Source organism: Corythoichthys intestinalis, chromosome 4 (assembly GCF_030265065.1).
Source record: "Corythoichthys intestinalis isolate RoL2023-P3 chromosome 4, ASM3026506v1, whole genome shotgun sequence".
Lineage (NCBI taxonomy): Eukaryota > Metazoa > Chordata > Actinopteri > Syngnathiformes > Syngnathidae > Corythoichthys > Corythoichthys intestinalis.
Genome location: NC_080398.1, coordinates 34,211,367 through 34,788,082, shown reverse-complemented (window position 1 = coordinate 34,788,082; position 576,716 = coordinate 34,211,367). Strand labels below are relative to the sequence as shown.

General features: G+C 39.0%; 15 protein-coding genes and 1 long non-coding RNA gene across 25 annotated transcripts; 9 read left to right on the top strand and 7 right to left on the bottom strand.

The window, feature by feature from the left end:
* Positions 1–67,450: 67,450 nt before the first annotated feature.
* Positions 67,451–84,602, bottom strand: rragca (Ras-related GTP binding Ca). Its single transcript, XM_057834208.1, has 7 exons — positions 84,180–84,602; positions 79,158–79,361; positions 78,874–79,073; positions 72,042–72,156; positions 71,831–71,973; positions 71,612–71,760; positions 67,451–68,952 (listed from the first exon to the last, which is right to left on the bottom strand). Exons 1-7 carry the CDS (start codon positions 84,363–84,365, stop codon positions 68,792–68,794), a joined length of 1,158 nt encoding a protein of 385 aa, XP_057690191.1. The 5' UTR covers positions 84,366–84,602; the 3' UTR covers positions 67,451–68,791.
* A 496-nt stretch (positions 84,603–85,098) lies between these two features.
* Positions 85,099–112,991, bottom strand: mgat1a (alpha-1,3-mannosyl-glycoprotein 2-beta-N-acetylglucosaminyltransferase a). Of its 4 annotated transcripts, XM_057834205.1 has the most exons (5): positions 112,360–112,991; positions 107,989–108,314; positions 101,489–101,527; positions 91,591–92,231; positions 85,099–86,762 (listed from the first exon to the last, which is right to left on the bottom strand). In XM_057834205.1, the coding sequence occupies exons 4-5, from the start codon at positions 92,185–92,187 to the stop codon at positions 86,064–86,066; spliced, it is 1,296 nt and encodes a 431-aa protein (XP_057690188.1). In that variant the 5' UTR covers positions 92,188–92,231; positions 101,489–101,527; positions 107,989–108,314; positions 112,360–112,991; the 3' UTR covers positions 85,099–86,063. The 4 variants fall into 4 exon arrangements, with proteins under 4 accessions (XP_057690188.1, XP_057690189.1, XP_057690187.1 ...); XM_057834206.1 differs by lacking the exon at positions 101,489–101,527; XM_057834204.1 differs by lacking the exons at positions 107,989–108,314; positions 112,360–112,991 and adding an exon at positions 104,806–105,273.
* A 7,845-nt stretch (positions 112,992–120,836) lies between these two features.
* On the bottom strand, positions 120,837–134,924 carry rnf183 (ring finger protein 183). Its single transcript, XM_057833262.1, has 2 exons — positions 134,336–134,924; positions 120,837–126,481 (listed from the first exon to the last, which is right to left on the bottom strand). The coding sequence occupies exon 2, from the start codon at positions 126,461–126,463 to the stop codon at positions 125,552–125,554; it is 912 nt and encodes a 303-aa protein (XP_057689245.1). The 5' UTR covers positions 126,464–126,481; positions 134,336–134,924; the 3' UTR covers positions 120,837–125,551.
* A 10,964-nt stretch (positions 134,925–145,888) lies between these two features.
* dhx16 (DEAH (Asp-Glu-Ala-His) box polypeptide 16) lies at positions 145,889–174,694 on the bottom strand. Its single transcript, XM_057835191.1, has 21 exons — positions 174,424–174,694; positions 173,847–174,049; positions 170,236–170,474; positions 164,254–164,437; positions 164,128–164,184; positions 162,714–162,968; positions 162,406–162,642; positions 162,140–162,328; positions 157,806–157,916; positions 157,607–157,722; positions 157,309–157,519; positions 157,110–157,208; positions 154,254–154,406; positions 154,031–154,171; positions 153,793–153,955; positions 153,465–153,583; positions 152,251–152,318; positions 152,026–152,188; positions 151,628–151,789; positions 151,389–151,562; positions 145,889–146,228 (listed from the first exon to the last, which is right to left on the bottom strand). Exons 2-21 carry the CDS (start codon positions 174,042–174,044, stop codon positions 146,100–146,102), a joined length of 3,168 nt encoding a protein of 1,055 aa, XP_057691174.1. The 5' UTR covers positions 174,045–174,049; positions 174,424–174,694; the 3' UTR covers positions 145,889–146,099.
* Positions 174,695–176,733: 2,039 nt separating this feature from the next.
* LOC130914973 (lysosomal thioesterase PPT2-A-like) lies at positions 176,734–192,921 on the top strand. Its single transcript, XM_057834590.1, has 8 exons — positions 176,734–176,911; positions 181,279–181,432; positions 181,605–181,700; positions 181,771–181,878; positions 184,430–184,513; positions 184,590–184,674; positions 186,930–186,984; positions 192,610–192,921. Exons 1-8 carry the CDS (start codon positions 176,777–176,779, stop codon positions 192,751–192,753), a joined length of 861 nt encoding a protein of 286 aa, XP_057690573.1. The 5' UTR covers positions 176,734–176,776; the 3' UTR covers positions 192,754–192,921.
* Positions 192,922–195,211: 2,290 nt separating this feature from the next.
* si:ch73-95l15.5 (E3 ubiquitin-protein ligase BRE1A) lies at positions 195,212–214,319 on the top strand. Its single transcript, XM_057835464.1, has 12 exons — positions 195,212–195,415; positions 196,217–196,389; positions 198,596–199,045; positions 200,797–201,311; positions 204,296–204,433; positions 206,148–206,225; positions 207,821–207,937; positions 208,157–208,306; positions 211,972–212,139; positions 212,316–212,507; positions 213,189–213,380; positions 213,495–214,319. The coding sequence occupies exons 2-12, from the start codon at positions 196,218–196,220 to the stop codon at positions 213,600–213,602; spliced, it is 2,280 nt and encodes a 759-aa protein (XP_057691447.1). The 5' UTR covers positions 195,212–195,415; position 196,217; the 3' UTR covers positions 213,603–214,319.
* A 170-nt stretch (positions 214,320–214,489) lies between these two features.
* On the top strand, positions 214,490–221,116 carry LOC130915445 (protein Bouncer-like). Its single transcript, XM_057835465.1, has 3 exons — positions 214,490–214,706; positions 220,399–220,518; positions 220,717–221,116. The coding sequence occupies exons 1-3, from the start codon at positions 214,652–214,654 to the stop codon at positions 220,932–220,934; spliced, it is 393 nt and encodes a 130-aa protein (XP_057691448.1). The 5' UTR covers positions 214,490–214,651; the 3' UTR covers positions 220,935–221,116.
* Positions 220,914–237,186, bottom strand: notchl (notch receptor, like). Of its 2 annotated transcripts, XM_057835462.1 has the most exons (12): positions 237,024–237,186; positions 230,893–231,040; positions 228,707–229,045; positions 226,345–226,583; positions 226,059–226,198; positions 225,865–225,992; positions 224,645–224,784; positions 224,497–224,558; positions 224,301–224,424; positions 223,830–223,927; positions 223,429–223,751; positions 220,914–222,993 (listed from the first exon to the last, which is right to left on the bottom strand). In XM_057835462.1, the coding sequence occupies exons 1-12, from the start codon at positions 237,079–237,081 to the stop codon at positions 222,486–222,488; spliced, it is 2,307 nt and encodes a 768-aa protein (XP_057691445.1). In that variant the 5' UTR covers positions 237,082–237,186; the 3' UTR covers positions 220,914–222,485. The 2 variants fall into 2 exon arrangements, with proteins under 2 accessions (XP_057691445.1, XP_057691444.1); XM_057835461.1 differs by having other exon boundaries at positions 225,865–226,198.
* Positions 237,187–241,920: 4,734 nt separating this feature from the next.
* On the top strand, positions 241,921–265,899 carry tap1 (transporter 1, ATP-binding cassette, sub-family B (MDR/TAP)). Its single transcript, XM_057835409.1, has 13 exons — positions 241,921–242,123; positions 246,924–247,258; positions 248,825–249,059; positions 251,971–252,085; positions 252,154–252,284; positions 252,428–252,633; positions 260,018–260,215; positions 260,300–260,428; positions 260,499–260,684; positions 260,896–261,069; positions 261,149–261,308; positions 261,389–261,525; positions 264,964–265,899. Exons 2-13 carry the CDS (start codon positions 246,926–246,928, stop codon positions 265,153–265,155), a joined length of 2,196 nt encoding a protein of 731 aa, XP_057691392.1. The 5' UTR covers positions 241,921–242,123; positions 246,924–246,925; the 3' UTR covers positions 265,156–265,899.
* A 1,343-nt stretch (positions 265,900–267,242) lies between these two features.
* Positions 267,243–299,240, top strand: LOC130915408 (bromodomain-containing protein 3-like). Of its 5 annotated transcripts, none has more exons than XM_057835404.1 (12): positions 267,243–268,103; positions 272,975–273,263; positions 275,210–275,347; positions 275,415–275,571; positions 275,636–275,799; positions 281,148–281,591; positions 283,623–283,751; positions 284,037–284,282; positions 287,233–287,483; positions 290,223–290,539; positions 290,721–290,846; positions 297,944–299,240. In XM_057835404.1, the coding sequence occupies exons 1-12, from the start codon at positions 268,072–268,074 to the stop codon at positions 298,078–298,080; spliced, it is 2,430 nt and encodes an 809-aa protein (XP_057691387.1). In that variant the 5' UTR covers positions 267,243–268,071; the 3' UTR covers positions 298,081–299,240. The 5 variants fall into 5 exon arrangements, with proteins under 5 accessions (XP_057691387.1, XP_057691389.1, XP_057691386.1 ...); XM_057835406.1 differs by having other exon boundaries at positions 267,244–268,103; positions 275,415–275,559; positions 297,944–299,239; XM_057835403.1 differs by having other exon boundaries at positions 267,245–268,103; positions 290,718–290,846; positions 297,944–299,238.
* A 1,944-nt stretch (positions 299,241–301,184) lies between these two features.
* Positions 301,185–323,484, top strand: ankmy2a (ankyrin repeat and MYND domain containing 2a). 2 transcript variants are annotated; one of them, XM_057835412.1, is made up of 11 exons: positions 301,185–301,398; positions 305,867–305,931; positions 306,001–306,139; positions 308,128–308,226; positions 308,299–308,459; positions 311,344–311,558; positions 311,626–311,761; positions 311,840–311,968; positions 316,328–316,436; positions 316,507–316,598; positions 316,782–323,484. In XM_057835412.1, exons 1-10 carry the CDS (start codon positions 301,332–301,334, stop codon positions 316,554–316,556), a joined length of 1,170 nt encoding a protein of 389 aa, XP_057691395.1. In that variant the 5' UTR covers positions 301,185–301,331; the 3' UTR covers positions 316,557–316,598; positions 316,782–323,484. The 2 variants fall into 2 exon arrangements, with proteins under 2 accessions (XP_057691395.1, XP_057691394.1); XM_057835411.1 differs by lacking the exon at positions 316,782–323,484 and having other exon boundaries at positions 301,186–301,398; positions 316,507–316,751.
* Positions 321,575–363,784, bottom strand: crppa (CDP-L-ribitol pyrophosphorylase A). Its single transcript, XM_057835410.1, has 10 exons — positions 363,384–363,784; positions 359,530–359,794; positions 359,306–359,455; positions 353,352–353,456; positions 353,230–353,275; positions 353,075–353,163; positions 345,360–345,437; positions 345,137–345,229; positions 344,930–345,052; positions 321,575–321,987 (listed from the first exon to the last, which is right to left on the bottom strand). The coding sequence occupies exons 1-10, from the start codon at positions 363,626–363,628 to the stop codon at positions 321,883–321,885; spliced, it is 1,299 nt and encodes a 432-aa protein (XP_057691393.1). The 5' UTR covers positions 363,629–363,784; the 3' UTR covers positions 321,575–321,882.
* On the top strand, positions 363,202–434,917 carry LOC130915415 (uncharacterized). Its single transcript, XR_009063089.1, has 3 exons — positions 363,202–363,665; positions 433,547–433,663; positions 433,724–434,917. It is a non-coding gene; the product is annotated as an uncharacterized LOC130915415 (long non-coding RNA).
* Positions 369,532–376,234, bottom strand: sostdc1a (sclerostin domain containing 1a). The gene is made up of 2 exons (XM_057835414.1): positions 375,944–376,234; positions 369,532–370,290 (listed from the first exon to the last, which is right to left on the bottom strand). Exons 1-2 carry the CDS (start codon positions 376,143–376,145, stop codon positions 369,836–369,838), a joined length of 657 nt encoding a protein of 218 aa, XP_057691397.1. The 5' UTR covers positions 376,146–376,234; the 3' UTR covers positions 369,532–369,835.
* A 225-nt stretch (positions 434,918–435,142) lies between the features above and the next one.
* Positions 435,143–451,901, top strand: meox2a (mesenchyme homeobox 2a). Its single transcript, XM_057835413.1, has 3 exons — positions 435,143–435,882; positions 445,174–445,352; positions 450,276–451,901. The coding sequence occupies exons 1-3, from the start codon at positions 435,369–435,371 to the stop codon at positions 450,492–450,494; spliced, it is 912 nt and encodes a 303-aa protein (XP_057691396.1). The 5' UTR covers positions 435,143–435,368; the 3' UTR covers positions 450,495–451,901.
* A 1,114-nt stretch (positions 451,902–453,015) lies between these two features.
* Positions 453,016–572,589, top strand: agmo (alkylglycerol monooxygenase). Its single transcript, XM_057833811.1, has 13 exons — positions 453,016–453,391; positions 472,694–472,824; positions 474,706–474,857; positions 503,575–503,678; positions 503,750–503,845; positions 505,929–505,995; positions 506,071–506,136; positions 506,207–506,286; positions 508,988–509,122; positions 520,509–520,625; positions 525,672–525,754; positions 527,754–527,859; positions 572,277–572,589. The coding sequence occupies exons 1-13, from the start codon at positions 453,272–453,274 to the stop codon at positions 572,352–572,354; spliced, it is 1,335 nt and encodes a 444-aa protein (XP_057689794.1). The 5' UTR covers positions 453,016–453,271; the 3' UTR covers positions 572,355–572,589.
* The last annotated feature ends 4,127 nt before the right edge of the window (positions 572,590–576,716 follow it).

Sequence of the window (576,716 nt, the reverse complement as noted above, 5' to 3'; positions counted from 1 at the left end):
CCTCCCTTTTTTTTTTTTTTTTTAGTGGAGAGCAAAGGAGAATGATCCAGAAAGAGCGATCGCGCAATGCCTGTCGTGATCAAACGGCGGACTCATTAAAAGGCGCCCCGGCGTGCAATAGGTGGACATTGACAGCGCCTTCATTAACACGCCGCTGACAAAAGGTGAGGCGCACCAAAGAGGCAGCCGGCGGGGCCAGGTGTGTTCCACAGACGCCGCGCCTTTCAACATGACAGCATGCGGGAGGAGGCGGCGGTGGCGGCCAACCGGGGGAAGATGCGCGGCAGGCCGTCAAGTGCTGACCAGGAGGGAGAAATAGAGCGAGGTTTTTTTTTTCACCTGCTATTTTTCTCTAGCGTGAAGAACTACATCCCACAAACTTCTGCCCCATCTGCTTCACAGTCAAGTTGGTGTCAGAGTTATTATTATACACTGGACTCTTCCAATAATACAAGTTGTGTAGAATTCTCCGGTACTGCACTCGTCATCCTTACTTTGTATTCCTACATTGTGCTAACCCTATGCCTCCATCTTTCGTCCTATTGTCCTTGGCCTAACCCAGGGCTCGGCAACCCGCAGCTGTTTGATGCCTCTGATGTGGCTCCGATTTAAAAAATTAATAAAATGAGTCATTAAAATTAGAGATGTCCCGATCGATCGGGTCCGATCACGTCATTTTCAAAGTATCGGAATCGGCAAAAAAATATCGGCCATGCATTTTTTATTTTTTTTAATTTATTTTTTAATTAAATCGTTTTCTAATGTATTTAACGTTACAGACATATGTTTCACTCTTCCAGAGTCTTTAGTTTAGGCTTAAGGTAGGGTTATCAAATTTATCCTACTAACGGCGGAAATTAATTTTTTAAAAAATGTATCATGTTAAAATATTTAACGCAATTAATGCATGCGCTGCACGACCCACTCACGCATTGTCGCGCTCAATCTGTAATGGCGTCGTTTTACCTATGTAGAGAGATAAAAGGCAGCGTAAAATGAGTAGAGTGAATTTTGGCAGCCTTTGGAGCCTTTTTTTAATTGGCTTTAACCTTACAATCCCTCTTCCCATGATTATAAATATCGTGGGAAGCAATGTAGGGAAGCAAGGTAGCAATTGATCCTTAGCTTAACACCTTATGTTATTTGCCAACGCAGAGAAGATATATCAATTGGTAGCACTACGCACAGTCATGGTTCCACTTCCCATCATGCATTTGGGCAGAACAGTTAAATGGCTACAAAATCATTTACTGAAAGCTCAACAAATACACTAGATGGCAATATTTAGTCACAATATACAAAGTTTAAGAATTACAAGTCTTTCTATCTGTGGATCCCTCTCACGGAAAGAATGTAAATAATGTAAATGCCATCTTGAGGATTTATTGTCATAATAAACAAATACAGTACTTATGTACTGTATGTTGAATGTATATATTCGTCCGAGTTTTATTCATTTTTTTTTTAATGCATTACCAAAATGTATATGATCGGGAAAAATTATCGGGAATGATTGGAATTGAATCGGGAGCAAAAAAAAAAAAAAGCAATCGGATCGGGATCGGCAGAAACTCAAACTAAAACGATCGGGATGGGATCGGGAGCAAAAAAACATGATCGGCACAACCCTAGTTCTTAACCTTGCTAAAGGTACTGAACCCCACAAGTTTTACATGTGGATTCACCGAACCCTTCGGAATTAGATAATAAAGCAATTTTTTTCCTACTCAAAACCAATCTAAGGTAGCAAGCTAATAATTTAGCAAATTCCCATTCAGAATTCTTTGTATATTAACAGCATGTTTTATAAAAAGGTCATAATATGAGACCACGCTGCCCATTGGTCTGTTGTATTCCCTCATATCAAGTGCGAGGCAACCTTCCACTGAGCAAACCGGTCAGATCAAGGACTAGTAATTAAAAGAAATGGATTAAGCCTGTAATTTGGCAGTAAACCATTCCAAAACCTGGTCTAAAGAGCCACTTTGCCCAGATTTAATTAGTGTACGAAAATAGGGATCTGCGTTTGTTAACCTTTGCCGAACTCCTTAGACGTACTCACCGAACCCCTGGGTTTCGATCGACCCTGGTTAAGAACCACTGATCTAGAGCGATAGGCCTAAGAAAAAAGTTTCGGACTAGTTGGATGAGAAAAGGAAAGCAATATTAGGGATGTAAGGATGAGGAATGCCCGATAGATTTATAATGTAAAAACTAGGAATTAGGCTTAAGGATAGAAAGTTAGAACTCAGAATTCCATACTGAATGGAAGGAGAGAAAAATTAGGAGGAGAAATGTAATACTATTGTAGGCATAGACAGTGTTGTCACAGATTACTTGAAAAAGTAATGTGATTACTTATTACGCCTCAAAAGAGAAATAGAGTTACTTTACTGATTATTTTTATCAAAGTAACTAAGTTACTTTGACAGTAATTTATCGGTTACTTTTTACCAGCTTTTCTCCCTTTGTTGCCCCAACATAAGAATGATAACGGAAAAATGACATTGCATGTAATTGGCTTTCCGATAATTGAATTCAAAGGGGAAGATTAGAATTTATTGGCCACAAAACGTTGCGGCAACTAAGCACTTTACACTCAGTCGAACTTACAACACATCCCAAAGATGCTAAAACGTGACCTCACGGCATACAGTTGTTGCAACAAAATTTCTAATTTAATGAAGACATAAAGGGCAAATTTTTCGTGAATGGGGAGAGTAGCTGAGATCTGTCATGACAGAACATTGCTTCAATGATATCTGGCCCCATCTAACGTCGTGAATGGGTATAACGTCTAGACCGCGAATATAAGACGACCCCCTCTTTTTCAATCTTATTTAAATGCAAAAAACACCGTCTTCTATTCAGGCCAATACGGTATTATAATTCCTGTATATTATAGTCAACTATTATTATTACTGTATCTTATAGTCAACAATTGCTCAAAATGTATGGTAGTCCTTTCCAGATGTTTTTTTTTTCAATGACTGTGTTAAAATTTTTGTTTCACAAAAAAAAAAAAAAAAACATCTCATTGAATGGCGTCAACTTTTCAAAGTTGACAAAATACCCACGAGAGCACACAAGCCAACACAAAGAAGAACAGGGGGACGTAGCGTTTGTGGTGGTTTTGTATTGATGTAATGTAGGTAGTCAAAGCTCGTGACCAAAGGCAACACATCGGCCCACGTCCGGGCCAATTCTAATCAATCACCGGAGCTGAAGTGAACTCCACTCCAGGCTAGTCCCACCGCTATTACACACATACACAAACAAACACGCACACACACACACCTCCAGCTTCTCTGGCCGTGAGTCAGGGGCCTTCCGGGAGCACACACACCCTGCACCTGCTGGGCCCCGCAGTTACCAGCTGTCAACTCCACGTGTACACCGAGCCGTCTATGCTGTGTGTGCGCTAAGAGGACTGCAGCAAAGTTATACACTTTAGTCGGGCCAGATGAAAATGAAGAGGGACCTTCAAGAAGAACATTCAACTTTCCTTTGAAGTACAGTGGGGCAAATAAGTATTTAGTCAACCACCAATTGTGCAAGTTCTCCTACTTGAAAAGATTAGGCCTGTAATTGTCAACATGGGTAAACTTCAACCATAACAGACAGAATGTGGAAAAAAACAGAAAATCACATTGTTTGGTTTTTAAAGAATTTATTTCCAAATTAGAGTGAAAAATAAGTATTTGGTCACCTACATACAAGCAAGATTTCTAGATGTCAAAGAGGTCTAACTTCTGACGAGGCTCCACTTGTTACCTGTATTAATGGCACCTGTTTTAACTCATCACCTGTCCACCACCTCAGTCAGTCACACTCCAAACTCCACTATGGCCAAGACCAAAGAGCTGTCGAAGGACACCAGAGACAAAACTGTAGACCTGCACCAGGCTGGGAAGACTGAATCTGCAATAGGTAAAACACTTGGTGTAAAGAAATCAACTGTGAGAGCAATTATTAGAAAATGGAAGACATACAAGACCACTGATAATCTCCCTTGATCTGGGGCTCCATGCAAGATCTCACCTTGTGGCGTCAAAATGATAACAAGAACGGTGAGCAAAAATCCCAGAACCACACGGGGGGACCTAGTGAATGACCTACAGAGAGCTGGGACCACAGTAACAAAGGCTACTGTCAGTAATACAATGCGCTGCCAGGGACTCAAATCCTGTACTGCCAGACGTGTCCCCCTGCTGAAGAAAGTACACGTCCAGGCCCGTCTATGGTTCGCTAGAGAACATTTGGATGATCCAGAAGAGGACTGAGAGAATGGTCAGATGAAACCAAAATAAAACTTTTTGGTAGAAACACAGGTTCTTGTGTTTGGAGGAGAAAGAATACTGAATTCCATTCGAAGAACACCATACCCACTGTGAAGCATGGGGGGGGGAAACATCATGCTTTGGGGCTGTTTTTCTGCAAAGGGACCAGGACGACTGATCTGTGTAAAGGAAAGAATGAATGGGGCCATGTATCATAAGATTTTGAGTAAAAATCTCCTTCCATCAGCAAGGGCAGTGAAGATGAGATGTGGCTGGGTCTTTCAGCATAACAGTGATCCCAAACACACAGCCAGGGCAACAAAGGAGTGGCTTCGTAAGAACCATTTCAAGATCCTGGAGTGGCCTAGCCAGTCTCCGGATCTCAACCCCATTGAAAATCTGTGAAGGGAGTTGAAAGTCCGTGTTGCCCAACGACAGCTCCAAAACATCACTGCTCTAGAGGAGATCTGCATGGAGGAATGGGCCAAAATGCCAGCAACAGTGTGTGAAAAGCTTATGAAGAGTTACAGAAAACGTTTGGCCTCCGTGGTTGCCAACAAGGGGTACATAAAAAAAGTATTGAGATGAACTTTTGGTATTGACCAAATACTTATTTTCCACCATAATTTGCAAATAAATTCTTTAAAAATCAAGCAATGTGATTTTCTGAGGGTTTTTTTTCCACATTCTGTCTCTCATGGTTGATGTTTACCCATGTTGACAATTACAGGCCTCTTTAATATTTTCAAGTAGGAGAACTTGCACAATTGGTGGTTGACTAAATACTTATTTGCCCCACTGTAAAAGCTAGGCTAAGTATGAACAATAAATTGCTTTTTAATACAGTTTCTTTTATAATTTAATCAAGTGTGTTAGATAGCTAGCTAGATAGCTTAGTTAAGGTTGTGGAACAGGATGCCTTACAGTGGTTAGCTCGAGGGTACGAACTTCATCCTGAACTTCTTAGCTACCTTTGTAGCGGACACTGCTTAGATAGGAAGCCAGTTTCAGGCAACAATGTCTCTTTGGGGTTAGAGAAGTGTATGTGTGTGTGTGGGGGGGGGGGGGGGGGTAGGGGGGGGAGGGGGGGGGTGTCAATAATATGTTGTCATGTGAAACGGCTCTCGAAGAGAGGCCCATTCTTTTTGTGGCCCCAAGGTACACCCTGTACTTTGTAGCAGAGTAAGCCTCAGAGACCCTCAGCACCGATTAAGCCATTACGGAGCACATTAGCGCCCTGCCTTCTTATGGATGGAGAATGGGGTGCAAAAAGGATGAAACTCAGGGGGTACACCTGAGGGGAGGACAGGGATGAGTACAAATTGAGATAGACAGAACCGGAATGGGCAAGGCTTCACCGAAGCTGGACAAGCCTCCGCACGTCTACCTTGTTGCAGTTAAGACAGTTAACGCTAGCTAAAAGCATAGGCGGAGTTTGACGTTTGGGGCAGGGTGGGCACAACCTGTTGATGACCCCAAAATGCAGTATTAGCAATAAAATTAACTTACAGGAATATTTATAATAATAAGTTGAAAATGAGCGTTTTTGTTTCCCATCATTCTTGAGGGGAATTCTAAATCAGGCTGCTTAGGACAGCTATACTTTTCGCCAAGATCGTCATCCATTGAATATAGTATGCCCGCCGGTGTCGTGCCATTGTAGTTAAACCAGTCAAAATTGTATCCCCTGGCCGTAGCCATATGGAGGTAGATTTGTGTCTTCATTATTCGATCCAAAAAAGAAGTTGCTTCAATTAAAATATATATTTTCAATTTAAAAAAGACACTTCAATTAAAAAAATGTGTTTGAATGCAAAAATAAATTTAAAACTAAAAAAAAAAAAAAAAAAAAAAAAATGCATTTGAAAGCTATTTTTCTTAGAATTTTTTTTTTTTTGATTGAAGTCAGTTTTTTTTTTTTTTAGGTAGATGCAACATTTTTGATTTAAGTAATTTGCAGGGCTGTCAAAATTATCGCGTTAACGGGCGGTAATTAATTTTTTAAATTAATCACGTTAAAATATTTGATGCAATTAACGCACATGCCCCGCTCAGACAGATTTAAATGACAGTACAGTAAAATGCCCACTTGTTAATTGTGTTGTAAGGCTGGCGCTTGGGTGCAACTGCTTTTATAGGCTTCAGCACCCATGAGAATTGTGTTAGTAATTATTGACATCAACAATGGCAGGCTACTAGTTTATTTTTTATTGAAACTTTTACAAATTTTATTAAAACAAAAACATTAAGAGGGGTTTTAATATAACATTTCTATAACTTGTACTAACATTTATCTTTTAAGAACTACGAGTCTTTCTATCCATGGATCCAGAGGTTGCACTAGACATTTTCGTTGTCTGTCATTTTGACTGACAGGGTCATAAAAATCCGGTCATAATCTATTTTTACCCGTCACTTAAATTTTTAAAATGATAATGATGACATATTCAATCGTATTTAGTTTTCATTCATTTTTAATTAATATTGTAACGCTTGCTTGGCGGCGAAAAATTAGACACGGAAGTCGTGGTATTTTTCTCCCTCTTTTTACTCTGCTTACCGCCAACAACACCAACAAAACAACAACTCCACCCCCAAAGAAAAAGAGGCAACTATACAGACCCCAATCACCAACGTCGCACAATGATCTTAATTGTGGTTGTCAGCCCAAAACCTTATAAATATATATTAAATGCATCTTACCAGATATAAAATGACTACTACATAGTCTGTGGTGATCGTTTGGTGCCCAGATTTCTTGTCGAATTACAGCAGTCCAGCTCGCTCTCCTCTTCGGGTCTCTCAGAATACGGTAGAACTTCAAGTCTCTCCATCTATCTTCTCTGTTACTGCAACCAACTGCCACACACGCCTTCACCATTTTGATTATTAATGTTAACGAGCAGAAAAACACGCCGTAATAGGAGGCATGTACGTCGCGGTAATGTGTAAACACGACGAGCTGACACACAATATGGCGACTTCAGTCGGGGGGCGGAGTTGTGACGTCATGTGATTGGGGTCTATACACAGGTGGCAATCTAGTCCACCAATTGGATGACGCGCTGGCACACCGGGTGCACCAATAAGAACCTCGCGTTGATGTGTCAATCACGGTGCCGCCGCCAGACCCCGGTGACGCTACAATATTCTGACAGAATAGCCAACGACATCATGCATTAAGAGAGACAATAGCTAATTAATATGCTCACTCGCCACCCTGTGGTCTGGGGTGTGAATTGCAACCTGTCAAAATGACGGACGGACTTCAGTTTTTTCCGTCACCGTTTTAAAAAACCGGTCAACGACCGAAAATATTCGGTTAACGCGACCCCTGCATGGATCGCTTTAACAGAATGTTAATAATGTTAATGCCATCTTGTTGATTTATTGTTATAATAAACAAATACAGTCCTTATGTACCGTATGTTGAATGTATATATCCGTCTTGTGTCTTAATTTACAGAAAAATATGGCATATTTTATAGATGGTTTGAATTATGATTAATTGCGATTAATTACGATTAATTAATTTCTAAGCTGTAATTAACTCAATTAAAACTTTTAATCGTTTGACAGCCCTAGTAATTTGTAATTTGGCTAGGACATTTGTGTCTTTATTATTCAATCAAAAAATAAGTTGCTTCAAACAAAAAAATATATTTTCCAAAGTAAAATCACTTCAATCAACAACAACAACAAAAATTCAGTCATAAAAAAAAAAGTATTTGAATGCGAAAAAAATATTTGAGACTCAAATATTTGCATTTGAACACTTAATTTTTCATTTAAAAAGTTTTCCTTGATTTTAGCAATCCTTTTTGCGTGACATTTGTATCCAAATCATTCAATTTCCCAAAAAAGTTGCTTCAATCAAAAAACATATTTTTAAACAAAAAAAAAATCATTTGAAAAATAAAATTGCACTCCCCTCATTTTTTTTTTTTTTTAAATAATATGCAAAGCAAACCATCTAAGGTGCTCGTCACATGATCTGGTCGAAAAATCATTTTGACCCATTATAAAAATATCTTATTTTGTTCATTTCATTCATTTTTGTTGTTTGTTTTATTGCTTTACAACTTATATATGGTGGAAAACACTCAGGTGACTTGAGGTTCCGCTCTGAGACCCCCAATTTGACCAGAACTCAAAATTGTCCGATATGCACATGTGATACATCATTGGAAAGCTTAAAATCTCAATTTTCTTGGGGAAGGAAAATTTTTGAACAGGAGGACATTTTTTTAAAAATATTTTTTAAACAGCAAAACCCTATCTGGTGGTGAGAACACGCGAGAGCAGAATTACAGACGCCATGACTTTAACGAGATATTATCGCGTACTTATCTTGTTTTGATCCGAAAACTCCATGCAGCATGTATCACCGAGTGTCAAGACACAGCTGTGAAAGGCCAAAGCTGGATTTTTGAGAGATTTTATGTGTGAAACATGGTAATATAACAAGGGTCGCGATGCAGAAATCGCAGACATCAAGGAGTAGTTGAGATGTTCTTTTTCATATATTTACCCTTTTAAATGTTGTTTTTCAATTTTTCTTTTTTTGGATATATTATTTATCATCTAACATATCGGAGAAAATGCAATAGTAACAATAAAAATACAGTTAAGCGATAGTTATGAGGAAGATATCCGTGACTTTTTTTAGAGACACCAATTTTTTCATTGTGACATAATCAGGGCCGGCCCAGCCTATACGCAGACTATGCAGCTGCTTAGGACCCCTGACCACTAGGGGGCCCCCAATCTGGCAATTGTTTAATTTATATTCTATTTTGTTTACTACAGTTTGCTTTATTTGACTTTTGTGAGTTTTGATACTTGATTCCAAGCTTAAAAAAATAAAAGTTCTTAACTTCTCTCTTTCCTCTTTTAGAAAATGTTTTGCGCTATCTACTGTAAATACTGACAATCATTTGGGGTGAGAAGTTTGAAGTATGCAGTGCAACAAAATGTGATTAATATACAAAATATGGACGTATGGGTTGGATTGCATGTATGGGTTTCACAGTACACTGTGACGAAATGATGGGCCAAAAATATGGGTCTCTTTGCATTATTTTGCTTAAGGCCCCCAAATGGCCTGGGCCAGCCCTGGACGTAATTTTGGTAAAAGTTTAAAATATGCGAGTGAATAATTTTTTTTAAGTCGTTTTTTTTTTTTTTTTTTTTTTAACGCAAGACATCAATTAATGATTTTAACCTAAAAATGACAGACATTTTGAATAATATACATGATTCCTTGTTTTCATGGCTGGGTTGAAACAAAAACGGTTGTGCGACGTCTGTAATCTGGTGTTTTCAGGGTAAAACGGGCAAATTAAAACTAGTTCAGGGGCTTAATGTGCCATGAATCTGTTATGGCAGCATATAGACATATTGTTCTATCAAACACAACAGTTGTTTTGGCTTAAAATACAGCAGTTTCTTTTAAAGAGGAGTGCAAGAGCAGAAACTGCTTTTTCAGTCTTGTCTGTGTTTTCCGCCATATATATTGGAAAGTCAGTTACATGCAATGACACTTTTCGGCCACCAGGGGGGCCTGCACCCCCTGCCCCCCCTTTAACTCCGCTTATGGCTAAAAGATGCCATTTCTGTAAATCCAATTCATAACGGACAAAATCACTGATGTTTTTGCTCCATTTTGGGGCTAAAGACCGCTTACTCCATCCCGGCGTGATGATGTCATTTGTGACGTGGGAGACAAGACAGCGCCAAAGGATGCTTTAAGAGGATGGAAGGACAGGACAGGAGAGGAGACAAGTGACAAATCCCCCGTTGATGGCTATCTACAGGCTATTTCCCCAACCTCTCGCTACAGAATAGCCCGGGCCTTAAGCCCCCTCTTTCTCATTTTCTCCTCTTTATTTATCCCTGCTCTTCTCTTCCCTCCTGTGGTCAATTTGTCACTTTTTGCATAATGGCGTGGCGTGGAGCGCCGGAAAATGGGATGGTGAGATGAGCAGTCCGAGGAGGCGTGATAGAAGTGGGGGGGTTTGGTAATGCAAGGGGAGGGGACTTAGAGGACCATCACCCCCTCCCTCCCTAAAAAATCTCCACTTGCCCACCCCGCCCTCCCTAGTCTCTCCAGGAGGCAGATGTCAATCATGTGAGTCTCCCACAATCCCTCTGGAGCTCATTGTGCCCGCGGTCGCTGGCGGAGGCCGGCGTGGCGAGGAGCCGCAGATGGAGGGAGCGCTGTCAATCATTGTCACTAATTATTAATTTCTGTCACTCAGGCCCCTGTGGCAGCCACGAGGAGGAGGCAGCGAGGGGGGCCTCCGACTCCGTCTCTCCCGCCGTCCCTCCCTTGCCATGCTCGCCGCCTATTAGGCTAGTGGGCCCGCGTCCTCCCCTTCCCTCTCCCTGGTCCCTCGTTAAAGTCTCTGCCTCTTCTCGAGTCATCCGGGTCGCCTCTTGTTTCCTTTCCCTCCCTTCCTCCTGGAAGGTGACTTGATTTGGTATGCCGACCCAGACGCCCAAAAGTTCAACCATTCATTATGTGGCGCACGTACCCCCCGCCTCTTCTCGCCCTCCAAACCTACTCAGTTCATATCACCAGGTCATCCCCCCTATACTCCCCGGTCCCTTTTAATTGTATGCAACCCTCCACCCCTCTCAACCTTTCCCTATACCTAACCATTCCCTTCCCCTCCCGTCACCCCCGCCCCAAAAAAGCCCACTTTTCTCCGTCACCAAGCAACTCCCACGCTTCTGATGGTTGCGTTGCGGCTCTAGCCAGCCTGTGATGGCGGGCTAATGAGGGAAAGGCCCGACCGGGACCCCGCTCGCGCTAAGGGTTCTGATCCACCTTCACCTCATTACCAGAGGTGGCGAGCTGGCGAGGCAGAGAGGTGAGCTAGGGAGAGAGCGGGTGATTAGGAGGGAGGGCAAAATCGCGCTATACCGTGTATACAGTGGAACCTTAAAGGCTAGTTTTACACTGTGGTTCAGGAAACAAAAGTTCTGGGTAAATTGGGCCATATAGAAAAAAATGCATGTAATCATCTATCTTTAGTTTAGAAATCAAACTTACTCCAAAGGTTCAGTAAAGTTGATAATTATCTGATCGATTGTACCGAAAATCCCAGCTTGAAATACTAGTGTATGTACAATCAAGACAGTTCTTGATTAAAGACCACATTCTGAAGGTCTTGGTCCACTTTCTCTCTTACTTGACACCAAAAAGATTTAGTTTAGATCTTTGTCTGGCTCTCAAAAACCTTGATTTCTAAATTATCTGGTCATAGTCTTGACTCGAAAAGTCTTGACCTGGACTTGGCCCCAGTGATTTCTGGTTTCAAGCAAATCTTTGTCTGGTCTCAGTATCGACACCAACAATTATTGATATTGATGTGGTCTTAGTGATTTCTGGTTTTGGACAAGTCTTAGTCTGAGCTTTGTCATGAACGCAACACTTCTTGATTCAAGACCACATTTTGAAGGTCTTGGTCCACTTGCTCTCTTACATGGCACCAAAAAGATTTAGTTTTGGTCTTTGTCTGGCTACCAGAAACCTTGATTTTACCCAATTTCTAAATTATCTGCTATCAGTCTGGACTCCAAAAGTCTTGACCTGGACTTGGTCGCAGTGATTTCTGGTTTCAAGCAAATCTTTATCTGGTCACAGTCTCGACTCCAACAAGTCTCGATCATGATGTGGTCATAGTGAATTCTGGTTTTTGATAAGTCTGATCTTGGTCGTGAACGCAACACTTCTTGAATCATGACCACATTTTGAAGGTCTTGGTCCACTTGCTCTCTTACTTGACATTAAAAAGATTTAGTTTTGGTCTTTGTCTGTAAAGTATCTTTACTTTAGAAATCAAACGTACTCCAAATGTTCAGTAAAGTTGATAATTATCTGATCGATTGTACCAAAAATCCCAGCTTGAAATACTAGTGTATGTACAATCAAGACAGTTCTTGATTAAAGACCACATTTTGAAGGTCTTGGTCCACTTGCTCTCTTACTTGACACCAAAAAAATTTTGTTTTGGTCTTGGTCTGGCTCTCAAAAACCTTGATTTTTACCCAATTTCTAAATTATCTGTTATCAGACTCCAAAAGTCTTGATCTGGACTTAGTCCCAGTGATTTCTGGTTTCAAGGAAATCTTTGTCTGGTCTCAGTTTTGACTGAGTCTTGATATTGATGTGGTCTTAGTGATTTCTGGTTTTTTACAAGTTCTAGTATGATCTTGGGTGAGAACAAAACACTTCTCGATTCAAGACAACATTTTGAAGGTCTTCGTCCACTTGCTCTCTTACTTGACACCAAAAATATTTAAGTTTTGGTCTTAGTCTGCCTTCCAAAAACCTTGATTTTTACCCCATTTCTAAATTATCTGGTCTCATTAATGACACTAAAGTCTTGATCTGGACTTGGTCCCAGTGATTTCTGGTTTGAAGCAAATCGTTCTCTGGTCTCAGTCTTGAGTCTATCAAATCTTGATCTTGATGTGGTCTTAGTGAATTCTGGTTTTTGATCAGTCTTAGTCTGATCTTTGGCGTGAACACAACACTTCTTGATTCATGACCACATTTTGAATGTCTTGGTCCACTTGGTCTCTTACTTGACACCAAAAAGATATAGTTTTGGTCTTTGTCTGGCTCTCAAAAACCTTGATTTTCACCCAATTTCTAAATTATCTGCTGTCTGACTCCAAAAGTCTTGATCTGGACTTGGTCCCAGTGATATCTGGTTTCAAGCAAATCTTGGTCCGGTCTCAGTCTTGACTCTATCAAGTCTTGATATTGATGTGGTCTTAGTGATTTCTGTTTTTTGACAAGTTCGAGTCTGATCTTGGGCATGAACACAACACTTTGTAATTCAATAAAACATTTTGAATGTCTTCGTCCACTTGCTTTCTTACTTGACACCAAAAAGATTTAGTTTTGGTTTGGCTCCCAAAAACCTCAATTTTTACCCAATTTCTAAATGATCTGGTCTCGGTCTTGACTCCAAAAGTCTTGATCTGGATTTGGTCCCAGTGATTTCTGGTTTCAAGCCAGTCTTTGTCTGGTCACAGTCTCGACTCCAACAAGTTTTGATATTTGATGTGGTCTAAGTGATTTCTGTTTTTTAACAATTCTTTGTCTGAAATTTGTCGCGAACGCAACACTTCTTGATTCAAGACAACATTTTGAAGGTCTTGGTCCACTTGCTCTCTGACTTGACAACAAAAAGCTTTAGTTTCGGTCTTGCTCTGGCTCCCAAAAACCTTGATTTTTACCCAATTTTTAAGTTATCTGTTCTCGGTCTTGACGCCAAAAGTCTTGAGCTGGACTTGGTCCCAGTGATTTCTGGTTTCAAGCGAATCTTAGTCTGGTCTCAGTCTTGACTCAATCAAGTCTTGATCTTGATTTGGTCTTAGTGAATTCTGGGTTTTGATAAGTCTTAGTCTTATCATGTTCGTGAACGCAACACTTCTTGATTCATGACCACATTTTGAAGGTGTTGGTGCGTTTGCTCTCTTACTTGACACCAAAAAGATTGTTTTGGCCTTGTTCTGGCACTCCAAAACCTTGCTTTTTACCCAATATCTTAAATTATCTTGTCACATCTTGACTCCAAAGTCTCGGTCTGGACTTGTTCTTAGTGATTTCTGGTTTGAAGCAAATCTTTATCTGGTCACAGTCTGGACTCCAACAAGAGTTGATATTGATGTTGTCTTAGTGATTTCTGGTTTGTAGTCTTAGTCTGAGCTTTGTCGTAAACGCAACACTTCTTGATTGAAGACCACATTTTGAAGGTTTAGTCGGGGTCTTGCTCCAAAAAAATCTTGATTTTTACCTGAGTTCTGGTTTTCAGACAACTTGATCTTTCTCGATCTTGACTCAAAATAGTCCTTACCTGGATTTGGTCCTAATGATTTCTAGTTTCCGAAAAGTCTTAGTCCGGTCTCAGTCTTGTCGCCTACAAATTTTGATCTTGATGTGGTCTTAGCGATTTCTGTTTTTTGACAGGTCTTAGTCTGATCTCGGTCATGAACACAACACAAACTCAGTAACTTAAGTAGACCAATCTGTGAGACATGCACACGTGTGGTTGTTTGCATGGTGTCTGTAGGTTAATAGGTGTTCTAAAATTGATAAAAAATTTACAACTATGCATTTCTCAAGATATGCCAACATTATGAAATCAGAGTTTCAATATTGTTTAGGTATTGATTAGGACAATAAAATGTTTCATTCTCATTTGATTTGTGTCAGTTTTACCGTAAAGTTCATACTTGAAGAAGTTTATCTAGTTTCCCTCACTTTCCTCTTTTTTTACAAGTAGAGATTGATTCCAAGTGCTAAGGAATACAGATATACAAGTTACTTTGCCAAAGTATTAATGAAACTACATCTTAAATCGAGAAGACAATATATGTAAAATAAGTGACTGAAAACAACTTATTTTGCTGGACAATATACAATCCACTCCATTTGAATTGAGAGGACTAGCAATGTATGATCATAGAAAGTTCCTAGCATTAGCAGAGCAGTGCTAGCTACTCTAATGAGACGGAGCTGGACATCCTTCGCCTCCCTCCATCACTCTCTCTTTACCTCCACACAATCATTAGCACACTGTGAAGCCCACTATCTATTACCTACCGCCTCTTGCCTCCCACTTCCTGTCCGTCTCCAATTCTTCCTGTCGCTCTTCAGCACCTGTCACTTTTCCTTCCACCCCGTGACTCCCCTCCAAAACCCCCACGTTCGCATCTCTGTTTATTTTCTTTCTTGTCCTCCATCTCCTCTTTCTCATCTCCTGTGGGCTGTCACTGTCTTTCTCTTTCCATTTGCTTGTCTCTTTACTCCCTTTATCTATCCATCGCTCTAGCCACTGGCAGCCTCTTTCTTCTTTTCTGTGTGTGCGCAACTGTGTGTGTGTGTCAGCATTCAGCACCTCAGTGGCGACAGGGTTTATTGGCGTAATGCATTTATCACTACGGAGAGCCAGCCAGGGCCTCACCTCCTCCTTTGAGGCGGTGAGTAATGAAAATGGGATCACTTGTGACAACACTCTGAAACACATACAAACACACAAAGTCCGACAAACGCACACAACCAACAAAAAAAGCGAAAGTGTTGGCCACGGGAAAGATTAGCGAGAGAACAATGCTTGTATCATCATCTCTTGCGCATTAGTTGGCGTTGTTTTATGGTGAGGCAGCTATTTGTTGTACTACTTTGTTTTCCCATAGGAAACAATGGAAATAGAATTAATCACTTCTGGGGTCAAACTGACATCATCATAAAAACTTTTAATAACTGTATGGGCAAGATTTAAATAACTTTTTTTCTTTTGTTTTTAACTGAATTTCTTGACTTTAATGACAACGAGGGATTGTTTCCGTGCTATTGCTACTAGTAAATTGTATATTTAACTGGTAAACAAGTGTAACTATCAAAGTTAATCAGTGTAGAATCCCGAAACCACTACTTTTGATTAACACTTGCTCCGTTAACTGCTTCATTACTGTGTAAGACAAGAAATTTCATGAGATAACTAGGGTAGCTTTCACACTAGCATTATTTGGTCCGTTTTAAACGGACCAGAGTTCTTTTTTTGTTTTGCAAATGTGAAGGCGCATCCGAAGTCTCGTTCGGACCAAACAACCGAACTCTGGTCCGCTAAAAAATCGTGGGTCTCGATCAGCTTTAAAGGGATCCTCGATCCTAAAGACATGTAGGCTCTAATAAACCACAATTTTCCTCTTGTACTAAAATACAGTGGGGCAAATAAGTATTTAGTCAACCACTAATTGTGCAAGTTCTCCCACTTGAAAATATTAGAGAGGCCTGTAATTGTCAACATAGGTAAACCTCAACCATGAGAGACAGAATGTGGAAGAATGCAGAATGCAGAATCACAATGATTTGATTTTTAAAGAATTTATTTGCAAATCATGGTGGAAAATAAGTACTTGGTTAATACCAAAAGTTCATCTCAATACTTTGTTATATACCCTTTATTGGCAATAAAGGAAGCCAAACGTTTTCTGTAACTCTTCACAAGCTTTTCACACACTGTTGCTGGTATTTTGGCCCATTCCTCCATGCAGATCTCCTCTAGCGCAGTGATGTTTTGGGGCAGTCGTTGGGCAACACGGACTTTCAACTCCCTCCACAGATTTTCTATAGGTTTGAGATCTGGAGACTGGCTAGGCCACTCCAGGACCTTGAAATGCTTCTTATGAAGCCACTCCTTTGTTGACCTGGCTCTGTGTTTGGGATCATTGTCATGCTGAAAGACCCAGCCACGTCTCATCTTCAATGCCCTTGCTGATGGAAGGAGATTTTTACTCAAAATCTCTCGATACATGGCCCCATTCAATCTTTCCTTTACACACAGATCAGTCGTCCTGGTCCCTTTGCAGAAAAACAGCCTCAAAGCATGATGTTTCAACCCCCATGCTTCACAGTGGGTATGGTGTATGGTGTTCGGATGCAATTCAGTATTCTTTCTCCTCCAAACGCGAGAAGCTGTGTTTCTACCAAAAAATTCTATTTTGGTTTCATCTGACCATAACACATTCTCCCAGTCCTCTTCTGGATCATCCAAATGCTCTCTAGAGAACCGCAGCCGGGCCTGGACGTGTACTGGCTTCAGCAGGGGGACACGTCTGGCAGTGCAGGATTTGAGTCCCTGGCGGCGCATTGTGTTACTGATAGGTAAGCCTTTCAGTAGCCTTTGTTACTGTGGTCCCAGCTCTTTGTAGGTCATTCACTATGTCCCCCCGTGTGGTTCCGGGATTTTTGCTCACCGTTCTTGTTATCATTTTGATGCCAAGATCTTGCATGAAGCCCCAGATCGAGGGAGATTATCAGTGGTCTTGTATGTTTTCCATTTTCTAATAATTGCTCCCACAGTTGATTTCTTTACACCAAGCATTTTACCTATTGCAGATTCAGTCTTCCCAGCCTGGTGCAGGTCTACAATTTTGTCTCTGGTGTCCTTCGACAGCTCTTTGGTATTGGCCATAGTGGAGTTTGGAGTGTGACTGACTGAGGTTGTGGACAGGTGTCTTTTATACCGATAATGAGTTAAAACAGGTGCCATTACTTCAGGTAATGAGTGGAGCCTCGTTAGACTTCGTTAGAAGACCTCTTTGACAGCCAGAAATCTTGCTTGTTTGTAGGTGACCAAATACTTATTTTCCACTCTAATTTGGAAATAAATTCTTTAAAAATCAAACAATGTGATTTTCTGTTTTTTTCCCACATTCTGTCTGTTATGGTTGAGGTTTACCCATGTTGACAATTACAGGCCTCTCTAATCTTTTCAAGTAGGAGAACTTGCACAATTGGTGGTTGACTAAATACATATTTGCCCCACTGTATGTTGTTAGAAACGCATAAAATGTTAAATCAATGGCAATGTTTTATAATATCTAGTGCATTTTGAATGAATGAATGAATGAAATATTTATTATCAGCATCTGTATCATTGACAGTTACAAAAATGTGGGACAGTTTGGCCACAGAAAGTGAATCATTGACAGTCACAAAACATGGATTTGTCCGAAAAGACCGATGACAGACAAAGGAAGACGGGAAAAAGCATATGCTTATCAGTACCCATCCCCCTACAGCCCGGGACGCACAGTCTATTTTGACCGATAGTCGGCGCCATGTTTTGCGGACTCGGAGTGATGACATAATTGGGATGTTTCCAATTGTGAACAACAATGGTGTATTGCTGCCTGAACTCGCTAAGTAAAATGCCACGATTTGCAGCTTTTGGATGAAGGGAATAGTTACCTTTCTCGCACACACCATATAATTGTTTGCATTAGTCTAACACATTCATCATAGTAAAGCATTTAACCATAGTTTAAAGAAATGAGCTCCATGCCCTTTGACACAGTAAAGTGGACTAGCTTATCAGCCCTCGCCTGATCGGCGAAGAAAAAAGCGTTACTCCGGTAGGAGTCAGGACGCTCCTGCCCTACCAATGACTTGATAGCGCAGGCGCCTTGGACGTCAAGACCTGCGTCGGTCGCCGTGGCAACCACGTCCCAGCCACGAAGGGTGACGCACGAACCTGACCGACCAAACGTGCCACAGATGGACGATCCCACGACAACACCCAGCCACGCCTTTGGCCCGGCCCACTCCACCGCAGCTTTCAAAAGCACTGAACATTTAGATAACAACTGTCGCTTCTCCGGAACATTTCTATGTGGCCGTTGTTTTGTCGACCCTGGATCCAGCATAGTCTCTCCATCGTCTGTTTTTGCCTTGTTTTTGACCATTGTCGACGAATAAATTGTACAGCTGAAACGAATACTCGAGCAACTCGAGTAACTCGAGTTTAAAAACTGATCCGAGTAATTTTATTCACCTCGAGGAATCGTTTAATTTTGCCAGTTCTAAGCATCACGTTTGCCCGTACTACATTTATTGCGGGACGACGCGCTGACGTCACGTGCGTAGAGGAAGAAGCAATAAAAAAAATAAAAAGTTTTAACCTTACCGCAACCAACAGCCGCTACAAAATACGCCGAAGTTGCTGAAAACTACGCACGCAGGATGCTAGTGTGGTAGCAGGTAGTGTCCGATGCGTCTCATAGATATCGCATGCATTTAGGACTAGATGCTAAATGACAGACTAGGCCGCGCATGGGCAGCGTTAGTAAACAGCCGCCATCTTTAAGCAGTAGACTTCTTATCGCTAATAAATATAACATTACTGTCACTCGCTAACGTAACGTTAGTCCTTCGGAGGGCTAGGTTTCTATTGATAATGACCACTGTCGATGCGTGGCTACCGTGTCTCACATACAGGCTTTATTTAATCTGTAAAAACACAGCGCTGTAGAGTGATGAGGGTGTAAAATTAAACATAATGAAGCTAACTGTCAGTTTAGCTCAGTAGTCATTGCTGAATAAAACGCCAAGTAGCACTGGTCCCTAATGTGCTCCAATACAGCAGGTATCATACATTTCTTTTGAACACTGCTAAAACTCAAAATCATATCAGTACTTACAATTTAGACTAACTTAAAACTTAACTAGAACTTAAAAATAGCTTGACACAAATGGAAATTAAATTAAATTTTTTATAAGATCTAGAAGTTTTTTTGAGTGAAAGCAGTGATTTTTTTTTTTTTCTAGTCACATCTTAGATGCAATTGTTGGCTGTTTTCAAAAATGTACATCGAAAATAAAGACATTGATTGACTGAAAATGGTTCAATATTGGAATAAATGTCTTTTTTTCTGAAGTATATTTATAATCGCTCTTTACCTAAAAAAAATGTTTTATCCGATTACTCGATTAATCGATAGAATTTTCAGTCGATTACTCGATTACTAAAATATTCCATAGCTGCAGCCCTAATAAATTGTCAACCTTGTTTTCGGTGAGCCTTCTTCAAACTTTTGGAACTTGGAGTCAGTGCAAAGGGTTAACACCAAAGTGACTGGCCGACTTGCGGGAGCGGTGCTAGCAGAACACCATTTTGGTTCGGCTGTCGCGGTCTCCGCGGCTGGGCCGGATGGGCTTAATTCATGCAGTATTTCCAGCTGCAGCTAATCAATATTGAACAAAAAATGATGTTTATACAAATGTTGAAATTTAGATGACACAGAAGACGTTTGCAAATATTTGAAAACGGCGGAGTTGTTGTGCTGAACCGGAAACAACGTTCTGAGAGGACCAATCACAGTCCTTCGAAGTTCACGTCACGCGTGTTGACGTGACGCGTAGTCAGGATTTTGTGGCGATGCACGTCATGCTACACCAAAGGGTCGTAAATCAGGTCTGCATTGACAGTGTAGATCCGCCATCACTGCTACGCTGACGCATAAATCAGCCTTAAAACCCCAACACTAGGGTTATTCCGATCATGTTTTTTTGCTCCCGATCCTATGCCGATCGTTTTAGTTTGAGTATCTGCCGATCCCGATATTTCCCGATCCGATTGCTTTTTTTTGCTCCCGATGCAATTCCAATCATTCCCGATAATTTTTCCCGATCATATACATTTTGGCAATGCATTAAGAAAAAATGAATAAAACTCGGACTAATATATACATTCAACATACAGTACATAAGTACTGTATTTGTTTATTATGACAATAAATCCTCAAGATGGCATTTACATTATTAACATTCTTTCTGTGAGAGGAATCCACAGATAGAAAGACTTGTGACTTTGTAAATTGTGACTAAATATTGCCATCTAGTGTATTTGTTGAGCTTTCAGTAAATGATACTGTAGGCATACCCAAATGCATGATGGGAAGTGGAACCATGACGGTGCGTAGTGCTACCAATTGATATATCTTCTATGCGTTGGGAAATAACTTAAGGTGATAAGAAAAAGATCAGTTGCTACCTTGCTTCCCCACATTGCTTCCCATGATATTTCTAATCATAGGGAGAGGGATTGTAAGGCTTTAGCTAATTAAAAAAAAGCTCCAAAGGCTGCCAAAATTCACTCTACTCATTTTACGCTGCCTTTTACCTCTCTATATAGGTAAAACGTCGCCATTACAGCTTGAGCGCGACAATGCGTAAGTGGGTCCTGCAGCGCATGCATTAATTGCATTAAATATTTTAACGTGATACATTTTTTAAAAAATTAATTACCGCCTTTATTGGGATAAATTTGATCACCCTACCTTAAGCCTAAACTAAAGACTCTGGATGAGTGTAACATATTATGTCTGTAACGTTAAATACAATTAGAAAACGATTTAATTAAAAAATATATATATATATTTAAAAAAGGCATGGCCGATATTTTTTTGCCGATTTCCATACTTTGAAAATGACGTGATCGGACCCGATTGGTCAGGACCCTACAACTCCTATTCCATAAACCTCTAATCCTAAACTCACCAAATCCCCTAAACACCCAAAACCTATACCTACTCTCTAACCAATCCAATGAGGAATTTGATTGTTTAACTTAGATCAATAACCTTAATCTAATTGTATCAGGACACCAAGTTGAGATCTAGCATGTCCAACAATTCCAGCAGTCGTGGCGTTTTTTTGTTTCTTTTTAATGGCCAGAGGTGCCTGTCTAATCCCATTTTGGTGAGTAGCGAGGGGGTCTTCACCAGTGTTAAAACAATACCGTCACCTCACGTACCCCTTCCCAACTCTGATTAGTCTTGACAGAACAAAAAACAACAGCACTCCCGCCCATCCCATTTGGTCCAACTTTAATAAGCGGCGACTCCCGAGTTAAATCTGATACCGTCAGCGTCGGGGGAGCGTCGCTAATACTTCCCTTTCCTCTTCCCCCGTCCGAGTCCAAAGACTGCTGACTAATGCAACGAAAACGCTGGAAATAGTCGCCCGCTATTTGTTATTCATGTGGCCCTTAAGGTGCATCCACGAGGCTGACGCTCAAGTGTGTGCGCGTATTTGTGTGTCGCGGATGCCATTAATGCTGGATGCTGATCGCCCTCGCACATTTAAATAACAATGGCGCAGTCAGAGGATTCAGCCGAGTGAATCCGACCCGCAAAACACCCAGGAGGGCTGCGGGCCCAACTCCTGCCGCGCGTGTGTGCGCGTGTGAGTAAGTATGAATACAAAACACATTCAGTCACACACCACCAAGTAAGAGCAGGGATGAAATGTAGATTATGCAAGAGGCTACAGAGGTATGATCAGCAACATGCAGTATGTCATGTTTTCACAATTTAAAACAGTTCCCAGGTGTGACAATAGAAAGTCTGACTTGCTTTTATCAAACCACCCCAAAGATTTCAAAAACGTTATGAAGGGGCGGATGGTTTCATGAGCAACTGGAGACTCCGCCCTATGTGATTCTGGCCCAATGGCGAGTCCCGAATTCATTACCATGACAACTGGCATGGATATACGGGCTTAACATCACGACAATCAAGTGGATTCAAGGCTAAGAAAGACAATACAGTTGCACCTCTACTTACGAAATGAATTGGTTCTGGAAGTAATCTTGTGAACTGAAAATTCCGTAACCAGAGACGAGTTTTCCATGTAAATGCCCTAATCCATTCCAAAAAACCCCAAATTCAGACGTGACTCTTTTATAAAGCATAAAAAAAGCATCAAAACATGTAAAAAATACATGTTACCAGTGGTGTTACCAGGATGCCAGGTTTGGGGTGGGCATTAGTCTTACCTGGGGGTAAGAAAATAAATAAATAAATAAAAAGCTACAATGCTCAAGTAAGTCGAAATCCAGCGTAGGGCTACTGCACCTTAAAACATGTTTTAGTTTCTCCTTGAGATGACTGTTGTTATGATTTTATGGTGTTAAAGTGCCTGTGACACGAAAAAGCATGTTTATTTCATAATACACGCGGTATTTTATGCCCCTGAATGATATGGACCGCTTGGATGTGTGTGGAAGCGATCGCTATATTTATTTAGTTTTTTGAATCCCGCGCCATGAAAATGAGTGACTTCCGGCTTCGGTCTTGCATTGAGGAGGAGGGCGCTGTGACGTGTACGGTAGAAGACGTTCTCTTCACTATACAGTGTACTGTTGTGTATGAGGACGAAGGATTCAGCTGATTTTGCGGATTAATATTTTATTTTTTGCATCACGCCAGCCAAACGGCTGCAGAAAAATCATTCTGTATGCGGGAGAGGCGTATGCGCCTTTTTAGAGTTTCAAAAGGTTCCCATTCACCGTGGATATTTACTGTGGGACCATTGGACTTACAAGGAAGTGAGTAAATATCTTGTTTTGTATTATGTCAAATACGAATACAGTGATTACAAAGTGAACACTATAAAATTCCTTTAAATAAAGGACTACTTACGTTTGATCATTGATAGGCATGTAAAAAGCTATCCTCATGCTCATTAGCAGTTAGCTGTTAGCGCGTTAGCTACACAACAACTCCAGCCACCCTCCTCCAGGGAACGAACTGTAAATTGCTCTCCGCCGGGCGGTTTGCCGATCCGCAAAGAAACTCGACAACCGGGTCGTCATGTCAAATAATCCAGGCTAGTTATGTGTGATTTTCCACTTCGAAGACTTTGAAACATCCCTCGGTTCGGGTTAGCATGTCGGCTAGCTGTCACTCCTTCTGGTCTGTTTACATTCTCCGAAGCCGGGGAAGGGAAATTACATATGTCCGATTTAGGTGTCATAAAATATCGTTCGGGAGGTGTGACAGTAAAGGTGAAGTCGACTGTTTTGACCATTATGGAGTAATTTTGCCTTTTCGTCTTGAATAAATGGATTTTTATTATTTTATATTCCATTTAGCACAAGATTGTTATTTGTCATGACCATGCCATTTATTTAGCAATTGGGGAAAGTACTTGGGTAAAAAGAATATCCTGTAAAAATATTGAAGTAAAGAGACAGAAACAATGACATTTTGCCGCTCTCTTCGTCGCGTTTTCCTCATTGTGAATAGTTCCCCCTCGACGGGCTGACTGGTCCTTCTCAAGCCATTTATATAGCTATTGGGGAAAAATACTTGGATAAAAAGAATATCCTGTAAAAATATTGGGAGTAGAGAGACTGAAACAATGACATTTTGCAGCTCTCTTCGTCTCGTTTTCCTCGTTCTGAACAATTCACCCTCAATGGGCTGAATAGTAAAACCGATGAGCCTAGTCTACCGCTGACGTCATCCACCTGTTGGGGACGCTAAAGCCCTATAATGGTAGGCGTGGCTAACCGGCAGATTAAAAGACTAATTTCTCGTCATCTGCGCTTTGCTAAATTGTTGTATATATTCGAATCGTCTCAAAATATGATTCTAATTCACATAATAATGCCATTTAAGACTTTTTTTCTGGTGTCATATGCTCTTTAAATCAAGGCCAAAAGAGGGACATTTTATTTTTTCCAGTTACAAAGTTGATATTTTCAGGTTCAAATATTTTTTTTTCACTTTCAGGTCTTTTTTTTTCAGTTTCAATTTTTTTTTTCACTTTCAGATCTTATTTTTCAGTTTCAATTTTTTTCTTCACATTCAAATTTTTTTTTCACCTTTGAATCTTTTTTTCGCTTTCAGATCTTTTTTTTTTCAGATTCAAAACTTTTGGCCGTGTTTTAACATGGGGGCGCGGCCTCGACGAGAGGCGTGTTGAGTTGTCAATCAAAAAGATTTGAAAGTGAAAAAAAAAATTGAAACTGAAAAAAAAAGACCTGAAAGTGGAAAAAAAAATCTTTGAACCTGAAGATATCAACTTTGTAACTGGAAAAAATAAAACATTTTTTTTTTCGCTTTTGAAAGATTCAAGGATAAAACTTAAACATTCAGTTTCAAACATTTTTTTTTTCAATCGTTTCTTTTTTTTTCAGATTACAAAACTTTTGGCCTTCATTTAACACCATATTATTTGGTCTAAACAAATAAAAGTTGATTTGATTTTATTGACTTGAACAGTATGGACATGCAGGTGACAGTGTTTTTTTTTGTTTAGGTAACCTATTGTTGTTCTTCGGTTTTATTATTATTATTATTCTTATTATAGTTATTCTTCGTTCCGCAGCCCCTTTGAGCTCAATTTGACCCCCTTAGAATGCTTCAAAATGCACCAAAATCGGCAGGCAGGTCAAGACAGGTGCAATCTTTGATAAAGTGTCAAGACAAATTCCAAATACACTACGCAGCGCCCCCTAGCAGTCATTCTTTGTCCCGCCGACGCTTTGAGCCCTACATTGACCCCCTCAGAATGCTCCAAAAACTTACCAAACTCAACAGTCAGGTGAACACTGAAGAAAACTTTGATAAAATGTAAATGTGTGGCGCGCCCCCTTAGGAACAAAACCAACATTTTTTTTTTTTTTTTTTTTTTTTGGTGAAAGAGGAGGTAACAACGCAAAGGTTAAAACTTAGAGCACATCAGTACTATATGAATGGGATACCATACGCGGTGCCCAGACTGCCGTCGGTACTATATCCAGTTTTCTTTGGGTGGGCAGAGCGTGTCCATGGGTGGGCACTTACCACCCCCCGGTAACGCCCCTGCATGTTACAATTAATTATTGCACAGGAAAAATAAAATGAGAGTTGTGCATAATGTAAAAAACAAAGCATAAAGAAAAAGGGCGCTTTCATACTGTTTTTTGTCAGATAGTCCACTTCATTTTATAAATGTCGATGCGCATCCGAACTCTAGTTCGGACCAAACAAACGAACTCTGCTCTGCTCAAAAATCGTGGGTCTCGGTCCGTTTTAAGCGCACCCTGCTTCGCTTGTGAATGCAACCGGAGTGGGTGCACTTTTGCTACTTTATGTGCAGCGTTAAAGCATGGAGCTGTGATGCTCCAAGCTGTGACGGTCCACGCAGGGCATCCTTGGAAGCAGAAGTTCAAAATCAACAATAGCAAGACGACAACGAACCATGGTCAAATGTTGTTGTGCTGCGCTAAGCAGTTGCATTTGATACACAGAATCGGCTTCTAATGGCTTCTGATGACACCACAGTGGTTGGACTGATCTCACAGGGAGATGAGGCAGCCTACAGAGAGGAAGTCCACAAACTCTCAGCCTGGTGTTCAGACAACAACCTGGCCCTGAACACCACCAAAAACAGAGGTCATCATGGACTTCAGGAGGAACAGAACCGATCCGCCGCCCCTGTACATCAACGGCAAGTGTGTGGGTAGGGTCCACACCTTCAGGTTCCTGGGAGTCCAGATCTCAGATGACCTCTGATGGACAGCAAACATAAGAGTTATCATAAAGAAGACTCCAAACTTCCTGCGAGTCCTCAGGATGAACAAGCTGGATAGGCCTTCGACCACTCATCCATTGAGAGCCTGCTAACATCATGTATTTCCGCCTGGTACGGGAGCTGCACTGCCGCATACAGTGAGAGGCTTCAGAGGACAGTCAATGCAGCACAGAGGATCAGTGGCTGTCCTCTCCCCTCCTTGATAGACATCTACTTCTCCCGGTGCCTCAGCAGAGCTCTAAACATCCTCAAGGACAGCTCACATCCTGGTTTATAGCTGTATGAACGGCTCCCCGCTGGGAGACGCTATAGGTGTTTAAAAGCAAGAACAGACTGAGCAACAGTTTCTTTGCTAAAGCCATCTCCACCCTGAACTGCCATATGTAACACCACATCACTCATTGTCCAATATTCAGTTACATGCAATATCATATGTGCAATACTTACTCACGTGCAATATTCAATGCATTCACTGTCAAACTGTTGCTACTTCACTTTGATGATTTGCACCGCCTGAACATAGGACCATCTCATACACATTTAAATCTACACTCATCGGCTACTTTGATAGGTACACCATGCTAGTAATGGGTTGGACCCCCTTTTGCCTTCAGAACTGCCTCAGTTCTTCGTGGCATAGATTCAACAAGGTGCTGGAAGCATTCCTCAGAGAGTTTGGTCCATATTGACATGATGGCATCACACAGTTGGTGCAGATTTGTCGGCTGCACATCCATGATGCGAATCTCCTGTTCCACCACATCCCACAGATGCTCTATTGGATTGAGATCTGGTAACTGTGGAGGCCATTTGAGTACAGTGAACTCATTGTTATGTTCAAGAAACCAGTCTGAGATGATTCCAGCTTTATGACATGGCGCATTATCCTGCTGAAAGTAGCCATCAGAAGTTGGGTACATTTTGGTCATAAAGGGATGAACATGGTCAGCAACAATACTCAGGTAGGCTGTGGCGTTCCAACGATGCTCAATTGGTACCAAGGAGCCCAAAGAGTGCCAAGAAAATATTCCCCACACCATTACACCACCACCACCAGCCTGAACCGTTGATACAAGGCAGGATGGATCCATGCTTTCATGTTGTTGACGTCAAATTCTGACCCCACCATCCGAATGTTGCAGCCGAAATCGAGACTCATCAGACCAGGCAACGTTTTTCCAATCTTCTATTTTCTAATTTCGATGAGCTTGTGCAAATTGTAGCCTCAGTTTCCTGTTCTTAGCTGAAAGGAGTGGCACCCGGCGTGGTCTTCTGCTGCTGTAGCCCATCTGCCTCAAAGTTCGATGGACTGTGCATTCAGAGATGCTCTTCTGCCTACCTTGGTTGTAACGAGTGGTTATTTGAGTCACTGTTGCCTTTCTATCAGCTCGAACCAGTCTGGTCATTCTCCTCTGACCTCTGGCATCAACAAGGCATTTCCGCCCACAGAACTGCCGCTCACTGGATATTTTTTCTTTTTTGGACCATTCTCTGTAAACCCTAGAGATGGTTGTGCGTGAAAATCCTAGTAGATCACCAGTTTTTGAAATACTCAGACCAGCCCTTCTGGCACCAACAACCATGCCACGTTCAAAGTCACTCAAATCACCTTTCTTCCCCATACTGATGCTCGGTTTGAACTTCAGGAGATTGTCTTAAACCATGTCTACATGCCTAAATGCACTGAGTTGCCGCCATGTGATTGGCTGATTAGAAATTAAGAGTTAACGAGCAGTTGGACAGGTGTACTTAATAAAGTGGCCGGTGAGTGTATATCTATTTAGATTTTATACTGTTATAGTTGCAAGTACCTTTTGAGATTTTAACTTATCCTGCACTGTAAAAGGAAATGCTCCACAATTTCATTGTACAAGTGTATAATGACAATAAAGGGCTATTCTGTTCTATTCTATTCTAATGTGGCAATTGTGTTTTGCATGATGTTGCTGAACATGGTGTAGAGTAACAGAAGCCAAGACAGACGGAGCCTCTCGGGGCGGCTGTTCGTGACTCTCGCGCTCCTGAAAGTAGCGAAAATTTGACAGTCCAAAAGTCACGAAACTGAGACCGATCGTGCCTGTGTGACTTGGGGTACCACATAGTTCCCTTTCATGGTTATAATTGTAAAATATACCATCATAAGAAAAAATAAACAGACATCGTAAGCAGTTACTCGCAATGTTACTCATGACCTAAGTATTCTTTTCAACAAATAATTTTTTACTTGTACTTGAGTAATTTTTGGGATGACTACTTTTACTAGAGTAGTATTATTTAGAAGTAACAATGGAAAGAATATTTTATTCATGCTTATAAAACACAATTAACTGCTGTGAAACTTTATGCTTGCATGTGAGACTGTATTCATGTTCGTGCGTTCCAAATATGTGTGCTTCATATATTCCTTTGAACTTCCACAATGACGCCTGTTGACTGCTTTATCAAGATATGACTACTAGCCAGAGCTAGTTTCCAAAGTCATAACTCAGGATGTTTTTCTGTGGAAAATCCCCAGGTTGGGCTGTAATAAGTTTCACTTCTGTTTCACAGTAAGCATCCAGTTTTGAGAAACAACACCAAATAAGGAGAAGCAGTTAGATCTGACTCACTTCCCAAACTGTTGCTATTCTGAACTAACCAATCATTGCGCACCACACACCCACTGTTATGAACTGTTTTGACTATTGCGACTAAATAAAAAGGCAACACAGGAACTCGCAGTTGGGAAATGAATCACGACACTACACAGCCGTGTGGAGCCTCGCAGCTGCCTACCCCGTGTGCACGTTAAACTTTGAAGCTGACTCGAGTGATTTCTGACTGCAAATGGTCTCATCCCCGATAGGTGGGAGGTTTCTCTTGCTGTGACTGTCGAATAGAATACTCGTGTGTTTTATTTCCTGACATAACACTACTCTTACTTGAGTAAAATCTTTGGCTACTTTACCAACTGCTGATCATGGATGAAAGAACTCGTTTCTTTCAACATCTCCAACCTTCTTCCTTTACCAATGTCCTTGTCTCCTGGTGGAATATTTGGTATGATGGGCTAGCATGCGAACAGCATACCTGTCAAGTTAGTTTCAGCGTAATTTGTACAAGTGAGCACTGATTTTTAAATGTGTACGCCGTACGTTCAAAATCTGTACGTTCTTCGTGCATTACGTTTTTTTTTTTCTCTGTTTGGATTTTGTCACCGTTTCGGCAACGAGACAATGTGCGTTACGATGCGTAACTACGTTGGTTGAATTAGGTGAGAAAAGTCAAGAGACACCGAGAGAGTGTTTTTTGTGACGCTGTAGCAAACGCGATGCTAGGCTAGGTGGCTACAATATTTCCTGACTGTAGCAAACAGCCTACAATGTACGCCTAGATATCACATACTTATAGAACTCCATGCGAAATGACAGACGGCGGGGTTAATAAACAGCCGCCATTTTGAAGCAGTGGACTCAGAAAGGCTCTGTTGTAGTGAACCTTCCTAGCGGACTTAAGTAACTTTTGATCTAAAATACTCCTAAATCAGCAAAATCTTGACTCTATCTTTAAAGGATGAAACAGTTTTAAAATTTTAACATGTTGAAAGAAGAAGTGAACTAATGCAAAAACGGTAGAAATTTTTACAACTTTAACAGTTGATTCACAACATTAAACGATTTCCCAAACATAGCAAAAGTTACTTTTTTTTTTTGTGTTTTTTTTTTGAAAAAAAAAACATGAAAGGTAACACCAGTTACTTTGCCAAGTAATTAATTACTCTTACTTACTCATTCAGGTAACTGAGTTAGTAACTCAATTACTCTTTGGAAGAAGTAATTTGTCAATGTAATTAATTACCGTATTTTTTGGACTATAATTCACAGGGGTTTTTTTTCATAGTTTGGCTGGGGTGCGGCTTATACTCTGGAGTGACTTATGTGCGAAATTATTAACACATTATTGTATCATTTCACATGTTATTTTGGTGTTTTGGAGTGACACTGATGTTTTGGAAAAGTTGTTAGCATGTTCTTTATGCTATCGTTATCTGAATAACTCTTAATAGCTGTGTTACGTTAACGTAACGGCCACGTTCGCATTTCGTTGTTCATGCATCATGAAACATTATCATACTGTACACTTATTCAGCATGTTGTTCTCTCTTAATATATATTTTTTAAATTGCCTTTCAAGATGACATATCTGTTCTATGTGTTGAATTATATGAAGTAAATTTCCCCCAAAAATGAATTATACTTCGGTGCGACTTTTTTTTTTTCCTCTTCGTTTTTTTTCTCTTCTCTGACCTTTTTAATTTATAATTGGACACACTAACGAACTACCTTCAAGTCAAACTGAATTGCGAGCTGAAGTGCAGCCATCAAAAGACATGATAGAAATTGCCAAAAGTGCTACATACAATGAAAACAAAAGTCACTGTTAAATTTTAATAATCATGATGTAGCTGAAGATATTGTTTGTTCTTTGATTGCACCAGGTTATATGTGACAATACCAATAATATCATATTATTCAAAAAATTGAGTTTTATTTTTGTTTCATGCTGCACGCTATATACAATGTTGTAAGATTAGTCACCAATTTGTAAGGGCGTACGTCACTATTTGTAAGATTGCCAACGGTCTCGGATTGGTGAACAGAAGAGTGAGGACTTATGAGATGAATCAGTAGAAAGCAGTATACTGTACCTATCAGGCTTCAATGGACCACACGATCAATCAGCTTTTAGTATTTTTGTGTTCATTTATAAAAACTTCAAAACATCAAGACCAGAGGCTCTAAAATATTGCATTGAGAACTCGCACAAGCAAACATGCATCCAAAAAGTTGCTTACCATTTTTTTAGATGGGCCATTTGGAACAAGCAGATCTTGACTGGATAGTACCAAGGAGGGGTGGGGGGGTATATTAATAGTTTCGTTTGTATTGTCCGCTAGGTGTTTTGTAAGAAGTTGCTAGTAAAATAAGTACACTTTTTTATGACATTCTTGGGGGATTTAAACAGGCTTACAACCTCGTGACTTTCTTATTATCTTTTCCCTAATGATTTAATTTGGCTTGTCTTTCAGTTCAGTGATGTAGAAACTACAGTACATAAAGGAAATGAATGAACATTACCTTATTTTACGGCTCAAACTCGTAGAAACGCTGCACCTGTTTTTAATTGGTCCAAACCATTTAAGAGAAGTACAGAGGGGAAATCTATCTTTAGATACTGTTTGATTGTTCATTTTTTTTGAGGGGCGTAAATATATAAAGATGAAAAAAATGTTTCTAAAAGGCATTTATCAAAATACCAAATGTTGCACAGAATGTATAAAATATTTATTCTTTGAAGTAGTTCTTATCAATGTTATGGAATTCCCTTTTTAAACACGGGCATTTAGAATGGTCCGAAAGGAAACTCACTAAAATGTAATTATATTTACTCGTTTGCACTCTTAAAAATTCTGGTGGAATTTTGTTCGGAAGGTCCAACTAAATTGTGGGGATCCTTTGTAAAAATTCATTTCCAAAGGCAAAAACACTTAAAGCAACACTAGGTAACTTTTCAACCTTTATAAAATATTTTCATAACATTTGTGATTACATGTCAACTGACAACTAGTTGAATGACACCTCTTTTATACCTTGAGGGGTTCTGCCCCTAAATCCAAAGGAAGTGACCTAGAAATGCTCTAAAATCAATACAACACTCCCTCTGTGAAAATCTTAACTCATTTGCTCCCAAAAACATAGAAATATGTTCTATTTTTAATTGTTTCAGTGTCCCAAAGACGTATTTATACGTCTTTTACGTTTTTTTTTTTTTTTTTTTTTTTTTTTTCAAAAAAGACATCTCTGGGTCGTGACTCAATTTAGCTCCAAAGCACAAAGCTGAATTTTGAAGCAATAAAACTGGCCACTGGAGGGCAGTAGCGCATTTGGTAAGACCCGCAACCCGATTCAACGGCAATGAACAGCCAAGCCACACGGCCGGGCGCCGGCGGAAGACAACCGAATGGATGCCAGGCGCTGGACCACCGAGCAGAACGACAGGGACACTAGTGCGGCTAACGTAGCCTCTGAGTCCGTGCTGCTCGCGAGCAGAGCCCTCAGAGACTCAAAAAAATTCATCTTTATGAGACAGACGGCGATGAGGGAAAAGTTTAACCGGCTGTCGCGGCCAGAATAGCGTCATCTTTCAGTTAGTTATGTGTAAATAAATTGTTACTTTGCTATCAAAAGCTCTATTTGTCGCTTTGTTTATCTTATTTTGTAAAAGGAAAACATTATTCAGATGTTTGGGATGTAACTAAAGGAAAAAATAGCTGTCTATAAGTCAAAGTTATGTTTGAAATGTATGCTTTCACAAAAAGCTCAATTTCTCCATTTTTTTTCATCAGAAATTGGAAAATTGCTCAAACTAATCTATTTTCTAATGGTTTTTTTTAAAGAATGGAAAAAGATATGAACTATTTTTCTGCTGAAAGAATAGAGTCTGCGCTTTCTTTTGGTGGGTTCCATGTTTATATAGCAAAACAACAGAAATTTCTGTGGGCCTTGCAAAATCAGTCAAAATCCAGGAAAACGGCCGGGAGCGAAGGGCCTTGCACCGGTGAAATGGCTGGAAGTGAATGAGTTAAGAGTAAAAAATTTTTAAAAAGCAAAAAAAAATTTTTTTTAAGTTTAAAAAATAAAAAGATAAAAATATGAAAAAAGTGAAAAACCACAACAGAAAATTCGGCCCAAACGGTGGAAAAAACATAAGAAACTGCAGGGGGAAAAAGTTGCAAAACTGTGAAATACTGCAAAATACAAAAACTGGAGGAAAAAAAACCCTGGAGAAAATACCCCAAAAAATCATTAAAAAAAAAAAAAAACAGGGCTGTCAAAGTTATCGCGTTAACGGGCAATAATTATTTTCTTTAATTAATCACGTTAAAATATTTGACGCAATTAACGCATGCACGGAATGACCCGTTCATGCGTTGCCTCAAACAGTTTTTAATGATGCCGTTTTAGCACATTGAGAGTGAAGAGGCAGAGAAATGTGACGCATTTTATTGGCTTAAGCTTTGGCAGCCACTAGTAAGTCATGGTTGCCCAATTTCCCATAATGCATTTGGGCAAAGCAAGAGACAATCTTTTTCTTAACACGCTTAATTGAACACAACACAGAACATATTGTATACCATTTGCAGCCACTAATGACAGTCATGGTTGCCCAACTTCCCATCATGCATTTTGGCGAAGCAGGAGACGATCTTTTTCTTAACATGCCTAATTGAACCCAACACAGAGCATATTGTATACCATTTGCAGCCACTACTGACAATCATGGTTGCTGTTCTTCCCATCATGCATTTTGGGCGAAGCAGGAGACGATCTTTTTCTTAACATGCCTAATTGAACACAACACAGAACATACTGTATACCATTTGCAGCCACCACTGACAGTTATGGTTGCCCAACTTCCCATCATGCATTTGGGCGGAGCAGGAGACGTTCTTTTTCTTAATATAAAATTACTATAACTTGTACTCAAATCTATCTTTTAAGAACTACAAGTCTTTCTATCCGTGGATCCCTTTAACAGAAAGAATGTTAATAATGCTAATACCATCTTATGGATTTATTGTTATAATAGACAAATACAGTACTTATATACAGTATGTTGAATGTTTATGTCCGTCTTGTGTCTTATCTTTCCATTACAACAATAATTTACAGAAAAATACGGCATATTTTAGAGATGGATTGAATTGCGATTAATTAATTTTTAAGCTGTGATTAACTCGATTAAAAATTTTAATCGTTTGACAGCCCTAAACAAACCATGAAAAACTTTTAGTTTTAGTTTTGTAGGACAGTCTTCCATTGACGGCGCTAGATGTCCAGTCCATTTTTATTGCTAATTAATGTTCATCAATTGCAGCCAATAATGTAACAATGAAGGGACCCGAAATACTTCCAAAAAAATTTTATTTTTTATTTTATAGTTAAGTAATACTATCTAAAACATTAGTTATGGACTTGTGTGCAACTTTTAAAGAGGAAAACAGTAAGAAAATTATGCAAACTCTAAAGCATATTGATTTTGTAGGCATTTTATTGATCATTCTAAATTGTAATGCATCATCTAAACATCAAATGTCTTTCCAAAATGCTTTTATGACAAAGTTTGAAGAATCTTGTCAACATTCACACTTTTGAGAAGCACAGTCAGCATTTTAGGCTCTAAAAACTGTCATATTGTTACCAAATGCATCTCAGCAGTTGACTTCTGTTTTAAAAACACAGTGAAACAAAATAAAAGGGGCTGGATTTTTTTCTTTTAGGCCTTAAAGCCTGCTATCCAGAAGGAAGTAGTAGAAAAAGAAAACACAGCAGGATACGACATCACAACAGCCTTTTAACACAAATCTCTCCCTAAGCTCCAAAAAAAAACTCAACAAACGGCTGCTGTCGATAACTGCGTGGTCGCGCAAAGCTGCCGTTTCATATGCTCCCTCTCCACATTCTTCAAATGACCAGAACATCCTCGGCTGAGCGGGGCCTATTTTAACGAGGGTGCATGTTCAAACACCCCCGGACTCCCAAAAAATTGGATCCTGAAAAAAAATTGCGATGTGCATGTTCAGGGAAACCGCGTGCATTCTAAGCCAAGAGACGGCTGACTGATCCGTCTGTCTCGGTGTAACAAGGCGAGGACATGTTGGCGATATGCATGACATGCACAAGCTCGAGAGACCTTTTTGGTCTTTCCTCGATAAGCCACCCCTCTCAAATGCACACTAGTAGGGCGCAGTGCTGAAATATAGAGTAAGTATTCCTGATATTGATACTTTTTAACTCACAATTTACATGTATAAATATACCATATTAAGGAGGCAGGCGTGTCTCAAGAGTGATTTCGTCGAGGATTCAAGGTTATTATTATATTAAATGCATGCACTTTGAAAAGTTCTGAAAAGAATTAATGGATAAAATTTGTGTAACTTTGGCTTGAAATATTTACATAAAATCAATGATAACAGCCCATTTTTTGCTTTTAAAGGGATCATCTATTTTTAAGACAAGTAATTCTTAAAAGATGAATGTTAATATGAGTTATAATAATTTGATATTAAAACCCCTCTTAATGTTTTTGTTTTAATAAAGTTTGTAAAATTATTTTAAGTGATAGGTCGGCATTCTTGTTACGTCGCAGTGCGTGACGTCACCGGTCCCGTTGCCGAAATTCCAGCGTGTCACTCGTTAGCTTTCCCAACATGTCGTCAGTTCTACCCTTCCTATTTGAACCAGATCTGAAAAGTGAAGAGCAAGACAGCACTGTCGGTCGTTAACAAGACGAGCTTCAGGGAAAAATGCGTGCAGCAAATACCTGATAAGACAAAAGTTGGGCAGAACTGGTGATGCGAGAGAGTGCTGTTAGGAACTCCGGTTGGGAGCGAGAGTGTATCCTGTTGGGAACTCCGGTTTTATTAGTAGATATTCAAGGTAAGCATATTGCATTTTCAAACTTATCCCAATATAATTATGTAGATTGTTAGCATCCAGAGCTGTCGTGTGGTTTACATACAGTACAAGCCAAAGAGCACACCTTGTGTAATCCATGTCTTGTACATTGTAACGCGTGGTAGCTAGGATACGTGAATAAAAGTACCAAAAAGGCGAGAAGCTTCCACTTATGCACATTTATTCACAAAAAATAATATTTCCACCTTGACCACTCTTCACTCGAGAGCTCAGCAGTACGCAAACACGCGTTCCCTGACGAACTCCAACATTGTTGTAAGGTCCACGTCACAGTCACTGTCGTCACTGTAGCGTGCCATAGTGCTTTAATTATTTAGTATGATTTGGGGAAAACTCCCACGAAGAATAGTCAACAAAAAAGATAGCAATAGTAATCCAAATCCGCGTTTTTACTCACTCGAAGATCAAGGAATTAGACCGATCCCATGGCAATGTCGCAGCCGCGATCAGGCTGTCGATTCCACAAAATAGACTGATCCGAAAAGCCGCCGTGGGACCGACGAATCAAAAAAATGGACAGATCCGAAACCAATATTGCAGACACGGTGGGACCGTCGGATCCAGAAAATAGACGGATCCCTTACTTGACTGAGGATCCAGGAAAAATGTTTGGGCGCCAGTTGTAATGTGTGGAGGGTAGGATACGGCTTAGGCAGCAATAAGCAATTGATGAACAATGAACACGCTACACATTTGGAAAGATCCCAATGACGTCATCACTGCGAGCCCGCAAACCATGGCGCCAACTAACGGTCAAAATATGGACTAAATATTATAAAATATTGCCATTGATTTAAGATTTTATGTGTTTCTAATAACATATTTTAGTACAAGAGAATAATAGTGTTTTATTAGAGCCTACATGTATTTAAGTTAGAGGATCACTTTAAGAAGAATCTAGAATGTTTACACGTTCATATCTATAGAAATTGCGCGTTTTAAGCATTTATTTACAATAATTTTCAACTTAAAAAGCTCCGTTTCGTGACGGCTGCCATGTTGGATTACACAATACCGTAACTTTGGCCTGAAATATTTACGTAAAATAAACGATAACTGCCCGTTTTTTGCTTTCAACCAAGAATCTAGACTGTTTTACGTTCATATCTATAGAAATTGTGCGTTTTAAGCATTTATTTACAAGAATTTTCAACTTAAAAAGCTCCGTTTCGTGACGGCTGCCATGTTTGATTACACAATACTGTAACTTTGGCTTGAAATATTTACGTAAAATGAACAATAACTGCCCGTTTTTTGCTTTCAACCAAGAATCTAGACTGTTTTACGTTCATATCTATAGAAATTGCGCGATTTAGGCATCTATTTACAAGAATTTTCAACTTAAGAAGCTCTTTGTTTCGTGACGCTACCATGTTAGATTACACAATACCGTAACTTTGGCTTGAAATATTTACGTGAAATAGTTACGTAAAATGAACGATAACTGCCCGTTTTTTGCTTTCAACCAAGAATCTAGACTGTTTTGCCTTCAGATCTATAGAAATTGCGCGATTTAAGCATTTATTTACATGAATTTTCATCTTAAAAAGCTCTTTGTTTCATGATGGCCGCCATGTTGGATTACACAATATCGTAACTTTGGCTAGAAATATATACGTAAAATGAACGATAATTGCCCATTTTTTTCTTTTAACCAAGAATCTAGACCAGGGGTGGGCAAACTATTCCACAAAGGGCCGCTGTGGGTGCGGGTTTTTGCTGCAACCCATCAAGAGGACACCTTTTCACCAATCTGGTGTGTTATAAGTGCAATCAGTTGATTGCAGTCAGGTGCTTCCTGTTTCCATTGAAACCTCATTGGTTAAAAGCTCGGTGCTGGATCAGTTGGAACAAAGACCAGGACCCACTGCGGCCCTCGAGGACCAGTTTGCCCACCCCGATCTAGACTGTCTTACGGTCATATGTATAGAAATTGCGCGTTTTAAACATTTATTTACAAGAATTTTCAACTTAAAAAGCTCTTTGTTTTGTGACGGCCGCCATGTTGGATTACACAATACCGTAACTTTGGCTTGAAATATTTACGTGAAATAGTTACGTAAAATGAACGATAACTGCCCGTTTTTTTGCTTTCAACCTAGAATCTAGACTGTTTCACCTTCAGATCTATAGAAATTGCGCATTTTAAGCATTTATTTACAAGAAATTTCAACTGAAAAAGCTTTTGTGACGGCCACAATGGCTTTTGTAAAACAAATTCAGTTGCTATTTCTGGCAAAAAAAAGTTGATATGTTAATCATATATATTTTCAGGATCAATAGCAATATTTATCTCTGCATTTTTGTGCATCTAGCATAAAATCTGATTGTATAATTATATAGTGTTTTTCTGAAAACATTCTGAAGTTGATTAATTCTGTGTTTTGGATTATTGTCTTGTTGCAGCATCCATCCTTTTTTTAGCTTCAACTGTCTGATACACGGCCTCAGCTTTTCCTGCAAAACACCCTGATACTTGAACTTGAATTAATTCTTCCATTAATAATTGCAAGTTGTACAGGCCCTGAGGCAGTAAAACAGCCCCAAATCATGATGCCCCCTCCACCATGCGTCACGGTGGGGATGATGTGTTCATGTTGGTGAGCTGTTCCATTTTTCCTCCACACATGACGTTGTGTGTTACTCCCAAACAAATCAACTTTGGTTTCATCAGTCCACAAACTATTTTGCCAAAACTTCTGTGCAGTGTCCAAGTGCCTTTTTGCGAACATTGAACGAACAACAATGTTTTTTTTTTTTTTTAGACAGCAGTGGCTTCCACCGTGGAGTCCTCCCACTCAACACAATTCTTGGCCATAGTTTACATATAGTCGATGTGTTCAGAGATATTGGACTGTGCCTGTGATTTCTGTAAGTGTTTAGCAGACATTCTTGGGTTCTTTTTTACCTCTCTGAGTATTCTGCGCTGAACTCATTGCGTCATCTTTGGTGGATGGCCACTCCTTGGGAGAGTAGCAACAGTGCCAAAATCTCTCCATTTGTTGACAACTTCTCTGATTGTCGATTGATGAACATCCAGACTTTTAGAGATTGTTTTGTATCCTTTCCCAGTTTTATACAAACCACCATTCTAGATCACAGCTCTTCAGAAAGCTCTTTTGACTGAGCCATGATGTACATCAGACAATGCTTCTCATAAAGACATTTTTTTCAGACTGATCTTCAACTACAGGAAGCGTCTGGTTGAAGTTATTGCTGCCGGGGGGCCGGGGGGGGGGGGGGGGGGGGAGTCAAATTTTACGCCAGGCGTCCTATGTTGAGACAGTACGGTATTTGTTTTCCTTTCATATTTTTAGCAACTATTTTAATATGAAAAGCAAATTTTTTGTAAAAAAAAAAATATATGTTTTTCATTTTTGGGGGGACTAATATTTTTATTATTCTAATTTTAAAATATATTTACTTTATAAAGGGTATAAACAGTAAATGTTCAGAAATGTTACTAGTTTTATTTTAGCAAGATTTACTTTCAATTACAATTTTGCAGAGGTGAAAGTGTGTGGAAGGGTGGGAAACTACACTGTGATTTTGAATCTTCGAAACAGATGCAATGCCATAAAACTGCATTGCTGCCATGGCAGCAATGCAATGCAATGAAATGATTTAAAATGCCGACATTTTGATCAAACTGACCATGCTCTATTGTTTCTTACTACAGGAGGGGAAAGGGTGACTTTCAGAATTTTATTGGTAAATCAACTCTTTCATTTGTTAAAGAATATGTATTTATGATTTGAAAGAAAAGCACACACACACACACACACAATAGTGTTAAAGTTTCAAAATCTGTCAAAATGCTCCAAAATGGATGACAATCTGAGATTTCTGTCCTGAAAAAGACTGCTTGCGAATGATTCAAAGTCTGGACATCTGTAATCTATCAATTTAGGACAAAACATTCGAACTTTCACGCTTTTGAACCCTGATTTCCCGACTTCGCGGCAGACATGCAGGCCACTGTGCTGACTACAGAAAAAAAATATTTCTTTTTAAAGGCCATTTGCTTGATGTTTGCAAAGTGTCAACACGGAGACGGCGTTGAATTAATGTCCTGGCCTGGTTACATCTAATGAACGTAATTTGCAAATAAGAACTGTGTCAAATACTTTTCATTCCAACACAAAAACACAAACAAAAGTGAATTCTCTCCCTCTGGTCACAGCCATAATAAACACATGGTTAAATAAATACCTCACTGAGTTTTTTTTTTTTTTTTTTTTTAATCAAAATGTATGTTTGACAGGGCGTGAGGTTCATTCAACGACTGCTAAAAAAAAAAAAAAACAGGGTATCTCAAACACAGAGGGAAAACACTTTTAATGAATTAACCCCCCCACCCACAAAAAAAAAGCAACGTTCCACAAGATGGCGACAAAGCAACGCTTGCTTTGACTTAAGCGCAAAAAGCATCAAATAACTGACATTTTCAGCACATAACTCCACAAAAATTCAGGGATTCACTCCATTTGTGAATAATTTGCCTGACAATTGAACAAATGAAGTCAATGGTTTCTGTAAAATTCATTTGACGGCTCTCATCCCTCAGCAGCGAATAAAAGATGGCAGATAACGGCGACGTTTTATTAAGATCCTAATGGTTGTAATGATAGTGAAGAGAGGGTGGACCATCATGTGAGAAATCAGTTGAAAGTAGGCTTTTTTTGCTTCAATTCATTACAACTGTGATATCTTCGTTTATTATTAGATATAGACTCGCTTTTATGATTAAAAAACATTTTATTAAACATCATTGTGGCTGCTGTTAGGACGGCGCTCTCTCATTTCTGTTAGAATTATATGTATGTTGTTCATGCTTTCTTGAAGTGAAAAAGAGAAGAAAACAGCCTCATCTAGTGGTTGGGTTTTGAACTGTATCACACCATGCGTTTTTAACGAAAGTTTATATCGTTACCTCATTGGACTTTATTGATCCTAGGTTGTCCCAAAATGGGACACCCATGGTAATTCTAGTGTTAAGACTCAAGGTCCAGATTACAACAGCACAGTATAAGGAAAAGATTAAAAGAAAAAGAAATTTAAAATAATAAAAAGTGAACTACAATTATATCGCAGTGATGCAGCAAATGACAATGCTTTTTCTGAATTTTGTCACGTTAGTTTTGCTACTTGTAAACATTAGTTGCATAGGCGAAGTTTCACTTTTGGGTCGGGGGGCGGGCACAACATGTTGATGACCCCGAAATGCAGTGTCAGCAATAAAATTAACTTACAAGAATATTTATAATAATATATTGTGAATCAGCGTTTTTTTGTTTCCCATCATTCTTGAGGGGAATTCTAAATCAGGCTGCTTAGGCAATACTTTTCGCCAAGATCGTCATCCATTGACGTGCCAATGTAGTTACCCTAGTCAAAAATTGTATCCCCTGGGCGGAGCCATATGGAGGTGGATTTGTGTCTATTATTTTTTTAAAAAGTTGCTTCAATTAAAATATATATTTTCAATAAAAAAAAGTTGCTTCAATCAAAAAAATATATAAATTTGAAACTAAAAAAAAAATGCATGCGAAAGCTAATTTTCCTTATTATTTTTTGTTTTTGTGTTTTTTGGACTTTTTTTTTTAATTACTTTTTTGATTGAATTAATGTTGAAATGTGTTTGGGCCACATTTTGGCTAGGACGTTTTTGTCTTTATTATTCAATCAAAAAATAAGTTGCTTCAAAAAATATATTTTTTTTTTCAAAAAGAAAAATAACTTCAATCAAAAAAAATGAAAAATTTCAATTATAGAAAGCGTTTTTGAATGTGAAAAAATATTTGAGATTGAAAAATTTGCATTTGAACACTTAATTTTTCATTGAAAAAGTTTTTTTTGATTGAAGCAATCCTTTTTGTGTTTGGGCCATATTATGCGTTGGACCATTTGTGTCTAAATCATTCAATCCCCCCAAAAAGTTGCTTCAATCAAAAAAATATATATTTTCAATCAAAGAAAAAATCATTTGAAAAATAAAATTGCCCGGGGGGGGGGGGGGGATCATATGCAAAGCAAATGACCGTCTAAGGTGCTAGTCACATGATCTGTTCGAAAAATAATTTTGACCCATTCTAAAAAAAATTTTTTGTTCATTTCATTCATTTTGGTTGCAGTTTTATTGCTTTACAACTTATATATATATATATATAGGAAAGTCAATTTCATGCAATGACATTTTTCGGCCATCAGGGGGGCCTGGCCGCCCCTTAAAATCCGCTTATGATTACTTGGATGTCTTTTAGGCTAGTTTCATTACTATGATATTCAAAAAAAAATATATATATATTTTTTTTTTTTTACTCTATTAAGCTCTATTTAGTTATCTTAAATATATATTTTAGTAGGAGTTTTATTTCTTTAGAAAATAGTTAATTCATGTAATTTCCCAATATTTTATTTTTATATACAGTGCCTTGCAAAAGTATTAGGCCCCCTTGAACCTTGCAACCTTTCGCCACATTTCAGGCTTCAAACATAAAGATATAAAATTTTAATTTTTTGTCAAGAATCAACAACAAGTGGGACATAATCGTGAAGTGGAACAAAATTTATTGGATAATTTAAACTTTTTTAACAAATAAAAAACTGAAAAGTGGGGCGTGCAATATTATTCGGCCCCCTTGCGTTAATACTTTGTAGCGCCACCTTTTGCTCCAATTACAGCTGCAAGTCGCTTGGGGTATGTTTCTATCAGTTTTGCACATCGAGAGACTGACATTCTTGCCCATTCTTCCTTGCAAAACAGCTCGAGCTCAGTGAGGTTGGATGGAGAGTGTTTGTGAACAGCAGTCTTCAGCTCTTCACAGATTCTCGTTTGGATTCAGGTCTGGACTTTGACTTGGCCATGCTAACACCTGGATACGTTTATTTTTTAACCATTCCATTGTAGATTTGGCTTTATGTTTTGGATCATTGTCCTGTTGGAAGATAAATCTCCGTCCCAGTCTCAGGTCTTGTGCAGATACCAACAGGTTTTCTTCCAGAATGTTCCTATATTTGGCTGCATCCATCTTCCCGTCAATTTTAACCATCTTCCCTGTCCCTGCTGAAGAAAAGCAGGCCCAAACCATGATGCTGCCACCACCATGTTTGACAGTGGGGATGGTGTGTTCAGGGTGATGAGCTGTGTTGCTTTTACGCCAAACATATCGTTTTGCATTGTGGCCAAAAAGTTCAATTTTGGTTTCATCTGACCAGAGCACCTTCTTCCACATGTTTGGTGTGTCTCCCAGGTGGCTTGTGGCAAACTTTAAACGAGACTTTTTATGGATATCTTTGAGAAATGGCTTTCTTCTTGCCACTCTTCCATAAAGGCTAGATTTGTGCAGTGTACGACTGATGTTGTCCTATGGACAGACTCTCCCACCTCAGCTGTAGATCTCTGCAGTTCATCCAGAGTGATCATGGGCCTCTTGGCTGCATCTCTGATCAGTTTTCTCCTTGTTTGAGAAGAAAGTTTGGAAGGACGGCCGGGTCTTGGTAGATTTGCAGTGGTCTGATGCTCCTTCCATTTCAATATGATGGCTTGCACAGTGCTCCTTGAGATGTTTCAAGCTTGGGAAATCTTTTTGTATCCAAATCCGGCTTTAAACTTCTCCACAACAGTATCTTGGACCTGCCTGGTGTGTTCCTTGGTTTTCATAATGCTCTCTGCACTTTAAACAGAACCCTGAGACTATCACAGAGCAGGTGCATTTATACGGAGACTTGATTACACACAGGTGGATTCTGTTTATCATCATTGGTCATTTAGGACAACATTGGATCATTCAGAGATCCTCACTGAACTTCTGGAGTGAGTTTGCTGCACTGAAAGTAAAGGGGCCGAATAATATTGCACGGCCCACTTTTCAGTTTTTTATTTGTTAAAAAAGTTTAAATTATCCAATAAATGTTGTTCCACTTCACGATTGTGTCCCACTTGTTGTTGATTCTTGACAACAAAATTAAATTTCATATCTTTATGTTTGAAGCCTGAAATGTGGCGAAAGGTTGCAAGATTCAAGGGGGCCGAATACTTTTGCAAGGCACTGTATTACATACAATGGTATGAAAAGTATCTGAACCTTTTGGAATTTCTCACATTTCTGCATAAAATCACCATCAAATGTGATCTTATCTTTGTCAGAATCACACAGATGAAAAAAACAGTGTCTGCTTGAACTAAAACCACCCAAACATTTATAGGTTTTTATATTTTAATGAGGATATTGTGCAAACAATGACAGATGGGGGAAAAATATGTAAGTGAACCATCACATTTAATATTTTGTGCCCCCCTCCCTTTGGCAGCAATAATTTCAACCAGAGGCTTCCTGTAGCTGCAGATCAGTCTGCTCATCGATCAGGACTAATCTTGGCCCATTCTTCTCTACAAAACTGCTGTAGTTCAGTCAGACTCCTGGGATATCCGGCATGAATCGCTGTCTTTAGGTCATGCCACAGCATCTCAATGGGGTTCAAGTCTGGACTTTGACTTTGGCCACTCCAGAACATGTATTCTGTTCTTCTGAAACCATTCTGAAGTTGATATTGGACGGTGCCAGTGATTTCTGTAAGTCTTTAGCAGACACTCTACGGTTCTTTTTTACCTCTCTGAGTATTCTGAGCTGAAGTCTTGGTGTCATCTTTGGTGGACGGCCACTCTTTGGGAGAGAAGCAACAGTTCCAAACTCTCTCCATTTGTGAACAACTTCTCTGACTATTGATTGATGAACATCTACACTTTTAGAGATTGTTTTGTATCCTTTTCCAGCTTTATACAAATCAACAATCCGTGATCGCAGGTCTTCAGATAGCTATTTTGACCGAGCAATGAGACATATCAGACAATGCTTCTCATCAAGACAGTTCTTACCCAAAATCACATCAGGACTCTTGGCACCACCCAAATATGCCCAAAAAGTTGACTTTTGGGAAAAGTCAATTTTTGACTTTTTTTGTAAGCGGGGGTGCTTACGCAATTTTTCAAAATTTCAAAAAAGGTCAAAAAATACTTTTGGGCCAAGGAGCGCCGGGAAAGGTTCCAAAAACACATCAGGATTCTCGGCACCACCCAAATATGCCAAAAAAAGTTGACTTTTGGGAAAAGTCAATTTTTGATTTTTGTATGGGGGGGTGCTTACGCATTTTTTCAAAATTTCAAAAACTGTCAAAAAATACTTTTGGGCCAAGGAGCGCCGGGAAACGTTTCAAAACCACATCAGGACTCTCGGCACCACCCAAATATGCCAAAACGTTGACTTTTGGGAAAAGTCAATTTTTGACTTTTTCGTAAGGGGGGGTGGTTACGGATTTTTTTTTTAATTTCCAAAACAGTCAAAAAGTACTTTTGGGCCAAGGAGCGCCGGGAAACGTTCCAAAACCACATCAGGACTCTCGGCACCACCAAAATGTGCCAAAAAGTTGACTTATGGAAAAAGTCAATTTTTGACTTTTTCGTAAGGAGGGGTGGTTACGCATTTTTTCAAAATTTCAAAAACGGTCATAAAATACTTTTGGGCCAAGGAGCGCCGGGAAACGTTCCAAAACCACATCAGGACTCTCGGCACCACCCAAATGTGCCAAAAAAGTTGACTTTTGGAAAAAGTCAATTTTTGACTTTTTCGTAAGGGGGGGTGGTTACGCATTTTTTCAAAATTTCAAAAACGGTCAAAATATACTTTTGGGGCAAGGAGCGCCGGGAAACGTTCCAAAACCAAATCAGGACTCTCGGCATCACCCAAAGATGCCAAAAAAGTTGACTTTTGGAAAAAGTCCATTTTTGACTTTTTCGTAAGGGGGGGTGGTTACGAATTTTTTCAAAATTTCAAAAACTGTCAAAAAATACTTTTGGGCCAAGGAGCGCCGGGAAACGTTTCAAAACCACATCAGGACTCTCGGCACCACCCAAATGTGTAAAAAAAGTTGACTTTTGGGAAAAGTCCATTTTTGACTTTTTCGTAAGGGGGGGTGGTTAAGCATTTTTTCAAAATTTCAAAAACGGTCAAAAAATACTTTTGGGCCAAGGAGCGCCGGGAAACCTTTCAAAACCACATCAGGACTCTCGGCACCACCCAAATGTGCCAAAAAAGTTGACTTTTGGGAAAAGTCCATTTTTTACTTTTTTGTAAGGGGGGGTGGTTACGCATTTTTTCAAAATTTCAAAAACGGTCAAAAAATACTTTTGGGCCAAGGAGCGCCGGGAAACGTTCCAAAACCACATCAGCACTCTCGGCACCACCCATAGATGCCAAATACGTTGACTTTTGGAAAAAGTCAATTTTTGACTTTTTCGTAAGGGGGGGTGGTTACGCATTTTTTCAAAATTTCAAAAACGGTCAAAAAATACTTTTGGGCCAAGGAGCGCCGGGAAACGTTCCAAAACCACATCAGGACTCTCGGCACCACCCAAATGTGCCAAAAAGTTGACTTTTGGAAAAAGTCAATTTTTGACTTTTTCGTAAGGGGGGGTGGTTACGCATTTTTTCAAAATTTCAAAAACGGTCAAAAAATACTTTTGGGCCAAAGAGCGCAGGGAAACGTTCCAAAACCACATCAGGACTCTCGGCGCCACCCAAATGTGACCAAAAATTTGACTTTTGGAAAAAGTCAATTTTTGACTTTTTCGTAAGGGGGGGTGGTTACGCATTTTTTCAAAATTTCAAAAACGGTCAAAAAACACTTTTGGGCCAAGGGGCGCCGGGAAACGTTCCAAAACCACTTCAGGTCTCTCGGCACCACCCAAATGTGCCAAAAAGTTGACTTTTGGAAAAAGTCAATTTTTGACTTTTTCGTAAGGGGGGGTGGTTACGCATTTTTTCAAAATTTCAAAAACGGTCAAAAAATACTTTTGGGCCAAAGAGCGCCGGGAAACGTTCCAAAACCACATCAGGACTCTCGGCACCACCCAAATGTGCCAAAAAAGTTGACTTTTGGAAAAAGTCCATTTTTGACTTTTTCGTAAGGGGGGGTGGTTACACGTTTTTTTTTTTTTTTTCAAAAACTGTCAAAAAATACTTATGGGTCAAGGAGCGCCGGGAAACGTTCCAAAATCACATCAGGACTCTCGGCACCACCCAAAGATGCCAAAAACGTTGATTTTTGCAAAAAGTCAATTTTTGACTTTTTCGTAAGGGGGGTGGTTACGCATTTTTTCAAAATTTCAAAAACGGTCAAAAAATACTTTTGAGCCAAGGAGCGCCGGGAAACGTTCCAAAACCACATCAGGACTCTCGGCACCTCCCAAGATGCCAAAAACGTTGACTTTTGGAAAAAGTCAATTTTTGACTTTTTCGTAAGGGGGGGTGGTTACGCATTTTTTCAAAATTTCAAAAACGGTCAAAAAATACTTTTGGGCCAAGGAGCGCCGGGACACGTTCCAAAATCACATCAGGACTCTCGGCACCACCCAAAGATGCCAAAAAAGTTGACTTTTGGGAAAAGTCCATTTTTGACTTTTTCGTAAGGGGGGGTGGTTACGCATTTTATCAAAATTTCAAAAACGGTCAAAAAATACTTTTGAGCCCAGGAGCGCCGGGAAACGTTCTAAAACCACATCAGGACTCTCTGCACCACCAAAATGTGCCAAAAAAGTTGACTTTTGGGAAAAGTCCATTTTTGACTTTTTCGTAAGGGGGGGTGGTTACGCATTTTTTCAAAATTTCAAAAACGGTCAAAAAATACTTTTGGGCCAAGGAGCGCCGGGAAACGTTCCAAAATCACATCAGGACTCTCGGCACCACCCAAATATGCCAAAAAAGTTTACTTTTGGAAAAAGTCCATTTTTGACTTTTTCGTAAGGGGGCGTGGTTACGCATTTTTTTAAAATTTCAAAAATGATCAAAAAATACTTTTGGGCCAAAGAGCGCCGGGAAACTTTCCAAAACCACATCAGGACTCTCGGCACCACCCAAATGTGCCAAAAAAGTTGACTTTTGGAAAAAGTCAATTTTTGACTTTTTCGTAAGGGGGGGTGGTTACGCATTTTTTCAAAATTTCAAAAATGATCAAAAAATACTTTTGGGCCAAAGAGCGCCGGGAAACTTTCCAAAACCACATCAGCACTCTCGGCACCACCCATAGATGCCAAAAACGTTGACTTTTGGAAAAAGTCAATTTTTGACTTTTTCGTAAGGGGGGGTGGTTACGCATTTTTTCAAAATTTCAAAAACGGTCAAAAAATACTTTTGGGCCAAGGAGCGCCGGGAAACGTTCCAAAACCACATCAGGACTCTCGGCACCACCCAAATGTGCCAAAAAAGTTGACTTTGGTTAAAAATCAAATTTTGACTTTTTCGTAAGGGGGTGTGGTTACGCATTTTTTTTTTAATTTCAAAAACGGTCAAAAAACACTTTTGGGCCAAGGGGCGCCGGGAAACGTTCCAAAACCATTTCAGGTCTCTCGGCACCACCCAAATGTGCCAAAAAGTTGACTTTTGGAAAAAGTCAATTTTTGACTTTTTCGTAAGGGGGGGTGGTTACGCATTTTTTCGAAATTTCAAAAACGGTCAAAAAATACTTTTGGGCCAAGGAGCGCCGGGAAACGTTTCAAAACCACATCAGGACTCTCGGCACCACCCAAAGATGCCAAAAACGTTGACTTTTGCAAAAAGTCCATTTTTGACTTTTTCGTAAGGGGGGGTGGTTACGCATTTTTTCAAAATTTCAAAAACGGTCAAAAAATACTTTTGGGCCAAGGGGCGCCGGGAAACGTTCCAAAACCACTTCAGGTCTCTCGGCACCACCCAAATGTGCCAAAAAGTTGACTTTTGGAAAAAGTCCATTTTTGACTTTTTCGTAAGGGGGGGTGGTTACGCGGTTTTTTTTTTTTTTTTCAAAAACTGTCAAAAAATACTTATGGGCCAAGGAGCGCCGGGAAACGTTCCAAAATCACATCAGGACTCTCGGCACCACCCAAAGATGCCAAAAACGTTGATTTTTGCAAAAAGTCAATTTTTGACTTTTTCGTAAGGGGGGGTGGTTACGCATTTTTTCAAAATTTCAAAAACGGTCAAAAAATACTTTTGAGCCAAGGAGCGCCGGGAAACGTTCCAAAACCACATCAGGACTCTCGGCACCTCCCAAGATGCCAAAAACGTTGACTTTTGGAAAAAGTCAATTTTTGACTTTTTCGTAAGGGGGGGTGGTTACGCATTTTTTCAAAATTTCAAAAACGGTCAAAAAATACTTTTGGGCCAAGGAGCGCCGGGACACGTTCCAAAATCACATCAGGACTCTCGGCACCACCCAAAGATGCCAAAAACGATGACTTTTGGAAAAAGTCCATTTTTGACTTTTTCGTAAGGGGGGGTGGTTACGCATTTTTTCGAAATTTCAAAAACGGTCAAAAAATACTTTTGGGCCAAGGAGCGCCGGGAAACCTTTCAAAACCACATAAGGACTCTCGGCACCACCCAAATGTGCCAAAAAAGTTGACTTTTGGGAAAAGTCCATTTTTGACTTTTTCGTAAGGGGGGGTGGTTACGCATTTTTTCAAAATTTCAAAAACGGTCAAAAAATACTTTTGGGCCAAGGAGCGCCGGGAAACGTTCCAAAATCACATCAGGACTCTCGGCACCACCCAAATATGCCAAAAAAGTTTACTTTTGGAAAAAGTCCATTTTTGACTTTTTCGTAAGGGGGCGTGGTTACGCATTTTTTCAAAATTTCAAAAACGGTCAAAAAATACTTTTGGGCCAAAGAGCGCCGGGAAACTTTCCTAAACCACATCAGGACTCTCGGCACCACCCAAATGTGCCAAAAAAGTTGACTTTTGGAAAAAGTCATTTTTCGACTTTTTCGTAAGGGGGGGTGGTTATGCATTTTTTCAAAATTTCAAAAACGGTCAAAAAATACTTTTGGGCCAAGGAGCGCCGGGAAACGTTCCAAAACCACATCAGCACTCTCGGCACCACCCATAGATGCCAAAAACGTTGACTTTTGGAAAAAGTCAATTTTTGACTTTTTCGTAAGGGGGGGTGGTTACGCATTTTTTCAAAATTTCAAAAACGGTCAAAAAATACTTTTGGGCCAAGGAGCGCCGGGAAACGTTCCAAAACCACATCAGGACTCTCGGCACCACCCAAATGTGCCAAAAATTTGACTTTTGGAAAAAGTCAATTTTTGACTTTTTCGTAAGGGGGGGTGGTTACGCATTTTTTCAAAATTTCAAAAACGGTCAAAAAATACTTTTGGGCCAAAGAGCGCAGGGAAACGTTCCAAAACCACATCAGGACTCTCGGCACCACCCAAATGTGCCAAAAAAGTTGACTTTGGTTAAAAGTCAAATTTTGACTTTTTCGTAAGGGGGTGTGGTTACGCATTTTTTTTTAAATTTCAAAAACGGTCAAAAAACACTTTTGGGCCAAGGGGCGCCGGGAAACGTTCCAAAACCACTTCAGGTCTCTCGGCACCACCCAAATGTGCCAAAAAGTTGACTTTTGGAAAAAGTCAATTTTTGACTTTTTCGTAAGGGGGGGTGGTTACGCATTTTTTCGAAATTTCAAAAACGGTCAAAAAATACTTTTGGGCCAAGGAGCGCCGGGAAACGTTTCAAAACCACATCAGGACTCTCGGCACCACCCAAAGATGCCAAAAACGTTGACTTTTGCAAAAAGTCCATTTTTGACTTTTTCGTAAGGGGGGGTGGTTACGCATTTTTTCAAAATTTCAAAAACGGTCAAAATATACTTTTGGGGCAAGGAGCGCCGGGAAACGTTCCAAAACCAAATCAGGACTCTCGGCATCACCCAAAGATGCCAAAAACGTTGACTTTTGGAAAAAGTCAATTTTTTACTTTTTCGTAAGGGGGGGTGGTTACGAATTTTTTCAAAATTTCAAAAACGGTCAAAAAATACTTTTGGGCCAAGGAGCGCCGGGAAACCTTTCAAAACCACATCAGGACTCTCGGCACCACCCAAATGTGCCAAAAAAGTTGACTTTTGGGAAAAGTCCATTTTTGACTTTTTCGTAAGGGGGGGTGGTTACGCATTTTTTCAAAATTTCAAAAACTGTCAAAAAATACTTTGGGGCCAAAGAGCGCCGGGAAACGTTTCAAAACCACATCAGGACTCTCGGCACCACCCAAATATGCCAAAAAGTTGACTTTTGGGAAAAGTCAAGTTTTGACTTTTTCGTAAGGGGGGGTGGTTACGCATTTTTTCAAAATTTCAAAAACGGTCAAAAAATACTTTTGGGCCAAAGAGCGCCGGGAAACGTTCCAAAACCACATCAGGACTCTCGGCACCACCCAAATGTGCCAAAAAAGTTGACTTTTGGAAAAAGTCCATTTTTGACTTTTTCGTAAGGGGGGGTGGTTACACGTTTTTTTTTTTTTTTCCAAAAACTGTCAAAAAATACTTATGGGTCAAGGAGCGCCGGGAAACGTTCCAAAATCACATCAGGACTCTCGGCACCACCCAAAGATGCCAAAAACGTTGATTTTTGCAAAAAGTCAATTTTTGACTTTTTCGTAAGGGGGGTGGTTACGCATTTTTTCAAAATTTCAAAAACGGTCAAAAAATACTTTTGAGCCAAGGAGCGCCGGGAAACGTTCCAAAACCACATCAGGACTCTCGGCACCTCCCAAGATGCCAAAAACGTTGACTTTTGGAAAAAGTCAATTTTTGACTTTTTCGTAAGGGGGGTGGTTACGCATTTTTTCAAAATTTCAAAAACGGTCAAAAAATACTTTTGGGCCAAGGAGCGCCGGGACACGTTCCAAAATCACATCAGGACTCTCGGCACCACCCAAAGATGCCAAAAAAGTTGACTTTTGGGAAAAGTCCATTTTTGACTTTTTCGTAAGGGGGGGTGGTTACGCATTTTATCAAAATTTCAAAAACGGTCAAAAAATACTTTTGAGCCCAGGAGCGCCGGGAAACGTTCTAAAACCACATCAGGACTCTCTGCACCACCAAAATGTGCCAAAAAAGTTGACTTTTGGGAAAAGTCCATTTTTGACTTTTTCGTAAGGGGGGGTGGTTACGCATTTTTTCAAAATTTCAAAAACGGTCAAAAAATACTTTTGGGCCAAGGAGCGCCGGGAAACGTTCCAAAATCACATCAGGACTCTCGGCACCACCCAAATATGCCAAAAAAGTTTACTTTTGGAAAAAGTCCATTTTTGACTTTTTCGTAAGGGGGCGTGGTTACGCATTTTTTTTAAATTTCAAAAATGATCAAAAAATACTTTTGGGCCAAAGAGCGCCGGGAAACTTTCCAAAACCACATCAGGACTCTCGGCACCACCCAAATGTGCCAAAAAAGTTGACTTTTGGAAAAAGTCATTTTTCGACTTTTTCGTAAGGGCGGGTGGTTACGCATTTTTTCAAAATTTCAAAAACGGTCAAAAAATACTTTTGGGCCAAGGAGCGCCGGGAAACGTTCCAAAACCACATCAGCACTCTCGGCACCACCCATAGATGCCAAAAACGTTGACTTTTGGAAAAAGTCAATTTTTGACTTTTTCGTAAGGGGGGGTGGTTACGCATTTTTTCAAAATTTCAAAAACGGTCAAAAAATACTTTTGGGCCAAGGAGCGCCGGGAAACGTTCCAAAACCACATCAGGACTCTCGGCACCACCCAAATGTGCCAAAAAAGTTGACTTTGGTTAAAAATCAAATTTTGACTTTTTCGTAAGGGGGTGTGGTTACGCATTTTTTTTTTAATTTCAAAAACGGTCAAAAAACACTTTTGGGCCAAGGGGCGCCGGGAAACGTTCCAAAACCACTTCAGGTCTCTCGGCACCACCCAAATGTGCCAAAAAGTTGACTTTTGGAAAAAGTCAATTTTTGACTTTTTCGTAAGGGGGGGTGGTTACGCATTTTTTCGAAATTTCAAAAACGGTCAAAAAATACTTTTGGGCCAAGGAGCGCCGGGAAACGTTTCAAAACCACATCAGGACTCTCGGCACCACCCAAAGATGCCAAAAACGTTGACTTTTGCAAAAAGTCCATTTTTGACTTTTTCGTAAGGGGGGGTGGTTACGCATTTTTTCAAAATTTCAAAAACGGTCAAAAAATACTTTTGGGCCAAGGGGCGCCGGGAAACGTTCCAAAACCACTTCAGGTCTCTCGGCACCACCCAAATGTGCCAAAAAGTTGACTTTTGGAAAAAGTCCATTTTTGACTTTTTCGTAAGGGGGGGTGGTTACGCGTTTTTTTTTTTTTTTTCAAAAACTGTCAAAAAATACTTATGGGCCAAGGAGCGCCGGGAAACGTTCCAAAATCACATCAGGACTCTCGGCACCACCCAAAGATGCCAAAAACGTTGATTTTTGCAAAAAGTCAATTTTTGACTTTTTCGTAAGGGGGGGTGGTTACGCATTTTTTCAAAATTTCAAAAACGGTCAAAAAATACTTTTGAGCCAAGGAGCGCCGGGAAACGTTCCAAAACCACATCAGGACTCTCGGCACCTCCCAAGATGCCAAAAACGTTGACTTTTGGAAAAAGTCAATTTTTGACTTTTTCGTAAGGGGGGGTGGTTACGCATTTTTTCAAAATTTCAAAAACGGTCAAAAAATACTTTTGGGCCAAGGAGCGCCGGGACACGTTCCAAAATCACATCAGGACTCTCGGCACCACCCAAAGATGCCAAAAACGATGACTTTTGGAAAAAGTCCATTTTTGACTTTTTCGTAAGGGGGGGTGGTTACGCATTTTTTCGAAATTTCAAAAACGGTCAAAAAATACTTTTGGGCCAAGGAGCGCCGGGAAACCTTTCAAAACCACATAAGGACTCTCGGCACCACCCAAATGTGCCAAAAAAGTTGACTTTTGGGAAAAGTCCATTTTTGACTTTTTCGTAAGGGGGGGTGGTTACGCATTTTTTCAAAATTTCAAAAACGGTCAAAAAATACTTTTGGGCCAAGGAGCGCCGGGAAACGTTCCAAAATCACATCAGGACTCTCGGCACCACCCAAATATGCCAAAAAAGTTTACTTTTGGAAAAAGTCCATTTTTGACTTTTTCGTAAGGGGGCGTGGTTACGCATTTTTTCAAAATTTCAAAAACGGTCAAAAAATACTTTTGGGCCAAAGAGCGCCGGGAAACTTTCCAAAACCACATCAGGACTCTCGGCACCACCCAAATGTGCCAAAAAAGTTGACTTTTGGAAAAAGTCATTTTTCGACTTTTTCGTAAGGGGGGGTGGTTATGCATTTTTTCAAAATTTCAAAAACGGTCAAAAAATACTTTTGGGCCAAGGAGCGCCGGGAAACGTTCCAAAACCACATCAGCACTCTCGGCACCACCCATAGATGCCAAAAACGTTGACTTTTGGAAAAAGTCAATTTTTGACTTTTTCGTAAGGGGGGGTGGTTACGCATTTTTTCAAAATTTCAAAAACGGTCAAAAAATACTTTTGGGCCAAGGAGCGCCGGGAAACGTTCCAAAACCACATCAGGACTCTCGGCACCACCCAAATGTGCCAAAAATTTGACTTTTGGAAAAAGTCAATTTTTGACTTTTTCGTAAGGGGGGGTGGTTACGCATTTTTTCAAAATTTCAAAAACGGTCAAAAAATACTTTTGGGCCAAAGAGCGCAGGGAAACGTTCCAAAACCACATCAGGACTCTCGGCACCACCCAAATGTGCCAAAAAAGTTGACTTTGGTTAAAAGTCAAATTTTGACTTTTTCGTAAGGGGGTGTGGTTACGCATTTTTTTTTAAATTTCAAAAACGGTCAAAAAACACTTTTGGGCCAAGGGGCGCCGGGAAACGTTCCAAAACCACTTCAGGTCTCTCGGCACCACCCAAATGTGCCAAAAAGTTGACTTTTGGAAAAAGTCAATTTTTGACTTTTTCGTAAGGGGGGGTGGTTACGCATTTTTTCGAAATTTCAAAAACGGTCAAAAAATACTTTTGGGCCAAGGAGCGCCGGGAAACGTTCCAAAATCACATCAGGACTCTCGGCACCACCCAAATATGCCAAAAAAGTTTACTTTTGGAAAAAGTCCATTTTTGACTTTTTCGTAAGGGGGCGTGGTTACGCATTTTTTCAAAATTTCAAAAACGGTCAAAAAATACTTTTGGGCCAAAGAGCGCCGGGAAACTTTCCAAAACCACATCAGGACTCTCGGCACCACCCAAATGTGCCAAAAAAGTTGACTTTTGGAAAAAGTCATTTTTCGACTTTTTCGTAAGGGGGGGTGGTTATGCATTTTTTCAAAATTTCAAAAACGGTCAAAAAATACTTTTGGGCCAAGGAGCGCCGGGAAACGTTCCAAAACCACATCAGCACTCTCGGCACCACCCATAGATGCCAAAAACGTTGACTTTTGGAAAAAGTCAATTTTTGACTTTTTCGTAAGGGGGGGTGGTTACGCATTTTTTCAAAATTTCAAAAACGGTCAAAAAATACTTTTGGGCCAAGGAGCGCCGGGAAACGTTCCAAAACCACATCAGGACTCTCGGCACCACCCAAATGTGCCAAAAATTTGACTTTTGGAAAAAGTCAATTTTTGACTTTTTCGTAAGGGGGGGTGGTTACGCATTTTTTCAAAATTTCAAAAACGGTCAAAAAATACTTTTGGGCCAAAGAGCGCAGGGAAACGTTCCAAAACCACATCAGGACTCTCGGCACCACCCAAATGTGCCAAAAAAGTTGACTTTGGTTAAAAGTCAAATTTTGACTTTTTCGTAAGGGGGTGTGGTTACGCATTTTTTTTTTAATTTCAAAAACGGTCAAAAAACACTTTGGGGCCAAGGGGCGCCGGGAAACGTTCCAAAACCACTTCAGGTCTCTCGGCACCACCCAAATGTGCCAAAAAGTTGACTTTTGGAAAAAGTCAATTTTTGACTTTTTCGTAAGGGGGGGTGGTTACGCATTTTTTCGAAATTTCAAAAACGGTCAAAAAATACTTTTGGGCCAAGGAGCGCCGGGAAACGTTTCAAAACCACATCAGGACTCTCGGCACCACCCAAAGATGCCAAAAACGTTGACTTTTGCAAAAAGTCCATTTTTGACTTTTTCGTAAGGGGGGGTGGTTACGCATTTTTTCAAAATTTCAAAAACGGTCAAAATATACTTTTGGGGCAAGGAGCGCCGGGAAACGTTCCAAAACCAAATCAGGACTCTCGGCATCACCCAAAGATGCCAAAAACGTTGACTTTTGGAAAAAGTCAATTTTTTACTTTTTCGTAAGGGGGGGTGGTTACGAATTTTTTCAAAATTTCAAAAACGGTCAAAAAATACTTTTGGGCCAAGGAGCGCCGGGAAACCTTTCAAAACCACATCAGGACTCTCGGCACCACCCAAATGTGCCAAAAAAGTTGACTTTTGGGAAAAGTCCATTTTTGACTTTTTCGTAAGGGGGGGTGGTTACGCATTTTTTCAAAATTTCAAAAACTGTCAAAAAATACTTTGGGGCCAAAGAGCGCCGGGAAACGTTTCAAAACCACATCAGGACTCTCGGCACCACCCAAATATGCAAAAAAGTTGACTTTTTGGAAAAGTCAAGTTTTGACTTTTTCGTAAGGGGTAGTGGTTACCGATTTTTTTTTAAATTTCCAAAACGGTCAAAAAGTACTTTTGGGCCAAGGAGCGCCGGGAAACGTTCCAAAACCACATCAGGACTCTCGGCACCACCAAAATGTGCCAAAAAGTTGACTTATGGAAAAAGTCAATTTTTGACTTTTTCGTAAGGAGGGGTGGTTACGCATTTTTTCAAAATTTCAAAAACGGTCATAAAATACTTTTGGGCCAAGGAGCGCCGGGAAACGTTCCAAAACCACATCAGGACTCTCTGCACCACCCAAATGTGCCCAAAAAGTTGACTTTTGGAAAAAGTCAATTTTTGACTTTTTCGTAAGGGGGGGTGGTTACGCATTTTTTCAAAATTTCAAAAACGGTCAAAATATACTTTTGGGGCAAGGAGCGCCGGGAAACGTTCCAAAACCACATCAGCACTCTCGGCACCACCCATAGATGCCAAAAACGATGACTTTTGGAAAAAGTCAATTTTTGACTTTTTCGTAAGGGGGGGTGGTTACGCATTTTTTCAAAATTTCAAAAACGGTCAAAAAATACTTTTGGGCCAAGGAGCGCCGGGAAACGTTCCAAAACCACATCAGGACTCTCGGCACCATCCAAATGTGCCAAAAATTTGACTTTTGGAAAAAGTCAATTTTTGACTTTTTCGTAAGGGGGGGTGGTTACGCATTTTTTCAAAATTTCAAAAACGGTCAAAAAATACTTTTGGGCCAAGGAGCGCCGGGAAACGTTCCAAAACCACATCAGGACTCTCGGCACCACCCAAATGTGCCAAAAAAGTTGACTTTTGGAAAAAGTCAATTTTTGACTTTTTCGTAAGGGGGGGTGGTTACGCATTTTTTCAAAATTTCAAAAACGGTCAAAATATACTTTTGGGGCAAGGAGCGCCGGGAAACGTTCCAAAACCAAATCAGGACTCTCGGCATCACCCAAAGATGCCAAAAAAGTTGACTTTTGGAAAAAGTCAATTTTTGACATTTTCGTAAGGGGGGGTGGTTACGCATTTTTTTCAAAATTTCAAAAACGGTCAAAAAATACTTTTGGGCCAAAGAGCGCCGTGAAACGTTCCAAAACCACATCAGGACTCTCGGCACCACCAAAATGTGCCAAAAAAGTTGACTTTTGGAAAAAGTCCATTTTTGACTTTTTCGTAAGGGGGGGTGGTTACGCGTTTTTTTTTTTTTTTTTCAAAAACTGTCAAAAAATACTTATGGGCCAAGGAGAGCCGGGAAACGTTCCAAAATCACATCAGGACTCTCGGCACCACCCAAAGATGCCAAAAACGCTGACTTTTGCAAAAAGTCCATTTTTGACTTTTTCGTAAGGGGGGGTGGTTACGCATTTTTTCAAAATTTCAAAAACGGTCAAAAAATACTTTTGAGCCAAGGAGCGCCGGGAAACGTTCCAAAACCACATCAGGACTCTCTGCACCACCAAAATGTGCCAAAAAAGTTGACTTTTGGGAAAAGTCCATTTTTGACTTTTTCGTAAGGGGGGGTGGTTACGCATTTTTTCAAAATTTCAAAAACGGTCAAAAAATACTTTTGGGCCAAGGAGCGCCGGGACACGTTCCAAAATCACATCAGGACTCTCGGCACCACCCAAAGATGCCAAAAAAGTTGACTTTTGGGAAAAGTCCATTTTTGACTTTTTCGTAAGGGGGGGTGGTTACGCATTTTATCAAAATTTCAAAAACGGTCAAAAAATACTTTTGAGCCCAGGAGCGCCGGGAAACGTTCCAAAACCACATCAGGACTCTCTGCACCACCAAAATGTGCCAAAAAAGTTGACTTTTGGAAAAAGTCCATTTTTGACTTTTTCGTAAGGGGGGGTGGTTACGCATTTTTTCGAAATTTCAAAAACGGTCAAAAAATACTTTTGGGCCAAGGAGCGCTGGGAAACCTTTCAAAACCACATAAGGACTCTCGGCACCACCCAAATGTGCCAAAAAAGTTGACTTTTGGGAAAAGTCCATTTTTGACTTTTTCGTAAGGGGGGGTGGTTACGCATTTTTTCAAAATTTCAAAAACGTTCAAAAAATACTTTTGGGCCAAGGAGCGCCGGGAAACGTTCCAAAATCACATCAGGACTCTCGGCACCACCCAAGATGCCAAAAACGTTGACTTTTGGAAAAAGTCAATTTTTGACTTTTTCGTAAGGGGGGGTGGTTACGCATTTTTTCAAAATTTCAAAAACGGTCAAAAAATACTTTTGGGCCAAGGAGCGCCGGGAAACCTTTCAAAACCACATCAGGACTCTCGGCACCACCCAAATATGCCAAAAAAGTTTACTTTTGGAAAAAGTCCATTTTTGACTTTTTCGTAAGGGGGGGTGGTTACGCATTTTTTCAAAATTTCAAAAACGCTCAAAAAATACTTTGGGGCCAAGGAGCGCCGGGAAACGTTCCAAAACAACATCAGGACTCTCGGCACCACCCAAATGTGCCAAAAAAGTTGACTTTGGGTAAAAGTCAAATTTTGACTTTTTCGTAAGGGGGTGTGGTTACGCATTTTTTTTTTAAAATTTCAAAAACGGTCAAAAAATACTTTTGGGCCAAGGGGCGCCGGGAAACGTTCCAAAACCACTTCAGGTCTCTCAGCACCACCCAAATGTGCCAAAAAGTTGACTTTTGGAAAAAGTCAATTTTTGACTTTTTCGTAAGGGGGGGTGGTTACGCATTTTTTCAAAATTTCAAAAACGGTCAGAAAATACTTTTGGGCCAAGGAGCGCCGGGAAACGTTCCAAAATCACATCAGGACTCTCGGCACCACCCAAAGATGCCAAAAAAGTTGACTTTTGGTAAAAGTCAATTTTTGACTTTTTCGTAAGGGGGGGTGGTTACGCATTTTTTTTTAAATTTCATAAACGGTCAAAAAATACTTATGGGCCAAAGAGCGCCGGGAAACATTCCAAAACCACATCAGGACTCTCGGCACCACCCAAATGTGCCAAAAAAGTTGACTTTTGGAAAAAGTCATTTTTCGACTTTTTCGTAAGGGGGGGTGGTTACGCATTTTTTCAAAATTTCAAAAACGGTCAAAAAATACTTTTGGGCCAAAGAGCGCCGGGAAACGTTCCAAAACCACATCAGGACTCTCGGCACCACCCAAATGTGCCAAAAAAGTTGACTTTTGGAAAAAGTCCATTTTTGACTTTTTCGTAAGGGGGGGTGGTTACGCATTTTTTCAAAATTTCAAAAACGGTCAAAAAATACTTTTGGGCCAAGGAGCGCCGGGAAACGTTCCAAAATCACATCAGGACTCTCGGCACCACCCAAAGATGCCAAAAACGTTGACTTTTGGAAAAAGTCCATTTTTGACTTTTTCGTAAGGGGGGGTGGTTACGCATTTTTTCAAAATTTCAAAAACGGTCAAAAAATACTTTTGGGCCAAGGAGCGCCGGGACACGTTCCAAAATCACATCAGGACTCTCGGCACCACCCAAAGATGCCAAAAAAGTTGACTTTTGGGAAAAGTCCATTTTTGACTTTTTTGTAAGGGGGGGTGGTTACGCATTTTTTCAAAATTTCAAAAACGGTCAAAAAATACTTTTGAGCCAAGGAGCGCCGGGAAACGTTCCAAAACCACATCAGGACTCTCTGCACCACCAAAATGTGCCAAAAAAGTTGACTTTTGGGAAAAGTCCATTTTTGACTTTTTCGTAAGGGGGGGTGGTTACGCATTTTTTCAAAATTTCAAAAACGGTCAAAAAATACTTTTGGGCCAAAGAGCGCCGGGAAACGTTCCAAAACCACATCAGGACTCTCGGCACCACCCAAATGTGCCAAAAAAGTTGACTTTTGGAAAAAGTCCATTTTTGACTTTTTCGTAAGGGGGGGTGGTTACGCATTTTTTCAAAATTTCAAAAACGGTCAAAAAATACTTTTGGGCCAAGGAGTGCCGGGAAACGTTCCAAAACCACATCAGGACTCTCGGCACCACCCAAATATGCCAAAAAGTTGACTTTTGGGAAAAGTCCATTTTTCACTTTTTTTTACTTTTTCGTAAGGGGGGGTGGTTACGCATTTTTTCAAAATTTCAAAAACGGTCAAAAAATACTTTTGGGCCAAGGAGTGCCGGGAAACGTTCCAAAACCACATCAGGACTCTCGGCACCACCCAAATATGCCAAAAAGTTGACTTTTGGGAAAAGTCCATTTTTCACTTTTTTTTACTTTTTTGTAAGGGGGGGTGGTTACGCATTTTTTCAAAATTTCAAAAACGGTCAAAAAATACTTTTGGGCCAAGGAGCGCCGGGAAACGTTGCAGCGTAGCTTTAAACCACTCATCGGTGATTGGGCACACACCTGGCTTAAATTGTTTGTTAAAAATTGGCTGGCTTCCAGTCTATTTTAGAATTGATTGACTTTTACTGTTTGTTTTTAATTTTATTAATGGCCAGACTCCATCTTATTAATCGGAAATTTTAACTTTTCGTAACTCTGGCAGGACTCTTCGCTTGACCGGCCAGCTTCTTTTAGATGTTCCGAGGTCGAAACTTAAACAGTGGGGAGACCGATCCTTTGCGGTTGCTGCCCCCAGGCTGTGGAATAGCCTTCCCCCCGAAATCCGCACCACCACGGATGTAGGTCTTTTTAAGTCTCGACTAAAAACACACCTTTTCAGACTCGCATTTTACAAAGATTAGGATAGCCTGGTTTTATTTGCTTAAGGGCTTTTTTAATGTTTTTGGATTTTATCGGTTTCATTGTTTTATTTAATATTTTCCTGCCTTTTATTTATCTTGAGCCATGTTTTGTTGTTAAGCACTTTGAGGGCCTTTCGGGTTTTGTAAAGGGCTATATAAATAAATTTGATTGATTAAAAATTGGTTTCAATTGCTCTTTAAGTCTCCTTAGGCAGTGGGTTCACTTACTTATTTCCCCCCTTCTGTCATTGTTTGCACGCTGTCCTAATTAAAATATGAAAACCTACAAATGTTTGGGTGGTTTTAGTTAAAGCAGACACAGTTTTTACATCTGTGTGATTATGACAAAGATCAGATCACATTTGATGGTGATTTTATGCAGAAATGTGAGAAATTCCAAAAGGCTCAGATACTTTTCATATGTATGTTCATATGTGTGTTGCACGTTTACAGCTAAATTTTTTAACTTTTATTTATTCAGTTCTTTTTTTTTGGGGGGGGGGGGTGAATTTGCCCAATTGCATGACACAAACCAGAAATCGTCAGTAAGACACTTGTACTCGTTTCGTGGCCCATATCAAGCTAAGAAAGGAAAAAATTTTAAAAAACAGACTCACCAAAAAATTTGTTACACCTCTCTGTATGCTAACGCTAGGCCATTCTAAACCTGATTTATCAGCTCATCAAAATTAGCCATTGTTAGCTTCCTGTACTGGAAATCATTTAACTCATCGGCTGCTATTGACGGCGATAGCCATCCAATCCATTTTGACAGGGACGAGTGTCTAACACAGTCAATAAACAATCATTCACTGTCAGTGCCAACTCTCCCAGTTAAAATGGATGGGACGCCCATCACCGTCAATGGAAGCCAATTAATGCATTAGAATGCATGACCTTGTGCGAATATGGTGTGATCTTACAGCAAATAATAGCAGTAAAATGGAAAACCATTATTATCATTCTCTCCATCCATGCTCGTGTTACTTTCCATCCATCCCCAGTATAGCCTGGCTGCATGCGGATGCATAATTGAGTTGAAATTGAGTGAGCATCCAAGTCAAGGAAAGTGGAGAATGTATAGAGGGATTAATGTAGGGGGTCTTTTTCCAAAGGAACGACCGTTTTAATGAAGTGGGTTGAAGGGGAAAAAAAGAAGCTGTCAATGTTTTATTGCAGTTAAATTGCGTGTGAAGTCACTTAATGGATACTGACTGGGAGGATTATTAGCTTGAACTGCTCCACTTGTTGCTTTTATGTGCGCTAAACAATCAAAGTCGGGTTTTGTTTCATCAACTCTCACGAATAATTGATTATTACATTCAAAATAACATCTGAATGTGAAGGAGTCATTCAATTATGGAGAATATGAACGGGTAGCCTTCATTACAAGAGTGTTACTTTTCAGCGTTGCAAAGATGTTATAAACAGTCTTGCAGCGCCATCTTGTGGTTTCAGACTTCTCAATGAAAATTCGAAAATTTGTGATATATATCATGGGCAGGGGTAAAAGTGGCTAGAACTCCCCGACGTGAAGGTCGCCATGGAGCCAGAAATTGTGTTCATTCATTCATTGTTTTGGCAGTTATTTCTATAACACATACAGAAACTGATTTTCATTCAAAATTGTATTTTTTCAATGATTTGCAAAATAAAAGTTAACAAAAACAGCAATAACCCCAGCCTCCACCTCCTAATATTTATTTTCCCTCATTTCCTCACATACTAAATGTCAAATCTAAATTTTAACTACTTAAGAATATAGGATTATATTAAAATTAAAGTTAATGTAAACTAGGGCTGTCAAACGATTAAAATTTTTAATCGAGTTAATTACGGCTTAAAAATAATTAATCGTAATTAATTGCAATTCAAACCATCTATAAAATATGCCAGATTTTTCAGTAAATTATTGTTGGAATGGAAATATAAGACACAAGATGGATATATACATTCAAAATGCGGTACATAAGTACTGTATTTGTTTATTATAACAATAAATCAACAAGATGGCATTAACATAATTAACATTCTGTTAAAGCGATCCATGGATAGAAAGCCTTGAAGTTCTTAAAAGATAAATCTTAGTACAAGTTATAAAAAATGTGTATTAAAACTCCTCTTATATTTTCGTTTTAATAAAATTTGTAAAATTTTCAATCAAAAAATAAACTAGTCGCTCGCCATTGTTGATGTCAATAATTACACAACGCTCACCCATAAAATCAGCCGCACCCAAGCGCCAGCAGAGGGCAACAAAACTCCAAAAAACACAAGTAACAAGTGGGCATTGCACTGTGCTGTCATTTTAATCTGTTTGAGCGGGACATGTGCGTTAATTCCATCAAATATTTTAACGTGATTAATTTTTAAAATTAATTACCGCCTGTTAAGGCGATAATTTTGACAGCCCTGATGTAAACATTTACTTTTGCTTTCTTTATAATAATAATAAAGATATAAGTTACATACATTCAGAAAAATAAGTAGAAATGACTTGTATTATACAGAGTGAAATAGAATATATTTTGAAGATTGCGCAAACATTGAAGTTTTTAATCATAAGGAAATGAATAAGTAGCCTAACATAAATGAACAAATATAAATCCAAAGTGCACAATGACAGCTAAGATGTTCTGAACTTCCCCATCAGAGCAAATAAAACTAAATATGATAAATACGCCTCCTTAACTCTATACCTGCTTTGAAAGATTTGATCCATTTTTGGTTGCATTGCCCTTTTTTGTCACATCAATTCAACTTTTTTTTTTTTTTTTTTTTTTTTTTTGCTGTTCCAGGAACCAATTGGAGCTAACTATCTCTGCTGATCAGATAAATGAGTCCAGGCGTTTTTCTTTGCTGAGTGCATTCGCACATTGACGTGACTCATCATCATCATCAGACTCAGATAACTGCAGCAGCTGGGGAAACCTCCATGCCGTCCGTGGAATAAAATAAATAATAAATATCATTGAAAACGGGTTACGCTATACAAGCACTTCATGATGCTTATGGTTAACACTTGAGTATGTAAATCTGATGTTGGTGGATTGTTTTCTTCTTGGAAATGAAACGCATGTGTGGCAGCTTAGCATTTTTTTGTTTGTTTACATAGCGTTTTGACAGTTGCTGTCATATTTTTGGAATCAAAGCACCATGTACCGGAATCTTGTGTACCCTGAATCTTATACCGGAACTGCGTTGCTGACCGTTATGGCCCACTTTCACCCCTGATCATGGGTTTGTGAAAAAAGTAGTCATTTCTCATTTTTATTTTATTATTTACTATTTATCTTTTATTTTATTAAGACATCAGATTGTCTGACATCCGCTTCAGCAAAACAAAACAATTTTAGACCTCTCTGACTACGTATTCCATACTCAAAACTCTGTTTTTGCTGTACCAATATTTAGAAAAATGAATTAAAGGTCCTACATGTATACTTTGATCAGGTTCCAGTTCTCATTTTTGTGGGAGTGTAAATCCACAATTTATAATAAGTTCTGGCCAGTGGTATGAAAAAGTATCTGAACCTTTTGGAGTTTCTCACATTTCTGCATAAAATCACTATCAAATGTGATCTGATCTTTATCAAAATCACACAGATGAAAAAAACTGCTTTAACTAAAACCACCCAAACATTTCTAGGTTTTCATATTTTAATGAGGATAGCATGCAAACAATGATAGAAGTGGGAAAAATAAGTAAGTGGACCCTGTGCCTAAGGAGACTTTAAGAGCAATTGAAACCATTTTTTACCAAACAATTTAAGTCAGGTGTGTGCCCAATCACTGATTAGTGGTTTAAAGTTGCCCCGCCCACTATAAAACACACACCTGGTAAGAATCGTCTTGATGGGAAGCATTGTCATCATGGCTCGGTCAAAAGAGCTGTCTGAAGACCTGCGATCAAGGATTGTTAATTTGTGCAAAGCTGGGAAAGGATACAAAACCATCTCTAAAAGTCTGGATGTTTATCAATCGACAGTCAGAGAAGTTGTCTACAAAATGGAGAGAGTTTGGCACTGTTGCCGTCCACCAAAGATGACGCCAAGAGTTCAGCGCAGAATACTCAGAGGGGTTAAAAAAAAAAAAAACAACCCTAGAGTGTCTGCTAAAGACTTACAGAAATCACTGGCACAGTCCAATATCCCTGTCCACACATCAACTATATGTAAAACTATGGAGAAGAATAGTGTTCATGGGAGGACTCCACGGAGGAAGCCACTGCTGTCTAGAAAAAAAAAAAAAAACATTGTCGCTCGTGTAATGTTTGCAAAAAGGCACTTGGATACTGCAGAGAAGTTTTGGCAAAAATATTTTGTGGACTGATGTAACCAAAGTTGAATTGTTTGAGAGTCACACACAACGTCATGTGTGGAGGAAAAATGGAACAGCTCACCAACATAAACACCTTATCCCCACCGTGAAGCATTGAAGAGGGAGTATCATGATTTGGGGCTGTTTTGCTACCTCGGGGCCTGGATAACTTGCAATCATGAATGGAAGAGTGAATTCAAAAGTTTATCAGGATGTTTTGCAGGAAAACCTGAGGCCATCTGTCAGACTGTTGAAGCTAAAAAGAGGATGGATGCTGCAACTAGACAATGATCCATAGCACAGAAGTAAATCAACTTCAGAATGGTTTCAGAAGAACGAAATACACGTTCTGGAGTGGCCAAGTCTAAGTCCAGACTTGAACCCCATTGAGATGCTGTGGCATGACCTAAAGACAGTGATTCATGCCAGACATCCCAGGAATCTGAACGTACAACAGTTTGTAGAGGAGAATGGGCCAACATTAGTACTGATCAATGTGCCAGACTGATCTGTAGCTACAGGAGGCATCTGGTAGTTATTGCTGCAAAAAGGGTGGGTGGGGATCACAATATATTAAATGTGATGGTTCACTTACCGTAATTTTTGCACTATAAGGCGCACCCGACTATAAGCCGCCACCCACCAAATGTGACACAAAAACGGCATTTGTTCATAGATAAGCCACACTGGACTATAAGCCGCAGCTGTCCTCACTGTTTTATTCAATTCAATTCAATTCTATTTGTATAGCCCTCAACCGGGATATTTACACCAAATATATTAACCGGTAACACTTTATTTGACAACGGCATCATACGACTGTAATAAAACCAAATGAACCACTGTGAAGCTTTAAAACAATTGGCTTCATTGCTTCAAGAAGCTTCATCGGGCCATCACTGCTCCCTTGGAGGAGACAGTCAACCTTTGCTGCCACCTTCTGTCAACACAGTTGTCGTCTAACATTCCTTCTAGCATGCACTGCAGCGCTACAGATGTAAATAACAATCATTTCATATTCATATTCTGTGCTATTTCTTCATTTACTTTTGCAGTTGTTTCATTAATTGCTAGTTATGGTATTTGGTAACCATGGCGCCATAAAACTGTCAAGAGAATCACAATTATGACATGACACTGTAATGAGCATTAATGAATGCTTATAACTGATGTCCTTTAGTGTTATCCGGCAAATTATCTCACTTTTGAATGGATGTAAAAGATCTGAGCTGGACATAAATGGAGTTAATGACAATTTGCCGGATGACACTTAATGACATCTGTCATGAGCATTGAGTAAAGCCCATGATAGTGTCATGTCATAATTATGACGGTCTTACGGCAGTCTTATGACGCCTCTGTCAAATAAAGTGTTACCAAATACCATAACTAGCAATTAATGACACAAATGGAACAGTAACTAAATTAATAATTAGCACCGAACATTAATTTTTATTGTTATTTACATCTGAAGCACTGCAATGCATGCTAGGACGCATGTGTTACCTATTAATAAGGGTGTAACTGTACATGTATTTGTATTGAACCGTTTCGGTACAGGGTGCTCGTTTCGGAACGGAGGCGTACCGAACGAGTTTCTGACGTAATGTAACCCTTACTTTTCGAGGCTGTGAGTCGATCGGTTTACAGTTTCTTTGTGTAGATTATATTTACTCAGTCTTCTCTACTATAATGAGGACCAACATGGTAGGACAGTATAACCCAGAAACGTCAACGGCGCAACAACGTGGCCACCGCGAGAAAACAGTGAAACACGGGTGTTAAAGTCAATCAGCCAATGCACACCAGTCGCAGTGCGGCCGCGTGTTAGACGCGTCCCAGAAGCGGCACAACATGACGCACGCGGGAAGAACAGCAGAGTTTATATTAGATGTGAGACGTGACCCTCCTGCGTCAATACTACTACCGGTAGCTAGGATCGGGAAGACCGGAAGTCACTCGTGTAAAAATACGGTGGATCCGGTCGATTTTCAAACTAATATGCAATCGTAACCCACATTTTGACTCCATTAGATCTTTTGAGTGGTAGATCGGGGCACAGTTGACTTGTCTTTCTTGATTTACTGCTGTCTTCTCTGCTATAATAATAACCAACACGGCCCATGTTCAATACAAAACCCTCCTACCACAACAAAACAAGTAGGAACTAATATTCACATAGGAACTAAAGTTATACAACATAAAATATACAATATAAATGAATACTACATCACATTTGGAAAATATAAACACATAATAAAATAAATAATAGCCCATTTAAATTAAATATATTGAAATGAGCTATAACACCTGTAATTAAATAATAAGAATAATACACAGATCTTGCTTACACAATTAATTGATTAATTTCTGTGTGGCACTTTAACTTGAGAAAATCCACCAATAAAGCTTTTGAAAACCGTTCATAGGAGAAAAAAATGATTCATTGAGGAATTTCATTTGTAAAATACATGTTAAAATCTTTGTCATCGGGATTGCTTTTCTCTTTAGCACATGACTTCTTTCTTTCAGAAAGAAAGCTGACCAATACGCGGGGTCTGAAAGGCAAATTGTTGTTGGACTTTGTTGTCTTTAAATACCCACTACTTTTTGAGCAGAATTCTAGCTTTGTATAGGCTAATGTTCCTATTGTTGAAAGCACAAAAGTGTGTACTAAACAACTAGCACATTTATATTTTGCATTTTGTTTTCTTACTGTACCGAAAATGAATCGAACCGTGACCTCAAAACCGAGGTACGTACCGAACTGAGATTTTTGTGTACCGCTACACCCCTACCTATTAACCAAAATCATTCAACAAATAAGCCGCACTGGACTATAAGCCGCAGGATTCAAAATAAAGTTAAACAAAATAGCGGCTTATCGTCCAGAAATTACGGTATTTATTTTTTCCCCCTTCTGTCATTGTTTGCATACTGTCCACATTAAAATATGAAAACCTATAAATGTTTGGGTGGTTTTAGTTAAAGCAAACAGTTTTTTTTAACTGTGCGACTTTGACAAAGATCAGATCACATTTGATGGGGAATTTATGCAGACATGCGAGAAATTCCAAAAGGTTCAGATACGTTTTCATACCACTGTCCAATCCAGCACCCTCAGGACCCTTATGAGGATAAGTGGTACGGAAAACGAATTAACGATTGTTATATCGAAAATTGTATTGTGGTGGTTTGATGTTTCGATTTTGCTCTCTTCACTAAATACAAAAAGTATTCTTGTTGGCGCTTTGTAAATGGTCACTCTACACTGAATTTGTATTTTTCGAGTGCTACCAAAAACTGGATTAATGTGACTTTCATTACATGATAAAAGACTGTCAGTCTGAATTGCGATAGTTTAATTAGTTGTCTTTATTGAGAAGAACACACAAAAGTCTCAGCAGTTCATCCTAACACACAAACACACATCCATACGTGCCCCTTCTCACACTCAAACACACACACACACACACATACAATCCCTTTCGAGTGGACTCCTTCGACGCGTGCGATCACAGGAAGTGACGTCCGGGTGGGCAGCATTAGGGGTGAGGTGCGATTCGGTGCTCGTGCTGCTTTGGTAAGGCCATCTTTCCAGTGTGCCTTACTTTCATTTCATTTTATCTTTTTTTTTTTTTTTTTTTTTTTTTTTTTTTTACAAGTGGTCCAGTGGATGCATCACAATCCTGCCAACCTGGTGACCATTGGTCCCTCCCATCGGTCGCCTCCTAATACCAAAGTAAGAGTCCTTCTCCGCTTCAGGTAGCCGCTCGGGGCCCGAACGCGTGGCTTTCGCCTCTTCCTTCGTCCGCTTTATTGACTGGTCCTTAACGTCTTTTCGGTAAGGTAACGAGTCTTACACGGTGCTGTTGAGCGGCGTGCCGTTCAGTGTCACCGCCTTGCCGCGTATCGGTGAGCCCACGGGCTGCGTCCCGAGCAGGCGCTGCGCCGACACGCCCACCTCGAATACTTCGTGGATGGCCTTACGGAAACAGTGGAAGTTGTAGTCGATCAAGCCTGATGAGGTGGGGGAAGGGGAGAATTGTGCAAGAGAAGAAAAAAAAAAAAAAAAAAAAAAAACGAGAAATTCAAGAAAGATGAAGAGTCTGGTTGTCTTGTTTCAACCTTTGCGGACGACCATAAAAATAGTTATATTTCAGACTAAATTAAATTAATTTTTTTTTTTTTTTTTTTTTTTTTTAGATATTCATTTTCAAGGTATGTGAAAAACATTTTTTTAGTTGCTTACACTTTTAACTAGGGCTGTCAAACGATTAAAATTTTTAATCGAGTTAATTACAGCTTAAAAATTAATTAATCGTAATCGATCCTTTTCACCCGATTTCGATTCTCTGAAAAATGGCCCCAGTGGCCCAATTTCCGATCAAGTGATTGGATCAGGAACATCCGTAATACTTATAGCTGCTCTGCCATTGGCTGTTGCCTAGCATCCTTCTGGCATCTAATTGTCTTAGAGAGCCCTCTACTGTATGTGTATGTGTGTATCCCAAAATCCTCTTTAATCGCCCTCAGGCCATGAGGTGTTCCTACAGCTTTACGTGAGTGTAATAACTAGGGATGCCCCGATTCAATCACGTGATCGGAAGTCAGACCGATCGCGCTATATTTCAGAGGATCAGAATCGGGTGAAAAGGATCTGTTTTTTAATTTTGATAATATATGTTTTTCTGCTTCACGCTCATAAAGCCTCTCACTCTCCCTCCTGCTGCTTTTCTTGGCCAGCAGTTCACTGGAGTTTGCAAGTTAACGATGATAGACAGGTTTGTAGCTGTGATCTTGCCAGAGAAGCTCGGTAGCTCTAACATCAAAGGTACAAATCTGTCAGCTTTAGCTTGTTACACACTAGCAGTGGTGTGCTGTGGTAACTCCGTGTAAGTGAGAGGCTGTTCTCAGCAACGTGAGCGGATTTGTGTGGACTCACTCAATGAAGCATCAACATGTTAACTAAAACATGTTTAAAACTTTTGTCAAAAAAAATAAATAAACATTTTTCAACATTTGTGCAAGTTCTCCCACTTGAAAATATTAGAGAGTCCTGTCATTGTCAACATGGGTAAACCTCAACAATGAGAGACATAATGTGGAAAAAAAAACCTGAAAATTACATTGTTTGATTTTTAAAGAATTTATTTGCAAATCATGATGGAAAATAAGTATTTGGTCAATACCAAAAGTTCATCTCAATACTTTGTTATGTACCCTTTGTTGGCAATAACAGAGGCCAAACATTTTCTGTAACTCTTCACAAGCTTTTCACACACTGTTGCTGGTATTTTGGCCCATTTCTCCATGCAGATCTCCTCTAGAGCAGTGATGTTTTGGGGCTTTCGTTGGGCAACACGGACTTTCAACTCCCTCCTCACCCCGTGGCGTCAAAATGATAACAAGAACGGTGAGCAAAAATCCCAGAACCACACGGGGGGACCTAGTGAATGACCTACAGAGAGCTGGGACCACAGTAACAAAGGCTACTATCAGTAACACAATGCGCCGCCAGGGACTCAAATCCTGCACTGCCAGACATGTCCCCCTGCTGAAGAAAGTACACGTCCGGCCCCATCTGCGTTTCGCTAGAGAGCATTTGGATTATCCACAAAAGGACTGGGAGAATGTGTTATGGTCAGATGAAACCAAAATCGAACTTTTTGGTAGAAACACAGGTTCTCGTGTTTGGAGGAAAAAGAATACTGAATTGCACCATACCCACTGTGAAGCATGGGGGTGGAAACATCATGCTTTGGGGCTGTTTTTTCTGCAAAGGGACCAGGACAACTGATCCTGTAAAGGAAAGAATGAATGGAGCAATGTATCGAGAGATTTTGAGTGAAAATCTCCTTCCATCAGCAAGGGCATTGAAGATGAGACGTGGCTGGGTCTTTCAGCATGACAATGATCCCAAACACACAGCCAGGGTAACAAAGGAGCGGCTTCGTAAGAAGCATTTCAAGGTCCTTGAGTGGCCTAGCCAGACTCCAGATCTTAACCCCATAGAAAATCTGTGGAGGGAGTTGAAAGTCCGTGTTGCCCAACGACAGCCCCAAAACATTACTGTTCTGGAGGACATCTGCATGGAGGAATGGGCCAAAATACCAGCAACAGTGTGTGAAAAGCTTGTGAAGAGTTACAGAAAACGTTTGGCCTTCGTTATTGCCAACAAAGGGTACATAACAAAGTATTGAGATGAACTTTTGGTATTGACCAAATACTTTTTTTCCCAACCTGATTTGCAAATAAATTCTTTAAAAATGAAACAATGTGATTTTCAGGGTTGTTTTTTTTTCCACACTCTGTCTCTCATGGTTGAGGCTTGCCCATGTTGACAATTACAGGCCTCTCTAATATTTTCAAGTGGGAGAACTTGCACAATTAGTGGTTGACTAAATACCTATTTGCCCAACTGTATTACACATGCATATTGGACAATATTGAAATTTGGCCAAATTGGGTGTCTAATGGCGGAACTTCAAGTCACCTGAGTGTTTTCGGCCCTATACATGTTTTTTTCCTTTTTTTTAAAAAAATAAATACTTTATCTGCATTTTACTGGAATTTAGATTCATGACAATTTTTTTCTGTCCTTGTGAACTCAACTAACAGCACCTTGTTCACCTTACAACTAACTTTGCCTGTGAGCACCACAAATTACTGGTTTTACCTTTGCGCTCAAAGCTTTCTTCTCTCAGGATGCAGACAAGCGCCAAGAACTTGGTGACTTCCTTCAGATAGAGCACAGTGGTGTTGTTGAGCTTGATGATGGCCATGGACTCCTTGTCGTAAGCGCTGCCGCTGCCGTCCTCCCTCAGACTGCAGGGGAAAAAAGTATCATGGATTAAAGTTTCAGGATAAAGTAAAATTCCTGACAAAAAACTCCCACCCATAGATGCAGGAAACGTCAATCACCACGTCGATCATATCGCAGCACAGCTCGTACGACTGCATGTCCACGGGCGAGCTGTCGGTGGCGATGTAGATCTTGCTCACCACGTCGAACAGGAAGGCCTTCTCGATCCCTGAATTCTAAAGACACCAGGAAATTCAAAAGGAAAGCTCCAAACCAGAAGTGACATCATCTACGTTTCCCTCACAGAAATGAAGATGTTGAGCAGGTTCTCCAGCGTGGGCAGCTGCGGGATGAGCTTCTGCACCACCTTGCTGAAGGCCTCGAAGATGGAGTGGTCGTAGATGCTCGTCAAGTAAAAGCTAAAACGCAAAAAGAGATTGAAAATGACACAAACAAGAAGTGAGGATGCGGCATGACGCTTACTTCCTGGAAATAAGAGATAAAATGACAGTCACATGGCAAATGTGACACCGATTCAAAAGGCTGCGAGCATTTTATTTTGGGTTGTCTTTAGAAGGTGAATGAGGAATTTAGCGCCTCAATGTAGGGAACTAATGAAAATCTACAACACATTATACCTTTCAAACATTTTGTTTTGTTTTTTGTACTGTTAAACAACAAAATTGTTTCTCCTGACGTTATCATGACATTATGCTAAAAAAAAAAAAAAATTGGTACTGAAGTTCAGATATAGCACAAAGACTCTGAAATAATTTCTCAGCCACTCTATGGCTGCCAATGACAACACTTGCAGGATGTTTGTAATATAAAATGGAAGAGGCAATTAAATTTTGGGTTTATGAGGTCTAAGAGGTCAGAAATGTTGCTGTACTGAGGTCAAAGGTCAAAAGGAATTTCACACTCGCAAATTCACTTTTATAACAAATTAAACCGTAGTAAATTTCTCTATATACACAGAGCAAAGTATATGAGATGCTGAAATGGACAGGAAAGGCATAGAAATCGGAGGAAGACACTGGTGCACTGATAACACTGCACTACATTACCGGATTCAAGGTATACCGTGGTACGAAAACGTCAAGAATTTTCCGTCATACTGACCCAAAGGTATTGTCTATTTTTTATGTCCCAAACATGCAGGGAGAAATCCCTCGCTTGCAGCTGTAAGTCTCAACCCTCCCCCACCGGTTGTTGCTCAGTGTCAGTGAGTCAACTGTGCTACAAGATGGCTGAAGGAGGTGCAACTCGAATTTTTTTCTATCTTCGAAGAAAATGAAAACGCTGGTATGACGATACTTCGGCAACAGAAAAGTTACAGACGGCCGCAGCTTAGAGGAGGAAGGCAAAACCACATGTAAAACACGTTTGCGGAGGGTGGCTGCCGAGGAAGCAATACCTCCAATATGATATTATACAAAATTAAAGGTTCGTAAACACGGTCATGAATGTTTCCCACCAGCTACGAGAGTTAACTCCAGCGTGTTTAGTGTGTCTAGCGGTGGTAAAACGTGATCTTTTCTTCTCTTCGGCAATTGTCCGTGTTGAGAAATAGTGTGCGTGTATAATGTTAACATGATACGAGTCATACACACTTGCTTTTTATGGAAAATAATTCAATTATTTTTGTTCTGATGGTCACAATGCTGAGCTGTGGCTGTGGATTTAGGCTCACCTAAAGGACTACATTTATTTTAATTTTATTTAGAATATATATATATATATTTTTTTTTTTTTAAACATTATACTTACAGCATGTTGCAATTTGCAAATATGTTTTGAAAAATAAAAATCCGCTCAATGGGGGAAAAAAAAGTTCCTTTGTTTTTATGTTTTTTTTAAACCCAGATATCTCAAAGTAACACATTTTCGAGCTGTAATTGCAATACTGTGGTACTGTGCAAGGGCGTAGGTTTGCATAGGGACGGTAGTGACATAACACAACCAACTTTTCAGGATGCTCAAATTGTCCCCACCAACCTTTTAAGCAACCTTATATATAAATATATATATATTTGAGTTATACAGGTAATTTAGAATTTCTTCCGATATGTTGTTAAGGATATAATTGACCTCACCATTATTAAGTGAATTATTTTCATTATGTTCAAACTTAAATTTACCCCTTTTCCCTTGCTGAATGCGGCGGTCCATTTTTTCCCCACTTTAATTGCACGTTTGATTGGCTGAGAACTTGACCCACCCCTGACATACACACACACACGCTCACACTCACACAGCCCCGACAGAAATACATGTCCACAAGATGCCGGCTCCTCCGCCCCCTTTGAAGACGAGGGATATTAGAAGGTTTTTTTTTTTGTTTTTCTTGTTTTTCTTCCGGCCAACAGCAGCCACTGTACAGTAAGTAATTTAAAAAGACACCAATGTTGTGGAGGTGGGAAACACACCACTAATTTTGCTCCTGAAAGTCCGACCAGCATCAGTGTTAGCATGGCATTAAACTGTGTGAACTTGCTAACCTGCAAAACTCAAGTAGGGAGCTGCTTAGAAGTGTCCTTCAGTTTGTGTTTTCTACTGCTAACATTAATTAAACTGCTGGAAACTATAGAACCCCGAAAAATGTGAGCAAGAAGCTACATAATCTCATATGTTGCTCACACAACATACACACAACATAATCATAATTAACTATGTACATTATTTAAAAAAAAAAAAAAAAAAAAGGGGGGGTTTTGGGGGGGTGCTGCGAGCTACCCACACTAGCGTTGCGATCGACTGCTCGATCGTGATCGACGTAATGAGCACCCCTGATTTAGCATATTAATTAATTAGGTTAATATTGGTGAGAAATGTAGCTCTGACCCCTGTTCACCCAATCTGTTTGGTCCTATTAATGTCCCATCCCGGGCAAAAAGTGTACATGCAGGTTATGCTGTTATATTGTCCCTACCAATCTTGAGACCAAACCTACGGCCTTGGTACTGTGAAACCGAGATATTTTGGCTTAAGTTTTATCATACTGTCAGAATATCATACTGGCACATGCCTATCTCAAAACAAAGAAGGACAAGACAAACACCTGCAGCTAAATGCTAAGAAAACAAACCACATGCACATTGGACAGCAACAAAACCAACAACTGATGGTCAACAGAGAACAACTAGAGACGGTTGCAGACTTTAAATACTTGGGTTCAATTAAAAGCTTCACAGCACAGCAGACTGCATGAAAGACATCAACAGTCAAATTGGAATCGCAAAAAAGTAAAATGATTGAACTGACTGAAACAAAATACTGAGAAGTTTCATTTTTACGTGATAACACACGAAGCAGAAAGATGGACCATCAAACAGAAAGAGGAAAAGAAAATAAATGCAGCAGAAATGTGGTTCTATCGAAGACTGAGAGTCAGCTGGAAAGAGAGAAGAACAAATTTAAGCATTCTCGAAGAACTAAACATTAAGCGACAACTGCTACCAGCAATAATTTAAAAGAAAATGTCTTACTTTGGACACATAAGTAGGAACAGAAAGTGCAGCATGACGAGAGACATACAGTGATATGAAAAAGTATCTGAAACTTTTGGAATTTCTCACATTTCTGCATAAAATCACCATCAAATGTGATCTGATATTTGTCAAATCACACAGATGAAAAAACAGTGTCTGGTTTAACTAAAACCACCCAAACGTTTACAGGTTTTCATATTTAAACGAGGATAGTGTGCAAACAATGACAGAAGGGGGAAAAATAAGTAAGTGAACCATCATATTTCAACTTTGCCCCCCGCCACCCTTTTGGCAGCAATAACTTCAACCAGATGATTCCTGTCGCTGCAGGTCAGCCTGGCACATCGATCAGGACTAATCTTGGCCCATTCTTCTCTCCAAAACTGCTGTAGTTCAGTCCGATTCCTGGGATGTCTGGCATGAATCGCTGTCTTTAGGTCAGGCCACAGCATCTCAATGGGGTTTAAGTTTGGCCTTTGACTTGGCCACTCCAGAACGTGTATTTTCTTCTTCTCAAAACATTCTGAAGTTGATTTACTTCTGTGTTTTGGATCGTTGTCTTGTTGCAGCATCCATCCTTTTTTTAAGCTTTAACTGTCGACAGACGGCCTCAGGTTTTCCTGCAAAACTTTGGAATTAATTCTTCCATTAATGATTGCAAGTTGTCCAGACCCTGAGGAAGCAAAACATCCCCAAATCATAACGCTCCATCCACCATGCTTCACGGTGGGGATGAGGTGTTGATGCTGGTGAGCTGTTCCATTTTCCCTCCACACATGACGTTGTGTGTTCAACTTTGGATTCATCAGTCCAAAAAATATTTTGCCAAAGCTTCTGTGGAGTTTCCAAGTGGCTTTTTGCGAACATTAATCAAGCAACAATGTTTTTTAGACAGCAGTGGCTTCCTCCGTGGAGTCCTTCCATCAACACCATTCTTGGCCGTAGTTTTACATATAGTTGATGTGTGCACACAGATATTGGACTGTGCCATTGATTTCTGTAAGTCTTTAGCAGACACGCTACGGTTCTTTTTTACCTCTGAATATTCTGCACTGAACTCGGCATCATCTTTGGTGGACGGCCACTCCTTGGGAGAGAAGCAACAGTGCCAAACTCTCTCAATTTGAAGACAACGTCTCTGACTATCGATTGATGAACATCCAGACGTTTAGAGATTGTTTTGTATCCTATCCCAGCTTCATACAAATCAACAATCCTTGATCGCAGGTCTTCAGACAGCTCTTTGACCGAGCCGTGATGCACATCATTCAATGTTTCTCATCAAGACCATTCTTACCAGGTGTGTGTTTTATAGTGGGCAGGGCAGCTTTAATTCACTCATCAGTGATTGAGCACACACCTGACTTAAATTGTTTGGTAAAAATTGGTTTCAATTGCTCTTTAGGTCTCCTTAGGTAGAGGGTTCACTTATTTATTAACCCCCCCTTCTGTCATTGTTTGCATGCTTTTTTCATCAAAATATGAAAACCTGTAAATGTTTGGGTGGTTTTAGTCAAAGCAGATGTTGTTTGTTCATCTGTGTGATTTTGACACAGATCACATTTGATGGTGATTTTATGCAGAAATGTGAGAAATTCCAAAAGGTTCAGATACTTTTTCATCCCACTGTAATCCAAGGAAAGGTAGAGAGTCGACGTACAAGGGGAAGACCAAGAGCGGCATACATGGACAACATCAAGAAATGGAGTAACAGCACAGTGCAGTAGGCTTTTAGAAAGGCAGAGGACAGAAAAACCTGGAGACAGTTTACCAACGAGGCAGCACGGTCAGCTAGCAAAAAAGTCGCGCTGAATAGTGAGTGTGAATTTGCAGAAAAATGAAATAACATTGTATATTAATAATTTTAAAACTAAATAAGACTGAAAAATCCAACACTATTGTTACATGGAAATAGAGGCATGCGAAATTTCCGACTCTTAGATTATTCGCGATTCGGCCGTGGAAGATTCGAGAACGATTAACAAATATCCAAATTCCGATTATTGAATTATACCATGGAAAGCGGAAGTAAAACACAGTCAGCGCGTCTTTGGGACGCAATGAGGAACGGACCGAGAGTAAATATCATGTTAAAACTCATGCCGCTAGATAAAAAAACAATCATACCTGACTGCGGCTGACAGCCGCTACAAACAACGCCCAGTTGCTAGTTGCTACAAACATACAGCTACAGTAGATATCATATAAATGTAGAACTAGATGCAAAATGACAGACGACGTCGGTGTTAGAACATGTATTATTGAACACAGATGCGAAATGACACATTCCGGCGTAAGTAAACAGCCGCCATCTTAAAGCAGTAGACCTCTCTAGAAGGCTCTGTTGTAGCGAACTTAACTAACTTTTTATCTAAAATACTCCTAAATCGGCAGAATCTTGTCTTGAATCCATCTTTAGATGATGAAATAGTGTTAAAACTTTGACAAAAGTAGACAGAAGGGAAATTATGGAATAACGGGAGCAATTTTAACAACTGTAACAGTTGATTCACAACATTAAATTAATTGAATGTAGTTTAAAGCTGCTGATACAGAATGGGGACTGGAGTTTTTTATTTACTGTTATTTTTGTATATTTGTTTACTGTTATATGTTAACTTGATACTGAAATAGTAGTTTGTTTAGCCTGAAAGGATTTTTGAACAATTTTGGAACTAATGTACAAAACATTACCAATTAAAAAAAAAAAAAAGGGGGGGGTGCATCAATAATCGTTTTATAATCGAATCGGAGCCTCTGAATCGTAATCGAATCGTTAGGTGCCCAAAGATTCCCAGCTCTACCTTGAATTATTTCGGCAGTCAACAGTTTATCGACTTGAAGGGGCTAATTTTTTTTTTTTTTTTTTAAATGTGCAGCGATAGCCTGTTTTATAGTCCAGTGTAGTTCCCTCGATACCAGGAAATTCTAAATCTTGCTCTAAACAATTAGGTCATTAGATTAAGTCGAAATGTCTTCACTTTAACTGTTTAATTGCCATTTTGACTAAGGCGATTGCTGCCAGCCAACCCATTAAAAATTGAATGGACGTCTATTACCGTCAATTGCGTTACAACATCATAATTAACCGCCATCCCATCACCCCCATCCTCCGTCAACTTCACTAGCTTCCCGTCAAACAAAGAATCAATTACAAGATTGTCATCATCACCTTCAAAACATTCCATGGCCTGGCCCCTCCCTACCTTTGCAATCTACTCCGTTTAAACAATCCAACCAGTCCACTTCGCTCTTCCACTATCCGCCCCCTCTCTGTCCCCAGTGTCCGCCTCTCCACCTTCCAGAGCTTTTAGTCAGTGTGCCCCCCAGCTCTGGAACTCCCTACCCCCTGATCTTCGCAGTATATCTACCCTATCACTTTTCAAATCCAGACTGAAAACACACCTGTTCACTCTTTCTTACCCACATAACCCCTAGCTCTGTTTTATCTTTACTTCTCCTTATTGTGCTTTTAACCTTTTATCCTTTTAATACCTATTTTGATCGTACTGTGATTCCATGTCTCTTGTGAAGCGTCTTTGTGCGGTTTGAAAAGCGCTCTAGAAATAAAATGTATTATTATTATTATCCCTCTCAGTTCAAATGAATTGGATTTCCATTGTTGTCAATGGCAGAGAGCATTACCTAAGATGGAGCTTCTCCAAACTAGCGTCGGCCAGATCGTCATTAGCCCGCTGATGGATGTCCCGTTGGGTCTCGATCTTGTGGTCGTCTGATAAACCGTCCACCTTGTGGATGAAGACTTCGAAGTTTATCTCCGGGTTGACCCGGTACGCTCGCGACACAGTCAGATGGAGTCGGCCCAGAGCCTCCACATAGTCGTCCTGAAAAGAAACGCAGACCCAAAGAATTGTGGGAAGTCTGTAATCCGGCCTTATCAGGAAACAGGTGACTTGTGTATGTGTAACCTGAGCATCGATGACAAATATGAGGGCTCCGGTTCCTCTGAAGATCATCTCGTAGTCGAAGGTGGGGTCGAAAAAGTCCACCTGGCCCGGGAAGTCCCAAATCTGGAAGTTGACGAAGGAGCTGCTGGAGATGTCGTCCTTGTAGATCTTGTTGGTGCTCTCCAAAAATAAAGTTTCGTTGGGCGACATTTTGTGGAACACAACCTGGAAACCACAAAAAGGATGCATTCGTATGAGCTTCTCTCATTTTTTTATGTTAGCAAACCATTCTTTTTTTTTTTAATGTTAGCAAACCATTAAATTCAGATTTATCTGCTTCATAAAAGTAATTTCATATTACAGGGCCATTTCAGAAGCACTATTATGACCTTAGACAGCTCTCACGAGCATAAAACACAGGAAGTGAGCTAGGAAAACAACCTGTAACTGCCCCTACAAACAGCATTGTCAGCTAACACTGGCAGCAGAGCGTGAGTTCGTCAAGTCACAGGAGCGGTGAAGCAGCAAAAAGCCACATCACATGTTTGCTGGGCCTACTCAAAGCTGATTACTAAGTAGAAACCATCTAGTATTAGTCTTGAGACCACATTTTGAAGTTTTTTCATCTTGTCTTGGTTTTGACTCCCCTAAAGTCTTAGTCTTGTCTTGGTCTCGGATGGCGTAGTTTTTAACACAACTAATGCCCTCAATTTGCCAAGTGTTAATAAATTCTACACCCCAGTTGCCTGAAATAGTCTTTACATTTTACAGAGACAAGGTGGCATTATTCATTCATTGCCAGGAACGTCCACTTTAATAAATGACCACTGCACCGGAATTTAATTAACGCTGCTGCTCGAAGCTATACTTTCTCACCACTTAGGAAAATTAAAACAACTAGTTCCAAATTACCTTTGAGATGACATTTAAGTGTTCAACACAACACACATACTAACTGTAATGCTAAAGTTTATGATACAATCATGCATGAACAAAGCTGCAATTCTAAGCAAGTAGAAAAGGAGACGTTTGTCAGATATTCTGCTACGTTATTTTAAGCGTAGTACGTGGATAGACACCCTCAAGCTGTATGCAAAATAATCATAGTACAGTGGTACCTCTAAATACTTGTTTGTAAGTCGAAATGGTCCTATGTCGATCAAGATTAGCTGATGGTTATTATAATTCCATTAATTCTGCCAGAAAACCTACAATAAAGTCCTATTGCAAATAGCATTTACAGAGTGCAAAACAAATAAAATACGAATAAAAATCGGAATATAATAATAGTACCGTATTGGCCCAAATATAAGACGGCCCTGATCATAAGACGATCCCCTCTTTTTCAAGACTCAAGTTTGAAAAAAAGACTTTTTGAACACCAAATTAATTTTTATACAGAAAATAATTACAGTCCATCCGAAACAAATAATTATAACAATATATTTGAGAGAAAAGGCATGTTATTTTGCCTCATTCAAATCTTAATATCTGAACATTTAAATATGTAAACTAGGGCTGTCAAACGATTAAAATTTTTAATCGAGTTAATCACAGCTTAAAAATTAATCATAATTAATCGCAATTCAAACCATCTATAAAATATGCCATATTTTTTTGTAAATTATTGTTGGAATGGAAAGATAAGACACAAGACTGATATTCAACATACTGTACATAAGTACTGTATTTGTTTATTATAACAATAAATCAACAAGATGGCATTAACATTCTGTTAAAGTGATCCATGGATAGAAAGACTTGTAGTTCTTAAAAGATAAATGTTAGTACAAATTATAGAAATTTTATATTAAAACCCCTTTTAATGTTTTCGTTTAATAGAATTTGTAAAATTTTCAATCAAAAAATAAACTAGTAGCTTGCCATTGTTGATGTCAATAATTACTCAATGCTAATGGTGCTTAAAACTATAAAATCAGTCGCACCAAAGCGCCAGCAGAAGGAGACAAAAAACACAAGTAACAAGTGGACATGACACTGTCCTGTCATTTTAATCTGAGCGGGGCACGTACGTTAATTGCGTCAAATATTTTAACGTGATTAATTTTAAAAAAATAATTACCGCCCGTTAAAGCGATAATTTTGACAGCCCTAATGTAAACTAAAGTGCAATCACATTCGTAAATGAAATGCTTCTGGTTTTTGAAATGTAAATAAACCAATCTATTGTGATAAAACAACAAAATTGCAAGAAATGCATTAACCATCAAAGTGAAGTCTAACTGTAACTGTAGTCTTGAAACAAATCTGTATAAGGAAAAAAATTGCAATAAAATAATGCAAACTGGTTAAACTTGAGAGTAGCTGAGATCTCTCATGACAGAATATTGCTTCAATGATATCTGGCGCCATCTAGCGTCGTGAATGGGTATAATGTCTAGACCTCGAATATAAAACGACCCCCACTTTTTCAGTCTCGTTTCAATGCAAAAAACACCGTCTTACTGTGCCCTCCATAATTATTGGATTTATAATAATTATGTGTTTTTTAGCTTCCAATATTTTTTTTTCTAAATAATATGGGACCTTAATGGAAAAAAAGAAAAATTCAAACTTCAATACAAGTGCATTTATTCAGTGAGGAAAAAATCCCACATAAAAAAATAATTATTTTACATCAAATAATGTGTGTCACAATTATTAGCACCGCTAGTGTTAATACTTTGTACGACCCCCTTTTGCCAACAAAACAGCACCTAATCTTCTCCTATAATGTTTCACAAGATGGGAAAAGACAGAAAGAGGGATCTTCAGCCATTCCTCTTTGCAGAATCTCTCTAAATCATCCAGAGACCTGGGTCCTCTCCTCTGTACTCTCCTCTTCAGCTCACCCCACAGGTTTTCAATGGGGTTGAGGTCTGGGGACTGAGATGGCCATGGGAAGAGCTTGATTTTGTGTCTGGTGAACCATTTCTGTGTAGATTTGGCCATATGTTTAGGGTCATTGTCTTGCTGAAAGACCCAGTGACGACCCATCTTCAGCTTTCGGGCCGAGGGCAACAGATTTTGATTTAAAATGTCCTGGTATTTCGAAGCATTCATGATGCCATGCACCCTAACAAGGTTCCCAGGGCCTTTGGAAGCGAAACAGACCCACAGCATCACTGACCCACCCCCATACTTCACAGTGGGTATGAGGTGCTGTCTACACGCCAACAAGCTGTTTGGAAGGCATGTACGGAGAAAACCTTTCCTCACTCACAATCATAAACGCAAACGTCTGGAGCTCGCCAAGCGGTATTGGGCTTCAACTGGGACCGTGTGCTTTGGTCAGATGAGACCAAGCTTGAGCTTTTTGGCAACAAACACTCTAAGTGGGTCTGGCGTGCCATGAAAGATGCGCATGCTGAAAAGCACCTCATACCCACTGTGAAGTATGGGGGTGCGTCAGTGATGCGGTGGGGCTGTTTCACTTTACAAAGTATTAACACCAGGGGTGCTAATAATTGTGACACACATTATTTGGTGTCAAATAATTATTTCTTTATGTGGGATTTTTTCCCCCACTGAATAAATGCACTTGTATTGAAGGTTGGATTTTTCTTTTTTTTCCATTAAGGTCCTATATTATTTGAATTTAAAAAATATATATATTAGAAGCTAAAAAACACCTCTTAACCAGGGGTGCCAATAATTATGGAGGGCACTGTATCCGATGATCGCAAGCATAATGAGTTCTTTTCCAATCGTGAAAGGTTTCTTAGCTTTAGTAATACAGATCGCCACGAGGTATGATGCTCTCAGTGCATTCACTTGTGTTGCCTCGTTTGCTAGCCTTTAGCCACATATTATGCAGAACGGACTTGGTTGTAGACTCAGTTGTTAGCCCTTTTCCCCGTAAAAAAAAAAAAAGCTGTCCAAAGACATCGCCGCCCGCAGCACACAACCAACAGAAGCTAAAGTTACTGTTTACATTGATTGGCGCTGGGCTGCTATAGGTGTGCAAACAGCCTAGTAATTGCAGCCAACCACTAGATGGCGACCTATACCAATCTTTACTCGGATTAGTGATATTGATGTGTCAAGAGCCACAGGCCAGATTGCAGTCGTTAATAAATTATTTCTCTGCGGCCCGGTAGCAAATGCGTACCGGTCCATGGCCCGGTGGTTGGGGACCACTGGTTTAATCCATCTGTAGGTGACCGGGAGATTGATTTTTGATTCATTGATTTTACGACACTGCGCGGGTGTGTGCTTGTCTTCATGGGAAACGCAGTCTTCCTTAAAACAAAACACTACCGTGTTTGTCCACCGGCGTCGCTAAAATCGACCAGAACTGAAAAGCTACCAAGTGTTGCTTTAATACGACATAATGTACACATTTAACACTATCAGATACACTTCGTGTATAGCAGTTGTGATGTTTTTGACAGTTGTGTTGCTTATTTCGAACGAAATTGCAACTCTAAAAAGATGGCAATGTTGATCCATGTTTTACATTTCGATCAATTTGATTTGGATCGTTGCTTAACCAATCAATGCATCGATTCAGATCTCTGTAGCGCTACACAAATTTTGCTCTTATCTCAAGACACAGAAGTTGTCAAGTAGCAGCTCAAATCTGAAATACATTCAAAATGAATAAATCATCGTAGAGTTGAGTTGTTTTCACATTTATATACAATCTATTATCGTTTAACCTTATGTTTTTAGAAACACTTACACCCTATATTACTCTATGTTCATATGCTTCTTAGTGGAGATACAACGAGTCGAAAAAAGCATTTTAGGGGGCGATACATGCTAGAAAAAGTTTGAAAAAGCACTATCTAAGAAAGGGCCAGGCTGTTTTGTTGTGCTCTACACACTGTTCGGTACCCCTTAAGTCACATGACGTTATGTCAACATAATCAGAGTGATGCACTGAGTGCCTCTGTTCGACTGGTTAATCATTTATAGCCTCACTTCCCCTAAGGAACAGAACTTAGCTTAGCATTGTGGCTAGCTTGCAGCTAATAATACTTGGTTATGTGATATTTGGAGCTCCGGGCTAAGCACGGAGCTAGCTGTCAGCTAGCACACCTTCTGTATGGATGACTTGCCACTTCGCCTCAGCCCCATGAGCAGAATCCTCGGCTTGCTGTCGGACGGCGCCGGGCTGTCCTCAATGTCCGCCTCCTCTTCTTCACCGTAGCCGAAGTCTTTGGGGAAGGAGTCGGCCACCCCGTAGCTGCCGGCCAGCTGCTCCACCTCGTACTGGATCGACATTTTAGACCAAAAGCGACGATCGCCTTATCCCCCGGGTGGTATCCCCTCTGGTATGCCCCCCGCCCTCTTCCCGGGCCCCGCGCCAACCTTCACTTGTCGGCCACCACGCCCGTGTTTGAACCCACGGGATAGAGCTCAAGCGTAGCCGAAAAAATGGTGCGACTGCCCGTCCATTAAAGCTCCATTTGGCTCGTGTAGGAGCCCACACGTTTCTTACGGATTTCCTCTCCCTTTAAAAAAAAAAAAAAAAAAAAACGGGGAAAAAAAAAAATGCATTCCATCCCGCCCTTGTCAATTCTGATTGGATAACTTCCCCTCAACGCGAAATAGGATTGGTCCATGGCAGGTGTCAATCTAAATCCGGCCCGTCACTATCACCTGACTTGTTTCGTGACTTACTGACTGCCAAGCAGCCCCCAAAGGAAGCATTCGTCCATACTATTTTTTCTTACCTTTAATCATAAACTTAATTTAATCGTCGTAAACACCAGTTGGTTTATTCTCAAACATAATACGCGTTAAAATAGGCAAAATGAGGCGTAACCAACAGATAGCATTGACTCGTGACACGTTTACGGATTCTGAAAAATATCGGAAATTGTGAGGACATTTTGCGCCAAGCACATTTCGCGGCACTGAACATCCGCTGATGCCGCGGCACGAATTACGTCACTTCCGTCATATGTAACGTGACGTCATACAGAGCTAAAGACAGTAAGGGGCAAACGCAACTTTGGAGGAAAGTTAACTGGAAAAAGTTTATTTCATTCTTCATTCATTCATAGATTCAATCTATCCAAACATTTTAATACTAATTTAAGGACATTAGTTGTTTTTTTTGCCGTTCATTTTGTTTTGGTCTCATATACAACTCTCATAAATTTAATACCAACTAGGAAAAGCACCATAGTGCTGTTAAGTGCACTTTTCAATCACAAAATACTTAACACATGCTTTTGGTTGGCATTCTATCACATTGCATTGTGAACAACAAAATTATTTGACATTGTAATATGAAACAGACCATTCAAGCAAAAGCACAATCCCCCACCATTAATGCTTAGGTTTCAAATTCGTACCAAACACACGAATAAGCCCAGCAGCAGTTTGAAAATAATTTAAAGTGGTACCCTTTGGTATTGCATACAAAAATAGATCTCTACATGAATTACAGCAGTCAAGTTGAGAAAAGACAACATCTTATGAAAAGATGACCAAGACCTGAGTTGCATTAAGTGATTTGAGCAGCCAATCCTAACTAGTGTATCATTCAAGATCATTAGGAGTGAGGCAAAGTATGTAACATCATTGGTCCCAAAAATATTTCAGTGCCATTGACGGCGATTAAAAAAAAATTAAATTGCTCATAGTTGCTACATATTAATGGCAGAGATGAAGATGGAAGCTCCTTAACAAATTTCAACATAGTTCCTTGGTACCATGATGGTAGCATTGCAATCATCGCCGTCAATGACATCCAATGAGTAAAAAAAACGATACATTTAGAAAAGCAAAGCAATCCTCATTGTAGGATTTTTTTCCTTAAATATACCGTATTATCGTCAAGCTGTGTAAGTATGTCAGGACGCCCTATGTTGAAGTGAGTAGGGACACTTCACTTGGACCAATGCACTGCTTTGGCGCCATTTTGTGCCACCTCCAACTATGAACCTTTGACATTTTCTATTTTGGCAGCATTCAATTCCAAGTGGGATCGTAGTGGGTCCACCCCGGGGGCGGCGCGATGTAGATTCTGCGTCCCCTGAAGAAGAGCGGCACCACCCCCTTGTAGCCGGTCCTTGGCACGCCGGACTTCAAGTCGTCCATGATACCTAGGTTTTTTGCCAACAGTTGGAAGCTCGCCATACTGGAGTACTGCAGGCGGAAGGGACCACCGCCCTGCAGCGACCCCCGCTGGACATCCTCCAAGGTGACGACGGGGGCGGCGTAAACCTGCTCCGTGAAACTCTTCTCGTACACGTCTCGCTTCAAGTACGTCAGGTCCAGTCGGGTGAAAGGCACAAAGTCAGAGTTGAGCTTGATGTAGCGCAGGTACTTGTCGAAGAACTGGCCCAGGCTGACGCCCTGTCGGCCGAACGTCAGCGTGCGGGAGATCTCAGGCCGCAAGCACTGGCGGTCGCGGCGTTGCTCGGGCTGACGCATCCAGTCGTCCCAGAATGCGGCAGGCCAACGGGGCTCCAGTTCCTCCCAAAGCTCTCGCAAAAGCATCCAGCCCAGACCGGGAAAGAAGTCAGTGCGGTACAGGAGGGCTGAGCCCGCAGGGTCCACCGAGCCGTCGCGCCCGTTGTCATTCCACGCCGACACACACCACAGGCTGGGGTCCGAGCGGAGCAGTGGCAGAGTCGCGCTGAAGTACTCGAAGAAGTCCGGCGCCACCTGGAGGAGAAGAGCCGAGAAGAATACTGGTCAAATTCATATGCGGTCATTAATGGCGATAGAGCTTTCACCATTAGGGGTGTGACAAAATATCGAAATGGTGATATACCGTGATACTTTGTATCACAAAAGGTTATCGATATGGTGGAAAACACAGACAAGACTGAAAAAGCAGTTTCTGCTCTTGCACCCCTCTTTAAAAGAAACTGCTGTATTTGAAGCCAAAACAACTGTTGTGTTTGATAGAACAACATGTCTATATGCTGCCATAGCAGATTCATGGCGCATTAAGCCCCCAAACTATTTTTAATTTGTCCGTTTTACCCTGAAAACCCCCGTTTACAGATGTCGCGCAACCGCTTTTGTTTCAACCCAGCCGTAAAACGAAGGTAATTAATTATATTTATTATTGAAAATGTCTGTCGTTTTTAGCTTAGAATCATTAATTGATGTCCCATATTTCGTTAAAAAAAAAAAAAAAAAACTTAAAAAAATTATTCAGTTAAACAAATTATGTCACAAAGAAGAAAATGGCGTCTGTAAAAAAGTCACGGATATCTACCGCATAACTATCGCTTAATTGTATTTTTTTTTGTTACTGTCGCATTTTCTCCGATATTTTAGATGATAAATAATCGACCCAGACAAAAAAAAATTGAAAAAAAAGTTTAAAAGGGTAAATATATGAAAAAGAAACTCTCGACCACTCCTTGATGTCTGCGATTTCTGCATCGGGACCCCTGTTAAATTACCATGTTTCACCCATAAAATCCCCCAAAAATCCAGCTGTGGCCATTCACAGCTGTGTCTTGACACTCAGTGATACATGCTATGTGGAGTTTTTGGATCAAAACAAGGTAAGCACTCGATAATATCTCGTTAAAGTCATTACGTCTGTAATTCTGCTCTCCCGTGCTCTCGCCTCCAGATGGGGTTTTGCTGTTTAAAAAACTTTTTTTTCTTTTTTTAAATGCCCTCCTGTTCAAAATGTTTATTCCTCCAGAAAATTGAGATTTTAAGCTTTCCAATGATGTATCACACATGCATGTCGGACAATTTTGAATGTTGGCTAAATTGGGGGTCTCAGAGCAGAACTTCAAGTCACCTGAGTGTTTTCCGCCATATGCTCCTGCCAAGAATTGAGATATGGTTTTAAAAAGGTGTCAATGTCTAAAAAAAATAAAAAGGAACCAACAAGTTGCTACCAAAATCTTCCACCATAATAGTGTCTCAGTTAACTCTAAGGCTGCATTGACGGTGCACGACGCCGAATCCATTTAGACTGGAAACGTTCGTTCTTTCGAAACCGGAGCATTCACAGTCATTCTGTCCGATTTTCAGGGCATTTACAGGTCATTTCCTGTTGAGTTTGAGTCCCTGCCTATTTATTTGGGTGATTCCCAGGTTACTTCCTGTTCTGTAACTCAAAATAAATAGGTAGTGACCTGTAAAATACCCCAAAATCAACAGGAAGTCCCTGAAAATCAACAGGTAAATGACCTTAAGTAGCCCAAAATCACCTCATTGCCTGGCATTGGCTGCCACTGACGGCCATAGACGTTCAATCCGTTTGAAGTTCAAATGGATTGGACGTCAACTAGTGATAAACTCATTCCAATTCACAGCAGGAGCTTGTTTTTCTGTTTATTAGTTGTTTGTCAAATATTCTAGAATGATTTCCTGACGAATGTTTCGATAATTGTTGTATCGCCATATCGTCAGATCATCGTTATCGTGAGCTTTGTTTCGCAAATCGTATCGAATCGTGAGGTACCAAGAGGTTCCCACTACTATTCACCATCACTGGCAGCCCATTACAGGTAGTCCCCGGATTATTGAACGAGTTCCATTCCTACGCTGGCGACGTAACCCGAATTTAAGTCGGAATTAAACCTTTAAGTAATTCATTCATTTAAACATTTATTTACTTCAATTTGTATGTATTACTTTAATATTTCATGTTTTCAACATGTAATTATTATGAATTTGATTTACCGTATTGGCCCGAATATAAGGCGTTTTTTTTTTGCATTGAAATAAGACTGAAAAAGAAGGGGTCGTCTTATATTCGCGGTCTAGACATTATACCCATTCACGACGCAAGACGGCGCCAGATATCATTGAAGCGATGTTCTGTCATGACAGATCTCAGCTACTCTCAAGTTTAACCAGTTTGCATTATTTTATTGCAATGTTTTTCCTTATTCAGATTTGTTTCAAGACTACAGTTACAGTTAGACTTCACTTTGATGGTTAATGCGGTTATTGCAATTTTGTTGTTTTATCACAATAGATTGATTTATTTACATTTCATTAACCAGAAGCCATTCATTTACAAATGTGGTTGCACTTTAGTTTACATATTTAAATGTTCAGATATTAAGATTTGAATGAGGCAAAATAACATGCTTTTTCTCTCAAGTATATTATTATAATCATTTGTTTCGGATGTACTATAATTATTTTCTGTATAAAAATTAATTTGGTGTTCAAAAAGTCTTTTTTCAAACTTGAGTCTTGAAAAAGAGGGGTCGTCTTATAATCAGGGCCGTCTTCCATTCGGGCCAATACGGTATTTAAATTTTGATTATTTATGTCCATTTTTACTTATTTAAACATTTACCATAATTTTCAGACAATAAGCCGCTACTTTTTTCCCTCATTTTGCATCCTGCAGTTTACAGTCCAGTACGGCTTATTTGTTGATTTATTTGGATTAATAGAAAACACTTAATTTGACAGCGGCATCAAAATACTGCCATAAGACCATCATAATTATGACATGACACTATCATGGGCATTAATGAATGCTTATGACAGATATCATTAAGTGCCATCTGGCAAATAATGTTACTAACTCTATTCATGTCCAGCTCGGATCATTTACATCCATTCAAAAGTGAAATAATTTGCCGGATGACACAAAATGACATCAGTCTTAAACATTCATTAATGCTCACAGCAGTGTCATATTATAATTATAATGGTGTTATGACACTCTTATAGAACCACTATCAAATAAAGTGTTACCAAACACCATAACTAGCAATTAATGAAACAACTGGAACATTAACATAAGAAATAATGGGCACAGAACATGAATTTTGATTGTTATTTACATCTGTAGCGCTGCAATGCAAGCCAGGAGACATGTCGGACGACAACAGTGTTGACAGCAGAGGTTGAATGTCTCCCATAAGGGAACAGTGATGGCCAAATGAAGCTTTTTGAACCAATGAAGCAGGCAGCCAATTGGGTCAAAGCCTCATGGTCATATCATCTTGTGACAGTTTTACGAAGCCGCTGTCAAATAAAGTGTTACCGGTTAATATCTTTTGGTGTAACTATTGCATAATACAGTGAGGACAGCTGTGGCTTATACGCCAGTGGATCTTGTCTATGAACAAATGCAGTTTTCGTGTCAAATTTGGTGGGTGCCGGCTCATAATCAGATGCACTTTATATAAGGGTGTAACAGTATTGTATTTGTATTGATCCGTTTCGGTACGTGGTGCTCGGTTTGTAACGGAGGCGTACCGAACGAGTTTCTGACGTAATGTAACCCTTACTTTTTGAGGCTGTGAGTCGATCAGGTTACAGTTTCTTAGTGTAGATTATATTTACTCCGTCTTCTCTACTATAATGAGGACCAACATGCTAGGACAGTATAACCTAGAAACGTCAACGGCACGAAAACGTGGCCGCCGCAAGAACGCAGTGAAACGCGGGCGTTAAAGTCAATCAGCCAATGCACACCAGTCGCAGTGTGGCCGCATGTTAGACGCGTCCCAGAAGCGGCTCAACACGACGCACGCGAAAAGAACAGCATAGTTTATTATTTGACACGAGACGCGACCCTCCTGCGTCAACACTACTACCGGTAGCTAGGATCGGGCAGACCGGAAGTCACTCGTGTAAAAATACGGTGGATCCGGTGGATTTTCAAACTAATATGCAATCGTGACCCACTTTTTGAGTCCATCAGATCTCTTGAGTGGTAGATCGGAGCACAGTTGACTTGTCTTTGTTGATTTACTGCTGTTTTCTCTGCTATAATAATAACCAACACGGCCCCGTGTTCAATACAAAACCCTCCTACCACAACAACAACAGGAACTAATATTCACATAGGAACTAAAGTTATACAACATAAAATATACAATATAAGTGAATACAACATCACATTTGTAAAATATAAACACATAATAAAATAAATAATAGCCCATTTAAATAAAATAGAAATGAGCGAAAACACCTGTAATTAAATAATAAGAATAATACACAGATCCTGCTTACACAATTGATTAATTTCTGTGTGGCGCTTTAACTTGAGAAAATCCACCAATAAAGCTTTTGAAAACCGTTCATAAGAAAACAAAATGATTCATTGAGGCATTTCATTTGTACAATACATGTTAAAATCTTTGTCATTGGGATTGCTTTTCTCTTTAGCACAGGACTTCTTTTTTTCTTCTTTCAGAAAGAAAGCTGACCAATACGCGGGGTCTGAAAGGCAAATTGTTACTGGATTATCTTTAAATACCCGCTACTTTTTGAGCAGAATTCTAGCTTTGTATAGGCTAATGTTCCTATTGTTGAAAGCACAAAGGTGTGTAATAAACAACTAGCACATTTATATTTTGCTTTTTTTTTCTTACTGCACCGAAAATGAACCGAACTGTGACCTCAAAACCGAGGTACGTACCGAACCGAGATTTTTGTGTACCGTTACACCCCTAACCTTATACTCGGAAAATTACGTTATTTCTTCATTTCAATTTGATTTATTTTTCTTGGAACTGCTGGTCTTGCATAATATGCCACATACCTCAAGGTCATCTTCCACGACGATGACAGCCGAGTACTTGCTGAAGACTTGCTTGAGAGCCCAGCGGTAGTGTCTGGCGATCTTGTAGTAGCCCTGAAACTTCTTGTGCGCTGGCGGCACGTTAATGTCGGCCAGGTCGGGCTGCGCCATGTAAGTCACGTCGCTCCCGTACGAGCGGATGACCTCGGCCGTATCGGCGTGGCCACAGTCCTGGCTCACAATGACGGGGAACCTCTCGGCCGAGGGCCGGTGGAGGAGCAACTTGTCCAGGCAACGCCGCACCGTCACACGGTTACAGGCCATCACCAGGACAGGTACGACAAAGTCCAGCGGCGTTGAAGGTGCCAGACTCGCCTTTTTCTTTCCCCGAGGACGCATGCTTCGGATCTGCGCCAGGATTTTGTTCTGCAACTCCAGCTCCGCCTCCAGCATCTCGGCCACTCGCATCACATGGCCCAACGCGTCCTCGTCTTCGGGGGACCCTTGATTCACATCTTGCTCCGGAATCTTGACCCGCAGGAGCAGAACCAGCAAGGCGTTCCAGGTGATGAACAGCAAGGCGCAGCACACCATCACAGAACCTCGCGTGCAACGCATGGTGATGACTGATCAAGCCACACACATGCACACAAAAATGGAGGCTGCAACAATATAGAAATTAGCAATATATATTAGGGGCGTAACGGTACATGTATTTGTATTGAACCGTTTCGGTACGTGGTGCTCGGTTTGGAACGGAGGCGTACCGAACGAGTTTCTGACGTAATGTAACCCTTACTTTTCGAGGCTGCGAGTCGATCGGGTTACAGTTTCTTAGTGTAGATTATATTTACTCCGTCTTCTCTACTATAATGAGGATCAACACTAGGAGTGGGAACCTCTTGGTACCTCACGATACGATACGGTTTGCGATACAAAGCTCACGATAACGATGATCTGACGATATGGCGATACAACGATTATCGATACATTGGTCAGGAAATCGTTCTAGGATATTCTAAAAACAACTAATACACAGGAAAACCTTCTGCTGTGAATTGGAATGAGTTTATCACTAGTAGATGTCCAACCCATTTGAATTGGGAGGGTGGCAGTGAATGAACATTCGTTCATCCCTCCTACTTTAAACAGAATGAACGTCTATGGCCGTCAGTAGCAGCCAATTCCAGGCAATGAGGTAATTTTGGGCCATTTAAGGTCATTTACCTGTTGATTTTCAGTTACTTCCTGTTGATTTTGGGGTATTTTATGGGTCACTTCCTGTTCATTTTGTTGTACAGACCTGGGAATCACCCAAATGAATAGGCGGTGACTCAAACTAAACAGGAAATGACCTGGCAATGCCCTAAAATGAACAGCAAGAGATCTATAAATGCCCTGAAAATCTGACAGAATTACTGTGAATGCTCTGGTTTCGAATGAATGAACATTCCCAGTCTAAATGGATTGGGTGTCGAGCACCATCAAGGCAGCTTTAGAGTTAACTGAGACACTATTATGGTTATTATGGTGGAAGATTATGGTAGCAACTTGTTGTTTCCTTTTTTATTTTTTTTAAAGACATTGACACCTTTTTAGAATGATATCTCGATTCTTGCATGAGCATACTGATAACATTTTGGGATACAAAGTATCACAATATATCACCATTTCGATATTTTGTCACACCCCTAATCAACACGGTAAGACAGTATAACCCAGAAACGTCAACGGCGTGACAACGTGGCCGCCGCGAGAACACAGTCAATCAGCCAATGCACACCAGTCGCAGTGCGGCCGTGTGTTAGACGCGTCACAGTCTCCAGAAGCGGCTCAATACAACGCACGCGAAAAGAACAGCAGAGTTTATTATTGGACGCGACACGTGACCCTCCTGCGTCAACACTACTACGGGTAGCTAGGATCGGGCAGACCGGAAGTCACTGGAGTAAAAATACGGTGGATCTGGTCGATTTTCAAACTAATATGCAATCGTAACTAGAGGTGTGCAAAATTTCCGAATCTTAGATTATTCGCGATTCGGCCGTGGAAGATTCGAGAACGATTCACAAACATCCAAATTCCGATTATTGAAATATGCCAAGTAAAGCGGAAGTACAACACACTCAGTACGCCGCTCGGTCTTCGGGACGCAATGAGGCATGGAGCGAGAGTAGCTAAACATCATGCTTCTCATTACCCGGCCCCTCGGGTAATGCCAATGCTCAACACACGGCTCTAGCTCAACTCACGCCACGAGATAAAAAAACACAACAACATACCTGACTGCTGCCGAAAAGCTGCTACAAAGTACATCCCGATAATGTTACGGTAGATATCATTTATATAGGACTAGATAGAATATAGATTCTGTAGCGTTAGCAGCACATCTACAGAAAGCTAGATTTGCCGTTAGTAAACGGCCGCCATCTTAAAGCAGTACACTTCCCTGCAAGGCTGTTGTAGCGAACCTTCCAAGCGGACCTAATTAACTTTTTATCTAAAATACTCCTAAATCGGTAAAATATTGACTTGAATCTATCTTCAAAATAGTTTTAAAACTTTCACATGTCGAAAGTAGACAAAAGGGAAATTATGGAATAACAGGAGCAATTTTAACAACTTTAACGGTTGATTCACAACATTAAATTAATTGAATGTAGTTTAAAGCTGCTGATACAGAATGAGGACTGGAGTTTTTTAATTACTGTTATTTTTGTATATTTGTTTACTGTTATATGTTAACTTGATACTGAAAGTGTAGTTTGGTTTAGCCTGAGAGTATTTTGAACAATTTGGGAACTGATGTACAAAACACTAAAAAAAAAAAAAAAAAAAAAAAGGAGGGGGATGCATCAATAATCGTTTTATAATCGAATCGGAGACTCTGAATCGTAATCGTAATCGAATCGTTAGGTGCCCAAAGATTCCCAGCTCTAATCGTAACCCAATTTTTGAGTCCATCAGATTCCTTGAGTGGTAGATCGGGGCACAGTTGACTTGTCTTTGTTGATTTACTGCTGTCTTCTCTGCTATAATAATAACCAACACGTCCCAATACAATACAAAACCCTCCTACCACAACAAAACAAGTAGGAACTAATATTCACATAGGAACTAAAGTTATACAACATAAAATATACAATATAAATGAATACTACATCACATTTGTAAAATATAAACACATAATAAAATAAATAATAGCCCATTTAAATAAAATAAATTGAAATGAGCTAAAACACCTGTAATTAAATAATAATAACAATAATACACAGATCCTGCTTACACAATTAAATTTATTAATTTCTGTGTGGCGCTTTACCTTGAGAAAATCCACCAATAAAGCTTTTGAAAACCGTTCATAAGAAAAAAAAAATGATTCATTGAGGCATTTCATTTGTAAAATACATGTTAAAATCTTTGTCATTGGGATTGCTTTTCTCTTTAGCACAGGACTTCTTTTTTCTTTCAGAAAGAAAGCTGACCAATACGCGGGGTCTGAAAGGCAAATTGTTGTTGGATTATCTTGAAATACCCGCTACTTTTTGAGCGGAATTCTAGCTTTGTATAGTCTAATGTTCCTATTTTTGAAAGCACAAAAGTGTGTAATAAACAACTAGCACATTTATATTTTGCATTTTGTTTTCTTACTGTACCAAAAATGAACCAAACCGTGACCTCAACCGAGGTACGTACCGAACCGAGATTTTTGTGTACCGTTACACCCCTTATATAAATATTGGGGCTGCCACAAACAATTATATTCATAGTCGATTGTTTGTACCGTATTGGCCCGAATATAAGACGGTGAATTTTGCATTGAAATAAGACTGAAAAAGTGGGGGTCGTCTTATATTCGTGGTCTAGACATTATATCCATTCATGACGCTAGATGGTGCCAGATATCATTGAAGCGATGTTCTGTCATGACAGATCTCAGCTACTCTCAAGTTTAACCAGTTTGCATTATTTTATTGCAATGTTTTTCCTAATTCAGATTTGTTTCAAGACTACAGTTACAGTTAGACTTCACTTTGATGGTTAATGCAGTTATTGCAATGTTGTTGTTTTATCACAATAGATTTGTTTATTTACACTAAAAAACCAGAAGCCATTCATTTACGAATGTGATTGTACATTAGTTTACATATTTAAATGTTCAAATATTAAGATTTGAATGAGGCAAAATGATGATGATTTCAGATGTACTGTAATTATTTTCTGTACAAAAATTAATTTGGTGTTCAAAAATTATTTTTTTCAAACTTGAGTCTTGATAAAGAGGGCGTCGTCTTATAATCAGGGCCGTCTTATATTCGGGCCAATACGTTATATTACAGGTAGTCCCCATGTTACGACGGACTCGACTTATAACACGTTGGTTTTTTTTTTTGTTTTTGTTTTTGTTTTTTGTTTTTTATGTCGACTTTTGTTTTGTGATGCATGCTTTTATTTTGGTGCAGGAAGCGTAGAACAGGAAGCAAGCGTATGACCAGACGCGCCAGCCCACCCCACACATGCAGAAACAGAGCACCCGTGACAGCCTGCGTGCACATTTGTTGCTTGTGAAACATCCAGAGGAGACGGCTGTATATAACCCCTTTAGTACTGTTTATTGTGCGTTTTCAATTGTGGTCGAATACTTGAGGCGAGTTTGTGTGATTGTTTCTGATGACGTGCGGACGCTAACTGATACATGCTAATCGTTTGTTATTGCCGTATCAGCAGCCACTTGTAAACGCAAATTTGAATTGCTGTAATTGAAGATGAGAATGATTTAATTCAATTTTAGTTTAGTTTCATTTTACAAGCGTTGAAATTAGAGGTGTGCAAAATTTCTGATTCTTAGATTATTCGCGATTCGGCCGTGGAAGATTCGAGAACGATTCACAAACATCCAAATTCCGATTATTGAAATATGCCAAGTAAAGCGGAAGTACAACACACTCAGCGCGCCGCGCGGTCAATGAGCAACGGAGCGAGAGTAGCTAAACATCATGCTTCTCATTACCCGGCCCCTCGGGTAATGCCAATGCTCAACTCACGGCTCTAGCTCAACTCATGCCACGAGATAAAAAAACACAACAACATACCTGAAGCTGCTACAAAAGTACGTCATCCACATAATGTTACGGTAGATATCATTTATATAAGACTAGATGCACTACGGTAGCGGTAGCGTTTGCAGCACATCTACAAAAAGCTAGATGCAGACGTAGTAAACGGCCGCCATCTTAAAGCAGTACACTTCTCTGCAAGGCTGTTGTAGCGAACCTTCCAAGCAAACCTAATTAACTTTTTATCTAAAATACTCCTAAATCGGTAAAATATTGACTTGAATCTATCTTTAAAATAGCTTTAAAACTTTCACATGTCGAAAGTTGACAAAAGGGAAATTATGGGTTAACGGGAGCAATTTTAACAACTTTAACGGTTGATTCACAACATTAAATTAATTGAATGTAGTTTAAAGCTGCTGATACAGAATGGGGACTGGAGTTTTTTATTTACTGTTATTTTTGTATATTTGTTTACTGCTATATGTTAACTTGATACTGAAATAGTAGTTTGGTTTATCCTGAGAGTATTTTTGAACAATTTTGGAACTAATGTACAAAACATTAAAAAAAAAAAAAAAAAAAAAAAAAGGGGGGGGGGGGGGGGGGGTGCATCAATAATCGTTTTAGAATCGAATTGGACCATCTGAATCGTAATCGTAATCGAATCGTTAGGTGCCCAAAGATTCCCAGCTCTAATATTTACACTAAAAAACCAGAAGCCATTCATTTACGAATGTGATTGCACATTAGTTTACATATTTAAATGTTCAAATATTAAGATTTGAATGAGGCAAAATGATGATGATTTCAGATGTACTGTAATTATTTTCTGTACAAAAATTAATTTGGTGTTCAGAAATTATTTTTTCAAACTTGAGTCTTGATAAAGAGGGCGTCGTCTTATAATCAGGGCCATCTTATATTCGGGCCAATACGTTATATTACAGGTAGTCCCCATGTTACGACGGACTCGACTTATAACACGTTGTTTTTTTTTTTTGTTTTTTTTTAATGTCGACTTTTGTTTTGTGATGCATGCTTTTATTTTGGTGCAGGAAGCGTAGAACAGGAAGCAAGCGTATGACCAGACGCGCCAGCCCACCCCACACATGCAGAAACAGAGCACCCGTGACAGCCTGCGTGCACATTTGTTGCTTGTGAAACATCCAGAGGAGACGGCTGTATATAACCCCTTTAGTACTGTTTATTGTGCGTTTTCAATTGTGGTCGAATACTTGAGGCGAGTTTGTGTGATTGTTTCTGATGACGTGCGGACGCTAACTGATACATGCTAATCGTTTGTTATTGCCGTATCAGCAGCCACTTGTAAACGCAAATTTGAATTGCTGTAATTGAAGATGAGAATGATTTAATTCAATTTTAGTTTAGTTTCATTTTACAAGCGTTGAAATTAGAGGTGTGCAAAATTTCTGATTCTTAGATTATTCGCGATTCGGCCATGGAAGATTCGAGAACGATTCACAAACATCCAAATTCCGATTATTGAAATATGCCAAGTAAAGCGGAAGTACAACACACTCAGCGCGCCGCGCGGTCAATGAGCAACGGAGCGAGAGTAGCTAAACATCATGCTTCTCATTACCCGGCCCCTCGGGTAATGCCAATGCTCAACTCACGGCTCTAGCTCAACTCATGCCACGAGATAAAAAAACACAACAACATACCTGAAGCTGCTACAAAAGTACGTCATCCACATAATGTTACGGTAGATATCATTTATATAAGACTAGATGCACTACGGTAGCGGTAGCGTTTGCAGCACATCTACAAAAAGCTAGATGCAGACGTAGTAAACGGCCGCCATCTTAAAGCAGTACACTTCTCTGCAAGGCTGTTGTAGCGAACCTTCCAAGCAAACCTAATTAACTTTTTATCTAAAATACTCCTAAATCGGTAAAATATTGACTTGAATCTATCTTTAAAATAGTTTTAAAACTTTCACATGTCGAAAGTAGAAAAAAGGGAAATTATGGATTAACGGGAGCAATTTTAACAACTTTAACGGTTGATTCACAACATTAAATTAATTGAATGTAGTTTAAAGCTGCTGATACAGAATGGGGACTGGAGTTTTTTATTTACTGTTATTTTTGTATATTTGTTTACTGCTATATGTTAACTTGATACTGAAATAGTAGTTTGGTTTAGCCTGAGAGTATTTTTGAACAATTTTGGAACAAATGTACAAAATATTTAAAAAAAAAAAAAAAAAAAAAGGGGGGGGTGTATCAATAATCGTTTTAGAATCGAATCGGACCATCTGAATCGTAATCGTAATCGAATCGTTAGGTGCCCAAAGATTCCCAGCTCTAGTTGAAATCATGAGCAGCTGAATAAAGTCAGCAAACCACACGGACGTCTGACATCTTCATTACGGAACTTTGCTGAAATACATGTTTTTAGATTTTTTATTTATTTTTTATTTTTTTGTAGAGTGTGTTTTGAGATATTTAAAGGGTATGACAACACCTGGGGAAATGCTAATATTCCATCATTTATCCATCAACGCATGCCTTTTGAAAATCATATCATGCCACTTCGTGTAATTACACACATCGCAACACCAAGAAATGATAGAAATTAGGTCAATTGTCAAGCTAAAAGGACCCGCCCCCGAGATGCTGGAAATCTAGCATATTGTGTGCGTAACGTCACTATAGGGAAACAACCGGCTCAGTGCTTAGTACTGAATGGCGGCGATGATGGCGGACAATTTTGTTTTTATTTGCAGCGATGAATCCGACGTAACGAACATTCTTCTAATGGTGACGAGGAGAGTTATGAACCTTTCTTTGGTGTTTTGGGTTATCAATTTGAGCCCAACGAAAGCCAATGCAGCCTAATGAAAGGATCATTGAGGGGAGCAATCACACTGATGAAACACCGGCGGCAACAGAATCACCGAATGGTTTGTTTTGCATTTCTTTTTGTGAAGCTGAAACACCGTGACCGCAAAATAAAGTAATGTATAGAATAATTATCATTTAATATGCTATCATCGGTTTCGCTCTGCCAACCGACACAAATATGAATGGGATTAGAGCAGGGGTCCCCAACCTTTTTTGTACCACGGACCGGTGTGATTTGGGTCTTTTTTTCACGGACCGGTGTCCTGTCAAATTTTGCACCCTTATAAAATTTTGCTCCCAAAGCTTTTGTGGCGGTGAAAAAAGCCCTCTTATATATTCAGTTGGGCTCTCAATGTTATCCAATGGTGCTAAAAAACTATTTACATCACAAACATACATGTGCAACACAGATATGGCGTAAATTAACGCTTAACGAACATGGCAAACGTAAGTTAATATTCCTTTCTTTAAAGAAAGTTTGTAGTGTGTACTTAGGAATCGCTGCATTCGCGGTCCTTTTTAACGTTACGCGCATGCCAACTTTGTCAGAACACCGGCAATGTGCAGCAGAAAAATACAGCAAATATAAAATAGCATTTGTTTTTAGCCCCGTTGTGTTAAGTGCAGGGAAAAAATACAACTCACCCGCTGAATCAGTGGGAGGGCTGAGTTTGTTTCGTTGAGACGAGATGGTCCCGAGATGGGAGAGTGAGAGAAGCTAGCATCACAAATATACGATGTTGGAAATTGTAGCACAGTTTTCAGCGCGCTCCTAGCGATGTCAGGATATTCCGAAATGACTTTAATCCAGAACTTCGGTAGAGTTGTTGTCTCAAATGTACGTTTAAGTCGCCGTGATTTGCGATCTCTACAAGCTGATATTCCTGTTCCACAGACATGCTCGAATCACTCGATTTATTCACATACGGGTCACAAATTCACTCCTTCGCAGTTCGTGGGTCTTTAGTGATTGGGAAGTAGCATAAATTTTGTTTTCTTTGAGGTTGTAGGCACATCTTCTGGCTCGTCAGGTTCCCTTTTCCCCATAAAATTGCAAAATTAGCCCTCTTAGCACTGACGAACTTTACTCATTGTCTGCGTAGTCCAGGTCTTTTTCTCGCGTTCAGGAACTCATGGGTACTACATTGCGACAAATGGCTATTTGTAAACCACATAGCATGACAGGTTTGAACCATTTTAGCGATTTTTTGATAAAACACGAACGCAACTCTCTCGTCGATAAACAACGATGGCACCTGCCTCGACCTTTTCTTTCCTTGTTATGACGTCTCCGCCCCATTCGGCTGTTTCCGGAACACTTTCGGAGATGTTCGTCATTTTCGATCTATTTTCGATAATTGCTCATGAATGTGATTGATTTTTTTGCTAACTTTATCAATATTTGTTATCTTGGCACATAACGGTTCTATTAATGTCTCACACCCCCTTTGCGTTTTCATACCCTTTAAAGGGTTGATTCCGACTTCTTACGCGGAAATCCAGGTTACATCGCCAGCTCAGGAACAGAACTCGTTCTTTAACCGGGACTATTTGTATTTTTTAATGAATAAAAACATTTTTTTAAATCAATAAAATTTTAATTAAAACCAAATTCATAACAATAAATTATATCAAAACAGAAGCACACATTATGGCCCACAACAAAACGCTACAGTTGATTTTTTTGTCCCCCCCCCCACTTAATTTTGTAGTATTTAAATGAAAGCCTTGCAAGGGGTTAGAGAAATAAAGTAGTCATCTCTTTACAAGAAAAAAATTCTGGCTAGTCATAATTTCTGTTTTGAAATAAAATGTTTCACACACACGTTTTCATATTTTGTATCTTTCTAAGTCATCATTAGATGAGATTACAGTTATCTATTTCCTATTGACTGCTGCCATCCCTGCCACTCCAAATGGATTGGACGTCTATGAAGTCAATGGCAGGCAATGACTTCAAGTGTGCAAGACAAGGTACAGCATCCCTACCTTCAATTTTCAACTGATCTCGAACAAATCCCGCATCACCTGCAAGCAAAACACAATGAATATGTTGTACTAATTTTTTTTTTTAAATCATTATTTATATCTACTTCTCATAAGTCTTCCATTTCTTCAAAAGGAAAACAGAACCTCCATGAAGTTGGCCACCCATCAGATGCAAATTGAAAGATTATGTCATTCGTTTGTGCTAGGTTTGTGATCGTTTGTGCTGAAAAAAAAAAAAAATTGTTTGTGCTGCTTTCGTTTTTGAGATATTAACAAGCCTTTTATAGGTCAATCTGAGGTCAACCAGCCCCCATTTTGATTAAAATTGGTGTCAATTGTTTGTGCGACGTCTGTGCTGTGGAAATTTTTGTATTAATTTCGAGTGATGAGGTCAATCGCATCGACTCCGTCTCTCAATAACAGAGGGGTGTCCCAACAACTAGGGCAATAGCGTACCGCACGTAACACGTCACCATTGCTCATTAATATTCATGACATTAGCAACTGTTGCTAGGGGGGTCAAACTTGAGTTTTTCCCTCATGCTAGATGCATGTAAATAGTGTACGAACGAGATGTTCACTGAGCTAAACCTACCAATTCTGTCCGAAAATGATGTCGCTGGGCCAAATTCACTGGTAAAGATGTGGAAGAAAATATAAATGTTCAAATAAAGAGATGGCTGGACTGTCGAGGGCTGAAAAACAGACGACCTGATCCAGAGGTAGCCTTTTTATCGAAACCTTTTTCTTGTGTGCATTGCCTTACGACACTGATGATGACATTCTCCTGTTTGAACAAGCTATCCTTTACCACCATATGCCCTGTCTTTCTTATATATTATATTATATCCTTTGGTTGTCTTACGTCTCTGACCGTTCTTGGGGGTAATTTATAATGCTATTTTTGTGTAGCGATCACAAATGCTACTCAGTGACAGCCAACGAACACTTTTAATTTTTTCATCCATAACAAATCTTAATTCTATTAATTTATTTACACCCCCCCCTTATTAAGGTTGTCTCTTTACAACAGAAAATGTAAAGCTGTTAAGTCTAGAGCCTACCTGTAGGCATGAACAGGCTTACTCCAAAAAGACCCAGGCCAAACATGGGTAATTTATTTAAATATCCGTATTTTAGAAAAATAGGACTCCATTCCTGTTGTGATATATATATTTTTTTTTCAGGTCATTCATTGTCAGACAGAAGCAGCACGGCACAACGTCACGCTAAAAAATAAGTAAAAATATCAAAAATAGTTTTCCTCCTCGGGGCAGGCTGCGGCAGGCAATGGATCAGGATTGTCATCTGTAGGACCATGGCCCGAAACAAAATTTTTACTACATATAAAGGTGAATGGCTTCACCTTGCTGGCATTAAACTCATCTTTTCAACATCCGCACAAGTTGATCCATTGTTCGCATTTTTTACCTAAAGAAGATGAAGAAAACATCCTTCATAAGTCGTAATGTCTAATTGTTTCTACAAGTTCCATAGCAGCAGTGTTTACTCGGCATGTTCTTTTGTTGAAAGATTAGCAGCATAAAACAAGCAATACTAGCATAGGTTGTATGCGAGTGCGCTTCTATGTTGACCCCCTTCCGGTTTACGAAACAGTAACATTAGTGCGGTACGCTATTGTAGCACAAACAAATGGCACTCCTTGGGGGCCATTTTGCAGTTTGAGATATTAATCTCGAGTGATGACGTGAATCACTTTTTTTTTTAATTGGTTTGTAGTTTATGTATTTTGTATTCAATCAGTTCACATGACACAAAAAAATTATAAATATATCAGTTACAATACAACCATATTGAGACATACACAGACAAAACTAAGATAGATATGTTATTTGTTAAATAATTCCGAATGAATCGATTAGGCCTTTTTTGTTGTTGTTGGTGGTGTTGTTGTCAACTTACACCAGTACTTCTCAAATAGTGGGGCGCGCCCCCAAGGGGGGCGCAGAGCGATGCCAGGGGTGGCGCGTGTGACCTCGGGGAACATGCTTTTTTATTTTTATTTTTTTGCTGTACTAGAATAAAGTGTACTTGCACATCCACTCCGTGGGTGGCAGTGGCGCTTTCATTTTCAAAGTGCGCGCAGTATTTCTGAAGTAAGCAAGAGCACACGGAAGAGACTCATGAAGAGCTGGAGAGCTGTGCGCCGTTTTCGAAAGCCGTTTTCCGGCCGGGCTCACGCAGCGACCCCACTGTCTTCTCCGGTTCTCACGTGTCCGCCCGAGAAGTGCGATTTTCGGCTTGGGATTGTCACGAAGACCGCCCTCACCTACGGTTCTCCCTCGGCCGCCGAGAATGCACTTTTTTCGGGCCGTTTGCCTTTTGGCTTTAAAATTTAATACAGTGGTAGATGAGGAAAGAACACTGTTTACTGTGTCTAAAAATTATTATAGTGGACAGCCGGAAGCCAAATCAATTAAGACGCTACTTAAAGACATTAGACCCCAATCTCATAAGCCGCTTGGTTATTTTTCAGCGAAAACGTGCCGAATATTGCCAACAATCGTCCCGCTTTGTCAGTGTTATATCAGTAAACCAGTGAGCACTGTTAGCATGCTCAGTGCAAAATAACCCCACACCATTGCAAACTGGAGGTGATACTGTGAGCAGCGAAAGTAAAAACTGTCCTTCTGTCCAAAGACACCCCCCCCCCATTCAGTTTTGATTTATCGGTCAATTTTTTGGGCATATTGCCCCCATGAGTTAATGTTTCTAATCAATTTGAATTTATTATTATTTACTGATTTTATTTTTCAGTATCAAATGGTCAAAAATGTACCTTGAGTGTATTTTTACAGTTTGGATGTGACTTTTTTTTTTTTTTTTTTTTAATTCAGGCAAATTGATGCGCGTTAAGTCTTTTCTGTTACAAACAAAACAATGTTAATAAAGTTATACTTTATAAATTGATCTGTTATTTTCTCTAATAGAAAAAAAGGATACAATGTGAGGCAGAGGCGTACTTATAATAGTAATATTATAGACAAATGATACTATTTACAGTGGCGGCAGAGTTTGGGGGGGGCGCGAAACATTTACGTCTTCCTTGGGGGGGCGTAACAGAAAATAATTGAGAAGCACTGACATACACTATCACCTTCGTGACGTCACTCAGACGAGCTCCTGTCAAGTTGACTCAACAGCTCCCCTGCAGCTGCCATAAATCAAACGAACTAATCGTTTCGACACTACAGTATATCATCTTAAAAGGCGGAGTTGTTTGAACCTGCGCGAATATTTGGACATGTGACACACACAGAAGACCGAAAGTTTCGCGTGTACAAATAAGCGCTTACCCGGAAACTGTTCCATTCTCTTCCTTTTTTTTTGCCATTTTATCCACTTCGCCTCTTCTTCGTGGACAGACGGCGAGTGGAGACGTCGTGAAATGTCTAAGAACGACTTTAGCAACTTTTAAAACCGTGAAATATTCGAGGTTTGTAAAAAAAATAAATAAAAGTTGGACACGACTTCTTGAAGTTCCTACTTCCTGCTTGGAAAGTAGTCCTCAGGTTCCATCTTCCGCCTTCCTTCTCACCTTCAGACTTTACACAATACTTCCGCTTTGAAAAATAGTTCGAAAAATTTGCCAAAAAAAATATCAACGAATTTAAAATGTGGATTTTCAGTGCCAGATCAAACTATTTACAATAAAACTATAGCATTACAAAAAATGGGATTTTAATAAACCCGATCTATTTATTTGAAAATAAACATAATTAATACAGTATTGTTATCATATTAACTAATATATGTTAGCAGTAATGATTAAAATAATTATCTAACATCAAATAAAATGTTTGGGGTTTTTTTGCATGTTATGAATAAAACTATTTTAAAACGTAATCATGGGAAGAAATCAAACTGAATACATGAGTCATAATATTGTTGCTAGATTAATCTTCTAAACAGATATTCTATTACAGTGGGGCAAATAAGTATTTAGTCAACCACTAATTGTGCAAGTTCTCCCACTTGAAAATATTAAAGACACCTGTAATTGTCAACATGGGTAAACCTCAACCATGAGAGACAGAATGTGGGGGGGGGGAAAGAAAATCACATTGTTTGATTTTTAAAGAATGTATTTGCAAATCATGGTGGAAAATAATTATTTGGTCAATACCAAAAGTTCCTCAATACTTTGTTATGTACCCTTTGTTGGCAATAACTGAGGCCAAACGTTTTCTGTAATTCTTCACAAGCTTTTCACACTGTTGCTGGTATTTTGGCCCATTCCTCCATGCAGATCTCCTCTAGAGCAGTGATGTTTTGGGGCTGTCGCTGGGCAACAAGAACTTTCAACTCCCTCCACAGATTTTCTATGGGGTTGAGATCTGGAGACTAGCTAGGCCACTCCAGGATCTTGAAATGCTTCTTACGAAGCCACTCCTTTGTTGCCCTGGCTGTGTGTTTGGGATCATTGTCATGCTGAAAGACCCAGCCACGTCTCATCTTCAATGCCCTTGCTGATGGAAGGAGATTTTCACTCAAAATTTCTCGATACATCGCCCCATTCATTCTTTCCTTTACACCGATCAGTCGTCCTGCTCCCTTTGCAGAAAAACAGCCCCCAAAGCATGATGATTCCACCCCCATGCTTCACAGTGGGTATGGTGTTCTTCGGATGCAATTCAGTATTCTTTCTCCTCCAAACACGAGAACCTGTGTTTCGACCAAAAAGTTGTATTTTGGTTTCATCTGACTATAACACATTCTCCCAGTCCTCTTCTGGATCATCCAAATGCTCTCTAGCGAACCGCAGATGGGCCTGGACGTGTACTTTCTTCAGCAGGGGGACATGTCTGGCAGTGCAGGATTTAAGTCCCTGGCGGCGCATTGTGTTACTGATAGTAGCATTTGTTACTGTGGTCCCAGCTCTCTGTAGGTCATTCACTAGGTCCCCCCGTGTGGTTCTGGCAATTTTGCTCTCTGTTCTTGTTATCATTTTGACGCCACGGGGTGAGATCTTGCATGGAGCCCCAGATCAAGGGCGATTATCAGTGGTCTTGTATGTCTTCCATTTTCTAATAATTGCTCCCACAGTTGATTTCTTTACACCAAGCGTTTTACCTATTGCAGATTCAGTCTTCCCAGCCTGGTGCGGGTCAACAATTTTGTCTCTGGTGTCCTTCGACAGCTCTTTGGTCTTGGCCATAGTGGATTTTGGAGTGTGGTTGACTGAAGTTGTGGACAGGTGTCTTTTATACCGATAATGAGTTAAAACAGGTGCCATTAACACAGGTAACGAGTGGAGCCTCGTTAGACCTCGTTACAAGAAGTTAGACCTCTTTGACAGCCAGAAATCTTGTTTGTAGGTGACCAAATACTTATTTTCCACTCTAATTTGAAATAAATTCTTTTAAAATCAAACAATGTGATTTTCTGTTTTTTTCTCCTTATTCTGTCTCTCATGGTTGAGGTTAACCAAGTTGACAATTAGAGGCCTCTCTAATCTTTTCAAGTAGGAGAACTTGCACAATTGGTGGTTGACTAAATACTTATTTGCCCCACTGTATATTTACAAATGAATGTTAATTATAATAAATACAATTCAATTATCATGGTATTCAGGTAATACCATTAAATGACTGATGAACATTTTTTTGAATGTTTTTAAAATAATATTTAGAAACCTAACACCAACGAAAAATGGTAATAACACTGTAAACTTTATAGTGACACCCCGATCACAACTTAACTCATTCAGTGCCACTGACGTTGATAGACATCCAATGTATTTCGACTGGGAGAACTGGCGAATAGATTGATCAATGCTCAGCATCCTACAGCCTTTTTTGACACACAAAATATATGTTTGACAAAACAAGGAGTTAGCCCACTATTGCACTAAAATGTTCATTTCTTATCTGTAAGGCAACAGATATTTGGAATGTTAGTGCTCATTACTTAACACTTTCATGAATTTTAATAGTGTGAATCATGTTGGGATTTACACCACTCTTCTAACCCCAGTTGACTTATTTTTTGTCAGGCAACCTCGGCAATAATGATCAGAGTCCAGCTTTTGAAACTGCAGAGCACAACACTGTGCAAACTCTAACATGCACCACTATTACACTCAATTTCATTTTATCGGATGCGGGTTTATTTTTTTTCCATTTGCAACCCATATGACAGGGATCCAAGTACTGTTCCTCAGTTAAAGTGCAAACTATATGGTCCAAGTCCAAACTCATAACAGTATATTTGACAAAGTGCCAAAATCAGTGTAAATAACACAAATCCTGTTTTGTTTAAAAGTATCTAGTAATTATTGCCATTTAAGTCAACAGGCTAAAAACCCTCCTTCAAAATGAAAAAACATGGTGTTAGCCCACTTTAGTTCTCTGAGGCACGATTGTACAAAATGATTATAAAGCATCAGATTAAGAGATTTAAGGCACTTTACCACACACACACATAATAATCATTTCAGTTCAACAACAAAGACATTTTCTGTTATTTTTTGGGGGTACCTGTTTTTGAGTGTATTAGTTCTCCGCATTCCCTGACGAAAAAGTGTTCACGAAGCTTTTGGCTCAATAGGTTGAAGTCCAAACTATGCAAAATACACGAACGGGGTGCAAGTGTAGGAAACAGCACCGGCACCACGCATGAAACCCGTGAACACAAGATAAGCAAAATGGCATGACTAAATGTTGACATGGTTTACTGGCAAATTCAACACACACATGCAAAAGTCAATAAATAAGACAGAGTCACAGTGGGTCCACGTCAGGGCCTTGGACCGTCAATCGGGTCCGTTTTGGCGGCGCTTGTGTCCGGAATCTTCTCTCTTGATCTGGCAGAAAAGAACAAAAGAAGAGCTCATTCAATTTGAATATAGCAATGTCAAATACAGTGGGGCAAATAAGTATTTAGTCAACCACCAATTGTGCAAGTTCTCCTACTTGAAAAGATTGGAGGCCTGTAATTGTCAACATGGGTAAACCTCAACCATGAGAGACAGAATGTGGAAAAAAAAAACAGAAAATCAAATTGTTAAATTTTTAAAGAATGTATTTCCAAATTAGAGTGGAAAATAAGTATTTGGTCACCTACAGACAAGCAAGATTTCTGGCTGTCAAAGAGGTCCAACTTCTTCTACCGAGGTCTAACGAGGCTCCACTCGTTACCTGTATTAATGGCACCTGTTTTAACTCATTATCGGTATAAAAGACACCTGTCCACAACCACAGTCAGCCACACTCCAAACTCCACTATGACCAAGACCAAAGAGCTGTCGAAGGACACCAGAGACAAAATTGTACACCTGAACCAGGCTGGGAAGACTGAATCTGCAAGAGGTAAAACACTTGGTGTAAAGAAATCAACCGTGGGAGCAATTATTAGAAAATGGAAGACATACAACACCACTGATAATCTCCCTCGATCTGGGGCTCCATGCAAGATCTCACCCCGTGGCGTCAAAATGATAACAAGAACAGTGAGTAAAAATCCCAGAACCAAATGGGGGGACCTCGTGAATGACCTACAGAGAGCTGGGACCACAGTAACAAAGGCTACTATCAGTAACACAATGCTCCGCCAGGGACTCAAATTCTGCACTACCAGACGTGTCCCCCTGCTGAAGCCAGTACACATCCAGGCCCATCTGCGGTTCACTAGAGAGCATTTGGATGATCCAGAAGAGGACTGGGAGAATGTGTTATGGTCAGATGAAACCAAAATAGAACTTTTTGGTAGAAACACAGGTTCTCGTCTTTGGAGGAGAAAGAATACTGAATTGCATCCGAAGAACACCATACCCACTGTGAAGTATGGGGGTGGAAACATCATGTTTTGGGGCTGTTTTTCTGCAAAGGGACCAGGAAGAGTGTGTTATCAGAATGTGTTATGGTCAGATGAAACCAAAATAGAACGTTTTGGTAGAAACACAGGTTCTCGTGTTTGGAGGAGAAAGAATACTGAATTGCATCCGAAGAACACCATACCCACTGTGAAGCATGGGGGTGGAAACATCATGTTTTGGGGCTGTTTTTCTGCAAAGGGACCAGGAAGACTGATCTGTGTAAAGGAAAGAATGAATGGGGCCAAGTATCGAGAGATTTTGAGTGAAAATCTCCTTCCATCAGCAAGGGCATTGAAGATGAGACGTGACTGGGTCTTTCAGCATGACAATGATTCCAAACACACAGCCAGGGCAACAAAGGAGTGGCTTCGTAAGAAGCATTTCAAGGTCCTGGAGTGGCCTAGCCAGTCTCCAGATCTCAACCCCATAGAAAATCTGTATAGGGAGTTGCTCTCGAGGAGATCTGCATGGAGGAATGGACCAAAATACCAGCAACAGTGTGTGAAAAGCTTGTGAAGAATTACAGAAAACCTTTGGCTTCCGTTATTGCCAACAAAGGGTACATAACAAAGTATTGGGATGAACTTTTGGGTATTGACCAAATACTTATTTTCCACCATGATTTGCAAATAAATTCTTTAAAAATCAAACAATGCGATTTTCTGGGTTTTTTTCCACATTCTGTCTCTCATGGTTGAGGTTTACCCATGTTGACAATTGCTGGCTTCTCTAATATTTTCAAGTGGGAGAACATGCACAATTAGTGGATGACTAAATACTTATTTGCCCCACTGTATATATTTCCCATTTCTGCAAAAATTGGGCATAGAACTTCTGTTTTGTACTTTTTTCTAATATTTATGGTAAATCACAAATTTACTTACACTAATATTTGTGTATTAATTTAATAGTTTAAATATTTAAATATTATCAACATAATATTATAATAACACTGCAACCTTTAAAGCAGTACTTTTCAAATAGTGGGGCGGCCCACCCAGGGGGGTGCAGAGAGATGCCAGGGGAGATGCATGTGACCTCGTGGAACTGCACATCCACTCAGTGGGTGGCAATGGCGCTCTCATTTTAAGAGTGTCCGCAGTATTTTTGAACAAAACGAGCATACAGCAAAGAGCACTGGAGATATGAAGAGCTAAGATGAGGAAATATGACTCCGCATATGTAGCGTTTGGCTTTTTGCTCTGACTTTTAATACAGTGGGAGACGAAAAAAGACCAGTCTGTGTCTAAAAATGTTTGTAACTGAAAGCAGGAAGCCACATCAAATGTCACTTAAAAACATTAGACCCCACTCACATTGATAAGCCGCTTAATTTTCTCTTTTTTTTTTTGGGCCAAGACGTGCCGGACATTGCCAATAATCGTCCCGCTTTGTTTCGCAGTGTTACATCAGTAAACCAGCGAGCACTGTTAGCATAATATAAGTTGGCATACCAAGTTCCTCAGAGCAAAATAGCAAAAATAAAAAATTGTCCTTTTGTCCAATGACACTACTGTTTTTGTTCCTTTGTAATTTTAGTTTTTTCAGTCAAATGGTAATTTGAATTATTAGAATTTATTGATTTTATTAAATTTTATTTTTCACTATTAAATGTTCAAAAATGTACGTTGAGTGTATTTTTATAAGACCAGATGAAACACCATGAAGCTCTGAACCAATTGCCTGCAAAGCTTCATTTCTTCAAGAAGGTTCATTTGGCCATCACTGCTCCCTTGGGGGAGACACTCAACCTCTGCTGCCACCTGCTGTCAACACTGTTGTCGTCCAACATGCCTCCCGGCATGCATTGTGGCGCTACAGGCAAAATTCATGTTCTGTGCTAATTATTTCTTCAGTTACTTTAGGGCTTTCAAAATTATCGCGTTAAAGGGCGGTAATTAATTTTTTTAATTAATCACGTTAAAATATTTGACGCAATTGACGCACATGCCCCGCTCAAACAGATTAAAATGACCGCTCAAGGTCATATGCACTTGTTGCTTGTGTTTTTTGGAGTTTTGGCGCCCTCTGCTGGCGCTTGGGTGCGACTGATTTTATTGGTTCAGCACCATGAGAATTGTGTAATTATTGACATCAAAAATGGCGAGCTACTAGTTTATTTTTTGATTGAAAATTTTACAAATTTTATTAAAATCAAAGCATTAAGAGGGGTTTTAATATAAAATTTCTATAACTTATACGAACATTTATCTTTTAAGAACTACAAGTCTTTCTATCCATGGATCGCTTTAACAGAATGTTAATGTTAATGCCATTTTGTTGATTTATTGTTATAATAAACAAATACAGTACTTATGTACAGTATGTTGAATGTATATATCCGTCTTATCTTTCCATTCCAACAATAATTTACAGAAAAATATGGCATATTTTATAGATGGTTTGAATTGCGATTAATTACGATTAATTAATTTTTAAGCTGTGATTAACTCAATTAAAAATTTTAATCGTTTGACAGCCCTAATTATATTATATATTTTTTCCCATTTAAGATTATGTTTGAATGTTTCTGCAAAAATTGGGCATAAAACGTCTGTTTTGTACTTTTTTCAAATATTTATGGCGAATCACTAATTTACTTACACCAATATTTGTGCAATATTTTATTATTTTAAAAAGCGGCATGGAAAATGAATGAATGAATGAATATTTGACCATTTGTTTAAAATAGCTTTCAAATATGTGTATTTTTTTGCTTGGTAACTTTTCTGATTGAGCATAAAACTTTATTTATATTTTTTCTGCTGTTACTCTAGTATTACTTAAAATAATATTTTATAAGTTTGATGAAAATGTTTTATAATTTTTAGTGTTTTAGATAGTTTTCTAATACATGTGTATTTTTTGCTGATTTTTTTTTTTTATATGCCATGGTAAATTAGATTTTTTACATATGTAATGTTGCACGATGTGTTGTATTATTCTCTAAAACAAATCTCTCTGTGTCTCTCTTTACATCGAGATTATCTATATATAGATACTGTATTTCATAATCGTTATTGGGTTGTGTCACCTTGCGATGGCGCCCCCTGGCGCAACCGCAGAGCAAGGCCAGCCTCCGCAGCACAATGTGGGTGAACAGAAGTTGGAGAGAGCGGCAGGTGCTTCTCAAAGTAGCCCATCTGGCCTCCACGAAAGACGGCGTAACTTCCCCACACTCACGACATACTCCCGAAACCCCACCCGGGTGCTCACACACGTCTCGGATAAACACGTTGATTTGACACGGTCTTAGTAGCCGAGTAACGACTACACCGTCCGCGGTATGACCAGGCCGCCCGGTGCTCGCTTCCAGACCACGGGGCGCCGCTGGGTGAGCGTCCCATTCCGGGACGCCTTTCGGCGGATCCCTCAAACGCTGCACCCCGCTGTTCTCGCAGGGCGCCGAGTCGTACCGCACGGCCAGTCCGAATGCCGACAACAATCTTTCTCCGCGGCCGGGCGAGTCGCGCCGAGGTCCGGCCAGCGCGGGACTGTACGCCGAGGGGGCGCTTCGCTTGCTGGGTGGATTTCTGGTCCACACAGTCCCGCGACACCGAAGCACGGAAGTGAGGGCCGAGGCGGAGGGAGTCGAAGCCATGGCGGTCGTCGACGTCCACACGGGCGGCGGACTTGATCAACCGCTGCCCCCCGATGGCGGTTATAGGGGAGGAGGCCGGGGAGGAGGCCGGGGAGGAGGGGGTCCTCTTGGGACGACTGACCTATTTGTTGCCGCCCGTCGGGAGGGGCGAGGGGTGTCATTTTAATACATATGCTATAAATAAAGTATAATAAATTCACAAGGGGGTTATATTCTGTCTTCATTTTAAAAGTGGAAGACCGATTTATTAATACACAGGCATCAAACGCAAGGCCGGCGGGGTTAGAGTCGGCCCTCCACATCTTTTTACGTGGCCCATAAAAAGTCATTGCAAATTTTTTTTATGTATGTAGTCCTCAATGACAGATCTAGGTGTGCATAAAGTTTTTTTCCCGTTTTGAAAAAAAAAAATGAACATTTTTGTAAAAACATATTTTTTTTTAGATTAAAGAAATAATCATTACTGTTTCCCTTTTTAAATATTCTTTTTAAAAAATCTGAAAAAAAAAAAAAATTTGAAATATTTTTTCCCCTTGCTTAATTCAAAATTAAAAGATTTATCTTTTTTTTTCTTTTGTTCATTTATACCGCATTGGCCCGAATATAAGACGGTGTTTTTTGCATTGAAATAAGCCTGAAATAAGCCACGACGGTAGATGGCACCAGATATCATTGAAGCGATGTTCTGTCATGACAGATCTCAGCTACTCTCAAGTTTAATCAGTGTGCATTATTTTATTGCAATGTTTTTCCTTATTCAGATTGTTTCAAGACTACAGTTACAGTTAGACTTCACTTTGATGGTTAATGCAGTTATTGCAATTTTGTGGTTTATTCACAATAGATTGGTTTATTTACATTTCAAAAACCAGAAGCCATTCATTTACGAATGTGATTGCACTTTAGTTTACATTAGAGCAGGACGGTAAACCGAAAATTTACCGTTGATATATGTTCAGATATTAAGATTTGAATGAGGCAAAATAATATGCTTTTTCTCTCAAATATATTGTTATAATCATTTGTTTCAGATGTACTGTAATTATTTTCTGTATAAAAAAATAATTTGGTGTTCAAAAAGTTTTTTCAAACTTGAGTCTTGAAAAAGAGGGGGTCGTCTTATAATCAAGGCCGTCTTATATTCGGGCCAATACGGGTATTAAAAAAAATAATAACGTTAATTTGAGAAACAATTACTATATTTTAAAATTATGAAAATAAATTGACTAAAAATTACTATTTTCAGTACTTACAATTTACTAATTACTATGACTATTAAAATTATTATTCACCGACTGTCAAAATAGTTGTTAATTTTTATTTATTTATTTATTCTTATACCTGTCCTGTTCAGCTGATTTACACGCAGAATGGAAATCTGAGTGTCCGATTGGTCTGAACAGTTTTGATGTATCATACGGGAGTATGACATATACTCCCATTGTGATCATTCAACGTGCCTCGTTTATTAGGAGAAAGCAGCGAAGAGGCAGGGGTTATGGGGGGACAGAGGCAAAGACAGAAAGACGGAGAGATAGAAGAAGCACAACAACAAGAAATATCTTGAATGCCTACACCAGGGGTTAATTTGTGCCGGATCCTGCCGGAACAAGATCCGGCACCTCTTGATTTTGGCCGCCTTGTGTTCCGGGACTGATTTGGGCAGATCTGGCACCTATCATGGATAGAAAAAAATAATAATATGTGGACTGGCGATTTCCGTGGCTCGTTCGTCATCGCTCCTGCGTCTGGTTCCTCCTTCGGGGATGTGGTGTAATGTATAAAAACACAGAGACGCCTCGGATGGCTGTTGCATGGAAACTTTTATTAACTAAACAAAAAACAGCGGGGAACAGTTAGCCAGTCAACACCACGCTTCCGCGTAACTCTCCTTTTAGATACCTCGCTCTCCCATTTATGCTCGCCCACTTCTTCTTCTACACCAAATTGGCAATGCCGGTCACACTGAAAGGGAACAGCGGCCCCTTGGGGATGCCGTTAACAATCTTGTTTATAATGATTAAACGACATTTGAAAGAGTCGGAGATTTGTTGATGCCCTGAAAAGCTGAAAATCACGCCCCAATATAAAAAAAACTTTAGAAATTTGCAGCATCTGGGGAGCAAGCAGCCAGGGTCAAACAGTATTTCAACATGCCAGAAAAGCAGTTGCATTTATCGTCCTTTTTCAAAAAGAAGGAAGATGGTTCAAAACGAGTCAAAGCAACAAGTCGCGATGAGGGCAGCTGCGGCGATCATGCTGACGGCTGCAGCAGGAGGCTAGCGCCGCAGCAGCTAGCCAGGTTCATGGACAGCCAGCCAAGCCGGGGCAGGAGACTGCTACCGTGGCAGCAGCTGGTCAGGTTCAGCGCCACCCGGAGTGGGGGCCAGCTACAACGCCAACAGCCAGCCAGGTGGACCACCAACAGCCTGAGCAACAGGCCAGTACCTCTATTGGAAATTCGGGTTTGGGTTGCACAGTTTGTAAGGTGGTGGGAACTTTGGGGCCAGAAAAAACGGGAGGGATGAAACTCGCAAAAAAATGGGTTTGTGTTATTTATTGTATTCTCTATTTTTTTTAATGGTTTACAAGTTAGACCTGTTAAGAACCTAATTGCTGACTGTGTACTGTAAGGCCCACCTGTGGTTATGAGGGCGATTGCCTGTACTGTGCAGAGGATAGCCTAAATAATTGTGAATTGTTGTCATAACCTTTATACCATGGATATTATCTGAAATTGAGACTTGTAAATCCCACAGCATGGCAAGTGGGCATTTATGTGTTGTTTTCAGCACCATTTTCTGCATATGTTCCGGGACTTGTGCCCGTCTCGTCATACCCTGGCAGAAAACAGAGGGGAACAAGGAAGCAGGAGAGCGCCGAGAAGCTCCAAAATAGTTGTTAATCCGATAATCGATTAGTTGTCGATTAATCATGGGAGCCCTAGTTGGCAGACAACGGCCCTCCAAAATACACCATAACAATGTGACCCTCAACAAAGAGGAGTTATGTATACAGTGGGGCAAATAAGTATTTAGTCAACCACCAATTGTGCAAGTTCTCCTACTTGAAAAGATTAGAGAGACCTGAATTGTCAACATAGGTAAACCTCAACCATGAGAGACAGAATGTGGAAAAAAAAAAAAAACAGAAAATCACATTGTTTGATTTTTAAAGAATTTATTTGCAAATCATGCTGGAAAATAAGTATTTGGTCAATACCAAAAATTAATCTCAAAACTTTGTTATGTAGCCATTGTTGGCAATAACGGAGGCCAAACGTTTTCTGTAACTCTTCACTCCTCGCTTGGTGTAAAGAAATCAACTGTGGGAGCAATTATTTGAAAATGGAATACATACAAGACCACTGATAATCTCCCTCGATCTGGGGTTCCATGCAAGATCTCACCCCGTGGCGTCAAAATGATAACAAGAACGGTGAGCAAAAATCCCAGAATCACACGGGGGGACCTAGTGAATGACCTACAGAGAGCTGGGACCACAGTAACAAAGGCTACTATCAGTAACACAATGTGCCGCCAGGGACTCAAATCCTGCACTGCCAGACGTGTCCCCCTGCTGAAGCCAGTACACGTCCAGGCCCGTCTGCGGTTCGCTAGAGAGCATTTGGATGATCCAGAAGGGGACTGGAAGAATGTGGTATGGTCAGATGAAACCAAATTAGAACTTTTTGGTAGAAACACAGGTTCTCGTGTTTGGAGGAGACAGAAAACTGAATTGCATACGAAGAACATCATACCCACTGTGAAGCATGGGAGTGGAAACATCATGCTTTGGGGCTGTTTTTCTGCAAAGGGACCAGGACGACTGATCTGTATAAAGGAAAGAATGAATGGGGCCATGTATAAAGAGATTTTGAGTGAAAATCTCCTTCCATCAGCAAGGGCATTGAAGATGAGACGTGGCTGGGTCTTTCAGCATGACAATGATCCCAAACACACAGCCAGGGCAACAAAGGAGTGGCTTCGTAAGAAGCATTTCAAGGTCCTGGAGTGGCCTAGCCAGTCTCCAGATCTCAACCGCATAGAAAATCTGTGGAGGGAGTTGAAAGTCAGTGTTGCCCAACGACAGCCCCAAAACATCACCGCTTTAGAGGAGATCTACATGGAGGAATGGGCCAAAATATCAGCAACAGTATGTGAAAAGCTTGTGAAGAGTTACAGAAAACGTTGGCCTCCGTTATTGCCAACAAAGGGTATATAACAAAGTATTGAGATGAACTTTTGGTATTGACCAAATACTTATTTTCCACCATGATTTGCAAATAGTCTTTAAAAATCAAACAATGTGATTTTCTCGGTTTTTTTTCCACATTCTGTCTCTCATGGTTGAGGTTTACCAATGTTGACAATTAGAGGCCTCTCTAATATTTTCAAGTGGGAGAACTTGCACAATTAGTGGTTGACTAAATACTTATTTGTCCCATTGTACATCCTTGTACTGAAATACTATATAGTCAAATAAACTCACATTGACGGCTTTCATGTTTCCCGACAGTTTCAGTGTCGTTGACAGTAATAAAGGTCCGCTGCCAACTCTCCCTGTTCAAAATGGATTGCACGTACATCTCCGGCAGTGGGAGCTCACTTAAAATTGCAAATTCGCCACAAAAGCTTTTTTCCTATTTGTTTTGTCTCACTCCTTCATCATTTCTATTCTTTCATAAGTCCCGAAAGTGAAGAATCCGGAAAAGAAGTTACTCAAGCAAGCGTCAGACTGGTTTGACTGCCTGCAAGGGAACAAGGAGAAACTTGAAATTTACTTACACCACAGGGTATGCTCAGGGCGGGCCTCACAAAAGAAAAATAAACTCTGAAAGTGTACAGACAACAGAAGATGTTCTGCCAAATTCCACATGAGCAGGGCAGAATTTGGTCAGTTTTACCGAAAAATACTTTGCAAACAAGAGTATACAAACATTGGTGTATACACAAGCATTAAACACTGCCATTTGGCCGTATGACAAGTGAAAACAGATTGAGCGTCTGTGCTGGAGAAACACCATTTACATAAATTAAACTTAGGGCCGCCACCATTTATTGACAATGGATATTAAAATGAATCGACACCGAACTTGACAGTCAACGCTTGGAGACATTGATGAAAAATTATCAAAATGATGTTTGTTTTTAAGTCTTTTTTTTTTTTAAGAATTTGCCTTCGTGATCGTAAATATTCTCTGATTTATTCATTTATATAGATCGAATTTTTATGTATTTTAATATTTTTAAAGTTAAAAACAGGAAATATATTTTGTTTTTAATTTTCCTTTTTTATGAAAGTTAAAAATACAGGTAGTCACCGGGTTACGAACGAGTTTTGAGCAGCTTGGACAACTATACAGTGGTATTAAAAAGTTTCTGAAACTTTTGGAATTTCTCACATTTCTGCATAAAATCCCCATCTGCTTTTCCCGTCTTTCCTTGTCTGTCTTCGTCTTTCCTTCGGGTAAAATTCCACACTCTGAAACTGTCAATGATTTTGATGATGATGACAATGACAATAAATTCATTCATTCATCTTTGTCAAAATCGCACAGATGAAAAAAACAGTGTCTGCTTTAACTAAAACCACCCAAAGATTTATAGGTTTTCCTATTTTAATGAGGATAGTATGCAAACAATGACAGAAGCAGGAAAAATAAGTAAGTAAACCATCACATTTAAAATTTTGTGGCCCCCCCTTTCGCAGCAATAACTCCAACCAGACGCGACCTGTAGCTGCAGATCAGTCAGATTCCTGGGATGTTTGGCATGAATTGCTGTCCTTAGGTCATGCTACAGGATCTCAATGGGTTTCAAGTCTGGACTTTGACTTGGCCACTCCAGCACGTGTATTTTGTTCTCTTGAAACCATTCTGAAGTTGATTTACTTCTGTGTTTTGGATCATTGTTGCAGCATCCATCCTATTTTTAGCTTAAACTCTCTGACAGACGGCCTCAGGTTTTCCCGTAAAACATTCTGATGAACTTTTGAATTCATTCTTCCATTAATGGTTGCAAGTTGTCCAGGCCCTGAGGCAGCAAAACAGCCCCAAATCATGATCCTCTCTCCACCATGCTTCACGGTGGGGATGAGGTGTTGATGTTGGCGTGCATTTTTCTTCCACACATGACGTTGTGTCTTACTCCCAAACAATTCAACTTTGGTTTCATCGGTCCACAAAATATTTTGCCAAAACTTCTGTAAAGTGTCCAAGTGCCTTTTTGCGAACATTAAATGGGCAGCAATGTTTTTTTTTAGACAGCAGTGGCTTCCTCCGTGGAGTCCTCCCATGAATACCATTCTTGGCCATAGTTTTACATATAGTTGATGTGTGCACAGAGATAGTGAGACTATACCAGTGACTTCTGTAAGTCTTTAGCAGACACTCTAGTAGGGTTGGGCATCGAGCATCGATGGGAACCGGTTCTAACACTCAGATGCTCCCGGAATCGTTTGAATTTTTAAATTTCGATTCCTTGTTTCGATGCCCTGACCGCCAAGTGGAAAAAATTTGCTCGGGTTCAAAGACTGATATTTATATACAGGTTAAAATTACCCCTGTGAGAAGTTCATTTAATTTTAAAAAATCGTTAAAAAGTTAAGACTTTAATATAAACTATTCAATTTTTTTTTTACCTTGCATTTTTTTTACTCTGCCTCTTATAAAGATCGGAATCGAGAACCATTCAGAACCGGAATTGGAATCACTCAATTTCAAACGATGCCCAACCCTACACTCTAGGGTTCTTTTTTACATCTCTGAGTATTCTGCGCTGAACACTTGGTGCTATTTTGGGTGGAAGGCCACTCCTTGGGGGAGAAGCAACAGTGCCAAACTCTCTCCATTTGTAGATAACTTCTCTGACTGTCAATTGATGAACATCCAGACTTTTAGAGATGGTTTTGTATCCTTTTCCAGCTTTATACAAATGAACAATCCTTGATCGCAGGTCTTCGGACAGCTGTTTTGATTGAGCCATAATGCACATCAGACAATCCTTCTCATCAAGACAATTCTTACCACAGGTGTGTGTCCCCAGAGGGCCAACAGATTTAGCACACGCAGCTTTACTGCACTGTCGCAGCGACAAGTGTGACCATGCTAGTGAAAGCCTTGTGTCTGAGTTCCCTGAAGGGGCCCCTTCGTTCCCTCTACACCCCCCCCCCCCCCCCCCCTCACGTGATTCAGACTGAGAGTGAGCGGCGATTTGGCTTTTTTTTTAATTGGCGTATATCCAAAATGAAGAGAAGTTATCCTTCTGGAAGCAACAAAAGAAAGAAAAAAAAGAAGAGGAGAAAAGGAAGCAAAACAGCGGTGAGTGTACTATGTTGCTGTAGTTTTATGTCCTAATGTAGTAGAAGCCGGGCACTTTGAGTGTCCTAAAACCAAAAAAGCGCTCTATGAGACCGAGCTGTTATTATACTTTTATTAAATATGCTATTGCTCCAAGTCCAACTGTCCCCCTTACTTGCACACGCTCTAAGGGCCCCATGTTGCTTGTTGCCTGGGGCCCCCGGGGGCCCTTGCTACGCCTCTGCCCGGGGACTACCTGTATATATCACATTAATGAGATAAAGCAAAAATTAAGCGGAAAATGGCGGACAAGACACTGTAGCACGATTAAACGCGACTAAAAAAACAACAAGAAAACCAACAACTGAAGACAGAACGGCGGACGAGTCGAAATCACGTGAGTCGGGTTCGTCGTAACCCGGGGACTACCTGTATACAACATGTTGATAAAATAAAACAAAAAATAAGCGGAAAATGGCAGACGAGACACTGTAACGCGACTAAAAAAAACAGACCACAAAAACGAATGAAGACAAAATGGTGGACGAGAGTCGGCGTCATAAAGTCGAAATCACGTAAGTCAGGTATGTCGTAACCCGGGGACTAAGATAAAGCAAAAAATAAGCAGAAAATGGCGGACGAGACACTGTAACGCGACTAAAAAAAACTAAAAACAACAACTGAAGACAGAACGGCGGATGAGTCGAAAACACGTGAGTCGGGTACGTCGTAACCCCACGATTACCTATTTACAACATATTAATATAATAAAGCAAAAAATAAGCAGAAGATGGTGGAGAAGACACTGTAATGCGACTAAAAAAACAAACCAAAAAAACGACTGAAGACAAAATGGTGGATGAGAGTCGGCGTCGTAAAGTCAAAATCACTTAAGTTGGGTATGTCGTAACCCGGGGACTACCTGAATCAAATATATTATTAAGATTAGGCAAAATATAAGTGGAAAATGGCGACGAGACACTGTAGCACGACTAAAAAACGAAAAATACAAAACGACTGAAGACCAAATGGCGGGGGATGACAAAATGGCGGATGAGAGCCAGCGTCGTAAAGTCGAAATCACGTAAGTCGGGTTTGTCATAACCCGGGGACTACCTGTATATAACATATTACTATAATAAAGCAAAAAAAAAAGTGGAAAATGGCAAACGAGACACTGTAACGCAACTAAAAAAAACACACACAAAAAAACCAACAGAAGAAAATGGCGGGCGAGTCAAAAATCACGTTAGTTGGGTATGTCGTAACCCGGGGAATACTTGTATATAACATACAAATAAAATAAAGCAAAAAATAAGCGGAAAATGGCGGACAAGACACTGTAACACGACTAGAAAAAACAAACGATTGAAGACAAAATGGCGGATGAGAGCTGGCGTCGTAAAGTTGAAAAACCATAAGTTAGGTATGTCGTAACCTGGGGACTACCTGTATACAACATATTAATAAAATGAAGCAAAAAATAAGCGGAAAATGACAGACGAGACACTGTAACACAAGTAAAAAAAAAGCAAAAAAAAAAAACAACTGAAGACGGACGAGTCAAAATCACGTTAGTTGGGTATGTCGTAACCCGGGGACTATTTGTATATACCATCCTAATAAAATAAAGCAAAAATTAGGCGAAAATGGCTGATGAAACACTGTAACACGACTGAAAAAACAAACGATTGATGACAAAATGGCGGATGAGAGCCGGCGTCGTAAATTCGAAAAACCGTAAGTTGGGTATGTGGTAACCCGGGGACTACCTGTATACAACATATTAATAAAATAAAGCAAAAAATAAGTGGAAAATGGTGGACCAGAAACTGTAACGCAACTAAAAAAAAAACAAAAATAAAAAAACAACTGAAGACAATGGCAGACGAGTCGAAATCGCGTGAGTTGGGTATGTCGTAACCCGGGAACTATTTGTATATAACATACTAATAAAATAAAGCAAAAAATAAGCGAAAATGGCGGACGAGACACTGTAACACGACTGAAAAAACAAACGATTGATGACATAATGGCGGATGAGAGCCGGCGTCGTAAAACCGTAAATTGGTCATGTGGTAACCCGGGGACTACCTGTATACAACATATTAATAAAATGAAGTAAAAAATAAGCGGAAAATGGCGGACGAGACACTGTAGCACGACTAAAAAAACGATTGAAGACAAAATGGTGGACGACAGCCGGCGTCGTAAAGTCGAAATTACGTAAGTCGGGTAAGTCGTAACCCTCGGGAAGCCCTGTAAAACGCAAAAAACAGTAAATATTCTAAAAAATAAAAATCGTTGAAAATAAAAATTTAAACCATGTTTTTTAAAATAAATATCTGATCTCTGAAAGCAAATGTTTAAATTTGCAACTTTTGTAATAATCTCATAATTTTTATATCCTTTTATTGGCACATTTCTATTAAAAATGTAAAGCCCAGAGTCCTACAACAGTAAATAAAACATTTTTTTTTTATCGGTCCTGTTCAGCTACTTATCCACAGAGAATGCAAATCTGAGTGTCCTTATTAACTGAACAGTTTTAATGTGCCACATGGGAGTTTGATATACACCCATTAACACTTGTTTTTCATATGAGATCCAGTCTAGTCCACGCATTACAAAAATAATCAGTGATTAATCAACCAGCCAAATAGCTTGCAGCAGCTGTTTCATACATCACAAAACCTAGCATTTGAACAGACGGGTGTGTAAACTTTCCATAATTTCACAGTTGCAGTTTTTCAAAACCTGGTATGCCTCCCTTTTTTTTTTTTTTTGAAGCGACAAAGCGAGAGCAAGTGCAAAAGACTATTTTAAAAACTGTTTACAAAAGCATACAGGAAGCGGTAAATCATCATGTAAATGTTAATGATTGAGGTCTTACAAAAATATATTTACAGTGTAAAAGTAGAGGCAACTTTGGGTCCTTCCTGACCCATTTTTATCCAGGCTCGGGACGGAACCACACACGTCAATCTTGTCCATAAACAACACTTTTGATACATTTCCATGTTTGGCTTTCACAGTTTCTACATTCCACAAGGCACTTCCTTTGTTAGAAAAATGTCACCATCCTCGTTCGGTTTCATTTCTTCTCGACAAGCACGTGAAACAGCAGTACTTGATTGCGGGGAAAAAAGCGTCCGGGTTCGCTCATTTGCCGTCACTGACGGGGATAGTTGTTTATTCTTTTTCGACTGGGAAGGCTGCATATGCTAACTTTGTTTTATCTTTAATAAAGTTGTAATCGTTTAAAAAATATATCATTTTCTTCTGATGGGAAGCCAAATGACAAATCATTTTATTATTTATATTATTTTGAATGCACAATTTGCTGTAAAGTATGACTAACATAGGATAATTTTGCTTGCAATTTAAAAAAATATATATTTTGACATTGTAGTGATATATTTTGTGTAGAATTTTCCGTCCATTTTGTGTAATTAAGTTCTATGAAAGCCATAGTAATGTTTACGATTCACCATTCGCTGCAGAGTATGACCAGCATGTCATAAATTAGCTGTATTTTAATTTTTAACGTGTTTTTATTATTTTTGAAAAATATGATTTAATTATGTTCTGATGAGGGATTTTCTGTAGAAATTTTAAGTAAAACCACAATTTAATCCATTTTGGAAAAATTAGGCTATGAAAGGGGTAGGGATCATTTGTGATTCACCATTCGCGTCAGAGTATGTGATAAATTAGCTGTATTTTTATTTTTAATGTGTTTGTAATATTTTGGAAAATTATGATTTAATCATGTCCTGATGAGGGATTTTCTTTAAAAAAATTTATGTAAAATTACAATTTAATCCATTTTGGAAAAATGAGGCTACGAAAGAGGTAGGAATCATTTCTGATTCATCATTCGCTGCAGAGTATGTGATAAATTAGCTGTATTTTTATTTTTAAAATGTTTGTAATAAATTTGAAAAATATGATTTAATCATGTTCTGATGAGGGATTTTCTGTAGAAATTTTAGGTAAAATTACAATTTATTCCATTTTGGAAAAAATTAGGCTATGAAAGGGGTAGGAAGCATTTCTGATTCACCATTTGCTGTGGAGATTGACCAGCATGTGATAGATTAGCTGTATTTTAATTTTTAACGTGTTTTTATTATTTTTGAAATATATGATTTAATTATGTTCTGATGTGGGATTTTCTGGAGAAATGTTAAGTAAAACCACAATTTAATCCATTTTGGAAAAATGAGGCTATGGAAGGGGTAGGAATCACTTCTGATTTACTATTCGCTGCAGGGTATGACCAGCATGTGATTACTTAGCTGTATTTCTATTTTTAATGTGTTTGTAATAATTTTGAAATATATGAATTAATTATGTCCTGATGAAGGATTTTATGTAGAAATTTTAAGTAAAATCACAATTGAATCAATTTTGGAAAAATGAGGCTATGAAAGGGGTAGAGATCATTTCCGATTCGCCATTCGCTATATATGACCAGCATGTGATAAATTAGCTGTATTTTTATTTTTAATGTGTTTGTAATATTTTTGAAAAATATGATTTAATTATGTCCTGATGGGGGATTTTCTGTAGAAATTTTATGTAAAATTACAATTTAATCCATTTTGGAAAAATGAGGCTATGAAAGGGGTAGGAAGCGTTTCTGATTCAACATTCTCTGCAGAGTATGACCAGCATGTGATAAATTAGCTGTATTTTTTATTTTTAATGTGTTTGTAATATTTTTGAAAAATATGATTTAATTATGTCCTGATGGGGGATTTTCTGTAGAAATTTTATGTAAAATTACAATTTAATCCATTTTGGAAAAATAAGGCTATGAAAGGGGTAGGAATCACTTCTGATTCACCATTCGCTGAAGACTACGACCAACATGTGATAAAGTTGCCATTTTTATTTTTAGCTCATATTTAATCATTTTTAAAAATATAATTTAATTTTGTTCTGATGGGAGATTTTGTGTAGAATTATGAGCGCAATTTATTTGGTAGTGATTTGGAGAGAGATCTAGAGCTTGTTTTGTTTATCGTTATCCGAATAATATGTCAACTGATACTTATTTAGCACTAGCACTCCATTTCATTACTTAGTAAAATGTTTTGCTTGGTCTCTCATTAAATAAAATGAGTTCCCAAAAATTCGACTTAAACTCCAGTGCGACTTATGAATGTTTTTTTCCCTCTTGATTGTGCATTTTTTTGGCTGGTGTGACCTTTACTTGGGTGCGACTTTTGGACCGAAAAATACGGCAATTCATTTTACGGAAATTTTTCTGGTGCATTGTTCTCAGCCCCTCCCAGTTCAAATAGATTGTTGGTGGTCTCATCGCAGTCCTATTGTGGAAACATGCTGCGTTGTTGGCGCACGCCCCGTACGATTCCCCGGCGGGGGCCTAGGAGGGGCAGTATTGGGCACGATGACAAAGGCAAGGATTCCCACCAGCAAGAGCACCAAGGCAATGGTAACGATGGACGCCACGGTGATGTAGTAGCAACGGTCGGAGCGAAAAAAACGTCGGATGCGCCCGCGCACCCTGTTGGGCGGGCGCCCCACATCCACCATGGTGGCGGGCTGGGCGCCATTCTCCACGTCGCGGAGACCCAGCGTATCAGCCGGCGGCGCTTGACTCTTTCGCGGCAATGTGAGGGCGGCGGCGCCGGGCTCAGGGTTCTTCAGGAGGAGCTTCCCCTTGCTGCGTTTGAATCGGACCGACCTGGCGCGGCGCATTTCGGGCGGCAGCCTGCCGATGATGTCCTGGTTGTTGTCCAGGCGGGGCAGGTCCTGCCCGTGCGGGATGTCGGTGAGCTCGCGGCACACGGGGCACGACAGCGTCTTGAGCTGGGGCGCGGTCACGTTGATCCTCGCCAAGCACTCCAGGCAGAAGGTGTGCCCGCACGCTAGCAGCTTTGGCGTTTTAAAGATGTTGTCGTAGGAGCAGAAACAGATTGCACACTCGGGCTCTTCGCCATCATCGGCGACGGGACGGTTCTCCTCCGGCTTCCGGCGCCGCTCGGCTGCGTCGGCACTCCTTCCGCGCCGGTTGCGGTTTTGGCGGCGAGGCTGGGAAGGCTCGCCGGAGCGCCGTTCCTGCCGTCGACCCCTCTCGGAGTCGGTGCTCCTGGACCTCGTGACTCTGGCCGGGCGGCGGTTTTCCACGCGGGGCTTGACATTGGGGGCCCGGACCTCGTGGCTGTGGTTGCGACGGGATCGCCGTCTATCCCTGTCGTCACTCATCTCGGACGTCGAGGTTTTCTGCGGATAGGCGCACAATCCTTTGCATTCATATTTCTATTTAAATATTATGAATGTTATGAGTTCAACACTGGGTCAACAAGCAAGAAAATGACACCTAAACCAAAATCGACACTTTTTGTCTCGATTTCCGATTTTGTTTCTTTCAGGCATTGTTGTTCTCGCCAACCATGGGAATAACGAAATTGTTTGGTGGACGAACATTTTCTTCATGACAATGACGAAAATATGTTATCGACGAACAATTTTTTTCATGACAATGACATGACAAGCTAAAACTGTGCCTTGGGAGACTAAAACATAACTGGACAAATGTCCGTTTTTGTCTAACGAGCCCAGAACGAGTTAAAAATGCATCATATATTCCGTCATATGTTCACAATGTGTGTCATTTTCTTATCGTATAAGTATTTACCCTGCATCGTACCAGTGTTTGGTCTAGTCTAGTCACTCATGTGACGTGCTGTGCTCCCCCCAACCCCATAAACACACTCAACAGTGTCCTCTACTATGGAGGTAGATTTGTGTCTTTATTATTTAATCGAAAAAAAAGTCCCTTCAATCCAAAAAAATGTGTTTGAATGCAAAAATAAAATTTGAAACTCAAAAAAATGTATCTGAAAACTATTTTTCTTTGATTGAATTTTTGTTTTTTTTAATTAAGTCAAGTTTTTATTTTTTTAATTAAAACAACTTTTTTGATTGAAGTAATGTAATTTTGCGTTTGGACCACATTTTGGCTTGGACATTTCTGTCTTTATTATTCAATCAAAAAATAAGTTGCTTCAAACAAAAAAATATATATTTTGCTGATATATTTTTATTAAAAAAAAAAAAAGTTTAAAACTTTTTGCTTTTCAAAAAAGTGACACTTCAATATAAAGTATATATATTTAAAATTTTAAAAATATTTTCAAAAAAATACATATTTTTGCAAATGATTTTTTTTCTTTGATTAAAAATAGTTTTTTTGACTGAAGCAACTTTTATTGAGATTGAATGATTTAGACACAAATGTCCTACCCATAATATGGCTCAGACACAAAAAGGATTGCTTCAATCAAAGAAAATATATATTTTGCCGATATATATGCCGATGTCACACCCCCTATTTTCGGCTTGGACTCGAGCAGAGTCCATTATTCATTGTCCATCCATTATTCTTGCGTCATACTTTTATGCCATTGGTGTAGTCACCTGCCACTAAAACATGTCGGAAGTAGCGTTGAAGTTGAATCTTTGTGTCAAAATGATTCAATCAAAAAAAAAAAGTGCCTTCAAAACTTTTTCCACTTCAAAAAAAAAAAGTGCATTCAAAACTTTCTCCACTTAAAAAAAAGTTTAAACTTTTTGCTTTTCAAAAAAGTGACACTTCAATAAAAAGTATATATATTTCAAATAAAAAAAATATTTTCAAAAAATATATATATTTTTGCAAATGATTTTTTTTCTTTGATTTTGTGTGGTAAAAATGTGGGGGGGCCGACCTTGGCTGACGTTCTTCACACAGAATATATTTAAGCAAATTTTAGCAAGCCATTCTGTGTGTCACATTTGCTTTTTTTTTTTTAACTAATAATTTTACAATCTCGCAACTAGCCTTTGTGGCGTTCTCTTTCGACTCTCGGGCTCTTGCGAAATACTGCTGCTGTGAAATTAAACTAGCTTCAAGTTGCTTCAATTTCTCGCTGCGTATCTTCCCGGTTATCTTGTTGTACATGCCAGCGTGCCTTGTTTGGTAATATTGCGTCACATCGAACTCCTTGAAAACAGCGACTGTCTCTTTGCAAATGGGGCAGACACAGTAGTTACGTATTTTAGTGAAGAAATAGTCCAATTTCCACCTATCCTGGAAGCGTGGGCCGTCGCAGTCAACTTTCTTTTTCTTGTTGATTGTTGCCATTTTAGAAAATTGGAAGTAAAGGGTCACACGGGGTAATGTTGCTTAGAGTGCTGCTGACTTTTAGTGGGTAAATGAGGAGCAGCATTTAGTGTGTAAGCTACTTCATATGCTGGTAGCAGTACTGCTGACCAATTTATTAAGTCTGTGTGCGGGCCAGATGTTATTGATTTTATGACAGAGGCTGGGGGCCGGATGAAATTTGACCACGGGCCGCATTTGCTTCCCGGGCCGGACTTTGGACATGTCTTAAACGATTCGACAACAGTTTTTTTTAGTACAGTTCGTGGCGTCCAGGTGGGTTTATGTCATTGAAAATAATGTACTGTTTTCCTGCTGAGTGTGTATTATCATCATGAAGATGGCGATGTCTTTGTACAGTCCAGGACAAAAGTCTTGTCGCTTCTCCATTTTGTAGAAACAATTGCTAATAACCTGACTTTTTATTATTCAATTGGTTTCAGAAATGGCTCATATGAAAGCTCTCCCAAATGATGTTGAATGTACAAAAATATATTTGTTTCACTGAAAAAAGATTTATATTTTAATGAAGACATAAAGGTCAAATTTTGGCAAGAAAAGTTTTGTCGCCTACAGATATTAGTGTGAAAATTGAACAAAAAATGTACTTCAAATACAAAAACATGTTACATAACATAAGCGATTTAAGTAGTGGTGCTGTGAGATCCAAATTTAATATTTTGTATGACTTCCATGGGCTTGAAGGACTGCATCCATGCGGTTCAGCAAGGATTCATACAATTTATTGATGAAGTCATCAGGAACATCAAAAAAAGCAGTCTTGCATGCCTCCCACAGTTCAGCAAAATTCCTGGGTTTCGTCTTCCAACCTCCCTCATTCATCCTACCCCAGACATGCTCAATGATGTTCATGTCTGGTGACTGGGCTGGCCAGTCCTGGAGGATCTTGATCTTCTTTGCCTTGAGGAACTTTGAGGTAGAGATTGAAGTATGCGATGGAGCACCATACTGCTGCAGAATTTGTCCCTTTTTATGGTTAGGAATTTAAGAGGCAGCTAAGATTTGTTGATATTTCAGACTATTTATGTTGCATTCCATCCTGCAGATCTCTCGCACACCCCCATACTTGATGTAACCCCACACAATATTTTTGCTACCACCAAACCTCACTGCTTTCTGAGTGAATCTCGGAGACATGCGGGCTCCAGTAGGTCTCCTGCAATAGTTGCGGTGACTGTGGTGTAATTCAATGGAAGATTCATCTGAAAAATCCACCTTTAGCCACTTTTCCCAGAGTTCGTCAACATTCTTGGGTTTCGTCTTCCATGCTTCCTCTTTCATCCTATTCATGTCTGGTGACTGGGCTGGCCAGTCCTGGAGGATCTGATCTTCTTTGCTTTGAGGAACCTTGAGGTAGAGATTGAAGTATGCGATGGATAACGATCCTGCTGCAGAATTTGTCCCTTTTTATGGTTAGAAATGTAAGAGAAAGCTAAGATTTGTTGATATTTCAGACTATTTATGTTGCCTTCCATCCTGCAGATCTCTCGCACACCTCCATACTGGATGTAACCCCAGTCTTGCCAAAATTTGACCTTTATGTCTTCATTAAATGAAAGTTTTTCAGTGAAACAAATATATTTTTATACATTCAACATCATTTGGGAGGGTCTTAGCTTTCATATGAGCCATTTCTGAAACCAATTGAATAACTAAAAGTCAGGTTATTATTAGCAATTGTTTCTACAAAATGGATAAGCGACAAGACTTTTGTCAGGGACTGTCGATGCTCCAATAATGTGCTCATCTGTCATGTTTGAATTTTACAGACGGAAAATTTTTGAGTAATTGTTGATTAAAACTAGACAAAATTTGTCAGAGTTTCATTGCTTCAAACTAGACGAAGACAAACACATTTTGAAATGACTAACATATGACTCAGACTATTAAGTATTTTTCTGATGAAGTAGTCACGGAAACATGTCAGTTAAATAAAACAACCTAAAACATTTGTCTGGGATAAATGAAAAAAATCAACTAATCTATAAGTGTAGACAAAATGAATTCAATTCAACAACTAATAAGTACTTTTGTCCAAAGGACTAAGACAAAAAAATAAAAAGGCTGCTAAAAACAACACTTCTTTCAAGCAACTTTAATGTTATCAATGAGGATCCAAAGTGTGGAACTGAAGATGACATTTAAAAGGTCAGCTGCAGTTCAAAATTGTAATTATCATAACTTTGGTGATTAGTGTAAGACGCAATTTGGCATGTGCCAGCCATCTTTTTAATTTCATTCATGTTTTTGTATTTTGTCTAATGTTGTCTATCTTTTAGTGAAGATTGTTAGTTTTTTCCCTTTTTAAATCCAAAGTATTTATTTATTAATTTCTAAAGATTCAGGTATTTTCTAACTGTGGTCAGGTTTCTCATCAGCTATTACTTAGACTTTTATACTTATACAAATATTTGATTATCTTCATGTAATATATTTGTCAAATGTTGTTTTCAAACAATGCACTTGGTGTTTTTGTGTATTTATGTATGATCTATCCTGTTTGTTTTTCATTTCATTTTTGTTTTGAAGATAAACCAATTTAGAACATAATGATGATTTTTTTTTCAATTCTATATTTGCATTTTTTTAAAAGAAGAATTAGTCTTAAAATGTAACTATGATGTTTTTATTTTGTGATTATCTTTTAAATCAAACAAACTTATTTTTTCAGAGAAAATTCATGCAAAAGTAGAGTCGCAGAAATACGCTGAATTAGAGTTTTAAAAAATTGGTTAAAGCAGAAATACTCTAACTACATTTTTCAAAATATCGAAAAAAAATTATTGAAACAAATTTAAAAAAATGTTTTTGCATAATAAAAAAATAGACCGTATTTATTGTATTTTTCTGACTAAGTCGCAGTTTTTCGCAGATTGACCGGGGGTGCAACTTAAATGTGAAAAAAATAACCAATTTTTATATCATTTCTCATGTTATTTTCACACCAAACCACAAGAAGGCGCTCAAGGCCTGCGTTTCAATATTGGCGGTAACTTATAAAAACACATGAAAAGGGCTGAACAAAATGGCACCCAAAAGAAAATCATATTCTGCAAATCACAAGCTGCAAGTAGTGAAATATGCAGCCGAAAACGGTAATCGAGTAGCAGAAAGTTTGGAGTTCGCGAGAAACTTGTGATTGACGAAATGCAACAGTTACTCTTACTGAAATGAAGAAAACCATAAGAAGCTAATTGTTCTTTCTGCTATTGTTATCTGAATAACTCTTAATAGCTACACTAACTACATTTTTAAAATAACGAAAAAAAATTATTGATTTTTTTTTTTTTTAATGTTTTTGCAGATAAAAAAAAAAAAAAAAAAGACCGCATTAACCGTAATTTTCTGACCAAAAGTCGCAGTTTTGTTTTTCATTTTGGCTGGGGGTGCAACTTAGGTGTGAAATAATTAACCCATTATTATATCATTTCTCATGTTATTTTCACACCAAACCACAAGAGGGCGCTCAAGGCCAGTGTTTCAAGATTGGCGGTAACTTATAAAAACAACTGAGAAAGGTTGAACAAAATGACACCCAAAAGAAAATCATATTCTGCAAATTACAGGCTGTAAGTAGTGAAATATGCAGCCGAAAACAGTAATCGAGTAGCAGAGAGAAAGTTTGGAGTGAGAAACTTGTAAGGGACTGACGAAATGCGACAGTTACTCTTACTAAAATGAAGAACAAGCTATTCGTTCTTTATGCTATAGTTATCTGAATAACTCTTAATAGCTATATTACGTAAACATACCGGGTACGTTCTCAGTTAGATGTTTATACATCATGTTAGCATACCGTCCACCTATTCAGTATGTTGTTCTCTATTCTATATTTTAAATTGCATTTCAAGATGACATGTCTGTTCTTGGTATTGAATTCTATCAAATTTCCCCCCAAAATGAGACTTCAGCGCGACATATATACCGTATTGGCCCGAACATAAGACGATGTTTTTTGCATTGAAATAAGACTGAAAAAGTGGGGGTCGTCCAGATGTTGAAACGATGTTCTGTTATGGCAGCTCTCAGCTACTCTCAAGTTTATCCAGTTTGCATTATTTTCTTGCAATGTTTTTCCGTATTCAGATTTGTTTCAAGACTACAGTTACAGTTAGACTTCACGTTGATGGTTAATGCAGTTATTGCAATTTTGATGTTTTATCTAGGTCTGTCAAAATTATCGCGTTAACGGGCGGTAATTAATTTTTTAAATTAATCACGTTAAAATATTTGACGTAATTAACGCACATGTCCCGCTCAGCCAGTATTCTACCTTTTGGTAAGATTTACAGCAAGGCTTTTTGTGCTGTCTAACAGCGAACTTTTGTGGTCGCTTTGCGACATGGTTTATTTTTTTCTTGCCAGTTCAATATGGCTGCACGACGTCTCGGGCTGAAGCCTACGTTGTAATGTTGTGCTTATATGATCCTTGGACAAGATTTGTCCGTAAGTATGGTTGTTGTAAAGAATGTACATATTATGTTAGTAAGCGAAATGTTATATTTTTTGTATGAGACACTTTTCGTTTACGTTTAGTGAACCTGTATTGCGTGCAAAGCTGACGTTGTTGCTAATGCAATGCTTGTGTACTTTTTTTTTTGTAGTTTTACGACGGTCTAAAGAGGACAATGGTTTGAGGCCATTTTATTAATAAATCAGATGAAAAAGGAAAAAGTCTGATTATTAAGGCGTCGTTCACTAGCTGTCTAGCTTTGGAAAAAGTAGACGCTTCGGAGTGAGGACAGCATAGACAGATTTAAATGACAGTAGAGTGAAATGCCCACTACAGTCCTTATGTACCGCGTGTTGAATGTATATTTCCATCTTGTGTCTTATCTTTCCATTCCAACAATTTATTTTACAGAATATATATATAATTTACAGAAAAATATGGCATATTTTATAGATGGTTTGAATTGCGATTAATTGCGATTAATTACGATTAATTACTTTTTAAGCTGTAATTAACTTGATTAAAAATTTTAATCGTTTGACAGCCCTAGTTTTATCACAATAGATTGGTTTATTTACATTTCAAGAACCAGAAGCCATTCATTTACGAATGCGATTGCACTTAAGTTTACATATTTAAATGTTCAGATATTAAGATTTGAATGAGGCAAAATAACATGCTTTTTCTCTCAAATATATTGTTATAATCATTTGTTTCAGATGTACTGTAATTATTTTCTGTATTAAAATTAATTTGGTGTTCAAAAAGTATTTTTTCAAACTTGAGTCCTGAAAAAGAGGGCGTCGTCTTATAATCAGGGCCGTCTTATATTCGGGCCAATACGGTATGTTTTTTTTCATCTTCAATGCACATTTTTGATTGGTGCGACTTATACTCAGGTGCAATTTATAGTCCAAAAATGCGGTACTGATGCCCCCCTGAAATATTTATTTGAAATATGAATAAACCTGTTTTAATAAACAATGTAGATAATAAACAAGTATTTACTATTAAAAAGCTAATAAAGAGGCTTTAGACAGCAACGTTCCTAAACCTATAATCGACAAACAAAATATTTGTCTATTATTTTGATTATCGACAATTAACCGAATAATCGCGGCGGGCCTATTTGCAAGTAAGATTTAGCGAAACCCTAATGTTACCTAACTCATTTGCCACCATTGGCGACGGTAAACATCCAGTCCAGTTTGACTGAAAGTCTACTCCAAATGATCACTGCCAACCCTGCCCAGTCCAAATAAATTGGACATCTGTCACTGTCAGTAGAGGTTAATCAGCTAAAAAATATTCGACAAAAAGATCTGCTGACAAAAAAGGAGAATTTTACAAATTAAATTAAAATCAAAACTAACAATGACATGAAATGGTGCTCCTGCACATGAACAGCAACTAATATTTATCCCCAAAAAAAACAACAACAATTCAAATGTAAACTTACCTGTAGAGGAAGTGTCACATCACATGCAGTTCCGCAGTTGCTCCTCAGAACAAAACTGAACGGAGCCGTCTTCTCTCGTCGCAAGTCTCCCTGTTGTGTCTTGTTTTGTCAGTGTGACAGTGCGCTGCCTTGTCACCTCCTGGCAGCCGCCTCCGGTCCGACCGGTCAGACCCGCCCAGCTGTGTGTGTACGTTTCTGCCCGAGGAATATGCCAGTCAGGCCTAACTTGACACTTTTCAGTATAAACTCTCAAATGGTACACAAACTCATTGATTTTGACATGCATCCCTGATGATTTTATCCTTTAATTTTTTATTTTTAAGTTGTGTATTAATTCTTTTTTTTAAGGGTTAGGGTTAGTTAAGTATTTTTAAATTATTTATTTAGCATTTTTTTTCTTATTGGTTTTTTATGTACATACTTCCATTTTTACTTGGAATTGTCTAAGTTTTTTTTATTTTACTTTAGTTTTATATGAGCGTACTGTTTTCCTCTTTATGTATTTTTTGTGCATATTCTTCCATATTTTATGCATAAATTACTTGAATTTTATGTATTTATTCATGCGGCCTTTTTTCTCGAAATGTTTTCATTTACTAATTTTTTAAATAAAAATTTATTTTTATGTACATGCGGTTGGTATGTTTTTCTTTAGTTTTACCATTATTTAAAATTCAATATTACGATTGCATAATTTTTGAAATTATTTTATTTTAATTACATTAGTGCTGCAAGGATTAATCAATTAACTTGAGTAATTCGATTAGGAAAAACATTAGAATTAAATTTTGCTGCTTCAAGTATTTCTTTCATTAAAGTGGCGTTGAAATGGTTTGTTTTGAAAGTGTTTGCATTTAGTTTTACTGATTTGGGTGGATAAACTGCCCTCTAGTGGCGAGAGTGAAAATGACATAACTTATTTCACATGCGTGAATCCAGCTGCTCCCTGTTAAGACCAAGATACGGTAAGCTTTTGTTTGAGCTAATGTTTTTTTAATGCATTCGTAATTTCGTTTATTGGTATATTCAGCCGTTTTTTTTTTTTGTTGGAATATGTGTTTGAACCATTTGTTGAGAGCATTGTATTAAAAAATACAAAATAAAAACATTGGCATTATATAGCATTTAAGCTAGCGGACATTTGCCATGTAAGTCAGTGGTCTCAAACCGGTCCTCAAAGGGCCGCAGGGGGTACTGGATTTCATTCCAACCAAACGAGACAAATACCTTTTCACCAATCTGGTTTCTTACAAGTGTAATCAGTTGATTGCAATCAGGTGCTGCTTATGTTAGTAGAAACCTCATTGGTTGAACTGTTTGTGCTGGATCTGTTGGAACAAAAACCAGGACCCACTGCGGCCCTTTGTGGAGTCGGTTTGAGACCGCTGATGTAAGTTAGCCAATTGTTCTGTTGTTATACTTACAGTGCCTTGCAAAAGTATTCGGCCCCCTTGAACCTTGCAACCTTTCGCCACATTTCAGGCTTCAAACAAAAAGGTATAAAATTTAAATTTTTTGTCAAGAATCAACAACAAGTGGGACATAATCGTGAAGTGGAACAAAATTTATTGGATAATTTAAACTTTTTTAACAAATAAAAAACTGAAAAGTGGGGCGTGCAATATTATTCGGCCCCCTTGCGTTAATACTTTGTAGCGCCACCTTTTGCTCCAATTACAGCTGCAAGTCGCTTGGGGTATGTTTCTATCAGTTTTGCACATCGAGAGACTGACATTCTTGCCCATTCTTCCTTGCAAAACAGCTCGAGCTCAGTGAGGTTGGATGGAGAGTGTTTGTGAACAGCAGTCTTCAGCTCTTTCCACAGATTCTTGATTGGATTCAGGTCTGGACTTCGACTTGGCCATTCAAACACCTGGATACGTTTATTTTTGAACCATTCCATTGTAGATTTGGCTTTATGTTTTGGATCATTGTCCTGTTGGAAGATAAATCTCCGTCCCAGTCTCAGGTCTTGTGCAGATACCAACAGGTTTTCTTCCAGAATGTTCCTGTATTTGGCTGCATCCATCTTTACCGTCAATTTTAACCATCTTCCCTGTCCCTGCTGAAGAAAAGCAGGCCCAAACCATGATGCTGCCACCACCGTGTTTGACAGTGGGGATGGTGTGTTCAGGGTGATGAGCTGTGTTGCTTTTACGCCAAACATATCGTTTTGCATTGTGGCCAAAAAGTTCAATTTTGGTTTCATCTGACCAGAGCACCTTCTTCCACATGTTTGGTGTGTCTCCCAGGTGGCTTGTGGCAAACTTTAAACGACTTTTTATGGATATCTTTGAGAAATGGCTTTCTTCTTGCCACTCTTCCATAAAGGCCAGATTTGTGCAGCGTACGACTGATTGTTGTCCTATGGACAGACTCTCCCACCTCAGCTGTAGATCTCTGCAGTTAATCCAGAGTGATCATGGGCCTCTTGGCTGCATCTCTGATCAGTTTTCTCCTTGTTTGAGAAGAAAGTTTGGAAGGACGGCCGGGTCTTGGTAGATTTGCAATGGTCTGATGCTCCTTCCATTTCAATATGATGGCTTGCACAGTGCTCCTTGAGATGTTTAAAGCTTGGGAAATCTTTTTGTATCCAAATCCGGCTTTCAACTTCTCCACAACAGTATCTCGGACCTGCCTGGTGTGTTCCTTGGTTTTCATAATGCTCTCTGCACTTTAAACAGAACCCTGAGACTATCACAGAGCAGGTGCATTTATACGGAGACTTGATTACACACAGGTGGATTCTATTTATCACCATCGGTCATTTAGGACAAGATTGGATCATTCAGAGATCCTCACTGAACTTCTGGAGTGAGTTTGCTGCACTGAAAGTAAAGGGGCCGAATAATATTGCACGCCCCACTTTTCAGTTTTTTATTTGTTAAAAAAGTTTAAATTATGCAATAAATGTTGTTCCACTTCACGATTGTGTCCCACTTGTTGTTGATTCTTGACAAAAAAATTAAATTTCATATCTTTATGTTTGAAGCCTGAAATGTGGCGAAAGGTTGCAAGATTCAAGGGGGCTGAATACTTTTGCAAGGCACTGTAAAACTTCATTTATTATTTTTTTTAAATCGTTTGAGGCTCAGCTCAGGTATTTTAATTTTCTATTTTCCTTATATGATTACTCGATTATTCGAACTAGTTCATTGATTAATCAACCACTAAAATAATCGATAGCTGGAGCCCTAAATTACATTAATTCTTGTTTCCATTATGCATTAAATTTTTCAAAACTTATTTTCAACTTCATTTTACAAAATGGTGTTCCTAAATCAATGTTAACCATACTTAATCTACATTGTATACCTTTTAGGGCTGTCAAACGATTAAAATTTTTTAATCGAGTTAATCACAGCTTAAAAATTAATTAATCGTAAATAATCGCAATTCAAACCATCCATAAAATATGCCATATTTTTTTGTAAATTATTGTTGGAATGGAAAGATAAGACACAAGACGGATATATACATTCAACATACGGTACATAAGTACTGTATTAGTTTATTATAACAATAAATCAACAAGATGGCATTAACAGTATTAACATTCTCTTAAAGTAATCGGTGGATAGAAAGACTTGTAGTTCTTAAAAGATAAATGTTAGTACAAGTTATAGAAATTTTATATTAAAACCCCTCTTAATGTTTTCGTTTTATTAAAATTTGTAAAAATTTTCAATCAAAAAATAAACTAATAGCTCGCCATTGTTGATGTCAACAATGAAAGCCATAAAATCAGTTGGATCCAAGCGCCAGCAGAGGGCGCCAAACACCAAACAACAAGTAACAAGTGGACATTACACTCTGCTGTCATTTTAATCTGTTTGAGCGGGGCATTGCGTTAATTGCGTCAAATATTCTAACGTGAATAATTTTTTAAAAAATAATTACCGTCCGTTAACGTGATAATTTTGACAGCCCTAATACCTTTATTAAAGTTTTTTGTATTTTTTATTTTAATATATACAGTACATATGCATTCCTCCTTTTAAAATATTTACCTGCATGTCACCAGTTGTTGGAACCTACAGAAGACAGGTCCTGTATTCCGTTATGTAAGCCTGTTCTCAAGATAACCAGGATTCTTGCATGTTTCAACAAGTGAAATTTAAGGCTTTTTAATTCCTTTTTAAGACCACATAGAACAGAATTTAATGTCAGAAATATGGAAAATTCACGGCAAACCTCACAAAAAAAAAAAAATCTAACTTCTAAAATATCTGAACATTTTAACAAAGTAAAATCTTTCAACTCCCAAAATATGAAGCTTTTACAGACAAAAGACAAACCTTGCCATATCGTACAATTCACTTGTTAATTGACATAGCCGTACTTGACTTCATGATCTTTTTTTCCTTCGGCTGAAATGGAGGCGGTTTACACAAGATAGAATTTTGAGAAATTTCAATTTTAACGTGCTCCACTTCTGGAAGGATGATTTCAACAAATTTCAAAACGACCATGATACAAGGATGTGCGGACTACATCTTGATCTAGAAGGCACAAAACGCAGTTTTACTGTAGATAGCGCTATAATGTGGCTAACCACAGGGTATCGGGGAAGCAGGGAAACAGGTCTTTGTGACACAATCTGGGACAGCTGGCTCCAACTGTCACGTCCCTATTCAGTTTCAAATCACTATAATGTTGTGAATGTGTGTTTTAGCGTGGGTCAGTGTAGAGCTGAAGCTATCGATTAGTAGTTGATTAATCTGTCAATCAACTAGTTAGTTCGAATAATCGGGTAATCGGATTAGGAACATTTAAATGCATTGCAGAATAAATTTGAGGATATGTAAAACAAAGGCTTGCTAAGATTGCACTTTCAAAAAAGCATTAAAGGCGAATGCAAAATAAAATTCCCGAGTGTTTGGTCAAGCTTTGCAAAATCGCACATTGATTTTAAAATAGAATAGCTGAGCTTAGCCTCAAACGGTATTAAAAAATGAATAAATGAGGATTAAAGTACAACAAAAGAACAATTGGCTAACTTGTATAGACCCTACCCACGTGACGTCACAGCTCCGCTCTCCTGAATGGTACCGCCCACTTGTCCGTCAAAACATAGTGTTAACCTGTTACGGCTACGTACATTTCTCCTATTTACGGCGTGTTTTTCTGCTCCTTAACATTAATAATCAAAATGGTGATGGCGTGTGTGGCTGTTGGTTGCACTAACAGAGAAGATGGAAGGAGAGACTTGAAGTTTTACCGTATTCCGAGGGATCCAAAGAGGAGAGCGAAATGGACGGCTGCAATTCGACGTGAAAACTGGGCACCAAAAAATCACCACAGACTATGTAGTAGTCATTTTATATCCGGTAAGATGCATTTAAGATATACTTAGGGGGTTTTGGGCTGACAAATAACCACAATTAAGATCATTGCGAGGCTAATCGCCGACAACATACGACGTAGTAGCGACATAAGTTTCAAATTCAAGATGTTTGTGACTTCCCTTTCTTCCACCATCGTTATTTTTTCAATAATATTTACCTGGTACCAAGTGAAAGAAACTGGCCTCGTCTACGGAGCTGACAAATAACCACAATTAAGATCATTGCGAGGCTAATCGCCGACAACATACGACGTAGTACGACATAGTTTCAAATTCAAGATGTTTGTGACTTCCCTTTCTTCCACCATCGTTATTTTTTTGAATAATATTTAGCTGGTACCAAGTGAAAGAAACTGGCCTCGTCTACGGGGCTGACAAATAACCACAATTAAGATCATTGCTAGGCTAATCGCCGACAACATACACGTATGTATGTCGTGTGAGTGCTATCGCTAAACCATATAAACATTAAAAGCCTTAACTCCATTGACAAACGACATGAAATACATTAGACTTGACAGTGGATGTTAGCAATAACAAAAGATTTTGAATTGAAAATTTCGTAACTCACCTTCCGAGCACAAGATTCCTGCCGAATTTTCGTGTACGAGGACCTGTTTCACCCAACCAGCAACGTAGCATTTATAAGCCTCCAAGCTCTTAAAGTTTTTCAAACTTTCGTGAGAATAGGCTGATTTTGTGTGGACAAGATAGTTGTAAATATCAGGGTCAGGCAGAGACGGCGAAGGCAGCCGGTCAAAAATCATCGATTTAGGCATCAAATATGGATCTGGCGACTGTATAGAACGAAGCTTTTCCACATAACGCCTTTTATGCAACTAGTGTTGTTAATAACGGCGTTACATTATAACGGCGTTACTAACGGCGTTATTTTTTTCAGTAGTGGGTAATCTAAATAATTACTTTTCTCATCTTGGCAACGCCGTTACCGTTACTGAGGGCGGAAAGGCATGCGTTACTATGCGTTACTATATTGGTCGAAAAGTCTGAGGGAGACGGACTCACCGAGACGACAGAGCAGAGCAGGCAAGAAAGTTGTGACGCCGAGCAAACGCGATGCTAGGTAGCTCCAATAATACATGTTGTAGCCGATAGCCTACAAACTACGCCCGCATGTTATGGTAGATATGGTAGACATGGTAGATATCCCATATACTGTACATAAATATAACTAGACGCAAAATGACAGACATGGTACTAAATGCGTTAGTAGACAGCCGCCATCTTGAAGCAGTACACTTTTTAGGACGGCTCTGTTGTAGAGAACCCTCCTAGCGAACCTAAGTAACTTTTTATATAAAATACTTCTAAATCGGCAAAATCTTGATTTGAATCTATCTTTAAATGATGAAACAGTTTTAAAACTTTCATATGTCGAAAGTAGAGAGAAGGGAACTAATGCAATAATGGGAGCAATTCTCACAACTTTTAACAGTTGATTCAGGGTAAGGGGTAAATTAGGGTAAAGAATTGGGCTCGGGCCAATTGTACCAAAAACCTTCACAAAAAACTTCACATAGTGTGGCCAATGTTTTTTTTAATGTGTTTTTTTTTTTTTTTTTGAGGAAAAAAAAAAAGTAATTATCACCAATTACTTTGCCAAGTAACTAATTACTCTTACATTCAGGTAATTGAGTTACTAACGCAATTACTTTTTGGGAGAAGTAATTTGTAACTATAATTAATTACTTTTTTTCAGTAAGATTAACAACACTGTATGCAACACATCCAGTGAGTTTACGGCATCAGAAAGCACCGGGTCTTCCATGAAATGCATTTTAAATTCCTCGATCAATTGAAACCAATGCTAATACAGAGACAAAATGACGGACAAGTGGGCGGAACCATACAGCGAGCACGTGGTTTTATGACGTCGGTGGGTAGGCTCTATAGCAAACGTCCGCTGGCTTAAATGCTATGAAATGCTAATATTTGTTTACAATGCTATTAACAAATCGTTCAAACACATATTCCTACAAAAAATGACTAAATATACCTATAAACTAAATTACGAACGTATATTTTTTTAAAATTAGCTCAAACAAAAACTCTTTTGTTGGTCTTAACAGGGAGCACCTGGATTCAACCATGTTAAAGGAGTTAGGTCATATTCACTATTGCCACTAGAGGGCAGTGCATCCACCCAAATCAATAAAACTAAATGCTTTCAAAACAAACCATGCCAACGCCACTCTAATTAAACGAATACTTGACGAAATTTGATTTGAAGCTTTTTTCTATTTCAATTACTCGAGTTAATCGATTAATCGTTGCAGCACTATCATAGTGCATTCCTATCAGCATTAAATGTACTGTCCGGAAATTTAATACTTACAATGATTTTAGAGTAAATTTCAGACAAATTAAGACCTTAATTACACAAATTTAATACATTTTTAAGGCTTTTTAAGGACCCGCGAGAATCCTGATGACACAAGAATGAGTAAAGTGATTATTATCAAACTTGCAGGATACATTTGTAATATAAAACGGAAGAGGTTCTTAGATTTGATGTAATGAGGTCAAAGGTCATAAAAGGAATTTATGCGATCATTTGGATCAGGAAAATAGCCTATTTCACTCAGATTTGCAGGGTAGGGTCATACCATAAATGCCGATGCTTTGAAATTGCCTGCTTAGGCTGCACTCAAAGAGTCCTCCTCTATTTATGTTCATACTTTGCGTTTTCTTCTTGAAAATTTCTCCATATATTTAAGTTTTTTATTTTGAATGTGTCTACTGCAGTTATTGCACTTCGAATCTGATGCAGGGTCAGCTGTACTTCATAGCATTTCTTTGCAGCAGGTCCTTGACCGCCATTGACTGACAGGTTTGATGGATGCCAGCAGGCTGCATATTTGCGCAGGTTGCGTTACACACGATACAAATCAACACTCGGAACAAGCGTCATATCCGTCATACCAACGAGTCTCGCCAGCTTAACGAGTCTTTGTGCGCTTTCCAAAAGCGGCACTTATTGGAAACCTATTCAATGTTCAAATAAGATAAATCACACTTACCGGGGATGTTGATCATTAATGTGCTGTGCCTGTGACAAACCAATCAGAGGATGGAAAAGGATGTCATCAGAAGGGGAGGGGGGAGAGAGAAAACGACTGCCAGTGACCTGAACCAGAACTTATCACAATAAAATGTAATTATTTTGAACTCACTTAGTGCAGTTGACCTCACTAAGTGAGTCCAATCCTTTCGAACTGGGATGGGTGATGAGGATTTGCACATTGAAAAGTTAAATTTTCACGTTAAAACAAGAACAATCACCTTGAAACGTGAAAATTGACGCGTCAATAACAGGAATATAATAATAATAGTGATTTTTTTTTTTTTTAAATTAAAAATCTAAACATGTTAAATTGTTAAAATCGTCACAGTAATACATCGTTTTTGTAACGTGTCCTGTTAAAATGTAAAAAATTCGCGTTTAGTCATGAAACTGATCAGAACAAAGTGTAAACTTATGAAGTTAAAACTTTCAAAATTTTAAGTTCAAACCTAATTTAAGCAAAATGTTAAATCATGAAAATGACTACATTGAAACAAAAATGACCGCATTAGTGTTAAAATTTGATATTTGAAACCTATGTTAAAACACGTGTCATCACATTAATCAGAAGATAAAAAATGATGTCATCAGAGTGGAAAAAAACACTGCCAGTGACAAGAATTTATCACATTAAAATGTAATTATTTTGAACTCACTCACTGCCCTTGAAGGCGATGAACAACCAATCCATTTGAACATTTGAAGGGGTAATGAAAATTGTCACGTTAAAAAGGGAATCTTGTTATGTTAAATCATGAAAATTGTCACGTGAAAATTGTCATGTTGAAATGAAATCATTTGTGAATCTAAACGTTTGATTGTAAATTGTATGTTGAATGGTGGAAATATTCACGTTTAGGCATGTGCCGATTACAGATTTCAAGGTACACCATGTAAAACGTCAAGGTTTCAAAACTGCAAAAATTTTCCGTCATACCGTCCCTAAGGGATTAGCTATTTTTATGCCCCAAAAATGCATGGAGAAATCCCTCACTTACAGCTGCAAGGCTCAACCCTCCCCCACCGGTTGTTGCTCAGTGTCAGTGAGTGAGCTGTGCTACATGATTGCTGGAGGAGGTGAAACTCCCCAACTTTTTGGCTGACTGCTGGCGCTGTAGCTGCCCCCCACTCCAAGTGGCACTGAACCTCACCAGTTGCTGCCACTGTAGCAGCCTCCTGCCCCGGCTTGGCTGGCTGTCCGTGAACCTGGCTTGCTGCTGCGGCGCTAGCCTCCTGCTGCACCCGGTCGTGCCCGTCAGCATGATTGCTGTAGCTGCCTTCATCGCCGGTTGTTGCTTTCTGACTCGTTTTCCTTCCGCGAATTTCCAAATCTCCAACTCTTTCAAATGACGTTAATTTTTTATAAACAAAATGCAATTCTTGGGATTTGTTCCGTAAATGAATTTATGCATATTATTTTAAACATTTTTAAAAACGTTTTCATATTATTATTTTTAGGGCTGTCAAACGATTAAAATTTTTAATCGAGTTAATTACAGCTTAAAAATTAATTACTCGTAATTAATCGCAATTCAAACCATCTATAAAATATGCCATATTTTTCTGTAAATTATTGTTGGAATGGAAAGATAAGACAAGATGGATATATACATTCAACATACGGTACATAAGTACTGCATTTGATTATTATAACGATGAATCAACAAGATGGCATTAACATTATTAACATTGTTAAAACGATCCATGGATAGAAAGACTTGTAGTTCTTAAAAGATAAACGTTAGTACAAGTTATAGAAATGTTATATTAAAACCCCTCTTAATGTTTTCGTTTTAATAAAATTTGTTAAATTTTCAATCAAAAAATAAACTAGTAGCCCGCCATTGTTGATGTCAATAATTACACAATGCTCATGGGTGTTGAAGCCGATAAAATCAGTCGCACCCAAGCGCCAGCAGAGGGCGACAAAACTCCAAAAAACACAAGTAACAAGGGGACATTGCACTGTGCTGTCATTTTAATCTGTTTGAGAGGGGCAAGTGCGTTAATTGCATCAAATATTTTAACGTGATTAATTTTAAAAAATTAATTACCGCCCGTTAACGCGATAATTTTGATAGCCCTAATTATTTTCGAGACTGTGTCGGATCTGCCCAAATCAGTCCTGGAACATAGGGAGGCCAAAATCAAGAGGTGCCGGATCTTGGCACAAATTAAATAACCACTGCCGAGGAGGCAATACCTCCAATATGATTTTGCATTCATACAAAATTAAAGGTTAGTAAACACTGTCATGTTTCCCACCAGCTACGAGAGTTAACTCCAGCGTGTTTAGTGTGTCTAGCGGTGGTAAAATGTGTTTTGTTTTTTGTCTCTGGCAACTATCTGTTGAGTGTGTGTGTGTGTGTGTGTGGGTGTGTGTGTGTAATGTAAATACTTTTTATGGAAAATAATTTAATTATTTTTGTTCTGATGGTAATAATGTTGAGGACTGCATTTATTTTATTTAGAATATTTGAGCTATTTTTAATTTGATTTATTTTTAACTTAAAATTATACTTATGTTCCAATTTGCTAATATGTTTTGAAAAATGAAAATACTGTTCAATGCATTTTTTAAAAACCCAGATATCTCAAAGTAACACATTTTAGAGCTGTAATTGCAATACCATGATTCCGTGATATTTTGGCAGCAAATGCCTAGTCGCGGTAAAACCTAATTTGTGTAACGTATGTTAAAATGAAAAAATTACGTTCAGTAATGAAACTGATCACAAAAAGTGTTAAACTTGCGTTAAAACTGGAAAAATTATAACTTGACAAAGTTCAAACATAATTTGAGCGTAACTTAACATGTTAAATCATAAAAATGACTACGTCAACAAAAAAAAATTATTGCATTAAATCATGAAAATTATCAAGCTAAAACATGATATATTTTTAACTCATGTTTAAACATTGAAGTTAATCACGCTAAAATGTGAAAGTTGTTATATTTCATTGTCATTATGTAAATATGTGAAATCTGCATCCATTTTCTGTACCACTTATTTTAGTCAGGTCCACTTTAGAAGATTCAGCCATGCACTTCCATGCAAATCCTTTGCAGGGCGTTGAAGCCAGTTTTTGTTAAAGACGGAAACAGGGAAGTACTGGAATGTGCAGAGGAAATACAAACAGCAGTAAAAATTTATTGCTTCTCAGCAATCAGGACAATATTGTTTACAATTCAAGTATGAGTGAACGAGCGTCACTAATGAGACGTACACGCTACAGTTGCAGCCAATGGGGTAGATCATTAACCAGTCCTACTTTTCTCTGGAATGTCTTTGAGTCACTTGATTGGCTAAATGCGCGTACTTGGGATCTTTTCAGCCAAGCTCCTCCTTGGCTTTGCCCTGTTTACGGGGCATCTTCTTGCTGTTGCTGTCCTCCACCTCCTTGCTCTTGTAGTAGTGAGGAGCAACTTCCAGAAGCCAGCCGCTCTCGATCTCCACCACCTGGATGCAAGGGCAATTAGCGCACACAATAGTCAGTAGTGTTTCCTCCTTTTTGTGCTTTATCAGCATGATAAACAAGTTTTGTTTCCATAGTGGAGTCAAAGTGGAAGAGAAATTAATGCTTTGTTTTACTGAGGTGTGGGTGTTATTTTTAAACCTGACCAGCCGGATAAATGGAAAAAAGCATTACATAAATGTTTCGTAAACATGAATATTTCCTATTATTTTCAGGTTTTCTATTATCTTTTTAAAATGTTTTTAAATAAAAACAAAAATGACAGTAAATGTTTTGGGGAAAAAAGGAAATGTAAATATTTGAAATAAAAAAAATAAAGTGTAAATATTCTTTGATTTCAGTAGTACTCCATTAAAGCAACACTAGGTAACTTTTCAACCTTTATAAAAATATTTTTATAACATTTGTGATATATCGACTGACAACGAGTTGAAAGACGCTTCTGTTATATCTTGACGGGGTCTGTGTCACCTTCCCCGGCACTACCGTAATTTCCCGAATATAAGTCGCACCCGTGTATAATGCGCACCCCAAATTTACTTGTAAAATTTAGGGGAAATTATTGTACCCGTTTATAACGCGAACCCTAATTTTAGCACCAATAAATAGAAGAATACAAGAAAACAGCTTGTATACAGATACACGTGTCATTTTACTGAATGGTGAAACACAGCACAAGCATAGCATATTAGTAGTTCAAAACATTACCATAAACTGACAATATTTACGGTAATAATATGATTTGACAACTTCTCCAACTTAGCAGAATCTAGGAGAAAACAAAACAGATGTGACTTTTCTTTTAAAGGCTCCTGTATAACTTGCTCGTTTCATCACGATGAATCAATGTTTCTTCCATGGATTTATACGGTAACATTAAAGTGAGAACGTAAGTCGGAAATCCGAGACTGCTCATCGCTGTCGACACGACAGTAACAATAGGAACTATTGCTATTTGGGTTTGGGTTTCCCGAGGGACAGATATAGTTGACGGACACACACAGGAAGTCTGTGTTGTTACGTTTGTTATGGTCCGAGTTGCGGAGCTGCAACAAACGTTGACCCAAATGAGTTCAACAAACTAAATTCTGTGCTTTATGAAGAGTGAAAAAAGCAGAATTTAACACAGACGAAATCATTCGGCCGATCACAGTGAAGTATCACCGAAACAAAATGGTGACGTCACGTACTGTAATGGTCGGCAACGGATCGCCGCATACGTTTCTTCAACACAACGTGGCCGTGTCAATTTAAAAAAATCGCGTTAACGAGCGGTAATTAATTTTTTTAATTAATCCCGTTAAAATATTTGACGCAATTAACGCACAAATGCCCCGCTCAAACATATTAAATGAACAGCAAAGTGAAAGGTGTACTTGTTGTGTTTTTCGGAGTTTTGCCGCCCTCTGCTGGCGCTTGGGTGCGACTGATTTTATAGGCTTCAGCACCCATGAGCATTGTGTAAGTAATTATTGACATCAACAATGGCGGGCTACTAGTTAATTTTTTGATTGAAAATTTTACAATTTTTATTAAAACGAAAATATGAAGAGGGGTTTTAATATAAAATTTCTATAACTAGTTATTATCTTTTATTTATTTTCTATAAATGTTTATAAATATTTATATATTTTATTTATTATTTTTATTTATCTTTTAAGACCTACAAGTCTTTCTATCCATGGATCATTTTAACAGAATGTTAATAATGGTAATGCCATCTTGTTGATTTATTGTTTTAATAAAGAAATACAGTACTTATGTACCGTATGTTGAATGGATATCCAACTCGGTCTTATCTTTCCATTCCAACAATAATTTACAGAAAAATATGGCATATTTTATAGATGGTTTGAATTGCAATTAATTACGATTAATTAATTTTTGAGCTGTAATTAACTCGATTAAAAATTTTAATCGTTTGACACCCCTAGTTTATGCAACATATATATATATATATATTTCTGTCTCCATCCATGTACCCGTTTATAATGCGCACCATGATTTTACAAGTTGATTTTGGGGGAAAAAAAGTGTGCGTTATATTTGGGAAATTACGGTAATTAACTTTGAGGAAGGTGGCAGGAACCCTGCCAGACAAAAAAACTACGAATGTGCTGACTGCTTTACGGCATACGTTGCTTCCTCCTTTTCCCATTCATTATAAAAGTCAGAAGTCGATGTGAACGCTTTCGCGTGAATTCTGCAAAGATGGCAGAGCAACAAAAGAGCCAAAAGTTTTGTCTAAGGAGGAAAAAAAAGAGGCTACCAGAATATAGGGGAATAAATATTACTCGCTGGCGTGACCAAAATCTACTATGACGAGTTCGGGTGGGGTGGGACGGTTAGCCACACGAAGCCACACGGTTGCTAACCGTCATATGCTACAACTGGATTCATTACCTTATTACTATTTGTCTTTAAAACAACCATTGGAAACAGAAATGTTGTTTGATCCATCTGCAACCGACCCGAAGAGTGATTTTTGATTCATTGATGACTTTTCGACACTGTTCGGGTCTGCGCTTGTCATCATGGGAAACGCTGCACTGGTCCTCATGGGAAACGCAGTCTTCCTTTAGGCTAAACACTACCGCTTTTGTCCACTGGCGTCGCTAAAATCGACCAAACTGAAAAGTTGCAAAGTGTTGCTTTAAAGAGCATACGACACGAGAAAAAAAGTCTTAAATGGCATTATTATGTGAATTAGAATCATATTATGAGACGATTCGACTATATACAACAATTTAGCAAAGCGCAGATGACGAGAAATTAGTCTTTTAATCTGCCGGTTAGCCACGCCTACCATTATAGGGCTTTAGCGTCCCCAACAGGTGGATGACGTCAGCGGTAGACTGGGCTCATCGGTTTTACTATTCAGCCTATTGAGGGGGAATTATTCAGAACGAGGAAAACGCAACGAAGAGAGCCGCAAAATGTCATTGTTTCAGTCTCTCTACTCCAATATTTTTACAGGATATTCTTTTTATCCAAGTATTTTTCCCCAATAGCTATATAAATGGCTTGAGAAGGACCAGTGAGCCCGTCGAGGGGGAACTATTCACAACGAGGAAAACGCGAGGAAGAGAGCGGCAAAATGTCATTGTTTCTGTCTCTTTACTTCAATATTTTTACAGGATATTCTTTTTATCCAAGTATTTTCCCCAATTGCTAAATAAATGGCATGGTCATGACAAATAACCTGAATGGAATATGAAATAATAAAAATGCATTTATTCAGGACGACATGGCAAAATTACTCCATAATGGTCAAAACTGTCGACTTCACCTTTACTGTCGCACCTCCCGAACGATATTTTATGACACCTAAATCTGACATATGTCATTTCCCTTCCCCGGCTTCGGAGAATGTAAACAAACCAGAAGGCGTGACAGCTAGCCGACATGCTAACCCGAACCGAGTGATGTTTCAAAGTCTTCGAAGCGGAAAATCACACATAACTATCCTGGATTATTTGACATGACGACCCGGTTGTCGATTGTCTTCGCGGATCGGCAAACCGCCCGGCGGAGAGCAATTTACAGTTCGTTCCCCGGATGAGGGTAGCTGGAGTTGTTGTGCAGCTAACGTGCTGCTGCTAAAGAGCATTAGGAGAGCTTTTTACATGCCTATCAATGATCAAACGTAAGTAGTCCTTCATTTAAAGGAAGTTTGTAGTGTTTACTTTGTAATCGCTGTATTCGTATTTGACATAATACAAAACAAGATGTTTACTCACTTCCTCGTAAGTCCAATGGTCCCACAGTAAATATCCGCGGTGAATGGGAACCTTTTGAAACTCCAAAAAGGCGCATACGCCTCTCCCTCATACAGAATGATTTTTCTGCAGCCGTTTGGCTGGCGTGATGCGAAAAATAAACGTATTAATCCGCAAAATCAGCTGAATCCTTCATCCTCATACACAACAGTACACTGTAGCGTGAAGAGGACGTCTTCTACCGTACACGTCACAGCGCCCTCCTCCTCAATGCAAGACCGAAGCCGGAAGCCACTCATTTTCATGGCGCGGGATTCAAAAAACTAAATAAAAATAGCGATCGCTTCCACACACATCCAAGCGGCCCATATCATTCAGGGGCATAAAATACCGCGTGTATTATGAAATAAACATGCTTTTTCGGGTCACAGACACTTTAAAGCAGACCAAATATGTATTTAATTAACAAAATTAAATCATGAAAACAATGATTAGTTTCATAGTTCCATAATATTCATAGCCCAAATTTTCTCAGCGCATGGATTTTGGTTCCAATCCATTTCATGTAACCACAGTAATACTACAATAAAAAACACGATTTATATTGTAACCATTTAGTGGACAATTGGCCGATAAAAGTATTTAAAACAGTGTCGGAAAATACGCACCAATATTTATGTTGGCTTAAAAGTTAATGTACAAGCCTGTAGCCTTTGTACATGGGTTGGTCACAGCTTAACACAGCAGCTATGCTTCGAATGACCTCTAAATGTCTCCAAACTAAGATGCTTAGTTAAGTGAGCAAGGACCTTTTGCATTCATGTGTCACAAATAAAATGAACAATAAATCAGATATATATAATGCATTACCAGAAAGAAATAGTCACTAAGAAAAGTAATAAAAACACATAATTTATCATTTTAAAAAAGTATGCGCAAAAGCACAGCAAAATGCATCTTGGTCACAATAAATTGTCACTCATTGGCATTGTCTGGGCCTACGATTGCCTGCCTGTAAGTACTGTGTGAGCCATATGTAATATGGCAGTGCCTTATTGACACTTTGCACTTGCCAGGATTATCTCTGACAACATGATCCAAAAAAACCTATGTTTGCATTATATAGTTGAAGAATAAATATAGTAGTGCAATATTGGCACTTTATCCATAACTTCATTTGAAGTTGTTCTCTTATTTTTCACAGAATGTTTCTTTTGAAGTAGTTACATTTATCATTATTAAAGCATCCAGTGGGGCGTCACAATACAATTACCCATGATAAGTTAAACCCATGACTACATATATCGGTAACAGTTTGTTATCAGTATTGGATTTTTGGAGTTGGAAAGCATCGTAATATCGGTTAAAAAGTCATCATCGGAAAACTAAAAATAATTGTCTATGGGAAATGTTAATGCCACAGACCTGTCTCATGAACTCCTTAGTAGTCATGACCAGCTCGTGGTAGATGAGCCATCGAGGCTGCTCCTCAAAAAGCGAGCTGCTGGGGTGGATGTAGACCGTCTGCTGGTGTTTCACCGTCCTGTAGCCTCCTTTGCTTAGCCGCGCTGTGTGGTAGAAGTAGCCTGCTGTCACCGCCTGGAAAGAGCAAATTGCTCGCATTCAGATCATGGTGACCAACATTCAAATACAGAAGAACCGACCTTGCGAATGGGCATGGCATCTCCCTGCGAGCTGACCATCTCCACCTCGATGCGCTCCATCAGGCCCTCCAGCTGGTCGCGCACGTCCCGCGCTCGCCGCATGGAACGGAACTGGATGAAGTTCTCGTAGCACCACTGGGTGGAGTAGCCGCTCTCCACCCACTTTTGCAGATTATGCGTGGAAAAAAAACACTATTAACCCATTTCTTCAACGCCTCTTCTACTACTTCATGTTACTGTCAGTACTTCTGAAATCCTGGGGATCATACAGTATATAGGTGATCATTTTGGAATGAGATGTGTTGTGCAATTAGACGCGATACCATTTTATGACACCAACTTTTTCTTGCAACTTTCATGCAACGTCAATGTCATGATCAACTAAAGCGTGTCCTTACTTGATTATAGACGTTGAGCAGCACTAAATGATCTCCACCGGGTACCACAAAGTTCATCCTTGCATTGTCGGCGTGCACCGCCTTGTCCTTGGGCCGGTAGAAGATGGAGTTGTTGACGGACAGCATGGCGGCAATGGACAGGACCTCCTCGGAACACTTGTACCTTGAAGCGTTTATGGTGTGAGTGACATGGATAAAAACAATTATAAAACATGAAGGACTCACTGCTCAGAGGCGAGGATCATCTTGCTTAACATGGGGTCCACGGGGAGCTCGGCCATCCTGCGACCAAGCTTAAATGCCAAGACAGGAAAGCGAGAAACTCATTGGCTTCAATCAACAACTAATTTTTTTTCTAATTAATCCAAAACTGTATTTTGATTCACTGATTCGATTCATTTTTTTCGAGACATTGCAGACTAAAAAATGGACAGAATTCTTTTTTAGGAGCCTTTTAATTGTAAATACTCACTTACTGTAATTTCCGGACTAAAAGCCGCTACTTTTTCTCCTTCATTTTGAATCCTGCTGCATATGGTCCAGTGCGGCTTATTTGTTGATTTATTTGGGTTAATAGGTAACACTTTATTTGACAGTAAATGATGTCATCAGACTGCCATAAGACCATCATAATAATGCTTATGACAGACGTCATTAAGTATCATCCAATTTATATCACCAACACTCCATTTATGTCCGGTTCGGATATTTTACATCTATTCAAAAGTGAGATCATTTGCAGGATGACACAAAATGACATCTGTTATAAGCAGTTATTAATGCTCATGGCGGTGTCATGTCATAATTATGATGCTCTGGCGCCAGTGTCAAATTAACTGTTACCAAATACCAGATCTAGATTAATGAAACAACTGGAAGAGTAACTGAAGAAATAATTAGCACAAAACATGAATTTTGATTGTTATTTACATTTGCAGCGCTGCAATCCATGCTAGGAGGCACGTTGGATGAAAACAGTGTTGACAGCAGGTGGCAGCAGAGGTTGACTGTCTCCCCAAAGGGTGCAGTGATGGCCAAATGAAGCTTCTTGAAGCAATGAAGCTTTGCAGTCAATTAGTTCAAAGCTATATGGTGGTTCATTTGGTCTTACAACATTCTTGTGATGCTGCTGCCAAATAAAGTGTTACCAGTTAATATCTTTTGGTGTAAATATCTCATAATACAGTGAGGACAGCTGCGGCTTATTGTCCAGTGAGGCCCATCTATGAACAAATGCTGTTTTTGTGTCACATTTGGTGGGTGGCGGCTTATAGCCAGGTGAGCCTTATAGTCCGATTACGGTACTGTATTTTAAAAAGGAAATAAGATCATTTTCCCCTTTATATATTTCTCTTTTTTTAACATACTCCAAATTATGTACTTGAACTTCATAGGTACCAATATTATATATAGTAAAATATATGCATTAGGTGGCATACCGTGGTGAGTTCTCCCAGGTGATTGAGCGCTCCGAGCGCGTAAAGCTGCTCCAGGGCCATCAGCAGCGTTTCGTGCGGCGGTGGATCCATGAAGTCAAAGTGGAGGAGGTCGTTGATACCTAGCGATAGACAGATAAATACAGTAAACTGTAAGTAAATAGTGTATAACCTTTGTTTTATATATGAGTCGATGAAACAACTCATGGCAAAAATAAACGGTGATTAATCAACTGTCAAAGTAATCGTTTGTGGCAGCCTTATGGAGACCATTTGGATCTGTGCGCATAGACTGTTGGCCTGAATTACTCCAGGATCTATTCAAGCCTACCTAAACTCTTGAGTAGAAGAACTACATTGCCCAGGTTGGTCCTCTGAATCTCTGGCACGGTCATCTCCTCCATTTCATGCTTGAACGCCCACGCCGTGTATAGCCTGAAGCATTTGCCGGCGGCCACTCTGCCAGCACGACCTGCTCTTTGATTGGCCGACGCCTGTGAAACGCAGTGCGGCATAAGAAAACGAGCGAGACACGGCAGAAGTTAAAAACGGGAGGTGTGTGTGGTCACCCGTGAGCAGGGCATGACGATGAGCGACTCCATGCCGGTTCGGGCGATGTAATTCTTTTGCTTGCAGAAGCCCGGGTCGATGACGTAGATGATGCCGTCGATGGTCAGCGAGGTTTCTGCGATGTTGGTTGCTACTACCACCTGCCAATGAAAGAAAATGCTACATAATAAACAGCGGCGGACAGCGAATTCGGGCGCTGGGCGACCAAGCACACGGTCCCACCTTGCGTGCGCCAGGTGGCGTGGGGCTGAAGATCTTGGCCTGCATGTCCGATGGCAGGTTGGCGTAAATGGGTAGGACGAGAAGCTCGGCGATCTTGGAGCCCAGTCGCCGACATCGGTCCTGGAGTTGCTCGCAGCACGTCTCAATATCTTCCTGTAGGGAGGAAGGACAGAGAGTTTGGTTTTGGATTCACTCATGGGAGGCAAATAAAATTGTGTCTATCACAAAAACAAAACTCTAATCCTTCAAATCAGTGTTGTTTTTGGCAGCCCTTTTAGTTTACATCTTAGTCTTAGGCTAGGTTCATACCGCAGGTCTTAATGCACAAATCCGATTTTTTGCTATACTGTATCTGTTTCTTTGGCGTGCCCGTTCAGACCGCCTTTGTCCATTGAGCCCGTTCAAGTATCACGCATGCGCACTAATTCGCAGTCCGAGAGGACCGAGGTGCGCTCAGCAAAGTGACCCACATTCGCAGAAGCATCAAAACAAATTGCACATGCTAGCTGTATGTCATTCCATGGTGATCATATTTTGATTTTTAAAAAAAAAAGACAAAAATAATAGACATAAATAATACCCGTTTAATCTTATATTCAAAGTTTATATGGACTGATAGAACGAATACACGCATGCACATAAGCCTTGACGTGTGTGCGTGACGTGGGTGCATCAGTTTGCCCCGTCTCGGCCATGTGGGCAATACTAAAATATTGCTCATTCAGCGCACAGAATGAAAACCGAGAATTGTCAGGCTTATCCTTTTTTTAATTTAATTTTTTTTTTTTTTAATGACTGTGGTCAAGCCTAAAATCTAGAGGTGGGAATATTTGGGCACGTAACGATTCGATTACGATGACGGCATGAGTTGATATTTACTCTCGGTCCGTTCCTCATTGCATCCTGAAGACCGCGCTTACTGTGTTTTATTTCCGCTTTACCTGGTATAATTCAATAATCGGAATTTGGATGTTTGTGAATCGTTCTCGAATCTTCCACGGCCGAATCGCGAATAATCTAAGAATTGGAAATTTTGCACTCCTCTACTAAAATCAAGCTAGGCGCTAATGCAGAGCAACATCGCTGTCGTCCTGTCTGCCGCTTCTACTCTTTGCTGACGTAATTGCTGCATGAATTCCGATTTGGGAGACTTGACAGTTCAGACTGCCAGCCACATTCTTGAAAAAATGTGGCCTAGATCGGATTTGAACCACATATGAAAGTGACCCAGATCGGATTTGAAATGGTCCACTTCTATGCGACTTGTCAGGTTCAGACCGTCAAGTTAATGCTGCACTCGAGTCGGAAAAACACGAAAAGATCGGATATATGCATTAAGACCTGCGGTATGAATCTAGCCTTAGTCTTTTGTACGATAATACTTATTAGTCTTAGTCATATTTTAGTCATCTCAAAATCTGTCTCGTTTAGTTTTTGTTGACAAAAACTCAAGACTAATTTACTCTATTTTTAGTCGATGTTTGCTAAAAATGTTTTCGTCTGTAAAATTAAAATATGTTACTCCAAAAATAAATAAATAAAGGTTTCCAACTATTTCGAAAGAACATTGACAGACGAGCTCATATTGTAACGTCTATCTACAAGGACAACAATACACGCCCAGCAGGGGAACAGTACATTATTTTCAATTAATTATACTCACCTGGAATCCACATTCCACAAACTAAGTAAAAAAAAAAGTTGTCCAACAGTTTAAGAGGACACGCACCGTTAGCATTAGCCTAATGCTATCGTGCATGCTATGCCAACGTTACGAGTTACATTTAGTGTGTGATCATTATTCAGCACAGACCTTTAAAGGCTCAAGCAACATTGCATATTTTCTCTGGCCAAGAAAACAAATCTTACCGTGTACAAGCCTTCATAGAGACTGTAGACGACACACTGGTAAGTCGGGAAGGAATGGGGGGGGGGGGGGGGGGGGCAACACTTCACGAGTGACACAAACAGACACTGCTAAGATGCAGGCTAATTACACATAAAATGCCACACATTGTGAATATGAGATGAAAACTATTGCGCATTTTCATCTCATTCTCGTCTCGTCAGATGAACTTGCATTCGTCTCAATATGTTCTAGTCTCGCAAAACACGTTTTTAGCTCGTTATCGTCTTGTCAACGTCATGAAAAAAGTGTTCGTGGACAAAATATTTCGTTGTCGTCATCGTTGACGAAGACAACACTGCTTCAAATCAAGTCTTTATTTTTCTGATAGTTCTAAATCAATGTAAATAAAGTTTTCTGCAGTGGGGAGACTAAGGAAATGATTAAAAAAATTATAAATAAGCTACATTACTCCATCAGCCACAGGGGTCAAATCTTGGCGGCTGAAAGAGCAAAATTTATGGTAATATACAAAATGAATTAATCATTGAATGGGTCATCAAATAGTTTATTTTAGTATTTATTTGCTTTAATATTTAGTGAAATATATATATATTTTTCAATGTCATTTTTAAGTATTTGTGTAAAGTTATTATTTATTTTTTTGTTGAGTTATTTGTACAGAAATACATAAAATAAAAATGGAAATAAATATTGAAGTAAATACATAAAACTGCAATATAAATTGGTAAATATAAAAAATCTAAACAAATGATGAAATACAATTTCAAATAAATCTTAAACTCTATACTGAACAATCAAATATTTTATGACACATTAACTATAAACATAAATATGAATGTATGTATAAAATTTTGGCATCATTAGTCCTAAATGATGGTGCCTATTCTGTTCTACAAACGGACAATTTCATTTAAATGAAGTCACATATGCATTCCTCATTTCATAATTCTGTTCTGGATTTTTAAAGGCCATTTCTTGCAGTGTACCTGTCCGGTGAGAAAGACCAGAATGTCTCCTGGAGGCTGTGTGACATGGATCTGCAGCACAGACACTACACATGCTTCCATGTAGTCCGCCTCTGGAGCCTAGCAGTTCAAAAACTCAACATTAACTCATGATTTTTTTTTTAAATTAAAAGAAGCACAAACACTTGAAATTCCTCGCAATTGCTAATAGCGGACTCACTTTAGTGTAGAAGATGTCTACAGGGTACCTCCTACCAGGAATCCTGAAGACGGGCGCGTCGTCAAAGAAGGTGGAGAAACGCTCTGTGTCTAGAGTGGCGCTGGCCACCAGAACTTTCAGGTCGGGTCGGAACCTGGCGATGTCTTTGATCAAGCCGAACAGGATGTCCGTGTGAAGGGTTCGCTCGTGAGCCTCATCAACAATGATCACACTGATATGAGAAACGGGATGTGTGAAACTGTTGTTTCGAATGATCACTGCTCGCGTAATGATTAATGATTCTGATGATGATGCTTACCTGTAGCTGGCGAGGTCAGGCTCAGTGAGAAACTCTCGAAGCAGCATGCCATCTGTCATGTATTTGACAACCGTCCTCTCAGACGTGCAGTCCTCAAAACGGATACTGTAGCCCACCTGAAAATTTCCCCAAAAAGTAATAATGTAATAATAATAATAATAACCAATTTTCTTTTTTCTGCTTTTTTTTCTTGGCTTACCTCGTTACCAAGCTTAACGCTCATTTCCTCTGCCACCCGGGCCGCCACTGACATGGCTGCCACTCTGCGAGGTTGTGTGCATCCTATCTTCATTCCTCCCTTAGTGAAACCCTGAGGAAAAGATACATAACTGTTAAAATGGTGTTTCTTTCCCTTATCAGAGACTGTGCATAGAATATAAAGTACACCCATTTATAAGATGCACCTCCCAGATTTCATAAAATCTAAAAAAAAAAAAAAAAAAAAAGGGAGCTAGAGACGCACCAAACTATAAGCTGCAGTTTTAATATAGGATATTTCAATAGAGACAACACAGAAAAAATGGGGTTAGTAATTGTAATTAGTAGTAATTGATTAATCCACCAATTAGTTTGTTTGAATAATCGAGGAATCTGATTAGGAACTGTCTTCGTTTTTAAAAGAAAAAAGGCTCTTACTCCAGAAGTCTTTTAAGAGTTTACTTACGATCACAATGAGAACATCAATTACACACGGAGCACAATGATGCTCTGCCAGGCAGCGCTTTACCAGTTAAATGTTAGATTTTACCTTTTCAAGAACATATTCGCACACGAGAGTGCCCGCCTGCCCTCCCCCGCTTCAGGATGTAGACAGCTGTGTAACTTTACTTATGAAATTTAGATAACACTTTTACAGTAATAAAGCTTAAGCTATATATCAACATCTGGGAAGCATATGTTGGGAAACAATTCCTTGACAGGAACATTTAATGCGCTGCAGAATAAATTTTAGGAGATCTAAAAACTTGCTAAGTTGAACTTTCAAAAGAGCGTGAAATGCAAATACTAAATAAAATTCCTGAGTGTTGTTTCAACTATGCAAAACTGCACTTTCATTTCACATTCTTTTAAAAATAAATTAGAATACCTGAGCATTAGAGGAGTTCCAAAAAAATGATTATTAAATGCATCACGATTCGACACGTGACGATTCGATTACAATTCATAAAGGTTCAAAAATGATGATTTTCCCACATAACTTTATGAGAGCCGCTCATAGCGGAACGAAATTCAAGACACGTCTGCCGCCTGGACACCTTTAACGGACCCACGCGTGTTATAGTGGATGCTGCCTGTAACTGAGTGAGGGATTTACTCCTTTTCAAAAGACTGGAAAATAAATTTGTGTATGAGACAGGCAGGCAAAAGGCGCGACATGCGACCGCACAGTTATTTCTTTAGAGCAAGAGGGGAAGAGAGATAGTTCGTTGCTCATTGTCTTTCAGATGTCCAGCTGTAGTTTCAAGTCATGTCAATTAAAAAAATGTCCTGAGTGTGTTGCTAAGACCTGTGTGCGTCTATAAGAGGCGAGTACACGAACCCTCTTGTACTGTTTAGCCTTTATTGTTGTTTTTAAGGTGTTAATAGTTAGCGCTGAGCACTAAGCTAATTAGCTAATTTGCTAACGTGTATTTATTTCATATGCAGAACATGTAAAACCATGATTAAGTACAGCGGTAACACTACAAACATGCAAAATAGTACAGATATCTGTGAAAACAAAGTATATTGGTTAAAAGAAGTCTTATTTCTCAAGACACTTTGTTTCCAGAAAATGTGGAATTCATTCCACCTGTGTAAATTTTATTGTATTGTTGAGAGAAATAAGCACTCTCTTTAAAATGGTTAATGTTTTTGCACTTTCCTGTAAAAATAAATAAATAAAAAAGCAGCTTAAGGGCAGCTTTTTGTTGTATGGGCATGTTTCCATCGTTCCTGTTGAACCATTAGGAAATTTGTCTACTTCATTAATTAGTAATGCACGATGCATCGATAATCGTGATAACCGTGGTCATCGTCAATACAGTGATCATCGTTCAAGAATCGAATCGTAGCCCCCTGAATCGTAATCGAATCGAATTGTGGGGTGCCTAAGATGGCACACCCTACTGAGCATAGCCTTAAACGGTATAAACAAATTAATAGACTAGGATCGAAGTACAACAAAAGTAAGATTGGATAACGTGCATAGCAAACGTCCGCTAGCTTAAATGCTATAAAATGCTAACTTTTTGTTTTTACAATGCTCTTAATAAGTCGTTCAAACACATATTCCCACAAAAAACAGCTAAATATATCTCCAAACAAAATTACGAATGCATAAACAATCGTGTTAGCTCAAACAAAAACTTACAAACTTATGTTGGTCCTAACAGGGAGCAGCTGGATCCAGCCATGTTAACCCTTGTGCAGTATTGCGCCAAATCATATTGGCGAATGTCATATTCACTGTTGCCACGAGAGGGCAGTGTATCCACCCAAATCAATAAATCTACATGCAAACACTTTCAAAATTACAATGCCACTCTAATTGACTCCTCGTAGCAGCAAATTTTGAGTCAAAGCTATAATCCAAATTACTCGAGTTCATCGATTAATCGTTGCAGCACTAAATTGTTTAATCTAAAATATGTTTATTAATCAGCCACTTGTTGCATCCTCCTCATTCATATCCAGCCAAAGACTTTAACAACTTACTCACACTGGTGTGTTCACAGCCAGTCTTTAAATCCCCATGGAACTCGGGGCTAACAGCTGCTAGCGCTAGCCCTATCATTGAAAGCTTAGTCGTAGCACAATGTGGATGTTCGTTCTTTTGAAATCTGCATTAACTTGTTGTTCTGTTATGGCATCAGACGTTGGACGGAAAATTCGACAATAAAATTCTCATAGTGCCTAATAAACTAGGCCAGCAGCATGCCAGCATATGCTTCGTCTTCACAAACTGTGTATATCCTTTAAATCCATTTTATTTTTTTAGGGCTGTCAAACGATTAAAATTTTTAATCGAGTTAATCACAGCTTAAAAATTAATTAATTGCAATTAATTGCAATTCAAACCATCTCTAAAATATGCCATATTTTTCTGTAAATTATTGTTGGAATGGAAAGATAAGACACATCACGGATATATACATTCAACATACTGTACATAAGTACTGTATTTGTTTATTATCACAATAAATCAACAAGATGGCATTAACATTATTAACATTCTGTTAAAGGGATCCACAGATAGAAAGACTTGTAGTTCTTAAAAGATAAATGTTAGCACAATTTATAGTAATTTTATATAAAAACACCTCTCAATGTTTTCGTTTTAATAAAATCTGTAAAATTTTTAATCAAGAAATCAACTAGCTGCTCGCCATTGTTGACGTCGCCGAGCGGTGACGTCACAAAAAAAATTAAAAAATAAAATAAAATTTAATTTAAAAAAAAAACGGTGTCTTTAACTACGTAAGGTAGTGATTGAAATACACCACAAGGTGTCAATGGCGAGTTTTAAATAACTTAGAAATCAAGCCAATGAATGTGTTTTGTCACTCGACTGACGCCGTAGTTCCCTGATTACTGGGTCCATCCATTCCATTATATTTCACGGTCATTTGAGTGCTGGCTTCGCAACATACGAGACCTCTGGTAGTTTGTATATTGTGACTAAATATTGCCATCCAGTGTATTTGTTGAGCTAAATTAAATGTTTGATAGAGTTTGACCAAATTCTGAGTAAGTTTTATGTGTACTTTGCACAGCTATTTTGATTAGGAAAGCCAGTTCTCTTTGCATTGGTGTTTAACTGTGTGAGATTAGGGCCTCATTAATACAGATTGAAGCGCTTTTCTTTTTGTGAACATTTTTTTTTTTTTTTGAAGCGATAGAAATATTTTTGTTGTGCTTTCACTAAATGATACTTATGTTTGTTGTGAAGGAGCTGCCGAAGCTTATGCCAATTAACGGCGCGGTCCAATGAACGCCAGTGTCCACTCGCCTTTCTCTGCCTCTTAGCTCTCAATGTGCAAAAAACGGCGTCATTGCAATCTGTTTGAGGCAATGCATGAGCGGGTCACTCCGCACATGCGTTAAATGCGTCAAATAATTTAACGGAATTATTCAAAAAAATTACCGTCCGTTAACGCGATAAATTTGACAGCACTAATTTTTTTTAAACTAATAAATTCCCCTTGTTAAATGGTAATTTACTCACCTTCTTACAAATGTAGCCTCGGGAAAGGTATCACTTGGAAAAGAAGCTAATGGAGCGTCGGAAAATGAACTATGAGGACGCTCTGCTAAAACTTGGAAACTCATAGTGTTGTTGGATATTGGAATATTCGCACAAATTGGTAGAGACCGTGAACGCACCCAAAGTAATAAAGTCACAATGACGCGCTATGCCTCTAAGCAAAATGATTGAAACTATGATGCAAGTTAGCGTTTAAAAATCCATAAATTAGCTGATTTGTTTTTAAAGTGAAAGAAAAAAGGAGTGCCTTTTTGTTGGAAAAAAATATCAAGTAATACAACACTCACGTCCTCCACAAGGTACTGCGGTATCTGCGTAGTCTTGCCCGAGCCCGTTTCTCCCTCAATAACAAGCACTTGATGCTCATGGATAGCGGCCAGCAGGTCATCTCGGTAGGGGTAGATGGGAAGGCTTCGTCTGACCTCCTGAATGGACTGCTTCTTCAGCTCCGATTGGGACAACGTCGGAGTGTCGTCCTTAAATTGGATTCAATCGCCAAAAATAAGCCTTTTAACAATTGGATTTGAAAACATGCGTGTTCCAAATAAATCACCATTTCGGTCATTGTCCCCTTCATAGTGATGGCTGTGCTGACAAACTCGATCATCTCGTCCTCTTCCAGGATGAGCTGGTACTTCTCCTGTTGGCGCTTCATGCCCTGCTCACGCTCTTTCTTGGCACCAAAGCTGAGCGAGGCCGTCTTCAGCCGCTCCTCCTCCCAGCGGCCCTGCTCACCACCTAGCTCCATGGGCGCCTCCTCCTCTAACTCCAAATCCTTTTGAGGCACCTCCTGGACGGACACAGCCGAGGCTACTTTGGCACGCTGTCACTTTCTTTCCTAGAGTGGGTCACGTACTGTACCTTCCTCCTGATCTCCTCCGGCATATAGTATCGGTTCTTCCGCTCCTCTTGCTCCTTTGCTCCGGCCTTCTTGTAGTCTTTGGCAAGGTCTCGCAGCGTGCGCTTGTACTCCAGCTCCCTCTTCTCACGCGCCGTCATGTCATCAGAGGCAAACAGGTACTCCTCATCGATGATCTCTGCCTCAAGGTCTTCCAGTTTCTCCTCCTCGCGCTTCTTCAGGTATTCGCGGCGAGACTGCTTTCTCAGCTCGGGCAACTGGTCAGGGAGGAATTCAAAAAAGCTTGTCGGACTTGGGAACCGTTTTTTATTGTGTCTATTTTAGTGCTGCAACGATTAATCGATTAACTCGAGTAGGGCTGCAGCTATCGATTATTTTAGTAGTCGATTAATCGATGAACTAGTTAGTTCGAATAATCGAGTAATCGGAACATAAAAAATTAAAATGCCTGAGCTGTGCCTCAAGTGGTATAAAAAAAATTAATAAATAAAAATCTAAGTACAACAAAAGAACAACAACAACAACTTGCTTAGCAAAAGTCCGCTAGCTTAAATACTATAAAATGCTAACGTTTTTTTTTTAATGGTCTTAACAAATGGTTCAGGCAATATACCTATAAACTAAATTACGAATGTATTACAAAACATTAGCTCAAACAAAAACTTAGCTTACGTTGGTATTAACAGGGAGCAGCTGGATTTAGCTATGTGAAATGAGGCAGATCAGGGGGCAGTGTATCCACCCTAATCAATAAAACAAAATGCAAACACTTTAAAAATCAACCATTACAAAGCCACTTTAGACAAATACTCGAAGCAACAAAATTAAATTTGATTTTTTTTTTTCTCATCGAATACTGGAGTTAATCGATTAATCGTTGCAGCACCAAACTCGAGTATTCGATTAGGAAAAAAAGATTCATCTTAAATTTTGCGACTTCGAGTATTCGTTTAATTAAAGTGGCGTTGTAATGGTTTAATTTGAAAGTGTTTAGATCTAGTACTGATTTGGGTGGATACACTCTAGTCTGCCTCATTTCACATGGTTGAATCCAGCCTCTCAATGTTAAGTTTTTGTTTGAGCTAATGTTTTTAATGCATTCGTAATTTAGTTTATAGGTATATTTAGCCGTTTTTTGTGGGAATGTGTTTCTGAACCATTTGTTAAGAGCATTGTGGGGGAAAAAAACGTTAGCGTTTTAATAGCATTTAAGCTCGCTGACTTTGGCTATGTAAGTTAGCCAATTGTTCTTTTGTTGTACATAGATCCTAATTTATCTCTTTTTATACAGTTTGAGGCTCAGCTCAGGTATTTTAATTTTTCATGTTCCTTACCCGATTACTCGAACTAACTAGTTCATCGATTAATCGACTACTAAAATAATCGATAGCTGCAGCCCTAGTCTATTTAACCCACCATGTTCCTCTTATCATCTTCAGCCAACTTGAGTCGTTTCTGCGCCTCCTCGTAAGCCTGAAACAGAAAAACAAAATGTAAGGGTCAAGAGGAATTGGTCTTTAGTGGGGGATCGCAACCCATCACCTTTTTATCGGTCCTTTCTGCGATATTTCTCGTCTTGTCTTTGTCCCTCTGTTTGACTCGCTCAGCAAAAGCATCTCGTTCCTCAATATCGTGCAATCGCTCTCGCTCCTCCTTTTCCCACTCCTCTTCTTCCTCATCCTCTTTCTTGACAGTTCCAGCGTCGGCTTGGCTCGACCTGGCCCGGCTGTAGGGATAGAAATGCAAAATTGGAGCCACAATTTTTTTTTTTTTTAAATTCAGACTATAAAGCGGTAATTTTTTTCCTTCCCTTTGATGTTGATGGGGGAAAATATTACGTGCCTTAACATTAGCACATTATGTATGATTGCCTCTGTGACCTAGATGCCCTAACATTAGCACATTCACCCTCGGTCCCATAGTTAGAAGGGAATCTCACGAGATAACTTGTTTTGCACCATAGTATTGTTTTATTACATGCCTGGGTCCCATAGTTACACGCCTGGGTCCCATAGCAAAAGGGAATCTCATGAGATAACTTGTTTTGCACCCATAATATTTACCATTTGTTGCATCTGTTGCAGCACAGCTCATTTGTCCCATGTGAAAAGCCCTTTTTCAAAGGGGCTGAACCAAAAGTAGCTTTAATGTTTGTCATTGGGCAGGGCCGCGCCGCTCGGAGACGGAGGTTGGCCTCTCCGCCTCCATGGGGACGCGTCCCTACAAAAACCGGACATTTCCGGGCGACCCGTGAAGTCCGCTGGTGGATTAGACGTATGGATCGCCCAGCTCTGTCCTTTTGCCGCTTTACCTGAGTGTTGGCTTCCCGCTCATTTGTCACGGTAAGCGATTTTCATTGCTAAGGGACATCTTGTTGTGCTGTAACGGTAACGCGGGGATTCTGGGATTGACAAACTCAAATCTAGCGTCATCGTTAGCATTTGTTATGCTTGTTTGCTTGCTCTTGTAGGATTGTAATCAATAAATCTCATTTATTCTGCATTTTCTAATCAATAAACATCGTCTATTGAGCAAAAGTGTGCTGGTTACTGAACCTGGAAATTTCGCAAAACAGATGTACTGTACTAGCGCCACTGTTCCATTATCCAATCACACTGATATTTAGCCGTTTTTTGTGGGAATATATGCTTGAACCATTTGTTAAGAGCATTGTTTAAAAAAAAAAAAGAAGAAAAAGTTAGCATTTTATACCATTTAAGATAGCCGACTTCTGCTATTCCTAAGATTCCTCATGCTGCTGTGGAATCTTTGTTGTACATACAGTATGTCCAAAACTGTGTCAATGTTTACACTGGGTACTGAAGGGTATTTATTTTATGGGTTTTGCACTTTACCAACTTAGCTGCATGAGCTGTATGGATGCTCCAAACAAAGTTTTGTTGTGCTTTTTGTAACAATGACAAGAAATATTCTGAATCTGAATCTATGTAAGTTAGCCAATTGTTCTTTTGTTGTACTTAGATCCTCATTAATTTTTTTATACCATTTGAGGTTCACCTCAGGTATTTTAATTTTTTATGTACCTCATCCGATTACTCGATTATTCGATAATCGATAGCTGCAGCCCTACTAAAAACAGATATCTACTGTTTGCTACAACTAAGCTGCTATGCTGACAGCAGTTAGCACCGAATTATTAACCCTTTATTGGGCAAGTTACTGTTATTGGTAATTAAAAGAAGAAAAATTATCAAAAATTTTATCATTGTTAATCCTTATTGTATTTCTTTATTATTTCATATATCATTTTAATAAATACATTAATATATTAATACAATGTTAATAAAAGGAAAATTAAAATTCATAAAAACAGAAATATACTACAGTTGGGGGCAAATAACAATCTAAAGTTGATATATATTAGTGCTGCAGTGATTAATCGATTAACTCGAGTATTCGATTAGAAAAAAAATATTTGAATTAAATTTTGTTGCTTCGAGTATTCGCTTAAAGTGGCGTTGTAATGGTTTATTTTGAAAGTGTTTACATTTAGTTTTATTGATTATGATGGATACACTGCCCTTTGGTCTGCCTCTTTTCACATGGCTGAATCCAACTGCTCCCTGTTGAGACCAACATATGTTTGAACTAATGTTTTTTAATGCATCCATAACTTAGTTTGTAGGTATATTTAGCCGTTTTTTGTGGGAATATGTGAACCATTTTTCAATGAGCATTGTAAAAAAAACTTTTGGATTTTATTGCATTTAAGCGAGCAGACTTTCTATGCAAGTTAGCCAATTGTTCTTTTGTTGTACATAGATCCTCTTTTTTTTTTTAATTTACACCGTTTGAGGCTCAGCTCAGGTATTTTAATTTTTCATGTTCCTTATCCGATTACTCGATTATTCGAACTAACTAGTCCATCGATTAATCGACTACTAAAATATTCGATAGCTGGAGCCTAATATACTGGGTATATATATATATTTTTTCTTAGTATATAGCTGATTGCCTGCCATTGACTGTGCATGATGTCCAGTTCATTTAAAATGGGAAGACTGGCTGTGAATGCTAATGTTTTAGTGTAATTGTGCAGCGATCATTCACTGACAGTCTCTCCAATGGCAGTCAATGAGTTAAATGATGGTTAACCCTTTAACACCTAAGCCTATTTTGGCCGAATTTGCATGCATTTGATCTTGCCTTTATATTTCAAAGAAAAAATTGTTCACAATGCCCAAGTTGGGTCCCTTTTTTTCAGGACATCTTGAACTTCATGTCCAAACTGTTGTTTTCTTCACTGACCAATTATAATCCACATTTTGGACCCAAAAAGACAAAAAAATCCCAAAATATTTTTTCAAAATTTGTAATGTTGGTGTCCCATTGACAACCAAACATGCTCGGCCAACCGTTTTGAAGCTTGATAATATTAATTCAACTTGTTAGGATAAACATTCAACAGAAAAAAAAAGATGGAATAGTTTTATGTTTGACTATTCAACACAAACAGCGGGTATGGTCATAGGCTTTTTTGGCCTTTACACATACAATGGTCAAAACAGGTTATATACTGTGCAAAATAGTGAGAGAAAAAAATTATATATATCATCTAACACAAAAAAGGTTTGGAGGATATCTCTTTGTGAAGTTAGGTATTATACCCATCACCTTATCTAAAGTTTACGTACATGCAATCAAGCTTCTCGAACATACTGGACTGTCTCAGAAAATTAGAATACACAATATTCTAATTTCCAGTACATCTATATAAAAATTGAAAAGATTCATAGTGAAGAAAAAAAAATATAACATTGAAAAAAAGTATTTTCAAAAATATTGACAGGTAGTTCAGTTCAATTCAATTCAATTTTTTCAGGCATGTGACCCGATAAAGTTTTTTTTGTTTTTTTTTGCGCACTCAATAAAGTTTGTTTTTGAACAGGTCACTGAGCTGCGTCACATACAACGTCACACAGCCTACTCTTCTGCCGTTTGAGCGCTGCTATCACTTCTACTCGCCGAGGTGCCGACCAATCCGAGGAAAACAACGACAAATGCAGCTCATCCTATTCCTTGAGTTGATGAAAAAATGCATTAGCTTGCGCTAAATTTAGTTTTCGATTCATTCTGCCCGTTTCAAAGTCGCTCGCGCAATCCAACCGGTGTTCATGCCTCCTTTTCCTTAGTTGGCACCTAGCTCGGCAATTTATTTAAAATGTTCACATTCGGTTCGTCCTTCTTGACATCACAACGGATCTTGGGATATGTAGTCTTTTGTGCTGCTTTCGGTTTTGAAAAAGGACAAGAAATGATGGAAATATGGAGATACATACAGTGCCTTGCAAAAGTATTCGGCCCCCTTGAACCTTGCAACCTTTCGCCACATTTCAGGCTTCAAACATAAAGATATAAAATTTTAATTTTTTGTCAAGAATCAACAACAAGTGGGACACAATCATGAAGTGGAACAAAATTTATTGGATAATTTAAACTTTTTTAAGAAATAAAAAACTGAAAAGTGGGACGTGCAATATTATTCGGCCCCCTTGCGTTAATACTTTGTAGCGCCACCTTTTGCTCCAATTGCAGCTGCAAGTCGCTTGGGGTATGTTTCTATCAGTTTTGCACATCGAGAGACTGACATTCTTGCCCATTCTTCCTTGCTAAACAGCTCGAGCTCAGTGAGGTTGGATGGAGAGTGTTTGTGAACAGCAGTCTTCAGCTCTTTCCACAGGTTCTCGATTGCATTCAGGTCTGGACTTTGACTTGGCCATTCTAACAACTGGATACGTTTATTTTTGAACCATTCCATTGTAGATTTGGCTTTATGTTTTGGATCATTGTCCTGTTGGAAGATCAATCTCCATCCCAGTCTCAGGTCTTGTGCAGATACCAACTGGTTTTCTTCCAGAATGTTCCTGTATTTGGCTGCATCCATCTTCCCGTCAATTTTAACCATCTACCCTGTCCCTGCTGAAGAAAAGCAGGCCCAAACCATGATGCTGCCACCACCATGTTTGACAGTGGGGATGGTGTGTTCAGGGTGATGAGCTGTGTTGCTTTTACGCCAAACATATCGTTTTGCATTGTGGCCAAAAAGTTCAATTTTGGTTTCATCTGACCAGAGCACCTTCTTCCACATGTTTGGTGTGTCTCCCAGGTGGCTTGTGGCAAACTTTAAACAAAACTTTTTATGGATATCTTTGAGAAATGGCTTTCTTCTTGCCACTCTTCCATAAAGGCCAGATTTGTGCAGTGTACGACTGATTGTTTTCCTATGGACAGACTCTCCCACCTCAGCTGTAGATCTCTGCAGTTCATCCAGAGTGATCATGGGCCTCTAGGCTGCATCTCTGATCAGTTTTCTCCTTGTTTGAGAAGAAAGTTTGGAAGGACGGTCGGGTCTTGGTAGATTTGCAGTGGTCTGATGCTCCTTCCATTTCAATATGATGGCTTGCACAGTGCTCCTTGAGATGTTTAAAGGTTGGGAAATCTTTTTGTATCCAAATCCGGCTTTAAACTTCTCCACAACAGTATCTCGGACCTGCCTGGTGTGTTCCTTGGTTTTCATAATGCTCTCTGCACTTTAAACAGAACCCTGAGACTATCACAGAGCAGGTGCATTTATACGGAGACTTGATTACACACAGGTGGATTCTATTTATCATCATCGGTCATTTAAGATGACATTGGATCATTCAGAGATCCTCACTGAACTTCTGGAGTGAGTTTGCTGCACTGAAAGTAAAGGGGCCGAATAATATTGCACGCCCCACTTTTCAGTTTTTTATTTGTTAAAAAAGTTTAAATTATCCAATAAATGTTGTTCCACTTCACGATTGTGTCCCACTTGTTGTTGATTCTTGACAAAAAATTAAATTTCATATCTTTATGTTTGAAGCCTGAAATGTGGCGAAAGGTTGCAAGATTCAAGGGGGCCGAATACTTTTGCAAGGCACTGTACATGGTACATGCAGCGCTTTAATGCATATTTATGAGTCCAATAAAACTATAAAACTCAAATGGAATTATCTCCCGTTTTTCTTGGTCAATTGACTTCAAATAAAAACTGACGTGGACATCAACTTCCGCACTTTCAAATGAGACCAACCAGCGGCACGTGGGTGACGTAATTACAGCGTGACGAAGCTTCAAAGACGACATGCGTAAACGCGTCGCAGCCGACACGTTCGGTGTTAAAGGGTTAAAGTGATTTAAGGAGGACTCCTATCAGCTTCAGGGAAACAAATCAAGGTCAAGTGGATTATATTTGTTGTTCTTGGAAACTGTCGCGACGTAGTTTTTAAAGTCAAGTGCTTTGATGGTTTCAAACTGGCTGTGAAACACACCAGTGGGACTTGAGACACTGTTAGGCTGCAATCGAATGAGGACGAGGGAATACAACTTGTTCATAATGTTAACTTGGTTAATACAGAGATTTTTATATGCTTATCTGCATTTTCTCCACACTGATTTCAGGCAAAACCAATGCCAAAATATCAAACACATTTTTGGGGAATTGGATTGAAATACTTTTTGAACCCTAATATGGATTACCTCACAGGCACTTCTTCCTCACTGGACGACTCGCTCTCCTTCTTCTGACGGATGTTCTTCCTCTTGCTCCCTCTGTCCTTGTCTTTGCTCTTCTTTTTATTTCCCCGTTTCTCTGCAACACAGTCCTCGGCACTGTCGCTGTCCTCCAGTAAAGTATATGTGCGATTCTTCCTGTCCATTTCAATGGCCTGGCGTTCAATCATCCGGGAGGCTTTCTCCACGACCTGCTTTCGAGGAATCTGCGATACATGCACAGTATTTATAAAAAAAAAAAAAAAAAATTTAATTAAAAATTTAAAAAAAGAGACAATCAACAGTTGAAAGGCTACCAAAAAAAAAAAAAAAAAAAAAAAAAAAAAAGACATTTTGGACACTTTTTAGAACAACAATGTCTTAAAAGTGCCTGTGACAGGATAAGAAAAAAAAAAGGCTTAAATGGCATTATCATGTGAAATAAAATCATATTTTGAGGAAATTCAACTATATACAACAATTTGGCAAAGCGCAGCGGACGAAAAATTTGTTTTAATCTGCTGTTTAGCCCCGTCTGTCATTATAGCGCTCTAGGGTCCCCAGCTGGAGGATGACTTTGGCAGGGTCACCGTTTCAGCTGGTTCAGAATCCAGCCCATTGTGGGGGACGATTCAGAATGAGCAAAATTGTGACAGAGAGCAGCAAAATATAACTGTTTCAATCTCTCCTATATTTTTACAGGATATTCTTTTTATCAAAGTATTTTTCCCCAATTGCTAAATAAATAGTATGGTCATGACAAATAACAGTCTTGTGCTAAATGGAATATGAAATATTCAAAATGCATTTATTCAGTACAACACAGCAAAATTATTGCATAATGGTCAAAACTGTCGACTTCTTGTACCTCCCGAACGGTATTTTATGCCACTAGAGTTAGTCAGGCATTCGTCACTTCCCCGCCCCGGCTTCGGAGACGGAGGAAAGAGCGTAAACAAAACAGGAGGTGTGACAGCTTCCCGAGATTCTAACCCAAACTGAGCGGCGTTTCCAAGCCTTTTCCTCGCCTTTTGAAAATGAAAAATCACACAAAACTACCCCAACTCATGTCACACAAGGCGGCGGGGTTGATTGTGTTCACCGATCGGACAGCCCACAGCGGCGAGCAAGTTACAGCTCGTCGTGCTCGTCGCCGGAGAGAGAAGGGGAAAACTCCGAAAACGAAAAATCACACAAAACTACCCCACCTCATTTCACACACGGCGGCGGGTTTGATTATCTTCAACGATCGGCCAGCCCACAGCAGCGAGCAAGTTACGGCTCGTCGTTCTGCTGCACCCCGGCAGGGAAGAAGGGGAAATGCCAAATGTAAACAAAACATAAGCAGTACTATCACCCAAAAAATGCAAGCCACCTCCTGATTAAAACGTGATCATGATGACAGTATTTGACATAATATACAACACGAAGCTTATTCACTTCCTTGTCTATCCAATGGTTCCTCGGTTGTCAGACTTGTTTTGACCATCACAGTGAGCAATGTTTTTTTGGAAATCCAAAAAGCCTTACACCACTCTTCCTGGTATAGCAACAAAAGCCTGCAGCACATTGGGTGGGCATGACGCCAAAAATAAACGAATCCGCAAAATCGGATGATTCCGCAGTCCTTCTGCATGCTATAAAGGTAATGGCTGTCTTGTAAAGATAACCTCTACCGCTGACGTCACATTCGCCTTCTTGCTCAACCCAAAAATGAAGCCGGAAGTCACTCATTTTCATGGCACGGGATTCAAAAAATTGGAATAAATATATAGATCGCTTCCACACACATCCAAGCAGTATTTTATTCAGCAGCATAAAATACCGCGTATAATATGAAATAAACATGCTTTTTTTGTGTCACAGGCACTTTAAATGATTACCTGGCAATCATAATAGTTGGTGATTGATTTCAAAATTCATTACCGTATTTTTCGGACTACAAGTCGCTCCTGAGTATAAGTCGCACCAGCCATAAAATGCCCAACGAAGAGGAAAAAAAAACATATAAGTCGCACCAGAGTATAAGTAGCATTTTTGGGAGAAATTTACTTGATAAAATACAACACATAGAACAGACATGTCATCTTGAAAGGCAATTTAATATAAAAATACAATAGAGAACAACATGCTGAATAAGTGTACAGTGCATGAACAACGAAATGCGAATATACTGTCCTCACCAGGACGCTACGGCTCAGTCCTGGCTATTCAGCGGGCTAAACTCCCAAATAGCCACGTTTACATGCTGACTTTTATTCATACCGATTCAAATCATTCCGAATGGAAATTTCACATCAGCTGTTTACATGTCACTTCATCTATTCCGATCCAGCGTTTACATGTGACTGCTTTTATTCCGAAAGGACGTTTGACAACTGCCGTCTGACATGCGCAGATTAATCAAAACAAAGCGTCACGTTGCAAAACATGGAGATCGATCGTCAGATCAGCTGCTGTTTTAACTTTTCGAGTGGAAACAAAACTTCAGAATGATACGCCGTTCATTTAAAAAGTTGTGTGGGTGCACTGTGTGTGTGCTTGGAAGCCATGTTGCAAGTGACGTTACTTACGTCACCAAGTAACGTCACCACGTCAGTACGGAGCATGCGCAGAAAGAACGCAACCAGACACCATTCCGCTTCCCTGTTTACATGATATAATTTTACTTCTAATCGGTTTGGGAAAAGGAATATTCCACCCCTGTGAATCGGAATGAAATTCCATTCGGTTTGGGCCTGTTCATTCCGAATGAGGTGTTTATATGGAACACATTTATTCGGTTTGAACAAATATTCCGATTGTAATTGGAATATTTGGCTCCATGTAAACGTGGCAATAGACGATGCTGGACGTCCGTATGATTTGCTGAATCAATTTCGTCCTCGATACCAAACAGGTTCGCATCAACGTAAATAAATGATAATTAGGTGCTTTTACAACAATGACACAAACGGTTAGCATGCGTTCGCTAGCATTAGCACATCATTCAAACAACCACACATCTGGCTCTAAGTGTCCGATCGCGGGTGGAAAACACACAACAACAACAGAAAAGATGATACACACAGGTGTTGCCTCTGTAGAGATATTTTACAAGCATAAGCAATGAACGTAGGTTCGCAGCCGTGTTTTTCTCTCGCTAACTCGCCCACTCACTCAGAGCTACATAGCTGTCGGTCTTCATGTGGCTTGTGATCGCTCTTCTTCACGTAAACAAGTGTGACTGCGCCCCCACGTGGGCGTGAAAGCGCCACAAACTAAAAGCATGCATTTCAATATAAAAAAGTCAATAATACAATTGAACACACATTGCCAAAGGTAGAACGGGAACGTGGCCCTAGCTATTACAGATAACTATAGCATAAAGAACATGCTAACAAGTTTACCAAACCATCAGTATCACTGAAAAACACCAAAATAACATGTGAAATGATATCGTAATGTCATAATTTCACACATAAGTCGCTCCTGAGTATAAGTCGCACCCCCAGCTAAACTATAAAAAAAACTGCGACTTATAGTCCGAAAAATACGGTAGTTACTCGATTAATGGTGTCAACACGGTCTCAAAATTCTCGAATTTGCTCCGCACACACCTTCTCAAACAGCTCATGGGCAAAGGCGGTGACGCTTTGGTCGATGTCGATGGTGCCCGTCTGCTGAAGCCGGGCAACAAAGTCTTGGGAGCTACTCGCCTTGCGGGCAGTGCCGATCATGAACTGCGCCACATATCGGTCGCTCAGGCCCAGGATGTCATGCAGCCTGTCATTAACCCACTGCTCCAGGTTGGCCATGGTATCTGCCAAGTTAAAATGCATTAAAAACAACACAATTTTAAAAGTGAATTCAGAACACACCATCTGAGAGTGGGGGAAAAATGAACAGGCAACACCCTCAAAAAACAAAAAGTCATAAAGATATGAATCAAAAACATTTGCATTGCAATAGGAGTGCAATAGCTTATAATAAGATGGTTGTAATGACTAAATAGTTGTGAAAAGACCTGCTAATATGTCAAACTTTCATGGACCGCACTCAATTATTCTTTACGAATTGTTTTTACAGCCAAAACTTTTTTTTTTAATCCACACACGCCAACCGGACTCGCTACAATATATCGTAATATTATGCGCATTATAATTGTCAGGAAAACGACAATAATTGTATACTTACCGCTTCTGACAACCTTGTTATGTTGCAAAAATTAGGGACTAACAGCTAACTCACTGTTAGAAGCTAGATAAGTACGTCCATATGCACCACCGCTTTAGGCGGTGACTAAATAAGAACGTTTTCAAGTTTTTCGCGTGGACAAATGTACATTTTACACTGCAAGCAACTATGAATATGAAAAATTAAAGCGATAAATGGTCTACTATTTGTGAAGCTAATGTCGATCCATGCATGTCCCATGAAGATATTCAGGCAGCAGAAGAAGAAAACAGGGGAACAACGGAGGCAGAGTGTGAGTGCCTCCCCGTGGAAATTGACGGAATTACAACAGTAGCGATCATTGCCATAAATGATAAACATATTAATAAAAATAACAAAATATGTTGTTAAAAAAACTTCCTAAAATGTTTTTATGCTAAAACAACGATAATATATTCTGAAAACATATGGCTTTATTTAAATGATTAAGTGATTCTAATGTAACGAAATAATATGGCTGGAGTGGCAAAATCGAAAAGATACACCATTTAATAAATAATTAAAAGTGCCATTTGATATGTTATTTTAGCATTTCTTCTTTTGTTTCAGTATTTATTTCAATATTCATGTAGACCAGTGTTGTTTTCGTCAACGAATTTTTCTTTTTTATGACGATGACAAGACGACAAGCTAAAAACGTGTTTTGGGAGACTAAAACATAACTAGACTAATGCCAGGTTCCGTCTGACGAGACGAGAATGAGACGAAAATGCACGATAGTTTTTGTCGCATGTTCACAATGTGTGACATTTTATATGTAGTTAGGCTGTATCGTAGCATTGTCTGGTTGTGTCACTCGTGTGACGGGCTGCTGCTCTCCAGTCTCCAGGCTTGCACACACGCACATATTGTAAGATTTGTTTTCTTATCTTGGCCAGAGAGAATATGCAATGTTGCTTCAGAGAGAATATGCAATGTTGCTTTAGCCTTTGAAGTTCTGTGTTGACTGATCATCACACAGTAAATGTAACTTGTAGCGTTAGCAATAGGTTAATGCTATTGGTGAGCATTCTTTTGAACTTTTTTTTTTTTTTTTTTTACATACAGTTCGTGGCGTTCAGGATGTAATATTTATTTCAAAATAATGTACTGATTTCCTGCTGAGTGTGTGTTATCACAAAGCTGGCGTTGTTCTTGTAGATGCTAGAACATGTGCTCGACTGTCAATGTTCATTTGAAACAGTTGGAAACCTTTCTTATTTATTCATATATTTTTAGAGGTTTTTTTGTTGTTGTTGTTTTTTAACCGACAAAAAATGTCGACTAAAACTTGACGAAATTAGTCTTGCGTTTTTGTCAACAAAAACCAGACCAAGACAAACATACAGTGGGGCAAATAAGTATTTAGTCAACCACGAATTGTGCAATTTCTCCCACTTGAAAATATTAGACATGGGTAACCCTCAACCATGAGAGATAGAATGTGGAAAGAAAAAAAAACAGAAAATCACATCGTTTGATTTTTAAAGAATTTATTTGCAAATCATGGTGGAAAATAAGTATTTGGTCAATACCAAAAGTTCATCTCAATACTTTGTTATGTACCCTTTCTTGGCAATAACGGAGCCCAAACGTTTTCTGGAACTCTTCACAAGCCTTTCACACACTGTTGCTGGTATTTTGGCCCCCCAACAACACAGATGTAGACTGAATTTCATTGCATTTTATATTATTATTATTTTTATCTATTTCCAATTTTATTAATTTGCTCCAAAATTGAATCATTTAAATTTGTATAAATTGACATCCATGTTTTTAATGACAAATTTTATTCATTTTAATTACATCAATATTTATTAATAAATTTCAACTTTTAGTCATTTATTTCATTTTGTGTTAACTTAATTCAATGTACTCAGTTTACTCATTTCTACATTTACTTATTTGTTAAAATTATGTATTCATGGGTAAAATTATTTCATGCTTCGCAAGAGAGGAAGAGCGCCTCGTTGAAATAAAAAGTTTAATAAATAAATCAAAAAATATATTTTTTTGAAATGGATGAATAAACGTTGAAATAAATATTGAAATATAAAATAAACGACTAAATAAAATGTATGATTGAATAATAAATGTACATTTTAATTACTATATAAATAATGAAATATATAAATAATCATTGAAATACATTTTAAAATCAATTCCCCACTTTAAATCCCGCTTCAAATTAGAGCATCACCCTCCCAGTCCCCCCAAAACTCCGCCCCTAAGTCCATGATATTAAAAAGGAAGAAACGACATACAGTAAACAGACTGAGGCGGGTATCACAAACCCCACAACCTAGTGACTTTCTGTTCACACTTTATTTCCGAAATGAGGACTCAAACTACGATTCTCTTGCTGCTTGTCACCTGGACGTGCATCGACGGCTACCGTCCTGTCGTCATTGTTCATGGCATCTTTGACGGACCAAAGCAGTTCAAAACCCTGGTTCTCTTTATTAACAAGGTCAGTTTTTTTAGTCTTCTTTTTCTTATCTTAGTCTAACATTCCATTTTAAGTCAACACTGTGCACTTCTTTCAACCTCAAAAGGCAAATGAAATTTTTGAAATAATTGTTTTGGAATTGTCTAAATATATTCAACTCAAGAGAAAGAATCATTGGCTTTTTTTTTTAAATGTACATTTCAAAAATACCTAAATTAATAGAAACAATTAGTTTTTATACATGAGCATTTCATGTTAATGACCCTGATAAGGTTTTCAATGTTTTGTCTAATCCTAAATTGATTCAATCAATTGCTCTTCTGTTTCAAAATTGATTTATAGATTTACATGCTGAAGAAGGTTTGTACGGTCTTCAAAGATTATTAACAAATTCTTAATTTTAGGGTCTTTCTAAAACAAAAATTTTAAATGGTGATTTTCAGATTGCTTGTTTCACACACTGAAGTTCATCAAAATTAGGGCTGCAGCTATCGATTATTTTAGTAGTTGATTGATCTATCAACTAGTTAGTTCGAATAATCGAGCAATCGGATTACATTTAATGCGTTGCAGAATAAACTTAAGGAGATATAAAGCAAAAGCTTCCTAAGATTGCACTTTCAATAAATCATTAGATGCGAATACAGAATAAAATTACCGAGTGTTTCTTCAAACTATGCAGAATTGCACTTTCGTTTAGAAAATACCTGAGCTTAGCCTCAAACTGTATAAAAAAATATATAAATGAGGAATCAGGATCTAAGTAAAACGAAAGAACAATTGGCTAACTTGTATAGCAAAGGTCCTCTAGCTTAAATGCTATAAAATGCCAATGTTGTTTTACAATTTTACACTTATTCCTACAAAAAAAAAAAACGTGGGATACTAAATATACCCATAAACTAAATTACGACGGCATAAAAAAATATATTAGCTCAAACAAAAACTTAGGAATTATGACGTCATCCCGATAAATCCAATAACATTTATAATAGGACCGATAATATGTACTGTTCTGGCTTTACAGTTTCTACAATGGGAAATCAGTTGATCATTTGCGGGTCATTGCTCCCACCTGCTGGTCAGAATAATTCACTGCATCTATTTTTTTGTTACTGTAGTTTGGTTCAATCACTTACACATTTTACACATTGCGGTGTCTAGCGGTAGCATTGACAGTCGAGAATGCTTTCTGTTACGTTTCCACCTCGGAAATATATGTAGGTATTTTATGTTTACTATAACATATGGATGTGCAATATATGTTTACTTCTGTGGTGAAGGGTCATATGTACAGAACTTCATAAGTTGTGTGATAGAAGCCAGCCAATGCTTTAGTAGCTCAAGCTAGTGTGCTATGCTATACATAGGGGTGCACATAATTTTTTTGCCCAGGTTCTCAGAGGAGGACCTGGAGATGTGACTTGGTCCTCATTGAGCTTGAGAGCCGACCCGCCTGATGCGATAAATTTATGACAAGCTTTACTTAGAGCCAGTTAACTTTAATTAATTCGATTAACAATTAATGCTTGATTAACACCAACTGGCACAACAAAATTGCCATTACTTTGAAGTGAAATGGAAAGAAATAAAAAGCACCAATTCAAAATAAAGGGCATTATGCGGCTCCCACATTAACTCCAAGCCTTTTTAAAAGTGGGATGTCCTCCTCATAAGACCTCATTGAACATGCATGTTTAGCTTTGTAAAATGCGAGCAAAAACACATTTGTCAGTGCATGTCGCTGTTCATTACCTTTATTCCGCCCTATTCCGCCACTTGTCCATAGGGTGAGTGGGGTCCTGTTTGACATCGATAGTTTGCTTAATTGCCACATGCTCTCTGTTTTTTTTTTCGTGCTTTTCAAAGTTTGGATGGCTGAAATTCTTTGACCCTACATAAAATACGCTGCTCTTATCGGCGACATTGGGATTCTCACGGCACATTTTGTACCACATTTCCGTGCGAGCATCATTTGCTTCTAGCCATGGTACCTCCTGTAGCCACTTTTCAGCAAAAGTCCTTTTTTTCGGTAGCTCCGGTGACATCTCTGTCGTCTGTCTGTCTTTTGACGGGGTTGGGGGAACACGGAAGTAATTACTCAGTGTGGCCTGCCTCTTCGACATTTTGAGAAGTTATTTGCACGTGTCCACCGCAAATACAGTGGTCAGCCATCGGTACGCAAAAGCGTATGGAAAGCGTTGAGGGCCAGCGCGTTTGTCTACGTCCAGTACGCATGCGCGCATGCGGACCACTTATGTGCATCCCTGGCTATACATATAATAGTTGTGTATATAAGTTTATCGTGCAGTTTGTTGTATATTGAGTATTGAATATGTGTATTTTTTTGTTGTACTTTCACAATATTAAGACGAGTGTCTTCCCATAAAAGCAAGGAAAGACCAAGCCTTGTGGTTTATGGAAGTGCATTCATTCTTAGCTGGCTGTCGGGCAGTGCAGAAGTGAACCGCGCTGTTTTGTTCATGTCATTATGAAAAATCTGATGAGATCAAAGGCAAATCTATGTTGAATCCACCACTAGTTTTTATTTTTTTATTTTTTTAAACCTCCAGGTGTTCAGAAACTAGAATAATATTTAAACCTCCAGGTGTTCAGAAACTAATAATTTATATCTAATAATTTTTTTAAATTATATATTTATTATCGGTTATCGATAACGGTATCGGCTTTGAGGAGCAGGAAGTTATCGATATCGGTATCAGTTTCAAAAAATGGATATCGTGCACCCCTACTTATGTTTGTCTCAACAAGGAGCAGCTGGATTCAACCATGTTAAATGAATTATGTCATAGTCACTGTTGCCAGTAAAAGGCAGTGCATCCACCCAAATCAATAAAACTAAATGCAAACACTTTCAAAACAAACTATGACAATGCAACTGTAATTAAACAAATACGTACTCGAATCTGCAAAATTTGATTTGAAGCTTCTTTTAATTGAATTACTCGAGTTAATCGATTAATCGTTGCAGCACTAATCAAAATACATCAAAACTGTAGAGATTTAAAGGCCTCGCTACCAGGGGAGGAACTCGGGGTGCCTCTGAGGGGTCCGGTTTGCGGGCGTAAAGTGGGCGTGGTTGGGTGAGGAGAGGGTTAAACAGTAAGGTAAGATGAATAATTGTTCACTAGCACCACAACCCCGTCGGACATGCCACTACTTGTTACTAGAGATGTCCTAGAGATTACCCGATTGATCGCCCCCGATCACGTCATTTTCAAAGTATCGGAATCGGCAAAAAATATCGGACATGCCTTTTTAAATTTTTTTTTTTTTTGATTAAATCGTTTTCTAATTGTATTTAACGTTACAGACATAATATGTTACACTCATCCAGAGTCTTTAGTTTAGGCTTAAGGTAGGGTTATCAAATTTACCCCGTTAACGGCGGTAATTAATTTTTTAAAAAATTTATCACGTCAAAGTATTTAACGCAATTAACGCATGCGCTGCACGACCCACTCACGCATTGTTGCATTCAATCTGTAATGGCGCCGTTTTACCTATATATAGAGCTAAAAGGCAGCGTGAAATGAGTAGAGTGAATTTTGGCAGCCTTTGGAGGCTTTTTTTAATTGGCTAAAGCCTTATAATCCCTCTCCCTATGATTAGAAATATCGTGGGAAGCAATGTGGGGAAGAGAGGTAGTAATTGATCTTTTTCTTAACACCGTACGTTATTTCCCAACGCAGAGAAGATATATCAATTGGTAGCACTACGCACAGTCATGGTTGCATTTCCCATCATGCATTTGGGCAGAAAAGTTACATGGCTACAGTATCATTTATTGAAAGCTCAACAAATACACTAGATGGCAATTAGTCACAATATACAAAGTCACATTTATCCTTTAAGAATTACAAGTCTTTCTATCCGTGGATCCCTCTCACAGAAAGAATGTTAATATTGTAAATGCCATCTTGAGGATTTATTGTCATAATAAACAAATACAGTACTTATGTACTGTATGTTGAATGTATATATTCGTCCGAGTTTTATTCATTTTTTTCTTAATGCATTGCCAAAATGTATATGATCGGGAAAAATTATCGGGAATGATTGGAATTGAATCAGGAGCAAAAAAAAAAAAAAAACAGTCAGATCGGGAAATATCGGGATCGGCAGATACTAAACTAAAACGATGGGGATCGGATCGGGAGCAAAAAAACATGATCGGAACAACCCTAGTTGTTACTATATGAGAGTTTCTGTAAGTCTTTCAGTGGCATTGACAATGATAGACATTCACTCAGTGATCAGCAAGCGACAGCTCCATACCCACATGTGGCTCTATTCATGTTTCTGCGTTGAATTTAAATTAGTTTATTATTAGGAAAGAATACAAAGTAAAGAATGTCTTGTTGCAGACACATCCTGGCACAGAGGTGACAGTGGTGGACATGTACAAGAACATGTGCAGTCTCAAGCCACTGTGGAAGCAAGTGCAAGCTTTCCAGCGTGCCATCGAGCCTATCATCAGGAAAGCTCATGACGGCGTTCACCTACTCTGCTTTTCGCAAGGTATACATACACACCATGAAATATTTGTATTGGAGATTAAGTCAGATGATGTGATGATATAATGATGAATGATGTAAATGTCAACAGGGCGAATGACTTCATATTTTTATAGTGTATTTCTTTTAAATTATTTGGAATGCAATGAAAATATGTTTTGCTGTGTCTTTTTCAGGCGGTCTAATATGTCGAGCCCTCCTTTCCACCATGCCCGACCACAACATCCACACCTTTATTGCGCTGTCGTCACCCCTGGCCGGGCAGTTTGGAGGTCAGACGGTGAAATGCAGCTTTTAGCATGCCGCCCACTTTTCATAAGGAGCTTATATTGTTCCACACAGACACGTACTACCTGCGACAGGTATTTCCCGACTGCGTGAAGGACACCGTCTTCCTAGTTTGCTACAACAGAGTGGGACAGAGGGTGTCCATTTGCCAGTACTGGAACGGTGAGTGTTAAATACTGAACAGGTGATTATCTATGGAAGGAGTAGCAAAATTAAACCAAATAATACTAAGTACGATAATGATAATGATAATAATAATATTGCTATTATACGAGAGAATGTTAATAAGTATTTGCTAATAGTTAAGTATTTTAAATATGATGTTATTTCAGTATTTATGTACTGTATTTCAAATTGTATTTACATATACATCATTAAAAGTTTTTATTCATTGTTTTTGCTTATTTCAGTTTTTATTTACATATTATTTTTATTGACATATTCAAACACTTAAGTATTTTTATTTCATTTTTTTTATTTCAGTGTGTCTTTTTTTAATTTCAACTTTGAAAGTTTCCATTTTTATTTTTTCATTTCAATTTTCATGTATTTCACTATTTATTTTGTATATATTCGTTTCATTTTTTCGATGTTTTGTTTATTGATTAAGTGTAATTTAGTTAATTAATTTAAATATTCAAGTAAGTAATAGTTGTTTTTCAACATGTATTTATTTCAAGTTGTATGTATTTATCTTAGTATTTAATAATTTCATATTGGCATCTATTTTCCTTTGCTTGGCCATAGACTTCATTAAATATTGACGGGACATGGGGCGCGGGGCCGATTAATAGGCGGCCTATCTCCGTCAAAGCTGACCGTGTAGAATCACAGACAAAGAGCTTTTTACTGTGAAAATTCTTGTGAATAAATGCTTAAATCCCTGAATTCTATATAGAAATGGACGTAAAACAGTCTCGATTCTTGGTTAAAAGAAAAAAACCCGACAGTTATCATTTATTTTACGTAAATATGTCGAATGTGCTGCTAGATTTTAAGCCACTGTGGCGCCGCCTAATCGCCACGAAGAGCTTTTTACTTTGAAAATTCTTGTGAAGAAATGCTTAAATCCCTGAATTCTTTATAAAACAGTCTCGGTTCTTTGCTAAAAGAGCAAAGAACCGGGCAATTAGCATTTATTTTACGTAAATATGCAGGGGTGAAAGTGGGCCAGAACGGTCAGGAACGCAGTTCCGGTATAAGATTCAGGGCCGAAACACAGTTCCGGAATAAGTTTCAGGGCCGGAATGCTGTTCCAGTACACGGTGCTTTGATTCCGAAAATATGACGGTAACTGTCAAAACGCTATGTAAAAAAATATATAAATACAAGTTTATGCTAAGCTGCCACACATGGATTTCATCTCCAAGAAGAAAACAACTACCAACATCAGATTTACATACAAAATGTTGACAATAAGCATAATAAAGTGCTTGTGTAGCGTAGTCCGTTTCCACCGATATTTATTATTTATTCTATTCCTCGGACGTCACAGAGGTTTCCCCAGCTGCTGCAGTTTTCTGAGTCTGATGATGATGAGTCACATCAATGTGCGAATGCACGCAGCAAAGCAAAACGCCTGGACTCATTTATCCGTTCAGTTGGTTGACATACTGACATGTGATCAGTAGAGATATTTAGCGCTGATTGGTTCAAATGTGCATGTTTTCTGGAACAGCAAAAAAAAAAAAAAAAAAAAAGGTTTGTTGAATTGATACTACAAAAAAGGGCAATGCAACAGAAAATAGAAATCTTTAAGAGCAAGGAAAGAGCAAGGAAAGAGTTAAAGAGGCTTATTTATCATATTTGGTTTTATTTGCTCTGATGGGGAGGTTCAAAGCATCTTAGCTGTCAATGTGCAATTTGGACTTATATTCATTTATGTTAGGCTACTCATTCATTTACTTATGATGCAAAAAAGTCAATGTTTGCGCGATCTTCAAAATATATTCCATTTCACTCTGCATAATATAAGTCATTTTTCTGAATGTATGTTACTAAACCCTATCTTTATCATTACATTAACTTCAATTTTAATATACATCCTATGTTTTTAAGTAGTTAAAATTGAGATTTGGCATTTAGTATGTGAGGAAATGAGGGAAAATAAAAATTAGGAGATGGAAGTTGGGGTTATTGCTGTTTTTGTGAACTTTTATTTTGCAAATCATTAAAAAAACAACAATTTTGAATGAAAATCAGTTTTGAATGTGGTATTGAAATAACTGTGCCAAAACATTTTTATTTGCATTTCAGTAGTTTTTGGAGGTTTGAATTAATTACTTTGACTCTTCGAACAAATCACTTCTGAGACAATCCCTCCTGTTTGTATGCGGTACAGCTTTCGAACTTTTTCAACCTATATCCGGCGTTGGATCGCTGCATGTGTTTGAGAATAACTGCGACCGACTTCAACCGACTGAAGCGGAGTGTGGGACGACCCCCTACTTGAAGGCGTGGCGCAGCGTCTGGGATTGTGTCCCGTCAATATTGTTATGAAATTTGTGGCTTTGCATACAGTAACATTATTTGATCTGTTATTCCTACATCAAACTCAATGGGCATATTTGGGCACGGTTTGCTTAAAAAGCATATTGACTGTCGTGTGTAAATTCCTGATTGGTAAAAATTTAAAACATTGATTAAATAAATGGAAATATCTGTTTGTTTTGGGATTTTAATTTTGAATAATAATTGTGGTTATGTTGCACAGACCCTCACCACCGGTCCAGTTACTTGAAGAACAACAGGTTTCTCCCACTGCTCAATGGTGACATACCTCACAACAACATGACATGTAAGCGCCATTTCCACATAATACACATTTGTGCTGTCATACATACTGATATAATGTAAATATACCTTTTGCTAAGCCTGGAAACAGAACTTTCTGCGCATCAAGAAGCTAGTGTTGATTGGCGGACCGGACGATGGCGTCATCACTCCGTGGCAGTCCAGGTTTGACACCTGCCTCTTCCATTTGAATTATTTTGAAATATTTTCCTATGAAGTGCACCTGACTATAAACTGCACCTCCCAGATTTCACAAAATTTAAGGACAAATTGGCTAGTGCAGTCAACGCTAGCAACTGAGTTACGTCGAGTCTAACTGTTTGCATTATTCTTCTAACACACTCGATATAATAAAAAAGACATTTAACCATAGTTTAATATTATAATGTAAGAATTATAATATACGTTTATTACACAGACGCACTCCTCACAAAGCAGGAGGCCAGTGCTTAGTCATCAGTACATTCAATAACAATTGAATGTACAATACATTAAAATTTAATTAATCGCAATTCAAGCCATCTCTAAAATATGTCATATTTTTCTGTAAATTATTGTTGGAATGGAAAGATAAGACAAGACGGATGTATACATTCAACAAACTATACATAAGTACTGTATTTGTTTAATATAACAATAAATCCTCAAGATGGCATTAACATTATAAACATTCTTTCAGTGAAAAGGATCCACAGATAGAAAGACATGTAATTCTTAAAAGATAAATGTGAGTACAAGTTATAGTAATTTTGATAGTTTGTATATTGTGACTAAATATTGCCATCTAGTGTATTTGTTGAGCTAAACGAAATTTTTGAATGAGTTTGACCAAACTGAGTATTATTTTGCAAAGCTATTTTGATTGGGAATGCCAGATCTCTTTGCATTGAGCGCTTTTCTTTTTGTGACCATTATTTTTTTGAGAGATAGGAATATTATTTTTGTTGTGCTTTCACTAAATGATACTGTAGCGACTTAACTGTTCTCAAATGCCCAAATGCATGATGGAAAGTTGCACAACCATGACTGTCAGTGGTGGCTGCAAATGGTATATCTTCTCTGTGTTGAGTTCATTACAGGATTTATGAAAAAGCTCATCTCCTGTCATTCTTCCTCATGTCGCTCACCAGAATAGTTATAATTATTGTGGAAGAGATGCCAAAGCTTATACCAATAAATAGCCCGGCTCCAATGTCTGTGTCCACTCCACTCGCTTGTCTCTGCCTCTTAGCTCTCAATATACATAAAACGGTGCCATTGTAGTGTGTTTGCGGCAATGCGCGAGTGGGTCGTTCAGCGCATGCGTTAATTGCGTTAAATATTTTAAAGTGATTAATTAAAAAAATTTTAATTGCTGCCCGTTAACGCGATAATTTTGACAGTCCTATCTTAAACACACCCTTCTTCTGCCCACAGCCCACCCCGCGAGAGCCTTCAAAAGGCTGAATTTTTAACTAATCGTAGTAATTTTTTTTGGGAACCTTTTGTTGACGTGTGATAGGGTGACCCTGCCTCCCCGCCTGAGTCTGTTTCTGTTTCGCCTTGCTGTTTGATCGCTGTCGAAAAATTGTCGATAAATTGTCAACTTGTTTTCAGTGAGCCTTCTTTAAACCTTTTAAAATGGAGTCAGTACAAAGGGTTAAGACTAAGGTGAATGCGCGGAGTTTGGCCTTTTGGCCGGGATGTTTGGTCCCGCCGGCCCGGGTCGTTGGAGCTGTGCCAGCAGGGGTCCGATGGTTCGGCTTGCGTGATTCCGGCAGTCTGGCTAAAAGGTCAGATTCCTTCATTATTTAATAGGGACAGTGCACATTGATGAACATCTTAAAAGATGTGAATATGCCATATTGTAGCATAAATTGCTAATTTACATCCGCAGTCCCTAGGCAGGTAACACAAAAAGACAAAAAAGAACAAAAGATGAATAAAAGATTAGCATTCCAACAAGTGAGCATGATGCTAGTTCTGCTGTAGAAATCCATAAACAAGCTGCTTCATTATGAAAGCTACAGGGCTCAAAAGCAGAGCAAAAAAGCAGTTGCTTATAGCCCGAAAAATGTGGTCTTTTAGGGAGGCCAGAGCATCAACCATTAGAAAACACCTTTATTTGGAAAATGTTTTTGGCACTTACAGTATGTACTTTAAGGGAAAGTGTGCAAGAACAGAAGAAGACCCTTGAATGACAAAAAAAATCCATTCCCACGATGCACTGCATGAAGCTTCCTTCTTTTAGAAGCATAGAAATACACAGTGCCTATTTTACCACCTGCCTTCCTTGATATCTCAATTCGAAACCAGTGAGTGACATTAAAGAGGATGTTAGACAACAAGTACCATTTCCTAAAATAAAGCAGTACCGTACTTAGGCCCAGCTTTCGGTGGTTGAGATACTTATACCTGTTTCCTCCTTTTTTATTCTTCAGCCACTTTGGATTCTACGACACCGAAGAGCTCGTAGTGGAAATGCAGAACCAAGAGGTACCATACTTGAACTTCACTGTTCCTTGCTGTGGTTCACTGCTATGACTGACCTTAACAAATATAACAATCATATGGAGGTAGATTTGTGTCTTTATTATTCAATCAAAAAAAAAAGTTGCTTTAATCAAATAAAAAGTTGCTTCAATCAAAATATATATTTTCAATCGAAGAAAAAGTCATTTTAATCAAAAAAAATGTGTTTGAATGCAAAAATAAATTTGAAACTCAAAAAATATATATTTGAAAACTATTTTTCTTTGATTGAAATTTTATTTATTTATTTAAGTCAAGTTTTTATTTATTGAAACAACATTTTTGATTGAAGTCATGTCATTTTGGGTTTTGACCACATTTTGGCTAGGACATTTGTGTCTTTATTATTCAATCAAAAAATAAGTTGCTTCAAACAAAAAATATATATATTTTCAAAAGAAAAATCACTTTAATCAAAAATTTAAAAAATTGAATCTGAAAAATGAAAAAAAATCTTTCAATGTGAAAAAATATTTGAGACTCAGAAATTCGCATTTGAACACTTTATTTTTCATTCAAACTGTTTTCTTTGATTGAAGCAATCCTTTTTGTGTTTGAGCCATATTAGGGGTAGGACATTTGTGTCTAAATCATTCAATCGCAATAAAAGTTGCTTTAATCAAAAAACTATTTTTAATCAAAGAAAAAAATCATTTGCAAAAATATATCTTTTTTGAAAATACATTTTTTATTTGAAGTATATATATTTTTTATTGAAGTGTCACTTTTTTTGAAAAGCAAAAAGTTTTAAACTCTTTTTTTTTTTTAAAGTGGAAAAAGTTTTGAACACACTTTTTTTTTAAGAGGAAAAAGTTTTGAAGGCACTTTTTTTCGATTGAATCATTTTGACACAAAGATTCAACTTCAACGCTAGTTCCGGTGTGTTTGAGTGGCAGGTGAGTACGCCAATGGCATAAAAGTATGAAGCAAGCATAATGGCCACCAGGGCTCCATCCAGCCATCGGAGTCTGCTGGAGTTCAAGTCGAATATAGGGCACCGGTACGGGGGTGTGACATCGGCATTTCACCGGAGTACCCGCGACGGTACGTTGCCCTGTCGCGGCACACTGGTCGGACCTCGATATCACCCCCCAGGCACGGAGGCCGGCTGTCGAGTGGACGGCCCGCGAATGACACGACACTAATTCAAAGCTGAAGTGATGGGGCTCCCGGCGTGGACGCCGGCGACTCGCCGGTAGTCCACTCGCTTACTGGGCAGGCTAGTGTCAGGCCACTCGCCGACCACTCCCGTACCGGCGCGTCGCGGTTGGAACCAATTGCCAACCGTCACGTCCGGGCAGCGGGTGAAGTTCGCCGTGTTGAATCACATTAAGCAGCAGGGCACCGTACTCCGGTGAAATGCCGATGTCACACCCCCGTACCGGTGCCCTATATTCGGCTTGGACTCCAGCAGACTCCGATGGCTGGATGGAACCCTGGTGGCCATTATGCTTGCTTCATACTTTTATACCATTGGCGTAGTCACCTGCCACTCAAACACACCGGAACTAGCCTTGAAGTTGAATCTTTGTGTCAAAATGATTCAATCGAAAAAAAGTGCGTTCAAAACTTTTTCCACTTCAGAAAAAAAAGTGCGTTCAAAACTTTTTCCACTTAAAAAAAAAAAGAGTTTAAAACTTTTTCCTTTTCAAAAAAAAGTGACACTTCAATAAAAAATATATATATATTTCAAATAAAAAAATATATTTTCAAAAAATATATATTTTTGCAAATGATTTTTTTCTTTGATCAAAGCAACTTTTATTGTGATTGAATGATTTAGACACAAATGTCCTACCCCTAATATGGTTCAAACACAAAAAGGATTGCTTCAATCAAAGAAAACAGTTTAAAATAAAGTGTTCAAATGCGAATTTCTGAGTCTCAAACATTTTTTCAAAAAAAATTTCAATCAAAGAAAAATAGTTTTCAAATATATTTTTTTGAGTTTCAAATTTATTTTTGCATTCAAACACATTTTTTGTAATTGAAGTGACTTTTTCTTCGATTGAAAATATATATTTTGATTGAAGCAACTTTTTATTTGATTGAAGCAACTTTTTTTTTGATTGAATAATAAAGACACAAATCTACCTCCATACAATCAGTGTCTGCTAGCTACAGTGTGCATATTTCATCGTGCCTATCTCATACCTGTCAAGTTGTACGGTTTTGGCATAATTTGTACAAGTGAGCACTGATTTTTAAATGTGTACGCCGTACGTTCAAAATCTGTACGTTTTTCGCACATTACGTTTTTTTTTTTCTCCACTCGTATTTTGTCACCATTTCGGCGGCAAGACAATGTTCGTTACTATGCGTTACTACGTTGGTTGAATGACACGCGAAAAATCAGAGACACGGAGAGAGAAGAGCAGGAGTGGGATGGAGGAAAGAGTTGTGACGCCGTTGCAAACTCGATGCTAGGCTACGTGGCTCCAATATTTCCTGACTGTAGCCGACAGCCTACAATCTATGCACATTTGATGCTAAACTAGGTATCACATGCATATAGAACTAGAAGCAAAATGACAGACTCGGCGGCGTTAGTAAACAGCCGCCATCTTAAAGCAGTACTTCTCAGGAAGGCTCTGTTGTAGTGAACCTTCCAAGATAACCTAAGTAACCTTTTATCTTAAACACTCCTAAATCAGCAAAATCTTGACTTGAATCTATCTTATGATGAAACAGTTTTAAAACTTTCACATGTCGAAAGTAGACAGAAAGGAACTAAGCAAAAACGGGAAAAATTTAACAAATTTAACGTTTGCAGTTGGCTCTTGGACATGAATAATTGTGATGATAACAATATTTAGGTAAAATACACATTTAGGAGAAACCATTAAAGGAGTATTATGTGCTTTTAGCGACACTTTTACGCACGCGCCCTGTAAAGTTACTAAGAATAGCCACGAGGGGTCTCTGTTGGACTGGACTGGAGAGCAAGGTTGCCTTTTTTTTAACTTCATCTGCAAAAATGCCACGTTTCTCACTGGGAAACCTTTGTATTGCAGTCAGAATAGCTCTGCCGATAGTCTCGGGTAAATTTGACTCGCCTGACATAATTTCTTACAGCCCACCTTCGTCGACTGTGAGAAACGCGGGATTTTTGCAGATGAAGATAGAAAAATCAAACTTGCTCTCCAGTCCAGTCCAACAGAGACCCCTCGTGGCTATTCTTAGTAACTTCACAGGGCTCGTGCGTAAAAGTGACACTAAGAGCACAAAATATTCCTTAAATTAGGGTGACCATATTTTGATTTCTAAAAAAGAGAACACTCAGCCCAGCCTCAGCCCGGCCTCAACATACATGAATTTTACTCGGAGTTCACTCAAAGATGCCTATATCACTTTAATATATTTAAAGTGTGCCCCCTCACTCTGGATGGAAAAATGCAGTTTGAAAAAAAAAAAAAAAAAAAAAAGACTTAAAAAAAAAAAAATATATATATATATATATATATATATATATATATATATATATATATATATATATATATATATATATATATATATATATATATATATATATATATATATATATATATATATATATAATGCAGACCCATAGAAATGTAGTCCAGTCAATACACATACACACAGTAGGCTATGTGCCAACTAAACATTTTTATAAATTACTATCACGACAATTGTCCTTGACAAATTGTTATTCCCATTCAATTGATGTTCTCATTCAATGTTCTAGATTGCACACAAACAAAAACCGAAATAAACTGACAAACTATTCAATCAGCATGTTTCCAAACGTAGCAGTTCAAAACTACGTTTCCCATAATGCCTAGCGCGGTTTAGCTTACTGATAGCTAGCTGAGGCAAAAATCAAACTTTGCTATAAAAGTTTACAATCATCGGCAGCGCGCCGATGCGACACCAAACGGGATTTTACAATCAAAGCTCCGTCAGAAGTCAACAGTTGCCATTATATACGTATTTATCATAAAAATAAAATAAAATAAAAAAACTTCAGGCATTGTGGCCAAATCGTCAACCCAGTAGATGGCGGTAATGCCTCATGATAGGGGTAAACTGCCAACAAAAACAAGAAGAACTACTACTTCCCTCCATTCTCGTAGGAGCCATGTCAACTGCTGCCACCCAGCGGTCTCTTCAAATTGGTCCCATGAAAAATCATAAAAACCAGACATTTTTATGAATTTATAAGACCCGCCCGGACCACGAGGACACTACGTGAAAGTAGGACTTGTCCGGGCAAAAGAGGATGTTTGGTCACCCTACCTTAAATTGTTTCTCCTAAATGTGTATTTTACCTAGATATTGTTATTATCACAATAAATCATGTCCAAGAGCCGACTGCCACCGTTGAGTAAGTTTCATTCATTTTCAAGCAACGTAAACAAACAGTCTGAGCTGCTAAAGCTTTTACTTTGTTACTTCCGGTCTCCAGTCATGTGAATTTGCATATTACGCTAAATATTTAGTTTCAACCATGTCCAGATTTAAGATTTAAATATAGTATTTAGATATAGCATAGACATTTAGGATTTAATATAAATTCAGATTTAGGATATATATTTCGGATATAAATTTCATATATGTATTTAGGATATAAATGTAATATATATATATATATATATATATATATTAGGGTTGTCAAAATTATCGCGTTAACGGGCGGTAATTAATTTTTTTAATTAATCACGTTAAAATATTTGACGCAATTAACGCACATGTCCCGCTCAGACAGATTTAAATGTCAATAGAGTGAAATGCCCACTTGTTAATTATGTTTTATGGAGTTTTGCTGCCCTCTGCTGGCGCTTGGGTGTGACTGATTTTATAGGCTTCAGCACCCATGAGCATTGTGTAAGTAATTATTGACATCAACAATGGTGGGCTACTAGTTTATTTTTTGATTGAAAATTTTACAAATTTTATTAAAACGAAAACATTAAGAGGGGTTTTAATATAACATTTCTATAACTTGTACTACAATTATCTTTTAAGAACCACAAGTCTTTTTATCCATGGATCGCTTTAACAGAATGTTAATAATGTTAATGCCATCTTGTTGATTTATTGTTATAATAAACAAATACAGTCCTTATGTACCGTATGTTGAATGTATATATCCATCTTGTGTCTTATCTTTCCATTCCAACAATTTATTTTACAGAATATATATATAATTTACAGAAAAATATGGCATGTTTTATGATGGTTTGAACTGCGATTAATTACGATTAATTAATTTTTAAGCTGTAATTAACTCGATTAAAAATTTTAATCGTTTGACAGCCCTAATATATATAGAATATAAATTTAAGATTTACATCTAAGATTTAAATAAATATTTAGTTCTAGATTTTAAAATTTTTCAAAATTCAAGTCGAATACTTATTATTTAAAAATAAATATTTAAGTTGCTAAATAATGTTGTAAATGTTCAAAAAAAAAAAAGTGACTGCAAACATTTCACACCACATTTTTAACACTGCCTGGCACTAAATGTGGGAAAATGTTGTCGTAATTTTCGGCATGTGCTGCTTTACAAACGGCGCCCCATATTATTTTAGTATTATTATTATTTAATTTTCATTTTTTGTACAGTTTTACAGGAATGACACCTTTGGACTTAAGACGCTGAGCTCTCGAGGTGACATTGCACTGTGCCTCCGTCCCGGTGTCAAGCACACACATTGGCATTCCAACTTCACTGTGTTCACTGAGTGCATTGAAAAATGGCTAACATGAACTGAGCTCGGAAAAGCCTTTTGCCCATTTATGCAATAGCTTTGATATCCAGCTTTAAATCCCTGTACTTTAAAGCGCTTTTCATTTATACTGAAAATTTATCAAAACTATTTCTTTGTACATCTATTCATTCATCTGTTTTAGCTTTTTTTCCCATAATGTCTTGAACTTGTAATGTGATGTGATATTGTCCTACTGTATGTGCTTTTTAGCAGGAACAATAAACTGTTTTGACATGAAATGACCATAAAAATATTGTAAAGTTTAAGTGTTTAATTAAAATGGCGATAATATAATCTCGTTCTCATCTATTCTGCACTTCTTAACCCTTGAGAGTCGAAGGACGCGCCGGCGCGTCCTCAGCGCACGTCGTCTTTGAAGCGCCCTCACGTTTTAATTACGTCACCCACATGCCGTTGGTTGGTCTCGTTTTAAAGTGCGGAAGTTGCGGTTTACTCTCGTTATTATTTGAAGTCAATCGACCAACTAGAACGTGAGATATTGTCATTTAAGTTTTATAGTTTTATTGTCCTCTCAAAAAAACATTAAAACGCTGCATGGATCATTTGTTTATGTCTATATTTCCATCATTTCTAGTCCTTTTTCAAAACGGAAGCTCCATGAAAAAAACACAAATCAAACGAACCCTTTCGAAGTCACAGTGGAAGCACAAAATGTGTTTTTTTTTTTTTTTTATAAATATAACTGCGGTGCGAGGTTCAACCGAACGAGAGGGAGGAGGAGTGTTCTGAAGCAGCGAGGTGGCGAGCGACGGCCAGTTGGATACTGCTGGATCGAGCAGCGACTTTGTGTGACTTTGACAATGAACGGAAAACTAAATTTAGCGCAAGCAATTGTGCTTCTGATCAACTTGAGGAAGAGGATGGTCCAAATTCGTCATCATCGTCTTCTTCGGAAGAGTCCTCGAGTGAAGATAGTGACGGATTTGAACACGTGGGTGACGCCATCGACGAGCAGAGGTAAACCAACTCACTCTTTTTTTTCATGCTGAAAATGTTTCTTTTGAAAGTTTCTTTTTATATTGCAAGACAAAGTTAATTTTGATGCAATATAAGTGTGTGTTTGTGTATATAATAATAAAATGTGCATATCAGATCAAAGTCGTACGTGCACTGTGGGTATCCCAGGCAGGAATTTATAATTTGTGGTGTTCTTCTTTCTATATGAAGATTAGGGATGTAGCACATATTCAGCTATGGTATTCTTTCTATTGTCATACATATAGATTTCCATTATTATTTATTGCTGTATATATTTTTATTTTATACTTTATTATTTTCATAAATACTGACTTATTTTCATGTACATTTATAGTGACAATGAAAGCAAAGTGAAATGAAAATGGAAGGGTGGAAAGAGGACCGACACTCCATGGAAGTGTGAGCTGTGTGATGTAGCCGTGTCTAATTCCAGGACGAAACTGCTTTTCGGAGTGGCATGACTGAAAAAATTTTAACTTGTTTATTGCAAATATTTTTGAAAATGCTTTTTTCCCCCCAATGTTATATATATATATTTTTTCCCACATCAATCTTCTCAATTTGTGTATATAAATGTGTGTTCAAGAAGCTTGATTGTGTGTACATAGTTTTCATCAGGCGATTGGCCGCAATACCTAAACTCATAAAGAGATGGCCTCTAAACACTTTTTGTGTTAGATGGTATATATTTTTTCACTGTTCTTCACTGTTAGGTCTGCTGTATATAACCTGTTTTGACTGGAGCATGTATAAAGGCAAAAAACGCCTATGGCTATACCTGTTGTTTATGTTGAATTGTCAAATATAAGACTATTTATTCTAAATTTTTTTGGTTGAATGTTCATCCTAACATGTTGAATAAATATTACAAAGTTTCAAAACGGTTCGTTACGCATGTTTGGTTGTCAATTGGACATCAATATTAAAAATTTTGACAAAACGATTTTGGAATTTTTGGTCTTTTTGGGCCCAAAATGATGATTTATAATTGATCAGTGAAGGAAACAACAATTTGGACATGAAGTTCAAGGTGTCACAAAAAAAGGGACCAAACCAGGCCATCGTAAACAATTCTTTCTTTGAAATATAAAGGCAACTTCAAAGGCATGCAAAATCAGACAAAATAGGCCCAGACCTTAAAGGGTTAATTAGCTATCAAGCTAATACTGCCATCTGGTGAATGGTAATGACAACTTGTTTGAAAAAGGCGGCAACACTCTATTATGACGTCACATTCGGTAAACGAATCCCTTTATTCTCATTTTCCAACGAAATGAAGATCTTTACATTATACTACATGTGAAATGAAGCCTGGAATCATGACTACCTCCTTTAATCCTAGTTCAAAGTTACAGAAAAGTCTGGACTTGACATGAAGCATTAAACATAAGTTAATGATTCACTCCACCCTTTTTACTTGTACGAGCCCCGACAGGTAGACATTGTGACGTCATCAAAAGGTGACACCCACCACCTCTCTTCCTCAGCGAGCAGTGAGTCTACCCGAGCTGACTCGGCCGCTTGGCTTCTTTCAAAGCAGCGGTCGAGATTACTTTTATGGCTGCCCCTCTTCGTTCAATAAGTCAACTCGGGGTGAACAGTTCTTCCACGTCTGACAGGCTTTATCCTCTCGTCCAAGAGGAACGAGCGTAAGATAAAAGGTAAAATTTGGCTGGTTGAACATGAACACTTGCTGCCTTGTTAAGGTTAGACGTGGCTGTAGTTTCTCGCTCACACGGTGCTTTCACGTTCCCTCGGAGGAAGCAGATGAAGGACTGATGACAGCTGTTTTCCGTCAAAGTTTGTGTGACCGTCTGAGTCGCTTTAAATTTGCAGTTGTAGCTACAATGAAAATCGAAGTAAAATTCGTTTTTTGGTGGTAGAAGTGTGGAGGAAGTGTTCCAGTAACGAAGTTTCCGTAGCATAAATATTAGGTAGCAAAGTGGACTTGACGAACACTTTTAGGACTGTCTGCCTGGACAAAGCTCGACGTGTCACGTCGTGGGAGTGCTTGTGTCAATGAGAATTTGAGACATGTGACACTTTAAGAGGACTTTGGTGTGTCGTCAGTGTTTAGACTATATTAATCAAATGAACGATGGTGAATGGAAACATCTGTCGACGTTGTCATTTCCGCTCTTATTTTGAAATTCTGTTTGGACTTCTGACCTATGGACTCGTATTCACTTGAATAGTCAGGGTTTGCTGAGCTTCTGGACAGTTTCCTAGGAAGTGAAGAATTTAACTGTGTCATCCACGTATAACAACTCAATTCAGTAAATCAACTCATCAACACATTTCTGGTAAACCCACAAACACGAGTGAGCGAAATGATCCTTGTCCACACTGTGAGTTCCCTGATTTGATTCAGTTAAACCATCCCAATCTGAGTGAGAGACTGTTGCTGAGTCAGTCAATCAAATCATCATGTGTGACCATTGTGTCTTTCATTGGGCTGCCAGGATGTCATCCCGAGGTCCAAACGACCTGTGTATGATATGCGGAGGGGTTCTCCAGGGTAACCAGAGGCGTTGGCTTTTTGGGGGTCACCACAAAAGGTCCGGTAAGCCTCAGACTCCCACAAGATCCCTGATGGATGGAAGCCTGTCAGGGTCTTCGCCAAGCAGTCCCTGGGGTGAGTGTTTTTTATTATTCCATTTGGGCTTCAAACCTTGATCTGAAACAAGAGCTGCCATAGTTAATCGTCAGATTGATTATCAAATTAAGTATTTTAAAAGTTGATTTTTTTTAGCATTATTAATGTAAATATTTGTATTTTAAAAAATATTTATATTAGGACTGTCAAACGATTAAAATTTTTAATCGAGTTAATTACAGCTAAAAAATTAATCGTAAGTTATCGCAATTCAAAACCATCTATAAAATATGCCATATTTTTCTGTAAATTATTGTTGAAATGGAAAGATAAGACACAACACAGATTTATACATTCAAAATACTGTACATAAGTGCTTTATTTGTTTATTATAACAATAAATCAACAAGATGGCATTAACATTATTAACATTCTCTTAAAGCGATCCATGGACAGAAAGACTTGTAGTTCTTAAAAGATAAATGTTAGTACAAGTTACAGAAATTTTATATTAAAACCCCTCTTAATGTTTTCATTTTATTAAAAATTGTAAAATTTTCAATCAAAAAATAAACTAGTAGCTCACAATTGTTGATGTCAATAATTACATCATGCTCACTCATGGTACTAACCCATAAAGTCAGTTGGACCCAAGCGCCAGCAGAGGGCGCCAAACACCAAAAAACAAGTAACAAGCGGACATTACACTGTACTGTCATTTTAATCTGTTTGAGCGGGGCATGTGCGTTAATTGCGTCAAATATTGTAACGTGATTAATTTAAAAAACTAATTACCGTTAACACGATAGTTTTGACAGCCCTAATTTATATATATATATATATATATACATATATATATATATATATATATATATATATACACATAGACTTCACTATCAGTTGACGGGGTGCGGGCCGCTCCGTAGGGGGCATTTTTTCAAAAACTTAACATTCAAATATTTTTTAAAACCAAAGCAACTAGCGACCTAAAACCCTTAGGCATATATGAGTCTCCATGAGCAGCGGCATAAAAAAAATCAAAGTCGTACCCTAATAAAATCTTAATTATATTTTTTTTATAGAAGTATAACAAAACTTAAAAATGTCTATAAAATTCTCAAATTTTACACTAGATGCACAAAAATCACCAAATGCATAGATAATCACCTATGTTTACAGGATCAATAGCAATATTTAACATATACGTTTTTGCCCGAAATAGCGACTTTTTTTTTCTTTAGTGCAATTTTGAGAATGCAGCATCATCTTAATTTTTCTCAATAAAGGCAAATTTTGCGTTTTTCTATATACAATTACAACTTATTTAGGTTGAATTCCAATGTCACTATTGCCTCAGCAAGTCTTGCTGGCTATCTGGCCCTCGTCATTTTTAGATTGAAATGTTACATAAAATAAACCACGTAAAAGCCTTTTTTTTTTTCGTATGGATGCAGAAATGTCTAAATTACTAGTTTTTTGCCAAAGAAATGGGCAGTTGGCCGAAAATTACCTGATTATTTGAATGTAAAGTTACGCTATTGTGCATGGATGCAAAATCCAACATGGCGGCCATCACAAAACAAAGAGCTTTTTAGGTTGGAACTTGGAAATTCTTGTAAATAAATGCATAAATCCCGGAATTTCTATAGATTGAACGTAAAACGGTCTAGATTCTTGGTCAACAGCAAAAAAAACCGGACAGTTATCATTCATTTTATGTAAATATTTCAAGCTAATGTTAGCTTATTTTTTCCATTCATTTCATTTTTTTCACAACGTTTCAAAGTGCATGCATGGGTCTATTGTATATAATAATTACCTTGAAGCCTTGACCAAATCACTGTTGAGACACCTCTGCCTGCTTGTATGCACTAAAATGTTAGTTCTATTTCCACCTAAATCTGGCGTTAGAACGCAGCGTGTGTTTGAGTTTATCGCAGTGAAAGCTTCCTCGACGCTCTGCCTGGCCCGGCCCCCAACGGCCAGCTGTGGCGCAATGTCTGTAGGAGCTTTTCTCGTCAACTGATAGTGAAGTCTATGATATACACACACATACACATCAAAACAAAGTAAATGTTGTTTGCATTTTATTTATTTATTTTTTTAAGAGTTTAAAAAAATAATATATGTATTTCTATTTTCGGTAGGCCTCGACGAAAAGAGATAATTATCTTTGTGATTAATAAAAATTAGATATTTGCAAATATAACCCGGATTTGAAAGCTCAATTTGAATTCTCCCCCAGGCAGCACGTCCTCTCTGGCCTCGTCATCTTCCCTGTCCAAATCGCAACTGTACCTGGGCTCCCCGTCCAAGTCCTCGGACCTCCTATCAATTCTGACACATATCGTGGGCGGGCCGCCACGCCGCGGTGCGGGCTGTGGGGAGTTCGTGTGTGGCAAATGCAGCTCAGTCCTGGAACGTGTCTTCAAGTTTGATACGGTCATCGCTAGGGTGAGGGCCCTTTCATCAGAGAGGCTCATCAAGCTGATTCAAGAGCGAGACCGCGTGCGGCGTTGGGTGCGTGACAACTACGTACGCAGGTGCCCGCCGAGCGACGACGACAATGAGGAGCGGGCGGGTGGCGACAATGGCAAGGACAACTACCGGGAAATGTTGAAGGATAACATGGCACTGGCCGAGTACGAGTACTGGTCGGAGAAGTGGGATGCATGTCCATATTTCATACGGACAGGTAGCTTGGAGCCTAAATGGCAATTGTTTGAAGCCCTAATTGCTAATCTTGTCTTCAAATCATAATTTGAAATCTTATCTATAATATTAAACCCTAACCGTTATTTAAAACTGTAAGTCAAAATTAGTACTGTAACGATTAATCGATTGAGTATTCGATTAGAAAAAAAATATTCAAATTAAATTTTGTTGCTTCGAGTATTCGTTTAATTAAAGTAATGTTGTAATGGCTTATTTTGAAAGTATTTGCATTTCGTTTTATTGATTAGGGTGGATACACTGCCCTCTGGTCTGCCTCATTTCACATGGCTGAATCCAACTGATCCCTGTTAAGACCAACGAAAGCGAAGTTTTTGTTTGAGCTAATGTGCAGCTATCGAATATTTTAGTAGTTGATTAATCGATGGACTATTTAGTTCGAATAATCGAGTAATCTGATAAGGAACATGAAAAATTAAATTACCTGAGCTGAGGATCTATGTACAATAAAAGAACAATTGGCTAACTTGCATAGAAAAAGTCCTCTAGCTTAAATGCTGTAGAAGGCTAAAGTTGTTTTTACAATGCGCTTAACAAATGTTTCAGACACATATTCCCATAAAAAAACGGCTAAATATACCTATAAACTAAATTATTAAACCTTTAAAAAAAATCATTAGCTCAAACAAAAACTCTGCTTATGTTGATCTTAACAAGGAGCTGTTGTGTTCAGCCTTGTGAAAAGAGGCAGACCAGAGGGCAGTGTATCCACCCTAGTCGATAAAACTAAATGCAAACTCTTTCAAAATAAACCATTGCAACACCACTTTAACTAAACGAATACTCGAAGCAACAAAATTTAATTTGAATATTTTTTTCTAATCGAATACTCGAGTTAATCGATTAATCGTTGCAGCACTAGTCTGAACCATTTGTTAGGAGCATTGAAAAAAAAAAAAAATAGCATTTTATAGCATTTAAGCTATCTGACTTTGGCTATGTAGGTTAGGCAATTCTTTTTTTTGTTGTACATAAATCCTAATTTATTAATTGTTTTTTACCGTTTGAGGCTCAGCTCAGGTATTTTAATTTTTCATGTTCCTGATCTGATTACTCGATTATTCAAACTAACTATTTCATCGATTAATCGACTACAAAAATAATCGATAGCTGCAGCCCTAGTTAAAATCCAAACATAGGCTCAAAGCCGTATTTTGAGACCTAAACCCTTTTTTTTTTTTTTTTTTAAACTAACCATAACACTTTCATGAAAACTTATTTGAAATGCCAACCCTTATTTTAGGCTTATCTATCTTAAACCCAAATTAGAAGCCCAAACCTTGTTTTAAACCTGAATTTGAAGCCCCAACCTAGTGTTTAACCTGAATTTGTATCCCTTAAACCTGAACTGGAATCCCTTAACCCATTTTAAACCAAATCAGAAGCCCCAAGCCTGTTCAACCCTATTTCAAGCTTTAAATCTGGCTTAAAATCTCAATATGAAGCCCCAGCTCAAATTTGAGCCCCAACTTAAAGCCCCTACCCTGTCTTAAACCCGAATTTAAAGCCCTAACCCTGTTTTATACCCAACTTTAAACTCCTAACCCTGTTGGACACCCCAATTTCAAATAAGAAGCCACATTTTGATTCCTAATTGGAAACCGTAACCCTTTCTTTAAAATTTAAAGCCTAATCTTCCTTTGAAGCCCTCACCCTAATTTAAATATGCAACCATAGATTGCCTAAATTTAACGTCTTATGTGCACTCCGCAGGTAAAAGGTGCCGAAAGGGTCAAAACTGCGAAGGCTGCGACTCCTTGCGCGTGTCCGACTCTGACTATGAGTCGGTGTGCGGCGTACCTCGCCGAATGCCGTACCAGGCATTTTCCCCGCTGCCTTTATCCCGCGACAAATCCCAGAGCATGCCGCTCCATTGGCATCCAGTCACATCCACCTGCTCCCGACCCACCTCGCCGGCGGTGTCCACCTTCTCCCTGCGGACTGCTTCCATCCAGTCCCTCGACTCCCTGGAAGGGCCGTCAGACTCGCCAGGTGACTCCTCGCTGGGCTCTATGCTAAGGGAGCTCCTGAGCCCGGGATTGAGGCCGGTCCGCTCACCGGCGGGTAGCAGGATTCCCATTCTGGCTGGGCGGAGGCGTTCAAGCCAGATATCACCCTTGGTGAACAGGAGCCTGAGTTTTGGGGAGAACGGAGATCATCACGCTGGAGAGGAGGTGGATCATGTCACGATGGAAATGGAGGACGAGTTCCTGCCACTGCATCAGCAGGTGGGCCAGTTTGAGAAGCTCTGCTATTATTTCATACTCAATAATATACTGTAACTTCCACAATCTGGAGTCCACCTGACTCTAAAAAAACTCAAATGTCCACATTTCAATATGGGACATTTACAACGGTGTGAAAAAGTCTCTGAGCCTTTTGGAATTTCTTACATTTCTGTGAATGTGATCTGATCTTTGACAAAATCACACAGATGAAAAAACAGTGTCTGCTTTAACTAAAACCACCCACACATTTATAGGTTTTCATATTTTAATGAGGATAGTATGCAAACAATGACAGAAGGGGGAAAAATAAGTCAGTGAACCATCACATTTAATATTTTGTGCCCCCCCCCCCCCCCCCCCCCTTGGCAGCAATAACTTCAACCATACGCTTCCTTTAGCTGCAGATCAGTCTGGCATATCGATCAGGAATAATCTTGGCCCATTCTTCTCTACAAAACTGCTGTAGTTCACTCAGATTCACGGCATGAATCACTGTCTTTAGGTCATGCCACAGCATCTCAATGGGGTTCAAGTCTGGACTTTGACTTGGCCACTCCAGAACGTGTATTTTTTTTTTCTGAAACCACTCTGAACTTGGTTTACTTCTGTGTTTTGGATCATTGTGTTGTTGCAGCATCCATCCTCTTTTAAGCTTCAATTGTCTGACAGACAGCCTCAGGTTTTCCTGCAAAACATCCTAATAAACATTTGAATTCATTCTTCCCTTAATAATGGCAAGTTGTCCAGGCCCTGAGGAAGCAAAACAGCCCCAAATCATGATGCTCCCTCCACCATGCATCACTGTGGGGATGAGGTGTTGATGTTGGTGAGCTGTTCCATTTTTCCTCCACACATGGCATTCTGTCTTACTCCCAAACAATTCAACTTTGGTTTCATCAGTTCACAAAATATTCTGCCAAAACTTCTGCGGCGTGTCCAAGTGCCTTTTTGCGAACATTAAACGAGCAGCAATGTTTTTTTTTAGACAGCAGTGGCTTCCTCCGTTGAGTTCTCCCATGAACACCATTCTTGGCCAAAGTTTTACTTATATTTGATGTGTGCACAGAGATATTGGCCTGTTCCAGTGATTTCTGTAAGTCTTTCACAGACACTCTAGGGTTCTTTTTTACCTCTCTGCGTATTCTGCGCTGAATTCTTGGCGTCATCTTTGGTGGACGGCCACTCCTTGGGAGAGACACAACAGTGCCAAAGTCTCTCCATTTGTTGACAATTTTCTGACTTAATTGATTAACATCCAGACTTTTAGAGATGGTTTTGTATCCTTTCCCAGCTTTATATAAATCAACAATCATTGATCGCAGGTCTTCAGACAGCTTTTTTGACCGAGCCGTGACGCACATCAAACAATGCTTCTCATCAAGACATTTCTTACCAGGTGTGAGTTTTATAGTGGGCAGGGTTGCTTCAAACCACTCATTAGTGATTGGGAACACGCCTGACTTAAAATGTTTGGTAAAAATTGGTTTCAATTGCCTCTCTAATACCCCACTGAAACTAGTGGGTCAACACGCGTTTATTCCAAGCCGATGCAACCAACTAGCGATTGGAATTTGGCACCTTTCCCATTGACAAAAAAAGGCATGTCTTTTTTTTTTTTTTTCTTTTTTCATCCGTCTAACCCCCCCACCTCTCCTCAGCCGTGCGTCTACAAATGCGACCGAATTCAGTTCAAGGAAGTAAACAATGCAGAGCAAAATGGAAGCCTCCTTTCCGTTTGTGTTCTCTGTTTGCATGCTTTTTACTGCCCTCAAAATGTTCGAAATACAGCAAAGGATCAACACACTGCTTGTGCTGAGGCAACGTAGGCGATGTGAATTCTTCTTCTTCTACTAGCTTTGTTGTGAGCAACCACATAACTACGGTTGTGGGGCGTGTTAAATGGGAGGCGAGTGGCACGTTGTTATGACGCATCACGTCAGAGCCTACGTCACCACGTAGATTAGGGTGTTGACTGTTGACCCGGGGTTTTGTTTTCACACTGCATGACGATCAGAGCCGAGGTGATTTTAACGCGGGTCGCTTGGCGGGTTGATTGACACGGGTCGAGGCGCGTCGCTGCACCTTTCCCACTGCCACAAAAAGTCGATTGTTAGTGGGTTGACACGGGTTTTTTGGCCAGTGGGAAAGGGGTATCAGTCTCCTTAGGCAGAGGGTTCACTTACTCATTTCCCCCCTTCTGTCATTGTTTGCATGCTATCCTCATTAAACAATGAAAACCTATAAATGTTAGTTGAAGCAGACACTGTATTTTCATTTGTGTGATTTTGACAAAGATCAGCTCACATTTGATGGTGATTTTATGCAGAAATATGAGAAATTCCAAAAGGTTCAGATAGTTTTTCATACCACTGTACATCGAAAGATCGATCAAAAATCGCTTAATTAACCAAAATAAATATAATCAACTTGCCAAGTTGTGCGCTCTTCATTCATATGCAGACAAACGGTGCCACAAGTCCCACTGTTGTGTTCAGAGCCAATCTGAAAGTACTTCACTTTAAAAAAAAAACCAACATATTGCTACAATTTACAAGAATTCAAGGCCACTTGACCTTGACTACTTAACTTGCAACGCACTCTTCAGATCACCATCGTGAGCCTAACACTGAACTGGAAAACTCAGAGTTTTGTTGGCTAATGGAAGAGTTGCTATGAGGTAGAAACCCTAAACACACTTAAAGTGGGGACATCCTCAAGACACTTTGGGCCGCTAAAAATCCACCAATTAGCCATTTTGTAGCCGCAGGGTTCAAAGAAGAGAAAAATATGCGAATTGCATTTCTAGTTTTCTCATCCTAAACGTCAGTGACAAAGTTTAAAGATGGTGTTCAAAGCTCAATAAATGTTGATGTGTGTTCAGCCGTCTAGAAGGTTAAATATTGACAGTTTGTTTCATCCGGGTCGGAAACACCTACTCAGGTGTTAGTCGACGTGTCAGTACTGAATCATTTTTCTGGTGGCAGAGAACCTCCCAAAGGCTCAATCAGGTGGTCAAGCACCTGCGAGGTCGCCTGGACCGTGCCGAGGCCCATGTCAGGACCTTGGAAGCCCAGCTGAAACTTGGGATGCCCCAGGATGACACAGTCCAGGGATGGACACAAGTAAGCACACATGATATGCTACTTTAAATCAAATCACTATCTTCGAAGATTTGTTAAAAAAACAAGTTTTAAAAATCTTAAAATCCAATTAACATACCATAACCCAGGCCTATCTAATGGTTGCAATGTTTAAAACAAGACAGACACAGCAGCCACATTACTACTACGTAACATGTTGACACGACATACACAACATAAGTTATGAGAGGTGTGTGTTTTGCCGCAAAAGGGTGTGGTGCCTTTTTTGTTCATTTATAGATTCTGCGTACAGACACACGGGCATGATGGAATCCTGCCCAACCAGTACAGTTTGCCCCGGGCTTGTGATTACTTGGACAAAAGACTCCAATCTGTGACTGCCTGTTCAAATTAATAATAAGAATGATAAAGAATGCGTGTGAATGGACAAAAGCAAGTTGAAGCTAGTTGGCTAATGACTAGAGTTCGTATTGAGCATATACTATTGAGACTCAAATGATGACCATAATACCTTTGAAAAATATACCGGTATATGGCGGAAAACACAGACAAGCCTGAAAAAACAGTTTCTGCTCTTGCACTCCTCTTTAAAAGAAACTGCTGTATTTTAAGCCAAAACAACTGTCGTGTTTGACAGAACAATATGTCTATATGCTGCCATAGCAGATTCATGGCGCATTAAGCCCCCGAACTATTTTTAATTTGTCCGTTTTACCCTGAAAACCCCCGTTTACAGACTTCGTGCAACCGCTTTTGTTTCAACCCAGCCATAAAACGAAGGTAATTAATTATATTTATTATTCAAAAATCAAAATGTCTCGTTTTTAGCTTGGAATCAAATTGATGTCTCATATTTCGTTTAAAAAAAAAAAAAAAACGACTTAAAAAAATTATTCACTCACATATTTTAAACTTTTAAACAAATTATGTCGCAATGAAAAAATGGCGTCTGTAAAAAAGTCACGGCTGTGTAACTCATAACTATCGCTTAATTGTATTTTTTTTTGTTACCATCGTCTTTTCTCGATATGTTAGATGATAAACAATTGATCTAAACAGAAAAAAAATGGAAAAAAAAACGTTTAATGGGAATATATATGAAAAAGAAACTCTCCACCGCTCCATGATGTCTGCGATTTCTGCATCGCGACCCTTGTTATATTACCATGTTTCAACCATAAAATCCCCAAAAAATCCAGCTGTGGTCATTCACAGCTATGTCTTGACACTCTATGATACATGCTACATGGAGGTTTTGGATCGAAACAAGTTAAGTACACAAGTTAAAGTCACGGCGTCTGTAGTCATGGCGTCTGTAATCCTGCTCTCACGTGCTCTCACCTCCAGATAGGGTTTTGCTGTTTAAGAAACTTTTTTTTTTTTTTTTTAAATCCGCTCCTGTTCAAAATATTTCTTCCCCCAGAAAATGATGTATCACACATGCATATTGGACAATTTAGAAATGTGGCCAAATTGAGGGTCTCAGAGCGGAACTTCAAGTCACCTGAGTGTTTTCTGCCATATATATATATATATATATATATATATATTAAAAACTATGTTGCTATATTTTTAAATAATACATAAAAAAAAAGATTGCTACATAATTACAGAATATTTATATCTGCAACTCTTTTCAGCACCTAGTTACTGGTTCTATTGCATATTTCCACTTAAATATTAAGCCCAGATTCATATATATATATAAAACGTGATTTATATTGATTTCCTCCAGCTTATGCGTGAGGAGGACGGCGCCTGCCTATTGCCCGGCCTGGCCTGCTCGCTGCACAGTCGCGATCGCCTCATCCAGGTGAGAGATAATGAGGAGAGACAGAAAAATACAAAGCTCTCAGGAATCTTGTTTTGTTTGTCTCTGGGCCTGTTGGCCTATTCTGATCATAATGGATGTGATATCTTACTTATCAAGAGAAATAATTGGCAGATCAACCTAACTCACGGCAGGGTTTCCCCCAGAAAACTTGCAAAGACTAGTGGAAGAAAGAAGTCGAAAGGAATTTTGAAATTATGACTATTTTATGTTATTTGAAACCATTTATTAACTATGCTCAAACAGTCTCACAAAAAGACACTTTTGAAAGGCAGTTAAAAAAAATAAGTGCAATTCAGTGAAGTGTCAGAGAGCTGGAACAGGTTTGTTCATGTATCGATATCGCCACGGTTCATAAGGTTCCTTGAAAATGCTTGGAAGTGTTCGGCGCAAAATATTTCTTCGCACCCTGTCTAAAAATTATGTCATTAAATGATGGAAAATGCACACTCCTTCTGAAGTTGCCCTCCCTTAATGTCCCATGTCACATTGTGGCTCCCAAGAGTGCAGTGCACTTGAGTCCGTGCGTGAGTAGTTTGGAGTTTAATCAAGCGAACAGTATACAGATAGAGTTGTATTTCAAAGCATCACTAGGTAACTTTTCATTTTTGGTCGATTTTAGCAACGCAGGTAGACAAAAGCGAAAGTGTTTTGCCTTGAGGAAGGCTGCGTTTCCCATAACGACCAGAGCGCAGTGTCGTAACAATGGATAGTAATTAGGTAATGAATTCAGTTGTGACTAAACAATAGCATGTGACGATGTTATTAATGTTTTTAATTAATCACATTACAATATTTGACGCATGTAACGCACATGACCCGCTCAAATAAATTAAAATGACAGCACAGTGTCACGTCCACTTGTTACTTGTGTTTTTTGGTGTTTTGTCGCCCTCTGCTGGCACTTGGGTGCGACTTGATTTTATGGGTTTCAGCACCATGAGCATTGCGTAATTATTGACATCAACAATAGTGAGCTACAAATTTATTTTTTGATTGAAAATTTTACACATTTAGTAAAGCGAAAACATTAAGAGGGGTTTTAATATAAAACTTCTATAACTTTTTCTAACATTTATTTTTTAAGAACTACAAGTCTTTCTATCCATGGATTGCTTTAACACAATGTTAATAATGTTAATGCCATCTTGTTGATTTATTCTTATAATAAACAAATACAGTACTTATGTACAGTATGTTGAATGTATATATCCGTCTGTCTTGTCTTTCCATTCCAACAATAATTTACAGAAAAATATGGCATATTTTATAGATGGTTTGAATTGCGATTACTTACGATTAATTAATTTTTAAGCTGTGATTAACTCGATTAAAAATTTTAATCGTTTGACAGCCTTACTATGAACCCTGTATCGCTATTGTGTTTTCAACCGATTAATCAGACATTGGTAAAATCTGTATACTTTTCATACTTTCTTTTGTAGCACTATTTTCGCCAGCCAGCCTGGGCCGGTTACAGAAAAGCCTTGCAGCCCGTCAGGTTTATAAAGCACTGGGGGAAAGTCTGCATTGGCTGATATGACGGTGATAGATGATCATGTTATTCACATTCCCAGGAGTGCATGAGTGTGATCAGAAGAGTGTGTTCAGAAGGAGGCGGAAGAAGCCAGTTTACGGATGAGTTTGCCTGCAAACTTGGAGAGAATATGAAAGAAATTGTACAGGACAACAAGGTGAGTCAACTTCATGGCTGAATATGTATCAGTACAAACCCAAAAGTGTCTCTTGAGTGGCTAAGAAAAAATGAACCATTCACACTCGGCGCTTCGTGCTAATTTTCATTTCCTGGCATCTTCTGCAGTCCTAAAGTGAAATCAAGCATTTTCTTGGTTTTGTTTTTTCCCAGCCATATACAGTTGTCTAATATGACACAATGTGTCATCTTCACCCAGGTTGCTATGGAGAGTTTGGTGCGCCAGTTAACAGAGAAAGAAAAACAACTGCAGGAAGAAGTGTCTTCCCTGAGGGAGGCGGCTGGCGACCGTGAGAAAGACCTGGACAAGCTCAACACAGTGCTGCAGTGCAACCAGGACGTCATAGACGTAAGCTCGACAGCATTTTTTAAAAAAATGTTTTTTACCATTTTTCAATTAAAAAAAAAAAGCAAATAGAAAATATTTCTTTTTTCCAAAGTTTCTGTTTTTATTTTTGAATATTAAAATAAACAATAAAAATATCTTTATTTGTTTATTTTAATTGTAAACAAATATATAAAAAAGAGTTGAGAGAGAGTGGAAGAAAATAAGTACTGTACTGTTGTGTATGAGGACGAAGGATTCAGCTGATTTTGCGGATTAATACGTTTATTTTTCGCATCACGCCAGCCAAACGGCTGCAGAAAAATCATTCTGTATGAGGGAGAGGTGTATGCGCCTTTTTGGAGTTTCAAAAGGTTCCCATTCACCGTGGATATTTACTGTGGGACCATTTGACTTACGAGGAAGTGAGTAAACATCTTGTTTTGTATTATGTCAAATACGAATACAGCGATTACAAAGTAAACACTACAAACTTCCTTTAAATGAAGGACTACTTACGTTTGATCATTGATAGGCATGTAAAAAGCTCTCCTAATGCTCATTAGCAGCAGCACGTTAGCTGCACAACTCCAGCCAACCTCCTCCAGGGAACGAACTGTAAATTGCTCTCCGCCGGGCGGTTTGCCGATCCATGATGACAATCGACAACCGGGTCGTCATGTCAAATAATCCAGGATAGTTATGTGTGATTTTCCGCTTCGAAGACTTTGAAACATCACTCGGTTCGGGTTAGCATGTCGGCTAGCTGTCACGGCTTCTGGTTTGTTTACATTCTCCGAAGCCGGGGAAGGGAAATGACATATGTCCGATTTAGGTGTCATAAAATATCGTTCGGGAGGTGCGACAGTAAAGGTGAAGTTGACAGTTTTGACCATTATGGAGTAATTTTGCCATGTCGTCCTGAATAAATGCATTTTTATTATTTCATATTCCATTCAGCACAAGACTGTTATTTGTCATGACCATGCCATTTATTTAGCAATTGGGGAAAATACTTGGATAAAAAGAATATCCTGTAAAAATATTGAAGTAAAGAGACAGAAACAATGACATTTTGCCGCTCTCTTCGTCGCGTTTTCCTCGTTGTGAATAGTTCCCCCTCGACGGGCTGACAGGTCCTTCTCAAGCCATTTATATAGCTATTGGGGAAAATACTTGGATAAAAAGAATATCCTGTAAAAATATTGAAGTAAAGAAACAGAAACAATGACATTTTGTCGCTCTCTTCGTCGTGTTTTCCTCGTTGTGAATAGTTCCCCCTCGATGGGCTGACTGGTCCTTCTCAAGTCATTTATATAGCTATTGGGGAAAAATACTTGGATAAAAAGAATATCCTGTAAAAATATTGGAGTAGAGAGACTGAAACAATGACATTTTGCGGCTCTCTTCGTCGCGTTTTCCTCGTTCTGAATAATTCCTCCTCATTGGGCTGAATAGTAAAACCGATGAGCCCAGTCTACCACTGACGTCATCCACCTGTTGGGGACGCTAAAGCCCTATAATGGTAGCCGTGGCTAACCGGCAGATTAAAAGACTAATTTCTCGTCATCTGTGCTTTGCTAAATTGTTGTATATAGTCGAATAGTCTCAAAATATGATTCTAATTCACATAATAATGCAATTTAAGACTTTTTTTCTTGTGTCATATGCTCTTTAAGTAGCACCCAAGTATTGCACCAGCCAAAAAATACACGGAGGAAAACACTCATATAAATCGCACTGGAATATATATGTTGTGTTTTGGTTAGGTCATTTTATTTAATCAGAGACCAAGCACAAACATTATAGTAGTAATAAAACTGAGAACAAACCGCTAACTAGGTACAGTGCTAGTCAAAAGTATTGGCAACCCCTGCAATTCTTATCAGATAATGCTCAATTTCTCCCAGTAAATGTTTGCAATTACAAATGCTTTGGTAGTAATGTCTTTATTGATTTTTCTTGCAATGAAAAAACACAAAAGAGAATGAAAAATAAACAAATAAATTATTATCATTTTACAAAAAACTCCAAAAATGGGCCGTACCAAAGTATTGGCACCCTCAGCCTAATTCTTGGTAGCACAACCTTTAGACAAAATAACTGCGAACAACCGCTTCCGGTATCAATCGATGAGTTTCTTACAATGCTATCTGCTGGAATTTTAGACCATTCTTCTTTGCCCAACTGCTCCAGGTCTCTGAGATTTGAAGGGTGCCTTCACCAAACTGCCATTTTCAGGTCTCTCCACAGGTTTTCTATGGGATTCAGGTCTCGACTCATTGCTGGCCACTTTAGAAGTCTCCAGTGCTTTCTCTCAAACCATTTTCTAGTGCTTTTTGAAGTGTGTTTTGGATCATTGTCCTGCTGGAAGACCCATGACCTCCGGGGGATGACTCAGCTTTCTCAAACTGGGCCCTACATTATGCTGGCAAAATTTGTTGGTAGTCTTCAGACTTGATAATGCCATGCACACGGTCAAGCAGTCCAGTGCCAGAGGTAGGAAAGCAACCCCAAAACATCAGTGATCCTCCGCCATGTTTGATTGTGGGGACTGTGTTCTTTTCTTTGAAGGCCTCATTTTTTCCCCCTGTAAAGTCTATGTTGATGCTTTTTCCCAAAAAGTTCTACTTTTGTCTCATCTGACTACAGAACATTCTTCCAAAAAATTTTTGGCCTTCTGAGATAAGTTTTGGCAAACTCCAGCCTGGCTTTTTTATGTCTAGGTCAGAAGTGGGGTCTTCCTGGGTTACCATCAAGTCCCTTTTCATTCAGATGCCGACGGATAGTACGGGTTGACACTGTTGTACACTGTTGTGGAACTTGTTTGGATGTTAGTCGAGGTTCTTTATCCACCATCCGCACAATCTTTCGTTGAAATCTCTCGTCCATTTTTCTTTTTCGTCCACATCTAGGGAGGTTAGCCACAGTGCCATGGGCTTTACATTTATGGATACGCTGCGCATGGTAGACACAGGAACATTCAGGTCTTTGGAGATGGACTTGTAGCCTTGAAATTGGCCATGCTTGCTCACAATTTTGCTTCTCAAGTCCTCAGACAGTTCTTTGGTCTTCTTTCTTTTCCAATGTGGTACACACAAGGACACAGAACAGAGGTTGAGTGAACTTGAATTCATTTTAACTGGCTGCAAGTGTGATTTAGTTATTGCCACCACCTGTTAAGTGCCAAGGGTAGGGTAACAGGTGCTGTTAATTGCACAAATTAGAGAAGCATCACATGATTTTTCAAAGGGTGCCACTACTTTTGTCTGGCCCATTTTTGGAGTTTTGTGTAAAATGATAATGATTTAATATTTTTTATTTTTTATTCTTTTGTTTTCTCATTGGAAGCGAAATATATGAAGATATTACTACCAACGCATTTGTAATTGCAATCATTTTCTGGGAGAAATTGAACATTATCTGACAGAATTGTAGGGTTGCCCATATTTTTGGCCAGCACTGTATCTGTTAACATCATCTTTTGGTTTCGGAGGGCACGCCTCGAGTATAAGTATCAAAATACAATTCTCACTTGAATATAAGTCTCAGGCCCCGCCAAACTAACAAAAAGTGTGACTTATAGTCCAGAAAATACGGTAGTTGTCCATTACTTGATAGTACATTCATTGTGGAAGCCCTTGTGCAATGTGCCTTTAGTTTAATGCGTGTGTATGCTGGTCCTCCAGGATCTCCGCATAGATCTAGGTGAGAAGCAGCGCCTCCTGCAGGAGTTGCACAAGGAGAGGGAGGTGTGGACACAGAGGGAGCGGGCCCTCACTGCCACTGCTCGCGACACAGATCAACTGGTCCGTATCCTCAAGGTGGAGCTTGAAAGCAGCATGAAAGACGTTCAGGTAGCATGAAATGATCAACAATGTTATAAGTATTTGATTAATTTGACTATATTTGACCTGTTTTTAATTGATTGTGTCTTATTAATCGCTTACTTCATAAATACTGTGAAGAAGTTAACATTTTATTTCAGTTGAGGTATTGATGATAAAGACATGGCTAATTGATGATCAAATAGGCTCTCTCTGACTCGGTGATCGGTCAAGGCCTGGTAGGGGGCGGGGCCGAGGCAGCCTTGGCTTCCCAACTGCGAGACACGCAGAGTCGCCTTGTGGCCGTGTTGGAGGAGCGAGAGACGGAGAGCGCCACCTTGTGTCGGGAGGTCACGAAGCTCAGTGCGGCCCTGCAGGAGTACCAAAATGTGGTTCAGGTGAGAGGCCTTAGCTCTTTTGTAGAGGTCCCACGATTAATCAACTATCAAATTAATCGACAACTATTTGTTAGTCGATTGTTCATATCCGTTTTTTGCCATTTTTCATCAAATAAAAAAACAAAAACACTGCTTATCTTATCATTATGAGGTTTGCGGAGCTGCTAGAGCTTCTCCCAGCTAACTATGGGCAGTTTAATGATTTTATTTATTTGATTTTTTTTTTTTAATGTTATTTTTCATATTTAAAAAAACAACAGTAATCAGTAATGAATTTTCATTTTTTAATTCATAAAATATTTGCTTTAATTTTTTTCGAATCACATTTCATTTAAAGTTTTTTTTTTTCATTTAAATAATTTAAATTGAAAAAGGAGTTGAAAAACGAGAAAACGGTAAACTTTTTAAAATTATTTTTGTAAGACAAAATGGGGGGATAAATATTTTCTGATTTCTGTTGTCCTCAGTGAAAGCAGTTACATTTATAGTTATACTTTGTCAAGCAATTATTTTTGCTTGTAATGTTTATTTCCAGCTAAAATTCAAAGCTCAAAATAATACAACAGTAAATAGCTTGCGATTTGTATGGGGCGATCAGTCATGAATCGCAAAACAATCATCAATTAATCAACTTTGAAAAGAATCCTTCGAGGCAACCCTAATCTTTTGCGCAACCAACAGAGTCGACAGGAGAGCTTCGAGCATACGACGTCCTGGCTGACGTCTCAGCTAACAGACGCCAAGCGTGCGCTGCGCGACCAGGAGCAGCGCAGGAAGGAGGCCGAGAAAGCCGAACGGCAGAGGCAACAGGACGGAGAAAGGGCCGAGAGAAAGCTAAGAGACAGTCTGGAGAAGAGGGACCAACTCATTCAAGTAAACTTTATTTTTCAAATATTTTTTGGAACTCACGAGCTGCTTTTGACGGAGCTAGATGATGTTTTTTTAAATTTATTTTTTATCTTTTATTAAATGAAGTCTTTTCCGCAGCAAATTCTCCAAGACGCGGAGGAGCGCGATCGTCAGTTTGAGGAGCTTCAACACAATTTGCACAAGAAACGAGAACAGTGCGTGTCGGCCGTCAAACATGCCCTGTGAGCGGCGTGGGAACCAATCAGCAGATGAAGATTTTGCACTTTTAGAGCGGTACTACTTGTTAAGACATGGATTTTGTTCTATTCATATCCAAAGGTTTGCACTTTGATCTGCCGAGTTGGGGTATAGAATGTACATTTTTTAGGCCTCATAGATCTCAATAAGGAGGTGCATCGATTTAGAAAATTAGCGCATCACTGTAATTCAATGTTTAGACTGGTTTGTGTGTTTGGAATTGAACACCAAAAAGGCTCTTTTTAAAGAGCTACTTTGGTCTTCTACTTTTAGATTTTGCGTGATTCATGGGTTGTTGTTTTTTTTTTTTTTTTCCCCAAATGGTCCTTTTTGTTCTAATTCAATGAAACTGAGCATTCACTGCCACTTCTCCAATTATTCAGTGCCATTGGGCGTCTAGCACCGTCAACGGCAGCCAATGAGATCATGTCTGGGAAGTTGATTTTTTTTTTTCTTTAGTTTTTTAGCTCAAGAGAATTAAACACTCTGATCCAAATATTGGCTTCTTTTTTACATGATGTGATAACGGAAATGAAATTTGAGCAACTTGCTCAATCCTATTGCAGTTCAAAAATTTTTGCTATAGATATGCTTATCGCAAAGAAGCAATCAAATAAATACTATGATTATTGTAGATCATATTAGAATTTCAAATGCAATTTCAAATGCATCACGATTCTCCATCCCTGACATTGTTAAGTTGACAAAAGTACGCTTCGGTTGTTCAGTGGCGGTCATGAGACTGCAGTCTCCTGACCACAAACTCAATGTCGCTCGTTAAGTTGCTGTGATTTAATAAAGCAAAAATGCGACTTCATTTCTTCACCATGCACTCGCTCATTCATCTTAAATCGTGTTAAAGCATTCTCCATCCAAACGACCTCAATTTGATTTTAAATTTCGTCGCCAGGATGTGTTTTTGGCACCCAGGAAGCCTAATTTCAGATTGACATTTAAGGAGCATTTGCTGGTTCGTGTCCACAAACGACAAGAAAATGTTGCATTTCAGAGTTAAACTGCAGTGAAAGGTGCTAAAGATGTCGCAGCTGCTCGCCCCGCTGCTTTTTCTCCTTGTGTTGGTTCCACCTGTGGGTAAGTCAAATGTCATTTTTCATTGAAATTGTTTTGGTGAGAGGGACAAGAATGTAATTTCTTGGTTCTGTTGTCATTCAAAAGTAGTTGTAGTACTGATAGGTTTATTTATTAATCAGGTGAAAACTGCGCTGAGAAAGATTAGACTGAATATTATGTAACTAATTGTATCGTTTTCCAAACAAAAGCAGATGTAAACAAATGTCTAATTTTGATTATTTATGAAGATAATTGCAAATAATAATTGATAATTGCTTTCGAGGACTACAAAATAATACTGTATTACTGTTTTTCCTTTTTTTTTTTTTTTTTTTTAAATATATATATATATAGGATTTTTTTTTTAATTAAAAAACAAAAACTCATGAACAAAGTCTCTTAGCTTTTTTTATTATTATTATTTTTAAATATATATAGGATATTTACTATATTTTTTTATTTAGAAAAAAAAAAACTCATGAACAAGGTTTCTCAGCTTTTTTTTTTTTTTTTTTTAAACCCTGACAGCTTATGGTTGGATGCAAACTGCATTTTGTTGCGCTGTACTTGTCTGTCTGTAATAACGTCTGAATCTGACAGTGCGCTCACGCTCATTAAACTCATTGGCTGCTATTGATTCACACGTCCAATCCATTTTTACTTATGATTAGAGAAAATAACATAAAAATACAGTAATAATTCCTAATGTAAAATGAAAATAAATGCCTATATATTGTATTTATATACAGTGCCTTGCAAAAGTATTCGGCCCCCTTGAACCTTGCAATCTTTCGCCACATTTCAGGCTTCAAACATAAAGATATAAAATTTAAATTTTTTGTCAAGAATCAACAACAAGTGGGACACAATCGTGAAGTGGAACAAAATTTATTGGATAATTTAAACTTTTTTAACAAATAAAAAACTGAAAAGTGGGGCGTGCAATATTATTCGGCCCCCTTGCGTTAATACTTTGAAGCGCCACCTTTTGCTCCAATTACAGCTGCAAGTCGCTTGGGGTATGTTTCTATCAGTTTTGCACATCGAGAGACTGACATTCTTGCCCATTCTTCCTTGCAAAACAGCTCGAGCTCAGTGAGGTTGGATGGAGAGTGTTTGTGAACAGCAGTCTTCAGCTCTTTCCACAGATTCTCGATTGGATTCAGGTCTGGACTTTGACTTGGCCATTCTAACACCTGGATACGTTTATTTTTGAACCATTCCATTGTAGATTTGGCTTTATGTTTTGGATCATTGTCCTGTTGGAAGATAAATCTCCGTCCCAGTCTCAGGTCTTGTGCAGACACCAACAGGTTTTCTTCCAGAATGTTCCTGTATTTGGCTGCATCCATCTTCCCGTCAATTTTAACCATCTTCCCTGTCCCTGCTGAAGAAAAGCAGGCCCAAACCATGATGCTGCCACCACCATGTTTGACAGTGGGGATGGTGTGTTCAGGGTGATGAGCTGTGTTGCTTTTACGCCAAACATATTGTTTTGCATTGTGGCCAAAAAGTTCAATTTTGGTTTCATCTGACCAGAGCACCTTCTTCCACATGTTTGGTGTGTCTCCCAGGTGGCTTGTGGCAAACTTTAAACGAGACTTTTTATGGATATCTTTGAGAAATGGTTTTCTTCTTGCCACTCTTCCATAAAGGCCAGATTTGTGCAGTGTACAACTGATTGTTGTCCTATGGACAGACTCTCCCACCTCAGCTGTAGATCTCTGCAGTTCATCCAGAGTGATCATGGGCCTCTTGGCTGCATCTCTGATCAGTTTTCTCCTTGTTTGAGAAGAAAGTTTGGAAGGACGGCCGGGTCTTGGTAGATTTGCAGTGGTCTGATGCTCCTTCCATTTCAGTATGATGGCGTGCACAGTGCTCCTTGAGATGTTTAAAGCTTGGGAAATCTTTTTGTATCCAAATCCGGCTTTAAACTTCTCCACAACAGTATCTCGGGCCTGCCTGGTGTGTTCCTTGGTTTTCATAATGCTCTCTGCACTTTAAACAGAACCCTGAGACTATCACAGAGCAGGTGCATTGACACGGAGACTTGATTACACACAGGTGGATTCGATTTATCATCATCGGTCATTTAGGACAACATTGGATCATTCAGAGATCCTCACTGAACTTCTGGAGTGAGTTTGCTGCACTGAAAGTAAAGGGGCCGAATAATATTGCACGCCCCACTTTTCAGTTTTTTATTTGTTAAAAAAGTTTAAATTATCCAATAAATGTTGTTCCACTTCACGATTGTGTCCCACTTGTTGTTGATTCTTGACAAAAAAATTAAATTTCATATCTTTATGTTTGAAGCCTGAAATGTGGCGAAAGGTTGCAAGATTCAAGGGGGCCGAATACTTTTGCAAGGCACTGTATATATATATAGTGGTATGAAAAAGTATCTAGACCTTTTGGAATTTCTCACATTGCTACATAAAATCATCAAATGTGATCTGATCTTTGTTAAAATCACACAGATGTAAAAACAGTGTCTGCTTTAACTAAAACCACCCACGCATTTGTAGGTTTTCATATTTTAATAAGGATAGCATGCAAACAATGACGGGGGGTGGGGGATAGGTAAGTGAACCCTCTGCCCTAAGCAGACTTAAAGAGCAATTGAAACCAGTTTTTACTAAACATTTTAAGTCTGGTGTGTGCCCAATCACCGATTAGTGGTTTAAAGCTGTCCTGCCCACTATAAAACACACACCTGGTAAGAATTGTCTTGTTGAGAAGCATTTTCTGATGTGCATCATGGCTCTGTCAAAAGACCTGTCTGAAGACCTGCAATCAAGGATTGTTGATTTGTATAAAGCTGGAAAAGGATACCAAACAATATCTAAAAGTATCGATATTCATCAGTCGACAGTCAGAGAAGTTGTCCACAAATGGAGAAGGTTTGGCACTGTTGCTTTTTACCCAAGGAGTTGCTGTCCACCAAAGATGACGCCAATAATTCAGTGCAAAATACTACCAAAAAAAAATTGTCTGCCAAAGACTTACAGAAATCACTGGCACCGCCCAATAGATCTGTGCACACATCAACTATATGTAAAACTATGGGCACGAATTCTGTTCATGGTAGGACCCCACGGAGGGAGCCACTGCTGTCTAAAAAAAAACATTGTTGCTTGTTTAATGTTCGCAAAAAGGCACTTGGACACTCCGCAGAAGTTTTGGCAAAATATTTTGTGGACTGATGAAACCAAAGTTGAATTGTTTGGGAGTAACACACAATGTGATGTGTGGAGGGAAAAAGGAACAGGTCACCAACATCAACACCTCATCTCCACTGTGAAGCATGGTGGAGGGAGCATCATGATTTGGGGCTGTTTAACTGCTTTGAGGCCTGTACAACTTGCAATCATTAATGGAAGAATGAAGTTTATCAGGATGTTTTGCAGGATAAGCTGCAAATACAGTTGAAGTTAAAAAGAGAATGGATGCTGCAATAAGACAATGATCCATAACACAGAAGTAAATCAACTTCAGAATAGTTTCAGAAGAACAAAATACACGAACTGCAGAGGCCAAGTCAAGTCCAGACTTGAACCCCATGGAGATGCTGTGGCATGACCTAAAGACAGCGATTCATGCCAAACATCCCAGGAATCTGACTGAACTAAAGCAGTGTTGTAAAGAAGAATGGGCCAAGATTAGTCCTGATGGGTGTGCCAGACTGATCTGCAGCTACAGGAAGCGTCTGGTTGGAGTTGATGATGATGATGCTTTTTTTTATTTCGAGCATGCACATAAAAAACAAATACAGTATAATTCAACAAAAATAATTGCACTGGAGAGTGAGTGGGAAGAAGAAAAAAACTTATTTTATCCCACTCTTAATCTCATTGTCCAGCATCTTTGCTTCGTGGGATACTCCTGTCCATATAATAAAAGCAAAGAAAAAAGAAAAATGGACAAAAACAACTAAACCAATAGATACCCAACTATTGCCGCCAAAGGGGGGGGCACAAAATATTAAATATGTTGGTTCACTTACTTATTTATCCCCCTTTTGTCATTGTTTGCATACTATCCTCATTAGGGTTGCAGCTATCGAATATTTTAGTAATCGACTGAAAATTCTATTGATTAATCGAGTAATCGGATAAAACATTTTTTTCTTTAGGTAAAGAGCAATTATAAATATACATGAGAAAAAAAAGACATTTAATCCAATATTGAACCATGTCTTTATTTTTGATGTACATTGTTGAAAACAGCCAACAATTTCATCTCATATGTGACTAGAAAAAAAAAATTCACTGCTTTCACTCAAAGAACTTCTAGATCTTATTAAAAAAAAACATATTTCTTACCTAAAAATGTAATTACGCTTGATAACACACATCACTTGAAAGCTACGTGTTTTTCCCAGGTGTTTCAATTGAATTTCCATTTGTGTCAAGCTATTTTTAAGTTGTAGTTAAGTTTTAAGTTAGTCTAAACTGTAAGTACTGATAGGAATTTGAGTTTTTGCAGTGTTCAAAATAAATGTATGATACCTGCTATATTGGAGCACATTAGGGACCAGTGCTACTTGGTGTTTTATTCAGCAATGACTACTGAGCTAAAACTGACAGTTAGCGTTATTATGTTTTAATTTTACACCCTCATCACTCTACAGCGCTGTGTTTTTACAGATTAAATAAAGCCTGTATGTAAGACACGTTAGCCACGCATCAACAGTGGTCATAATCAATAAAAACCAAGCCCTCCAAAGGGCTAACGTTACGTGAGCGAGTCACAGTAACGTTATATTTATTAGCGCTGAGAAGTGTACTGCTTAAAGATGGCGGCTGTTTACTAACGCTGCCCGGACGCGGCCGAGTCTGTCATTTCGCATCTAGTTCTAAATGCATGCTATATCTATGAGACGCCTCGGACATTACCTGCTACCACACTAGCATCATGCCGGCGTAGTTTTTAGCAACGTTGGCGTAGTTTGTGGCGGCTGTCGGCTGCAGTAAGTTTATTTTTCTTTTTTCATTGCTTCTTCCTCTACGCACGTGACATCAGCGCGTTCTCCCGCATTAAAAGTAGTCCAGGCAAAACGTGATGCTTAGAGCTGGCAAAATTAAACGATTCCTCGAGGTGAATAAAATTACTCGGATCAGTTTTTAAACTCGAGTTACTCGAGTATTCGTTTCAGCCCTCATTAAAATAGGAAAACCTGTAAATGTTTGGGTGGTTTTAGTTAACGCAGACACTGTATTTTCTTCTGTGTGATTTTGACAAAGATCAGATCACATTTGATGGTGATTTTATGCAGAAATGTGAGAAATTCCAAAAGGTTCAGATACTTTATACTTTTGACTTAAGAAGTCACTTGTTCTATAAAGGCTTAAAGGTCTTAAGTGTCAACTTTTGAATAGCTGTCCACATTAGTGACTACTGTCATTGAAAGGGTTAAAAAAAAAAAAAAATTTTAAATGATGTAATAATGTAAGAAAAAGAATATTTACTATTATTTTTAATTAAAAAAAAAAAATATATATATATATATATATATATATATGAAAGAAACTGGAAAATAAAAAACATTTCAAATTTAGAAGAAAGCTCAAGAGAATTTTGATGACGACAACGTCCAAAGGATTAATCAGCCATCATCAGGTTGATAATTGATATTCAATTAGTAATTATTTCATTCATCGTAATCGTGGCAGCCTGAATTTATTTCAAATTGCTTATGTGTGTCCTTCAGTTCCTCTCTTCTGCTACACATGTGTGTTTCCTGCCATCTCTCCACTGGACTGCATCCGCTTTCCTCTCTTGTGTCCCGCCGGACAAGTTTGTCTGTTTAGCAAAGCTGTGGGCCAGAAGGGTGAGACTGAACACTACCATTCATTTTGCAATCTATAGAGCTTCTTTAAGGATAAATAAGACCATAGCTACAATTAACTCATTGACTCCCAGTCTGCCATATACAGCAATACATGGCTGCCAACCCTCCCAGTCAAATTGAATTGGTCGTCTATCATCGTCAATGGCATTTAAACATCATCAACAAACTATCTTCTAGGAGAATCCTGTGTAGTCCTGTATGAGAGGAGCTGTGTTGTGCCCCCCCTTTGCGGTGTGACGGCCCACCGGTCCATCATGGGACTCAACTTCACCTTCACCAACGAATGTTGCAACACGCACCTCTGCAACGGAGCCACTGCTACTTCCGCATCCACTTACAGCGCCACCTTGTGGTCAGCAATGCTACTACCGCTTCTTGCGTTTTCAGTGAATTAATTTCTCCATACTTGATGTGTGGAAAAGAAACTGAAAATATTGCATGTTTGTATTTCCACTGCTGTAAAAAAAATAAAACTGCCCAAAAAGCCAAAGATTGTTTTGTACAAACATATTTAATGCAACATTCAATAAATTCAGATGAAGATAATGCAATTAAGGACACTAAGGAAGGTTGTACAGTGGGGCAAATAAGTATTTAGTCAACCACTAATTGTGCAAGTTCTCCCACTTGAAAATATTAGAGAGGCCTGTAATTGGCAACATGGGTAAACCTCACCCATGAGAGAAAAAAACCCAGAAAATCACATTGTTTAATTTTTAAAGAATTTATTTGCAAATCATGGTGGAAAATAAGTATTTGGTCAATAACAAAAGTTCATCTCAATACTTTGTTATGTACCCTTTTGTTGGCAATAACGGAGGCCAAACGTTTTCTGTAACTCTTCACAAGCTTTTCACACACTGATGCTGGTATTTTGGCCCATTCCTCCATGCAGATCTCCTCTAAAGCAGTGATGTTTTGGGGCCGTCGTTGGGCAATACGGACTTTCAACTCCCTCCACAGATTTTCTATGGGGTTGAGATCTGGAGACTGGCTAGGCCACTCCAGGACCTTGAAATGCTTCTTACGAAGCCACTCCTTTGTTGCCCTGGCTGTTTGTTTGGGATCATTGTCTTGCTGAAAGACCCAGCCACGTCTCATCTTCAATGCCCTTGCTGATGGAAGGAGATTTCCACTCAAAATCTCTCGATACATGGCCCCATTCATTCTTTCCTTTACACAGATCAGTCGTCCCTGGTCCTTTTGCAGAAAAACAGCCCCAAAGCATGATGTTTCCACCCCCATGCTTCACAGTGGGTTCTTCGGAGGCAATTCAGTATTCTTTCTCTTCAAAACACGAGAACCTGTGTTTCTACCAAAAAGTTCTATTTTGGTTTCATCTGACCATAACACATTCTCCCAGTCCTCTTCTGGATCATCCAAATGCTCTCTAGCGAACCGCAGACGGGCCTGGACGTGTACTTTCTTCAGCAGGGGGACACGTCTAGCAGTGCAGGATTTGAGTCCCTGGCGGCGCATTGTGTTAACTGATAGTAGCCTTTGTTACTGTGGTCCCAGCTCTCTGTAGGTCATTCACTAGGTCCCCCCGTGTGGTCCGAGTGAAGCTTCGTTAGACCTCGTTAGAAGAAGTTAGACCTCTTTGATAGCCAGAAATCTTGCTTGTATGTAGGTTACAAATACTTTTTTTCCACTCTATTTGGAAATAAATTCTTTAAAAATTAGACAATGTGATTTTCAGTTTTTTTTTTCCACATTCTGTCTCTCATGGTTGAGGTTTACCCATGTTGACAATTACAGGCCTCTAATCTTTTCAAGTGGGAGAACTTGCACAATTAATGGTTGACCAAATATTTATTTGCCCCACTGTATATACACGAGCTCTGGCTGTTCTGTATGGGTGCCGCAATTTATCGATCAAAATAATTATTTGTGGCACCGCTACTGTTTTGGAAAGCGTACAGGCAAATTTTTCAACAGGTTCCATACTATAAGGCCGTCTGTGTGGCATCAGTGGCGTTGTTTGACCTTTCACTCCGAGATTTTGGTTCCGAATTTGCAGCACTAATGTTAGCTTGCTCCGCTCTGCCACCGTCGTCGTTCAATAGCGCCTGACGCTCCGACTGAGTTGCGGGTTCCGGCGGAGGTGACACGATCACTCGTTCTATGTGCTCGTTGGCTGTCCGTTCAGTCACAATCACGTAGTTGGGCTCTACCTGATGGGAGCTGGAGCGGCGCTGCAATGCATGCTGGGTACATGAAAAGGAGCGCTGCCGGGGGGCTGGTTGCGGTGACAAGAAGTGGGGCGTCACCGCCCTGGGGGCATCCTGCCGCCTTTCCCGGTCCTCGTCCTCTGAGGTGACCTCCTGCAAGGTGCTGATGGGCCGAGGGGAGCGGCCCATGATTCTGGGGGGCACCAGAGCGGTCGCTGATTGGTTGAGCTGCGGTCGCCAGTTTTGTGGGGACGGGTATTGGACACCGCTCATGGACCAGTTACTGTTGAGACATTATTTTATTCAAATATTAACTTTGGAAGGAAGGGATTTCACAAATTATGTCAACATGTCTTTTCAAAATGTAAAAGGAGTTCCCCAAGTACCAACTTCTATTTCCCATATAGAATTTTTGCACCATGATGATATTGTTAAGTACAAAAATTGATAAGATAATTATTAAATGGTTATTAAATATTTGCTTTTACCAATGAAGGCTCACAATAAAGTATTGATTGCTATAATAGTATGTTCCATGATTGATTGCAGTAGACATTTTCGTGATTGATAACTATAGACATGTTTAGTTCTTGATAAAACTGCCTTCTATGAGTGTAGTCAAATAGTTAATGAGAAAACAGTTTTTTCTAAGTAAGTTATACATTTTTTTTCACTAGTGTGATTTCACCATCCACACACATTCACTATCAAGGCTTGCCTGTGTGGCGGTGGCGTCATATCCCGATGCGCCACGATCCCAGAGAAGGAGGCACTCCGTCCTTGCGTCCCAACCCACGGCGAGTAAATCAAAGCTCGCTCCTCCCAAAGCATGTCGCTGGTCGTGTCTACGGTAGTGGGTGCCCTCTGGATCTGGTGAGCAAGCAGAAGCTCTAGGACTTGGTGATGCAGGCCCTCCCTGGCAACGTCAATAGGACGACGCCCTCTGCGGTCATGAAGCTCCAGGTTTGCGCCATGGAGGAGCAGAAGCCTGGCAGTGTCGTAGCAGCCATAGAAGGCGGAGAGGAAAAGCGGCGTCTCACCCTGATTAGGATTAATGGTATTTCACTGGTTTAGTACAGATTAATTCTTAAGAGTCGAATGTCAGCAAGTGTAACCCACCTTATTGTCTTGCAAGTCAACAGCAGCGCCATAGCGAATGAGCGTCCTGGTCAAGGAGAGGTGATTGACTGAGCACGCCCAGTGCAGAGCCGACCTCCCTGAGAGAGGTAATATGGGACCAGTGGACGGGAGCAGGGTTGCGGGGTGGGGAAGAAGGGAGGGAGTAAGTCAGCCAATGAATAACCATTACACAACAGTTCAGAGCAAGAATGAAGGGATGTGTTTGGAAATGGGCGTAGATGAAAAAGACAAGAAAGCGAGAATGCCAGGAAACAACCCTCCAAGGTTAATTTTGTTCTGAGTCAGAGGGATGCAATAGGGGGTCTGCAGGAGGAAGTGAGGGGAAGACATGGAAAGGAAGAAGACCGTAAGTTACTCCATCTTTACAAGGAGTCGAGAAAAGGCTCCCAAACTTTTTACACCAATACCAAGTCAAAGAATTCTTCACAGCTCGGTCTGAAATAATCTTACCAGTATGATCCGTGTTGTTGACAGACACTCCAGCTCTGAGAAGCTCCAGAACCACCCTGTCCAAACCACTACGCACCGCACGGATCAAAACAACCGATCCATCCGGGCCGCACCACTCTGCGGACTGCCCCCATTTGCGCATATTACATTTACATACTGATTTATAGGAGTATAAATTAATAAATGAGTTGCAGACCTGCTGCGGAGGACTGAGCAGAGGTGGAGGCATGGCATTCCTGTCCCAGCCTCTGGAGGAAGCTGATGGCAAATGTCAATGAGTAACTCAGACAACAACAAAAAATACAAAGTGAATAAAGAGCTGAACACCTATGCCAGTGTCTCACCTGGTGCTGGCCGCCGTTGCTGTGATCCTCCAGCTCTACAGTGCTTGATGTCCTCTTGGCGTCTAGACGTCCTCACGTCTTCCAGGGAGCTCTGTGTGAAGTCTGTGTCACTGGCCATGTCCTGATCTCTCTTGAGAGGCCTGAGGAAGACACCATCAACATTCGGTACACTCAAACCTACAACATTTTCCAATGATTATGACTGATGGGTAAGCACCAAACTAGTAAGAGAAGATTGTCGTTCCTGGCTAAGGTTCTGTTTCCAAGGAAATTTTTTTGCCCTGAAAATGGATTGTCGTACAAAGAAAGAAAGTCTTGAGCTAGCATAGGATCTAGTTTCGAGATAAAGTTGTAGTTTTGAGAGAAGACACTAATTTTGAAAGAAGATTCTAGTGTAGGGGTCTCCAAACCGGTCTCTAGTATTGCTATGGGTCCTGGTTTTTGTTCCTACCGATCAAGCACAGACAGTTTAACCAATGAGGTTTCTGCTAAAACCAGCAGCGCCTGACTTCAATCAACTGATTACACTTGTGAAAAGGTGTCATCTTGTTTTGTTGGATTGAAATCCTGCACCTACCATTGCCCTACGTAGAATAGTTTGGAGACCTCTGTTCTAGTGTCTGGAGTAAATTCGGTTCTAGTCCAGAGAGATGGGTAAATCCCAACAAAATAAACACATTTTGAGAATAATCTCGTCATTCCAGAAGTTTCTAATCTTGACAGACTGTTGTATTTCAGCGAGAAGGGTATATGCCCAAGAGAATGTTGTAGTCTAGAGCAGGGGTGTCAAACCAACTCCACAAAGGGCCAAGAGGGTCCTGGATTTCGTTCCAACCAACGAGGAGGTCATTTTTTCACCAATCTGATCTCCTACATGTGTAATCAGTTGATTGCAGTCAGGTGCTGCTTGTTTCAGAAGAAAAGTCATTGGTTAATCTGTTTGTGCAGTCTTGCTTGAAATGAAATCCAGGACCCTCTTGGCCCTTTGTGGAATTGGTTTGACACCCCTGGTCTAGAGGGAAGGTTGTAGTCCAGAAAGATGATTCGTTCTCGTCTTGAAAGAAGATCGAACTTCTGACCCGAGATTCTATGCCCCAGTGCACTTTCTAATCTTGAGAGAAGGTTCTTCACCCAAGACAAGGTTGCAACCACCATAACAATTCCAATTATCATTTAATAAAGTGTACATATGTGTAGGCTGTCAAAACATCTGGTCTCACCTCATTCTAATGGCGTCCTCCCCCAGGGGTTCTCTCCTCCTTCTCTTCTCAGCTTCTTTGGCTTTCTTCTTCTTCCTGAGTCCTGTCTTGTCTTTTTCTTTCTCCCGGCCCGGCTGCCCCCTGGCCTGCTGTTGAGCGGCATTTGACGTCCAAGCCTTGGGTTTGCCATCTGTGGTGGTAGAGCGGTGCCTCACCCGCTGATCTCCGGCCTCGTCACCGCCCCCCTCTCTCTGTCGCCTCATTCGCCTCACCACCAGGAAGACTGCCAGAGCTAGGGCCAACAGCAGGCTCGTTGAAATGGCTACCACTGCCCATAGCCATGTAGGCGTAGGCTCTTGAACACAAAACAATGGGCAACTGGGTCATTTTTTATGTTGGACATTTTTGGCTAAAAAACAAGTGTCCAATTTTACTTAATCAGACTTTTTAAAGTCTAATAGCAACCTTTTTGGATATGTGTACACTAAAGCACGCTCTTACCTTTGACTTCTTGTTTCCTGGTGCCCTCCCCTTCATCCCGTCTGCCTATTTCATCTTGGACTCCTCGGATGGCGATGATGGCCTTCAACTCTGGGAGAGACGGATAAGCGGCGAGGTAGGGGACAGACCCCTGTGATGTGATGGCCCGCAGGAAGCTAGCTGCCTCAGTGGCATGTGGGAAACAGGTAGAGGGTTGACGGGAACAGGGGCGATTGTCCAGTTGCAGGAAAACAAGGGAACTACGACACATGGAGACATAGTTACACATGGGCTAGGTCTGTATGTAAAATATCAGGACAAAAGCAGGAAGGGTGTCACAAAGTCTTATTTCGATAGTCACTGACGAGTTTAATGATTAGTTGACTAATTGATTCATTTAAACAGTGGGGTGAATAAGTATTTAGTCAACCACTAATCGTGCAAGTTCTCCCACTTGAAAATATTAGAGAGGCCTGTAATTATCAACATGGGTAAACCTCAACCATGAGAGACAGAATGTGGAAAACCACATTGTTTGATTTTTAAAAAATTGATTTGCAAATCATGGTGGATAATAAGTATTTGGTCAATACCAAAAGTTCATCTCAATACTTTGTTATGTACCCTTTGTTGGCAATAACGGAGGCCAAACGTTTTCTGTAACTCTTCACAAGCTTTTCACACACTGTTGCTGGTATATTGGCCCATTCCTCCATGCAGATGTCCTCTAGAGCAGTGATGTTTTGGGGCTGTCGTTGGGCAACACGGACTTTAAACTCCCTCCACAGATTTTCTTTGAGGTTGCGATCTGGAGACTGGCTAGGCAACTCCAGGATCTTGAAATGGTTCTTATGAAGCCACTCCTTTGATGCCGTGGTTGTGTGTTTGGGATCATTGTCATGCTGAAAGACCCAGCCACGTCTCATCGTCAATGCCCTTGCTGATGGAAGGAAATTTTTACTCAAAATCTCTCGATACATGGCCCGATTCATTCTTTCCTTTACACAGATCAGTCGTCCCTGGTCCTTTTGCAGAAAAACAGCCCAAAGCATGATGTTTCCACCCCCATGCTACACAGTGGGTATGGTGTATGGCATAGGTGTCAAACCAATTCCACAAAGGCTCAAGAGGGTGCTGGATTTTGTTCCAACCGATACCGCGCAAACAGTTTAACCAATGAATTTTCTGTTGAAACAAATAGCACCTGAGAAAGTTTAACTTATTACCCATGCAAGAGATTAGATTGGTTAAAAGGTGTCCTCTTCATTGGTTGGAAAGAAAACCTGCACCCACTTGGCCCTTTATGGAGTCAGTTTGACACCAGTGGTGTATGGTGTTCTACGGATGCAATTCAGTATTCACAGAACCTGTGTTTCTACCAAAAAGTTCTATTTTGGTTTTATCTGACCATAACACATTCTCCCAGTCCTCTTCTGGATCATCCAAATGCTCTCTAGCGAACCGCACACGGGCCTGGACTTGTACTTTCTTCAGCAGGGGGACATGTCTGGCAGTGCAGGATTTGAGTCCCCGGCGGCGCATTGTGTTACTGATAGTAGCCTGTGTTACTGTGGTCCCAGCTCTCTGTAGGTCATTCACTAGGTCCCCCCGTGTGGTTCTGGGATTTTTGCTCACCGTTGTTGTTATTTTCACGCCACGGGGTGAGGAGGGAGTTGAAAGTCCGTGTTGCCCAACGACAGCCTCAAAACATCACTGCTTTAGAGGAGATCTGCATGGAGGAATGGGCCAAAATACCAGCAACAGTGTGTGAAAAGCTTGTGAAGAGTTACAGAAAACGTTTGGCCTCCGTTATTGCCAACAAAGGGTACATAACAAAGTATTGAGATGAACTTTTGGTATTTACCAAATACTTATTTTCCACCATGATTTGCAAATCAATTTTTTAAAAATCAAACAATGTGATTTTCTGTTGTTTTTTTTTTCCACATTCTGTCTCACATGGTTGAGGTTTACCCATGTTGACAATTACAGGCCTCTCTAATATTTTCAAAAGGGAGAACTTGCACAATTAGTGGTTGACTAAATACTTATTTGCCCCACTGTATATTACATGTTTTTTACTGTTATAAATCTCAGGTCTTAATATTTTAGCTCTAACGTAAAAATTATGCGCTGAGAAAAGTTGGACTATTACTACTATGTAACTACAGTGTATCAATTGAACTTTGTAACTATGTAGCTGTATTATTTCCAAGCAAAAGCTCATTTATGCAAATGCAGTGTCTCATTTTGATTGATTACAAGGATAATCAGTCTGGTTTAATCGAGGAATCCAGAAATCAGAGATTTTCTTTTTAAAATCAATTTCCAATGAAATCAATTCCCTCCCTCAACTACCCCACCTAAAATACAAAGGGCTCACCCGTCTGAATCGCCCGCTGACTTCTGAGCCAGTAGGTCCACGAGCTGCTGGGGGTCCAAGTCGAACAGACTATTGTCAGCGGTGAGCGGGGCCAAGCCCCTCAGCATTAAGGGGCTCCGTAGCAAAACGCTGAGAGCCCACAGCAATGATGTGTTGGTGAAGGTGGAGGCGCCTCCTTTATGCGGGATAGTAGCGTGCACTATCAGGGTGCCCTTGGCCCACAGGGCGTTCCCCCGGGATAAACAGTCGCCTCCGTCCCACCCGCAGGGGGCATTGTCGCAGCCCTTGTCGCACTGAGAGTTGGCGTAGTGGTTGCGACAGTACGGGATGTGGCCAGGACTAGGGAGGAAAAAAACTGTCAGTTTTTTGCAGATTATGAGCAGTATGTGATGATTTTGTCTTATATTTTTAAGTATGCAATCATTTAAAATATATATAGACTAGGGCTGTCAAACGTTTAAAATTTTTAATCGAGTTAATTACAGCTTAAAAAATAATCGTAATTCAAACCATCTATAAAATATGCCATATTTTTCTGTAAATTATTGAAATGGAAAGATAAGACACAAGACGGATATATACATTCAACATACGGTACATAAGTACTGTATTTGGTCATTATAACAATAAATCAACAAGATGGCATTAACATTATTAACAATCTTAAAGCGATCCATGGATAAAAAGACTTGTAGTTCTTAAAAGATAAATGTTAGTACAAGTTATAGAAATTTTATATTAAAACCCCTCTTAATGTTTTCGTTTTATTCCCAAAAAAAAAATGTAATTTTCAATCAAAAAATAAACTAGTACCTCGCCATTGTTTATGTCAATAATTACACCATGCTCACTCATTGTGCTGAAACCTATAAAATCATTTGGGCCGAAGTGCCAGCAGAGGGCGCCAAATGCAAAAAACAAGTAACAAGTGGACATTGCACTCTGCTGTCATTTTAATCTGTTTGAGCGGGGCACGTGCGTTAATTGCGTCAAATATTTTAACATGATTAATTTAAAAAATTAATTACCGCCCGTTAACGCGATAATTTTGACAGCCCTAATATAGACATTTATTTTGTCGCGATGGGATATTTTGTGTCGAATATTTGAGACCAAAGAGCAAATTAATCAATTTCAGAAAAAGGCAATCCAAGAGGTATGAATGATTTCAGCAGATTTCAGTAGATTTGGTCATATGGGGAAGTGAAACAGCCCCACAGCATCACTGACCCACCCCCATACTTCACAGTGGGCATGAGGTGCTTTTCAGCATGCGCATCTTTCATGGCACGCCAGACCCACTGAGGGTGTTTGTTGCCAAAAAGCTCAATCTTGGTCTCACACAAAAATACACACGGTTCCAGGCTTCAACTGGGACCGTGTGCTTTGGTCAGATGAGACCAAGCTTGAGCTTTTTGGCAACAAACACTCTCAGTGGGTCTGGCGTGCCATGAAAGATGCGCATGCTGAAAAGCACCTCATACCCACTGTGAAGTATGGGGGTGGGTCAGTGATACTGTGGGGCTGTTTCGCTTCCAAAGGCCCTGGGAACCTTGTTAGGGTGCATGGCATCATGAATGCTTTGAAATACCAGGACATTTTAAATCAAAATCTGTTGCCCGAAAGCTGAAGATGGGTCGTCACTGGGTCTTTCAGCAAGACAATGACCCTAAACATATGGCCAAATCTACACAGAAATGGTCCACCAGACACAAAATCAAGCTCCTCCCAAGGCCATCTCAGTCCCCAGACCTTGTTTTGTTGGCAAAAGGGGGTTGTACAAAGTATTAACACCAAAGGGTGCTAATAATTGTGACACACATTATTTGATGTCAAATATTTTTTTCTTCCCCACTGAATGAACGCACTTGTATTGAGGGTTGGATTTTTCTCTTTTTTCCCATTAAGGTCCCATATTATTTGAATTAAAAAAAATATTAGAAGCTAAAAAACACATCTTTTTCAGGGGTGCCAATAATTATGGAGGGCACTGTAAACCATTTTAAGAATTTTTGCTCTTCAAATAAAGCATTTTTTTTTCAAATGACCAGTTTACAAATTAAATATAAAAAGCTGGTAAATAAATATTTGATTAACACACAAAAGAAATACATAATTATTTTCGCAGAACGCAAAAACACAAAATATATCTCCTTCGTATTCATTTTCTAAATATCATTTCTCACTGGCAGGGTCCCCTGTCCTTGATGCAGTCCATCCCGTCCCGCAGACACTCGGGTTCGGTGCACTCCTTGTCGCATGACCCGTCCCCGAACTTATCTTTACACTTTCTGCTGGCGGGACATTGCCCCCACGGGTCGGCCGATTCGGCCACTGTTGGCACACAAAAGCAACAAATGTTATTGTTACTTCACATAGTATTCACAGAATATGTGCTGTGGTAGTAAGTAAAAGAAGAACACTATGCATCTTAAGGCATATTTGTCAGAATGTTCCAAAATTGGAAGAAAAAAACTCCACAACCAATAGAAATCAATGATCTCAAATGTTTTTCTCTTATAATCGCACCATCTGCATGGGTGGCATAAATAACGTCTCCATTGTTTTTCAAATGTGGTCCAAGCCGTGACGAACACTTCCTGATGTCGGCGTGTTAAATGGCAACAGGAAATGAGGCCGGGGGGACCCCGCCATCAACAGGAAGTTTCCAGGAAACGAAGTCGGCGCTGGATAAAGGTTAGGCTGGTTACCGTGGCGACTGTGCTACGTGATGGAGAGGGACAATGGGGCTTGGCAGGTGGGCGAGGCACTACAAACCCTCACGTCATTAGAGGAGAGGGATGTTGACCTAATTGATACATTCCAATGAATTCCACAGCACAATACAAAATGTTTACACGTATTTTCACTTCAAATGTAAATTACAGTGGTACCTCTACTTACAAAATTAATTGGTTCTGGAAGTAGTTTCTTGACTTGAAAATTATGTACAGTGGAGCAAAAAAGTATTTAGTCAACGAATAATTATGCAAGTTCTCTCATTTGAAAATATTAGAGAGGCCTGTAATTGTCAACACGGATAAACCTCAACCATGAGAGACAGAATGTGGAAAAAAAAAACAGAAAATCACATTGTTTGCCAAACGTTTTCTGTAACTCTTCACAAGCTTTTTACACACTGTTGCTGGTATTTTGGCCCATTCCTCCATGCAGATCTCCTCCAGAGCAGTGATGTTTTGGGGCTGTCGTTGGGCAACATGGACTTTCCAGTCCCTCCACAGATTTTCTATGGAGTTGAGATCTGGATACCAGCTAGGCCACTCCAGGACCTTGAAATGCTTCTTACGAAGCCACTCCTTTGTTGCCCTGGCCGTGTGTTTGGGATCATTTTCATGCTGAAAGACCCAGCCACGTCTCATCTTCAATGCCCTTGCTGATGGAGATTTTTACTCAAAATCTCTATAGATACATGGCCCCATTCATTCTTTCCTTTACACAGATCAGTCGTCCTGGTCCCTTTGCAGAAAAACAGCCCCAAAGCATGATGTTTCCACCCCCTTGCTTCACAGTGGATATGGTGTTCTTCGGATGCAATTCAGTATTCTTTCTCCTCCAAACACGAGAACCTGTGTTTCTACCAAAAAGTTCTATTTTGGTTTCATCTGACCATAACACATTCTCCCAGTCCTCTTCTGGATCATCCAAATTCTCTCTAGCGAACCGCAGACCGGCCTGGACATGTACTATCTTCAGCAGGCGGACACGTCTGGCAGTGCAGGATTTTAGTCCCTGGCGGCGCATGGTGTTACTGATAGTAGCCTTTGTTACTGTGGTCCCAGCTCTCTGTAGGTCATTCACTAGGTCCCCCCCCGTTTGGTTCTGGGATTTTTGCTCACTGTTCTTGTTATCATTTTGACGCCGCCGGGAGAGGAGGGAGTTGAAAGTCCGTGTTGCCCAATGACAGCCCCAAAACATCACTGCTCTAGAGGAGATCTGCATGGAGGAATGGGCCAAAATACCAGCAACAGTGTGTGAAAAGCTTGTGAAGAGTTACAGAAAACGTTTGGCCTCCATTATTGCCAACAAAGGGTACATAAAACAGTATTGAGATGAACTTTTGGTACTGACCAAATATTTATTTTCCAACATGATTTGCAAATAAATTATTTAAAAATCAAACAATGAGATTTTCTGGGTTTTTTTCCCACATTCTGTCTCTCATGGTTGAGGTTTACCCACGTTGACAATTACAGGCCTCTCTAATATTTTATTAATTTATATTATAATTATTATATAATTTTATATTTTATTAATAATTTTTCTAATATTTAGTGGGAGAACTTGCACAATTAGTGGTTGACTATACTTATTTGCCCCCCCCCCCCCCCCCCAGACGCGTTTGCCATGGAAATGCCCTAATCTGTTCCAAGCCCCCTAAAATTCAGACATAAATTTTTTATTATGCATAAAAATGCATCAAAATATATAACAAATACATGTTACAATAAACATAAAAGCAGGGTTGTGCATAATGTTAGAAAAAGAATAAAGAAAAGTTAGTACACTTATGTAAAGCTGTCGGAACACAAGGGGCGAATGATGAGGGCGCTGGGATACACACATACACATACAGTAGAGGTCACTCTTAGCCAATTGGATGTCAGGAATGTTAGGCAATAGCCAATGGCAGAGCAGTTACATTCAGTAAACTCACGAAGCCGCGAGTACCAGCCATAGTGTATTTTTGCCTTTTGTATCTTAACAAGCGGCAATATTTTCCCGTTGAGTTGTGCTTAACCTGAAAATTGTGTATGTAGAGACATTTGTAAGTAGAGGTACCACTGTATTTGGATTTTTATTTTAATGCGTCATACATTTTTTTCAATAGTTTTTGTATTATACATTTCATTTTGTTGTTTTTAGCTAAATTGCATTCATATGTTTGATTGGCTTGTTCTGTTTGATAGGAATTCCACAAAGCTCGATATACCAGAAAAAATATTTGCAACTTTTTCCTTTGTATTTGATTGTTTTAATTAAAATATTCAAATGTAAATACATTGATGAATATGTTCACATTTAATTAGATTTTTTTATTACAGTGCCCTCCATAATTATTGGCACCCCTGAAAAAGATGTGTTTTTTAGTTTCTAATATTTTTTTTCTAATTCAAATAATATGGGACCTTAATGAAAAAAAAAAAGAAAAATCCAACCTTCAATACAAGTGCATTCATTCAGTGGGGAAAAAATCCCACATAAAGAAAAAAATATTTGACATCAAATAATGTGTGTCACAATTATTAGCACCCCTGGTGTTAATACTTTGTACAACCCCCTAATGCCAACAAAACAAGGTCTGGGGACTGAGATGGCCATGGGAGGAGCTTGATTTTGTGTCTGGTGAACCATGTTTGTGTTTAGATTTGGTTATATGTTTAGGGTCATTGTCTTGCTGAAAGACCCAGTGATGACCCATCTTCAGCTTTCGGGCAGAGGGCAACAGATTTTGATTTAAAATGTCCTGGTATTTCAAGCATTCATGATGCCATGCACCCTCGCAAGGTTCCCAGGGCCTTTGGAAGCGAAACAGCCCCACAGCATCACTGACCCACCCCCATACTTCACAGTGGGTATGAGGTGCTTTTCAGCATGCGCATCTTTCGTGGCACGCCAGACCCACTTAGAGTGTTTGTTGCCAAAAAGCTCAATCCAGTTGAAGCCTGGGACCGTGTGTATTTTTGTGTGAGACCTGTTTTGCTTCCAAAGGCCCTGGGAACCTTGTTAGGGTGCATGGCATCATGAATGCTTTGAAATACCAGGACATTTTAAATCAAAATCTGTTGCCCTCTGCCCGAAAGCTGAAGATGGGTCGTCACTGGGTCTTTCAGCAAGACAATGACCCTAAACATATGGCCAAATCTACACAGAAATGGTTCACCAGACACAAAATCAAGCTCCTACCATGGCCATCTCAGTCCCCAGACCTTGTTTTGTTGGCAAAAGGGGGTTGTACAAAGTATTAACACCAGGGGTGCTAATAATTGTGACACACATTATTTGATGTCAAATATTTTTTTCTTTATGTGGGATTTTTCCCCACTGAATATTGAAGGTTGGATTTTTCTCTTTTTTTCCATTAAGGTCCCATATTATTTGAATTAAAAAAAAAAAAAAAAAGAAAAAAAAAAAGAAGCTAAAAATCACATCTTTTTCAAGAGTGCCAATAATTATAGAGGGCACTGTATTTACATTAAAAACAAGAAATTGGATATTGGTATTTTTGTTTTTGATTTTCGTTATTGTTTTTCCCCCACCCGAAATTTACTATTTTTGAAGTAATTGAAGTATATATATTTTTTAATTAATAAAATACGGGCTGATTCAAAAAGAATGTGCTAAAACCATAGCGGTATATTTAAAAGATTGGGAAAAAAAAAAACAAAAAAAAAACAATTAATAACTAGATGGATACAAGTATTATATATAACTTCGTTTTTATTTAATGCTTTACAAGTGCTCAATGTGACCACCACCAGCGGCACGGACAACATCAACATCATGTTAAAATTACTTACTCCTTAAAAAGCCTTTTAATTCTTGTTTTAATTCTTATTAAATTATCAATTAATTAATTTTAATTAATTAAATTGAATTAATTAAATAATAGTTTATATTTCAGTCTATTTTATTAATTTTAATTAATTTTATTAATATTTCAGTCTATTTCAATGGTTTTAAAATGAATAAATACGTGATGATTTTGGCACATTCTTTTTGAATCACCCTGTACAATGACAATAAATAAATAGAGATATTTACTGGCTCTTGTTTTTTACTCATTTAAATTCAAATGAGAGTTGTCAAATATTATCGGGATCAGCCGTAAAAAAAGCATTCTAATATAATATCGGCGACTATCGATATTGGTTTTGGGCCAATATCCATGTTGCGTTCAAAGTGAATGTTAGAACCCCTTTGCTTCTTTACAAGGACTGGTCACAGCTTGGCACAGCTCCTCCATTTTTTTTTTTTTACAGAATGTTTATTTGGAAAACCTTGAAGTTGTTACATTTATCATTATTAAGGCATCCAGTGGGGTATCACAATACAATTAGTCATAATATATTCGCATATGTTGGTATCAGTTTGATATTGGATTTTTGGTGTTGAACGATATTGGTTATCAGTTAAAAGGTCATTATCGGACAACTGTAATTAAAATTAGGGCTGTCAAACGATTAAAATTTTTAATCGAGTTAATCACAGCTTATAAATTAATTAATCGTAATTGATCGCAATTCAAACCATCTATAAAATATGCCATATTTTTCTGTAAATTATTGTTGGAATGGAAAGATACCACACAAGATGGATATATACATTCAAAATACGGTACATAAGTACTGTATTTGTTTATTATAACAATAAATAAACAAGATGGCATTAACATTAACATTCTGTTAAAGCGATCCATGGACAGAAAGACTTGGAGTTCTTAAAAGATAAATGTTAGTACAAGTTATAGAAATTTTATATTAAAACCCCTCTTAATGTTTTCGTTTTAATAAAATTAGTAAAATTTTCAATCCAAAAATAAACTAGTAGCCCGCCATTGTTGATGTCAATAATTACACATTGCTCATGGATGCTTCAGCCCATAAAATCAGTCACACCCAAGCGCCAGCAGAGGGTGACAAAACTCCCGAAAACACAAGTAACAAGTGGACATTGCACTCTGCTGTCATTTTAATCTGTTTGAGCGGGGCATGTGCGTTAATTGCGTCAAATATTTTAACGTGATTAATCTAAAAAATTAATTACCGCCCGTTAACGCGATAATTTTGACAGCCCTAATTAAAATATAAAAATAAAACTTTTTTTTGTTTGTTTTTTAAGTCCCCCCCCCTCTGTTTTTTTGCCTGAAAATGTTTTGAAACTTTAAAATAATCATAAATATAAAAAATGAAGAAGAATACTGACTTCTTGGAGGTGACTCCAAAAATTAGGATAGTTTTTCTTGCAACAATGCCTCAAAATGATAACTGACCATTAAATACTTTTTGATTAATTTGATAACCAATTACTTTTAGATTAGTCGATTCATCGTAGCAGCCCCAGGATGTATTCACAGTATGTATTCTCTTTAAAATGTGTGTCTGCACTGTATACAGTATGTATCTATCTTTGGATTCCATCCATCCATATGTAGTCAGGTGTTACCTTCGGGGGCTGGCTGTTCCTCAGATAACTTCAATTCATTCATCCATTGTCCAATTTTTCAAAAATCACAATCTTGTGCCACTTTATAAAGCAAATGTAGACTTTCCTGACTGATACACTTGGATTGAATTACCTTGTCTTGTGCAGCTCAGTCCCAGCAGAACAAATACATGCGGAATCCACATTATCATTCATCAATTTAACTAATCCAGCTACTTGCATCCACGTTTTAAATCTTTTGACTAAAACAGCCGAAGCACCTTCTTCTCGAAGAAAGTCCGATCTACTTTGTTCACCAGACCTTTTCTTTTTTTTCAGGTGGGGGGGCTTCCCGTAGGCCCTTGCGGATATCTGGACGACTTCCTGCTACTGTGTGCCGAAGAATAGAGCGTCTGTGACTTACAATGTCAAATGTAATGGTGAGGGAAAAAAACTGCTAAATTAGAGTACAGTCTTATTTCACATTTCTTTACAGTCATTTCATCCCCAAAATTATTTTTTTGAAAATAATTTTAAGTCATTGGCCATCGTTGTCAGCGAGAGATGTCAGGCCACCCATTAAATAGAACAAAGGACATTTTAGGACCAGGAGTTGCAAAATAAAAAAGCAACAAAAAAAAAGTTACATATACAGTGAGGAGCAGAAATAGGTAGTAGTCTGAAATTTCAATCATACTGTAGATGCATTTCTACGGAGCCCCCCGGGTGCCAGGGTACAAAAAAAAAAAAAAAAAAAATCATCGCTAATCTGTACCCACAGTTTCGTAATCTGTGGGTACAGTTTAGTAATCTGTAATCTGGATACAGTTTAGTAATCTGTACCCACAGAATACTAAACTGTGGGTACAGATTAGCTCCGTAAAATGAGCATGGCCCAAACACCTTTTGAATTCCACTCTTCTAAATAAATTGATTTCCTTTTCCACTGAATATACCGGTTGTTCCATATACAGTTGTGGTCAAAAGTTTACATCCACTTGTGAAGAACATAATGTCATGGCTCTCTTGAGTTTCCAGTTATTTCTACAACTCTGATTTTTCTCTGATAGAGTGATTGGAACAGATACTTCTTTGTCACAAAAAACATTCATGAAGTTTAGTTCTTTTATGACTTTATTATGGGTGAACAGAAAAAAGTGATCAAATCTACTGGGTCAAAAATATACATATAGCAGCGCTAATATGTGGTAACATGTCCCTTGGCCATTTTCACTTCGATTAGGCGCTTTTGGTAGCCATCTACAAGCTTCTGGCAAGCTTCTGGTTGAATCTTTGACCACTCCTCTTGACAGAATTGGAGCAGTTCAGTTAAATTTGATGGCTTTCTGACACGGACTTGTTTCTTCAGCATTGTCCACAAGTTCTCAATGGGGTTTAAGTCAGGACTTTGGGAAGGCCATTCGAAAACCTTAATTCTAGCCTGATTTAGCCATTCCATTACCACTTTTGATGTTTGTTTGGGGTCATTGTCCTGTTGGAACACCCAACTGTGCCCAAGACCCAATCTTCGGGCTGATGACGTTAGGTTATCTTGAAGAATTTGAAGGTAATCCTCCTTCTTCATTATCCCATTTACTCTCTGTAAAGCACAAGTTCCATTGGCAGCAAAACAGCCCCACAGCATAATACTACCACCACCGTGCTTGACGGTAGGCATGGTGTACTTGGGGTTAAAGGCCTCAACTTTTCTACTTCAAACATATTGCTGGGCATTGTGGCCAAACAGCTCGATTTTTGTTTCGTCTGACCACATAACTTTCCTCCAGAAGGTCTTATTTTTGTCCATGTGATCAGCAGCAAACTTTAGTCGAGCCTTAAGGTGCCGCTTTTGGAGCAAGGGCTTCCTTCATGCACGGCAGCCTCTCAGTCCATGGAGATGCAAAACACGCTTGACTGTGGACACTGACACCTGTGTTCCAGCAGCTTCTAATTCTTAGCAGATGTTCTTTTTGGTGATTCTCGGTTGAATCTTCACCCTCCTGATCAATTTTCTCTCAGCAGCAGGTGATAGCTTGCGTTTTCTTCCTGATCGTGGCAGTGACAAAACAGTGCCATGCACTTTATACTTACAAACAATTGTTTGCACTGTTGCTCTTGGGACCTGCAGCTGCTTTGAAATGGCTCCTGACTTATTCAAGTCAATGATTCGCTTTTTCAGATCCATGTATGTATATTTTTGACCCAGCAGATTTGATCACTTTTTCTGTTAACCCATAATAAAGTCATAAAAGAACCAAACTTCATGGATGTTTTTTGTGACAAAGAAGTATCTGTTCCAATCACTCTATCGGAGAAAAATCAGAGTTGTAGAAATAACTGGAAACTCAAGAGAGCCATGACATTATGTTCTTCACAAGTGTATGTAAACTTTTGACCACAACTGTAGGTGTATTATGCGGAGAAGCATTATGTTTGAAAATCATCTTCCAGTAGAGGAGCACTTGTTGATGAAAATCTGGCAATTCTATCGGCAGAGAGCGGTCATTAAAGTCGCAGCGTAACAAAAATCCTATTCCCCCAATTTTTGAAAAATTGCATTAGGAATCATATACCAAAAGGATTGTCCAGATTTGACAAAGTTGATCAACCATTTTAATTTCAACACCCCATTCATTACCTCAAAATCAATAGCATTCACCCCTCCTTCTTCAACGTTTTTCACCATGTCTGCTTTCTGAATATACTGGCACCTATTGCGCCATATGAATTTAAAATTAACACTATTAATTTGTTTAAGCAGTTTGGGGGAAATGGACAAGGAAAAAGCTGGATAAATCAGCCTAGATATACCTTTGGTTTTTGACAAAAGCACTCGCCCAAAAATTGAAACGTCTCTCTGAAGCTATCTATTAAACATAAGTTTACATTTATCAATGTTATTTAGGAGTGGGAATCTCTTTTTACCTCGCAATACGATACGATTTGCGATACATAGCTCACGATAAAGATGATCTGACGATATGGCAATACAACGATTATCGATACATTGGTCGGGAAATCATTCTCGGATATTCTACAAACAACTGATAAACAGAAAAACAAGCTTCTGCTGTGAATTGGAATGAGTTTATCACTAGTAGACGTCCAATCCATTTGAACCGGGAGGGTGGCAGCGAATGAACATTCGCTGCCATCCCTCCCACTTCAAACGGCTTGATTCAAAACCAGAATCAAGAAATCGTCAGAGAGCTCCAGTTACTTCGCGCTGAAAACAAGAAACTCAAGCAGGTGGTCGAGGAGAGAGATGTTCGCATCAAGAGGCTGGAAATTTTGGCTGACGATTTCGACCAGTGCCGACGCGCAGATGAGCTCATCATTTCTGGATTACAACTGACGCCTAGCCCAAGGGACACAGTGGCGCAACTGGCAATTGCTAAGATGAAAGAGTATGGAATAAACATGGAACCGCTGGACATCAGTCGCTGCCTTCTGCTCCCATTTGGGGGGAGAGGACCGGCAACGGTGCTCATGAAGCTGGCAGACCACAAGACCAAGACTGCCCTGCTTAACCAGCGCCGCCACCTGAAAGGGTCGAAGATTTTTTTGAATGACAACTTGACTCGCCGAAATGCCGAAATTGCAAGAAAAGCACGTCAACTCAAGAAAGCTGGGAAAATAGCACACCAGCTGTGATAACACATAATCACTTTTTGCCACACACATAACCACAACAAAATGTTCCACAGCAAACAGATGCAAAAATGTCAGGGACATGACTAAGCCATAACCTTGTACGCCCTGAAATTAATTAAGCTGCTTGACTGGACGCTAGGTTACTACACTCAGATTGTTGATTGTGTTATTGTACAGTTTTGATGTATGTTCCATGCCTGAATGTGCGTCTTTATTGTATGGGGGACGGGAAACTGATAAGCATATGCTTTATCTCGTCTGCCTTTGTCTTCTTCTTCGGCTCCTTCGGGCAAATCATATCACATTTTGTAATTGTCAATGATTGTCAATGATACCGATGATGATAACAATAAAATTCCATTCCAAACATTCCATTCCAAAAACGCCACAAAGGCTAGTTGTGAGATTGTTGAAATTATTAATTTAAAAAATTAGGGCTGCAGCTATTGATTATTTTAGTAGTCGATTAATTGATGAACTAGTTAGTTCGAATAACCGAGTAATCGGATAAGGAACATGAAAAATTAAAATACCTGAGCTAATTCTCAAACGGTATAAAAAATAAATAAGGATTGACAAAAGAACAATGGCTAACTTACATAGCAAATGTCTGCTAGTTTAAATGCTATAAAACACTAATGCTTTTTTTTACAATGCTCTTGACAAATGGTTCAGACAAATATTCCCACAAAAAAACTGCTAAATATACCGATAAACTAAATTACGAATACATAAAAAAAAAAAATTTGCTCAAACAAAAACTTGGTTTATGTTGGTTTTAACATGGAGCAGCTGGATTCAGCCATGTGAAATGAGGCAGACTAGAGAGGAGTGTATTACTTTAATTAAACGAATACTCGAAGCAGCAACATTTAATTTGAATCTTTTTTTCTTTAATCGAATACTGGAGTTAATCGATTCATCGTTTCAGCACTAAAAAAAAATAATAACGCGAATGTGACACACAGAATGGCTTGCTAACATTTCCTTAAATATATTGTTCTACGTAAAGGACGTCTGCCAAGGTCGGCACTCCACATTTTTACCACACCAAATCTGGCCCCCTTTGCAAAAGTTTGGACACCCCTGCTCTATCACGTCCATCACAAATCTGACATTATTATGAATAGAACGCCCTTTCAAAAAACCGGATTGAGTCTCACTGATATAGTATCAATTCCTCTCTTCAATCTCGCTGCAATGGTTCCCGAAAGAATTTTATAATCCGTATTAAGTAACGTTATTGGCCTCAGATTTTCAAGAATTCTCTTGTCTTTACCAATTTTAGCGATTAAACTAAAGTGATCAATCTAGTCGACCTAATTTTAGTAGACTGCGTTCGCCTTCAATGTAATTTGTCCAAGTACCGTTGCCGTAGTTGCATGCTTTCACTTTCATTCTGACGTGAAAGAAGGACAGTCAATCTGTAGTTTCGGCCGCTTTATAATTCTTTAATCCTAATTTAATCATTCTTTACCACTTTTTTATCATGTGAATTTACGGACTGTTTTATTATATTGTCGTATAAAACTGGAACAAGGAGTTTTTGTTTTACCCGGAAGTCTTTTCTACTGCGTGGTAGCGTTGACAGTAAAGTACAGTAAGTACAGTACAGTGCAGCACAGCGCTTGTTGAGTTATAAGTTCTAGCTTTTTTTTTTCCATGTCATTTCGGCTATTGTTATATTTTTAGTTTGTTAATAAGCTTTCGGTTTTAGTGGGTTGGGTCGTTTGTTTGTCTTAGCGCGAGCGTGCAAGTGAAAGAGAAAGGATTTTACATGCCATTGCTTGACAGGAATTGACAGCGATTTTTATAGAGGACCCCTCCCCATGCTGACCTTAAACTTGTCCGAATCCTTTATCTGTTTTTTAAAATTAGTTAAAAACAACAACAATAACAACTAACAAGATTTTTTGTCTTTTTAGTTTTTAAAAAATATATATATTTCATGTTTATTAATCTATTTCCATCAAAACAGTAAGCAGTCCCTTTTTGTTAATTTTATTTGACTTATTTAAAAAACATTTTTTTGGACCAACCAAAAAAAATCCCAGTAAATATTGTCATTTTATTTGTATAATTAAACATATATATTTATTGTTACTGTTTTTAAAAATGAAAAAAGTAAAAACAGGCCACAAAAATGACGTGATGGGGCAGATCTGGCCTGCCTTTCGTTTGACATCTGTCTACAAATTTGGATGTGCTGAAAATAGTATTCTGTATAGTATTCTGACGGTATGATAACCTTAAGCAAAAATATCAGTTTCACGGTATCACAGTATTGCAATCACAGCTCTAAAATGTGTTACTTTAAGACATGGGTGTCTAAACCTGTCCTCAGGGGCCGCTGTGGGTCCTGGTTTTTGTTCCTACCAATCGAGCACAGACAGTTTAACCAATGAAGTTTGTGCCAAAACAGGGGTGTCCAAACTTTTTCCAAAGGGGGCCAGATTTCGTGTGGTAAAAATGTGGGGGGCCGACCTTGGCTGACGTCCCTTACGTAGAACAATATATTTAAGCAAATTTTAGCAAGCCATTCTGTGTGTCACATTTGCTTTATATATTTTTTTAAATTAATAATTTCAATAATCTCGCAACTCGCCTTTGTGGCGTTTTCTTTCGACTCTCGTGCTCTTGCGAAATACTGCTGCTGTAAAATTAAACTAGCTTCAAGTTGCTTCAATTTCTCGCTATGTATCTTCCCTGTATTCTTGTCGTACACGTCAGCGTGTCTTGTTAGGTAATATCGCCTCACACTCTTTCAAAACAGCGACTGTCTTTTTGGAAATGAGGCAGACACAGTTGTTGCGTATTTTAGTAAAGAAATAGTTCAATTTCCATCTATCCTTGAAGCGTCGGCCGTCTTTTTTGTTGTTGATTGTCGCCATTTTAGAAAGTTGGGAGTAAAGGGTCACACGGGGTAATGTTGCTTAAAGTGCTGCTCCCTTTTAGTGGGTAAATGAGGAGCAGCATTTAGTGTGTAAGCTACGTCATATGCTGGTAGCAGTACTGCTGACCAATTTATTAAGTCCGTGTGTGGGCCTGACGTTATTGATTTTATGACAGAGGCTGGGGCCGGATGAAATTTGACCACGGGCCGCATTTGGCCCCCGGGCCGGACTTTGGACTTGTCTGTGCTAAAACAAGCAGCACCTGACTGCAATCAACTGATTACACTTGTGAGACACCAGATTGGTGAAAGGTTGTCCTCATGATGGGTTTGAACAATAACCCGCACCCACTGCGGCCCTTTGTGGAATAGTTTGGACACCACTGCTGTAAGATATCTGGGTTTAAAAAAAAAAAACAAAAAAAAACTTTTTTCCATTGAACAAGATTTTAATTTTTCAAAACATATTACTAAATTGGAACATACGCATAAGTTAAAATAAATTTAAAAAATAACAAAATATTCTAAATGAAATTAAAATAAATGCAGTACTTTAGGTGAGCCTAAACCCACAGCCACAGCTCAACATTGTTACCATCATAACAAAAATAATTTAATTATTTTCCATAAAAACCACGTGTGTATGACTCTTATCATGTTTACATTATACACACACTCTGTTTCTCAACACAGACAGTTGCCAGAGAGAAAAAATCTGCATGTTTTGCCACCGCTAGACACACTAAACACGCTGGAGTTAACTCTTGTAGCTGGTGGGAAACGTTAATGACAGAGTTTATAGAGGTGCACGATAATTATCGGTCCTATAATTATCGGTCCGATAATAGAAATTATGACGTCATCCCAATAAATCCGATAACGTAATATATTATCGGCCCTATTAATAATATTTTTGGCACGGTGTCGGATTGGGATTTGTGCGTTTGTTTCCTCTCCTGTTTTTCCAGTATGCAAAGTTTTGTTACTGTCTTTGTTTTGTTCATTATAATAATGTTCATGTCATCATGAAAATTCTGGTTCGGTCAAAGGCAAATCTAAGCTGAATCAACCACTAGTATTTTTTATCTACAGGTGTTCAAAAACTCAGGTGAATATACATTGAAAATGTATATATATATTATCGGTTATCGTATCGGTATCAGCCTTGAGGAGCCGGAAGTTATCGATATCAGTATCGGTTTAAAAAAATGGATATCGTGCACCCCTAAGAGTTTACGAACTTTTAATTTTGTATAAATGCGAAATCATATTGGAGGTATTGCCTCCTCGGCAGCCACCCTCCACAAACATGTTTTATATGTCGGTTGTCCCTCCTCCTCTAAGCCGCGGTCGCCTGGAACTTTTCAGTAGCCGAAGTATTCCCATACCAACGATTTCGTTTTCTTTAATGGGGGAAAAAGTTCAGGAGTTTCACCTCCTCCAGCCATCGTGTAGCACAGCTGAGTCACTGGAACGGAGCAACAACCGGTGGGGGAAGGGTTGAGCCTTATAGCTGCAAGCGAGGGATTTGTCAATGCATTTTTGGGACACAAACAATAGCTAATACCTTAGTGATGGTATGACGGAAATTTTTTTGCAGTTTTAAAACCTTGACGTTTTCATACCACGGTATACCTTGAAACCGGTAATCGGCGCATGTCTAGTGCTGATATTACTAGAGCTGAAATGAATACTCGAGTAACTTGAGTTTAAAAACTGATCCGAGTAATTTTATTCACCTCGAGGAATCGTTTAATTTTGCCAGCTCTAAGTATTAAGTTTTTCCCGGACTACTTTTAATGCGGGACAATGCGCTGATGTCACGTGTGTAGAGGAAGAAGCAATTTAAAAAAAAAAAAAAAATCCTTACTGCGGCTGACAGCCGCTACAAACTACGCCGACGTTGCTAAAAACTACGCCCGCATGATGCTAGTGTGGTAGCAGGTAGTGTCCGATGCGTCTCATAGATATCGCATGCATTTAGGACTAGATGCGAAATGACAGACTCGGCCACGTCTGGGCAGCGTTAGGAAACAGCCGCCATCTTTAAGCAGTAGACTTCTCGGCGCTAATAAATATAACGATAATGTCACTCGCTCACGTAACGTTAGCCCTTCGGAGGGCTAGGTTTCTATTGGACCACTGTCGATGCGTGGCTAACGTGTCTTACATACAGGCTCTATTTAATCTGTAAAAACACAGCGCTGTAGAATGATGAGGGTGGAAAATTAAAACATGATAAAGCTAACTGTCAGTTTTAGCTCAGTAGTCATTGCTGAATAAAACACCAAGTAGCACTGGTCCCTAATGTGCTCCAATACAGCAGGTATCATACATTTATTTTGAACACTGCAAAAACTCAAAATCCTATCAGTATTTACAGTTTAGACTAACTTAACTTGAACTTAAAAATAGCTTGACACAAATGGAAATTTCGATTGAAACACATGGGAAAAACACGTAGCTTTCAAGTGATGTGTGTTATCAAGCGTAATTACATTTTTAGGGAAGAAATGTGTTTTTTTAGGGCTGTCAAACGATTAGAATTTTTAATCGAGTTAATTACAGCTTAAAAATTAATTAATCGTAATTAATCGCAATTCAAACCATCTATAAAATATGCCATATTTTTCTGCAAATTATTGTTGGAATGGAAAGATCAGACACAAGATGGAAATATACATTCAACATACAGTACATAGGGACTGTACTTGTTTATTATAACAATAAATCAACAAGATGGCATTAACATTATTAACATTCTGTTAAAGCGATCCATGGATAGAAAGACTTGTAGTTCTTAAAAGATAAATGTTAGTACAAGTTATAGAAATTTTATATTAAAACCCCTCTTAATGTTTTCGTTTTAATAAAATTTGTAAGAATTTCAATCAAAAAATAAACTAGTAGCCCGCCATTGTTGATGTCAATAATTACTTACACAATGCTCATGGGTGTTGAAGCCTATAAAATCAGTCGCACCAAAGCGCCAGCAAAGGGCGGCAAAACTCCATAAAACACAACATGTGGGCATTTTACTGTACTGTCATTCAAATCTGTCTGAGCGGGGCATGTGCGTTAATTGCGTAAAATATTTTAACGTGATTAATTTAAAAAATTCATTACCGCCCGTTAACGCGATAATTTTGACAGCCCTAGTTTTTTTTAATAAGCTCTAGAAGTTTTTTGAGTGAAAGCAGTGAATTTTTTTTTCTAGTCACATCTGAGATGCAATTGTTGGCTGTTTTCAACAATGTACATCAAAAATAAAGACATTGATTGACTGAAAATAGTTCAATATTGGATTAAATATCTTTTTCTCATGTATATTTATAATTTCTCTTTACCTAAAAAAAAATGTTTTATCCGATTACTCGATTAATCGATAGAATTTTCAGTCGATTACTCGATTACTAAAACATTCGATAGCTGCAGCCCTAGATATTACAGATGAAAGCTGTGAGTTAACATTCTCCATGTTCTTTCCATCTTTTGCTCTGTGTGCAGACATGTCCATAGTGAACGCCTTGTTGTTTGTGTCCCTGTTTGTGAGCGTGGACGTCTGCGCTCTCGGCTTCCTACGCTTCCTGCAGTTGTCTCCGCAAATCTTCTTCCGCTTCCCATGCCCGCCGCTAGTCGCTTTGTGGACAGGAGAGCTGACTAGAGCTTTCCTCCTCCTGCTGCTCCCACTAGTAGCTGGTGGTCCCTCATGGGCACGAGGCTTCGGTATTGTCCAGAGCGTCCTGGTCCTGACTTTGCACCTGCCAGTGTACGTGACACTTGTGCACGCGCTGGGCGGAGCTGTCGACGAGGAAATGTGGAGCTGGCACTCCTGGGAAAGGGTAACGAAAACACACTTTGACAACGACAGTATATACAGTGGGGTAAATAAGTATTTAGTCAACCACTAAATGTGCAAGTTCTCCCACTTGAAAATATTAGAGAGGCCTGTAATTGTCAACATAGGTAAACCTCAACCATGAGAGACAGAATATGGAAAAAAAAAAACAGAAAATCACATCATTTGATTTTTAAAGAATTTATTTGCAAATCATGGTGGAAAATAAGTATTTGGTCAATACCAAAGGTTCATCTCAATACTTTCTTATGTACCCTTTGTTGGCAATAACGGAGGCCAAACATTTTCTGTAACTCTTCACAAGCTTTTCACACACTGTTGCTGGTATATTGGCCCATTCCTCCATGCAGATCTCCTCTTGAGCAGTGATGTTTTGGGGCTGTCGTTGGGCAACACGGACTTTCAACTCCCTCCGCAGATTTTCTATGAGGTTGAGACCTGGAGACTGGCTAGGCCACTCCAGGACCTTGAAATGCTTCTTACAAAGCCGCTCCTTTGTTGCCCTGGCTGTGTGTTTGGGATCATTGCCATGTTGAAAGACCCAGCCACGTCTCATCTTCAATGCCCTTGCTGATGGAAGGAGATTTTCACTCAAAATCTCTCGATACATGGCCCCATTCATTCTTTCCTTTACACAGATCAGTCGTCCTGCTCCCTTTGTAGAAAAAAAGCCCCAAAGCATGATGTTTCCACCCCCGTGCTTCACAGTGGGTATGGTGCAATTCAGTATTCTTTTTCCTCCAAACAAGAGAACCTGTGTTTTAACCCAAAAATCTCTATTTTGGTTTCATCTGACCATAACACATTCTCCCACATGCTCTCTAGCGAACCGCAGACAGGCCTGGACGTGTACTTTCTTCAGCAGGGGGACACGTCTGGCAGTGCAGGATTTGAGTCACTGGCAGCACATTGTGTTACTGACAGTAGCCTTTGTTACTGTGGTCCCAGCTCTCTGTAGGTCATTCACTAGGTCCCCCGTGTGGTTCTGGGATTTTTGCTCTCCGTTCTTGTTATCATTTTGACGCCACGGGGTGAGGAGGGAGTTGAAAGTCCATTTTGCTCAACGACAGCCCCAAAACATCACTGCTCTAGAGGAGATCTGCATGGAGGAATGGGCCAAAATACCAGCAACAGTGTGTGAAGGGCTTGTGAAGAGTTACAGAAAACGTTTGGCCTCCATTATTGCCAACAAAGGGTACATAACAAAGTATTGAGATGAATTTTTGGTATAGACCAAATACTTATTTTCCACCATGATTTGCAAATAAATTCTTTAAAAATCAAACAATGTGATTTTCTGTTTTTTTTTCCACATTCTGTCTCTCATGGTTGATGTTCATCCATGTTGACAATTAGTGGTTGACTAAATACTTATTTGCCCCAATGTAATAACCTTAAATTTGTGTAGTCTCAGCTCATTGAGCCAAAATTTGAGAAACATTAAATTCTTCATGATTAAAGTTCATTTCCTGCAAAAACAAATGTTTCTGGAACTTTATGTTTCAAGTGTCGAGCGTGCTAAAAGCTGACAATTAGGACACTTGTGAAGATGTTTCAGGGCTACCTGGTGACCCTTGTGTCGTGGATCTACTGGACTCACTACGTCCAGTCTCTGCTGCTGTCTCTGACTCGCTCCGTGTCGTTCCTGTGGAGACCAAAGAGCAGACTCTGCCAGGAGACCAAAAAGGAATCCGTCTCATCTCTGAGGAGACTGTTGGGATTCATGCAGCCTCACATCGTTTGCTTTGCGGGCGTCTTGCTTCTTGTGGCGCTTTCCTCTTTCTGTAAGTTCATGTACTCAACCTCAAGACACTTTTGAGACTTAAAAAAAACCTAATGTAGGCGTTATTTCAGTCTACAATAAACCTAACTTCTAGAGTTGTGCGAAATTTCCGATTCTTAGATTATTCGCGATACGGCCGTGGAAGATTCGAGAACGATTCACAAACATCCAAATTCCGATTATTGAAATATGTCAAGTAAAGCGGAAGTAAAACACACTCAGCGCGCTGCGCGGTCTTCGGGACGCAATGAGGAACGCAGCAAGAGTAGCTAAACATCATGCTTGTCATTACTCAGCCCCTCGGGTAATGACAATGCTCAACTCGCGGGTCTTGCTCAACTCATGCCGCGAGATAAAAAAACAACAACATACATGACTGCTGCAGACAGCTGCTACAAACTACGTCCACATAATGGTACGGTAGATATCATATTTATATGGGACTAGATGCAAAATAACAGACTCGGTGGCGTTAGCAGCACATGTACAGAAAGCTAGATGTGGGCGTTCGTAAACGGCCGCCATCTTAAAGCAGTAGACTTCCCTGCAAGGCTGTTGTAGCGAACCTAATTAACTTTTTATCTAAAATACTCCTAAATCGGCAAAATATTGACTTGAATCTATCTTTAAAATAATTTTAAAACTTTCAAATGTCGAAAGTAGACAGAAGGGAAATTATGGAATAACGGGAGCAATTTTAACAACTTAAACGGTTGATTCACATCATTAAATTAATTGAATGTAGTTTAAAGCTTCTGATACAGAATGGGGATTTGAGTATATTATCGTTTTTAACTGTTAACTTGATACTGAAATAGTCGTTTATTTAAGCCTGCGAGGCTTTTTTTTTTTTAAAGTTTTTGTAACTAATGTACAAAACATTAAAGAGGAGTCATCAATAATCGATTTATAATCGAATCGTAGCCTCCGAATCATAATCGTAATCAAATCGTTAGGTGCACAAAGATTCCCACCTCTACTAACTTCCATGAATTTTATTGCGCTTATCTGGGGTTGACAGCAGAAACAGACACTTCCCGCTTTTTAGACTTCTTCCAACTCTTAAGGATTACAAAGATGTTCCCAGGTCAGAAGAGGGACATCGTCTCAACACAAAAAAAATGACTTTCTAGGGTTTTTAAAAGTTCCTCATTTCAAATCCAAAAATCCAATACAGAACAAATGCTGACACCCCAGATACTGTAGCAAAACATAACTGGAGCGGACATGGGCCAGGTGTACTGAAACCGGCTGCACGTGAGAGCGGCTGCCGCTCCCAGTCAGTCCATCACCACCGGGGGCTGGGCTGTTGCTAGCTGGCGTGGCCGTTGTAGCCAGACTGTGGCCTGCAAACGTGTGTCAACTTGTGACATTTCGATGCTTCGCTCTCGAGTTTCTTCAGTTTTTTCTCTCTAACCTTCTCTGCGCCACCCTTTTCTTTTTTTGCCACCACCATACATGTTGTTTATCCACCCTCGTCGCTATCTTGCTTCCACAAGGAGTAAGGCTTTACCAAAGTAGCTACTCTGTGCTTTCTTTGCTCCCGCCTATCAGATTGGCGGTTAACAGCCAGGTGCATTGCTGCCATCTGTCGGATTGAATGCGAAGTGTAGATAATCATAGAGGATGGGGAGATAAAAACAGTGACGTACAGTGCCCTCCATAATTATTGGTACCTCTGAAAAAGTTTTTTAGCTTCTAAAAATTTTTTTCAATTCAAATAATATATCACAATAATAATAAGTATGGGTCTCTCATCCAGTTGAAGCCTGGGACCGTGTGTATTTTTGTGTGAGACCTAGATTGAGCTGCTGGCAACAAACACTCTAAGTGGGTCTGGCGTGCCACAAAAGATGCGCATTCTGAAAAGCACCTCATACCCACTGTGAAGTATAGGGGTGGGTCAGTGATGCTGTGGGGCTGTTTCGCTTCCAAAGGCCCTGGGAACCTTGTTAGGGTGCATGGCATCATGAATGCTTTGAAATACCAGGACATTTTTAAATCAAAATCTGTTGCCCTCTGCCCGAAAGCTGAAGATGGGTCGTCACTGGGTCTTTCAGCAAGACAATGACCCTAAACATATGGCCAAATCTACACAGAAATGGTTCACCAGACACAAAATCAAGCTCTTCCCATGGCCATCTCAGTCCCCAGACCTTGTTTTGTTGGCAATAGGGGGTTGTACAAAGTATTAACACCAGGGGTGCTAATAATTGTGACACACATTATTTGATGTCAAATATTTTTTTCTTTATGTGGGATTTTTTCCCCCACTGAATGAATGCACTTGTATTGAAGGTTGGATTTTTCTCTTTTTTTTCCATTAAGGTCCCATATTATTTGAATAAAAAAAAGTATATATTAGAAGCTAAAAAACACATCTTTTTCAGGGGTGCTAATAATTATGGAGGGCAATGTATATATGGCGGCTGCCAGCCGTCCAGAACTGTTCTGTGATCCTCCAGAAGCTACAGATTACCAGTCCACCCCTGTGTGTGCTGAATCCTGTATGTTCTCCTGCTTAGTATTGCAGCGGATGCCCGCCTACGGGGTCGCGCTGTTGTGACATCACACGTCGACCGTTAAATTTCTGATTTTTAGCGCGTCCGGTCTGCACAGTCCACCCCGGACCAGTGCGTAATCATTTGAACTGTCAGATTGATTATCCCCGCTGCATCTGGCGCACTAACGTTCAGCGGGAGTGATTGCTATGTGGATCTGGCGAGCTGACGCCGGCGAACAGTCACCTGCTATCAGGGACTAAACCTATAGTGACCGATGAGCCCTTATCTGGGTCTCCTTTACCCTTTACTCCCGCAACACTTTCCAGTTTCGTAAATTTTTGCTTTTACGTTGCACTGAGTATGAAAAATTTGTTCACTAGTGATTTGCACATGTACTCTTGTTATCAGGTGAGATGGCAGTACCTAAGTACACGGGTCAGGTTACGGACTGGATCCACAACCAGGGGGCGCCTGACGCTTTTACAGAGGCCATCACAATTATCGCTGTCATGACTGTTGCCGGGTAAAAAAATAACTATTTTATGCCGCTTCTACGTGTCAGTTTTAAGAGTTGCTCGTATTTTGTTTCAGTGCTGTGCTAGAGTTCATTGGTGACCTGATGTACAACATCACCATGAGTAACATTCACACGGCGGTACAGGCAGATGTCTTCCAGGCCGTGCTCAAGCAGGAGATCGCCTTCTTTGACACCACCCCTGCAGGTTATTCGTCACTACCAGTTGAAGATTAGTGTAAACCTGACACTTGAAAACAAAAAATAAGAATGAAATGCAATTTAACATAGGTTTTAGTGTATACGGATTCAACTCGTAAGTGAAGTTACGGCCGTATTGTGTTGTTTCAGGTGAGCTGGTTTCGCGTATCACCACGGACACCAACACCATGAGCGAAGCACTGAGCCAGAAGCTGAGCTTGCTCATGTGGTACACTGGCCGTGTGATCTTTCTCTTCGCCTTCATGCTCATGCAGTCGTTCAAAATGTCGTTGGTCACCCTCATGGGACTTCCCATCATTTGGGTCGTGCCGAAGTTCACGGCACACTTCAACCAGGTACTCAACAACAACAAAAGCAAAAAATAAAAAATCACGAGTGCTTCACTCTTTACAAATAGATTCGAAAATGGTTTCATATGAAGATTTTTTTTTCCGTTAATGCAAAGGGCAGTTTGGCTTAAAATCTTTGGCAAACTTTAAAGGGATCCACCGATAAAAAGTAGGGCTGTCAAACGATTAAAATGTTTAATTGAGTTAATTACAGCTTAAAAATTAATTAATCGTAATTAATCACAATTAATCGCAATTCAAACCATCCATAAAATATGCCATATTTTTCTGTAAATTATTGTTGGAATGGAAAGATAAGACACAAGACGGATATATACATTCAACATACTGTACATAAGTACTGTATTTGTTTATTATAACAAGATGGCATTAACGTTATTAACATTCTGTTAAAGCGATCCATGGATAGAAAGACTTGTAGTTCTTAAAAGATAAATGTTAGTACAAGTTATAGAAATTTAATATTAAAACCCCTCTTAATGTTTTCGTTTTGATAAAATTTGTAAAATTTTCAATCAAAAAATAAACTAGTAGCCCGCCATTGTTGATGTCAATAATTACTTAAACAATCCTCATGGGTGCTGAAGCCTATAAAATCAGTCGCACCCAAGCGCCAGCAGAGGGCGGCAAAACTCCACAAAACACAATTAACAAGTAAGCATTTCACTGTACTGTCATTTAAATCTGTCTAAGCGGGGCATGTGCGTTAATTGCATCAAATATTTTAACGTGATTAATTTAAAAAATTAATTACCGCCCGTTAACGCGCTAATTTTGACAGCCCTAGTTTATACATATATGTATGTATATATATATATATATATATTTCTGTCTCCATCCATGTACCCGTTTATAATGCGCACAATGATTTTACAAGTTGATTCGGGGGGGCGGCGCGTTATAGTCGGGAAATTACGGTAGCGGCAAAAGCAAAATGAACAGGAAAGATGGGTTAGACAAGTCGAGAGTAGGGGAAAAAAAACTGTTCTGCCAAAATGTGCTATCCTGGCGAAACATCGTACAAGAGGCAAATTTGACACCCCAAGTACTACCGTGCGCTTTCAGCTTGTTTTGTTTAGATCAGGGGTCAGCAACCCTGGTCCTCAAGTGCCACTGTCCAGCTTGTTTTCCATGTCTCCCTCCTTTAACACACCTGAATCAAATAATCATGATCGGTATCAGGCTCCTGCAGAGCTTGCTGATGAGCTGATCATTTGATTCAGGTGTGTCAAAGGAGGGAGACATGGAAAACAAGCTGGATGGTGGCACTCCAGGACCAGGGTTGATGACCCCTGGTTTAGATGCATACAGACAGAACATACTAAAGATGCCTTAAGAAAATACTTAAACGTAGCAATATCAAATAAGGGTGGTTTAAATATAAAACATGACGATTGTGGTCAACAGATCAACAATATGCTTTAAAACTACCACAAGAAAAAAAAACAATGCTTAAAAGTATGAGAGGGAAACACATGCAAAAAGTATTTTGAGGCAATGAAAACTTGGCGCCCTCTCTAGGTCAGAACATGTACTAAATATTTTAGCTTTTTTAATCAATGGCAATATTTTATGTGTTTCTAATAACATATTTTAGTAAAAGACAACAATTGTGGCTTATTAGAGCCTATACAGTTGTGGTCAAAAGTTTACATACACTTGTGAAGAACATAATGTCATGGCTCTCTTGAGTTTCCAGTTATTTCTACAACTCTGATTTTTCTCTGATAGAGTGATTGGAACAGATACTTCTTTGTCACAAAAAACATTCATGAAGTTTGGTTCTTTTATGACTTTATTATGGGTGAACAGAAAAAAGTGATCAAATCTGCTGGGTCAAAAATATACATACAGCAGCGCTAATATTTGGTAACATGTCCCTTGGCCATTTTCACTTCAATTAGGCGCTTTTGGTAGCCATCCACAAGCTTCTGGCAAGCTTCTGGTTGAATCTTTGACCACTCCTCTTGACAGAATTGGTGCAGTTCAGTAAAATTTGATGGCTTTCTGACATGGACTTGTTTCTTCAGCATTGTCCACAAGTTCAAGTCAGGACTTTGGGAAGGCCATTCGAAAACCTTAATTCTAGCCTGATTTAGACATTCCATTACCACTTTTGATGTGTGTTTGCGGTCATTGTCCTGTTGGAACATCCAACTGCGCCCAAGACCCAATCTTCGGGCTGATGACATTAGGTTATCTTGAAGAATTTGAAGGTAATCCTCCTTCTTCATTATTCCATTTACTCGCTGTAAAGCACCAGTTGCATTGGTAGCAAAACAGCCCCACAGCATAATACTACCCCCACCGTTCTTGACGGTAGGCATGGTGTACTTGGGGTTAAAGGCCTCACCTTTTCTCCTCCAAACATATTGCTGGGCATTGTGGCCAAACAGCTCGATTTTTGTTTCGTCTGACCACAGAACTTTCCTCCAGAAGGTCTTATCTTTGCCCATGTGATCAGCAGCAAACTTCAGTCGAGCCTTAAGGTGCCGCTTTTGGAGCAAGGGCTTCCGTCTTGCACGGCAACCTCTCAGTCCATGGAGATGCAAAACACACTTGACTGTGGACACTGACACCTGTGTTCCAGCAGTTTCTAATTCTTGGCAGATCTGCTTTTTGGTGATTCTTGGTTGAATCTTCGCCCTCCTGACCAATTTTCTCTCAGCAGCAGCTTGCGTTTTCTTCCTGATCGTGGCAGTGACAAAACAGTGCCATGCACTTTATACTTACAAACAATTGTTTGCACTGTTGCTCTTGGGACCTGCAGCTGCTTTGAAATGGCTCCAAGTGACTTTCCTGACTTGTTCAAGTCAATGATTCGCTTTTTCCGATCCATGTATGTATATTTTTGACCCAGCAGATTTGATCACTTTTTCTGTTAACCCATAATAAAGTCATAAAAGAACCAAACTTCATGAATGTTTTTTGTGACAAAGAAGTATCTGTTCCAATCACTCTATCGGAGAAAGATCTGAGTTGTAGAAATAACTGGAAACTCAAGAGAGCCATGACATTATGTTCTTCACAAGTGTATGTAAACTTTTGACCACAACTGTAAGTCTTTAAGTCCTTGTTCTGAAGAATGAGGACGCTCAGTGTGCTCAACTAACTTGGATGGGTTTCTTCCTGAACATCAAAGGCACTTTTGTTTCTTCTTGGGATCATTTAAGGAGCTAACGCAGTGTTACTTAACCTCAGTTCAATCAAACCCCAGGGTTTGGGTGACGAGGGGGTCAGCGAAGGTTAAAACACGTAGGGCCCTATTTTTCGTATGCTGCCTAAATCTAGGGAAATTGGTGTTTTAGACCAGGTTTGGGACTGCTTCGTCCCCAATTTACATGTTTCATTCCATTTCTTTCAAGTGCTAGTGCTCTATCTGAAAGGAGGAGAAACTAGTTTGCTCAGTGGAAGGTTGACTCGCACTGGGTATGAGGCCTACGGCCAGCGTGGACGATAATTTTGACCTGTTAAAAAATATGCTTTCAAAATGTGAAGAAATTTGAACTGGAATCCGCTTAGATATTAGATGCTGGAAAATAATCTGATCAGATTTAAAACAAAAAGCGTGAGGCGCGAGATAACAGGACTGTCTTTGTATTTCTAGTGGCAACAATTCGAGGCAAAGGGAATGCTTTTAAAAACAACAGCATACATCCAACATAATTTATATTATAAATAAGTCCTTAAAATAATGCGACCACAGTATGGATGTCTACAGTGATGGCAAAAAACTTTCTACTGTCCACACTTTTTTTTTTAAAATTTTTTTTTTTTTTACAGAAACTGCACTTAAGGAAAAAGTGACTCTTTTTCCTCCTTTGCTGTGACTTGCTTTGTGAACATCTGTTACAATGCCCATTTTTTATGCTGAATATTATGTTCCGTAAGGTCTCACCTCATGAGAGTTCTGTGCACATAATAAACTTATGCCATTAACATGGAATATTGAAAACAAAACTGTAAAAACCAAGTACAAAAGGTACAATATAATCAAAGGACCACATGAAGAGGTGTGAAAAAGTCTTCAGTATTCACATAAAATATTGAAATGAAGCAACTAGAGCTGAAACGAGTACTCGAGCAACTCGAGTAACTCGAGTTTAAAAACTGATCCGAGTAATTTTATTCACCTCGAGTAATCGTTTATTTTGACAGCTCTAAGCATCACGTTTTGCTCGGACTACTTTTAATGCAGGACAACGCGCTGTCACGTGCGGAGAGGAAGAAGGAAAACAAAAAAAAAAAAACACTGCAGCTGACAGCCGCCACAAACGACGCCGACGTTGCCAAATACTAGCCCGCACGATGCTACGTTGGTAACAGCTAGCGTCTGATGCATCTCATAAAGATCACATGTATGTTGAACTAGATGCGCAATGACAGACTCGGCCGCGTCTGGGCAGCGTTATTAAACAGCCGCCATCTTAAAGCAGTACAGCGCTAAGCGCTAGTAAAGAGCGCTAAGCGCTAATAAATAAAATTAACGTTACTGTCGCTACTAGCTCACGAAAAGTTAGCCCTGCGGAGGGCTAGGTTTCAATTAATTATGACCACTGTCGATGCGTGGCTAACGTGTCTTACATAAAGGCTTTAACATAACATAGCATTGTGGAGTGATGAGGGTGTAAAATAAAAACTTTATCATGGTAACTATCAATTTTAGCTCAGTAGTCATTGCTGGATAAAACACCAAGTAGCACTGGTCCCTAATGTGCTCCAGTACAGCCTGTATCATACATTTATTTTGAACACTGCAAAAACTCCAAATCCTATCAGGACTTACTGTTTAGACTAACTTAAAACTTAACTAGAACTTAAAAATGGCTTGACACAAAGAGAAATTCAATTGAAACACGTGGGAAAAAATCCTAACTTTTAAGTGATGTGTGTTATCAAGCATAACGGCATTTTTAGGTAATATATATATTTTTTAAATAAGATCTAAAAGTTTTTTGAGTGAAAGCAGTGAATTAGTCTTTTTTTTTTTTTAATTCTAGCTACATTTGAGATTCAATTGTTGGCTGTTTTCAACAATATACATTGAAAATAAAGACATTGATTGACTGAAAATGGTTCAAGATTAGAATAAATGTCTTGTTTTCTCATGTATATTTATAATTGCTCTTCACCTAAAAATATATTTGTTTTATCCGATTACTCGATTAATCGATAGCATTTTCAGTCGATTACTCGATTACTAAAATATTCGATAGCTGCAGCCCTAGAAGCAACTCACCGGACAGGAAGTGTCCTAAGTTTATATACGCTTGATAAGTAAATTGAAAATAGATTTTCCTCTCTGTACATCAGGGGTGTCCAAACTTTTTGCAAAGGGGGCCAGATTTAGTGTAGTAAAAATGTGGGGGCCGACCTTGCCTACGTCCTTTACGTAGAACAATATATTTAAGCAAATTTTAGCAAGCCATTCAGTGTGGCACATTTGCTTTATTATTATTTTTTTTTAATGAATAATTTCAACAATCTTGCAACTAGACTTTGCGGCGTGCTCTTTCGACTCTCGGGCATTTGCGAAATACTGCTGCTGTGAAATCAAACTAGCTTCAAGTTGCTTCAATTTCTCGCAGTGTATCTTCCCTGTAATCTTGTCGTACATGTCAGATAGTCTTGTGTGGTAATATCGCCGAACATTGAAATCTTTAAAAACAGCGACTGTCTCTTTGCAAATGAGGCAGACACAGTTGTTGTGTATTTTAGTGAAGCAATAGTCCAATTTCCACCTGTCTTTGAAGCATCGGCCGTCACATTCAACTTTCTTTTTTTTTTTTTGTTGATTTTCGCTATTTTAGTAAATGGAAGTAATGGGTCACACGGGGTAATGTTGTTTAGCCTTTAAATACCTGCAACATGAAGCAATTATCAGAGAATCACAAAATTGGAAAAATAAGGTCCTAATTTTTTTCAAATTGTAAAAAGAAAAGTCAAAATGAATATGTGTAATAAGCGCTCTAATATCTATAACCCATGCTAAATCATGTTTTTTTTTTTTTATCTCATGGAACCTGCAGATGCATGTGTTGACTTGCAGCCATCATTTTTTTTTTTTTTCAAAAAGAAATGTCAAAATTCTAAATTAGTCTCAAAATCATTAAATTTTAGGTTTATCAAATGTGATACACCTAACAGGCAGTGCTGCTGCCTTTTAGTGGGTAAATGAGGAGCAGCATTTCGTGTGTAAGCTCCTTCATATGCTGGTTGCAGTACTGCTGACCAATTTATTAAGTGTGTGCGGGCCAGACATTATTGATTTTATGACAGAGGCTGGGGGCCGGATGAAATTTGACCACGGGCCACATTTGGCCCCCGGGCCAGACTTTGGACATCTCTGCTGTACATAGTACCGTATTCTTTCTAATGCTGCAACGATTAATCGATTAACTCGAGTATTCGATTAGAAAAAAAAGATTCGAATTAAATTTTGCTGCTTCGAGTATTCGTTTAATTTAAGTGGCGTTTTAATGGTTGATTTGAAAGTGTTTGCATTTAGTTTTATTGATTTGGGTGGATACACTGCCTTCTAGTCTGCCTCATTTCACATGGCTGAATCCAGGTGCTCCCTGTTAGGACCAACATAAGCTACGTTTTTGTTTGAGCTAATGTTTTTTTTTTAATGCATTCGTTATTTAGTTTATAGGTATTTTTACCCTATTTTTGTGAAATATGAGTCTCAATCATTTGTTAAGCGCATTGTAAAAAAAGGTAGCATTTTATAGCATTTAAACTAGCAGACTTTTGCTATGTAAGTTAGCCAATTGTTTTTTTTGTTGTACATAGATCCTAATTTATTTATTTTTTTATACCGTTAAGGCTCAGCTCAGATAATTTAATTTTTCATGTTCCTTATCCGATTACGCGATTATTCGAACTAATGGTTCATCGATTAATCGACAACTAAAATAATCGATAGCTGCAGCCCTAATTCTTTCATTGAATTGAATTGAATTAGATATTAGCTTGTTACGTGTTACCTTAGATAAATCTGTTTTGAATTAGAAAAAAATTGCTTTTGCTAATTCCGAAGGGTTCGGTGAATTGATGTGAAACTCCCATACCATACATACTACCACAATTTAGTCGTCAGTGGCCATGTTTACATGCAGGAATTAAGTCTTTTAAAATCAGGATTTGGCCAATAAGCCATTTATGTGAGGCCGAGTAAACAAGTTAAAAACCCTGATATGCTAATATCCGCTGTTTTTAAAAAAAAAACAAAAACGATTACTTCTCCCAGCAAAAAGTTACATGTTGGCAGGATTTGGAAGAATTCAGAAACAATGTGATTTGCGTCATCACGCTCTCTGTTGAAACAGAGCTTACCTATGTTTTCTGTTTATTTGTGATTTTCTAGACAATATCGGTGAAAGTTCAAGAGTCACTGGCTAAAGCCAACCAGGTGGCAACAGAAACCTTCTCTTGCATCAAGACGGTGAAAAGTTTCGCTAACGAGGAGGGCGAGACGGAACGCTACAGGCGCTGCACGGAGGAAACGTACGCCCTCAACAAGTTAGAGGCAGTGGCATACGCCAGTACTACGTCTGCCAATAGCGTGAGGATTGCCTCAGTCAGAACACTTTGACTTTGTCAACATCAAAGAATTATTTCAATTTTTTTTTTTTTTTTTTGGCTCCAGATGACCACTTTGGCCATGAAGGTGTTCATCCTCTACTACGGAGGCGTTCTCGTGACCCGCGGGTTGGTCAGCAGTGGAGAACTTGTCTCCTTCGTCCTCTACGAGCTTCAGTTTGCTTCTGTCGTAGATGTAAGCCACCCATTCCTACGCAAGTGTCGTATATACAGCGTTATAATATGTATCATATGCCATTATTCAGGCCTTAATGCATTGCTACCCATCGGTGAAGAAAGCTGTGGGGAGTTCTGAGAAGATATTTGAATACTTGGATCGGAAACCTCAAGTTCCTCCAGATGGAACTTTGGCCCCGGATGACCTGAAGGGACACGTTCAGTTCAAAAATGTCACGTTTGCCTATTCGAAAGGCAACGGTATAGCCCTCAAGGTTTGTCAAATCGCCGTCAATTTAGCTCGAGGTGTTATGATTAATCGACTATACTATTTTTGGGGTTAGGGTTAGTCCACCGACTAATTAAACCCTCGCTGACTCGAAGTTTAAGCCCGATGTCAAAAATTCTGAAATTTCCCTTAAATTTAAACTGCCTGAAGTATCTTCAAAAACACACTGACTAGCTAATGTAAGTGTTTCTGTATAGGACGTGTCCCTGGAAATGAAACCCGGGAAGATCACTGCACTTGTGGGGCTCAACAGAGCTGGAAAGTCGTCTTGCGTCAAGCTGCTGGAAAGGTTTTATCAACCCCAAAGTGGAGTCATCCTCCTGGACGGGAAACCCTTAGACACTTATAAGGACGCTTATCTTCGCCAGAAGGTGAGTGTACCAACTTTTTTTTTCGCGGCAGCATTACACTACCATAGAGTCTATTTTCAAGTCTCAAAACTACCCTCAGATCTCAGTGGTTAGCCAGGAAGTTGCGCTGTTTGCCCGTTCCGTGAGGGAGAACATCAAGTACGGCTGCCCAGACGCCACTGATGAGGACATGTACGAGGCTGCTAAGATGGCCAGCGTCCACGAGGACATCACCAAATTGTCCAAGGGTTACGACACTGGTACAAACACTCTGCTGTAATGTACCTGGCAGTCATTGACGGCGTAGTACAAGCTTACTTATACTCAAATTTTGGTTTAGATGCTGGTGAGAAAGGAGGGCAAATATCTGGCGGCCAGAAGCAACGTATCGCTATTGCCCGAGCCTTAATCCGACGGCCCACCGTCTTGGTTCTAGACAACGCCACCAGTGACTTGGACACCAAAAATGAACATCAGGTAAAAGCATGTTTATTTCATATTACCTGAATAAAATGGACCACTTGGATGTGTGCAGAAGTGATCGATATATTTAATCAATTTTTTGAATCCCGCGCTACAAAAATGAGAGATTTCCGGCCACGGTCTCGGATTGAGGAAGAAGGCGGACATGACGTTAAAGCAGAAATGTGAAATAATTTCATAACATGCCAAATAGGGTCACAATTAAAGCAATTAAACATTGTCCAACAAATAAACATGAAAAAATAATATATATGTTGTATATTTGACAAAATAATCGCGTTTCCGAAGTTTGAGCCTGAAAGGGGACGAACCCGGAAGTGATACGTCACACCGAGAACAGCATGGCAGCGCTCCATACGTACTTACGGCCGCCATACAAAGCCCTTCAAACAATGATTCAAACAGCGATATAAGCGATAGATCGAGCGCAAGGGAGGAGATCCAAGTTTTTGAAGAGTTGGAGGAAGAAGAGGAGCTTGGAATTTTATGTTGGACCTAACATGTATAAGCCAGACGCTAATCAGGATGCAAACAATGTGCCTAGACTACCTGACACGGAATGGATACAAGACCCATCGAGATTACAAGATTGGTAGGATATAGGCTGTTATTATTTTCATGATTTGAAGATGCAGGCATTTGCACATAATTTTATGTTTTTGTCTATCTGATGACATGGTTCAAAAAAATAATAATCAGACTTCATGTTCATTTTGGCAGATCCGGCAGCTCTCGTGCATATAAAATAATAATATAAAAACGTTGGGGGGAAAGAAGGAGATGAGTCGTTGATGGCTTTCTCCACTTTATTGTGGCAACAATAAGAAAACAAAATAATGGCAGACTGCCGCCAAATTCGAAGTTTTGCTTCTCGCTGATCTCCTCCTCGCCTCCTACTACTCCAGCGTCTCTTAAACGGATCGTGCATAGTGTCTTGTTATGAGCTTTTTGTTTACAAATGTATCGAACACACGATGTGCTGACAAATTTGTTTCTTTATTAACACATGGAGCTAACAGTACAACACAGCTCGGGGCTCTCGGGAGGAAGTGGCGTCCAATGGCGTGAGGAAATGTAGTTTTTTCACGCAAGCGAACAGATTACAAAGCACCACTTCAGTGTTGTCCCGAGACTACATTTCCCATGACTCACTGCGTGACCTGCGCGCTCGCTGATTCGCTGCCAGACATTAAAAGCAACACGCATGTTGTTGTCACCTGTCAGCGGCTCTCGCAAAACACAAACTAGAAGGCTATCAAGCGATCACCGTGAAAGAAAAGCCGAACCGTACAAATGCAATGCAATGCTTGAAGCATGAAGGTGGAAATACATAAAACAAATAAATGTTCACAAACTCACTGGCGGTGTGTGTCTCTTACGGCAATGTGACCGTGAATTACTGCGACGCCGACCCGCTTATATGCACATCCACACCCCTTTCCCGATTGACAGTGGATTAACCCTTTCGGACAAGATCGTAGATGACGCACAATTTAAACATGCTTAACCTAGCGAACGCAACAACAACTATGATCGGGGATTGCCACGAGTTAACTTTCGGCTAACGTTCAAAAAAAAAATCAGCTTATACTGTTCATTCCACCACAGTTGGCAGCTCTGCTTTGACAAAGTCATCAGTCATCTATCCAAAAATCACACTTACTTTTTGGCAAATCCTTGATCGTAAGCAGACCGGTTAAGGAAGCAGGCATCTTCGAAGTGTTTGCAGCAGAGAACACTACGTGATGATGGCATGAAATTCATTCGCTTCGTGCGAACGAAAGATGTCCATTTACAGGCCCTGCTATCCTTTGGCCACTCATACAACTTTTCGTTTGAGTGAGAACAAAACATCGCCACACACCGCCGTGGCATCTTACCGAGAAGCAATGCAACAAACAATACTGTTCTATGGCGGACTTCCCTCGATTTTCCCGGTGGGACGTAATTTCTGAAGCTTTCCGAAGATTGCCGAAGACAAGCATTTTTGTTGTCAAGGGCGTTGCTATGGATTAAACAAAGAATCTGGAAGGGTTGCGTTAAAAAAAAAAAAAAAAAAAAAAAAGAAAATATGCTTATAGTTGTTTAGCCATTGATATTATTCAAAAACATGGTTGGCCAACCTTAGTTCACATTACTGCTTTAACGGGAGACATAATCTTCACTATACAGCCATACTATTGAATGCAAAAGGACTGTGGTTCCAGCTGATTTTGAGGTTTAATGTGTTTATTTTTCACGTCACGCCAGCCCAACGTGCTGCAGGCTTTTGTTGCTACACCAAGGAGAGTGGTGTGAGCCTTTCTGGGTTTCAAAAAGGTCCTGTTCACCGCGAAGAATGGGCAATACAAGTATGACAATGGAGCGACTGCTGGGTGGACGAGGAAGTGAGAAAGCTACGTCTTTTATATTATGTCAAATACTGGGATCATGGCACACGTTTTAATAAGGAGGTGGCTTGCATTTTGTGGATGACAATGCTCCCTGTCCACTGACCGAGAAGGCGGGAGTGGCCGCCTGCCTCGGCCAATGGCTTGTCGCACACCATGGTCAACGGCCGATGAAGGCGGGAGTGCTGGTGTTCAGGCAGCAACGCGCTCTCGTCTCCGGTTCTCAATCGTGTTGAGACTTCCACCGACCTAGGCCCGCTTCACGTGCCCACCTATAGAGTGCTATCCTCGGCTTGGGCAGCCACGCTCCGACATCGGCCAGTTTGTCCACCGAAAATGCACCATTTTCAGCCGAAACTTGCTCGCTGTTGGGGGCTGGCCGATCGGTGAAGACAGTCACACCCGCCGACGTGTGTGACATGAGTCGGGGTAGTGATTTTTTTTGTGTTCAAAAAGCAGTTCGGGTTAGCGTGTAGCCTAGCTCTTATACGCCGAGTCCTCGCAGGGAAATGACAAGAGGTTTAGGAAATTGGCAGTTTTGACCATTATGCAGTAATTTAGCCCTGTCGTACTGAATTTGTACCGTATTTTTTAATATTTCATATTCCGTTTAGCACAAGACTGTTATTTGTCATGACCATACAATTTATTTAGCAATTGGGGAAAATACTTAGAGACAAAGAATATCCTGTAGAAATATTGGAGTAGATAGATAAAAACAATAATTACATTTTGCAGTCTGCTCTCTGTTGCCTTTTTCTCGTTCTGAATCTTCCCCCTCCATTGGGCTTAATTCTAAATCCACTGAAATCGTTACTCCGCTGACTTCATCACCATGATGGAGGCGCCAGAGCGCTATAATGACTGGAGGATCTAATCGGCAGGATTAAATACTCATTTCTCTTCATCTGCGCTTTGCCAAATTTTTGTATATAGTCAAATCGTCTCAAAATTTGATTTTAAATCCAATATTAATGCTATTTAAGATTTTTTTTAGCTAGTGTTAGACACCCACAGCTCATACAAAGTTTGTCCTCCACAGGTCTACGAGGCCCTTCTGAAACTCAAAAATTGCTCTGTGCTGCTGATATCCACCAAAATGAGCGTGGTGGAGATGGCCGACCACACCGTTGTTCTCCATGATGGCGCGGTTGAGGCAGAGGGCAGCCACGCCCAGCTGCTAAAAACCAGCCAGCTGTACGCTCAGCTGGTGAAGAAGGAAAAGGAGGAGTAGTGGACCCTTTCATTTTTATATTTGTCTTGCGTAACTTCTTTGATTTCCACTGCAATGCTGGTCTTAATATTTGTTTTTAAAGATTTAATGTCTTCAAACTACATTTGTTTGCAAAACCAGCGGATCTGATTGCAACGTGGCCACTTTGGCACTTGTTTTGAGCTACATTAGTTTACTGCTGGTCCTTTCCACTAAACTTTTTTCCCCTTCATGTTGAGAAACGTCTTTGGTCTCAGATACTGTCGTGGTCTTAAGCACAACACTGGAGTCCATAATTTTTAGTGTCACTATTTCCCCCATTGTGAGCGAATTTCGCCGTTTGAAACCAGAACATGAAATCCAGCCGAACTTTCCTGGTTTTGGTATTGGTCTTGCTGGTACAGAAACCAGCATATTCAGGGTTTCTTAAGGCAGGTACTTTAACTCATTTGCTCCCAAAAACGTATAAATACGTTCTATTTTTTATTGCTTCAGTGTCCCAAAAACGTATTTATACGTCTTTTGCGTTTGTTTTTTTTTTTTGGCAAGAGGCATCTATAGGTTCCGATCCATCTAAAATATAATGTACAAAGCTCAAAACCCATTTTAAAGCAATAAAACTGGCCACTGGAGGTCAGTAGCGCATTTGGTAAGAACTCATCTCGGGCCAAGAAAGGAAGTGAAGAAAAATAGTCGAGAAACGGAAGTTGGAGGGATCTTGTGAAGACGTGTGAGAATTTGAGAAAAATGTGGAGAACGATCGGGGGGAAAAAAAGGCAAACGACACTGGAGGAGTGTTTTGAAAAGAAAACGAAACCATCGTGAAAGAAGGATTTTAAAAAATCTATCTTGATTAGACAGACGGTGACGGCAACAACGCGTTCTGCGGAGCTCACATTGCGTTACTCCTTAGCCCGAGGTTGAAACCAACGATGAAGATGATGAAAAAAGTGACACCGATCGTGATCCGGACTCATCAGATTACTGGGAGCCACCTCATTCAACCAGGAGCAGCCGAGAGCCTTCCCCGTTATGTGCGCAAATAGTTCAACAGTTCAATAGTTTAGTTATGTGTAAATAAATTGTTACTTTGCGATAAAAAGCTCTATTTGTCTTGTTGTTTGTTATTTTGTATAACGAAAACATTATTCAGATGTTTGGGATGTCACATAAGCGAAAAATAGCTGTGTTAAAGTCATGTTTGAAATGTATGCTTTCACAAAAAGCTCAATTTCTGGTTTTTCATCAGAAATTGGAAAATTGCTCAAACTTAGCTATTTTCTAATGCTGATTTCTAAAGGATGGAAAAAGATATGAACTTTTTTTCTGCTGAAAGAAGAGAGTCTAATCTTTCTTTTGGTGGGTTCCATGTTTATACAGCAATATAACAGAATTTTCTGTGGGCCTGGCAAAATCAGTCAAAATCCAGTAAAACGGCCAGGAGCGAAGGACTTTGCTCTGGTGAAAATGGCTGGGAGTGAATTAGTTAAGGACTTTGCATTCTTAAAAACTGTGGTGGTTGTTTATACATAGGGTGACCATATTTTGATTTCCAAAAAAGAGGACACTCAGCCTGGCCTCAAGATACTTGAATTTTACTCGAAGTTCACTCAAAGATGTCTATATCACTGTAATATATTTGAAGTGTGCCGCCTCACTCTGGATGTGAAAATGCAGTTTGAAAATAATAATTAAAAAAAAAAAAAAAACAATTGTCCTTGACAAATTATTATTCCCATCTAATTGATATTCTTATTCAACGTTCTAGACTGCACACAAACAATAACCGAAGTAAACTGACAAACTATTCAACCAGCATGTTTCAGAACGTAGCAGTTCAAAACTACGTTTCCCATAATGCCTAGCATGGTTTAGCTTACTGATAGCTAAGACAAAAATCAAACTTTGCTAGAAAAGTTTACAATCATCGGCAGCGCAACGATGCGACACCAAATGGGATTTTACAGTCAAAGCTCCGATAGAAGTCAACAGTTGCCATTATTTACGTATTTATCGTTAAAACCTTAACAACTGGGCAGGCGTTGTGGCCACATTGTCAACCCAGTAGATGGCGGTAATGCCTCATGATAGGGGTAAACTGCCAACAAAAACAAGAAGAACTACTCCTTCCCTCCCTTCTAGTAAGAGCAATGTCAACTGCTGCCACCCAGCGGCCGGAGGGATTCTCTTCAAATTAGTCCCATGAAAAAGAAAAAACGGACATCTTTATGAATTTGTAAAACCCGCCCGGACGACGAGGATACTACGTGAAAGTAGGGCTTGTCCGGGCAAAAGAGGACGTTTGATCACCCTATTTATACAGTATATGCTCTTGACAAGTCCAGGGTGAACCCAAACCTTCGCCCAAAATCTAACTATATAAATAAATGTTCTTCATCTCAATGAAGTTCATCTCTCTACGACGAAGCACCAAACCAACATCAAAGTTCCGATGTTTTTCCGCATCGCTTTATTTTTAATGTTTGCTAAATCACGCGCTGAACATATTTCCTTTTGTTAGCTATCTCGTCCGTGATATCACTACTCGCTCGTGAGGGCAGGAACCTTAAAATGCCTGTTAAATCGTGAAAATTGAGATTTTAAGCAATTTTAACCACTAATGCTCTGGAGCTAGCATTGTGGCTAACGAGGACAACAAACGAAAGTAGCGCAGGACTGTGATGCTTGACAGACACGTGAACACAGCCAATCGACAGGCTGTGTGGCTAGTCACATGACAGGAAATAGTGATACTAGCCGCGCGCATGCATATATATTGGTTGAAGCGGAAGTAGTTGGTCGCCATTTCGCGGAGGAGTTCCAAGTGGTCATTTCGAACCCATCCGCTGTGAAGGCAGCGGGAAAGCCGCTTTTTTTTGTTTTATTTTTTTATGTTGGTTTTTGTCACCATTGGATAGCTGCAAGACACCGACCCAGATGGACGCGGCTCTAAATTCGCCCCACGAAAGGTAATGTTTTTGTTTATCACTATTACTGCCAACGTTCATGTCAGCCTTGGCGTGACAGTAATGCGCCTAGTTACCGTTACCAGCAAGCTCGGTTTAGCTTCTTCCAGATTGTCGGTCATTACTGTCACGTAGCGACGGCACTATTGTTGAACATGGCGGCATTTTAAGAAGACCGGCATGTCACCTGCGTGTTTTATCTCGCCGTCCTGCGAAGATTTCGTGCGAGGACGGTTGACAGACTTGACATACCCCTGGCTAACCTCCCCTCCTCTCCACCACCATTGCAGACCGGGCGCCCCCATTTATTGCTCCTTTCCCCTCTGAGGCTAGCTGGATAAGCATGTCATTTATTAATTGCATTGTTTTGTATACATTCTTTAACTTAAAAATGTCGCAAATTAGTTTACTGAACAGTTTAATGAACCGTGACATTCGCTGGTGGTGCTCGCTTTTTAGGGGCGACTGGCAGGTTTTGTTATATGGCATTTTGAGGGGTAAATTAGAGGAAATGTTCCGAGTTTTTGAAGTTTTACAGCGAAAATTGTCCTCTGCTATCCTGCTAAGCTGTCATTCTGAGGTTGTGTTTACAAACATACATGGAGGGCGGGACGGTCACACCACGTGAGTCCGTTCAGGGCGATTTACAAAATTGAGTATTGTGACAAAAAATGGACGCTTAAAAAATGACACGAGAACTTTTGTTGTCAGTCATTTTTATTAAATGTCATGCTGCTCTGTGGTGGTGTGTGCCAAGACATAGTCTGCGAAATACAAAGTTACAGATGTTTTGGATGGACTTACTGATAGTGAAGTCCTGATAGTTTGTTGCATTCTCTGAAGATAGTGTTTTTATCTTTGTATGTACTTGGAGTAATCTTAAATTGTCTTCGATAATGTTGCAAACCATGGATACAGTTAGTACAGTTTATGCAGACTGTATACAGTGTATACAGTACAGGGCAAAAGTTTGGACACACCATTCAATGCAACACAATTGAAGGTCCCAACCCCATTGATAAAGCAATAAATTCCACTAATCAACCCAGAAAAGGCATACTAGTGAAGTCAAAAACTATTTTAGGTGAAGCTCATCAAGAGAATGGCAAGAGTGTGCAAAAAAGTACCATATTTTTCAGACTATAAGTCGCACTAGCTATAAAATGCCGAACGAAGTAGAAAAAAGCATATACGAGTCGCACCGGAGTATAAGTCGCATTTTTGGGGGAAATTTACTTTAGGGCTACACATTCAATTAATTTAATGTTGTGAATCAACCATTAAATTTGTTAAAATTGCTCCCGTTATTCCATAATTTCCCTTTTGTCTACTTTCGACATGTGAAAGTTTTAAAACTATTTTAAAGATAGATTCAAGTCAATATTTTATCGATTTAAAATATTTTTATTTTTATATTTTTAATTTTTATCGAACATATTGGGTAAAATGCGACAGGAACAAAAAATAAAATTAAGCGATAGTTATGAGGTAGAGATCCGTGACTTATTTACAGATATCATTTTTTTCATAGTGACGTAATTTGCTTAAAAGTTTAAAATATGCAAGTGAATACATTTTTTAAAAGTCGTTTATTTTTATTTTTTAAACGAAATAGATAGATAGATAAATTTATTAACAGACTCAAGGTCCAAGCCACAACCACACAATACAAGGGAACAAACCATACAAAACTAAAAACAACATAACAATAAAAGAAGGTAAACTACAGTGATACAAAAATTAGGCCATCTATTAACCCAGTTTTAAAAGGCACCTATTCCAGTGCTTCCAGAACAGTGACAAGCAGCGAGTAGAACTATGTAAAATGTTTGTCAGACCCCAGACAATCACATTTTCAGAGCATTTTAAACGTTGAATAAAATTAAACATTAGCACCCTTAGAAGGGCCTGGAGAGTACTCACCCGAGCAGATACAAACATTTCAGAGGCACTGCACTGAAATATTGGACATCGATCAATGATTCTAAGCTAAAGATGACAGACATTTTTAATAATAAATATTATTACTTGCCTTGTTTTTATGGCTGGGTTGAAACAAAAGTGGTTGCGCGACGTCTGTAAATGGGGGTCTACAGGGTAAAACGGACATATTAAAAATAGTTCGGATGCTTAATGCGCCATGAATCTGCTACGGCAGCATATAGACATATTGTTCTATCAGACACAACTTGGCTTAAAATACAGCAGTTTATTTTAAAGCGGGGTGCAAGAGCAGAAACTGCTTTTTCAGTCTTGTCTGTGTTTTCCGCCATATATGACAAGTTTTTTCATGTTTTTCCCAAATTATTTAAAAAAAACAAAAACATATTTTAATAAATGTTTTTTAAGCACTTCAAATGTAATAATTATGATAACTTTTAAACATGTTACTTTCCCACCAAATTATTTTAAAACAAGAATAAAGTAGAAAAATGCTTGGCTCTATTAAATGCTTCATTGAGTGAGTCCAATCAGATCCGCTCAAGCTGCTCACTTATGCACAATGAGTTGCCACAGCAACTGTTTAACAAGTTAAATGAGAATTGACGCATGGGACGCTTTGAAGTTCGCGTCTCTGGCAAGATCAAACCCAAACGTCTATCAATCATCGTTAACTTTAATAAGCAACTCCAGTGCACTGCCTGACCAACAAATAGCAGGGAGAGGGAGACTACGTGATCGGCTCGTGACAGCTCATCTGTATTTATTAATTACTTAATTAAACAAAAAACCTGAGATGGACTAAGGCCGCAAAGTTTGAAGCACGAAGTACTGAGGGATCACTTTATTATACATTTTGTAAAGTAATTTACCCTTTTTATTTTTACTAAGTACATAATTCCACACATGTTCATGCATAGTTTTATTACCCTTAATGGGAATTTACAATGTAAATAGTCATGAAAATAAAGAAAACACACAAATGAGAAGGTGTGTCCAAACTTTTGGCCTGTACTGTAGAAGTTGCCAATATTTAGGTTAAAGTATAGGTGGGTGACTTTAAGATGGAAATTAGGCCTGAACGATATTGGGAAAAACTGTCATTGCAATTTTTGGGGGGATTGCGATAGTTTGGAATAGGCCTGAATGATTTTAGAAAAAAAAATAACATCGCAGTATACTAGTCCTTCTCAAAAAATTAGCATATTGTCATAAAGTTCATTATTTTCTATAGTGCACTGATAAACATTAGACTTTCATATATTTTGGATTCATTACACACAATTGAAATAGTTTAAGCCTTTTATTGTTTTAATATTGATGATTTTGGCAAAAAAAGTCAAGAAAAAAACAAAAATCCCGATCTAAAAAAATTAGCATATTTCATCCGACCAATACAAAAAAGTGTTTTTTAATACAAAAAAAAGTCAACCTTCAATTAATCATATCAGCTGTGCACTTCAATACTTGGTCGGGATTCCTTTTGCAGAAATGACTGCTTCAATGCGGCGTGGCATGGAGGCAATCAGCCTGTGGCACTGCTGAGGTGTTATGGAGGCCCAGGATGCTTTGATAGCGGCCTTAAGCTCATCCACAGTGTTGGGTCTGGTGTCTCTCAACTTCCTCTTCACAATATCCCAAAGAGTTTTTATGGGGTTCAGGTCAGGAGAGTTGGGATGCCAATTGAGCACAGTAATGCCATGGTCAGTAAACCATTTACCATTTTGGCACTGTGAGCAAGTGCCAGGTCGTGCTGAAAAATGAAATCTTCATCTCCATAAAGCTTTTCAGCAGATTGAAGCATGAAGTGCTCCAAAATCTCCTGATAGCTAGCTGCATTGACCCTGCCCTTGATAAAATGTAGTAGACCAACACCAGCAGCTGACATGGCACCCCAGACCATCACAGATTGTGGGTACTTGACACTGGACTTCAGGCATTTTGGCATTTCCTTCTCCCCAGTCTTTCTCCAAACTCTGGCACCTTGATTTCTTGAATGACATGCAAAAATTTGCTTTCATCTAAAAAAAGTATTTTAGACCACTGAGCAACAGTCCAGTGCTGCTTCTCTGTAGACCAGGTTAGGCGCTTCTGCCGCTGTTTCAGGTTCAAAAGTGGCTTGACCTGTGGAATGCGGCACCTGTAGCCTATTTCCAGGTTTCCGCAGGTCCCCCAAGGTCTGGAATCGGCCCTTCTCCACAATCTTTCTCAGGGTGCGGTCACCTCTTCTGGTTGTGCAGCGTTTCCTGCCACACTTTTTCCTTCCCACAGAGGGGCCTTGATACAGCACTCTGGGAACAGCCTATTCGCTCAGAAATTTCTTTCTGTGTCTTAGCCTCTTGCTTGAGGGTGTCAATGATGGCCTTGTGGGCAGCAGTCAGGTCTGCAGTCTTGCCCATTATAGCGGTTTTGAGTAATGAACCAGGCTGGGAGTTTTTAAAAGCCACAGGAATCTTTCGCAGGGGTTTTGAGTTAATTTGTTGATTCAGATGATTCGGTTAGTAGCTTCTTTAGAGTACCTTTTCATGATATGCAAATTTTTTTAGATGGGGATCTTTGTTTTTTTTCTTGACTTTTTTGCCAAAATCATCAATATTAAAACAATAAAAGGCTTGAAGTACTTCAGTTGTGTGTAATGAATCTAAAATATATGAAAGTTGAATGTTTATCAGTACATTACAGAAAATAATGAAGTTTATCAGAATATGCAAATTTTTTGAGAAGGACTAGTATTGCGCAGGCCTCCTAATGGAAATTGCAGATTGAAAAATTCTTTAGGTTGATATCTGTGGTCAGCTGTGACATTTATTCGACCTAACATAGTGCAAATGCTAATTAGCTATAGTCTTACTAATTTTGAACAATTTCCCTCTTTGACAACAACACAAATGAGCTGACTTGATCACATTTGCATCTACTGCTTGCTACCGCAGCTCCACAGTGGGGCTTTCCTGCATCGGGATGGACCCGCACGCGAGCACGGGCAAGCGCATCCGCAAACCCTCGCTTCTTTATGAGGACTTCGAGAGCCCCTCCCTGCCCCACGCCGCCCCGCCAGGTCTGCCCGCCCCTCCGCAGCCTGCCGTCAGGGACCCGTCCCGGTCGGGCCGCGCAACCAACCAGCTGCAGTTCCTCCAGAAGACCCTGCTCAAGTGCCTTTGGAAGCATCACTTTGCGTGGCCCTTTCACGATCCGGTGGATGCGCACAGGCTCAATTTGCCCGTGAGAAACACTATTGTACCCGGTGCTTCTAAAGTATTGGGGCAGTAAGGCCAATTCATTTGTGTTTTCTGAAGACTCCAAATATAAATATGAGACACGAGACGATACCATCCTTTAATTTATGATCAAATCAGAAGTATTGGAAGGTTATTATCTTGTTATTCCACTTGTCAGCAAAAACTTGCATTTAATGCAATACTGAATAAGGCTACCAAGATTAATCTAATAATCGATTTTGATACACTATGAAGAGACAATGTTGACCTAAATCTTTTTTTTTTTTTTTTTGGTTAATCCAGATGAGATATTTGCAAATATCTGCTTTTACTTTTTGTAAAACAATGAAACGGTATTTACTCAGTAGTCGCGCTGCAACGATTAATCGATTAACTCGAGTATTCGATTAGAAAAAAAGATTCGAATTAAATTTTGCTGCTTCGAGTATTCGTTTAATTAAAGTGGGGTTGGAATGGTTTACTTTGAAAGTTTTTGCATTTAGTACTGATTTGGGTGGATACACTGCCCTTTAGTCTGCCTCATTTCACATGGTTGAATCCAGCTTCTCCATTTTAAGTTTTTGTTTGAGCAAATTTTTTTTAATGCATTCGTAATTTAGTTTATAGGTATTTTTAGCCGTTTTTGTGGGAATGTGTTTCTGAACCATTTGTTAAGAGCATTGTGGAAAAAAAAACGTTAGCGTTTTAATAGCATTTAAGCTAGCTGACTTTGGCTATGTAAGTTAGCCAATTGTTCTTTTGTTGTACATAGATCCTTATTTATCTCTTTTTATACCGTATACCGTTTGAGGCTCAGCTCAGGTATTTTAATTTTTCATGTTCCATATCCGATTACTTGATTATTCCAACTAACTAGTTCATCAATTAATCGACTACTAAAATAATCGATAGCTGCAGCCCTACTTAGTAGTCAAAGAATATACCGTATTGGCCCGAATATAAGACGGCCCTGATTAGAAGATGAACCCCTCTTTTTCAAAACTCAAGTTTGAAAAAAAGACTTTTTGAACGCCAAAGGTCATTTTTATACAGAAAATGATTACAGTACATCCGAAACAAATGATTATAACAATATATTTGAGAGAAAAAGTATGTTATTTTGCCTCATTCAAATCTTAATATCTGAACATTTAAATATGTAAACTAAAATGCAATCACATTCGTAAATGAATGGCTTCGTTTTTGAGATGTAAATAAACCAATATGTAATAAAACAACAAAATTGCAATAACTGTATTAACCATCAAAGTGAAGTCTAACTGTAACTGTAGTCTTGAAACAAATCTGAATAAGGAAAAACATTGCAATAAAATAATGCAAACTGGTTGAACTAAAAAGAATAGCTGAGATCTGTCATGACAGAACATCGCTTGTTTCAATGATATCTGGCGCCATCTAGCGTCGTGAAGGGGGAGAGTGAGATTTGTCATGACAGAACACCGCTTCAATGATATCTGGCGCCATCTAGCGTCTTGAAGGGGGAGAGTAGCTGAGATTTGTCATGACTGAACATCGCTTCAATGATATCTGCCGCCATCTAGCGTCGTGAATGTGTATAATGTCTAGACCGCAAATATAAGACGACCCCCTCTTTTTCAGTCTTATTTCAATGCAAAAAACAGTCTTGTATTCAGGCCAATACAGTAAATAACATTTAAAGTCTAACATTTCTCAATTTCTGGTTCTAATACACATTTCCACCTAAAGTGGGAAGCCCGAAGTAATATAAGAGTAAAAATAGGATGTAATTCATACATGAGGTGATTAATCGACTTGGGGCAAAGATTAAGCGACTATTAATATGATGGTTTTGGCAGCCCTAGCCTTACTGTTGGAATTTGTTTTGGATGGGAATATTAATGTCTCGACCCTGAGACTGCTTCCTTGCTTCTTGCAAAATGTGATGGCATTCTCGTCTCTGTGTGTCAGGACTACCACAAGATCATCAAGCAGCCAATGGACATGGGCACCATCAAGAAACGCCTAGAGAATAACTATTACCGCTCAGCCAGCGAGTGCATCCAGGACTTCAACACCATGTTCACCAACTGCTACATCTACAACAAGGTGTGTTTATATTCCTTTTGTCATTTTTTTTGGTGGCACCCTAATGTGCTAATGAACCGCTTTCCAGCCAACCGACGACATCGTGCTGATGGCCCAGTCCTTGGAAAAGATCTTCCTCCAGAAAGTGGCGCAGATGCCCCAGGAGGAGGTTGAAATTCCCGCGCCAACCCCCCGCCAGAAGAGCAGCCAGGGACGCGGCCGCAAAACCAGCCGTGAGTGTCTGTGTGAGTCGGCGCCCCTCGCTACCGCGGCGCTGATCGACGGCATCCTTACGTGTGTTTCCGTCAGCCCCGCGGGCGCAGCAGGTGCCGGCCGTGTCGCAGTCAGCCTACTCGCCGTCCTCCTCGGACACTGGCGAGTCCATGCTGGCCAGCTCGCCGCAGACGGTGCTGACCAAGAGCCTGCCGCCAGCCACCATCATGGGCCTGCCTCCCACGCAGCCAACTACCAAGGTAGGGTTGCAACATAGAGGGACATCTGAAAGGTGCAGACTTTACGTTTGAATAAAGTTTACAAAAATTCTGTGTTGCCACTTAAAGAGTAATAAAACACCTGGGGAAATGCTAATATTCCATCATTTATCCATAAATGCATGCCTTTTGGATTCATATCATGCCACTTTGTGTAAATACACACATAGCAACACCAAGAAAATGATAGAAATTTGGATCGATTGTCAAGCTAAAACGACCAGCGCCCGAGATCCCCGAAATGTGGCATATTGTGCGTGTGACGTCACAACAAGGAAACACCCTGCTCAGTGCAGCTTAGGTCCTGACAAAGTACTGAATGGGGGCGATGATGGCGGACAATTTTGTTTGTAGTTGCAGCGACGAATCCGACGTAGAAGGACGTAACGAACGTTCTTCTAATGGTGACGAGGAGAGTTATGAACCTTTCTTTGGTGTTTTGGGTTGTCAATTTGAGCCCAAATGAAAGCCAATGCAGCCTAATGAAACGATCATTGAGGGGAGCAATCACACTGATGAAACACCGGCAACAGATCGCATGGGAAACACCGAATGGTTTGTTTTGCATTTCTTTTTGTGAAGCTGATACACCGTGACTGCAAAATAATGTATAGAATAATTATCATTTGTTGTGCTATCATAGGTTTTCGCTGTGCCAACAGACACAAATATGAATGGGATTAGAGGATTTGTTCTATATATTTTACAAGCGATAATTTCTACATGTGTCCAGTCCTATAGCCAATGCGTGATATGTTTTATATTATATTTTTATTATATTTTATTATTATATATTTTTTATTATTATATATTTGATTATATTTTATTATATACCTGCTTTCAGCAGCAATTTCTTAGCAAAACTTGATTTCACTTGTCCATAGTTCGAATAGCTTTCAGGTGTAAAATGCGCACCACACAAAACCGTGCCGGGGGCTTGGTCTGCAAAATTAGCGCTCTTTGCACGGACGAACTTTACCATTTGTCTGCGTAGTCCAGCTGTTTCGGGAACTCATGGGTACTATATTGCGACAAATGGCTATTTGCACACCACATAGCACAACGGGGTTGAACCATTTTAGCGATTTTTTTTTTTTTTTTTTGGTAACACATGAACGCAACTCTCTCGTCGATAACCAACAATGGCCCCTGCCTCAACCTTTTGTTTCCTGGTTGTGACGTCACAGCCCCATTCGGCTGTTTCCGGGCTACATTCGGAAATGTTCGTAATTTTCGATCTATTTTCAGTAATTGGTCATGAATGCGATTTATTTTTTGTTAACTTTATTAATATTTGTTATCTTGCCACATAACTGTTCTGTTGATATCTCACTGCCCCTTAGTATTATAATTCTCTTTAAAAGCGGGGGTTGCACCCAAATCTAACTTTTGTAACTATGCTATATGGTCTTTCCCTGGTTAAAAACTCAGTTGGAGGTGTTTTCTGAACCATTTTTCTATGTTTGAGAAGTTATCGAGTGTCTCATATCTGCTGGTGAGGGTTGCTGAAACGCTCAGTGGTACCTAAATCCGCCTCTTTCCCCGAGCTCCTCCTCTGCTCTTACGTGTACTGCAATGCTCCCCTCCCCTTGGCCTGCCTCCCCACCCCTTCAAGACAAGTTTGCATGTTATGCTATAGCTTAGCCAACTCTTAGCACTTGGGCAGACTAAAAGTATTGGGAAAAATGCTTACGGCAGCGTTTTTAATTGAATAATTTTTGTATTTATAAAATATTTTTGATGCAAAGGAGTTTTCACACATAGGATGATGTGTTTCGTTAGGAATGGCTTGACTTGAGTCAGAGAGCTTCAATAAGGAGATAGAGGGGGACGACTTTCTTAAAGAGACAAATTTCCAGCCATTTAAGACAGCCATGATGCAAAATACAAGTTTATTTTAAGTCGTGTATGAAATATTTATGCTTGAAAAATAGGGGATACCCCCTTTAATAGGAAACTCTTAGTCAATGTGACTGCAGCAAATTACCCATTTAAAAGGTGTCACCGACGTGCTAGTGCTGCAACGATTAATTGATTAACTCGAGTAATTCAATTAGAAAAAAGATTGGAATTAAATTTTGCTGCTTCAAGTATTCGTTTAATTAAAGTTCCGTTTTAATAGTTTGTTTTTAAAGTGATTGCATTTAGTTCGATTGATTTGGGTGGATACACTGCCCTCTAATGGCGACAGTGAATATAACATAACTCATTTCACATGGCTGAATCCAGCTGCTCCCTGTTAAGACCAACATAAGTTTTTGCTTGAGGTAATGTTTTTTTTTTTAAACGCATTTACCGTATTTTTCGGACTAAGTCGCAGTTTTTTTTCGTAGTTTGGCTGGGGGTGTCGCACCCTTATACTCAGGAGCGACTTATGTGTGAAATTATGAACACATTATGATATCATTTCACATGTTATTTTGGTGTTTTGGGGTGACAATGATGGTTTGGTAAACTTGTTAGCATGTTCTTTATGCTATAGTTATCTGAATAACTCTTAATAGCTATGGCCACGTTCGCGTTCTGCCCATGGCAATGTGTGTTCAATTATTGACTTTTTTTATATTGAAATGCATACTTTTAGTTTGTGGTGCCTTCACGCCCACGTGGGGGCGCACTCGCACTTGTTTACGTGAAGAAGAGCGCCCACACGCCAGAAGAAGACGGACAGCTACGCAGTTCTCAGACGAGTGAGTGGGCGAGTTAGCGAGAGAGAAACACGGCTGGGAACCTACGTTCATTGTTTCTTCTTGTAAAATATCTCTACAGAGGCAACGCCTGTCTGTATCATCTTTTCTGTTGTTGTGTGTTTTCCACCCGCGATCGGACACTTAGAGCCAGTTGTGTGGTTGTTTGAACGATGTGCTAATTCTAGCGAACGTATGCTATCCGTTTGTGTCATTGCTGTAATAGCATCTAGTTATCATTTATTGACGTTGATGCGAAGCTGTTGAGTATCGAGGATGAAATTGATTCAGCAAATTATATGGACGTCCAGCATCGTCATTTGGGAGTTTAGCTTGCTGTATAGCCAGGACCGAGCCGTAGTGTCCTGGTGAGGACAGTATATTCGCATTTCGTTGTTCATGCACTGTGCACTGTTCACTTATTCAGCATGTTGTTCTCTATTGTATTTTTATATTAAATTGCCTTTCAAGATGACATATCTGTTCTATGTGTTGGATTTTATCAAGTAAATTTCCCCCCAAAATGCGACTTATACTCCGGTGCGACTTATATGTTTTTTGTCTCTTCGTTGGGCATTTTGTGGCTGGTGCGACTTATACTCAGGTGCGACTTGTAGTCCGAAAAATACGTTATGTAAGAGTTTATTTATTTATTTTTTTTTTTGCCGTATTTTGTTGGAAAATGTGTTTGAACCATTTGTTCAGAGCATTGTGTAAAAAAAAAAAAAGAGAAAAGTTGGCATTTTATAGCATTTAAGTTAGTGGACTTTTGCTATGTAAGTTAGCCAATTGTTCTTTTGTTGTACTTAGATCAACATTTATTTACTTTTTTCTTATACCGTTTGGGACTCAGCTAAGGTATTTTAATTTTCTATGTTCCTTATCCGATTACTCGATTATTCGAACTAACTAGTTCATCGATTAATCGGCTACTAAAATAATCGATAGCTGTAGCTCTAGTAGGCATGTGCCGGTTACCGGTTTCACGGTTTACCGTGGTGTGAAAACGTCGCGTTCTCAAAACCACTAAAATTTTCCGTCAGACTGTAGTACGGTATTCGCTATTTTTCATGTGTCAAAAATGCAGCGTGGCAGCTCTCACCCCTTCCCGTTTGTTGCTGTGTGTGAAAGTGACGCTATCGGCTAGACAGCCAGTGACCCCAAAAACAAATACTCCAAACATAAGGTGTACTTTTCTTCAATTTATTAAGCTCTCAAATCATGGTAAGTGGAATATACAAAATGAATACATTTAAAACGTTGTACAATTGTATTTTTCCATGTGTGAGTAGCTTCAACAGATTAGTACCGTGAAAAGTTCGCCAAAAACAAAACACACATTTTCCTTTCAAATTCAATATACAAACTAACTAAAAGCTTACAAAGACGAATGTTAGCCTAGGTTTAGCTGGGAGAGCAACTTCGTCGAGTGTTACAGCCGCAGATTGGGAAAACAAGCTCGATTCGCTTGAATGAAGGGGAAAAGGGGATAGCATCAAAGCTCGCTAATTGCGAAAGATGCTCTTGTTCTAAGCACAAATCCACGTTCGCTAGATCAAGGAGAGGTCTCACTCCCAATGTTTTTTTTGTTTTTTTTTGTTTGTTTGTTTAGATGAAACCTTTCCACAACAATATTTACACTTTAAACTAACTTATACATTTTTAATTAACTTATGAATTCTTTGTTTTTTCACACATAGGCATGACATCATATAGACTAAAGCTGACACAGTGGCTGAAAATGGCGAAACTTGAGCTTTTCCACCCTAAAAAAAGTCATGCTGTAGAATTTAAAAATTTTATTCAGAAGTGTTTTTACTTTTTTATAGAAATGATTTTGTTCTTGCTCTAATCTTGAGCAACTTGAGCTGTGGCTGTGGCTATAATCTATAAGTTATATTTATTTTAATTTTATTTAAAATATTTGTTTTTTTTATTGATAATTAATTTTAACAATATATTCATGTTCCATTTTGCAACTATGTTCTGGGAAAAAAAAAATTGTTCAATGGAAAAAAAATTTTTCTTAACCCATACATCTCTAAATAACACATTTTGGAGCTATAATTGCAATACGGTGAAACCGCGGTATTTTTGCCCACGGTTATCGTACCGTCAAAATCTCATACCGGCACATGCCTAAGCCCTAGTCAGCTCTGGTGTTTTTTGTTGTGAGCCAAAATCTGACTTATACGTGTCTGTTCAAGTCAAGTAAGACGATGAAGTCATTTTCTGCAGTGGAACCCAGTATTCACTGTTGACAGGCTTTTGGTGCAGGTGTTTCCTGTCATAATATGTTGGACGTTTTAGCTGTAAATATACAGCGAATCCAAAACCGATACGCAGAGAAAAGTTAATCAACTTTCAATTGAGGTGTTCATTTATTGGATCATTGATTAGTTATCAAATAGTGGGTTCATCATGGTATCCCTACTTTTCATGTAATTGTTTGTCACGGTGCAGGCAGGTACTATTCTGTAGTGATATTTCAGAAAAACGATCACTGTCTGACCTAGAGTTACTCATTGTGATGACGCCATGAACGCGTTTATATTTAAAGTCGCTGCACCGTGGACACGAGCGTCTGTTTTGTTGTCTGTGGTGACTCTCAATGGTTTTTTTGTTTGTTTGTTTTTTGGTTAGAAAAAGGGCGTTAAGCGCAAGGCGGACACCACCACTCCGTCCACCCTGGGCTTGACGGCGGGCATGTCAGCAGAGGGTCACATGGTGGGCTTGGGAAAGGGAGGCCATGGCGGGCAGATCCCGGAGACGCCACCCGGCACGGGCCTGGTCCGCGGCCCCGGTGGGCCCGTCTTACTGCAGCCTATGATGGGAAGGCGCGTGGGTAGCGGGCGCCCCATCAAGCCGCCCAAGAAGGACCTGCCCGATTACGTACAGCCGCACCCGTCGCGCAAGGGCAAGCTGAGCGCGCCCATGCGCTACTGCGGCGGGCTGCTCAAGGACATGCTGTCCAAAAAGCACGCCGCCTACGCCTGGCCCTTCTACAAACCCGTTGACGCGGCCGAGCTCGGCTTGCACGACTACCACGACATCATCAAGTGTCCCATGGACCTCAGCACCATCAAGGTGACACGCGGCTCCTTTTTTTTGTTGTTGTTTATAGTGGTTTCTGAGCTTTGCTTGCAGTCATACAACTTGATAGCATCATGAGCTCATTGGCGCCCTAAAGGGCATTAGCTGCCAGGCTTCCCAGTTGTCTAAAAATGAAAAACAATTTTTTTTTTTTAAGGAACTGGCAATGATCCTGCCAACTGTCCAACTTAAAATGAATTTAAAAATTGCTGTCAGTGTTACAGAATGTTAACGGACCCTTACCATGTTTTGTCTTATTTACTTTGTCTACAAAATAGATAAAATATATTAGTGCTGCAACGATCAATCGATTAACTCGAGTATTCGATTAGAAGAAAAGATTCAAATTAAATTTTGCTGCTTCGAGTATTCGTTTTAATTAAATTGGCGTTGTGCTGGTTTGTTTTGAAAGTGTTTGCATTTAGTTTTATTGATTTGAGTGGATACACGGCCCTCCAGTCTACTTCGTTTCACATGGCTGACTCCATCTGCTCCCTGATAAGACCAACATAAGCTTTTGTTTGAGCTAATGTTTTTTTTTAAAGCATTCGTAATTTAGTTTATAGGTTTATTTAGACATTTTTTGTGGAATATGTGTCCGAACCATTTGTTAAGAGCAGTGTAAAAAACTAAACAAACAAACAAAAAAAAAACCGTAAGCATTTTATAGCATTTAAGCCAGCGGACTTTTGCTATGTAAGTTAGCCAACTGCTCTTTTGTTGTACATAGATCATCATTTTTTTTTTAATACCGTTTGAGGCTCAGCTCAGGTATTTTAATTTTTTATGTTCCTTATCTGATTACACGATTATTCGAACTAAATAGTTAATCGATCAATCGACTACTAAAATAATCGATAGCTGCAGCCCTAAAATATATATATATGGCGGAAAACATAGACAAAGAAGAAAAAGAAACTGCTGTATTTTAAGCCAAAACAACTGTTATGTCTATATGCTGCCATAGCAGATTCATGGCGCATTAAGCCCCCAAACTATTTTTAATTTGTCCGTTTTACCCTGAAAACCCCCGTTTACAGACGTTGCGCAACCGCTTTTGTTTCAACCCAGCCATAAAACGAAGGTAATTAATTATATTTATTATTCAAAATGTCTGTCGTTTTTAGCTTAGAATCATTAATTGATGTCTCATATTTCGTTTAGAAAAAAAAACGACTTTAAAAAATTATTCACTTACATGTTTTAAACTTTTGAACAAATTATGTCACAATGAAAAAAATGGCGTCTGTAAAAAATTCACGGATATCGACCTCATAACTATCGCTTAATTGTGTTTTTGTTTTTTTGTTTTTTTTTGTTTTTTTTGTTGTTGTTGTTACTGTCACATTTTCCCGAATATGTAAGATAATCGATCTAAACAAAGAAAAATTGAAGAAAAAAAAAAAGTTTAAAAGGGTAAATACATGGAAAAGAAAATCTCGACCACTCCTTAATGTCTGCGATTTCTGCATCGCGACCCTTGTTATATTATCATGTTTCACCCATAAAATCCCCCAAAAATCCAGCTGTGGCCATTCACAGCTGTGTCTTGACACTCAGTGATACATGCTACATGGAGTTTTTGGATCGAAACAAGGTAAGTACGCGATAATATCTCGTTAAAGTCATGACGTCTGTAATTCTGCTCTCGCGTGCTCTCTCCTCCAGTTAAGGTTTTGCTGTTTAGAATTTATTATTTTTTTTAAATGCCCTCCTGCTCAAAAAATTTCCCCCCCCGAAAATAGATTTTAAGCTTTCCAATCATCCATGCATATTGGACAATTTTGAATTTTGGTCAAATTGGGGGTCTCGGAGCGGAACTTCAAGTCACTTGAGTGTTTTCCGCCATATATATTGTGATAATGCATAAATACTAGGGCAAATAGGAAAAGATATAATATTTTCACACATCCAAGAGGGAATGAGTAGAGATACAGTATACACCTTCACTGCTTGCTCTCTCAATTGCCTTTCAACTGCACTGAATTTGTTATAAATTTCTAAATCTTGCCCTTATGTCACCAGAGGAAGATGGACGGGCGTGAGTACCGTGACGCACAGCAGTTTGCCGCAGACGTGCGCCTCATGTTCTCCAACTGTTACAAGTACAACCCGCCCGAACACGACGTGGTTGGCATGGCCCGCAAGCTTCAGGTGAGCCCTAGTGCTTCCCCAAGTTATACAATGAAACCCCTAAAATCAAATGTCCAATCTGGTGTTCAAAATGTTGCCGTTTGGCATGTGTTGGAACTCTGTGAGCATCCAAATCACTCCCTAAGTGCACATTTTGTTTTTTATTTTGTTTTTTTTGTTTGTTTTTTTTTTTTTGTTATTGACGTCACCACCAAAGGGTACTGTTAATGCCTAATGGAGTTTATTTTAAAATGGCGCTGACACACGATCATTCACTGCCCGCAAACCCGTGCGTGCCATTCACAGGACGTATTTGAGTTCAGTTTCGCCAAGATGCCCGACGAGCCGCAGCTGGACCACTCCGGCATTTCTCTGAGCGGGCACCCGTCATCCTCGTCCTCATCGTCGTCCACCTCTTCGTCGTCTACGTCGACCACGTCCGAGAGCGAGCCCAGCACCGAGAGCGAGGAGAGCGAGAGCAGCCCGAGCTCGGATAGCGAGGAGGAGCGAGCGCACAGGCTGGCCGAGTTGCAGGACCAGGTGTGCACACAGGTGAGGATTACTGGTGGCATATATTGCTATACAATTGGTACAGTGGGGAGAACAAGTATTTGATACACTGGCAGTGGGTTTTCCCATTGACTGTGTATCAAATACTTGTTCTCCCCACTGTATATAATTTATGTCATATACTGTTGTATTACCATTTAGCTTGGATGAAAAACTTGTGCAGAGAAAAGTTGGAATAAGAGTATTATGTAACTGTATTATTGTTTTGCAAAACAAAAACAAATGTTTGCAATTATCTTATTTTGATTCATTAAGAATGTAGAAAAAGAATCATCTGCCTACATAAGGGTCTACAGAATTCAGAGAATATTTACTTCATTTTGTTTTGTTTTTTAATATAAAATAACAAAAATAAAACAAAATTCAGCTCAAAAAATATATTTTTTAAAACTTAGAAACATTTAATGGTTTGAGTTTGAAATGTTAAAAATTATATTAAAAAAAATCCCCCCTCTTTTTTTATTTTGTTTTCAAATACAGTATTAATACTGCTTTTCACCATTCTAAAAACAAATTCATATGTCAAAAAATGGTTGTTGGTTGTTGTTAATTATTAAAATTTTATTTTATAGTTGTGGAGGGGCTCTTGCTCACAATGAATGGCAACCGAAGCAGTGTGACAGTTTTTCAATGTTTTTATTAATGGTGTTCCCAACAGTGTTCTGTGACAAAGTGCTAAAGTGATTGTATACAAAAAGTTAAACCAACATTCACCATATTTACAAAAACATTCATAGTATGACAAATAAAATAAAAAGGTCTGTTACCTTATCAGCACCACTGCGTGACTCCAAATGACTGAAGTGGGTAAGGTAGGTTCCCTCTTTATATTTCTCCTGGCCCCTCCCCTCCAGCCAATTACCTCCAAAAGTTCAGTTATCTGCTTAATAACTCCTGTTTGTTCAATATTAGCTTAATGGTAAATTGAAGAAAAATACAATAAACAAAATACTGATACTACTATACAGAAATAACATTTGGAAAGAAAAATAAATTTACGTTGGCCAAAAACTCACCCTGTACGGTGACGTCACACGCTGACGTCCCGCTTGCGACGTAATAAATGCAGGAAGTAACGGAGCGCTCGGTTTTGACAGTTCAGCATGTGAATTAGGCCTGAACGATATTGGAAGAAACTATTGTTGCGATTTTTTGGGGGGTTTGCGGTATATTGCAATATTATATTGCGATATTAAAAAAAAAATGTTTATTTTTTTAAAGAAATTTTCACTAGATGACTTGAATAGCTGATTGGAAAGACTTTGGTTGACTCCACATCACCGCAGTGTACATTGATCCCATGTTTTTCGCGGTCAATGGGGACCAGAACCCGCCGCGATAAGTGAAAAATCGCGAAGTAGCGCACCCCAACCCCCCAATTCTTTTTTTTTTTTGTGTGTGTTTGTTTTTTGTGCTCAATGTATTTATTCAGATTTAGCATTGGAAAGAGATACATATAAGACATGTTTTTTTCTCACTTTTCCCCCCAAAGTGATTTAAAAAATGTATATAAATAAATGATTTTTAAGCACTTCAAATGTCATAATTATAATCAGTTTTAAACATAACTGCCCAACCAAATCAGTTTTGAACAAGAATATATATATTTTTTTAATTTATTAAATGCTTCTGTTTATCTACCTTAGCTGTGACAGTTGGAGTGACATGTAGAAATTTCAAACTCCTTATGATCACTTCTGGCATTTATATGTCTCCAGCGTCTCCACAGACATTCATCCAGCGTGACTTCCTTGCAGAAACTGTTTAACAAGTTAAACGATGATTGACAGATTGCTGCCCGGCTTCTTTGGTCAGATCAAAGCCATCGTTAACTTTACAAACAAACAACAAAGGGCTGGGAGAGGGAGGGTATGAGGCTGTGCGCAGAGCAGAAAGCAAGGCGTATGTGGATTTAAAAAAAAAAAAAAAAACTTTCACACGTGCTTGCGATGGGACTATCGCGCACGCGCACATCGCGATGACAATGTTTAAACGATATATCGTTCAGGCTTAATGTTAATGGAGGATGACTACATGTGGAAATGTTTGTTAAAAGAGAGTACGGCATAACGATGTTGTGGCAGCTGTCTAGTGTGCACCCTACACCCCCGCAATGCCTGACAAGTGGAACCGGAAAATAATCAACAGGTACGGCGTGAGCGTACGCGCGCACATGTGTGTGTGTCAAATGAATCATATTGAAAACGCCGAGTCTGCCGTGTCTCATGCGTTATATTGCGGACGCCGAGTTTTCCACGGGATCTGACGGGGCTACTCCGTCACAATAGTAATTAACTCATTGCTTGTCATTGACATCAGTTGGCGTCCATTTCACTTAAACTGGGAGAGCTGGCTATAAATGCTTATATTTTATTGCCATTGATGGCACGCGACGTTCGATCCATTTGGACCTGGAGAAGGTGGCTTCGATCATTTAATCCCAATCCAAATGACCTGGCCACCTAGTGCCATCAATGGCAGCTAATGAGTTAAATAGGTACCCTTGAAAGCAACACTTGGTAGGTTTTCAGTTTTGGTCAGTTTTAGCGACGACGGTGGACAAACGCGGTACCTGCCATTTTTGCAGAATTGGCAGGGGTCCTGCCACCCTCCTCAAAGTAAATTAGTGCCAGTGAAAACGATACAGAACCGGTCAAGATATGAAACGGGTGTCATTCAACTTAGTCGACATCACAAATGTTATGAAAATATTTTATAAAGGTTGAAATGTTACCTAATGTTGCTTTAAAGGGTTAAAAAAGTTTGTTATTTTTGGAATACAAACATAGTATTTACTGCTAAGTAGATTTGGACAATTTTCAGGTCAACATCAACTCAGAAAATAGTTGTAGATTAATTTGATAATGGATTAGTTTTCAAATAGTCAATTCATTATCAGTTTTCTAATCCTTTTTTTCCCCCTCACATTCAGCTTAGAGCTGTGCACGAGCAGCTGACGGCGCTCTCCCAGGGTCCCATCGTCAAGCCCAAGAAAAAGCGTGAGAAGAAGGAGAAAAAGGAGAAGAAGAAGCGCAGGAAGCCAGATAAGCGCAGCCGCGGAACCAAAAGCCGGGCCGGTTCCGAGGAGTGGACGTTACCCACTAAAATGCTCAAGAGCAAGTCGTCAAGAGGCGGTGTATCGCAAACCAAAAAGAGCCAGAGCAAGAAGAGCAGCAAGAGCAAGTTAGTACCACTTTTTCATGCAGTAACACCGGGCTAGATCCTGTTTGTTTGTGTTACTTTAAGCGCAAAGTGATTTTTGCGACTGTTCTCTTTACCATACAGACCTTGATTTCTTACCTTGGAGCAGACTGATGGTGAATTTGTGAATGCCAGTTCTCTTTGGATTGTTATTTAACTGTGAGAATAGGGCCTCATTAATAAAGATTGAAGCACTTTTCTTTTTGTAAACATTATTTTTTGAGAGATATGAATATTATTTTTGTTGTATTTTGACTATATGATACTTATATTTGTATGTTGTGAAGGAGGAGTTCACAATCAAAATAGATATGCAAAATTCACATAAAACTTTCTCAGACTTCGGTCAAACTGTACTTAAACAGTTTAGCAACTCGTTTATCTCAACAAATACACTGGATGGCAATATTTAGTCACAATATACAAACTATAATGCTGGGAGCCATTATCAGGTGTGTTGCCTTCATATTCATAACATACTATTGAACATAAGGTACAATGGCGCCCGCACAGGGGACGAAAAGGAAAACTACGGTGTCAGTCAAGGCACAAAACGCACTCATTGGCTTGAGCTTTAATTAATTTAAAACTTGCCATTGACACCTTGTGGCATATTTAAATCACTACCTTACATAGTTAAAGAGTGACACAGTGGGAATCCGGTAGCGTGGCCATGTGACGTCACCGCCTTGCGACATCAACAACAATAACTACCTACTAGTTCAAATTTTACAAATTTTCATTAAATGAAAACACTGAAGGATTTTAATATAAAATTGTTATAACTCGTACTAACAATCTTTTAAGGACTACATGTCTTTCTATCCTTGATTTCCTTTAAACGTAGTGCGAACAGGTATAAAATATTGTCCCAATTACAGAGCAAAAAAATTATCCGTTCTAGTGTAGACGTAGCCATAGTTTGCCTTAATTTATTCTTCACTAATGTAACAAGCATCGAACTTGGACAATAAAAATCCCCATATTTCTTCACAAATGGGGATAGCAGCGTGCTAGTAGCGTTTTCATAGCGAACAGTGGATATCCTTTTTTTGATCCATCACTCCGCACAGGGTTAGCCTTAAAGGGACGATACAAGATTTTTAAGGTTGATTTAAAATAGGGGTGCATGATATCCATTTTTTGAAACCGATATCGATAACTTCCTGCTCCTCAAATCCGATATCGATAACCGATAATAAATATATTTTTAAATGTATAACCTGAGTTTTTGAACACCTGGAGGTTTAAAAAAAAATTGTGGCGGATTCAACATATATTTGCCTTTGATCTCACCAGATTTTTCACAATGACATGAACAAAACAGTGCGTTTCACTTGTGCACTGCCCGACAGCCAGCTAAAAATGAATGCACTTCCATAAACCACAAGGCTTGGTCTTTTCTTGCTTTTATGGGAAGACACTCGTCTTAATAATGTGAAAGTACAGAAAAATACACATATTCAATACTCAATATACAACAAACTGCACAATACACTTATATACACAACTATTATATGTATAGCATAGCACACTAGCTTGAGCTACTAAAGCATTGGCTGGCTTCTATAACACAACAACTTACTAAGTTCTTTACATATGACCCTTCACCACAGAATTAAACATATGGTGCACATCCATATGTTATAGTAAACATAAAATACTTACATATTTCCAAGGCGGAAACGTAACAGAAAGCATTCACGATTGACAATGCGACCGCTAGACACCGCAATGTGTATGTGAATGAGCTTGTGATGTGAACAAAACTACTGTGACAAAAAATAGATGCAATGAATTATTCTGACCAGCAGGTGGGAGCAATGCCGCGCAAATGGTCAACTGCTTTCCTATACTAGTGTGTAAAGTCACTGGAAACTGTAGATATCATCGGTCCTATTAATAATGTTATTGGATTTATCGGGATGACGTCATAATTCCTATTATGGGACCAATAATTATCGTGCACCAGTAATTTAAAATACTTTTTTTAATCCATGCATGCTCTACCAATGCCCTGATAAATACACAGAGCGCGGCCATTTAACTGAGACAGCCCCAAAAAGCCCTTTTTCCTACCTTCAATAGAGAGGTTTCGGCTTGACCACTCTGGTAGTGGTGTTTCAGCGAGCCTCCATCTTGTCTCTGTTTGGCAAAGATACTTTTCTAACCCACTTAAGACTTGCTACTACCTGGTACGTTACGTTTTCTGGTGCTGATTTGATGGGCCAAACGCGCTTGCTTTATGCATACAAGTATGTGCGCCATGCACAAACTTAACACAGGCTGCAGTTGCTTTAGGTCAGGAGTGGTAGTCACAGGTAAAAAAAGTGACCGTAAAGTCCTTTTAAATCGTTTTTATGGGTGGCCCCAAGAATCTTCTCTTGACAGCAATTTTTTAAAGCTTTAAATAACTTTCCCTCTCACAAATGCAGCATAGCTAAAAGTGAGTTGGACAATGCATACTCTGAAAGTCAGAGTGTTGTTGAATAATGCAACAGTTGCGCTACTAGGTAGATACTCCGAATGCACCCAAAGTGGCAATGTCACCATGACGCTCTGTGTTGCTAAGCAAAATAAATGTATGAAACAAAGGAAGCGTCATGCGAGTTGTCTGTCAAATTCCATAAAGAAGCTGCTTCGTTATTAAAGTCAATTTAGGTACATGGCAGATTCATTCGTCTTTAGCATCAAGTGACTTATTTAACATCTAATTGTCAGGAGCTCCAAGAAGTCATTCTATCCGCCGCTGCCGGCTACCCTTCTGCCACACTACGACTCTGAGGAGGAGGAGGAGATCGTGCCCATGACGTATGATGAAAAGCGGCAGTTGAGCTTGGATATTAACAAGCTACCCGGCGAGAAGCTGGGCCGCGTGGTGCACATCATCCAATCACGGGAGCCCTCGCTGCGCGACACGAACCCCGAGGAGATCGAGATAGACTTTGAGACACTCAAGCCGTCCACGCTGAAGGAGCTGGAGCGCTACGTTATGACTTGTCTGAGGAAGAAGCCGCGCAAGCCCTACACCGACCTAGGTACGAACTTCATTTCCTGTGTGTCAATGTACGAAAAAGAAAGAATATGCAGTCATCTTTAGGCGCCAGATAAATTAACAATTGTTTTCTGTACAGGCAGAATACTGGAATTTTCCACTGGTCTTAAAGGCACTGTCTGTGTCATGATGGTTTTTCTTTGCTTTTGTGCTGGTGTTAGCAGTGAAAAAAGGCGGCGTGCTCAAGTCCAAAGAGGAGCTGACCCTGGAAAAGCGTCTGGAACTGGAGAGGAGGCTGCAGGATGTCAGCGGACAGCTCAACTCGGCAAAGAAGCCTGCCAAACCCAAAGGTCAGCATAAATGTTAATAGGGGAAAAAGTCAGAACTGAAATACTTAAATACGAAATTAATTGGTCCTTGAAGTAGTTTTGTAAACTGAAAATTCCGTAAGTAGAGACTGGCTTTCAATGTAAATGCCCAAATCCCTTGCAACCCCCCCAAAATTCAAATATAAATCTTATGCAAGGCATAAATATGCATCAAAACATGTAACTACCGTATTGGCCTGAATATAAGATGGTGTTTTTTTGCATTGAAATAAGACTGAAAAAGTGGGTGTCGTCTTATATTCGCGGTCTAGACATTATACCCATTCACGACGCTAGATGGCGCCAGATATCACTGAAGCGATGTTCTGTCATGATAGATCTCAGCTACTCTCAAGTTTAACCCGTTGGAATTATTTTATTGCAATGTTTTTCCTTATTCAGATTTGTTTCAAGGCTACAGTTACAGTTAGACTTCACTTTGATGGTTAATGCAGTTATTGCAATTTTGTTGTTTTATCACAATAGATTGGCTTCTGGTTTTTGAAATGTAAATAAACCATTCATTTACGAATGTGATTGCACTTTGGTTTACATATTTAAATGTTCAGATTTGAATGAGGCAAAATAACATGCTTTTTCTCTCAAATATATTGTTATAATCATTTGTTTCAGATGTACTGTAATTATTTTCCGTATAAAAATTAATTTGGTGTTCAAAAAGTCTTTTTTTTTTTTAAACTTGAGTCTTGAAAAAGAGGGGGTCGTCTTATAAACAGGGCCGTCTTATATTCGGGCCAATACGGTAATACACGTTACAGTTACAGTATTGCACAATAAACATAAAAGAGTTGTGCATAATGTAAAAACAAAGAGTAAAGAAAATACACACACTTAAAGCGGTCAGAATACAGAATGAAGAGGACGTTGGCATACACACATACACATACAGTAGAGGTCCCTGTTAGCCAATTGTATGCCAGGAAGATGCTAGGCAATTACCAATGGCAAAGCAGCTGTAAGTTTGTTATATTCAGTAAACTTTTTGCCTTTCGTATCTTGAATTTTTTTATTTTTGTAACAAGAGGCAATATTTTGCCCGTTGAGGCGTGTTGTAACCTGAAAATTCCATATGTAGAGATGGTCGTAAATAGAGGTACCACTTTAGGCATATTTTATTGGCGCTAGTCTGATAATTTCAATACAGATATTTTGCATCATTGTCCTCTATTGGTTGAGGTACTGTAAACGTCACACCCAACGACGTTCTCCCCTGCATGAAAAATTAAAGGCCCTTTAAATACAATGAACTGGACAATAAAAATACCGTAGATTTGTCTCGATAACATATTTTTTGCACCCGCGTCTGAGTCATCTGATTTTGAGGCTCTACTGATACAGAATACTGACCTTGGTAATTGATTAATTTATTACAAAACACACTTTCTTTTTCTTTTGACCTTGTCCTTGTCCATCTTGATTATTTCGTTGCTTTGTGGCTTGTTAAAAAACATTCTTTTTCCAGCCGATTCCGATCTTCTGAAAATGTTGCTAGTTAGTACAAAACGTTTTTTTTGTTTCTTTTGACAATAATAAAAAAAAAAAAGTCCCGATAACATATTTTTGCACCCGTGTCTGAGTCATCTGAATTTAAGGTTCTACCGATACAGAGTGCTGACCTTGGTAATTGATTGATTTCTTACAAAACACACTTTTTCTTTTGACCTTGTCCATCTTGATTTTGTGTTTTTTAACAAGCTACAAAGCAACATTCTTTTTCCAGCCGATTCCGATCTTCTGAAAATGTTGCTAGTTAGTACAAAACATTTTTTTGTTTCTTTTGACAATTTAAAAAAAAAAAAAATCTTAAAAATCTAATCTTTTTCACCCGATTCTGATCTTCTAAAAATGACGTGCTCAGGCCCGAAATCTGATCACAAGATTGGATTATGGACATCGGATCGTTATACCGCTGGATCATTTGGTAGCTTGTAGCGTTTAACTCATTCACTGCCATTGACAGTGATAGATTTTAAATTTATTTAAACCATCAAAGCTGGCATTGAGTCATCATGTTTACCTGCTATAGACAACCATGGGCATCCAATCCAATTTGACTGGGGGGGGTCCTCCCAGTCAAAATTGATTGGACGTTTATCGCCATACGAGTTAAAAATATTAGAATTGTCCAATAATTACTTTTTAACCGAAAACCAATTTCCAATGATGTCAAACTCCAAAAATCCGTTCACGATATCCAGAGTTGCTTTCGTCAACGATGACTATAACGTTAATATTTCGTCAATGAACAATTTTTCATGATGATAACGTCACGATGACGCGCTGAAAACGTGACTTGGGAGACTAAAACATAGCGAGATGAATGCTGGTTGTCACCTGACGACACGAGAATGAGACGAAATGTAGTTGGAACGCATTGAGCAGTGTTTGGTCGTGTCACTCATGTGACCTGCTGCGACCCCCCCCCCCCCCATCACACCTCGCCCAACACACAGGCTTAAGCGTGTGCCCATTCCAGGCTCCTTTTGTGAAACGTGTCAGGTGCTGCTTGGTAGTTTTTGTTTTCTTGGCTAGGACATTTTGCTTTAGCCTTTAAAGGTCTGTGCTGAGTGATGATCACACACTGAACTTACTTGTAGCATTAGCATAGCATTCGTGTTAGCATTAGCATTTAGCGCAGTGACTTTGTCTTCTTAAACTGTTGGAAAACATTTTAGATGCAGTTCGTGGCATCCAGGTGAGTCTAAATAATTGCAAATAATGTGCTGTTTTCCTGCTGAGTGTGTATTATCATCATGAAAATGGTGATGTCCTCGAAGACTACAGTTACGTGCTCGTCTGTCATGTTCTTTAGAAATTCTTGGAAACCTTTTATCAATTTATTTATTCATGGACTACTTTTGAAGTTTATAGATGAAAACATTTTGAGAATTGCTGACTAAAACTAGATGAACATATTTTGGAATGACTAAAATATGACTAAGACTAATCAGTATTTTTCATCCGAAAGACTAAGACGAAAATTAAAATGGCTGCCAACAACAACACTGACGATATCAAAACCATGCACATATATGCGGTCGTGGACTTAAAGGGTATGACAACACCTGGGGAAATGCTAATATTCCATCATTTATCCATCAACGCATGCCTTTTGAATTCATATCATGCCACTTCGTGTAATTGCACACATCGCAACACCAAGAAAATGATAGAAATTAGGTCGAGCTAAAACGACCCGCCCCCGAGATGCCGGAAATCTAGCATATTGTGTGCGTGACGTCACTATAAGGAAACAACCGGCTCAGTGCTTAGTACTGGATGGCGGTGATGATGGCGGACAATTTTGTTTCTAGTTGCAGCGACGAATCCGACGTAACGAACATTCTTCTAATGGTGACGAGGAGAGTTATGAACCTTTCTTTGGTGTTTTGGGTTATCAATTTGAGCCCAGACGAAAGCCAATGCAGCCTAATGAAAGGATCATTGAGGGGAGCAATCACACTGATGAAACACCGGCGGCAACAGAAACACCGAACGGTTTGTTTTGCATTTCTTTTTGTGAAGCTGATACACCGTGACCGCAAAATAATGTATAGAATAATTATCATTTAATGTGCTATCATCGGTTTTCGCTCTGCCAACCGACACAAATATGAATGGGATTAGAGGATTTGTTCTATATATTTTACGAGTGATAATTTATACATGTGTCCAGTCCTATATCCAATGCGTGATATGTTTTTTTATTATAAAAGAGTACTCACTCTGGCCATTTCCCTCCTTTGCTTTGCCTGGGGTGGTGAGGTGGTCTCATCATAGCCAGTCATTGTCCTCTTTCTTGTTATCTTGGGACATTTAGGGTGCTGTGCGTGTAGTTGGGCACCGCATCTGCTTTCAGCAGCAATTTCTTGGCAAAACCTGATTTCATTTGTCCATAGTTCGTATAGCTTTCAGGTGTAAAATGCGCACCACACAAAACCGTGCCGGAGGCCGGGTCTGCAAAATTAGCCCTCTTAGCACGGACGAACTTGTCTGCGTAGTCCAGCTCTTTTTCTCGCGTTCGGGAACTCATGGGTACTACATTGCGACAATACATTGCGACAAATGGCTATTTGTAAACCACATAGCATGACAGGTTTGAACCATTTTAGCGATTTTCGTCGATAAACAACGACGGCACCTGCCTCGACCTTTTGTTTCCTTGTTATGACGTCTCCGCCCCATTCAGCTGTTTCCGGAATACTTTCAGAAATGTTCGTAATTTTCAATCTATTTTCGATAATTGCTCATGAATGCGATTTATTTTTTTGTTAACTTTATTAATATTTGTTATCTTGCCACATAACGCTTCTATTGATATCTCACAGCCCCTTAGTGTTTTCATACCCTTTAACATATTATGGCTAATTATATTGTGATGCACCACTGGAGGCTTTAAAAATAATAATGCTCACATAACAAATCATAAGTATCTTAGTATGGAGACATCTAATGGTCAATTGGCATAACTGCTGTGCTAAGCTGTGACCAGCTCTTGTACAATGGCAGAAGGCTTCTCCATTCACTTTGAAGGCAACATGCATATCGGAGCAAAACCGATGTCGATAATATCAGATATAATTTTTAAATACTTTTATCAGGCATGAAAATCTCTCACCTTTCGGCGAAATTCGCCGTTTTGAAGTCAAAAAGGGCGACCTACGTGAATTGCGTAGATCCGAGGAGAAATTCTTTTTTGGGGGGGGGGGGGGGTTTATTTAATTATTATTATTATTATTATCATCATGTGATTAACTTAGTACGTAAACTGAGCACTTAATAACACAGTCAGCAAATCCTTCTAGATGCTTCGCTGACGAGAACCAATCATCGGCCCAAGCTGCGTTCCATTATTCCAAACGCGCGCACTCCTTACTGTAAATGGAGTGCTCGGAGAGCCTTTGTTTGCATTACAAAGCTGCGAAAACAAAAAGCAGGCCTTATCCACACCGGGGCAGACCAGAGCGCAGCATACACACTTGCCTGTATTTGCCAGCAGATTGAATTTGGTGAGTAATGGTTTCAATCGTTTTCACATTTTGCGATATAAAAAAGTTACTGCCATTCGTTGCAGCTTGCGTTGAACACTGCCAGAGCTAGCCAAATCTCCCATGAAAAAAAAAAATCCCGTTAAATTGGCGTCAAGCTTGTGTATTTAGCGGTAACATAAACGAAGAAACACACTGTTGAGTCAAATTAAGCGGCATGCTCTCGGATGGAGGGGGCGCCTCACATCGCTCCCGTCGTCCGCCGGAGACGCGTTATTTTCGGCTTGGATTTGAGCTGACGGCCGGTGTCGGCAAAACACCGGCCCGACGAGTGGTGGGAATGAGTCCTGCTTCTTAAAGCTTTTCAGAAATACAGGGATCCCTCGTTTTTCGCGGTTAATGGGGACCGGAACCTGCCGCAATAAGTGAAAACCGCGAAGTAGCGCCCCCCCCCCCCCCCCCCACCCCATTTTTTGTGCGTGTTCAATGCATTTATTCAGATTTTACATTGGAGAAAAGATATATACATAAGACATGTTTTTTTCCCACTTTTTTCACCAAAGTATCATTTATAAATGGTTTTCAAGCACTTCAAAATGTAAGAATTATGATAAGTTTTAAACATGTTACTGCCCCACCGAATTATTTTTAAACAAGAATAAAGTAGTAAGAAAATGCTTGGCTTTATTAAATGCTTCATAGTGAGTCTACTCAAACCCTCTCAGGCTTTGGTAAACGGTGATTGACACATGTGCAAAGTTTTTCTTTTTATATATATTTTTTTGTTTGAAGCAACTTATTTGATTGAATAATAAAGACACAAATGTCCTAGCCAAAATGTGGCCCAAACGCAAAACAACATTACTTCAATGGAAAAATTTGTTTCAATCAAGAAAAATAGTTTTCAAATGCTTTTTTTTGTCTCAAATTTATTTTTGCAATCAAAAACAATTTTTTTTATTGAAGTGACTTTCTGGGGATTAAAAGTATGTACTGTATTTTGATTGAAGCAACTTTGTTTTTGATAGAAGTAACTTTGTTTTTTGATTGAATAATAAAAACACAAATCTACCTCCATCGTTATTGAGAGAGAAAGAAATTAAGAAAGCTTTAAAACTAAAAGCCACCGGGGAGTCTGTTTTTTTAAATATTTATATTTCATTACATAGACATGCGTCGTAGGGAAGGGAGATTGAGGGATAAAAAAAGGAGTTAGATGAGGCTGCTAAAGGCAGTGGATACCTCATCAGCTGGGTGAATAGCAGACCTGGTAAGAACAAGTTTGCAAGGATAGTCGGGTATTAAATACAATTATAAACACAATTACAATGTTATTTTTCTATAAGATTTTTATGTCATTGCTTTATTAATCATTAGGTGCTAGAGTTGTTAAGTATGGATAATAATGAAATAATAGTTTTAAGAAAACTGTGCTGTTGGTGGCTCAGTGACCATCTGATGTGGTTTGTTCTCAGATGAACAAGTTGATGCAGAAGTTTTGATGCAGAGCTTGAAGGAGGAAAAGAGGCAGACTGACTGAGTCACAGCCAGAAAGTGTTGATGACAGTTTTGATTTCTATTCACTGTTGCCTCCTCCCAATTAAAGTATGTCACAGTCTCAGCCAATTATTATCTAAAGCTGGTTAAAATTGAAGTTATGTTGTTTTAAGGTGTATTACATACTTGTTCATGTGCCCCTTTTGATCTACGAGCACCCGCCCCTCCACCGGTCTCTGCATGGCCCTGCTGAAACACAGTGTGGGTCGACAGAGCTCAATATTTTGTTGGGGTGTACAGTGTACTGGAACATATTTCCTCCACACCCTTCTCACCTTTTTAACCCCTGACCCATTTTCATGCCTGTTTTATAGGCAGGTATTATCAGCTGTAATATCGGTCAACTCTGGTTAATACTTAAATACATTTTTAAAAAACCCATCTTTTTCACCCGATTTCGATTTTCTTCTAAAAATCGGGCCCGATTTCCGATTACGTGATCAGATCGGAGACATCCCTACTCTCGGAGTATGCATCCTTTTTGATTGCTGTATTATGTGTTACGATTCACAGTGGAGAAGTCCAACCCCGCCGAGGCCCGTACGCAACCCTCACGCCTCAGCGGCAGCAGCTCCAGCTCAGACTCGTCCTCTTCCTCGTCCTCCTCGTCATCGTCGTCCTCGGACACCAGTGAGTCAGACTCAGGCTGAGGACTTTGCTGCTAAAATAGAAAAAGAAGAAGCAACTCAGGGACTTGGGCTGGCCCAGGATGTGACGCTCCCTGAAAACGGACTACTGAAAACCAACATGAATTGAATGTTACACTTGAAGGATGTTTTGGGGGAAGACAAACAAAACACTTAATGCCTTTGCTTTCTCCCGCCTACTTTTTAGTTTGTAAATACATGTACAAAAGTCTATGTTTCTTTTATAAAGAAGAATTTTATGATTATTTCCACCTGCCAGAGAAGGACATGTGGTGCAAGTCTTCTTTGGATTAATTTATTTATTGGAAACCCCGCAAGTTCTTTTGCTTTTCTTTCTCATCCCCTCCGCTTCATCTTCAATGCGGCAATGGAACTTGGAAAGCTGTTGGAGCATTTCTTCCATATACTTGATAGTGCACTTTGTCCTCACTAGTAAAACAATTTAACATAACAGTAGACTCAAATATAGTCGTTTTTTCCTCTCCTAATGAATGGCCGTTCCTTACACTAGTAGAATTTTGACATACGAGTTGGACAACTGTTACTTGAAGCACTATATGTAAACTAGTAGTATTGTGCATTACTAGCAGCACGTAGTTGTACTACTACATGGACAATAGCTGGAAATCAAGCATACAGATCAAATGCTCAAACAGGTATTACATTCCTAAAAAGGAACAGTAAATTTAGAGGTTTTGCTTACTTGTTACTGATGTTGCTGCTGCCTAACAACTTGATTTATTTGCGAATGTTCATGATGAATTGTAGAAGTAATGCTTGTATATTCTCTAAGGTATTTATGCTGCATATACTACTGCATCAACCCTATTGTTCCCTCGCTTAAGTTCTTTTTGTGTCCTTTTTACACTTCTCTTACAGTACTTCTCTCATTCCGGTTTAGCATTACTATTTGCTTACTTGGCTCATCTTTTCTGTTTCTTCCTTTGACATCTTTTGGTAATTAAAATACTCTGTAGAAAAAGTGTCTGTGTGCAATAGTCACATCACTAGGGATATGTCATTGTTTCCTTCAAAACCACTAAAGGTTGCTGTCCAATCACTCGATAGTTCTTGTTCTTGTGGACGCTAAATTTGAAGTCCTATTCCTATGTTATCCGTGAACTGATCATCTTAAAACTTGGCAGCTACAGTAGTATGGAAAAGTATCTGAACCTTTTGGAATTTCTCACATTTCTGCATAAAATCACCATCAAATGTGGTCTGATCTTTGTCAAAATCACACAGATGAAAATAGTGTCTGCTTTAACTAAAACCACCCAAATATTTATAGGTTTTCATATTTTATTGAGGATGGCATGCAAACAATCACAGAAGAGGGAGAAGTAAGTAAGCGAACCCTCTGCGTAGGGAGACTTAAAGAGCTATTGAAGACAATTTTTACCAAACATTTTAAGTCGTGTGTGCCCAATCACTGATGAGTGGTTTAAAACTGCCCTCCCCACTATAAAACACCTGGTAAAATTTGTCTTTGATGAGAAGCATTGTCTGAGTGATGTGCATCATGGCTCGGTCAAAAGAGCTGTCTGAACACCTGCGATCAAGGATTGTTGATTTGTATAATTCTGGGAAAGGATACAAAACCTGTCTGGATGCTCATCAATCAACAGTCAGAGAAGTTGTCTACAAATTGAAAGAGTTTGGCACTGTTGCCTCTCTCCCAAGGAGTGGCTGTCCACCAAAGATGACGCCGAGAGTTCAGCGCAGAATACACAGAGAGGTAAAAAAGAACCCTTGAGTGTCTGCTAAAGACTTACTGAAATCAATGGCACATATCAACTATATGTAAAACTATTGCCAAGAATGGTGTTCATGGGATGATTTCACGGAGGAAGCCACTGCTGTCTAAAAAAACATTATTACTTGTTTAATGTTCCCAAAAAGGCACTTGGACGCTCCACAGAAGTTTAGGCAAAATATTTTGTGGAGTGATGAAACCAAAGTTGAATTGTTTGGATGTAACACACAATGTCATGTGTGGAGGAAAAATGGAACAGCTCACCAACGTCAACACCTCATCCCCACCGTGAAGCATGGTGGAGGGAACATCATGATATGGGGCTATTTTGCTGCCTCAGGGCCTGGACAACTTCAACAACAATCATTAATGGAAGAATGAATTCAAATGTTTATCAGGATGTTTTGCAGGAAAACCTAAACAACAAATTATTAAATGTGATAGTTCGCTTACTTATTTTTCCCTCTTTTGTCATTGTTTGCATACTATACTCATTAAAATATGAAAACCCATAAATGTTTGGGTGGTTTTAGTTAAAGCTGACACTGTTTTTTTCATCTGTGTGATTTTGTACAAAGATCAGATCACATTTGATGGTGATTTCATGCAGAAATGCGAGAAATTCCAAAAGGTTCAGATACATTTTCATACCACTGTATATAGCTTGTGCTAGTATCTATCCATTCTCGGAGCCCTTTTCTTTTTTCCTTGTATCTGTCCTGGTTCATTATATTTGCTTGTTATTTACGGGATCGCCAGTAGAGGGCATGCACGCTCTTCGTCACAGCCTGTAAACTGTGTAGCTTGTTATGTCATTTGTAAGATAGTTAGAAAACCCAATGCATTTTATTAAATAAGAAGTAATGTCGCACCGCCCTAATTCTACTCTAAATGTCAACTTTGAATATCCCGAAACTTCCTTTGTATTTAAATTATCGAGTTATTTCAACATCGTCTTGGTCATAATCATAAACATGCTATATCAAAGCCCTTCGGTAAATAGACTCGTCAAACCAATGTTAATTATTGATAAAAATTTTAAAATACAACAAAACATTTTTTAGATTAAAAAAAAAAATCTCGACTCAATATTTTTCTAAATTTGCAGTTTCTTCACTAAACTTTCGAGAACGTCACAGATGGGCGTTCGTATTTAAACAGAGAGCAGGGACACTACAGTTTTGAATCACAACTAAAGATTTTTCAAACACGTTCAACAATAATTATGTCTTAATCATTCGTATAAATATCTAATACGTACTTAATCATGTTTTATTTAACTCTGTCACTATATTTCCTTGAAAAATATAATTAAAAACAAATCCATAACTCCCCATCTGCGGATCCGAGATGGTACATTCCACTTCGACAGCTTGCGCTAGCTTTAGCTTCGCTGCTCTCATGCTCGAGCATCACCCAGCAACGCGCAACTTTCTCCTCTCGAAACGTCATTTTCTGATTTATTTTTGCCACTGGAGTGCTCTTGCCACCCGCAAAAATGTGTGCGGCCAAAAAAGGAGACTTGTCTCCCAGCGAAAAGGAGTTGTTTGACGTTATCACAGCAGGTAAAGTCAGCGTCTCTCCGGCTAATCCCCCACAATGCGTTGTCGCGACCATAAATGAGCTTGTCGCATTTATTTTAATAAAACAGTAATAACCATAAATAAAAAAGTTACGTCTTCGACGTTTTTGTATTCATTGTTAATGACCCATTTCTAAAATGCATTGACACCGAGAGCTGTTTCTAATACCTCTGGTTATGGCTTCTTAAGCTCCCAAACTACATTACCAACACATTGACATATTTAAAATGTTATACAAATCAACTCATTCACTGTCATTGACAGTAATAGGCATCAAATACAGGGGTTGGACAAAATAATGGAAACACTGAACATTTTCGCATTATGATCATTGAACATAATTGTTAATGAAGTTGAGCATAACTCCCCAGACCTCAACATTATTGAGCATTTATGGTCAATTTTAGAGATTCAATTAAGACGTCGATTTCCACCGCCTTTAAAGCAGTTAGAGGGTATTGTAACTGAAGAATGGCTTGAAATTCCTTTGGAAACCATTCACAAGTTGTATGAATCAATGCCTGGGAGAATTGAGGCTGTAATTGCCGCAAAAGCGGACCGGCACCATATTAAATTAGTTTTTGTAGATTTTTTAAAAGGTGTTTCCATTATTTTGTCCAACACCTATACTAGGATATTTCAACTGGAATGGCTTGGAATTGAGAGACATTTCATTGCCACTGACGCCGATCAATGCCCAATCAATTTTGACTGAGAGGGTGACAACGATCACTCGATTCCAATCCAAATGGATTGGACGCCTAGTGCCGTAAATGGCAGCTAATTGGTTAAATGAGTGCCTTAAGGGTTTTAAAATAACAAGAAAACGTTTTTTTCTTAATTGAAGAAAAAATAATTTTTACTGTTAAGTGGATTTGGACAATTTTGATTTTCTGATTTTCTGGGGCATTTACAGGTTACTTTCTATTAATTTTAGGGCATTGACACGTCTGTTGATTTGAGTCACTGCCTATTCATTTGGGGAGATTCCCGGATCATGTTTGATTCTGTAACCTAAAATCAACAAGAATTGACCTATAAATGGCCCAAAATCAACAGGACACAGAAATGCTCCATAGTCAACAGGAAGTGACTGAAATTCGCTACCCACCCTCCAAGATAAAATGAATTGGACGTCTACGAGTGATAAACTCAATTCAAATCACAGCAGAAGGATGAAAAGAGATTGATTTTTTTTGTTTATTACCGTACTTGAATCGTATAAATAGGCATGTGCTGGTATGATATTCTGACGGTATGATAACCTGAAGTAAAAATATCACTGAATCACGGTATTGCAATTTAAGGTCAAAAATGTGTTACTTTGAGATCTCTGGGTTAAAAAAAAAAAAAAAAAAACTTTTCCCGTTGAACAGGATCTTTATTTTTCAAAAAGCAAATTGTGATAAAATTGTGTGTGTATACTGTAAGTATAATTCTAAGTTATATAAATAAAAAAAGCTAAAAATAACCGAAATATTCTAAATGAAATTAAAATAAATGCAGTCCTTTAGGTGAGTCCAAACCCACAGCCACAGCTCAACATTATTACCATCAGAACAAAAATACTAAAATTATTTTCCATAAAAAGCACGTGTGTATGACTCGTATCATGTTTACATTATACACACACACTCCCTTTCTGAACACAAACAATTGCCGGAGAGAAAAAAAAACATGTTTTACCACTGCTACAAACCCGCTGGAGTTACTTTTAATTTTGTATAAATGCGAAATCATATTGGATGTATTTCCACCTCGGCAGCCACCCTCCACAAACAAGTTTTACAAGTTGGTTGGCCCTCCTCTAAGCGGAGGCTGCCTGTAACTTTTCTGCAGCAGAAGTATTCCCACATCAGCAATTTCGTTTCCTTCGATGGGTGAAAGAGTTTCACCTCATCCAGCCATCGTGTAGCACAGCTGACACACTGACACTGAGCAACAACCGGTGGGGGAGGGTTGAGCCTTACAGCTGCAAGCGAGGGATTTCCCCATGCATTTTTGGGACATAAAAACTAGCTAATACCTTAGGGACGGTATGACGGCAAATTTTTGCAGTTTTGCAACCTTGACGTTTTCATACCACGGTATACCTTGAAACCGGTAATTGGCACATGCCTAAGTATAATATTGTAAAATTATTTCCTAACATATACTGCATATCAATAATTGTTATATTGCCATATTGTGCGATCATTGTTATCGTGAACATTGTATCGGAAATAGGGCTGCAGCTATCGATTATTTTAGTAGTCGATTAATCTATCAATTAGTTAGTTCGAATAATCGAGTAATCTGATTAAGAACATTAGAATAAATGTTGCAGAATAAATTTTAGGAGGGTAAAACAAAGGCTTGCTAAGATTGCACTTTCAAAAGAGAATTAAATGCGAATACAAAATAAAATTACCAAGTGTGTCTTCAAACTATGCAGAATTGCACTTTAATTTAAGAATGAATTACCTTACCTGAGCTCTAACATTATAAAAAAGTTTTTTAAAAATTACATATAAGTACAACAAAAGAACAATTGGCTAACTTGCATGGCAAAAGTCCGCAAGCTTAAATGCTATAAAATCCTTTAAAAAAAAAAAAAAAATTCAACGCTCTTAAACTAAATTCCAAATACATTAAAACAGCTGGATTCCGCAATGTGAAATTAGTTGTGTCATATTCTCTGTTGCCACCCAAATCCATAAAACTAAATGCAAACACTTTCAAAACAAACCATTTCAATGCCACTCTAATTAAACGAATACATGAAGCAGCAAAATTTGTTTTGAAACATTTTTTGCAAATCAAATTACTCAGGGTAATCAAATAATCGTTGGAGCACTAATCGCAAATCGTATCTTATTGTGAGGTACCCATAGATTCCAACCCCTATTTATTTATATACAGTATTCTATATCTATACATAGAATTTAAATTACAGTGGGGCAAGTAAGTATTTCGTCAACCACCAATTGTGCAAGTTCTCCTACTTGAAAATATTAGAGAGGCCTGTAATTGTCAACATGGGTAAACCTCAACCATGAGAGACAGAATGTGGGAAAAAAAGACAATCACATTGTTTGATTTTTTAAAGAATTTATTTCCAAATTAGAGTGGAAAATAAGTATTTGGTCACCTACAAACAAGCAAGATTTCTGGCTGTCAAAGAGGTCTAACTTCTTCAAACGAGGTCTAACGAGGCTCCACTCGTTACCTGTATAAATGGCACCTGTTTTAACTCATTAGACTCAGTCAGTCACACTCCAAATTCCACTATGGCCAAGTCCAAAGAGCTGTCGAGGGACACCAGAGACAAAATTGTAGACCTGCACCAGGCTGGGAAGACTGAATCTGAAATAGGTAAAACACTTGGTGTAAAGAAATCAACCGTGGGAGCAATTATTAGAACGTCCAGGCCCGTCTGTGGTTCGCTAGAGAGCATTTGGATGATCCCGAAGGGGACTGGGAGAAAGTGTTACGGTTAGATGAAACCAAAATAGAAGTTTTTGGTAGAAACACAGGTTCTCGTGTTTGGAGGAGAAAGAATACTGAATTGCATCCGAAGAACACCATACCCACTGTGAAGCATGGGGGTGGAAAACATCATGCTTTGGGGCAGTTTTTCTGCAAAGGGACCAGGAAGACTGATCTGTGTAAAGGAAAGAATGAATGGGGCCATGTATTGAGAGATTTTGAGTCAAAATCTCCTTCCATCAGCAAGGGCTGATGAGACGTGGCTGGGTCTTTCAGCATGACAATGGTCCCAAACACACAGCCAGGGCAACAAAGGAGTGGCTTCGTAAGAAGCATTTCAAGGTCCTGGAGTGGCCTAGCCATTCTCCAGATCTCAACCCCATAGAAAATCTGTGGAGGAAGTTGAAAGTCCGTGTTGCCTAACGACAGCCCCAAAACATGACTGCTCTAGAGGAGATCTGCATGGAGGAATGGGCCAAAATACCAGCAACAGTGTGTGAAAAGCTTGTGAAGAGTTACAGAAAACATTTGGCCTCCGTTATTGCCAACAAAGGGTACATAACAAAGTATTGACATGAACTTTTGGTATTGACCAAGTATTTATTTTCCACCATGATTTGCAAATAAATTCTTTAAAAATCAAACTGTGATTTTCTAAGTTTTTTTCCACATTCTGTCTCTCATGGTTGAGGTTTACCCATGTTGACAATTACGGGCCTCTCTAATATCTTCAAGTCGGAGAACTTGCACAATTAGTGGTTGACTAAATACTTATTTGCCCCACTGTATATGGCACAATGTCTGAAGAACAGATTTTCCAAGAGTACTAAATATTGAAAGAATTCTTAGTGATTTTATTTTTTCAATTTTTGTCTCAATCATCATTGACCCTATGGGCATTTATGCCTCACCAGAGAAAAAAAAAACATAACAGGAGGGTGACGGACGGAAATGGCAAATTTATTCTTTTTGTCTATTACAGGAAATGTCCAAGAGGCCTCCAGACTGCTTGGTTGTAAAGATGTCAGAGTAAACTGCTTGGATGAGGTATTAAAAAAATAACACTGCGGCATCGGTCATCAGTCACAAGTTCAACTCAGGTGTCATCTTTTGCAGTACGGCATGACGCCGCTGATGCACGCCGCCTACAAGGGCAAAGCCGACATGTGCCAGCTGCTGCTGAGGCACGGCGCCAACGTCAACTGCAACCAACACGAGCACGGCTACACAGCGCTCATGTTTTCAGGCCTTTCGGGTATGTCGTTAATGCCCCACGCACTCAAGAGGGCTGACAGAAATTATTATTTTGATAGTTGACTGATTTAGCAATTATTTTTGCAATGAGTCAACTAAAACCGGGTGTTAATTACTCTTATATTGCTGTGGGCTTTGTTTTAGCTGGAAATATGCATTGGAAGCAAAAACTATGCAGTGATAAAGGTGAATTATGAAAAAAAAAGTGAAAGCATTGTTTTCAATCGTACAGTGGTATGAATAAGTATCTGAACCTTTTGGAATTCCTCACACTTCTCCATAAAATCACCATCAAATGTGATCTGATCTTGGTCAAAATCACACAGATGAAAATACTGTGTCTGCTTTAACTAAAAACACCCCAAATGTTTTAGGTTTTCACATTTTAATGAGGATAGTATGCAAACAATGACAGAAGGGGGGACAATAAGTAAGTGAAACCTCTGCCTAAGAAGACTTAAAGAGCAATTGAAAGCAATTTTTACGAAACAATTTAAGTCAGGTGTGTGCCCAATCACCGATGAGTGGTTTAAAGCTGCCCTGCCCACTATAAAACACATACCTGGTCAACATTGTCTTGATGAGAAGCATTGTCTGATGTGCATCATGGCTCGGTCTGAAGAGCTGTTTGAAGACTACTGCTATCATGGATTGTTGATTTGTATAAAGCTGGGAAAGGATACAAAACCATCTCTACAAGTCTGGATGTCTACAAATGTTGAGAGTTTGGCACTGTTGCCTCTCTCCCAAGGAGTGGCCGTCCACGCAAGATGACACCAAGAGTTCAGCGCAGAATACTCGGAGAGGTAAAAAAGAACCCCAGAGTGTCGACTAAAGACTTAATAAAATCAGTTGCACAGTCCAATATCTCTGTGCACACATCAACTATATGTAAAACTATGGCCAAGAATGGTGTTCATGGGAGGACTCCACGGAGGAAGCCACTGCTGCCTGAAAAAAAAAAAAAACATTGTTGCTCGTTTAATGTTTCGAAAAAGGCACTTGGAAACTCCACAGACGTTTTGGCAAAATATTTTGTTGAGTGATGAAACCAAAGTTGAATTCTTTGGAAGTAACACACAACGTCCTGTGTGGAGGAGAAATGGAACAGCTCACCAACATCAACACCTCATCCCCACCGTGAAGCATGGTGAAGGGAGCATCATGATTGGGGGCTGTTTTGCTACCTCAGGGCCTGGACAACTTGCAATGATTAATGCAAGAAAACCTAAGGCCGTCTGTCATACAGTTGAAGCTAAAAAGAGGATGAATGCTGCAGCAAGACAATGATCCAAAACACAGAAATAAATCAACTTCAGAATGATTTCAGAAGAATAAAATATATTTTCTGGAGTGGCCAAGTCAAAGTCCAGACTTGAACCCCATTGAGATGCTGTTGTATGACCTAAAGACATCGATTCATGCCAGACATCCCAGGAATCTGACTGAACTACAGCAGTTTTGTAGAGAAGAATGGGCCAAGATTAGTTCTGATCGATGTGCCAGACTGATTTGCAGCTACAGGAAGCGTCTGGATGAAGTTATTGCTGCCAAAGGGGGCACAAAATATTAAACGTGATGGTTCGCTTACTTATTTTCCCCCCCTTCTGTTATTGTTCACATACTATTGTCATTAAAATATGAAAACCTATTATTGTTTGGGTGGTTTTAGTTAAAGCAGACACTGTTTTTTCATCTGTGTGATTTAGACAAAGATCAGATCACATTTGATGATGACTTTATGCAGAAATGTGAGAAATTCTAAAAGGTTCAGATACTTTTTCAAAGCACTGTGTAAAAGAGGTGTCATTCAACTAGTTTTCAGTCTACATATCTTCACAAATGTTATGAAAATATTTTTTAAAGGTTGAAAAGTTACCTAATGTCGCTTTAAAGTATTAGAAAATAAAAAAACAATTGCTGTTTTTCTCCTTTTGTCTTTATAATGAAGGCACCAACACTTAGCTCCACATTTGTTGTCATCCGCAGGGAAGACAGACATCACGTGGATGATGTTGGACGCCGGCGCCGAGACGGACGCTGTCAACTCGGTGGGGAGGACCGCGGCGCAGATGGCTGCTTTTGTCGGTACGTGCGGTGGCATCCGCCGCTGCCGTTTTCCCCCAAATTTGAATGCTTGTACGTCGTCTCGTTGTCCAGGGCAACATGACTGCGTGACGGTGATCAACAACTTCTTCTCTCGTGCTCGATTGGACTACTACACAAAAGTGCAGGGACTAGAGAAGGAACCCAAACTCCCTCCCAAGCTGGCTGGACCCTTGCACAAGATCATTATGAGCACTAACCTCCACCCTGTAAAGGTAACCATAATAATTGTCTTTTCAGATGATCATACGTGACTAATTTAACTCTTTTAGTGCTATTGATGTATATAACCATATAATCTTGTGGCTCATTTCATCCTTCTCTTAATTTAAATGAGTTTGCCTCTAGTACATATCCAATCCATTTGAACTGGGAGGGCTGGTAGCGAATGAGTTAATCGATCAAACAGGATGCCTAGGACTTCCGACTTGGTGTGTGGTCATGTAACTATTGTTACGATTGATTGGTAATTTGGTAGAATGGAGTCATGGGATTATTGTTGTGACGTCTCATTGGTGAATCTGGTGGAGCCACTGTGGGCATCTCTGGCAAAAATAAAGTGAAATCTAATATGTAAAATAGAGAGGAAAAATGTAACGACTGTAGTTTTTAGCCCAAAGTCGCAGAGTAAGAGTAGTGTTTCTGCTTAACAAATCTAATCAAGTATACAGTGTATCACAAAAGTGAGTACACCCCTCGCATTTCTGCAGATATCTAAGTACTGTATTGGCCCGAATATAAGACGGCCCGGATTATAAGACGACCCCCTCTTTTTCAAGACTCAAGTTTGAAAAAAGACTTTTTGAACACCAAATTAATTTTTAGCCAGAAAATAATTACAGTACATCTGAAACAAATGATTATAACAATATATTTTAGAAAAAGCATGTTATTTTGCCTCATTCAAATCTTAAAATCTGAACATTTAAATATGTAAACTAAAGTGCAATCACATTCGTAAATGAATGGCTTCTGGTTTTTGAAATGTAAATAAACCGATTTATTGTGATAAAACAACAAAATTGCAATAACTGCATTAACCATCAAATTGAAGTCTAACTGTAACTGTAGTCTTGAAACAAATCTGAATAAGGAAAAACATTACAATAAAATAATGCAAACTGGTTAAACTTGAGAGTAGCTGAGATCTGTCATGATAGAACATCTTTTCAATGATATCTGGCGCCATCTAGCGTCGTGAATGGGTATAATGTCTAGACCGCGAATATAAGACGACCCCCACTTTTTCAGTCTTATTTCAATGCAAAACACATTGTCTTATATTCGGGCCAATACGGTATATCTTTTGATAGGACAACACTGACAAAATGACACTTTGACACAATGAAAAGTAGTCTGTGTGCAGCTTATATACAGTAATAGAGTTAATTTATTTTCCCCTCAAAAAACCTCAAAATGTAGCCATTAATATCTAAACCCCTGGCAACAAAAGTGAGTACACCCCTTCGAAACTACGTACATCCATAAATGTCCAAATTTAGTACTGCTTGTCATTTTCCCTCCAAAATGTCATGTGACTCGTTACAGGAGTGCTGTCAGCATTGCTGCAGAGATTGAAGAGGTGGTGGGCCAGCTTGTTAGTGCTCAGACCATACGCCGCACTCTACATCAAATTGGTGTGCATGGCTGTCACCCCAGGAGGAAGCCTCTTCTGAAGACGGTACACAAGAAAGCCTGCCTGTCTCATCAGACCATAGGACATGGTTCCAGTAATTCATGTGCTTTGTTGACATGTCTTCAGCAAACTGTTTGCGGGCTTTCTTGTGTACAGTCTTCAGAAGAGGCTTCCTCCTGGGGTGACAGCCATGCACACCAATTTGATGTAGAGTGTGGCATATGGTCTGAGCACTAACAGGCTGACCTCTCACCTCTTCAATTTCTGCAGCAATGCTGACACTTGCCACGTTTACATGGAGCCAAATATTCCAATTACAATCGGAATATTTGTTCAAACCGAATAAATGTGTTCCATATAAACACCTCATTCGGAATGAACAGGCCCAAACCGAATGGAATTTCATTCCGATTCACAGGGGTGGAATATTCCTTTTCCCAAACCGATTAGAAGTAAAATTATATCATGTAAACAGGGAAGCGGAATGGTGTCTGGTTGCTTTCTTTCTGCACATGCTCCGTACTGACGTGGTGACGTCACTTGGTGACGTAAGTAACGTCACTTGCAACATGGCTTCCAAGCACAGTGCACCTAATTGGAGTCCGGCAGAAAGATTGTATTTAATTCAAACTTTAAAAGAATTGAATATAATTGCTCGCTTCGACGGGCGTAAAACGAGGAACAGTGAACTATTTAAAAAAGTTCACGAGAGGTAGACCGGAGCGTTGACCAGATTAGAAACTGGTGGAAAACCGGCTACTACAAGGCAAAAGATCAAAACAGCAGAAGCGGATACGACCCCACAAACACAACAAGTGGGTTAAAGTTAAAACAGCAGCACTCCGACGATCGATCTCCATGTTTTGCAACGTGACGCTTTGTTTTGATTAATCTGCGCATGTCAGACGGCAGTTGTCAAACGTCCTTTCGGAATAAAGGCAGTCACATGTAAACGCTGGATCGGAATAGATGAAGTGACATGTAAACAGCTGATCTGAAATTTCCATTCGGAATGATTTGAATCGGTATGAATAAAAGTCAGCATGTAAACGTGGCTACTGACAGCACTCCCGTAATAAGTCACATGAAATTTTGGAGGGAAAATGACAAGCAGTACTCAAGTTAGACATTTAGGGATGTACGTAGTTTTTAAGGGGTGTACTCACTTTTTTAGCCAGGGGTTTAGATATTGATGGCTATATTTTGAGTTATTTTGAGGAGAAAATAAATCCATTATATATGCTGCTCACAGACTACTTTTCATTGTGTCAAAGTTTCATTTTGTCAGTGTTGTCCCATGAAAAGATATAAATATCTGCTGAAATGTGAGGGGTGTACTCACTTTAGTGATACACTGTACGTCAAAAGTTGTAAAACTACTCTTAGAAGTGCATTTTTCTCAAAAAGTTACTCAATTAAAAGTAACGGAGTAAATGGAGCACATTACTACCCACTTCTGGCAGCTCGTAATGCTGGTGAAGGAGAACCCGCTGCTAGCGTCACCGTCGTCGCTGGACAAGTGCCGACGCGTGGTGGAGCTCATCTGTGAGAAGTGCATGAAGCAGCGCGACATGAACGAAGTTCTGGCTGTCAAGATGCACTACATCGGATGCGTGCTGGACAAGTGCGCCTCATTCCTGGAGCACAACCGCGACCAGCTGGACGGGCTGATCAAGAGGTGGCGCTCACATGCTCCTGAGCTTTTTGCCCTTCTTCTCCCCACTTACCATCTCGCGCATTTTCAGCCTCCTGAAAGGCCGAGACGAAGACGGCTTCCCGGTGTTCCAGGAGAAGTTTGTCCGCGAGTGCGTGCGCAAGTTCCCGTTCTGCGATGCCACACTGCTGCAGCAGCTTGTGCGCAGCATCGCACCGGTCACCGTCGTGAGTTTGGTTCCAAGTTGGAGTTGAAAGCTTGTAGACACATTGAAGTATAATTCAATTCCACCGCCATCCCGGCAGGGCGACGAGCCGACGGCGCTGTCGGTGTTGACGCAGGCTGTCACCGGGCAGGTAGGCTTCATGGACGCCGAGTTCTGCACCACCTGTGGGGAAAAGGGAGCGCAAAAAAGGTGCTCCGTATGTAAAACGGTGAGAAAAAAAAAAACTTTTTTAAATAAAATGAAAAAAAAAAAAAAATCAGAAAAAAAAATCAAATCAATATGTTGTATAGAGTTAGTCCCTGGGTAACGACGTACTCGACGCAATTTTGACTTTACGACACCGGAGTCTTGTCCGCCATTTTTTCTCCATTTTTTTGGGCCGCATAAACGGTACCTTATTGTACCTCACAGTATCTCATTTTTTATTTAATTAATATAATGTGTTTTGTCCTCACTGAACGTGACCTTATTCAGCTTTACAGACATCTAACAAGGCAATTGTGCCTTTTAAAGCTTTTTTACTTCCTTCACTTTTGACAGTTTGTAAAGCTGTAAAACATATGTACACTTACGTTCAAAACGACACGCATTTTAACAATAAAACACTTGATAGAAAACAATTGGTGTTCAATGTCCATCTCGTCTGATCAATATGTAAATTTAGTAGATTAAATTAGCCCAATTTGCCCGCTAGCTTGAATGCTACGAATGTTAACGTATTTACAATTCTCATAGCAAATCGCTCACACGAAACTCCACAAACTGTAGCTGTAAACTTAAGTACAAACGCATACACAAACATATTAGCTGTAGGCCCAAACCAGAGCGCAGCTGTCTTTTATCCATGTCAGACGAGAGTTTGCTCCTCCGTCAGTCCAGCGATAGTCCAGCCAGACCCAGCGCTGTCACCAGAGTGCAGGGTATCCTCCATCATTAAACAAAATACAGTACAGTGATCCCTCGCTACTTCGTGCGTCAAACTTCGCGCCCTCAGTCCATCGTGGATCTTTTTTCAATTAAAAAAAAAAATGATGATGAGCTTTCCTGAGCTCGCTCCCTCTCCCTGCTTTTTGTTCGTCAGAGAGTGAACTGGAGTTGCTTATTAAAGTAAACGATGATTGACTGACGGTTAAAGAGTATGTAGCGGCAAAGGGGGTGTGAGACATCAATAGAACCGTTATGTGCCAAGATAACAAATATTGATAAAGTTAACAAAAAAATCAATCACATTAATGAGCAATTATCGAAAATAGATCGAAAATGACGAACATTTCCGAAAGTGTTCCGGAAACAGCCGAATGGGGCGGCGACGTCACGACAAGTGATTGACAGTCGAGGCGGAGCCAGGTGCCATTGTTTTTTTAACGACGAGAGAGTAGCGTTCGGGTTTGTTTGACCAAAACTTCACTAGAATGGTTCAAAACTGCTGTGCCATGTGGTGTACAAATAGTTATTTATCGGAATATAGTATCCATGAGTTCCTGAACGCGAAAAAAAAAGCTGGACTACACAGACAATGGATAAAGTTTGTCCGTGCAAAGAGGGCTAATTTCTAGACACAGCCTCCGGCACGCTTTTCTGTGGTGCGCATTTTCCACCTGAAAGCTTCTCGAACTATGGACAAGTGAAATCGGGTTTTGCTAAAAGATTGCTGCTCAAAGGAGATGCGGTGCCGACCACACAGGCGCAGCCACCTAAATGTCCCGAGATATCAAGAAAGAGGACGATGACTGGTAAAGGAGGCTAAAGTTAAGCAAAGGAGGGGAGCAGCCAAGCTCGAAATGGCCAGAGTGAGTACTCTTTTATAATAAAAAAATGTCACGCATTGCATACAGGACTGGACACATGTATAAATTATCGTTCGTAAAATATATAGAACAAATCCTCTGATCCCATTCATATTTGGGGTCTGTTGGCAGAGCGAAAAGCTATGATAGCGCAATAAATGATAATTATTCTATGCATTCCTTTATTTTGCAGTCACGGTGTATCAGCTTCACAAAAAGAAATGCAAAACAAATCATTGGTGTTTCCCACACGATCTGCTGCCGATGTTTCATCAGTGTCATTGCTCCCCTCAATGACCGTTTCATTAGGCTGCATTGGCGTTCGTTTGGGCTCAAATTGGAAACCTAAAACACCGATTAAAGCTTCGTAACTCTCCTCGTCACCATTAGATGAACATTCGTTACGTCCTTCTACGTGGAATATGTCGCTGAAACTAGAAACGAAATTGTCTGCCATCATCGCCGCCATTCAGTATTAAAGCACTGAGCCTTTTTCTTGTTGAAGAAACACCCCTCACTGTCAATTCTGAATTCTCTTTTATTGACAACGAGGGGTATTTCTTCATGAGGGAACCTGGAATATGTGCAGGACGAACACAATGCATCAGCATAAACAGCTCAAAACACCCCTAATTCTCCCCTCACTAGAAGGAATTATATTGATGCAGACAGGCGCTGGCCCCCTAGTGGCCAGTGGCACTCTCTTCACTTGTCGTGACGTCACGCACACAATCTGCCAGATCTCGGGCGCCGGTCGTTTTAGCTTGACAATCGAGCCAAATTTCTCGCATTTTCTTGTGTGTAATTACATGAAGTGGCATGATATGAATACAAAAGGCATGCGTTTATGGATAAATGATGGAATATTAACATTTTCACAGGGCATGACATACCCTTTAAGCTTTGATCTTGGCAGAGACTCGACCTTCAAAGCGCTGTGTGCGTCAGTCATCGTTTAACTTGTTAAACAGTTGCTGTGGCAACTCATTGTGTGTAAGTGAGCAGCTGGAGCGGATTTGAGTAGACACTCAATGAAGCATTTAATAAAGACAAGCATTTTTTTTTTTTACTTTTCTAAAATGGATTGGGCGTCTACTGTTTTTCTTGTTTAAAAATGTGGGACATTAACATGTTTAAAACCATAATATTTTTTACATTTAAAGTGCTTGAAAAACATTTATGAAAAATATATATACATACATACATACATACATATTCAATGCTCGGTGCCCAACCCAATTAAAATATATATAAATGAGTTTTTTAAATTTGGGGAAAAAGGTAAAAAAAAAAAAAAGTCTTATATAGAAGTGGGAACGTCTTGGTACCTCACGATACGATGCGATATACGATACAAAGCTCTTGATACGATACGATTTGCGATACATAGCTCATAATAACGATGATCTGACGGTATGACGATACAACGATTATCGATACATTGGTCAGTAAATCATTGTATCATTCTACAAACAACTAATAAACAGAAAAACAAGCTTCTGCGGTGAATTGGAATGAGTATCACTACTAGACGTCCAATCCATTTGAACTTCAAATGGATTGAAAGTCTATGGGCCATCTAAGGTCATTTACCTGTTCATTTTCAGTTAATTCCTGTTGATTTGGGGGTATTTTATGGGTCTGTTCCTGTTTATTTTGAGTTACAGAACTGGGAATCACCCAAATGAATAGGCAGTGACTCAAACTCAACAGAAAATGACCTGTAAATGCCCTTAAATGAACAACAAGTGACCTGTAAATGCCCTGAAAATCGGACAGAATGACTGTGAATGCTCTGGTTTCGAATGGACGAACGTTCCGAGTCTAAATGGTTTGGGCGTCGAGCACCGTCAATGCTGCCTTAGGATTAACTGAGATACTATTATGGTGGAAGATTTTGGTTGCAACTTGTTGGTTCATTTTTATTATTTTTTTTAACAGTGACACCTTTTCAAAATGATATCTCGATTCTTGGCAGGAGCATATCGATAACCTTTTGGGATAGAAAGTATCACGATATATCACCATTTGGATATTTTGTCACACCCCTAGTCTTATATGTACCTCTTTCCAATGATAGATGTGAATAAATACATTGAACCGCCCCCCCAACAATGTTTTTTTTTTTTTTTTTTTTTGGTGGGGGTGGGGCGCTCTTTCTCGGTTTTTCACTTATCGCGGCGAGTTCTGGTCTCCACTTACTGCGTTAAACGAAGGATCACTACTTTTGGGACATTTTGGATAGTTATTTTGGGATACTGAAAGGGTTAATTCTGCTTTACATGGAAATTCTGTTGACGTCGCCAGCGTAGGAACGGAACTCGTTCGTAACCCGGGGACTACATGAAATTTTTTTTATATAGATATATATAAATATGTTAAAAATGTTAATATTTGAAGCACTTAAAGCAATCCATTATTCATCTGTTTAAAAAAAGCTATTACGGTAGTATTATTAGCATTATTTATTCACATATCTTTAGCCTTACTTTGTAGTTGTATTTTACTAAATTAGTTATGATAATACCTTTAAAAAATGATAAGTTATCAATAACAATTTTTACGGTATTATTATTTTTAATTTGATTGTCATTATCTTTAGCCTTATTTTTGTATTTTATCGACAAGAGTTGCTTGTATTTAAAATGTTTTCTTCAAGATTCTGATCATACAATCATGTGAAATCCCTTTAAGAAAAATACAACAAAAAATGAAGGAAAAATCGATCATCTTTTTCAGCATGGAGATAACACTTGAACTGGTGTCGTGTTTGTGAGCAGGTATTGTACTGCGACCAATCGTGTCAGAAGTTGCACTGGTTCACGCACAAGAAAGTCTGCAAGAAGCTTCACGAGCAGCGAGAACAGCAGCAGCCGGCACAAAACCAGGGTTGGTTGTGGCAAAAACACGCAATTTCACCTTGAAATGTGTTAACTCTTGCACTTTCTGTCCGTTTCAGCTGCGAGCGAAGATACGAACGAGGCCCGCGAGTCCGCCCAGCAACACTGATGATGACTGTGAACGTTCTGTCTCGAGTGAAAGACGAAAAAGGTGACAACCTTGGAGAATCGCCACAACCGAAGAATATCTAATGAAATATTTATAACCGCACCGCAGTACTGTACATGCATTTATTGATGTTCTGTTTCTGGACATGCCTTTCATAAATACAAAGATCGCCATCAAAAGTTTTTCTGTTGTTCATATTTAATTATCCTTTTTCCCCTCCCCAAGCAAATGAAGAGGTTGGATTTTGGCTCAACTTGGCTGCAGTGAGCGCGTGAATCCTGCTAGAGGGCAGCATTGTACTACAAATGACAGGTGTGCACGACTTTAGTGCCATTGTCGGATTTATTTTTTAAACTCATTGGCTGCCATTGACGGCGATCAACGTCCAATCCATTTGAACTGGGACGCCGACAGAATTGCATTCCTGCCAACTTTCCCAGTTCAAATGGATTGAACGTCGACTAGTGACAAACCAATTTAAATTCACAGGAGGATGAAAAAAGACATGATTAGACGTCTTTATCGTCAATGGCACTAAATTAAGTATTGATAATATCCAAACATTTAATATAAAACGTGTATATTGTAACATAAAAATGGGAAAAGTCAAGTTTATTTCTATAAGCCTAAACCACAAAACAAAAACAATCAAAAAAAACGCTAAAGGCTTCACAGGAAAACCACTCACAATAAAAAATTTAAATGAGTACATTTCAGAAATAAAATTCAAGTTGAGTTCATTCATTAGAAATGTAATACAAAGTATTACTAAATTAAAAACCCATTATATTATATAATCATGCATTTTTTTTCTCTTTAAATGTCTTCTTTTAACTAATGTCTAATTATTAACTTCGAATAGAATAGCCCTTTATTGTCATTATACAGTTGTACAATGAAATTGTGGTGCATCTCCCTTTACAATGCAGGACAAGTAAAAATCTCGAAAGTGACTTGCAAGAATAAAAGTATAAAATCTAAATAAATATAAAATATGTATGAGGTCCTATGTTCAGGCAGTGCAAATAATTGAAGTAGCAGCAGTAGACACTGATGTAATGTATGTAATTACACTGCTGTGTATCATATGGGATATTTCATTATGTACACTACGGTTCAAAAGTTTGGGGTCGCATAGACCTTGAACTTTTGAATGGTAGTGTGTATAGATATCTTTCATGTATAAATTTTTAACCATGTTAGGATGGAATAATAATATATACAGAATGCCATTTTTTAGATGTAGTTTTACCCCTCCCACACATGAAATAAAATATCCCAAATATAAATGGTGGAAAACACAGACAAGACTGAAAAAGGGGTTTCTGCTCTTGCACTCCTCTTTAAAATAAACTGCTGTATTTTAAGCCAAAAGAACTGTTGTGTTTGATAGAACAATATGCCTATATGCTGCCATAGCAGATTCATGGTGCATTAAGCCCCCACACTATTTTTAATTTGTCCCTTTTACCCTGGAAACCCCTGTTTACAGACATCGCGCAACCACTTTTGTTTCAACCCAGCCATAAAAAGGTAATTATATTTATTAATCAAAATGTCATTTTAATCTTAGAATCTTTAATTGATACCTAATATTTCGTTAAAAAAAAAAAAAAACACTTAAAAAAATTATTCACTCGCATATTTTGAACTTTTAAATAAATTACATCACAATGAAAAAATGGCGTCTGTAAAAAAGTCACGGATATCTACCTCATAACTATCGGTTAATTTTATTTTTTGTTACGGTCGCTTTTTCCTCAATATGTTAGATGATAAATAATAATCCAAACAAAGGAAAATTATAAAACAAATGTTTAAAACGGTACATATATGTGATAGAACATCTCGACCACTCCTTGATGTCTGCGATTTCTGCATCACAACCCTTGTTATATTACCATGTTTCACCCATAAAATCCCCCCAAAATCAGGCTGTGGCCATTCACAGCTGTGTCTTGATACATGCTACATGGAGTTTTGGGATCGAAACAAGGTAAGTATGCGATAATATCTCGTAAAAGTCATGGCACACCAAGAGTAGCCCAGCATCAGTCAATGTAACCAGTAACGCTAGCTGCTGTTGGCTGTGTGCTGCGGGTGGCGACGTCTTTGGACAGCTTTTCTACGGGAAAAAGCCCACCTGCTGAGTCAGAAGAGGAGCCTTCAACCAAGTCCATTTTGCATAATATGTGGATAAAAGCCGACAGCCTACAAACTATGCCCACATGATGCTACGGTATATATCACATGTATATAGAACTAGATGCGAAATGACAGACTCGGCGGCGCTAGCACATGTATATGGCAGAAAACACAGACAAAGCTGAAAAAGCAGTTTCTGCTCTTGCACCCCTCTATAAGATAAACTGCTGTATTTTAACCCAAAAGAACTGTTGTGTCTGATAGAACAATATGTCTATATGCTGCCATAGCAGATTCATGGCGCATTAAGTCCTTGAACTATTTTTAATTTGTCCGTTTTACCCTGAAAACCCCCGTTTACAGGCGTCGCGCAACCGCTTTTGTTTCAATCCAGCCATAAAAGTAATTATATTTATGATTCAAAATGTCATTTTTAGCTTAGAATCATTAATTGATGTCTAATATTTGGTTTTAAAAAAAAAAGGCTGTAAAAAATTATTTACTGGCATATTTTATTTTTAAATTACGTCTCAATGAAAAAATTGGCGTCTGTAAAAAAAGTCACGGATATCTACCTTATAACTATTGCTTAATTGTATTTTTTTTTCGTTACTGTTGCATTTGCCCCAATATTTTAGATGATAAATAACCGATCCAAACAAAGAATAATTGGGAAAAAAAAGTTTAAAAGGGTAAATATATGAAAATCAAAATCTCGATTACTGCTTGACGTCTGCGATTTGTGCTTCGCGACCCTTGTTATAGTACCATGTTTCACCCATAAAATCCCGAAAAAATCCAGCTGTGGTCATTCACATTTGTGTCTTGACTAGGGCTGCAGCTATCGACTATTTTAGTAATCGAGTTTTCGACTGAAAATTCTATCGATTAATCGAGTAATCGGATAAAACATTTTTTTAGGTAAGGAGCAATTATATATATACATGAGAAAACAAGACATTTCATCTAATATTGAACCATTTTCAGTCAATCAATGTCTTTATTTTCGATTGCTGAAAACAGCCAACAATTGCATCTCAGAAGTGACTAGAAAAGAAAAACTTTTTTTACTGTTTTCACTCAAAAACCTCTAAATCTTATCAAAAAAATCTTATTTCTTACCTAAAAATTTAATTACGCTTGATAACACACTAGGGCTGCAGCTATCGATTATTTTAGTAGTCAATTAATCAATGAAATAGTTCGAATAATCAAGTAATCGGATAAACATGAAAAAATTCAAATACCTGAGCTGGGCCTCAAACGGGATAAAAAATAAATAAGGCTCTACATATGTACAACAAAAGAACAATTGCCTAACTTACATAGCAAAAGTCCACTAGCTTAAATGCTATAAAATACTTTTTTTTTGTACAATGCTCTCAACAAATAGTTCCAACATATATTCCCACAAAAATTGGCTAAGTATACCTTCAAACTAAATTACGAATGCATTAAAAAACATTAGTTCAAACAAAAACCTGGGTGATGTTGGTCTTAACAGGGAGCAGCTGGATTTGGCTACGTAAAATGAGGCGAATGGAGGGCAGTGTATCCACCCAAATCAATTAAACTAAATGCAAACACTTTCAAAAACAAACCATTACAACGCCACTTTAATTAAACGAATACTCGAAGCAGCAAATTTTAATTCGAATATTTTTTTCTCATCAAATACTCGAGTTAATCGATTAATCGTTGCAGCACTAGTCTTGACACACACGATGATACATGCCATATGAAGTTTCTGGATCGAAACAAGTACGCGATAATATCACGTTAAAATCATGGCGTCTTTAATACTGCTCTCGCGTGTTCTCACCTCCAGTTAGGGTTTTGCTCTTTAAAATAATATATATATTTTTTTTTAAATGCCCTCCTGTTCAAAATTTCTCTTCTCCCAGAAAATTGACATTTTAAGCTTTCCAGTGATGTATCACACATGCAAATCGGACAATTTTGAAATTTGGACAAATTGGAGGTCTTGGAGCAGAACTTCAAGTCACCCAGGTGAAGTGATATTCGCCGGCATTAGTAAACAACCGCCATCTTAAAGCAGTAGACTTCTCAGGAAGGCTCTGTTGTAGCGAACCTAAATAACTTTTTATATAAAATCTGCAAAATCTTGACTTGAATCTATCTTTAAATGATGAAACAGTTTTAAAACTTTCACATGTCGAAAGTAGACAGTGGGGAACTAATGCAATAACTGCAGCAATTTTAACAACTTTTAACGGTTGATTCATAACATGAAATGACTTCCAAATTTAGCAGAGGTTACAATCTAGTTATCCGCAGTACCCCTTGTGTCTAGTTTAGGGTAAAGAATTGGGCTAAGGCCGATTGTCCCAAAAACCTTTTGAACTTCACATAGTGTGGCCTATGTTTTTTTTTTTTGAATGAAAGAAAAATAAACTTCAGTTCAATCAGTTGATATGAACATATTTGATGTGAAAGACGTTATAGAATGGATCATGTAATACTATGTAAATTGTAAAACATAAAAAGTAACACAAGTTACTTTGCCAAATAACTAATTGCTTTTACATTGAGGTAACTGAGTTACTAAATTACTTTTGGTAAGAGGTAACTGTAATTAATTACTTTTTTAAAGTAAGATTCACAACACTGCACATTACACCAGTCCATGGTGCAAAAAAAGATTAGCGAGCACTGCTGTATATGACACTGTACTTCTTTATCAAATGTTTTTAACTCATTGACAGCGATAGAAGTCCAATCCATTTGAAATGAGGGGCTGGAAGCGAATGAACGAATGTTGCCAAACCTCCTAGTTCAAATTGACTGGACGTCTACAAGTGTCAAACTAATTTAACTGAAAGAGACGATGAAATTATTTTATATACACATATATGCAAAGTCATTTTATTAAATCCAAATATTTTGTTATAATGTATTCATGTCATAATGAAAAGACTACATTCCAAAAGCTTGTATGAAACATTTCACTGTATTGAAGTAAATACAAATACATTTCAAACAAAAAAAGTCAAAATAAAAATGGCATCAGTCTGAAGGGAATTAAAGGGACATTTCAGCAATTCCTCATGTCCAAATCTATTTATTTGCCACAGTAAGAAACTCCAATGAACAGCAGTCGGAGATGAGTGAGCGCTTGTCCATTTGAACACAGCGGTAACCTGAAATCACATTTGCTCCGTCACGCCTGTAGAACTTGTCCCACAAAGGCCACGCTACGATCACGTATCAAAGCTGACATCAGCGAGGCTACTTTGGACAAAGATTCGACCCGAGTCTCAGCGCCCTGGGAAAAAACAAAAAACATCATTCTGATTTTAATCTCTGAAGCATCATTTACAGGTTGACCATCAATGGCAGCCAATAAGCCAATAAATCGCAAGGCGACCGCACAGCAAGCAATGAACACTTTCAAGTCCAAAAGGTCCCTTCGGGTAATTAGGAAGTGGGACGATGACTCTCCCAAGATTCTAAGAGCCCCTGCTTTAGTTTTTTTCTCCCTTTAATGTCGAGCCAAGAGTCGAAATTGAATAACAGCTCAATGAGAACGCTGGCGGGACGCCCAAACAGAGAGACTTGGACCCAAGAGTGATAACATTTACAAAACATTTATGGCCCCTTTATATCATTTTTATGTAATTTTAGAAGGATTTCTATTAGGGTTTCCACAAACCATTATTTTGATAGTCTTTTAATTATAGTTGATTTTGCAATGAGTCAACTACAGTAGTATGAAAAAGTATCTGAACTAGGGCTGTCAAATGATTAAAATTTTGAATCGAGTTAATCACAGCTTAAAAATTAATCGTAATTAATTGCAATTCAAACCATCTCTAAAATGTGCCATATTTTTCTGTAAATTATTGTTGGAATGGAAAGATAAGACACAAGACGGATATACATAAATACTGTATTTGTTTATTATAACAATAATTCCACAAGATGGCATTCACATTATTAACATTCATTCTGTTAAAGGGATCCACGGATAGAATGACTTGTAGTTCTTAAAAGATAAATGTTAGTACAAGTTATAGTCATTTTATATTAAAACCCCTCTTAATGTTTTCGTTTTCATAAAATTAGTAAAATTTTCAATCAAAAAACAAACTAGAAGCTCGCCATTGTTGATGTCACATGGGCTCCCTGCCGTTCTTCCACAGTGTCTTTAACTGCGTAAGATAGTGATTGAAATACACCACAAGGTGTCAATGGCAAGTTTTGAATTACTTAGAAATCAAGCCAATGAGTGTGTTTTGTCCCTCGAGTGACGCCGTAGTTCCCTGTTTACTGGTACTTCACGGTCATTTGAGTGCTGGCTTCATAACGTATGAGACCTCTGATAGTTTGTATATTGTGACTACATATTGCCATCCAGTGTATTTGTTGAGCTAAACAAAATGTTTGAATAGAGTTTGACCAAAGTCTGAGTAAGTTTTATGTGAATTTTGCAAAGCTATTTCTTTTTGTGAACAATATTTTTTTGAGCGATCGGAATATTATTTTTGTTTTGCTTTCACTAAATGATACTTATGTTTGTTGTGAAGGAGTTGCCAAAGCTTATGCCAATAAACGGCACGGTCCAATAAACGCCTGTGTCCACTTGCCTCTTAGCTCTCAATGTGCAAAAAACGGCGTCATTGTAATCTGTTTAAGGCAATTCATGAGTGGGTCATTCCGCGCATGGGTTAAATGCGTCAAATATTTTAATGTGATTAAGAAAAAATAATGTAATTTGAACCTTTTGGAAGTTCTCACATTTCTGCATAAAATCACCATCAAATGTGATCTTTGTCAAAGTCACACAGATAAAAAAACTGTCTGCTTGAACTAAAACCACCCAAACATTTATAGGTTTTCGTATTTTAATGAAGTTAGCATGCAAAGAATGACAGGAGGGAAAAATAAGTAAGTGAACCCTGAGCCTAAGGAGACTTAAAGAGCAATTTAAACCAAATTTTACCAAACAATTTAAGTCAAGTGTGTGCCGAATCACTGATGAGTGGTTTAAAGCTACCCTGCCCACTATAAAACACACACCTGGTAAGTATTGATGAGAAGCACTGTCTGATGTGCATCATGGCTCGGTCAAAAGAGCCATCTGAAGACCTGCGATCAAGGACTGTTGATTTGTATAAAGCTGGGAAAGGATACAAAACCATCTCTAAAAGTCTGGATGTTCATCAGTCGACAGAGAAGTTGTCTACAAATGTTGAGAGTTTGGCACTGTTGCTTCTCTCCCAAGGAGTGGCCGTTCACCAAAGATGACGGCAAGAGTTCAGCGCAGAATACTCAGAGAGGTAAAAAAGAACCCTAGAGTGTCTGTTAAAGACTTACAGAAACCACTGGGGCGGTCCAATATCTCTGTGCAGATGTCAACTATATGTAAAACTGGCCAAGAATGGGGTTAATGGGAGGACTCCACGGAGGAAGCCACCGCTGTTTAAAAAAAAAAACATTGTTGCTCATTTATCATCATCAAAATATTTTGTGGACTGATGAAATCAAAGTTGAATTGTTTGGAAGTAACAAACAACATCTTGTAGAGGAAAAATAGAACAGCTCACCAACATCAACACCTCATCCCCACCGTGAAGCAGGTTGGAGGGAGCATCATGATTTGGGAATGTTTAGCTACCTCAGGGCCTGGACAACTTGCAATCATTAATGGAAGAATGAATTTAAAAGTTTATCAGGATGTTTTGCAGAAAAACCTGAGGCCGTCTGTCAGACATTTAATGCTAAAAAGAGGATGGATGCTGCAACAAGACAATGATTGAAAACACTGAAGTAAATCAACTTCAGAATGGTTTCAGAAGAACAAAATACACATTCTGGAGTGGCCAAGTCAAAGTCCAAACTTGAACCCCATTGAGATGCTGTGGTATGACCTAAAGACTGCGATTAATGCCAGACATCCCAGGAATATTATTAAACTACAGCAGTTTTGTTGAGAAGAATGGGCCAAGATGAGTCCTGATCGATGTGCCAAACTGATCTGCAGCTACAGGAAGCGTCTGATTGAAGTTAATGGTGCCATAGGGGCCACAAAATATTAAATGTGATAGTTCACTTCCTTATTTTTCCCCCTTATGTCATTGTTTGCATATTATCTAGAGGTGTTCCCAAAAAACGATTATTACATGCATGGCGATTTGACACGTGACGATTCATAAAGGCTCAAAAACGATGATTTTCTCTAATAACTTTATGACAGCCGCTCGTAGCGGAACGAAATTCAAGACACGTCTGCCGCCCGGACACCTTTAACGGACGTACGCACGTTATAATGGATGCTGCCTGTAACTGAGTGAGAGTCACTCTTTTTCAAAAGACTGGGGGGAAAAATTGTGTACGAGACAGGCAGGACCAGAAGCGGTGCCCATGTTATTTTTTTGAGCAAGAGGGGAAGAGAGATATTTCGTTGCGCCTCATCTTTCAGATGTCGAGCAGTAGTTTGAAGTCATGTCAATTGAAGGCAAGGCAAGGCAAATTTATTTATATAGCACAATTCAACACAAGGCAATTCAAAGTGCTTTACATCACATGAAGACCATAAAAATCACATTTAAGTCAACACAACGTAAAAACCAAGACAAATGATCGCATTTAATCACAGAATAAAAATAAATAAATAAAAATAAAACAAAAATAAAAATAAAGCAAAAACTACTACTAATAATAATCATTGAAATCAGCAATGGAGATAAGCACAAGAGGAATAGAAGGCAGGTAGGTTGAAATATATAGACAGTTATGGATATGCAGTGCCAAACAAAAGTGTTTTTAGCCCTGATTTAAAGGAGCTAACAGTTTGAGCATACTTCAGACGTTCGGGTAACTTGTTCCAGAGGTGAGGAGCATAATAACTAAATGCTGCCTCACCCTGCTTGGTTCTTGTTCTTGGAACATGCAGAAGACCCGTTCCAGACGACCTTAGGGGTCTAGATGTCTCATAGGAATCTAACAAGTCAACCATGTATTTTGGTCCAAGGCCATTAAGTGTTTTGTAGACGAGCAGTAGTATTTTATAGTCTATCCTTTGACTCACTGGAAGCCAGTGTAGCGATTTCAAAACCGGTGTAATGTGGTCCAGCTTCCTTATATTTGTGAGGACTCTGGCTGCAGCATTCTGTACTAGCTGCAGCTTCCTGACTGATTTTTTATCAAGACCTGTAAATATACCGTTGCAGTAGTCCAATCTGCTGAAAATGAATGCATGCATAAGTTTTTCCATGTCTTGTTGAGTCAGAAGCCCCTTAATTCTGGTTATATTTTTTAGGTGGTAATAAGCGGATTTAGTGACGGACTTTAGATGGCTATCAAATTTTAGGTCTGAGTCAATAATTACGCCAAGGTTTCTGACTTGATTTGTAGCTGTAAGTGACATTGTGCTAAGTTGGCTGCTTATCTTTGACCTTTCCTTTTTTGGCCCAAAAATGATCACCTCTGTTGAAGTCCTGAGTGTGTTGCTAAGATTCATGTGCGTCTACAAGAGGTGAGTACACGAACCCCCTTGTAATTTTTAGCCTTTATTATTGTTGTTTTTGAGGTGTTAATAGTTATCGCCGAGCGCTAAGCTAATTTGCTGACGTGTATTTCATATGCAGAACGTGTAAAACCATGATTGAGTACAGCGGTAACACAACAAAAATATGAAATAGTACAGAAATATGTGAAAACAGTATATTGGTTAAAAGAAGGCTTATTTCTAAAGACACTTTGTTTCCAGAAAATGTGGAATTCATTCCACCTGTGTACATTTTATTGTATTGGTGAGTGAAATAAGTACTCCCTTTAAAATGGTTAATGTTTTTGCACTTTCTTGTAAAAATAAATAAAAAAGCAGCTTAACTCATTCACGCCCAGCCATTTTCACTGGAGCAAGGCCCTTCACTCACGGCCGTTTTTCTGGATTTTTACTGATTTTGCAAGGCCCACAGAAAATTCTGCTCTATTGCTATATAAACATGGAACCCAACAAAAGAAAGATTAGACTCTCTTTTCTGATGAAAAAACGGAGGAATTGAGCTTTTTGTGAAAGCATACATTTTAAACAAAACTTTGACTTATACACAGCTATTTTTTGCTTTAGTTACATCCCAAACATCTGAATAATGTTTTCCTTTTACAAAATAAGATAAAAACAATACAAATAGAGCTTTTGATAGCAAAGTAACAATTTATTTACACATAACTAGCTGAAAGATGACGCTGTTCGGCCACGACAGCCGGTTAAACTTTTCCCTCATCACCGTTTGAATTTTTTTGAGTCTTTGCAGGCTCTGCTCGCAAGCAGCACAGTCTTTAAAAGGTATTGTCCGCTGCACTAGTGGTCCCGGTCGTTCTGCTCGGTCGTCCAGCGCCTGGCATCCCGGGTGTCCTATCGGTTGTTCTGCTCGGTCGTCCGCCGCCTGGCATCTATTCGGTCGTCTTCCTCCGGCACCCGACCGTGCGGCTTGGCCGTTCGTTGCCGTTGAATCGGGTTGCGGGTCTTACCAAATGCGCTACTGCCCTCCAGTGGCCAGTTTTATTGCTTTATAATGGAATCACGACCCAGAGATGTCTTTTTAGAAAAAAAACAAAACAAAACGTAAAAGACGTGTAAATGCGTCTTTGGGACACTGAAACAATTAAAAATAGAACGTATTCACACGTTTTTGGGAGCAAATGAGTTAAGGACAGGTTTTTGTTGTATGGGCATGTTTCTATCGTTCCTGTTGAATCATCAGGATATTTTAAATAAATAATAGACAAAAATGTGTTTGTCTACTACAGGGGTCCCCATCTGCCGGGCCGCGGACCAGCAGATGGGGACCCCTTTTGCTACCAGGCCGCACAGAAATAATAATTTAATAACGACCGCATTCTGGCCAAATTAACCCTGTGCCCCTGCTTACCACACCAATATCTCTGTCTACTCTAGATAAAATACTACGGGATAGATTACAATGTCGTCATAGAAGTCCATTGATTGGACTGCTAGCAGTACATCTTGTTTGTGTATATATCTATGTGCGCTTGTCCTCGATAATAACGTATTACTAAGCCGCGGGCGCAGCACATTTGTTCCCGGAAATAATTAGCCCCCACACGAGCGAAGATAACTGGAAAACAGACGTCTTTGGAGATATTTTTACGGCGAAAAGGATATTTTACGGCGAAAAGGGCACCTGACGAGCCTACAACCTCGAAGACCCACGAACTGCGAAGGAGTGGATTCGTGACCCGTTTGTGAATAAACAGAGTGATTCGAGCATGTCTGTGCAACAGGAAGATCAACTTGTAGAGATCGCAAATGACGGCGACCTTATTAAACGTACATTTGAGACAACAACTCTACCGAGGTTCTGGATTAAAGTCATTCTGGAATATCCTGACAACGCGACAAGAGCATTGAAAACCTTGCTACAATTTTCAACATCGTATCTTTGTGAAGCGGGCTTCTTAATGTTTAACGACAAGGCGAAGTCGTTAATGGTGAGCGTGGTGTGCAGTTGTTGTGTGCAGCTTACATGGCAGGATGAATCTGAGGAGAACTTTTCTACAAGTCCTTCCATGATCAAACGTAAGTTAATATTCCTTTCTTTCAAGAAAGTTTGTAGTGTTTTCTTTGGAATCGCTGCATTTGCGCATTTTGCAGCTATGTTTAACGTTACGCAATTTTTGATGGGTTGCGAAATTTGTCAGAACACCGTTCCGTGAAAAAAAAGACCCAAATAACACCGGTCCGTGGTGCAAAAAAGGTTGGGGACCCTGGTCTACTATATTAATTAGTAATGTACGATGAATCGATAATCGTGATAACCGTGATCGTCAATACCGTGATCATCGTTCAAGAATCGAATCGTAGCCCCCTGAATCGTAATCGAATCGAATCGTGGGGGGCCTAAGATGGCACACCCCTAATACTATCCTCATTGAAATATGAAAATTAAAAAATGTTTGGGTAGTTTTAGTTAAAGCAGACACTGTTTTTTCATCTGTGTGATTTTGACATAGATCACATTTGATGCCCGCGGGCCTTATATTTCACACCGCGTGAGATAGAGGACTAGCAGTTGAGAGAAATGCCTGTAAATCGTGGGCAAACATTTTCAAAACCTGGTCTAAAACGCCACCTTGACAAGTTCTCAACCTTGTTGTCAACCTTTGCCGAACCTCTGGGGTTTGATTGAACCCAGGTTAAGAACCAGCGCTCTAATCAACTCCCAAAATAATTGTCGATTCCTACTGTCTGTATCATAGTCAGTTACCAAAGTCCTTCTTGTCAAGTCTCAGTTCATCAGACATCCACACATGGCTTTGACTATCCCAATGAAGCTCTCAAATAGGCTTATAGAGACCATTTACGGTATATATCTAACTGTCAGAAGCAGTGGAAAGTGGTTTTCCAGACATAAATCAAGCTTGGCATTAATGCGACCGAAACTGAAGCTTTTGAATTCCTTATCTTTGTAAATCATCTCATCAAGGAATTACGTGGAACATGCATGAACTCCAAACCCCGAGCTTATCTGCGGCTGCTTGGAGACAAGCTGTCGGGACATATTATGGGGAAAAGTGGCTTTCGGATAGCTTGTGTATGATAGTTTGAAGTGATTGGCCACCCATCAACTTTCGCCTGGTTTAGGGTTGTCCTTGCCAAAAACTGTGTCTGGAACACAAGTGAAAATTGTCACAGTCTTTGTATTCAGAAGTTGTAGCTAATTTCCTCTGGTGGAAATACCCAAAATTCACATTGGGTGGTGAGTGTTCATCAGGATTTCCACTGGAGCGTAATGTTGTGTTAGCATTTGTGTATTGACGTAGCTGCGGATCCCGACCAATCCTTCGGACATGTTGGCACTTGGGGCATCTGGTTGCATTTTCTTGGGTTTGAATAAACACGTCTAAATATTATTCTTCCTTCTCTCCTGATGTAAATGCGACTAAAAGAGGAAGGTGACTTCGGAAAAAACATTCCTTAATGAGGCCTGCGCATAATTCCTGGTTCTCCCGTGACACTACGACAGAAGAACTTGGGTGGTCAGAAACGTCTAAGAATGAGAGGCAATGTACACAAATATATCGCGTATATTAAACTCCACTTTTATTTTGGAACACAATTTTCTACTCGTCTGTTTTCATACCGGAAACAAGTCGCATCTTTTTAATCTGACAAATCAAAGCTGCGCAAACACACTGGTATGAACGTCGGGCGCTCGGGTTTCACACATCTGGAGATCTCTTGCCTAGAAAAGCCGTAAGATTTAGCTTTATTCTTTGCACATGTGCTATATTGTGCGAGTCCACAACCAATTACAACTCAATGACTTCTGTCTTGAGACAAAAACATCTAAAGCTATCCAGTCCTTCGGGACACTAAAACACAAAACTAGTAGAAATTGAATCTAAGAATCGGAAATTTCGCACGCCTCTAGTCACCAGTGCAGTTGGTGTTTGGTACTTAACGTTAACGGCAGGGGTGAAAGTGGCTAGAGTTAAACCTCCGAAATGCTAAAACTGCTTTTGGCACAGTTATAAATGTAACACACAATAAAACACAACAGGTTTCACAGTTGTTTGCATGTTCCCCTCACAGTTCTGAGATCAACAAGTGTTCAATCCCGGGCTCCAACCTTCCAGTGTGGAGTTTGCATGTTCTCACCATGCTGCGTTGGTTTTCTCCTGGTGTGCGTGAAAGCAAGGCTAAGCTAAAAAGGAAACAGGGCAAGCTGGAAATAGCTAAGTTAAACTAAAAACATAACAAAATGATACGTTCGGGTCGGGCAAGGGTTCTCGCTAACTTTTTAAAATAAATATATATATATGTATACTGTAACGATGTATGAATGTTAACTAAGGAATACTTGTTATCAAATATTTGGAAATATAATAATAATAATTTGGAAAAAAGAGAAGGCACTGTATGGTCATTGCAGAGCCATAGCGTGCCATGCGCCCTCTTTTTAATATTCACCTCTGCAAGACGGCAAAACCGGATCTCTTTATTTACATTTAACCAACTTTTCCAGCGTTATTTCATTGTGTAAATGCATTTATAATGATCATAAAAATATGTAGACTATTTAAACATTAAGAAAAGTTGCGTTTTTTTCTGCCATCTGAGAATTTGTTGCAAAAGACAGGCTTTTATGCACAGGCATTGTCAATTGTCACCAAATTTGATCACACAAAATGCAACCAGTACGTTTTTCCAAGCAGCAAGCAGTGCTTTGTCCAGGTCTGATTGGCGCATCCCTTCCCTCTCCTCCTCCTCCTGAGTCCTCACAAATAATACATAGAATTTTTAGGTTTTTATCGGGCTCGGGCCTACAAATCAGGTTAATTGAATGGGCTCGGGCTATAATACCCGCGGACCCGGGTCTGGTCGGGCTGGATTTTTCAGGCCCGACCTCAGTCATGACCTTAAATTGGTTGCAGTTACACGTCGGGAACGCTCCCTCCGGAACAAAACACGACACGATCCGACCAACATTGTGACAACCAATGCTGACCAAAAATGACGTAATGTCCAGGTTATAAAATTGCGCCAGCAGCCCTCCACGCACAGAGAGCGCCAGCAGGCAACACGGGACAAGTCCGTGAAAGCGTCGAACCTGCTTCATTCTCGAGACATCTTTTCATGCGTGAAAGCAATGACGAGAGTAACTCCCGTGTCACTTTATACGGGAATTTCCCTGGATATACAGTATGTGTGAAAAGGGCTACAGGCAACGCAACTTGTCAGATAGAGACGTTGGGAAGAACTACATAGAATAAATGAAGAATAAAAATCTGAAAACGGATGACGCTAAACAAGCTCTTTATCAGGCTTGTTGTTAACACCTGTGGATGTAAATCTGACGTTAGTAGATTGTTCTTATTGGTGGTGCGTGTGTGGCAGGGTGGCCTTTTTTTTGTTTTGTTTTTAAAATGGGTTTTGACAGTTGCCGTCATATTTTCGGGATCAAAGCACCGTATGCCATATCGGCGTTCCGCCATCGTATTTTATGGCGGAATGCCGATCCAGTGCGTTCCGGCTCATTTTCACCCCTGGTTAACGGTGATTGACAGGTTTGTAGCTTTGATCTAGCCTGAGAACCCTCGTTAGCTCCACGACCAAAGGCACAAATGTGTTAAACGTTAAACTTGCAGTCCAGGCTGAAGTATGCTGTGCCAACTCATTCATTGTGTAAGTGAGAGGCTGTTGTCGGTAGCGTGTCAAAGCGTGCGTGAATTTGAGTGGACTCCCTCATATGAATTCTATGACATGATTAATTTTCATTTATTTCTAATATTGTTCAGGCCTTTCCCAAACAGAGCTATTCAAGCTGAGGGCACGCTCCCAAGGGATAACAAAATTTTATTTTATTGTAGTTATCTGGTGAAAACTCTTCTAATATTAATATCACAATCAGGCATGAAAATCTCTCACCTTTCGGCGAAATTCGCCGTTTTGAAGTCAAAAATGGCGACCTACGTGAATTGCGTAGATCCGAGGAGAAATTCTTTTTGGGAGGAGGAGGGGGGGTCGGGAGGTTTTATTTAATTATTATTATTGTAACGAATCGAGTTATAATGTGGCGAGGGTGTTAGCATGTGTTCCTGAATGCACCGCATGACGTAGAGGGGTGAGGGAGGTGCGGGAGAGCGAGGGACGTGCCTTCCGTGTTTACGTTTGTTCTGGCGGGGGATATATGTGCGTTGGCTGCGGCAGATAGCAGTCGTGTAGTACAGTAAGTTTCCACAAATAAAGAATTTCAATCTGATAAAACGGTTGACTATTATCAACGTTACATTATTATTATCATCATGTGATTAACTTAGTACGTAAACTGAGCACTTAAGAAATCGGTTCTTTTTATAAGTGACACTTGGACAGTCAGCAAATCCTTCTAGATGCTTCGCTGACGAGAACCAATCATCGGCCCAAGGTGCGTTCCATTATTCCAAACGCGCGCACTCCATACGTGAACATGGAGTGTTCGGAGAGCCTTTGGGTGGCATTGCATAGCTGCGAAAACAAAAAGCAGGCCTTATCCACACCGGGGCAGACCAGAGCGCAGCATACACACTTGCCTGTATTTGCCAGCAGATTGAATTTGGTGAGTAATGGTTTCAATCGTTTTCACATTTTGCGATATAAAAAAGTTACTGCCGTTCGTTGCAGCTTGCGTTGAACACTGCCAGAGCTAGCAAAATCTCCCATGAAAAAAAATAGCTCCCGTTAAATTGGCGTCAAGCTTGTGTATTTAGCGGTAATAGAAAGGAGGAATACACTGTTGAGTCAAATTAAGCGGCATGCTCTCGGATTGAGGGGTCGCCTCGCATCGCATCGCTCCCGTCGTCCGCCTTAGACGCGTTATTTTCGGCTGGGACTTGAGCTGACGGCCGGTGTCGGCACAACACCGGCCCGACGAGTGGTGGGAATGACTCTTGCTTCTTAAAGCTTTTCAGAAATACAGGAATCCCTCGTTTTTCGCGGTTAATGGGGACCAGAACCCGCCGCAATAAGTGAAAACCGCGAAGTAGCCCCCCCCCCCCCCATTTTTTTGTGCGTGTTCAATGCATTTATTCAGATTTTACATTGGAAAAAAGATACATATATATGACATGTTTTTTCACTTTTTTCACCAAAGTATCATTTATAAATGGTTTTCAAGCACTTCAAAATGTAAGAATTATGATAAGTTTTAAACATGTTACTGCCCCACCGAATTATTTTTAAACAAGAATAAAGTAGTAAGAAAATGCTTGGCTTTATTAAATGCTTCATAGTGAGTCTACTCAAACCCTCTCAGGCTTTGGTAAACGGTGATTGACACGTGTGCAAAGTTTTTCTTTTTATATATTTTTTTTGTTTGAAGCAACTTATTTGATTGAATAATAAAGACACAAATGTCCTAGCCAAAATGTGGCCCAAACGCAAAACAACATTACTTCAATGGAAAAATTTGTTTCAATCAAGTAAAATAGTTTTCAAATGCTTTTTTTGTCTCAAATTTATTTTTGCAATCAAAAACAATTTTTTTTTATTGAAGTGACTTTTTGGGGATTAAAAGTATATACTGTATTTTGATTGAAGCAACTTTGTTTTTGATAGAAGTAACTTTGTTTTTTGATTGAATAATAAAAACACGATTGAATAATAAAAACACAAATCTACCTCCATCGTTATTGAGAGAGAAAGAAATTAAGAAAGCTTTACAACTAAAAGCCACCGGGGAGTCTGTTTTTTTGTTTTTTTTAATATTTATATTTCATTCCATAGACATGCCTCGTAGGGAAGGGAGATTGAGGGATAAAAAAAGGAGTTAGATGAGGCTGCTAAAGGCAGTGGATACCTCATCAGCTGGGTGAATAGCAGACCTGGTAAGAACAAATTTGCAAGGATTGTCGGGTATTAAATACAATTATAAACACAATTACAATGTTATGTTTCTATAAGATTTTATGTCATTGCTTTATTAATCATTAGGTGCTAGAGTTGTTAAGTATGGATAATAATGAAATAATAGTTTTAAGAAAACTGTGCTGTTGGTGGCTCAGTGACCATCTAATGTGGTTTGTTTTCAGATGAACAAGTTGAGGAAGGAAGTTTTGATGCAGAGGTTGAGGGAAGAAAATAGGCAGACTGACTGAGTCAAAGCCAGAAAGTGTTGATGACAGTTTTGATTTCTATTCACTGTTGCCCCCTCCCAATTAAAGTATGTCACAGTCGCAGCCAATAATTATGTAAAGCTGGTTAAAATTGAAATTATGTTGCTTTAAGGTGTATTAAATACTTGTTCATGTGCTCCTTTTGATCTATGAGCACCCGCCCCTCCACCGGTCTCTGCACGGCCCTGCTAAAACACAGTGTGGGTCGACAGAGCTCAATATTTTGTTGGGGTGTACAGTGTACTGGAACATATTTCCTCCACACCCTTCTCACCTTTTTAACCCCTGACCCATTTTCATGCCTGCACAATATATCGCAAACCTGCAAAAAATCGCAATGATAGTTGTTTTATAATATTATTATTATTATATATATATTATAATATCATTCAGGCCTACTGCCTTGGTCGTTACTGCGCAGCTGTGTATCGGAACTGCTATTGGGTGCCAAAAATGGTATCGGAACAGCACTACTTGCAACCAAAGTGCTGATGGAAAGCAGTAAATGCCCTAACCCAAATCACGCAATCAACCAATTGCAGGGTGAGAAACACACACAGTACTCTATTTTGGCTGTAGCAAAGCCCCAAACAGTCACATGGGCCTGGAAACAAAACCCTAACCCCAGTCGTTGGCCACAAGGCCAGCGGGCTTCCTGGGAGGCGCATAGGCTCTGCCACAAAAGAACAAACCACGGAAACCCTGGCATGTTCTAGAACAATTTGGCAGAACTGACCGCAATAATGGAAATTGCAGGGGATACCGAAAGAATCCTTCCAGGAGTTCATGAAGGCACAGAAGTTTAGTGTTGGACCGGCCTTCCCTGTATGTTTTGGTGATACTGGAGGAACACAGAGTACCTGCGGAAACTCCACACAAGTTTGAATATGAAGTGTGAGGTGTGCTACACAGTCATCCACCATGCCGTGGTAACCATAGAAATATTCTGCCCTCAAAGGGACAGGGTTCTGCTCCTCGATTTCTAATCAGATTTATTTTTTTTTATTTCTTGTACCATCAAATATATCTTCAGGACGTAAAAAGACCTTTGTCAAGAGCTAAACCTTCAAGCTATGCATTTCCTTGCCATTTAACACCAGCAGTTCATTGAACATGGGGGACAACTGGTGGGATTTATCCTGAGAAAAGTGAGGAGTGTGCCGAAACCGCAGCGACGCCAGTTGTTCCTAATCTCCCTTGACCCCGACTCTGAGGGTGTCGCGGTAAGAGATTCCCCCGACCGCGGTCGGGTTTCACCTGTCTGCCTTTCAGACCTTGATGTGAACAGGTCCGGGAGAATAGAGTCTTTTTCACCCGCCCTCGTCTCCATTCTCTGTCGCTCTTTTCTTCTCCTGAGCTGGCTAATCTGCTCTCAGGTTTAGGATTCCCGGGCCGGAGAGGAAATACAGGGTAGGGTAAACATCAGGGCTCTCACTGCACAGATTACAACGGCCATACATCAGCCTGACATGAGCCTGACAAGCGTCTTTTCAGAGGGTGACAAGCGAGAGGGACCAAAGGTGGGGGAGGCATCTCGTGACACTTCCTATCCAGGTCGATAGCCGCATACTGGCCCTTGCTTTCGCAACACGGTGTCATTTTTGGGGGAGGGGGGGTTGTGCAGTTTGAGGTTTTAACACCTTAGTATACTTGATGTTTAGCGGTATCCTCACAGAGGGCAACATGTTAAAATCCCTTACTGAAAGTTTCTGGTAGATTTCCATTGGAATTTGCGTTGTTAATTATAGCATTATTCTATTTTGACAACTTTCCATAGGAATATTGGGCATGGTAGTAATAATATACAGTGGTACCTCTACTTAAGAACATCTGTACAAACAGAAATTTCAGGTTAAGACATGCCTCAATGGGAAAATATTGCCTCTTGTTTAGGGTTGGGAATCTCTGGCATGAAGCTGATTAGATATGTATCTAGATACAAAGGTTACGATTCGATAAAAAAAAAAAAACGATACATTTTTAAGGCCGAGCGATTCGATACAGTGTAAGAACGATACGGTTCGATGGAGTGAAAACGATACAATAGTAAATATTTGTTGTGTTTGTACAGTATTTTAAACATAAAAAGACCACATTTATAATATAGCAAAATTAAAAAACAAAATTTCATACCAATGTTATGTTTTATTTTTTTTATGAAAAAAAAGGCTTACTATATGACCGTCAAATTGTTGGATGGGATTGATAGTAAAATACAACTCCAGTGACAGACAACAATAAAGTGCAGTAATTCAATTACTGTATTTTCTGGTGTTTTTAACACAAGAGGTAAGTAATTTAAGTGCAAACTTTCAACGTAAACATCTTGCAAACAAAAAATATTAATTATATGCAGCAGCTCTAGAAAAAAAAAGAATTAAACTGGCTAGTGTTATCATAAATAATAAATTATGCTTTACGACTGGTATAATTGGGGGAATAAAAACATGGCATTTTAGACAGACAGGTCAATAATCATTACTTTAACCTAATACACAGCAAAATCATTCACTTATGCCTGTGCTTCCTCATTTTTTATTCCTCATCACTGTCCCTATCTTCTTTGAAGGGCAGATTTTTCTTGAGGAAGATCATCTAAACCACATGTTCATGTTTGAGTAGACTGCGTTTCGTGGAAAGAATATGCCGCCCTTTCCACCATTGTAGTGGGTTATTTTTCAGTGTTAAAAACTCACGATCTCTGTTCCGCTCCACACTTCACACAAGCTCTGTCCCATGCGAACAGATCTGGCTGCCTTCATCAATTCCAAGTCCAACTTATGTTTTCCTGGGTGCGTTGAAAATCAATCGCTGCACGTCGCTGGCGTCGGTGATCACACTGTCCATTGTTTTAGCATGTTGCTTCGTTGCCACTTCTAGTTTCGTTTTGGGCTGTGAAGAAAATGCTACGGAGCGTGCGTTACAGTGATTTCGTTAGCTCTCGCGTTGTTATGACACGCCCGTGACGATCGGGTAATGACGGCGACTAATAGCGGTTCTGCCGAAATGCATGGGAAGTTGAGGCAACCACGACAGTGAGTAGTCCTTGTCCATATTATATCATGCGTGCGGTCTCGATCTAAGTGCGCTGTGTGGTGAATGACACAAGCGCAGCATGTGAAGTAAAAGCTAAATTATTATCATATTAAGCAATGCATTGAACTAGGCATTTGAAGCCGATTCTTGTGCTCGCGATAGCCGAATTCTATCGCTACTATCGGTTCATTGAATATTTAATGGCTAATTACTGTTGAATGGTAACTTTACTATCGATACATCTGTATCTCTCACTTGTAAAACCGGATATCCGGTCGTATCGGTTTATCGTTCTCAAGCTTACTCTTGTTAAGAAAGAAATTTCAGGATAAGAAAGGGGAAAATAGAGTATAGCTGGTACTTGCAGCTGCCAGTTGACTGAACGTAATGTAAGCTGCTCTGCAATTGGCTATTACCTAGCATTTCTGGCATTCAATTGGCTAAGAGCGACCTCCACTGTATGTGTATACCCCAGCGTCCTCTTCATTCACCCCTGGTGTTCTGAAAGCTTTACATGAGCATATTAACTTTGATTCTTTACTCTATTCTTGTTTTTGTTTTTTTTACACTGTGCACAACTCAGATTTTATGTTTATTGTGCAATAATCTAAAGCCCTTTTTACACACATATCCAGAGAATTACCGTGTTAAGTGACGTGGGATTTACTCGCGTCATTGCTTTCACGCATGTAGAGAATGACATCCCGAGAGTGACGTGGGTTGGACACTTTCACAGACTTGTCCTGTGTTGCCCAGTGGTGCTCTCTGTGCGGGGAGGGCTGCTGGCGCGATTTAAAACCCGGACAGTACGTCATTTTTGGTCGGCATCGGCTGTCACGATGTTGGTCAAATCGTGTTTTGTTCCGGTGGGAGCATTCCCGATGTCGTAATAGCAGCCAATTCAAGCTCATCAAGACTGTATTCAAGCCCAGGCAATCCAAGAGAAGGGTGGAAGGAAGAATCCCGCTGGCTTGGGAAGGAAGAATCCCGCTGACTTTGTTTTGTTGTCTTATCGGCTCTCTGCCTACCGCTTAGGTTAGTATTTTATTGATCGCCGTCGACCTGCTGTCACAGACCCATTGTGTTTTTTTCCCCCTTTTCCGCGATTGCGTGTATTTTTGTAAATAATAAACCCTTGAACGCTTCCCTCCATGTTTTTTTTCTTTGAAGTACAACCTTGTGTCCGCAGTAGCGGACCCTAATAGGGATGTCCCGATCCAGGTTTTTGCACTTCCGATCCGATACCGATATTCTTTTGCACTTCCGATCTGATACCGATACTGGCCGATACCGACCTATCTGAGCATGTGTTAAAGTTTAAAGTTATTTATGTTGAAAAAGGTTTTAGTACCCTTGATGACAACTAGCCAGCTGAATTAGGTGAGTTTGAATAACACAATGGTTGGTAACAATAAACTGACCTGTTTATTCAGTGACAAACACAAAACATTATAAATAGCAAACAGAAATGGCATAGTCAGTCAGTAAAACGTGCAAATAATATTGTAAACTGTCTTAAAAAAGCAAAACACACCAACAACCTCAGTGGAAAATCCCACAAATCCCCCAAGCTATTAGATGCTTTTAATGTTTCGTGCATTAGTTACAAAAATTGTATAAAAAGCCTCTCAGGTTTGAATAAACGACTATTTCAGTATCAAGTTAAGATTTTAAAACAGTAAATAAAATACTCAAGTCCCCATTCTGTATCAGCGGCTTTAAACTACATTCAATTCATTTAATTTTGCGAATCAACTGTTTAAGTTGTTAAAATTGCTCCCGTTATTCCATAATTTCCCTTCTGTCTACTTTCGACATGTGAAAGTTTTAAAACTGTTTTGAAGATAGATTCAAGTCAAGATTTTGCCAATTTAGGAGTATTTTAGATAAAAAGTTAATTAGGTTCGCTTGAGAGGTTCACAACAACCTACTAGGGAAGTCTCCTGCTTTAAGATGGCGGCCGTTTAGTTTTCCATACTTCAATGTTGCTAACGCCGTCGAGTCTGTCATGTAGCATCTGGTTCTATTTACATATGATATCTATTATCTCCAGTAAAACAACGTTGACGTAGTTTGTTGCGGCTGTCAGCAGAAGTCAGGTACAGTGCCTTGCAAAAGTATTTGGCCCCCTTGAATCTTGCAACCTTTCGCCACATTTCAGGCTTCAAACATAAAGATATGAAATTTAATTTTTTTGTCAACAATCAACAACAAGTGGGACACAATCGTGAAGTGGAACAACATTTATTGGATAATTTAAACTTTTTTAACAAATAAAAAACTGAAAAGTGGGGCGTGCAATATTATTCGGCCCCTTTACTTTCAGTGCAGCAAACTCACTCCAGAAGTTCAGTGAGGATCTCTGAATGATCCAATGTTGTCCTAAATGACCGATGATGATAAATAGAATCCACCTGTGTGTATACAAGTCTCCGTATAAATGCACCTGCTCTGTGATAGTCTCAGGGTTCTGTTTAAAGTGCAGAGAGCATTATGAAAACCAAGGAACACACCAGGCAGGTCCGAGATACTGTTGTGGAGAAGTTTAAAGCTGGATTTGGATACAAAAAGAGTTCCCAAGCTTTAAACATCTCAAGGAGCACTGTGCAAGCCATCATATTGAAATGGAAGGAGCATCAGACTACTGCAAATCTACCAAGACCCGGCCGTCCTTCCAAACTTTCTTCTCAAACAAGGAGAAAACTGATCAGAGATGCAGCCAAGAGGCCCATGATCACTCTGGATGAACTGCAGAGATCTACAGCTGAGGTGGGAGAGTCTGTCCATAGGACAACAATCAGTTGTACACTGCACAAATCTGGCCTTTATGGAAGAGTGGCAAGAAGAAAGCCATTTCTCAAAGATATCCATAAAAAGTCTTGTTTAAAGTTTGCCACAAGCCACCTGGGAGACACACCAAACATGTGGAAGAAGGTGCTCTGGTCAGATGAAACCAAAATTGAACTTTTTGGCCACAATGCAAAACAATATGTTTGGCGTAAAAGCAACACAGCTCATCACCCTGAACACACCATCCCCACTGTCAAACATGGTGGTGGCAGCATCATGGTTTGGGTGGGCCTGCTTTTCTTCAGCAGGGATAGGGAAGATGGTTAAAATTGACGGGAAGATGGATGCAGCCAAATACAGGAACATTCTGGAAGAAAACCTGTTGGTATCTGCACAAGACCTGAGACTGGGACGGAGATTTATCTTCCAACAGGACAATGATCCAAAACATAAAGCCAAATCTACAATGGAATGGTTAAAAAATAAACGTATCCAGGTGTTAGAATGGCCAAGTCAAAGTCCAGACCTGAATCCAATCGAGAATCTGTGGAAAGAGCTGTGGAAAATTTGGATGTTTGTGAATCGTTCTCGAATCTTCAGCGGCTGAATCGCTTGTTGGATGGTGCGTCTTTACTAACGTGAGATAATAGCTCGTCATCCAGAATGAATTCTTCGGCAATGACTCTTGCTATTCCCTGGGCTTTGGGACTGTCGAGTGCCAGTTTGTCACGCAAAAGTTTCTGCCAGTGTTAGTTGCGTAGGACCCTTCTTTTTGTCTTCGGTTTTCCTACTCCTCATATTGTTTGTGGTGGTATTTCGCTAAATGCTTGATTAGGTTGGTTGCATTAAAACTTCTTACAGCTTTACCACTACGCTTGACTTTATTGTGGCATATGTTGCTCTCTGCCTCTTCGTCTTTGTCGTCCTTTAAGGTGAAATGATCCCACACAGCTGGCATTTTTACCGATAAAGTCTCTCGGTAAATTGGGAGACGGTACTGTAAATGTAGTGTGTTAAAGGTGTGCTGTAAAATGCGGACCAGATTTTAGGGAAACTGAAGCAAAAACTGGAATGGATTATGTAAAGCGGTGCGCTGGAAAACCCGGACCAAACTTTTTTAAAAAACTGGATCGGAAGTCTGGATTGGAATTTTTCCCGTGTTCCGATCTGATACCGATGCACATTTTTTTGCCCATATCGGCGTCCGATCCGATCCAAATATCGGATCGGGACATCTCTAGAAAAAAAGATCCGCGATGGACTGAGGGTGCAAAGTTTGAAGCGCAAAGTAGCGAGAGATCACTGTACTTCCAGAACCAATTAATTTCGTAAGTAGAGGTGCCACTGTAATTAGGGATCTCCGTGATCTGATCACACAATCGGAAATCGTGCGCGATCATGTCATTTTTAGAAGACCGGAATCAGGTGGATAGGTTGGTAACACAATTGCAAATTGTGCGCGAGCATGTCATTTTTAGAAGATCGGAATCAGGTGGATAGGTTGGTAAGATGTTCTTTTAAGGGCTACAAAGTAACAAAATAAGATGTACAAGGATACGGTCAAATGAAACAGAAAAAAAAAAATGCAGGTTTTGTACTGCGCAACATTTTTAGAAGCACGTAATCGGGCGAAAAAGGTCGGGGTTTTAATCACTACAAAGCACCAAATACATGTCAAAGGTTGTTGTCAAAAGACACACACACAAAAAAAAATCTTTTTAAGTTTTGTAATGAATTAGTTTCTGAGGTATCAGATTGGTACTTGGCATCGGCTGGTTCTCAAAATCAGGTCATTTGGATTCGTGTGCAAAAATATGTGATCGGGGTAACCCAACTACTAAACCATTTGACGGTTAAAAGCATAAAAACAAAGTAACAGTTCCTAATTCTTTTATTGTGGAAAGCAAATCACTGATTATTTATCTTTCTCTGAAATGGCAACTTGCCTTTTTCAAACTCCTCCAAATGGAGATTAGATGATGTGATTCATTTTTTACAATCCTTCAAACACCATCTGACAAAATGAAACTTTGTCAACTACACTACGTTAATAGCTAAAAAACTCTGTTCTTTGTCAAAATTTAATTTTCAAACTAAACCAGGGCCAACAGGAAATTAACACATACGTCATCCTATTATTAATATATGGCAAGGGTGAAAAGAAAGTCTTCTTCCAAGGCCAAATGATGTCTTTCTTTTTGGAGGGAGGCACAAGTGTGCTGCAAATTGACCAGCAAACCACCAAAAACCTGGCAGAAGCACCCTGGCAGAGGTATCAAATGGGTACAAGAGTAGTTCATAAAGGACAGTCAAGGTTATTTGAAACACCATCTGGAAAGAATTACCTTGTTTGGATAATAAAGGACAGAGGTTTATCCCAATCTGTGTTCCCGTACGTGTATCTATCACCATAAATGCATTCGTCTCCATAATTGAGAAGAGAACCGTAACATCCGACATCTGATGCGCAAATCAAAAGCAGAAGTGAGGAAGGAGAAGACAACCTCTTCAACTTGTCCTGCCTTGTTTCTTTCTTGCTCTACATGAACAGAACATGTAACCTCTAGAAGTTTTGATTAATGAAGACAGAGAAGCCTCATTTGTCCAACTGTCAAAGCCACTTTTGTGCGACTAGCGTGAAGCTAAAGATTCCATACTCCTTCCGAAGGATGATTCCACTGTAATTACCATGCGATGACTTAGAGATTTGAGGTCAACCGCAGGCTTTCCGATAATTCTAACGACACGTGTGGAGAGCAAAGTGATTTAAATGGTGAAGTGCGTCGATATGAGAGGACGTTGGTGTCCCACTTGTGAAGACTTGGAGAATTCCTATTACAGTGGAGCAAATAAGTATTTAGTCAACCACTAATTGTGCAAGTTCTCCCACTTGAAATATTAGAGAGGCCTGTAATTGTCAACATGGGTAAACCTCAACCATGAGAGACAGAATGTGAAAAAAAAAAAAAAACAGAAAATCACATTGTTTGATTTTTAAAGAATTTATTTGCAAATCAAGGTGTAAAATAACTATTTGGTCAATACCAAAAGTTCATCTCAATACTTTGTTATGTACCCTTTGTTGGCAATAACGGAGGCCCAACGTTTTCTGTAACTCTTCACAAGCTTTTCACACACTGTTGCTGGTATTTTGGCCCATTCCTCCATGCAGATCTCCTTCAGAGCAGTGATGTTTGGGGCTGTTGTTGGGCAACACGGACTTTCAACTCCCTCCAGAGATTTTCTATGGGGTTGAGATCTGGAGACTGGCTAGGCCACTCCAGGACCTTGAAATGCTTCTTACGAAGCCACTCCTTTGTTGCCCTGGCTGTGTGTTCAGGATCATTGGCATGCTGAAAGACCCAGCCACGTCTCATCTTCAATGCCCTTGCTGATGGAAGGATTTTCACTCAAAATCTCTCGATACACGGCTCAATTCATTCTTTACTTTACACAGATCAGTCATCCTGGTCCCCTTGCAAAAAAAAAAAAAAAAAAAAAAAAAAAAACAGCCCCAAAGCATGATTTTTCCACCCCCATGCTTCACAGTGGGTATGGTGTTCTTCGGATGCAATTCAGTATTCTTTCTCCTCCAAACACGAGGACCTTTGTTTCTACCAAAAAGTTCTATTTTGGTTTCATCTGACCATAACACATTCTACCAGTCCTCTTCTGGATCATCCAAATGCTTTCTAGCGAACCGCAGACGGGTCTGGACGTTTACTTTCTTCAGCAGGGGGACACGTCTGGGAGTGCAGGATTTGAGTCCCTGGCGGCGCATTGTGTTACTGATAGTAGCCATTGTTACTGTGGTCCCAGCTCTCTGTAGGTCATTCACTCGGTCCCTTCGTGTGGTTCTGGGATTTTTGCTCACCGTTCTTGTTATCATCTTGACGTCACGGGGTGAGATCTGGCTTGGAGCCCCAGATTGAGGGAGATTATCAGTGGTCTTGTATGTCTTCCATTTTCTAATAACACAGTTGATTTCTTTACACCAAGCGTTTTACCTATTGCAGATTGTCTTCCCAGCCGGGTGCAGGTCTACAATTTTGTCTCTGGTGTCCTTCGACAGCTCTTTGGTCTTGGCCATAGTGGAGTTCGGAGTGTGACTGACTGAGGTTGTGGACAGGTGTCTTTTATACCGATAATGAGTTAAAACAGGTGCCATTAATACAGGTAACGAGTGGAGCCTTGTTAGACCTCGTTAGAAGAAGTTAGACCTCTTTGATAGCCAGAAATCTTGCTTGTTTGTAGGTGACCAAATACTTATTTTCCACTATAATTTGGAAATAAATTCTTTAAAAATCAAACAATGTGATTTTCAGTTTTTTTCCCCCACATTTTGTCTCTCATGTTTGAGGTTTACCCATGTTGGCAATTACAGGCCTCTCTAATCTTTTCAAGTACAGCTTGCACAATTGGTGGTTGACTAAATACGTATTAGCCCCAGTGTATCTAAAGATTTTTTAAATTATACTTTGGGAAAAAAAAGTGAGAATACATAACTAATATGTATCGATTTCCACTGCTAAATCTGAATAAATACATTGAACACACACACACTTTCACTTATCGCGGCGGGTTCTGGTCCCCATTAACCGTTGAAAACAAGGGATCACTAAATATAAAATGACCCTACAATGGCCACTTATACCCAAACTCTAGTCTTTGGTTCACAAATTGCTGTCTTTTCTGGCATGGTTTCTTTGCAAACATAGTGCTCATTATAGTCTGACATGTCAGACAAAGAGCTTTACCTTTGACAGGTCCACGTCCACATGTACGCCGTACAAGAAAATATTTTGAAGCTTGGCTGCCGAGGCCAATTCTGCAAAGGCTGCTCTCTCGGCTGACCGTCCATCTAAAATGCCCAAACAGACCTATGAAAATAGAAACAACGTCCCAAGAGTTCAGGCACAAGATGAAGACCACAGGAAATTGTAGTCATCAGTGAGACTACTCACCACAATAACAACCACCGTGTGGAAAAGCGTTTGATTAGACACCTGAATTGCGGCAAAAATCTCCTCCACTTGGTCTAAGTCAAAGCCATTCAGCTGAAAAACAAAGAAAATCCAAACCCAGATAACAACTTCGAGACCAGATGTGATTTTTCTCTGTTATGCGGCCAAATAGTTTTGTTTGAAGGAGGTGATGTTTCCTCTCTTGTGAAAAATGTAAACGTACAGAGAATTGGATCACGTTGTAGACCTTCAACAGATACGCGATGTTGTTTCCCGTCAGATCTGGGATGATGTCCAGCTCCTGGAAGATAGCGACATTTCCTACAATTATGGCTTTTGATAGAGAGTAACAGATTTTGATCACTTAAAGAGATGCTGAAAATGTCTTAAAGCATTACATTGTAACAGTAGGAGCTTCTCAGTGGCTTTCTACATGACAAGAACAAATTGTCACAAATCAGGTGAACATAATGGAAGACCTTGGGAGTTGAAAGAATCCAACAAAAAATAAACAAGCCTTGTATTCCATAACAGGACACAAGATCAAGTTTAGTTTTCATCTTTCCGTTTTGTTTGGCCTTGGCGTAAGAAACATGAGAGGTGATGAGAGGATATGTTGGTCAAGTCCGATTCTTCAGCTTCACACTTAGAAGCAAATAAACAGACAAAAGCGCTCTGCATCTGGCGGTCATTCCCGGTTGAAGAATAACGTCAAGTGGTCCGAAGTATTTTTGTACAAAAATTTTGAAGGTCTTGGTCTGTTCTTGGACTGAAATACCAATCCCTGAAGTCTTGATCTTGATTTAAGGTTGGCCTTACACTACACAGGTTTTACGAGCATTGAAATCTGGTTGCATGAAAGACTTCATTAGATTCTCAGAATATCGGCGTGGCATGTGAGTCAATGTCATTTTAAAGACGTCTCTGCTGCTCTCTGTGAGAGAGACCACTATCTGTGGTGTTATTTGTTGACAGCTTTGTGCTCTCGTAATAGCCTCGGAGTCCACATGGCTTTTCTCACTCTAACTTGAACACAGCATGTACCTGAAGAGGTTATTGGTTGGCTATCATAGGGCAAGATGTCAGGGTAATCCAATCATACACAGTCTGACTGAGTAGGGCAGCGGCGGGGTTGCTTCCTCCTGACTCAATGCTGAGCAAAATGGAGTATATAAAAAAAATGCATCGGGAAAAATTAAACCATGAAAAGGAACTGCGTTGTACCCCAAGTACCACAGGCGCGATCGCTCTCACTTTCGTGACTTTTTGGACTGACAAATTGTCGCCACTTCCAGGAGAGTGACACTCACGAAACGATCGACACTGAGAGGCTCCGCCTGTCTCAGCCAGTCTCTCTCACACGATACGCTCGGCAACAGCATGCAAAACACAATCGCCACATTAGCTTAGCACAACAACATTCCGCCATGGTTGATCGTCTATCATCTTAATTTTTTCCGCCCTGTTGTGCTGCTTCCAAGGATGCACTGCATGTACCGTCACAGCCTAGAGCAGGGGTGTCCAAACTTTTTGTAAAGAGGGCCAAATTTGGTGTGGTAAAAATATGGGGGGCCAACCTTGGCTGATGTCCTTTATGTAGAACAATATATTTACGCAAATTTTAGCAAGCCATTCTGTGTGTCACATATGCTTTATTATTATTTTTTAAATTACTAATTTCAACAATCTTACAACTGGCCTTTGTGGCGTTCTCTTTCGACTCTCGGGCTCTTGCGAAATACTGTTGCTGTGAAATTAAACTAGCTTCAACTTACTACAATTTCTCGCTAGTCGCTACGTATCTTCCCTGTAATCTTTGTCGTACATGTCAGCATGTCTTGTTTGGTAATATCGCCTCACATTGAACTCTTTAAAAACAGCGACTGTCTCTTTGCAAGTGAGTCAGACAGTTGTTGTGTATTTTAGTGAAGAAATAATCCAATTTCCACCTATCCTTGAAGCGCCAGCCATCGCAGTCACCTTTCTTTTTTTGTTGATTGTCGCCATTTTAGAAAATTGGGAGTAAAGGGTCACACGGGGGAATGTTGCTTAGAGTGCTGCTGCCTTTTCGTGGGTAAATGAGGAGCAGCATTTAGTGTGTAAGATACTTCATATGCTGGTAGCAGTACTGCTGACCAATTTATTAAGTCTGTGTGTGGGCCAGACGTTATTGATTTTATGACAGAGGCTGAGGGCCGGATGAAATTTTACCCCGGGCCTCATTTGGCCCCTGGGCCGGACTTTGGACATGCCTGGCTTAAAGTACCTGTGACACGAAAAAACATGTTTATTTCATTATTTTATGCCCCTGAATGATATGGGCCGCTTGGATGTGTGTGGAAGCGATCGCTATTTTTATTTAGTTTTTTGAATCCCGCGCCATGAAAATGAGTGACTTCCGGCTTCGGTCTTGCATTGAGGAGGCGGGCGCTGTGACGTGTACGGTAGAAGACGTCCTCTTCACGCTACAGTGTACTGTTGTGTATGAGGACGATGGATTCAGCTGATTTTGCGGATTAATACGTTTATTTTTCGCATCACGCCAGCCAAACGGCTGCAGAAAAATCATTCTGTATGAGGGAGAGGCGTATGCGCCTTTTTGGAGTTTCAAAAGGTTCCCATTCACCGTGGATATTTACTGTGGGACCATTGGATTTACGAGGAAGTGAGTAAACATCTTGTTTTGTATTATGTCAAATATGAATACAGCGATTACAATGTAAACACTACAAACTTCCTTTAAATGAAGGACTACTTACGTTTGATCATTGATAGGCATGTAAAAAGCTCTCCTAATGCTCATTAGCAGCAGCACGTTAGCTGCACAACAACTCCAGTCACCCTCCTCCGGGGAACGAACTGTAAATTGCTCTCCGCCGGGCGGTTTGCCGATCCATGAAGACAATCGACAACCGTGTCGTCATGTCAAATAATCCAGGATAGTTATGTGTGATTTTCCGCTTCGAAGACTTTGAAACATCACTCGGTTCGGGTTAGCATGTCGGCTAGCTGTCACGCTTTCTGGTTTGTTTACATTCTCCGAAGCCGGGGAAGGGAAATGACATATGTCCGATTTAGGTGTCATAAAATATCGTTCGGGAGGTGCGACAGTAAAGGTGAAGTCGACAGTTTTGACCATTATGGAGTAATTTGGCCATGTCGTCCTGAATAAATGCATTCTTATTATTTCATATTCCATTCATCACAAGACTGTTATTTGTCATGACCATGCCATTTATTTAGCAATTGGGGAAAATACTTGGATAAAAAGAATATCCTGTAAAAATATTGAAGTAAAGAGATAGAAACAATGACATTTTGCGGCTCTCTTCGTCGCGTTTTCCTCGTTCTGAATAATTCCTCTTCAATGGGCTGAATAGTAAAACCGATGAGCCCAGTCTACCACTGACGTCATCCACCTGTTGGGGACGCTAAAGCCCTATAATGGTAGGCGTGGCTAACTGGCAGATTAACTCATTTGCTCCCGGAACCGTATAAATACGTTTTATTTTTAAATGCTCAACTGTCCCACAACCGTATTTATACGTCTTTTGCGTTTTTTTTATATAAGAAGCATATATAGCTTCCGCTGTATCTGAGAAACAAAGAAAAACGCTCCAAACCAATTTTAAAGCAATAAAACTGGCCACTGGAGGGCAGTAGCGCATTTTGGAAGACTAGACAAGCCGATTCAACAGCAGTGAACGGCCGGCCAGCATTGTCAAAGCGCTGGCGGATTGAGCCCAGGCGGCGCTCCGACCGGACAAAACAACGAGAGGACGCCTGGGACACCAGGCGCTGGACGATCGTGCAAAACGAGTGAAACCCCCCGTGGAGTGGCTCGCCTAGCAGACCCCGCAGAAATGCAAAAATAATCCATCTTTGTGAGACAGACAACGAAGAGGGAAAAGTTTACACAGCTGACGTGGCGACAACAGGGTCATCTCGGCGACAAACCGTCATCTCTCAGTCGTTGTGTGTGAATAAATTGTTACTATTCTATCTAAGGCTCTATTTGTCTGGTTGTTCATAGTATTTTGTAAAAGGAAAACATTATTCAGATGTTTGGGATGTAACTAATGCAAAAAATAGCTTTGTTAAAGTCAAAGTTATGTTTGAAATGTATGCGTTTACAAAAAGCTCATTTTCTGCGTTTTTTCATCAGAAATTGGAAAATTGCTCAAACTAAGCTATTTTCTAATGCTGATTTCTAAAGAATGGAAAAAGATACGAACTTACTTTTTTTTTCTGCTGAAAGAAGAGAGTCCAAGCTTTCTTTTGGTGGGTTCAAAGTTTATATAGCAATAGAACAGAATTTTCTGTGGGCCTTGCAAAATCAGTCAAAATCCAGAAAAAACGGCCGGGAGCGAAGGGCCTTGCTCTGGTGAAAATGGCTGGGAGTGAAAGAGTTAAAAAACTAATTTCTCGTAATCTGTGCTTTGCTAAATTGTTGTATATAGTTGAATCGTCTCAAAAATATGATTCTAATTCACATAATAATGCCATTTAAGACTTTTTTTCTCGTGTCATATGCTCTTTAAAGCATCACAGCTGCACATAAAGTAGCAAAAGCAAACTCTGCCCCGGTTGCATTCACAAGCGAAGCAGGGTGCGACAAAGTAGTAGTAGTAGTAGTATTCAAAGTAGACGGAGACCCACGACTTTTGAGCGGACCAGAGTTCGGTTGTTTGGTCCGAATGAGAGTTCAGATGAGCATTCACATTTACAAAACGAAGCGGAATATCTAACAAAAAGAACTTTGGTCTGTTTTATTTTAGGTCATTTCTTGGATCAATTCTATTTGATTTTGGGGCTTTTTCAGGTCATTTTCTCTTGATATTGGGCCATAGTCTCCCATTGGAAATGAATGGGGCTGTTTTTGTCAAATTTTGGTGGAACTACCTGCCTTTGCCCAAAAATGTATGCAACTTTTGTGTGCCTTAAATTCCTGATTTTTTAAAATGTGTAAATTCTGTGAAGTGTATCAAAAAATGTAGGACGAGATTGCGGCTACAGCTATCGAATATTTTAGTAATCGAATATTCGACTGAAAATTCTATTGCTTAATTGAGTAATCAGATAAAACATTTTTTTTCAGTGCTTCTAGGTGTTTTAGTCAGCAATGACTACTGAGCTAAAACTGACAGTTAGCTTTATTATGTTTTTATTTTACACCCTCATCACTCTACAGCGCTGTGTTTTTACAGATTAAGGCCTGTATGTAAGACACGTTAGCCACGCACTGACAGTGGTCATAATTAATAGAAACCTTTCCCTCCGCAGGGCTCACGTTACGTTAGCGAGGTACAGTAACAATCTTATTTATTAGCGCTGAGAAGTCGACTGCTTTAAGATGACGGCTGTTTACTAACACCAGCAAGTTTGTCATTTCGCATCTAGTTCTATATACTTCTGCTAACGCCACTGAGTCTGTCATATCGCATCTAGTTCCATATACATGTGATATCTATGAGATGCATCAGACGCTACCTGCTACCACTAAGCCTGAACAATATATCGTTTAAACATCGCCATCGCGATGTGCGTATGCGCGATAGTCCCATCGCAAGTACGTGCGATAGTTTTTCTTTTTTTTGATCCACATACGCCTCACTTTCTGGTCTGTGCACAGCCTCCTACCCTCCCTATCCCAGCCTTTTGATCCTCTCCGTCACTGCGGCACAACGATGGCTTTGATCTGGCCACAGAAGCAGACTTCACACGAGCATCTGTCAATCATCGTTTAACTTGTTAAACAGTTGCAAGGAAGCCGCGCTGGAATGAATGTGTGTACTGTGGGGACGTTGGAGACATTTAAATGCCAGAAGTGATCATGAGGAGTTTGAAATTTCTGCATGTCACTTCAACGGTCACAGCTAAAGTAGATAAACAGAAGCATTTAATAAAGCCAAGCATTTATCTGCTACAGTACTTTATTCTTGTTCAAAAATGATTTGGTTGGACAGTTATGTTTAAAACTTATCATAATTATAACATTTGAAGTGCTTAAAAACCATTTATTTATATACATCTTTTAAATCACTTTGGGGGGAAAAGTGAGAAAAAAAACATGTCTTATATGTATCTCTTTCCAATGCTAAATCTGAATAAATACATTGGGCAAAAAAAACACACAAAAAAAAAAAAAAAATGGGGGGATGCGCTACTTCGCGGTTTTTCACTTATCGCGGCGGGTTCTGGTCCCCATTAACCGTGAAAAACAAGGGATGACTGTACACTGTGGTGATGGTGAGTCATCTAAAGTCTTTCCAAACAGCTATTTAAGTCATCTTGTGAAAATTTCTTGAAAAAAATATATATACATTTTTTAAAATATCGCAATATAATATCGCAATATATCGCAAACCCCCAAAAAATCGCAGCAATAGTTTTTTCCATTATCGTTCAGGCCTAGCTACCACCATAGCATCATGCGTGCGTAGTTTGTAGAAACGTTGGCACAGTTTGTAGCGGCTGTCGGCTGCAATCAGGAATTATTGCTTCTTCCTCTTCAGACGTGACGTCAGCACGTTGTCCCGCATTAAAAGTAGTCCGGGCAGAACGTGATGCTTAGAGCTGGCAAAATTCAACGATTCCTCGAGGTGAATAAAATTACTTGGATCAGTTTTTAAACTCAAGTTACTCAAGTGTTCGTTTCAACTCTAGACGAGATATATTTTGATGAAACGACTAATAGTTATGTTAAGCAGTCACCGGGCTGTTAAAAAAAATAATGTGATATTACAAGATAGTTGTTGTTTTGTAAGCAGAGTGCTTGAAACCTTCTCTTTAGCTTTCAGCGATCACCTCCCAAAAGCGTCAATCTCGCTTTGAAAAAATTTAAAATACCCATGGGTGAAACAGTCGGCCCTACCGGGCACTTGAACAAAGACCGGAATGTCTCCAATCGGACACCGCTGACCCCGATTGAACTCTGTTAGTCCGTGCAGGCTGATGAAGGACTTGGAGAGGCTTGAAAGGCTTGAAGGACGACTGCGTGTTGGGATCACTTAATTCTGACGGTGGTCAGCCAGACTGGGAAACCTGACCTTGTGCGTGTAATTTGTATGGCTCAACACGAACCGGCGATGGGACGGAATTACACTGTGAAGGTTCAATGTTTACGAAAGGTCTACAGATGCCACTTTCCATCATTTACTAAGGTAGGTGGGAGGAAGTCACATGTGGAAGTCATAAGTCAGTCTCAAGTCTTGTTTTCGGAGAAAAAAAAATCAGGTCAAATTGAGTCCAAATATTACTCGGGTTAAGCAATTCCTCAGTTAAGTCATAGTCAAAACATACAGTACAGGTAGTCCCTGGGTTACGATGGAGAGGGGGGAAAGATTACAGCTTAGCTTGCTGTTGAGGATTCTAGGAGCTTGGATTTACGTCCAACATCTTGGCGAGGACAGTACAAGTACGCATAATAAACGTTTTTGGATAGTTATTTTGAGATTTAGGGAGTATTTAGGGTTATTTAAAGAATTAATTCCAATTGACGCGGAAATTCAGGCTCCGTCGCCAGCATAGGAGAACTCGTTCGTAACCTGAATTTGAATTCATCAGGCTGGACTTGTCAAGCCATGTAGTTCAAATCCACTCAAGTCGAGTCTTTTCTAAGTCCTAAAATTGATGACTTGATTCCGACTCGTGTCTAGCCATGCCACATGAGTCCCCCGCCTTCGCTGATTCGCTCGTAACGCGATCTAGCACGAACGAAGGCCGCACGCACCGCGATTAATCAAACAAAAGCGCCGCGGTTTAACAAATGTGACGGCCATCTGCTCTCATGCGTACACAGAGACACACTTCATTACTTGTTCGACCACAGACAGGCCGGTCGTTTCACCATCGGACCACCCAGACGCTTGCTCATATTTTCATGCGCTCATCGATGCTTGCGACATTTAGAAGTAATAACGTCTACAATATACGTACCATTTCTAAGTCCTCTTGGAAAGAGTTGGCAAGCATCCCAGCAAACGGACATCCTCCTGTGATCACGCAGGTGGACCGAGAGAGTGTCTCTGAAGGAAGGGATTATCAGGTAAAGTATAAAAATTTATGATGGCCAACGTTTATGGTCAACTCACCTTTTATGACGGACTCCGCCGCAGCCAAATCCCGTTTGTAGGTGACCTGAAGTTCATCAAATAGAACAATTAACCACTCTATCATTAAGTCAATATCATGGGATTTAATGCGGGCAAGTCACCTTCCACAATGTGGGCGGGCCTTCGATGAGCTTGGCTTTAGTGCCACAGTACTCCAGCACCAGATGGAGACACTCGGTACCGAAGTCATAGTCGGTCTGTTTGCACTGAGGAGGTAAGGTGATCAAATTGGTGATAAAATCCACTTAGTGCCTCAGCCAACTTAGCTAGCAACATGCACAGGTAGTCCCCAGGTTATGAACGAGTTCCGTTCCTACGCTGGCGACGTAACTCAAATTTCCGCGTAGGTTGGGATTAACCCTTTAAGTATTCCTAAAACCCTTCCAAATCTCAAAATAACTATCCAAAACATATATGTATATATACAGTGCCCTCCATAATTATTGGCACCCCTGAAAAAGATGTGTTTTTTAGCTTGTAATATATATATTTTTTTAATTCAAATAATATGGGACCTTAATGGAAAAAAAGACAAAAATCCAACCTTCAATACAAGTGCATTTATTCAGTGGGGAAAAAATCCCACATAAAGAAAAAATTATTTGACATCAAATAATGTGTGTCACAATTTTTAGCACCCCTGGTGTTAATACTTTGTACAACCCCCTTTTGCCAACAAAACAAGGTCTGGGGACTGAGATGGCCATGGGAGGAGCTTGATTTTGTGTCTGGTGAACCATGTTTGTGTTTAGATTTGGTTATATGTTTAGGGTCATTGTCTTGCTGAAAGACCCAGTGATGACCCATCTTCAGCTTTCGGGCAGAGGGGAACAGATTTTGATTTAAAATGTCCTGGTATTTCAAGCATTCATGATGCCATGCACCCTCGCAAGGTTCCCAGGGCCTTTGGAAGCGAAACAGCCCCACAGCATCACTGACCCACCACCATACTTCACAGTGGGTATGAGGTGCTTTTCCGCATGCGCATCTTTCGTGGCACGCCAGACCCACTTAGAGTGTTTGTTGCCAAAAAGCTCAATCTTGGTCTCACACAAAAATACACACGGTCCCAGGCTTCAACTGGGACCGTGTGTATTTTTGTGTGCTTTGGTACCATGTGCTTTGGTCAGATGAGACCAAGATTGAGCTATTTCAATGCAAAAAACACCATCTTATATTCGGGCCAATACGGTATGTCACAATGAAAAAAAAAGGTGTCTGTAAATAAGTCATGGATATCTACCCTTTTTTTTTTTTACTACTGCATTACTATCCCCCGTTATTAAATTATTTAAGATGATAAATAATCGATCCAAACAAAGAAAAAAAAAAAAAAAAAAAGTTTCTCGGCCACTCCTTGATATCTGCGATTTCTGCATCGCGACCCTTGTTATATTACCATGTTTCACCCTTAAAATTCCCCAAAAATCTGGTTGTGGTCATTCACAGCTGTGTCTTGTCACTCGATGATACATGCTACATGGAGTTTTTGGATCAAAAAGAGGTAAGTACGTGATAATATCTCGTTCGTATCGTGGCGTCTTTAATTCTGCTCTCTCGTGCTGTCACCTCCAGTTAGGGTTTTGCTGTTTAATTTTTTTTTTTTTCTAATATGCCCTCCTGTTCAAAATTTTTCTTCCCTAGAAAAATGACATTTTAAGCTTTCCAATGATGTATCACTCTCCAAAGACCTGAATGTTCCTGTGTCTACTGTGCGCAGTGTCATCAATAAGTGTAAAGCCCATGGCACTGTGGCTAACCTCCCTAAATGTGGAAGGAAAAGAAAAGTTGACGAGAGATTTCAATGAAAGATTGTGCGGACGGTGGATAAAGAACCTCAACTAACATCCAAACAAGTTCAAGCTGTCCTGCTGTCCGAGGGTACAACAGTACAACCCGTACTATCCGTCGGCGTCTGAATGAAAAGGGACTCTATGGTAGGATACCTAGGAAGTCCCCACTTCCGACCGAGAGACATAAAAAAGCAAGCCTGAATAAGCCTGTCGCAATATGCAATAATTCCATTTATCGCACGATAAATAAAAATGAAGGCGGTAATTTTTCCGCTGCGATTTATCGCCTCGCGTGCACGTGCGTGAGCACGTTTGGCAGACATGCTGTTCAAAGTACGGATTCCTTGTTACCTACCACGCAAAATGCATCTTCATTCCAGGTCCGGCAAAAAATAGTGCCGGAGCCAATCCTTCCCATTATATCATATTGTTCAACTTATACCAGCCGCTTCATTGCTCCGGATTGTCTGCGGACCATCTCTGGCATGCCGGTGTTGTTGATGTGTGGGCGCTCCCATCAGGGGTGGCCTTTCACACGGGGCGGCTATTTTTCAGCACAACACCGGATATTTACAACGAAGTCCGGATATTTACAACGAAGTCCGCCAAAACAATATTACTGACTTGGCTGCTACGAACAACCTCGCTTTGACAACGGACAGCTGACATTATGAACATTGAGTGGCAAATTAAGAGCGCTGTGCTTCAAACTCGTCCTGTTTATGAAAGTCGATTGTCATATGCTGGTGTTGTGCAGTAATGAGCAGGCGTGACTGTGGCGTTTGCTAACTTTTTTATGCGCGCACACACTAGATATGAAATAGCAGACTAGATGTGCTACGTCCCATGCCATTGGCTACATGAGCCCAGAGTGATTATGGGACACGTAGTCCATATACTACATCGATGAATAATTAACCACCATGACTGAATGGAAGTTAAGAAGGCCAAATCAATCCATACCAGTGACTATAGATAATGATGCAGATATTGTTACTTCAGTACGTGATACAGATGGATTCGGACTACAAATAGGATATATCTTGCTCATGTAGTAAACCTAGCTGCTAAGAGAGCTGTAGCAATCAACAGTGTGCCCTGCCTCACTTTACAAACAGTGAAGATTGTTCTCAGCACTTTTATACAAAATTTCTTCAGATCAGTTAGAAGTAAGCACATAAATATTATGCACTAAAATGCATGTTTATATGATGGCAATTTAATTTTTGCTCCTTAGCAAAAAAAAAACAAAAAAAACGAAAAAAATAAAAATAAAATTGTTTTCTTTTTTTTCCCAGAGCATTAAATGTATTGAATCGGATCAAAAATCGTGTCTCCCGTATCGAAAATCGTACCGAACTGTGACTTAACTGTATTGTTGCATCCCTATGGAACACCATAGCGAAAGCTATGAGGGGAAAAGTTTTCATTTGCCCAAATGCTTAAGTTATTAAGTGCAATTTTATCTTTTTTTCCTTGAAAAACACATTTTATTTATTCTGTGCTTCTGTGCGGTATTAATGTTGTTGTCTTTTACCTAAGAGGCATGGTCTATTGTTTTTAGTTGTGATTTCTTAAAAAGTATTTTTAAATTTAAGAGTAAATATTTATCGCGTTTAAATGGGTGTACTTGACCTATTCATATATACTGTATTCTCGCTGTTATTGGAAATTGTTTTTTTAAAAAAAATAATAATTGGGGAGGCGCAATAATATCGCATATCGCAATAATTTAAGAGATAAATTATCGCACACTAAAATTTGTTATCGCGACACAGGCCTAAGCCTGAAGTTTGCCAAAACTTACCTGAGAAAGCCAAAAACGTTTTGGAAGAATGTTCTCTGGTCAGATGAGACAAAAGAAGAGCTTTTTGGGAAAAGGCATCAACATAGAGCTGACAGGAAAAAAAACGAGGCCTTCAAAAAGAACACGGTCCCCACATTCAAACATGGAGGAGGTTCCCTGATGTTTTGGGGTTGCTTTGCTACCTCTGGCACTGGACTGCCTGACCGTGTGCATGGCATTATGAAGTCTGAAGACTACCAACAAATTTTCAGCATAATTGAGAGGAGAGTTCGGTCTCCCTCAGAGTTCATGGGTCTTCCAGCAGGACAATGACCCAAAACACATTTGAAAAAGCACTAGAAAATGGTTTGAAAGAAAGCACTTGAGACTTCTAAAGTGGCCAGAGACCTGGAGCAGTTGGCCGAAGAAGAATGGTCTAAAATTCCAGAAGAGCATTGTAAGAAACTCATTGATGGATACCGGAAGCGGTTGTTCACAGTTTTTTTGTGTAAAGGTTGTGCTATCAAGTACCATATTGGCCCGAATATAAGATGGTGTTTTTTGCATTGAAATAAGACTAAAAAGAGGAGGTTGTCTTATATTCGCGGTCTAGACATTATACCCATTCACGACGCTAGATGGCGCCAGATATCATTGACGCGATGTTGTGTCATAACAGCTCTCAGCTACTCTCCCCATTCATGGCGTTAGATGGCGCCAGATATCATTGAAGCGATGTTCTGTCATGACAGACCTCAGCAACTCTCAAGTTCAATCAGTTTTTATTATTTTATTGCAATGTTTTTCCTTATTCAGATTTGTTTCAAGACTACAGTTAGTTAGACTTCCCTTTGATGGTTAATGCAGTTATTGCAATTTTGTTGTTTTATCACAATTGATTAGTTTATTTACATTTCAAAAACCAGAAGCCATTCAGTTACGAATGTGATTGCACTTTAATTTACATTAGGGCTGCAGCTATCGATTATTTTAGTCGTCGATTAATCGATGAACTAGTTAGTTCGAATAATCGAGTAATCGGAAAAGGAACATGAAAAATTAAAATACCTGAGCTGAGCCTCAAACGGTATTAAAAATAAATAAATGAGGATCTATGTACAACAAAAGAACAATTGACTAACTTACATAGCAAAAGTCCCCTAGCTTAAATGCTATAAAACGCTAACTTATTTTTTTCCAATACTCTTAACAAATGGTTCAGAATAATATTCCCACAAAAAACGGCTAAATATACAGTACATATAAACTAAATTATGAATGCATTAAAAAACATTAGCCCAAAGATAAACTTCGCTTAAGTTGGTCTTAACAGGGAGCAGTTGGATTCAGCCATGTGAAATGAGGCGGACCAGAGGGCAATGTATCCACCCTAATCAATAAACTAAATGTAAACACTTTCAAAATAAAAATTACAACGCCACTTTAATTAAACGAATACTCCAGGCAACAAAATTTAATTTGAATATTTTTTTCTCATCGAATACTCGAGTTAATCGTTGCAGCACTAGTTTACATATTTCAATGTTCAGATATTAAGAAGTGAATGAGGCAAAATAACATGCTTTTTCTTTCAAATATATTGTTATAATCATTTGTTTTGGATGTACTGTAATTATTTTCTGTATGAAAATTAATTTGGTGTTCAAAAAGTCTTTTTTCAAACTTAAGTTGAAAAAGAGGGGGTCGTCTTATAATCAGGGCCGTCTTATATTCGGGCCAATACGGTATTAGGCTTAGGGTGCCAATACTTTTGTCCGGCCCATTTTTGGACTTTTGTGTAAAATGCTAATGATTTTTTTCCATTGTCTTTTGTGTTTTTTCATTGCAAGCAAAATAAATGAAGATATTACTACCAAAGTATTTGTAATTCCAATCATTTTCTGGGAGAAACAGAGCATTATCTGACAGAATTGCAGGGGTGCCAATAATTTTGGCCAGCAGTGTAGTGCCTATCAAACTCGGCTAGCATCATACTAGCCTAGAAGTTTTGACGTAGAAAACTGTTGATACACTTTAAAAAAAACGTTCAAAATATTTTTCATTGTATCGCTGGTGGGTCTGAAAAGGATCCACACCGTGAGAATTGGGGTTCACTGCTTAACAAAGTGACTGGGCCAAAAGACAAGCCTTGACAAACGCTTAATGCGAATTAAATTACACCCCACTTAAAACAGTGCGTCCCGTTAAAAGAAAAGCACATCAAAGTAGAAATTTCCAAATGCAGAAATGGTGTCTGCTCATGCATCATGCTGTTGTCTTTTGAAAACACTCTTGACAATGCGTGTCTGCTGATATTTCAGCAGAGCGTCTCGCTAATCTGGCGCCTTTCATCTTACTGTCGTCATCCCGGCAACACAATGAAAACATCAGCCTTGGCGGCAGGCAACACATCCATCGCTTGGCCAAACCGGCAAATTCCCACACGGTTCTTTTATTTGAGTCCAAGTCTACGTACCTTCTGATAAGCTCGATGGATGATGTTGTACTTGAAGGCCTGAGGCATTTCACTGGCTCTGTATTTGGCTCGCTCCAACGAGTGGTCCAGGAAGCCGTCGGACGTGGTGGCGATCACCGTGGAGACCAGCGGACGTATGGCCCCCGAAGCCTGAAACAAGAAGTGGACTGCAATAAGCAACAGAGGACAAGTTGAGTTTCTTCCATAAGCATTTTCACACTCACCCCGTGTTCCCTGGCAGCCGTGGCTATACGATAAAGGAAGTGTTCCTCCACAAAAGGCCGCACAGCGTCATGGATGATGACGACCATTTTGTCCTTCTCCTCTTCACCAACTAGAGACATGACGCCATTGCGAATGGACCTGTGACGTGTTGAGCCACCTGGCTCTACATGGACTTTAACGTGCCGGTAGTGCTGTACGATGTTGGCCATCATGTCTGCTTTCTCTTCGGCCACGACAACCACGACCTTGCGGATCCATGAAATACTGCGAGGAGAGGCCATTTCTTCATCACTGGTGTGTTTTAGATGTTTACTTACAGTGTATCACAAAAGTGAGTACACCCCTCGCTAGGGATGGGAATTGATAGGATTTTTACGATTCCGATTCCATTATCGATATTGCTTAACGATTCGATTCTTTAACGATTCACTTATCGATTCTAATTTCGGGAAAAAGAAGAACAAACATTTTGATTGGCATCGAGTTTGTTTAATCAGAAGTCACAACCTTACAAACTCACAACGAGGTCAAAAGAAGCCCAAAGCCTCAATGTTAACTGTGGCAATAAGTGGCAAATGCACAAGAATGCGTAACATTTTACTGAAACATGTTTCTCATAGAAATAAAAAATATTGGTATATATTGGCATATAGTTCGTTGTTCTGCCTTTGGCAATATGTGTTAAAGCAGGGGTCCCCAAACTTTTTCCTGTGAGGGCCACATAACTTTTCCCTTCTCTGATGAGAGGCCAGGGTCAGTTTTTAACAGAAAAAGTGTGACGATTGCAGGAGTGCTTTAATGTAAAAAAAAATATTGTTTTTCAGAAAGCCACAATCAAATAACCCCCTGTGGATTTTTCACTGAACAAAAGTAAATAAAATAAAAATAACAAGAGTTATTCACTGAAAAAGGCCAGGAAATAACACTACTGAGGGAGGAAAAAAAAAAAATTCAAAATGCTCTCTGGTATTGTTCAGGGGGCCGGACCAAATGTGGAGCCGCAGTCCGTAGTTTGGGGACCCCTGTTAAAGTGTATTATTTACCAGTATATTGAAAAAATGCATGCCTTTTAGTTTTTACTGTGCTTTCACGCTCAAGTGGTGGCGCCGTTGCGCTTCCTCACGCGAAGAAGAACACGCTCACGTGAAGAAGAGCGCGCTTACACGCGAAGAAGAAGAAATGCCGCATCCAAGCGAGTGAGCGAGTTAGTGAGAAAGGGAAACACTGCCGCGAGCCTACGTTATATGTTCATGTTTGTAAAATATCTACAGAGGCAACGCCTGTGTATCATCTTCTGTGTTGTTGTTTTGTGTTTCCACTCGCGATCGGACACTTAAATCCAGTTGTGTAGTGGTTTAAACGATGTGCTAATGCTAGCGAACGCATGCTAACTGTTTGTTTTAGCAGCTAATCATCGCTGATTTACGTTGATGCAAACCTGTTTGTTATTGGGGACGAAATTGATTTGTTTCATTTCTATTTTTAGTTTCACTCTTCAAGTGATGGTTGAATAAAGTCAGCAAATTATACCAACGTCTTCTGCATCGTCATTTGGGAGTTTAGCTAGCTGTATAGTCAGGACTGAGCCTTACCGTCTCGGTGAGGACGGTGCATTCTATTCCCTCCTGATGCAGTTATCTCCACCTTGCAATGACTGCAAGTCGCTTTGTTGTAATTTTTCCTCGTGAAGTGAAGACACACTTTCAAGCGTTTGAACCTTCGTGCTGTCATTGTTATGTTTACGGCGGCAATGCTCATGCTAAACTATCTTAACCTTTCATTTTCACCCTTTTTCCTGGTGAAGTGTAGCCAAACTTTGGAGCGAGTGGTTCTTGGCGCCATGCTAGTTTGATGCGTCTGGACAACAAGACACGTCACGACGCAATATGCGTCTTAAGGGATCGTTAAAGGGATCGTTAAGGCTTTTTCATTGTGATGTCGAGGCCTCGAAACACTCGGAACCGGTTCGGAATTGGAATCGGATTTCGATTCCCATCCCTACCCCTCGCATCTCTGCAGATATTTAATTATATCTTTTCATGGGACAACGCTGACAAAATGACACTTTGACACAATGAAAAGTAGTCTGTGTGCAGCTTATATAATAGTGAATTCATTTTCCCCTCCAAATGACTCAAAATATAGACATTAATATCTACCCCCCTGGCAACAAAAGTGAGTACACTCCTTAGAAACTACATTCCTAAATGCCTAAATTGAGTACTGCTTGTCATTTTCCCTTTTAAAATATCATGTGACTTGTTAGTATTACTAGGTCCAGGTGTGCATAGGGAACAGGTGTGTTCAAATTTGTAGTGCAGCTCTCACACTTTCTCAGACTGGTCACTGAAAGTTCCAACATGGCACCACATGGCAAAGAACTCTCTGAGGATCTTAAAAGACGTATTGTTGCGCGACATGAAGATGGCCAAAGCTACAAGAAGATTGCCAACACCCTGAAACTGAGCTGCAGCACAGTGGCTAAGATCATCTAGCGTTTTTAAAAGAGCAGGGTCCACTCAGAACAGGCCTCGGGTTGGTCATCCAAAGAAGCTGAGCGCACGTGCTGAGCGTCACATCCAAATGCTTTCTTTGAAAGATCGTCGCAGGAGTGCTGACAACATTGCTGAAGAGATTGAAGAGGTGGGGGGTCAGCCTGTTAGTGCTCAGACCATTTGGTGTGCATGGCTGGCACCCCAGGAGGAAGCCTCTTCTGAAGACGGTACACAAGAAAGCCCGCAAACAGTTTGCTGAAGACATGTCAACAAAGCACATGGATTACTGGAACCATGTCCTATGGTCTGATGAGACGAAGATTAATTTGTTTGGTTCCGATGGTCTCAAGCATGTGTGGCGGCGACCAGGTGAGGAGTACAACGATAAGTGTGTCATGCCTACAGTCAAGCATGGTGGTGGAAATGTCATGGTCTGGGGCTAAATGAGTGCTGCAAGTGTTGGAGAGTTACATTCCATTGAGGGAAACATGAACTCCAACATGTACTGTGAAATACTGCAGCAGAGCATGATCACCTCCCTCCAGAAACTGGGTTGCCGGGCAGTGTTCCACCATGACAATGACCCCAAACACATCTCATAATAAATAAATTGGATTTGATTCTTCCTGAAACTATAATCATAACAGTTCATATAGATAACTTTGTGCAGAGAAAACAAGTACCATTATTAAACCCTAACCCTAAAAAAAAAAAATAATAATAATAATATTTTTATATTTTTAAAAATTATAAAATAAATCAAACGTCGTAAGCAGTTACTCACCTTACTTGAGGATTCTTTTCACCAAAAACTTTTCTAACTTGTACTTGAGTACATTTTCAAGATGACTACTTTTACTTTGGCTTGAGTAATATTATTTTGAAGTAACGTTACTCTTACTTAGGTAAAAAAAAAGGCTATTCTAACAACCTGTGGTTATGTGTAAAACCTTGTAGGGACCGTGGTCACTACAATGGATAGTTATTCAAAAGTTGTTACATGAATGCAATAAAACACTTAACTCTTTATAAGGCAAATTGCCATTGTTGATCATTTAAAAAAAAAAACTTTATTTTAAAAACTTTAATGTACAATTTTTTTTTTTTTTTTTTGGTACTACAGGGCACTCATTTAACTCATGGGCTGCCACTGACGGCGCTAGACGTCCAATTATTTTTAAGTGGGAGGGGCGAATGAACGTTTATATTGGCTCTTGCGCAGTAACACAAAATGTCTTTTCGTTAATTAAGTCATGTTGATTGGAGTTGTCAGGCACTGATTGAAGCCCTTTACTTGTTATACGGCATTAAAACGCAGACATGCAAACTAACTTTCCCAGTTAAATGTGTGCCAATACCTCTCAAAAGCCTGAATAGTGTAGCTTATAAGTGGTCGGCCCAGCAGCATGCAGAACTGTTTGGGTGTCTGCAGTCCGGTTCTCTCTCCGCTGCCGCCAGCAGGAAGAACCACACATACCGGGAAGTCCACGGTGACTCTAGCCGGGGAGAGGGAGCGCTTCTCTTGTTTGCTGGATTGGAAAGTCCCAGGATGCGCGGGCCTGTCTGGTTCCTCGCCCGACATGTCGATGCGGGGAACGTCCATCAGCTCCAGGGTGGAAATTCACGATTCTTCATTTTTGGTAAATCCCATTTCATTGAAGAAATATGCAACACTAATGTGGGTAATTTTGTAGAGTGTGTTTTAGTGCGACATTTTACTTCCGCCGTACACATTCAAAATAATACACGTTCGTATCTTTTAACACAGGCTAGATGATTTATGGTGGTGTCAACAGCGCAACTAAATGGCGGCCATCTTGCAGCAGATGACTCGGCTAGGGGCCTCAGTGTAAGATGAGCGATTTACGACACTAATTTACTCTCTACTTAATTCTTGAATCATTTCCAAACAGTTTGGTTTGTAACAGACTGTTATAATATGGCTATGATCAGATTGAATGATGATGATTATTATTTTTTTCCCAAAGTTAAAAGAGCATTTTAAACATGTAGAAATCCGAACAGTGTTATTGTTTTATAATGTTCTAATAGCAGTTTGAACATCTGTAGAAATCCGAACAATCTGTCATTAATAAAAAAAAAATAATAATGTTCCGGTCTTTAAGATGGCCGACAAGTGATAAAGTCCATCCCCACTGGGTCACAGCGCTGATAATTATCTACCCTGCCATACAAGATATTGTTGCCATAATAAAATTGCAATACTTTATCATTTTTATATATACATCCTGGATGAATTTCGCTGACTTATATTTATGAGAGTCTAGCACATATTATTTGTTTGGTGTAACACCGGTTAGGGATGAATAAAACCCAGAATTGATTTTTGTAGATGTGTTCCTAATATACTGAATTATCTGATTTACCACTCATTATTTCCCAATACTTAATACTTTACACAAAACTTTATTGACAAGTTTTTAAAGACATTCAATCCACAAAGAATATATTACATCAACATTTTTATACACATGGTTGCAAGTTAAAAAAAAAAAAAAAAAAAAAGGCCAACGTTTTAATTTGACAAACATGTACATGAACACACATTTACAAAAGTATGGCTTAAAGCTAGAATGGCAAAGACGCTGCAAATATTCGGAACGTTTCGGGTAAATTTCCAAACAGGAACTTTACGAATTTTCCAAACTCTTTTGAATTAAAATTTTAAAGTATTGCATTTGAAAGCTACCGTTCCCAAGCGTAAATACATTTTGTTTTGTAATCAGAAAGCTAGCATATAAAACGGGAAGCTCTCCTTTTGTAATCAGAAAGCTAGCATATAAAACGGGAAGCTCTCCTTGTCCACATGAAATGACTTTGTAGCTATAGCTAGCTAGTGGGCAGTTCACGCCTCTTGCCACAGCAAGTAAAGTACCGTGATGAGCCAGTGGGATTTATTCCGAAGCTTAAAAGTGGATTGATTTTCTCAGCTCAAAAACATACATACAGATGTGTAGGCATCGGAGTGATGCTAGCGTATGCATTTTGTATCCTTGGCCATTTTTATTAGGTTCATAAAACTTTTTCTTTATGATATTGTAAAGAAAAAAGATACAGTAGTACCTCTACTTACGAACGTCTGTACATATGGAATTTTCAGGTTGCGACACGCCTCAACGGGAAAGTATTGGCTCTTGTTACGAAAGAAATTTCAGGATACGAAAGGCAAATATACAGGATGGGTTGCTACTTGTAGTTTACGGAACGTAACATTGGCTAATAGGGACCTCTACTGTATGTGTATGTGTGTATCCCAGCTTCCTCGTCATTTTCCTATTGGGCCATGTACCGACAGCTTTACATAAGTGTATTAGTTCTTTTTTTTTTTTTTACTCTATTTGGTTTTATTACATTATGCACAACTCTCATTTCATGTTTATTGTGCAATAATCTAATTGTAACATGTATTCGTGACATGTTTTGCTGCATTTTTATGCTTTATAAAAGATTTGTATCAAAATTTTTTTGGGGGGGGGGGGTTGTAACAGATTAGGACATTTACGGAATTTTCAATTTCAAGGGATCCACGGATAGAAAGACTTGTAGTTCTTGAAAGAAAAAAGTTATTATGAGTTAAAATAATTTGATATTGAAACCCCTCTTGATGTTTTCGTTTTTATACAATTTATAAAATTAGTTTAACTAGTACTAGGTCGCTATTGTTGTTGACGTCACATGGCGGTGACGTCACATGGTTACGCTACCCTAACCCTACAAGAGTATGACTCTAGTGACATAAACATGTTATCTGTTCAACCCTTTCAATTTGAACCCGAGAGGAACATTAATGAGCATGGCAGCACTGTCGATATTTCACAAAACGGGTAGCAAAAGCAAAATGAACAGGAAAGACGGGACGAGACGAGGGGGGGGACGGTGTTCTGCCAAAATGTGCTACACTGACGAAACGTCCCGTAAGAGGCGAATTTAACTCCCAAAGTACAACAGTGTGGTTTCAGCTTGTTTTGTTTGATTCATACAGACAGATCATACGAAAGATCCCTTAAGATAATACTTAAAAGTAGTAATATCAAATAGGGTGGTTTAAATATGCTACGTGACTAATGTGGTCAAGAGATCAACAATCTGCTTCATAGCTACTGCAAGAAAACACAATGCTTAACCTGGAAGGCCTGGATTTTTTTTTGGCGATAAAAAAAAGAGCAGAAAGGCGTCAAATGACCCCGATACTAAACTGACTACTTGGCTTTGTCAAACGATAGACCACTCACACATGCAATCAAGCATACAACCCCCGTACACACTCCTGTGGAGCAGGGCCGGCCCAGCCTATACGCAGACTATGCAGCTGCTTAGGGCCACTAGGGGGCCCCTAATCTGATAATTGTTTAATTTATATTCTATTTTGTTTACTACAGTTTGCTTTATTTGACTTTTGTGAGTTTTGATACCTGATTACATGCTTAAAAAAATAAAAGTTCTTCCTTAACTTCTTTCTTTCCTCTTTTAGAAAAAGGTTTGGCGCTATCTACTGTAAGTACTGACAATCATTTGGGGTAAGAAATTTGAAGTATGCAGTGAAACAAAAGCTGATTAATATACAAAATATGGACGTATGGGTTGGATTGCATGTCTGGGTTTCACAGTACACTGTGACGAAATGGTGGGCCAAAAATATGGGCCCCTTTGCATAATTTTGCTTAGGGCCCCCAAATGGCCTGGGCCGGCCCTGCTGTGGAGTCGCTGCCTAGGTATGGGGGGGGGGGGGGGGGTTTCACTCTGGATAGCTGCAATTAGCACCTTGAATATTTGCAAATCCAGGGCTCCCTTTGCTCTGTCAAACACGGAGGAACACGAAGATGGCCAGTCACCGTGTTCTACAATATGATTAAAATGGCAGCACTGAATGCATACGTGTTGTATAGTGATCCCTCGTTTTTTGCGATCAATGGGGACCAGAACCCGCCGCGATAAGTGAAAAACCACGAAGTAGCGCACTCCAACACACAAAAAAGTATTTTTTTTTTGTGTGAACAATGTATTTATTCAGATTTATCATTGGAAAGAGATACATATAAGACATGTTTTTTAACTTTTTTTGAAAGTAGTATTTAAAAATATATATATATATATACTGTCTCGTAATAAATGTTTTTTCTCTATACACACACACACATTCATTCCAGCGCCCACCTGTATCAGGTATGCACCGGAAGGCAAGAAAGACGGGTGGACTTCTTGGTGGGTTTTGCAAAGGAATTGGCTCACTCTCATGTGGGCGCAAAGAAGGTGCAAAAGGAAAAATTGCTTCGACAACAACCTCCCACACCTAGCCCCACGAAAAGGGTGAAGTGTCATATCTAACCAAATTAAAAATAAATTTGTTTTTTTTTTATCACACCATCCCTTCTACGTAGGCAAACTGCAGCTTTTGGAAGATCTAAAAAGGTTGTCTGCCCGATTGCCTGCTTGAACGGTCCACTGTCCCACAAGGCCAAGGCACCCCTGCCCTGCAAACACTCAAGATGCTAATTGGAGCAATCCAACCGTGTGGTTTTGCGAGTGTGAAAGGGAATGACTAATAAGGACCTCAATGCTCACAAAAGATATGCTGATTAGGGTCAGATGACCCTTCTCTGGATACAAAAGGGATTTGTATCAAATGATCCACCCTTCGTAGTTCTAGTTAAAAGTATGAAAGGGAAACACATGCAAAAAGTAATTAAAGGCAATGAAAAGGTAATACCAACCAGTAAGTACTCGCCGCTTTTAACTGCTTAGCGCATGTGTTGGACGTCTCGCCCCATAGAAGGAATTGCAGTAACCTGGTAGTATTCATCGAGTGACAGTGACAATTTACGTCATCACCCTGAGCGTCCTTTGCGCGCATAAAACATGGTGCCTCTTAAATCAATGGCAATATTTTATGTGTTTCTAATAACATATTTTAGTAAAATAGAACAATTCTGGCTTATTAGAACCTTCAAGTCTTTTAAGGCAGAGGTTTTCCTTTAAGAAACTACTTCCAGAACCAGCTAATTTCGTAAGTAGAGTTACCACTGTATTTATGTAAACTCAACAGGGACTTACACAGAATCCCAGACGGACAGAATAATGTACAGTGGGGCAAAAGAGTATTTAGTCAACCACTAATTGTGCAAGTTCTCCCACTTGAAAATATTAGAGAGGTCTGTAATTGTCAACTTGGGTAAACCTCAACCATGAGAGACAGAATGTGAAAAAAAAAAAACAGAAAATCACATTGTTTGATTTTTAAAGAATTTATTTGCAAATCATGGTGGAAAATAAGTATTTGGTCAATACAAAAGTTCATCTCAATACTTTGTTATTTACCCTTTGTTGGCAATAACGGAGGCCAAACGTTTTCTGTAACTCGTCACAAGCTTTTTACACACTGTTGCTGGTATTTTGGCCCATTCCTCCATGCAGATCTCCTCTAGAGCAGTGATGTTTTGGGGCTGTCGTTGGGCAACACAGACTTTCAACTCCCTCCACAGATTTTCTATGGGGTTGAGATCTGGAGACTGGCTAGGCCACTCCAGGACCTTGAAATGCTTCTTACAAAGCCACTCCTTTGTTGCCCTGGCTGTATGTTTGGGATCATTGTCATGCTGAAAGACCCAGCCATGTCTCATCTTCAATGCCCTTGCTGATGGAAGGAGATTTTCACTCAAACTCTCTCGATACATGGCCCCATTCATTCTTTCCTTTACACAGATCAGTTGTCCTGGTCCGTTTGCAGAAAAAAAGCCCCGAAGCATGATGTTTCCACCCCCATGCTTCACAGTGGGTATGGTGTTCTTCGGATGCAATTCAGTATTCTTTCTCTTCCAAACACGAGAACCTGTGTTTCTACCAAAAAGTTCTATGTTGGTTTCATCTGACCATAACACATTCTCCCAGTCCTCTTCTGGATCATCCAAATGTTCTCTAGCGAACCGCAGACGGGCCTGGACGTGTACTTTCTTCAGCAGGGGGACACGTCTGGCAGTGCAGGATTTGAGTCCCTGGTGGCGCATGGTGTTACTGATAGTAGCCTTTGTTACTGTGGTCCCAGCTCTCTGTAGGTCATTCACTAGGTCCCCCCGTGTGGTTCTGGGATTTTTGCTCACCGTTCTTGTTATCATTTTGACGCCACGGGGTGAGGAGGGAGTTGAAAGTCCGTGTTGCCCAACGACAGCCCCAAAACATCACTGCTCTAGAGGAGATCTGCATGGAGGAATGGGCCAAAATACCAGAAACAGTGTGTGAAAAGCTTGTGAAGAGTTACAGAAAATGTTTGGCCTCCGTTATTGCCAACAAAGGGTACATAAGTATTGAGATGAACTTTTGGTATTGACCAAATTATTATTTTCCACCATGATTTGCAAATAATTTTTTCTGTTTTCTGTTTTTTTGTTCCCCACATTCTGTCTCTCATGGTTGAGGTTGACCCATGTTGACAATTACAGGCCTCTCTAATATTTTCAAGTGGGAGAACCTGCACAATTAGTGGTTGACTAAATACTTATTTGCCCCACTGTAATTACGAGACAACACTTCGTAAACAGCCTTACCTTCTTCTTTGTACTGGTATTCACGATAGCTACTTAGTTTATCATGACTACCCACAGGTTGCACTGCATTCATTTTGATTTTTACATTTGTAATCAAGACAAACACGAAACATTTTGTGTACTATCTGGTGGTGAAACCAGACTCGACAAGTTCCTTTCATTGTTTCAGTTAAGGTCAGCCAGCGGTCATGTCTCGTGGTCCGCCACCCCAAAGTACAAACGTACAAACACTTTGGCAAGGCCTCCAAGCTTCACGGTGCAGTCTGGTGCCAGTTCTGGCTCATGTGTTTCTTTCCCAGCGACTTCCTGCTCTTCGACTTGTGTAGGATCTGCGTCTGCGGCGGTACCACAACCCCAAACTTGTGTCCCGACTCGTTGTGCTGCCTGGAGAACCTCTTGCACTTACATGAAGTGACCACTGTGATTTTGTACGTTCTGGCACTGCCGTCCTGGCACTGCAGCCTGATGCGCTGAGCGCGGGTTTTGTCGTTGACGCAGCGCCAGTCCGGGCTACCGTTGGCACCGGTGCTGCGGCGAGTCCAGAACTTTCTAGACCGGTGGGTGTCGCCGATCCAATTTTGAAGCATCTGAGCCGGGAGACACTCGCCGGCGCACACCAACTCCTTAATAGGGTGGACGCTGGTGCAGTGTCCATCTGAGATGTACTTGGTGGACCTCAGCTCTCTGCAGCCCATCTGGCTTCGCTCTGAGAGAACATTGCCGCAACTCAGGTCAATATAAAGACAAAATACAAATACCCATACAAATACGCCATGTGACATATTCTTGACTTAGATGGTGACATTGCATGTTTTTGGATTTGACACTAGCCTTGGATTTTGATACAACCAAGCACTGACAGCCCAAATTCAGACTGACAGTGCGAATTTGAAGTGGACTACAAGCTAAGAAGTACACACCAGGTGGATTTCAATTTTTCTGCTTGATAAGGAAATTTTTTGCTTCAGAATGGCCGTGAACACACTATATTTATTCAGTTTCATATACAGTGGTATGAAAAAGTATCTGAACCTTTTGGAATTTCTTGCATTTCTACATAAAATCACCATCAAATATGACCTGATCTTTGTCAAAATCACACAGATGAAAAAACTGTCTGCTTTAACTAAAACCAGTCAAACATTTATTGATTTTCATTAGAGATGTCGGGTCCGATCACGTCATTTTCAAAGTATCGGAATCGGCAAAAAAATATCGGCCATGCCTTTTTTAATATATATATATATATTTTTTTTTTAATTTAATCGTTTTCTAATTGTATTTAATGTTACAAACATAATATGTTACACTCATCCAGAGGCTTTAGATTAGGCTTAAGGTAGGGTTATCAAATTTATCCCGATAACGGCGGTAATTAATTTTTTAAAAAATGTATCACGTTAAAATATTTAACGCAATTAATGCATGCGCTGCACGACCCACCCACGCATTGTCGCCCTCAATCTGTAATGGCGCCGTTTTACCTATATAGACAGATAAAAGGCAGTGTAAAATGAGTAGAGTGAATTTTGGCAGCCTTTGGAGCCTTTTTTTAATTGGCTAAAAGCCTTACAATCTCTCTCCCTACGATTAGAAATATCATGGTAAGCAATGTGGGGAAGTAGGGTAGCAAATGATCTTTTTCTTAACACCTTAAGTTATTTCCCAACGCAGTTGATAGCACTACGCACAGTCATGGTTCCACTTCCCATCATGCATTGGGGCATGCCTACAGTATCATTTACTGAAAGCTCAACAAATACACTAGATGGCAATATTTAGTCACAATATACAAAGTCACAAGTCTTTCTATCCGTGGATCCCTCTCACAGAAAGAATGTTAATAATGTAAATGCCATCTTGAGGATTTATTGTCATAATAAACAAATACAGTACTTATGTACTGTATGTTGAATGTATATATTCGTCAGAGTTTTATTCATTTTTTTCTTAATGCATTGCCAAAATGTATATGATTGGGAAAAATTATCGGGAATGATTGGAATTGAATCGGGAGCAAAAAAAAGCAGTTGGATCGGGAAATATCGGGATCGGCAGATATTCAAACTAAAACGATCGGGATCGGATCGGGAGCAAAAAAACATGATCGGAACAACCCTAGTTTTCATATTTGAATGAGGATAGAATACAAACAATGACAGAAGGGGGGAAAATAAGTAAGTGAACTACCACATTTAATATTTTGTATCCCCCCTTTTGGTACCAATAACTTCAACCAGACACTTCCTGTAACTGCAGATCAGTCTGGCACATCGATCAGGACTAATCTTGGCCCATTCTTCTCTACAAAACTGCTGTAGTTCAGTCAGATTCCTGGAATGTCTGGCATGAATCGCTGTCTTTAGGTCATGCCACAGCATCTTAATAGGGTTCAAGTCTGGACTTTGACTTGGCCACTTATGAAACGTGCATTTACTTTTTCTGAAACCATTCTGATGCTGATTTTAATTCTGTGTTTTGGATCATTGTCTTGTTGCAGCATCCATCCTCTTTTTTGCAACTGTCTGACAGACTGCTTCAGGTTTTCCTGCAAAACATCCTGATAAACGTTTGAATTCATTCTTCCATTAATGATTGCAAGTCGTCCAGGCCCCGAGGTAGCAAAACAGCCCCAAATCATGATGCTCCCTCCACCATGCTTTACGGTGGGGATGATGTGTTGATGTTGGTGAGCTCTTCCATTTTTCTTCCACACATCACTTTGTGTGTGACTTCCAAACAATTCAACTTTGGTTTCATCAGTCCACAAAATATTTTGTCAAAACGTCTGTGGAATGTCCAAGTGCCTTTTTGCGAACATTAAACGAGCAACAATGTTTTTTTTTTTTTTTTTTTGACAGCAGTGGCTTCCTCTCTGGAGTCCTCCAATAAACACCATTCTCGGCCATAGTTTTACATATAGTTGATGTGTGCACAAAGATATTGGACTCTGCCCGTAAGTCTTTAACAGGTTCTTTTTAACCTCTCTGAGTATTCTGTGCTGAACTCTCGGCATCATCTTTGGTAAACGGCTACTCCTTGGGAGAGAAGCAACAGTGCCAAACTCTCTCCATTTGTAGACAACTTCTCTGACTGTCGATTAATGAACATCCAAACTTTAAGAGATGGTTTTGTATCCTTTCCCAGTTTTATACAAATCAACAATCCGCAGGTCTTCAGACAGCTCTTTTGACCGAGCCATGATGCACATCAGACAATGCTTCTCTTCAAGACATTTCTTTCCAGGTGTGTGTTTTATAGTGGGCGGGCAGCTTTAAACCACTCATCAGTTTGGCCACACACCTGAATTAAAATGTTTGGTAAAAATTGGTTTCAATTGCTCTTTAAGTCTCCTTAGCTAGAGGGTTCACGTACTTATTTTTCCCTTCTGTCATTGTTTGCATGATATCCTCATTAAAATATGAAAAATATAAAATATAAAAAAATACATAAAAAATATAAAAAATATGCCTATAAATATTAGGGTGGTTTTAGTTAAAGCAGACAATGTATTTTCATCTGTGTGATTTTGACAAAGATCAGATCCCATTTGAAGGTCATTTTATGCAGAAATGTGAGAAATTCCAAAAGGTTCAGATACTTTTTCATACCACTGTATCACCCAAACTTTTCAACCTTTTAAAAAAATATTTTCAAAACATTTGTGAGGATATGTAGACTGACAACTAGTTGAATGACACCTCTTTTAAACAGTGGTTTGAAAAAGTATCTGAACCTTTTGGAATTTCTCACAATTCTGCATAAAATTACCATCAAATGTGATCTGATCTTTGTCTAAATCACACAGATGAAAAACAGTATCTGCTTTAACTAAAACCACCCAAACAATTGTAGGTGTTCATATTTTAATAGTTTAATAGTTGATGTGTGCACAGAGATATTGGACTGTGCAAGTGATATTATTAAGTCTTTAACTGACACTCTAGGGTTCTTTTTTACCTCTCTGAGTATTCTGCACTCAACTCTTAGCGTCATCTTGGGTGGACAGCCACTCGTTGGGAGAGAAGCAACAGTGCCAAACTCTCAACATTTGTAGACAACTTCTCTGACTGTCGATTGATGAACATCCAGACTTTTAGAGATTGTTTTGTATCCTTTCCCAGCTTTAACAAATCAACAATCCTTGATCGCAGGTCTTCAGACAGCTCTTTTGAGCGAGCCATGATGCACATCAGACAATGCTTCTCATCAGGACAATTTTGACCAGGTATGTGTTTTATAGTGGGCAGGGCAGCATTAAACCACTCATCGGTGAATGGGCACACACCTGACTTAAATTGTTTGGTAAAAATTGGTTTCAATTGCTCTTTAAGTCTCCTTAGGCAGAGGTTTCACTTACTTATTGTCCCCCCTTCTGTCATTGTTTGCATAATATCCCCATTAACATATGAAAAATATATAATATAAAAAATATGCCGACAAATATTTGGGTGGTTTTAGTTAAAGCAGACAATGTATTTTCATCTGTGTGATTTTGACAAAGATCAGATCACATTTGAAGGTCATTTTATGCAGAAATGTGATAAACTCCAAAAGGTTCAGATACTTTTTCATACCACTGTATCATCCAAACTGCTTGGTTCAAACGTTCCGAGAGCTAGATGTGGTATTTAGACAAACAATCGCCCCCCCCACACCCCACCGTTTCCTAAATTTGGCTGAAGGCTGTGGATCGTCTCCTCCGTAACTTAAACCGTAATCCATTCAAAACATCACACGCCTTGCTGACAATGGCGGACTATGCGTGACAGTGTTTGATGAATGGACAGAATGACCTCACGGTGGTGAGCTGTCATGCCTGAGCCACTGACGTCAAGTGACTTTTTTTTTCATTTCTTACCTTTATTTGATTCCATGTAGAAATGAGGATACCTGTGCTCTGATACATTAACTTAATCGCTGCCATTGACAGCAATAGACGTGTAATCTATTTCAGCGGGCGGCAGTAGCTGCTAATGGTTTGCTGCTAGTGGGATTATACATTAAGTATATGAAATACATATTGTATACATATACTGTATATGTTTTTTATTCCAATAAAATCAGTTAATTATTAAATTTGATTTTAACAAATTTTTAATAAAAATACATTTTTTTAAGACTACACATTTTATGTATTTCTATTTTATTTACCCTAAACACTTTTTATCAGTCTATTTTGTTCATAATAAAATAATAATTTAGTAAAATCAACAATTTGCCATACATAGTTAACATTTTTCTTTGTTTGATTATATTGATAATTGAAATGCAAAATAAAAATCTACATTCTGACTTATACATTGATTATTTGGTTATAATTGTTAAATATGAAATTTGTCGTAAACATTTTTTTTAAATTATTTTTTTAATTAAATAGCCATGATTGATTTGTTCTAGGGCTGTCAAACAATTGAAATTTTTAATCGAGTTAATCACAGCTTAAAAATTAATTGTAATTCATTGCAATTCAAACCATCTCTAAAATATGCCATATTTTTCTGTAAATTATTGTTGGAATGGAAAGATAAGACACAAGACGGACATATACATTCAACATACTGTACATAAGTATTTCATTTTTATAACAATAAACCAACAAGATGACATTAACATTAACATTCTGTTAAAGCGATCCATTGATAGAAAGACTTGTAGTTCTTAAAAGATAAATGTTAGTACAAGATATAGAAATTTTATATTAAAAGACGTCTTAATGTTTGCGTTTTGATAAAATTTGTAAAATTCTCAATCAAAAAATAAACTAGTAGCTCGCGATTGTTGTTGTCAATAATTGCATTACATTATGGTGCTTAAACCCATAAAATCAGTTGCACCAAAGCGCCAGCATAGGGAGACAAAAAACACAAGTAACAAGTGGACATGACACTGTTCTGTCATTTTAATCTGTTTGAGCGGGGCATGTGCATTAATTGCGTCAAATATTTTAACGTGATTAATTAAAAAAATTAATTACCGCCTGTTAACGCGATAATTTTGACAGCCCTAATTTGTTCGTAAAGGAGTCGTAAAATCATAAATTATCGATAGTTTTCATTTTTCTTTATCTGATTACGGTCATAATGAAAAAATATTATTTTACATGAACATTTAAACTTGTTTTTTTTTTTTTTACTAGCCCATCTATCATGTTTTTAGCCTCTATTATTTGTAGTAATTCAATTATAGGAATATGAATTACTTTTACCATAGTAACTGCATGCTTTTAAATATTCAATTTAGGTACTTTTTACTAGTTTAGAATCAAGTAACTTCAAATTACTTTTTCTGTATGTACTGCATGGAACTAACATGTAGGTTTGGAGTCCAGTCAAAGCCCCCCCGTTGTCCAGTCTTACCGTTTACGTCCCTCCCCATTGCTCTCCCTCCAGCTCTAGCCCGGTTCAGGGACACGTTTCCAGGCTTGATGTCCTCCCGGGGCGGGCCCGCGTGGGCCAGGAGGCCACCTGTGTGCTCGGTGGCGTCATTGTTTAGGGCCTGACTGCTCCTCAGAAGGATGATAAGGAAAAGCAGCATTTGGGAGAAGGAATCTTTATGCATTGTGGAGGCGGAGGGACTTAGTGATGAAGAGAAGGATGTTGCAGCTGCTTTTATATGGAGGAGGGTCTTAAGGTGCTTTTGTTTGGGTGGAAGAGCAGGGACACATACACCCACTTATTTTAAGGTTCAAGCATCATAATAGTATTAGGTCAATGATTCCACTATATGCAGTCAAAATGGAGTCTGTCCATCTAACCAGCTATCATTTTAGCCATTTACCCATCCGCTAATTTCCGCATCCATCCAACCAAATCTCAATCCATCCTCTAGCCCAAATAAGGGCAACGGTGTATTTTTTTAGTTGACGGTGACATCTGGTGGTCACTTTTATTCACGCAGTTCTTTACATTTGGAGCCGCTTCCAGTAGGTGGCCATATTGCACTTCTCAATTTGTCTCCATGTTCCACTGACTGTTGAGAAACAGTGTTGTGAGGCAATTTACTGTTTCAATGTTAAAAGTATTTACCAATATATATTGTTTTTAATTGCCATTTTAATTGAATTAAACCCTTTCAAGTACTGTGGTCATCTGCAGTGGACAGCCATTCAAAAGTTGACACATAAGACCTATATCCCTATAATGGTTTAGTGACTATTTTTGGTAATTAAAAAATACTAAAATGTTAGAAATCATTCTTATATTATTGAAAAATATATAATAATCCTCATTGTGTTTTTTTTTTTTTTTACTGAACTTTTATTATAGATAAACATGTTAATTTATACAATGATAATATTAAAGCTAACTTAAAATGAATAAAAATAAGAAATATCCTTTTGGTATCCTTTGCATAGGGACGGTAGGGACTTTACCAACTTTTCAGGATGCTTAAATTATCCCCACCAACTTTTAAGCAACCTTATTTGCATGATATAATGACTTCAGTTATATTGGTCATTTAGATTGTTTTCCTATATGTTGTAAGGATAGAATTGATCCTACCATTATTAAGTGAATTACAGTATTCTCATTATGTTCAGACTTACACTGGCTCCTTTTCACTTGCTGAATGTGCCAGTCCATTTTTCCCCTGAAACGCACGTTTGATTGGGTGATGACTTGACCCCCCCCCCCCACACACACACAGACACACCCATTCACAGCCCGACAGAAATACAACATGCCGCCTCCCCCGCCCCCTTCAAAGACGAGGGATATTAGAAGTTTTTTCCCGCCAGCAGCAGCCACTGTACGTAATGCAAAAAAACGTCAATGTTGTGCAGTTGGGGAACACTCCACTAATTTTGCTACTGCTACAGTGCTTCAAGTCGATTTTACTCGCTGAGATTTCCTGAAATAAGAAAAACAACTAGCTGAAAATAAGCTTAACAGACTTATTTGAAGCAAAAAGTTTGTATATTTAATCTTAAAAATCTTAAAAGAAAAAATTGCTTGTCAGAAATGTTCTTAATTCAAGAATATTGTTCAAAACATTTGAAAGATTTTTTTTTTCTTTTAGATGTATGGGCTCAATACGAACAAATAGTAATATTTACTGAAGAATCTGACGCAGTAATCTGTTAACTAGCCTTTAACACTCAAAAAAAGATGGAGAAAATTATTTGACTAGATTTAAAAAAATAAATATCAGATTAAGATGTTATAAATTTGCAGTGTGAACGATTTTATAGATTTATTTTGCATTAATCATTTAGCCTATCAATTAATTAGGTTCATATTGGTGAGAAGTGTAGCCCTGACCCCCATTTGCCAAATATATTTGGTCTTACTAATGTCCCGTCCCCAGCATAAAGTGTACATCCAGGTTACGCTGTTATATCGTCCCTACCAATATTAAGACCAAACCTACGCCCTTGGCCACAAGTAATGGTCTTCAGTAGTTTATTTTCATAATATTGAAGACATTGCACGCATAGATGGCGATGGACGTCTAATTCATTTCAATCGGGAGAATTGGCCGTAAATGCTCATCTTTCCATGCCATTGATAGCACTAGACGTCCAATCCATTTTGACTGTGTGCCAAAATGGATTTTGACTATGTGCAAAAATGGCAATGGCAAGCAAAGAGCAGTAGCTTTACATTAAAAAAGTGAGTCATAATTTGTGTATGAAAGGGTTAATTTATATCTTTTCATTTTTTGGGATTTTTTTGTGTTGTTAATGATATATATATAATTTAGGGCTGTCAAAATTATCGCGTTAACAGGCGGTAATTAATTTTTTAAATGAATCATGTTAAAATATTTGACACATTTAACGCACATGCCCCGCTCAGATTAAAATGACAGCACAGTGTCATGTTCACTTGTTATTTGTGGTTTTTGGTGTTTTGTCGCCCTCAGCTGGCGCTTGGGTGAGACTGATTTTCTGGGTTTCAGCACCATGAGCATTGTGTAATTATTGACTTCAACAATGGCGAGCTACTAGATTATATTTTGATTGAAAATTTGGCAAATTTGATTAAAACAAAAACATTAGGGATGTTTTACTATAAAATTTCTATAACTTGTACTAACATTTATCTTTTAAGAACTGCAAGTCTTTCTATACATGGATCCCTTTAAGAGAATGTTTATAATGCTATCTAGTTGATGTATTGTTATATAATATATATATATACATTTTTTTATACATATAGATGAGGCTTTGCAAGGCAAAGACTGATAGTAAAATTCTTTATTTTTCCTTTTTTTTTTCAATGTTGAATGGCGTTTCTTCGACGCGAAGCACAGCCCCAACCGTTTGAACGACCGTCACCTTTCAAATATCAAAATGACCTTAATTTTCGTGCGACGCAGGGAATTTTTCAAATGCCCCCCCCCCCCCCCAAAAAATTTTCCGTTCACCCGTAAATGTGGGTTTTTGGGAAAAAAAATCTTTTCACAATGTATGTAGTCCTCCAATTTTTGACCAAATCGCATAATTTACACATAAAAAATTCCAGGACTGTAAGGGGCATAAATGTTGTTTACAGGATTTGCCAAAAACGGTCCCATTCATTTCTAATTGGATGCCTTTGACAGACATGTACGTCCAAATTTCCCATTCATTTTCAACGGCAAGTAAACAAAGGTCCTGTTGATTTTTGACCTTATACCATGACAGCCCATTGACATTAAACTGGCGCCCAAGTAAATCGATGCAGTTGACAGCCATACATGTCCATGCCATTGGCGGCCATGTATGTCCAAATTTCCCATTAATTTTCAACGGCAGGTAAACATAGGTTCTTGTGATTTTTGACCATTTACCATGACAGCCCATTGACATTAAACTGGCACCCAAGTAAGTCGATGCCAATAACAGTCATGTACGTCCATGTCATTGGCGGCCATGTACATCCAAATTTCCCATTCATTTTCAATGGCAGAAAAACCTGTGTGGTTGTGATTTTTGACCAAAAACTTATTATTACAGCCCATTGACATTCAACCGGTGCCCAAGTAAGTCGATGCCATTGACAGCCATGCAACAGGTCCGCGAAATGTCCCCAAATCAACAGGAAGTGACCTGATAGATCTGTATCTACCACAACAAAGCCCCATTGTAATTTCTTCAGAAACTGCAGTTGTTTTTTTTTTTTTTTTTTTTTTTTTTTTACAATTTGCTGGTTCTGCGGCGGTCCGCAAAATGTACGTCGGCCAGCGTTGTCGGGTTTTACGTCGCCATATACGGTCTGCACCGGATCCAGTATGGACCTTGGTGTTTCTGTGGTTGGCATCACTGAGCGGGGGTTTGAGTCCGCATTTCAGGCATAGTGTGGTGACTTCTGGTTTGGTGGGCCATGTATTGGTTTTGCTCATTTGTTTGTATGTTCTGTCATATTTAAGAATTTAAAATTTTCTGTACTGACACTAACCAGACTTTGCATCTGAGTTTTTTGCCAAAGTATCGTTTTTCCTGTCATTTTTTTGGCAAGTGTTTGACGGGAGCACTTTTTTATTACCCAGTGGCTTCAAAATTAGATCTTCAAATTACAGCTACTGACCTAAGCTAGCCTTGTTTGGTTTCATTGGTTAAAAAGACAAAAATAAGTTTTGTTTATGTTATTTTGCCCACATTTGATTTTCAAATGTAGTTTTGCAGCACTCAATCATGGCGGAAGGGTGCCTTCCAAAAGTCAGCGAGATAAAGACACCGTAGAGACCGACCCCAGATGAGCGTTCCCATAGACGTGCTCTCTGACCAAATCCTTCCTCTCTTACATGCAGTCTTCACTCCGTGTAGTGGAGTGAGTTGTTGGTATGCCTAGGCGATTTTATGACGCAGAAAAACCTTTCGGTGATCAGCCGCGACATATTTAATTGATCAAACGTGCCGTAAATGTTGCTTGACTACCGTTTGGCAAAAAAAGTCCATTATAGTGTAAATTTTATTGTATTGTTGGGTGAAATACTTACTGCCTTTGAACCAGCTATTGTTTTTACACCTTGTGAAAAAACAGCAGCTTAAAAAGCATACGACAGGAGGAAAAAAAGTCTTAAATAGCATTATTATGTGAATTAGAATCATATTTTGAGACGATTCGACTATATACAACAATTTAGCAAAGCGCAGATGATGAGAAATTAGTCTTTTAATCTGCCGGTTAGCCACGCCTACCGTTATAGGGCTCGAGCGTCCCCAACAGGTGGATCAGCGGGAGACTGGGCTCATCGGTTTTACTATTCAGCCCGTTGAGGGGGAATTATTCAGAACGAGGAAAACGCGACGAAGAGAGCCGCAAAATGTCATTGTTTCAGTCTCTCTACTCCAATATTTTTACAGGATATTCTTTTTATCCAAATATTTTTCCACAATAGCTAAATAAATGGTGTGAGAAGGACCAGTCAGCCCGTCGAGGAGGAACTATTCACAACGAGGAAAACGTGATGAAGAGAGCTGCAAAATGTCATTGTTTCTTTACTTCAATATTTTTACAGGATATTCTTTTTATCCAAGTATTTTCCCCAATTGCTAAATAAATGGAATGGTCATGACAAATAACAGTCTTGTGCTAAATGGAAGATAAAATCATAAAAATGCACTTATTCAGGACGACATGGCAAAATTACTCCATAATGGTCAAAACTGTCGACGTCACCTTTACTGTCGCACCTCCTGAACGATATTTTATGACACCTAAATCGGACATATGTCATTTCCCTTCCCCGGCTTCGGAGAATGTAAACAAATCAAGAGGCGTGACAGCTAGCCGACATGGTAACCCGAACTGAGTGATGTTTCAAAGTCTTCGAAGCGGAAAATCACTCATAACTAGCCCGGATTATTTGACATGACGACTGGGTTGTCGATTGTCTTCGCGGACCGGCAAACCGCCCGGCGAAGAGCAATTTACAGCTCGTTCCCTGGAGGAGGGCGGCTGCAGTTGTTGTGCAGCTAACGTGCAGCTAATGTGCATGAGGAGAGCTTTTTACATGCCTATCATTGATCAAACGTAAGTAGTCCTTTAATTTAAGAAAGTTTGTGGTGTTTACTTTGTAATCGCTGTATTCGTATTTGACATAATACAAAACAAGATGTTTACTCACTTCCTCGTAAGTCCAATGGTCCAACAGTAGTCCGGCTTGTTTTGGCCAATATCCACGGTGAATGGGAACCTTTTGAAACTCCAAAAAGGCGCACACGCCTCTCCCTCATACAGCAAGATTTTTCTGCAGCCGTTTGGCTGGCGTGATGAGAAAAATAAACCTATTAATCCGTAAAATCAGCTGAATCCTTAATCCTCATACACAACAGTACGGCTGGAAAGTTAAGAGGATGCCTTCAACCGTACATGTCATAGCGCCCTCCTCCTCAATGCAAGACCGAAGGCGGAAGTCACTCGTTTTCATGGCGCGGGCTTAAAAAAAACTAAATAAATATAGTGATCGCTTCCACACACATCCAAGCGGTCCATATCATTCAGGAGCATAAAATACCGCGTCTATTATGAAATAAACATGCTTTTTCGTGTCACATGCACTTTAAGCTCAGCTTTGTGTTGTATAGGCATGTTGCCATTGTTCCTGCTGGATCGATAGGTGATTGGAAATTAAACGTAACGGACATAAATTTGTTTGGCTGCTTTAATTGATGAATACTGGCAAATAAACCTTGCTTAAAAGTAGGACTTAGCCACAAAGTAATTAAAAAAAAAAAAAAAGGGTGGGGGGGGGCATGCATCGAAAATCGTGATCATCGTTAATACCGTGAAGATAATCGTTCAATAGTCGAATCGTAGCACCCTGAATCATAATCGAATTGAATCGTGGGGTGCCTTAGATGGCACACCCCTACTCTGACTGAGGCAAACTGGATCCAACAACACAAAACACAGAGTAACTCTCGACACTTGGTAATACTGTATTTTTGATTCGGTAACCCAACCTGAGTGTAGCAGTGAACTCTCTCTCTCTTGCTGTAATCACTGGGGGCGAGCAGCCTTAAATTACACACAAACAAGGACCCAAATGGGGCTGCTCATAGCCGCCGGCAAAAATCAATGATGAAATTCGTTGGCAACTAATTTACCGCAATTTTCGGACTATAAGACGCAACTTTTTTCCTTCATTTTGATACCTGTGGCTAATAGTCCAGTGCGGCTTATTAGTTGATTTTATTAGGTAACACTTTATTTGACAACGGCGTCATAAGACTGTCTAAATTATGACATGACACTATCATGGGCATTACTGAATGCTTATGTCATTAACTGTCGTTCGGCAAATTATGTCACTATCTCAATTAATGTCCATCTTGGATCTTTAACATCCAATCAAAAGTGAGATCATTTGCCGGATAACACTGAATAACATCTGTTATAAGCATTCATGAATGCTCAGGATAGTGTCATGTCATAATTCTGATTCTCTAATGACAGACTTATGGCACCACTGTCAAATAAAGTGCTACCAAATACCATAACTAGAACTTGATGAAACGACTGGAACAGTAACTGAAGAAATGTTTAGCACAGAACATGATTTTTGATTGTTATTTACATCGGTCGTGCTGCAATGCATGCTAAGAGGCATGTTGGATGACAGCAGTGTTGACAGCAGGTGACAGCAGAGGTTGACCGTCTCCCCCAAGGGAGCAGTGATGGCCAAATGAAGCTTCTTTGAGCAGAAAGCTACAGATGTAAATAACAATCAAAAATCATGTTCTGTGCTAAACATTTCTTCAGTTACAGTTCCAGTTGTTTCATCAATTTCTAGTTATGGTATTTGGTAACAGACAATCATAATTATGACATGACACTGTCCTGAGCATTCATGAATGCTTATAACAGATTTCATTTAGTGTTATCCAGCAAATGATCTCACTTTTGATTGGATGTAAAAGATCCAAGATGGACATAAATGGAGTTAGTGACATAATTTGCCAAATGACACTTAATGACATAAGCATTCAGTAATGCCCATGACAGTGTCATGTCATAATTTAGACAGTCTTATGACGCCGCTGTCAAATAAAGTGATACCTAATAAAATCAACCAATAAGCCGCACTAGACTATTAGCCACAGGTATCAAAATGAAGGAAAACAGTAGCGTCTTATAGTCCGAAAATTACGGTAAATTAGTTGCCAGTTAATTTCATCATTTATTTTTGCCGCCGGCTATGAGCAGTCCCATTTGGGTCCTTGTTTGTGTGTAATGTAAGGCTGCTCGCCCCCAGTGATTAGAGCAAGAGAGAGAGAGAGTTCACTGCTACACTCAGGTTGGGTTACCGAATCAAAAGTACAGTATTACGAAGTGTCGAGATTTTCTTTTTCATATAGTTACTAGGGTTGTTCCGATCATGTTTTTTTGCTCCCGATCCGATCCCGATCGTTTTAGTTTGAGTATCTGCCGATCCCGATATTTCCCGATCCGATTGCTTTTTTTTTTTTTTTTTGCTCCCGATTCAATTCCAATCATTCCCGATAATTTTTCCCAATCATATACATTTTAGCAATGCATTAAGAAAAACATGAATAAAACTGGGACGAATATATACATTCAACATACAGTACATAAGTACTGTATTTGTTTATTATGACAATAAATCCTCAAGATGGCATTTATATTATTAACATTCTTTCTTTGAGAGGGATCCACGGATAGAAAGACTTGTGACTTTGTATATTGTGACTAAATATTGCCATCTAGTGTATTTGTTGAGCTTTTAGTAAATGATACTGTAGGCATGCCCAAATGCATGATGGGAAGTGGAACCATGACTGTGCGTAGTGCTACCAATGGATATATCTTCTCTGCGTTGGGAAATAACATAAGGTATTAAGAAAAAGATCAATTGCTACCTTGCTTCCCCACATTGCTTCTCATGATATTTCTAATCGTAGGGAGAGGGATTGTAAGGCTTTAGCCAATTAAAAAAAGGCTCCAAAGGCTGCCAAAATTCACTCTACTCATCTTACGCTGCCTTTTATCTCTCTATATAGGTAAAACGGCGCCATTGCAGATTGAGCGCCAATGCGTGAGTGGGTCGTGCAGCGCATGCATTAATTGCGTTAAATTTATTAACGTGATACATTTTCTAAAAAATTAATTACCGTTGTTATCGGGATAAATTGGATAACCCTACCTTAAGCCTAAACTCAGACTCTGGATGAGTGTAACATACAGTGCCTTGCAAAAGTATTCGGCCCTCTTGAATCTTGCAACCTTTCGCCACATTTCAGGCTTCAAACATAAAGATATGAAATTTAATTTTTTTGTCAAGAATCAACAACAAGTGGGACACAATCGTGAAGTGGAACAACATTTATTGGATAATTTAAACTTTTTTAACAAAAAAAAACTGAAAAGTGGGGCGTGCAATATTATTCGGCCCCTTTACTTTCAGTGCAGCAAACTCACTCCAGAAGTTCAGTGAGGATCTCTGAATGTTCCAATGTTGTCCTAAATGACCGATGATGATAAATAGAATCCACCTGTGTGTAATCAAGTCTCCGTATAAATGCACCTGCTCAGTGATAGTCTCAGGGTTCTGTTTAAAGTGCAGAGAGCATTATGAAAACCAAGGAACACACCAGGCAGGTCCGAGATACTGTTGTGGAGAAGTTTAAAGCCGGATTTGGATACAAAAAGATTTCCCAAGCTTTAAACATCTCAAGGAGCACTGTGCAAACCATCATATTGAAATGGAAGGAGCATCAGACCACTGCAAATCTACCCAGACCCGGCCGTCCTTCCAAACTTTCTTCTCAAACAAGGAGAAAACTGATCAGAGATGCAGCCAAGAGGCCCATGATCACTCTGGATGAACTGCAGAGATCTACAGCTGAGGTGGGAGAGTCTGTCCATAGGACAACAATCAGTCGTACACTGCACAAATCTGGCCTTTATGGAAGAGTGGCAAGAAGAAAGCCATTTCTCAAAGATATCCATAAAAAGTCTCGTTTAAAGTTTGCCACAAGCCACCTGGGAGACACACCAAACATGTGGAAGAAGGTGCTCTGGTCAGATGAAACTTTTTGGCCACAATGCAAAACGATATGTTTGGCGTAAAAGCAACACAGCTCATCACCCTGAACACACCATCCCCACTGTCAAACATGGTGGTGGCAGCATCATGGTTTGGGCCTGCTTTTCTTCAGCAGGGACAGGGAAGATGGTTAAAATTGACGGGAAGATGGATGCAGCCAAATACAGGAACATTCTGGAAGAAAACCTGTTGGTATCTGCACAAGACCTGAGACTGGGACGGAGATTTATCTTCCAACAGGACAATGATCCAAAACATAAAGCCAAATCTACAATGGAATTGTTCAAAAATAAACGTATCCAGGTGTTAGAATGGCCAAGTCAAAGTCCAGACCTGAATCCAATCGAGAATCTGTGGAAAGAGCTGAAGACTGCTGTTCACAAACACTCTCCATCCAACCTCACTGAGCTCGAGCTGTTTTGCAAGGAAGAATGGGCAAGAATGTCAATCTCTCGATGTGCAAAACTGATAGAAACGTACCCCAAGCGACTTGCAGCTGTAACTGGAGCAAAAGGTGGCGCTACAAAGTATTAACGCAAGGGGGCCGAATAATATTGCACGCCCCACTTTTCAGTTTTTTATTTGTTAAAAAAGTTTAAATTATCCAATAAATTTTGTTCCACTTCACGATTGTGTCCCACTTGTTGTTGATTCTTGACAAAAAATTAAAATTTTATATCTCTATGTTTGAAGCCTGAAATGTGGCGAAAGGTTGCAAGGTTCAAGGGGGCCGAATACTTTTGCAAGGCACTGTATTATGTCTGTAACATTAAATACAATTAGAAAACGATTTAATTAAAATATATATATATATATTTAAAAAAGGCATGGCCGATATTTTTTTGCCGATTCCGATACTTTGAAAATGATGTGATCGGACCCGATCGATTGGGATGCTGATCGATCGGGACGTCTCTAGTTGTTGGCTTTGCTGCCAATTGGTTCAAAGCTTCATGGTCGTTCATTTGGTTTTATGACAGTCATATGATGGCGCTGTCGAATAAAGTTTTACCGGTTAATATCTTTTGGTGTAAATATCTTATAATACAGTGAGGACAGCTGCGGCTTATAGACCAAAGTGCGGCCTATCTATGAACAAATGCCGTTTTCGTGCCAAATTTGGTCGGCTGCGGCTTGTAGTCAGGTGTGCCTTATAGTGTGAAAATTAGGGTACTAATCTATTCTAATAGATAAGTTGTTGCGGCCATAGTGTTGATAATGCTAAATGTACAAAGAGAGCGAAAACAAGATAGCAAAAGACTTCCACTTATACAGGTTTTTACATCTTCCAAGACATCTATCCTCACAAGAATCGAGGGGGTGTTGGAGCCTATCCCAGCTAACTATGGGCAGTAAGTAGGCGACAGCAAGAATCGGTTTGTACTTTTATGTGTGGTGACCAGATGAAAAACATCACCGCTAATGCGCATTTGATTAGATTGCACAAAAGTTCACGCGGTTGCAATGTCAACCTTTCCTGGTTGGCACCAGGTTTGTAGAGCGTGAGCTGTGACTTGTGGGTGGGGGCTGCGGCAGCAAATGAAAAGTAATCCGCCTGCTTGTAAACTTTCCGCGTGGGCGCATGCAAGGAGGCCAAACTACTGGACTTTAGGCACCTGGAGATGTGTGCATATGCTCGTGTGTGACATCTAAGGCAAGGTCAAGTGAGACGCAATAACCTGACTCACTTCTACGGCTCAAATTAGCAGCGCTTTTTTAACGGGTAGGGTGGTGGTTGGGTTTGTGGGCGCAGAGGGGCCTCCCACGCTGCCCTCTCCCCAAGAAAGAGCCTCATTATCGGGTTTGCTCGGTGGCACAGACGACCGCGTCTCCATCTAAAGAATGGCAATCGTAAAACTTCTCCATGACATAAGACAAAGCAAAGGCTTTAACGTTTCAGTTTTTTTTTTTCGTTTGCCGCAAAATGAAACCAGCTCAGAATTTATCTGCGTCTAGGTGCACCAGAAGATAAATTGTGATACTAAAAAAGGATAGTTCAGGTATCTGTATTTTTAATCCTAATATTAAAACTAATTTGCTCATTCATAAACAGGGGTGGAATGTAACAAAGTAAGTACTTCGTTACTGTAATTAAGTACATTTTTGTGTATCTGTATGTTAGAGTACAAATATGAAGTGGTACTTTTTACTTCACAACATTTTACAGCAGGTATCTGTGCTTTTTACTCCACTACTTTTCAAATTGTTGCCTGCGTTACCAGTTACTTTTGTTTGTTTTCGTTTTTTCTCATTGTGAATAGATAGTTATTTTTCATGCCTCCGGCGCAATCGATAAGCCCCTTGCAACGATACCATAACTGAGCACTAGAAGCAGCAACGTAAGTACAAGCAAGATTAGGCAGGCGAACAAGATATTGACCAATACAATCTACCACACTCTTGTACCGTAAGTGGCTGTATACACCTCATAGTTGCTTGCAATCCGCCATTAAGCTAAGTTCAGGGGTTTTTGAGCTTGTTAAGCATCTATTTACAGTGCAGTCAATTTTATTGCTTGTTTTTTTTCCATTCTGCAGTTTTAAATAAAACTGAGCAGTCAATGAATTTTCTGGTTCTTTCTTTGAATATTGACTCAGATCTCTGTATGTACTGTATGTGTGTGTGTGTGTGTATATATATATGTATGTATGTATGTATGTATATAATATACTGCTGCAAATAAGTATTTGAACTAAAGATGTCCCGATCACGTCATTTTCAAAGTATCGAAATCGGCAAAAAAATAACGGAAATGCCTTTTTTATATATATATATATATATATATTATTTAAGTCGTTTTCTAATTGTATATAACGTTACAGACAAAATGTCTTACATCCAGAGTAGTTTTGGCTTAAAGTAGGGCCATCAAGTTTATTGCGTGAACGGCGGTAATTATTTTTTCTTAATTAATCACGTTAAATAATTAACGCATGCGCTGCACGACCCACTCACACATTATCGTGTTCAATCTATAAAGGCGCCGTTTTACCAATATATAGAGCTAAACGCAGCGTATAATGAGTAGAGAATTTTGACAGCCTTTGAAGCCTTTTTTTAAAAAATTTGGTTTAGGCATGTGCCGTATGAGATTTTGACGGTACGATAACCGTGGGCAAAAATACCGCGGTTTCACGGTATCACGGTATTGCAATTATAGCTCCAAAATGTGTTATTTTGAGATGTATGGGTTAATTTTTTTTTTCCATTGAACAGGATTTTTTATTTTTCAGAACATAGTTGCAAATTGGAACATGAATATATTGTTAAAATAAATTATCAATAAAAAAAATGAAAAATATTCTAAATATAATTAAAATATAACTTATAGACTATACCCACAGCCACAGCTCAAGTTGCTCAAGATTACAGCAAGAACCAAATAATTTCTATAAAAAAGTAAAAACACTTCCGAATGAAATTTAAAAAAAAAAAAAAAAAAATCTACTGCATGACTTCTTTGGGAGGGTGGAAAAGCTCAAGTGAAGTTTCGCCATTTTCAGCCACTGTGTCAGCTCTAGTCTACATGATGTCATGCCTATGTGTTAAAAAACAAATAATTCATAAGTTGATAAGTTAGTTAAAAATGTATGAGTTAGTTTAAAGTAAATATTGTTGTGGAAAGGTTTCATCTAAACAAACAAACAAACAAACAAAAAACATCGTGAGTGAGCCCTCTCCTTGATCCAGTGAGCGTGGATTTGTGCTTAGGGCAAGAGCATCTTTCGCAAATTGGCGATCTTTGATGCTATCCCCTTTTCCCCTTCATTCAAGCGAATCAAGCTTGTTTTCTCACTCTGCGGCTGTAACACCCGACGAAGTTGCTCTCCCAGCTAAGCCTAGGCTAACATCCGTCTTTGTAAGCTTTTAGTTAGTTTGTATATTGAATTTGAAAGAAAAATATGCGTTTTGTTTTTGGCTAACTTTTTCATGCTGCTAATGTGTTGAAACAACTCACACATTGAAAAATACAATTGTACAACGTTTTAAATGTATCCATTTTGTATATTCCACTTACCATGATTTGAGAGCTCAATAAATTGAAGAAAAGTACGCCTTATGTTTGAAGTATTTGTTTTTGGGTTCACTGGCTGTCTAGCCGATAGCGTCACTTTCACACACATCAACAAACGGGAGAGGGTGAGCGCTGCCGCGCCAAGCCACTTCTGGCTGCATTTTTGACACATGAAAAATAGCGAATACCGTACTACGGTCTGTTGGAAAATGTTAGTGGTTTTGAAACCGCGACGTTTCACACCACGGTAAACCGTGAAACCGGTAACAGGCACATGCCTAATTTGGTTAAAGCCTCACATTCCCTCTCTCGGCAATTAAAATTAACGTGGGAGGAAATGTGGGGAAGAAAGGTAGTAGTTGATCATTTTCTTAACACCCTATGTTCTTTCCCAACGCAGAGAAGATATATCAATTGGTGCCCCTACGCACAGTCATGGTTGCACTTCCCATCATGCATTGGGTTGAATGGCTGCAGTATCATTTACTGAAAGCTCAACAAATAAACTAGACGGCAATATTTAGTCACAATATACAAAGTCACATTTATCCTTTAAGAATTACAAGTCTTTCTATCCGTGGATCCCTCTCACAGAAAGAATGTTAATAATGTAAATGCCATCTTGAGGATTTATTGTCATAATAAACAAATACAGTACTTATGTACTGTATGTTGAATGTATATATTCGTCTGAGTTTTATTCATTTTTTTCTTAATGCATTGCCAAAATGTATATGAGCGGGAAAAATTATCGGGAATGATTGGAATTGAATCGGGAGCAAAAAAAAAAGCAATCGGATCGGGAAATATCGGGATCGGCAGATACTCAAACTAAAACGATCGGGATCGGATCGGGAGCAAAAAAAACATGATTGGAGCAACCAGAATTTGAACACCTGAGAAAATCAATGTCAATATTTGGTACATTAGCTTTTGTTTACAATTACAGAGGTCAAACGTTTTCTCTAAATTTTCACCAAGTTTGAACACACTGCAGCAGGGATTTTGCACCACTGTTCCACACATATTTTCTCTAGATCAATCAGGTTTCTGGACTGTGACTGAGAAACATGGAATTTGAGATTCCTCCAAAGATTTTCTATTGGATTTAGATCGAAGACTGGCTAGGCCCTCCAGAACCTTGATATGCTTTTTACAAAGCTTTTGTCATGTTGGAAAACCCAGTCACGACCCATTTTCAATGCTCTAACTCAGGTAAGGAGGTTATTCCCCAAAATCTCACAATACATGGCTCTAGTCATCCTCTCCTTAATACAGTGCAGTCGTCTAGTCCCATATGTAGAAATACACCCCCAAAGCATGTTGCTTACACCCCCATGCTTCACAGTAGGGCTGGTGTTCTTGGGATGGAACTCATCATTATTCTTCCAAACACTATGAGTGGAATGACAACATGACTTTCTCTCATGACTCCTCTGGATCATCCAAATGGTCATTGGCAAACTTAAAACAGGCCTGGACATGCACTGTTTTATGCAAGGTAACCTTCCGTGCCATCCATGATTTTAAACCATGACGTCTTAATATATTACCAACAGTAACCTTGGAAATGGTGGTCCTGGCTCCTTTCAGGTCATTGACCAGCTCCTCCTGTGTAGTTCTTGGCTGATTCTACACAATTCTTAGGATCATTGGGATTTACAGTCATGTTTAGTTTCTTCCATTTTCTAATAATTTCTCCAAAGGTGGATCTTTTATCACCAAGCTCCTTGGCAATCGCCCCGTAACTCTTTTCAGCCTTGTAGAGGTCTACAATTCTGTCTCTGGTGTCTTTGGACATCTCTTTGGGGTATATGGACAGGTGGGACAGGTGTTTATATGCAGCTCACTGCCTCAAACAGGTCAAAAAGTTAAACTAAAAAAGTCCACCTCCACTCCACTTATTTATAGTAGGGGAATAAGTGGACTTTTTAAAGGCGACTTACAGGTCTTTGAGGCTCACAATTCTAGCTAATAGACAGGTGCTCAAAAACTTATTTGCAGCAGTATAATACATATCAGTGTTTCCCACAGGATTTTAGGAGACTGTGGTGGGAGGGTCTCTGACCATAGGATTTTTTGAAACTGTGGTGGTGGGCTGCATCGGAGTCGGACAGCCACACCATGTCGTGCCACGGCAAATTTTTTTTTTTTTTTTCATTATTTTTTCCCCCAAGAAGAACCATAACAAAGATATATTTGAAATATTTCATTAGCTAGGCTAATGTTATAGCTCTCAGCTACGGTACATGTATGTAAAATGCGTTGCTGATTACAGCTACGTTACCCTATGTAATAATGCGACTTTTTTTCTCGTAGCAATAGTACGACTTACATCTTGTAGTGACTCAGGGTTGGCAACCCAAACTGTTGAAAGAGCCATATTTGACCCCCCCCCCCCAAAAAAAAACAAACAAACTGATAAAGTATGTCTGGAGCAATGTTCCCTCTAATTTTTTATGTGTCCGAGCAAACACACAATCTCCCTGAGCACACTGCGGCCCACGGTGAGCAACATCAGATGTGCACCGTATTTTTTGGACTATAAGTCGCACCAGCCAAAAAAATGCGCAATGAAAAGATAAAAACATGGCGCACCGGCGTATAAGTTGCATTTTGGGGGGAAATTTATTTGGTATAATGCACCACCAAGAACAGACATGTCATTTTGAAAGGCAATTTAGAATAAAAATACAATAGAGAACAACAGGCTGAATAAGTGTACGGTATGATAACATTACATGACTCATAAACAACGAACTGAGAACATGCCTGGTTTGTCAATGTAACAGCTTTTTAGAGTTATTCAGATAACTATAGCATAAAGAACATGCTAACTAGCAACAATGATATAATAATGTGTGAATAAGTTCACATATAAGTCGCTCCAGAAAATAAGACGCACCCTCTGCCAAACTAAGAAAAAAAACTGCAATTTATAGTCCGAAAAATACGGTACATAGCGGCCACACACCAGTATCACGCCTTTTCACGCCTATTAGCATTTCTACTGCCCGTAAAATATTTAGTAGTAAGAGCATTTAATGATTAATATCCATAATTAAAATATCTTAATAAATTTCACTGGAATACACACCAATCTGACTTAAATTGTACCTTATTTTTCACGTCTTAATATATAGGACTTGCATTTGGTGTACTTATGTCAGTGCGCTCATCTGCTATCAGTGTATGCCAGGGTGCATTTTTAACACTGCACATAGTCTCGTTCTCGACTATATCATTGATTGAGTTTACAAATTCAAAGGCATAGTTTTTACTTCGCCAGCTTTCTGATATACTCACATACTTTGCCACGTGATTGCGGATTTGTTGAATTGACACCATTGACGCATTCATTTCGATGGCAAGTAAAAGATTGTCAATGAGAACTTCAACTTGCTCTGGGTCAGATTTTGTTTTGTGGGACAGCTCGTTTCTCTTCTGTCGGTCTTTTGCATTCTCCCGCAATAATGTACCAATCCCCTGTCGCATCTTGAGTCTTTGTAATTTTCAACAGCTTTCAAATGACTTTTCTGCTGAATATGACACTTGAGGTAGCCCAACTTCCATTCAGTCCACATTTTCCCCTCTGAAAATTCACTTGGTACTTTGGCTTCAGTTTCACCGCTTGTTCGTCTATTTGCACATGCTCCGACAGCCACTCCTTCTTATATGAACCGCATTTCTTTTTTACTTTGGCTTGGTGAGTGGAAGTGTCGCTGCCCGTTCGTTTCGCCATGATAAGGGCCTTTACGTCTCTCAACTCCGCCGCACTCACGCACTGTTGTCAGCTTGCTTTGATTGGCTGCGTTGCGGAAGTGAACCTTATCGTATCATTTGCTGGACACCTCTCACTCACTGAGTTACAACATACGTTTCTGTTAATTTTTTTTTTTTTTTTGTGCGCAGCATTGAATTTCTTGTGCGCAGAGTAGGTGCCAGCAGTGCGCGATTGCGCACGCGCGCAGCTTAGAGGGAACATTGGTCTGGAGCAGCAAAAAATTAAAAGCCTTGTACAAGCCTTATAATTATCAATACTAGCTATATTAGCCTACTATAAAAATGACTTAAGTTGGCTAGAAATACATAATTAGCCTTCATGATTAAATGTTTATTTTCCCTGCAGTGGATCCTATAGCGCACCACGTGACTACTCTGTTGTACGATGACACCACAAGTTTAACTTCATTACAATATTAATGAGTTGAAAGACTGTTTGTATCATGTTTGTCTTCCTAGAAATCCTATTAAAACAAAAAATATATTTCCCTCCCCCATCTTTTTCCATAAAAAAAAAAAAAAAAAAAGCTCCGAAGCAGCACTAAAGAGCCGCATGCGGCCCAAGAGCCGCGGGTTTCAGACCGCCGTCGTAGCCCTCCTTTTTCCTTTTTATTTGACCCTCATAAGTACTACATTACCACAACAATAACAGTCCTTCTGTCAACTGACCCATTTACAGGACTGGGGGAATTCTAATGGCCGTGTAAAGAGTTTTTCTTGATTCGGTGAGAAGGTGAATAGTTTTTTCCCCGTTGTTCGTGAACTAAATTTACACACGAACGCACATCGAGGTACCATTAACTTAGCAAGGAGAGGTATGAGAGTCATTTTTCGAGTGTCCCAGAGCTCGCGAAATTAAGGGGGGGGGGCGCATTTATCCAACTTTCGTCAGCCGTAATTGTCTGAAGTTGGCGCGTCGGTGTTGTGCCAAAAAATAGCCACTCCATGCGAAATGTCCCCCCGACGGGAGCGGCCACACGTCACTCGTACAAACAGCCTTTTCTTACCAATCGATGGACACGGAAACGACGTTCTTGTCCCGTGAATATGTATCATTTTACTCTGCTTGAACTAATAAATACTTTACTGTGACCAACGCTCTGAAAATAGAGCAAGGCTTTATTTTGGGCCCCGCCTCTCCGCGCAGTTCAATCAAAGTTTGCTTTCCGTCCAAGACGGCCGTCCACCGCTCACTTTCGCCGCAAAGTCCGATCCAAACTATTGTAATGCCCGGATATGGGGAAGAAGGAGAGAAGTCTGTATTTGCTTACCCACTTGATTGTGGTAACAATAATAAAGAAAAACAATAACAAAATAACAGCGGGCTGCTACGACATGCGACCGCTATCTCTCGCTATCTCGCTCGTTCTCCCATTCTTCCTACTCGTTCCCCTTGCGTCTCTTAAATAAATAAATAAATAAAATACTACTCTAAAATGCTGCTCTCGCTCGCGCGGGTAGTAGAGTGGAGTGGGCGACAGCTGTGTAATCGGCTGACTGACGCATCTAATTAGTATGTTTTTTTTTTTTTCCGCGGGGGGGGGGGGAGGGGGGGGGCGCAAACGAGACTGTGGCGGGCCCAAACTTCATTGGTGGGAAACACTGCATATAAATTGTTGATTGTGATTTCTAGATTTTTTTAAAGATTGTCTCTCACAGAGGACAAGCAACTGAAACCCATGAAAATTTCAAACCCGCCCTTCATTTTCAAAGTTGGACAACTTGCAAAATTGCAAGATGTTTAAATACTTATTTTCCTTACTGTATATGTATATATGCATACATTACATTTTTGCATTGGGAGAAAATACTTTTACTTTTTACTTGTAGAGTAAATTTTAAAGCAAGTACTTTTGTACTTTTACATGAGTAAATTTATTCTTAGATACCGTTTTTTTCGGACTATAAGTCGCAGTTTTTGGGGGTGCGACTTATACTCTGGAGCGACTTATGTGTGAAATTATTAACACATTATTATATCATTTCAAGACTTATGTGTGAAATTATGAACACATTATGATATCATTTCACATGTTATTTTTGTGTTTTGGAGTGACACTGATGGTTTGGTAAACTTGTTAGCATGTTCTTTATGCTATAGTTATCTGAATAACTCTTGATAGCTATGTTATGTTAACATACCGGCCACATTCGCATTTTGTTGTTCTTGCATCATGTAACGTACTGTACACTTATTCAGCATGTTGTTCTCTATTGTATTTCAAATTGCCTTTCAAGATGACATATCTGTTCTACGTGTGGGATTTTACCATGTAAATTTTCCCCCCAAAATGTGACTTATACTCTGGTGCGACTTATACAGTATATATATATTTTTTCGTCTTCATTGGGCATTTTATGGCTGGTGCGACTTATACTCAGGTGCGACCTATAGTCCAAAAAAAATACGGTACTTGTATTTTTACTTGCTGCACCTGTATCTGTGCTTATGTAAAAAAAAAAAATAGTGAGTAATTCATCCACCACTGTACATAAATTATGTATTACTAGTATATTACTTTGGGCTTTATATATTAGCTGGAAATAAAAATGATGCATTGAGAAAAATGTGAACTATGAATATTATGTTACTATGTCACTGTCATTGTTTTCCAAAGCAAAAGCAGATGTTCGCAAATATCTCATTTTGATTCAATCATCCCACGCATTCATCAACAATGACAGAAATATTGTTCTACTCCTGTGTAATAAAAAAAAAACAAAAAACTTAATCATAAAAATAATATGTACTATTTTTTAGTTTGTTGTTTAAATGTGTATATATTAGGGGTGTCAAACGATTAAAAATTTTAATCGAGTTAATTACAGCTTAAAAATTAATTAATCGTAATTAATCCCAATTAAACGCAATTCAAACCATCTATAAAATATGCCATATATTTCTGTAAATTATTGTTGGAATGGAAAGATGAGACACAAGATGGATATATACATTCAACATACAGTACATAAGTACTGTATTTGTTTATTATAACAATAAATCAACAAGATGGCATTACTATTATTAACATTCTGTTAAAGCGATCCATGGATAGAAAGACTTGTAGTTCTTAAAAGATAAATGTTAGTACAAGTTATAGAAATGTTATATTAAAACCCCTCTTAATGTTTTGGTTTTAATAAAATTTGTAAAACTTTCAATCAAAAAATAAACTAGTAGCCCGCCATTGTTGATGTCAATTATTACTTACACAATGCTCACTGGTGCTGAAGCCTATAAAATCAGTCGCACCTAAGCGCCAGCAGAGGGCGACAAAACTCCGAAAAACACAACAAGTACACATTTCACTGTGCTGTCATTTTAATGTTTGAGCGGGGCATGTGCGTTAATTGCGTCAAATATTTTAACGTGATCAATTAAAGAAATTAATTACCGCCCGTTAACGCGATAATTTTGACAGCCCTAGTATATATAAAACCGAATTTTACCAGTTGTTTTTTTTTCTTATAAAAATAAATCCTAAATAAATTCAAAAAAGCAATAAGGAACAAAAAATAATAATAAACCCCCTTTTTATTTTGAATATTTAAAAAACAATGAATAAAAAGAACATTCTCTTCTTTGTTCTTAAATGATAATATAAATGAATATATATTATATTCATTTTGACAAATAAGTAATAAATATTAAAATAATGTAATAATTTTGAAAAAAGATGATTTGGACCAATTTCTCTAAATGATTCATTAACAATCAAAATAGTTGTTGATTAACATAATAATCAAGTAGTTGTCGATTATTCCGTAAATCATGGCACTCCTTTTCAAAATAGGCTCGTTCCATTTTTCAATGCCAGTAAATGATGACATGAAATCAACATTGGCATTTCCTATCTACTTGTATTCAAGTTTTGAGTTTTTACCACCTCTTCTTGTAAGGATTGTAGCCGTATGTGGTGCAAGGCGCTGCTGGCTTCCCCTCCGGAAGAATTAGCTGCTCACACATTACCACACTGGATTGTTTTTCTCAAGCGCCACAGGCCCTATTGGGCCTCTTTCCTCCACTCTCTAATTAGATTAACTGGGTCCCCAATCTGGACCAGCAACGGCTTGGTCGACCTAAATTTGTCACTACACCCAATGCCCAGCTGGGTAATGAAGACATGACGGATGTGGAGGGAAGGCGAAGGGGGAAAAAAATTGTTGGCCAAACGAGGGCCTGTGGTCAGGGTGGACATTTTGGGAGGGAAGTTTAGCGTGCAGACTGCCATCAAAAGACCCAATGAAAAGCTCAGAATGGGCAATTAATTTGTGTGAGGTCCCACAGGGGTCAATCCCGGTCCCTCTGTAATTGATCTCAATCAGAGTTGCAAAACTATTATTTGTTGTGAGCCACACTGTAGTTATGGTTTCCTTTGCAGGGCCATTATGTTGGCTAAACCATGTAAATATTCACCGTTACGTTCTGTTAGAAATCTGACCACATTTTTGCGAGTGGATAAAATTTGATCTGTAATGTAACACAGCCGGAAAATACTAAACCTTTTGCAGTATAATGTTTTCGAGTCAAGATTCACCCATTTTCAAGTTTGGATAATATGTAAAAATTAGGGTTGTTCCGATCATGTTTTTTTGCTCCCGATCCGATCCCGATCGTTTTAGTTTATCTGCCGATCCCGATATTTCCCGATCCGATTGCTTTTTTTTTTTTTGCTCCCGATTCAATTCCAATCATTCCTGATAATTTTTCCCGATCATACACATTTTGGCAATGCATTAAGAAAAGAATGAATAGAACTCGGACGAATATATACATTCAACATACAGTACATAAGTACTGTATTTATTATGACAATAAATCCTCAAGATGGCATTTACATTATTAACATTCTTTCTGTGCTACATGATTTTGCCACCACCAAACTTCACTGTTTTCTGAGTGAATCTCTGATCCATGCGGGCTCCGGTAGGTCTCCTGCAATATTTGCGGCGACTGTGGTGTAATTCAATGGAAGATTCATCTGAAAAATCAACCTTTTGCCACAAAACAGGGAAGTTTGGTGGTGGCAAAATCATGGTCTAGGGTTACATCCAGTATGGGGGTGTGTGAGAGATCTGCAGGGTGGAAGGCAACATACATAGTCTGAAATATCAACAAATCTTAGCTGCCTCTTATATTCCTAACCATAAAAAGGGACAAATTCTGCAGCAGGATGGTGCTCCATCGCATACTTCAATCAAGATCCTCCAGGACTGGCCAGCCCAGTCACCAGACATTGACGTCATTGAGCATGTCTGGGGTAGGATGAAAGAGGAAGCATGGAGGACGAAACCCAAGAATGTTGATGAACTCTGGGAGGCAACTCTTGCCGAACCGCATGGATGCAGTCCTTCAAGCCCATGGAAGTCATACAAAATATTAAATTTGGATCTCACAGCACCACTACTTTAATTCGCTTATGTTATAGGGCTGGGCGATATGGCCTTAAATACGTATCACGATAATTGAGCAGATTTACCTCGATAACGATAAATGACGATAAATTCGCCCAAGCGGACTGTTATCTAATTTGAAAATTTGAATCAATGCATGGAATACAAATTAACCGTTTCTCGTTAAATTTATTTACTAGCTTTCAATTTAACAATTGCACATGCAGTCTAAACATTAAGTATTAAAAAAACTTGTAAACAATAAGAATTCTAGTGTGAACATTTATAACAGCTTGTATGACTTGACAAATGTACAACATTATAAAAATCAATATGACGACTGTGCAAACATGTCATTCTAACACAAAAAACTTGCAGCTTTAACAGTACACTTCAGACAACTTATTGGTAATGGCTGCTGTGACATAATTATTCAACGCAAGTGTTTACGTCAAGGTTTCAGGTTTTTTTTTTCGAAACATTTTTAATACATGTACCCCCCACACAGACACAACCAGATTAAAGCTGTATTGCTCTGATGCCAATGAAACATTAAGGTTTTATGATGGTAGAATAAAGCAAACACACACACAGGAAAAATAGCTGTGGCCATAAAACTGTCATATTATATATAGGCTTCACTGTTGGATTATACTTTATGCTGAGTGCTTTACCATCATGAAAGCTTTCAGAAAAATCACACAGAGATGCCAAATAACGTGACATAATGATTACTACATGAAGTCCGTGCCCAGTCCACTCATTAATTTCAGTCGTTTCGACCAGGTTAGAGCCGCTATCCGACTCCATCACGTTCATTTGTAGCCGCTGTTAGCCACTAGCGTTAGCCTGTGGCTTGGCTACCAGAAGAAAGCACTGAAAGCATCCTCTCCTGATATCGTGAGAACCGGGGAGGACAGCGGGTGAAAGCCCGTCTGGAACCCGCCAAGAGTTTACTTGATGTCGGATGAAAGTTTGGCGAAGCTAACTTAAGCCCGACTCCATCCCGTTTACTTGTAGTGTTAGCCGCTAGCGTTAGCCTACTGGGCTTCTGTTTGTTTGGCTTCCTGAAAACCACGTGACTCCAGACGTAAGCACACTGTCTGCTTTCTTAAAGGGGAATGAACATAGCCGAACAACACAGAGTCAAAGCGGGATGAAAAGACTATATTTTCTTTTATTAAATTACCGAATTTACCGACATGGTCAAAATTACGTCGGTCATCTTGAAGAATTTCGGTAACGGTAAATTTTCGGTTTACCGCCCTGCTCTATTATCTTATATAACATATTTTTGTATTTGAAGTACATTTTTTGTTCAATTTTCACACTACTTTCTCTAGGCGACAAAACTTTTGTCTTGCCCAAATTTCACCTTTATGTCTTCATTCAATGATAAATCTTTTTTCAGTGAAACAAATATATTTTTGTACATTCAACATCATTTGTGAGGGTCTTGGCTTTCGTATGACCCATTTCTGGAACCAATTGAATAATTAAAAGTCAGGTTATTAGCAATTATTTCAACAAAATGGATAAACGACAAGACTTTTGTCTGGGTCTGTAGAAGCTGGAATCCCAGTGGACCTTGAAATCAATTCATGAATCTACTACAAGTCATCTTTCATTGTCATATTCAGAAGAGGATGTTATGTTGAAACCAAAAAGGCAGTACATGCCACACACAAAGCACCCCCAAAAATAATTCTCATTTTTTCCCCCCTCAATTTAAACCGCGAGTGGGCTTTTTTCTCTCCTCCTTGACTAAGCTTTGTTCAATCTTCCTTTTCTTTCTGAGAGCTTGAGGAATGCTCCGGGATTTTCCATCATCAGCTGTGTTTACAGGGAAACGTTGCGCTGATCCGAGAAAGATTTACGACCTATTTACATGTTCAACCTTTTGTTGCTCCGATCACTTTCGACGCTTCGCGCCAGACCGCTAACAATCCCCCACAATGCTCTGTAAACGCGTGGTTGTTGCGCAATCATTTTCAGAGCGTTTAATCATCATCCTGTTTGTGATACACTTCATTAGCAGAGAAAATGGAGCAATTAGCACTGATAGATGATTGAAGCGCTCATTCTTTGTTTTGGAAATCACCCCTCAAAAACTTTGGAGCATGTTGAGAAGCAGCAAATGTTGGATTGTTTTCTTCGTATTTGGAATTGGAATCAGTTCTCCAGTGGGTTTTCGCGCCAACATTTTCTCCTGAGGTGACCCCGTGCGAGATTATGCTAGCAAAATTAGCACTGTGAGCAAACTTAATCAAAAAAATAACTAAATTCAAACCACACACAAAAATTATACATTTTCTTTACATTGTTAATTTTGTTAGCATGATCAGTGATAATTATTCGATAAAAAAAGCAATTATTTCATTTTTTAATTTTTATTTACTCATTGGTTGCTACTCATGGCGATCACTTTTCAATCCATTTGAACTAGGAGGGTGGCAGTGAATGAACGTTCGTTCATTCGCTGCCACCCTCCCACTTCAAATGGATTGGATTTCTGCTAGTGTCTTGCCACTATGCCAAACCACGCAACCAAAATTAGCATTGTGAGGAGAATGTATACTTTTTACATTTAAAATTTTTTTGTTGAAATTTTTTACGTCATTATTTTTTCCTAAATATCTTTGTTTTTTGAAAATTATTTTAAAATTTTACTTCATTTTCATTATATTTCACATTTATTGACATTGTTTATTGATTATATTCTCAATGCTAATTGTTTTTTAATTGTGATATATTGTAAGTAGAGATGTCGCCGATCGATCGGGTCCGATCACGTCATTTTCAAAGTATCGGAATCGGCAAAAAAATATCGGACATGCCTTTTTTTTTAATATATATATATTTTTTAATGAAATCGTTTTCTAATTGTATTTAACGTTACAGACATAATATGTGACACTCATCCAGAGTCTTTGGTTTAGGCTTAAGGTAGGGTTATCAAATTTATCCCGTTAACGGCCGTAATTAATTTTTAAAAAAAGTTATCACGTTAAAATATTTAACGCAATTAACGCATGCGCTGCACGACCCACTTACGCATTGTCGCGTTCAATCTGTAATGGCGCCGTTTTACCTATTTATATATATATATATTATAGAGAGAGAGAGAGAGAGAGAGCTCAAAGGCAGCGTAAAATGAGAAGAGTGAATTTTGGCAGCCTTTGGAGCTTTTTTTAATCGGCTAAAGCCTTACGATCCCTCTCCCTATGATTAGAAATATCAGGGGAAGCATTGTGGGGTAGAAAGGTAATAATTGATCTTTTTCTTCACACCTTAAGTTATTTCCCAACGCAGAGATATAGCAATTGGTAGCACGTTGCACAGTCATGGTTCCACTTCCCATCATGCATTTGGGATGGCCACAGTATCATTTACTGAAAGCTCAACAAATACACTAGATGGCAATATTTAGTCACAATATACAAAGTCACATTTATCCTTTAAGAATTACAAGTCTTTCTATCCGTGGATCCCTCTCACAGAAAGAATGTTAATAATGTAAATGCCATCTTGAGGATTTATTGTCATAATAAACAAATACAGTACTTATGTACTGTATGTTGAATGTATATATTCGTCCGAGTTTTATTCATTTTTTTCTTAATGCATTGCCAAAATGTATATGAGCGGGAAAAATTATCGGGAATGATTGGAATTGAATCGGGAGCAAAAAAAAAGCAATCGGATCGAGAAATATCGGGATTGGCAGATACTCAAACTAAAACGATCGGGATCGGCTCTGGAGAAAAAAAAACATGATCGAAACAACCCTAAATTTCACTTTTATTGTGATTGTTTATTGATTTTCTTCTCAATGCTTATTGTTTTTTAATTGTGATATATTGTAAGATTATCTAATTACCATCATTTTTATTTTTCAAAACAATATTAGCAAATAGGAACATAAGAATAATGTTAATGTTAAGTTTAAAAAAAATAAAAAATTAAAATAAAATGCAGTCATTTTGGTGAGCCTAAACCCACAGCCACAGCTCAACATTATGATAATCAGGAAAAAAAAGTTTAATTGAATTATTTTTCATAAAAAGCACATGTGTATGAATCGCATCATGTTTACATTATATACACATTCTCTTTCTCAACACAGATAGTTGCCTGGAGAAAAAAACACGTTTTACTGTCGCTAGACACACTAAACACACCAGGGCTGCAGCTATCGATTATTTTAGTAGTCGATTAATCGATGAACTAGTTAGTTCGAATAATCGAGTAATCCGATAAGGAACATGAAAAATTTAAATACCTGAGCTGAGCCACAAACGGTATAAAAAAATAAAATAAATAAGGATCTATGTACAACAAAAGAAAAATTGGCTAACTTACATAGCAAAATTCCACTAGCTTAAATGTTATAAGATGCCAACTTTTTTTACAATGCTCCTAACAAATGGTTCAGACACATATCCCCCCCCCAAAAACGGCTAAATATACCTATAAACTAAATTACGAATGCATTAAAAAACAAGAGCTCAAACAAAAACTTAGCTTACGTTGGTCTGAACAGGGAGCAGTTGGATTGAGCCATGTGAAATGAGGCAGACCAGAGTGTAGTGTATCCACCCGAATCAATAAAATGAAATGCAAACACTTTCAAAATAAACCATAACAAAGCCACTATAATTAAACGAATACTCGAAGCAACAAAATTTAATTTGAATATTTTTTTTCTAATCGAATACTCGAGTTAATCGATTAATCGTTGCTGCACTAAAACACACTGAAGTTAACTCTAAAAAGCTGGTGGGAAACGTTCATGAAAGTGTTTACTAACATTTGACTTTTATATTGGAGGTATTGCCTCCTTGGCAGCAACCCTCCGCAAAAATGTTTTACATGTTGGTTGGCCCTCCTCTTCTAAGCCTCTTCTAACCTGTAGCCGAAGTATTCCCATACCAGCAATTTAGTTTTCTTCAATAGGGGAAAAAGTTCAGGAGTTTCCCCTCCTCCAGCCAGCGTGTAGCACAGCTGACTAACTGACACTGAGCAACAAGCGGTGGGGGAGGGTTGAGCCTTACAGCTGCAAGCGAGGGACTTCTCCATGGCATTTTTGGGACGTGAAAAATAGCTAACACCTTAGGGACGATATGATGGAAAATTTTTGCGGTTTCGAAACCTTGACATTTTCATACCAAGGTACACCTTGAAGCCAGTAATTGGCACGTCTATAACTGACAAACTGTACAGAATTTGTTGAAACAACTCCACTGACGAAATAAACCCCTGCTACGATTAACCCTACTGTCAAAAATTCTGAACTTTCCCTTTAAAATAAAGACTTTAAAGTGCATGTGACATGAAAAAGCATGTTTATGTCATAATACACGTGGTATTTTATGCTCCTGAATGATATGGACCGCTTGGATGTGTGTGGACGCGATCGCTATATTTATTTGTTTTTTTTTAATCCCGCACCATGAAAATGAGTGCCTTCCGGCAACAGTCTGGAGTTCAGAAAGAGGGCGCTCTGACGTGTACGGAGGAAGGAGTCCTCTTCACTATACAGCCGTACTGTTGTATGAGAAGGACTAAGGATTTAGCTGATTTTGCGGATTATTACGTTTATTTTTCGCATCACGCCAGCCAAACGGCTGCAGAAAAATCTTCCTGAATGAGGGAGAGGCGTGTGCGCCTTTTTGGAGTTTCAAAAGGGTTCCAATTCACCATGGATATTGGCCAAAACAAGCCCTACTACTGTGGGACCATTGGACTTATGAGGAAGTGAGTAAACATCTTGTTTTGTATTATGTCAAATATGAATACAGCGATTGCAAAGTAAACACTATAAACTTTCTTTAAATAAAGGACTACTTACGTTTGATCATTGATAGTCAGGTAAAAAGCTCTCCTCATGCACATTAGCTGCACGTTAGCTGCACAACAACTGCAGCCGCCCTCCTCCGGGTAACGAGCTGTAAATTGCTCTCCGCCGGGCGGTTTGCCGATCCACGAAGACAATCGACAACCCAGTCGTCGTGTCAAATAATCCGGGCTAGTTATGTGTGATTTTGCGCTTCGAAGACTTTGAAACATCACTCGGTTCGGGTTAGCATGTTGGCTAGCTGTCACGCCTCTTGGTTTGTTTACATTCTCCGAAGCCGGGGAAGGGAAAAGACATATGTCCGATTCACGTGTCATAAAATATCGTTCGGGAGGTGCGACAGTAAAGGTGAAGTCGACAGTTTTGACCATTATGGAGTAATTTTGTCATGTCGTCCTGAATGAGTGCATTTTTATTATTTCATATTCCATTTAGGACATGACTGTTATTTGTCATGACCATGCCATTTATTTAGCAATTGGGGAAAATACTTGGATAAAAAGAATATCCTGTAAAAATATCCTGTAAAAATATTGAAGTAAAGAGACAGAAACAATGACATTTTGCAGCTCTCTTTGTCGTGTTTTCCTCGTTGTGAATAGTTCCCCATTGACGGGCTGACTGGTCCTTCTCAAGCCATTTATTTAGCTGTTGGGGAAAAATACTTGGATAAAAAGAATATCCTGTAAAAATATTGGAGTAGAGAGACTGAAACAATGACATTTTGCAGCTCTCTTCGTCGCGTTTTCCTCGTTCTGAATAATTCCCACCTCAATGGGCTGAATAGTAAAACCGATGAGCCCAGTGTCCCGCTGACGTCATCCACCTGTTGGGGACGCTAGAGCCCTATAATGGTAGGTGTGGCTAAGCGGCAGATTAAAAGACTAATTTCTCATCATCTGCGCTTTGCTAAATTGTTGTATATAGTCGAATCGTCTCAAAAAAATGATTCTAATTCACATAATAATGCTATTTAAGACATTTTTTCTCCTGTCGTATGCTCTTTAAAAAGAAATTAAAATGTTGTCTATTAAAGTTAAAGACAACAAAAATTAATGAAATGAACAATAATCCTACAAAGTATTTCAAAATAGGTCAAAATTATTTTTCCAACAAATCATCTGACTAGCACCCTCGAGACGGTCCTTTGCTTTGCTGAGAAAAAACCACCTGAAGTGGCAAGATGGATATTTAGAATTTCTTTAAACCTATGCTAATAAAAGCTTCAACAACAACTAAGCTCGAACCGAGGGCTGAACATGAACAGTGTCAAGATGTATATATTTTGTAAGTTGATTTTATTGCTGACACTGCATTTCGGGGTCATCAACATGTTTGCCCCCCCCCCCCTTCGACAAAACTCAAACTCCTATGTTTATTGTTATTTTTTTCTTCCTATTATTTAATGACTCGCGAGGGGAAAAAATATTTTCCATTCTAATTCTCAGACATGATTGTAACAGACAAATTAGAACTTTTGGACCAATTTCCCACGCATTTCCTTAACTAAAGGACAATGAAAAATAAACAGCAGCTGTGTGTGCTTGTGCGTGTGTGTAACCTACAACCTGCTCAAACCGTGCGAACACGAAGCAAATTAGCAACACGATATTTGAACCTTTATTTATTCAGTGCAAAATTGACTGCAGTGAACGAAGCCAACATCTCCCACTGTGATTTTTTTTTTTCCCGTACGGTACTTCTTTCCCTCTGCAGTCTATTTGAGCACAACAAAAATGCAGAGGATTGCCAGAAAATCCCAAATTATCCTAAAACTAAATGCATTAAAATACCCTTCAAACAAAAATGTAGGATTTTTTTCAGGTTGTAACTGTGTAATAAAATTAAGTTTAAGACGATACAAATTTAGAATTTTTTTTACGTATTTTGTAATTTTTTTCCACACAAAATTGTTAGATTTTTTTTATCCTTCTGAGTTTTAACAGTTACAAGTACAGTGTTTCACAAAAGTGAGTACACCCCTCGCATTTCTCCAGATATTTAAGTATATCTTTTAATGGGACAACACTGACAAAATGACACTTTGACACAATGAAAAGTAGTCTGTGTGCAGCTTATATAGTAGAGTTAATTTATTTGCCCCTCAAAATAACTCAAAATATAGCCATTAATATCTAAACCCCTGGCAACAAAAGTGAGTACACCGCATAGAAACTACGTACATCCGTAAATGTCCAAATTGAGTACTGCTTGGCATTTTCCCTCCAGCTGCAGAAGCTAACTCTTGGGACTTGAGAATGGAATGTCACCTCTCTGGCAGGGAAGGAGCCTGAGCTGGTGGGTGAGGCAGAGAAGTTCCGACTAGATATAGTCGGACTCTTCCTCCACACACCGGTTCTGGTACCAATCCTCTCGAAAGGGGTTGGACTCTCTTCCACTCTGGAGTTGCCCACGGTGAGAGGCGCCGAGCAGGTGTGGGCATACTTATTGCCCCCCGGCTTGGTGACTGTACGTTGGGGTTTACCCCGGTAGACGAGAGGGTAGCCTCCCTCCGCCTTCGGGTGGGGGTACGGGTTCTGACTGTTGTTTGCGCTTATGCACTAAACAGCAGCTCAGAATACCCACCCTTTTTGGAGTCCTTGGAGGGTGTGCTGGAGAGCGCCCCCTCTGGGGACCCCATCGTTCTACTGGGGGACTTCAACGCTCACGTGGGCAATGACAGTGAGGCCTGGAGGGGCGTGACTGGGAGGAATGCCCCCCCCCCCCCCCCCCCCGATCAGAACCCGAGTGGTGTTTTGTTATTGGACTTCTGTGCTCATCACGGTTTGTCCATAACGAACACCATGTTCAAACATAGGGACGTCCATATGTGCACTTGGCACCAGGACACCCTAGGCCGCAGTTCAATGATCGACTTTGTAATCGTGTCATCGGACTTGCGGCCACATGTTTTGGACACTCGGGTGAAGAGAGGGGCGGAGCTGTCAACTGATCACCACCTGGTGGTGTGTTGGCTCCGATGGCGGGGGAAGTTGCTGGCCAGACCTGGCAGGCCCAAACGTATTGTGAGGGTCTGCTGGGAACGTCTGGCAGAATCCCCTGTCAGAAAGAGTTTCAACACCCACCTCCGGCAGAACTTCTCCCTTGTCCCGGGGGAGGTGGGGGACATTGAGTCCGAGTGGGCCATGTTCCGCTCCTCCATTGTTGAGGCGGCCGATCGGAGCTGTGGCCGTAAGGTGGTTGGTGCCTGTCGTGGCGGCAATCCCCGAACCCGCTGGTGGACACCAGCGGTAAGGGATGCCGTCAAGCTGAAGAAGGAGGCCTCTCGGGCCTTTTTGGCCTGTGGGACTCCGGAGGCAGCTGACAGGTACCGGCTGGCCAAGCGGACTGCGGCTTCGGCGGTCGCCGAGGCAAAAACTCGGACATGGGAGGAGTTCGGCGAGGCCATGGAAAACGACTTCCGGGCGGCTTCGAGGAAATTCTGGTCCACCATCCGGCGTTTGAGGAGAGGAAAGCAGTGCACCATTAACACTGTGTATAGTGAAGATGGTGTACTGCTGACCTCGACTCGGGACGTCGGGAGTCGGTGGGGAGAATACTTCGAAGCCCTCCTCAATTCCACTGACACGCCTTCCTTTGAGGAAGCAGAGTCTGGGGACTCTGAGGTGGGCTCTTCGATCTCTCGGGTTGAAGTACCTGAGGCGGTTGGTAAGCTCCTCAGTGGCAAGGCCCCGGGGGTAGATGAGATCCGCCCGGAGTTTCTAAAGGCTCTGGATGTTGTAGGGCTGTCATGGCTGACACGCCTCTACAACATCGCGTGGACATCGGGGACAGTGCCTCTGGATTGGCAGACTGGGGTGGTGGACCCGGAGGGTGTGTTCCAATTATAGAGGAATCACACTCTTCAGCCTCCCCGGTAAAGTCTATTCAGGGGTGCTGGAGAGGAGGGTCCGTCGGGAAGTCGAATCTCTGATTCAGGAGGAGCAGTGTGGTTTTCGTCCCGGCCGTAGAACAGTGGACCAGCTCTACACCCTCAGCAGGGTCCTCGAGGGTGCATGGGAGTTCACCCAACCAGTCTACATGTTTTTTATGGATTTGGAGAAGGTGTTCGACCGTGTGCCTAGGGGAGCCTGTGGAGGGTGCTCCGGGAGTACGGGGTACCGAGCCCCTTGGTAAGGGCTGTTCGGTCCCTGTACGACCGGTGTCAGAGTCTGGTCCGCATTGCCGGCAGTAAGTCGAATTCGTTCCCAGTGAGGATTGGACTCCGCCAAGGCTGCCCTTTGTCACCGATTCTGTTCATAATTTTTATGGACAGAATTTCTAAAGCGTTGAGGGTGTCTTGTTTGGTGGCCTCATCATTGCATCTCTGCTTTTTGCAGATGATGTGGTGCTGTTGGCTTCATCAAGCCGTGACCTCCAACTCTCACTGGGGCGGTTCGCAGCCGAGTGTGAAGCGGTTGCGATGAAGATCAGCACCTCCAAATCCGAGACCATGGTCCTCAGCCGGAAAACGGTGGCATGCCCTCTCAGGGTCGGGGATGAGATCCTGCCCCAAGTGGAGGAGTTCAAGTATCTTGGTGTCTTGTTCACGAGTGAGGGTAGGAGGGAGCGGGAGATTGACAGGCGGATCGGTGCAGCGTCTGCAGTGATGCGGACTCTGCGCCGGTCCGTTGTGGGGAAGAAGGAGCTGAGCCAAAAGGCGAATCTCTCGATTTACCTGTCGATCTACGTTCCTACCCTCACCTATGGTCACGAGCTGTGGGTCGTGACCGAAAGAACAAGATCCCGGATACAAGCGGCCGAAATGAGTTTCCTCCGCAGGGTGTCCCGGGCTCTCCCTTAAAAGATAGGGTGAGATGCTTGGTCATCTGGGAGGGGCTTGGTGTCGAGCCGCTACTCCTCTGCGTTGAGAGGAGCCCGTTGAGGTGGCTTGGGCATCTGGTTCGGATGCCTCCTGGACGCCTCCCTGGAGAGGTGTTCCAGGCATGTCCCACCGGCGGGAGGCCCCGTGGTCGACCCAGGACACGCTGGAGAGACTATGTTGCTTGGCTGGCCTGGGAACGTCTTGGAATCCCGCCGGAGGAGCTGGCTGAAGTGGCTGGGGAGAGGGAAGTCTGGGCTTCCCTGCTAAAGCTGCTGCCCCCGCGACCCGACCCTGGACTAAGCGGAAGATAATGGATGGATGGATGGATGGATTTTCCCTCCCAAAATGTCATGTGACTCGTTACAGGCGTGCTGTCAGCATTGCTGCAGAGATTGAAGAGGTGGTGGGTCAGCCTGTTAGTGCTCAGACCATACACCGCACTTTACATCAAATTGGTGTGCATGGCTGTCACCCCAGGAGGAAGCCTCTTCTGAAGACGATACACAAGACAGCCTGCAAACGGTTTGCTGAAGATATGTCAACAAAGCACATGGATTACTGGAACCATATCGTATGGTCTGATGAGACGGGCGGGCTTTCTCATTTCACATGTTGCCCATTATTAATGGAGATGGATATCCAGTCATTAGAACTGGGAACTTCAAATTCAAATAGATTGGACGTCTATCGCTGTCAATGGCAGTCAATGTGTTAAAATTCACTTTATCTCCAAGGGTGGAGTTGAACAACACTGGGGGACTATACACGCCCACCCCCCAGAAATGCAGATGATTGCCAAAGAATTCCAAAATCCTCCTACACCCAGCCGTGTCACTTATTGTCTGATTCCTCTTCATTCTTGTCTGGAGGGAGTCAAATTGAGACATCGTCTACTTGCTCCCCTTCTGGAAAAATGTGTGCGATCTTCCCACTCGTGTTTGGGGAATCTCGATTGTTTCCTGCTGTATGATGAACATCGCTGTCAGCGTCCAGGTGCCGCTTCCTTGCTTTTTTCCTTCTCTGTTGTGAGCAAGAAATAAATGTGGAGAAACTACGTGGAGGAAATGTCAGCTTCTAAGTGGAGACAATTTACAGTTCGGAAGCATTTCAAAACAATAGAAAAGTGGGGAAACACGCTGTTATTCTTGTGTTAAGCTGTTCTTTTTTTATTACAGTTGGACCGCAGATTCTATTGCAAAAAGTTAAGGGCGGGGGGTGATGTAGTGGGAATGATTTTCGGATGTTGATGTTATGCTAGCTATGCTAATATTATGTAAGCAATTTAGTTGTTTATTTATGTGTTTGTATTTTATCTGAATCCAGTGTGTTTTATTCTTAGGGTCTTATTACAGTTTCACTTTTGTTGATATTGTAAAGGTGCTACCGTATATGGCGTTAGACAGTACTTAATTTGTAAATCATAAGGTGCCGGAACGCAAAGTACTGTGGGGCAAATAAGTATTTAGTCAACCACCAATTGTGAAAGTTCTCCTACTTGAAAAGATTAGAGAGGCCTGTAATTGTCAACATGGGTAAACCTCAACCATGAGAGACAGAATGTGGAAAAAAAAAAACTGAAAATCGCATAGTATGATTTTTAAAGAATTTATTTCCAAATTACAGTGGAAAATAAGTATTTGGTCACCTACAAACAAGCAAGATTTCTGGTCTTCAAAGAGGTCTACTGGGAGGGCAGTCGTTCATTCGCTGCCAACCCTCCCCGTACCAATGGATTGGCTATCTACGAGTTACAAACTTATTGAAATTCACAGAAGACGGAAAAAAGAGCCATATGACTAGACTTCCATCATCGTCAATGGCACTTTTTAAAATAAAAAAAATAAAGTAATTGTAATACTTTTTAATAATTATGATAGTTAAATCAATTATTACTTTCTGAATATCAAATTATTTACTGTAAATGAATTGACAAATCAAAAAAAGAAAACAATAAAGGAAACAAAAAATTTAAATGAAATTGTTAAAAAAAAAAAAAGTAGAGTTCTTTGATAATGACTTTTTAACTGATATCCCTACATTGTCCAACTCCAAAAATCCAATACCGATATCAAACCGATATACAGTGGGGCAAATAAGTATTTAGTCAACCACCAATTGTGCAAGTTCTCCTATTTGAAAAGATTAGAGAGGCCAGTAACTGTCAACATGGATAAACCTCAACCATGAGAGACAGAATGTGGAAAAAACAAAACAAAACAGAAAATCACATTGTTTGATTTTTAAAGAATTCATTTCCAAATTAGAGTGGAAAATAAGTATTTGGTCACCTACAAACAAGCAAGATTTCTGGCTTTCAAAGAGGTTTAACTTCTTCTAACGAGGTCTAACGAGGCTCGACTCGTTACCTGTATTAATGGCACCTGTTTTAACTCATTATCGGTATAAAAGACACTTGTCCACAACTTCAGTCAGTCACATTCCAAAATCCACTATGGCCAAGTCCAAAGAGCTGTCGAAGTGTGAATGTGATTTTCTGTTTTTTTTCCCACACATTCTGTCTCTCATGGTTGAGGTTTACCCATGCTGACAATTACAAGCCTCTCTAATATTTTCAAGTGGGAGAACAAGCACAATTAGTGGTTGACTAAATACTTATTTTCCCCACTGTACATATGAAAGCGCAGGGATGACGAGACGGGCACAGGTCCCGGAACATACGCAGAAAATGGTGCTGAAAACAACACGCAAAGGCCCACTTACCATGCTGTGGGACTTACAAGCCCCAGTTTCAGATAATATCCATGGTATAAATTAGGGTTGTTCCGATCATGTTTTTTTGCTCCCGATCCGATCCCGATCGTTTTAGTTTGAGTATCTGCCGATCCCGATATTTCTCGATCCGATTGCTTTTTTTTGCTCCTGATTCAATTCCAATCATTCCCGATAATTTTTCCCGATCATATACATTTTGGCAATGCATTAAGAGAAAAATGAATAAAACTCGGACGAATATATACATTCAACATACAGTACATAAATACTGTATTTGTTTATTATGACAATAAATCCTCAAGATGGCATTGACATTATTAACATTCTTTCTGTGAGAGGGATCCACGGATAGAAAGACTTGTGACTTTGTAGATTGTGACTAAATATTGCCATCTAGTGTATTTGTTGAGCTTTCAGTAAATGATACTGTGGCCATCCCAAATGCATGATGGGAACCATGACTGTGCAACGTGCTACCAATTGCTATATCTCTGCGTTGGGAAATAACTTAGGGTGTAAACACAATGATCAATTGCCACCTTGCTTCCCCACATTGCTTCCTATGATATTTCTAATCATTGGGAGAGGGATTGCAAGGCTTTAGGCAATTAATAAAAGGCTCCAAAGGCTGCTAAAGTTCACTCTACTCATTTTGCGCTGCCTTTTATCTCTCTATATAGGTAAAACGGCGTCATTACAGATTGAGCGTGACAATGTGTGAGAGGGTCATGCAGCGCATGCATTAATTGCGTTAAATATTTTCACGTGACACATTTTTTAAAAAATTAATTGCTGCCGTTATCAGGATGAATTTGATAACCCTACCTTAAGCCTAAACTAAAGACTCTGGATGAGTGTAACATATTATGTCTGTGACGTTAAATACAATTAGAAAACGATTTAATTAAAAAAAAAAAAAAAAAAAAAATACATATATATATATATTTAAAAAAGGCATGGCCGATATTTTTTTGCCGATTCCGATACTTTGAAAATGACGTGATCGGACCCGATCGATCGGCACATCTCTAGTATAAATTTTATGACAACAATTTACAATTATTTAGGCTTTACTCTGCACAGCACGGGCAATTGCCCACAAAACCACCGGTGGGACTTTTTTCTCAACAGGTCTAACTCGTAAAACATAAAAAATAAATAAATAAAAAATCTGAGATTACAATAAATAACACAAACCCATTCTTTTGCGTGTTTCACTTCCTCCCCCCTTCTCTGGCCCCAAAGTTCCCACCGCTTTACAAATTGTGCAGCCCAAACCCGAATTACCCTTAAGGGTACTGGCTTGTTGCTCCAGGTGTTGGTGGTCCACCTGGCTGACTGCTGGCGCTGTAGCTGACCCCCCACTCCGGGTGGCGCTGAACCTGACCAGCTGCTGCCACAGTAGCAGCCTCCTGCCCCGGCTTGGCTGGCTGTCCGTAAACCTGGCTAGCAGCTGCGGTGCTAGCATCCTGCTGCACCCGGTCTTGCCCGTTAGCATGATTGCTGCAGCTGCCCTCATCGCTGGTTGTTGCTTTTCTGACTCGTTTTGAACCATCTTCCTTCTTTTTGAAAAAAGACAGTAAATGCAACTCTCTTTTTGGCATGTTGAAATATTGTTTGATCCTGGCTGCTTGCTCCCTAGATGCCGCAAATTTTCTATAAAAATTTTTTTTTTTTTTCATGTCAGGGGCATGATTTGTTGGTCCAGCTTTTCAGTGCATCCACAAATCCCCGACTCTTTAAAATTACGTTAAATTTTTATAAACAACATGCAATTTTTGGGATTTATTCTGTAAATGATTTTATGCATTTTATTATTTTATTTTATACATTTTTTCAAAGGCATTTTTATATTATTATTATTTTCTATACACGAGAGGTGCCGGATATGCCCAAATAAGTTCCCGAACACTGAGAGGTCATAATCAAGAGGTGCTGGATCTTGTTCCAGCAGGATCAGGCACAAATTAACCCTTGGCATTAGACACATTTTTACTTGCGAATGGAACCTCTGTCCTCAAGCTTAACTGCAGCCTGTGTTAAGCTTGTGCATGGGCACGAACATAAACAAGCGTTGGGCACATCAAATCAGCACCAGAAATGTTAAAACAGCAAACATGATTGTTTACTCTTAGTATCAAGTCTTAAGTGGGTTAGAAAAGTGTTTTTGCCAAGCGGAGACCGGGTGGCGGTTTGGTAAAACAGCTTTGCTGCCCTTGGACTTGGACAAGCACGTGAATTGAGTTTTTGATCCGAACACTCTGTATCGAAGGGAAGAAAAACGGCTTTTTGGGGAAGTCTCAGTTAAAATGTTAAATGTTAGTGAAGTATTCAAGGAGTAGAAAAATATTTTAAATTAACGCTATGAGGCATACTGCTGTTCTATGTTGCTGCATTGTTGGATCTACGTTACTATTGCCTGTGGTTCAGATGGTTGCTGCTGGATGAAAAGAGCACAGCACTATAGCCAGACTAATAGTTTGGAGTTGGCAAAATAAACAGCTATTGAACATTGCACTCTAAAGGCCGAGTTATGCTTCTGCGTCAGACCTGCGCCGTCAAGGAAGACCCGATTTACGACGCTGCGCCGTAGCCTTATGTGCTTTTATTGAATTTTCAAACCCTAGCGACACGTTGAAACATATGACGTGGCAGAAATGGACTGCGATTGGTCCGCTCGGACTGTTGTTTCGCTTCAGCGGGAAATCGCCGCCATTGTCAAACATGAATTTTCTACACGCAAAAATGAACCAAGCCGACGGGAGTATCATCGAATAGCAAGTCTCGTCAAGACATCATAAAGATTGCCAAAGGGCAAGGTCAGCAATTGAATAAAAAATGGAAGAACCACCAAGACGCGTGTGTTCGGAATTGTGTGGCCACAGTCAGCCAAAAACCGCCAGCTTTTTATCACTTTGTCGTATTTTTGGTTGGTGCACTTCATCATTTATTGTGTACATATGTTTGCTGTGAATCTGTGACTTATTTACGTGTCACACTTCAAGTATATGAAGAATAAAGCACAGGTTTGGTGTCAAAAGAGTTGTTTTGATGTTTAATTTTCAACAACAGTCAGTTCACACACACGATACATCATCACCGATTGAGAGTGCCTCGGTGCTTTTATGATAACGTTAACATCAAGGCTTCCAACGTAGTTTGGAAAGTTCCATAGGCGCCAGAAATCTGCTATGGCTTCCCACTGGCTGATTGTACAACACAGCAAACAAATCGGGCTGGAGGGCTTTGCAGATCTTGGACGCAGTGCTTGACGGCAGTTTGAAGCTAGCCGCCACAGTTAGCTGGTTTTCACCCGAGGCTAGAACTCTCTATGCGGCATCAAAAGTTGGACAGACGGCCTCGAAACAGTCTTCTTCGTCGCCCGCGCCTCAACATTTATATGATCAACATTTATTCAATGTTGATGAGCTGAAGATCCACATTCAAGCGTTCCATTTTGCATTGTTTATTTTTTCTCCGTTAAACTAGACAAGAGGTAGTCAACAAGCATGCCCCAAAACTGTACAAACATAATGCCACATCCCTCTAGTGGCTTGGCGATGAATTACAGAGCAACGTGTCACCTGGCCGGAGAACCATCGAATGTCGAATGACGCCGTAGTCGCTGCGCCGTCACCGCAACGCGGGAACATAACTCAGGCTTAAGTCTCTTCTTTATATAAGACAAGATAACACACACTAAAAAATCTGGATATTACCTTTAAAGTGATCCTCGATCTTTAAGACAAGTAATTCTTAAAAGATAAATATTAGTATGAGTTATAGTAATTTGATATTAAAACCCCTCTTAATGTTTTCGTTTTAATAAAATTTGTAAAATTATTTTAAGTGATAGGTCGTCATTCTTGTTACGTCGCAGTGCGTGACGTCACCGGGCCGAACTTCCAGCGTGTCACTCTCCGCTATCCCAACACGTCGTCTGTTCTGCCCTTCCAATTTGAACTAGATCGGAAAAGTGAAGAGCAGGACAGCACTGTTGGTTGTTCACAAGACGAACAGCAAAGGCAAAATGAGAACAGGAAATACAGTACCTTATAAGAGAAGAATTGGGCAAAACTGGGGATGTACTCGCTGCAAGTGCGTCTCAATGATAACGGAGCAGAGAGTGTATGCTGTTGAGAACTCCTGTTTTTGTTGGCAGATCTTCAAGGTAAGATATTGCATTATCAAACTTATCCCAGTATAATTATTAGAGTTGTTCCGATCATGTTTTTTTGCTCCCGATCTGATCCCAATCGTTTTAGTTTGAGTATCTGCCGATCCCGATATTTCCAGATCCGATTTTTTATTTATTTTTTTTGCTCCCGATTCAATTCCAATCATTCCCGATAATTTTTCCCGATCATATACATTTTGACAATGCATTAAGAAAAAAATGAATAAAACTCGGACGAATATATACAGTCAACATACAGTACATAAGTACTGTATTTGTTTATTATGACAATAAATCCTCAAGATGGCATTTACATTATTAACATTCTTGAGAGGGATCCACGGATAGAAAGACTTGTAATTCTTAAAGGATAAATGTGACTTTGTATATTGTGACTAAATATTGCCATCTAGTGTATTTGTTGAGCTTTCAGTAAATGATACTGTAGCCATTTAACTGTTCTGCCCAAATGCATGATGGGAAGTGCAACCATGACTGTGCGTAGTGGTACCAATTGATATATCTTCTCTGTGTTGCGAAATAACATAGGGTGTTAAGAAAAAAATCAATTACTACCTTTCTTCCCACATTGCTTCCCACGATATTTCTAATCGTAGGGAGAGGGATTGTAAGGCTTTAGCCAATTAAAAAAAGGCTCCAAAGGCTGCCAAAATTCACTCTACTCATTTTACGCCGCCTTTTAGCTCTATATATAGGTAAAACGGCGCCATTACAGATTGAACGCAACAATGCGTGAGTGGGTCGTGCAGCGCATGCGTTAATTGCATTAAATATTTTAACGTGATAAATTTTTTTTTTTAATTACTGCCGTTAACGGGATAAGTTTTGATAACCCTACCTTCAGCCTAAACTAAAGACACTGGATGAGTGTAACATATTATGTCTGTAACGTTAAATACAATTAGAAAACAATTTAATTAAAAAATATATATTAAAAAAAGGCATGTCTGATATTTTTTTGCCGATTCCGATACTTTGAAAATGACGTGATCGGACCTGATGCCGATCGATCCGGACGTCTCTAATAATTATGTAGATTGTTAGTGTCCAGAGCTGTCGTATGCTTTACATACAGTACAAGCCAACAGTTTGACGGGAACAAATCCTGGAATTGAGTGTAATCCATGTCTTGTACATTGTAACGCGTGGAAGGTAGGATACGTGCATAAAAGTACCAAAAAGGGGAGAAGCTTCCACTTATGCACATTTATTCACACACAGGCGTTCCCAGACGAACTCCAACATAAAAGTAAGGTCCATGTCAGAGTCACTGTAGTCACTGTAGCGTGCCATAGTGCTTTAATAATTTGGTATGATTTGGGGAAAACTCCCCCGAAGAATAGTCAACAGAAAAGATAGCAATAGTAATCCAAATCCGCGTTTTTTTCACTCACTCGAAGATCCAGGAATTAGACCGATCTCATGGCAATGTTGCAACCGCGATCAGGCCGTCGAATCCACAAAATAGACTGATCCCAAAAGCCGCTGTGGGACCGACGAATCCAGAACCTAGACAGATCCGAAACCAATATTGCAGCCGCGGTGGGACCGTCGAATCCAGAAATTAGACGGATCCCTAACTTGACTGAGGATCCAGGAAAAATGTTCGGGCGCCAGTTGTAACGCGTGGTGGGTAGGATACGAGCATACAGGGACCAAAAAGGGGAGAAGCTTCCACTTATGCTCATTTATTCACAAAAAATAATAATTCCACCTTGACCACTCACGTCACTCCAATTGTTACCATTTGACTGGAAATTGCATCCAATAGCAGCACATCATGGCATTTTACTAGGCGAGTTTAGGCAGCAATACGCAATTGTTGTACACGCTACACATTCGGAAACATCCCATTTACGTTATCACTGCGAGCCCGCAAAACATGGCGCCAACTATCTGTCAAAATATGCACTAGATATGATAAAATATTGCCATTGAGTCAACATTTTATGTGTTTCTAACAACATATTTTAGTACAAGAGAACAATTGTGGTTTATTAGAGCCTACATGTATTTAAGGTAGAGGATCACTTTAAGAAGTCAGTGAATTCACCTTATAGTGCTTCCTAATGACGAATGTAAAGTTCTCTTTCAAACCTGCTTTTTTTATCGATGGAAAGCAAGAGCTGTTGCTTCATTTGATCATTTACAGTTTTGGGCAAGAGTTTATGTACTGTATATTATGAGATGATAAGTTTAGACATTTGAGGCGTAGAAATGTGTTCATAAGCTAGGCTGTTGATGTTTTGCTAGCTATTTAGTTGGTTATACTGTATCTACATATTATAGGGTATTCATTAGCTCCTCTTTGCAATTTCACTTTTGTTGCTGGTTTTTTTTCCCCGGAGTCAGTAAGTGCACTGCCTCAGTTTGAGTTGCTGATTATTCACCAGCTTGGCCTGGTTTTTGCTAGTCGTGGTTGAATGCGACATTTCTTGTGAAGCTTACTTTTTTGCGTCAAAAGAAAGCAATAGCTGTGGCTTTAGTTTAAATATTGTCATATTTTGAGATAATAAATGATGTTTGTTCCTTTTGAAATTCTATTTTACTTAAGGTGACCATATTTTGATTTCCAAAAAAGAGGACACTCAGCCCGGCCTCAAGATACTTGAATTTGAGTCCAAGTTCACTCAAAGATGCCTGTATCACTTGAATATATTTAAAGTGTGCATCCTCACTCTGGATGGAAAAATGCAGTTTGAAAAAAAATAAAAATAAAAATAATAATAATAATATATATAGAATGCAGACCCATGGATATGTTGTCCAGTCAATACACATACACACAGTAGGCTATGTGCCAACTAAACATTTTTATAAATTACTATCACCACAAATGTCCTTGACGAATTGTTATTCCCATTCAATTGATATTCTCATTAAGTGTTCTAGATTGCACACAAACAATAACCGAAATAAACTGACAAACAATTCAACCAGCATGTTTCCAAACGTAGCAGTTCAAAACTACGTTTCACATAATGCCTAGCATGGTTTAGCTTACTGATAGCTAGCTGAGGCAAAAATAAAGCTTTGCTATAAAAGTTTACAATCATCGGCAGTGCAACGATGATGATTTGTGACCAAATCGTCATCCCAGTAGATGGCGGTAATGCCTCATGATAGGGGTAAACTGCCGACAAAAACAAGAACTACTCCTTCCCTCCCTACTACTAGGAGCCATGTCAGCGGCCGGTGGGATTCTCTTCAAATGGTCCCGTGAAAAATCATAAAAACCGGACATTTTCATGAATTTATAAAACCCGCCCGGACGACGAGGATACTACGTGAAAGTAGGACTTGTCCGGGCAAAAGAGGACGTTTGGTCACCCTATTTTACTTCATAAGCTAGGCTGTTGACGTTGTGCTAGCTATGCCAGATGTTATGTTAGCTCAGCTGTTGATATTCGTTTGCATTTTGTAGTTTCATGTTGTGTTTATTGTATTATATTATTAGCTTCTTTATTTTGTTGTTGATATTTTAAGCATTCATTAATGCACTTTAGCTTGCTGTTCACTCATATTCAACACGACTGGGAAGTAAATGCATTGTTACACAGTTTTATCCAATATTTTGTCCATATTTGTATCCATTGCGTTCTCTCTATAATATACCATTTGCGTTTAAATATATTTGTATGTTTGTGTGTTTTAAAGACCCAAACAAAACCTTAAGTGGCGTAAATGCTATAAAAACATGCTTAGTTTGGTCACTCTTGGTCTGCTTGTTTCCAACAGGAAGTCCCACCCCCTCCTTTTGTTTTAATGAAGCCCACGGGAGGTTCTGGAAAGCCCTGGAACCGAACGCGGCCCATCCCGTCCAAACCGCCTCCACGGTCCCAAATGGACCCTCCCTGCATACCCGTTTCTCTGCATGCACAATTGCTACGGCGATAGCGTGCAGTTGGAGACCACAATTTCCGCAGATGTGGTGACACAGGCCAGAAACGGATGACCTAACTCTTTGGCTGCCATTGACGGCAATAAACGTCCAATGTCTACATGGCAATTTTTATTTTTGCTCTAACTTTCAACCACATACAGTGGGGCAAATAAGTATTTAGTCAACCATTAATTGTGCAAGTTCTCCCACTTGAAAATATATTAGAGAGGCCTGTAATTGTCAACATGGGTAAACCTCAACTATAAGAGACAGAATGTGAAAAAAACCCCTAGAAAATCACATTGTTTGATTTTTAAAGAATTTATTTGCAAATCATGGTGGAAAATAAGTATATGGTCAATATCAAAAGTTCATCTCAATACTTTGTTATGTACCCTTTGTTGGCAATAACGGAGGCCAAATGTTTTCTGTAACTCTTCAAAAGCTTTTCACACACTATTGCTGGTATTTTGGCCCATTCCTCCACGCAGATCTCCTCTAGAGCAGTGATGTTTTAGGGCTGTCGTTGGGCAACATGGACTTTCAACTCCCTCCACAGATTTTCTATGGGGTTGAGATCTGGAGACTAGCTAGGCCACTCCAGGACCTTGAAATGCTCGTTACGAAGCCACTTCTTTGTTGCCCTGGCTGTGTGTTTGGGATCATTGTCATGCTGAAAGACACAGCCACGTCTCATCTTCAATGCCCTTGCTGATGGAAGGAGATTTTCACTCAAAATCTCTCAGTACATGGCCCCATTCATTCTTTCCTTTATACAGATGAGTCGTCCTGGTCTCTTTGCAGAAAAGCAGCCCCAAAGCATGATGTTTCCACCCCCATGCTTCACAGTGGGTATGGTGCAATTCAGTATTCTTTTTCCTCCAAACACGGGAACCTGTGTTTCTACCAAAAAATTCTATTTTGGTTTCATCTGACCATAACACATTCTCCCAGTCCTCTTCTGGATCATCCAAATGCTCTCTAGCGAACCGCAGACGGGCCTGGACGTGTACTTTCTTCAGCAGGGGGACACGTCTGGCAGTGCAGGATTTGAGTCCCTGGCGGCGCATTGTGTTACTGATAGTAGCCTTTGTTACTGTGGTCCCAGCTCTCTGTAGGTCATTCACTAGGTCCCCCCGTGTGGTTCTGGGATTTTTGCTCACTGTTCTTGTTATCATTTTGACGCCACGGGGTGAGGAGGGAGTTGAAAGTCCGTGTTGCCCAACGACAGCCCCAAAACATCACTGCTCTAGAGAATATCTGCATGGAGGAATGGGCCAAAATACCAGCAACAGTGTGTGAAAAGCTTGTGAAGAGTTACAGAAAAAGGGTACATCACAAAGTATTAAGATGAACTTTTGGTATTGACCAAATACTTATTTTCCACCATGATTTGCAAATAAGTTCTTTAAAAATCAAACAATGTAATTTTCTGTTTTTTTTTTTCCACATTCTGTCTCTCAATGGTTGAGGTTTACCCATGTTGACAATTACAGGCCTCTAATATTTTCAAGTGGGAGAACTTGCACAATTAGTGGTTGACTAAATACTTATTTGCCCCACTGTATATTTCAAAGTATGCTACAAGGTGCCCTATTTAACCCCCGTTGTCATGGTGACTGCAAGTTTTTGGATGTATTATATCCTCCCATTGTCCTGCCCATGCGTCATGTCCATACGGCAACAAACCCGTCTCCTAAATGGGCAATGACGTGGAATTGTTCTGGACCGCGGCCCAACGAAGGGAGGCGGGAAATGCTTGGGAACGACAGCAGAGAAAGAAGCGGTCTCTAAGGGGGGGCTGGTTCCGAGAGCTAAATCTGACTGACACCAAGCAACAATAACCCTTGAACTCCCGTCCCGCTGGGGTGCGGCGCTGTTTATTTGCAAGCGGATAAATGTCAAGCAAACATTTGTACTTGGCAAAACGGGATTGTGAAGAATCGTGGCTGCTCAGCCATGAAAAAGGAATATTGCTGTAGAAATAGACTGTCAATCAGAGGTTGGCGTAGGTACTGTAAATTTTCCACCCACAGACCACACCTGACAATAAGTGGTACCAATCAAACATGAAAGAAAAAATACACATGTGAGCTGCATCTGCATACAAGCGATATTGGACAGCAGATATAGTCCTCTTAAAGGGAACTACGGATAGAAAGACTTGTAGTTCTTAAAAGATAAACGTTAGTATGAGTTGAAATGATTTCATATTAAAACCCCTCTTGATGTTTTCGTTGTTATACAATTTGTAAAATTAGTTTTACTAGTTGGTCGCCATTGGTGTTGACGTCTCAGGGCGGTGATGTCCCTGGACTACGCAGCCGAGCTTACAGAGTATGACTAGCAACATACACATGTAATCTTTTTAGCCCTTTCAATTTGAACCCGAGAGGAACATTAATGAGCAGGACAGTACTGTCGATATTTCACAAAACGGGCAGCAAACGCAAAATGAACAGGAAAGACTGGATGAGACGAGACGAGAGTAGGACAAAACCGGTGTTCTGCTAAAATGTGCTACACCGGCGAAACGTTTTACAGGAGGCGAATTTGACACCCAAAGTACTACCGTGCGCTTTCAGCTTGTTTTGTTCAGATGCATACAGGCAGAACATACTAAAGATGCCTTAAGAAAATACTTAAACATGGTAAAATAAGGGTGGTTTAAACACGCTACATGACTAATGTTGTCAACAGATCAACAATCTGCTTTAAAGCTACCACAAGAAAACACAATGCTTAAAAATGAGAGGGAAACACATGCAAAAACTATTTTGTGGCAATGAAAAGGTAGTAAAGACTCAATAAAAACACAAATAGCAAGTACTCACCGCTTGAGTGTTGGACGTCTCGCTGCGTAAAAAAACCAAGGCAAGCAACGAAGAGATCGAGAATACAAACTGTCAAATGGCAGCAAGTCAATATCTCGGCTGCCTAAGATCGGTTTAAAGACACTGCTGATGAGCTGGAATTGAATGCAGATACGACGTCGGGAACTCATTCCACAGCTCTGTGACAAAACAATCTGACCAGCAACAGAATGTGACAAAATCATGTCAGTCGTCATACTAGCTTGGTTTGCTAGCTAGCAAGCTATTTTCCCAGTCCAGGCCAACTATGTCATCACCCTGAGCATACGTTGCGCGCATAAAACATGGCGCCCTCCGTTGGTCAAAACATGTACTAAATATTCTAGATTTTTAAATCAATGGCAATCATTGATGTGTTTCTAAGAACATATTTGGTATGGTAAAAGAGAACAATTATGGCTTATTGGAGCCTACAAGTCTTTAAGTCCGAGGTTCCCTATAAAATAAAGCGTGATGAACTTTAGGCTAATGACTTTAAGCTCTAACATAGCAGGTTGGTCTTCCCGCACTGCGGTCCGCTATTTTGAAATCTGTTATAGCACTCATGGCTAGCCTGAACCTATTCTTCTGTAATGGCACCAATCATACAGCAAGGAAATAACCAACTCAGCTAGCATAGCAACTTCTTCACAGCAAAAGCGGGTATCCCCTCCTTTTTATTTTCATATTTTTATTTTATTTATTTTTTCAATCAGTCAAACTACCTATTGTTAGGGTCTCTTGACAAGAAGTTGGCATGTACTTGCTGATGTTGTTTTCGTCAACGATGACTATAACAAAAATATTCCGTCAACAAACAATTTTTATCATGTTGATGACGAGACAACAACGATCTAAAAATGTGTTTTGGGAGACTAAAAAATAACGAGACTAATGCCATTTTTCGTCTGATGAGACTAAAATCGCCATAGTTTCCGTCACATGTTCACAATGTGTGACATTTTATGTGTAGATAGCCTGCATCATAGCAGTGTCTGGTTGTGCCACTCATGTGACGTGCTGCTGCTCTCTAGTCTCCAGACTTGCACTCACGGTAAGATTTGTTTTCTTATCTTTGCTAGAGAGAATATGCAATGTTGCTTGAGCTTTTAAAGGTCTATGTTGAGTGATCATTACACATTAAATGTACAGTGCCTTGCAAAAGTATTCGGCCCCCTTGAACCTTGCAACCTTTCGCCACATTTCAGGCTTCAAACATAAAGATATAAAATTTTAATTTTTTGTCAAGAATCAACAACAAGTGGGACACAATCGTGAAGTGAAACAAAATTTATTGGATAATTTAAACTTTTTTAACAAATAAAAAACTGAAAAGTGGGGCGTGCAATATTATTCGGCCCCCTTGCGTTAATACTTTGTAGCGCCACCTTTTGCTCCAATTACAGCTGCAAGTCGCTTGGGGTATGTTTCTATCAGTTTTGCACATCGAGAGACTGACATTCTTGCCCATTCTTCCTTGCAACACAGCTCGAGCTCAGTGAGGTTGGATTGAGAGTGTTTGTGAACAGCAGTCTTCAGCTCTTTCCACAGATTCTCGATTGGATTCAGGTCTGGACTTTGACTTGGCCATTCTAACACCTAGATGCGTTTATTTTTGAACCATTCCATTGTAGATTTGGCTTTATGTTTTGGATCATTGTCCTGTTGGAAGATAAATCTCCGTCCCAGTCTCAGGTCTTGTGAAGATACCAACAGGTTTTCTTCCAGAATGTTCCTGTATTTGGCTGCATCCATCTTCCCGTCAATTTTAACCATCTTCCCTGTCCCTGCTGAAGAAAAGCAGGCCCAAACCATGATGCTGCCACCACCATGTTTGACAGTGGGGATGGTGTGTTCAGGGTGATGAGCTGTGTTGCTTTTACGCCAAACATATCGTTTTGCATTGTGGCCAAAAAGTTCAATTTTGGTTTCATCTGACCAGAGCACCTTCTTCCACAGTTTTGGTGTGTCTCCCAGGTGGCTTGTGGCAAACTTTAAACGAGACTTTTTATGGATATCTTTGAGAAATGGCTTTCTTCTTGCCACTCTTCCATAAAGGCCAGATTTGTGCAGTGTACGACTGATTGTTGTCCCATGGACAGACTCTCCCACCTCAGCTGTAGATCTCTGCAGTTCATCCAGAATGATCATGGGCCTCTTGGCTGCATCTCTGATCAGTTTTCTCCTTGTTTGAGAAGAAAGTTTGGAAGGACGGCCGGGTCTTGGTAGATTTGCAGTGGTCTGATGCTCCTTCCATTTCAATATGATGGCTTGCACAGTGCTCCTTGAGATGTTTAAAGCTTGGGAAATATTTTTGTATCCAAATCCGGCTTTAAACTTCTCCACAACAGTATCTCGGACCTGCCTGGTGTGTTCCTTGGTTTTCATAATGCACTCTGCACTTTAAACAGAACCCTGAGACTATCACAGAGCAGGTGCATTTATACGGAGACTTGATTACGCACAGGTGGATTCTATTTATCATCATCGGTCATTTAGGACAACATTAGATCATTCAGAGATCCTCACTGAACTTCTTGAGTGAGTTTGCTGCACTGAAAGTAAAGGGGCCGAATAATATTGCACGCCCCACTTTTCAGTTTTTTATTTGTTAAAAAAGTTTAAATTATCCAATAAATGTTGTTCCACTTCACGATTGTGTCCCACTTGTTGTTGATTCTTGACAAAAAAATTAAATTTCATATCTTTATGTTTGAAGCCTGAAATGTGGCGAAAGGTTGCAAGATTCAAGGGGGCCGAATACTTTTGCAAGGCACTGTCATTCGTCGTGTTAGTGTAGCATTCGTGTTTAACGCTATGCTATGCTTACATTAGCATTTGGCTAATGCTAATGGCAAGCGTCGTGTTAAACTCTCAGACAACTTTTTTTTTTTTTAAATACAGTTCGGGGCATCAAGGTGGGTATAATTAATTGAAAATAATATACTCTTTTCCTGTTTACCTTGTAGACGCTACAATATGTGCCCGTATGCCAATGTTCATTCGAAATAGCAAAATCAATGTCCAATATTCATTTACATGCAATATATTATGTGCAATACGTACTAAGTGCAATATTCAATGCCTCACTGTCAACTTCTGCAACTTAACTTCTATTCACACATATTCTATGTGCAATATTTATTTACATGCAATATTAATCTTCACTATTCAATGCCTTCACTGTCAACTGCTGCTATTTCACTTCAATTATTTGCACTCTCCGAACATAAGACTACCTCATACATATTTTATTCTATTTAGATTTTATACTGTTATTCTTGCAAGCCACTTTCGAGATTTTTACTTGTGCAATATTCAATGCCTTCATTTTCAACTGCTGCTACTTCACTTCAATTAGTTGCACTGCCTGAACATAGGACTACCGCATACATATTTTATATTTATTTATATTTTATACTTTACTCTTGCAAGCCACTTTTGAGATTGTTTTACTTGTCCTGCACTGTAAAGGGAGATGCTCCACGATTTCATTGTACAACCGTATAATGACAATAAAGGGCTATTCTATTCTATTATGTTATATTATGGAAACCTTTAATTTTATAAAGAGTAAATTTTTGAAATTTACAGACGAAATTTTTTTTAGTTTATGTCGACTAAAACTAGACGAAACACATTTTGAAATGACTAAAGTATCACTAAGACTAATAAGCAGTGTTGTTAATAACGGCGTTACAATATAACGGCGTTACTAACGGCGTTATTTTTTCAGTAATGAGTAATCTAATTAATTACTTTTCTCATCTTGGCAACGCCGTTACCGTTACTGAGGCGGGAAAGGCGTGCGTTACTATGCGTTACTAAGTTGGTTGAATAAAAAAAAAAGTCTGAGAGAAACGGACTCACGGGGACGAGAGCTGAGCAGGAGTGGGGAAGACGCCGTTGCAACCGCGATGCTAGGTGGCTCCAATAATACCTGACTGCAGCCATAGCCGACAAACTACGCCCACATGACACGGTAGATATCATATTATAGAACTAGATGCAAATGACAGACACTGCTGCATTGCCAACATGTTTTAATGACTACATGCGTTTGTAAACAGCCGCCATCTTAAAGCAGTAGACCTCTCAGGAAGGCCCTGATGTAGAGATCCTTCCTAGCGAACCTAAGTAATTTTTTTTTTTAATCTAAAATGCTCCTAAATCGGCAAAATCTTAACTTAAATCTATCTTTAAATGATGAAACAGTTTTAAAACTTACACATGTTTAAAGTAGACAGAAGGGAACTAATGCAATAACGGGAGAAATTTTAACAACTTTAACGATTGATTCACAACTTTAAATGACTTCCACACATAGCAAAGGTTACTAGCTAGTTATCGCAATATCCTTTTGTCTAGTTAAGCGGAGGGTAAAGAATTGGGTTATGGCCAATTGTCCCCCAAACCCTTTAAGCTTCACATTGTGTGACCTGTGTTTTTTTTTTTGTTTTTTTTTTTTTGAGAAAAAAAAAAAATATATATATCACTAGTTACTTTGCCAAGTAACTAATTACTCTTACATTCAGGTAACTGAGTTACTAACGCACTTACTTTTTGGGAGAAGTAATTTGTAACTGTAATTAATTACTTTTTTAAAGTAAAATTAACAACACTGCATGGCACTAAATGCATTAGTAGACAGCCGCCATCTTAAAGCAGTAGACTTTTTAGGACGGCTCTGTTGTAGAGAACCTTCCTAGCGAACCTAAGTAACTTTTTATCTAAAATACTTCTAAATCGGCAAAATCTTGACTTGAATCTATCTTTAAATGATGAAACAGTTTTAAAACTTTCATATGTCGAAAGTAGAGAGAAGGGAACAAATGCAATGATGGGAGCAATTTTAACAACTTTTAACAGTTGATTCAGGGTAAAGGGTAAATTCGGGTAAAGAATTGGGCTCGGGCCAATTGTACCAAAAACCTTCACAAAAAACTTCACATAGTGTGGCCAATGTTTTTTTTTTGTTGTTTTTTGTTGTTTTTTTTTTTTAGGGGGGAAAAAAAAAGTAATTATCACCAATTACTTTGCCAAGTAACTAATTACTCTTACATTCAGGTAATTGAGTTACTAACGCAATTACTTTTTGTGAGAAGTAATTTGTAACTATAATTAATTACTTTTTTTCAGTAAGATTAACAACACTGCTAATAAGTACTACCGTCCAAAAGACTAAGACTAAAATGAAAATTAAAATGGCTGCCAAAAACAACACCAGTACCTACAAATAGCTTAGCCTTTCACAAAAATTGCAACAAAGCTAAAAGCGCATTGGAAAATGCACTACGAGCAAGAGCTGCTGTAACTAATGGCTATTTAGTTGTTCTCTTGGTTAAAAAATTCTTGGTAATTTTATTATTTAACTGCTGGTTGCTTTCGTCATTTTGTTGTGCGGTTAGTTGGTCTTTTGGTTATTTCTGTTGCTTTTACTTGACAGTGAAAAGCATTGTAGATGGATGGCACAAAAGCAAAAAACAGTCTTTTAGTCGAAAAGTGGCCTTTCTGAAAACTTCCACAAAGTCGAGGAAGCTTCAAAAAGCAAACCAAGCCGTTAAACCCGAAAACGGTGACATCACTTGAGCTAGTGGACCTCCGAGGGAACACGATAACTTAAGTCAGCCCCAATAGGAAGTACGCCACTTTCGGGCAGCCCTGCTCAACCACATGAAAGCCGTCCTGGTCCAATTCCTCAATTTTTGGACGTGTCAAGTGCTTCCCCACCTGGAGTGAGCTCGGCGAGATGCCGACAATTTTAGCCTAGCCGGAAATGGGCTCGGCGACAAAACGGTGCCCCTGGTACCTCTGCCGTCCCTGGCTTTTGCTCCCCTCCCTTACTCCCTTGTGGTTTTGGCGGTTACGGGCCAATCCAGTCTGGATTTAAATGGAGGGCACTGTGAGGGAATATGACCTCACCTAAAAGAAGCGAGTCAGCTAACTTAATGCTAACATACTATAATGTGCAATACCAAAGACATGCTAATGGAAATTAGCATCAATAAAACAGCCCCTCCAAGTCAAAATGAATGGAACGGCTATCACTATCAATAACAGTGAAGCATGTTCATTCAAAATACTTGCAGAAATTGCGTGGGAATGACTAAATGATAGCTTAAAGATCTGTGATATACTGTATAATAAATGGCACGTATGTATTTTGACGATAAAGACGAACATGTGGAGTTGAGCTGACGCATATGATAAATTAACCCAGCTGGAGATCAGAAGAAGAAAGAGTTCAACCATGAATGGACCTCGCCACAGGCAGTCAATGGCAACATTGGAAACACGTGTGCATGTGTGTGTGTCAACCTGTTCCCCGCTAACCTGATAATAGCCTCCATTTGTAAGATAAACACGAGAGGAGTTTGACACCGACTCCCACAAGTAAATTTGAGTGGAAAAAGTTGGCATTTCAATGGAATTAGAGAAAAAACTTGAAATAGAAATTAGTAAATTGAGTAATTTCCTGTCAACATTTTAGTAGGAAACTGCTTTGAAATATACACAAAAAAACATGATCTTTTCTAGTATAGCATAGGCTAGTAGTAGTATTTTTTAAAAGGTTTGTAGCCTATATAATCTAGGGCTGTCAAAATTATCGTGTTTACGGGCAGTAATTAATTTTTCAAATTAATCACGTTAAAATATTTGACGTATTTAACGCACATGACCCGCTCAAACAGATTAAAATGACAGCACAGTGTCATGTCCACTTGTTACTTGTTTTTTTGGTTTTTGTCACCCTCTGCTGGCGCTTGTGTGCAACTTATTTTATGGGTTTCAGCACCATGAGCATTGTGTAATTATTGACATCAACAATGGCGAGCAACTAGTTTATTTTTTGATTGAAAATTTTACAAATGTTATTACATTAAGAGGGGTTTTAATATAAAATTTCTATATAACTTGTGCTAACATTTATCTTTTAAGAACTACAAGTCTTTCTATCCATGGATTGCTTTAACAGAATGTTAATAATGTTAATGCCATCTTGTTGATTTATTGTTATAATAAACAAATACGCTACTTATGTACAGTATGTTGAATGTATAGATCAGTCTTGTGTCTTATCCTTCCATTCCAACAATAATTTACAAAAAAAATATGGCATAATTTATAGATGGTTTGAATTGCGATTATTTACGATTAATTAATTTTCAAGCTGTGATTAACTCGATTAAAAATTTTGTTTGACAGCCCTAAAAAATATCCATTGTTTCATTTTAAGACATGAGAATTTTTCCCAGAAAAACATGCTCTACATCAGTGGTTTTCGACCTGTTTCTATCGATAAATTGGTCAGAAATGTGATACAGGATATTCTACGATGCAACTGTTGAAATGGAAAAAAAAAGATATTTCAAAATAGAAAAAATACTGTTTGTCATTTATTAAACAGTGACACCTCTTCAGTGCAACATTGCTGTAAAATATAAATCTACTGCAAATTGTGTACCTGTACATATAGAAGAAACAAACCACAACCACTGATATTTCTTTGAGAGATCATGATGGATGGCACCCTTAATTTCTTTAAAGTTTTAAATCTTTTGAGAAAAATTTAACAGTGCTGTAGGTGTCAGTCATCAGTTGAGCTTGGAATGGGGCAATGATAAAATTGGTGGGTCTTTTCTTCGTATATGACCTTTGTTGTTAAAAGCATTGGTTTGAGCACTTCCACCATCTGCTTCAGCATTTGAGATGTCGGACTCGGTTTCTTTCTCACTCACATTCTTCCTCACCTTAAAAACAAACAAACAAACAAACAAAAAAATTAGCTATTTAATAGCTTTTGAGTTAAAAACCTGATTTTTTTGGTGTTGGAAGTATTGAGTGAATTAAAAAAATATTAATTGAATGTATAGAAATGAAAAATGCAATGATTACATATTTTTAATATGTAGGCTACATTAATTATCATGCACACCACCTTATATATCTTGAAAGCTATTCAAGCCATTTTATAGCTTATTGTATCAAAATGGCAATAATAACAGTTTGTGTCGTAAACTATATGGAAAGTGATTCTCAAATAATATCAAATAAATCCGTAAATTCATGTAGGGTTGCTCGTTCTTCATTTTCATCCAGTTTAGGGTGCTGGTTTATATTATATCATTCAACACCAAATGTCATCAAAACAATTTATGTAAATTAAAAAAATCAATTACAAGTACATTGCAAAACTTTCTTATCTCAAGTGATGAAAGCAAAGCAGTGAAGAAATCCGTGTCCAATTCGTCACCAGCTGCCAGTCAACCTTATTTTTGTTAGACAATTCTTGCATACAGCAGTCCTTGTTCACCTTACTTCCTTTCTTGTTGGTGTAAAATGTAAAGTGTGTCCACATGTGTGATTTGTAGCAATATTTTTCTCACTTTTTCCTCCACCATTCTTACGAAGCTTTTTTATTTTTTTCAACCCACTTGGAGCTTCCTCTCTTCTTCTCTAGACGACTTGTGCGCACTTTACCTTCACCCCCACTCTCGAGCGCCCCTAGTGGACCGCCAAGGAATTGCTCAACAAACAGTGAGCGGTTTACAGCATCCAATGTCCAATATGTCAAATAAAAGTATCGATACCTGGCGGGAGCTTATCGATAACCGATCGGGTTGCAAAATATCACGATATATCGCTGTATCGAGATATTTTCACACTCTTACGTTCAAGAACTGCTCTGATTTCTAGCCATCAGCCACCTTGTTGTCCTGAACAATGTGTTGGAATAAAACACAGAGGGAGAATTGACGGTCTCACATATGGATGAAATGGAAAGGACACGTTCGTGTATATTGACACTTGACGCCGCTAATCATATGACTTACATTAAACGTGCTGGGGTCCACATTGTCGCGGACAGCAAGGTGGCAGATGGCTAGGAAAAAAACAAAAACTATGTTTAAAAAGTATAAATGCTGGTGAAAAGGTTTGAATTTGAATCAGGGCTGTCAAAATTATCGCGTTAATGCGCGGTAATTAATTTTTTTAATTAATCACGTTAAAATATTTGACGCAATTAACGCACGTGTCCCGCTCAGACAGTATCCTGCCTTTTGGTAAGTTTTACAGCAAGGTTTTTATTGCTGTCTAACAGCGAACTCTTGTGGTCGCTTTGTGAGATGGTTTATTGCTTTCTTGCCAGTTCAATATAGCTGCACGACGTCTCGGGCTGACGCCTACGTTGTAATGTTGTGCTTATATGATCCTTGGACAAGATTTGTCCGTAAGTATGGTTGTTGTAAAGAATGTACATATTATGTTAGTAAGCGAAATGTTATATTTTTTGTATGAGACGCTTTTTGTTTATGTTTAGTGAACCTGTATAGCGTGCTAAGCTAACGTTGTTGCTAATGCAATGCTTGTCTACTTTTTTTTGTAGTTTCACTACGGTCTAAAGAGGACAGTGGTTTGAGGCCATTTTATTAATAAATCAGATGAAAAAGGAAGAAGTCTGATTATTAAGGTGTCGTTCACTAGCTGTCTAGCTTTGGAAAAAGTAGACGCTTCGGAGTGAGGACAGCATAGTCAGATTTAGAGGACAGTAGAGTGAAATGCCCACTACAGTCCTTATGTACCGTATGTTGAATGTATATATCCATCTTGTCTTATATTTCCATTCCAACAAATTATTTTACAGAATATATATATAATTTACAGAAAAATATGGCATATTTTATAGATGGTTTGAATTGCGATTAATTGCGATTAATTACGATTAATTAATTTTTAAGCTGTAATTAACTCGATTAAAAATTTTAATCGTTTGACAGCCCTAATTTGAATACAAGAATAAAATGGGGGAAGTATGCGTGTTAAAAAAGTAAATATTTAATATTTTGTTTTTTAAATTTTGCTGACTTGAAATCGTGGAAAATCTTTAAATTTAAACTCTTAGTCTCACCTGAGTTACCGTCTTCTTGTTGTTCGTCTTCTCTTTCTCTTATTGCGTGCGCGAGTATGGCATCGCTCCAGTCGCGGCCTTCTGCAAAAGTCATTTTCTCGCTCAAAAGAGGAATTAATTTCCTTTTGCTGCGGCCCACCCTCTCGCCCCCCTCCGCCCTAAAGTGCGCAGACATTAGCAGTCACCGTGACGACCGAAAGAAATCAAAGCCTCACATTAGTTGGGCATTTACAAAAATAATGACAAGTTAAGCTCTTCATTTTACAGTTGTATGTTTATGTTTGTTTTTGTTTATTTTTGTAGCCTGAGTATCTTCTTCTTTTTACACTCTAAAATAGAATTTAAAAAAGAAAAACTCAGTGTCGTAATTTATTAAAACTGCAATCAGTTTAAATGGATTGGACGTCAATCGCCGACAATGGTATCGCATCTATCGTCAGCCATGGCGTCCAATGAGTGAATTTGAACCATGTTTTAATGTGTTTGTCAACAGTGATGTGTTTTTTGGTGTAGGGTCAACAGGAACTAGGGCCCTCTCGCTCCACAGGATGAAACCAGGATGACGTCTACAATCTTCCTGTGGGGAGGTGACCCTTTGCTCCCCGTCACGCATACTGAATCATCACACATGTAAGTATCAAAAGTCAACATTTTTGTAAGTTAGTCTCGCTCATCTGTCTGGTTTCGTAGGACCTCGAAAAATGACCAATTCAAACCAAAGTGAAAGACTTGCTGTGCCTTTTTGGACATTGCTTCTTGAGACTTTTTTATGGGCCTTCTCATGATAGACATGCCTACCAAATGTCATGGCTCTAAATGAAACCAGTTAAAGGGGCTGAATTTTCAAGCATTTTCTTGCGCAATTGGCTGGAATTGCCCAAAGGAACCCAAAATGTCAGTTTGCAACGGTGTCACCACCTCCTTCCCTTCTCCTCCCTTCCGCTTTGCTCACTCCAAGACAGCTATGACAAAATCAGACAACTCGCACTTCATTCAACCAAATTGTAGTAACACGCCCCTTCACATCCTCGGTAACAGCGTTGCAAAGATGGGAAAATTAATTAATTATATTACTTACTACTGAAAAAATAGATATTCAATTTCATGTTGCTAAGTGGAATGCAGTTCACACGCTGAATTTTCAAAACGCTCGAAAGATCCCCTGAAATTCACCAAAATGGCCCTGAAATGTCCACTTTAAACCAAAATGGCTGACCTCATTTATACTTATGACTTGAGCTTTTTTTGTGGGTCTATTCATTATAGACATGCCTACCAAATTTCATGTTGCTAAGTGAAATGCACTTCAGGGGCTGAATTTTTAAAACGCTCAAACGATCCCATGAAATCAACCAAAACGGCCACTTTAAACCAAAACTGCTGATCTCATTTACGTTAATGGTTATGACTTTTTGATCCTTTTTTTTGGTGGGTCCATTCGTGATAAACACGCCTACCAAATTTCATGATGCTCAGTAAAGTGCACTTCAGGGGCTAAATTTCCAAAATATTCAAGTCCTCCAAATAGACTAGAATCCTTTGCATTTTTGGCCATGAATTCTTGAGACTTTTCGTAGGTCCACTGATGGACATGCCTCTCAATTTCCAAAACAAACAATTGCTTGGAATTGACCAGAATGACCAAATTACAGCTTCCTGTGCATTGTCAGGCATTAATTTTTAAGACTTTCTGTGAGCCTTCCCATGAAGGATATGCCCACCAAATTTAATGTCTTAAGGGGCTGAATTTTCCCAACAAAAGTTCTGAACTTTGACCAAAATTAACCTTAAATGTCTGCTTAAAGCATAAATAGTTGACTTTATACTTATATTGCAACTTTTTTGTGAGTCCACTCATGATTCATAGTCCTAATGAAACTAGCTTTGGTGGTTAATTTTTCAAAAAAAAATCATTGGCCATATTTTCTAAGTTTGCATTGTCACCTGCAACGTGTTGACTTTTTGATGGATTAGTCTTTCAGTGTAATAACCGTGAAGCAAAGCAAGCAGTTGGAAGCAGGCCTCTGCTCCCTAAAAACGTCCTTCCTTTCCTTGAGGCTCCTAGCAGATTTACGGCAGCGTTCCTTTCGCATGCACGCCGTCCCTCGATGAGCCAGCCTCCCCTCTCACATTACAGCCTATTTATAACGGCCCCTCGCCAGGCTCCCTGACTTCCCCGAGACCTCCTCCCAGCCTGCACGCTTCCCCCCGACATCCGAGAGGCTCGGCCCGACTCTGTTTATCCTGAGCGGATTACCCTGGGAAAGGACGCCGTTGGAACTTTTGGGAACTCTCGGATATGCGACGCCGTTGGCTTTAAGGAGCTTTTTTGGCCATGGATCCCACACTTTTCGGCTGCCTGCGGAACCCCCACGCCCCGACTCAGGGTCTGCACCCGGCCGCCTTCGCCCCGTCCCCGCTCGCCCTACACGGACGCTCGGACCACGTCTCTTACCCCGACCTGTCCGCAACGTCCTCGCCGTCCGCTTGCGTTGTCTCCAACTACGCGGCTGAAGATGGGCTCTATCACCCCCGACACCACCCGCAACAACACCCGCATCTGCACCAGCCTCACCATCAGCGCAGCCAGCGCCCGTCCCAGCAGGGGCAGCACCACGCCGCCTGGCATGTCCAACAGATGTTGCCCGGAGGGGCCCGGGCCCCTCTTTGCCACCCGCACACCCACCTGTCCCACGATGGGGGACCGGCGCCGCAGGACTTGGCTCATGTCGGCGCGCCCGCCGTGTGCGCCGCCACCCCAGCGGGGGCCTCCTCTGACTTCGGCAGACCCGCTCTGTCGCCCGCTGAGGCGGAAAAGAGGAACGCAAAGAGGAAAAGTGACAGCTCAGGTACAAATACAAAAATTTACGAAATGTTATTTTTTAAAAAATATTTCAACGGAAAAGTGTTTAGTCGTTACGCTTTAAATTGTCAGTAAGGATTTTCCTATAGAAAAAAAACGATACTGGAAAAATCATATATATATAATGCCTTTGGCTTTTTGTAAAGGGCTATAGAAATAAATTTGATTTAATGTATACAGTTAAACTTTACATACAGTATACATAGGTTTTTTTTAACAACAAATTGTATTGAAAGAGGAGTCAAACAAATATTTAAGATTTATGCCATTTACTGTTCAATTCATTAAGATTTCGGGCTGAAAATGTGTTAAACTTGTGCCAAAATTCTATAAACTTTAGTCGACATATACTTTAGTGAAAGTACAAAAAATGCAACGCATTGTATTATATGTTGTATATTATATATATAATTATATATGTATATGTATGTATATGTATAATTGTAGTTATACATTTTAACACTTTCAATAGCATTTTATAAGTAAGAATTTAAAAAATAATTTTACACGGATGGCTAATTGAGGGAAATGGTAGTTGTACAGGTATTGTATCTTATAGTGTTTAAACAAGTGTATCACATGTTTTTTTTTCAATTAATCAAGGAAAGTTTTTATTTTATAGATTTATGTGCAGTAAATGCTTTATTATGTAAAAAAATAAAGGAAACTGACAACCAAAAATGCAATAACATACGTTTCTTTCAGGGAAAATACATAACAATGACTACATAAAAGTATCTGTATTCTTAGCGAAAAGTTCAATTCTATGGTCAGATGTAAATTTTTATTTTATTTTATTTTTTAAATAGAAAAAAAAAAAAAAAAACTAGATTTTTTTTCTGTGAAAAACAATGATTGCTAGTAAAGGGTAGAGAAAAAAGGGAAAACTGGAATTTGATTTTTTTTTTTTTTTAATTTGTTCTGAAAAATACTTTTTTCTCCCCAAAGTTTAAGACAAAAATCATACATATATTTAAAAGTTATCTTGGAAAAAATATAACAAAAAAACTATTTTTAGCTGTTTTTGGAAAAAAAATATGTTTGTTTTGATTATTTTGTATTTTTAAAAAACATCTTTTTTAAGCTGATCTTTGGTTTAAAAAAAAAAAAAAAAATCAATATGGATTGAATGACTGTTTCAATGCCACTGACGGCGCTAGGCGTCCAAATTCCAATCCATCTAAACTGATTACTGCCAGTCCTCCCAGTCAAAATGGATTGGATTTTTTGCAGTGTCAACAGCTTACATAATTGGTTTGTTGATGTACGGTTAATGTAAAAAGTCAAAATTTTATAAAAATATAAGTACAAAAATAAAAGACCAACTTTTTTCCCCATTAGCTGCCACTGACAGTTATAGACGTCCAATCCATTTGAACTGGGAGGTCTTGCAGCGAATAAACCCAGTTCAAATAGATTGGACTTCTACTTTGAATGAGTTTGTCACCAGTAGGTGTCCAATCCATTTGAACTGGGAGGGCTGACAGCATATGAACCCAGTTCAAATGGATTGGACGTCTACTTTAAATGAGTTGTCACTAGTAGACGTCCAATCCATTTGAACTGGGAGGGTTGACAGCGAATGAACAAAGTTCAAATGGATTGGAAGTCTACTAGTGACAAACTCATATGCACAGCAGGAAGATAAAAAAGAGCCACACGATTGGACGTCCATCTTTGTCAATGGCACAGAAAGAGTTAAATATCCGTCGCTGGCAGTGAATGAGTTAAATGTAACAAGGACACTTGTGACCCCCTCAAATTAGCTGAGCTGAATGTTCCGTATAAAACACATGACGGTGCACGATACGGGATCTTTTCCCAGCCGTCATCCATCAGCAACATCGTTGGCGTCTTCGCCGGCAACGTGATCTCGCCGAGTGGCTTTTGGCTGCACTGTCCCTTTAAAGGCCTCCTTAAGGGACGAATAGGCTGTTTGGCGTTTTGGATTTTTGTAGTTTAATTTAAAAAATATAATTTCATTGATAAGCGGAATTTTTTTTTTTTTTAACACTGTACATGAATTAAGGCTGTAATTGTCTTTATTTAATATGTTAGTTGTTCTTAAATGTTAAAAAAAAAAAAAAAGAGGGTTTATCAAGGAAATGGAAGGGGCTGTTGAGTTACATTTAATAGCTAAATGGTGTATTTGTATTGCTTTAGTGTGATTAAAAAAAAAAAAAAAAAAAAAAAAAAACTAAACAGAAAAAGCTTACAAACTTTTAGTTTTAAGTGTCACTTTTCCTGAAAAGACTGCATTAACAAAGGTGGCCTATCGATGAAAATAGATGTTTTTTTAAATTACATTTTTAGCCTTTTTTAAAATATTTACTTTTAACCTTTGGCTTTTACAGAAAAGATGGCTTATCGTGGAAAATCCAAATAAATTAAAAAAAAAAAAAATCTTTTCACTTAATCTCGTGCAAGTTTTCATTATTCCAATAAAGCACAATATCAAGAAAATAATTGCAGTTTATACAGTCTTTAGCCTTTAATGTCATAATTTTCCAGAAAAGACTGCATTAACAAAGCTGGTTTATCAATGAAAATAGATGACTTTTTGATTGTTTTTTTTTTCCATTTAATTTTTAAAAATACCCATTTACGTTTTACATTGTGAGGAAAAAATTTTTTGTTTAGCTTTTCGAGGAAAAGATGGCTTATTGTGGAAAATCTAGATCATTTAAAAAAATCTTTTTACTTGATCTCTCGTAAATTCTCATTATTCCAGTGAAGCACAATACCAAGAAAAAATAGCAGCTTATAGTACTTTTTAGTCTTTACGGTCGTAATTTTCCCAAAAAGACAAAGTAACAAAGATGGCTTATCGAGGAAAATTTGATAGATTTCTTTCAACTGATATTTATTTGGTAGAGGTAAATCACTTTTTAGCCTTTAGCTTTAAATAGCTTAGATTTTTTGGGGAAAACAAAACAACAACAACAACAACAAAAAAGGCTTATCATGGAAAATTAAGAACACATTCTTAACGATTACCTGAAAGTGATACTACTAATAATAACGTATCAAGAAAAAAGGCTTTAGTGTTACGTTTTTCTGAAAATAAGACAAAAAATGAGTATGGCTTATTGAGCAAAACGGGACTTGACACAAAATATAAAGCTAACACAACCAATGTAAAAGCTATTTTATCATGTTTTTCTGGGAAATACACAATAACAATGACAGCTTAATTAGTAAACGTAAGACCTTTTTTTAGTTAGTATCACGTGTTTTATTCATGGCAATCTAAGGAAAAGTGCTAACATTTTGGCTACCATTGGTGAAGCTCGATGTCCGGTCTACATTGAGCGCTGTCACTGGCACTAAAATGTCTTTTTTTTTTTTTTTTTTTTAAATCCCCCTCATAACTCCTGTTAGCACACTGATTAGCACGTAGCCTGCTGACTCAATCAGCTGTCTAAATAGCAGATGGAAGACTGCTCCGGTTACACCATCTGGATGGAATCCCCCCAAAAAACAACAAGAAAAAGTAGAAAAAGCAACAAAAAGTCGAGAGACACATTGTGAAAAAGGATATCACAACATTAATAGTCATTTTTCTGTTGCCTTTTTTTCCCATTTAAATTAGAAAGAAAAATATTTTATCAATGTATTTTTATTTATCATCGCTATTTTTTTGTGTATAATTTAGGTATTGTCATTTTTTTTAATTAATCAAAGTAAATTAATAAGAAACACTCATATCTTGATGTTTTACTTGCATCATCTTGTAAAAATGATATTAATATTTTCCACTTTTGTATATCTAAGTATACTATATTCATTGTTTTTAAAAGATTTTGTTTACGTAAGGGAAAAAAAATATACATTTAATACAAATTTTGAGGCTATTCATTAAAATTTGTAATTTTAGATAAACAAAAATAACATTATTGCATTATTTCCTTTTTTTTTTAAATCATATTTTACAACTGAGTGCTTATTTCTGTATACCTATTTTTGCACCACCTGGATATGTGTTATAAAGTTTATTTAAATGTAATTATAATTTAGAATATATTCAGTAGAATTAGAAACATTTGTATTATTATTCATGTATTTAATCTGTTATTTTTTAAAGTCTGATTCTAAAAATATAGAGTAGAAATGAATCGGAAAGCCACCCACCAAAACAACAACATCAACAACAAAAATCAAACCATTTACAATGGAGCCCTTCAAATTGTTTAAAAATGTCTTTTAAAAAGAAGTGTTTCATTGTTGTTGTTTTTTTAGGTGGATTCAATTTAATTTAATTGTCATAGTCAAAAAGGTGCAACTTTATGGCACTTTGAAACAGTCTCTACCACCTGGCAACAAGAGAGTGAGAGCAAGTTAGAGACGGGGTATCGTCTTTCCGGGGTCCCCGAGGTGAAGACGTCGGGATTAGCACCACGAGGGTATTTGGCTCCGAGTGGGCGTGCCCATTTACACTTTGGCTTGACAAATTAGCGCGTTGCAATTTGCTGTATCCTCAGGAAGAAGCTCTCGGATTTTGTCTTGTAAAAATGTCCATTAACTGTTGTAAATTATGACTTTTCAGAAATAAATCCTATTACTATATTATATTAATTTTTGAATTGTCATCAAAATTGATTTTTTTTTCTTTCTTGCAATATTAGAAATAAAGTGTGTGCTAAAATACTCTATTTTCATAAATTAAAAAAAAAAAAATCTATTTATTTTTAAACTTTTGAGTTACAAATTAACTATGATTAATTAAAACAAAACTTGTTTTCTCATAAGTTTAAGGGGAAAAAAATCTTCAGAACATTATGTTGATCAAAAAAAAAAAAAAAACATTGGTCATTTTTTTGAGGGGGTGACTCATTGTGGCAAAATTATGACTATTGCCATCTGATTTCTTTCTCACCATGTTAGAAGTGTGTCATCCGATTTGTCAAACTTTTTCCCTGTTAATTCTTGTAAGTTGGAAAAACAAATCTCCATACCTAAAAACAAAAATAAAAAACAAACACAAAAATCAACATTTTTTTAAGTATTATTTTAAATTTTCTTATTTAATTCCCGCAAAAGTACAACTATTGTGTCCCTTTGATGAAATACCAACTTAAAAAAAATTTTTTTTAACCATAGTAAATTGTTACCATTTTTCTTGACGTACAACTTTTTTTGTGTGTGTCAAATTCCATGTTCTCATATTGCTCTTTACTCTTAACTATGACATTTTATTCTTGAAAAAAATTGGGATTTTTACCTCTTCCAGTAGGTGAAAACCATGAAAGGCAGGAATTATACAGTATTCAGTATTCGGTTCCATATATGTGTTCAAGACAGTGTTGTTTTTGGCAGCTCTTTTAATTTTTACCTTAGTCTTTTGGACAACTATACAGCGATCCCTCGCTACTTCGTGCTTCAAACTTCGCGCCCTCAGTCCATCGCGGATTTTTCTTTCCTGAGCCGATCGTGTAGTCTCACTCTCCTTCCTTCCCTCTCCTCCTCTCCCTCTCCCCCTGCGCTTTGTTCATCAGAATGTGAACTGGAGTTGCTTATTATAGTAAATGATGACTGACAGACGGTTAAGCTTTGATCTTGCCAGACACTCGACCTGTGTATGTGTGTGTGTGTATATATATATACATATATATATATATATATATATATATATACATATATATATATATATATTAGGGCTGTCAAAATTATCGCGTTAATGCGCGGTAATTAATTTTTTTAATTAATCACGTTAAAATATTTGACGCAATTAACGCACGTGTCCCGCTCAGACAGTATCCTGCCTTTTGGTAAGTTTTACAGCAAGGTTTTTATTGCTGTCTAACAGCGAACTCTTGTGGTCGCTTTGCGACATGGTTTATTGCTTTCTTGCCAGTTCAATATGGCTGCACGACGTCTCGGGATGACGCCTACGTTGTAATGTTATGCTCATATGATCCTTGGACAAGATTTGTCTGTAAGTATGGTTGTTGTAAAGAATGTACATATTATGTTAGTAAGCGAAATGTTACATTTTTTGTATGAGACACTTTTTGTTTATGTTTAGTGAACCTGTATAGCGTGCTAAGCTAACGTTGTTGCTAATGCAATGCTTGTGTACTTTTTTTTGTAGTTTCACTACGGTCTAAAGAGGACAGTGGTTTGAGGCCATTTTATTAATAAATCAGATGAAAAAGGAAGAAGTCTGATTATTAAGGCGTCGTTCACTAGCTGTCTAGCTTTGGAATAAGTAGACGCTTCGGAGTGAGGACAGCATAGACAGATTTAAATGACAGTAGAGTGAAATGCCCACGACAGTCCTTATGTACCGTATGTTGAATGTATATATCCATCTTGTGTCTTATCTTTCCATTCCAACAAATTATTTTACAGAATATATATATATATATATATATATATATATATATATATATAATTTACAGAAAAATATTAATTTACAGAAAAATATGGCATATTTTATAGATGGTTTGAATTGCGATTAATTACGATTAATTAATTTTTAAGCTGTAATTAACTAAAAAATTGTAATCGTTTGAAAGCCCTGATATATATATGTAATATTAGGGCTGTTAAACGATTAAAATTTTTAATGAATTTAATCACAGCTTAAAAATTAATCGTAACTAATCACAATTCAAACCATCTAGAAAATATGCCATAGTTTTCTGTAAATTACTGTTGGAATGGAAAGAAGACACAAGACGGACATAAACATTCAACATACTGTACATAAGTACTGTATTTGTTTATTATAAAATAAATCCACAAGGTGGCATTAACATTATTAACATTCTTTCTGTTAAAGGGATCCACAGATAGAAAGACTTGTAGTTCCTAAAAATTTGAGTACAAGTTATATTAATTTTATATTAAGAAAAAGAATACAGTGTGTTCTGCGTTGTGTTCAATTAGGCGTGTTAAGAAAAACAAAGTCTCCTGCTCCGCCCAAATGCATGATGAGAAGCTGGGCAACCATGACTGTCAGTGGTGGCTGCAAATGGTATACAGTGTGTTCTGCGTTGTGTTCAATTAGGCGTGTTAAGAAAAACAAAGTCTCCTGCTCCAACCAAATGCATGATGGGAAGTTGGGCAACCATGACTGTCAGTGGTGGCTGCAAATGGTATACAGTATGTTCTGCATTGTGTTCAATTAAGTGGGTTAAGGAAAAGATTGTCTCTTGCTCCGCCCAAATGCATGATGGGAAGTTGGGCAACCATGACTGTTAGTAGTGGCTACCAAAGCCTAAGCCAATAAATGGCGCAGTCCAATGAACGCATGTGTCACATTTCTCTGCCTTTTCGCTCTCAATGTGCTAAAACGGCGTCATTGTAAACTGTTTGAGGCAGCGCATGAACTGGTCATTCCGTGTATGCGTTAATTGCGTCAAATATTTTAACGTGATTAATTTAAAAAATTACCTTATTGGCCCAAATATAAGACTGGTTTTTTTTTTTTTTGCATTGAAATAACACTGAAAAAGAGGAGGTTGTCTTATATTCGCGGGGTAGATATTATACCCATTCACGATGCTAGATGGCGCCAGATATCATTGAAGCGATGTTCTGTCATGACAGATCTCAGCTACTCTCCCCATTCACGACGCTTGATGGAGCCAGATATCATTGAAGCGATGTTCTGTCATAATAGATCTCAGCTATTCTTTTTACTTTAACCAGTTAGCATTATTTTATTGCAATGTTTTTCCTTATTCAGATTTGTTTCAAGACTACAGTTAGTTAGACTTCACTTTAATGGTTAATGCAGTTATTGCAATTTTGTTGCAATAGATTGGTTTATTTACATTTCAAAAACCAGAAGCCGTTCATTTACTAATGTGATTGCACTTTAGTTTACATATTTAAATGTTAAGATATTAAGATTTGAATGAGGCAAAATAGCTTTTACTCTCAAATATATTGTTAAAATCATTTGTTTCGGATGTACTGTAATTATTTTCTGTATAAAAATTAATATGGTGTTCAAAAAGTCTTTTTTCACACTTGAGTCTTGAAAAAGAGGGGGTTGTCTTATAATAGGGGCCGTCTTATATTCGGGCCAATACGGTAATTCATTAAAGAAATAAACAATTTCTAATGAACATTGAATTGACTTTGTGAATATAGGTAGGAAAAGTAGTACATTATTATTCGACTAAACCCACCTAGAAGCCACAAACTGTATGTGCAAAAAAAAAAAAAAAAAAAATGTCCTAGTGTTTAAGAGGATGCTCGCCACGCTAACAGTGATGCTAATGCTACCACGATGGCTAAGCTAAAACGACGAATTACATTTAGTGTGTGTTTGATGACTCAGCACTGACCTTAAAAGGCTAAAGCAACATTGCATATTGTTTCTTGCAAAATATAAAATTAAATCTTACCGTGTGTTTCCAAACAGGCAAGATGGAGCGCAGCTCAAAACACATCCTAAACTCTGTTTTCATCAACATTTTCATCTCGTTGTCATCTTGTCAGACGAAACCTGGCATTTGTCTCGTTAGTTCTTTCAAGCCACGTATTAGCTTGTCGTCGTCACGAAAAATTTGTTCGTCTACAAAATATTTTCGTAACAGTCATTGTTGATGAAAACGGCACTGGTTTACGATAATGAATCCTTTTTATTACCATCAAACTTGCAGTATATGCTTGTAAAATTAAACAGAAGAGGTGATTTAATTTTGGGGTCATTAGGTCAAATGTCACAGAGGTCAGAAAAGGACTTTTGTGATAAATTGATAACCTATTAGCCTATTTCACTCGTATTTGCAGGGTAGGTGATACGCAAAGAAGAGAACGGTTCAAAGGTTAAAGAGGCCCGAAATACGGAGCTGCTTTGAATTTGGCTGCTTAGGCGGAAGTCTGCTCTCTCATCACGGCTCCTACTCTGATCAATTGGAACTTGAAACATAATTTTTCATAGACTCATTGGTTGCTATTCACGTCAATAGCTATCCAATCAATTTGGGCTGTGACTGATCGCTGCCAGCCCCTCCCAGTCCAAATGGATTAAAGTTCTATAATTATGATCACGCCACAATAAAAAGCATGGTTTATCGAGGAAAAGGCGCAACATGTGTATTAACCCCAGATTAAAGGGCCAAAGGATAAACATCACAAGGATGAAAAAAATCCTATAAAACGACTGAAGTTTCAAAATGGCTTTAGAGTAAGGATAAAAGACTTGAAACACTACGTTAAAAATAAACGGCGACCACATCAAGCGTCTTAATAAACACATTGTTTACGTGACTGGAACTTCCCGCGCCGTGTTTTTAAATAAATGTGTCAATTGTGTCAGAGTTGCAGGACGGTGGCATGAAGTGCGGCGGCGAGCTGAGCGGCAAAGCACGCAAGGAGAGGACGGCTTTCACCAAGGAACAAATCCGTGAGCTGGAAGCAGAGTTTGCGCACCACAACTACCTGACCAGACTTCGCAGATACGAGATCGCCGTCAACCTCGACCTCACTGAGAGACAAGTATGCACGCAGCCGACAAGCATCCATTTTTTGGGGTGTTTAGGAAAATATGGAATGTGCAGTCCATACATTGTACTCAAGTAAAAAAAAGAATACATCGATTCATTAATTTTAGATTTTCTACCATTTTTGCTTTTTTATATTCATATCATCTGAGTACTTGAGTACTCTGAATTATTAAATTTTCAATTATCTTAATTATTGAATACAATTACACTAAAAAATTGTAGAGTTGTCTGATATTATCGGGTAGCAGGTAAATGATATCGGATAATATCGTCTGTTTTTCATACTCCGTTTTGGGCCAATATGCATACTGCCTTCATAGTTAATGTAGAAGCCTTCTGCCTTTGCACAAGGGCTGGTCACAGCTTAGGACAGCAGTTATGCTTATTGAGCATTAGATGTCTCCAAACTAAGATGCTTGGGATTTGTTATGTGAGCAGACCATGTGCATTTATGGTGCAAAAATTAAATGAACAATAAATGATGGAAAAATAGTGAATTATACATTAAATATAGTGGTGCAATATACGCACTTTTTCCATAACTTCAGTTTTTATTTTTTACAGAATGTTTATTTGGCAAACCTTGAAGTTGTTACATTTATCATTATTCAAACATCCAGTGGGGCATTACAATACAATTAGCCATTATATGTTAAGCCCACAACCTCATACAGTGGGGCAAATAAGTATTTAGTCAACTACCAATTGTGCAAGTTCTCGCACTTGAAAATATTAGAGAGGCCTGTAATTGTCAACATGGGTACACCTCAACCATTAGAATGTGTGGGGGGGGGGAAACAGAAAATCACATTGATTTTTAAAGAATTTATTTGCAAATCATAGTGGAAAATAAGTATTAAAATAAGTATAATCATTTATGAAAAATGTAAAAATCTGAAAAATGGGCACACTTGAATAAAAACGTATGTTGAAACATTTAAAATATATGTTAAAACATAAAACGCATGCATTCAAAAAAAATCATGTAACATTTTTTTAAATTTATTTAACATTTAAAAACAAATCTTTGACTGCCATTGATGATGTTGATAGTCGTCAAATTAATCATAATGTATATAATTGTCAAAGAACCCTAATATCTCATAGTACAGTAGTATCTCGACATCTGAATTTAATTCGTCCCAGGATGAGGTCGCAATGGTCGTATGTCGAGTGGGATATTCCCATAAGAATTCATTATAATTTGATGAATTTGTTCCACAGCCCAAAAAAGCTACGCTAAATCTCTAATAAGTAGTGCTGGTACTATTAGAACTAGTAATTACACATAGTAAAACAAACAAATTATCAATACAAATTGGAATAAAAATGATAATTATTATGTAACGAATTTGGCTCTGTGGCGGTTGTGTTTTGCATGCTGCTCCTGAACACGTGTGACTGACAACAGAGTGAGAGAGGTGCGATAGTTTTTCTCTTTTCATGCTGTTGTTGGCAACGGCTATGGCGGACAGTTGCAGTGTTGTGTTGCACAAGTTCTGAAATAAATGATTAAAAACCTGACGAAGCTGGCGACTTCAATGCAGATGTTACAGTAATATTAATTGTCACCGTAACTCATAAAGACTAGCGTGCGGAGGTCGGAGGAGGACCGTTGAGATCGTACACATATTCCGGCCATATCGTCAAGCCAGTTTCAAACCAAGCTCATATTTTTCTATCATTTCCATCTTAATCTCAATGGCAAGCGTCACGTTTCCCCACTTTTTCATCACCTGTACTAACCTTCTTGGGACCCATATTGATTTCTCTCACAGTAAAAACCGCTGTGCGTCCGTCTTGCGGGAAAACAATGAAATTGCGACACTGTTGTAAATCGTCGTATTTCGAGCACGTCGTCATTTGTCGAGACAACTGACAAGTCAAATTTTACGTTGGATGTCGATGCGATCGTATGTCGAGGTACTACTGTATCTAGTAGGGCGCCCCCTGCTGAAAAGAATGTTTGCACATGTAACTATTTTACACCTCTACACCTCGCAATGAGGAAAAAATAGCGCAAGCTAATTGTTGCTTGAAGGTGAATTGTGGAGAGGTCGTGTTATGTGATGCCGGCCCTTGAGGGATGGGGGGGGGGGGGGGTCCTAGTAAGTGTCCTGGCGGGAGGGCAAGGGAGGCCGCATGACTCAAAAGGAATCCAACGTGATTTTCTTTCATCCAAGACAAATGTTTGCAAGCGTGTGACCGAGACAATCAGTTTTAACCTGTTGTTTAAGACAAACTCATGACTTTTTAACAAGGTAAAACTTGTATCATCTCTACATTTGGAGCCTTGAGAGAAAAAAAAAAAAAAGAACTATTTTTTTCTTGAAAAATTAGGACTTTCTTCTAGTAACAGGTGGACGAAATTTTTATTTTTGTCTGATTATTACGTTTTCCTGCCTAAAACATAGCAAATTATTCTTCAAAATAAAAAAAATGTTTTAAGAAAAACGTATTACTCATAACAGTACTTTGTTTCTTGAAAAAAAAAACCTTATTCACTTTATACAAATTTTTTTTTCCTCTCAAAAATTTGTGTTTAAATACATTACTTTCTTTTGCAAATTAATCACTTTTAGCCTCTTGTTTAGGACAAACTCATGTCTTTTGAACAAAGTAAAACTTGTATCATCTCTACATTGGAGCCTTGAGAAAAAAAATAGAACTATTTTTTTTCTTGAAAAATTAGGACTTTGTTCTAGTAACAGGTGGACAAAATTTTTATTTTTGTATGATTATTAAGTTTTTATACCTTAAACATATCAAAACATTCTTCAAAATTAAAAAAAAATTTTTTTAGGGTAAACTAATTACTCATAACAGTACTCCGTTTCTTTGGGAAAAAAAACCTTATTCGCTTTATACTAGTATTTTTTTCCTTTCAAAAATGTAGTTGTAGGTTATCTTACAAAAATGACTTTTAGCCTCTTGTTTGGGACAAACTCATGACTTTTGAACAAGGTAAAACTTGTATCATCTCAACATTTGCAGCCTTGAGAAAAAAAAATAGAACTATTTTTTCCTTGAAAAATTAGGACTTTGTTCTAGTAACGGTTGGACGAAATTTTTATCTTTTGTATGATTATTACGTTTTCCTGCCTTAAACATATCAAAATATTCTTAAAAAAAAATATTTTTTTAGGAAAACCTAATTACTCATAACAGTACTTTGTTTCTTGAAAAAACAAAAAAAACCCCAACCTTATTCACTTTATACTAGTATTTTTTTTCCTCTCAAAAATTTAAAAAACATTTTTTTCTTTTGCAAATTTAGTTCGAGGTTATCTTACAAAAAATATTTTTTATAAATGAATCCTAACTTATTTACGATTCTCATAGCAAATCGCTCACACTTTAATTACAAATGCATACACATATATATTAGCTGAAACAACTTACAGCCTTATGTTGGCCAAACTAGTGCAGCTGTCCTTTACCCATGTCAGACGAGAGTCTGCTCCTCAGTCATAAGCAGTGTTGTCACAGATTACTTGAAAAAGTAATTTTTCAATTACAGATTACGCCTAAGAAAGTAATCTAGTTACTTTACTGATTACTTCATTATCAAAGTAACTAAGTTACTTTAAAAGTAATCTATCAGTTACTTTTTACCCATTTTTCTCCCTTTGCCGCCTCAACATAAGAATGACAACAGAAAAATTTCATCACATGTAATTGACTTTCCGATGATTGAATTTAAAGGGGAATATCAGAATTTCGCGCCAGCTTAGCCACTCCGGAGCCCTGAAACTAACATATATCTGACAAACTGCTTGGAATTTGTTGAAATCAACTCCACAGACCAACTAAACCCTGCTAACTCTAAGATCAAGCCTCATGTCAAAACTTCAGAATTTCGGGTTATGGTTAACAGCATATCAGTGCCAATGTAAAACAATGCAAACTGACGGCACAATAATCAACAACACACAAGTGGATTGTACAGTCCAATAAACACAAAGGTGGTGGCGGGCGTGGATGCACGTGCAGCCGTGCACATTAACAACCCGGAGGTACTCCTCTCAGCACAAACGCGGTCAATTTGGCAACAAAACGTGGCGGCAACTAAGCACTTTACACTCAATCGGATCCCACAGATGCTAAACGAACACATCACCTCACGGCATAAATGTTGAACACGCATATGATGTAAACACAGCTTGCCAACTTGGAGTGATGACTGCCCGTCGTTGCTACGGCAAAGCTACGAAACGGCCGCGCATGTACGGGGTCCAACCTTTTGCTGATACTCTCCAGAATGAAGGAAAAATACTCGCCTTCATTCATGGATATCCACAGATCAACATTCCCTCGCAACATCTCAACACTCGACGCAAATGCCCACACCGCCTCAGTCCCACAACACTTGACGCGAGACCTAAACAGGAAATAGCTAAGAGGTTGTCATGGAAACACGTATCGGGAACCTTTTATTTTAGCATTTTCTATTCAAAATGCTCTTCGTACATGACTACAATATTCTTCATTCTTCATACGTTATGAGGCAATGAAGAAATAGTAACGCAGAGACACTAAGGAAACTAACTTTAATCAGATTACTGGTGTTGAAAAATTAACGCGTTAGATTACTCGTTACTGAAAAAAGTAATCAGATTACAGTAACTCGTTACAGTCCAGCCAAAGCTGCCACGAGAGGGCAGTGTATGCGCTATCATTAAACAAAATACAATACTTTTGGACTTTTTGGATTGTTATTTTGGGGTACTTAAACAGTTAATTACGACTTCCGCGGAAATTCGGTTTATGTCGCCAGCATAGGAACGGAACTCGTTCGAAACCCACGGACTACCTGTATTTGCATAATATCACTAACATTCCCCCAAAAAGGAATTTTTTCTTCATCATGTCCCGATTTTCACTGAAGTCCACCGTTTTCGTTGTATTTGTGCAGGTGAAGGTTTGGTTCCAGAACCGACGGATGAAGTGGAAGCGCGTGAAGGGTGGCCAGCAGGGGGCTGCGGCGCGGGAGAAAGAACTGGTCAACGTGAAAAAAGGAACTCTGCTACCTTCCGATTTGGCCGGCATGGCGGTGTCGCGCCGTTCCACGGACTCGTTGGCTAACGACGACAGTCACGACAGCGACCAGAGCGACGAACATGCTCTCTTATGATTCGGGCCGCTTCCTTAAAACAATACGCCGGTACAGTGAAACCCCTCTTCAAAATGCGAATGATGCCACTCGATACAGCGGGGACTTCTTCACTGTATTTTGCGAATATCCAAATGTGACCGTTTGGTGACACTGATGTAAACATTCCATGTTTGATTTTGCACTGTTGGACTCGGCCGCCGAGTTTAGACGCCGCTCGACAGACAAAAACCTCCCGAGGCTCGTTTTTGCTGGACGTTTTAAGCACAGGGACATCAACGAATTTGTTGCAGTACCACTTGGAAACTGAGGCGGCAGTGTTGAGATTCCAAGAGAGGAATACTGATGAATTAAGATTCATCGTGAATTCCCTTGATTTCTCCAGAATGAAAAAGTGGACAATTTGTCAATTTCATTTTGAGCGACAATCAGATCCTCCAAGATCTCACGTGTTTCTAGTTGTGTTTGTCGAGGACAAAAACAAAATTATTCAGGTAACATAACTTTAATCGGTGAAAAACACAACAGTACTTTTAAGACTTTACATTATCTACAACGTTATTTGTCCAATGACTTAAAACATTTTTTGCTATTTTTTTCCTAACTTTTTTTTTTTTTTTTTGCGTGATTAAAAACATGATTTTCTTGGGGGGTTTTTTGGGGTTTTTTTTTTTATTTTTTTTTTTATTACTTTTTAATTTGGAAAAAAACACAAACTTTGATCTCTTAAGATTTAAACTTGACAGTACAGTAAAATAACAGTATTTAGAACATGACTGACATTTTTCTTCCCAAAAATAGAAATTATCCAACTTTTTTTTGCAATATTTTTACAAAATTAACCTTGTAATATTCAGAGATCTTTTTCCCTTGTTAAAAAAAAAAACTACAATCTTCTAGGTATGTTTCTGTCTTGATAAAATCAGTCTTAAATTCTTAAAAGTCCACCAAAACCCACCATTTCGAATTTTACTCTTGTGCAACATTCTCATACAGGTGCGACTTTTGACGCAATAAAAACATTCTTTAGCGAGTCTGATGACGGATGTAATATCACGATGAGAAAAAAACAAAAAAAATCTGTCAAAATCCGAAATCGGTTGAGAAATGCTGCAAAATCTTGGAGGAATTGATGAACGTCATTGTTTTACATTTTTTTTTTAAGCATGAAAACTCAAAATGCTAACGTGTTAACGGCGGCCTCTGTATTTTGTCATCAGTCTGTCCTTTGTTTCGGGGGAAGGACTTTAAATTGTCAAGCAAACGACGGATCGGTGATGATCGATAATGTGTAGATAATAAACTGCATTCTTATAAGTTTGTACCTGCAGTTGTCGGCTTGTGCCTTAATAAACACTGACCGACTACGCTTGGGACTTCTTTTTTTGTTCCTCAAATAACTCTCGCAATGCTTAAAATACAGTGAAAAAAATAAAAGAAAAACAATGTTATTTTTTAGGCCAGTGGCTGCCATTGACGATGATAAATTTCCAATCTTTTTGAAAATTTGGTGTTTGCAAAAGCATTTTTTTCAAGAGTAAAATTTGAAAACTCGGAATAATGAGTTAGTCGTTAAACATACTTTCTTGTAAAATTTTGAAATTGTTGCAAATCAACTTCAATTAAAAAAAAAAAGAATGCTATTTAGTTTCTATAGAATTGGTACTTCTTCATGCAACAATATGACTTTAAGGTCAAATTTTGACATGATTGACATTAATTTTTCCCTCGAAATATAATAAATACGTGCTAGAGTTCTGCCTATTTCCTTTTTTCTTTAATCAGAATAAAAACTCATAAATTATTTGTAAAATTGTGACTTCATAGACATGAAATTTCTTTGCAATATTATGAATATTTGCTTCTTTTTTTATGTTAAATCTAGCATTTTATTTAAAAAAAATTTTTTTAATTTATTAAAAAAAAAAAAAAAATTGTAGAAAATCAAAATCCGGTAAAATTTAGACAAAAGAAAATTTACATTTAATTAAGAATTACTTTTTTCCCCCTTAAATGCTTTAATACAATCCTTAATGATTCCTGAATTTTTTTTTTTCTAGAATTGTGACATCATGGACAATAAATTTGCAATATTGTGAATATTTGCTATAGAGATGAAAATTTGTCCAACTTTTTTCTTGCTAAAACTCACAACGTGTTAAAAAAATGTCCTTAAACCATTAAAAAAAAAAAAAAATCTTTATAAATCAATATGATTCCTTGAAAATTACCAATTCTTTTGATAAAAAGACGACTTATCCTTTAGTAATGAAAGAAATATAAATAAGAATGACTAAAATTAGCCACAAAAAATAGTAAATAAAAATACAAACTACGAACAATAAATGAAAGTCATATTGCAAGAAAAAAACATTACTTTTTCCATTGTAAAATTTGACTTTTTTTTTCTTTTTTTTTGCTACTTCACTGTTTAAAAGTCATGCACCCCCCCCCCATAGATCATAACTTTTCTCCTTACTCCTACCCTTTCATCAAATTGTCTGCCACTACGTCCGATCAATTTGGACTGTGAAGGGGTCAGCCGATGAGTTAAAATTCGTCTCGGTGACTTTTCTTGTCTCCGCGTGAACTTCTACGTCACTATGCAAATTCACGCATGCCTACTCCCGCCTCTTTTTTTAGAATGGCGGCACGCAGCCAAAGATCATTAACATGGAGATGATCATATTTCCCAGCGTGACTGTAGTCACAGCTGACCTTTTCCCAGCGGATAAAAACACACACGGCAGAGTTGTGCCTTCTTGCTTTTGTCGCTCCCGGAGCAGGTGGTGGACGCCATGGCGGACGGAGGCCTTCTGGAACCGGTACCGCCTAGGCTCCGGGCCATGCTTTACTTGCTCAGCCCCAACGAGTCGTCCTTTCAGCGGCTGGAAGACGTCCCCGCGTATATCCATCAGGTGCGTTCTCAAATTACATACAAACTCTTTACACCTGGTGTTAAATCATTAGTGCTGCCTTCAAATGTCTTTGGGAAATATGAAGTTTACCACTTGCTAATAGGTAACTATGAGTTTGTCCTCTTCATGTGCTTTTGTATTTCGTATCAAAAATAAATGAAAAAAATAAATAAACAGAACCATACTAGACCCGGACTACATTTTGGTTTGTTTCGTGGGCAAAACTGTTTTAGACCTTTTTTAAATTAATCTACTAAAACAAGAAGAAAATGCATCAAAATGCAAACGGTAAATTTTTGTTTGTGATGGAACATTTTAGCTAACACTTGGTTACAAAACAACTTTTGTAAATGGGTACACTATGCTGGCGTCAAAAAACAAAACAAAACAAAACAAAAAACTAGCAAATTGACGATAAATATTAAAAAACTTAATATTAGGGCTGCAGCTATCTAGCTATATTTTAGTAATCGACTGGAAATTCTCTCAAGTAATGGGATAAAACTTTTTTTATTTTTTATTTTTTTTTTAAGGTAAAGAGCAATTATAAATATACTAGGGCTGTCAAACGATTAAAATTTTTAATCGAGTTCATCACAGCTTAAAAATAATCGTAATTAATCGCAATTCAAACAATCTATAAAATATGCCATATTTTTCTGTAAATTATTGTTGGAATGGAAAGATAAGACACAAGACGGATATATACATTCAACATACTGTACAAAAGTACTGCATTTGTTTATTATAACAATAAACCAACAAGATGGCAGATGAACATTCTGTTAAAGCGATCCATGGATAGAAAGACTTGTAGTTCTTAAAAGATAAATTTTAGTACAAGTTATAGAAATTTTATATCAAAACACCTCTTAATGTAATATTTGTAAAATTTTCAATCAAAAAATAAAGTAGTTGCTCGCCATTGTTGATGTCAATAATTACACAATGCTCATGGTCCATAAAACCAGTTGCACCAAAGCGCCAGCAGAGGGAGACAAAAAACACAAGTAACAAGTGGACATGACACTGCTGTCATTTTAATCTGTTTGAGCGGGGCATGTGCGTTAATTGCGTCAAATATTTTAACGTGATTAATTTAAAAAATTAATTAACGCCCGTTAACGCGATAATTTTGACAGCCCTAAAATATACATGAGAAAACAAGACATTTCATCTAATATTGAACCATTTTCAGTCGATTAATGTCTTTATTTTCGATGTACATTGTTGAAAACATTCAACAATTGCATCTCAGATGTGACTAAGAAAAAAAAAAAAACACTAATTCACTGCTTCCACTCAAAAAACTTCTCGATCTTATAACTAAAACATCTTATTTCTTACCTAAAAATGTTAACACACATCACTTAAACATTAGGTGTTTTTCCCACGTGTTTCAATTGAATTTCCATTCGTGTCAAGCTATTTTTAAGTTGAAGTTAAGTTTTAAGTTAGTCTAAACTGTAAGTCCTGATAGGTTTTGAGTTTTTGCAGTGTTCAAAATAAATGTATGATACCTGCTGTATTGGAGCACATTAGGGAGCAGTGCTACTTGGTGTTTTATTCAGCAATGACTACTCAGCTGAAATTGACAGTTAGCTTTATTATGTTTTAATTTACACCTACATCACTCTGTAGCGCTATGTCTTTACACATTAAATAAAGCCTGTATGTGAGACACGTTAGCCACGCACCGACAGTAGTCATAATTAATAGAAACCTAGCCCTCGCAGGGAGAGGCGTCGCATCCCATTAGGCAAACCAGGCAATTGCCTAGGGCCCCCAGCCAGCAGGGCCCCCCAGAGGTCCAACATATTTAGCGCATGCAGGTTTATTATGACAAGTGCGACAGTGCCAGTGAAAACCATGTGTTTTAGTTCCCTGAAGGGGCCCCTTCACTCGCTCCCCCACCTCCCTCCCTCCCTCCTTCCCTCCCTCACGTGACTCAGAGTGAGCGGCGATTTGGCTTTTTTTTTAATTGGCGTATATCCAAAATGAAGAGAAGTTATCCAACAGAAAAAAAAAAAGCAGAAGAAAAGCAAGCAAGACAGCAGTGAGTGTACTATGTTACTGTGGTTGTATGTCCTAATGTAGTAGAAGCCGGACACTTTTAGTGTCCTAAAAAGAGCGCTATTAGACTGAGGCGTTATTATACTTTTATTAAATATGTTATTGCTCCAAGTCCAACTGTCCCCCTTATTTGCACACGCTCGTAGGGCTCCATGTTGCTTGTTGCCTGGAGCCCCCAGGGACCCTTGCTACGCCTCTGCTCGCAGGGCTAACGTTACGTGAGCATGGGAGAGTAACGTTAATCTTATGCATTAGCGCTGAGAAGTCTACCGCGTTAAGATGGCAGCTGTTTACTAACGCCGCCGAGTCTATCATTTCGCATCTAGTTCTATATACATGCGATATCTATGAGACACATCAGACGCTACCTGCTACCGCCATAGCATCATGCGTGCATAGTTTTTAGCAACGTTGGCATAGTTTCTTGCAGCTGTCGGGTGCAGTCAGGTATTGTTGCTTCTTCCTCTACGCACGTGACCTCAGCGCGTTGTCCCGCATTAAAAGTCTTTCGGCAAAACATGATGCTTAGAGCTGGCAAAATTAAATGATTCTTCGAGGCGAATCAAATTACTCGGATCAGTTTTGAAACTCGAGTTGCTTGAGTATTCGTTTCAGCTGTGCTTGATTTTTTTTTTTTTTTTTTCTTTTTTTTTTTTACAACTTGTTTTACGCGCTGCCATTTTGTTAAATAAATAAATGGTCATCTCGGAAAATCGGGTATCATAATGAAATCCCAGTTTTTCCGATAGTTTTTAAGTTACAGAAAGATTTATAAACTTATGAATTGATCATATTTCTCTTCCCAAAATATTTTTTTTTCTAAAAATTTATTTTTCTGGTCAGAATGTGACTTTAAAAAAAAATTAAGTGACAAAATGACAGCTTTTAGGGGAAAATGTACAACTTCAAAATAACATGAACAGAACCTATTTCTTAAAATTATTGTTTAGATTTTTGTCTCATAAACATGTAGTATGATGATTTTTCTCTGACAAATGTTTTTTTCTCCTCCTAACAAATTATTTTTTAATAACAAATTATATTTTGTATGTATGATAATAATTATTTTAAGCATTATAATGGAAAATAAAAATCAATTTAGAATGATTTTCCAGAAAAAAAGTGTTTTGTTTTTGTTTTAATTAAAGTGGAAATGAAAAATGTGTTATCAATTGCAATTAAAAACAAATGATAAAAAAAATAAAAATGATTTTAAAATTAAAATATTTAAGAAAACACATAATTTAATATATTACTAATAACCATAATGGAAAATAAATTTTGTTGAGTATTTTTCTGAAAAATTCACTTTTTGCTTTAGTTTGTGGCAAAATTGATTTAATATTAATACTGTATATAGCATTAAATTGTAATAGAAACTTAAACATGATTGAAATATTCAAATATGTTTGGGGGGGTCACAAATATCATTTAAAAATGTATTGGCTAAATGACCATGTTTCAGTGACATTGATTACACCATCAATGGCAGTGATTGAGTTAAAGCCTTATTGGCCAGCGCTGCCATGAACTCGCGTGTCGGATTGAATGTAAAATGAACACACAGGTGGCAGATGCTAATCTTATTGTAGATTAACTGAATTTCAAAGTGTGGAATTGGAGCGTCCCAACAGTCACACGCTGTGTTAAAGTGGTCACACTTTATTTGTTGGCATGCGCGACCTGAGCTCACCCATCCCAAAAGCAAGAGCACAACTTGTCACACAAGTGGAAAAATAATGAGAAATAAAAAGACAAACAACTTACATTCTGACCCTCACGGATCAAAGTGACCGCTACAGAGACAATGGCTGTAATTACGAGCACGGGGATGCCAAAAAATGGCTGGCCTTTCTCCCGGAGCCACTTCCTGACGTGATGCGGTTGGCCAGAGACTTCCTACAAGGCAGCCATTTTATCTGCTGCTGACTTTTGTCTCACACGACGACGTAAGAACACGTGCTGACACACTGTAAACATTTCAGAATTTCTAGAAATTATTTATACTGTTTAATCTTGATTCACTTGGTTTTATTTGGTCCATGGCCAATGGAGTAAATCAATTTTCTCAACATCAAATTATTTTTTTCCATTAAAAGGAATTGGAATGATTTTAATCCGTTACAGCTCTTTTAGGAAAAAAAAAGTTTTTGTCATGTTTTTAATCAAGTGTTTTTAAACCTTTTTTTTTCCCCAGAAGACACACCACCAGCAAAAAAAATGGAATAAATGACTTTCTGTATGAAGAATTTAAAGTCGTGTAATAAATAGGAATCAAACAAAGCACATTTTGTTGTCATACTTTTACTCACTGGGATTCTTGTATTTGTGTATCACTGCATTCCCGATTCACATTAATCCTGCTATGCCCATTTCGTTACAGTCTAGTGTAATTCCCAATGAAAGCTTTTGCTCATTGCTTCACAACATAGACTCCGGGTCTTGGCTTCCTTTTGACAGCCATTCGATGACTTTTGTCCAGTTTTAAGATGTCTTTCCTTTTTTATAACCTTTACTATCGATTAGAGATGATCACGTCATTTTCAGAGTATCGGAATCGGCAAAAAAATATCGGCCATGCCTTTTTTTAATATATTAATTTAATCGATTTCTAATTGTATTTAACGTTACAGACATGTTACACTCATCCAGAGTCTTTAGTTTAGGCTTAAAGAGCATACCACAGAAGAAAAAAAGTCTTAAATGGCATTATTATGTGAATTAGAATCATATTTTGAGACAATTCGACTGTATACAACAATTTAGCAAAGCGCAGATGACGAGAAATTAGTCTTTTAATCTGCTGGTTAGCCACGCCTACCATTATAGGGCTTTAGCGTCCCCAACAGGTGGATGACGTCAGCGGTAGACTGGGCTCATCGGTTTTACTATTCAGCCCATTGAGGGGAAATTATTCAGAACGAGGAAAACACGACGACGAGAGCCGCAAAATGTCATTGTTTCAGTCTCTCTACTTACTCCAATATTTTTACAGGATATTCTTTTTATCCAAGTATTTTTCCCCAATAGCTATATAAATGGCTTGAGAAGGACCAGTCAGCCCGTCGAGGGGGAACTATTCACAACGAGGAAAACGTGACGAAGAGAGCTGCAAAATGTCACTGTTTCAGTCTCTCTACTCCAATATTTTTACGGATATTCTTTTTATCCAAGTGTTTTCCCCAATTGCTAAATAAATGGCATGGTCATGACAAATAACAGTCTTGTGCTAAATAGAATATGAAATAATAAAAATGCATTTATTCAGGACGACATGGCAAAATTACTCCATAATGGTCAAAACTGTCGACTTCACCTTTACTGTCGCACCTCCCGTACGATATTTTATGACACATGAATCGGACATATGTCATTTCCCTCCCCGGCTTCGGAGAATGTAAACAAACCAAAAGGCGTGACAGCTAGCCGACATGCTAACCCGAACCGAGTGATGTTTCAAAGTCTTCGAAGCGGAAAATCACACATAACTAGCCTGGATTTATTGACATGACGACTGGGTTGTCGATTGTCTTCGCGGATCGGCAAACCGCCCGGCGGAGAGCAATTTACAGTTCGTTCCCCGGAGGAGGGTGGCTGCAGTTGTTGTGCAGCTAACGTGCTGCTAATGTGCATGAGGAGAGCTTTTTACATGCCTATCAATGATCAAACGTAAGTAGTCCTTTATTTAAAGTAAGTTTGTAGTGTTTACTTTGTAATAGCTGTATTAATATTTGACATAATACGAAACAAGATGTTTACTCACTTCCTCGTAAGTCCAATGGTCCCACAGTAGTCGTCAGGCTTGTTTTGGCCAATATCCACAGTGAATGGGAACCTTTTGAAACTCCAGAAAGGCGCATACGCCTCTCCCTGATACAGAATGATTTTTCTGCAGCCGTTTGGCTGGCGTGATGCGAAAAATAAACGTATTAATATGCAAAATCAGCTGAATCCTTCGTCCTCATACACAACAGTACGCTGTATAGTGAAGAGGACGTCTTCTACCGTACACGTCACAGCGCCCTCCTCCTCAATGCAAGACCGAAGCCGGAAGTCACTCATTTTCATGGCGGGGGATTCAAAAAACTAAATAAATATAACCATCGCTTCCACTCACATCCAAGCGGTCCATATAATTCAGGAGCATAAAATACCGCGTGTATTATGAAATAAACATGCTTTTTCGTGTCACATGCACTTTAAGGTAGGGTTATCAAATTTATCCCAATAACAGCGGTAATTAATTAAAAAAAAAAAATCTATCACGTTAAAATATTTAATGCAGATAATGCATGCGCTGCACGACCCACTCACGCATTGTCGCGCTCAGTCTGTAATGGCGCCGTTTTACCTATATGGAGAGAGATAAAAGGCAGCATAGAATGAGTAGAGTGAATTTTGGCAGCCTTTGGAGCCTTTTTTTAATTGGCTAAAGCCTTACACTCTCTCCCTACAATTAGAAATATCATGGGAAGCAATGTGGGGAAGCAAGGTAGCAATTGATCTTTTTCTTATCACCTTATGTTATTTCCCAACGCAGAGAAGATATATCAATTGGTAGTACTACGGACAGTCATGGTTCCCACTTCCCATCATGCATTTGGACATGGCTACAGTATCATTTACTGAAAGCTCAACAAATACTAGATGGCAAATACTAGATACTAGATGGCAATATTTAGTCACAATATACAAAATCACAAGTCTTTCTATCCATGGATCCCTCTCACAGAAAGAATGTTAATAATGTAAATGCCATCTTGAGGATTTATTGTAATAATAAACAAATACAGTACTTATGTAATGTATGTTGAATGTATATATTCGTCCGAGTTTTATTCATTTTTTTTCTTAATGCATTGCCAAAATGTATATGATCGGGAAAAATTATCGGGAATGATTGGAATTGAATCGGGGGCAAAAAAAAGCAATCGGATCGGGAAATATCGGGATCGGCAGATACTCAAACTAAAACGAGTGGGATCGGATCGGGAGCAAAAAAACATGATCGGAACAACCCTACTATCGATGGTACCATTATAGGTTTGGTAGCAAGCCGCTAGCCCCAATGCTAGCTGCTGGCTCCTTACCTCTTATGCATTGTTTATGCTTCTGCATCAGGCCGATGGCGCAGCCACTGCGTCGAACCTACGCCGTCAATGAGCATTTGAACCTCTGCGTAGAAGTGACGCATTGCGCTGTAGTGTGCCGCCCAGTCCCTAGGAGTGTGTATCTTTACCTTTATTTGGTCTCACGGACTTTCACGGGGCTTTACATAGCACTTCTTGGTTACTTTAATGTCAGCAAAAGAACAGCTGTTTCCAGAGCTGAAGCTGAAAGTGCATGATTTTTCTATTGCACACCGGACACTATCCTGTGCCGCGGCACAGTGGTTGAGAAACACTGAGTTTGGGTAATGGCTGCCAGTCAGGGACCTGGCAGACACAGTAATAGGGCGGTAGGTGGGTCCCACACTTTTTTTGTATGGCTTGGCTCCCGGGACGTGGTCTCCTTTTCGCCTGGCTGCCGGTTGTGGGGGGGATATGGGCCCCGGTCCCGCGCCGCCCTGCAGCGGCTTCTCAACACTCTCCGGCTTCCACTTTCCCTTGGGCTCCGGCACAGGTCGCTACCACTCCGGGTGGGGACCTAGTAGGCTGTGGGGGCCGTGTCGGTTGGGGGATTGCTGCAGTGGCTGGTTGGCGAGCAGTGGTCGGGGCGTGTGTCGCGGGCGGGGGCGCGTCCCCTCATTCCCGCGTCCCCTTTTCTCTGAAGGCCAGTTAATGGGGAGATGGATGGTCCGGGGGACAACCCTAAATCCCGGGGGGATGACGGCGACCCCCTTGCTGGAACTGCGGGAGGAGGTATGGGCTGCGCTGGAAACTATCGGTCGTAGGACTAGCAATCAGGCAGCATAGAAAAGGATGTCAACATATCCACACTTACAAGTGATTCACATAATAATGGGTTCTACACCTCACATTGCTTATTTGTGTATGCTCACCCCCACCTAATCATATCTCTGACTCTCCCCCTTCTTTTTTCTCCTCGGTCGTCAGGCCCCCCACGTGGTGTCAACCAGAAATACAATTAGCTATCAATAGCACTACCATATTCATAGTTAGTGTCGGTGTTGAATGTATTTTTGTTGTTTGTTCTTCTCTCCTGTCTCTCCTTTTCTATTTCCCTTTCTGTCCCCCCCATAACTCATTCCTGCTCGCTGCTTTCCCCTAATAAACGCAACACAATAAATAATCATCACAATGGGAGTACACTATATCATACTCCAATGTGATACATTAAAACTGTTCAGACCAATAGGACAATCAGATTCCCATAGTCCGTGTCAAGCAGCTGAACAGGATAGGTTACTAAAAAAAAAAAAAAAATCTTGCAATATCACTTTTATTTTATTTTTGAAATTAGGTAAATTTTACTTCATTAAAATAATTTGTTTAGTTAAAATATTTCTTCAATTTAAAAAATAAAACTTGTCATGGAAAATCCTCAAAACTTAATGCCCTTTAAATATGAAAAATAAAAATAAAAAGAAAATATTTGGTAGTATTGTTTTTTTTTTCTTCTCTCTAATCATTCGTTCTATTGCAGTTTAACTCGACTGTTTTCACGAGTAATAAAAACTTTTCCATGTCAAATTTGACATTTTTTCATATTACAGTACTTACAATGATCAAAAAATCAGGAATGAAGACTTTTTCCATCACAACACAACTTCATCAACTCATCTGCTGCCATTGACGATAGATGTCAAATCCATGTAGCCTGGGAGGTTTGGCAATGAATTGTCATTGTCAGCCATTGCTTAACACCATTCTGATTACACATGACTATTTCCTAATGTGTTGCTCTTGTGCTTCACTCGTGGTACATTTCACCTCAGGTTTCACACAAAGGTTGCACTGTTGCACCATGTTAATTATGAGCTATCTTAGCAGAGCTACGCTTACAGTCTTTCTTCACGCTCCAAATACCTTACTATCCTTGGCCGATCGCCATAAAGTAGGACATCATGTGGAAAACGTGATCGATGGAAAAGATTGACTGAGTGGAGGGAGGTTTTTTTACTTGTAAAACTCAAGAAAACCCTCCAATCCGTGAAAGGATCGGAAAAGTTTGACACAATTTAACATCACTTATCGATCTTGTGTTTTTGTTTTTTTTGCTTCTGATTGGTTCTCATTTGGCGGAATTTGTGAATCTGAGTTTGTCAAAGTTTTGAAGGGAGGTAGCACAAAATGACTGTGTCCAAACAAAATGGGCAACAATCTGTTGTATTTCCAAATGGATTTATCTTTAATGTGCTATACGAAACTTTTAGTGTTAACTGAAAATACTTTTCTCCTTCAAACATGCTCGACCAATTCCCTGATGAGTACATAGAGCCCAGACATTTTAACTGAGACTGCTCCAAAAAGCTCTTTTGCTTCCCTTTAATAGAGATTGTTCGGGTCTGTGCTAGTCCATGCTCGTCTCTGCGCCAGTAACGCTACTTCACAGAGCTTCCGCCTAGAATCCGCTCAGCAAAAACACATTTCTTAGCCAACTTCAGACTTGCTACTTACAGTAAACAATCACAGGCTTTTTTTATGTTTCTGGTGCTGATTTAATTGGCCAAACGCTCGTTGCTTTATGTTCGTGCTAGTACAAGCATACGTGCCATACACAGACTGCAGTTCCGCTGTAGGCCGCAGGTGGCAGTCACGAGTAAAAAAGTGACAAACTCCATATAGCAGACATATCCAAAGTCCGGCCCGGGGGCCAAATGCGGCCCGTGGTCAAATTTCATCCGGCCCCCAGCCTTTGTCATAAAATCAATAACGTCTGTCCCGCACGCAGATTGGTCAGCAGTACTGCAACCAGCATATGAAGTAGCTTACACACGAAATGCTGCTCCTCATTTACCCACTAAAAGGCAGCAGCACTTTAACCCTTTATTGCCAAATGTATCACATTTTATACACTTAAAATTTCATGATTTTGAGACTGATTTAGAATTTTGACATTTCTTTTTGGGGGGAAAAAAAAATGAGGAATGCAAGTCAACACATGCATCTGCAGGTTCGATGAGAAAAAAAAAACATGATTTAGCATGGGTTATAGATACAGTGCCTTGCAAAAGTATTCGGCCCCCTTGAATCTTGCAACCTTTCGCCACATTTCAGGCTTCAAACATAAATGTATGAAATTTAATTTTTTTGTCAAGAATCAACAACAAGTGGGACACAATCGTGAAGTGGAACAACATTTATTGGATAATTTAAACTTTTTTAACAAATAAAAAACTGAAAAGTGGGGCGTGCAATATTATTATTATTATTTGGCCCCTTTACTTTCAGTGCAGCAAACTCACTCCAGAAGTTCAGTGAGGATCTCTGAATGATCCAATGTTGTCCTGAATGACCGATGATGATAAATAGAATCCACCTGTGTGTAATCAAGTCTCCGTATAAATCCACCTGCTCTGTGATAGTCTCAGGGTTCTGTTTAAAGTGCAGAGAGCATTATGAAAACCAAGGAACACACCAGGCAGGTCCGAGATACTGTTGTGGAGAAGTTTAAAGCCGGATTTGGATACAAAAAGATTTCCCAAGCTTTAAACATCTCAAGGAGCACTGTGCAAGCCATCATATTGAAATGGAAGGAGCATCAGACCACTGCAAATCTACCAAGACCCGGCCGTCCTTCCAAACTTTCTTCTCAAACAAGGAGAAAACTGATCAGAGATGCAGCCAAGAGGCCCATGATCACTCTGGATGAACTGCAGAGATCTACAGCTGAGGTGGGAGAGTGTCCATAGGACAACAATCAGTCGTACACTGCACAAATCTGGCCTTTATGGAGGAGTGGCAAGAAGAAAGCCATTTCTCAAAGATATCCATAAAAAGTCTCGTTTAAAGTTTGCCACAAGCCACCTGGGAGACACACCAAACATGTGGAAGAAGGTGCTCTGGTCAGATGAAACCAAAATTGAACTTTTTGGCCACAATGCAAAACGATATGTTTGGCGTAAAAGCAACACAGCTCATCACCCTGAACACACCATCCCCACTGTCAAACATGGTGGTGGCAGCATCATGGTTTGGGCCTGCTTTTCTTCAGCAGGGACAGGGAAGATGGTTAAAATTGACGGGAAGATGGATGCAGCCAAATACAGGAACATTCTGGAAGAAAACCTGTTGGTGTCTGCGCAAGACCTGAGACTGGGACGGAGATTTATCTTCCAACAGGACAATGATCCAAAACATAAAGCCAAATCTACAATGGAATGGTTCAAAAATAAACGTATCCAGGTGTTAGAATGGCCAAGTCAAAGTCCAGACCTGAATCCAATCGAGAATCTGTGGAAAAAGCTGAAGACTGCTGTTCACAAACACTCTCCATCCAACCTCACAGAGCTCGAGCTGTTTTGCAAGGAAGAATGGGCAAGAATGTCAGTCTCTCGATGTGCAAAACTGATAGAAACATACCCCAAGCGACTTGCAGCTGTAGTTGGAGCAAAAGGTGGCGCTATAAAGTATTAACGCAAGGGGGCCGAATAATATTGCACGCCCCACTTTTCAGTTTTTCATTTGTTAAAAAAGTTTAAATTATCCAATAAATTTTGTTCCACTTCACGATTGTGTCCCACTTGTTGTTGATTCTTGACAAAAAAATTAAAATTTTATATCTTTATGTTTGAAGCCTGAAATGTGGCGAAAGGTTGCAAGGTTCAAGGGGGCCAAATACTTTTGCAAGGCACTGTAGTAGAGCGCTTATTACACATATTCGTTTTGACTTTTCTTTTTACAAATTTGAAAAAAAGGTTTCATTCGGACCTTATTTTTCAAATTTTGGGATTCTCTGATAATTGCTTCATGTTGCAGATATTTAAGGGCTAAGCAACATTACCCCGTGTGACCCATTACTTCCATTTTCTAAAATGGCGACAACAAAAAAAAGAAAGTTGACTGTGACGGCCGACGCTTCAAGGATAGGTGGAAATTGGACTATTTCTTCACTAAAATACGCAACAATTGTGTCTGCCTCATTTGCAAAGAGACAGTCGCTGTTTTTAATGATTTCAATGTTAGGCGATACAAACAAGACTATCTGACATGTACGACAAGATTACAGGGAAGATACCCAGCGAGACATTGAAGCAACTAGAAGCTGGTTTAATTTCACAGCAGCAGTATTTCGCAAATGCACGAGAGTCGAAAGAGAACGCCACAAAGACTAGTTGCAAGATTGTTGAAATTATTAATTAAAAAAAAAATAATAAAGCAAATGTGCCACACTTAATGGCTTGCTAAAATTCGCTTAAATATTATGTTCTATGTAAAGCACGTCAGCCAAGGTCGGCCCCCCACATTTTTACCACACCAAATCTGGCCCCCTTTGCAAAAAGTTTGGACACCCCTGCCATATAGCATCTTTTATTGGATTGGGGTGAATTTTTGGAAACTATTTTTTCCAACTCAAAATTCAATGAAGTCAATCAGATACGTTTAAAGGGAAAAATAGTAATTTATTAAAGTATATAATAATTATTATTATTATTATTTGTTTTAAAATAAAATGTAAAGAGTTAGTGACAAAATATCATATTTTACAAAGAAAAGTTATATTGTTGGCATTTTTCTTGTAACATTTTATTATTATTATTGAGGGGACAGTCATGATTTTAGTCACTGAATTTTTTTTGTTTTGTGTTTCTTCATATATTGCCCAATATGTGTATATATATGTAAATATATATATATATGTATGTGTGTATATATATAATTATTTTAATCAATATAAGGAGAGGATTTTTCTCATTTTATGTGAATACTGAATTAATATATATATATATATATATATATATATATATATATATATATATATATTTTTAAATTCAAATTAAATTAGGTAAGGTGGAAAACACTCAGGTGACTTGAATTTCCGCTCTGAGACCCCCAATTTGGCCAAATTTCAAAATTGTCCGATATGCATGTGTGATACATCATTGGAAAGCTTAAAATCTCAATTTTATGGGGGAAGAAAAATTTTGAACAAGAGGACATTTAAAAAAAAAATAAAAATTAAAAATTAAACAGCAAAACCCTATCTGGAGGTGAGAGCACGCGAGAGCAGAATTACAGACGCCATGACTTTAACGAGATATTATCGTGTACTTACCTTGTTTCGACCCAAAAACTCCATGTAGCATGTATCACTGAGTTACAAGACACAGCTGTGAATGGCCACAGCTGGATTTTTTGGGGGATTTTATGGCTGAAACATGGTAATATAACAAGGGTCGCGATGCAGAAATCGCAGACATCAAGAAATTGTTGAGATTTTCTTTTTCATATATTTAACCTTTTAAACGTTTTTTGTTTTTTAAAATTTTTCTTTGTTTGGATTGATTATTTATCATCTAATATATTGGGAAAAATTCGACAGTAATGAAAAAAATACAATTAAGCGATAGTTATGAGATAAATATCTGTGACTTTTTTTTACAGACGCCAATTTTTTCATTGTGACGTAATTTGTTTAAAAGTTTAAAATACGCGAGTGAATAATTTTTTTTAAGTCTTTTTTTTAAATTTTTAAAAAAAAACTAAACATTAGACATCAAGTGATGATTTTAAGCTAAAAATGACAGACATTTCGAATAATAAATACGATTACTTCTTTTTACGGCTAGGTTGAAACAAAAACGGTTGCGCGACGTCTGTAAACGGGGGCTTCCAGGGTAAAAGGGACGAATTAAAATAGTTCAGGGGCTTAATGCGCCATGAATCTGCTATGGCAGCATATAGACATATGGTTCTATCAAACACAACAGTTCTTTTGGCTTAAAATACAGCAGTTTATTTTATAGAGGGTTGCAAGAGCAGAAACTGCTTTTTCAGTCTTGTCTGTGTTTTCCGCTGTAAATAAATTGATAAAGATTTATGTAATTTAAGGATTAATTTTATAAAAATGTTACAACAAAATGCAAGCAATCTATTAATGAGGAAAAGTAATTTTATGAGTGGAAGAATCCGATTTAAAAAGACAATTTTTTTCCGGTAATTAAAAAAAAAAAGATTACCCAAATTTTATTCATTTACTTTTTTTTTTTTTTTTTTTTTTTTTTTTTTTTTTTGAGGAATACAAAAAAAAAACCAAGAGATGTAACCTGAAAAAACAAACTGCCACCATTTTGGCACTTTTTTCTATTATTTCAAGAAACAATAATTATTTCTATTGTGACATTTCCTTATTTAGTGTAGCCATAATTATCTGCCCCCCATCGAAATGGATTGGACGGACTTCTATTGCCGTGTTCAATGAGTGTAAACATGACCTGTGATTGTCTTGTCCTTAAATGACTCCATAAGCTGGCAACATGATTGAATACATTTGTTGGTCGTGTAGCTCAATTAGTGATTCAGCAATGTTTGTGTGTCTGTTAAATGAGTTTACACACAAAAACACAAGAAAGAGCTCTACTTTTTATAGCCAACCGCTTTGGATTTACAGTCTCTTAGCCACAGTGAAAGCGGGGATAAAAGTGTCTTGTCAGCCGCCATGTTTTATGTCAAGCATGACCTCGGCGAGACGTATGAATGAAGGGAAAGGCGCCCACATCTGCTCGGCAAATGTTCCACGCGAGGAAACAAATTATCCCCAACAAAAGCGAGGTTACAAAAGTGCAAACGGTGTCAAGTAGACTGAACTATGGAATGACAATTTCTATCACATACTTGATCCAGATTGGCCATTTAGAACGCTTTTGAAACCAATATGACTAAGTTTACATACATGTATCCAATATTTGAGTTAACTTCAATATTTTGTTGTTTTTAGGTTCATGTGGCCAGTACGTCTTTTGTTCTATCTCATTTTAGCTTAACGGTTAGCATGGCTTTTTTGTCTTATGTACAAATCTCACTTTAGCTTAGCATTTAGCCTGGCTTACTCCTTTGTCTTCTCTTTCACTTTAACTTAGCACCTAGCATAGATTCTTGGTCTTCTATTTTGCTTTAGCTTAGCACTTAGCTTGAGTTATAGCATATTCTCCGGTAGACATGCGCCGATTACGGGCATACTGTGGATTGAAAACGTCAAGGTTTCAAAACCCGAATTTTTTTTCTGTCACACCGTTCCTTAGATATTAACTATTTTATGTCCCAAAAATGCATGGAGAACTCCCTCGCTTGCAGCTGCAAGGCTCAACCCTCCCACCATCGAAAAAAAAGAAAGTCGCTGGTATGGGAATACTTTGGTTACAAGAAAGTTACAGACGGCCACGGCTTAGAGGAGGAGGGCAACCGACATGTAAAGCATGTTTGCGGAGGGTGGCTGCCGAGGAGGCAAGACCTCCAATATGATTTCGCATTAATACAAAATTAAAGGTTAGTAAACACTGTCATGAACGTTTCCCACCAGTTGCGAAAGTTAACTCCAGCATGTTTAGTGTGTCTAGCCTTGGTAAGACGTGTTTTTTTTTTCTCTATGGCAACTGTCAATGTATAGAAAGAGAGTGTGTGTGTGTGTGTGTGTATAATATAAACATGATACGAGTCATACACACGTGCTTTTTATGGAAAATATTTCAATTATTTTTGTTCTGATGTAGAGCTGAAACGAATACTCGAGCAACTCGAGTAACTCCAGTTTAAAAACTGATCCGAGTAATTTTATTCACCTCGAGGAATCGTTTAATTTTGCCAGCTCTAAGCATCACGTTTTGCCCGGACTACTTTTACTGCGGGACAACGCGCTGACGTCATATGCATAGAGGAAGAAGCAATTAAAAAAAAAAAAAAAAAAAAAAAACTTACCACAGCTGACAGCCGCTACAAACGACGCCGACGTTGCTAAAGACTACGCCCCTATGATGCTAGTTTGGTAGCAGGTAGTGTCCGATGCGTCTCATAGATATCGCATGCATTTAAGATAATATATTGGTTGAAAATTCGACAGTAACGAAAAAAATACAATTAAGCGATAGTTATGAGATAAATATCCGTGACTTTTTTTACAGACGCCAATTTTTTCATCGTGACGTAATTTGTTCAAAACTTTAAAATATGCGAGTAAATAATTTGTCTTTTTTTTTTTTTTTTTAACAAAATATTAGACATTGATTAATTATTTGAAGCTAAAAATGACAGATATTTTGAATAATAAATATAATTACTTACCTTCTTTTTATGGCTGGGTTGAAACAAAAGCGGTTGTGCGACGTCTGTAAACGAGGCTTTTCAGGGTAAAACGGACAAATAAAAAATAGTTCGGGGACATATTGCACCATGAATCTGCTATGGCAGCATATAGACATATTGTTCTATCAGACACAACAGTTCTATTGGCTTAAAATACAGCAGGTTATTTTATAGAGAGGTGCGAGAGCAGAAACTGCTTTTTCAGCCTTTTCTGTGTTTTCCGCCATGTACATATATTTTTAAAAATTATTTTAACTTCACATTATAGTTATGTTCCAATTTTCTAATATGTTTTGAAAAAAAAATCATGTTCAATGGAAAAAAGTTTTTTTTTTTTTTTAAACCCAGATATCTCAAAGTAACACATTTTTGAGCTGTAATTGCAATCCCGTGATCCCGTGATCCCGTAATATTTTGGCTTAAGGTTATCATACCGGCACATGCCTCTTCTTCTGTTTCCCCTTGATTTTAGCTTAGCGGTTAGCATATATGCTCATAATATAGCTTATAGGCCTACTGTATTAGCTTAGTGATTTGCATAGGTTTTTCTGTAATATTGTATTATATGTGGTGCACATTATGGCGAAGTTTTAAATGTCACTGTACTGTACAATGACAATAAAAGTTTTCTATTCTATTCTATTAACGTTAGCAGTTAGCATTTCTTCTGTTCTTGTTCACTTAAGCTTAGCATTAAGTATCATATTGTTTTACCTGTTTTCTCTTACTTTGGTTTAGCAGTTAGCACGGCTTCTCAGGCTTCTTCTTATCTCTATCACTACTGTTTTAGCTTAGCTGTTAGCGTACATTCTCCATCTTCTCTCACTTTAGCTTAGCAATTAGCATGGCTTCTCCTGTTTTCGTTCACTTTAGCTTAGCAGTTAGCATTTCTTCTGTTCTCGTTCACATGAGCTTAGCATTTAGTATGGAGTATAATTTTGTTTATCTTGTTTTCGCTTACTTTGGTTTAGCGGTTAGCACGGCTTCTCCATCTTCTTCTGACCTCTATCACTACTGTTTTATCTTAGCTGTTAGCATACCTTCTCTATCTTCTGTTCTCTCACTTTAGCTTAGCAGTTAGCATGCCATTTTGGACACTTAGCTACTTTTTATAATGGAAACATTAAACCATTGTGAAGTGAAGTTTACAACTCAGGAGAGGAAACGGGACTTTTGACTTGGACGTGTTGGTAGCAGTCGACGAGCAGATGTTGGAATTTCAGTGCGCGATGACTCCCTGGCGTTGCTCTCCTCACACGCTCACACACACATTTGAAGGCACACGTGCATCGCTGCTGCAGTGAAGTGTCTGGCAGATAAAGTCGAGCGGCAGTAATGATTTCCATGTTGGACAGAGCCGTTAAGATGTTATGACATGTTTTCCAGAGCACAACAACACGCTGCATACTTAAAATGACACAATTCTCAGATTTTTATTTGCCTAGAAGACGTCTATTATACGTTTTAGACACTAAATTTGAACTAAAGGGTCTATTAGTGGAGTACGCTTCAAGTATAAGTTAACTCGGCTATCAAAAAAGTTGTCAATTTGTTAATTTTGTAAATTTGTTAAGCGATTATTTGTTGATTAGTTGATCAATCTTGGGTGCCCTAATACAGATTTGGGATCATAAATATGGCGGAAAACACTCAGGTGACTTGAAGTTCCGCTCTGAGACCCCCAATTTGGCCAAATTTCAAAATTTTCCTATATGCATGTGTGATACATCATTGGAAAGCTTAAAATCTCAATTTTCTGGGGGAAGAAAAATTTTGAATGGGAGGGCATTTTCAAAAAATACATTTTTTATTAAAACAGCAGAACCTTAATTGGAGGTGAGAGCACACGAGAGCAAAATCAAAGACGCCATGATTTTAACGAGATATTTTTGCGTACTTACCTCTTTTTGATCCAAAAACTCCATGTAGCATGTATAACCGAGTGTCAAGACACAGCTGTGAATGGCCACAGCCGGATTTTTGGGAGATTTTATGGGTGAAACATGGTAATATAACAAGGGTCGCAATGCAGAAATCGCAGACATCAAGGAGTGGTCGAGATTTTCATTTTCATATATTTGCCCTTTTAAACAATTAAAAAAAAAAAAGTCTTTGTTTTGATCGATTATTTATCATCTAAAATATTGGAAATATGCAACAGTAATGAAAATAATACAATTAAGCTATAGTTATGAGGTAGATATCTGTGACTTTACGGACGCTAATTTTTTCATTGTGACGTAATTTGTTTACAAGTTTATAATATGCGAGTGTATAATTTTTAAAGTCGTTTTTTTTTTTTTTTAAACGAAATATTAGACCTCAATTAATGATTCTAAGCTAAAAATGACAGACATTTCGAATAATAAATACCGTACTTACCTTCTTTTTATGTCTAGGTTGAAACAAAAGCGGTTACGTGACGTCTGCAAACGGGGTTTCCAGGGTAAAACGGACAAATTATCAGACCAAAAAATCTGCTATGGCAGCATATTGTTCTATAAAAAACAACAGTTCTTTTTGGCTTAAAATATAGCGGTTTATTTTAAACGGGTGCAAGAGCAGAAACGGCTTTTTCAGCCTTGTCTGTGTTTTCCGCCATATAGTAAGTTAGAGGTTTTCAGAAATATCATGTTAAAATAGTACAGTTGTGCGCATAAATTTAATATGATGTGAATATGTTAAATTAGATATTACATGTGTATGGAGGATTAAATATACTGTACAGTACTTATGTTGCAAAAAAGAAAATATAACTAGAACATTAGGTTTGATATCCAAAGTCAACATAGGAGATGTAGTATAGTAATGCTTTTTATTGTGCTTTTTTTTCGGATGTACATGTTGATCTAGTATGTTTCTTGGCTGCTTTTTTCCGCAAACATCACGGATGACCACACTTGAAAGGTTTTTTTTCCCCATGAAAATAGTCCCACTAAAATAAAAGCAACTCTAGTAGATGTTTTGATGTGCCAACATGGTGCTGAGTCATGATTTTTGTGTGTATGGGTTGCATGTGTCTGTGCAGGCCAACCCTTGGTTCCTAGGCCTGGTGGTTCTGGAGATGTTGCTGACTTCGCTGATGTCAGAAGCCAAACTTTACAACATTGCAGACACCGTTGTCTCTGTGTCGCTAGGTGTGATGTCACGACTCCCGCTGTGAGTGCTCTCTTCTGAATTAAGTCCAAATGTCAATGTATTAGTTTGTATTAATGGGGAAGTTCGGAATGTTTGACATTGGTTTTAATCTTTGGGTTTGCAGGGGTTTAATTAGTCGGTGGAGTTGATTTCAACAAATTCTGTGCAGTTTGTCAGTTATCTGTTAGTTTCAGGGCTCTGGAGTGGCTGAGCTAGCCCGAGTCAGTGGTCCCATTTTAGCATGTCAATAAAAAACATATGCACGCATGAGAATCACAGATGACCCATGCAATCAATAGTGTTAGCTATGTTTTCAGGATAAAGTTATTAATACTTACCATTGCATGTCAATAATTGGAGCATGAACCGAACTATTTGTAATCCAGCAGCTCTGCAGGGAACATGCTGCAGAGTGGAGTGATATTTTTTTCTACCAGTGTGTTTGTCGTACCCAGCAGCAAGTAACCACAGTTTATTTTGTTCCTCGTTCTTCACTCGACAAAATGGTGGTGCCTGTCGAAAAGCAGACCATCACTAGTAAAATTAAAGAAAGTAGTTTTCAGTGTGAGCTATTTACCTTAGCCATCGTTTTTCCTCAACTATTTGATCGTTTACGAGAAGGCAGGTTTGCTGGAGCTTAAAATATCCTGATGGCCAAAATGAAAAAAAAAAAAAAATTGTCGCGATCAGCCATCTTGCTGTTTACATTCGCTTGGAACGCTTTGAGGTCGCAACTGGTACCTAGTGGGTAAGTCGAACTTCCCACCTTCCTCGAATGCAGCATGAGCACGAGTGGCCGAAGCACTCCTTTCTATGCAGTCGCATTTTGCATCTAGATAAATAGTCCCACAGAATAAAATGAATTACGGCATTTTGGTGGGACATTGGCATCTGCATTTTGAATTTATTTGACTGTTAGGTCTGTTAATATCGTTTTTCATTGACATGGTAAGATTGGACCTTTGACTCAAGCTAGCTTAGCTATTCCAGAGCCCTGAAAGTAATAACTAACTAACAAACTGCACAGAATTTGTTGAAATCAACTCCACCGACTAATTAAATCCCCGCTAACTCGAAGATTAGGCCTAATGTCAAAAATTTTGAACTTCTGCTTTAAGTTAATCAAGTTTGTTCATGGGTTAACGCCACAAATAAAAAATGTTTAATTTTCAAGGTCCAGTGTGCAACTCAATTCAGTAATAGAAAATGCCTTTTCACATTATAACTTATGTGAAATTTGAAAGACAAAGATTACACATTCAAATTGATATATGTGTTCAAATGTATTAAATCGCATTAAAAGATTATTCATTCAATTTTATGTTGAAACAAAAAGTGATCACATTAAAAGCAGAATCCCGCCTAAGCAGCTAAATTCAAACCATCACCATATTTGTTCCCTTTGACCTCATTACCTAAAAATGTAATGGCCGTGTCCACAAATGTATCCTACAAGTTTGATAATAATTTCTTGGAAATCGTTCTTGATCATGTACACACACAAAAAGACAAAAAACCTTCAGAACAGAAAACCTCTGTGACCTTTGACCTTATGACCCCCAAATTTAATCACCTCTTCCATTTTATCTTACAAACATGGTCTGCAATTCTGATAATAACTCAAGAATGTATATAGGGATTATCTTGAACACAAACATACAAATTCAATTTTCGCCCTGTGACCTTTAACCCCACGACCCCATATTTAATCCTGTTTTATTTCAGTCAGTCATTCGTTACAAACACATCCTGCAAGTTTGATTAAAAATATCTGATTTGATATGAAACTGAATACATCCAGATGAAATATACCAACTTTTAACATGAAGCTTGTCATATTAAAACCTGAAAGCTATTAACTTATAAGGCGATACCAAAACTGTGCACTGGACCTCCCCCAAGGTTGCTGATGCGAGGTCTGGAGCTGTCAGCCTATGTGTACGTGTGGGAACACTTCCGCCTGCTGGAGCTACCATGGGACTCAGCCTGGACCTGGTGGTTCTCCTTCCTGGCTGTCGACTTTTGCTACTACTGGTTCCATCGCTTCGCCCATGGTACTCGCACAATCACGTAATTGCGGCCACTTTTGTTTTTTAGTACTCACTTTTCAAGATGTTTGCTCAATTTTGTTTAGGTTGAGGTTTGGCATTTACGGCTCATGAAACCACACGCTTCTATCAAACTAGTCATTTTTGTCATCCAGCACACATACGTTTTTAAAAATATATTTTGTAGACTTATGTTGGGCTCTGGTTGCCTTGGAGGTATGGGACTTTAGTTCAAGATTTTAAGGTTATTTAATTTTTGCCAAATCCTGCGCCAACTTTAAAGGATCATCGTATTTTTGACCTTTGTGACCTTTGACCTTTTCTTTTCCTTTATCACCTTACTAGCAAATTTGTGTTAAATCTGCTATCAAGGTATAGCAAAATTCCTTTTCTGACCTTTGACCTCAATATCCCAAAATTCTGGCAAAGATAACAATTCTAAATTGCCAACAGAAAATATTACATTAAAAAAAGATTTGGCAAAATAAATAAAATATTTACTTTTATTGCTAACATTTTAGTGTACATTAAATGTTGCCAAATAATAATATATATTAACAATGAAAATCAAATTATATATTTTGGTATTGAAAAGGATTTTCTGATGATTCAAATGAGAAATATCATTCTACTAGAACAAAGTTTAGAACGTCAATGTGCAGCGTGGAAACGGCGGGTGTCATAAATCTTAGCATTTTGAGTTATGGAGGGCTTCCAATAGAAAACTGCAAAAAGAAGACGCGAGGCTGCTATTAGGCGGCATGTAAAACCCGGCCCGATTCTGTGCCGTGGCCACATGAAAGCGGCACCGCAGCATCATTGAGTGGAAACACGCAGACGCTGATGTCTTCATTACTTCGGAGACGTTGCTGCTTTCTCCGTTGACGGAAAAGTACGCGGTCCAAACCCGAGCAGAAACCGCCGGTTGTTTTTCACTCGTTTGCTACCATTGATGGCCATTGACAGTAAAAAGATAGTTGTAAGGGGAAAAAGTTCAACTGTCCAAACACTCAGTTTTGTCTGAAATACACTTTATTTCCTCATTAGAATAAGAAGGAAGACGTCACGAGAAGCTTTTCTTAATGGGAGTTGTTTTTGCTTTTCCCTGAACGTAATACTGTGGCTTAATGTGGATTGGTCACCTTCTGTTAGCGAGCCAATCAGGGGAAAGAGGTGGGACCTGTAGACATGACCAAGAAGCTTGATTTCTATGGTGGAATGCCAAGCGTTTTTTTGTAGATAGGTCAATTTCTCAAGTTTCGTCTGAAATGATAAAAAGGAACAAAGAACATCACTAAAAGCTTTTTTTTTTGACAGGAGTGTGAAGAGAGGAGCCATTGTCCAATAACCAGTCGTATATTTTTGAAGAGTCCTCCAATTACTGTAAATAAGTCTTGACTAGATCTTTCCCAGATTGATATTTGTCCTATATATCCGGTACGAATATATTTCAATCAATCTTGCTTGCAAATTTGTTTGTTTTGCTTCCGTGTTCATCACTAGCCAATTATGAGATCAGTTTTTAGTAGAGATGTCCCGATCGATCGATCGGATCCGATCACGTCATTTTCAAAGTATCGGAATCGGCAAAAAAATATCTGCCATGCCTTTTTTAAATATATATGTATGTATATTAGGGCTGTCAAACGATTAAAATTTTTAATCGAGTTAATTACAGCTTAAAAATGAATTAATCGTAATTAATCACAATTAATCGCAATTCAAACCATCTATAAAATATGCCATATTTTTCTGTAAATTATTGTTGGAATGGAAAGATAAGACAAGATGGATATATACATTCAACATACGGTACATAAGGACTGTATTTGTTTATTATAACAATAAATCAACAAGATGGCATTAACATTATTAACATTCTGTTAAAGTGATCCATGGATAGAAAGACTTGTAGTTCTTAAAAGATGAATATTAGTACAAGTTATAGAAATGTTATATTAAAACGCCTCTTAATGTTTTCGTTTTAATAAAATTTTCAATCAAAAAATAAACTAGTAGCCCTATTCTGTCCTCAATGTGTGTGAGTACACAAATTGACAGATAGCGAACATAAGTTCCAAAAAGAAATCAGACGGTGTGGCAAAGTTGCATGGGCTTTACTGAAGTCATCTCTTTTTGACAGGAGCACGTTTCTTGTATTTTTGTAAAACTGAAAATAACAAGGCAATGTGTCAATAACTTGCATAAATCACAAAATAACATAAAATGTACACACACGTGTCCATTTGAGCAGTAGCACTAGCCAATTAGCTCACAAGCATCTAACAATGTAACTGCATTTCACCATATATGTGAACAAATTCAAATACACATCATCAATAACTATCTAATCCTCATGAATATAAACAAAGGAGGAATATAACTCACAAGCGATGCATGTATTACTCACAAACAGTGTGATGGGGCTATGAGAACTGCCACTGAATATTAGATGCGGACGTTAGCTGGTCTGAATAGCACTGTCTATTAGTTATCAGTTTTTGATTGAAGTGGTTTTTCATTATGAAAATTTTTTTGAAGCAACTTATTTTTTGATTGAATAGTAAAGACAAAAACGTCCTAGCCAAAATGTGGCCCAAACACAAATCAACATTATTTCAATCAAAAAAGTTGCTCCAATCAAAAAAAAAAAAAAAAATTTTGTCAAAGAAAAACAGCTTCAACATGCATTTTTTTTGAGTTTCAAATTTATTTTTGCATTCAAACACTTTTTTTTTTTTTTTGGATTGAAGCAAATTTTTTTATATTGAAAATATATATTTCGTTTGAAGTAACTTTTTTTTTTTTTTTTTGATTGAATAATAAACCTCCATATCCTCTACTTCCATATGGCTCCGCCCAGGGGATTTAATTTTTGACTGGGGTAACTACATTGGCACGACACCGGCGGGCGTACCATATTCAATGGATGACGATCTTGGCGAAAAGTATTGCCTAAGCAGCATAATTTAGAATTCCCTTCAAGAATGATGGGAAACAAAAAACGCTAATTGTCAACTTATTATTATAAATATTCTTGCAAGTTAATTTTATTGCTGACACTGCGTTTCGGGGTCATCAACATGTTGTGCCCCTCCTGCCCCAATAGTCAAACACTGCCTATGTCTGTACGTAAGTTAAGGCCACGCCAACTTTCACAGTCTGATTTATGTCTCCCACTCAAGCAAAAAAAAAAACAAAAAAAAAACCCTCATTACTTATATCAAAGGATTCAAGACAACAAGAGAAGCAGAACAAGGATATGAATTCATTTGGCGTCGTTATGCTGTTATTTAACATGTGGATCCATTGATCGGTGCTACGTTATTTAGCATGTGAATTTATTGACTGAGGCAAAGATAAAGTCTTAATGCGTGGATACACAGTATTTAGTCGGTAATTGAAATGAAAATGGATAAAGCAATTAAATTATCTTTGTTGATGCTGTTTACCAATACCAAATTACTGTATACATTTCTTTGCAAGTGTGCTTATACACCGAAAAAAGTAGTCCTCCTTCACTTCGGTCATGTGACATAAACTAACTTGGACGTCGTATTGCGACTCTTCTAATTTTCATTACTAAATGTTGCCATAATTACATTGAAAACATCTAGCATGAAAATAAAAAATAAGATGTACTGTACCTTCTACAGAGGACTCGTCGCTTGCCTTTTAATGTTCTTTCGCTGCAGTTTCTCCAATGTGAAGCGGTATTCTGGCTACCTGAAGGGCGTGGGCATTTTGTGCTAGGCAATGTATTCAGCTAGTTGTGGTCCCATTTTTTTTTTGCCACCAATGCTACATTGTGCACCTTTGAGAAAAAAAAAATCATAATTCTTAAAGAGCTCTCTAAGATAGCAGAACTTTCCCTAAACAGTACAATTTAAAACATCGCCGTATTTCTGACCTTAGTGACCTTTGACCCTTTCTCGTCATATCATCTACCCAGCAATTTTAAGTAAAATAGGCTAGTTCGTTATCAACTAATCACAAAGCTCCATTTTTTACTCCTATGACCTTTGACCTATTGACCCTAAAATTCAATAACATGTTCGGTTTCATTTATTAAACACATCGTGTCTAATAATAGTCCTTTTACTCGTTCTTGAGTTATATTGAAACCAGTGTTGTTTTTGGCAGCCCATTCCATTTTTGTCTTGACGAAAATACTTATTAGTCGTAGTTAGGCCTGTCACGATAACAAATTTTAGAAATTTTATCGCGATATGCGATATTATTGCACCCCCCCAATTAAAAAATTTTTTTTACAATAACACTGTGAGAATACAGTATATATTAATAGATCATGTACACCCATTTAAACGCAATAAATGTTTACTCTTAAATTCAAAAATACTTTTTAGGAAATCAAAAACAATAGACCATGCCTCTTTTAAGTAAAAGACCACAATATTAATACATCACAGAAACATAGAAGAAATAAAATGTGTTTTTTAAGGAAAAAATAAAATTCCACTTAATAATTTAAGCATCTAGGCAGATAAAAATGTTTCCCCTTATAGCTTCTGCTATGGCGTTCCATGTGTAATACAGTGGTACCTCTACATACGAAGTTAATTCGTTCCAGGAGCTTGTTTGTAAGTCAAAATGGTCGTATGTCGAGCAGAATTTTCCCATAAGAATACATTATAATTCCAATAATTCGTTCCACAGCCCAAAAACCCACACGACATCCTTAATAAATACTGCTGTTACTATTGCAAATAGCAATTACAAAGAGCAAAACACATAAAATATGAATAAAATCAGAATAACAATAACAATAATACAGTACAGTACCTGTAATAATGTAACAAATCGGCTTCTAATGTGGCGGACTTTTTTTTGCTGTACCTGAACGCACCGCAAGGCTGACGGTGAGCAGGAGAGCGCTATTTTACTTTCTGTTTCGATCCTGGCGTCAACAGCAGTGGACACTCGGCGAGTTGATGGAATAAATTATTTGAAACCTGACGAAGCTGGCGATTTCTTAGGCAATGTTACCACAATAAGAACTGTCATCTTAACTTATAAAGACTGGCGAACGGAAGGGGAGATCGGCATTCTACGACCCAGTTCATGGATGCACAAACCATGCTTATATTTTGCCATCATTCACATCTTCATTTCAATGGTAAGCGTCAGCTTTTCTTTTTTTTGTCTACCTGCACTAAACTTAAACTGCACTAAACTAAAAACAGAACTAAGATGCATTTTGTGTACTTGGTAACAAGGAAGCCGAACTTTTAACAGCACGTCAGCCGCTCACGCAGGTGCACGCGAGGCGATAAATCACAGCGGAAAAATTATCGCCTTCATTTTTATTTACCGTGCGATAAATGGAATTATTGCATATTGCGACAGGCTTAGTCGTAGTCATATTTTAGTCATTTCAAAATGTGTTCGTCTCCGTCTAATTCGAGTCGAAGAAATCTCATACAAATTTTGTTGTCGTTTATTTGTTGTTGTTGTTTATTGTTTATTGTCATCATCATCGGTATCATTGACATTTACAAGATAGCATTGTGATAAGATTAACCCGAAGAAAAGACCAGGGCTGACGGGAGAAGCCTGGGTTTATTAAATCCCGTCCCCATTAGACAAAGGACGCACACCATTACATGATAGAGTAGGCATTTCACATTGTGGTACATGTACAGTATTTTTTTTTTTTTTTTTTACCTGAATTTTCTTCCCAAAAGTTATTGATTCGACGTAACTCTTGGGTAAAGCTGTCAGTCATCTGTTTGCTCATTGATTAGGGTAATCCAGACGTGAAAGTGTTGGCTGGACATGGGCGTTTGCTCGATGTAGGTCACATTGTTGTGAAAATCCTGTCCAGTGTACTTAGCAACCAGTTTAGTAACTCCATTGTACACAATTGTTGCAGATTTAATCAAAGCTCGACAGCATTCGCATATGTCAGCAGTTGGAATGTTCTGTCTTTGCGACAGAAATGATTATTAGGGCATGTTATGACTACCTTATCTTTAGACTCTGAAATTCCTCCACTTTTTGTTATGAGAACACTAGCTGAACACTATCTGGTATGTTTTTCTAGTTTTAGTAAAGATGATTTACTCAAAATGTTTTTTGTAAAATTCAAACGTTTTAGTCCAAAACTTATAAATACCTTATAGTGGTTTCCCACAATTTCGAATGAACACAGACAGACGAGCACATATTGTACAGTCTACAAGGACAAAGCCTGCATGGTGATGATAAAACACCCAGGTAAAGCAGGTAAAGCAGTGCATCATTCTCAATTAAACTCTGCTAAAAGCCATGAGCTGAATGTTTAAAAAAAAAAAAAAAAAAAGTTGCTAAAGTTGATGCTAATGCTAACGCGAGTGCTATGCTAACACAACGAGTTACATTTACTGTATGATGATCTCTCAGCACAGACCTTTTCAAGGCTAAAGCAACATTACATAAGCTCTCTTGCCAATATAAGAAAACAAATCTTACCATGTGTTTCAAAACGAGCAAGATGGAGCGCAACTTAGCTTGAAACACATCCTAAACTCTGGTGACGAGGGTGAGGGAAAGGGGCAGCACATGTCACATGAGTGATATGACCCATAATGCTTCAATGCAACCTCATGTACTCAACCTACAATATGAAAATGTCACGCTGACTCACGCATTGTGAACATATAAAAGAAACTAAGTTGCATTTTTGTCTCATTGTCGTCTCGCTACATGAAAACTGTCTGAAAACTGGTAATTCGTCTCGTTATTTTTTGGTCTCCCAAGACAGGTTTTTAACTCCTCCTCGTCACGTCATTGTCATGAAAAAAATGTTCGTCGACGAAATATTTCCGATATGGTCATCCTTGACAAAAACAACAATGTTTCAAACATATCCTGGTTATGAATAAGTCATTTATTCGTTCTTGAGTTATACTGAAACACAACCATACAGACAGACACAGACATACCGAACCAAATGCATTGCCTTCATCTTCTATAAGCATCAGTCTGGTGGAGGTAATAATGACAGAAAATGGTAGAAATTAGTGCTGCAACGATTAATCAATTAACTGGAGATTTCGATTAGAAAAAAATATTCAAATTAAATTTTGTTGCTTCGAGTATTCGTTTAAAGTGGCGTTGTCATGGTTTATTTTAAAGGTGTTTGCATTTTGTTTTATTGATTAGGGTGGATACACTACCCTCTCGTCTGCCTCATTTCACATGGCTGAATCCAACTGCTCCCTGTTAAGACCAACGTTAGCAAAGTTTTTGTTTCAGCTAATGTTTTTTAAATGCAGTTTATAGGTATATTTAGTTGTTTTTTGTGGGAATATGTGTCTGAACTATTTGTTAAGAGCATCGTAAAAAAAGTTAGCATTTTATAGCATTTAAGCTAGCGGACTTTTGCTATTTAAGTTAGTCAATTTTTCTTTTGTTGTACATAGATCCTCATTTATTATTTTTTTTTATACCGTTTGAGGCTCAGCTCAGGTAATTTAATTTTTCATGTTCCTTATCCGATTATTCGAACTAACCAGTTCACAGATTAATTGACTACTAAAATAATCGATAGCTGCAGCCCTAGTAGAAATTAATCAAAATAATATTTTATAGAGGAAAAAAATAAGCGCACATCTTTAAGATGAGGAGGAAATGTGATCATTTTGTATGGGGGGAAAAGATGAGAGAGAAAAAAATCCCAAATTAGATGCATTTAATTTAAAGAGCGGAACCTCCGAGCAAAACGTGACCTTTACTTACGCTGCCACCGCATCCACGGAGCGACCCGAGCCGATCACCAGAATAGCAAAGGCGACGCAGCGGCAGATGGTTTTGGGCCCGAACGCAGCCGCGTTGTTGACAGCCGCGTCTGCTGTTTACTCTGCAGCGCCACTAATGGCAGCTCTGCGTCTAAATGCGGCCCCGTCGGCCGGCCGGTCCCGGCCCATTCATCAGACCCTGGCCGGTCCCGCCTTTGATTACACGGGAGATAATAGAGTCGTCTCACCGCTTTTAGTGGCCGGCGGTCTGGCTAAATGCGCCCGTTTACGTCGCTAATGGCCTGGGGCCTCGACCCAAACACAAATCTAGTTTAATTTCTTGCCTGTACGATGTACGATTTGTGCTTCGGCGTTTGCGAAGCACGTTTTGGATGATGAATTCTGGAATACGAAGGACCACAAGTCATAATTGATTAGATAAAAATGTCTTTGAAAAACTTACTTAACTACCGTAGTATTTAAGTATCCTGCTTGATGTTAGCTGGGATGAGCTCAAGCACCCCCTCGACCCTCATGAGGATAAGCGGTTCAGAAGAAGAATGAATGAGTGAATTATTTATTACCGTAATTTTCGGACTATAAGGCGCACCTGACTATAAGCCGCCACCGAGCAAATTTGACACGAAAACAACATTTTTTCATAGATAAGCCGCGCTGGACTATAAGCCGCAGATGTCCTCACTGTATTATGGGTTATTTACACCAAAAGCTATTAACCGGTAACACTTTATTTGACAGCGGCGTCACAAAACTGTCATAAGACCAAATGAACCAAGATCATTGCTTCAAGAAGCTTAATTTGGCCATCGCTGCTCCCTTGGAGGAGACAATCAACCTGTGCTGCCACTTGCTGTCAACACTGTTGTTGTCCGACATGCCTCCTAGCATGCATTGCAGTGCTACAGATGTAAATAACAATCAAAATTCATGTTTTGTGCTATTTATTTCTTCAGTTACTGGTCCAGTTGTTTCATTAATTGCTAGTTTTGATATTTGGCAACACTTTATTTGACAGTGGCGCCATAAGACTGTCATGAGACAATCATAATTATGACATGACACTGTCATTAGCATTAATGAATGCTTTTAACAGATGTCATTTAGTGTCATCCGGCAAATTATCTCACTTTTGAATGGATGTAAAAGATCCGAGCTTGACCTAAGTGGAGTTAGTGAGATAAGCCAGGGGTCGCGTTAACCGAATGTTTTCCGTCGTTGACTGTTTTTTTTAAAACGGTGACGGAAAAAACTGAAGTCCATCTGTCATTTTGACAGGTTGCAATTCACACCCCAGACCACAGGGTGGCGAGTGAGCACATTAATTAGTTATTGTCTCTCTTGATGCATGACGTCGTTGGCCTTACTTGGAAAAATGTCAAGGCAACTGAGTGTCCGAAGTTTCTTCAAAAAGCCCCAAAACAACGATGGTGTTGATAAAAAAGGTGAAAAAAGAGGGACTGATGCAGTGGAGGATGAAGGACAAACAAGCAATCAGCCCTCGGCAACTACTGAGCGAGCAAGCGGCAGCAAGGAGGAAGGTGTGAGACTGCGTTCAGGCCACAGCAGGTGAACTGTTAATTTCATTGTTCCATATGTAGCCTACCTACTGGGGCCACAGTCAGCTGTTTTTGTCACTGCGGAGAAAAAGTTACATATTCATCTGCTTGATGTGTGATGGCACGGTGTGGATTCTCTGTTAAGCTTGTTCGGACAGAATATTAATTAAAAATGAATGAAAACTAAATACTATTGAATATGTCATTATTATCATTTTAAAAATTTAAATGACGGGTAAAAATAGATTATGACCGGATTTTTATGACCCTGTCAGTCAAAATGACAGACAACAAAAAAGTCTAGCGCAACCTCTGGATAAGCATTCGGTTTTATGACAGTCTTATGATGCCACTTTCAAATAAAGTGTGACCTATTAACCCAAATAAATCAACAAATAAGCCGCACAGGACTATAAGCCGCAGAATTCAAAACGAGGGGAAAAAAGTAGAGGCTTATAGTCTAAAAATTCCAGTAATTTTTTTTTTTTTTTGCAGTATTGATTTTATTTACTTTCAACATTTAATTTTATTTTTCTATATTTTTTTATTATTCTTATTCCATTTATATTTTTCGCTTTTAATTATTTTTTATTCATTTACTGTAACATTTATTTATTTCAATATTTATTTACGATTAAATTTTTGTTTATTTATTTGAACGTATACTGTATTTAGCTTTCTAGATATATTTTTTTAAAATCAAGTTTTCATTGTTTTTTGGGCTTTTTTCCCATTCACTTATTTATTTATTTATTTATTTCCAAATTTATCAATTTATTTCGTCATTTATTCCTTCATTGAAATGTGTATTTATTTGAACATTCATTTAAATGTATATCAATTTAACATTGTTTTTTTTTAATTCAACATTCATTTCGTTCCATTTTATTTATTTTATTTTTGCTACACTCCCATTGATGGCAATAGACTTCCCATCTGGTCTGAACTGGATGGTTCAGTCCGATGACTTAGACATCTCTTGCCATCTATTACAGCCAATGAGTTAAGTATTGAAAAAAGAAGTCGACACACGCGCTGGGACATTCTCCTGTGTGGATGTTTTTCTTTCAAGATAGCTGCCAGGGAAGCTTCTACGTGGCCCCCAGAGGCCACTTGATAAATCTTCGCGCTGATGGCCACTTCCTGGCCTCTGTGCAGGATACACAAGAACTGTAACAATTGCCCCGCCCCCAAGTGGAAGACCAGGAAGTATGAGTCCACCTGTGCAACACTTAAGTTTGACGGGCTTTTCTCCTTTTCCTTGTTTGTCACTTCCACTTCGTTTTGTTTCCTCTTAGGTAGAGATTGACCGATATGGGTTTTTCAGGGCCGACACCGATTATTAAGTAGTCAGAGGGGCCGATAATGGATTTTTGGAGCTGATATTCATTTGCACTAAAAGTGTAAAAAATTGATGTAAAAAAATTGAATGAAGCATACACTGAACTTCATTTAAATGCCTAAAGCATGTTTATTGTATCACACAAGTAGAAAATAATAGCTTCAGAAATGCCTGAATTTCCTAAAGCCCTGATGACCTTGTCTAGTTATCCTTGAGCAAGATACTAAACCCCTTAAAGTGTAACTCCATTTACCTTTACTGTTGAACCAATCAGAGGACTGGGTGTATACTAGTGTAGGATAGCGGTGCAGCTGCATCTGAGCTGAAATAAACCAGTTTTTAAAAGATTTTTTTCATATCGGCCGGTCGGATTGAAAATAAGGCCGATACCGATATACGGCAAATTTCCAAATATCGGCGCCGATAATTGGCTCGGCCGATAATCGGTCTATCTCTGCTCTTTAGTGATCTACAGTATTTACTGTCATTTCTGAAAACAAGAGCTCATCGCTGTTGAGCAAAGTGTTGACTAGCGGTGCAACGGTTTGCGGTTCAAAGCCGAACCGTACGGTTCGCCGTGTACGGTTCAATACGCCTTTATGAACCGCGCCTTTTCGGTTTTGCAAATAATGTATTCCGAACGCTTGTGGAATGAATTGATTGAGCTCTGTGTGCCTGTTTGTGACGTGAAGCACCGCTGTGGAGAAATTCCCGCCCCACAAGTAAATGTCGGATCGCTTTCAAGCACCTGTGTAATAGAAGCCAAGTAACGCCCTCTCTCGTTTACAAGCGAAGTGAAAGTGAAACAAGAAAGAAAACAAATAGCTATGGCGAGCGGAGGAGTGGAGAGACCGAATTTTGAGGAAGCACCGGCTTCTTTCACATCTGCGGTGTGGCAACATTTTGGTTTCCCCGTGGACTACAATGCGGAGGGAGAGAAAATATTGAAGAAAAAAACAATTGCAAGCATTGCTCAGCGCTTGTTCCCCATGTTAATGGCAACACTTTTATAACATGACTCCGGCACTTCAGCCAGCATCACCCACAGATATCACTTTCTCAGGGTAGGACAACCCCGAAGATGACACCAGTGAAAACACACGGCGGGCTTTGTTAATTTATTTGCAACGCTTGACCCGCATTACATTGTTCCCTCGCGGGCATATTTCTCCAACAACGTAATCCCCGACATTTATGAAATGGCACGCAAAGCCATCGAAGATGATTTCGCTAAAGCACATAGTTTCGCCCTGACCACTGATAGTTGGAAGTTGGACGTCCCGTGCTAGAGAGTGCTACTACCTAACTGTGACGGTCCAAGATATTTCATACCTGTCAAATTGTAAGGTCTCGCCGTAATTTGTACAAGTGAGCACTCATTTTTAAATGTGTACGCCGTACGTTCCGTTGAAAATCTGAGCGTTTTTCATGCATTACGTTTTTTTTTTCATCCGTTCGGATTTGGTCACCGTTTCTGCAACGAGACAACGCGTTGGTTGAATGACACGAGAAAAGTCAGAGACTCGGAGAGGGAAGAGTGTTTGTTGAGACGCTGTAGCAAACGCGATGCTAGGCTAGGTGGCTCCAATATTACCTGACTTAGCTGACAACATATAATCTACGCCTAGATACCTCATGCATATAGAACTACATGTGAAATGACACTCGGTAGCGTAAGTAAACAGCCGCCATTTTAGAGCAGTAAACTTCTCAGAAAGGCTCTGTTGTAGTAAACCTTACGAGCGAATCTAAGCAACTTTTTATCTAAAATACTCCTAAATCGGCAAAATCTTGACTTGAGTCTATCTTTAAAGGATGAAACAGTTTTAAAATGTTCACATGTCGAAAGTAGACAAAAGGGAACTAATGCAAGAACGGGATCAATTTTGTCAACTTTAACGGTTGATTCACAACATTAAATGACCTCCAAACATAACAAAGGTTACTATGTTTTTGGGTATGTTTATTTGTTTTTTGTTTTTTTTTTATGGGGGAAAAAAAAAAAAAAACATGAACGGTATCACCAGTTACTTTGCCAAGTAACTTTTTTACTACTGTGTGTGTATTTCAGTAGTCAGTCACTACACTAGCCAAAGAGCTAAGAGGCATTTTAACAGTCGAAAATGTTTACATTCTAAGTGTTTATTTCATTTTTTTAAAAAGCAAAATAAAGGCAGTTTAAAAAAAAAAAAAAAAAAAAGCAAAACGCAAATTGAAACCGAACCGAAACTGTGATCCCAAAACCGAGGTTCAAACCAAACCGTTGGCTAACTGAACCGTTGCACCCCTAGTGTTGACAGCACTTGTCTTTGACGAACTAATCATGTCAACTGTCTTTAATTTGAATAACATTGAGACGTAATTTTTATTTTCTTCAGTGCATCTTGATAAAAATATATTTTCTAAATTCTATCTTAAAAATAATAATGAAATAAAAATCAATTTTCACAAAAAAATAAAGGTAAACAAGATATTAAAGATATATATATTTTTAAAAAGTCCTATTATGTCGTGAATGAACGTAAAAAAGTGAAAAAATGAAGGAAAATATTAAAAAGATGAAAAAAAATATTTAAAGAAAAACCGCATTCAGTGCATCTTGATAAAAATTTAATATATATTTTAAATTATATCTTAAAAATTATAATGAAATAAAAAACAATTTTCGCAAAAAATGAAGGTAAACAACATGTTAAAGATAATTAAAAAAAAAAAGTCATAATACGTCGCGAATCAAGGTAAAAAAAAGTGGGGAAAAAAATTAAGGAAAATATTAAAAAGATGAAAGAAAAAAATCAATTTTAAGAAAAACAGCAGTTTAATTGGTCATTTAACCCTTTTACTCCTGCTGGGCAATGCGTTCCACAGCTTTTAAAAAATCGCAGTGGGTATAGGAGTCTTAGCAATTTGATTTGATTTATATAATTGTTCATATCATTTATCTTTTTCGGGGAAAAAATGGTAATGAAAGGGTTAAAAAATCCTTTTCAAAAATACAATTTTTGTAGTATTAGCTCAATTTGTTGAGAGCGATTTTTTTGTAATCATTTTAAGTATGCCTACAGAGAAAATGCAGTTATACCAATTCATTACATTCAATACATTACACAACTGTTTACTCATTTACATTGGTCTGACAATGAATACTTATCAGTTGATATCAGACGATTTTGACTTGATACGACAGGGATAACCTTTTTTTCATTCGATACACATTTTCACCACTGATAATTTTTGTCATCTTTGTATTCACTCCATGAGACATGAATTGGGTGAATTCTGTTTATAAAAGATCTCAGAAAACAATTCCGACAGCAAGATGGAGTTGTTTGTAGCGGGCCAAAGTGGGCCTGACCAACAAGAGCGTATTTGCGTGACTGAGCCAGATCGGTCCGGTCCGGTCTCCTCTATGTGTTTGAGTTGGCTCGCTGGCCGAGAGGCACCCAATCCAAACACGGCCGTCTTCTTCACAGCCCATTAGCACCATGATGGACGGGACAAACTTCCATTCGCAGGACTTTAAATCAAGCTGCCCGCTTAGCGTGATGTCATGCTAAGAGTATTTTGCTGGCTTGGCGGGAGTGCGGCGCTTTTATTGTTGCATGTTAGCATTCGATCAATTCTCGTTTGAAATAGTAACGTGTACAGTTTATCTACACAATAGAATGATTATTCTAATTCGACTGATAACTTTTCAGCTCTGGTATTGTACACAAATAGGTAGAAAATGTCACATTTTCTGGCAAGTACCGTATTTTTCGGACTATAAGTCGCACCTGAGTATAAGTTGCATTTTTGGGGGAAATTTACTTGATAAAATCCAACACATAGAACAGATATGTCATCTTGAAAGGCAATTTAAAATAAAAATACAATAGAAAACAACATGCTGAATAAGTGTACAGTACGATAATTAGAGATGACGCCGATCGATCGGGTCCGATCACGTCATTTTCAAAGTATCGGAATCGGCAAAAAAATATCGGCCATGCCTTTTTTTAATATATATATATATATATATATATATATATTTTAATTGAATCGTTTTCTAATTCTATTTAACGTTACAGACATAATATGATACACTTATCCAGAGTCTTTAGTTTAGGCTTAAGGTAGGGTTATCAAATTTATTCCAATAACAGCGGGACTTAATTCTTCAAAAAATTTATCACGTTAAAATATTTAACGTAATTAATGCATGCTCTGCACGACCCACTCACGCATTGTCGCTCTCCATCTGTAATGGCACCGTTTTGCCAGTATAGAGAGGTCCAAGGCAGCAAAACATGAGTAGAGTGAAATTTGGCAGCCTTTAGAGCCTTATTTTAATTGGCTGAAGCCTTAGAATCCCTCTCCCTACGTTAAGCAATATCATGGGAAGCAGTGTGGGGAGGCAAGGTATCAATTGATCTTTTACTTACCACCTTGAATTATATCCCATCGCAGAGAAGATATATAAATTGGTAGCACTACGCACAGTCGTGGTTTCACTTGTCATGGTTCCACTTCCCATCATGCATTGGGCATGGCCTTAAGTATCATTTACTGAAAGCTCAACAAATACACTAGATGGCAATATTTAGTCACAATATACAAAGTCACATTTATCCTTTAAGAATTACAAGTCTTTCTATCCGTGGATCCCTCTCACAGAAAGAATGTTAATAATGTAAATGCAATCTTGAGGATTTATTGTCATAATAAACAAATACAGTACTTATGTACTGTATGTTGAATGTATATATTCGTCCGAGTTTTATTCATTTTTTTTCTAAATGCATTGCCAAAATGTATATGATCGGGAAAAATGATCGGGAATGATTGGAATTGAATCGGGAGCAAAAAAAAGCAATCGGATCGGGAAATATCGGGATCGGCAGATACTCAAACTAAAACGATCGGGATCGGATCGGGAGCAAAAAAACATGATCGGAACAACCCTAATGATAATGTTACGTGATGCATGAACAATGAAATGCGAACGTGGCCGGCAGGGGTTTTCAACCCAGTCCTCAAGGCACACTGTGGGTCCTGGTTTTTGTTCCAGCCGATCCAGCAGAGACAGTTGAACCAATGAGGCTTCTGCTAAAACAAGCCACACCTGACTGCAATCAACTGATTGCACTTGTAAAACACCAGATTGGGGAAAAAGTGTTGTCATCTTGTTTGGTAAGAATGAAATCCTGCACCCACAGTGTGCCTTAGTGGAATAGGTTGGGGACCCCTGTGTTAATGTAACATAGCTATTAAGAGTTGTTCAGATAACTATAGCATAAAGAACATGCTAACAAGTTTGCCAAACCATCAGTGTCTCTCCAAAACACCAAAATAACATGTGAAATGATACAATAATGTGTTAATAATTTCACACATAAGTCGTTCCACACTGTAAGTTGCACCCCCAGCCAAACTATGAAAAAAAACCTGCAACTTATAGTCCGAAAAATACGGTAGTAGTTTTATGTTTTTTTTTTTTTTTTTTAATTTATTTATTTTTTTATTTTTACCTCCTGATCTTCTTTTCCCTTACAACCACAGAAAAAAATTCAAGGAAGGTTTTAAATGATAATAATTATTGGAATACAGTGGTACCTCTACATACAAAGTTAATTCGTTCCAGGGCCTTGTTTGTAAATCGAAATGGTCATATGTCAAGCAGGATTTTCCCATAAGAATACTTTGTAATTCCATTAATTCGTTTCACAGTCTGAAAAGCTACGCCAAATCCTTAATAAATTGCTGGTACTATTGTAAATACCAATTTCAATGAGCAAAACTAATAACTTACCTAATAATAATACCTATAACAATGTAATGAATCCGGTTCTAATGTGGTGGATGTGTTTTACGTGCTGTACCTGAATGCACCGCATGGCCGAGTGACAGAGTGAGAGAGGACTTTTTACTTTCACTTTTCATGTTCAGCTGCGCCAGACAGTAGGCATGTTGTGTTGCACAAGTTCTGAATTAAATGATTAAAAACCTGATGAAGCTGGCGATTTTTTTGGCGATGTTACAATAATAGTAATTGTCACCTTAACTTATAAAGACTGGCGAACGGAGGAGGACCGTCGTAGACATTTTACGGCCATATTATCGAGCCAGTTCACATATGCGCACACCACGCTCATATTTTTCTATCATTTCCATCTTCATTTCAATGGCAAGCCCGACCTTTTTTTTCACCACCTGCGCTAACATTCTTGGAACCCATGTTGATTTCTCTCACAAGAAAATCTGCCGTGCGTCCGTCTTGCGGGAAAACAAACTGCGGTGTTGTCATAAATCGTCGTATTTCGAGCACGTCGTCGGATGGAGAAACAAATGGTCAAATAGTCAAATTTTACGTTGGACAGATATGTAGAGGTACCACTGTATTTTTAAAATATTGAAATTACTAGAAATTAGGGCTGTCAAACAATTCAAATTTTTAATCGAGTTAATCACAGCTTAAAAATTAATTGTAATTAATCGCAGTTCATACCATCAATAAAATATGCCCTATTTTTCTGTAAATTATTGTTGGAATGGAAATTTAAGACACAAGACGGATATATACGTTCAACATACTGTACAGAAGTACTGTATTTTTTTATTGTAACAATAAATCGACAAGATGGCTTTAACATTATTAACCTTCTCTTAAAGCTATCCATGGATAGAAAGACTTGTAGTTATTAAAAGATAAATGTTAGTACAAATTCTAGAAATTTTATATTAAAACCCCTCTTAATGTTTTCGTTTTCATAAAATTTGTAAAATTTTCAATCAAAAAATAAACTTGTAGCTCCCCATTGTTGATGTCAATAATTACACAATGCTCATGGTGGTGAAACCCATAAAATCAGTCGCACCCAAGCACCAGCTGAGGGCGAAAAAACACCAAAAAACACAAGTAACAAGTGGACATGACACTGTGCTGTCATTTTAATCTGTTTGAGCGGGGCATGTGCATTAAATGCGTCAAATATTTTAACGTGATTAAGTAAAAAAAATAATTACCGCCCGTTGACACGATAATTTTGACATCCCTACAAAAAATACATAAAAAAAATTAATTTGAATCTGAAAAAATCTTTTTCAAATTAATTTTAGATTTTCAGTAATCACTTAATAAAGTATGTCACATTTTTTAAGTAAAAAAAAAAAACCCAAAAAAACCCACATATTTTTTTAAAATTAAGAATAGCTTTTTTAAAACTAATTTAAAATTTAATTAATGAATACTGCTTTACTCTTTAAGCTCTTAGCATTGTACTATTTCAATTTTTTATTTTTATTTTGAATAAATATATTGATAATAAATGATATCTTGGAGCTTCATATTCATCCTTTTTTTTTTATAATTAATTTTATATACAGTATTTTTTTATATTTAAAAACAATCGACTGACATGTTCCCTGCCTCCTCCTGCCCATAGTTAACTGGGATCGGCTCCAGCACCCCCGCAAACCTCGTGAAGATGAGCCGTACAGAAGATGAATGAAGACATGGTTAAAAAGTTAGTTTTTTTTTTTTTTTTTTTTTTTTTAGTTCTTAGCATTGTAGCTATTAGCATAGTTCTAATTTCCTGTTTGTTTTGGTCCAAAATCCAAATAGTTATCGAGGGCGAGCCCAGTTCCCAACAACAGGCGATGGTCCGTTAACATCCTCCATAAAAGTCGCAAATGTTCCGAAGATGTTTGTGGAGGCGGCCAGAGTCTGGTTGATTTTTTTTTTTTCTCTACTTCACCGCTTTTCAGCGTTTAAGAGCTCTTTCCTCCTGAACGGCGCCTGCCAAACTATGCGGCGTCCTGTGGAGTTCAGAGATGAGGACACGGATTTTTTCACCGAAGCCTAGCGCTTCCCACTTCCTAGCGGTGACAAGGCGCATCAATCTTAATGCGCCCGCGCTGCTGGACCACGCCAAGCGTCGTTACTGTTGCGTAAAAAGGAAAAGAGGGAGAAAAGAAAAGTGCCGTGTTGGAACTAAGCGTGAAAGTAAACACTTTCTGCTTGTTCCTCAGTAACGACTACTTAATGATAGATCAACACCGCATTCAGGGCTTGTTAGCACTTAGCCGCTTTGCTTACTGTTGGTTTGGGTTTTTTTGGGTCGTGGGCAGAAAGACTCGACAAGGCTAACATTGTGGGAATGGAATATCTAAAAGTGTCTAGGGAGCAAAATACAATCCTCAGAAAAATGAAAATGATATATAAAAGAAAGATGAAATAAAAGTCACCTTGTGTGGCAAAATTTACAAAGGAAAAATAAACGATTTTTAAAGAACAACATGGAATAGTTAAGAATGAAGTCAGTGAACAGTTAGTAATATACTGTAAATCTAAAAAATGCATTCTGCTTAGTATTATTGACGACAATGTTAACCGTTAATCAATAAAAGTGACTGCAATACTGCAGGAATTAAAAATTGAATTTTAAAAAACAGATTCTACCACACACATTGCCGGAAGAACAAATGTTCATTCGCCCCTCCCAGTCAAATTGGATTGGGCATCTATTGCTGTCAATGGTAGCCAGTGAGTTAAATGAGAGGCATATAAAACAGGGGTATCAAACATCTGGCCTTCGGTGCAGAATAAGCCGGCCAAAGGGTCCAAGCTGGGGTTGTTCCGCCAGACGGGAAGGCTCATTCATACTGTACATAAAAAAATTTGTGATCTATGTGATCGAGTGCATGCACTACTGCACTAGGCCCAATTGCGTGTCTGCAGTTATATTTGTTCATTTGACCCTTCCTATTCAAAATTGTGCCATCAATGTCAGCCAAGGAAGTGACCCAAAAATGCCATATAACCAACAGGAAGTGACGCCAGATTAACAAGAAGTAACCTGAAAGTACCCAAAAGGAAACGGTCCAAAATGCCTGAAAAACCAAATCCATCCATCCATCCATCCATCCATCCATCCATCCATCCATCCATCCATCCATCCATCCATCCATCCATCCATCCATCCATCCATCCATCCATCCATCCATCCATCCATCCATCCATCCATCCATCCATCCATTTCGGCCACTTGTATCCGGGATTTTGTCCTTTCGGTCACGACCCACAGCTCTTGACCATAAGTGAGGGTAGGAACTAGGGGTGTGACAAAATATCGAAATTGTGATTTATCGTGATACTTTGTACCCCAAAAGGTTATCGATATGCTCCTGCCAAGAATCGAGATATCGTTTTAAATAGGGTTGAGATCTGGGCTATTTGCAGGCCATGACACAGACTGGATGAGTCTTTCTCCAAGGAATACTTTCACAGTTTTCAAGTGAAGGGATAAGAAAGCTGTCGAAAATTTCAATGTAAATTTGTGCATTTATTGAAGATTTAACCACAGCCATCTCCCCAGTGTCTTTGCCTGACATGCAGCCCCATATCATAAAGGACTGAGGGAATTTTGATGTCTTCTTCAGGCAATCATCTTTGTATATCTTACTGGAACGGCACTGAACAAAAATTCCAGCATCATCACCTTGTCAAGAGTCAAGAATCTGCATTGGACAAGGTGTCAAGAGTCAAGAATCTGCATTGGACAGGGTGATGATGCTGGAACTTTTGTTTGGTGCTGTTCCAGTGAGACTTTAAATGGCCCAAAATTACCTAATTCCCTGGCATTGACTGCCACTGACAGCCATAGACGTCCAATCCACTTGAACTGGGAGGGATGGCAGCGAATGAACATTTGTTCATTCACTGCCACCCCTCCCACCCTCCCAGTTTGAATTAGTTTATCACTAGTAGACGTCCAATCCATTTGAACTGGGAGGGATGGCAGCGAATGAACATTTGTTCATTCACTGCCATCCCTCCCACCCTCCCAGTTCAAATGGATTGGACGTCTACTTAGGGGTGGGCGATATGGCCTTAAACACGTATCACGATAAATTGAGCAGATTTACCTCAATAACGATAAGTGACGATAAAGTCGCCCAAGCGGATGGTATATAATTTGAAAATCTGAATCAATGCATGAAATACAGATGAACAGTTTCTTGTTGATTTAGTTACCAGCATTCAATTTGATATATTTAACAATTGTACATGCAGTCTAAACATTAAGTTTATAAAAATGTATTGTAAACAATAAGAATTCAAGTATGAGCATTTATAACAGCGTGTATGGCTTGAACAACGTACATTGTCAAAATCAATATGCCTGTGCAAACATGTCATTCTAACACAAATGACTTGCAGCTTGAACAGTACACTTCAAAAAGACAGTTTATTGTTAATGGCTGCTTTGACATAATTATTCAATACAAGTATTTACTTTATGGTTTCAGGGTTTTTTTTTCCCCCCAGTGCATTTTTTAATAAATGCACGCATACATGAACCTCCAAACAGACAGACAGACACACATTAAAGCTATATTGATCTTCTGCAAATGAAAGACTTTAGATTTTATGATAGCAATAATGACACAGAATTAAGCACATACAGAAAAATAGCTGGGGCCATTTCTCGGTCATATTATAAGTTTCACCGTTGGATTGTGCTTTATGCTGAATGCTTTACCATCACAAAAGCTATCAGAGAAATCACACACAGTCAGATACAAAATAACGCGACATAGTAATTGCTAGATGCAGTCCGTGCCGAATCCACTCATAAAATTCAGCCGTTTCGACAAGGTTAAGCCTGAGTTATACTCCCGCGTTGCGGTGACGGCGTAGCGACTACGGCGTCATTCGACATTCGATAGTTCTGCGGTGAGGGAACGCGTTGCTCTGTAATTCACCGCCAAGCCACTAGAGGGACGTGGCGTTATGTTTGTACGGTTTTGGGGCATGCTTGTTTACTTCCGCTAGTCGGAGAAAAATAAACAATGCAAGATGGAACTCTTGAAAGTAAATATTCTGCTCATCAACACTGAATAAATACGGAACATACAAATGTTGACGGGCAGGCGACGCAGAAGACGGTTTCGAGGCGGTCTGGCCGACTTTTGATGCCGCATAGAGAGTTTTAGACTCGGGTGGAGAGAGCTAGCTGTGGCGGCTAGCTTCAAACTGGCGTCGAGCACTGTGTTCAAGGTCTGCAAAGCCCTCCAGCCTGATTTGTTTGCCGTGTCCTACAACCAGCCAGTGGGAAGCCATAGCAGATTTCTGGCGTCTAGGGAACTTCCCAAACTGGGTTGGGAGGCTTGATTTTAAGGTTATCATAAAAAGCACCGAGGCACTCTCAATCAGTGATGATGTATTGTGTGTGTGAACTGTCTGTTATTGAAAATTAAAGATCAAAACAACTCTTTTGACACCAAATCTGTGCTTTATTCTTCATATACTTGAAACATATGTACACAGTAAATGATGAAGTGCACCAACCAAAAATACGACATAAAGTGATAAAAAGTTGGCAGTTTTTGGCCGACTGGGTCACCGCTTCGTGTGGCCACTCGATTCCGACCACCCACGTCTCGGTGGTTCTTCCATTTATTTATTTTTTCGATCGCCGACCTTGCCAATCACAATAATAATTTCTTGACGAGACTTGCTCTTCGATGATACTCCCGTCAGCTTGGTCCATTTTTGCGTGTAGAAAACAATGTTTGATTCTATTGTACAATGGCGGTGTTTTCGCGGTAAACCGGAAACAACAGTCTGAGCGGACCAATCGCAGTCCGTTTTCGCTACGTCATACGCGTCTACGCGACGCGAAGGTTACAAAAATCGAGAGGTGCGCGTCAGGCTACGGCGTAGGGTCGTAACTCGATTCTTCCTTGACGGCGTAGGTCTGACGCGGAAGTATAACTCAGGCTTTAGAGCCGCTATCCGACTCCATCACGTTCATTTGTAGCGTTAGCCGCTAGCGGCCGCTAGCGTTAGCCTGTGGCCTGGCTACCAGTAGAAAGCACTGAAAGCACAATCTCCGGAAATCATGAGAACAAGGGAGGACAGCAGGTGAAAGTCCGTCTGGATGCCACCAAGAGTCTACTAAATGTCGGGTGAAAGTTTGGCGAACCTCCCTTAAGCCACACTCCATCACGTTTTGCTTGTAGCGTTAGCTGCTAGCGTTAGCTAACCGGGCTTCTGTTTGATTGGCTTCCTGATGATCACGTGACTCCCTACGTAAGTACATTGGCTGCTTTCTTAAAGGGGAATGAACACAGACGAACAACACAAAGTCAAAGCGGGATGAAAAGACTATTTTCTTGTTTTATTAATTTACCGAATTTACCGACATGGTCAAAATTACGTCGGTCATCGTGAAGAATTTCGGTGACGGTAAATTTTCGGTTTACCGCCCAGCTCTACGTCTACTAGTGATAAACTAATTCAAATTCACACTAAAAGCTTGTTTTTCTGTTAATTAGTTGTTTGTAGAATATCCTAGAATGATTTCCTGACCAATGTATCGATAATCGTTGTATCGCCATATCGTCAGATCATCGTGATTGTGAACTTTGTATCGCAACTCGTATCGTATGGTGAGGTTCCAAGAGGTTCCCACTCCTAGTAGGAACGTAGATAGACTGGTAAATCGAGAGCTTCGCCTTTTGGCTCAGCTCCTTCTTCACCACTACGGACCAGTGCAGAGTCTGCATCACTGTAGACGCTGCACCGATCCGCCAGTCAATCTCCTGTTCTCTCCTACCCTCACTCGTGAACAAGACCCCAAGATACAGTACTTGAACTTCTCCACTTGGGGCAGGATCTCATCCCTGACCCGAAGAGGGCACGCCACCCTTTTCCAACTAAGGACCATGGTCTCAAAAATGGCGTAAAACCAACAGGAAGTGACACCAAATCAAAAGGAAGTAACCTGGAAGCATAGGCGGAATTTGACTTTTTGGCCAGGGGGGGCACAACATGTTGATGACCCCAAAACGCAGTGTCAGCAATAAAATTAACTTTACAAGAATATGTATAACAATAAGTTGAAAGAGAGCGTTTTTTTGTTTCCCGTCATTCTTTAGGGAAATTCTAAATCAGGCTGCTTAGGACAGCTATACTTTTCGCCAAGATCGTCATCCATTGAATATGATACACCCGCCGGTGTCGTGCCAATGTAGTTACCCCAGTCAAAAATTGTATCCCCTGGGCGGAGCCATATGGAGGTAGATTTGAGATGTCTTCATTATTCGATCAAAAAAAAAAAAAGTGTTTTAATGCAAAAATAAATTTGAAACTCCCCCCAAAAATTTTTGGGGGAATTTTTGTATTGATTGAAGTCATTTTTTTTTTTTTTTTTTTTGATTGAAGCAACTTTTTTGATTGAAGTAATGTTGTTTGCGTCTGGGCCACATTTTGGCTAGGACATTTGTGTCTTTATTATTCAATCAAAAAATAAGTTGCTTCAAACAAAAAAATATATATTTTCAAACAAAAAAATCACATCAATCAAAAAAAGATAAATTTCAATCATAGAAAATATTTGCTTTTGAACACCTAATTTTTAATTGAAAAAGTTTTATTTTAGCAAGCCTTTTTGTTTTGGGCCATATTATGGGACGGACATTTGTGTCTAAATCATTCAATCCCCCAAAAAGTGGCTTCAATCCCCGAAAAATATTTTCAAACAAAGAAAAAAAAATCATTTGAAAAATAAAATTGCCCTCCCCTATTTTTTTTTTTTTTTTCCGAATAATATGCAAAGCAAATGAAGGTCTAAGGTGCTAGTCACATGATCTGTTTTTGACCCATTATAACAATTTTTTTTTTGTTCATTTCATTCATTTTTGTTGTTTGCTTTAATGCTTTTGCAGCTTTTATACATATATAGGAAAGTTAATTACATGCAATGACACTTTTCGGCCACCAGGCCCCCCCTTAAACTCCGCTTATGCCTGGAAGTACCTCAGAATAAAAAGGAAACAGTCCTAAATGCCCGAAAAATCAACAGGAAATGATAAAAAAAAAATCAAAGGAAGTGACCCGTAAGTATCTCAAAATTACAAAGCACTGACGCAAAATTAACTCATTGCCTGCCATTGACAACAATAGTTGTCCAATTCACTAAAACTGGAAGGACTGGCTGTGAATGCTTTGCACATTGTTCAGTAGCATTCGTTCATTCGCCCTCACCCAGTCAAAATGGTTTGGACGTCAATGGCAGCCAGTGAGTTAACTTATGTGGCCAAAAGTAAACTGGTCCGGTTCGCATGAGATCTAATTGCCATAAATGTGGCCCACGAACCAAAATGAGTTTGACACTCCTGATATAAAAGGTTGACAAATAGTTCAAATGGCCCAAATGTGAGTGTTCATCACGTTGCTCTAGTCTGTGCACATGTGGCAGAAAAAAGCTCCATTTGGTGGTACTGGAGTGTGTGGAGTCCACAGCTGTCTTTTCCACACTTTGAGTCTTCACACGCTTGGGAATCGTTGAAATCCTTCTTGTTTTGTCCTAATCCCAAAGCCGTCATTTGTACTTGGAGCGTGTCAGTTCCCTCAGTATCCTCGGGAATTCTTCTGGGTTTCCCCCCTTTTCCCGTTGATTGGACCTTGGAACGCACTCGCGCTTCTCAGCAACGTGTTTGTTCAGGTGCGAGAGACCCCCGATCCCCCGATTTTTCGACCGTCGGACTCGATACACAAGTGAAATCAAGCACGTGAAATCATAAACGCCGTAAATCACTGTACCTGAAAACAATCTTGAGATGAACTGAAAATTACCTCATAAAATGGTTTCAAACTGGGCTCAGCCGTGCTGTGAAACCAGAAATCGGCACTTCTGTGTAAAACCACCACTTAATTTCCCTTTATGATATTAGTGGAAGGTGTCGAAGCGTTCCCGGTGTCCACGAGGTGGTCCGGAAACATCTACCCGATGCTTTAAAAGTTAACTAGGTTGTTAAAATGAAGTGTGACGCTGATGCGGGTGTCACAAATCGGCAGAAGAATCATAACTAAAACTGGTGATTTAAAAAGTTAAAACTTGGCGAGACATTTCAGACAGCAGAGCTTTTGTTGTTAGAAGAGACATTTTTTTACATCCTTAATCCAAGATGCTAAGCTAATTTAGCATACAAACCAAGTGAAATGAACCTTGAAGGTAAATGAATGATGACTGCCAACATGAATAGCTGGATCGTGACTTTTATAAAAAAATAAATAAATAAATGAAATAAAACAACAACAAAAATATTGACACAACAAAAAAATAGCAGATTTCACTCAGAAACATGCTACTTAAATTTCACATGATAGAGCGGACTTCTTACAATTTCCAATTAAAAAAATAAATTAAATAAAGTCCACTTTATCTTCACTTCTTACCCAACGCTGGTTAGCCTTAGCATAGCAGGTTGTTCATAAGTTCTTTTTATATACGTAAAACAGCTAGCCATAACTTGTTCTTCTGTAATGGCACCTAGCATCAGACGGTGCCTTCCTTGGTGATGAAACCCCCATAATGCCGAACAAGCTAGCAATGTGCTAGCATAAATGTTTTGTCAAAGCAAGCTGTGAATATTGTTTTAAAAATCTGCCAAACCACTCATGGTTAGCCTTAAGTGTTTCTTTGCCTGTGGAATTAAGGGTCTTTTCCTGACAAAAAGTAAGCATGAACCTTTGAATAACCTGACTTCTCAACGACGCAGCCTTGACACCAGTGTTGTCACAGATTACTTGAAATAATTTAATTACTGATTGCTTATTACCCCTTAAAAAGTAATCTAGTTACTTTACTCATGACTTTATTATCAAAGTAAATGTTACTTTAAAAGTAATTTATCATTTCTTACCAATTTTTCTCCCTTTGCTGGCTCAACATAAGAATGACAACAGAAAAATGTCATCGCATGTAATTGACTTTCTGATAATTTAATTTAAAGGGAAAGATCAGAATTTTCACACAAGGCTTAATCTTTGAGGTAGCGGGGGTGTAATTAGTCCATGCAATTGATTTCAAACACCGTTGACTCGCGCTAGCTTAGCCACTCCGGAGCCCCTGGAACTAACAAATAACTGACAAACTGCATGGAATTTGTTTAAACCCTAACAAGCCCTTACCCTAACCCTTATTAAACCCTAAACCCGCTAACTCGAAGATTAAGCCGAACGTCATAAATTCTGAATTTCTGGTTAGGGTTGAGAGGTTAGGGTTGAGAGGTTAACAGCCTATCAGTGCTAATATAAAACAATGCAAGTTGACTGCAAAATAATCAACAACACACAAATAAAATGCACCATGCAAAAAAAACAAAGGTCGGGGCGGGCGCTGATGCATCGTACACACACGCAATAAATTTGGCCACAAAATGTGGCGTATCTAAGCACTTTACACTCAATCGGACTTACAACACATCACAAAGATGCTAAACATGTCACCTTACGGCATAAATGTGCCACACAAAGATTGATATAAAAAATTATCACCGACTTCGTGAGGACGAGCGGGAGCGATGACTACCCGCCATTGCCATGGCAAAGCTATGAAACGGCTGCACATGTACCGACTCCAACCTATCGCTGGAACCCTCCAGAATGAAGGAAAAATACTCACGTTCATTCATGGACGCATACAGATCAATATCCCCTCGTACATCTCATTCTCAACATGTGGCTGCAATCCGCTCGAATGTGCGCACACACTGGCACATGTCAGTCCCAAAACACATAGCGCACGTGACTCGAGACCAAAACAGGAAGACCTATGAGCTGTTACCATGGAAACGAACACGTAGCGGGAACCTTTCTAACATTTTCTATTCAAAATGCTCTTCGTATGTGACTACAATATTACTTTTACTTTAATCAGCATTCACTCCCAGCCATTTTCACCGGAGCAAGGCCCTTCGCTTCCGGCCGTTTCACTGGATTTTAACTTATTTTGCAAGGCCCACAGAAAATTCAGTTCTATTGCTATATAAACATGGGACCCACCAAAAGAAAGATTAGACTCTCTCCTTTCAGCAGGAATAAAAAGTAAGTTCATATCTTCTTCCATTCTTTAGAAATCAGGATTAGAAAGTAGCTTAGTTTGAGCAATTTTCCAATTTCTGATGAAAAAACAGAGAAATTGAGCTTTTTGTGAAAGCTTACATTTCAAACATAACTTTGACTTTAACACAGCTATTTTTGCCTTAGTTACATCTGAATAATGTTTTCCTTTTACAAAATAACATAAACAACAACACCAAATAGAGCTTTTCATAGCAAAGCAACAATTTATTTGCACATAACTAACTGAGATGATGCTGTTGTGGCCAGGTTAACTTTTCCCTCATCGCCGCCTGTCTCATTAAGATGGATTTTTTGGAGTCTCTGCGGGGTCTGCTCGGCGAGCAGCACGGACTCAACGAGATCGTCCGCTGCACTAACGTTCCCGGTCATTCTGCTCTGCGTCTAGTGCCTGACATCCCGGACGTCCTCTCGGTAGTTCTGCTCGGTCGTCCGCCACCTGGCATCCGTCCGCCGGCGCCCCGGCTGTGTGGCCTGGCCGTTCGTTGCCGTTGAATTGGGTTGCGGGTCTTACCAAATTCGCTACTGCCCTCCAGTGACCAGTTTTATTGCTTTAAAATGGATTTTCAGCTTTGTGCTTTGGAGCTCAGTTGAATGAGAACCCAGAGATGTCTCTTATGAGAAAAAAACAAAAAACAAAAACTAAAAGACGTATGGATACGTCTTTGGGACTCTGAAAAAATTAAAAGTAGAATGTATTTATACGTTTTTCGGAGCAAATGAGTTAATCAGATTACTGGTTTGTAAAAATGTATGCGTTAGATTACTTGTTACTGAAGGTAATCAGATGGCAGTAACGCGTTAGTGACAACACTGCTTGGCACTACAATTGCTAAATGTGTGTTCGACAATGTACTTGAAATGACCGTGTTGTTGGGTAATGGAAACTGGCACTAACAGGTAGAGACTGATCACACACAAAGTTAAAAAGTAACCATGATACCTCAGGCCGCTAAACAAAATGAATGAATGAAACAAGGATCCGTGATGTTAGTTAGCTCGTACAAATCTATAAATTAGCTGCTTCCTTATGAAGAAAAAGTAGTGGTTTGTAGTCCGAAAAAGAGTGATTTTACTGAATTCACCTGAATGGACATGTCTGCTTTTGCGTTTAAACTCTTTGTATGTCTTTCTGTGTTTGATGTTTGTGTAGAAGTAGCCATCTTGTGGGCGTCCCACCAGGTGCATCACAGTTCCGAGTACTATAACTTCAGTACGGCCCTGCGACAATCGCTCACACAGCAGCTGACGTCGTGGGTGTGTTCCTATAACGCCCTTTCCAAAAGTCGTAAAAGACAGTCATGAATCCTATTTCCTGTCTTTTTCAGATCTTTTATGTGCCCATGGCCTTGGCTGTGCCTCCGTCTGCCTTTGCCGTCCACATCCAACTCAATTTACTCTTCCAGTTCTGGTTGCACACAGAGGTACTGTAAATATTATGTTAACATGTTGTCAAATCATGTGGCTCTTGTGATTGTATTGCAATGAATTAGTTTGTCACTAGTAGACGTCCAATCCATTTAAAATGGGAGGGTGGCAGCGAATGAACGTTTGTTCATTCACTGCCATCCCTCCCACTTCAAATGGATTGAACGTCTAGCATCATAAACGTCAGCCAATGAGTATATACAGTGGGGCAAATAAGTATTTAGTCAACCACCAATGGTTCTACTACTTGAAAAGATTAGAGAGGCCTGTAATTGTCAAAATGGGTAAACCTTGACCATGAGAGACAGAATGTGGGGAGAAAAAAAAACTGAAAATCACATTGTTTGATTTTTAAAGAATTTATTTCCAAATTAGATCCGAAAATAAGTATTTTGTCACCTACAAACAAGATTTCTGGCTGTCAGAGGTCTAACTTCTCACGAGGTCTAACGAGGCTCCACTCGTTACCTGTATTAATGGCACCTGTTTTAACTCATTATCGGGACAAAAGACACCTGTCCACAATCTCAGTCAGTCACACTCCAAACTCCACTATGGCCAAGACCAAAGAGCTGTCGAAGGACACCAGAGACAAAATTGTAGACCTGCACCAGGCTGGGAAGACTGAATCTCCAATAGGTAAAATGCTTGGTGTAAAGAAATCAACTGTGGGAGCAATTATTAGAAAATGGAAGACATACAAGACCACTGATAATCTCCCTCGATCTGGGGATCCATGCAAGATCTCACCCCGTGGCGTCAAAATGATAACAAGAACGGTGAGCAAAAAGCCCAGAACCTCCCGGGGGGACCTAGTGAATGACCTACAGAGAGCTGGGACCACAGTAACAAAGGCTACTATCAGTAACACAATGCGCCGCCAGGGACTCAAATCCTGCACTGCCAGACGTGTCCCCCTGCTGAAGAAAGTACACGTCCAGGCCCGTCTGCGGTTCACTAGAGAGCATTTGGATGATCCAGAAGAGGACTTGGAGAATGTGTTATGGTCAGATGAAACCAAAATAGAACTTTTTGGTAGAAAAACAGGTTCTCGTGTTTGGAGGAAAAAGAATATTGAATTGCATCCGAAGAACACCATACCCACTGTGAAGCATGGGGTTGGAAACATCATGCTTTGGGGCTGTTTTTCTGCAAAGGGACCAGAACGACTGATATGTGTAAAGGAAAGAATGAATGGGGCCATGTATCGAGAGATTTTGAGTGAAAATCTCCTTCCATCAGCAAGGGCATTGAAGATGAGATGTGGCTTGGTCTTTCAGCATGACAATGATCCCAAAAACACAGCCAGGGCAACAAAGGAGTGACTTTGTAAGGTCCTGGAGTGGCCTAGCCAGTCTCCAGATCTCAACCCCATCGAAAATCTGTGGCGGGAGTTGAAAGTCCGTGTTGCCCAACAACAGCCCCAAACATCACTGCTCTAGAGGAGATCTGCTTGGAGGAATGGGCCAAAATACCAGCAACAGTGTGTGAAAAGCTTGTGAAGAGTTACGGAAAACGTTTGGCGTCTGCTATTGCCAACAAAGGGTACATAACAAAGTATGTATTGAGATGAACTTTTGGTATCGACCAAATACTTATTTTCCACCATGATTTGCAAATAAATTATTTAAAAATCAAACATTGTGATTTTCTGTTTTTTTCCCCCCACATTCTGTCTCTCATGGTTGAGGTTTACCCATGTTGACAATTACAGTTCTCGCTAATATTTTCAAGTGGGAGATCTTGCACAATTAGTGGTTGACTAAATAGTTATTTGCCCCACTGTATTTCACAGACTTTCAATCCTCTAGACCAGGGGTGGGCAAACCGGTCCTCGAGGGCCGCAGTGGGTCCTGGTCTTTGTTCCAACTGATCCAGCACCGAGCTTTTAACCAATGAGGTTTCAATGGAAACAAGAAGCACCTGACTGCAATCAACTGATTGCACTTATAACACACCAGATTGGTGAAAAGGTGTCCTCTTGATGGGTCGCAGCAAAAACCCGCACCCACAGCGGCCCTTTGTGGAATAGTTTGCCCACCCCTGCTCTAGACCTCAAGGCCTTTTATTTACTAATAGATAATCCGAGACCTGGGACCTCTCGAGTGGATCTTCAACACTCCCAAGCATCACAGAGTTCACCATGGTGAAGATTGTCGTCATTTAGCAGTCGTTCTTACCATTAGTCCAAATTTGGTTTCATTGTAAAACGTCCCAACAGGAAGGAACCTCTACTGCATTGACAAAAACTATGGTGGAATTTTGATCATATGGGATCGATTGTTTGGTAAGTAAACTCATTGGAGGCCAATGCTGACGCGATAGTAACGCAACTAATTGTTGGGTTGTGTTTTAAGGTACATTCTCCCCAGAGAAGGACAAGGTGGTGTATGGTTTGGTCTACCCCAGCAACTCTTTTGAAATAATGACAAGTCAGGTAAAAAATGCTGAATAGAGCCAAAATAAACCTCAAGAAATCATGCCTGAAGTTGTTTTAAAGGCTAATTTCCAAATCTTGCTGAATATACCTTCAGGAATTTTTCAAAATCACTCACAGGGACTAGTTTGAGTTGGCAACATGAAAGTCACTCAGGTGACTTGAAGTTCCGCTCTGAGACCCCAAATTTGGCCAAAGTCAGAATTGTCCTATATGCATGTGTGATACATGACTGGAAAGATTAAAATCTCAATTTTCTGGGGGAGGAAAAATTTTGAACAGGACAGCATTTTTGAAAAAAAAAAAAAAAAAAAAATGAAACAGCAAAACCCTATCTGGAGGTGAGAGCACGAGAGAGCAGAATTACAGACGCCATGACTTTAACGAGATATAATCGCGTACTTGCCTTGTTTCAATCCAAAAACTCCATGTAGCATGTATGACTGTAGCATGACTGAGTGTCAAGAACGGCTGTGAATGGTCACAGCTGGATTTTTTGGGGATTTTATGGGTGAAACATGGTAATATAACAGGGGTCGCGAAGCAGAAATCGCTGACATCAAGGAGTGGTCGAGATTTTCTTTTTCATTATATTTACCCTTTTAAATGTGTTTTTTCAAACTTTTTTTGTATGGATCGATTATTTATCATCCAACATATCGGAGAAAATGCGACATTAACAAAAAAATACAAATTGGTGATAATTATGAGATAGATAAACGTGACTTTTTTACAGACATTTTTTTCATTGTGACGTAATTTGTTTAAAAGTTTAAAATATTACAGGAGTGCTCTCAGCATTGCTGTAGAGATTGAAGAGGTGGGGGGTCAGCCTGTTAGTGCTCGGACCATACACCGCACTCTACGCCCTTCTCATCAGACCATAGGACATGGATCCAGTAATCCATGTGCTTTGTTGACATGTCTTCAGCAAACTGTTTGCGGGCTTTCTTGTGTACCGTCTTCAGAAGAGGCTTCCTCCTGGGGTGACAGCCATGCACACCAATTTGATGTAGAGTGCGGTGTATGGTCTGAGCACTAACAGCCTGACCCCCCCCACCTCTCCAATCTCTGCAGCAATGCTGACAGCACTCCTCTAACGAGTCACATTTTGGAGGGAAAATGACAAGCAGTACTTAATTTGGACATTTAGGGATGTACGTAGTTTCTAAGGGGTGTACTCACTTTTGTTGCCAGGGGTAGAGATATTTATGGCTATATTTTGAGTTATTTTGAGGGGAAAATAAATTAACTCTATTATATAAGCTGCACACAGACTACTTTTCATTGTGTCAAAGTGTCATTTTGTCATTGTTGTCCAATGAAAAGATATACGTACTTAAATATCTGCAGAAATGGGAGGGGTGTACTCATTTTTGTGATACACTGTATATACAGTATCTTCAGTAAAACCCACAAAAGTCTTAGGAAGTCATTCCTCGCTTTGTTTTGAAATGGCAGCTTAAGGGTAATTATCAGTGTTCATTGTTCCAATTTTTATGGTAACCATTTTTTAAATTATTTCTTTTTTAAATCTCTTTTAGAAATTCACCCCCTGAAGCCATAGTCGTGTATGTCATGAATAGACCCACAAAAAGTCTCAATAAGCCATGCTCGAAAACACACAGGAAGCCTCCCAATTGGGTTTGAAGTGACCCCTCTAAAGTTAATATTTTTGCCATTTCCTGAGGTAGGGGTGTGACAAAACATCGAAATGGTGATATATCGTGATACTTTGGATCCCAAAAGGTTATCGATATGCTCCTGCCAAGAATCGAGATATCGTTTTAAAAAGGTGTCAATGTTTAAAAAAAAAAAAAAAAAAAAGGAACCACCAAGTTGCTACCAAATTCTTCCACCAAAATAGTGTCTCAGTTAACTCTATGGCTGCCATTGACGGTGCTCGACGCCCAATCCATTTAGACTGGGAATGTTCGTTAATTCGAAACCAGAGCATTCACAGTCATTCTGTCCAATTTTCAGGGCATTTACAGGTCAGTTGTTGATCATTTTAGGGCATTTACAGGTCATTTCCTGTTGAGTTTGAGTCACAGCCTATTGATTTGGGTGATTCCCAGGTCACTTCCTCAACTGTAACTCAAAATCAACACTAAGTGACCCATGAAATACCCTAAAATCAACAGGAAGTAACTGAAAATCAACAGGTAAATGACCTTAAATGATCCAAAATTACCTCATTGCCTGGCATTGACTGCCACTGACAGCCATAGACGTTCAATCTGTTTGAAATGGGATTCGCTGCCAGTTCAAATGGATTGGACGTCTACTAGTGATAAACTCGTTCCAATTCACAGAAGAAGCTTGTTTTCTGTTTATTAGTTTTTTTGTAGAATATCCTACAATGATTTCCTGACCAATGTATCGATAATCGTTGTATGGCCATATCGACAGATCATTGCTATCGTGAGCTTTGTATCGCAAATGGTATCGTATCGTAAGAGGTTCCCACTCCTTTGCTGAGGTGTTTCAAAAAGGAACTTGTCCCAGAGATTTTCTGTAAATGCTACCAAAATTGAACCTCCTATACAATGGAAATGGTCAACCCTAAATTACAATAATTTACGTCATCGCGTGTATGTGAAGTTTGACGACTTGCCATAAAACATGAACTCAATACGAGCAAAACATCTAATTTCTTTTCCCTCTCTCATACTGTTGCTCTTTTATCTATTTTTCCCAGTTCCACTATTATTTGTCCTTGTGGAGAAGGTCAACCACCTACGCGAGCCTTGCCGACAAAGTGTCCACTTTTGTCAAGGGTCCCAGCTGGACGCCAGGATACCCTCGACTGGGCAACTACGATCACGTTCCCAAGGTGGGTGCGGGACTTTGTGGCGACCTGCCGAAATCATTTAAAAGGAGAATTTATCACTTAGGCCACATCAAATAAAAGCTGAAAAGCCTTTGTAGACAGAGCACAATAAGTTCATTTTCACCGTCTCTGGGATTAAAACCGCATGCAGCCCCAGTGGAAATGTGTGTGTGCGTGTCTCCACAAAGGCTCCAGTGGAAGGAGCCGGCGGTTAGCTTTGAAATAACGTTGATGGTGGCACATATTTAGTTCTCTCATGCGTGACTCTAGGAAAAAAAAATGTTTACGATTCAATCGGCCCCTTAAAGGCAGCCTTGGAAGCCAAACGCCCATGAAATGGTGACGCTCGCCAGATGAAGAGCGAGCCGACGTAACTGCAGGTGTGTCGAGGAAGGGCGGCCTGGCTACTTAGGGAAACCCCCACTTGTCTGTGATTGGTCACTTTATTTTCAGACACTTTTTTTGCATTTCCAAATGACAGAAAGAGGTCGAATGACTCAGCAAATTCCGAAATATGGACTCACGTCTTCCAGTAAAAAAAAAAAAAAAAAAACCAGATGACCTAATGAGCTCATTTTTGTCCCAGTGGAACTTAAAATAAAAAATAAAAAAATCAATTCCGGAAACTTGTTAGAGTAAAAAAATAATTCAGGAGAGAGTGACCAAGCCCTCCCACTAATTGTAAAAATTCAACAGTAATTAAATTTAAGTATTTAAAGATTTCTAATAGCATAAGATGCAACAAATGTTGGCTAAGTACCACTTTTGTCTGAATTAAGAGCCACAATTTATTTCAACTTAGGGGCCGTTTACATGGTGACTCTCTGAGAATACGAAAAATTTCAAATTTGCATTTGCGTCTCCATTTGAACAATGTCGCGATTCCGCATGAAAATGATGTAGTATTCATGCCAGGCCCTCGGGGGCAGTGCAGATTTACTGGGCGCCAGAGAATGGTGCACTTTGACCCCACCAAGCTCCCTCAGCCTGTAAAAAAATATCCCGGCCCACTCGAAGCAATGTCATTTTTCTTTTGTTAAAAAAGGCACAAAAATTGAAACGTTCAACATATTTAATTTAAAAATATTAATAAAACAGTAAATTAAAGCCGACATTCCGCCATATTTGCTGTTTTTAATGTTTAGTAGCACCGCTGCGCATGCCCAATGTGACGTGTACGAGTGCTGACGTTGACAGCGCAGTCTCGCGCCGCAGGAGCCTTTGATATGTATGCCGAGGAAGCCCCCCTCAACCCCCCGCAATCGGATTCTTCCACTTTGGAGACAGGATTCAGAATTTTCCGTCTTCGCCTTCTGTCTTCGCCGACACCATATGCACGCGAGGCGAGTCCGCAACTCAGTCATTGCGTCTTTGTGTCGCAGAGTCGCCATGTAAACTGCCCCTTAGTTCTGAGATGAAATAAAGCACGAATCTGTAGTTGAAAGTCATTCAGTGGAAGAAGACAAGAGATACAAACATACAGGGCTGGAGTGGGATTCATTTTCAGCACAGGAATTTCATGCCTTTGTCCCGATCGCATGTTTTTGCACCCGCATCCGAGTAACCTTATTTTGAGAATATGCCGACAAAGAGTCCCAATCCGATACAATTTTTTTAAAAAATGGCGGAAAACACTGAGGTGACTTGAAGTTTCGCTCTGAGAACCCAATTTGGCCAAATTTAAAAATTGTCCGATTTGCACGTGTGATGCATCATTGGAAAGCTTAAAATGCCAATTTTCTGAGGAAAGAACAATTTTGACCAGAAGGGCATTTAAAAAAAATATATATAAAATTTTAAACAGCAAAACCCTAACTGGAGGTGAGAGCACGCGAGATCAGAATTAAAGACGCCATGATTTTAACAAGATATTATTGCGCCTTTACCTTGTTTCGATCCAAAACTCCATATAGCATGTATCATCAAGTGTCAAGACACAGCTGTGAATGGCCACAGCTGGATTTTTCGGAGATTTTATGGGTGAAAACATGATAATGTAACAAGGGTCGCGATGCAGAAATCGCTGACATCAACGTATTTTTTTCAAGTTTTCTTTGTCTGGATCGATTATTTAACATCTAAAATGTTGGGGAAAATGTGACAGTAACGAAAAAAAATACAAGTAAGTGATAGTTATGAGGTAGATATCCGTGACTTTTTTACAGACGCCAATTTTTTCATTTTGACGTCCTTTGTTTAAAACTTTAAAATATGCGAGTAAATAATTTTCTAAAGTCGTTTTTTTTTTTTTTTTTTTTTTGAACAAAATATTAGACATCAATTCATGATTCTAAGCTAAAAATGACAGACATTTTGAATAATACAGATAATTACTTCTTTTTGGCTGGGTTGATACACAAGCAGTTGGGCGACGTCTGTAAACGGGGGTTTTCAGGGTAAAACGGACAAATTAAAAATAGTTCGGGGACTTAATGCGCCATGAATCTGCTATGGCAGCATATAGACATATTGTTCTATTAGACACAGCAGTTTATTTTATAGAGGGGTGCGAGAGCAGAAACTGCTTTTTCAGCCTTGACTGTGTTTTCCGCCATATATATTTGAACAAAAGTTCAAAACCTCTTCCTCTTTTTCTGGGAGTGTTGCAAAGGATAAAACGTGTATATTTTTGTTTCTTTTGGAAATGCCATTGCATTTCTAGACTATTTTGTTATTTTTTAGCACTTAAAAAATAGAAAAATATATAAGTGTACTGCCCAAAACGGTGTGTTTCCTTGTGCACTGCCCAACAGCTAGCTAACATTGAATGTCCTCCAACAAAATACAAGGCTTGGTCTTTTCTGGTTTTTATAAGAAGTAATTGGTTTAAGTTTGCGAAACATGCATGCATTCAACACAACTGTACAATACATGCCGGTATACAAATACAATGTTGACACCACTCTTCACTTGAGCTACAAGCTATAAGTAGACATAGACTTCATAATGTATTGACGAGACACGGGGCACGGGGCCGATAAATAGGGGGCTTGCATTGTTGGCGAGGCCGTCAAAGCCGAGAGAGTGGAATCGCAGACAAAGAGCTTTTTTGTTGAAAATTCTTGTGAATAAATGCTTACATTCCCGAATTCTGTATGCATATGGACATAAAACAATCTCAATTCTTTGTTAAAAGCAAAAAAACGTGCAGTTAGCATTTATTTTACGTAAATATGTCGAAAGTACAATGTTAGTCTGTTAGTAAATGTAGCTAGAGGCCGCCTTATGTAAACAGAGCTTATATGGTGAAAATTCTTCTGAAGAAATGCTTTAAATCCCCGAATTCTTAATAGATATGGACGTAAAACAGGATTCTTTATTAAAAACAACAACAACAAAAAACGTGCAGTTAGCATTTATTTTATGTACAGTAAATATGTCAAAGTCTAATGCTAGTCTGTTAGTGAATGTAGCTAGCGTCTGCCTTATGTAAACAGAGCTTTTCTGATGAAAATTCTTGTGAATAAATGAATAAATGCTTAAATCCCCAAATTCTTTATATATGTATGGACGTAAACAATCTCGATTCTTGGTTAAAAGCAAAAAAAAAAAAAAAAAAAAAAGTGCACTTAGCATTTATTTTACGTAAATATTGCGAACTATATCGCCAGTGCAGTAGCGGCTAATTTCTCCCATTGATTTTTTTCACATGGTACGAAAAATATGATAATTACGTTCAATCCTCGAACGAATTACTCCTGAGACAATCCTCCCTGTTTGAATGCGGTACAGCTTTCGTACTTTTTCAACAGAAATCCGGCATTAGATCGCTGCGTGCGTGTGTTTGTGATTAGCTCCTCTTAATGTGGGCTGCCCCCTACTTGAAGGCGAGGCACAGTGCATGACCGATCCCGTCTATACCATTATGAAGTCTATGACGTAGAGGTGATCTTGCATCCAGTAAGACCGAATAACAAATTTTGTTCATATAGCTTTTCCCCTTATACATACCGATATATGTAAAATACTTACAGGTACAGACATTTCCAAGGCAGAAACGTAACAGAACCCCCCAACCCCCCAACCCCCCCTTTTTTTTTTTTTTTTTTACAGAGCATTCTGATCAATTTTATGGCACTTTAAAGATGCCACTTAATTGATGATATTAATTGTAATTTTCACTCACTGAACATGGCAATCCTACCTGCCTGCTCTGTACCTGTGTGGTGCTACACGCCAAAGTTTCCAGTTACGTGTTGTAAATTACATTCTTACCACTTTTGTTGTAATCCTCTGTCGTTTGAGGCCGCGAGCTTGTTGCATTAAAAAAATTGTTATTTTTGCACATTTTTCAGCATCTTTCATGAGTGCTTTTCTCTTTGTAATTCTTATTTTTTCGGCTCCACCCTTGCTCTTTTTACCCATGATCCGAGCAACGAGCTAATTTGGCTCAAAACAGACTTCGAATAGCGGGTTAGCTGCATGTTTTTTTTTTTTGTTTTTGCCTGCACACACCAGGATGTGTCTGAAGAAAAAAAACCAATCTTTTTTTATTTTTTAAAATTTTTATTTTATTTTTATAGACTGCGCACAGGAACAGTGATAACAGCATGTAAGTAATACTCACTGTCATGAATAAATACCAAACAAAAAAATTATATTACTATTGAAAATGTGTAAAACCCGGACCGGCCCTCCTGGCTGGGCGGCTCACCGGGACTCGTCACGATCCTCCCGATTAGCCACTCCGGGCCTGCACACAGAGCAATACGAAAAAAAGAACCTGAAAAGTTATATTTTTGTGCATTTTTTTCAATCCAAACAATTTATTGGCACAACACGTTTTAATCTTCCAAATGACTCGACAAATTCCTCAAAATGGATTAGTGCCGTACAGTATTTTTTTTACTCCAGAAAATGACCTAATTTTCATCCTAGTTAAAATTTGTGATTAGAAATTAATAAGAACAATGTACAAAACATTGAAATTGGAAATAAGCACAATTATATTTGGAAAAAAATAACATGCAGTAAAAATTACAGTAAAAAATAGTCCAAAATACATTTAAAAAGAAATGATGTACAGTACAGGTAAAAAATGGATGATGAAATGGAAAAAAAACAACAACAACAACAACAAATAATGCATTAAAAAGTCTTCATAAATACAGTCTTCAAGTAATATTACACAATTATATGTTTTAATAAAAGAAAGTGTTGTTTTAAATTATAACTCTAGAAATATATTTTCCTTTAGAATACATTAAACCAACACTAGGTAACTTTTCAACCTTTATAAAATATTTTCAGATCAATTTTAGTTAAAAGACACCTCTATTGTATCTTGAGGAGGTCTGTATTGGTTTCACCAGCACTAATTAACTTTGAAGATTGTGGTAGGAACCCTGCCACACAAAAAAACTACAAATGTGCTGACTGCTTTACGGCATCCGTCACTTTCCCCATTCATTATTAAGACGAAGTTGATGCATACACGCCCACGCGAATTCTGCAAATATGGCAGACCAACGAGACAACAAGTTTTGTCTGAGGAGGAAAATAAAGGCTAGCAGGATATACAGAATAAAATATTGGCCCGGCTTTCCCTCGCTGGCGTGAGGCCCCCCCGCCAACCTAACTGGTCAGCGCTGACGGGTTCGGGTGGGATGGTGGGGGTCAGCCGCACTATGTCAAAATTTGCTAACCGTCATATGCTGTTGTTTAGCCACATTTGGATTCATTAAATTATTAAAATTTATCCTTAACACAGCCACTTGAAACAGAAATGTTGTTTAATCGATCTGCAGGCGATCGGGAGATTGATTTTTGATTAATTAAGGATTTTCCGACATTGGTCCTCATTGGAAACGCAGCGCTGGTCCTCATGGGAAACGCAGTTTTTCTTAAAGTGCCTGTGACAGCATAAAAAAAATCTTAAATAGCATTATTATGTGAATTAGAATCATATTTTGAGACAATTCGACCATATACAACAATTTGGCAAAGCGCAGATGACGAGAAATTAGTCTTTTAATTTGCCGTTTAGCCCTGCTTGTCATTATAGCGCTCTAGCGTCACCAGCTGAAGGATGACGTCGGCAGGGTCACAATTTCATCCGATTTTGAATTCAGCCCATTGAGGGGGAATTATTCAGAACGAGAAAAATCCGACGAAGAGAGCAGAAAAATGTCATTGTTTTAATCTCTCTACTCCAATATTTTTACAGAATATTCTTTTTATCTTATAAGTATTTTCCCCCAATTGCTAAATAAATGGTATGATCATGACAAATAAGTCTTGTGCTAAAATGGTCCCTAATGGTCAAAGCTGTCGACTTCTTGCAACCCCCGAACAATATTTTATGCCACCGGAGTTAGTTCGGCTTTTGTCATTTCCCTGCCCCAGCTTCGGAGAGCGTAAACAAACCAAGAGGCGTGACAACTAGCCTTCATGCTAACCCGAACTGAGCGGTGTTTCCAAGTTTTATTCTTGCCTTTCGAAGCGAAAAATCACACAAAACCACCCCGGAACATGTCACACGGCAGCAGGGTTGTTGATTGTCTTTACCAATCGGCAACCCCCCCGGCGGCGAGCAAGTTACAGCCCGTCGTTCCCCTGCTGCGGGCAGGAGTGCCAGGGAAGCAGCTGGAGAATGACCGCTGGACAAACCGGCCGACGTCGCAGGAGCGCGTAGCTGCCCGAGGCCAACCCGAGGATAGTGGTCTATTGCCAGGCACACGAAGAGGCCAGAGGGGATTGGAAGTCTGGATGATATGGAGAGGCGCATGAGCATAAAAGGAGTGTAGTGCTCTCCAAGCGGGCATGCGAAGAGGAGCGAGGGCGGTGTGCGACAAGCCGCCGGTTGTCGACCAAGTGGCCTTTTCGGTGGACAAGAAGCATTGTCACCCACAAAACGCAAGCCACCTCCCTATTAAAACGTGTGCCATTATCCCAGTATTTGACATAATACAAAACACGATGTTTACTCACTTTTTCGTAAGTCCAATGGTCCCACTGATGTCGGACTTGTTTTGGCCAATCTCTCCGGTGAATGGGAACTTTTTTAAAACATAAAAAGGCTCATACGCCTCTCCCTGGTGCAGCAACAAAACCCTGCAGCTCATTTGGCTGGCGTGATGCGAAAAATAAACGAATTAATCCGCAAAATCAGATGAATCTGCAGTCCATCTGCATGCTATAAAGCAATGCTGTATCGTGAGATAAATAAATAAATAAAGATAAATAAAAGAAAAGGTTTGAAGAATGTATAGTGAGATGTTGACCAGGGCGACGTCACATTCGCATTCCTCCTCAATCCAGGGAGTCACTCATTTTCATGGTGCGGGATTTAAAAAAAAATTGTATATATAAATCGATTGCTTTTACACACATCCAAGTGATCCATTTCATTCAAGAGCATAAAATATATATAAATATGAAATAAACATGCTTTTTGCTTTTATAGGTACTTGAAATCAAAACACTACTGCTTTTGTCCACCGGCGTCGCTAATATTGACCAAAGTTGAAAAGTTAAATAGTGTTGCTGTAAAACGAAACAAACTTATGTTTTTATGAATCAAAATTCTGGCAGACATGTAAGTGGTAATTCTCGTCGGCTGCTTAATGCAATTTCCCCAAAGACGACGCGCCTTTTCTCATATGTTTATTATTGCGATCTACAACAATATTTCCACAACAGAGGTTCCCTTAGTGGGCCAAACAGCAGTCATGTCGACACACTGTATATTTTCCATCGAATGCAGATAAGTGGTGGCTTTGCGGTTGCTCCATTAGGAGACAGAAATGAGTCCTCCACACCTTTGATGGCATTCATTCCCAGTTTCAAATCAGACAAGAGCCGACAGACTTTGAAATAGAAAATATTTATCCTCCACTCAAACTCTTCAAACTGACTGATGTTTGGTTTCACATGTCACTGGCAAAAAAAAAAATTTGGAAAAATCCACAGTCACCACGCTACCTGAAAGGACTTTGAAACTCTATTAAGAGTCAACAACACTGAGTTTAGTTGCCATATATACACAGTGGTACCTCTACTTACAAAATTAATTGGATCCGGAAGTAGTTTCTTAACTTGAAAATTCTGTAAGTAGAGACACGTTTCCATGTAAATGCCCTAATCCGTTCCAAGCCCCCCAAAATTCAGATATAAATCTTTTATAAAGCATAAAAATTAGGGCTGTCACACAATTAAAATTTTTAATCGAGTTTATCACAGCTTAAAAATTAACTAATCGTAATTAATCGCAATTCAAACCATCTGTAAAATACGCCATATTTTTCTGTAAATTATTGTTGGAATGGAAAGATAAGACACAAGACGGACATAAACATTCAACATACTGTACGTAAGTACGGTATTTGTTTATTATAACAATAAATGCACAAGATGGCAATTACATTATTAACATTCTTTCTGTTAAAGGGATCCACGGATAGACAGACTTATAGTTCTTAAAAGATAAATTTGAGTACAAGTTATAGTAATTTTATATTAAAACCCCTCTTAATGTTTTCGTTTTAATAAAATTTGTAAAATTTTCACTCAAAAAGTCACATCGGGCTCCCTGCCGTTCTTCCACAGTGTCTTTAACTACGTAAGTTAGTGATTGAAATAAACCACAAGGTGTCAATGGCGAGTTTTAAATTAATTAGAGATCTAGCTAAGGAAAAGTCTGAGTAAGTTTTATGTGTATTTTGCATATTGCATTTTGCTATTTTGATTGGGAATCCCAGTTCTCTTTACATTGAGCGCTTTTCTTTTTGTGAACATTATTTTTTTGAGAGATAGGAATATTATTTTTGTTGTGCTTTCACTAAATGATACTGTGGCGACGTAACTGTTCCGCCCAAATGCATGATGGGAATTTGGGGAACCATGACTGTCAGTGGTGGCTGCAAATGATATACAGTATGTTCTGCGTCGTGCTCAATTAGGCGTGTTAAGAACAAGAACGGCTCCTGCTCCGACCTAATGGATGATGGGAAGTTTGGCAACCATGACTGTCAGTAGTGGCTGCAAATGGTATACAATATGTTCTGCGTTGTGTTCGATTAAGCGTGTCATGAAAAAGATCGCCTCTTGCTCCGCCCAAATGCATGATGGGAAGTTGGGGAACCATGACTGTTAGTAGTGGCTGCCAAAGCTTAAGCCAATAAAAGGCGCGGTCCAATGAACGCTGGTGTCCACTTGCATTTCTCTGCCTTTCCGCTTGCAATGAAAAAGCGGCGTCATTGTTAACTGTTTGAGGCAACGCATGAACGGGGCATTCCGTGCATGTGTTAATTGTGTTAAGTATTTTAACTTGATTAATTTAAAAAATTAATTACCAACCATTAACGTGATAAATTTGACAGCCCTAATAAAAATGCATCAAAAATGTAATAAATACATGTTACAATAAACAGAGTTGTGCATAATGTAAAACAAAACAAGAATAAAGAATAAAAGTTAAAAGAGCATACGACAGGAGAAAAAAAGTCTTAAACAGCAATATTATGTGAATTAGTATCATATTTTGAGATGATTCGAATATATACAACAATTTAGCAAAGCGCAGATGACGAGAAATTAGTCTTTTAATCTGCCAGTTAGCCACGCCTACCATTATAGGGCTCTCGCGTCCCCAACAGGTGGATGACGTCAGCGGGAGTCTGGGCTCATCGGTTTTACTATTTAGCCCATTGAGGGGGAATTATTCAGAACAAGGAAAACGTGACGAAGAGAGCTGCAAAATGTCATTGTTTCAGTCTCTCTACTCCAATATTTTTACAGGATATTCTTTTTATCCAAGTATTTTTCCCCAATAGCTAAATAAATGGCTTGAGAAGGACCAGTCAGCCGGTCGCGGGGCAACTATTCACAACGAGGAAAACGCGACGAAGTGAGCTGCAAAATGTCATTGTTTCTGTCTCTTTACTTCAATATTTTTACAGGATATTCTTTTTATCCAAGTATTTTCCCCAATTGCTAAATAAATGGCATGGTCATTAAAAATAACAGTCTTGTGCTAAATGGGATATGAAATGATAAAAATGCACTTATTCAGGACGACATGGCAAAATTACTCCATAATGGTCAAAACTGTTGACTTCACCTTTACTGTCCCACCGCCCGAACGATATTTTATGACACCTGAATCGGACATATGTCATTTCCCCTTCCCCGGCTTCGGAGAATGTAAACAAACCAAGAGGCTTGACAGCTAGCCGACATGCTAACCCAAACCGAGTGATGTGTCAAAGTCTTCGAAGCGGAAAATCACACGTAACTAGTCCGGATTATTTGACATGACGACTGGGTTGTCGATTGTCTTTGTGGATCAGCAAACCGCCCGGCGGAGAGCAATTTACAGTTCGTTCCCCGGAGGAGGGCGGCTGCAGTTGTTGTGCAGCTAATGTGCATGTGGAGAGCTTTTTACATGCCTATCAATGATCAAATGTAAGTAGTCCTTTATTTAAAGAAAGTTTGTAGTGTTTACTTTGTAATCGCTGTATTCGTATTTGACATAATACAAAACAAGATGTTTACTCACTTCCTTGTAAATCCAATGGTCCCACAGTAGTCGGGCTCGTTTTGGCCAATGTCCACGGTGAATGGGAACCTTTTGAAACTCCCTCATAAAGCAAGATTTTTCTGCAGCCGTTTGGCTGGCGTGATGCGAAAAATAAACGTATTAATCCGCAAAATCAGCTGAATCCTAAATCCTCATACACAACAGTACGGCTGTTTAGTGAAGAGGACGCCTTCAACCGTACACGTCACAGCGCCCTCCTCCTCAAAGCAAGACCGAAGCCGGAAGTCACTCATTTTCACGGCGCGGGATTAAAAAACTAAATAAATATAGCGATCGCTTCCACACACATCCAAGCGGTCCATATCATTCAGGAGCATATAATACCGCGTGTATTATGAAATAAACATGCTTTTTCGTGTCACGTGCACTTTAATACACTCATACACTCAAGGACGGATAAAGAGGACGCTGAGATCCCCACATACAAATACAATAGCGGTCCCTCTCAGCCAATTGGATGCAAAGAATGCTAGGCAATAGCCAATGGCAGAGCAGCAATAAGTATGTTACGTTCAGTAAACTCTGGTAGCTGCGAGTACCAGCCATACTGTATTTTTGCCTATCGTATCCTAAAATTATTTTGTAAAAAGAGGCAATATTTCCCCGTTGAAGTGTGTTTTAACCTGAAAATTCTGTATGTAGAGACGTTCCTAAGTAGAGGGACCACTGTATTAGGAGAAGAGCCACAAAAGCATGCCTGAAAAGACCTAAGAAGCTTATAATCTGGTTTAAAATATCCATTTTTTGGGTCACTTTGTCCATTTCCAATTGGCACTGATGATCCTTGAGTGGTTGCGGGTCCGTGGTTTCAAGTCTTGCCTTTTTCCATTTTTTCTTTTCCACTGGCAGGTGACCGGAGAAGAGAAGCCTCACGATCCCAGCTGCTCTCTGCCATTACAAGCTTACGTGGTGACACATTTCCTGCTGGTGCTGCACACGTACCACGAGCTTTTCGAGAACCAGGCGGTACGTATTTGTCGCATGAGGGCATTTTCTTTGGTTAAAATGCCTTTGGCAAGTCTTATTTAGAAAAATTCAACAGTGTTGACATGACCCAAGATGTCAGGTCCGTGCAGGAGAATGTCTGCAGCTCCCTAATTGAAGACTACTCGTCAACCAACATGATTGAACTAATGACACAGTTTGTTGCGGCCGCTGGATGCTTTGACTTCCCCCAAAAAAGCAAAGAAAAACGAGCCGCGTCTTACACGGTGACAGGATGACTGATGGGCCTTCCCCTTCGGAGGAACTTTTGTCTATTATTTTCCACTTGCCCGAGCCAAAAGACCCCCTTCCCTTCCTCCTCCGTCAGAAAAATAAAGCATCGGGTCTCCTCGGCAGTTATCTTTGGAAGGCTTTTTTTCCCCCCTCGGGCATAGTTTTGGTTAGCCGAGAAGTGCCGTCACACCCAAACTCCTTCCAAACTCCCAAATAAAATTGCCCCTCTTTTTTTCGGGGCGCTCCTTAGTTGTGGTGCCGCACGCACGCACACCTCCGGGGCTCCGAAACGGCAGCCGGTGGTCCGGCGGTCGACACAAAGGCCTTAATTGTGGACTGGAGCCTTTCCCAAGCAAAATAGCCTTCAGGATGCGGCAATCAAGACTTTGGCGAAGGAAAATAACAACGGGAGCTTCGATGCCTCCCGCAATAAATCATGCGGCGCGTTTGTGTTGATGGACTCAAGCGCGTGTGCGCCAGCTAACGGGATGCTATGGCTAGCGTAGAGTGAGTGTGTCACTGAGTGTTCGGCTGACTGGTTGGCTGAGTGACTGGCCGACTGACCAACGCACTGAAAGATTGAGAGATTGACTGACTGACTGAAACATTCAGTGAATGAGTGAGTGGCAGACTCTCTGCTTTAGTTGTGTGACTGACTGAGTAACACCCTATTAATGCTAACTTACTGTTTAGGTGAGTGACTTAGCAGGTCAGTGAAAGTGTAACCGACTGACTGACCAATCCTGGTGAGTGAATGAGCGACAGACTAAGTGACAGCCTGATGAAGTGAATCCGTAACCGACTGACTGACAAATCCTGGTGATTGAATGAACGACAGACAAGAGAACGTGATGCAAGCGTTTATTAGCCGTTTTCAACTGGTACTTGGAGGCAGTGTTGTTTTCGTCAACGATGACGACAACGAAACTATTTTGTCAACAAACGCTTTTTTTTTCATGACAGTGACGAGACGATAACGAGCTAAAAACGTCTTTTGTGAAACTAAAACATAACTAGACGAATGTCAGTTTTCGTCTGAGGAGACGAAATCGAGACAAAAATGCGTTCTGTCACATGTTCAAAATTGTGACATTTCATGTGTCGTTAGCCTGCATCGTAGCATTGTGTGGTTGTGTCACTCGTGACATGCTGCTGCTTTCAAGGCTTGCACAGACACACACACTGTAAGATTTGTTTTGTTATCTTGGCCAGAGAGAACATGCAATGTTGGTTTAGCCTTTAAAGGTCTGTGCTGAGTGATCATCACACACTAAATGTAACTCGTAGCATTAGCATAGCATTCGCGTTAACATTAGGCTGATTCTAACAACGAGCGTTCACTTAAGCTCTCGCACTTTTTTTTTTTTTACATACAGTTCGTGGCGTCCAGTTAGGTAGAATTGAAAATAATGTACTGTTTTCCTGTACTATGTCCCTGAAGACTACAATATGTGCTCGTCTATCAATGTTCATTCGAAATAGTTAGAAACCTGTATTTATCTATTTTGGGAGGAGCAAATTTTTGTATTTTACATACGAAAATTAGTCAACGTCGACTAAAACTAGACGAAAAAAACTCATGCGTTTTTGTCAACAAAAAGTAGAGAAGACACATTTTGAGATGAGTAAAATATGACAAAGGCTAGGTTCATACTACAGGTCTTAATGCACGAATCCGATTTTTTCGTGTTTTTCCGACTCGAGTGAGGCATTAACTTGACGGTCTGAATGTGACAAGTCGCATAGAACTGGACCATTTCAAATCCGATCTGGGTCACTTTCGTTTGTGGTTCAAATCCGATCTGGGCCACATTTTTCCAGACTGTCGCGGCGGTCTGTACTGTCCACTCTCCCAAATCGGATTTCATGCAGCAATTACGTCATCAAATAGCGAGAGAGACTCTACCGTAGCGATGCAGCTGTGCGTTAATAGCGCCTAGCTTGCAGTGAACACGGCTTATGGGGAAGGGCTGGGCTTGACAACAGTCATAAAAAATAAAAATGGGTTGAGGATAAGCCTGAGAATGCTCAGTTTTCTCTCTGCTCCAAGTGAGCAATATTTCAACATTGCCTACACGGCCGAGAGTCGGGGCAAACGGCCCGTATGTGTGTGTGACATGCACGGACGGTGCGTGCATGCTATCGATCCATATAAACTTTGAATATAAGCCTAAACGGGGATTATTTATGTCTGTTATTTGTGTCCTCCTTTTGAAAAGCAAAATATGATATCCCTGGAATGACGGGTGACGTGTGTCATTTGTTTAGATGCTTCTACGCATGCGGGTCTTCTTGCTCAGTGCGTGTCGGACTGCGAATTAGTGCGCATGCGTAATACTTGAACGGTCTCAATGGACAAAGGCAGTCTGAACGGGCACGCCAAAAAAACTGATATGACAAAAAAACGGATTCGTGCATTAAGACCTGTAGTATGAACGTAGCCTAAGACTTATAAGTATTATCGTCCATAAGACAAAGACAAAAATTAAAAGGGCTGCCAAAAACAACACTGATTGGAGGACTTAAATATTTTGAGAATTGCATACTAAAACTACACAGAATTTTTCTGAGTTGTCGTTGACTAAAACTAGACTAAGACGAACACATTTTGAAATTACTGAAATATGACTAAGACTAAAAGGTATTTTCGTCCAAAAGATTAAGACGAAAATTAAAAGGGCTGCTAAAAAAACTGCACAGTATATTACAACAAAGCCGCTATATAAGGGCTAGCGCTAGCTGTTAACCGTTTTTAAGAGGATTTAATCAACTTCAAGTTTAGAAAGCAAGGTAAAGTGGATTACATATGTTTGTGGTGACCTGTTTTTTTTTTTTTAAGTTTGTTTTTAAGCATTCAGACAACACGAGTTGGTGGTGTTGATGCGTGTTTATTTAGTTAATAAATATATTTTTGATCAATCAAAAATGTTGGCGTAATATCTATGTAAATATTCATTGTTAAGACTTGGACACATGCGGCTTATAGTCAGGTACGGCATATATGTGGGTGTATTTCTAAAATTTTGGGAATTTTGGCCAGTTCGTCTTACAAATCTGGTGCGCTTAAATATTCCAGAAATTACGGTACTGAATTTTAAAAATTTTTACGAGATTTTTTTGTTGCTGTCAAATACGTGACGTGACAATGCCAAACGCTTTGTGAGAAAGTGAGGAAGAAACTCATGACTTTTTTAGTTTTGTGAAAGATTGTCTTTTATTGGCAGTAGAAAGCAATGGGATAGCTTGTTTAGCGAAAAGTTACATGTTTGCTGCGATACAGGGATCATTTAGAATGACTAAAAAACGGAATATTGACCTTAACCTGAATATTGTCTTTTATTTGACCATCGACTGAGCGAAATACTTGGACTAAATCAGTGCTTCTCAATTATTTTCTGTTACGCCCCCCCCAAGCAAGACGTAAATGTTTCGCGCCCCCCCCAAACTCTCCGCCGCCACTGTAAATAGTATTATTCGTCTATAAAATTACTATTATAAATACGCATCTGCCTAACATTGTGTCCTTTTTTTCTAATAAAGAAAAAAAGTAACAGATCAACTTATAATAAAGTATAACTTTATTAACATTGTTTTTGTTTGTAACAGAGAAGACTTGACGTGCATCAATTTGCCTGAATTAAAAAAAAAAAAAGTCACATTCAAACTGTAAAAATACACTCAAGGTATTTTTGACCATTTGATACAGAAAAATAAAATGTAATAAAATCCGTAAATAATAACAAATTCAAATTGTTTAGAAACATTTACTCATGAGGACAATACGCCAAAAAATTTGACCGAAAAAACAAAAATGAATAAAGGGAAAAAAAGAGTGTCCTTGGACAGAAGGACAGTTTTTATTTTTGCTGCTCACACTCAGTATTACCTCCTTTGCAATGGTGTGGAGTCATTTTGCAGTGAGCATGCTAACCTTGCTCACTGGTTTACTGATATAACACTGACAAAGCAGGACGATTGTTGGCAATATTCGGCACGTTTTCGCTGAAAAACAATCAAGCGGCTTATCAATGAGATTGGGGACGAATGTCTTTAAGTGGCGTCTTAATTGATTTGGCTTGTGGCAGTCCGCTATAATTATTTTCAGACACAGTAAACAGTAGTCTTTCCTCATCACCCCACTGTATTAAAAGTCAAAGCTAAAAGGCAAACGGCACGAAAAAAGCGCATTCTCGGCGGCCGAGGTAGAACCGTAGGTGAGGGCGGTCGTCGTGACGATCCCAAGCCGAAAATGGCACTTCTCGGGCGGCGACGTGAGAACCGGACAAGACAGTGGGTCGCTTCGTGAGTGAGTCCGGTCGGAAAACGGCTTTCGAAAACGGCGGCGGCGCACTGCTCTTCATATCTGTTTTCTGTGTGCTGAGTGCTCTTCCTTAGTTCAAAAATACTGCACGCACTCTGAAAATGAGAGCGCCACTGCCACCCACTGAGTGGATGTGCAAGTACACTTTATTCCAGTCCGGCAAAAAAAAAAAAAAAGAAAAAGCATGTTCCCTGAGGACACATGCGCCCCCCCCCTGGCATCGCTCTGCGCCCCCCCAGGGGGGCGCGCCCCACTATTTGAGAAGTACTGGACTAAATAGTCCATCCCACAGTCTTTTACCAGTGAACAGTCGAAGTCCAAAATGGATTTTCTTGTTCCCGAGCTGCCGTGTTTCCTCAGTGTGCCAGCGCACTCAGGCCTGTTTGCCTTGGCAGCAGCCTGTAAACAGCGGCAATGATGCTGATTACAGCTTTCCAGTGGAAGTCATGCCATATGCTGTATTTGGACCCTAGATGCTGAGCCAGTTGTCCGTGCTGGGGATGAGCGGCTACGTTCTGCTCACGCTTACCTCGCTGGGCTTCATCATTGACTGCAGGTACTCTCACTCATTGTTTGACATTGATGGCGACAGACATTCATTTCATTTCAACTGTATTGTCATAAACCTAAATGGACCCCAAAAACTTATTCATGATACAGTGGGGCGTATAAGTATTTAGTCAACCACTAATTTTGCAAGTTCTCCCACTCGAAAATATTAGAGAAGCCTGTAATTGTCAACATGGGTAAACCTCAACCACGAGAGGCAGAATGTGGAAAAAACCCCCCCAGAAAATCACATTGTTTGATTTTTAAAGAATTTATTTGCAAATCATGGTGGAAAATAAGTATTTGGTCAATACCAAAAGTTCATCTCAATACTTTGTTATGTACACTTTGTTGGCAATGACGGAGGCCAGACGTTTTCTGTATCTCTTCACAAGATTTTCACACACTGTTGTTGGTATTTTGGCCCATTCCTCCATGCAGATCTCCTCTAGAGCAACTCCCTCTACAGATTTTCTATTGGGTTGAGATCTGGAGACTGGCTAGGCCACACTGGACCTTGAAATGCTTCTTACGAAGCCACTCCTTCGTTTCCCTGGATGTGTGTTTGGGATCATTGTCATGCTGAAAGACCCAGCCACGTCTCATCTTCAATGCCCTTGCTGATGGAAGGAGATTTTCTCTCAAAATCTTTCGATACATGGCCCCATTCATTATTTCCTTTACACAGATCAGTTGTCCTGGTCCCTTTACAGAAAAACAGCCCCAAAGCATGATGTTTCCACCCCCATGCTTCACAGTGGGTATGGTGTTCTTCGGATGCAATTCAGTATTCTTTCTCCTCCAAACACGAGAACCTGTGTTTCTACCAAAATGTTCTATTTTGGTTTCATCTGACTATAACACATTCTCCCAGTCCACTTCTGGATCATCCAAATGCTCTCTAGCGAACTGCAGACGTGCCTGGACGTGTACTGGCTTCAGCAGGGGGACACGTCTGGCATTGCAGGGTTTGAGTCCCTGGCGGCGCATTGTGTTACTGATAGTAGCCTTTGTTACTGTGGTCCCAGCTCTCTGTAGGTCATTCACTAGGTCCCCCTGTGTGGTTCTGGGATTTTTGCTCACCGTTCTTGTCATCGTTTTGACGCCACGGGGTGAGATCTTGCATGGAGCCTCAGATCGAGGGAGATTATCATTGGTCTTGTATGTCTTCCATTTTCGTATAGTTGCTCCCACAGTTGATTTCTTTACACCAAGCGTTTTACCTATTGCAGATTCAGTCTTCCCAGCCTGGTGCAGGTCTACAATTTTGTCTCTGGTGTCCTTCGACAGCTCTTTCGTGGAGATTGGAGTGTGACTGACTGAGATTGTGGACAGGTGTCTTTTATATCGATAATGAGTTAAAACAAGTGCCATTAATATAGGTATCAAATGGAGCATCGTTAGAACTCGTTAGAAGAAGTTAGACCTTTTTGACAGCCAGAAATCTTGCTTGTTTGTAGTTGACTAAATACTTATTTTCCACTCTAATTTGGAAATAATTGTAAATAATAATAAAAAACAATGTTATTTTCTGTTTTATTTTTCCACATTCTGTCTCTCATGGTTGAGGTTTACCAATGTTGACAATTACAGGTCTCTCTAATCTTTTCAAGTAGGAGAACTTGCACAATTGGTGGTTGACTAAATACTTATTTGCCCCACTGTACATGCTTTTGATAAACTAGAATTTTATTCTGTCAAAAATTGGGGGGGAAAAAACTTTATACAAGTCAGGCCCAAGTGAGCAAAATTCTTCCTGCTGTCTCCAAACAATTTGAAGCAAGCAAACATTTCCACTTATTTGAACAAGTGTTCCGTATTTGTCCTTCATGTTTGTTGAAGACTATGTTTTATTATTTAGAGAAGTCAGACATGGGTTCGAAAAAGAACAATATTTACCTGCTAGGAGGAAAACCTGTCTTTCTTCCATTTTTCCTCACGGCTCTTTACTTTTTCCACGCTTTTAGGAACTGTTTTCCTAATATGCATGTGCATGTTTTCTCCAGGCCGTCGGCATCCATTTTAGAGATGCTACGTTGCGTTGCTATGGAGATGTTGCTGCAGTACAGTCACCTGAGCCCTCCCAACTCCGCTCTGACTGTGCCCACACAGGTAAGGTGGTTTTGATGTTTCACCAAATATATTATATTATTTTAGATGAGCAGCCAGGAAGCAGTTGCAGTGTGGCCAGGGGCGCCATAGGTAATCGTTTGCAAATTTAAATATTAATCATTATAATTTCAATAGGAATAAAACGAAGGGTTCCTTTCTCTTGTTTTGTTTTTGGCAAAAAGTAAAAACCCAGAGAGCATATGTATTGCCAGCCACCACCACCTCCCCCCAATCCCTGTATTTTCATTAAATGGTTTGGTCTGCCCTTCCTTCGATCAGACCGGGAGCAGCAGTGCGCATTTACATCAGTCAATGACTCGGAGTGCCCGCTACTGCAGAATTTTTTTCAAAACAAAAATCGGGCTACCAAAAGAGGAAAGAAAGGAAAGCAAAACAGGACAGGGGTAGAAAAGGCCAACAGGATGTGACAAAGTAACTTCATAAAGGAAGGGTAGTGTTTTGTTTCAGTGTAGTGCTGAAAATTAACCTGTTATCTTAGCCCACTCCAGCCCCATCTGGAGCTCACTCCGTAAGAAATGCGGGATTTTCCCGGCCTCAACGAGCGATATTCACCATTCAAAAACATGGATTCCAAATCATGACGACATTTTTTGGTATCCTACAGATGTTGAAAGTTGGTGTGGAATTTTTTTTTTTTTTTTTTTAAATCAGCTTGAATCCAGTTTGTCAAGAATTAATTGAATTTAGTTTGTCATCAATTGAATTTAGTTTGTTAACAAGGGACCTCGCTTCGGTGCTGTAGCCGATAGGGGAGATTGCGATTTTCCACATGAGGCTAAGCCTACTCCATAATGAAATACTGTAATTGTTTGCTAGCTAGTCTTTGCTCCACTTTTAGCTTACATTTAATCAGTACAGCAGGCAAACCCTTAGCAAGCTCGTCATACTAAAACAGTTGTATGCTGTTATACTGTAATGTATACTAGAGGTGTCCCGATCTGATATTTTGATCGGATCGAACACCGATATGGGCAAAAAAATGCGCACCAGTATTGGATCGGCCGACACGGAAAATTTCCGATCCAGACTTCCGATCCAGTTCTTTTCCTCCGGTCCGGGTTTTCCAGCGCACTGATTTACATAAACCATTCCAGTTTTTGCTTCGGCTTCCATAAAATCCGGTCCGCATTTTACGGCACACCTTCGACACAGTATATTACCGTCTCCCAATTTACCGAGAGACTTTATCGGTAAAAATGTCGGCTGTGTGGGATCATTTCACCTTAAAGGACGACAAAGACGAAGAGGCAGAGTGCAACATATGCCACAATAAAGTCAAGCGTGGTGGTAAAGCTGTAAGAAGTTTTAATACAACCAACCTAATCAAGCATTTAGCGAAATACCACCACAAACAATATGAGAAGTATGTTAAGAAAACCGAAGACAAAAAGAAAGGTCCTACGCAACTAACACTGACAGAAACTTTTGCTATGCGTCACAAACTGGCACTCGACAGTCCCAAAGCCCAGGGAATAACAAGAGTCATTGCCGAAGAATTCATTCTGGATGACGAGCCATTATCTCTCGTGAGTAAAGACGCACCATCCAACACTTAGAACCACGGTACAACATGCCCAGGCGTCATTACATCCTTGAGCGATTCGGCCGTGGAAGATTCGAGAACGATTCACAAACATCCAAATTCTGATTATTGAAATATGTCAAGTAAAGCGGAACTACTACACAGCGCAGTCTTCGGGACGCAATGAGAAACGAACCGCATTGCGTCCCGAGAGTAAATATCATGCTTGTCATTGACCTGGGTAATGCCAATGCTCAACTCACAGCTTTAGCTCAATTCATGCCGCTAGATAAAAAACACAACAATACCTGACTGCTGCTGACAGCCGCTACAAACTACGTCAACATCGTTTTAATGTAGATAATAGATATCATATGTATATAGAACTAGATGCATGATGACAGACTCGACGGCGTTAGCAACATTGAAGTATTGAAAACTCGATGCGTTAGTAAACAGCCGCCAAAACAGTTTTAAAGCTTTCACATGTTGAAAGTAGACAGAAGGGAAATTATGGAATAACGGGAGCAATTTTAACAACTTTAACTGTTGATTTGCAAAATTAAATTTATTGAATGTAGTTTAAAGCTGCTGGTACAGAATGGGGACTTGAGTATTTTATTTACTATTTTAAAATGTTAACTTGATTCTGAAATAGTCGTTTATTTAAACCTTCTTGTTACTAATGCACGAAACATTAAAACCATCTAATAGCTTGGGGGGTTTGTGGGATTTTCCACTGAGGTTGTTTGTTTGTTTTGCTTTTTTAAGACAGTTTACAATATTATTTGCACGTTTTACTGACTGACTATGCCATTTCTGTTTGTTATTTATAATGTTTTGTGTTTGTCACTGAATAAACAGGTCAGTTTCTTGTTACCAACCATTGTGTGTTATTCAAACTCACCTAATTCAGCTGGCTAGTTGTTATCAAGAGTACTAAAACCTTTTTCAACATGAGTCTGACAACTAAGGAAGGAGGATAAATAACTTTAATACATGCTCAGATAGGCCGGTATCAGTATTTGCCAGTATCGGTATTGGATCGGAAGTGCAAAACAATATCGGTATCGGATCAGAAGTGCAAAAACCTGGATCGGGACATCCCTAATGTATACTAAAGTTAAAACAAAACATGTATTCAGTCATTCATTATGGTATTTGCTTTGAGAATATTTCTAATAAAATATATTTAGGTTGTAAAAGATGGCCTTCAGTACATTTCTTATAGATGATATCAGTCTATTCATTTTTGCTCTATACGGTGTATCTTTACAAAAAATTATTTTCATTTTAAATTAATGAAGAAAATGCACAAATTAGTGTGTAAAGGTTCACCAGAATGCAGGAAACTACGTAGTTGATACTCTAAATGTGTGTGTGTCCCAGCACTGGTAGTGGGGCTCAAAGTGATATCTTTTCATGGGGCCCAAAATCCCTGGCAGCGCCCCTGGGTGTGGCACAAAGCACTTCTCTAAATTGTTCACCAAATAATGGGTAAGGTTACGTTCAATCCTCTCCCAGATGTGGCGATAACAACCAAATTCAGTGCATTTTTTGGTTTAGAGACGCAAATGTATCATGTCCTTCAGCAGCATGCTTGGGTCTCAAAGGGGTTTCTTTAAAGTTCTAATGATAACATGCATTTATATGGTTTTATAAACACTTATCGATATACATTAACACAAATAAAGTGTGTTAAAAATGGGGCAGGGGGTGACACTACTTTGCGGTTTTTCACTTTACGCGGTCTGTTCTGGTCCCCATTAACAATGATAATTGAGGGATCACTGTACACCTAAACAATGACATGTATTTGTGAAAAATGATACACGTTATAAGACTTCACATCCGACATATGCGTTTTCTCTATGCAAGAAATAAACTTAGACGTTGACGTTGAACGATGAAGTCACTTTTTTGTCATTACGCTAATTTTATGCATGCGCGCGGGTGTTTGCGTGGTCTGTTTTGTGTGCAAAGTCCTGAAATTGGCGAGTCTCGCTGGCGCTGGACTGTACACGGCGGCTGACCTCTCATTACGGGCGCCCCTTCCCTACCCCTGCCCCCTTTTTGAGGTGTCTGGAAACAATTAGCGGCGTCTGCCGCTAACTAGAGCCGGCTGAGGGGATTTGCACGTGTGCCTTTCGCGACTTCACATCTGTGCTGCTCAGGTGCAAGTGAAAGAAAACACACGTTATTTGTTGTCCGCGTTCAAAATTTTAAATACGTCAATGAGTTTTCAGGCATTCAAATTACGACGGCCACTGTGTTGAAGCTAGCATTGGTAGTCATTCTATTCTTTTAAAGGCTAAACAAGGGCAACTGTTTGTTGAATTTGTTTTCTTTTTGTTATTCTTTCCGTTATACAAGTAAATAATTTAAGCTGATTCTTTTTACGAATTTTTGTTTAATAGATTTGTATCAAATGCCATCATTTACAGCACCAAGTCCAGTTAATGTCAAAATTATCAAAAAGAACTAAAGGCTTCACAAGCGCACAATTAACCTTAAATTACTGTATTAAATATGATTCTATAAATTAACATGAATTCATTAAATTAAATTAACACCTCACATAAGTAATAATAATTTTTGATTAATAAAATAAATGAGCCGGAAAATTTTGAATTATAAAGAAACTTTAAAAATAAAAAAAATCAATCATCACAGAGTAATAACTATAATATAAAATAAATACGCACTGAAAATAATACTTATAAAATTACCATAAGAGTCATAATTGTTAAAAATGAATGGCTCTAAAAGAATATTAATTATAACACTATAGAATAAAAAATGAGCAATAAAAATAGGAATTATTAATTTAAAAATTAATAATTTTATATTACTGACTGTAAAAGACTAATAATTCTAAAATTGAGCATTGAAAATAATAATGATTAAAAATATGAAATTAAAATTAAAATAATGATCATTAATTGTTTAATTAATTAATAGTAGTTATTGAATTAAAAAATGATCAAAAAGCTTTATGGCAGTGTCATATTTATTTATTTATTTGATAGGAATAGTGCACATTGATGAACATCTGTTAGACTCTAAAAGATGTAAATATGCCGGATTATATCATAAATGCAAAAAAAAAAAAAATAAAAATTCGTAAAATTAATGAACAATGTGTTTTGGAATTATAAATCAATAAAAATAACCCCAAAAAAATAAGAATGACAGTAAAATTGTAAAATTATAAAATTTAATATAAATGAGCAGCAAAAATTAAAAAGATAAATTAATACTGAAAATTACAGAATTTCAAAGAATAAATTATAAAAACATTGAGATATAAAAAAAAAAAAAAAAAAAAAAACATTAATGATGACATCCCCTGATCTACCCCCACCAATTCGGACGTCTATCACCGTCCATGGCGCTGAAGCATCAGCATTCACCCTATAAAGCATGTCTAGCATTTCATATCGGCGCAGCCCTGCCTCCTTCCCGTCTGGCCGGCGATTTGGCATTGAAGGCCGTAAAATGGCGGCGAGTGCTTGACGGTGCCATATATCACACGCCGGGCTTTTTGTGCGAAACCGTACAGTCAGCGGGGCCCCCGTGGCAATTAAATATCAATTGACTTCATTGATGGACCGCCGCCTGCAAACACGTCAGTGTGGCGTCGTTAAAAAGTGTGCGTCAGCCGCCATTTTGAGCCTAGGCCGAGGCATTTAAGCACCTGCCGACTCTGGCGGGGCTAATGGTGTGTAAAAAGTGCTTGTGGTTACATATGGGTGTAACCATTTTATAAGTGGGGGGCCAAATTGCTCTGGAGTAAAGTTGCTGCAATAAATAACCAAACTGTCAAATTCTAATGGGGTTACAAATAAATACAACTTTTGGGTTTTTCATGTTCATATGTCATAATAAAAAACTGTAAATATGTTGCTATATTTAAGAATATAAACAAATAACTAAAGCTTTTTAACTATTTTAGTGCCATTGACAATAATGTACATCCAATCGTGTGGCTCTTTTTGCCCTAACTAAATTTAAATTAGTTTGTAGCTAACGACATTAGCTGCCATTGAAGACATTAGACGTCCAATCCATTTGAACTCAGACAGCTGGCAGCAAATGAACGAATGAAACTCTCCTAGTTCAAATGGATTGGACGTCTAATTTCGTCAATGGCAGCTAATGTCGTTAATGGCAGCCAATGGGTTAACACAGATTTTTTAAAATTTATATTTTATTGGAAGTGTTGCGTTGAAACAAGATAAATGTCATTTTTTTAAACTGGATAAATCTTACATATTCCCGTAATAGAATTAATGGTATCATGCGATAAATCTCTAACACAACAAATTTGACATAGCAAAGAATTTTGATTGATAAATTTCAGGTTTGACGTGATGAACTCTGTATGCTTTAATGTAATAAACTTCACATTATATTATAAGCTTTCAATATTAGACAACAAAATTGAAAGCAACACTTGGTAACTTTTCAGTTTTGGTTGATTTTAGCAACACCGGTGGAAAAAAACGGTAGTGTTTTGCCTTAAAGAAGACTGCGTTTCCCATGAGGACCAGTGCATCATAGTGTCGTAAAATCCTCATCTACCGGTCGCCTGCAGATGGATTAAATGACATTTCTGTTTCCAGAAATGCTGTGTGAAGGATGAATAGTAATGAGGTAATGAATCCAGTTGTGGCTAAACAATAGCATATGATGGTTAGCAACAGCGTGGCTTCGTGTGAGGGTCACACCAGCGAGTGAAAGTCAGGCTAATGTTTATTCATGAGTGTCCTTTTATGCTTTTTTTCCCTCCTCAGACAAAACTTTTTGTCTTCTTTTGCTCTGCCATCTTTGCAGATTTTGTGCGAAAGCGTTCGCATCGACTTCAGTCTTTATAATGAATGGGGAAAAGGGTGTATTGACGTACTGTATGCCGTAAAGCAGTCAGCACATTTGTAGGTTTTTTTTTTTGTGGTAGGATTCCTGCCACCCTCCTCAAAGTTAATTGGTGCCGGTAAAAGAAATACATACCCCCAAGATGTAAAAGAGATGTCACTGAATGAGTTGTCAGTCGACATCTCATCACAAATGTTATGAAAATATAATATAAAGGTTGAACAGTTACCTCATGTTGCTTTAAATTTAACATGACAAATTTAAGGGGTTTTATATGATAAACTTTGCTGTACTTTGATGATTTTCAAATTTTAACGTAGTTAATTCCATATTATGTGAAAATTTGCACATTAGAAGGTGATAAGTTTCACATTTTAATATAATAGATGTTACGTCTGAACCTAATAAAATTAAGTTTAACGCTGTAATTTTCCACATTTATGGCGACAAATTTGACGATATAAAATGACAAATTTAACTTTATAAATTGAAAAAAATCAGGATTAACCTAGATAAATATTACACGTTTTGACTCCACTTTATAAACTCTTAATGACACAAATTTCACGTTTTAACAAGATTGATTTCAATTTCTATTGTTTATAATGGGTGTTTTTACTCACTGGCTTGCATTGACTGTGATCGAGGTCTAGGGGCCGTTTACATGGGGACTCTCCGAGAATACGAAAAATTTCAAATGTGCATTGATATGGTTTCGTCTTCATTCGAACAATGTCGCAATTCCGCATGAAAACAATGTAGTATTCATGCCAGGCCCTAGGGGGCAGTGCAGATTTACAAGGCGACAGCGAATGATGCACTTTGACCCCACCAAGCTCCTCAGCCCGGAAGAAAACATGCTCGACCACTCCAAGCAGTGGCATTTTTCTTTTGCTCCAAAAGGCACAAAAAATGGAAACATTCAACAGATTTAAATTTAAAAATATTATTAAAACAGTAAATTAAAGCTGATGTTCCGCCATTTGCTGTTTTTAATGTTTAATAGCTGCGCACGCCCATGTGACGTGTGCGAGTGGTTACGTCATCGAAGCGGAGGGGGTTTTCATCCATATAAATGCTCTGCGACCCCCAAATCGAATCGTTCCACTTTGGTGGCAGGACTCGGAAATTTGCGTCCTTGCCTTTCGTCTTCGCCGACACCATATGCAGGCGAGGCCATTCCGCAACTCAGTCATCGTGTCTTCGTGTCGCAGAGTCGCCATGTAAACTGGCCCCTAATCTGTTCAGACTGCGAGTGCTGGCACTCAATGATCATTTTCGCTGACAGACCTTCCCAATTCAAATAGATTGGACGTTGGACAATGCTCTCAATGGCAGCCAGTGAGCTAATATAGATCATCTACCTTTCCTAACTACCACAACACTTACTCTGTGACTACCTATACATCATCCTGTGCTGACAGTAAATAAGTTATTGTGATATGTTTCATATTATAACATGTTAATGTTATAATGTGATTAATTAAATTTATTGTGATTCATTACACATTACAGTGATAAATTTTTAAGTACTAAAGTACTACTGCCATTAAAATTTTTTTAAAAATGTATATTGTCTTCTTAGCCGAACTATTAGTGATGTGCCTAAATCGGAAATTGCTCAATTTTTCAGAGGATCTGAATCGGGTGAAAATGATTGGGTTTTTTAATTTAAAAAAAAAAAAAGTTTTGCTGCTTCATGCTGGTACAGCTCCACAGCCTTACCTTCCCTCCAGCTAAGCAGTGCGGCCAAACGGTCCAGCTTGCATTTGGTACTTAACGTTACTGATTATTGACGTGTTTGTAGCTTTGATCTTGCCAAAGAAGCTTGGTAGCTCTATGATCAAAGGCACAAATGTGTCATTCATCTTTAAATTAGCATACGTTTTTTTGTGGCAACTCATTTTATAAGTGAGATGCTGTTCTCAACAGCGTGAGCGCCAAAGTGTGAGTGGATTTGAGTGGACTCACTCAGTGAAGCAAATAAAGTGCATATTACACCAAAAAGCATGTTTATTTCATATTTCACGCAGTGTTTTATGCTCCTGAATGAAATGGACTGCTTGGATGCGTGTGGAAGCGATCGTTTTATTTATTCAATTTTTGAATCCCGCGCCATGAAAATAAGTGACTTCTGGCTTCAGTCTCGAGTTTAGGACGAATGCGAATGTGACGTCACCCAGGTCAGCATCTCACAATAGAACATTGCTTTATAGCGTGCAGATGGACTGCAGATTCAGCTGATTTTGCGGATCAATTTTTTTTTTTTTTTTTTTGCATCACGCCAGCCAAACGACTGCAGAAAATTGTTGCTGCAGCAGGGAGAGGCGTGTGAGCCTTTTTGGGTTTCAAAAGTGGGGGACTTTACTATGGGACCATTGGACTTACGAGGAAGTGAGTAAACATCGTATTTTGTCAAATCATGGATTATGGCACACGTTTTAATACGGAGGTGGCTTGCATTTTGTGGCTGATTGTCCACCGAAATGTCACTCAGCCAACGACTGGCGGCTTGTCGCAGAACCCCCCCCTCACGCCGTGAGAGCACTATACTCGGCTTATTGCCCTATTCGTGTGCCCGGTGTTCTGTCAAATTTTAAACCCCTATCAGAAATTGCAACTTTGTGTTAAAAATGGCCGCGAATACAGTGATTACAAAGTAAACACTACAAACTTTCTTTAAATAAAGGACTATTTACTTATGTTTGATCATGCACGGAAATGTAGAAAAGTTCTCTTCAGACACATCCTGCCATGTTAGCTACACAACAACTGCACGCCGCTCTGTTTACATCTTCACCGTGTAGTAAAGCATTATATTCACAAAATCTAACACAACACATTCGTGATGATTAACATATTATAATATCCCATTTTTATGTTTAATGTGATGAAGTCTAATATTACGTAGAAAAGAAAATATTTATTAGGCGATACATTTCATGTTTAATATGACAGATTTCGCGCTATGATGTGATAAATTTTACAACATGTGGTAAAATTATAATTTTGCTAACTTATTACTTTAAAACATTCAAAATGTATTATGTTAAGGATTAAACTCCATTTTAAATAACTGCATCACTGAACGTTTTTCCTCAGACCCCATGGAGGTGTGGGCCGCCCCCGGTGTTTTGTTTTGTACATTGCGTGTCAATGAAGTTTGACGAGTGGCTATAAAAGAGGAAAGCAATCAGTCAAGGCACGACACCCTCGACCGCGAGCTCATTTGTGCTTGTCTGCTAGTGTGCCGAAAGACAAATGTGCAGGTCACGTCAATATTATGCAGTTCAAGTCCGGCACAAAGCGGCCAAAACAGCCAATCCCGCCTCTCCTTTTCCTGTGGCGAGGGTTCGCCGTTATTTTGCCGCCTGTAAAAAAATGTTTTCAAATAAAGCTCACGTCTCGGCGGGAAAACCCGGAATGGGAATTGTTTTGAGCGGTGGAAACGGTGACATCATGCTAGCGGGCTCCTGGGAATGGAAAGCAAATGGAGGGATTTGTAAAATGGAAGGGGAAACATCAGGGTGGTCGCCGGTGTTTGAAGCGTGCCCGTCAAATGTCAAGTTTACAATATGTTGTTGCAAGGGTTTGGTGTCAACATTGGTAGGGATGATATAACGGCATAACTTGCATGTACACTTTTTGCTGGGGACGGGACATTAATAAGACCAAACACATTATTGAACTGGGGTCAGGGCTACATTTCTCAATAATATCAACCCAATTAATGACGTACTGCAAGTAACACGTCACTTCCGCTCATTAATATTCATGAAATTAGCTACTGTTGCTAAGTAGGGACAAACCACCGTTTGTCCCTAATAGGAAATGAATGGAAATCGTGCGCGAAGGAGATGTTTACAGAGCCAAACCTACCAATTCCGTCTGAAAATGATGTGCCTGGTGCCAAATTCACTGCAAAGATGTGGAAGAACATAAAAATGTTCAGTTAAAGAGATGGCTTGAGTGTCGAAGGCTGAAAAAGACGGGGAAAAAAAAGAGCCGACCTAAGCATAGCCTTAGCTTTTTTATCGACGCGACTGACAATGACATTCTCCTGTTTCAACAAGTTATCCTTTACCATCAGCCCTGTCTTTCTTATATATCCTCTGGTTGTCCTACGTCTCTGACCGTTCTTGGGGGTAATTTAGTTAGCTTTGTGTAGCGATCGCAAATGCTACTCAGTGACAGCCAACGAACACTTTTAATTTTTTCATTGATAACAAATCTTAATTATATCATTTATTAGGGGTGCACGATATCCATTTTTTGAAACCGATACCGATAACTTCCTGCTCCTTAAGGCCGATACCGATACGATAACCGATAATATACTGTATATATAATTTTTCAATGTATATTCACCTGAGTTTTTGAACACCTGTAGGTCAAAAATACGAGTGGTGGATTCAGCATATATTTGCCTTTGACCTAACCAGAATTTTCATGATGACATGAACCTTATTATAATGAACAAAACAAAGACAAGAACAGTTTTGACTTCAAGTAAAGTGCCCATATTAATTTGTTTTAAATAAATATAATTTAAGTCACTCACAATCAATCAGTAAATATCATTGACGATGTGTTCCCCTGAACAATAAGCACAGAACTAAAACAAACATAAACCCGACACGTACTCTGCTTTGTCAGCAGATGAAACATTTGGTGCAACAAGAAAGGAGACTTTTGTCATTTTGGTCCATGAAACAACTTTCTTTACCTGGCAATCAAAGGACAACAAGCCTATCAATAACTAAAAGGCCTCTCAATAACTTGTAAACATTTGCTAATTGCCATAGTAAGGTCCATCACTCAGTGATGGAAAAATAAGGCCTCTAGAGCAGTAACAAAACTGCATACTGGCAAAACAGGAGTGGAAACAAACGCACACATCCCAATCCACCGACACCGTGCCAAAATTAATATTAATAGGCCCGATAATATATAATGTTATTGGATTTATAGGTATGATGTCATATTTCTATTATCGGACCGATAATTATCGTGCACCTCTATCATTTATTTAAACTTCCCCCTTACTAAAGTTGTGTTTAACAGAAACAGTAACAGTGGCAGTCAGATACCATTGTAATTCTTTTCAGGTCATTCATTGTCAGACAGAAGCAGTACGGCACAGCGTTGTGCTAAAAAAATAAGTTAAAAATATAGAAATGCCTTACCTCTTTGTCCTCTGAAAGACCATGCCAACCCAACAAAATGTTTACTGCATTTGAAATGTGAATGGATTCACCGAGCTGGTGTTAAAGTCCGCGCAAGTTGATTCGGTCTTCACATTTTTTCCTCCCGAGTTTTTGGTTTCCGGAAACGTATGAAGAAAACATCCTTCATGTGTCGTAATGTCTACAGTCGTTTCTACAAGTTTCAAAAAAGCAATGCGTGATCGGCATGCTCGTTTTTGAAAGATTACCGGCGAAAAGTAGCACGTATTACGTTGTTTCTATGCGAGGGCGGGTCTATAATGTCCCACTTCAGCTTTACTTCCGCTTTACGATGCGACGTCACGGTCTAAAAATAGCATGCATGCGGTCCGTCATTGATTGGCTAAATGATGAATGCAAAATAAATCTGTATTGACGTTTATTTATAACTTTCATGTGTGTGATTTAAACCTTTGTTTTCAAAAACAACTAATACATTTTCAAGGGCAAGTCCCTTTATTAAAAAAATGGGGAGTTAGTAATATAAGTGGGATTTGGGAAAAAAATGAACGAAAAAAAAAATCTGAGATATCAAAGGACCGATCTGAGGCATACTAGACTACCCCAAGACTCGAGCAAAAGTACTCCCATGAAATTCTGATGTGTGATTTCATTTCATAAGATTATTTTTTTTCATGTCAGTTCATGTTAATGTCTGTGTCCCCTGAAGCAGACCAAGATTTTTATTTTTTAAAAATATTTAATAAAGGGCCACCGCGTTGCATCACCGTAATGCACATAATGTAAACAATGATCCAAATCTGGGACTGCAAGCTTGACTTTGTTGTTCCTTGTGTCCTTGTGAAGGCTGGCCTGACCTCAGTAGTTTTGCAGGTTAGCAAGTTCACACAGTTTAATGTTATGCTACTGATGCAGATCGGACTTTCAGTCGCAAAATTAGGCTAGGTCTTAATGCACAATCCGATTTTTCGTGTTTTTCCGACTCGAGTCAGGCATTAACTCGACCACAACACATACATTGTGTCCTGAGCTAGCAGTGAATGGGTTAAGCAAATGACAACTTTTGAATATATTTCCACTCTAGTGACCACTGTTCCTGAAAGGGTTAAAAAGTATGAAAGTTTTTTTTTTTCCTTTCCGAGAATTGAGCTTCATTGCAAGCATACCTAATGCTTTCACTTGTACCCATTCAGATATACAACTCATATTTTTCTCTAGCAAAACAGAAGAATCGAATCATAACAGAACCAAGACTACAGTTGCGCAGTTTCGGCCTAACGAGAAGCTTGATCAAATATGAAGGTTTTAAACCCACTTTTAAATATTAAGAGGGTGTCTGCTCCCACGGGAAGATTTTGTCAGATCTACTCCCAAATCGTTCAAAACTAATAATACAGGACATTCATAGTGTTCCGCTATAAAAAAAGTCATATTTTTACAGTAAAGTGTTCCACAGCGGTGTATCATTTAGCAGCATAAAAGCCCTCGGCTTTATTAAAACCCAAACGGCTTGCCGGCGTCTTGGCTAAAAATGCATATCTTCAAGTGTCCCGCCTGGAAAAGGTCCTCCCTCGCCGCCAGGTTGTCGGTTTGTCCGTTTTACGGCGTCGTCTAGCGTCCGCTCGGTCGGACGCGACGTCCTTGAGTCGTCGGAGCGTCAAACGCTTTCCAAGTTGGCCGTCGCTGAAGCGTGACATGGCGGAAAATAGAAGGCCGCGACAGGGTAGACTGGAAGGAGCGTTGGAAAAGCGGTCGCGTGCAAAAGAGAAGCGTTTTATTTCATCGGGCCGCTGACATTTGAATTGTGGAAACCACGTGTGGCATTATGGATGGCGTTCTTACTAGTCTAGTGTAGCATCAATAACATTCTTTGGCTCCTGATGTGTAGTATCTAATGATATTGTAATTGTTTTTTTAAATATGTACAATTTTCTTATCGTCTTAGTAGTAAATTTCTGCCTACTCACTTGCTTAACTCATTGGCTGTTATTGATGGAACTCTATGTCCAATCTATTTGAAGTGAGAGGGATGGTGAGAGGGATGGCAGTGATGTCATCCCTCCCGCTTCAAATGGATTGGACATCTACTCGAAATAAAGTAATTTCTATTCATGGTGGGACTGTGAAAGACCTTTTATCGCCCCTACCAACATGGCCTCAAGGCGGCCATGTTGGTAGCGGCAACATTGCAACCAAAGTCAATGCATTGACATTAAAGACCATACGACAGGAGAAAAAAAGTCTTAAATAGCATTATTATGTGAATTAGAATCATAGTTTGAGACGATTCGACTATAAACAACAATTTAGCAAAGCGCAGATGACGGGAAATTAGTCTTTTAATCTGCCGGTTAGCCACGCCTACTGTTGTAGGGCTCTAGCGTCCCCAACAGGTGAATGACGTCAGCGGAAGAATGGGCTCATCGGTTTTACTATTCAGCCCATTGAGGGAGAATTATGCAGAACGAGGAAAACGTGATGAAGAGAGCCGCAAAATGTCATTGTTTCGGTCTCTCTACTCCAATATTTTTATAGGGTATTCTTTTTATCCAAGTATTTTTCCCCAATAGCTAAATAAATGGCTTGAGAAGGACCAGTCAGCCCGTCGAGGGGGAACTATTCACAACGAGGAAAACGCAACAAAGAGAGCTGCAAAATGTCATTGTTTCTGTCTCTTTATTTCAAAACTGTCGACTTCACCATTACTGTCGCACCTCCCGAACGATATATTATGACACCTAAATCGGGCATATGTCATTTCCCTTCCCCGGTTTCGGAGAATGTAAACAAACCAAGAGGCATGACAGCTAGCTGACATGCTAACCCGAACCGAGTGATGTTTCAAAGTCTTCAAAGCGGAAAATCACACATCACTAGCCCGGATTATTTGACATGACGACTGGGTTGTCGATTGTCTTCGCGGATCGGCAAACCGCCCGGCGGAGAGCAGTTTACAGTTCGTTCCCCGGAGGAGGGCGGCTGCAGTTGTTGTGCAGCTAACGTGCAGCTAATGTGCACGAGGAGAGCTTTTTACATGCCTATCAATGATCAAACGTAAATAGTCCTTTATTTAAAGAAAGTTTGTAGTGTTTACTTTGTAATCGCTGTATTAATATTTGACATAATACAAAACAAGATGTTTACTCACTTCCTCGTAAGTCCAATGGTCCCACAGTAGTAGGGCTTGGCCAATATCCACGGTGAATAGGAACCTTTTGAAACTCCAAAAAGGCGCACACGCCTCTCCCTCATGAAGCAAGACTTTTCTGCAGCTGTTTGGCTGGCGTGATGCGAAAAATAAACGTATTAATCTGCAAAAATCAGCTGAATCCTTAGTCCTCATACACAACAGTACGGCTGTTTAGTGAAGAGGACGCCTTCACCCGTACATCTCACAGCGCCCTCCTCCTCAATGCAAGACCGAAGCCGGAAGTCACTCATTTTCATGGCGCGGGATTAAAAAAACTAATTAAATATAGCGATCGCTTCCACACACATCCAAGCGGTCCATATCATTCAGGAGCATAAAATACGGCGTGTATTATGAAATAAACATGCTTTTTTGTGTCACATGCACTTTAAAATTAATTCATAATTAGCTTATTTCTCAACCAATTTAAAAAAAAAATCTATAAATATCAAAGCATCTAATATTTTCTCTTTGGCTGCCAATGAGAGCACTAGACGTCCAATCCATTTGAAGTGGGAGGGATGGCAGCAAATGAACGAACGTCCTGTTATTGTTACTTCTTAATACTCCACGATACTGATTACATCATTTAAGTACCAATGCCACACTAGTAATTATACTACCAAACACCCGAAAGGAAGATGACTGTTTTTGAAAATTCAGCCCTGAAGATTATTATATTTTGAAGCATAAAATGTGTTATGCCTGTTCCATTCATCCAGTGGTGTGGGAAGTGGGGTTCAGAGGGTGCCGCAGCACCCCCTGGTGTTAATGAGGGGGAAAAATGTTTTTTTTTTTTTTTGTTGGTGTTAAAAATAAACAAGTGATATAGACCCTACCCACGTGACGTCACAACTCCGCCCTCCTGACTGGTGCCGCCCAATTGTCCGTCAACACATCGTGTTTACCTGTTACGGCTACGTACATTCCTCCTATTTACGGCGTGTTTTTCAGCTAGTTAACGCTGATTAATCAAAATGGTGAAGGCATGTGTGGCTGTTGGTTGCACTAACAGAGAAGATGGACGGAGAGACTTGAAGTTTTACCGTATTCCGAGAGATCCGAAGAGGAGAGCGAGATGGACGGCTGCAATTCGACGTGAAAACTGGGCACCAAAAAATCACCACAGACTATGTAGTAGTCATTTTATATCCGGTAAGATGCATTTAATATATATTTAGAGGGTTTTGGGCTGACAACCACAATTAAGATCATTGCTAGGCTAATCGCCGACAACATACACTCAGACGTTGTGAATGAACTACCTGAAAATATATAATTATAAGGGGATAATAAGACAGTTGTCTTACAATTAATTTACAATTTCACTATTGAGGTCAAAAGCCAAAAAATAAATTCAACTAGGGACAATCTGGAGTAGTGCTATCGCACTTCATATTTATTACATATTATATATGTATGTAGTGAGAGTGCTATCACTAAACCATATAAACATTAAAAGCCCTAGCTCCATTGACAAATGACATGAAATACATTAGACTTGACAGTGGATGTTAGCAAGAACAAAAGATTTTGAATTGAAAATTTCGTAACTCACCTTACCGAGCACAAGATAGATTCCTGCCGAATTTTCGTGTACGAGGACCTGTTTTACCCAACCAGCAACGAAGTATTTATAAGCCTCCAAGCTCTTAAAGTTTTTCAAACTTTCGTGAGAATAGGCTGATTTTGTGTGGACAAGATCGTTGTAAATATCAGGGTCAGGCAAAGACTGTGAAGACAGCGGGTCGAAAAACATCGATTTAGGCATCAAATATGGATCTGGCGAATGGATAAACTGAAGCTTTTCCACATAACGCCTTTTATGCAACACATCCAGTGAGTTTACGGCATCCGAAAGCACCGGGTCTTCCATGAAATGCATTATAAATTGCTCGATCAATTGAGAACATTGATAATACAGACACAAAATGACGGACAATGGGGCGGAACAATACAGCGATCACGTGATTTTGTGACGTCGGTGGGTAGGGTCTATAGGGCAGCATCTATCAAATATTTTAGTAATCGAGTGTTCTCCTGAAAATTTCAGATGTGACTAAACCCCCCCCCCCCCCCCCAACAAATTCACTGCTTTCACTCCCAAAAATCTTTCCTACCTAAAAATGTAATTACGCTTGATAACACACATCACTTAAAAGTTAGATGTTTGTCCCACGTATTTCAATTGAATTTCCATTTGTGTCAAACTTTTTTTAAAGTCCAAGTTAAGTTTTAAGTCCTGATAGGATTTTGAGTTTTTGCAGCGTTCAAAATCAATGCATGGTACCTGCTGTATTGGAGCACATTGGGCACCAGTGCTACTTGTTTTATCCATAAATGATTACTGAGCTAAAATTTACAGTTAGCTTTATTATTTTTTTATTTTGCACCCTCATCACTAGGGATGGGAATTGATACGATTTTTACGATTCTGATTCCATTATTGATATTGCTTAACGATTCGATTCTTTATCAATTCTCTTATCGATTCTAATTTGGACTAATGGAATGTATGAGGTTCTGGGTTCAATATGTTTTATGGTTCATTCATAAAACGGGGTGTCGGTTATAACACATGGAGCAGAGAGTGGAGCTGGTTTTTGCCACTTTTAATCCAACTTGGCAACAGGCACAACTACAGTGCCTTGCAAAAGTATTCGGCCCCCTTGAATCTTGCAACCTTTCGCCACATTTCAGGCTTCAAACATAAAGATATGAAATTTAATTTTTTTGTCAAGAATCAACAACAAGTGGGACACAATCGTGAAGTGGAACAACATTTATTGGATAATTTAAACTTTTTTAACAAATAAAAAACTGAAAAGTGGGGCGTGCAATATTGTTCGGCCCCTTTACTTTCAGTGCAGCAAACTCACTCCAGAAGTTCAGTGAGGATCACTGAATGATCCAATGTTGTCCTAAATGACCGATGATGATAAATAGAATCCACCTGTGTGTAATGAAGTCTCCGTATAAATGCACCTGCTCTGTGATAGTCTCAGGGTTCTGTTTAAAGTGCAGAGAGCATTATGAAAACCAAGGAACACACCAGGCAAGTCCGAGATACTGTTGTGGAGAAGTTTAAAGCCGGATTTGGATACAAAAAGATTTGCCAAGCTTTAAACATCTCAAGGAGCACTGTGCAAGCCATCATATTGAAATGGAAGGAGCATCAGACCACTGCAAACCTACCAAGACCCGGCCGTCCTTCCAAACTTTCTTCTCAAAAAAGGAGAAAACTGATCAGAGATCCAGCCAAGAGACCCATGATCACTCTGGATGAACTGCAGAGATCTACAGCTGAGGTGGGAGAGTCTGTCCATAGGACAACAACCAGTCGTACACTGCACAAATCTGGCCTTTATGGAAGAGTGGCAAGAAGAAAGCCATTTCTCAAAGATATCCATAAAATGTCTCGTTTAAAGTTTGCCACAAGCCACCTGGGAGACACACCAAATATGTGGAAGAAGGTGCTCTGGTCAGATGAAACCAAAATTGAACTTTTTGGCCACAATGCAAAACGATATGTTTGGCGTAAAAGCAACACAGCTCATCACCCTGAACACACCATCCCCACTGTCAAACGTGGTGGCAGCATCATGGTTTGGGCCTGCTTTTCTTCAGCAGGGACAGGAAAGATGGTTAAAATTGACGGGAAGATGGATGCAGCCAAATACAGGAACATTCTGGAAGAAAACCTGTTGGTATCTGCACAAGACCTGAGACTGGGACGGAGATTTATCTTCCAACAGGACAATGATCCAAAACATAAAGCCAAATCTACAATGGAATGGTTAAAAAATAAACGTATCCAGGTGTTAGAATGGCCAAGTCAAAGTCCAGACCTGAATCCAATCGAGAATCTGTGGAAAGAGTCTGTTCACAAACACTCTCCATCCAACCTCACTGAGCTCGAGCTGTTTTGCAAGGAAGAATGGGCAAGAATGTCAGTCTCTCGATGTGCAAAACTGATAGAAACATACCCCAAGCGACTTGCAGCTGTAATTGGAGCAAAAGGTGGCGCTACAAAGTATTAACGCAAGGGGGCCGAATAATATTGCACGGGGGACTTTAGCAAGGCCTTTAACTGCATCAGGCCCGAGCATCTTGCTGGCAATGGTTTGCAGGCAGGTAGTAATGTCTCTGTCACAGTGTGAGACTTTTTGGATTTAGCAACAAGTTCAGCAACAAGGCTTTTAGGGCTTTCTCATTTACCTTTGTAATCTTTCTGAAAAAAGTTTCTTGTTTCTCTGTGTTTTCACAAAGGCGAACAAAATAGTCCATCGACTTGTTTTGAAGCGACGGGTGTTTCATTTGGAGGTGACGTTAAAACTTGCTTGGCATCATAGCTGCTCGTGTTGCGTTCAAGAACTGCTTGGATTTTTAGCCATCAGCCACCTTGCTGTCCTCGACAATGTGTTGGAATAAAACACGGGGAGAATTCACGGTTGTCACATATGGATAAAATGGAAAGGACATTTTCCTGTATATCGACACTTGACGAGTCTAATCAAATGATGTACAGTAGGCGTGCTCTGGTCCACATTGTCACGGACCGCAAGGTGGCTAATGGTTAGAAATTCGAGCAGTTCTTGAACGCGACACGAGCAATACCTTGATCATATGCACACAACCAAAACCTATTAACTACTCCTTCCGTCCTACTGCAACTCTTCCCGATGACGTAATTAAAAAAATGCGATATTGGATACTTTCTTGCGGCACACCGGTTGAAAAACACTGCGATAAACAATGCAAATTGACTGTAAAGCAGTCAATAACACATACATGACTCGCACAGTATAATGAACACAAAGTTGAGGGGGCGCGAGTGCGCGCGCGCAACCTCGAAGCACGCTGCGTGCACGTGCGGTCATCTTGGCCATAAAAGTGGCGAAAACTAAGCACTTTACACTCATATGGATGTACAACATCATCTTAAGATACTAAACTAACACATTCCTTCTTAACACAAATTTGCAACTCGAATATAATGTAAACAACGCTCTCCTCGACGCAGCAAGGACAAGCGGGAGCAACCAGCCGAAAACACGAAACGGTCGCGCTGATAACGACTCTAACTTATCATAAGAACTTTATGACATGAAGCGGAAATACTTACATTTGTCCATGGATGCACACAGATTAACACTTCCTCGCACACATCTTAACAGGTGGCCGCACTCAGCTCGGAATGCCACACACCTTACGCCTATTCTCGGTCCCAGAATACGCATCGCGTGTGACGTAGGACAGTAACAGGAAGTAACTGACTGGTTGCTATGGGAACGAACGCATACCCAAGGAACCTTTCTAACAAGAGTATTAAAATTGCTAATAAAATGGTTTGGGATTATTTTAGATGCATATATGTTATATTTTTCATATAGAGTATTCGACGAGGAATACGATAGACCCATTAATAGACTTTTTTGGTAAAATCACAATTTCTTTAAGTAGTCTCATGAATAATGACCTGGCCTGTGAAAATCAATGCAAACTCACTCGGCGACCACTCTTCAGATTGTACTTTGTGAGTGGTCCCTCTTTAATTAATCATCCAGTCTTACTTGTTGAATCGAATGTGTGTAACATGCGTAAGTTACGTGGCGTAAATCGTGCTGTTTGGAATCTATAAGAGAATCGTTAGATAAACTGCCAAACGATTCCATGGAATTGAAACACACGGAACCGATTCTCTATAGGAACCGGTTCTCGATTTCCATCCCTACTCATCACTCTACCGAGCTGTGTTTTTACAGATTAATTGAAGCCTGTTTGAAAGAGTTAGCCACGCATCGACAGTACTGCATTTTTCGGACTATAAGTCGCACCTCAGTATAAGCGGCACCAGCCCAAAAATGCGCAATGAAGAGGGGAAAAAAAATCTTAAAGTCACACTGGGGAATAAGTCGCATTGTTTGGGGAAATTTACTTGATAAAATCCAACACATAGAACAGATATGTCATCTTGAAAGGCAATGTAAAATAAAAATACAATAGAAAACAACATGCTGAATAAGTGTACAGTATGATAATGTTACATGATGCGTGAACAACTAAATGCGAACGTGGCCGGTATGTTAACGTAACATAGCTATTAATAGTTATTCAGATAACTATACCATAAAGAACATGCTAACAAGTTTACAAAACCATCAGCGTCACTCCAAAACACCAAAATAACATGTGAAATGGTATAATTATATGTAAATAATTTCACACGTAAGTCGCTTCAGAGTATAAGTCGCACCTCCAGCCAAACTATGGAAAAAAAAAAAAAAAGTGAATTATAGTCCGAAAAATACAGTAGTCATACTTAATAATAACCTAGCTCGCCGCAGGGCTAATATTACGTTAGCAAGGTACAGTAATGTTAATCTTATTTATTCGTGCTACATTAACATAATTTTACCTTGTTCCGAGTATCACTCTTCCGCTTTCTGAGTAAACATGGTGCTTTCGGTGCAGCAGGGGCTAGGCGGGCGGGTCGCCCGGTGGACCCTATCCCGGTTTTCGGGGGCGGTCATCGATCGCGGGGTCCAGCGGGGGGTGCGAACGCGTCGGCCGGGCTGTGGGTTGTGTTATGCAAGCGCTGTTTTACTGTGAATTAGGGCTGTCAAACGATTAAAATTTTTAATCGAGTTAATTACAGCTTAAAAAGTAATTAATCGTAATTAATCGCAATTAATCACAATTCAAACCATCTATCAAATATGCCATATTTTTCTGTAAATTATATATGTTCTGTAAAATAAATTGTTGGAATGGAAAGATAAGACACAAGATGGATATATACAGTGGGGAGAACAAGTATTTGATACACTACCAATGGGAAAATCCATTGGCAGTGTATCAAATACTTGTTCTCCCCACTGTACATTCAACATACGGTACATAAGGACTGTAGTGGGCATTTCACTCTACTGTCATTTAAATCTGTCTATGCTGTCCTCACTCCGAAGCGTCTACTTTTTCCAAAGCTAGACAGCTAGTGAAAGACGCCTTAATAATCAGACTTCTTCCTTTTTCATCTGATTTATTAATAAAATAGCCTCAAACCATTGTCCTCTTTAGACCGTCATAAAACTACAAAAAAAAAGTACACAAGCATTGCATTAGCAACAACGTTAGCTTAGCACGCTATACAGGTTCACTAAACATAAACAAAAAGCGTCTCATACAAAAAATATAGCATTTCGCTTACTAACATAATATGTACATTCTTTACAACAGCCATACTTACGGACAAATCTTGTCCAAGGATCATATAAGCACAACATTACAACGTAGGCTTCAGCCCGAGACGTCGTGCAGCCTTGAACTGGCAAGAAAAAACCATGTCGCAAAGCGACCACAAGAGTTCGCTGTTGTGCTGCAGCACAAAAAGCCTTGCTGTAAAATTTACCAAACGGCAGAATACTGTCTGAGCGGGACATGTGCGTTAATTGCGTCAAATATTTTAACGTGATTAATTTAAAAAATTAATTACCGCGCGTTAACGCGATAATTTTGACAGCCCTACTGTGAATACATGAAACAGTGTTTGCCTTGGTATCCAGCTTGAAATGCTCCCTCACTTTTGACATTTTCTGCTTTTTCTTTGTGCCTTTCTCTTCGCTTTTGTCAGCTTCTTCGTCGTTACCTCGATATTCATGCGTGGTTGAAATAAAAAATATCCATCGCCTGTCCTTTCTTCTTCTACGCATGTGAAGTCAGCACATTGTGCTGTATTAAAAGTAGTCCAGGCAAAACGTCATGCTTAGAGCTGGCATAATTAAACAATTCCTGGAGGCGGAAAAAATGCCTCGATCGATTTCTAAAATCTAGTTTCTTGAATTAATCGAGTAATCGTTTCAAATAAAACATATTGAAACAATAGCATATTTAAGTTTGGGAGTTCAATATATACTGTATGTTTTTTTTGTTTGTTTTTTTGGTTAACTCATTCACTCCCAGCCATTTTCACCGGAGCAACCCCCTTCGCTCCCGGCCGTTTTACTGGATTTTGACTGATTTTGCAAGGCCCACAGAAAATTCTGTTCTATTGCTATATACTGTAAACATGGAACCCACCAAAAGAAAGATTAGACTCTCTTCTTTCAGCGGGAAAAAAAGTTAGTTCATATCTTTTTCCATTCTTTAGAAATCAGCTTTAGAAAATAGCTTAATTTGAGCAATTTTCCCATTTCTGATAAAAACAGAGAAATTGAGCCTTTTGTAAAAGCATACATTTCAAACATAGCTTTGACTTTAACACAGCTCTTTTTTTGCTTTTGTGACACCCCAGACATCTGAATAATGTTTTCCTTCTACAAAATAACATAAACAACAAGACAAATAGAGCTTATGATAGCAGAGTAACTATTTACACATAACTAAACTATTGAACTGAGAGATGACGCTGTTGTGGCCGCGGCTGTATCTGCAAACGGGCTAATTTTTTCCCTTATCACCACATGTCTCATCAAGATAGATTATTTTTTAATCTTTCTTTTGTAGTGACCACTACCTCATAGCAGAATTCACCTAGAGAAGCTGTGTGGGGCATGTGCCTTGTGTTTTACATCGCTCTCCACATTTTTCTCACGCTTCCTCCTTCTTCCAACTTCCGTTTCCGGACTATTTCTCTTCATTCATTTCCTTTCATGGTCCGATATGAGTTCTTACCAAATGCGCTACTGCCCTCCAAAGGACAGTTTTATTGCTTTAAAATGGATTTTGAGCGTTGTGCTCTGGTGCAAAGTTGCATCAGAACCTAAAGATGTCTCTTGTGAAAAAAAAAACGTAATAGACGTATAAATACATTTTTGGGAAACTGAAACAATTAAAAATAGAACTTATTTATAAGTTTTTGTGAGCAAATGAGTTAATAACATGGTCACCACCTGACACCCAGGGCCGACCCAGGCCACTTGGGGGCCCTAAGCAAAATAATGCCAAGGGGCCCATATTTTTGGCCCACTATTTCGTCACAGAGTACTGTGAAACCCATACATGCAATCCAACCCATACGTCCACATTTTGTATATTAATCAGATTTTGTTGCACTGCCGTCCGTACTTACAGTAGATGGCGCCAAACCTTTTTCTGATTGGTATACTACTTGATAATAATGTCCGATATAAATGAAATGACTATATCTACTCTCTCCAGTCCAAATGCATATTATGCCAATTTTTCATTTTACTACAATCAGCGGAAGCCGTACATTTGCCATTCCCGTCAGGTGACAACTTTCTCGGCTTTACTTGATTCGCTCCGGGCTTTTGCCCTGTGGCTAATGGCAATTACCAGTACGACATATTGACAAGCTCAGCTGACAACAGCGTTCAAGTCGGAGTGTCTTGCACAACAACAACAACATGCTCTTTTACCGCGATACTGTTGTAGGGCTGCAGCTATAGAATATTTTAGTAGTTGATTAATAATTGATGGACTAGTCAGTTCGAATAATCGAGTAATCGGATAAGGAACATGAAAAATTAAAATACCTGAGCTCAGCCTCAAAGAGTATAATTTTTTTTATTTTTTAAATGAGGATCTATGTGCAACAAAAGAACAATTAGCTAACTTGCATAGAAAAAGTCAGCTAGCTTAAATGCTATAAAATGCTAAAGTTTTTTTCACAATGCTCTTAACAAATGGTTCAGACACATATTCCTACAAAAAACTGCTAAATATACCTATAAACTAAATTATGAATGCATTAAAAAACATTAGCTCAAACAAAAACTTAGCTTACGTTGGTCTTAACAGGGAGCAGTTGGATTCAGCCATGTAAAAAGAGGCAGACCAGAGGGCAGTGTATCCACCCTAATCAATAAAAGTAAATGCAAACACTTTCAAAATAAACCATTACAACGCCACTTTAATTAAACGAATACTCAAAACAACATTTAATTTGAATGTTTTTTCTAATCGAATACTCGAGTTAATCGATTAATCGTTGCAGCACTATACTGTTGTTTCTTTTTTCTCCGATTTTCTTCTTTCCTTTCTCTGCTCCAGAAGGATAAATTCTCTTCGACATATTCGTGCATCTATTTTCCAAGCAAGTCTGAGCACCAATCATCGCAAAGCAGGTTTAACGTCACTCCCCAGGTTGCCAGATTGTAATGACAAGAAAATGGATGTTTGCATAGATCAACGGCAATGCGCGCTAGAGCAGGGCGGTAAACCGAAAATTTATCGTTACTGAAATTCTTCACGATGACCGACGTAATTTTGACCATGTCGGTAAATTCGGTAATTTAATAAAAGAAGAAAATATAGTCTTTTCATCCCGCTTTGACTCTGTGTTGTTCGGCTATGTTCATTCCCCTTTAAGAAAGCAGACAGTGTGCTTACGTTGGGAGTCACATGGTTTTCAGGAAGCCAATCAAACAGAAGCCCGGTAGGCTAACGCTAGCTGCTAACGCTAGCTGCTAACGCTACAAGTAAACGGGATGAAGTCGGGCTTAAGTTAGCTTCGCCAAACTTTCACCCGGCATTTAGTAAACTCTTGACAGGTTCCAGACAGGGATGGAAAAACCGAGGCTTTCTGAAACAATGAACCACTTTTAAGACAATTGCCCTAAATTGAATCACTGTTTGACACACTGCAAGAGCCCCATCTACTGGATAAACAGTGCACGTTTCTTTTTAAAAGTAAAGTTGACAAATTGCCTCAGCATTAGATATCTTCAATAGAATTAAGTGGATGTCGTCTATTTCAACCAGGAGATCGTGTCGTCATTAAGTGTGATTTACACAATTAAAGTTGACCTCTTTAAGCCTGTGTCATTGCTTTTGTCTGTGAAGATGTGTTCAAAGCAGTATTTGTAATACACGACAGTGCTAGTCTTGTAAGTGGCTCGTCCTAGATGACAGGGAGTAACTATGTATTGTTTATTTTTTGTAAAAATTACAGTACAGTAAGCACAGTGCTTGGGAACAGGAATATTATTTATTGCATACTGTAAGGATTTCCAAAATCATAAGATGTAAATAATTGAGCTGAATAAAAGAAAGGAAAGGTTTGTGAAACATTTTATTTTTAAATTAAGTATAATTTCTGGGGGGCGGGTGGATGTGTCGTATTTGTATCTATTCTAAATATCTAAACGTATGCCACTATCTAGTGTATAACAATGCGGAATGAATTTAATGAAATTCAAGTGATGATATTTTTCAAGTCATACAAGCTGTTATAAATGTTCACACAAGAATTCTTATTGTTTACAAGATTTTTTTAATACTTAATGTTTAGACTGCATGTGGAATTGTTAAATTGAAAGCTGGTAAATAAATTTAACGAGAAACTGTTAATTTGTATTCCATGCATTGATTCAAATTTTCAAATTATATAACAGTTTGCTTGGGCGAATTTATCGTCATTTATCGTTATCGAGGTAAATCTGCTCAATTTATCATGATACGTACTTAAGGCCATATCGCCCAGCCCTAATGCGCGCCATATTATTCACGATGCTCTATTGACAACGTATAAAATGAGGTTTCCAGATTGGGGGCCCCCCCCTAGTGGTCAGGGGCCCTAAGCAGCTGCATAGTCTGCGTATAGGCTGGGCCGGCTTTGCTGACACCTTGCTTGCTACCAGGTTACATTGAATAAGGTGCTATTGGAATGGAAAAGTTTACTGTTGACAGAGGAGGCGTTAACATGGAGCAAAAAAGAATTAGCGATTTTTTTTTTCTTTACAAAAACAGCGACATTTTCTAAAGTTTAATTCGAGGTCAAAAATAAAGATGATTATGGTAGTTTATACGTGTGGCTAGTGAGGAAAAGCTGCAGATTTAAACCTTGGAGAAGTCCAAATAGATAAGACACACTTGCATTGTAGCTCTAATTTTGTTTGTTGTTGCTGTTGAGCTGCCGCCGTGCAGAGTGCTGGTGGATATTCGTGTGCAGTTTATTTGAGTCTTGTGAAAAGTGGGTCCTAAACCGAGGCTTATCGGACCTTTTAGTTTTCAAATGTGTTTGTGTGTCGTTGTGCAATCTAGCTGTGGGCATTTGCATTATAACACATGGGTGCTTTTATTTCCAGTACGAAAACTCCAACACATACTGTAGGTGAAATAGAATGCTGTCTTTGTAGTAGCCTAGTAGTAGTATGCAAACTATCCAGCATGTGTGTGTACTGCCGTTGTATATGCCTTGTATGGAGAAAAAGCGCGAGCATGACAAATTTGGACCGAAATGGCTATTTTTGGATTAGAAAAACAAAATAAGATCCTCAGCACCCTCTGCTGTGAGTGACTTTCAGCGCTCCCCATGCATCCATTTTCTCCCGCTTATCCAACGTCGGGTCGTGGGGGCATCAGCAGGAAGCCCAGACTTGCCAAATGAGGACCCTGTTCATGACGAGAAATTCAATAAAAAAGTCTCTAGAAGTCATAACCCAAAATGTAAAGCAACTCAATCATTTTGCTTCGAAACGGCCATTTTTGAGTCTTTTGTTCATTTCCAGCATCCTTGAAAAATTGATTTGTCGTCACTGGTTTCTTCAATTTTGCTGTTCGTTTCCAAGATGCTTGAAAAACTGAGTTGTCGTAGCGATTTTCTCGAATGGTGCTTCCAAATTTCAATCACAGATAACTCGCTGATGCTAAATCTGAAGCATATTCAGTTTTCGTAACCTTAACCCTTTGGATGAGTTTTAATCGGCAAGATGTGTCACTACTTATTAAAAATTCAGCCCTCGAAGGCAGTTGCAGTCAGAAACATAAAATTCGATATCCAAGTTTAACAAAAGGAGACCAACAAAAAGTGGTGATAACCCAAAACACAAAAGAATTCTACTATTTTGCTTTGAAACAGCTATTTTATTGCCATTCATCCATATCAGAACTGAAGTACACTACTGTTGCAGGTCTATTTTTTTTTTTTTTTTTTTTTTACGGCCGTCTTCTTCTTTCTCAGCCTCGTAATTTCCAGCAAAGTCCGCAGCGGGAGCGTCCAAGCGGGACCGTCATAACTCTTGTAAATATCAGTGGGCGGATGGAAGGAGTCAAGGGGGCCATTAACCTCTTTGCCCCCCTCCAGAGACTCATTTGTCTTTGCTGAGGAATCCCCTTGAACTGAGTTGCAAAGGCCAAGCGCGTTTACTCTCTTGAAGCTGTGAAAATACAAACATGGCCTTCATTTGGGCCAATTTACGATGAAAATAAACAAATAAATTAGGTTGATGTGTTAACTAATTTGCTGACTTTGACAGCGATGGAGGCCTAATCCATTTGAACTGGGGGGGTGGGTTTGATGTCTATTGTTAAGGTTGTTTAAGTTGTTTAATTAAACAAGGTCTTGAAACGACGAATCAATGATTAAACTGTTGATTAGAGTATCGATTAATTGTTGCAATTTTAATTATTTTAAGTTAAAAAACATTTTTTGTGACGTAAATAAGTGATTAATACAACTTTTAATTGATAAATTGTTGCCCTTTGACTTCACAGAATTGTTTTAACTCAAACATGGAATTAAATGATTACCGTAATTTTCGGACTATAACCCGCTACTTTTTACCCTCATTTTGAACCTTGCGGCTTATTTGTTGATGTATTTGTGTTCATAGTTAACACTTTATTTGGTGCGCCATCATAAGACTACAATAAGACTGTCATAATAATGACATGACACTATCATGGGCATTAATGAATGCTTATGACAGATGTCATCAAGCGTCATCTGGAAAATTATGTCACCAACTCTATTTATGTCTAGCTCGGATCTTTTACATCCATTTAAAAGATGATAATTTGCCCCTTAAGACAAAATGACATCTGCCATAAGCATTCATTAATGCTCATGGCAGTTTCATGTCATAATTATGATGGTCTTATGACAGTCTTATGGCGCCACTGTTAAATGTGTTACCAAAAAACCATAACTATCAATTAATGAAACGACTGGAACAGTAACTGAAGAAATAATTAGCACAGAACATGAATTTTGTTTGTTATTTACATTTGTAGCGCTGCAATGCATGCTAGGAGGCATGCTGGATGACAGCAGTGTTGACAGCAGAGGTTGACTCGCTCCCCCCAAAGGGAGAAGCGGTGGCCAAGTGAAGCTTCTTGAAGCAGTGACCGTGGTTCATCTTGGTCCACTGTCAAATAAAGTGTTACCGGTTAATATCTATTGGTGTAAATATCCCATAATATAATGAGGACAGCTGCAGCTTATAGTCTTGTGCGGCTCATCTATGAACAAATGCCGTTTTGGTGTAAAATTTGGTGGGTGGCGGTTTATAGTTAGGTGCGCCTTGTAGTCGCAAAATTACGGTGATCGATTATCAAAAAAAGTTGTTAAATAATTTCATAGTTAACTGTCACATTTTGACTAGAGGTGCACGATAATTATCGGTCCGATAATTATTGGTCCGATAATAGGAAGTATGACGACATCCCAATAAATCCGATAACATAATATATTATCGGCCCTATTAATAATATTTGTGGCACGGTTTCGGATTGGGATGTGTGCGTTTGTTTCCCCTCCTGTTTTTCCAGTATGCAAAGCTTTGTTACTGTCTTTGTTTTGTTCATTATAATAATGTTCATGTCTTCATGAAAATTCTGGTTCGGTCAAAGGCAAATCTATGCTGAATCAACCACTAGTATTTTTGACCTACAGGTGTTCAAAAACTCAGGTGAATATACATTGAAAAATTATATATATATGTATATATATATATATGTATATATATATATATGTATATATATATATATATATATATATACAGTGGGGAGAACGAGTATTTGATACACTGCCAATGGGTTTTCTCATTGACTGTGTATCAAATACTTGTTCTCCCCACTTATATGTATATATATATATATATATATATATATATATATATATATATATATATATATATATATATATATATATATATTAGGGCTGCAGCTATCGACTATTTTAGTAATCCAGTATTTGACTGAAAATTCTATCGATTAATCGAGTAATCGGATAAAACATTTTTTTAGGTAAGGAGCAATTATAAATATACATGAGAAAACAAGATATTTCATCTAATATTGAACCATTTTCAGTCAATCAATGTCTTTATTTTCGACTGTTGAAAACAGCCAACAATTGCATCTCAGAAGTGACTAGAAAAAAAGAAAAAAAAACTTTTTTAGTGTTTTCACTCAAAAACATCTAGATCTTATTACAAAATCTTATTTCTTTCCTAAAAATTTAATTACGCTTGATATCACACTAGGGCTGCAGCTATCGATTATTTTAGTAGTCAATTAATCAATGAACTAGTTAGTTCGAATAATCAAGTAATCGGATAAACATGAAAAAATTAAGATACCTGAGCTGGGCCTCAAACGGTATTAAAAAAAAAAAAAAAAAAAAAGCTCTACATATGTACATTAAAAGAACAATTGGCTAACTTACATAGCAAAAGTCCACTATCTTAAATGCTATAAAATACTAACTTTTTTTTTTGTACAATGCTCTCAACAAATACTTCCAACACATATTCTCACAAAAATTGGCTAAATATACCTTCAACCTAAATTACGAATGCATTAAAAAACACTAGCTCAAACAAAAACCTGGCTTATGTTGGTCTTAACAGGGAGCAGCTGGATTTGGCCACGTAAAATGAGGCGACGAGAGGGCAGTGTATCCACCCAAATCAATGAAACTAAATGCAAACACTTTCAAAAACAAACCATCACAATGCCACTTTAATTAAACGAATACTCTAAGCAGCAAATTTTAATTCGAATATTTTTTTCTCATCGAATACTCGAGTTAATCGATTAGTCGTTGCAGCACTAATATATATATATTATTGGTTATCGTATCGGTATCGGCCTTGGGGAGCAGGAAGTTATCGATATCCGTTTCAAAAAATTGATATCGTGCACTCCTAATTTTGACTTAACGATTTGCATGTGATTACTCGAAATACCAATGGGATGATTGGAAGAATATTTAGGCAAATGGACAAATACATTGATAAATAAATATATAAATACAAATTACTGACTAAATAATTATTAAATTATCTTTAAAAATTCTTAAAATAATAATAATAACAATACTGCATTTTTCGGACTATATGTCGTGTTTTTTTTTTCATATTTTGTCTGGGGGTGCGACTTATACTCTGGAGCGACTTACGTGTGAAATTATTAACACATTATTATATCATTTCACATGTTATTTCGGTGTTTAGGAGTGACACTGATGAATAGCCATGTTAGGTTAACATACGGGCCACGTTTGCATTTCGTTGTTCATGCATCATGAAACATTATCATACTGTACACTTATTCCGCATGTTGTTCTCTGTTGAATTTTTTTTTTAAATTGCCTTTCTATGTGTTGGATTTTATCAAGTAAATTTCCCCCCAAAATGCGACTTATAAATGTTTTTTTCCTCTTTGTCGTTGGGCATTTTATGGCTGGTGCGACTTATACTCAGGTGCGACTTATAGTCCGAAAAAAGGTAATTAAAAAGGGTATAATAATCATTTCAAAGCAATCCTAGAATCCTACTTTGCACACAATCCGTCGAGCCAAAAAAAGTGGGCTTGCTTGTCCGAACGTCAATTTAGTTCTCTTTTTGAAGTCGACGTGTAAAAGAAAATGTTTGAAATGCAAATTTTTCTCCGGGGATGAATCGTAAAAATGCTGACGAACGCCTCGTTTTACAAGTTGTTGAAAAAATGCTTTCGATGATAATTCTCCTCAGGGGAGAGACCCTAAAACACACGTTTTTACCCCTGCAGGTTTCCCCCCTATTTTACTGTTATCCTTTCCTCACTGGAGGAGTACCCGAGTTTTAACTTACTGGCTGCCATTGCCGGTGATGGACGTCCCTCCCAGACAAAATGAATTGGACGTCTATCACCTTTATTGGCTGTTAAACACGCACATGTTCAAACAATGTGAAACTCCGTTCACAGGCTAACCCAAATTAGCATTGCTGTCACAGTCATAAATCTTTTCCTATGGTTATATTGTACTCGCAGCAATATTCAACTTTCAGATGAAGCGGAAGCGAGGTGAAAATGTCGACTGTACGCAGCTGCACCGCTGTCTTCGAATGACAAATCGTCTGAGCGTCGACGTTCCGCCGCGTAGATGTACGAGCCGCCATGGGATTTTTACAGCGCCTCGTAAAATGATTCCGAGCATTTTGGCAGGAGACGGCGGTGCTGCCGCATCCTCGCGTCGCAGCTTAAAATGTAAAATGAAAGTGTGTTGATGTGCTTTGATCCAGGTGAAAAATGGCAAATACAGTACACTTTGTCAGTGTCACTAGACGAACACTACCGTTGTTCTGCAATTCTTTCTACACGGTGAGACGTCCAACACATGCGCACATCGTTTAAAAGCGGCACGTACTTATTGTTTTTATTGAGTCTCTTATTATCTTTTCATCGCCTCAAAATACTTTTTGTATATGTTTCCCTCATACTTTTAAACATTGTGTTTGGTTGTGGTAGCTTCAAAGCAGAGTGTTGATCTGTTGACCACATGTCATGTAGCGTATTTAAACCACTCTTATTTTAAGTATTTTTTTAAAAGGCATTTTTAGTATGTTCTGGCTGTATGCAGTAGAGCAGGGCGGTAAACCGAAAATTTAACCGAAATTCTTCACGATGACTAGGGATGGGAATTGATACGATTTTTACGATTCCGATTCCATTATCGATATTGCTTAACGATGCGCTTCTTTATCGATTCTCTTATCGATTCTAATTTCGGGGAAAAAGAAGAACAAACATTTTGATTGGCATCAAGTTTGTTTAATCAGAAGTCACAACCTTACAAACTCACAACGAGGTCAAAAGAGGCCCAAAGCCTCAATGTTAACTGTGGCAATAAGTGGCAAATGCACAAGACTGTGTAACATTTTACTGAAACATTTTTCTAATACAAATAAAAAATATTGGTATATTTTGGCATATAGGTCGTTGTTCTGCCTTTGGCAATGTCCCCAAACTTTTTCCTGTGAGGGCCAAGTAACTTTTCCCTTCTCTGATGAGAGGCCGGGGTCAGTTTGTAACAGAAAAAGTGTGACGATTGCAGGAGTGCGAAATGTAAAAAAAATTATTGTTTTTCAGAAAGCCACAATCAAATAACCCTCTGTGGATTCTTCACGGAACAAAAGTAAATAAAATAAAAATAATAATATAATAATAATAAATAATAATAGCACTATTAATTAAATAGATAATAACCAAATAACCCTCTCTGAGTTATTCACTGAAAAAGGCCAGGAAATAAATAACACTACTGAGGGAGAAAAAAAAAAAAAATTCAAAATGCTCTCTGGAATTGTTCAGGGGACTGGACCAAATATGGAGCCGCGGGCCGTAGTTTGGGGACCCCTGTTTTTATTTACCAGTATATTGAAATGCATGCCTTTTAGTTTTTATGGTGCTTTCACGCTCAAGTGGTGGCGCCCTTGCGCTTCCTCACGCGAAAAAGAGCGCGCTCACGTGAAGAAGAGCGCGCTTACACGTGAAGAAGAAGAAATGCCGCATCCAAGCGAGTGAGTGAGTTAGTGAGAAAGGGAAACACTGCCACAAGCCTACGTTCTTTGTTAATGTCTGTAAAATATCTACAGAGCCAACGCCTGTATGTATCATCTTCTGTGTTGTTGTTGTGTGTTTCCACTCGCGATCGGACACTTAAATCCAGTTGTGTAGTGGTTTAAACGATGTGCTAATGCTAGCGAACGCATGCTAACTGTTTGTTATTACTGTGTTAGCAGCTAATCATCGCTGATTTACGTTGATGCGAACCTGTTTGTTATTGGGGACGAAATTGATTTGTTTCATTTCTATTTTTAGTTTCAAGTGATGGTTGAATAAAGTCAGCAAATTATACCAACGTCTTCTGCATCGTCATTTGGGAGTTTAGCTAGCTGTATAGCCAGGACTGAGCCTTAGCGTCTCTGTGAGGACAGTGCAGTCTATTCCCTCCCGATGCAGTTATTTCCATCACGCAATGACTGCAAGTCGCTTTGTTGTAATTTTTCCTCGTGAAGTGAAGACACACTTTCGAGCGTTCGAACCTACGTCATTGTCATTGTTATGTTTACGGCGGCAACGCTCGCGCAAAACTATCGTAACCTTTCATTTTCACCCTTTTTCCTGGTGAAGTGTAGCCAAACTTTAGAGCGAGTGGTTCTTGGCGCCATGGTAGTTTGATGCGTCTGGACAACAAGACACGTCACGACGCAATATGCGTCTTTAGGGATCGTTAAAGGGATCGTTAAGGCTTTTTCATTGTGATGTCGAGGCCTCGAAACACTCGGAACCGGTTCTGAATTGGAATCGGATTTCGATTCCCATCCCTAACGATGACCAACGTAATTTTAACCATGTCGGCAAATTCGGTAATTTAATAAAACAAGAAAATATAGTCGGACTCGGGATGCCGATCGATCGGGTCCAATCACGTCATTTTCAAAGTATCGGAATCGGCAAAAAAATATCGGCCATGCCTTTTTTTAATATATATATATATATTTTTTTAATTAAATCGATTTCTAATTGTATTTAACGTTACAGACATAATATGTTACACTCATCCAGAGTCTTTAGTTTAGGCTTAAGGTAGGGTTATCAAATTTATCCCAATAACGGCTGTTTTTAAATGTATCACGTTAAAAAATTTAACGCAATTAATGCATGCGTTGCACATCCCACTCACGCATTATCGCGCTCAATCCGTAATGGCGCCATTTTACCTATATAAAGAGATAAAAGGCAGCATAAAATAAGGAGAGTGAATTTTGGCAGCCTTTGGAGGCTTATTTTAATTAGAAATATCATGGGAAGCAATGTGGGGAAGCAAGGTCGCATTTGATCTTTTTCTTCACACCTTATTTTATTTCTTAACGCAGAGAAGATATACGAATTGCTAGCACTACGCACAGTCATGGTTCCACTTCCCATCATGCATTGGGGCATGGCTGCAGTATCATTTACTGAAAGCTCAACAAATACACTAAATGGCAATATTTAGTCACAATATACAAAGTCACAAGTCTTTCTATCCGTGGATCCCTCTCACGGAAAGAATGTTAATAATGTAAATGCCATCTTGAGGATTTATTGTCATAATAAAAAAATACAGTACTTATATACTGTATGTTGAATGTATGTATTCGTCCAAGTTTTATTCATTTTTTTCTTAATGCATTGGCAAAATGTATATGATCAGAAAAAATTATCGGGAATGATTGGAATTGAATCGGGAGCAAAAAAAGCAATCGGATCGGGAAATATCGGGATCGGCAGATACTCAAACTAAAACGATCGGATCGGGAGCAAAAAATATTGATCGGAACAACCCTAGAGTCACGTGGTTTTCAGGAAACCAAACAAACAGAAGCCCGGTAGGCTAACGCCAGCGGCTAACGCTACAAGTAAACGTTGTGGAGTCGGGCTTAAGTTAGCTTCGCCAAACTTTCACCCGACATTAAGTAAACTCTTAGCGGGTTCCACACGGGCTTTCACCCGCTGTCCTCCCTGGTTCTCACGATTTCAGGAGAGGATGCTTTCAGTGCTTTCTTCTGGTAGCCAAGCATCAGGCTAATGCTAGTGGCTAACAGCGGCCACAAATGAACGTGAAAGAGTCTGATTGCGGCTCTAAACTTGTCGAAACGGCTGAAATTAATGAGTGGACTGGGCACGGACTTCATGTAGCAATCATTATGTCACGTTATTTGGCATCTCTGTGATTTCTCTGAAAGCTTTCATGATGGTAAAGCACTCAGCATAAAGTATAATCCAACAGTGAGGCCTATATATAATATGACAGTTTTATGGCCACAGCTATTTTTCTGTATGTGTTTGCTTTATTCTGCCATCATAAAACCTTAAATATTTCATTGGCATCAGAGCAATACAGCTTTAATCTGGTTGTGTCCGTGTGGGCGGGTGCAGGTATTAAAAAATGTTTCGGGGGGGGGACCTGAAACCTTGATGTAAACACTTGTGTTGAATAATTATGTCACAGCAGCCATTACCAATAAGTTGTCTGAAGTGTACTGTTAAAGCTGCAAGTCATTTGTGTTAGAATGACATGTTTGCACAGTCGTCATATTGATTTTTATAATGTTGTACATTTTTCAAGTCATACTAGCTGTTATAAATGTTCAGACTAGAATTCTTATTGTTTACAAGATTTTTAGACTGCATGTGCAATTGTTAAATTGAAAGCTGGTAAATAAATTTAACGAGAAACGGCTAATTTATATTCCATGCATTGATTCAAATTTTCAAATTATATAACAGTCCGCTTGGGCGAATTTATCATCATTTATCGTTATCGAGGTAAATCGGCTCTATTTATCGTGATTCGTACTTAAGTCCATATCGCCCAGCCCTAGTATGCAGCTAAACAAAACAAGCTGAAAGCGCACAGTAGTACTTTGGATGTCAAATTTGCCTCTTGTTGGATGTTTCGCCGGTATTGCACATTTTGGCAGAACACCGGTTTTGTCACACTCTCGTCTCATCCCGTCTTTCCTCTTCATTTTGCTTTTGCTGCTCGTTTTGTGAAATATCCACAGTGCTGTCATGCTCATGAAAGTTCCTCTCGGGTTACAATTGAAAGTGTTTTAACAGTTGACATGTTTATGTCACTAGAGTCATACTCTGGAAGTACGGCAGCGTAACCCAGTGACATCACCGCCCTGGCGACCTACTAGTAAAATTAATTTTACAAATCAAGAGGGGTTTTAATATCAAATTATTTTAACTCATAATAACATTTATCTTATACGGACTAAAAGTCTTTCTATCTGTGGGTCCCTTTAGGTTAACTGGACTTAAGTAAGCAGAACTTATCATTTAAGTAAACAGTACTTATGTTTAAGGATACATATAGATTGTTATTTCAATCAATTTCAAAGATTCAAACCGGGGTCTCCCCAATGACAGTGCAATTTGTAGATAACTGAGTTAAAGTCTGACAGACTGTGTCGTTCTGTCCAACAGAAATGAACAAGTTGATGAATATTAGGTGTGTCAAACGATTAAAATTTTTAATCGAGTTAATTACAGCTTAAAAATTAAATAATCGTAATTAATCGCAATTAATCGCAATTTAAACCATCTATAAAATAGGCCACATTTTTCTGTAAATTATTGTTGGAATGGAAAGATAAGACACAAGATCGATATATACATTCAACATACGGTACATAAGTACTGTATTTCTTTATTATAACGATAAATCAACAAGATGGCATTACCATTATTAACATTCTCTTAAAGTGATCCATGGATAGAAAGACTTGTAGTTCTTAAAAGATAAATGTTAATACAAGTTATAGAATCTTAATGTTTTCATTTTAATAACATTTGTAAAATTTTCAATCAAAAAATAAACTAGTAGCCGCCATTGTTGATGTCAATAATTACTTACACAATGCTCATGGGTGCTGAAGCCTATAAAATCAGTCGCACCCAAGCGCCAGCAGAGGGCGACAAAACTCTGAAAAACACAACAAGTACACACTTCACTGTGCTGTCATTTTAATCTGTTTGAGCGGGGCATTTGTGCGTTAATTGCGTCAAATATTTTAACGTGATTAATTTAAAAAATTAATTACCACCCGTTATCGCGATCATTTTGACAGCCCTAATCAATATATATTAATTTAGCAATTTTATCAGCATCTGAACATGATTTTTGGGTAGCTTGTTGATTTTGGTGTGAAACAGTACACACGCGGTCGGAAGTGAGTCTAGGCTACGTTCATACAACTTAGTCAGTGTTGTTTTGGCAGCCCTTTAAAAATTTTTTCATAGTGTTTTGGGTGAGCATACTTTTTAGTCATATTCTAGTAATTTCAAAATGTGCTCGTTTTCCTCTAGTTTTGGTCGACAGTTACTCAAAATGTTATTGGTATGAGTTTGTGTCGACATATTATCACGTCAGCAGAGCGTGCTGAAACCCATAAAATCAGTCGCACCCAAGCGCCAGCAGAGAGCGACAAAACCCCAAAAAACACAAGTAACAAGTGCACATGTCACTGAGCTGTCATTTTAATCTGTTTGAGCGGGGCATGTGCGTTAAATGCGTCAAATCTAAGGATGGGGGATACCCAGGACTTGAACTTTATTTATTAATCTTTACAGTATTTATTCATCTTTGTTGCTTCATTTGCTGTTTCTGATTGTGTATCATATTGCCTCTGCAAAGCCCTTTGAGACAACGTTGTTGTGATCCAGGGCTGTACAAATAAAATTGAATTGAAAATTGAAATATTTTAACGTGATTAATTCAAAAAATTAATTACCGCCCGTTAACGTGATAATTTTGACAGCCCTAAAAAAATAGCTTTTATTTATTTATTTATTTATTTTCTTATTAATTGCTTATTACTATAGAATAGAAAACAGTAGAATCCAACAGTTTTCCTGGTGAAAAAAAGACTGCACTTTATTTCTGTAGATTAAGTTTACATATTATATAGGGCTGTCAAACGATTAAAATTTTTAATCGAGTTAATTACAGCTTAAAAAATAATTAATCGTAATTAATCGCAATTAATCACAATTTAAACCATCTATAAAATATGCCATATTTTTCTGTAAATTATTTTTGGAATGGAAAGATAAGACACAAGATGGATATATACATTCAAAATACGGTACATAAGGACTGTATTTGTTTATTATAACAATAAATCAACAAGATGGCATTAACATTATTAACATTCTGTTAAAGCGATCCATGGATAGAAAGACTTGTAGTTCTTAAAAGAAAAATGTTAGTACAAGTTATAGAAACTTTATATTAAAACCCCTCTTAATGTTTTCCTTTTAGTAAAATTTGTAAAATTTTCAATCAAAAAATAAACTAGTAGCCCGCCATTGTTGATGTCAATAATTACTTACACAATGCTCATGTATAAAATCAGTCGCACCCAAGTGCCAGCAGAGGGCGGCAAAACTCCATAAACACAATTAACAAGCATTTCACTACTGTCATTTAAATCTGTCTGAGCGGGGCATTTGTGCGTTAATTGCGTCAAATATTTTAACGTGATTAATTTTAAAAAATTCATCACCGCCCGTTAACGCGATAATTTTGACAGCCCTAATATTATCTTAAATCACAATTTTCTGTAGGTATGGATAAAACTGTCAAACCGCCTCTAAAATATAAGTGAACAAGTTAATCAATACGTATTAATTTAGCAGTTTTATTAGCATTTGAACATGATTTTTGGGTAATTAGCTGATTTTAATGCAATACAGCATACAGCAGAACTATCCAGTAATAGTAACTTGAAAGATACAAGTTGTGGCGTCTGTGTTTTTTTAAGTTCCTGAAAAGTACTCTGAATCAACCAAATTTAATTGATAAGGAGACCGCAAAATGAAGTTTAAAAAAATGTTGATGTTTTGGAGATTTTTGATAAAATGACAACACACATATACAAACTACTAGAGTACTTCTATAGCTTCCTGTCTGCTCTTACGAGGACTCAACGTTCAGGAAGGATACGTTGGGCAGTTTAACGTCCCACCAGAGACTCTGGAGCGTAGCCATGAGAAATATTTCCCCCAAACACACATACACGCCCACAGCAGACTGAACACATGTGAAACAGCAGTTGCTGCATGATGAAAGTGCAACTAAACACAAGACTGGAATTTCGGTAAGACTATTGTGTGTTTGGACCACTTAGTGAAACTGTACTACACTATCAAAGTATATTGTGCTGGGGGTTCACATATTTGCTGTCCAGGACTCTCACATTCAACCAGTTTTCTGTTTTTTGGTCAGTATTTTAAATATTTTGTAATTTAGAAGAAGGAATCAACTCGTGGTGAATGCTTTTTGGCAAAGGCAGGTAGTAACGCGTTACATTTACTCCGTTACGACTACTTGAGTAACTTTTTGAGAAAGAATGCACCTCTTAGAGTAGTTTTACCATCCAATTCTTTTTACTTTTACTTGAGTAGATTGGTGAAGAAGAAAGAATACTCTTACTCCGCTACTTTAGGCTAGAATAGAGTCGTTACATTTTTCCTCTTTCTTCATACCGTCAAGCCGCTACTTTTCCCCCCTCATTTTGAATCCTGCGGCTTATAGTCTAGTGCGGCTTATTTGTGATTTATGACTGTCAAATTTAGGGATGTCCCGATGCAGGTTTTTGCACTTCCGATCCGATACCGATATTGTTTTGCACTTCCGATCCGATACCAATACTGGCTGATACCGATACTGACCTATCTGAGCATGTGTTAAAGTTTAAAGTTATTTAGCCTCCTTACTTAGTTGTCAGACTCATTTTGAAAAAGGTTTTAGTACTCTTAATAACAACTAGCCAGCTGAATTAGGTGAGTTTGAATAACACACAACAGTTGGTAACAAGAAACTGACCTGTTTATTCAGTGACAAACACAAAACATTATAAATAACAAACAGAAATGGCATAGTCAGTCAGTAAAACGCGCAAATAATACAGTGGTACCTCTACATACGATCACTTCGACACACGATCTTTTCGACATCCGACGTAAAATTTGAGCCGCCATTTGTTTCTACATCCGACGAGTTGCTCGAAATACGACGACATGACAGCACTGCAAACGAACGCACGGTGGATTTTCTTGTGTGAGAAATCAACACAGTTTTCAAAAAAAGTTGATACAGTTGGAGAAACAAGGAAAAAAGTGATGCTTACCTTTGAAATGAAGATGCAAGTTATAGAAAAATATGAGCTTGGGGTGCGCGTCCCTGAACTGGCTCAACAATACAGCTCCATGGTCCTCTTCCGACCACCGTTCGCCACTATTTATAAGTCAAGGTGACAATTATTATTGTGGTAACATTGCCAAGGAAATCGCCAGCTTCGTCACGTTTTTATCATTTATTTAAGAACTTATCCAACACAAAACGCCCATTGTCTTAAGCAGTTGACTGCTCTCAAGAAAACGAAAGTATTATCTCTACCGCACCGACCTATCTCACTGAGACGTCAGCTTCGCGGTGCGTTCAGGGACAGTAAAAAGTGTCCGCCATATTAGAATCCGATTCGTTACATTATTTACAGGAATAATTATTAATTATTCTTATTATTATTATATTATTCTGAATTATTTATTTATAACTTATTTGTTTTTCTATGTTTAATTGCCATTTGTAACAGTGCCAGCAGTATTTATTAAGAATTTAGTGTATGTTTTTAGGCTTTGGAACGAATTAATGGAATTATAATGTATTCCTATGGGAAAATCCTGCTCGATATACGACCATTTCGACTTACAAACAAGGTCCTGGAACGAATTAAATTCGTATGTAGAGGTACCACTGTATTGTAAACTGTCTTAAAAAAGCAAAACACACCAACAACCTCAGTGGAAAATCCCCCAAATCTCCCAAGCTATTAGATGCTTTTAATGTTTCGCGCATTAGTTACAAAAATTGTATAAAAAGCCTCTCAGGTTTAAATAGTCTAGACAATTACGGAATTTTTCCGTGTACCGAATCGCATTTTTTTGCCCATATCGGCGTCCGATCCGATCCAAATATCGGATCGGGACATCTCTAGTCAAATTAAGTGTTATCAAATACCATAAGTAGCAAATAATTAAACAACTGGAACAGTGACTGAAGAAATAATTAGCATAGAACATGAATTCAGATTGTTATTTACATCTGTAGCGCTGCAATGCATGCTAGGAGGCATATTAGATCACAACAGCATTGACAGTAGGTGGCAGCAGAGGTTGACTGTCTCCCACAAGGAAGCAGTGGTGGCCAAATAAAGCTTCTTGAATGAAGCTTTGCAGCTAATTAGTTCAAAGCTTCATGATGGTTCATTTGGTCTTCTGACAGTATTATGTAGCCGCTGTCAAATAAATTGTTACCGGTTAATATCTTTTGGCGTGAATATCCCATAATCCAGTGAGGACAGCTGCGGTTTTTAGTCCAGTGCATCTTATGTATGAACAAATGTCGTTTTCGTGTCAAATTTGGTGTGTGGCAGCTTATAGTTAGGTGCGCCTTATAGTCTGAAAATTACGGTAATGACTTTGTTTTTGCCAGATATGCTGACAGTATCATGCTGCATTCGTGGGAGGTGGGAAATCGGACTTATCCTACTCGGATGGTACTAGTTGCGACCTCAATGCGTTCCGAGCGAATGTAAACAGCAAAGCTGGCTGATCGTGACAAGTTGTTTTTGCAGTGTATCCTCACACATAGTAGTAAATTCATTTTGTGTTACGTGGATACATTCATGCAAAGAGGGATAGCAGCACAAAGTCAGTAAAAATCATAATATGTCATGCGTAGTTGTGATGAACAACTACATTTTATAATAGATATGGATGAATATATTTTTCTAATCATGTAATTTATGTTTTACCATTGACTGTCTGCTTTTCGAGGGCCAGCGCAATTTTGTCGAGTGACGTCAGACTGTAGCAACTCGAAAAGTCAGTTCAAGTGGTGTTCCAAAGATACTTTTCCTGGTCGGAGGTTGGAAAACTCCGACTTCCCACCTTCCTCAAATGCAGCTTCAGTTTCACCAATAAGACGTTGCAACAATAACCACATGAGTCCATTATGACAATCTGAGGTAACAATGTTTTTTCTCCACAAGAGGGCACCCGTGTTCTTTGGACGGGTGATTGTTTATAGTGTTGTTCTAGTCTGAATTTAATGATTTTTGTGTCATCTTTCTTACATAATATAGTCATGTAATAGGTTATAGTACAGTATAATAACAGTTCATACAGATAATATTTTGCTGAGAAATAAATATTCAATTATTTAAAAAAATCAGACATCGTAAGCTGTTACAATGTTACTCATGACTTGAGTATTCTTTTCAACAAATCCTTTTTTACTTGTACTTGATTACATTTTTGGATGACTTTTACTTTTGAGTAATATTGTTTAGAAGTAACCCTACTCTTACTTGAGTAAAATTTTTGGCTACTCTACCCACCTCTGCTTATTGGCTTTTGATTCCTTTTTGAAGGTTTTTTGGAGGGTAAAACGAGCAATTCTCCATTTAAATAAAACCAGAAAAAAAAAAAAAAAAAAGGATTTCAGTTTGGGAAGGGAAGAAATTACCATAATGCCCCAATTTCTCCCAAAAACCTCTCAAGTAAACGCACAAATTGAGCTGATGTCATTCCTAAAAGCTGCAATAGTGTCATCTGCTGGTAGTTGTGTAGCAGTGCAATTCTTTTTAAGCTTGAAATTCCCAGTCAAGCAGCATCGGGTCCCCTCTGAAGAACTAAATTGACGAGTACAGTGATCCCTCGCTACTTCGCGCCCTCAGTCCATCGCGGATTTTTTTTCCCAATTTAAAAAAAAAAAAATACAGATGGGCTGTCCTGAGCCGATCACGAGTCTCACTCTCCCTCATCATTCATCAGAGAGTGAACCGGAGTTGCTTATTAAAGTAAACGATGATTGACAGACGGTTAAGCTTTGATCTTGCCAGAGACTCGACCTCCAAAGTGCCGCATTCGTCAATCGTTTAACTTGTTAAACAGTTGCTGTGGCAACTCATTGTGTGTAAGTGAGCAGCTGGAGTGGACTCACTCAATGAAGCATTTAGTAAAGACAAAAATTTTCAAAAACTTTTTTTAAAATGGATTAGGCGTCTACTTTTTTTCTTGTTTAAAAATAATTCTGTGGGACAGTAACACATTTAAAACTTATACATTTAAAGTGCTTAAAAACAAATATATTAAAATATATAAAAGTTTGTTTTAATCATACTTTGGGGAAAAAGCTGAAAAACGTCTTATGTATCTTTTTCCAATGATAGATCTGTATAAATGCATTGAACACACACACAAAAAAAATGGGGGTTGCTACTTCGCGGTTTTTCACTTATCGTGACGGTTTCTGGTACCATTAACAGCGAAAAACGAGGGATCACTGTACACTCATTAAAGCCAATGAACGAGGCAGTGCGTTGCCTCTGTCGCCCCCCGCAGCCTGGAATTGTGCTTTACAAAAACTGAGACATCACTTGGTTTGTTTTTCAAATTTTTTTTCTTTTGATTTAATATTTGTTTCAGATAGATAGATAGATAGATAGATAGATAGATAGATAGATATAGCTCTCTCTCTCTCTTTCTCTCTCGCTCTCTCTCATCTCTAATGTAGAATGTGTGTTTAATTGGTGTGAATATGTCTTATAATTTTGAGTTTCTTGTAATACATGTCAATGTTTTATTATAACTGATGGGTAAACCCTAACCATAGATATGTTATGGGTGTGGTTGAGATTGACTGTATCCCCAAGAGTTAAATCCATTCATAGTCAGTTACAGCATGCTGTCTCAATGTGGTTCTGGTTCTACACGCTTTGGGCTTAGGAGCATGTGTTCCACTTGTTTTTGAGTTTCACTTGTAATAATTCGCTTGCATGTGACAACCATGTGTGTCGTGTCAACGTTTGACGTGATATAACTGATCTTCTGCCATTGACGGCGATAAACGATCATTTGATTGCTGCCAGCCCCTCCCAGTTTAAAGTCATACAGTAATACTTCTACTGTCAGTTGTGTTGTTATTTGTCTCCCTCTGTATGCCGCACTGAGTAATACAACTCAAGTAACTACGGTTGTCTTCGTTTTGCAGGCGTTGGTGTCCCTCAGCGTGCTGTACTGGGCAGTGCAGGGTTTCTCGCAGCTGTTCGTCAAGAGCAAGTTAGATTAAAAGGCCAGACTGGAGACTACTGTGACGCCCCCTACTGACTTACATTATGACACTGAATTTACAAAAAGAAAAACTACTCACAAAAAGAAAAATATTATTTATGATTGTTCTGGTTTTCCCCCAATGATGGAAAATTGAAGGTTGAGAATGCTGCATTGTGCAAATTGTAGTATTATAAGCGGAATAATTTGTAAATGTAATTTTGTCTAGCAATCGATGATTTCTTCAAATAATAAAATCATACAAGATTCGTTGGTGTTGACTTTTCTTGCCTTTGCTTGATATATTGTATTCTATGCAAGGAAAAACATTCTTTTTCATCGTTTGAAATTATTTTTTATTTCATTGTTACTTATTTTGATATTTGATATATCAGTTTTTCATTTCATTTGAAGTACAACATATCAAAATGATAATGACATGATTCTAAAAATACATTTACGGGAAAATTATATTTTTCCTTTTACTGCATCTTTTATACACGTACCCCCCCCCCCCCCCCAACACACACACACACCCCACATATATATAATCAACTTCATTTTAAGTTGATGTATTTTTTATTTTTTTATGGAATTACATTGATCATCTCTATTGTCATGTTCATGCAGTATTTTGTATTGACATTACATCTAACGGCCAACTTAGTAGCATTTAAATAACGTTTTGAAGTTCCGTTTTTATGTGTGTACATGCGTTGTACAGGTCTGGTGTGCCTCACATGCTCTGCCTGTTAAGAATAATGTATTTCTATTGCGGAGAATAGACTTCACTATCAGTTGAAAGAACCCCAGGACGCTCCGTAAGGGGGCCTACACTATAAAAAACGATTTTTGTGGGTAGTAATTATGATCCATATAAATTGTATAAATGATACCAAAACGTATTTAAGTAAGTAACTGTATTAAATTGGTTAAAATTAACACTATTTACTATGGGTGTAACAGTCAGTGTTGTTAATAACGGCGTTACAATATAACGGTGTTACTAACGGCGTTATTTTTTTCAGTAGTGGGTAATCTAATTAATTACTTTTCTCATCTTGGCAACGCCGTTACCGTTACTGAGGACGGAAAGGCATGCGTTACTATGCGTTACTATATTGGTCGAAAAGTCTGAGGGAGATGGACTCACCGAGACGACAGAGCAGAGCAGGAGTGGGGAGGAGGCAAGAAAGTTGTGACGCCGAGCAAACGCGATGCTAGGTAGCTCCAATAATACATGTTGTAGCCGATAGCCTACAAACTACGCCCGCATGTTATGGTAGATATGGTAGACATGGTAGATATCACTTGTACTGTATATAGATATAACTAGATGCAAAATGACAGACATGGCACAAAATGCGTTAGTAGACAGCCGCCATCTTAAAGCAGTAGACTTTTTAGGACGGCTCTGTTGTAGAGAACCTTCCTAGCGAACCTAAGTAACTTTTTATCTAAAATACTTCTAAATCGGCAAAATCTTGTCTTGAATCTATCTGTAAATGATGAAACAGTTTTAAAACTTTCATATGTCGAAAGTAGAGAGAAGGGAACTAATGCAATAATGGGAGCAGTTTTAACAACTTTTAACAGTTGATTCAGGGTAAAGAATTGGGGCTCGGGCCAATTGTACCAAAAACCTTCACAAAAAACTTCATATAGTGTGGCCAATGTTTTTTTTTTTTTTTTTTTTTGAGGAAAAAAAAAAAATATAATAATAATTATCACCAATTACTTTGCCAAGTAACTAATTACTCTTACATTCAGGTAATTGAGTGACTAACGCAATTACTTTTTGGGAGAAGTAATTTGTAACTATAATTAATTACTTTTTTTCAGTAAGATCAACAACACTGGTAACGGTACATGTATTTGTATTGAACCGTTTCGGTTCGTGGTCCTCGGTTATGTACGGGGGCGTACCGAACTAGTTTCTGACGAAATGTAAAGTGCTGTCAAATTTAGCGCGCTAACGGGAGGTAATTAATTTTTTTGAATTAATCACGTTAAAATATTTGACGCATTTAACGCAAGCGCGGAATGCCCGCTCATGCTTCCCATAATCCCACTGTTACATCCAACGGACGGCTGCTAAGGGCGTAACGTAAAACGAGACACGCAAACAAATTGCAAATGGACACAAATTTATTCACACAAGTCGAACTCGCAATGAACAAAATATACAAAATGCGGAAGAAGCTGACTTCAGCGTAAGCCCAGGCCAAAACAACAAACAAAATGAAACTACACTTGAACCCCACCCGCTAAGTAAACCCTGATCGTAAAAAAGAAAAAACAATACAGCCACTAACGTGGCTTCTACACTAAACAAAATGGGTTGAACGAAAACAGCAGTTTACCTCTACTGCTCCGGTGATCTTATTTACAGTGGTGAACAAAAACGATCCAATAAGACAAACACAGGTGAATGAATAGCGAGCAAACAGCTGGCGAGGAGGTACGCGGCACGTATGCTGTCAAATGCGAAGTTGCGAACTCTGAGTGTTGACTGTAAAATGACGAGCGGTCAGATGACTTTTGTTAACGCTGCCTTTATTTGGTTAACAAGACTCAGGCACAATACAACACACACGCGGGTATGCAAGCTTAAACAACGGCCTAATAGTATTCCACAGAGCCGTATTATCGTGTATTGGATTAGCTGCCGTAAAGCAAGTGTCAGTATTGCCGCAAATGTAAACAAAGCGCTGCATAATGGATACATGTCAGACAGCGGCTAGTTCGGGTGGCCCGTCAGCGGCGGTGACGTCGTCAGCCTGTCCGACGTCAATCAGAGTGTGCCACATTGGGAGGGGAGGCAGCCGGCTGGCGGATGTGGCGATCAAATGACTGACAGTCTCAAAAAAGATAACAATTAAACGGCCAGGGCCATCGCACCACTCAGAAGTGCAGTGAGCAGCGTGGGTAACAGTTATGTTAACATGGAAGATGGTTGGCCCTCTGGGTGCAGAATTCAAATTAAAAAAGAATATAGATGGAACAACTCTTCACTTCAATGTTGCAACTGTTCAATTTTGCACATCAGATATTTATTTTAAAGAAAAAGTCTTAGCCAAAGTTATTTTTATTTTGTTTTTCAAAATATCTGCATTTCAGAATATTGTATTTTCTATTTTTGAGCAGAATTCTAGCTTTGAGTAGGCTAATGTTCCTATTGTTGAAAGCACAAAAGTGTGTAATAAACAACTAGCACATTTATATTTTGCATTTTGTTTTCTTACTGAACCGAAAATGAACTGAACCGTGACCTCAAAACCGAGGTACGTACCGAACCAAGATTTTTGTGTACCTTTACACCCCTACTATTTACCCAATTTTAATCAGTATAAACTTCAACTTGAACAAAAAAGATAATATCTACCCAAAAATATTAGGTGTGTGCTCAAGGTTGCGCATGCGCCTTCCTTGAACAGTTTCATTTGGGGAGACACTCCCACTTGGATGGCATGGTACTGTAACAGGTAAGTTTCAACTTACTGTTTCTTTTAAAATTGATAATGCCAAAACATTAACAAGCCTGGTATGCTCCGTGTTAAATTAAGAAGCCCCTGTGGCAAAAATATTTTTTATATTTTATTCCATTTCGACAGTCATGCCTGATAGCTAGCTAAAAGCTAGCTGTTTTTCTGAGCATTGCAACATGAGTTACTGGTAATAATGTGGCTTAATTTGAAACATTAACCTTATTTTCTAATTAACTTTTCAATTACAGCTTACAGTATTGTCTAATGTTTCACCCTTCAGTATACAGTGTATCAGAAAAGTGAGTACATCCCTCGCATTTCTGCAGATCTTTTCATGGGACAACACTGACAAAATGACACTTTGACAAAATGAAAAGTAGTCTGTGTACAGCTTATATAATAGTTAATTTATTTTCCCCTCAAAATAACTCAAAATATAGCCATTAATATCTAAACCCCTGGCAACAAAAGCAAGTGCACCCCTTAGAAACTACGTACATCCCTAAATGTCCAAATTGAGTACTGCTTGTTATTTTCCCTCCAAAATGTTATGTGACTTGTTACAGGAGTGCTGTCAGCATTGCTGTAGAGATTGAAGAGGTGGAGGGTCAGCCTGTTAGTGCTCAGACCATACGCCGCACTGTACATCAAATTGGTGTGCATGGCTGTCACCCCAGGAGGAAGCCTCTTCTGAAGACGGTACACAAGAAAGCCCGCCGTCTCATCAGACCATTAAACATCCTGATAAACTTTTGAAGTCGTTCTTCCATTAATGATTGCAAGTTGTCCAGGCCCGGAGGTAGCAAAACAGCCCCAAATCATGATGCTCCCACCACCGTGCTTCACGGTGGGGATGGGGTGTTGACTTTGGTGAGCTGTTCCATTTTTCCTCC

Excerpts from the sequence above, each read along its gene's own strand:
- crppa (XM_057835410.1), bottom strand. The coding sequence starts at position 363,628 with ATGGACGTTCCCCGCATCGACATGTCGGGCGAGGAACCAGACAGGCCC. Across the intron at positions 359,795-363,383 it reads ACTATTCAGGCTTTTGAGAG|TATTTCATGGATCCGCAAGG; the intron begins GTATTGGCACAC and ends CTCTCCTCGCAG. Across the intron at positions 353,164-353,229 it reads GGCGGAGTCCGTCATAAAAG|AGACACTCTCTCGGTCCACC; the intron begins GTGAGTTGACCA and ends CCCTTCCTTCAG.
- rnf183 (XM_057833262.1), bottom strand. The coding sequence starts at position 126,463 with ATGAGTGACGACAGGGATAGACGGCGATCCCGTCGCAACCACAGCCAC.
- LOC130915445 (XM_057835465.1), top strand. The coding sequence starts at position 214,652 with ATGTCGCAGCTGCTCGCCCCGCTGCTTTTTCTCCTTGTGTTGGTTCCA. Across the intron at positions 214,707-220,398 it reads TGTGTTGGTTCCACCTGTGG|TTCCTCTCTTCTGCTACACA; the intron begins GTAAGTCAAATG and ends TGTGTCCTTCAG. Across the intron at positions 220,519-220,716 it reads CAAAGCTGTGGGCCAGAAGG|GAGAATCCTGTGTAGTCCTG; the intron begins GTGAGACTGAAC and ends ACTATCTTCTAG.
- mgat1a (XM_057834205.1), bottom strand. The coding sequence starts at position 92,187 with ATGCGTTGCACGCGAGGTTCTGTGATGGTGTGCTGCGCCTTGCTGTTC. Across the intron at positions 86,763-91,590 it reads TCGTGGAAGATGACCTTGAG|GTGGCGCCGGACTTCTTCGA; the intron begins GTATGTGGCATA and ends CTTCTCCTCCAG.
- si:ch73-95l15.5 (XM_057835464.1), top strand. The coding sequence starts at position 196,218 with ATGTCATCCCGAGGTCCAAACGACCTGTGTATGATATGCGGAGGGGTT. Across the intron at positions 204,434-206,147 it reads CAGTCCAGGGATGGACACAA|CTTATGCGTGAGGAGGACGG; the intron begins GTAAGCACACAT and ends GATTTCCTCCAG. Across the intron at positions 206,226-207,820 it reads GTCGCGATCGCCTCATCCAG|GAGTGCATGAGTGTGATCAG; the intron begins GTGAGAGATAAT and ends TCACATTCCCAG.
- dhx16 (XM_057835191.1), bottom strand. The coding sequence starts at position 174,044 with ATGGCCAACCTGGAGCAGTGGGTTAATGACAGGCTGCATGACATCCTG. Across the intron at positions 164,185-164,253 it reads CAGAAAGGACCGATAAAAAG|GCTTACGAGGAGGCGCAGAA; the intron begins GTGATGGGTTGC and ends TTTCTGTTTCAG. Across the intron at positions 146,229-151,388 it reads CTAAGGAGTTCATGAGACAG|GTGGTGGAGATCGAGAGCGG; the intron begins GTCTGTGGCATT and ends CCTTGCATCCAG.
- sostdc1a (XM_057835414.1), bottom strand. The coding sequence starts at position 376,145 with ATGCATAAAGATTCCTTCTCCCAAATGCTGCTTTTCCTTATCATCCTT. Across the intron at positions 370,291-375,943 it reads AATGGGGAGGGACGTAAACG|AGCGAAGCCAGATGGGCTGC; the intron begins GTAAGACTGGAC and ends ATGTTCTCTCAG.
- LOC130914973 (XM_057834590.1), top strand. The coding sequence starts at position 176,777 with ATGAGGACTCAAACTACGATTCTCTTGCTGCTTGTCACCTGGACGTGC. Across the intron at positions 184,675-186,929 it reads ATCACTCCGTGGCAGTCCAG|CCACTTTGGATTCTACGACA; the intron begins GTTTGACACCTG and ends TTTATTCTTCAG. Across the intron at positions 186,985-192,609 it reads TGGAAATGCAGAACCAAGAG|TTTTACAGGAATGACACCTT; the intron begins GTACCATACTTG and ends TTTTTTGTACAG.
- tap1 (XM_057835409.1), top strand. The coding sequence starts at position 246,926 with ATGTCCATAGTGAACGCCTTGTTGTTTGTGTCCCTGTTTGTGAGCGTG. Across the intron at positions 261,070-261,148 it reads ACGCTTATCTTCGCCAGAAG|ATCTCAGTGGTTAGCCAGGA; the intron begins GTGAGTGTACCA and ends AACTACCCTCAG. Across the intron at positions 261,309-261,388 it reads GTCCAAGGGTTACGACACTG|ATGCTGGTGAGAAAGGAGGG; the intron begins GTACAAACACTC and ends ATTTTGGTTTAG.
- notchl (XM_057835461.1), bottom strand. The coding sequence starts at position 237,081 with ATGATAATGTGGATTCCGCATGTATTTGTTCTGCTGGGACTGAGCTGC. Across the intron at positions 226,199-226,344 it reads CAGGAAACAAGAAGTCAAAG|AGCCTACGCCTACATGGCTA; the intron begins GTAAGAGCGTGC and ends TTTGTGTTCAAG. Across the intron at positions 222,994-223,428 it reads ATGACGCCACCGCCACACAG|TAACTGGTCCATGAGCGGTG; the intron begins GCAAGCCTTGAT and ends ATGTCTCAACAG.
- rragca (XM_057834208.1), bottom strand. The coding sequence starts at position 84,365 with ATGTCGATCCAGTACGAGGTGGAGCAGCTGGCCGGCAGCTACGGGGTG. Across the intron at positions 79,074-79,157 it reads TATTTGTCATCGATGCTCAG|GACGACTATGTGGAGGCTCT; the intron begins GTTACACATACA and ends GTTTCTTTTCAG. Across the intron at positions 72,157-78,873 it reads TTGGAGAAGCTCCATCTTAG|CTTTTACTTGACGAGCATCT; the intron begins GTAATGCTCTCT and ends TTTGCGTTTTAG.
- LOC130915408 (XM_057835403.1), top strand. The coding sequence starts at position 268,072 with ATGGACGCGGCTCTAAATTCGCCCCACGAAAG. Across the intron at positions 268,104-272,974 it reads CTAAATTCGCCCCACGAAAG|CTCCACAGTGGGGCTTTCCT; the intron begins GTAATGTTTTTG and ends TTGCTACCGCAG. Across the intron at positions 275,800-281,147 it reads CCACGCAGCCAACTACCAAG|AAAAAGGGCGTTAAGCGCAA; the intron begins GTAGGGTTGCAA and ends TTTTTTGGTTAG.
- ankmy2a (XM_057835412.1), top strand. The coding sequence starts at position 301,332 with ATGTGTGCGGCCAAAAAAGGAGACTTGTCTCCCAGCGAAAAGGAGTTG. Across the intron at positions 301,399-305,866 it reads GTTTGACGTTATCACAGCAG|GAAATGTCCAAGAGGCCTCC; the intron begins GTAAAGTCAGCG and ends TGTCTATTACAG. Across the intron at positions 311,969-316,327 it reads GGTGCTCCGTATGTAAAACG|GTATTGTACTGCGACCAATC; the intron begins GTGAGAAAAAAA and ends GTTTGTGAGCAG.
- meox2a (XM_057835413.1), top strand. The coding sequence starts at position 435,369 with ATGGATCCCACACTTTTCGGCTGCCTGCGGAACCCCCACGCCCCGACT. Across the intron at positions 435,883-445,173 it reads GAGGAAAAGTGACAGCTCAG|AGTTGCAGGACGGTGGCATG; the intron begins GTACAAATACAA and ends CAATTGTGTCAG. Across the intron at positions 445,353-450,275 it reads TCGACCTCACTGAGAGACAA|GTGAAGGTTTGGTTCCAGAA; the intron begins GTATGCACGCAG and ends GTATTTGTGCAG.
- agmo (XM_057833811.1), top strand. The coding sequence starts at position 453,272 with ATGGCGGACGGAGGCCTTCTGGAACCGGTACCGCCTAGGCTCCGGGCC. Across the intron at positions 472,825-474,705 it reads GTGATGTCACGACTCCCGCT|GTTGCTGATGCGAGGTCTGG; the intron begins GTGAGTGCTCTC and ends ACCTCCCCCAAG. Across the intron at positions 505,996-506,070 it reads GCATCACAGAGTTCACCATG|GAAGGAACCTCTACTGCATT; the intron begins GTGAAGATTGTC and ends ACGTCCCAACAG.